Consider the following 572162-nt stretch of genomic DNA (forward strand, 5'->3'; position numbering starts at 1 on the left):
ACTCTCGACAGACAGGCAGTAGGTAACAGAAACACTTTGATTTTGCTTAAAAAAAAAAACCGTAATTAACAGAATAGGTATAGATTAGACACTATTGCTTCCATGATACAGGGAAATTGCTGTGACCACACTGGTTTAAAGATGTGCATCTAGAAGTTCCCATCGTGGTGCAGCAGAAACAAACGAATAGGAACCATGAGGTTTCAGGTTCGATCCCTGGCCTCACTCAGTGGGTTAAGGATCTGGTGTTGCCGCGAGCTGTGGTGTAGGTTGAAGACGCAGCTCAGATCCCGTGTTGCTGTGGCTGTGGGGTAGGCCGGCACCTGCAGCTCCGATTCAACCCCTAGCCTGGGGACCTCCATATGCCCCAAGTGTGGCCCTAAAAAGCCAAAAACAAATAAATAAATAAAGAGAGAAGGAGAGAGTAGGGTTGCCAGGTTTAATAAATAAAAATTACAGGATGCCAAATATCGCAGGGAAAATATGTGTACTAAAAATCATCACTCCTTGATATTAAAATATAACCAGGAGTCTCACACCTTATCGGGCCACACGACTTGATAGTTCATGACGGCGTCAAACAGATGGGGCGAGATGTGTGATTTCTGCAACTTCTTGCTCCTGTTACCACGGTTTCAGCCTCATTTCTTATCACGGGCGTCACGGAAACTATAGGACAGTCTTTCTCCAGCTACGTCATTGTTATGCTCCTCCTTCAAAGGAGAACATCAGGGTCAGGTATGAATTTTTCTGCTTCTAAGCAATGCCAATGCCAGAGAAAGCAAGAGGCAAACGAGAGGCACAAGCCCATTTGACCACGGTTTCGACGCTAACACACAGTCATGTAAGGGGACGTGTGCTCTCAGATCCGGCTTGTGGTTGGGAAACGTGAATGACTTCCAACCAGCACGTCTTCTTGATCGTGTCCTCAGATTTGTGTGAGGTTCCAGGGAGAGGAAACAATGAGAAGACCTAATGCTTGTCCTTGGGAACCAGGATACATACGAGTGAGACAAATATCTTTCAGAAAAATTTTGCATTTCTTTTTCTCGGAACTGCCTGTTGTATGCCTTTACTCCACGTCCCCTTTGCACCATTGGTCTTCCCCTCATTGCTTTTTAAGAACTCAAATATCCGGAATTCCTTTTTTATCAGTTATACCTATTTTGCATATTTCTGATCAGTTTAAAATTCAGTCTATTGATGAGTTCATTATATGTTGAATACACAGAGGGTTTTTTTTTATTCTGACTTTTTATTTTGTGAATTATGAAATTTCCCAAGTCCCCCTTTATTTTGTCCTTCTTTTTATCCTCATTGACTTTTTTTTAACATTTACTGCTTTATTTTCTAGAGCGGTTTTAGATTTACAGAAAAATTGTGTAGAAAGTACACAGAGTTTCCACGTAACCCCATCCTCCCTTTTTCCCCCTGAACCCCTAAAGTTTCCTCTTCTATTAATGTCTTCCATGATGTGGTGCATTTATTATAATTGATGAACCAATATTGGTAGATTATTATTTTAAAAATGTTTACAATAGGGCTCACATTTTGTGCTGTTAGGTTCTCTGGGTTTTAACAAATTGTTATATAAATGAACTCAAAAGGCCTCTGTAAATTGGTCCCATGTTGCTTACTTTTTGTGTGGTTTTTTTTTTTTTTGTCTTTTGTCTTTTTAAGGCCGCACCCGTGGCATATGGAAGTTATCAGGCTAGGAGTCGCATCGGAGCTGTAGCCACTGGCCTACACCACAGCCACAGCAATGTGGAATTCGAGCCGCATCTGCGACCTACACCACAGCTCACGGGAATACCGGATCTTTAACCCACTGGGCATGGCCTGAGGTCGAACCCGAGTCTTCATGGATGCTAGTGGGGTTCGTTAACCACTGAGCCACGACGGGGACTCTAGTGTTGCTTACTTTTTTGCAACAGGCTGAGAAGCCTGTCAGTGTCATACTCAATTTTTTACACATCCAACAGTTTTAAATATATGCCCAATAAGCATACTTGTAGCTGTGCAACGCCTGTCTGGTTTGTGTGCACTGTGAAACGGCTCCCAACCTCTGCCAACCATCAGGAAGGTAAAGCCTATGGCTACAGAGACCCTAAGCCACGGCTGCCCTGCAGACCGCTGACTCCCCACTGTCTGCACTGCTAGACACTCACGCCCTCTCTCCAACCCCTCTCTGCCCAGGAGCTCCCCTGCCTTCCTGCCCTTCTGGATGGTGTTCTCTGCGCCTCCAAACAAATGGCCTCATCCCATGAGGCATACGCAACGCTGTCAAATTCTGCTCCATTAAAGGCTTGCTGTGTGATACCGCCACCACCTCCACGGGGTCAGACCATTGCCCTCCCTCAGCCCTGAAATCCCTCAAGTGACATTCATCCTACAGAATCATTTTACTGCTCTAAAAATACCCTATACTCCACGTATCCCTCCCTCCCCTGCAGCCCTGGCCACGACTGCTCTTTTCACGCTTTCCATAATTCTGCCTTTTCCAGCATGTCACGCAGTGGGGATCGCAGGACGTGACCTTTGCAGACTGGCCTCTTAGCAGTATTCACTTAAGCTGCTTCCATGTCTCTTCGTGGCTTCGTGGCTCATTTCTTTTAATCACGGAAAAATATTCCATTGTCTGGCGGTGCCCCATTTTGTTTATTCGTTTATCTAGGGAAGGACGTCTTGACGGCTTCCAATTTGGGGGCCAGTATGAATAAAGATGCTGGGAACATTTATGCGCAGGTTTTTGCGTGGATGTTGTTTTCAACTCATTTGTGTTGTACCTAGAAGCCTTCCTGCTAGAATATATGCATGGCAAGCACTCATTTAGCTTTGTAAGAGACTGTCCAACTGTTTTCCAAAGTGGCTGTACCATTTTGCATTCCCACCGGCAATGAATGAGAGGTTTTGATCCACACCTTTGTCAGTATTTGGTCTGTGTTTAAATTTCAGTCACTCTACTAGGCTTTTGGTGGCATCGCACTGCCCTAATTTGCAATCTCTAATGACGCATGATGTTGAGTTCCTTGTGTGTATGTGTGTGTCTGTGTGTTTACCTTCCATATATCTTCTGTGGTGATGTGTCTGTTCAGATTTTCTGTCCATTTTTTAAATTGGGTTTTTTTTTTTTTAAATTGTTGAGTTCATCCATGCTTTTGCCTTCCACGGTGTCAGTTACCCAAGATCAACCATCGTTTGAAAAAATTAAATGGGAAATTTTAGAAATAATTTATAAGTTTTAAATTGCTAGCCATTCTGAGGAGCTTGAGGAAATCTCGCACTGTCCTGCTCTGTCCTGTCCAGGATGTGAATTATTCCTTTATCCAGCATTTTCTACCCATGAGTCACTTAGTGGACATTTTGGTTATCACCACAACTGTCCCAGGATCTCAGTGCTTGTGCTCTATTAACCCTTATTTTACTTAAAAACGACCCCAAAGCACAAAAAGTAGTAATATTGGCAATTTGGATATTCTCTTACGTGCCTAATTTATAAAATAAAGTCCATCAAAGGTATGTCTGTAGGGGAGAAATCTTAGCATGTATAGTGTTCAGTGCTACCTGTGGTTTCAAGAATCCACTGGCAGTCTTGATTTTGGATACAAATCCTTTAGCCGATATATTTTTTGCAAATATTTTTTCTCAGCCTGTAGCTTGTCTTTTCTTTCACTTAACAAAATTTTGCTGAGCTTTTTTATTTTAATTCATTAAATTTTAATTTAATGAATTAATGCTTGATCTGGTAAATCTTTTGTTGACCAGATTACAGTTCAACTTATTTACTTGTTTTTAAGTTGCATAATTCAATAATTTCTTCTACTCATTGCTTCTAGATGGTGTATTTGCTTAGAAAGTTTTCTAGGCCACGATCCAAGATTATGACAGACACTTTTACTATTTATTTTATATTTGCAAATTAATCTATGCAAAATTATTTTTATTATAAGGACTGTGACAGAAATCTAATTTTCCCCCCCAAAAAAATCCAGCTGTTCTTTCATGTATTAAGTAATCCATCTTTCTACACTGATATCAGATTTCATCTTTATCATAAGCTAAATCCTCTACATATTTGAATTTCTAATCAATTTCATTGAATTCTCTTCCCTTGGGCCAATTTCTGATTTTTTAAAAATGGTAATATTTATATAGCACATGTTAATATCTTGTATATGGGAGTTCCCATTGTGGCTCAGCAATGTAGGCTGCAGCTATGGCTCCACTTCAGTCCCTGGCCCAGGAACTTGCATACGCTATAGATGCAACAGTAAAAAAAAAAAGGAAAGAAAGAAAGAAAAAGAAAAAAATATCTCGTATAGATAATCCAGGGTCAGTACACTTTGGTTTTTTTTTAGGTCTTTGTCTTTTGTCTTTTAAGGGCCATACCCACAGCATGTGGAAGTTCCCAGGCTAAGGGTCTAATCGGAGCTGTAGCTGCGGCCTATGTCAGAGCCCCAGCAATGCCACATCCTAGGCACATCTTCGACCTACACCACAGCTCACAGCAACGTGGGATCCTTAATCCACTGAGCGAGGCCAGGGATCAAACCTGCAACCTCATGATTATTAATCGGATTCATTTCTACTGCGCCATAACGGGAAATCCTGTGACACTTTTTTTAAAAAGATTTTTTTTCCATAAAAATTTATAGACATGTTTTGTTCTCTGAAATAGTTCAAAGGTATTTTTATATTGATGATCTCAGATTGCCATGCTAAGTTAATTTTGCCTTACTGTTGGTTAATAGAAAATGCTCTAATATTTTCCATATTTTTAAGAAAGTTTTTTCACTTTTTTCTTTGTTTCCTGTTAAGATTGTTATACTCCTGAACTTTTGTTAAAATAAGCATTATGCAATCTTAAAATGTATCAAATTACACAACTAGTTAGATATATAAACCAGTAAAGAAGAATGGTAAAATGATTTTACCCCACAATATTATTATTTTAAAATGGATAGAGAAGTCCTCTTTGTGGTCCAGTGGTAACAAACCCGACTATTATCCATGAGGACGTGGGTTCCATCTCTGGCCTCCATCAGTGGGTTAAATGATCATGCATTGCTGTGGCTGTGGCATAGGCCAGTGGCTACAGCTCTGACTCAACCCCCAGCCTGGGAACTTCCATGTGCCCCGCGTGCAGCCCTGAAAAAAAAAAAAAAAAAAAAAGAAAGACAAAAAAATTAAAATTGACATAAAATAAATGTGTTAATAAGCTTGTAATTATTGTATTTGTGATTATGTGTTACATAATGCACTTAAAATACACTCAAATATAATCAGCGTTTTGCATCCGTAATTCGAGTTTAATTGTTTAAGGGAGTAAAATTAACCTCATTGATAGCGTCCAGATAGCTCGAATTATTTTCAGAGATGTATACTATAAACATTTGACGAAATGGGAATAAACGATTTGTGCTTAAAATAGTATTCCTTTCTGCACACAAAATAATTTTCAATATTTTAAATATTAATGGATTAGTCGATCCGTTAATTGACACATTGGTACTGAGACTGCTTAGCCCCCAGGGGTGAGAAAACCTAAGCTTGGAAGCTCTTTTCCAAGGGGCAATGTAGCAGGAGAGGCTGGGAGAGACAAGAAGGCCATTGCGTGGACGGAACGGAGAGCCGAGGGTTTCAATGATTTCTCATCCTCCTGTCAATGAGTGGGGGTGGGGTGGGGGGAACAAAAATGAGAGGGTGTGAAACGTCTCCCACTCCCACTTCTTACTCTAGTCAGGGACTAGATGTCAACTTCAAGAGTTTCTGACTCTCTAAACTGAAAACATCTGTAGGAGCCCAGGTGTATCCAAAGGGTAAAACAAAAGATGAACTATCTTAATATGCGGACACCCGTAGGAGGCGGCAGTGGTGGTTGAAGACGTCCTACTGGTGATGCTTTAGAGACATGAGAGCCTTTGTGTTGAACATAAAACTTTGATAAGAAGAAACTGGAGAGACTAGAAGGAAGTTAAAAAATTAAAATGTAGGAGTTCCTGTCGTGGTGCAGCGGAAACAAATCCGACTAGGACCACGAGGTTTCACGGGTTCCATCCCTGACCTCGCTCAGTGGGTTAAGGATCTGGTGAGCTGTGGTGTAGGTCGCAGATGTGGCTCAGATTCTGCATGCCTGTGGCTTTGGCGTAGGCCAGCAGCTGTAGCTCCAATTCGACCCCTAACCTGGGAACCTCCATATGCTGTGGGTGTGGCCCTAAAAAGCCAAAAAAAAAAAATTACACTTGTACTTGGTGAGAATTTTCTATACTTGAAGAAAGGTGCGAATTATCCAATGCAAGAAGCACTACAGTGCTTAAGCCAGAAAAAGGAACATACATTGGTACATAGATTTGGTAGAACGAGAGTCCAGTTAATCTTAAAAGCTGAGAGAAAGGCTGTTTATCAATCAAGGAACAACTATCAGCGTAGTAGCGATTTTCTTAACAGCAGCAATGGAAACCATGTGTGATATTTCTTAAGGGAAATAATTGGATGAACTGTAATTCAACTAAAGTACAAAATGAAGGCGTCTTCAGGAAAAATAAGAGACGTCATCCTCAAAAAAGGAAGATTAAAATTGATATAATCTCAAAAACTTAATCGTGCCTGCTTAGCACAGAGATGTTTTATTAAATTAGGTAATGTTAGTAAATTGGACAGCTTACTGTAAAAACAAGAATAGTTACCAAATTTTGCTCAAGAAAACTATTTTGTTTTATTTTATTTATTTATTTATTTTGTCCTTTTGCCTTTTCTGGGGCCACTCCCGCGGCATATGGAGGTTCCCAGGCTAGGGGTCTAATCGGAGCTGTAGCCACTAGCCTACGCCAGAGCCACAGCTACTCGGGACCCAAGCCGCATCTGCCACCTACACCACAGCTCACGGCGATGCCAGATCCTTAACCCATTGAACAGGCCAGGGATTGAACCCGCAACCTCACGGTTCCTGGTCGGATTCGTTAACCACTGCGCCACGACGGGAACTCCAAGAAAACTATTTTATCTCAATGTTCATTTGAGTTTGTAAAAGGGAAAAATCTTATCAAATAACTATCCCCAAACAATTTTGAATCTAAATGTATTGTTGCCTTTTCAAAATTTTACAGTTAAACTTCATGTTTTCTTTGGACCTTGAGATGATAAAGAAAAATATGATGGATTTTAAATGATGTAACACTGACTAGGTAATTCTGACATCACACGCTAACAAACGAATGCTTTAAAAAAGGTAAATTTCACTTATGGGTATAAATTTAAAGTTATTAAATAAAATATTATTAAACCAAATTCAACAACTAGTTTAAAGTAATACCTACCAATTATTATACCATGCTCATCTCCAAATTGCTAAATTTTATTGCTAGGAAAGTTATGAGGTAACATTTTTTATCAACAATCTTAACTAGAAAAAAAATGAATTCTATTAAAGATGTGTTTTACACATTGTCTCCATTATATTTTTCCTCTTCTCATCCACTCTGCTTCCATACTGCTTGTTTTCATGCATCCTCCTCTCTCCCTTCTTCTTCATTTGTGACTTGGCAACTCATCCTTTGCACAACCACATTGATTTGTGTCCATTTGTCAATTTTTATGGAAAAAAAAAGTCGAAGTATTGGAACTGTCCTGAAATTATACTTTAGTGAGGGAGAACTATTTGAAACTTTTAAAGGAATGATTCTCTCCACTTATGAACATGGTATATCATTTTTCATTTATTTAATATTTTCATGCCCAGAATATTGCCATGAATATTCGTATAAGTTCTCAATATGTTTTAGCAGCTATTGCAATTCTAGCGGTATCTGAACTTACCTTTAATTTCTTCCCTCTGTTATTGGATGACATGGGTTCTGATGTGAGAAATAGTTCCCTGTGGTGCAAATTTGGGACATTTTCACTTCATATAAATAATTCTGTACTTTAAAGTCTCTCAACATGGATCTGTAATACTGCATAATTACTAAAAATAAATTTAAAACGCGTACATGAAAGAGTGCCTGTCGTGGTTCAATGGTAAAGAACCCGACTAGTATCCATGAGGACCCGGGTTTGATCCCTGGCCCCACTCAGTGGGTTAGGGGTCTGGGGCTGCCGTGAACTGTGGTGTAGGTGGAAGATGTGGCTCAGATGTGTTGCTGTGGCTGTGGCATAGCGCCAATTCTATCCCTAGCTTGGAAGCTTCCACATGCCGTGTGTGTGGCCCTAAAAAAAAAGACAAATAAAATAAAATAAAATAATAAAATAAAATAAAATAAAATAAAATACACACATGAATAAAGGCAGATTTTGTTCCTTGTCACATAAAGGTTTATCACACATTAAAGTCTTGTTTCCCCCTTCAGTGAGTGTTATGGTATGTGTCTTTCTACTCCGGGGAAAGACAATCAACGACTCATTTGGAAGAAATAAATTAATAACTTAGGCAAACTTCTATTTTTCTCTGAGTCTGAGTGAAAAGGCAAGAGCAATGATTGCAAATATCTTTTGGAGAAAGACTGTATTTGCCTGTGCAAATCAGTCAGTCCAATTATTTGATTAAGCACTCAGGGAGCACAGAGACCTTCGTTAAGGGCTGAACCTGGTGGAATAGCTCCTTTTAACTGCTCTTTGCTTTTACATTTTTGTGAAACTTCTTTTTTTTTTGTCTTTTGAGGGCCCCACCCGAAGCATATGGAGCTCCCCAGGCTAGGGGTCAAAGTGGAGCTCTAGCTGCTGGCCTACGCCACAGCCACGTGGAATTTGAGTTGTGTCTGTGACCTACACCACAGCTCCCGGCCACACCGGACCTTTAACCCACAGAGCGAGGCCAGGAATCAAATGGATGCTAGTCTGGTTCATTAACCACTGAGCCACGATGGGAACTCTGAAACTTCTATCTTGATCCTACTTAAAGAGAAGCAAATAAAAGGGAAATAGTAGAAGTCTCTGGAAAAACATGAAACCAGTAAGGCAGGCTTAGAGGTGGTATTTGGAGGGAATGATAAGGACCCATGGATACCTAGAAAGGTAGGGACCCATCATGTACTTATCCAAATCAAATCAAGGTGTGTCCTGGCGCCGACTCTTACCTTTTGGTTACTGTCTCCCTTCCCAGAGCACTTCACAGTGAATGGCTTACAGGGGCCAATCTTGGCTCCTTTGGGTGGAGGCGTTGAGCTCAGCTGCCAGCTGTCCCCACCACAGAGTGCAGAGTGCATGGAGGCACGCTGGTTCCGGAACCTCTACCCACCACCTGTCCACCTGTATCAGCATGGTAGACGTGTATTGAGAAATCATCTCCAGATTTGTGGAGCGGACAGAGCTCCTGAAAGATGCCATGGGAGAGGGTAAGGTGGCCCTCAGGATCCTTAATGTGAATGCTGACGATGACAGGCTGGGTGGTACCACTGTTTCTTCAAAGACGGTGATTTCTAGGAAGAGGCCATCGCAGAAGTGAAGGTCACAGCTAAGGATGGATCCCGCTGAGCCTTCTATGCAGCCATGACTCTCGATCCATCTGAGGCGGAGTATTAGGCAAACTCTCAGTGTTTCTGACCATTTTCGTATTACAGAGCTTACCAACCAAGTTCAAATTCATGCATTTCGTCTTTCAACAGGGAAGAGTGGAGGATTCAGAAGGCAAATTGTTTCTGCGGGCACATTACCTTCATCAGCAAGAACTGTATGTTTCCCACGTCCAGATATACCCCGTTAGATATAAAGTAGCAACAAATATAAACTATCGACAGAAGCCTTTCAGGATGTTTGCTGTTTTTTCCATTATTTTTGACAACACTTTAGAAAAAGCTGGCTCTATAAACCACCTACATCTTTACAAATTTCTCCTTAGTGGTCATTCTTATTCCCATTTCTCCCCGACTCAATTCACAACTACTGATTTGCAGACTCATCTTCCTAAATATATTTCAGAAAGCCTTCATCTGTCATTTTCCATGTCCTCCAATCCTGCCTCAGTGTTCAACTTTCCTGAATAGCAAAGAAATGGTGAGGAAATGGAAGACTTGAAGTAACCCGAAGGGCTTCCAAAATATGAGGGCCCAAGACCAGGGGCTGAGACCCTTTCACACTTAACGTTTTCACTGGATATTGCAACACTCCTCTGTATTACCTAGAGCTAAGCTTCCAGAATGATAGCCACTAACTACATGTGGCTACTTAAATTTACATTTAAATCAAATAAAATTTAAAATTTAAATTAAAGTAAAAATTAAATAAAATGGAAAATGGAGTTATTTAGTCTCCCTGACCATAGCTTAGGCTAATAGTCTCATGTTGCAAAAAGCCACTGTTTCGGCTTGCACAGACGTGGAATATTTCCATCATTGTGGAGATTTTTATCAGGCAAGGCTGCTCTAGAGAAACTCTTTAAATCTCTGCTCATTCTTTCTTTGCTCACACATTAGGCAAGTCTCGCATCCCCAGCATTGTCCTGAGAAGTTTCCAACACGTGTTCCTTTTCTCTAAACTAACATGTACTGCTTTATTTTGATGATAGCAGTTCATTACCTATTTCATGCAGCGCCCATAAGTAAGTTTCAATCAAAGTACATGTTGTTTACTGTTTACTAATAAATTATGGCAGCTCTTATGCGACTCATGATGAAGACAGAAGAAAAAACATTAAGCAATCAATTCTATGAGGACTGGGACCTTGATTGTTTGGGTTTGTTATTACATCCACGGGCCTAGCCCAGTCGCCCAGATTTAGCAAATCATCAATAAATACCTTGACTGAATGAATGAATCAATGAAACAAAGAGGCTTTTCCTCTCCTGACTTTTTTGGACCAGGTGTTGATCTGTGTATCACAACCCTTCAGTCTGGCTTCGCCCGTTTCCCTTTAGATGAGCTCACAGCAGCAATCAGAGCTTCATGGTGCTTGGCCATCCGCACATCTACCAGCAGAAGGTTTAAAGTGGAAGAAGGGGGCTTGCCTTTCTCGCTTTTGTTTCCCCTTCCTCTCACCTAAAATATAGCTTTCCCCTTTCCTTCCGACCAGCTACCCGCTTAGAAACGCAGAGCGTTATGCATCCTCCTGATACAAAAGGGCTTTTAATAGAGGGAAATTCAGGAGGTTGGGTCCCACGGCTGGAGACGGAGTGGAGGGACAGTAGGGGAGAGACCATCCCACGTTCATCCAAGTCGAATTCACAAGACACAGACAAATTGTTCAACAGGAAGATGACCCTTCTCCTAAGACAGTCCCAGAATGTCACTTGCTACCTCCGAAACCCTATAACTGGTCAAGAGGAAAGGGCAAGCCAAGCATTGTCCCCTCCGGTGAGTTCTGTGTGTGTGTTCTTCAAATGATGGCCACTATCATCAAATGTATAAACTAAGGAGAAAAATCAATGCACTTCTTCACTTGGTTTCTAGCAGGTTATATTCTCTTGGCTTTATTCACCGTCTTGCTTGTTTTCTTTCTTATTCTCTTCTGCTACTTCATCTTTTTCACACTGCCTTCTTTTTTTTTTTTTGTCTTTTTGTGTTTTGTCTTTTTGTTGTTGTTGCTGTTGTTGCTATTTCTTGGGCCGCTCCCGTGGCATATGGAGGTTCCCAGGCTAGGGGTTGAATCGGAGCTGTAGCCACCGGCCTACGCCAGAGCCACAGCAACTGGGGATCCGAGCCGCGGCTGCAACCTACACCACAGCTCACGGCAACGCCGGATCGTTAACCCACTGAGCAAGGGCAGGGACCGAACCCGCAACCTCATGGTTCCTAGTCGGATTCGTTAACCACTGCACCACGACGGGAACTCCCCACACTGCCTTCTTGATATACGGGTTCCCCAGGGTATAGTCTTTGAGTCTTTTTCTCATTTGTGACTTAATTCTATCTCCTGGCTTTATGTAAAATCAGTATGACAATAACTCCTCAAATGATATCTTCTACCCAGACCTCTCTCCCAAACTCTAGTCTCATCTCTAAACCCACATCTCAATGTGGAAATCTAATAAATATCCCAAGCCACACAAATAAAAACCTACGCTCTTAATCACCTGTCGACTTGTGTAATTTACGGCCTTCCCAACCACCCTTCCTACTTTTAGTTCCTTGAAACAAAATCCCTGAAGCTGTCCTTGACTCCCATCTTTCTCACATTCTCCATCACGTGTGCCAAGAGATAACACTAGCCTTACCTTTAGCGTATACCCAGCGTCTCGCCACGTCTGACTGCCTCTGCTGCCGTCCACGTCTGATATGCCATCACCCACGATCTGAACGTTGGCAGTAGACTCTGAAAAGTCCTTCCTATCTCTTGTTCACTGTGGGGTGTTCTCAACATGTGGGTAGGAGGACCCACGTGAAACCTGAGACGTATGTCACCCTTTGTTCCAGACCCTGCCGTCACTCCCCGTTATATTCGACGTAAAATGCCCCCAGAGTCCTGCGTGCTCATTCCCCTATGACTTATCTGACCGCGTCCCCTAATGTTCTCTTTGGTCTACCCCAGTCTCTCACGCAGGTCACCTCGCTGTTCCCCAGCCCTAAGAGAGGTGCTGCTGCCTTGGGGTCTTTCTCTAGTTGCTCCCTCTTCCTGGAATGCAGCCATGCCAATAAATTCCCTTATCTCCTTCAAGTCTATGGTCCACCCTCACCTTTTAAATAAGGTTGACTTTGACAAACTAGCTTGAAAAAATGCAGCTTCTACCACGCCCTCTACCTGAGATGCCCTATCTCCTTACCCTCGTTCAATTTTTCTTTTCTATATACTAGAATCACCTTTTAACCTACCATGTAACGTATTTATTATGTTTATTACCCCTTATGTAGCTCCCTTTCTAAAACAGGAAGGTGGAGATCTTTGTTGTGCGTGCTATACCCCAGCTTCTTCAAATACCGTATGGCACAGAGTAGGTAAGCAATAAATACGCTGTACTTGAATGACTGCAGTCAACAGAAGGAGTGCCTTGGAAACGGTCACGTAAAAGCATCTGCATAAGTATTTGCTTGGGTCTGTGAAATTAATGTTGGAGTCAGATGTTGAGAGGGATATTTCAATTCAAGATTATTGTAGTAGGAATAAGTCCCCAACAGGTTTAGTAATTTACTATTTTTTTTTAGAACTTCTTTTCTTTCTTTCTTCTTCTTCTTCTTCTTCTTTTTTAATGGCCACACCTGCAGCATTTGGAAGTTCCCAGGCTGGGGGTCAAATTGGAGCTGCAGCTGCTGGCCTACACCACAGCCACAGCAACACCAGATCTAAGCCACATCTGCACCCTATACTGCAGCTTCAGGAGAGGTGGATCCTTAACCTACTGATCAAGGCCGGGGATCCAACCCGCATCCTCAAGGACACTATGTTGGATTCTTAACCCACTGAGCCACAACGGGAACTTCCTAGAACATTTTTGTATTCATTTCTCTGGGAAAAAAGACATCACATTCCCAGACAAAATGACAACTGTCTATGCCCAGGATGTGCAAACCAGCAAACCAAAGCAGTCGCTTTTTCGCCGTGAATAGGAGAGAAGGAACGTTTATATAAACTTAGGTCTCTAAGTGTGTGCAAGAGGAAGAATGCCAGGCCCAGTGAATGCATTGGCCAAGTCAGGTCTGCACATATCCTGGTTGCTTAGACAAAAAGACTGAAGGACTGAGGTGGCCTGAGGCTTGGTGGGAAGAACCCAGCTCTGCCGTGGGGAGAACGGGACACAGAATGGATGGGAAGAAATGGGGCCCGCAGCCTCCACTCACCTTTGCTCCAGTCTCAAGCCAAATCACGCTTGGCTCAGTCCCACTCCAGACCCTTCGTCACTTTTCACTCACCCAGTTATAACTGGCTCCCCAAACTGCCTTCGGTCTACCAGCCCAGAGTCAGAGGGTCTTGAGTGCGTTGGACGAATCTATTTCAGACAAACTGTTTCCATGGAACGCAATTTGGAAATTGATTCTGGCCATAATTCTGCTTCTGCTGCTGACCTTTATCAGAGAGCTCAGGCTCAGTCTGCACTTCGGATTGCAAGGCAAGTGGGTTCCAAGGGTGGGAGATGGGGGGCTTAAAGCTGCATGACCCTTGATTCCCAAGCCTGTCTGCCTCCAGCAGTTCCACACGCTTGGGTCATACCTAGAGAAAAGAACGAGAAGTTCCTCACTGGCTCATGCTCCCAAGGAGGCACCCTGATGGATGGACGAGAGGGAGGGAAAGAGCCATGAGCTGCTTTCCTCTGGGCCTGCTTAGCCTCAGCCCAAAACCTATCCCACTCTAGAAACAGCTCTGCTTCTAGTCTCAGTGACCAACCACTCAGACCTGAGCCTTGAGCTCCTCAGGATCCCCTCGTCCTAAGCCTTAGCCCTATTTTCTGCCTCAGTCCTGTTCTAGATACATACAAAAGGATGGCATTAAAACATAACTCTTGCTTTCCTGATGCCTTTCTCCCTAATCCGAAGTCTCTCCATAGAGGCTGATGATTAAATCTCTTTTTATTCAGGTGGCTTCCACAGTCAGCTCTCTCCGTGGTCGGGGGAGCCGATACGCTTCACTTCAATATGTGTGATTGTCTCTCTCGTTATCTATTTGCATCACACACAAAAAAAGAGATATGTGGACCAAAAAGAGGAGAACTTCCTCCAAATATGTCTTTTCCCAAGTGCTCAGTCTCTGGTAAAGCATTTAAGCCAAAGAAGAGTCATATTTGTTGAAATACATGAACAACCAACTTTTGGCAGATGGCTTTACAAGACTGATACAAAGCAAGGTCTCTTTTAGCTCCTCTCAAAAGGGTTCCTACGTCCACAGATATTTTGCTTCATTTCAGGGTGTGCATGGACACCTGTAACTGATCCGTCTCCTCTTGGACTCGCTTTGAGGGTGAAGTTGAAAAGGTGATTATGAAAGGTTGAGGGAAGCTGCACCTGAGCGATTTAAAAAACGCATCTTCGGCTCTATCTAAAAATGAGCTTATCGCTGAGAGGACAAGATGGCAGAGGAGTAGGGGGCCACGCTCGCCCTCTCCCACAAACACACACAAAAAAAGCACATCTACAGAATAAATGACTCGCACAGAACAGCAACCAATCGCTGGCAGAGGAACCTAAACTCCAATAACAGCAAGAAGTTCGTGACATCACGGGGCAGAACGGGAGAAAAGAGGAGAGTGAGAGAAGGCGAATCCGAGCGGGAGGGGCGCTCCCGAAAGGGAACTGCGGAGGAGAAAGGGATCCCGCACCCTGGAAAGTCACCTACACGGGGGAAAGATCAAACGAACCGGAGGAATCTCCAGATGCAGAGAAGAGTGTAGCAGGAAGTTGGAGTATGGAAAAGCCGATCAAGAACCGAACGGACCATCTGATCTACAGGCACAGTCACCAAAAATTGAGACGCCTGGGTGGGGGCTGGGCACCGAGTCCTCGACTCCAGAGGTTAGTTCCCGGGAAAGGGCTGGGGGACGCCTGGGTGGGGGCTGGGCACCGAGTCCTCGACTCCAGAGGTTAGTTCCCGGGCTGGAGGGGCAGGGCGGAGCGGAAAACTGCTTGGGAGGTCTAGAAACCACTTGACGGGGCAGAGACTGCCTGGGAGACTAGAAAACAAAGCTGTCGCAGAGGAAGGGACCAATACTCTAGGGGCGGGGAAGTGGAAAGCCGCATCAGAGGGAACCTGGGAGAAGAGCCTGATCTGCGCCCGTGCTGGGGAGGGGAGACAAGAAGGGGTGGGTCCCCAGAGAATACCCCCCACACCACAGCAAGCTTACAGGCCCGCTAGCTAGCTGAAAGCTGTGCTTCCCAGTGCACCCCCTCCCCCCACCCCCCTTCCCCCACCCACCCCCTACCCTCTCTCCGCCAAACCTGGGGCTGCCTGCCATCCAGGAGGGCTGGCCTCAACAATTCCCTGAAGCCTACCACCATGGGGGCTGTCCCTGCACAGGCCTGCTTGCCCTTTGGAGGGGCTACACTTCCGCAGGGTAGCACTAAACACCACCAGCCCCCGAGAAAAGGCCTGCAGTCCAGAAAAGCGAGAACAAGCCTAGCCAGGCAGTGAATAGATCTGCCTAATTCCCGGACAGTTTTTCTGAGTCGGGCTGTCCCGGGGAGGAGCCTCTTCGGTTTCCAACGGCCCTGCTACGCGCCCAAGCCCCTAGGGGGTGCCCCACTCCCACAGAAGAGCTGCTCAGCACCACCAGCCCCCTAGAAGAGCCCCTGCAGCCCACAAAAGCTGCAACAAGCTTGACCAGACTGTGAAAAGATCTGCCTACATTCTCAGGCCAGCCTTCTGAGTTGAGCTGCCCTAGGGAAGAGCCTCTTAGGTTCTCAGTGACCCAGACAGCTGCTCCAGCCCCCAGGGGGTGCTGCACCCCTGAGGAACAGCTGCCCAACACCGCCAACCCCCTGCAAGAACCCCACAGCCTAAAAACACCAGAGCAAGCTCTGCCTGACCAAGTGAAATCTGCTACCATCGTGGTGTGGACCTCCCAGTCCTGTCTGCCCTCAGGAAGTCCTCCTTTGCTTCAAAGAAACACTGTTAGCCCCCTCAACACTCCAGAAAAGCCACACTGCCTCAAAAAAGATTGACCAACAACGCCAGCCCTCAGGAAATATTCCACGGCAGTGACAAGGCAAACACTGCCCGATCACGGAGAGTACAACTCCCTCAGGAGAAAGAAAACAACAAGCAAGATGAAGAAGCTGAGAAACCACCCCCAGTCAAACCAAAAGGAGAACTCACCTAAAACAGTCAACAATGAAACAGATCTCTGCAGTCTGACAGACCTGGAGTTCAAAAGAGAAAGAGTGAAAATACTGAAGGAATGAAGAGAAGATATGAACAGTAATGCAGATACCCTCAGAAAGGAACTAGAAAATATAAGGAGGAGCCAAGAAAAACTAGACCATTCATTTGCAGAGATGCAAACTGAACTAAGGGCAGTAAAAACCAGAATGAATAATGCAGAAGAATGAATCAGTGATATGGAAGATAGAATAATGGAAATCACTCAATCCAGTCAACAGACAGAAAACCGAATCAAAAAACTGGAAAGAAAAAGCAATATAAGAGACCTATGGGATAATATAAAGCGGGCCAATCTACGCATAATAGGAATTCCAGAAGGAGTAGAAAAAGATAAGGGGATGGAAAATATATTTGAAGAAATTATCGCTGGAAACTTCCCAAATCTAAAGGATGCTGGGTTCAAGATACAAGAAGCACAGAGGGCCCCAAACAAACTGAACCCAAAGAGACCCACAGCAAGACACATCATAATAAAAATGGCAAAAGTTAGTGATAAAGAGAGGATCCTAAAGGCAGCAAGAGAAAAACAGAATGTTACCTACAAGGGAACCCCCATAAGAATAGCAGCTGATTTCTCTACAGAAACACTACAGGCCAGGAGGGAATGGCAAGAGATATTTAAAGTGCTAAAAGGAAAAAATATGTAACCTAGAATACTCTATCCAGCAAGAATATCATTTAAAATAGAAGGGGAAATAAAAATTGTTTCCAACAAACAAAACTTAAAGAATACTGCAATGCAAAACCCAGGTTAAAGGAAATATTGAAAGGGCTTCTCTAAACCAAAAAGAAAGGAAGGAAAGGGAAGAAAAAAGAAAAGAAAAAAAAAAAAAAGAAGAGGAAGAACTAGGACTGAGGAAACTGCAATCAGAGAGCAGTCACTCAAATAAGCCAGCATACAGACTTAATCATGAACAGGCCTCAAACAAAAAAAAATTAAAAAGAAAAAAAATAAAAAAGAGTCATCAAAACCATAAAATGTGGGCAAGGGATGTTAGGAAGTAAATAACCCTTTTTGTTTGTTTGTATGTTTCTCTTCTTAATTTTAATATAGTAATGAAGTGTTTGAACTTACAGGACCATCAGGCTAAAACACACAATTATGGGAAGGGGTTAGCATACTTAAAAAACAGGGCAACCACAAGCCAAAACCAAATATTGCATTTGCAAAAAATGAAAAAAAAAATACACTCAAGCAGATAATAACAGGAGACCATCCAACCAAAAAAAAAAAAAAAAGGAAGGAAGAATGGAGAACCATAGAATCAACTGGAACATGAGGTTCAAATGGCAATAAATAATCATCTATCAATTATCACCTTAAATGTCAATGGACTGAAGGTCCCAATCAAAAGACACAGAGTGGCTGAGTGGATAAAAAGGCAAAAACCTTCAATATGCTGCCTACAAGAAACTCACCTTAGGACAAAAGAGACATATAGATTGAAAGTGAAAGGGTGGGGAAAAATATTTCACGCCAATAGACATGACAGAAAAGCAGGAGTCGCAACGCTCATATCAGACAAAATAGACTTTAAAACAAAAGACATAAAGAAAGACAAAGAAGGACACTACTTAATGATTACGGGATCCATCCAAGGAGAGGATGTTACTATCGTCAACATATATGCCCCAAATACAGGAGCACCCAGATACATACAACAAATATTAACAGACATAAAGGGAGATATTGATGAGAATACAATCACAGTAGGAGACCTTAATACCCCCCTCACATCAATGGACAGATCCTCTAGACAGAAAACCAATAAAGCAACAGAGATCCTAAAGGAAACAATAGAAAAGTTAGACTTCATTGATATCTTCAGGACCCTACATCCAAAAAAAGCAGAATACACATTCTTCTCAAATGCTCATGGAACATTCTCAGGATTCGACCACATATTGGGACACAAAGCTAATCTCAATAAATTTAGGAGCATAGAAATTATCTCAAGTATCTTCTCTGACCACAATGCCATGAAATTAGAAATCAACCATGGGAAAAGGAAAGAGAAAAAACCTACTGCATGGAGACTAAACAACATGCTACTAAAAAACCAATGGGTCAATGAGGAAATCAAGAAGGAAATTAAAAACTACCTTGAAACAAATGATAATGAAGACACAACCGCTCAAAAGCTATGGGATGCTGCGAAAGCAGTGCTCAGAGGGAAATTTATTGCAATACAGGCCTTTCTCAAAAAAGAAGAAAGATCCCAAATGGACAACTTAACCCTCCACCTAAATGAATTCGAAAAAGAAGAACAAAAAAGGCCTAAAGTCAGCAGAAGGAAGGAAATTATAAAGATCAAAGAAGAAATCAGTAAAATAGAGACTCAAAAAACAATAGAGAAAATTAATAAAACCAAGAGCTGGTTCTTTGAAAAGGTAAACAAAATTGACAAACCCCTGGCCGGACTCACTAAAAAGAGGAGAGAAAGAACCCAAATAACCAAAATGATAAATGAAAAAGGAGAAATCACAACAGATACAGCAGAAATACAAAAAACCATAAGAGAATACTATGAACAACTCTACGGCAACAATTTGACAATCTGGAAGAAATGGACAATTTTCTAGAATCTTACAGCCTGCCAAAACTGAATCAAGTAGAAACAGACCAACTGAACAGACCGATCACTAGAAGTGAAATTGAAGAGGTCATAAAATCACTCCCTACAAATAAAAGTCCAGGACCAGATGGCTTCACAGGTGAATTTTATCAAACATATAAAGAGGAATTGGTGGCCATCCTCCTGAAACTCTTTCAAAAGGTTGAAGAAGAAGGAATACTCCCAAAGACATTCTATGATGCCACCATCACCCTCATTCCAAAACCAGACAGAGATACCACCAAAAAAGAAAACTATCCCCCAATATCTTTGATGAACATAGATGCAAAAATTCTCAACAAAATCTTAGCCAACCGAATCCAACAACATATCAAAGAAATTATACACAATGACCAGGTTGGGTTCATCCCAGGTTCACAAGGATGGTTCAACATACGCAAATCAATCAGCATCATACACCACATTAACAAAAAAAAAAAATCAAAAATCATATGATCATCTCAATAGACGCAGAAAAAGCATTTGACAAAGTCCAACATCCATTCATGATCAAGACCCTCGCCAAAGTGGGTATAGAGGGAACATTCCTGAATATAATCAAAGCCATTTATGAGAAACCCACAGCAAATATAATCCTCAATGGGGAAAAACTGAAAGCCTTCTCACTCCAATCTGGAACAAGACAGGGATGCCCACTCTCACCACTGCTCTTCAACATAGGTTTGGAAGTCCTAGCCACAGCAATTAGACAAACCAAAGAAATAAAAGGCATCCATATAGGAAGAGAAGAGATCAAACTGTCACTGTATGCAGATGACATGATACTATACATAGAAAACCCTAAGGACTCAACCCCAAAACTCCTTGAACTGATTCATAAATTCAGCAAAGTAGCAGGATATAAGATTAACATTCAGAAGTCAGTTGCATTTCTCTATACCAGCAAGGAAACATTAGAAAAGGAATACAAAAACACAATACCTTTTAAAATTGCACCTCACAAATCAAATACCTCGGAATACACCTGACCAAGGAGGTAAAGGACCTATATGCCGAGAACTATAAAACTTTAATCAAAGAAATCAAAGAAGATGTAAAGAAATGGAAAGCTATTCCATGTTCCTGGATTGGGAAAATCAATATTGTAAAAATGGCCATACTACCCAAAGCAATCTACAGATTCAATGTAATCCCTATCAAATTACCCATGACATTTTTCACAGAACTAGAACAAACAATTCAAACATTTATATGGAACCACAAAAGACCCAGAATCGCCAAAGCAATCCTGAGAAACAAAAACCAAGCAGGAGGCATAACTCTCCCAGACTTCAAGAAATATTACAAAGCCACAGTCATCAAAACAGTGTGGTACTGGTATCAAAACAGACAGACAGACCAATGGAACAGAACAGAGAACCCAGAAATAAACCCTGACACCTATGGTCAATTAATCTTTGACAAGGGAGGCAAGAACATAAAATGGGAAAAAGAAAGTCTATTCAGCAAGCATTGCTGGGAAACCTGGACAGCTGCATGCAAAGCAATGAAACTAGAACATACCCTCACATCACGCACAAAAATAAACTCCAAATGGCTGAAAGACTTAAATATATGACAGGACACCATCAAACTCCTAGAAGAAAACATAGGCAAAACACTCTCTGACATCCACATCATGAATATGTTCTCAGGTCAGTCTCCCAAAGCAATAGAAATTAGAGCACAAATAAACCCATGGGACCTCATCAAACTGAAAAGCTTTTGCACAGCAAAGGAAACCCAAAAGAAAACAAAAAGACAACTTACAGAATGGGAGAAAACAGTTTCAAATGATGCAACCGACAAGGGCTTAATCTCTAGAATATATAAACAACTTATACAACCCAACAGCAAAAAAGCCAATCAAGCAATGGAAAAATGGGCAAAAGACCTGAATAGACATTTCTCCAAAGAAGATAGACAGATGGCCAACAAACACATGAAAAAATGCTCAACATCGCTGATTATAAGAGAAATGCAAATCAAAACTACCATGAGATATCACCTCACACCAGTCAGAATGGCCATCATTAATAATCCACAAATAACAAGTGCTGGAGGGGCTGTGGAGAAAAGGGAACCCTCCTACACTGTTGGTGGGAATGTAAACTGGTACAGCCACTGTGGAGAACAGTTTGGAGATACCTTAGAAACCTATACATAGAACTTCCATATGACCCCGCAATCCCACTCTTGGGCATCTATCCGGACAAAACTCTACTTAAAAGAGACACGTGCACCCGCATGTTCATTGCAGCACTATTCGCAATAGCCAGGACATGGAAACAACCCAAATGTCCATCGACAGAGGATTGGATTCAGAAGATGTGATATATATACACAATGGAATACTACTCAGCCATAAAAAAGAATGACATAATGCCATTTGCAGCAACATGGATGGAGCTAGAGAACCTCATACTGAGTGAAATGAGCCAGAAAGACAAAGACAAATACCATATGATATCACTTATAACTGGAATCTAATATCCAGCACAAATGAACATCTCCTTAGAAAAGAAAATCATGGGAGTTCCCGTCGTGGCACAGTGGTTTAACGAATCCGACTAGGAACCATGAGGTTTCGGGTTCGGTCCCTGCCCTTGCTCAGTGGGTTATTGATCTGGCGTTGCCGTGAGCTGTGGTGTAGGTTGCAGACGCGGCTCGGATCCCGCGTTGCTGTGGCTCTGGCGTAGGCCAATGGCTACAGCTCCGATTGGACCCCTAGCCTGGGAACCTCCATATGCCGCGGGAGCGGCCCAAAGAAATAGCAAAAAGACAAAAAAAAAAAAAAAGAAAAGAAAATCATGAACTTGGAGAAGAGACTTGTGGCTGCCTGATGGGAGGGGGAGGGAGTGGGAGGGATCGGGAGCTTGGGCTTATCAGACACCACTTAGAATAGATTTACAAGGAGATCCTGCTGAATAGCATTGAGAACTTTGTCTAGATACTCATGTTGCAACAGAAGAAAGGCTGGGGGAAAAATGTAATTGTAATGTATACATGTAAGGATAACCTGACCCCCTTGCTGTACAGTGGGAAAATAAAATAAATAAATAAATAAATAAAAATAAAAATGAGCTTATCTCCATGGAAACTGTGCATACAGGGCAATGATTATCAAGATATGATAATTTTTATCCTGAGCTGGGATTTATAGCTATAGCCCCAAATCACAAGCTAGAACTGAACTATTCAGAGGCTCTTATTTATTAATTATCTCCTATGAAATAGAGAAAAAATTGCCCCAGCCCAGACTGAAAATGCTTTTATATCTTACTAAGAAAGCCCACGCCTGGCTCTAGCTTATTAAGCATGTTTGCAGACTAAATACCATGTCCACCAGTGCTGGGGGAAAGAAGTAAGATGCCAGGATAATCACTGGTAAATATTAAATACTAATTATGTACCAAATGGATTTTATGTAGATTAATCCATTTACTCTTGAGTGAATTAAACATTATCAGTGGCCAAATCTGGCACCCAAAGAAGCTGAATAACAATCCACACAGCTAAGTGATGGTGGTGCCAGGACCCCAGCTCAGGCACCTTGACTCTTTAGCCCTTTGTTTCAATAATTATAGTGGGTACTGTTCCTCTACAAAAAGTCATACAAATAAAATAAAAAAGAAAGAGCTATTTAGTCAGAGGTGCCTTGTGAAAAGGAATTGATCTTTGCAGGGAAACATAGCCTGGGCACGTGGTAATTTACAAGACTTCCACTGGATATAACCAAAAGCCCCAAGGATCGTTTGCAGGTCACTGTCATTGTCATAGCAGACCTGAAATCCTCAAGAATGAATCTGGGGATTAAAACTTTATTTCTGTTTGCTCTCCCTGGAGGACCTAAAACTGGGCCACTGATTGCAGAGTCCTCTACCCATACTGCTCACAGCTCCTGGTAATTAGGCAGATGCACCCATCCACGAACCTCATTTCTAATTGCTACTGACCTTTCTTCTCCTTTCTTCAAATGGGCTTTTCCCTCGAGGACACGGCCTCCTCTATAGGCATCTCATCCAGCAGTCTCCTTCCTTATCCAGGCAAGTTTCTATTTGCCCTGCCTTTCTGGCCTAATTTTTCTGCTTTTTATGGCTGCACCTGCGACATATGGACGTTCCCAGGCTAGGGGTCGAATTGGAGCTGCAGCTGCCAGCCTACATACACCACAGCCACAGCCAGGGCAATACTGGATCCTAGCAGCATCTGTGACCTATGCTGCAGCTTGCGAAAACACGAGATTCTTAACCCACTGAAGGAGGCCAGGGATCAAACCCACATCCTCATGGATACTATGTTGGGCTCTTAATCCACTGTGCCACAGTGGAAACGCCCTGATTTTTTTTTTTTTCTTCTCTTGAGGTTTATAAATTCAGAAATCACTCATCAATTCATTTAACAAACAGGAATTTCCAGGAAATTCCACAAGTTGTATACATATACACATCCAAGAGGCAATCAGAGGGGAGAGGACCAGAAGGGGTCAGATTCTACCCCCAGTGCAATCTGCCTCTTCCCCTCTGCTTCTGTATCTCTTCAAACATCGACTTCTACTGCCTCTCATGGTCTCTGCCTGTTCTCTCAAAATCTCAGAGTTATTAGCCGATGTCACTGAAAAGAAATACACACAGTATAGAAAAATAAGGGAAAGGAGAAAAAGAAAGGGAGAGAAAGGGAGAGAGGAAAGAAGGAGGGGAGGAAGGAAGGGAAGACTTATGCCCTGTATGAGAGCATTTTAACTGTAGCCTTTTTGAGGCTCCTGGGCTTTCTACTAGTTAGTGCCTCAAATTCCGATGACAGGCTCAGTTCTGACTTCAGACCTGTGACAGTTCTCTCAGGTAAATGTGGAAAGCCCAAGTGTTTTCATCCCAAAGCTGAACTTTTTGCCACGCTTAGGTGTTTGCTTCTATTTGGATCTCAATGGCAGAATTAAAACCTTAATATCATCATTTTTCTCTTTCAGAAACATGTAAGCGTCCACAACGGCTGGATCAGGAACATTTCTGAACCTGAGTCACAGGAGGGCACATATCTTTGAAATCCCCTAACTCATGCCCAACCAGGAAAGCCCCGATTTTATTGTGCAAATATAATGTCCATATGAAATGGAAAGAACTATAGACCTAGTCGTGGGTGAAGAAAAATTTTAATTCCTGATTCTCGTGCTCCACCAGTAATCTACAACCCTGAAGTGTCCCATTAAAAATATATGCAAGGTTATGCAAATATGTACTCTTAATCACTAGCAGACTTTCCCCCTAAATACAATGCAAATCCATGCTGAGTTATTACAGGCAACACAGAAAAGTATTTGTACCCAAGCCGAAGAAGACCTGTAACCTAGAACCAGAAAGAATGGGCACTTTGTCCTTTCCTCTTGCACCCATCGACCCTTGGCTCTCTCTGTGCCACCTGTTGAGAGCTGCCAGATGTCGAAGTGGCCAATTAGGACAACGAGGAAACTCCAAGTAATAGTCAAAGCTTTTACCCCCTTCCTGTGGGCGTAGAAGAGGCTGGAAAGGACAGTAGCGCTGGCTCCTCACATTTCCATCTTCCCCCCGAACAACACTGGGCAAGGGTCAGATAAAACGCAGCATCGCTTCGGAAATTGTGTCTCACCACAAAGAGCACTGAACCAAAGGCTCCTGCCACTTTTAGACTCAGGAGGGAGGTGGGGTGAGAGACAGAGAAGGGCTGGGAGTGGAAAAATGCCGAGTCCGAGTGGTGAAGAAAGTTTTAGTTGACACCCTCCCCTGATAAAAGGAGGTCTCAGCAGAGGCGACTAAAAAGCATCTCAGCTGAGGACCCAATCAGCAGGCCTCCAAAAGGAGGCTCCTGGGCTGGCGGTGCAGGTATGAATATGAGCGTGGCTGCTGGGGCTGGGGGACCTCGTCCTCAACTGCCATTGCCTCCAGAAAGTGCCAGGTGCTGGCTGGCACCAAGTCTGGTGTGGGGGAGGGCAGCCTTCTCTGCGGGGCCTTCCCGGCAAAGCCTTTGTAATTTCCTGAGCTTGGACATAAGGGATCACACGTAGGAATGTGGCCTGGAGTTAGACCCTCATATCTCCCCAGGGTGGAGAGACATTCCACCCTTTGCGATTAAGCAAATGCAAGGACAAGGGTGTGCTTCCTACAATTCAGATTTATGCTTCTTATGTCTAGTTTCTGCCTCTATGGAAAAGAGCCCAATCACTGTCCTTGCATCTGTAGCCACAAATTAATAATGGGGGGCGGGGGGGGGCGGAGCAGGAAGGAGCCTGTAGTCAATATTCATCCACTCAAAAGTCAAGTTGACCTGCTGACTCAGTGGGATTAAACAAAGAGTTAGAATCAAGAAGCTTTACTGTCTCTCAGAGTGGAGGGGACCAGACTTGTTAAAAAACGTGTCCTGTTTTCCTCTACGTGGTGCCTTAAGGCCATTTCTCAGTGCTGCTTCTCTGTTTTCCCACTGGAACTAACCTAAGAGTTGCCTTAATCAAGCAATGATTTTATCAATTATCTTGTTTTCCCAGAGTTATATTTTTAAATATCAAAGTCATACATTAATTGATTTGAAAGAGAGATTATACAATGCAGTCAACTGAAAAGATCCAATTCATTCTACTTATAAAAATGGTGATTTATTTAATTTTTTTTTGCATCTCAGGGCTGCACCTGCGGCACATGGAGGTTCCCAAGCTAGGGGTCTAATTGAAGTTACAGCTGCCGGCCTACGCCACAGTCACAGCAACACCAGATCCTTAACCTACTGAGCGAGGCCAGGGATTGAACCCACAACCTCATGGTTCCTAGTCGGATTCATTTCCGCTGAGCCATGATGGGAACTTCTAAAATGGTGATTTACACTCTACTAATAGGTCTCCTATTGCTAATCATAAAAATTTAGAGCAGCGACCGCATGATAGGCCAAAATTGGAAATGGTCAAACTTGACCATATATTGAAATGCTCTATATTAGCTACTAGATTTTTAAATTTAAAAAAAAAAAAAACCACTTCCCATAAGCAAATCATTTTGTTTTACAAAGAAAAAATAATTTTCCCCAATACATTTTCTATAATCTTCCTTAATGTCTTCTCCAGTCCTACCAAGTTTGTGGTAGGGTTTTAGGGTGAATTTCATTGTTTTTTCAGTAACTACTTTCTTTGCCTTTTTCACTTAATTCTTCTCCTATGTTGAAAAGTTGATTATTTCAATTCTATGTGTCATGTTTCACATCTTTTTAAGTTCTAGCAGGTTAAGAGGATGCATAAGAATATATGAAAAATTTAAAAAGCAAATCCACAGATCCAGGGCAGGTTCTGGTGTGTCTTGTAAGATAAGCATCAGTTTTAGTGTGCAATAGCCTTTTCCAAACAAACACAACATACAGTGATTTATTTTTATCCCAGTTATGAGGCTGCAGGAAAAAAGAGAGATAGATGAAAAAGAAAGAAAGTGAATATATATTATTGGTGATAGTTTCCCACGGTATTCATTGACTTTAGTTGCAAAGAGATACTATGCAAATTAAATCCGACTCCTTCCTAGAATGCCTTTATTCCTTGCAAGCTCCCTCCCAGCAGAGATTTCCTCTCATTGATATAAACCAGAGAATTCAAGTGAATGACTTCTAACTAAAAGTTGCTTCTCACTGCTTTTCCAAAGACATCTTTCGCGTCTTAGAGGAGATTGATATGTTCCCAAACATATTTTGATTTCAACCACTTGTCTTTAGTAAAATGTGAATTTGCAATACCTTGAGCAAAGTTTATTTCCTTGACAGGTTTCCTACAAATTAATGGATTATAAAAGCATCAGATGACACATCTGGAACAAGGGATAAAAGGCTAAAGAGGATATGCTGAGATCGCCAAAGAAAGTAATGGTAGCCTTACAATTTTATATAAAGCCAAATAATTGCCTGGTAGAGGGCAAATAAAATATATTTGTACACATAAATTTGCATTTCATTTGCAGCTCTTGTACAGACTATGTTAACTTTCAAAAAAGGATAGAAAAGGAATCAGAAGACAGGAGATAATAAATTAGGGAAATGACTGGAATAAAATCAATAGTCTACATGGGAAACTGGAAGTGATTAAATGTTGGATCTATCAGTACTTAAACATGTCCATGGAAATAAAACTATTCTCAAATCTATGATGTTTAGAAGAGACTTAACTAAAGCATAACGACAGAGAAAATTTGAACATACAGGGAAGCAAAGACCCAAACTATAAATTTTTACCAAAAGAATATGTGGAAATTTGTCTTACTCTTATGGAAAAAAGATAATTGAAAAGAAAACAGAATAAAAAGGTTATCAACAAAATAAATATAAGAACTATATACCAAAACTTTCTAAAAATTAGTGCATAGCACATAAACACTAATAATGCAGTTTTGACCCTCCTACACTGTTGGCGAGAATATAAATTGGTGTGGCCACTGTGGAGAACAGTAAGGAGGTTCCTTAAAAAACTAAAAATAGAGTTACCATATTGTCCAACAATCCCACGCCTGAGCATATATCTGGAAAAGACAAAAACTAGTCTGAAAATGTACATACACCCCACTGTTCATAGCAGCACTATTCATAATAGCCAAGACATGGGAGCCACCTAAGTATCCACCAACAGGTGAATGGATGGGGGAGGGAGTGGGATGGACTGGGATTTGGGGGTTAATAGATGCAAACTATTGCATTTGGAGAGGATAAGCAATGAGATCCTGCTGTATGGCACAGGGAACAATATCTAGTCATTTGCAAATGAATATGACAGAGGATAATGTGAGAAAAAGAATGTGTATATATATAATATATATATATATATGACTGGGTCACTTTGATGTGCAGTAGAAATTGACAGAACACTGTAAATCAACTATAATGGAAAAAATTAAAATCTTAAAAAAAACAGAGGAATGGATAAAGTAATTGATATACACATATAATGGAATACTACTTAGTCATCAAAAGGAATGAAATAATGCCTTTTACAGCAACATGGATAGATCTAGAGATTGTTATACTAAGTGAAGTAAGTCAGAGAAAGAAAAATATATGATATCACATACGTGGAAGCTAAAAGAAATGATACAAATGAACTTATTTACAAAACAGAAACAGACTCACAGACACAGAAAACAAACTATGGTTACCAAAAGGGAAGGGGGAGGGATAAAACAGGAGCTGGAGATGAACAGATGCACACTACTATATATAAAAGAGACAAAAAGGTCCAACTGGGAGTTCCTGTTGTGCTCAGTGGTAATCAGCCCAATTAGTATCCATGAGAATGCAGGCTTGATCCCTGGCCTTGCTCAGTGAGTTAAGGATCCGGCACTGCTATAAGCTGTGGCATAGGTCACAGATGGGGCTTGGATCCAGTGTTGCTGTGGCTGTGGTATAGGCCTCAGCCATAGCTGTTTTGACCCCTAGCCCTTCCTTAAGAGCTATGAGATGAAACATTTTCAAGTGCTTAAACTTTATTTAATTTTAGTTCTAAAAGTAACTACTACCTTTAGTCCTCAGTGCCAATACTTAATGTGACTCATTTTAGACTCTCTGGTTTTCTAACGCTTATTCTTTGGTAAATTCCCCAGGAAAGACTCCTGGAAATAACATTCTCTTTGTAATATCTTGTTTATGCCGTTAGGCAGTGCCTTTTTTATATTCCAACGTTATTTCTTTTTTTCTTTCTTTTCTTTTTTCTTTTTGCTTTTTAGGGCCTCACCCTTGGCATGTGGAAGTTCCCAGGCTAGGGGTAGAATTGGAGCTACAGCTGCCAGCCTATGCCACAGCCATAGCAATGAAGGATCCAAGCTATCTCTGTGACCTACACCACAGCTCAGGGCAACGCCAGATCCTTAACCCACTGAGCAAGGCCAGGAATCAAAACCTGCAACCTCATCATTCCTAGTTGGATTTGTTTCTACTGCACCACCACAGGAACTTCCCAAAGTTATTTCTCTTGTTTATAAATCTATGGTTTCTATTTACTTTCCTGAATATCTTAAATTTTTCCACACTATTAACTTCTGGCATAAATGATTACTATTGAAATATCTGATTGTAATTTGATTTTATTTTCCTTTATGTAACTTGTTTGGCTAAGTGACCAGATAGATATTTTCTTTTACTTTAATGTCCAATAATTTTAATAGAACATCTTGCTATTGATTGTTTTGAGTCTGCGTTCTTCTGCATGTGATGCACTTTGTCAAAATGTAGCATCAAATCTGTTTTTGTTTTGTTTTTCATTTCAGGAAAGTTTTCTTGAATTATGAATGTCTACTATTTGTGCTGCTTTCTGGATTTGGCTTTGTATTCCAAGGTCTGCTATTATACATATTTTGAATCTTCTTTGTAGTATTCACTTATTTCTCACACTTCTCCAATCCTTTGCCTATCTTTATTTATGAATGTACATTGGCATTTAGTTTTTGTTGGTAATGTTTCCCAGTGGATTGTGTTTTAGCTCTCTAGTTTATCTGTTTATGATTATGGGGGGAAAGAAGATTTATGCTCTAGGTCACATCTTTCCAGAGTTCCCTCTGTGTATGAATATATACATAAGATAACTTTCTTTGCACCTATAATTATTTAAAATATTTTTAATTTCCAAAGACTGTAAATTATTTAAAACTTTTTAAAATCAATTTCAACTAAATCTCAGCGTTATCAAAGAATGTGGGCTGGGTGGTACTTATCATTGAAGTTTTTGAACTTCTGTAATTATAGCAGATGATTACTCTTTGCTAATGTTTTATTTATGACTGAAAAGAATGTGAAATTTTTATCATTAGATATTTGTTGCATCTTATTTCTTGCAACTATATTAGCTTTCTTTGATTATGACTTAGGCATTATTTTTTCCCTAGCATTTTATAATCAAGCCTATAGTCTTAAGTTGTAGCTAGATGCATTTAAACAGCATACGTGGAAGGTAGAGATAGTATGAGAAAAAGAGTGTATATATATTGGGTCACTACGCTACAGCAGAAATCAATACAACACTATAAATCGACTATACTTTAATAAAATAAAATTTAAACAATACTATACAGTGGGATTTTTAAAATTTTATTTTAAAGTTTTATTAGCGGTCTTAGTCCACTTATTGTGATTATGAAAATAGATTGACTTCCACTGTCTTATTTTGTGGCTACTACTTTTCTACAAATTCTTGAAGCCACAGCAGTGACTTTCCTCATATCTTTCAGTATATGTTTATGCAGGGAACGGTCTCCGTTTACAGCTTTATGCTGACTCTACTCAAACTCGTGTGAAACTCCAAGGTCTGCCCCACCTCTGGGTCTTGCTCTTCCTCTCAGCCGATCCTAATTTCCAAATAGCTCCACATAGAACCAAAAGTCAACAGGAGACATGAGGGTCAATCCTTCTTTCTCAATATGTTCCTATTAGGAAATCCTGGTTTCTTAATTTTTTTTTTCCCCCTTTTTTTACAGCCACACCCGCAGTATGTGGAAGTTCCCAGGTTAGGGGTTGAATCAGAGCTGCAGCTTCCAGCCTATGCACAGCCACAGCCAATGCGGGATCTGAGCTATGTCTGTGACATACACCACAGCTCATGGCAATGCTGGATCCTTAACCCACTGAGCCAGGCCAGGGCTTGAACCTGCATCCTCACAGGCACTAGTTGGGTTCTTAACCCTCTGAGCCACAACAGGAACTCCCTGGTTTCTTAATTTTTTACATTTCCTTTCTCTTTCTTCCAGATTTCCAATTCCCACCATATGCTAATTAGATGAAAAGTATGCTAGAAAACATATTTATATTCATGAGTAGTATAACCATGCTAATGTTATTACTATATACTTCTAGACTAATAATGCATGGCAGAGAATGTGAGTGCTCTGAGGTCTTTCTTCTCTGTCACATTTGAAAGCCTGAGAGGGAGTTCCCACCGTGGCGCAGTGGTTAACGAATCCGACTAGGAACCATGAGGTTGCGGGTTCGGTCCCTGCCCTTGCTCAGTGGGTTAACAATCCGGCGTTGCCGTGAGCTGTGGTGTAGGTTGCAGACGCGGCTCGGATCCCGCGTTGCTGTGGCTCTGGCGTAGGCCGGTGGCTACAGCTCCGATTCGACCCCTAGCCTGGGAACCTCCATATGCCGCGGGAGCGGCCCAAGAAATAGCAACAACAACAAAAAGAAAGTCTGAGATGTGTTCGTCATTGTCCTGTGAGTCTCTGTCTCAGATAAGTTCAGGCAGGAAGCACATCGAATTGGGTTACATTTCCAGGATCTACTTCAAGAGTTTCCGTTGACAAAGTTCTCATTGCGACGGAGCGGTAACTTTCCTAGCCGTGTCTCTGTGTATCACTTTCCCCGAGGGAATACTGTTGACGTGATAAGTGGATGGTAAATACCGAGATTTGAGGATTCGGATTCTATAACCTCCCCCGCCCAAGCAGCGCTGCCTCTTTTCTGTTTCTCGTATCTAGAATTGGAAGAAAAGCTTTTAAAAGAGGCTCAAGTTTAGGTATCCATGACCCACAAGGGGGAAGAAATCCTCTAGAATTAAACACCAAACTTGAGGCGAAATGAGAAAAGGGAAACTCTGGGCAATTAATTGACCATCATCCAGGTGCGGTTGGGCTGAGGTCTCCCTCCGCTGCCACCCAGCCTTTGATGGCAACGGCAGACGTCCAGGCTCACCCGCAGGTGTTATTTCACCAGCGAAGAGGGGTTTTGGAATTGAGTGGAATGAGCACTTAGCAAGGCGCGAGGTAGACCCCAAGATGCCCTCGTTCTGCTTGCTGATGGAGAAGGAAACACATACCTCCAGCTACCAATTTTTTTCTGAGCTTATTTAACCACGTTAAGAGAAGTTTCAGGAGTGTAGGCTTAACACTCCAGGGATTCAGGTGCGGCTGTAGGAGACAACCTCCTCGGAGCTCTTACCCTCACTGCCGCACTTACCTTTCAGGGTCCGAAGTAGGCAAGACATGAGTAGGGTGAAAATATCCTCAGTACAGTCAGGATCGCACACATATCAGACATCCAGGTACGATACAATGGGAACAGGCCATCTGGAGCAGAGACTGGAAAAGAGAGAAGGTTAAAAAAGTAATTTTTTTTTCTTTTCTTTTCTTTTTTTTTTTTTTGCTTTTGGGGCTGCACTCGGGACATATGGAATTTCCCGGGCTAGGGGTTGAATCAGAACTACAGCTGCCAGCTTACATCACAGCCACAGCAATGCAGGATCCAAGCCGCATTTGCGACCTAGACCGCAGCTCACAGCAACACTGGATCCTTAACCCACTGAGCAAGGCCGGGGATCGAACCCTCATCCTCATGGAGACTCGCCAGGTTCATTTCCGCTGCGCCACCCCAGGAACTCCAAAAAGCAATAGGTTTTTTTTTTTTAAACAAAATGAAATAAAGATGGGAAAAGATGCATAAACAAGACACATAGAGCCCATTTAACAAGGGGAAGAAGGAGGGTTAGCAATGAAAATCTGCCTTCTATCCCTCACCTCTTGTTTACTTTTTTTTTCTGAGCCTCGTTTGTGACAGCAACTCCAGGCTTTGTGACAAGATAAGACCTGGTGGTTTGGATGAACCAGAGGGTGCATGCAATTTGGACTGAGCCATGACTGCGAACTGTGAGGCATCACTTCCACTCACTTATCCACAGGCAACTGAGAACACCCTCTCATTTGCATTTATATTCTTCCCTAGGAGCTGCGGAAGCAAAATGTCCCAGAAATGCCATAGAGACAATACAATGGGCCTCTGGGCAGTTGCATAAAGCAAAATTGTTTGTAATGGCAGCTCAGTGCTGGAAGGAAAAATCTGAATACAATGTGCACTGGGTAGGATCGTAACACTGAAGGAGCTCCAAGTCAGTCTATTTAAGTAACAAAAGGGGAGTTCCTGTCGTGGTGCAGCGGAAACGAATCCAACTAGGAACGATGAGGTTGCAGGTTCGATCCCTGGCCTTGTTCAGGGGGTTAAGGATCCAGTGTTGCCGTGAGCGGTGGTGTAGGTTGCAAATGCGGTTTGTGTCCTGCATTGCTGTGGCTGTGGTGTAGGCCTGTGGCTGTAGCTCCGATTCGACCCCTAACCTGGGAACCTCCATATGCTGTGGGTGCAGCCCTAAAAAGCAAAAGCAAAAAAAAAAAAAAAAAAAGCAAGCAATAAAATGGACAAACGATGATAAAGGAGCCATGATTACTAAATTCCAATCTCTAAAAGTCTGCAATAGTGATAAGACCCTAGAAGGACCAACAGAGACGTCAGAGATGATAGTTTTCATGTCATTAATGTCAAATATTGTCACTAAAATGTAAGTCCCATGAGGTCGGGGTCTTTTAATTTTTTTGTATTGTTGAATCCCCAGGATTTAGAAATATGCCTGATACATAGTAGGTTCTTATTAAATATCTGTCAAATGAATTAGAGCTACAAAGATAACATTCAGCCAAAACTGATTCCAAACAATTTTAGATATTTCCGTTGTAAGACAGAAGCTTATAAAACACCTATATGTATATTTCAAATATTAAAAGATACAAGCTAAGAAATGTATGCAGGACAGAAAATGATTAAAAGTCACATGAGGCCTGGTTCATGTGAAAAGTAGTAAATAGACCTGATGGTATTAAAAAAACATAATACCTGAGACCGAGAATACAGAGGAGAGTTTCCACAAGGGATTAGACACGTCTTAGGAGATAACTAATAACCTGGATAACAAATGGGAGGACGTGAACATGGAGAGAAAAACTGGAAAATAAAGAAGGAAAGAGACACGTGGGGTGGAGGGAAAAGTTCTGATCAACAGTCATCTCCAATTGTAAGAGGAGTTCCTGCCGTGGTGCAACAGAAACGAATCCAACCAGGAACCATGAGGTCGCAGGTCCGATCCCTGGGCTTGCTCAGTGGGTGAAGGATCTGGCGTTGCCATGAACTGGAGTGTAAGGTCACAGATGTGGCTCGCATCCTGAGTGGCTGTGGCTGTGGCTGCGGCTGGCAGCTGTAGCTCCAGTTTGACCCCTAGCCTGGGAACCTCCACATGCTGTGTGTGCGGCCCTAAAAAGCAAAAAAAAAAAAAAAAAAAGAAAGGAAAAAATGAAAAGAATTACACATTGAGACACATACACACAGGCAAATAAAAACTCTTTTGATCAGGTAGAGAATAAAACTGTTCACATTCAAGAGCTGCAATCAGACTGACAGCAGGTTACTCAGTAGAATAGCAGTAGTGGAATTCAAAATAGTCATATAATACATTCAGTGCAATGGAAGAAAACAATTTCCAACCTGAAATTATGTAGCCATTGAAGTAAAGTTGAGGTAAAGGCCACCAGACAGAATGTGTCAGTATTTGTAAAGTCTGACATACAAGAAAGAATAAAAATTAAAAAGTTGTAAATATATGGAAACATATAAATAAACAATGCCATATAAAGAAATCTCCTCAAAGGCTTAATATGCATAGAATTAAAACCCCCAATAACCCCAGTAGGTAACTTAGCGGAGACAGATATTATTCAATTATTCCAGGGTCTTTTTCATCTTCTAAGAGGGTTTAAGGAATTCACTTTAAACTTGATAAGTATACATGTTATAATTTCTAAGAGAACTACTTAAATAATGGAAATACTGTATACTTATATGCTGATTATAAGCGAAAACGGATGGAGCGATCACAATTATAAAAATAAAAAAGGAATTATTAAAAATACCCAATAAAATAAAAGTGACGGCAAGAACGGAAATATTACATAAAAGAGGAAGGTCAAATAAGCATAAAATATTGTTAGAGATTTGAAATATCAGTAAGCAAAAGGGATAAATGATCCATTTAAATGACAATTATTGTCAAGATAGATTAAAAATTAAAATTCAATTATACGACTTTTGCAAGAAGAATATTAAAGCATAAGTATATAGACAGTCTAAATATAAAAGATTTTATAAGATTGAATAAAGGGTTAGAAAAAAATACATGACGCAAATACAAATCAAGAGACAAATAGAGATTAACACAAGAAACAATCGCTAGCTACACTGTAATGATTAATGTGTCTTTTCTTCACTAATCTTTATCAATTTAAAACACGTACATAGCAAATATGGCTTCTAGCATGTTAAGAAAATTTGACAAAGCTAGATCATTTACATTTAATGTAATTATTGATATGGTTAGACTTGTCTTAAATAAATAAAATTATTTATTTTCTACATTTTACCTATTTCTTTTTTCTCTATTTCTCCTTTCCCCCTATTTCTTATTTCTCTGTTTCTCCTTCCCTGTATTTTGGGGGTACTTTGAACTTTTTAATTAATTTGCTTATTTATTATTTATTTATTTATTTTTTGTCTTTTTGCTATTTTTTTGGGCCACTCCCGCGGCATATGGAGGTTCCCAGGCTAGGGGTCCAATCGGAGCTGTAGCCGCCGGCCTACGCCAGAGCCACAGCAACTCGGGATCTGAACCTTGTCTGCAACCTACCCCACAGCTCACGGCAACGCCGGATCCTTAACCCACTGAGCAGGGGCAGGGATCAAACCCGCAACCTCATGGTTCCTAGTCGGATTCGTTAACCGCTGCGCCACAATGGGAACTCCTTGTTTTTTTTGTTTGTTTGTTTGTCTATTTTTTTTTTGTCTTTTGTCTTTTTGAGGGCCACACCTGCAGCACATGGAGGTTCCAGAGCCACAGCAATGCCAGATCCGAGTGGCGTCTGCAGCCTACACCATAGCTCACAGCAACGCCGGATCCTTAACCCACTGAGCGAGGCCAGGGATCAAATCCGCAATTTCATGGTTCCTAGTCGGATTCGTTTCTGCTGCGCCATGATGGGGAACTCCTGAACTTTTATTATTACATTTTAATTTATCTTTTGTGCTTTTTATTCCATCATTTTGAAAAGCTTTCATTCATTTGTTTGGTTTCAGTGGTTGCACTAGGCATTAAGGTAAACATACTTAACTTTCCAGAGCCTACTTAGAATGACGATTTTCCTACTACAATCAGTTCCCTTGACTGTGGCTTTTTATGTCGTAGCTGTCTTATATATTTCATCTATATCTACATACATTAAAAATCCAATCAGACAATATTGATTTTTGCCTTCCAACATCAAACATATTTTAAAGGAAGGTCCTGAGGTTAGAGGCCTCGTGAGCAGCATTAGTGCTTTTATAAAAGAAACCACAGAAAGCTCTATGGATCCCTTCTGCCATGTTAGGACACAGCAGGATGGTGCCACCTCTGAGCCAGGAAGTGAGCCCTTGCCAGAATGTGATCCTGGCACCTTGATCTTGGACACTTCTGCCTCCGGAACTGTGGGAAATAAGTTTCTGTTGTTTACAAGCTACCAAAGCTGTGGCATTTTGTTACAGCAGCCTGAATGGACTCAGACATACACTTTGCTGTCCACTTCCTGTGACTGCATGTGTCCAGGGCCAAGTGGTAGGACAACATGGAGAGAAGTAGTCAATGCTTAAGAACTCAAGAAAAGAACATTCTAATAGATTTACCAGATATTTACCATTTCTCCTCTACTCTTTCTTGATTCCTAATGTCCACATTTCCTTCTGGCACTATTTCCCTTCTGTCTAAAGAATTCCCTTTAACAGTGCTTCTCAATAGTTCAAAAATAACTTGAAAATAATGGTTGGTAGATATAAATACATGATAGACGATAGATAGATAGATAGATAGGTAGATAGATAGATAGATAGATAGAAAGATAGATAGAATGATTTAGCAGCATATATATTGCAGTCAGAGAGTGATTTAGGGTATTCAGACCTCCCATACTGGTCTGGAAACAGAATTCCATCTTAGACATTCTTACATATTGCTCCTTCCTGGTTGATCCTGAAGGGGCTGTGCTTTGTGCTTATTTGTTTGTTAAGATTTGAGATATGGGCTTATAATTAGAGATGCAAATAGATGTAATGAGCTTTGTTTGGGGGCAACTCAGAAATATATTTGAAAAAGCCCCAGCAAATATTAATGTGACCCTTTATCTTACGTTGATAGTCATTGTCCAGCATGCAAATACTTGCCAGTGACTGCAAAATAATGAAACATATTGCTAAATTCTCAGATACCATCATCATAAGGTATATGATATATTATAAGAACCCTGCTAAGCAATGTCTAAATAAATAGGTAGAGGTTTAAACGATGGCTTTCAATGGTCTTGAAACTGAATGGGAAATAGGTAAAATTGTGCGTTTGAATTTTTTCATTAATTTTTCAAAGAAAATCTCTAATCCAAAAATGCTTAGATCATGGCTTAGCGTCAGTCAACCAATAGGTGGCATCAACAATTGGGTTTTCAATAAGGGTCCGGATGTGATCATTTTGGATGGCATGGCTGTGACACCTGAAGAAATGTATATTTTCCCTTGGTGCACAAGCACATAGGACCACAAGTCTTGGCAGAAATACAGCCATCAGTGGAGCTGAAAATGCTGGGCCTGAAAACCGTTCAGGGAACCGAATCTAAAGCCTCTGAGATGTCGCTAAATCCCAATTCCGTCTCCTGTTGGTGCTGCAAAAGTCAGCCAGCTTTTTTCTAGAGCGATCCCGTTTTTCTAGTCCCATTTACCTCCATTCCTGAGTTTCAAGTAGATAGGAAAGATGCCAGCAGACACCAGGAAAGGTAAACGGTCAAGAGAAATTACAAGAGAACGTATTCTCTCTTCTGCGGATCTGAAAAAGAGTCAACAGAGAAAGCGAATTAGGAAGGTAGGACTTTGGGGATCATTAGAATAACAACAAACTTGCTGGTTACAGGGAACTTTTTAAAGGTCTCATTGCCATAGCTACGCAGATCTATTCAGCTTAGGTCAGAACTCAGGCATAAAAAAAGCAGGAATCAGGCTGAAGCTTGGGATTACAATCATTTACACTGTGCAGCATGTGCTCAGCCTGGAAATAAGATCTAGGAAGAGTAGGGCCCTGGTCACTAAAACCTTGTGAATGCTGGATGGTCTCAAGTTTAGAGAACCATGGAGTTCTCCTGTGGTGCAGCAGGTTAAGGATCCGGCATCACTGCAGGTTGCTGCTGGGGTGCAGGTTCAATCCCTGGCCTGAGAACTTCCACATGCCACGAGTGTAGACAAAATAAATTAAAAAAAAAAGAAGTTTATAGAAGCAACAAAGTGGTAGTTTGGGGATGAGTCAGCTAAGAGGACAAAAGTGCCTTGGAAGCCAGGAATTTCACAGCAGTAAGGGCTTTAAGGTATAACGAGTCTCCTCTTTACCAAATCCTGGCTATTTAGCTATTTAATCTTTGTTCAAATACTTATATTCTAGGGAGCTTATTAAGTGTGAGAAAGATCATTTTGAGACCGGACAACTCTTCTTATTGAACCATGATTCCCAATATCAAACAAGAAGAAAAAGATTCCCTTACTGATTCTTATAATGTTTCTAGAGGAAAACGACAAAATTATTGGAAACCCTGAAACGTATTATGCAAGGCACAAACCACTATGAATACTTGGCTTTAGAGTAAGAAGATTCAGAAAGACCCATGCATGTGTTTTCATTTTTCATTTTGGTTCTTTGTTTTGTCTGGTTTTTAAACCCAAAATACCAGCAAATACCGAAAAGAAAGTTCCAGAGGAAGAGTTTTCTCCCATTACACTACAAGTAAACTCTATGAGGGCAAAGACGTTTTGGCTTTCCTTACCCCCCACCCTACTTCACTGTCAATACCTAAAACAGTGACCAGGATCTAGGAGAGGTTCAACATATATTTGTTGAATAAATGAGTGAGTCAGTCAAACTGTCTAATACGTCCGCGGCCTCCCCATCACTGTAACACACAAAGAACGGCCTTGATGACACACGTGCAGAAGAGCGTGATGGCTGGAACGTGCGACACCTGAAACGTCCAGGTTTCAATCCTGCCTCTATATTTATAGGTTGTTTGAGCTTAAACAGTTCGCTTAAAACTCCTTGATTTCTTCATTTAAACAAAAATGACGACAACAAATGGAACCTACCTTTATAGGAATGTCTGGGTACCTTAGAGCTTGAGTGCATATTGTTTTTCACATCTGCTGGCACATGATAAATACCGATTCAAAGTTACAGAGGTCGGATAGGGAACAGACTTGTGGTTACCAAAGGGCAGGGAGAGGGAGCGGGATGGACTGGGAGTTTGGGGTAAGGAGGTGTAAATTATGACACTTAGAATAGAAAAGCAATGTGCCGCACAGGGAATGATGCCCCATCTCTTGGGATAGAACGTGATGGAAGGTGGTATGGAAAAAGAATGACTGGGTCATTTTGTTGTAGAGCAGAAATTGGCACAACACTGTAAATCGACGATACTTCAATTTTTAAAAAAAGTGTAGAGGTCTTTAGGAACTGGGCAGAGGGCTGGGCAAGTTGAATTTCATGTTCTTTTTTGGCCTTAGGTCTCCTGAATCTTAGATGTCTCATTTTTATGATAGCTCTCAAAAGGGACCTTCTCTTTGAATTACGTGTATGTCATTATAGATGAAAGAGTCTCCCAAAGTCTCCCGATCTATCTCTTTATCCTTCTAGAATGGCCTAGAGTGTATGACAGCTTCTTTCTCTCAGGAAGTCTATGGTATTTGGTGTCATAGCCTGTCCCTTTTGTTTCTCATCTACTCATGTTAAATATATACTTATGACTCAGTAATTTCACTCCTAGTTTTACCTGCAGAAGAGACGTGAGCCCTAAAGTCCACCAAACAGTATATTTGAGGATATTCATGGCAGCGTTATTCTTAGTAGCCTCAAACTGAAAGTAACCCAAACCTCTGGTCACAGCCTGGACTACTGCAAAGAAACGCAAAAGAACAGACTCTTGCTGTTCGCAACAACATAATGAATAATGGTGTGCGATCACATATGTTAAATGCATGATTTCACTGATATCAGGATGAGAGGAGGCAAAATTAATCACAGTGACAGAAGTTAGAGTAAGGGTTACCTCAGCAGGATGGAAGTGGTGTTGATGGGGAAAGGGCAAAATGGAACCCCCTGTGGTGCTAGAACCATTTATTTATTTCTTTATTTTATCTTTTTCAGGGCTGCACCCCTGGCATATGGAGGGTCAAGGCTAGGGGTCTAATCAGAGCTGTCGGCACCGGCCTACACCACAGCCACAGCAACGCCGGATCCCGAACCCACTGAGCAAGGCCAGGGATGGAACCCGCAACCTCATGGTTCCTAGTTGGATTCATTAACCACCGAGCCACGAAGGGAACTCCAGAAATATTTGATATCTTCATCTGAAGGGTGAGTTCATGGGTGTCCCTGTATGTAAGAATTCACTCTTTAAGATTTGTGCACTCTACTGTGTGGAAAGCATGTCTAGACACAAAAAGAAAAATATTGTTTAAAAGTCCAAACTAAAAGGAAATCCCACTAGGCATCCCCATCTGTAATTGGCTATTTTGAAATTTGCGTCATCACTTTTTTTTTTTTAGGGCCACACTCACAGCATATGGAAGTTCCCAGGCTGGGGGTGAACTGGAGCTATAGCTGCCCGCCTACACCACAGCCACAGCGATGGATCTGAGCAGCATCTGCAACCTACACCATAGCTCACAGCCACACTGGATCCCTGACCCACTGAGCAAGGCCAGGGATCAAACCCGCATCTTTATGGATACCAGTCAGATTTGTTTCAGCTGCACCATGAGGGGAACTCCCTGTGTCATCACTTTTTGAGCAAAGAAACGGAATCAGTTTATTTTGGAGAGTGGATAAGTATACAAATAATACATACATACAATTTTTTAAATATTAATGGTATGTTTAGAGTTTTGGCTGCTACTAATGCTGATGTATTTTGACCCAATCTTCCTGCTAAAGACAACCCAGACGTGAATGAAATCAAAAGCATCTCCTAAGATGTGCTCAAATGTCTAACAGGATAAAAAGCAATAACAGAACTTGAAGAGGTCAAGGACTGGAATTCAGGGAGAGTTTGGCCATTTCTGCCCCTGGCCATCGCTTGTCAGGGAGGGTAACTAAGGACCCTGGGTTTCTTGTAGGGAACCTCTGCAAATAAAAAAAAAGAATTGGAACCCAGAGGACAAGACCGTCCTTGGCCTTTCCTCTGGAGGCTTTTACTGATTACCTGGAGATAGTTTGAAAATAATGTGCCACTTGAAGTTCTCTAGAAGCAGAGAGGGCATTTTATTAAAGGGGTTCTGCACTGGCCAGTGCAGAAACCTCAACACAGAAAGCGATGCTATGGATTAGGATCCTGAGGGGTTCAGACCGAAGCAAGAGTATAAACTACACCAGCTGCAAAAAGAGATTTTCTCTCCAAATTGCTCTATCAGTTCAACGAAGTCTAATTGAAATCCCAAAGGATATGAGTGTAAGTGTGTGTCTGATTCGACAAGCTGATGCTAACATTTTCACACATAGATTTAATGCTTGCACATGTGTGAAATCACATATGAAGTAATTTAGTTAAATTATGAATTAGAGTATTGCTTGCATACCAAAAGCTTGAAATCAACCTCTCTGTTCCTGTATAGGATATGAGTAAAATGATTCTGAATCATCTGCATGATGAAACATTTTGCAACCATGGAAGGAATAGGAAAAAATTCATATACTGATATGAAATTTCTTGCAGTTCATATTATTAAGGGAAAAAAGCAAGTGGCACAACAATGCACATACTATATTAGCATTTAAAAAGAAGGTACAGATATATAAATATTTGTATGCTGGTATATACCTGTATGTCCGTATATCTGCATATGCATGAGCACATCCACGTGTATGTTTATGTGTGATACTGCGCATGTATATAAATACGTGACCTATCTAAGGAAGTGGTCCAGAGTAGCACTGCCAAGGAAACATGGAAATGAGTCTTTTCTGTCCTTACCTGCCACCCTCAGATCCATGACGTTTGCCTCATAGGTATCCCTGTCTTTAAAGGAACGGTGGTACTGACCCCCAACAAGAACCCTGAGGTTGTGAATTCTGAGGGTCCTTTGCCCTCTCCCAGGGCATCCTTCAGGAGCACTGTGCGATTCATACACCTGTGAGTGCTCTTTCCAGCGAGCTCATCCCCATCCCTGTTAGAGGTAAATCAGCTGGGAATACTTCTCCCGTTATCAGCCCAGCTCCATGGGGTCTGCACGCTGTGGTGGGGACAGCTGGCAGCTGAGCTCAGCACTTTCACCCACCATGACCACCTGGTGGCTCCTAGAGCTGCTCAAGGTGAACTGCCCTGAGGAGGAGGTCGGAGACCAAGGATTTAGTCCAAAGGCCGCAGAGGGATTCTCCACCTAGATCCCTCTGGGCTGGACCCATTGGCCTTCTTTTCCGCCAAGTCCTTTCTGCCTCCAGAACTTTGCTCTCAGAGAGAGCTTCATGCTGACAGCATCCCTCTTCTCTCAGACCCTCCCATCACTGCCTCCATCTCATCTCTCGGGTCCCAGCTTCAATGTCAACTCCTTAGAGAGAATTTTAATGATCACCCATTTAACATTCTCCCTAATCATACCTAAACATATCTTCATATCACATATCTCTACCTGGTATTTGAATTCCTGTCTTTATTTTCTCTCGTGGTCCACTAACATGTAAGTTGTGCAACGACAGTCTCTAGTTTATTCTTTTAAAAAATTCTCTTTATTATTCCCAGTGCAGAGAACGTGGCCCGAATGCAGCGGGCACTCGGCACTTGATGAAGGCATGCGGACACTTCCACTGTTGAGAGATGCAGTGTGAACTGCTGTTGCTTAGCAATGGCCTTTACTTATCAAACACACCAGGTGCCTTTTCAGTATCAGTTTTTGGTGAATTAAAGATGGGCACGGGGAGTTCCCATCATGGTGCAGTGGAAACAAATCTGACTAGGAACCATGAGGTTGTGGGTTCGATCCCTGGCCTCGATCAGTGGGTTAAGGATCCGGCATTGCCATGAGCTGTGGTGTAGGTCGCAGACACAGCTTGGATCTGGCATTGCTATGGCTGTGGTGTAGGCCGGCAGCTGTAGCTCCCATTAGACCCCTAGCCTGGGAACCGCTGCATGCCATGGGTGCAGCCCTAAAAAGACAGAAGACCAAAAAAAAAAAAAAAAAAAAAGATGGGCACAGATTTTTGAAGCCCTGCCCCTGAAGAGAAAGAGCTCTCCTCTTAAAACTGTGTGTTCTTAGATTGCTTTTCCCAGTAGAATAGGATAGAAGACAACCTGCAGTGGTTTCTGGGTCTGTCATAAGAAGTGAGTAGCTCTTCTTCCTTTTTTTTTTTGTGCCATTCTTTCTGAAAGCTGTTGACTGCCATATACAAAGTCGGACTACCCTGAGACCATCAGGACAGAAAGGTCATGTGCTGACATCCAAATTGCCAATCCCAGTGGATCCTAACCTTCCAGCTTACTCCACAAAAGTGCCAGACTTGTGAATAAAGCCACTGTGGGCCCTTTGGACAACCCCGCCCATCAGCTGAATAAACCAAGGGACCTCAGTCTATGTCACGTGGGACGGAAGAGTCAAAGAGCTGAGCACTGGCCAGAATTCCTGACCAGTAAGACGTGAGATGGATAAAACGGTCACTTTTAATCATTAATTTGGGGATTAATTTGCTATGACGCTATAGTGAACTATCACAGAACTCCTCCTGTAATCTTAGTTTTTCCGACTCTTTTTTTTTTTTTTGTATTTTGTCTTTTTAGGGCTGCACTCACTGCACATGGAGGTTCCCAGACTAGAGGTCTAAGCAGAGCTATAGCCGAGGGCCCACACTGCAGCCACAGCAACACCGGATCTGAGCCGCATCTGTGACCTACACCACAGCTCACGGCAACGCCGGATCCCCAACCCACTGAGCAAGGCCAGGGATCAAACCCGCAACCTCATGGTTCCCAGTCAGATTCGTTTCCGCTACGCCAGGACGGGAACTCCAGTTTTTCCAACTCTTGATTACACCAAATGTATTCCTGTCTCTGCCAACAGTGTTTATCCTTTTCACTGGAAGGTATCTGAATTGTCAGATTTAGGGCCTATTGCTCCAAGAAAAATTTGTGGACAGCTCCAGCTCACACCACCGTCTTTTTCATCTGAAGTCCTACTTATCATTCCCATCATTACATAAATAATTGTGGTTTGTTCCTAAATACAAGGGATCCAGTTACTCCGATTTACCTCCCGGGGGGAGATGTTAGACAAGCATCTGTCTCTTTTCCTTGGCACATCATTGCAGCACTGAGCAAAGAGGTGGGACTCAGAAAGACACAGAAATTGAAATGACATTATCGAAAGCTGTTTTACCATTCACTTCGGTCCACAAAACTAGACCAAAAAGGGTAGAATCTGAGGATCAGCAGTGAAAACGCTCTCCCATTTCCTTCAGTGCCATTTATCTCCGTTCTTTCTTTATAGATACGAAGCCCCCTGAAAAAGCAATAGATATCCTTACCCGAGGAGAGTACCAGCATCTGTACGAGAACGACCACAGTTTCCAGATACTTAGGAACATGCAGGCTCCATGACACCTGGAAAGTGAAAGAGCAATTGTGGGATCCAGCAATAAGAATCATGGGAACCAGAACAAAAATTGAAATCCTGCCTTTTACGAGACTTCCCTTTGATATGCGACCAAGCGATGTAGTCAAACCAACAGGTGTCAGGGCCCCCGAGAATCTGTCTTTTCCTCTATCTTTCCTGGGCTTTTATGGTGGTTCATTGCCTTCATTAGCCTGCTCTTGCGAAGGGCAGCCGTGATAGACAAGAGCATTGAAAGCGTTCGAAACCCAGCTATGCACATCCCACACCCACTTGGCCCCGTCTGCATCTCGGCTTAAGCCACTTGCTGAATTCGGAGCCCTGGCTGTTCCCTCTAACGTTGCCTCCTATTCTAATGGGAACACTTGTATGACTTCTCCTGTGGGTGACAAGCCAGCTTCAGCAAAACGTTCTCCAGCTTTGACCCACGTGGGTCCGTGGAATTTCTGGTTCCACACACTACTTCCCACCTTCAAGGGAAACGCCACATCAGGGAGGTGGGATTTAGTGTTCTCAGCAACTGCCTGGAGGGTCTGTGAAAAAAACTTAGATGTAAGTGTGTGTTAAGTTGGATCAATTATGTATAAGAAATAAGAAGCAGCAAGAAAATCAATGCCTCTCCTTTCTTGCTTTCCCCCTCATTTTCCCACTCACTCTTGCAGCCTAACTTACAATCCCCCTCTACCCTCTAACAAATATTTAGTAAAAAGTTTCAACATAGGCTCTTTTTTCCTAAGGATCCTAAACTGGGGGCAGGGGTCGACATTGCTTAAATATGGAGATACTTATTTATAATGTTAATATTCTGGATTGAGGGACACGTGTTTGGTTTCATATACGCAACAGTTAAGCAAAGTCTGGTTCATGAAGTTTCTCAAATATGCTGATAAATAAAATGTTCGATTTTACCTGCTGGAAAATGGAGTACTTAAATGCAAAATATAACCTGTGCAATTCTCTCTTGAGATTTGTGTTTTACCATATGAGAATACAAAATAACATGCTAAAGGAGAGAAAAGCTAGGTGAGATGTCTCCTGCAATGGTTTAATGTCCTCATTTAAAAAAAAGTGGGCTTGGGAGTTCCCGTCGTGGCGCAGCGGTTAACGAATCCGACTAGGAACCATGAGGTTGCGGGTTCGATCCCTGCCCCTGCTCAGTGGGTTAACGATCCGGCGTTGCCGTGAGCCGTGGTGTAGGTTGCAGACGCGGCTCGAATCCCGCGGTGCTGTGGCTCTGGCTCAGGCCGGTGGCTGCAGCTCTGATTCGCCCCCTAGCTTGGGAACCTCCATATGCCGCAGGAGCGGCCCAAGAAATAGCAAAGACAAAAAAAAATAAATAAATAAAAAATAAAATTAAATAAATAAATAAAAAATAATTGGAGTACCTGCCATGGCTCAGCGGTTAACGAACCTAACTGGCGTCCATGAGGACGCAGGTTCGATCCCTGGCCTCCTCAGGGATCGAATTCAGTGGGTTAAGGATCCAGCATTGCCATGAGCTGTGGTGTAGGTTGCAGATGCTGCCCAGATCCCATGTTGCTGTGGCCCTGGCATAGGCTGGCGCCTATAGCTCTGACTGGACCCCTAGCCTGGGAACCTCTATATGCCGGAGGTGTGGCCCTAAAAAGACAGAAAAACAAAACAAAACAAAACAAAATGTATATATATAATGTCTCTAGATATATAGACACTGTTACATTTATGGAGTTGAATTTAACATTTTCCATTGTCATTTTCTTCATAACTCGAGAAGTTTGTTCATATTCCAGTTTCATGAGAAAATACGTTGTTATAAAATGATCTAACATTTGCGTAGCCTTGGCTTTCACATTTGTGTCTTTGATGCAGCCAGGAGACATTTGTGTGTGGTGTGAAGTGGAGATCAGGACTCTGCTTTTCTGAGCAGTTGTCTCAGCACCATTCATGGAATCGTAATTCTTTTTAAATTGAGTCGCAGTCCCCGTCCTATCATGGATCAGGTTTCCATGCGGTTGGGTATATTTTTGGGGTCTCCATTTTGTTGATTTCTCTCTCTGTCTATATCAACGCTACCTCCACAACCTTTCAATTACGGTAGCTTTATAATAAATTGTGATCTCGTTTAATTCAGGGGCTCTCATATTATTTTTCTTCAGAAGAAGAGTCGTGGCTCTTTTTTGGCCCATCACTGTTCTGTGTATATTTTTCAGACATCTTTTTCAAAACAAAACAAAGCAACAAAAACAGGAAAAGTCAAAATTTCGACTGAAAGTGCATTGAACCTACGGAATATTTTGGATAGACTTGACTTTCTAATTTAAAAAGAAATAACATAAGTATTATTCAGAAAATATGATTTTTTGTGTTAGAAACTCAAATATATGACTAAATGGTTATACATTTTAAGTGAATTCAACAAATTGATTAAGAAAAATATCAGTTATTAATATTATATTTGTGAACTTGCTGGATGTTGATATTGTTTTGGGTTGTATGTTTAAGCTTATTGTCAAGGATGTTTGTACTGTTTCAGTTGAGTTTTCACCAATAATATTATCGTGATATTTATTATACATGTTTCTTGTGCATATGTGCCTACATTTCTATTGATTATGTTTCGAAAGTGGAATTTCTGGATCATCGACTATGTTTATTTTCAGCTCTAGTAGAGGATGCTAAAGTGCTTTCAAATACCATCCTACTGCTGTACTTTCACCACGAGGAACATGAAGCCTGCCCTGTACACGTTACACCACCGTGCACCACAGCCCCTTCGAAACTTCGTATCGTCAGCCTTTCTCATTGTACCCATTCTAGTGGCTGTGGTGGTATTGCCTTGTGGCTTTAATATCCATTTTCCTGATTCTTAATGAGGCCTGTGCCTTTTCTTATCTTTACTGATATCTGAGTATTTTCTATGCTAAGATAGTCCAGGTGCTTTAACTATTTTTCTTTCACTATATATGCCTTAAAATAATTTTTATAATTCAAATTGAAAATACATATCTAGATTTTTAAAATTATGAGCAGCTTCAGCAGTGGAAGTTTTGCAAATATCTACCTCCACTCTGTGGCATTGCTTCCATCCATTATAATTCTTTCCAAGCCCACTTTTTTTTTTTTGGTCTTTTTTCTGCTATTTCTTTGGGCCACTCCCGTGGCATATGGAGATTCCCAGGTTAGGGGTTGAATCGGAGCTATAGCCACCGGCCTACACCAGAGCCACAGCAACGCGGGATCCAGCCACGTCTGCAACCTACACCACAGCTCATGGCAACGCCGGATCGTTAACCCACTGAGCAAGGGCAGGGACCGAACCCGCAACCTCATGGTTCCTAGTGTATTCATTAACCGCTGCGCCACGACGGGAACTCCCTATTTATTTATTTTAGAGACATTGTAAAGAAGGTAAAACAGCAAGCCTCATAAAGAAGAAGACATTTGCAGCAACGAGAGCTCAAAAGCGTCAGTATGGAAAGTGTATTAATTACCTTATCACACAAATTGCTAGTTGTCTCTTAATAGAGATAATCCTGTCTTTCTTCCGCAGTAAAGACCATCCAGCGTTTAGGCAGGAACTTGACAAACCCAAACAGCACACTCTTCAGATGCCCTGCAGCCAGGCGAGGCTATAAGCCTGCTTTCTGCTCAATGCGGAAGAACCAGGCTGATAAAGAGGATTCCTTCATCCCTAAAGTCAGGAAGTACACCTGCTCTTCCTCCTCACAGCCAGAGTAAATGCCATCCTGTGGCTTTACCTCGGATAGAACTTGCACCTTGAAGTGGAAGCCACGAGCTGAAAATGGAGCAGCAAATAAAAGAGAAGAAGCTTGGGCCCTTAACGTCATGAAGCTGCCCCGCCAACTTTGGAAGCTGCTTTGGTCTTCTTTTACCTCATTTTATGATGAAACTTACATGGCTTTTTCTCTTGAATGGGTGGTGGTGACATGGCTGTTGAGGTTATTGTTATTCTTTATGATGCAAATATATTATAAATAATATTTATACGAATTCCATATTTATCATTAAAGTTTTTTTTAACAAGATGACAGAGCAAGGGCAAGCATTTCAAGACTGGTAGGCTGGTTTCCCAACATTGTTTAAAGACCTAGATTCCTTGCAGATATTTTTAGTATATCTCACTCACCCTTAGCACACACGTGGGCTAAGAATCACTCAAATTATATCTCACACATGTGGGAGATTTATATTCGTGATTTACACTTTTGTAAAACTTATATTTATATACATAATTATATATATATAATCAACTCATTAAATTTTTGTTTAAATTCTCAGAGTGTTATTTTAGTTAACCTAGGACTCTACCTAGAAATATAGCAATTAGTTTACTCTATATTTTAGGAATATTTTGAACAGAGGTAATATTTTTTATTATTATTGCCAAGCCAAAGTAATGAGGAGCACATGCCTGCTAGTACTCAGTGCATATATAAGTATTTCTTTTTATTAGCTCCCTTCTAATGAAAGTTGAAAGACATCTACTCTTTAAATTAACAGAGACCCATGGTACAAACTACTTTTCTTAACCTCTAAAGCGAACTGCTTTTCAAGGAAAGAAGTGAAAAGGAAAAACAACAACAAAAAGCCAAAACCAACAAATTAACAAGAAAAACAAAACAAAAGACCCCAATCAGAATAAAAAGCACCTAAGGTCAAGAACATTCCTCAGCATTCTATGCAGCTCATATAGCCAGGCAAAGGAGTCATGAAAGAGATGGACCACAGAAAAAAATCTCAAGTTTTCCAGTTTACCTGCTCCCAGAAAATAGAGAATGGGTCTCAGAAGGACTTCATGCCCTTCCGGAAGAACCTCGTCCAAAGGTCTCGTAGATCTGTGCATGGATCAGCTGGCTTCCTGCTATCACAGAAACCACCATCAGATGTGCTGTCGTCACATAGCAACCAGCAGGGCTTTCTGTAAGAGCCCCAGTGGATGCCCTTGGGCAGCAGCTTATTTTTCCAGCCTCCCAAGAGAAATCTGAAGGTGGCAGCCCCACCCAGGGTGTAGGACTGTTTGTTCAAACTCATTTTCACCATCAAGATTCCACAGCCGTTCTCACCCAAGCACAAGTTTCAACCTGCCTTGCTCCTCCTTGAAAGTAAAGCAGCATATCATATTTATGTTGCATCATATGATCTAGAGCATTTAAACTATTTATAATGGAAAAGTAAATCTTAAGAATATTATATCAGAGACTATAGTGATTACAGTCTTTGAAAATGGAAATAAGAAGGATCGGCCTTATCTTGATAAAGGCTATGTCTATAAAAATCTCCATAATAATTATACTTAATGAGAAAAATCTTTCTTTTTATTTTTTTTAATTTTTTAAAAAAATCTTTCTTTTTAAATCTAAATCGTTAAAGGTTTTATCTAACACAATAATAAAATAAAGGTGTCAGTGGAGCACAAGTATGAAAAAGGAAGGAGAAAATAAATGTGAATGATATGATAATTTATCTGACAAGTGATAAGAAAACGGACAAATACAAATACATTCTTAAAAAATAATAGTCCTTTCCTCCTTAAGCTAATTTAAATGATGTATGAGGTCTCTTTGGAATTTTAAGAATTTTTAACAAACTTAATAACTGAATAACATATCATGTTCATGGAGAGGGACAATATTAACATTTTAAATATAAAAATTGTCATCGTAATATTCCACAGACAATAAAATTCTAATACAATCCTAGCAGAATACTGGGAACCATAGGGTACTTTAATCTCAAAATTATGTGGAAGAATTAATGTTTAATAACCAAGATAATCTTCAACAATAAAGAAAAATGTTTTTCAATTCACTCTACCAGATATGAACATACATAGAAAAGCCATAGTCTTAAAAAAAACACGCAGAGTGGTACTGGTGCCAAAAACACAAATCCAAAGGAACAGACTACAGAGTTAAGAAAAATAAACGTGGTATGTGATATAAATGGTTTAATGCGGCTCGTTCTCCATTTGTCCCCTCAGATCTGTTCTCTCCTTTTCTTTATTACCTAGGTTACAGAACTGACCTTCACCAAATCAGTCATGTGGGGTCCCTTCCCTTCTGGTCTGTGGGAAGCACAGGTGGGAAACAGAAGGATGGGAGGAGAAAGAGGCCAAAATACCTCTTTCCTTCCTCCCTTCCTGTTTTGTGGTCACACGTCATTAACAGGCTCACCGCCCCCCCCTGCCCCGCCCGCAACTGCATTTCCTGCTCACAGCCCATCACCTGTGGCTCTGGATGCCCAGGCTCTGGCAGCCCCTGTCATCCTTTGTCACTGAGGAGCTGAAGAGTGATGAGTTCCCAAGACGGCCAAATCTTGAGGACCTTAGTGGTTCCCTTAATTCTCATCACTCTTGAATAAACATTTTCTTCATTTGATTATCTTCAGAATGTTACCTGAATTTCCCTTATGTTCCCTGCCAAACTCCTGACTATAACAGGTATAATCACATCATCAGTTGAAAAGTAGGGGTTCCTGGGAAAAACTGGCTCATGCCAAAAAGAAAAAAATACAAATTAAAAACCCAGGATAATATCTTTGTGATATTAGGGTGCGAAAGATTTCCTCATAAGGTCCAAAGTACAAACTGCGTGGGAAAAATTAATTTGACAACTTTAAACATCAGTGCTAAATTAAGAGCATTGTAGACAAAATTAGCAGATGTCTGATATGGGAAGTTTTTTAATTAAACTATAGTCGATTTACAATGTTGTGCCACTTTCTGCTGTACAGCAAAGGGACTCAGTCATACATTTATATACATTCCTTTTTTTATATTATTTTCCATCACAGTTTATCCCAGGAGATTGGATACAGTGCCCTGTGCTTTGCAGTAGGACCTTATGTTTGTCCATTCTAAGTATAGTAGTGTGCATCTACTAACCCCAAACTCCCAGTCCATCCCAGTCCCTTCCCCCTCCTCCCTGGCAAAAAACAAGCTTGTTCCCTATGTCTGTGAGTCTGTTTCTGTTTTGTAGGTAGGTTCATTTGTGCTGTAGTTTAGATTCCACATGTAAGTGATATCATATGGTGTTTGTCTTTTTCTGACTTACTTCAGATAATCTCAGTTGCATTCATGTTGTTGAACATGGCATTATTTTACTCTTTTTTATGGCTGAGTAATATTTCATTACACACACACACACACACACACACACACACACACCCCACACCTTCTTAATCCATTCATCTGTCGCTTGATATTTAGGTTGTTTCCATGGCTTGGCTACTGTGAATAGTGATGCAATGAACTTAGGGGTGCATGTATCTTTTTGAATTATAGTTTTGTCTGGATAGAAACCCAGGAGTGGGATTGCTAGATCACATGGTATTTCTTTTCTTTTTTTTTCTTTTTGTCTTCTCTTGTCTTTTTAGGGCCATACCCATGGCACATGGAAGTTCCCAGGCTAGGGGTTGAATCGGAGCTTCAGCTGCTGGCCTACACCACAGCCACAGCACTGGAGCATCTGAGCCATGTCTGTGACCTACACCACAGCTCACAGCAAGGCCAGCTCCTTAACCCACTGAGCAGGCCAGTGATTAAACCTGACTCCTCATGGATACTGGTTGGGTTTGTTACTGCTGAGCCACAAGGGGAACTCCTAGTAGTTCTATTTTTCGTTTTCTGAGGAAACTTGGGAAGATATTTTCAAAATCTAATGATCTCAAAGGATTAATACCTAGAGGCATAGGAAAGCCTATAAACTATGGAGGAAAAAAACAAAATCTAACAAGTAATTTGTTAAATTATGTAAACAAGAAAGTCACAAAGGGTAGAACTGAATATTTAAAACTGCACGAAGAAATTTTTAATCTTTTTAGTAATTAGATAAATATATTCAATATCTTTGGTACACAATAATGGAAAAGAATATGAAAAAACATATATATAACTGAATATAATTGAATCACTTTACTGTATACCAGAAACTAACACAGCATTGTAAATTAGCTATCTTTAATGAAAAGAAAAACCAGCTTACATACAAAAAAAAAAAAAAACTAGATTACACACAGACACAAAGTAAAAACAGAAATGAGATTTTTACATAATCTAGGAATATTCCCCCCACAAAGTAGTTATTAATGAGAATGAGGGAAAGGTACCTTTAAAGTGGAGAGATATGGCAGACATTGTTTTAATCAAGTGATTGAAATTCCTACCAGAAATAGGATAAATCAACATCATGCTCCACCAGACAAAATGCCCTGAGAATAGCATAGCATTAATTATGTGACATTCCAGCCTAAAATAATTAACCTGAGTCTAATCAAGAAGAAACAGCACACAAACCCAAATTGATTAGTGTTCTGTAAAATGACTGTCCTATAATTATAAAAAATATGCAGGTCATTAAAGTGTAGGTAAAACTAAGAAATTTTTCCAGATCTAAGGAGACAAGAAAGAGACCTGAAAACTGGGTATAATGCATAATCTTGAAGTGGATTCTTTTGCTATAAAGAATATTACTGGGATCATTAGTGAAATTTTTATGGATTCTCTGGACATATTAGAGTTCTTTGTACTATTTTTCAAACATTGATGAAAGTTGGAAATTGTTTCCAAGTTTAATGAGACTATTAGTTCCATCCCCAAAATTAAAATATTGATAAGCTACAGAATCATAATTTTTATTTTTTTTATTTTTTGTTTTTTTGGAGCTGCACCCATGGCATATGGAGGTTCCCAGGCTAGGGGTCGAATCAGAGCTACAGCTGCTGGCCACAGCTACAGCAACGTGGGATCCGAAATGCATCTGTGACCTACACCACAGCTCATGGCAATGCCAGATCCTTAACCCACTGAGCGAGCCCAGAGATTGAACCTGCAACCTCATGGTTCCTAGCTGGATTTGTTCTGCTGCGCCACAATGGGAACTCTGGAATTATCATTTTTGAAAGCCCCTGAGGAAGGTGAGGACACAAAGAAACCTAATGATTTAAATTCCAGACAATGAGGAGACCTTCCTAGATGAGAGGGTAACTACATCTTCTTTCACCTCTGGTAGAATTTTTCAGAGGAGGGGTCTACCAGTGGATAGGAGTATGGCAAAACAAGCTCAAGTTTTAACAGTTACATGTGGGCTGTGCTGATAGATTAGAGGAGCTCTTGCCACAGAGCAAGTCTGTATAGAACACTAATTATTTCCTTTGGGAATTTAATTAGTGCATGGGAGTGGTATTCCAAAGATTGCAGGCAGGGCATAAGAGGTGAGAGAGAGATCTTCCCTGAAGCATGTAGAATATTTTTCAAGTGCAAAGAATTAGCTGCTGAAGATTGAGGGAAAGGTAAAAAAGATAAGAGAAATTCTTCTTAGAGAGGAAGAGGCCAGAGAAAGATCTCCCAAGAAACAGTACAGGTAAGTTATGACAGGAGGGCAAAAAGAAGTCCCCAGTGAACCCAAACTCTGGCAGGTGGACTGCAAAGCCGAGAAAGACCTCTCAAAGATCAAAGGATGACAAGTGGGTTATAAAACATAAAGACATCTTAAGAAACTTGCCCGGCTCCTTTTAAGATAAAGTCCTGATCCCATGCCCAAAGCACTTGAAGCAAGTAGTGCTGCTGAATTCATGACTCCAACTAAATCTGAAACTGTCTGGACACAGTTCAAATGCCAATTAGATTAGTTTAAGTCCCTGATATTAGCAGCCTGACCAAGAAAAAATAAAAAGAACCTATCTTTGAGTAAAATTAACATTTTGTTCTTTGAATTAGCATATTGATATCTGATATACAATCGAAGCTTACAAGATATGAAGAAGCAATAAAATGTGAGACACTGGCAAGAGAGGAAAGAGTCAGGAGAAGAAGATCCAGAGATGGCCCGTATGTTCGATTTACAACTCAAAATTTTTAAAATAATAATGATAAATATAATAAAAGTTCTAGTTAGAAAGGTAACAAGTATGGATGGATGGAAAATTCCTTTAGAAACATGGACATATGAAAAAGGGCAAAATCCAACAAATATGATATTGGATAAGAGTTAATTTGAAAAGATTAAGGGCAGGACACTGCAGAAAAAGGAACAGGGAATTTGAAGAGAGATCAATAGAAATTCAAACTGAACTTAGACAAACCAGTGAAAAAAGTGGAACAGAGCATTCATGGCAATAACAGAATAAAGGAGAAAAATCATATGCTCATCTCAACAGATACCGGAAAAAAAAATCACTTGACCAAACTTAACACATAATAAAAATTCTTGGAGTTCCTGTCGTGGCGCAGTGGAAATGAATCCGACGAGGAAGCATGAGGTTGCGGGTTCGATCCCTGGCCTCGCTCAGTGGGTTAAGGATCTGGAGTTGCCATAAGCGGTGGTGTAGGCCAGTGGAAACAGCTCCAATTAGAACCCTAGCCTGGGAATCTCCATATGTCACGGGTGCAGCCCTAAAAAGACAATAATAACAATAATAATAATGATAAAAACTCTCAACATATGGATACAAGAAAACTTTTTCGAGCTGATAAAGGGAGTCTACAGAAAACCCACAGCTAATGTCACTCTTACTGGTGAAATGTCAAACACTTTCTGTTAAGATAGGGGTTAAATAATGATGCCTGTTCGTACTACCTTTGATCCTTGAACAGCACAGGTTTAAACAGCACAGGTCTGCTTATACGTGGATTTTTTCCTATGGTAAATACTGTAGTCCCACACTCTCTGCTGCTGATAGAATCTGCAGATGTGGGATTGCAGATGCAGAGGAACTGCATGGAGGAACCGACTATGTTACAGTCAGATTTTTCCATTGCACAGGGGGTGGCACCCTCGACTGCTCCATTGTTCAAGAGTCAACTGTACTTCCACTGAACAATGTCCTCGTCCTAGCCGGTACAAGGAGGCAAGAGTCAAGGGGTAAAGATCGGGAAGAAAGAAGTAAAGCTAATTGTGGTTACCGAGGCCATGAACATGGGCATAGAAAACCCATGGACTCTTCAAAAGACTAAAGCTCACAAACGAATTTAAGAGGCCTATAGGCGCTACTACCAATGAACAGCTTAAATCTTATTCCAGACACGATAGTCTCTAATTAGAAAGTTTAATTTAAAAAAGTTTTTAATAGCATCAAAAATTAAATACACAGAAATAAAACTAAAAATAAGAGTAGAATTTTTACAATGAAAATTACAAAACATCGCTGAGGGAAATTAAAGAAGACCCACACGAATGGAGATATATATATATATATCGTCTTTACAGACTGAAAGAGCCAATATTACTTACCAGTCCATACATCCAAAATGTAGGTAGGGACCAACTTTAATGCCAAAATTCAAGCAGGTTTTTTGAGGAGGAACAGAGGTAGTGCTTATATATAAAATGATCCAGGAACGTTCAGGACACAGACTACTCAAACAATTTTCTTAAAGAACCAAAGTTGTAGACAACACTATTTGATTTCAAGCTATAATAATATATATAAATATGTCTCATATAAATATATAATAATGTTGTCAAAGGGATTGATGCATATTTTACTAGCTGAATTTTGACAAAGGTTCAAAGAGCAGAAAAGTGGATACATTTCTATACTCCCTATTCTGTTCCATTGATCTAGTTGTGTGTATTTACAGCAATAATACATTGTCTTAATTAGTGTAATTTTATATTGGGCTTTGAAATCAGATTGTACAACTGAGTTTTTCCTTTTCCAAAATCATCATGGAACTATCTATGGATTTGAAGAAAAGGCACACTGTCTTCTACAAATGTAACTATTCTTGAGAGAACCAGCTTCTTCTGGTTTGCTTCTGGACTGTAATAGAGACAAGCAACCGGATAATGAGACATCAGGTGACCATGAAACTCTACCCCGGCTTGTGAACACTTGCTGATAGTCTGGCCAACTGGTCAGAAGCTTGGAATGAATCAAATTGGAAGGTTAGTGATGAGCAGTCTTGGAAACTGCATGTATGAATGCACCTCTTACAATGACCACAAAGTATGAGCCCATTTGTGAATTATTTGTGTGTCGTCTGAAGTTGTCTGTTGGAGAGGAAGCCGTCAATAATCAAGTGAACATCAATCAGCCTCTCTGATGAGCAACACTGCTTAATGGGTTTATACACCCATTATAGGGTATAGGTATAGCGTAGGGATGGGTTTTTCCCTCCCCATGGCTTTTGCTACTGAAACCACTGATTGCTCAAATATCAATGGCAGGGATTAAACATTAAGCCTCGTATTTGCAACTGCAGCCCTGCATGAAAAACTAATTGATTGTACTGGATCTTGGCCATCCTAGGGAAAAGGGCCATTGGTCCTCACTGAATGGGATAATTATCCCTGTACGCGTTTGCCTTTCTTGGCTGAAGTCCTTCTGCCAGCACCACTAAACACAGACTCATAGCAAGTCCTTATTGTCATCATGCTGTTTCATTCAAAGTTTCTGATGGAGAAACTAATTTTACAATAAAAGCAGTGCAGTGATGAGCTCCTTCTTACGGAATTGATGAATCTTCCATATACTCCTTCACACAGAGGTAGCCGATTTATAGACCATCAGAGGGGCCTGTTGAAGACTCGGTTATGGTGCCAGCTGGAAACGCCAGCTACAAGGCTGCAACGATACCCTATAGGATGCAGCTCGTTAAATATATTGTTCAATGTAAGGGTTCATTGGCTAGAGAGACAAAAGTGGGAGAGGTTTCTGCTACTGTCATACCCAACGATCCGTTCATTGTACTTTCTATTCCCACAGTTTTGAGCTATGCCAGTTTAAAGGTCTTCTCAAAGGAGGAAGGATATCACGAGATGAAGCAATAATTGCCTGGTGATGTGAAAGCTGTAATTGCCATCTGGCCAAGTTGCCCCTTCTATGCCACCCAATCAACGGGCACATAAAAAGCTATCAAAATCAGATTATGAAAGGGAAACAGACACCATCAAGGCAGAGAGGTCTATGTCTGGAATCCAGGGGATTCTCTTAAGCACATCTAATTACTTCAAGGTCAGCCGTAGGTGTTAATTAAAGACCACAGTAGGGAAGGCAAGACAACTACAGACTTAGGTGTTTAGGAATAAAGATTGGGGTCTCTCCCAAACTCTGAAGTGAGGGAAAAGAGAATCTGGATTCAGTGGAGGAAAAAGTTATAAACATTACTTATCGCTTTACAGCAAGATAGTGGCATGAGGACTGTAGCAACTATACCTATTTTCTCCCTTGCTGGGAAAGCGCGGTTAGCATCCTCTATAGACCTTCTTCCTTGGGGGCTGGATAAAAGCATAGTTGAAATCCTGGACATCAGAGTTGATTAGAAGGCTTGCTATTCTAAGAAATGTGTCATCTACAGGTCAAACATGAAATTCTATTCCATATCTCTCCATGAGTAGAGCGTGAATGTGTCCTATATGCAATGGCCTGCCTCAATGACACTTTGGTACATTGGCGTCTGGCTTTTTAAGTTTCTGAAGATGACAGTACCTTAAATCTGAAAGAAACGATTTTAAAAGACGCTGATCATAAGGAAAAATCAGAATGAATCCTGTCTCAAGGAGGAATGGACTGTCCCTCTCTCTTACCCTGAAGGTAGACGCATTCCCCCCGCACTTCCTGTTCCTTTTAGTGTCTATAACCAAGCTGATACAAGAGAAGGCAAATACGACTTCTGCCTCTGCCTTCCCAGCCTCCATTTGCCTCTGAACTCATTGTTTATCTTTATGAGTTTCCCCCAAATGAGCCAGTAGTCCATTTCCTTTAATGGAACAGAGCAGAAGATAAAACAGTAAGAAAAAACAGACTAAAGGCAATTGCACAATGGAACCTAAATTTTACTAGATCTCATTGCTAGATTGGAAGAGGAAGATTAGACCACTCACCGGTCTATGACTTCATCCATCCAAAATGTTATTAATTCCTTCCTTCCTCTGTGTTCCCAGAAACACCGTCTTGATAACTGCTGCTGTACAGAAAGAGCAAGAGCAAGGCAGTATCGCACAAGCAACCAGGTCACTCTCAGTGGGTGATTCAAGTGAGCAGCCTCCAGTCAAGTCGTGGCAGGTCACGGCAACACAAGTATATCCACGTATGAGCCAAAGTCCTAAAGGAAGGACATCCCCTCTGAAATAGCACATTACAAAATTTGATTTGGTGTTTTATTTTGTTAGTCTGGGATAACTCTTCTGCTTCCAGGATTGGACATTCATATCATCAACGGTCATTGTTTTCTGAAATTCTTAAAATAACCCTCATGTGTTGGGTAAAGAGAAGGCGTTCATCAGAGCGGGGACTTGGGCCTGACCCCTTGGCAATTATGGTCAAGCCATTAGGAGAGAGTAGGTATTTTGTTAAGTTAGAATCCAGAGCAAGGATGGGACATGTCATCAGTTACTGAGGGTGGGCGCCACGCTTGCCCGGCAGGGGCTCCCATGATTCACGCTTTAGAGAATCTTAGTAAATAACGTGGCACCTCCAAACACACATTTTCCCCTTTTGGAGCTTGGATTAGTATCCTCCCAGACTCTCCACGGTGACCTATTAGAGATTTCTAAACCCCACCAGATGCTAGACAAGAGCGCCAACAGTCAGAGCCCTGCTGGAAGTCAACTCAGTATTGGTTATCATGACAAAGCACAGAGGGCGTTTAAGACCAGGTCTTAAGGAGATAAAGGAACAGTTATCATAGGAAAAGGTGTGAGAAAACCTGAGTGTAAGGATGTGGTCAGAAATGACTGTGCTGTTCTTTAAGATTTGGGATAGATGGATCAGTTTCTGGCGAGGACCAGTGAGGTCTAGGAAGGCTGATAATGGCAACTCCTCGTCACATATACCGTTGCTGGCTTAGTGGAAGAAGCCAATGAGCTTGTTAGCACTTCCTGTTCCCCCTTCCTCCCCAGCCCGCATCACCTCAGGACCACCTGAAAGGAATCTGGTGTCTGAGGAACAAGTATACTGCCAGGATTTCACACTAGTCTGAGTTTTGGAAACAGAATCCCTGTGGTAATTAACTTGTGAAAAATCATCTCCAAGCAAACTGAGAAACATATGGGCTAAGGCGGGTCACCAACCGAATATAACACCTTTGCCCCTTCTGACGAGAGGAGCAGAACGTGTTGGGGCAAGAGGCCAGTAGGTGTTTGGGGAAGTTTTCTCCTCATGAAAATCACAGGAATGGTTTTCTTACGTAGACTTTTTTTTTTTTTTTCTCACTGAATGATGTAAACTGAGTTTGTAGCAGGTGGACGAGGAGTTTTAAGGAACATCTTTCCTTCTTAACTTAACAAAATGCAGGATGTTGCTGTGGTTTGGGTAGCCAAGAAGAGTTCAGGTGAAGTTTTTGGAGGGATGTTGCTGAAATCTTGGCTGCCCCTGTACCACTGGAACGGAATAGAAATACAGAGTTTTGAAGGAAACAAAAAGAGTACCTCTATTTCATTACCACGCAAAGAGGGAACACAGTAGGCTAATGCCCCAAGGACTGTGTCCCCCGGAGGGGGCAGTAAGGAGCCTTAGTGTTCAAGGAGCAGGGCCTGATCAGCTCGTGCATGTTCCTCTGATTGGTGGGTGGTGAGGTAATTGGGAGTCCCAGCATCATCAACCTTCTGGTTCCAACAGACCTGGGGTCTCTGTGCTTGTGGGCAGCGTACAGTTAACCTCTTCTTCATATAGCAAAACCAAAGAGAAAACAAACAAACCAAAACCCCCCAGCAATAACAACCCCCCCTCTGCCCAATCTGCTCTTTGAGGGCTCTTCCAGTTGATTTTCTCAACTCCCGGATCCTGGACCTTGCAGCCTTTTGACTTCTATCTGTTCAACTTGCCTCTTCTGAATTAGAGCCTCCCCTTTCCCTGACCCACTCCCAGGATCCCTACTGGGGGAATTCCAAATTCTAATGCCCTCCTGGTCCATGCGATAACCCATACCCACCTGGAGAAGGTGGGTAGGGTAACGGATTAAGTCACACTGGCCTAGGTTATAATCCTGCCTTGTCTTTGCTAACTATGTGCTCCATGAACTGCAGCAGGCCTTTATTAAAAAAATAATATTAATTCTGTTCTCAAAGTGGTATGGTACATCTTACACAGAACTAAATCTCATGTTTATGAAACCAAACCGTCAGACTGCTGAACAAAGGTGAGCGATGAGTTAATTAAATGTGACGGTGAAGGAATGTGAATATTATTTGACATCCCACCTGCATTTATCTGGGACAGTGAAACTTAGGGACCTCAGTCCTGGTCACCATTCAGCAAGAAAAGCTTGATCATCAAAGGCTTTATAGAGGTCAAACATGGTAATTCTGAACAAACATGGAAGAATGGACCATTTCCTTTTTAAAGATTTCTTAAAATGTCAAGCTCTTCCTTTTGCAGTTGTATCTTGTTAAAATATTAAATATTTGTCAAAACAGCTGAATCTAGCACATGTCAGAGGAATAGATTTTTTATGCTCATTCCTCCTTTTTGCCTATTCCATTACCTTAGCTGTGTTCCTGTTCCTCTGAAAGCCAGAGAAGGAAGCACTTCTGAATATTCAAGGAGAAAAAGGGAGGGAAGCGTGAGAGACATAGCACTTCTCGCCCACGGCTCCAACGCTGGTCCCCTCATAGTAGAATCTGATGATGAGGAAGACAATTGATGAACTGGAAGAGCAGGAGTTACAGTTTCCACAAGCTCTCAGCAGACATAACATAGGTGAGATTGTGTGTTATCTTAAGTAAGCCTTCTTCTAGCTGAAATATGTAAGACGAGATTGTGGGTGGGAATTCTTAAGGAGAAGGGCAGAGACTCCGTTGCCAGATGTTAGGTTGGACGGAAAGGAGGGTATAAGCAGAGGCCCTTGGAGAGAATCCAGGTCATTTCTGGATGTGACTGAATTGACAATAAAAGGCTATTGTCACATGACAATAGCATCCCCTGTCCCTGGCACCGCCATTCCACTCTCTAGATGTGCTGCTGGATTCTCGCAGTTCACACCCCTGCCCTGGCCCTGTCTGGGATCCCATCTTCTCTGGACTGGGACCCTGCCTGGTTCTAACTGGTCCTCATTGAAAATGGAGAGCAGAAAGGGGAGGGGAATTGCCAAGATGGAAGGAAGTCAGGGTCTTTATAGCGCTTCTCATCCGAATTCATTTTACTTCTCTCAAGCAGATATAGTTTTGCATCATTTTAAGCAAGCTTCTTGCACTTTTTAAGCCTTTATTTCCTTATTATTAATATGGTAAAAATAAAGTTAACTCCCCAACCTCCCTTCCAATCATGATGGTCCTTGGACAGGCCATGCAAGAGAGCTTTGAAAAAAATAAAGCAATGGACATCACGCTGAGTCACTAAACAGAGGGTGATAGTCCTGCCTTTACACAGTAGAAAATCCCAGAGAGCCCCTCCACCTCAGAGGTGTGTCTTTTCTTCCCAGAATCCACCAGAATGTCTGGGGTCTAGAAATCAGCAGCCAGCCAGATCCTATTATGATTTTTTTTAATATATATAAAGTGAAGGACATTCATTGAAGTCTGAACTCATAGGAAAGGGATGGAGGAACACCAGTGGAAACAGGAGAGGCTGTCACTTGATGGAAACTCCCAGTCCTTGGAGAGAGCAGCGCAAAACCACAGGAGGACATCCAGACCCTCAGAGGAGCTCAGACAGGTCATTTGGACCTGCTTTGTCCTCCAGAAGACATGGTAACAGATAATGGGCAGTTGTATGGGTGGCAAGAAGGCAGGATCGAGGAGCATTCTCTTAAAGACTACCAAGCCTTAGACAACAAAAGACTGGCAAACAGGTAGCTAATGATATACAGTACAAGCAGCCAGAGACCAACTTCCAAGAGAACTGAAAGAGACAGTAGTTCGAGATAAGTGCTGTCCTCTCCAATGAGAGCCAAGCAGAAAGCCAAAGCCAAAGCCAAAGGAAACAGGATTCCAGGTGGGGCCAGGGCAAGGACTAGAACTGCAGAAATCAAGCAGGAAATTAAAATAATAGTAAAAAGTAAAAGAAATAGATGGCATTGTCCATCTCTCCTCGTAGTGACCGGATTTCATGCCTAGCATCACAGAACCAGTCCATAAAGCCCTCTATTCCCTTTAAATTTAGGGGAACTAAAGTCCAGAAGGGCGCAATGCTATGCGAGGGAACGTGGTGAGGCTTCACAAGTCAGGTCTGAATATGTGGGACTTGTTAGATCGAATGTGACACCCGGGCTAAGCAGTAGGTGGACAGACCGCAGACTCCCTAAAGCACAGGAGGTCTCTACCCTCTCAGCTCCTGATCCGCTTCCTAACATGATAAGATCATCAACAGAATCACTGTCTCAAGAGACAGCAGGTGTGGATAAAGAGCTGGCCTTTGAAATTACAAACCCAGCTACGAACCAGAAGGTTGAAGGGCAGTGGTCATGGGGGCTTTTATTTCTTGGGGAGGATAAAGGAGGCCTTAAGTGAGAGTCTCCCACTTTACCCCACATTGGGGGTTTCTACCACTTAGGAGGCTCCTGAGGTACAAGCCAGTATCTGGGAGTACACAGGAGTCGCAAAACTCTTCTGGCTGCTGCAGAATAAGAACTGGACATGATGGGATGAGACGTGAAATAGACTGAACGTGAGCATGACTGAGATCTCACAACATCCTTGAAGTAGCCTTGAACCCTAACTCGTTCCATATTTGGGAGAAGTCTCCAAACTTCCAAAGGATCAAAATATCCAGGTCACCTCTGTTTCCAGCCCCTACATTCAGGCATTCTGCCCCTGATAAGCTTACACATTGACCCCAAAGCAGACATCAGGGGCTTTCAATAATTTCCACAAGAAATCAAATATCCCAAGCATTTGTAATATTCTTTGCTTTACCAATGACTTGCTTGAGGTCCACAGAAGTGTCACGTGGCTTAAGACACAACATGATGCCATTATAAACATCTTTCTCTTCTTTCCCTTTTCCTTTCTGACTCTCTGTCCCACCCACACAAAGAAAACATTTTCATTTCGTCTATTACGTATTATTTTTTTCCCCTTTCTCAGAAGTTTTGTCACTAGCTAAAGCCTAAGTTTATTAGTATTTGTCCACCTCAATACATTTTAACAAGGCATGGTTTCCAATAAAAGTGGTATCTCTCTAAGGTGAGATGATAAAATCTCAACCAGCAGCAAAAGAGAAAAATATTTCCTACTTACCGACTCTTTTCTGTTCTTAATTATTCTATTCTATCCTATAAATACCAAAATGATATTTATCACTTTTACAAACCTTTGATCTGAGCTTGGCTAGGTCATGTGTAAGAAACTGAAATTGATAAGGAGGGTCAATTCCTGAGCCACTTGGGCACGGATCGGGTGACTCCTGCAAGCTCAGCTAGGTGGATGCTAATTGCCAAAATACATGATGCTGGTCATAGCCCATTCTTTCTGGAAGCAGAAGACTGCCTACCAGACCAGCTGTCCATCCAAAAATCTGTGACATCCACGCATGACATTGCTCATGTCACAGGGGCAGGTAAGGTTGGGGCATGGATAAAACGCAGATAGTCAGCCTCCAGAGAGCCCAGAAACAAGGGTGGGGGTGTGGACGCCAAAGCACGGACCCCAACAGAACTTCTGAAAATTTGACAAGGGCCTTGTGCAAGAATAAAGGCTATGGAAAGCAAAAGCACCCTTTTAGTCAATGGGAGCGGCTACCACACAGTCCCAAAGGCTGGGTGGCTTACAAACAATAGAAATTTATTTCTTACGGTCCTGGAGCCTGGAAATCTGAGATCAGGGGGCCAGTATGGTCAGGGTCTGACATGAGCCCTCTTCCAGATCACAGACTGCTGGCTTCTCACCGTATCCTCACGTGGTGGAAAGAGGGCGAGGTAGTTTTCGCTGGCCCTTTTTATAAGGGCACCACTGCCATCTGTGAGGGCTCCACTCTCATGACCTGACCACATCCCAAAGGCCTCACCTCCTAATATCATCACACTGAGGTTAGGATTTCAATACGAATTTTAGGAGAAATGTAAGCATTCAGTCCATCGCAGGCACTCAGACAGAAGGACATATAATTGGACTTTGCAAAATGTCCTTAAGACATGTAAGGATGATAAAAATAGGACCAAAGGGTACAAGATTAGTGTATAAAGCTTCATGTGTTTTGAATTTGACATCTGTGCTGTACAGATACACTTATTACTATGATTATGAAATGTTTCCCTTTATCTTTACTAATGCTTTTCGCCTTATCTATTTTAACTGATAGCAGAATAGCTACTTTAGCTTTCTTTTGGTTACCTTTTGCACTGGCTCTGTTTATCCATCCTTTTACTTTTAACCCACTTTGTATTTTTATAATGGAAGTGTGTCTCATGTAAGCAGCCTTTTGAACTTGTTTTCAACCAATATGAAAATATTATTCTTTGATTTGGAATATTCAGTCCCTTTATTATTTAATGTAATTACTGGTACAGTAAAGTTACTACACACTATCTCGACACCTCATCAAAGGAGATATACAGACGGCAAAGAAGCATGCGAAAAAGTGCTCATTTGTCACTAAGAACCTGTAAATTAAAACAACAATAAAATACCATTACACAGTTATTAAAATGGCTAAAATCCAAAAAAACTGATAATACTGTATGCTAGTAAGAATGTGGAGCCACAGGAAGTTCATTCATTCCCAACAGAAATGCACTTCAGAAGATGGTTTGGCAGTTTTTTACAAACCTAAACATAGTCCGACCATACAATCTAGCAATTGCTCTCTTAGATATTTGTCTAACGGACTTGACAAGTTATGTCTACACAAAAATCCATACAGGATTTTTTTTAGAAGGTTTATTTGTAGTTGCCAAAAACTGGAGCAACCAAAATGTTCTTCTGTAGACAAATGGATAAATAAATGACAATATCTATAAGATGAAATATTATTCAGTGATAAAAGGACATGAGCTATCAGGCCACAAAATGACACAAAAGAAACTTAAACCTGTATTGCTAAATGAAAGAAAGATCTGAAAAGCTTATACTGAATGATTTCAATTATGTGACAGTCTAGAAAGTGCAAAACTATAAAGACAATAAAATAATCAGCGGTTATCAGGAATCCAGGGGGAACAGAGGAGGGAAATATAAGCAAAGCACAGGCGACTTTTAGGGGAGTGTAATTCCTCTCTGTGATACTCTAGTGGTGGATACATGGCATTATTTATTTGTCAAAATCCACAGAACTTTACAACACAATAGTAAGCTTTAATGTATACAAACTAAAAAAAAAAAAAAAAACTTTTAGGAAGTCAGGGAAGAAAAGTAGACGATGACAAGAAAAGATACCTATATTACAAATGTGTGAAACAAACTCACTCAAGGGAGTAGGTGGACAAGGTACTGATGTGAGTAGCTTTGGAAATGAATGGAGTCAATAAATCCAAATACAAAAGGAACGGCACAACAGCACTGCACTCTAGTTGATAAAGTTGTTTCCCATGGGGGTATGGGTTAACGTTCTGAATAGCGCCATACATGCCCACTGGAATTAAACAGTTAGGCAAGTGGATGGAGGATGATCAGAGACAAGCGTTTCACTGATTGAACGGGATTTACAGACAGATAAACGGAGGGGCTGGAGTAAGCCCTGTTATGATGGAATAGATTTGGAGATGTTGAGCTGAATGTAGACATAGATGGTTACATACAGAAGTATATATGGCTTAATTTCTCTGCGCTGACAGTTGAGAGGGCCTGGAGAGACAACATCCCAGCAGCAATGAGTGCAGTAGGCACCCAGATCTTGGTTTCCACTGCCATTCTCCAGTAAAGGGGACCAGGGACCCTTGGAGAAATGACCGGTTCTAGGGCTGGCTCTGCAAATGATCATGCAGCATCTTGCAGTGACAAAACGAAGAGCTTAAAAAATGTTTTGTTTTTTTTTTAAATACTCATACTAATGGACTATGTCACAGGAGCCTACTGAAAGCACTCCCAACGCTGGATCAATTTGAGCAACAAGAAGAAGGAAAGAAGAAGAGGAAAGAGTCAGAGAAAGAAAGAACGAGAGAAGAAGAGAGGCAGGAAGAAGGAAAGAAGAAAGAAAGAGAGAGAGAGAAAGAAAGAAGAGAAAAGAAAGAGAGAGAGAGAAACAGAAAGAGAGAGAGAGTGGGAAGGAGGGAGGAAGGATAAGACAGAAAAGAGAGAGAGAGGAGAAGAAAGAAGGAAAGAGAGAGTAGAGAAAGATAGAGATAAGAAAGAATGTAGAGAGGAGCGGGGGAGGAGGAAGGAAGGAAAGAAAGGAAATGAGGAGGTGAGAGAATAGAATGAAACGACTAAGAGAATGTAAGAAAGAAGAAGAAACGAAAGAAAGAGAAGAAGAAGAGAGAGAGAAGAAGAAAAAGAAAAGAAAAGAAGATGCATAGTCAAAGAAGGACGAAGACAGATGTACACGAAGAAAGCAGATAGGAGGAGGAAACGAATACGGATAAGAGAAAATCGAAAGACGTAAAGAAGAAAGAAACTGTGGAGAAGTAAAGGAGAAAGAATCGGACCAAGAAAGAAGAAAAACATCAAGAGATAGGAGACGAAAGAAGAAAGGAAGGAAAGAAAAGAAAGAACAGAAGAGAGGAGGGCAGGGAGGAGAGGAGGAAGGAAAGAAAGAAAGAGAAAGAGCGACGATAGATGGATATAAAGTAAAGATGAATAAAAGAAAGAAGCGAGAGTAACGAAAGAGAACAGAAGGAAGAAAGAGAGAGCGAGAGGAGAGGTGAGTGACGAAGCAGGAAAGAGAACAAGGAAGGAAGGAAGGAAACGGAAAGAAAGAAAAGAAAGAAAGAAAGAAAGCAAAGAAAAAAGGAAAGAAAAAAAGAAACGGAAAGAAGAAGAACAGAAAGAAAAGAAAAAGAACGAACGAAAGACAAAAGAAAGAGAAGACGGCGAAGAAAAGAAAGAAGAAGAAAAAGGAAAGAGAAGAAGAAAGAGAAGAAGAGAGAGAAAGAAAGAAGGAAAGAAAGAAAAGAAGAAGAAAGAAAGAAAGAAAGAAGAAAGAAAGAAAGAAAGCAAGAAAAAAGAGAGAAAGAAGGAAAGAAAGAAAGAAAAAGAAAGAAAGAGAGGGAGAAAGAAGGAAAGAAAGAGAAAGAAAGAGAGAGAGAGAGAGAGGGAGGAAGGAAAGAAAGAAGGAAAGAAAGAAAGAAAGAAAGAAAGAAGAAAGAAAAGAAAGAAAGAAAGAAAGAAGAGGAAGAGAAGGAAGGAAGAAGGAAGGAAGGAAGGAAGGAAGGAAGGAAGGAAAGAGAGAGAGAGAAAGAAAGCAAGCAAGAAAGGAAGGAAGGAAGGAAGGAAGGAGGGAAGCAAGCTTTGGATTATAAACCAAACTATGAAATAAAGATCCTTGAGCTCATGGGACTCTACAGATAAAGGTCAACATCAACAGTAAGTCAGCTGATAGTATGCACCCCCCGTATTATGCGATGAGAATGACACGCCCCTTCTGTAGTTCCACACACACAACCCAAACCCATAACCCCAATGTAATCATGAGAAAATCATAGGACAAATCACAGTGGAGACACACTCTTTAAAATCTCTTATCATTACTTTTCAAAATGGTCAATGTAATTGAAAACAAGGAAAGCTTGAGAACTGTCACAGCCAATAGGAGCCTCAGAAGATACGACACCAAGAGTAATTTGCTATACTGGATGGGATCCTGAAACAGAAAAAGAACACTAGGTAAAGACTAAGGAAATATGAAAACATTATGCACTTAAGCTAATGATAGTGTATCAATGTCCGTTCACTATGTATAACAAATGTAATACATCGATGTAAGATGTTAATAATAGGGAAGCTGAACATAGAGCAGAGGGGAACTCTGTGCTATCTTCGCAATTTTCCTGTAAACCCAAAACTGTTCCAATGGATTTTCTTTTAAAATAGACCACAGGCCTAAAGGCAAAATGTAAAACAATAAAACTCTTGAAGAAAACTTAGGAGATAACCTTGGTAGCCTTGAATCAGACAAAGATTTCTTAGACATGAAACCAAAAGAATAATCCCAAAACAACAAATTAATAAATTGGACTTCAACAAAAATTAAACCTTCCCTTCAAAAGACACTGTTAACAAAATGAAAAGACAACTTGCAGAGTGCGAGAACTGTGTTTTAAAACCCATACCTAATAAAGGAAAGGACAATGTAAGAAATTCTCAAAAATCATTCATAAGGAATCCCAATAAAAATGAATAAAATATTTCAGTAGAAAAACACTGCACCTAATAAGCAATGAAGGGACACTCGACATCATTAGTCATTACAGAAATGTCAAAACCACAAAGGCATACCACCACAAACCAATTAAAATGGCTAAAATTAAAAAGACTGACCATATCTGGGTTTGTCAGGAAAGTGGAGGATTCATCCACCATTGATGGAAATGTGAAATGGAACAACCATTTGCGGAACTAGTGTAGCAGATTCTTTAAAAGTTAAGCATATACCTATGGCATGATGTGCTCCTGGGCTTTTAATCATGAGAAAAACAAAGTATATGTTTACACTAAGACGTACATAAACCAACATCTGTATCTGTCTTACTTACCACAGTGAAAAAGTGAGATTAACCCCAAAGTTCATCAACAGGTGACTAGCTACACTGGGGTATGTGCATATAATATTCTACTACTTAGTATTAGAGGAATAAACTGTCGAGACACACAAAAAGAAGGAATTTCAAATAATTATGCTGAGTGAAGTAAGCCAAACCAAAACAGGGTACTTATTGTATGATTTCATTTAAAAAGTTTTGGGAAATTCTCAGCCTTTTTCTCTTCACATTATTGCTTCTCCTTCGTTCTCTTAGTCCTCCTCTTCTGGGATCCCTGTTAACCCTGTCTTAACCCTATGCCCCAGCACTCAGGTCTTTCGCATTCTATTGTGTGTTCTACGTTCTTTATCTCTCTGTGCTTCAGTTTGGATGCTCTGTTTTCTAGTCCTTGTCCTCTTTTGTGCACTCAGCTGACTCTAATTCCATTCATGAGTTCTTAATTTCATCCGGGTTTTTTTTTCAGTTTTGAAATCCCCACTTAATTCTTTTCATAAATACCTAATCTCTGTTGCATTTTCCTCCTCCTCATCTAGTTAGCTGTCTTTTCCCTCTCTTTTCTGAAACATATTAATCATAATTATGTTCAAGTCTTTGCTAAATTCAATATCTGGATTGTCCACGAGTCCACGTCTACTGTTCACTTTTTTCTCTTGGTTGTTTGTCCTAAGGTCTCGTTTCTACACATTCCTAGTAATTTTAACTAAGTGCCATGTATTAAAAAGTGCAGAAGTTGCCATCGGTGTTACCGGGGGGGGGGGGGGTATCCTTTCTTCTGCTAGGCAGATACATTCACAGAAGTAATTCACCTTAATCCAGCCAGGTTCTCCTCTTGCCCTCGTCTGTCTCAACCGATTCTAGACAAGTTTGGTTTGCTAATGCATATCAAGAATTTTTGCATCTACTACACTGAATCACATACAATTTTCACTTTCTTCTTGGTTAAAATGGCTAAATACCAGCAATTTCATGCCGTTCAAATTGTGAGACAAGTTACTAGAGGCCCGTTACTCTTCTCTTTTGTACTGAATTTATCAAATTTGATATAAATGTTATATTGGAGTATTTCCAGTTCTTAGTTTTTGATGTATTTATATAAGATTTGCATTTTCCTGTCTTTAAACATTGGGTTAAACATACTATTAAAATCACTTGGTTTTGCAATTTACTTTATGGGATGGTAGAAACATTTATAGTTTCTGAAATTCATCATATTCACATTTTTTGCCTCATTTTGCGTTGGTTTGATCCAATTTTTGTGTCTAGAAATTTGTCAATTTCATCTCAACTTTTACTCTTGTTAGTATCACACCATCTTTTTACATTTTTAGTGTCTATAGGAATCTTTCTTTTTACTCAAATTTCATGCTTTAATGTGTATTTTGCTAATTTTGATATTTAGGCAATCTAGAATTGCTCTTTTTCTATTCCTGATGTTAATAATTTGTGTAATCTTGTTTTTAAAATAGATCTGTATAGAAGTTCCTATTGTGGCTCAGCGAGTTATGTCCGTGAGGATGTGGGTTCGGTCCCTGGTGTAGGCCTGTAGCTGCAGCTCCAATTCAACCCCAAGCCTGGGAACTTCTCATGCCACGGGTGTTGCTCCAGCACAAAATTCAACCAGCCCAGACTGAGCCCCGTTCCACAACTTCTCTTCTTCCAAATTCAAATCCACTCATTCCTCTCATGGCTACAGAATCAAGGGAGAGATAGGACCTCTCTTTCACCAGCCCTCTCCTTACCTCCAGTTCCTGTATCCCTAGTTTGCTGTTTGTTACATCTCTTTGGTGTATTTCAGAATCACTGCTTCTCATGACCTCTCCAAACACATTGCTCATAATTGTGATCTGGACTATGCCTTACCTTTGTCCTGTCCACATGTCTGTGCTTCTAGAGTTTGCTAGATAGGAGCAAACATGGCACTGAAGAAGACAAATACCCTCTGACTCTCACTTGAGACAAAACAGGTACTTTACCCCAGGCAGGGCTATGCTGGGATCTTATCCTTCTTAGCCTCATAGTCCAAGGCTTGACCCTCTGGGAGGATCCAGAGAGGCTAGGAGTCACACTGGCGTGAAAAAGACTGTTTCCAAAGCATCTGTTTCGTCTGCCTCAAGTATGCATCGTACAGGACGCCAGACTGTTCAGTTTCACGTCCTTTTTAGGCTGAGAGGAGGTACACATACATGGATTAAGAGTAAACAAGATGAAAATGTGTCTGTCCTCTTGTATTTTGTTAACCATAAGTGGTCATCCTGACCTGGAGAAACCCAGTTAGATACAAATTTAGACAGATGTTGGCCAGAACCACTGGCTGATTTTTCATTGAAAGCCAAACTGTAAACCCTAAAAAAAAATACATGAGTGCCATCTAGAGGTAAAACTAGTACTGCAAGCTCTCTAAAGCGCTCTTACAAAGGGGATCACGGATTTGCTCTCAGAGAACCCTCGCTGGCTCACTAAGCAAGTTTTTTTCACATCATGGGTCAACATCTGCATCCACTTTCCCTGACCACTGCAGGCCACAGTAGCCTCCCTTTCCCGGATTGTTTTCTAGTATATTTTCTTTATCATTAATTCAGTCGAAAGTCAGAACACGTTCAATCCTCCACGAACATTTTTTAATGTATTCTTTGGGCCAGATTGTGCTCGACCAAGAGACTAATCACTGATCCAGGAGGAGTCCGTCGCTGGGCTGGAGGGGACGTTGTGCAGCCCCCTCGTCCCCTCGGCGGAAGTACTTACGCAACATTGCTGAAGTGTGTCCCTTACTCTTGTTGGGACAGGATCCTCTGGAAGAGCACATTCCCCCCCCCCCCCCCGCCAGGACAGGTGGACACTGGCAGGCAGGTCACTACGCAGTGCGAACAATGGGCTTGGAAGTCTGCGAGATGTACTATTGAATCCTAGCTCTGCCACCACTTACCGAATGTGCAAACCACTGAATCTCGAGCACATTGCTTCTCCGAGATTTGATTTCCTTGTTTGTTAAACGGAATAATATTTACCTTGTGGTCTTATGGTAAGGATTGGCAATAGTATTTATTATTTACCTAGCTAGGGCTTAGCACAATTCCTGAAACAAAGAAGCTGCTAAGAACATATGAGCTTTGTCACTATAATAATAATAAATTTCCAACTATGATTTTAATTCACCTACCTTGCAAAATTGTTGAAAGGATGAAGTGACCTACCCAGGCATGACAGATGGCCAAGTGAGATAGAATTTAAGATTATTTTCATCAAGAGAAATTGCCAGTGACTCCTATCTGATAATCACTGTAAGTTTTATCACCCTGATGCAGAGCTTTGGTTTTCCTTCGAACACTTCAGAAGCACCTCTTAGTGATTGCAAATGACAGACCACAAAGTACACACTGAGACGCGGGAAACGTAGAACAGGATATTTTGAGACTTACTTCCAAAGAGTGTTCTTCGCAAAATTCCTGAGATCTGATGACTTCAGAGAAGGAGCTGCATTTGCAGAGACGGAGGAAACTCCGGGAAGATGAGCGTCTCCTTGACAGATGGAGTGCTCTTGAAAGCACCGCCAAACCCTTTGTGCTACAGGACATTCTGGGAAGTTCTTGTTGTTCTTGGACCTCAAGGAAGGTGACTATTATAGGCAAGTATGTCTTGAATATTCAATAAGAGGTAAAAGCCTTGTAAAACTTTATTGCGTCTCTGACTGGTGCAGGGGGCTGTTCAAGCATTGCATCTGGACCAGGGCAGCCCCCAGTCAATGGTGGTTCTTCGCACTGACAGGAATGTTCCAGGTGGCTTCTTGCTAATCCAAGCCAGAGTGCGTGTCACCTGTCATCTGGCGCCAATCTCACCCAGGTGCCCTTAGCTCCCTTTTTGCAGTGCCCACCCCGTGGCTGGACCAGAGCCCTCTCGGGGTCGAGGGAGAGACCGTAGGGCAGGGGGGGGCAGGTGGTTGCCAGACACAGACACAGCTCAGAATTCTAAAACATCCTTCGTGTGCTCCCCCCCTTCAGTGCCTGGCTTTCCCCAGCAGGGAGATAGTCGAGAAATGCCTCGAAAAAATGCTCGCCCTTGGGACCTTTCTAGAAGGAACAACTTGCTGGAAGTGGCGAATCTCAAGAGTAGCTGCCCCAGCTGCATATTGCTTTTCCTTGTCCTCTTCCCCACCAGCGTCCTGCTTCTTGCCCAGTTCGCAGGATACAGAGAACAAACAGGGGAGGGGATGTGACAAAGTCCAGAGGCTTCAACTCGTCTCTTGAGTGTGTTGGACTTTCTCTCCTGGTGGACTTCCCCTGTTGGCTGCATGAATAATGCACTTTTAAGCACTTGAAACAACCCAGTGGTCACCTTCACAAAATGGCAATTCGAAAGAAAACTGCCATTACTGATCTGCATCTCAACAGTGCAGGCTTCTTCCTAATGCACACTTAATTACATTAGCGGCCTGGGGAGTAAATCATATTCCTGTCGCCTATCACTGGGGTGACCCTATGAACACAAACATCCAGCTCCATCTTCAGGTTTATGGGCGACAAATATCAGCCCATTGTCCTAATGGGGCAATAACATCATCTGCTACCACACGATACAAATTAAATTTAGTGAAATGCCTTAAAAACAATCTGGGAATTACAGGCAACGAGAGCTTGAGGGGTCCAGAAAAATAACCCACGCCACTCTCAGCCAGGAAGCGCATACTGTAATCACCTGGGGGGATTTAAAAAACAGAAATGCAGAGGTCCCACCCCAGACCGAGTGAGTCAGAACCTCTAGGGAGCAGGCCCAGTTATCAGGATTGTTTAAAACTTCCCGGCTCATTAATAAGTGCGGCCTGGAACGAACACCGCTGAATCAGCCCTGGGCGTTTGCAGGCGGAGGCTCCGAGACCTCACAGTGGAGGTGGCTTGTGCAGGGGCTCCAGGGTGGCCAAGAGGGTTCTCTGGACCTTTGTTCATCCCCCTTGGGTTCCCTCTTTCCCCAACAACCCACCCCTGCCTCCAGGTCTCTTTCATCCAATGACTAGTCAGATTTGTCTGCTGCACCGCCCGTGCACCTGAGAGCAGAGCTGTTACTCCTGCAACAGGCCCTTAGGTCTCAGACCCCGCACACTGCAGCGGTTTTCTCTCACAAGCAGTGTCTTCTGATCAATCTCTCCGCAAGAGGGGGCCAAGCACCCCACTCTTTTTGGTACAGACTCACAGGTCAGAGGATTCCAGGGGAGGGCGAGCAGATTGCAGGAGGCCAGCTGGAGTCTGGGGGCTGGAGAGAAATGACACCCCAGGACCTTTCCGGAAAGAGGCTACCTCCCCCCCACACACACACACCAAGACAGGCAGTGCATGACCCAGAATGCAGCAGGCTTTCTAGCAGGGCCCACCTGGGGCCTTCCTGGTGGACACAACCACAGAAGCTTGTGCAAGGAGGACTCCACGTGACACAGGTGCACGTGTGTCTGGGATACAGGAAGTACCTAAAAGCCAGTGGACGCCAGCTTCTCATCTCCCTCCCCCCCCCTTTCTTGTCCTCACCTGCTGTAGACAATGTTCGTCCCCCCCACCCCCCAATTCATTTGTTCAGACCCTGCCTCCACTGGGATAAGCCTTTGGGGGGCGGTGAGGCCATGAGGGTGGCGCGCATGCTCTTAGGAGAGAGATCTAGAAGAGCTCTCCGGAGACACAGCGAGGGGACAGCCCCCCCGTGGTCCAGGAAGCAGACCCTCCCCAGACACCAGTCGGCTCGTGCCTGGATCTTGGAGTCCAGGCTCCAGAGCTGAGAGATTGCTCTTGTCTAGAGCTCCCTGCCCGCTCGCTGGCCTTTTACTAACAGCCCGCACGGACCAGGACAATATCCTGTTCTCTTGCCTTTTCCCCACAGGCCAAGGCCACAGGGAAAGCCCGGGGCACAGAGAGCGCTGCACCTCCGCTGTGAGTAGGAATTCGAATGCGTAGCCTCCCCGGAGGGACTGTCCCATAAACTAGACCGCAAACTTCACATTCTCCAATTACGGCGTGCATGACGCCTCAAGTGGCCCTGTCTGTCCCCCATTCCTCTGCCAGATAATTCCTCCATCAGGGGGTCTGCAGCGTCAGGGCTCTGCCCCCACCCACTCCCTGCCTGCCCAGGGCACACAGATGAGCAGTCCTTGACCTCCAGAGCCTGCTGACCACCACCAGGTTTGAGCTCACTGCCTCCCAGGGCAGCCCCCTGTCAGGAACGCTGGCCCTGTTTTAAGCCAGGGCATGGCTCTCGGCCCCTGCTTCTGCCTTGCGCCCTTCAGAGATCTGGAGCCAGAGACGCAGCCTCCCGTCTTCTCTCCTTTAGGCTTTAACCAATGCATCCCTCCCGTGCCTGATCAAATTTTCACATGTATGGTCTCTGCATCCGAAGACGACTGAGTCAGGGCTGAGGGCAAGGGGACTCACACATGCCATGAACACTGGACCCCTGTCACTCTGGCTGAGACTGAGTAAACGTGGGAGTGGCCGGGAGCCTGCTACCTCCCGTTCACCTGTTCTCGGGTTGTTCTCACATGAATAGTGCCAAAGGCCAAGCTCCCTGAGACCGGATGTTTGCAGGTGGGGACTTGGACATAAAGTCAGACCAACTCTATCCAGCCCCTCGCCTGGTGCCCCCTCCCCTGGTGCCCCCTCCCCCTCCCTCTTCCCCATGCCTCTCCTCCAAACACGCATTGGTATCTGTTAACCAGCACCCACCGAGCTCAGCCCTCTCGAGCTCATAAACCTTTGATGGAAGGATTCCTTCTTCAAGAGTTTTTCCCAGCAAATACAAACCAGTTGCCACGTGAAAAGTCATCTGCCATCTCTCAGCCGGGCCGACTGCAGTTAGTCTTGACCTGCAGGTGGAGGGACGTGTTCCTCCCAGGACTGTGACAAGGACACAGCTCTCGTGCCCTACAGCAGCCCCTGTGCTCCTTCCTCCCAGCTGCCAGTATGCATGCACACACACACATGCACGCACACACACACATGCATGCACACACACAGGACTGTCCCAGGTCATCCCTGTATCCCCAGCCAAGTGCCTGGTGCCCAGTCCGTTCTCAATAAATGTCTGCTGGGCTGAAGAGAGTCTCAGGGAAGCCAGTTCAAGCAGCTTCTTAGTGCAGCAATGAGAAAGATGCGTCCTATCTGGATCTCCTGCTGATCAAACCCTGCATCTAATGATCGAAATGGACCATTTTCAATTGGAAAAACATTTCTGTGAGGCTCTCCTCCCTTCCTTTCCCACAAATCACAGACTTCATCCTGAGCTCCAGAGGTACAGCCCCTTATCTCTTGGCTGTAGCCTCTAGGGGAGGGTATGAGGCGATTCTGCAAGAGGATTCAAGCTGCTTCTCGCCTACTTCTGTGCCCCCGAGAAGCCAGGGAGCCTGGGGAGCCTGTCATCAGCCAGGATGAGAGCCCTTCAGTCCAAGGGGTTCCCCAACACTGCTGTGACTCTTTTAGCCTGACTCCAGAGTCTGTGCTTGAAACCTCTGTGCCACCAGCCTCCAGCGCTGTCAGCGCAGAGGGCCCCTGTTCTAGAAGCGGCACTGGACAGCCAGGCCTTCAGGGTTGTGCGCTGCAGGAGGAAGTTTCTAGTTTCAAGAGAAGGCCACCGCCGTTGTCCAGAAAACCTCAGAGGCTGCTTGACAGCTAAGGGAATTCATTCATTCCTTCCTAGAAAGGAAGCATCATGGAATGTGGTCAGAGCCAAGGTCCTAGAGTCAGACAGGACTGGGTTACAACCTTGGCTCTGCCACTAAAACCCTATATAACTCGGGCAAGTCATTCGAATTCCCTTCTCTCTCACTCAGCTAAGCTGAACAATACTTATATCCTTATTCCAAAGAATGTTATGAAAATCAAATGAGATCATGTGTGTAATGTAGCCATTTAATCGTCACTAAAGTGTGACAGGAGAGACACTGTTATCCTCACTTTACAGAGCAGGAAACCAAAGCACGTCAAAGGGAGGAAGTTGTCCACGTTTGCACAGCCTGTCGCTGGCAGAGGGGGACAGAGCATGCAGTTCTGCCTGCCTGGTCGGCCTCTGCCATCTGGGTGCCCAGCCTTGCAGGCCAGGCATCCCTGTGCCCCAGGAAAACCATTCACTGGTGCCCTCAGAGGCTGTGGCTGCTCCCTTCCCTGGACTCTTTGCAGCACCAAAATGGCCTGGTCCTTGCTCTCACTCCCTGCCAGGTCTGGGGAGGCCGAAGCCCCACACCCTGCCCGCAACACGTGCCTCAGTAAAGGCTGCCTTGCTTCCGACCACGATGGGCAGAGCCCAACGCCCCTGCTTCCAGAAACAACCTCTGCAGCTCTCTGCTCTCAGGAGTGAACTGAGACTCCTAGTGCTCAAAGTAGGCCCCTGGGGGCCAGAGATCTCATCCCGGGGGTGCTGGTCAGGCCCCTCTCAAGGGGCCCGCCCCACCCCCTCCTCTCTCCGTCTCTCTCATCTCAGGACAGGGGCCTCCTTGATTTCACAGTTCTGGGTCCCCTTTTCTGGAGGACAAGCACTTGTCTGGGATTAGCCATCTCCACACCAAGAACAAAAGACACATGTTTTATGATTCTGACAGGTGGCGAGAGCGTAAGAATCACCTTAGATGGTTGTTTAAAGCGATCCCCTTGCAAGAGATTTTTACTTGGAAGCGTTTGAGGCCAAGGAAGCTGCAATTGTAATGGTGGGGACTCCTGACACCAGCCCTGGGGAGCCACTGCTTTAATGCCCCGACTTGGGGTCTTGGGGCCGGACACCAGCCCTTAAAACTCAGCCAGGACCTCTGACCGAGGTGAAACTGACAAAGCCCAGGCTTCCGTGTCAGAGAAGCGGGGTTCACGTCCAGCTGCACCACTTTCTCGCTCTGCTGTCTGGGTCCAATGACTTAACATCTGGGAACCTCAATTACACCGTCCCTGGGTCCCCTCCCTCGTGCCGACTTTTAGAGTTACCATGAGGATTCAGTGAGGCATTGCATGTTAGCTGAATGGGCCAGAGCTGGTGAGATCAGACTCCCCCAGTCTCCGCTTGCAGCTCCACGACAGAGCTGTCACCCTGTGTCTCTGGCTTAGAATGTCACGGCCTGTCTGTCCTCTCCCAGTGGGCTGTGAACCTGGTGAAGACAGAGCTTGTGATCAAACCCTCTCTCTATTTCCAGGGCCTGAGGCAGAGCCCAGCACACAGGAGGGTCTCTGTAAGCGGCAGGAACTATTAAAATAGAGAGAGAAGACTTTCCATGTGTTTCTCCACTGCTGAGCCCTCAGTCAGTTCATGCAAGAATAACAAAAGCTACCAATATTTATCCAGCAACGTCTTGGTATCAGATGCTGGGCTGGGGGCTACGACACCTAGTCCTTAATCCTTACAAAATCCCCAAGGGCATCAGTTACTAACCATGATTGCCAAGTCTCTTTTCTTTCTTTCTTTCTCTCTCTCTCTCTCTTTTTTTTTTTTATTTGTCTTTTTAGGGCCAAACCTGCGGCACATGGAAGGTCCCAAGCTAGGAGCTGAATTGGAGCTATAGCTGCCAGCCTACACCACAGCCACAGCAACTCCAGATCCTTAACCCCCTGAGCTGGGCCAGGGATCAAACCCTCATCCTCACGGATACTAGCCGGGTTCTTAACCTGCTGAGCCACAATAGGAATTCTTCTTTGTTTAAACTTCAGAGGTGACTAGGGTTCAAAAAGATAAGGTATCTTGCCCAGGGTCACACAGTTCGTGAAAGTCGGAGTCAGGACTAGAACCAAATCCATCTAACCCTAAAGCTTGTGTCTTCCTTGCAAGAGCCTCCCTGGCACCACCAAGAAACAACTCCTTGGCCCACAGCTCCTTTTCCACCCCCAGGACTCGCGAAGGTCCCTGTAAAAGGCACACCGAAGCCCGGAGAATCCCGGAGCCTGCCGTGTGCCCTCATGCCCATCCGACACATACGCGTCCAAAACTCCTAAAATCATAGCCTTACGTAGCGTTTCTCCAAATCTAGCTCGGAGGCAGCTCCATAACTCTTGGCCAGGAATATTATTTCAAATAACTCATGCGGACAGCTGAGTAACCAAGAGGAGAGATAGACGGGTCCCGGAGCACCCCTTTGTAATAGATCATAACCCCCCACTCCCGCACCCTCCCCCAAGCTGCCCGGACAGACGAGGTCAATGATTAATTATGCTAAGATAAACAGAGTTAATTTTCTTCCTGGATAAAACTAATTACAACTGTGTTTGTTTTGGTAGGACACGGAATTACTGTCCCCAGTGACAAATCTTCCTAATTGAAAAGAGTGTTTATTTTAAAGGGGTGGGGGCTGGGGTCACTAAACAATGGTTAGCTAGTGTTTTCCCCATTTTTCATTTGAAGAGGGACAGTGATTAGGTGTTGACCTCAAAAGAACAAGCAAAATCTTTCTCTGGGTCCCCCGCCCTGAGGCCTGGTGGAGAGCCTGGGAGAAACATTTGGCAATTTGGTGGAGGTTTCCTAGAAGTCGTGGCTGGTGGTTGACGCGCCTCTTAGTCAATGGTGGCTGCAATCAGGGTGGAACCCTCTTTGGCAACCCGGTGAGGGGCACAAGTGTTTTGAATCCCACTGCCCACCAACATCAACTGTGGGAAAACAGGCGTCCCACTCAGATAAATTCTTCTGGCCTCAGGCTGGTCAGATTCAGTGCTGAGGCACCACAAAGAAAGGAGAGAGAGAAACAGGGGGGTTCCCTTGCTGCTCAGTGGGTTAAGGATCTCGAGCTGTCACTGTAGCAGCTCAGGTTGCTGCCCTGGTGCAGGTTCAATCCCTGGCCCAGGGATTTCCACTTGCCGTGGATATGGCCAAAAAGAAGAAAAGAAGAGAGAAACAGGAGTCCCAGCTCCCAAGGCATCCATGACCAAATGAGGGGCCTGGAAGTAGTGGTGAGATGCTGCAGGAGCAGAGGGGTTAGGCCTGGAGAAGAGGGGGGTGTGGAAGGGGAAGAGCCATCACGCAGAGGGACCAGCATTGAGCAAAGGTGTGTGTGTGTCTGGTGTGTTGGGAGAGCTGTAAACCATTCCGTGAGCTGAAGTAGACGACTCCCCAAACTCACGTGTTGAAACCCTAACCCAGCAGATGAGACTGGAATGATATGGATACTTGGTAGTTGATATTTGGATTCTGACAAGTAGTGTCACTTTGCTAGGGCTGCAGTACCAAAGTACCACAAATTAGGTGGGTGAGACAACAGAAATTTGTTGTCTCCCATTCTGGAGGCTGGAAGTCCACCGTCAAGGTGCTGGCAGGGCCGTGCTCACTCCATAGGGCCCAGAGGAGAGTCCTTTCCAGATTTTTCCAGCTCCCCGTGCTCACTCCGTAGGGCCTGGGCATGGGGGAGGGTGTCCTTCCTGGACTCCTCCAGCCCCCCGGTAGCAGCTGCAGGTCATCTTGGTGCCAATCTCCGCTTCCATCTTCACTTGGCCATCCTCCCTCTGTGTCTATGTCCAAGTGTCCCTTTTTATAAGGACACTGGCCCTATTAGATAAGGGGCCCCTTCCTCCTCTGATAGGCCCTCATCTTAACACGTTTAGCTTCATCATATTTTAACTATCCTGCTCCCAAAGAAGGTTGCATTCTGAGTTGCCAGAATCTCAACACAGCTTTGGGGGCACATGACTCAACTCTTAATGCAGGTTCCAGAGGCCACCTTCCGGAGCAGGAAGCTTACCCTGCAGGCAGAAGGGAGACCCCGGAGAGCTGTAAGTGATGGAGTGAGGTTTTGCGCGTTCGTTTTTGAGACAAGGTCTCTGGATCCTGTGTGGAGGACTGATGGGTGAACGTGACCAGAGATTGGAAGACCAGTCAGGTGAAAGCTGTCCTGATATTGCAGGTGACTCCCAACCTCACATGACGTTTGACAGGAGCTGAAAAGATGAGATGCTGAGAGAAGAATCTGTGACACGGGGAGTTAGAGCGCCAAGATTTTAGGATTGGAAGCCCATCCTGATTCCTGGGATGTTGGAGGAGAAGCAGGGGGCGTCACGAATGACTCCCAGGTTTCTGACGGAGCCCTGGAGCTCAAGGAGGAAGAGCCGGTGGGGAGGGACATTGTCTTGTCTTCCACAAGCTGTACTGCCAGGAGTCAGAATTCCTGAGCATCAGGTTTGCGGGCTCAGGAAGGCCTTGCTCAAGAGTGGGGAATAATTCGCCCTAGTCTGCTGCACATATCCCAAACAAATCCTAAAAGCAGAAACCCCAAAGAGCACATTGTTTCCAAGTAGCAACATCCCAGAACAAACGCAAGAGGAAGATTTATAAGAACAAAAAAGATCCACCACCCAACAAGGTAAAAGTCGCTATTTCTGGCATCTAATCAAAGATTACCAAGCACACCACAAAGCAGGAAAACACAGTCCCTAATAAGGAGAACAAGCAATCTATCAAAATAGTCTAAGAACTGAGACGGACGTTAAAATTAGCAGACCAAATTTTCAAAATAATTGTTATGACTGTATTACATGTATTCAGAACATCGAGACATGAAAGGTATCAAAAAGACTTAAATAGAACTTCTAGATATGAAAACTAAATCTCTGATGAAAAATATGCTAGATGGAATTTAGGGTATGCTAAACAGGACAGAAGAAAAGATTAGTTAACGTGAAGACAAAACAGTAAAAAGAAACAAGAACAAACTAAACATAAAGTAATAAGAAATAAAATACTAACGTTCAATGTGGAAAATAGTAAAATAGAACACACTACGACAATGGGGAAAAAAAATCAATGAAACCAGAGTTCCCTTGTGGCACACAGGTTAAGGATCTGGCATTGTCACTGCAGCAGCTCGAGTCCCTGCTGTGGTGTGTGTTCAGTCTCTGGCCTGGGAAATTCCACATGCAACAGATGCAACCAAAAAATAAATAAATAAATAAATAAAATAAATTCAATGCAACCAAAAGCTGGTTCTTTGAGAGGGTCAATAAGATGGATTAATCTTCCAGCCCAGCTTGATCAGGAAAAAAAAGAAGAACAAAATTATGAAATCAGGAATGAAAGAGGTAACATCATTACAAATTCCACAGTTTTTTAAATAGGAGAATATTATGAGCAACTTTATGCCTATAAATCTGACACTTCAGCTGGAATGGACCAATTCCTTAAAAGATATAAACTACCAAAGCTTAATCAAGAAGAAATAGGTAACGTTGATAGCTCTGTATCTATTAAAGAAATAGGATTTGTAGCTTAAAAACACTCCCACAAGGAAAACCCTAGGCCAGATGGCTTCACTAGTGAATTCTACCAAATATCGAGGGAAGAAACGGTACCAGTTCTACACAAACTCTTCCAGAAAATTGAAGCGGAGGGTTACCTCCCAACCCATTATTTGATGGGGGATTTGCTAGGACCCTGAAACAAGATAATGGCATTGCCAACCAGGAAGACTACACACCAATGTCTTGCAAAAACAGCAGAAAAATTCTAAACAGTTCTAAACAAATTCTAAACAAAATTTTAGCAAATCAAATTCAACAATATATTAAAAAAATAATACGTCGTGGTCAAGCAGAATTTTTCCAAGGACTACAGGGTAGGGTTCACATTCAAAATCAATGCAAGTTTTGGAGCTCTCTTGCACAACAATGGGAGTATAATTAACATTTTGAATGGTTAAGATGGTAAATTTTACATCATGTGTTTTTTTATCTTGATTAGACATTTTTAAGATTAGTGCAATTCACCATATTAACAAACCAAAAAAAAAAAAAGATCATCTTAATAGACATTGAAAAATCGTTTAATAAAATGCAATGTCCTATAGAGAACAAACTAGTGGTTACCACTGGGACGAGGTGGGCGGGGGGCAGAATAGGGGAGGGTTTTAAGAAGTACAAACTATTAGGTATAAAATAAGCTACGAATCCCATATATATTGTGCAACACGAGGGACCTAGTAAATATTTTGTAATAACTCAAAATGGAGTTTAATCTTTGAATCACTATATTGCACACCTGTAACAAACATATCTTATATCAACTATATATTTCGATTAAAAAAATTCAACATGCTTGTAAAATCCAATCAATCTGGATAATGACTTTCAACAAACTAGGTATAGAAGGAAACTTTCTCAATCTGAAAATAAGTATCTTCAGAAAAATCTACACCTAACATTTTACTTAATGGTAAGAATTTTAAAATTTCCTTTCTAATATCAGAAATAAGAAAGAGATATCCACTCTGACCACTTTTTTTTTCTACATTATGCAATACAACAATTCAAGGAAAAATAAAACGAATTCAAATTGAAAAGGAATAAATAAAATTATTCTGAATCTCAGGTAATGAGTGTCTAGAGAGACATTCTAGTTGGTTGTGCAAAAAATCAACCACAACTGATAAGCAAGCAAGATTGCATGATATAAGATCCATATACAGAAATCAGTTGTGTTTCTATGTGCTACCAAAAGCTATTCGAAATAAAATCTTTACAACACTTACAAAATGAAACATTATAAAACTTTACAAAAGTCTTAAAATACTAAATAATTCAGAATAGATCTGCCAAAAGATATGAAAGCCCTGTACACTGAAAACTGCAAAGCGTCACTGAGAGAAAGTAAAGATGGACCTGAGTAAATGAAGATGTACCTAGTTTGTGGGTCAGAAGAATCGTCATAGCTAAAGTGTCAATTATTTTATGTAATGTCAAACTGGTCTATAGATTCATGAAATCCCAATCAAAATCCCAGAAATTTTTGCATAAATTGCAAGTTGATTCTAGAATTCATGTGCAAATGCAAAGGACCTAGGATAAGCAAAACAGCTTTGAAAAAGGAGAGTGCTGGGAGGATAACTCTACCTGATTTCAAGACTTACTAGTAAAAGTTACAGTTATCGAAGGTGGAGCATTGGAATCCAAATAGGCATTCGGGTCAGTGGAACAGAATAAGGAGTCTAGAAACAGATCCACACATATGTAAGACAACTGATTTTTGACAAAGATGTAAAGGCAATTCAGTGGAGAAAGAAGTCTTTCCAACAAGTGTTAGGACAATTGGAAATGCATAAGCAAAAATTAAAAAAGGGGGGGTTCAACCCATAACTCATACCACATACAAAAACTAACTCAAAATGCATCATAGGGAGTTCCCATCATGGTGCAGTGGAAACGAATCCGACTAGGAACCATGAGGTTGCAGGTTGGATCCCTGGCCTTGCTCAGTGGGTTAAGGATCCGGCATTGCTGTGAGCTGTGGTGTGGTTGCAGACATGGCTCGGATCTGGCGTTGCTGTGGCTGTGGCGTAGGCTGGCAACTACAGCTCCGATTAGACCCCTAGCCTGGGCACCTCCGTATGCCGCAGGTGTGGCCCTAAAAAGACAAAAGGCATTCTAGACCTAAAGGTAGATCATAAAGCTATATTTCTAGGACAAATATAGGAGAGAGTCTCTGTGACCTTAGGATAGGCAATGTTTTTTAGATTCAACATCAAAGTATAACCCATAAAAGAAAATTTGGATAAGTTAAATTTTTTTTTCAAAATTTCAAAGTTCTGCACCTCAAAAGACACTCTTAAGGGAAAGAACAGACCAGTTGCAGAGCCTGAATGAAAATATTTGTAGAGCATATACTTGATAAGAGACTTGTATCCAAAATTCTATAAACTCTCAAAACTCAGAACAAAAGAAAGCAGACCACCCACTTTTTAAAAACGGGCAAAATATGTGAAAAGATGTTTCCCCACAGAAGATGTGCAGATGCCAAATAGACACACGAAAAGGTGGCCCTCCCCCTGACATTTTGAAGACCATACCCGTGTCTGAAAATGGCTGTACTTTAGAGACTGACCATGCTGGGCGTTGGCAAGGACCCCGAGGAACCGGAACTCCCACGTGCTGCTGGTGGGGGTGGAAAAATGGTCCGACCACTTCAGAAAACTGTGTGATGGTTTCTTCAAGTGGACAGCCACCATTTGATCCAGCCATTCCACGGACGCTAGATGAAGGCATGCCTCCCCAGAGCCTGGTATGTGAGCGGACACAGCAGCTCTGTTGGTAGCAGCCCCCAACTGGAAACCACCCAAAGTTCCACAGACCAGGGAACGGATCAGTAAATTGTTGTATATACATACAATGGAATGCTGCTCAGCAACAAAGAAGAATGAGCTAGTGATACACACAGCAACATGGGGGAACCTCAAAATATTTATGCTGCGTGAAAGAAGCCAGACAAAAAGAAGCAGGTACTGTGTGATTCCGCTTAGATAAAACCCTAGCGAATGCAAACTGATGGTACCAGAATGCAGTTTGATGGTGGCCTGGGGAGACTGGGGGTGGGAGGCGAGGAGGGGAGAAATTTACAGAGGGGCAAACGTTCACAAAGGAAGACGGGGGAGCTGAATCTGCTCACTAGCTTCATTGTGGCGGTGGTGTCAACACTTGGGAAATTGTACACTGGACGTATGCACGGTAGTCAATTATGCCTCAATCAAGCTCTTTTTAATTTTTCTAATTAATTTTTTTTTCTTTTTATGGCTGCACCCATGGCATATGGAGGTTCCAGGCTAGGGGTCAAATTGGAGCTGCAGCCGCAGACCCATGCTACAGCCACAGCAACGCCAGATCCGAGCCACATCTCTGACCAACGCTGCAGCCTGCAGCAACCCTGGATACTGAACCCACTGAGTGAGGCCAGGGATTGAACCCGCATCCTCACAGACATGATGTCAGGTTCTTAACCTGCTGAGCTACGATGGGAACTCCAAGAGCCCTTTTTTAGAAACAAGTATCAATCTCTGGTTTATGTGTACCCTCAAATTCTAGTGGACAGCAGTCAAGCTTTTTCTAGAACCTTCTCTCTGGTTCTGCTGTGCTCTCCCAGCAGGTCTGGGAAGTGACTGTAGATTCAGGACCAGCGAGCATCTAACCAGGGGGTGAACGCCCAGGCTCCTCTTCTTGTGGGCACTCCCAGTCTCCAGGGCCCTTCTCTTGGAGCCTCCCCTCTCACTTAGATCAAGTTAGGGGAGGGCGTAACCCCCCATGAACACTGCACGTCCCATGACGATTATGACAAATTTCTCTTTCTCTCTGGGCCCGTCTCCTTGTGCAGGCTTGAGGGTGGGGTGCTGCAAAGCTGCATGGAAGACTGGGTTTGGCTGGGATGTTTGCTTACCTGGGAAGGAAGTATCTGATCCCAATTGTTAGCAGCTGCAGGGCAATCTCTTGCTCAGATTTAAAAAAAAAAAAAAATGCGGATAATCTGGATGGAGGGAGGCTCCCTGTGTCCCAGGCTGGAGAGGAAGGAGGAGGTGCCTAAGTGGGGAGTGGGGAGGCGGGGGCAGCCATGGGTCCAGAAAGCTTCAGGCTGCATATGGAGCTAAGTCAACACGTCCTTAATGACATCTCTCTTGGGGGGATGAAGACTCAGGTCAGCCAGATCTTGAAGCCAGCAGTTTCGTGTCCTCCCCCACATGCTTCCCCCCTCCGGCCTTCCTCCTTTCAGCACTTGGCATTGCTGAGTAAGGAGAACAGACAACTCTTTTACATCTAAGGTTTTTCCACTGTGTGTTTTGCTGGCACACGATTGTTTAGCCCTGGCTAAAAACAACTTAAATCATATAAAGGTATACCTTGGAGAGAGGGCGGGTTTGTTCCAGACCACCCAATAAAGCGAGGTCCCGTGAAGTTTTTGGTTTTCTAGGACGTGTAAAATGTATATTCACATTATACTGTGGTCCTTTAAGTCTGCAATAGTATTATGTCTTAAAAAAAGCAACGTATATATTTGAATTAAACATCTTTTCGGGTTTCAGCGTGCTCCCCATCACCTGAGCCATCAGCAAGGCATCGTAGTAAAGATTACCAGTCACAAGAGCACCCCAACAAATATAACAATAATGAAAAAGTCTGAAATACTGCAAGAAGTATCAAAAGGTGCTACAAAGACATGACGTCAGCCAGTGTTATTGGGACGATGGAGCTGACAGCTTGCTCGGTGGAGGGTTGTCGCCACGAACCTTCACGTGGTAAAAAGCGCCATAACTGCGAAGCTCTGTCCAGCGACGTACAACAGAGCAAGGTATTCCTGTGCAGGTCTTGTCAATCGGAGCGGGTTTTAATGATGCCTGCTGTATGCTGAGACCTAGTCTGGATGAGAGAGAGGAAGAGTGAGGAGAAAAACCCTGGTAAGGACCCCATAGAAACCTCTAGATGGTTTTCCTTCTGAGCTGTATCCAGAGTCTATCCTTTAAGCTCCATGCCAACAGACTGACCTCTCGCCTCTCACCTGAGCTGATATTCTCTGCCTCTTCCTCGAGGCTCTTGAGCAGACCTTGCAAGAATGCCTAAGACTCTGCCTCCCAGGCAGGCCGGGGGGAATTTCACACACCTATCTGCCAGGAAGCATTTCTCGGGGCTCCCGCCTTTGCCCAAAAGGGTCACATCCATCACGACTGAGCCTTCCTTGTGAGGAAGTGAGGACAAGGGCCTGGTTACTTATGGCAACCTCCTGAGGACGTTCCTCTGCCAACCGGGCTGCCCAGAAGAGCGCATGGGCATTAAACCCCCCATCTCTGCGGTGCCCTTCCTTCACAAGCAAGATCTCATTCCTCACGTGGAGGCCAATTCCAAGGAAGCGGGGAGAAGGGCCAAGAGAAGGACGTACAAGGGGCAGACAAGCTTCCACGGAACTGAGTGCTGTTAAGAAAGTCACCTTGCCAAGGGCACTGCAAGGACCCTAAGAGAGGGAATATCCAAGGCTGCATGGATGGGGAGGCGGGCCTGAAACCAGAGTCCCCGCTCTCAGGCAAGCATCCTTTTTGGCAGCCGCTGAATTTTCAAAGAAAATCTCTGAGTAACAGAGATTTCTCAGAATTCTGCTTTTAGGAAACCTGGATATTGAGACTACTTCTTACAAACGCCTTCCTTCTCCTCTTGGAGAACTGAGTTTTGTGATGAGGACGAAATTTCACTTTCTGGAGTCAGGTACCCCCCAGTTTTCTTCTGAGTGGGCAAAAAAGGAGTCACTTCTCAGAATGCATGTAAGGACAGAGCAGGAGAAACCATCACAGCAACCCGTGGGAGATGAATTTTATTACCTGCATGCTGTAGCTTGGCAAACCGAGGACCAAAGAGTTAAAGCGGTTTGCCTTAATCCTTATTGAATTCATGGTTGAGTCAATCTGAAGGATTTCAGAAGTAAAAGTGAATATAGAGACCAAACAGGATCTTTACTGGCCAGAGGTGGAGGCAGATGTGTCTCATGGCAGGTCCCGGAAAGATGCTCAGCCGGCCTTCTCGCGTTCTTCCCGGCCGTCAGGCTTCCACATTCCCAGACTCCTCCCCTGCTGGGTGTGGTCATGTGACTTAGTTCTAGCCAGTGGACTGTGGGCAGATCTGGTCATGTGACTTAGTTGTAGCCAGTGGACTGCGGGCAGATCTGGTCATGTGACTTAGTTGTAGCCAGTGGACTGTGGGCAGATCTGGTCATGTGACTTAGTTGTAGCCAGTGGACTGTGGGCAGATCTGGTCATGTGACTTAGTTCTAGCCAGTGGACTGCGGGCAGATCTGGTCCATCACTTCCAGGCGAGACTCATAAACACTTCCCACATGTAATTCTCAACTTCTCCCTCTCTTTCTTCATCTGCTGGCACAATGTCCCAACAGGATTTTTAACCTCAGCCCTACTGGCATCTACAGCTAGGCAATTCTTTGTCATGGGGCCTTCCTGTGCATGGTAGAACATTCAGAAGCATCTTTGATCTCTACCCATGAGATCCCAAGACCATCTGCACTTGCCAAGGTGGCAGCCAAAATATCTCCAGATGCTTCCAGAGGTCCTCTGAAGAGCAAAATCATCCACGGTTGGGAACCGCTGCTCTGTGTGATGCCAAAGCCACACAAAGGAAGGAACTTGGATCCGGAATGACTGCACGGAGCGGAGCACCCATCCGACATTCATCAGCGACAGGAGCAAGAAAGTACCTTTTACTGCATAAAGTCACTGCAACTTAGGAGCTGATTGTTCCCTGACTAATATGGTGCTGCTAAATAGTCCCCATAAAAAGACGGATTTACCCAACAAGGCAGAGTGCCCTTGACCAGGGACCATCCCTGCCTACCTGGGCCAGGCCCCAGGGGACAGCTGACAGTCACTCCCAAGAGAGAGACATCTCCCAGGATAAAGAAAACACCAGTGCTGAGCTCTCCAATGCCTAGAACGTCTGCCCAACGTCACCCATCAGAAAAGGCACGTCTCATCTCATCCGCAGGGACAGAGAAATCTGAAATGTGCTTGGTAGAAAAGCCTTCTCCTCGAAAACCCCCTGCTCATGAAACCAGGAGGCTCTGCTCCGGGGAACCCAGAGCCTGCTGTCTTTTTCTGGCATGAGAAGATCCATTCCGTACAAAAGATGGCCTGGATTCTGTTCAGTACAAGACACAGCTTCTGTTCTAATTTTCTCACCAGGTGCTTTATCTTATGTTGTTGTTGAAGTGAAGGTTCAGGCTTTGGCCAGGGTCAAGGGTTGCTCTGTCCCAGGCTGAGGCTTCACTTTGTGATCCAGGTCCAGGTTCGGACCAACAGGGACAGAACCAGGACTCTGACAGAAAGACAGAATGGGCTACAGCGGAGTACAATGCACTGCCTTGCCCTGAATTAACGGATGAAATCTGTCTAGAGCTCCCATCACACAATGCATTTCCTTTCCTCATTGGCCTTTATATCTCCATCACTAAAGAGCCCCATGATATACCACCTGCTTCCCTAAAGCTGTCAAAGGAACGCAGTGAGGGACCTCAGTCCAGGAGCAGCAGACCCGTGGGAAGGAAATAATTGGCAGGAAGTCAAAAAACTCGGATTTGTGTCCAGATCTGATCTGTCACGAACTGATGGGTCCAAACTGGACACATCGCTTTCCTTCCTGAGCCCCCTCTTTCCCCCACATGTGGTAAGAACACTGGGTCAGGTACCTCCCACAACGTTCCTGTAACTGCCCTGAGAGGCATCCCACGGAGACCCTGTCTATACCTCTATTGTGAATAGTGGCGGTGTGGGCTGCCTTTTCTTCCCCCATCTCTCGTGTGCCCAGATCAAGCCTTAGAGGCTGCCATCCTCAAGAGAGATTGCAAGAGCCCCCAACAGGTCTTCATTAGCCCAGCCCCTCCCCAGAGCCCCATGTATCCCACTCCCAGAGGGACTGCATTAGATACATGCCTAGACCCTTTCCGAGTTATGCCACCCGAGAATTCTGGGATCCTAAGAGTCTCACAGTCTATATCATCACTCTTCCAGATCCTTATCTACATATATGAGAACCTAAAATTCTAGAAGCCTAGGAATCTTAACTTCTAAATCATTAAGAGCCTAGAATTCTGAGTATAACTTGAATTTCTCCATGAAATAAACGAGGTTATAGAATAGTGATAACTCGGATTCTTCACTGGCTTCCACCCCCACGTGCCCCAGATTCTTCCAGGTCACACACGGGTCCTCCTCTTGACACACCTGGCCAGCTGGCGGGCAGCACCTTCTGTGCCCCTTACTGGGCCACCGAGGAAACGGAAATGAGAGGGACACAGAAGAAAGGGAGTAGGTGGCCCTTCCCACCGTCCAGCCAGGTCTACCTGATACGACCAAGCACGACCAGGTCAGCCCCACCCACTCACACACCTGATGAGTGAGGTATGTTCAGCCTCAGTGGTACGTGGAGGCCTGGACGCCACATACTCATCACTCAGTGTGATAGTCCCCCGTCTTCCCGAGTTTCCAAGAGCTTCAGAATTCTACGTTTCTCAGCACTGACAGCCTGAAGGTTCTTGGATATTAGGAGTCTAGGCTTAAAATAGTTTTTTTTTTAGGTCCTGAAATAGATGATTTTAGGAGAGTGGAAGGGGTTAAAGCATCTCCCACCTGCTCTGGGGGGCTCTGGGGTGAAGGAAGGCAGCGAGGCCTTAGCCAGGTCCCCACAAGGGTGTGGGAGGCAGTGACAGGCTTCAGGTGTCCACACAGTGATCAGGAAAGGCAGACGCAGACGCGGGATGGAAGGGAGTGCGGTCGAGTGCCCGGAGGGGTCCCGCCAACACCCTAGGGGGCTTTCCGGACCCTTGGCAGCTGCTGGAAACCAATTTCACAGCTTCGGATCAAACGTGCTATTTATTTTAGAAGCAACTATGGGTAGCAAAATAAAACTGAGAATGTGTGTCCGTGAGCAGGCCCCAGAGGTCCTCGAGCTGCCCTGCGGGACTATACATTTGGGAAGTTCTCTTCCCCCGGAGGAGGTTGGACCCCCAGCCTCCCACAGGCCTGGTCCCAGCCCCACATCTCCCAGGGTTTGGAGTCTTGGAGGTTGGATGCCTCCCTGACTTGGCTGCAGACCCCTCTGGCTGTGGTGAGTGGAAGGCAGGCAGGGTGGGCTTCAGAGCCCAAGTGACCGAGGCCTGTGTCAGCAAACCGAGGCCTGACTCGAATCCCAGGGTTCATCAGAAGCCCAGGGGGCCTGCAGAAATTCCTGGCCCAACCATGCTGGAGCTAGGAGCTCCCCCCACAGCCAGAAGCCGTGAGGTCCCAGCTTAGAGAAAATTGAGGGCAGAAAGAATTCTCTGTGCTCAGCAGGGCTGGGCCTGCAATAGAAATAACCCCAGGATACCATCTAGTGCTATGGGGACGTTTTGACAAATGCTTTCGATCAGCTTTCCAATCCATCAACTGGTTTTGCTAAGCATTTACTACGGCCTGTCACCACCGGGGACAGGAAGCTCTCTGGTTCTGGAAAGCCTCACACAGCCCAGGGCCTCCAGATGAAGCGCCACCCCACAGACGGGTCTTCCAGGCTGTTATGGCCCCACCCCAGCCCCTTTGTAGTCTCACATCTGGCCCTCTCCACGGTGAACCCTAATATTCCGCACGGCACCGGCACACCTGTCTGCAGTCCCTGCTCCCCCCAGCGGGAACATCCTCGCCCTCAGGACCAGCTCACATGTCTCTTCCTACCCTGTGACTCCTGCCCCAGTGCCCCACATTCTCAGATACCCTTCGCCTGAGTCCCTAAATCATATGCCTATCGTGTTCCATTTAAATGTCTGTCTCCCAGGAGTTCCCGTCACGGCACCCGACTAGCATCCATGAGGACACGGATTCAATCCCTGGCCTTGCTCAGTGGGTTAAGATTCTGGCATTGCCTTGAGCTGTGGTGCAATTTGCAGACGTGGCTCAGAACCCGCGGTGCTGGGGCTGTGGTGTAGGCCGGCAGCTGTAGCTCTGATTCGACCCCTAGCCTGAGAACCTCCATAAGCTGCGGGTGTGGCCCCCAAAAAGACAAAGACCAACAACAACAACAAAAAAAGTTTGTCTCCCGGAGTTCCCTGGCGGCTCAGTGGGTTAAGGACCCAGTGTTGTCACTACTGTGGCTCAGGTCACTGCTGTTCTCTCCCTGGCCCAGGAACTTCCGAATGCCTCGGACGTGGCCAAAAAGAAATGTCAGTCTCTGCATACACTGCACCGTCTCTCATATCCGCATCCCCAGCCCCTCAGTCGCCTGGAACAATATTTTATTTAGGATCCTTGCAGACATGGAGGAGTGGGAGGTGCGGGCAAAGCACGACTGAATAAAGTGGAGGAATCTGTGCAGATTCAATGAAAGCAAAGTGACATCTAACTGGACAGCAGGAGTGAGGTGAGCATGAGGTATGAGGACAGACGGTGCCAGGCTTTCGATCCCAGAGAGATACCTGGGCTCTTCCTGCTAGTTTCTCCCTCTACTCATGGGATGATCATACACAGTTTACATTCTTTTTTTTTTTTTTTTTGTCCTTTTAGGGCCGCACCTGCTGCATATGGAGGTGCCCAGGCTAGGAGCCATAGCCGCCGGCCTATGCCAGAGCCATAGCAAAGCGGGATCCGAGCCTCATCTGCGACCTACACCACAGCTCACGGCAACGCCGGATCCTTAACCCGCTGAGCAAGGCCAGGGATCGAACCCGCAGCCTCATAGTTCCCAGTCGGATTGGTTAACCACTGCGCCACGACAGGAACGCCGACAGTTTATGTTCTTAACCCCAATGTGTCCTCTGTAAAATGGGGGTGGTGTTGAGGATTAATTAAGTTAATGCATGTAAACTATTTAGGACAGCGCCTGGAGCAGCCAAAGGGTTAAACATGATTAACGTGCACGGGAGAAATAGGAACAGGAGGAAGAGCAGTGAAGGCGCTGTAGCATCATGGTCCACGGTAGGAGGAAATCAGAAGGTCTTGCTGGCCAGGGGGAAATAGGCAACAGGGGTTGGCTTCTAGTGGAAAGTGGACAAAGGTCAAGTGCACTGCATGGACAAAGGTCAAGTGCACTGCAGAGCCACCAAGTGAGGGCAGAGCTCTCAGTGTGCTAAGAAGGGCTCGGGCTGTCTGTCCTGTGACACCGTCTGTTTGGGACGTGATTCCTGGTCAGTCCCAGTCCTGAGTCTCTCTCTCTCTCTCTCTCTCTCTCTCTCTCTCTCCCCATCACCCCTCTGTCTCTCCCTCCCCCTCCCTCGATGTGAGCAGAAGTGTTTATTTCCCTTAACTCTCCTCCGGTTTATCTTTCACTTGCTTCTCCACCCCTCTCTTCTACCTGAAGAGGATGGCTAACTGCAGAGAGAACCCCAGATAGGGACTCAGAAGCCCTGGGTTCCAGCCCCAGCCTTGCCTGTCATTTCTGATGGACCCCGGGCAAGCCCCTGCCCCGCCCTGAACCTAAGGGCTTCTTCTTAACAGTCTGAGCTGCATGTCACATGAAAGTGCCTTTCATCTGAATGTCTGTGCCTCTCAGCAGCAATGTCCTCAGCAGTGGAAACTCCTCTGCACCCACAGGACTCACGCAGAGAACTTTCTTTCCTTCATTATGAAGCCAGTATCTGTTGAGCACAGACAACAGTCAGGCATGGCATCAGACACTGGGGATCACGGGGTGCCCAAGCCAAAAGTCCCTGCCCTTAAGGAGCTCACATTTTGAGAGGGTCTGGAGCAAGAGCAGATGCTAAACTCATTGCTTCGCCATCATGGACCCCTTAAGAGGGGAGAAACGTGCCATGTCCTGGATGCCTCCTGCGGGCCAGGTACCAGAGTCCAGGACATTTGGGGTGACCCTCCCCGTCACTTTAGGAAGTAGTTATTGTCCTTCCCACATTAAAGGTGAGGGGCCCAAGGCCAGGAGCCATTCCGTCGCTCGGTCAATGTCACCCAGCCAGATGTGGTGATGAGTCCAGTACACCCAGGGTCCTCCCCAGATGAGCAGTCTCCTCTGCCCAGGTCACTCCTGAACTCTGAGACCGGAGCACAGCCACCGGGAGAGCGAACCCCAGGTCCTGCTTCCTAGGGAGGCACCCAAGGCCACGCTTCCAAACTGGGGAAGGCTTCGCGGGGCGTCTATTCCTCACACGGCCCCAGCTCCCTCCCCCATCCCACTGTCTCGGCAGAGAGAGAGCTGCAGAGAGAGCTGTGAGATTTGTAGCTGCTTTCTGCCCTCCTGGCCCATACCCCTATAAAATAGCAAGCAGCCTCTAAGATAGGGGAAAAAGGGGGAGAAAGACTGAAAAATAAACACTGATGAAGATTAAAAATGACTAGTGAGTCTTGGGGATTTACGTCTCATAAAGTGAGATGGTCGAGGAGGCCAGACAGGGAGCAGACAGCCCTGACGCCTCTGCCTGGTGGATAATTTATCCCAGAAAGTAGAGGCCTCTGTTTGGACTCCCACAGGCCGGGATGGTTCTCTGGGTCCCCCCACCCCCCACCCCGCGCCCCGCCCCTAGCCCACTGTCAAGGAGACTCGAGCTGAGTCAGATGTTTTGTGTGCCCAGATCAAACCTACATATTCGATATTTTTTCCATCCTTTTCACATCTCTGATCTTGTCTGAAGATCAGTTTACCCTCTCGGCAAGGCAGGCAGAATGGGGACCCTTGTCCACGCTGGGCAGATGAGAACCTTAAAGCTGGCAGAGGCTGATTCATCCAGCATCTCCCAGCAGGTCCACACTCTGAACTCAGCCACCACTGGTTGGCGTGACGGCCCCTCTAGGTACACATTTCCTTTCCTTCTCATTCTCCTGCCTCGATTCCTCGCCCATTCTCAAGTGAACTCTGTTCAGCCAATGAATCCATTCAACTAGACTCTGCTGAGTATTTACCGCTGCAAACACAGAAATGCGTAGGCTTAAAGCAGATGCTAGTACCCAATGAACCCTTTTTAAATACACGGTGTTGCTAATGCTGTTAGCAGAAGGTGTCTCTCCAAACTAACAGAAGAACTGAAAAAGCAGGGGGAAAAAATTGTTAGAGAGGAGCCGGGGAGAGGGAATCAATGTTGGGGTCAAGTATAAGAGAGCTTTCCAGAGCAAATTCCCTGGGCGTCAGGAAGGATTTTGTCCTGGAGGACTTCCCACCAAGTGAGTTCACAGGTTGGAACATGTCTTAAGATTAATGAGAAGCCTGACAGTCACCCTGGATTTTAATGCTGATGCTGGGGCTCCCCTTTGCTCTCTCTGGGTGATGGGCTGCCAAACATGCTGGGAGTTCCCTGGTGGCCTAATGTTTAAGAATCCGGCATTGTCACTGCTGTGGTGCAGGTCACTGCTATGGCATAGGTTCAATCCCTGGCCTGGGAACTTCTGCATGTTGTGGGCATGCCCTCCCCCCCCAAAAAAAACCTATTATGCTGTCCCCCAACTGCCACAGAGGTAAAGCCTCAGTCTCCATTGCAGAATGGAAAGAAGACAGGTTTTAAAACCCCAGTTTTCAATCCCAACCAGTGTATGCTTGAGAGTTAGTCTCCTGGCCTCTTTGAAACTGGTTTATTGTCCATTGAATGGAGATAGCAATATCTATCTCAAAGTTTGGCCTTGAAAAAAAAAATGGAGAGGGAATCTTCAAATTTAACTACATTAGTTCAGACTTCATGGGAGGCCCCCAGATAATGGATAACACATCTCCAAGTGAAGGGCAGGACCACCAAGCAAGGGCTGCAAAAGGTGGTGTTGAAAACTGTCTTTGTGGTTCTTTGCTGACCACCCAGCTCTGGCACATAAAAGAGGTGGGCGGGGCCAAGCACCGAGCAGGGGGGTTTCTGGAAGGAGCTTGAGTACATTGTGCATCTTGGTGTATGCCTCCCTGCCTTCACGCCTGATGAAAGTGGTTTTAATGGGAGCATTGGAGAGCCTGAGGTTTTCCTCTCCTGGGAGAGACCCGTGGATGGCATCTGACCCCCGCTGCTCAATCTAAAGGGCAGAGCTGGCAGACCAGCTCTTCTAACGGCAGAGGGAAGGGAGGTGGGCGAGCTGTGTTCTCAGAGTTGACCAAGCAGAGGACCCCCAAGTGTCTTTTCTGAACCAGATCTGGACCAAATGAGAGGGAGATGGGCTATGTCAGCTAGACCCTGTCAGCGGGCAACGTAGAGGGAGGAAAGGCTTCACCGGAAAGAGGCTGGTGGCTCAGCAGGTTGAGGATCTGGCGTCATCACTGCTGCAGCTTGGGTTGCTGCTGTGGCGTGGGTTTGAGCCCTGGCCCCGGCACGTCCATGCGCAGCGGGCGTGGCCAAACACATAAATAGGAAGAGGCAGGTGGTGCTGGCAGATGCCTAGGGGCTGGAAGGAGTCAGGAGCAGCCCGCTGGAATGGAAATGCGTATAGCCACATCAAGGCATGACCTGCATGGGGAGGGAGATGGAGTTTCCTCAAAGACCCCAGAGAAACACCCCGGGAGAGAACAAGCAAGGTTAAATGCCCGCCAAGCCCAGAGAGCCCTGACCCTGCACCCTCAAGTCCATATTAGTCGGGTAAGAATTTGCCGTCCCCTCCTTCCTTCTCTCTGACCCTCCATCCCTGATAAGGGAGGGATCCAGAATCCACGCTGGCTAACAAGATGACGAAGGAGAAGGGATGCTCTAGGAAGAAAGAAGCAGAGAAGAAACTGACCCTTCTTCTCACTGCAGGAGACTGGCTGCCGCAGTTCCAGATCTGAGAGGGAAAGTGTTAGCTTTCAACGAAGTTGGAGGTTTAGTACCATTTACTGCTATTGCTAAATAGTAGAAATAGTAGTGCATTGGATATACGATACGTTAACTATTGAGCAGAGAGGATATTTTGAGAGTAAAAATAAACGGTCATGGCATCCGTTCAAGTTTTCATCCAGTGGGAAAAGGAGATTCAGCCCTGCAGAACGACTCATTAAGCTTGTCTCTCTCTCTCCCCCTCTCTCTCTCTTTTTTTTTTTAGGGCTGCACCCGTGACATATGGAGGCTCCCAGGCCAGGGGTCCAATTGGAGTTACAGCTGCTGGCCTACGCCAGAGCCACAGCAACGTGGGATCCGAGCCACATCTTCGACCTACCCCACAGCTCACAGCAACGCCAGATCCTTAACCCACTGAGCGAGGCCAGGGATCGAACCTGCAACCTCATGGTTCCTAGTTGGATTTGTAAACCACTGAGCCACGACGGGAACTCCAAAGTTGTGTCTTGATTCTACCTCCACGCGTCTCATTTGTTCAATGGAACCGTTACTTGACATGACACACATCCTCCTTTGCGCACACGTGTGTTTGCTGCTGCCGTGTCTGTGGGCCCGGCTGAGCAGCCGTGAGCAAGGTCATGCTCCTGAGGCATCTCTGAGACGCTTATGACTCACACTCCATTCCAGGGGGAAGGACAGGAGGAGGAGATCCGGCCCTCACTCTTGGTGAACATGCAGCTCATGGGATTGGGACATCCTTAGGAAGGTCCGGAGGGAGGGACAGAGACCCCGAGAGGAGCTAGAGCTTCCCAAATCCGTTGTGGAGCCACTGAGGGAGCCTGTCCCCCTACCCATTCCCCCTCCTCTTAGAAATCTGAGACAGAGTGGGATCAAGGGCTCAGTTGGCTGATCCGATGGTATCTACCATTTACTGAGCGCTTAGTATGTGTCAGGCTCCTTGTGTATGCCAGTCCTGATTCTCACGATAACGTGCCACAGTAGAGATATTGATGGCATTTGCACAGATGAGGAAACGGAGACCCATACAGCGAAGTGACTTGTCCAGAGTCCACATGGCCCCTGTGGGGCTAATCTTTTGGGGATTCAAACAGACCAGCCTGACTCCAAAGCTAGAGATCTTGTTCCCCTGCTTTACCGCCTCTCCCAAAGGAGGCTGGGGTCAGGACAGAGAGGTTCCAGCAGGGTTACTATCAGGTCTGGGTCCTTGGAGCCCAAAGGGAGGCCCCAGCTGTCCCACAGCCCCATCGCTGTGGGAAAGAACCGGTCCAGACTGACCCCCACACACTCACCAGCCATCCCAGAGCCAAGACAAGTGGAGGAGCCTTGCACTTGGCCAGTTCCTTCCAAGGACCAAAAAGTGACGCACATTTTTTAAAATCATAAAACGGTGTGAAGCATTTTTTAATGAGTTGGCAAATTGTAGAGCCGGGCGCCTTACCCTGTTCTCTAAAGTAGATACTAGCTTTGTTCATTTGTTCCTTTTGCAAGTTCAGTTGGTTCTCTGTGAGGGTCGGGTGTGTGGGCATGTGGTAGGTGCTCATTACAATTGGCAGGAATCCTGTCCGGGGTGAGCAAGGAGAGCTACTTTTAGATTTTACTTCTGATGGTGAACTTGGCCTCCATCACTCCCCGCTGAAACCCAACTCTTTGCAGGCGGAAACAGGGGATTTTGAAAAAGATAAGGAAAGAAATAAATCTGAGAGGGAAACAGCGGAAGGATAAATAATCCTCTTAAAACAGTCACCGGGAGACGCGATGGAGAGAGTCCTGGATGGGGGGTGGCGTGGGTTCGGGCCCGGGTCACTGATCCAGTGGCCTTCTGACCTCGGGCAGACGGCTACCCTCTCGGGATCTCTGTCTTCCTGTCTGTGACACGAGGGGATAATTCCTGCTCCGAGACCCCCACTCAGACCTGCCGAGAGGATGGCGTGGGCTGTCATCCGACCGAATGATTAGACCTTTACGAAGCACCATCCACACAGAAAGCTATGGGAATCACTGTCACCTCGTGTCACCGGAGCCAAACTCCACACCAGCCAGGGAGCCTTCAGGGTGGTGTGTGAAAAAAGCAATCTCCCATAGCTGAACTCAGGGAAGGGAGCCTGGAGGGGACCCACGGTATGGGACATGGGTGGACATGAGTGTGTGGGCGTGTGTAGTGCAGGTGGGCATGTGTAGTGCAGGTCGGCCTGTGCCTGTGCCCCTGAGGGTGCTCGTGGGAGGGCTTCTGCGTGTGGGTGTGGTGGGTGTGAAGCCCTGTGTCGGGATTGGGGGTGGGATGGATCCACGTACCCATTCACCCCACAGAGCAGTTCCAAGGATTTGCCAGGCACTCTGCTCTCGGTGCTGAGCTTCAGCAATGAATGAGACCGAGCCGTCCCTGCATGTGTGGGAGAGTGATCGGCCACTGTAGGGGGGCATATTTCCGTGTGTATGTGAAGATGTGTGTGTAAAAACACACGTCCGTGTATATGAGGACGTGTGTGCTTGTGTGAGTCTGCATGGGACCATTTTGTGCCAGGGCCCGAGCTTGGCACCCCGTGCGCGTGACTTCATTCCAGCCCTCCAACGACCTTTTCTCCGTCTTTCAGATGAGAGTGAGGCTCCGAGGGGTTGCATAAGTGACCAAGAGAACACGGCTGGTTCAGCCTGTGCTTGAACACAAGCCATCTGATTCCAGCGCCCATCAGCACACGCCGGCACTTCCTCTCAAAATCAGGACAAATGTGTTTGCCACGTAGCTTAGGAGGAAGTGAATCTGAGAACTCCCATTGCTACAGCGTTCGCGAGTTTCGAAGACGGGCCTGTTCAAAGAACTTGTGTCAAAGGCGGGGGTGACAGGCTCATGCTGGGGATGAAAGGGCCCCACTCCTAATCATCAGGAGCCACATCAAGCAAGTCAGACTGGGCTTCCAGCGTCCTGGTCCCTGCTTCCTCTGGAGGCAGAGCAACTGTGATCTCCGGTGGGTTCCCAAGGACGAGCACAGGGGGCTGGGAGACGTCAGGACCGTGGGACACCTGGTCCCCGTAACTTCATGGTGATGCTCAGGCAAGACCTTGTCGGCACGGGTCCTTCCAGCCTCCGGGATGCCACGCCCTCGCATCAGTGACACGGCGTGTTTTCCTTTGGAGACAGGGATGCTGGACCCTTGGCGTCAGGGCCAGCCTTGCTTCCATGAACAAGTGCAGGCACCGAGCCTCCCCACGTCTCACACAGGCCGGCCCGTCACCAAGCCCACCCTGTCTAATGCAGACAAGACAGTGACCCTCCCACCAGAGGCTGAAATCTAGAATCTGTCTTGTTGTCCTAAGTCTGGTATCAGGTTTATCTGCCCCAGCGCTCTGACCCTGCTACCCTTTCTAGATGTTTCCTGCCCTCGCCTCCATTCCCATGTCCTCAAGTTGCTTTCTGAAGTCCTTCTAGAAGCCAGGCAGAACATCTGGAATCTGACTTGCGGGACCACCAAACACGTCCTTGTGATTCCCACCCCTGGCCCTGGTCAGAGGCCCCAGATGAGGCATCGGACAGATGTGCCTTGGACACCCCACCTCCTCCTGAGCTTTGAACCCCAAGACTGGTCATGGTGGCCTGCGGCCATGCCAGCTCCAACGTTTTCCTTGCCTTAGCTGCCAAGACCCTACATGCCTTTGGTCGCGCTTACCCAACGTACCACGCTGATTTCGGAAATCACTGAAACCAGCTGATTTCTTCTGACTTTTTGGCCCCAGAGTCGCTAACCTCACTCCACCCCAATCCCTGAAACGAATTCCTGGCCCCAACTTGAAAGCCTTTCAGACTGAGGGAAAGTTATCTTCTGCCCCAAGTGTGTTGACATCGAGACACCATGGGTACTTCCTTCCTGACCAGAAATGCCATCAGAGAGTCCAGTAACTGCCTGGCTCACTGCCTTCGTCAAGGTCTCCCCAGCACCCCCTCCCACAAACACGGCTGTCAGAAAACACACCCAAGAAAATTGTCAGGAAGAACAAGTCGCCTGAGTCATATACTGTTCCCTGGAACCTAGCCAGCTAGATGCCGGCCACGCAGACACTGGGAAAATATTTATGTGGGTCCTGATGGATGCTTGGCTAGGAAAGACTGCCTGCTGTCATCCTTTCTTCCTGCTGATAAGGCAAAGCTGCTCATGTCAGGCAGCTCTTAGAAGGGCCCGGCAGCGGGGACCTGGCACCTGATCAGAGTGAGGGTAATGGCTGGAGCACTCGGTTCCAGTCCTGTCTCTGCCACCAACTAGTTCGTCTCTTCCCAGGGCCAGAGCTCCTCCATCTGTAACGTCACGGCGTTACCAGATGACCTTGGTGTCTCTGATCCTATAAGATTGTGACTCAGACAGAATCTGATCTCTTTTCCAGATCTGCCATTATGATGCCATTGGCTCATCACAGAGCTATTTTTCTTGGCATCCTGGAAACGTTCCTGAAATTCCAACATCCTAGAATGTCTCTTTCCACTGATCCACTTTCTATAACCAGATGGGAGAACTCCATCTGGAGGAGGAAGATCTGAGCCTAAAATGAGAGAGTGAAATGCAAGAGGGGAAATTGAGTTCAAGCAGTGTCCGTCCTGCACCCGGTATTCGCAAAGCTTGAGGGTGAGCCCACTGGGACAGCAAAGTGTCCCCACGTCTTATTCTTAAGCCACACTGAGCTCCAGTCCTATCATCCAAGGACTGGCAATAAGGGCGTGTGGGGCGGCCCGCCAAGCTCGTCTTATTCCCAGATTGACCCTCGTGTTTCTTCCTGCCCGTAAGCTCCAGGCCCTCCGTCTGCCACCCGCCTCGGCTCTGTAGTTCTGTCCTTGTCCCAGATCATCGTGGGCTCCTCACTGGGAGGGGTTTGGGCCCCCCCAGCCCCTTCCTTCCTGCAGATGTCCTGACCCCACAGGTCCGTCTCAAATTGCCAGCATCTATAGCTGCTTCCTCTGAAGACTCACACACGGTCACAAAGTCACAGTTACAGGGACAGGACAAAGGCTCGGGCCCTCCAGAGTTCCTCCGCTGCAGTTCCACAGGGGCTCCTGACATCTCCTCTGAGCTGTTTCCTGACCTCTCAAGACCCCCTGCCTGCCTCGGTTTCCCTGAGTGGGGAGCGCCCTGGGCCTTCCTCTCTCCTCAGACCCGCCCGCCTCGAGGACGTTTCCCTGTGCCGGTCTGAAGGGACAGTCTGGTGGCTGTGCTGGCCACTGAGAGGCTGGAGCGCAGGAGACTTCTAGGCTGAGGGAGCCCGCTCCGTGGCTGTCGCCAGGAAAGTGCGCAGGACAGGCCGCCGTGGTGGGCCTGGCATCCCTCCCATTTACCTGGTCTGAAGAAGCCTCCTCGCGGATTCTGCTTTTCTCCACTCAGCACTGTGAGTGTTAATTCTGTGCTGGACACTATGCAAGGTGTGAGTGAGGGGACGTGCACAGGCAGACACAGCCCTGAGCCCTCCCCCGGCCCCAGGGACCTGGGATCCAGAGCCTAGAACTTGACCGGACCAGCCTCTCGGCCTCCACCACTGCATCCTCTCATCACAACTCCTGCCGCATCACCTGCCTGGAATAACGGCCTCAGAGGAGGTCAGAGCCAGACGGGCCCTTCCAAAGCAACCTAAGAAAATTTAGACCATCTCTGAAGCCAGTAAGCATGGAGCTGTGGAGATGAAGCCATGGCCAATGAGGAGCTGGAGAGCCCGGGCAGGGCCGGGAGCCCCATAGGAAGACACTCGTCCTGAGTCTCAGGGCAGGAAGGTCTACTCTTCAGTGTAGACGCTTCTTCTAACCCTCCCCAGAAGCCAAAGAGGCGGGCCTTGTTCACATCTTCACCGTTCAGACAAGGATGCGATCGGAGAAGCTCCAAACAACGCACAAAACGTTCCGCACTTTGAAGAACCTGGGCGCAGAGCCTGTTAAAAAAAAAAACCACGCTGAGGAAACAACAGGCCAGGGGTGTCACTGCTGTCACGAGCTGTCAGGAGAAGGCCAGTCCTCCCAGGCAAGGTGAATTTTCATATGCCTTACTCATTCGAGACGAAAAAGAGCTGAGACCAAGACAACACACCATAGCGTGGTTTCAGTGGAAGCTAGAAGGTGCTGTCGAATCCAGCAGAAGCAAAACCTACCTTCTGTAACAGGGAATCAGGAAGGCTGCTCGGGAGAGGAGACAGCTAAGCAGGGCCTCAAAAGATGAGTGGGAATTCACCAAGAGAAAAGGGGCCAAGCTACGTGGTGTCAAAGGTCAGTTTTCTGTGTCCAGGGGGGAGGGGGGCAGTGGATGGATGGAAAGATGTAGGTGAGGTAGCTGAGAAGGAAGCCAGAGGCTACAAGCTGAGGGGCCTGGGCCCGAGGCGAGAGGGTCCTGGCTTTATATGCAAATAAAAGTTTCCAAGCAGAGAAGCAACCCCTTGTCTGTTGAAGAAGACTCTGGGGTGAAAGATCAATGCATCCCAGGGAGAGGAGCCCCTCATGCTAACAATGACAGGGACAGCTCCTGCGTGAGTGTCACTCTGACAAATCTCAAAATGAAACCTTCATACAGGGAGTTCCCGTCCTGGCTCAGAGACCCAGCTCATACCTATGAGGATGCCGGTTCGATCCCTGGCCTCGCTCAGTGGGTTAAGAATCCAGCATTGCCACGAGCTGTGGTGTAGGTTGCAGACGCGGCTGGGACCTGGCGTGGTTGTGGCTGTGGTGTAAGGTTGGCGGCAGCGGTAACTCCGATTTGACCCCTCGCCCAGGAACTCGCATATGCCTCAGGCGCAGCCCTAAAAAGCAATAAACAAACAAACAAACGTGCATGCAAATTAATTTGTTCCTCGTGTCCATCCTGCGAAGTAGGTATCCTCCCACGTTCACAGAAGGGGAGCCAGGCCCAGCGTCACGCAGATCCGGCCCTCTGTCCAGGGCAGTCCATCAGGGGGCATCTCCCTGCACAGACCGGCGGCCAGTGAGCCCACGGAGCCTGGATTCCCATCCCTGGTTAGGCTCTGGACTAGCCGTTCTCTGCAGCTCATCTGACTTTGACACAAAATTCTGAGGCTCCAGGGCAGGCTGGCTGCCTCATGGGACTGCTGGTCTGAGCCGTGGGTGGTCAGGAATGTTTGGGGCCTTCCTGGGCCTTGGGGTCCAGGCCCGAGTGCCTGGGTTAATGATCCATCTCTGGGCGCAGAGCAAGCCGAGGCCCTGACGCCCGGCGCCCGGGGCATCGATTCGACTTTACACTCTGAGTTGCTTTCATCGGAGCCTCTCCGGGTGGGTGGAGGCCTAAGGATTCACATCCTCTGAGCCCCACCCACATCACGAGGAAGCTGGGGGGGAGAGAGAGAGTCTCGGAGCAGGTCCCTATCAGCCGTGGGAGGGCCCCCCCACAAAGAAAACCGGGGCCTGGCTGCTCAGCACAGCACCCCGTCCTGCCAGCCGACCCCGTGGTCCCCCCCGGAGTTGCGCAGCAAGTGGCTTTGGTCTCCTCTTGGAGATTCACAACCTTTTAATGGGGAAGTAGCGTTAGGATTCCGATCCTCACTGTCCACGTGGGGCTCAGAGAGAGGCCAGGGACTGGCCAAGGGCAAAGGGGCCAGGATTAGAACTCAGGTCTCTGCTTCCTGCCGGCAGCCTTCCAACGCAGGACGCTGTCTCTTGCAAGGATGTTTGGACCCTCGTGGGCCCTTGAAGTAAGAGAGGATAGGCGTGTGCTTGAGTTTCTCTTTTATACGAGGAATCATTACAGAGCGGACTTTTTATTCATTCTTGCAGCGGTCCATCAACTACCTGCTGAATCCCTAGTCTGTTCCAGCCTCTGTGCCAGCTGCTGAGGACAGTGGACCGTAGCCTCTGACACCGAGGAGCCTGTAGCTGGAGTAGAGGGAGAGGTGGGGTGGGCGGCACGGGAGAGCCAGGCATGCAACGACGACGTTCGGAAGGCCCCCCCGGCCTTTCGCTAAATCTGCTGACAGTTCAGAGCGCGTGGGGCCCGAGATCCTGGGGAGGACAAAGTCAAGTCCACCCGGAGGCGTGAACACAGGGAGGGATGGGGATGTGGTCGGAAGGGGCTTGGAAGGGATGATAACTGAGTAATGGCAGCTTAAAGGAGGGCTCGGATTGGTTGAGCATCTCCTATGTGCCAGGCACCGCTAGGCTCTGTGAAGTGGCCTCTGCTCTCGCCCCACTGGGCCCCTATGGTTAAAATCCAAGTTCCTTAGCCTAGCATGGCGGGACCCTCTGGGACTCATGCCAGCCGACCTTCATGGCCTCGTGGCCTCCCCTTCCCCCTCCAATACTTTGCACTTGTCCCACTGAGCCACTCAATGTCCTTTAAATATGCCATAATACTGTCCCCAAATTTATGTATCTTTTAAAACAAAATGCTAAGACACACACGCTTTAATTCAAATAAGCACCAATGGTGCCAGGAAGAAAGTAAACATTTCTCCTCTATCCCTTCCTACCCGTGACCCCCCAAATCCCATTCTCCAGAGGTAAACCCTAAACACTTGGGTAGATCTCCTTCCAGATTCTTTTAAAACCATTTAGGTCCTAACACACCACCTTTCGCAAACTCTTTGCTGTCCTTCAAGATGCATTGAGATGCTTAATTCCCTCCTCCAAGAAGCTCTCTAGGGCCCAAGGGCAGAATTAGGCACTCAGGGCTTACAACAAATGTAGCATTCGCTGCTTATACTGAAATCATCTGTTCGCATGGTGGGCCTCCGACAGGTCAAGTGTGACACTGCAGTCTGAGAGGACAATCTCCATGAGGACAGGGCTGTGACAGCCCTAGTCCCCACTGTGTTCACAATGTCTTGCACATAGTAGGCACTCATTATGTATCTATAGAATATATGGTGGACGGACGGGTGAATGGATGGATGGATGGATGGATGGATGGATGGATGGATGGGTGGATGGATGGATGGATGGATGGGTGGATGGATGGATGGATGGGATGGGTGGATGGGTGGATGGGTGGATGGGTGGGATGGGTGGGTGGGATGGGTGGTGGATGGGTGGATGGATGGTGGATGGATGGGTGGATGGGTGGGGTGGATGGTGGGTGGATGGGTGGATGGATGGGTGGATGGGGTGGATGGGTGTGGTGGGGTGGATGGGTGTGGGTGGATGGGGGTGGATGGGTTGGATGGGTGGATGGGTGGATGGGTGGATGGGTGGATGGGTGGATGGGTGGATGGGTGGGTGGATGGTATGCTCTGCAGGATACACATAAGGGGATACGATTGGCATTACGGAGTGGAAAGGACCTCAGCTGAGGATGAAGGACCTGGATTCCTATCCTGACTCTGCCTTATACCTGCTACTCAGCTTTCTCGAAGTTCCTCGCCCTCCCTAAACTTCAATTTTTCTACCTGAAATGGCACAGGACGGCTGGGTCGTTCCCAGAAACCTCCCAATGGATGCTCCAGAATGTTCAGCTGGCCCTGGCCCAGCACCTCTATTTCACACCTCTATAATTACCCACCTGCAGGCCTTTTATTATAGAGATTGAGGTGGGGGTGGGGCCCATTAAATAAAAGGAAAAAGGAAATTGCTGGCTTGACGCAAAGACATTGTTGGCATTAACTAGATTAACTTCTGAAATGAAAAGCCCACAAAAGCAAAACCAAAACAGAGAAGGAGGCATGCCTTCCGCTGGGGGCTTCATGGTCCCCTGCTTCGGCCTGCCTGACCCCCACCCCAGGCCTCCCAGTCCCTCCTCCCTGGGGAGGTGGCAGAAGCCACTTTCCTGCCTTCATGTGGGAAAATGGCTCCGGGCACGGAGCCCCAGACCAGGACCCAGGAGCGCCTCAAGGAGGCCCCAGTCTGTAGGACAGGTAGGCGGACAAGTCGCCACTGAATGAGGGCTGTGGACAAAGAAGCCAAGGACCAAGGGGCCCAGGGTCCAGGGCTCAGCAAAGAAACACCCTCCCTGAATGACGAGCAGGTGGGAAAGGTGTTCCAGGGAGGAGACCCAGAGCCCTGGGCGGGGAAGCAACCCCAGGCAGCCCAGGGCGGTCCCGCGTGGCTGAACCACAGAGAGAAAGGGGACATTGTTCCACTTAGGGGTCCTGTCCGGTAAGAACAAGCCCTAGAGCAGCCTGGGCAGGGGACTGACAGTGCAGAATCCGTGCCAAGCCGGGGATGCTAGCCTGCAAGAGCACCTGTGAGACAGCAGCGGGAGGGAACAGCTGCCACGCTCAACGTTGGCTCCCGCTGGTTCAGAGGCCATGGGCAGTGATGGTCAGACTGAGGCACCTTCTCACTCAGCTCACTGCGTTTCTAGCCACGGGCACCTAAGGGGCAGCAACTTGATGCCTAGCCAACTGTCCAGTCTCACCGGGAGAGAACCAATCCTTGCAAGCATCGCAGAGCACATGAGACAAAGCCTCCTCCCTGGATAAACCTGGATTCTTCTACTGCAGAGGGTCTGCCAAGGTGAGCCAGAGAAAGGAAGTAGATGGAGAAGAAACATCGTGGGGTCCATGCCTCCTATAAATCGGGTACTTTACACACACTTTCATCCTCAAACGAGTCTAGACAGAGGTATTCTTTTCTTGGCTTGACAGACAACAAAGCTGAGGCTGACAGAGGCTTACCCACTTCTCATAGCGAGTGAGAGTCAGAGCTTGATGTGGCACTGAGGTCTTCGCAGCTCCGAATCTTGGCATTCTCTCTCTCTAGACCCTGGCACACTCAGCTCTCTAGACCCTGTCCTTGACCATAAGAAGCTTCCAGTCTATTTATGCCGTGGATCCAGTGATGTCACACTAGCTTGTTAACCTTTGACGAGAAATCATGAATCTTGGAGTTCCCAGATGGCCTAGGGGTTAAGGACCTGGCATTGTCCCTGCGATGGCTTGGGTCACTGCTGTGGTGCAGGTTCAATCCCTGACCTAGGAATTTCTGCATGCTACGGGCACAGCCCCCAAAATAAAGGAAAGAAAGAAAGAAAGAAAGAAAGAAAGAAAGAAAGAAAGAAAGAAAGAAAGAAAGAAAGAAAGAAAGAAAGAAAGAAAGACCATGAATCCTGTAATTCCTCTGAGCTGCTGGACCCCAGAACTGTCAAACCCATAGACCAGTGAGGATTTTAAACACAACTGCTGCGTCTAGCTCCCCAGGGGCGTTGTGACGGCCTCCTTCTGAGAAGTGACAGAATCCACAGCCCAGGACAGAGAAATTCTTCTAGGCGGGAGGCAGTGGCAGCACCCCTCAAACCCTGTCCAGCTGCACACGAGCCCACACCTGGGCCCACGGACCACCAACACTCCCGTGGGTCAGTCCTGGTCAGGATCGCCAGATGCCAGACGAGGTCACTGGGTATTAATCATTGCCAAGAGGGAAGTTAAAGTGAAAGCCGGTTCATTAAAGATTAAGCTTCCTCTCCACGGCCCTCGGGGGAGATGGAGGTCCTATTCCAGAGGGCCCCTCCTGCCCAAGTCCTCCCGGAAAGCCTGCAACGGGGAGCAGAGGGCCTGGGTTCCAGTCTCGGCTTGCTCTCAACCTGCTGGAGTGCAGGTGGGGGGCTTCCCCCCTCTGAGCTCCCTAGTTCCTCCTTTGACACGTGGAGAAAACTCCACCGGGTTCCTCAGGACTCATTAGTATGTGCTGCCCTAAGAATAACCCATAGGCTTGTGCTCTCTCCAGCTACGACAGTTCTGTACCCCCAGGCAGTCCAGGGCTAGTTCACCCACCATGGACAATTTTTGTCACCACGGGAAGTTGGCAGTGAGTCGCAGCTCCACCATGAGACCTGGGGTGCAGGGACTCACCTGCCTCCTCCTTGCCTCCCACACTAGCCTGATGGATCTCGGGCCCCAGACCATGCCCTCTGTACTCTCCAGACACCGACCGAGTTGTATCTGGAGAGAGTTCCTCTGAGCCCAAGGATCCACAAGAACAAAAGCTCCCCATTGGGCCAATTCCTGGTAGCTCTGCCTGGATCATCCATCCCAATGGGATCTGCCAAACCAAATTGTGTTTTTGGGTTTTTTTGGTTGTTTGTTTTGTTTTGTTTTGTCTTTTTGCCTTTTCTAGGGCCGCTCCTGCGGCATATGGAGGTTCCCAGGCTAGGGGTCGAATCGGAGCTGTAGCCACTGGCCTACGCCAGAGCCACAGCAACACGGGATCCAAGCCACGTCTGCAACCTATGCCACAGCTCACAGCAACGCTGGATCCTTAACCCACTGAGCAAAGCCAGGGATCGAACCCGCAACCTCATGGTTCCCAGTCGGATTTGTTAACCACTGCGCCACGACGGGAACTCCCCTTAAAGCAAAGTTTTGCATGGGACTTGACAATTTTGATCCCATACCAAAGCAATGACACAACATGTGATGACCAATCGATGAACAGACACCTAACCTTCTGCTCTCTAAGCAAGGCACTGTGATGGCGCCAGGGCTCCAATGCTGGTCCCAAATGGCAATGGCACCAGATGCACCTGGTCTGCAACTAGAAAGTTCCACGGAGGTGAGACCTCTGAGGACAATCATAGTGACCCATGACAGATGTTAGAGTATCAGGGAAATAAGAGAGACAGCTGGCGTTGGCCACCGATTCTTTCCTCTCTTGCTGTTGCTCTTAGCCAGGCTCTCCATCAAATGGTCCAATGGCTTTTCTGTCTGTAGGTGGCAGCACGGGTCCCTTTCACTTCCCAGGGGGGACCATGGGTTTCCTTTGAGAACACGTGCTTCAGAGAACACAGTAGAGCAAGCATAAAACCAGAGGAACACATATCCTCACCCCTTTCAGATGCGAGCCCATCTGGGAGATGAACAAAATTCCCAAAGCTTCACTCTCCTTGTAAAATCGCGCCTTCAGGATTCTAGCAAAATACCCCAGAACCACCGCAAAGAGTCCACGAAACTCAAGGGAATTCCGCAGAGGTCCGTCAGGGTCCACAGAACCCAGCTGGAACTCCTGAGCCAGAGGACGGCAGACAGACGGGCTGCAGGCAGCAAGCTGCCCCGGGTCTGCTTCGCATCCGCCTGGCGTGTCTCTCGCAGGGGCTGATTCCTCAGCGCTCTCTACCTGCGGGTGGGTTGCGGAGCTGGTTGCCTGCACGGGGCCGGCCAACCTTGCGCCGGGCCCTCCTGCCACCCCTGCCACCCCTTTCCAGAGAGGAATCAGTGAATCGAAAAGGTTAACGTCCCAGCCTATCCAACCATCCCTCGCACAAGAGGGGAAACGGAGTGGAAGCCTCGCGGTCGGCGTCACGTCGAAGGTACTGGGAGCAGGGCAGGTCCCCGTGCTCACCCTCGAGCGAAGAGCTGACCGAAGCAGTATGATGACATAGCACCCGAGCCATGGAGATGGGGGGAGGAGGACAGACATGGGGCCCTGGGCTCGGGACCCATCCCACACCTCCTCTGAAGAGCATGCCCCCCACTAAGAAAGTCCTGGGGAGGGGCTCAAGGAGCGCCCCTCAGATCCAGTGCCAGCTCTGCCCTCAACAAGCTGTGTGGCCTCAGGCAAGTCCGTTCACCTTTCTGAGCATCCACAACCTCCCCAAGCAGGTGGTGAGTATCTAATGAGATAGTGGTGAGCAAAAAAAAAAAAAAAAAGCTTTTAAAAATATAAAGCTCTTCTGGAGGTATTATTACTAATTATTATTATTATTATCATCGTCATCTTTCTCAGTTATTAATGACCTGTTACCTGCTAGGGATCTGTCATCCAGGAATTTCTCTAAGCCCTTCTTGAACCTGTTTATATTTCTAGTCAGCAGCACCTCCCTTGCTTTTGATCCCCAGCCCCTACCCCAGGGGGCCACAGGCAAAGGCCTCTACCCAGGGGCCCGCAGGCCTTGCCCAGTCTCTTTTGTGGTTCCTGTCACCACCAACTGGCTTCAGTGCAGTGCAGCCTCACTTCCTCCCCCAAACCCCATTTGTCTGCCCTGATCGGTGTTAGGGATCTCAGGAGGAAAGAGAGGAAGAGACAGGCCTTGCCTTCTCAATCATCCCCCATAAGCCCTGCACGCCCGGGGAGCGGGGGGACCTAGGAGGCCTTCTTAAAGGCCTGTGCTTGAGCTGAGAACAAGGTGCAAACCCCACAGCCCCAGAGCCCATCCACACACCAGGGCACCACCTGCTCTCGAAGCCTGGTTTCCTCTTTGCAGCAGGGGCGAAGGACTGGGACTCCATTCCCAAGCCAGAAACACACATCAAGCTCAACCAACGTTGATTCCTACTCTGGGATGAGCTATGCAGATTTCAAGTCGAATCCGACGTGGTGTGGTCCCAAGCCTCCGGAAGTTCATGGTCTGACCTGGGGGACCAAGGCACCATCACCCTGCCAGGCCAAGGTTAGCCGGAAGTCTGAATGGAGGAAAGCAGTTGGGGGAGGGGCAATCAGGAAAGGCTTAGTAAGGAAGGGACGCTTGACTTGGGTTCTAAGGGATGGAGAGGTTCTTCCGGGAGAGAAGGCGGTGAGCAGAAGGGAAGAATGTCCGGAGCGGGGCGCGTGTCCACAGCGTGCAGGGAGTGGGGCATGCGCAGCTAGAGAATGGTGGTGGTGGGGGGGGGGTCCACCCGGATGAGATGGACCAACGCTCTCATCTCCTGATCTACAGAAAACAGTCTTACTGGGAGTTTCCTTTCTGGCTCAGCAAGTTACAAACCCGACTAGTATCCATGAGGATGTGGGTTCGATCCCTGGCCTCGCTCAGAGGGTTAGGGATCTGGTGTTGCCGTGAGCTGTGGTGTAGGTCGAAGATGCGGCTCGGATCCTGTGTTGCTGTGGCTGTGGCGTAGGCCAGCAGCTGCAGCTCTGATTCGATGCCTAGCCTGGGAACTTCCATATGCCATGGGTGTGGCCCTAAAAAGCAAATAAGAAGAAAGAAAGACAGAAAAAGAAAGGAAAAGAAAAGAAGAAAAAGAAGAGAGACCAAGGAATTGAAGTTCTGACCCCCTAAAGAGAGCTCCCTGTCTCCCCTGAGGTAAGGCATGCCTTGGGTTACAGAGGCTGCGGAAGCTGGGCATCAGTGTATTCTCAACCCCAGACCAGTGTCGCGTCTTCTGCTGACATTAGTGGTCTCGGAACATCCCCTTTGAGAAGGGCGTCTCAAAGGTGTCCCTAGCTACCCCTTTCCCTGTGTACCCCTTAAGGGCAGGTGAGGAAACTGGGGAAAGAAGCCCCTTCCTCACCAGGCGAGGGCGGGGCTGGGAGTGGAACCCAGACCCCCTGCCCCTCCTCTCCCCTCTGCTCACAGGAAGCAGGAAAGCTCCGCCAGTCCAGCTGGAAGAAAGCTCCAGACTCATTGAAGGTAATTGTAACAGTAGCATTTGTAGGCAAATTATATTCCATGAGCTAATTAGCAAGGGATCGGGGCCCTCAGCCTTAATTAATATCTCGTCCCTAACAACTTAATCCTGGGTGAGATCATAGCAAGGATCCCAAATGCCGAAATTCTTTCCTCCAATAAATCACCTATGTAAATACATATATTTTAATAGCAGCAATTATAAAGTTCTCTGCCAACTTATGGGGCTGTTTAACATTCCTGGATGGAGGCCACAATTTTTTCCCGTCTCCTACCTCCCCGCAACCCAGGCATAATGAATAGTAACTCTTTCGTGGCTCTGCGTTCCATTTAACCCGTATCTCCTACCCAATGGGTCTTCGTGGGGAGTTAATAAGCAGTCCAGGAGGAGGCCTGAGGAGGTCCACGAACCTGATTGTTAACTGCAAGGCCTAATCAGCATCTGCTTCCCACCCAGAGTCCCCCACAGTCACACAGCCCTGGTCCCCCTGTAATGGATGGAAAATCGGCGATTTCCTGACAGTTAGCAACCAATTTCCCACCAATTAGAAGAGACGGTGGTCCCTAGAGAAGCCGGATGGGTCCATCGCACGGAGCTGGGACTGGGGGAGAGACGGGCCCAGCAGCGCCAGGGAAGCAAAGCCTGGCAGCTCGCTTCCCTCCTGGCTCAGCCTCCGCGTGTCTTAGTGGAAGGCAACTTTGGGGGGGCAGAGGCTGCCCTGGCACGACCCTCAGAGCTCTTCTCCCCCCAGAGACCCCAATACACAATAACCCCCTTACCTCTCCCCCAGGGCCAGCTGCCACGGGCTTCTGCTGGGCGCCTGTCCCCCCGTGTCCAGGACAATTGGGGCATCCCTCCAAGGCCGTTGGTGTGGAGGTTTCAGGAGAGCATAAGCTCTGGAGTTGAGCAGGTGGGCCTTAAAATCCTGAATGTGTCTCTTTTCAGTTGTATGGGACTTGGACCAAATATCTAAATTCTCTGGGCCTCAGTGTCCGCCTTTGTAACGGGGCCAGTCAGAGCACCTGCCTGACGGGATAATTGTGAGGATTACACGAAACAATGAGTAAATCCCTTGGCATCACGCATCGTAATGTTCAATAAATAGGTGCTATTCTTCTTCCAATTATTCTGTTGATAATTATTCTGTTGCTCCATCTCCGACGTGGGGCGGGGCGGGCGCCAAGCCCTTAGGGCTGGACCATTGGAGGTCGAGCAGGGGTCCTCGCGGGCTGCGGTGAGAGGTGGGTCTCGGCCCTCTCCCTGGGCCTCCAGGTCCTCTGGCCTTGGCCGGCGGGTGAGCTGGGGACACCCGGTGCAGGCTGAGGGGTCCTGTCCTGCAAAGCTGCGGAGCCCTCCTGTGGCCGCCCACGGGCTGGGCTCAGGCCCCATCTCCGAGACCGAAGGGCAGTGGTCCTTGGGTCACAGTCCTTGGGAGCCGGCCACCGTTCACTGGTCTAAGGAGCCTGAGGGCTGGCTGGGTCCTGGTCCTGGGCACCTTGCTCCCTCAGGGACAGCGGGACCCAGAGGGCGCCACCAGCTGAGATCGGCCTTTTCAGCCAGACCTGGGCACGGGCAGGAGGACCCGGACTGGGTGCTGGACAAACGCTCACAGGCAGGGTGACCCGCCAGGGCCCAGACCTCGGAGGGTGAAAGTCAAAGCCTTGGACCTTGAACAGGTAAGAGGAGGGGTAACGATGTGCACGTCGCTTCGCTTATGGGGTTGGTTGGCATTGAAAACTGCAAGGAGGCGTGGAGACAGATTTTAACACCTCCCCTCCCCCTTCTTAGGTTACGTCTTTAGATAAAAAGTTGCAGCACAGAGAGTAACATTTTTTTTGATGGAGGGTTACAGGCACATTGTGACCTGAGTGTGACCTGACCGTGACCTGACCTACGTGCACAGCTGCAAGAACAAAGGATCGGAGAGCAAAGAAGTTGGCAACACCACACCCCTCCCTCACCTTTCCTGTAAAAGGGCTTTGCTGACAGCCTTCGAAGAGTTCGTGTTTTTAAGCCATAAGCGGCCCTGCGACAAACCCTTTCCTGCTCCAGACTCCAGTGTTTGGGCATCGTTGGGCCTCACTGTGTGTCGGGCACACAGACTTGCGCTCCGTACAACCTGAGACACTTCTGGGAGGGATGGGACCCTTATTAATAATTACATGGGACAATAGACATAAACCAGGACCATCCCAGGCATGTCAGGACAGGTGGATGTGCTGTCTCAAAGGTATAGATCCTTATTTTAGAGACGAGGACGTGGAGGCATTCGGAAGATAAGCAAGATGCCCACGCTTACATCTCTCTTAAGAGCAGAGGCTCAAACCAAGCGTCCAACTCTAATCGTCTGGGCACAAATAAGATTCAAGATGAAACAGGATGTTTCCTAAGAGAAGAAGGGGAGGCATATCTGCAGGCTGGAAGGTGACGTAGGAAGGGAAGCAGCCAAGGGGGGGTTACTGCTGGGTGGGGAGGCACGCCAGCCGGGCAGTGGGCATGCTGCAGCAACGGGGGAAAAGGAGGGGACGGCGTGAGCAAACAGGTGCTGGCAGGGAAGGCAGTGGGGAGCTGGAATCCACGTTAGAGAAGTGGCCAAAGACGCAGGCGAGGGCTGATCAAGGAGGCCGGCTTGCAGGAAATAAGGAAGAAAGAGTCTCTGCCTCCTTCACATGCTCGGTGCCCGCTCTCCATTCTTGGGACCTAGTCGCCCCAGAGCCTGCGATGAGCCTCAGATTCTCTCCTTTTCCTTCGGTCTCCCTGCCTCTTTCAAAGCAGCCCTGAGCCTCAGGACCCCCATCAGAGGAGCGAGGGGCTCCAGAGCTTCCTGCCCCCTTCTGGGAACCCATGTTGTATGATTTCTCCAGATTGGGGTGGGGTGGGGGCATGTCCTGGCCAGGGTCGCTTGGCAAAGCTGGGGCTCAAACAGCCTTCTCTTCTCTCAGGCTTGGCTTGTTTCTCAGACCCCCAGGGTTCATTCCTGCTTCCCCCACTGACCCTGTTCTAGCTGCTCCCATCACCTCCAGCTCCTCGTCCAGATAACCCAGTGTCGTGACGTTGCCGTGACGTTGCTTTTTCCCAAAGGAAGTTCCTGGGGGTCCAGAGCTGCTGATCTGGCACCTCAGGTGGTCGCTGGATTCCAAGCTCAGGAGTTGGGAGGGAGGTGGTCTCACGTCCATTCTGGGAGAGACTCCAGAGGCTGCTCCCGACCTGGAGGCTCAGGCTGGGCAGGTAAGGCTCCTGCCAGTGGAGAAGGAGCCCTCCACCCACAAGGGCAGCGGTGCCTCTGCCCCCAGCACCTCCTCCAGCTGCACAAGCAGCTCAGCCTCGAGCCAGCCCGGCCTTCCTCAACCCTCAGAAGTAAGTCCCTGCACCACAGTCTGCCCAGTCCCACTCACCCAGCTCCCAGCTCAGGGACGGCGCGGTGCCAGCATGTGGCTGACGGCAGTCCCGCTCTAATCTCGCCCCTCCGGGCCCCTCCACAACGTTTCCAGAAGGATTGTTCTAACACACCTCATCACCCACTCAGGGGCTCCTCATCCCTGGCAGGAGCATTTTCATGTAGAGCTGCGGGGCCTCTGATCTAGGCTCTGCCCACCTCCCCAGCTTTACCTCCCACCGGTCTCCTCGCCCTCACCCAGGCGCCTTCATGCAGTCATTTATCCATCCATCCAGGACGTGTTGAAGGCTTTCTTCTTGCTAAGCTCTCTGCCGGGTGCTGAGAATCACTTCTAGAATGATTCTAACACCCGATTCCAACATGGGGGGCGAGGCAGGTGGCTTCCCACAGCACCACGCTCTTCTCCACCACCAGCCGGGTGTCCTACAGTCACATTCAGTTCTGACAATTCCTGCCTGGGGACAGCAGCATCCTCCACGAGGTAAGGGCTCAGTCCCCCCAAGACCTCCCTGCACCTCAGGCCAATAGCAGGTCCAGGTTGTCACCTGGGCTTCGAACCGTCTGTCTATAAACAAGGTTCCCACGCCTCCCACCTCGGGTTCAATTAATGTGCTGGAGCGGCTCACAGAACTCAGGAGACCTGTTTGCTCACTAGATTTCGGTTTCTTATAAAGGACATTGAAGGACAGGAATCAACAGCCAGACGGAGCGATACACAGGGCAAGGTCAGCTTCTCTGTCCCCATGGAGTTTGGGACATGGCAAAATAAATTTGTCACCCTTCCCAGTTTCTGTTTCTCTGGGCCTACATTTTTCATTATTTCATCACCCACGTCACCACCCCTCTGCCTGCTGCTGGACCTTAGCACACCCGTGCGTACGTAGTAGGGAAAGATGCTCCTTCCTCTGGTTGGACACAGCCCCTTGCCAAGGTGTGAGTCTTACGAGCAGAGCCCTGGCTGGATCTGGGCCCCAACTGCTGCCTGTTCAGGCATCTTGGTGCAGGACACGCCCGGACAGTCATATCATTACTCCCAACCCCCGCCAACATGCCCTGCCAGTTACACTTGGGGGAAAGCCTCTCAACTCGAAGTCGCACAAATATCAGGGGATAATGGGCCTTCTACCAGTAGACTGTCTACGTCTTCTAAAAAGAAATGGGAGGGGGTGTGAAGCAACCGTGGGAATCGTGGACATCCTGAACACCTGTGGGACGTGGTGTGTGACAGGGACGTGTCCAGGCTGCTGCCCTTGCCGCCCTTTGAGGGGTGGTTTTCCCGGTGAGAGCCGGGCCAGTGTCCCACTGGAAGGACTTTCCTCTCTTTGCCCTCGTTGGTCTTCATGTTCTCAGTTCCTGAGCTCCAGCCTCAAATTCCCTCCCCAACCTTCTATACATCTGCACCCAGAAAGGCCTGCACATGCACACCCCCCACACAGGCTCACTTCTGTAACTGTTCACTGAAATGAGTTCTGAGTCAAGCTCCTGAGAAGCTCAACTTGCCAGAAAAAGCCTGATCCTGGACCACACTGAAAGATAATGGAGGGTCACTTTGAAATGTATAGAAATTTTGGATGACTATGCTTTGTATCAGAAATTAACATGGGGTTGTATGTCCATTACGCTTTAAAAACAAACAAACTCATAGAAAAAGCGATCAGACCTGTGGCTACCAGAATCGGGACCTGGGGAAGACGTGATGAGATGAAGGCAGTGAAAACGTACCTACCTCCAGCTATAAGATAAGTAAGTACTAGGGATGCAAAGTCCAACAGGATAAAGATAATAACATCGCGTATGCGGTTCATGCGCGTTGTTGAGAGAGTAAATCTAAGAGTTCTCCACACGGAAAAGATATCTTTTATCTGTTTCTTGAATGTTTTATCCACATGAGATGACGGGTGTTAAACCTATTACGGTGATCAGATCATGACGTATGCAAGTCAAATCATTATTCTGCACACCGGAAGCTTATACAGGGCTGTAGGTCAATTATACCTCGTGGAGTATAATCTATAAAAACACTGAATCACAGAGTTCTTGTTGTGGCACAGCGGAAACGAATCCGACTAGTACCTATGAAGATGCAGGTTCGATCCCTGGCCTCACTCAGTGGGTTAAGGATCCAGCATTGCCATGAGCTACGGTGCAGATTGCAGACACGGCCCAGATCTGGTGTGGCTGAGGCTGTGGCTGTGGCATAGGCTGGTAGCTGTAGCTTTGATTTGCCCCCTAGCCTGGGAACTTCCATATGCTGTGGGTATGGCCCTGAAAAAAAAAAAAAAAGAAAGAAAAGAAAGAAAGAAAAAGAAAGAGAGAAAAAAAAAAAAACCCTGAAAAATAGCAAGTGTTGGGGAAGATGTGGAGAAATTAGAGCCCATTCGTGAGAATGTAAAATGATACAACTACTGTGTTTCTCTAAAAATTTTTTTAAAAAAGTGAAAATATTGAATCACTATATTGTACATCTGAAACTAATATAATGTTGTACATCACTTACACTTCAATGTCCTAAAAAAATGAAATAAAATAATAGAATGACGGAAATAGATTTTTTAAATACATTGGAAGAGTATGCATCATTAATAAACTTTCGATAGAGCAATACGTTGTCCTAATGGAGGGACAGAGGGATGGATGGATGACCAGAGGCCTGACGGAGCAAATCTATCAAAATAGTCACAACTGTGCATCTAGTAGGTGATGTGTGTGTTTATAATCCTTTCAACTCGTAAGTTTGAAATTGTTCTTAGAAAAACGTTGGGGCAAAATATATGAATATATTAGCTGAAAACCAAAACTAATTGTTTTAAAACCTGGAAAAAATTATGTCTCAATACAACTGGGAGAAAAATGTACACCAATAAAAAGGTAATGGAGGATACCAGAAGTCCCTTTGAGCCCTGCCACGGCCAAGTTCCCCTGGTGTTCACCCTGGGGTGCGGTCAGATCAAGGCAGCCTATCAGTGACACAATGGAGAGCCTTGTTCTAAGAGGAGGCAGCTGGGAGAAGAGTAGGTGTGGGTAAACCGGATGTCTCCACCTCTTCCACTCTCTCAGGTCTCTCCTGGGATGGAAGCAGATGCATTCAGGTGGCCCCGAAAGAACTAGGACCAACGGGGCTGACAAAGCAGGCAGACGTATATTCAGTGTTCACATCCCGGGAGATAAAATGCGGAGGTTGTGAACTCATGGTCATGGTGATGTGAGAACAGATCCTGGGTGACCAGAGTCAGGCTGACCTCAAAAGACCTCGAAATGTGAATACCGTTTTGTTCTACAGCCTAGGATTCTGTGAATCTAAGACACTGCGTTGCTACTTAACTACATAATCTTGGAGGTTTTAAACTCAGTGACTCAAAAATGCCAAGATTTTATTATTCCTTGACTCTAGAACCTGAGAAATTTGGAACAGTAAATCTATGAGACAGAGTCATTTGTGTGGATTCTTTTTTTTTTTTATTACTCAATGAATGTATTACCTTTATAGTTGTGCAATGATCACCACAATCCAATTTTATAGGATTTCCATCCCACACCCCCAGGGCATCCCCCCACCCCCTGAACTGTCTTCTTTGGAAACCATAAGTTTTTCCAAGTCTGTGAGTCAGTATCTGTTCTGCAAAGTTCTTTGTGTCCTTTTTTCAGATTCTACATATCAGTGATAGCATTTGATGCTGGTGTCTCATTGTCTGACTGATTTCACTTAGCATGATAATTTCTAGGTCCATCCATGTTGCTAAAAATGCCGGTATTTCATTCCTTTTAATGGCTGAGTAATATTCCACTGTGTATACGTACCACATCTTCTTGATCCACTCCTCTGTTGATGGACATTTAGGTGGTTTCCATGTCTTGACTGTTTTTATAGAGTGCTGCAATGAACATCAGAGTACATGTGTCTTTTTCGAGTCATGGTTTCCTCTGGATAGATGCCCAGGAGTGGGACTGCTGGACCAAATGGTAGTTCTATTTTTAGTTTTCCGAGGAATCTCCATACCGTTTTCCATAGTGGTTGCACCAATTTACTTTCCCACCAACAGTATAATAGGGTTCTTTTTTCTCCACACCCTCTCCAGCACTTACTGTTTGTAGACTTTTTGACGGTGGCCATTCTGGCTGGTGTAAGGTGGTGCCTCATAGTGGTTTTGATTTGCATTTCTCTAATAATGAGTGATTTGAATATCTTTTCATGTGTTTTTTTTGGCCACCCGTATGTCTTCTTTGGAGAACTGTCTGTTTAGATCTGCCCATTTTTTGATGGGGTTGTTGTTTTTTTGTTTTTGATTTTTGTTTCTGTTTTTGTTTTTGTTTTTGGTATTGAGCTGTAGGAGGTGTTTATAAATTTTGGAGATTAATCTCTTGTCAGTGGATTCATTTGCAAAGATTTTCTCCCATTCTGTGGGTTGTCTTTTCGTTTTGCTTAGGGTTTCCTTTGCTGTGCAGAAACTTTTCAGTTTAATTAGGTGCCATTTGTTTATTTTTGTTTTTATCATCATTACTCTAGGAGGTGGATCTGAGAAGATGTTGCTGTTGTTTATGTTGGAGAGTGTTTGGCCTATGTTTTCCTCTAAGAGTTTGATAGTATCTGGTCTTATATCTAGGTCTTTAATCCATTTGGAGTTGATTTTTGTGTATGGTGTTAGGGAGTGTTCTAATTTCATTCTTTTCCATGTGGCTGTCCAGTTTTCCCAGCCTCACTTATTGAACAAGCTGTCCTTTCTCCATTGTGTATTCTTGCCTCCTTTGTCATAGATTAATTGACTGTAGGTGCGTGGGTTTAATCCTGGGCTTTCTATCCTGTTCCATGTGTGAGGATTCTTTGAAAGATGTGTTGAGCATATGCTTTGTGCCAAGTATTCTTTTGGGTGTTTGCGTATCTTATTTTAATCCTCAAAATGTGCCTATATGTTATGTACATGTGTTATCCCTTTTTTTTTTCCAGATGAGAAAACTGAGGCACAGAGAGGTTAAGTGCCTTACCCAACATCACACAAGTAGCAATATAGTGGTCCTATAATTGAAAACTAGAGTCTATATTCTCTCTCTCTGGCCACAGTTGCAGCATATGGAAGCTCCCAGGACAGGGGCTGAACTGGAGCTACGGCTGCAGCCTACGCCACAGCCAAGGCAACACCAGATTCTTAACCCACTGAGTGAGACCAGGGAACCCACATCCTCACAGTGACAGCGTCAGGTCCTTAACCCACTGAGCCACAAGGGGAACTCCCATAGTCTATATTCTTGACGGCTGCCCTAGGTTGCCTCCCTGTGTTATATGCAGGAGGATGGAGGGGCCCTGACCCAGCCTAGGGCTGAGTTAAAAGTCCTCTGGAGATTCCTGCTTAGCCGGATTCTACTGGCCCATCTGAGTCCCAGCCCTGGGCTGGGGGAGCGGTGGCTTTTTCTTCCCCTACCCACCTTTCCAGGGACTATTCCCTCCCTTATCTCAGGTCCTGAATTCCCCAGGCAAAGCCAGCCACATTCTTCGGGCTGGCGTCCAAGTTTATTTAAGAAGGGGAAAATGTTATTATGGAAATTACAAGAGCTTTACGAAACAGAGCATCGCTATATCAATCCAGGACCACAAGAATGCGCATCAACTTAATAGCTTCCTGTTGGGAGCCTTTCAAGCTACGCCTGAAGCTGGCAGGCAACGGGACACGGGAGTGAGGCCAAGTGACTGGGTGACACTGCTGCCCGCCCCTGCCTACGGGATGAGTGGCACAGCCTAGGCAGGGGACCACGGGGGACCGCCCTCCGCCAGCCTCCTCACACCTGCAACCCTGAGCAAGGCTGCAGCTTGGGTTCCCATTAGGCGGTGGCGGCAGAGTGTGTGTCTCTGGGTGGTGGGCAGGGAGGAGGCTGGGGCTGCTCTGTCCGCCCACACCATTCCATACCCACAGCCTAACTCAAGCGCAGACCTTCTCAGACCCAAAGCGGAGGGTCTGGATCTAGGTCCCTGATAAGGACAGGGCTTTAAGAAAGTGACGGCTTTCTTTAACTCCTAAGCCTAAGGGGAGAAAAAGCCAGGTCTTAACTCTTTTTATCTTTTTTTTTAAGAAAGAAGAAAAGAAAACCATTAAAGCAAAATTCCTAGGCCTGGGAGCAGCCAAGAGTCTGGCACGTGTCTCCTCCTGGGTAATTATCTGGCATTTAGCACCTCTCTTCCCAGCACTTGTAATTAGCAGGGAAATTAAGATGCTGTCATCCTACCTCCCAGTTTCTCTCTGCTATGCCCAGAGGCCCGGGGAGAGGCCCAGATGGGGGAGGGGATCAGTGCAGCGAGAACTGAGACTAGACCTCGAGGAGGGCTGAGAAGGGACATTTGACAGGAGAGCAGTGGTGGGTCCTTGGGGTTACTTCCTGCCGCCTCCAGCCACAGCCCTGTCTCTGAATTCCTGGAGCGAGTGCAGGCTGGACCACACCCCCTCCTCCAGATGCTGTGCTGGCTCTGATGGAAGAGCTATGTTCAGTGGGTTCCGCTGCTTTGGCCAAAATCTTTGCAGAGGCTCTTTGATGCCCACCTCTGTCTTGGACCCTGAGGACAGGAATGAGTCAGACCCACTAGACCGTAGATACGCCTCAGGGAAAAGAACATAATACAAGGTCCAAAGAGATGAGAGCTGAGGAAGGCAGGACCAGCTGTGTAATTTGGAGGGGCCGAGCGAAAACACGAATTATTGAAATTCTGAATAATTTCAAGACAGCAACTGCAGAAGATTAAACCAAGCAGGAGGCTCTAAGTGTGGTCTCCTCTAAGCAACTGCACAAGCTGAACACCCACGAGGCCAGCCGCGGGTGGAGGGCGGGGTGGTTCTCGCCAATCCAGGAAGAATTCTCAGAGGGTGGGGTATTTGTATTGATCTGATTCAAGAAGTGAGCTTTGCTTAACAGGAAAATGTCCTTCGTCTCATCCTTCTGAGCACAGTTGATGCACCCTCCTCCAGGAAGCCTTCCCTACTACCCCCTGCCGAGTTAGGCTCTCACGGCCCCCGCTCCTCTATCCCCTCCAACTCTGCTTCTGGAGACACTTAACCTATTTCGGTCCATTACAAATGGCCTGTCTGTGGATCTGCCTCTCCCACGTGCTCCCCCAGGGCAGGTCTGTGCCTTATTCCTGTCCACTTTCCTCGTGCCGAGGAAGGCCTGGATAAAGGAGGTAGACTGGGGAATGAAGGAATGCACACCCCCAGAGGGAGCAACTGGGGTGAAGGCCTCCTTTGATTGCGCTTAGGGAATATGAGAGAGAATCTTTAGCCGTAGGGCCAAAAAGAGAAATTGAGATTGGATCAGAAAGGCCCTCGGGGACAAGCCACGGGAAGGGTTTGAGCTTCTGCAGGGAGACCCAGCTGCTCTAGAGAGGGGCGGGCATGGAAGACGGGCTGGGGGCAGGGGGAGGCGCAGTGAGCCGAGCAGGGAGAGCAGTCGGGAAGCCAAAGGGCAGGGTGGCCTGGACCAGATAACAGCCCTGGGAATGGAGAGAGGGGAAGAGCTGGGTGTGAGCTCCGAAGCCCCAGCCTCCCTGGTGGCAGCAACACTGGGTCACCAGCCAGCTATTCCAATTATTCATAGAAATCAATCTCGTTCGGTGAAGACTCAGATAAAACCCGTGCACGGTAATGGATGGGGAGCTTAGAGCCAGGAGATAAGAGAAGGCCCAGGGGGTGGGGGGGATCAGGTGGGGCTTTGCAGGAGGGGGAGGAATGGTGAGAGGTTATCAAAACATCCCTCAAATAGCAAAGGCTCAGAGTGGTCTGCCCAGCTGTGACTGTGGGGGGGACACTCAGGCCCGTTCTCGGGCCTAGGACATCCAGGCCTAGTGGTCCTTGGGCATTGAAACTGGATCTGTCTTGCTACCCTGAGATTATGCACGAGGTCTGGCGGTTTCTCCCAGAGGGCAAGGGGCGAGGGCATGGAACAGGCAGGTCCCCTCTGAAGTCCAGTTCTGTCCCGGCTTTCTGAGATCCCGAGTCCATGAAGCACCACTGTGGCATTTGTCTGCAGCATCAGGAAATGGATGGTCTGTTCCCCAGCACTGGGCAGGTGCTGCGGGAGACACTGACACAGCTGGGCACCGAGCCTGTGTCCCCATCAGCCTCAGTCCCTCCACGAGTGCTGGAAAGGGGTACCGAACAAACCTCTCTTCCCCGAGACAGGAAAGAGAATGGCGGGGAGAGAGAGGTTTGCCCAGGGGGAGCCAAGGACAGTGAGAGATGCCGGGGGCTCCCTGAGCAGGGAGGGCCCTGGAGGATCAGCGCTCAAAGTGCAACGTCAAGAGAAACACTAATAATAAGTAACTGATCCTTGCGGAGCAACCGCCACTGGGCCGGGCACTGTCCTGGGAGCTTTATCTGAATCAAGCGGTGCCATCCGCACTTGGCAGAAGAGGAAACCAAGGCACTGAGCCGAAGGAAACTTTCCCAAAGTTCCCAGAGTGGGAAGGTGGAGCCAGGCGTTTGAACCCGGGCGGTCAAGCTCCATTTGATCTCTGCTTTGCACAATCGTCCCTTTGCAAAGAACTCGCTGTGTTCCAGACACCAATTTCCCTCGGCCCCCGGGAGGGGTTATCATCCGCACTGTACAGAGGGAGAAGCGGAGGCTCACACAGGGCTTGGCTCACCCCATTTCAGGGCGGTGGCAGGGCTGGGAATGCGACCCCTCGGCTCCGCGGGCCTTGCTCACCCGCTCTGGGCTCTGCAGGACAGGATGGCGGGGGAGTCAAAGGGGCATCTCCAGGGTTGGGCAGAGCCCGAGCCCCCCAACCCCCTTCAGACAGCTTTTCCTCACAGCTGCGGGGCGGAGGCTGGCCCCAGGGGCCCATCTGCCGACACTCAGGCCTGGGAGGAGATAGCATTTTTTATCTCTGCTGAGAGTTCAAGAGTTTATTCCCACCCGGGGCAGTGGGGAGCCTGGTGCCCGTTCTTGGAGGGTGTCCGGTGACAGGATGGAGGGGGCCACTTCCTCCCCTCCCCCTCCGCACCCACCTCCGCCAGAGGCCAGCAGGAAAGAGTTGGGACAGCGCCCCTGGACACAGGCTCTGGGTCTGGTGGAGAGAAAGGGTGGGCAGCCCAGGGCCGGCACTGAGGGTCAGCAGCTGCCGTAGGAAGGGCAGAGCTCTGGGCTCAGGCAGCCGGGGACGTGGGTGCGGCCCGGCTCCACCGCCTTCTCCCCCTGGGACCTCAGACTCGGTGCTTCCCGCTCGGAGCCTCCGTGTCCTCCCATGAAAGCGGGATGCACGCTTCTATCCCAGAGAGTGAGCGTCAGGGTTAAAACAGGGAACTGGTGTCCTTTAGCCACCTGGCTCACTGCCTGGCCGACAGCTGGGGCTCCAAGATGACACCTCCTTTCCCGCTGGCACAACATAGATTGGACTCTAGTTACTGAAACAAAGTCTGAGCCAGGGCCCCAGAGACAGAGCCTACGAGATCACCCCCTCCTCAGGGCTCCTCCAGGCTCCCTAAACCCTGCGGAGGGTGGAGCAGACTTTTCATCCTGCTTTCAGGACCTCTGAGGGCCTGGGCTACCTGTCTCCAGGCCTCATGTCCTGCCTCCGGCCCGCAGGTGACTCACAAGCCTTGGACAAAGCAGGCCCCATCTTCCTTCCCCAGGGCCCAGGTCACCCCCTGCCTCCTCTCTGAAGCCACCCCTGTCCCCGAGGGAGAATGAATCACGGGTTCCACTCTGCTGCCACAGCTCCGAGCTTACTCTGCTTCGTGCTCCAGGTACCACTCCATGTATCTGCCTCCCACCGGCCCTGTGAGCTCCTGCAGGACAGCCCTGGGGGTCCTGTCTTCTTAGCACGTCCTGGGTGGAAAACGTATGTATGATGAGTAAATGTTCTGTAGTTGATTGGTTAACTCAGAGAATATTCTAGAACAGGAGCATCTCAGAGCTGGCAGGCCCTTGTTTTCCAGAGGAGAGGCCTGGGCATGGAGGCCTTTGGGATACACAGAGGGAAGGACAGTCCCCCGGCTGCACAGGGAGGTGACAGCAGAGGAGGCACTGGGAGGCGGGTCCCCACAGTGGAATGCGGTGCAGGGTTGTGAGGTCTGCTTCACCGCTGGATAGACACAGACCTAGAGGTGGCTCTCCACTGTTCCCCGGGAAAATTCCAGCTTGGTATGGGGACCCTCTTAGTCCCTTTGGGCGGTGGTCCCGGTCAGCCTGCCCCATCTCCCTTCTGCTTGCACCTGACTTGCTGTTCTCTCTGCCGGGAACACCTGCTTCTTTCCTTGGCCAAATCCTATGATTGTTCAGGTATCTGCATAGACCTCACTTCTTCAGAAAAGGCTCCCTCGTCACCCCGGGTCCCCTCTCTTTGGCTCCCGGCGACCCCATCTGCCATACGAGGCTGTGATTGTTAATATGTGGCTCACCTAGTCAGAGGCTGCTAAGCTCGTACCCCAAGTACAAGAAAGGAATGCGTGTAAATGAATGAATGAATGAATGAATGAATGCAGTGGAAGGACTGGAACTCTGAGCCACAGGCAGCCGTACCACTGATCCCAAGTTAACTGCAGGGCCCGGGCGGGGAAAGGCATGGAGTGGGCAGGAGGCAGAGGACACCCTGGTGGAGGCAGACCTGAGGGTGCTGGCAGTGGAGGTGTTGTGTTTCCCAGAACCCAGGAAACAATATCCAGGATTGACTGGAACCCTTCGGTTTGGGTTTTGTTTTTTTTTTTCTTTTGGTCTAGTGACCTTTGTTATTTCTGGCAAAATTCTGAATCACTGAGGAAGCATTCGGGAGGGAAAAAAAACCCTTGAAAAAAAAAATCGGCCTGAGCGAGGCTTCCCCATCCCGGTGGCCGGTCCCCTGGCTGGCCTGGTGGAGCCTGCTCTGGCAAGCTGGCTGGCAGGGCCTGGGGACTTGGCCAGCTGGAGAAGGGGAGGCCAGCCCGAGCGCGGGACTGCGCGTGCAAAGGCGTGCAGGCCACACAAGCATGACCGTGAAAACTATAAGAGTGAAGACTTCGGGGAGAGGGAGAGCTGAGCCCGGGGAGGGGGGGAGCGGGGTTTACATTAAAAGACCCGGAGCCCTAGGCTGAGAACCTCGGCTTCCCATGAGTCCACTGCGCTCCTCCCACCCAGCCCCCACCTCAGAGCTTACAGTAGGGGGGCGGGGCGGGGGGGTAGAAGGCAGGTGCTTTTGGCTGCTGTGAAGAAGGACCTAGAGAGAAGCAAGACAGAAGCAGGGATTCCAGATGCAAGGTTTGTGAGGGGATCCCAGCCAGAGAACACGATTGGACGGTGAGGCTAAGAGGGGGAAGCTGATGACCAGGGCCGATGGCCACGTGGCTGGTGAAAGCATTTACAACACTGGGAAGCAGAGAAGAGGCAGGGTTGGGAGGTGGGAGTCTGGTGAGAGGTCACGTCGGGGCTGTCCGGTAGGATCTGGAGTCTGAGGATCAGGACGGTGTTCTGATCGTGAGATATATTTGAGAATAAACAGTGTGTAGGTGATACCCTTGGAGGCGGATAAGGCCCACTACAGGAGAAGGCATTATTACCATGGAATTTTTTTTTGTCTTTTTTTTTTTTGTCTTTTCTAGGGCTGCACCCACGGCATATGGAGGTTCCCAGGCTAAAGGTTCAATTGGAGCTACAGCTACTGGCCTAGACCACAGCCACAGCAATGCAGGATCTGAGCCACGTCTGCAACCTACACCACAGCTCACGGCATCGCCGGACTCTTAACCCACTGAGCAAGGCCAGGGATCAAACCCGCAACCTCATGGTTCCTGGTCGGAGTCATTAACCACTGAGCCACGATGGGAACACCTACCGCGAAACTTTGAGTCCAGATCCAACTTTACTTTCGGAAGTTCTTTCTGATTGCCTTGTGGATTGGCTGGGTGATGCCAGAGACAAGGAAGGCCAGGTCTTGGTAACCAACTACAGCTCCGGTAACTAAAACACCAGGTTTCTCCGCTGCAGGCCAGGCTTACACGGACTAAGGGAGGCAGAGCTCTTTAGCTCCCCATGACCCAAGTTCTGATTTCTTATTTGTCACGATGGGTGGTGGGCGGATAAGATCCATTTCCAAAGCTGCACGTATGATGCCCATACAATTCCATGTTAGTTCCTCTGTTATTGTGGTGCTAGGATGGGATAATAATTGATGAGATAATCAAATTGCTTAAAAGAGGCAGTGGACTTGCAAAACCAAATGATTCAGAATTCAGAGTTCATAGGAACCAAGGTCCTGTGGGTTCCACCTCCTCAGAGCCTCACAAATCCATCCATTTATCTCCATTCCTATTTCTACCTACACAGCCCATCTGTCATCATCCTAAATCTGGCTCACCGAATCAGACTCCCAACTCGTCTCCAGGCTCCCCGCTCCCGTGCATCTTCCGCATAGCATCTCTGACATCTCCCCTAATCGCAGATGCAACCGCATCCCTCCAGCTAAAACCCCTCCCTGGCTCCCACTGCCTCCAGGATAAGGTTCAGCCTCCTCCACATTTGTGGCTCCAGATCCTGCCTGATCCTGGCCCTCTCTCTCCAGCCTCCCTCGCATACCCCTCACTCCCCCCCCCCCCAACTCCCACTTCTTGCTCTTCATCAGTCATTCACAGGCAAGAAACAGCCACTGCAGGGCTCAAAGCCTCACTCTCCCTCTATGATAGGCTTTCGCGGGCATTGCTCTTTCTCCTCGGGACAGGCCAGTTTCCTCCCTGCCTTCCCTTAGTCTAGCAAATTCTTGTTTAAACTTCTGAATTTTCGTTTGGCCTACCACATCTGGGTACCAGCCTCCGCCCCCATCCCACCATGCTCCCGTGGCCCTCTGTGGACTCCTGCCAGAGAATGGACTGCCTTGTACCACAATGCTTGCCTCTTTCTCCCCAGGTCGGACAGGTGCCCTCCTTCCTTCTGCTTCCCCCCTCCATCCCTTCTTCCTTCCTTCCTTCCTTTCTTTCTTTTCTTTTTCCAAGTTTGCTAAGGCTTTATTGGCAAATCTTTTAGGAAGAAAAGATTAATCCTATTGCTTCAAAGTCCACGGGATGAAGAGCCATGTCCAGGGACACAAGTGGTGCTGAAGGGGACTGCTGCTTTGTTTCCCTGTCATACATAGATTCCAGCAAAGGCACAAGTCTTGTAGTCCCCACTTCTCCAGACTTAAACCGTAGGCTGATGTCTTCCCCAGCTCTTTTTACTGAATCACTGCTATGAACGATGTTCCTACCGCCTTGAATGCAGACATCCCCTCATATCGTGCTCGACTTAGAGTCTGCTGGATGGGTCTCCCCAGGCATCCCTCTCCCTGTCTATACCACATTCAGCCCCTCCAGACCATGGCCACAGCAGGGCCCTGAGTCCATGCGCTTCTCCAGCCTCGAGGGGAGTGTGTGGCCATTCAGGTCAGCGTTGTGCTGCTTTCGAGGCCCTCGGAGGCCTGAAGGAACTTCCCTGCCCATGAGGCAGAATCCCTTCTGCTGCAAACACTTGATGGTCTCGTCCCACCCACCTGGCCAAGCTGCCTGCCCTCCAGCGGGCAGGCAATGAAGGTGTGGTCCCTGTAGGCTGTAGTCCCAGAAGCCGGGACCCTAACTCTAACCCTAAACCTGACCCTAGGTGGGTGGGTGGTGGATTCTCTATGGAACCCGACTTATTCACAGCTCCACCTCAGTGCCCAGCACAGAACCTGGCATCTGGTAGTTGACTTTTTTACATGTTACTAATAATTAAAAAGATCTTTGGAGAACTTAGGAAGGGTTTCGGAATGTTTGGGCCAATCTCAGTGAGAGTCAGAGAGAGCCGTGCCGTCCCATATCCTCCCATGGAGCCTGCCTTGCCCAGACCCCAGCCGCACAGGACGCGCAGGTGCTCCCTGTCCCTCGGCTCGGACAGAGGCCACCGTGCGCTGCCGGTTGCCACCCTCTGTCCACACAGGCTGGGGAGGCCAGCAGGCCTGGCTGGGCCCACCCCATGCAGGATGCTGAGGGCCGGCTTCACTTCGTCCGCAGACCAGAGGAGGGTCTGGGCTGTCCCACCCCCTCTGCGCCGCTGGACAGGCCCCCGCTGGGCCCCAAGCCAGAGCGAGAAGAAGGTACAGTCGCTCTCCATTTCCCACAAATTGACCCTCGGTTCCTATTGCAGAAAAAAAACAAAGCACCTTCCACTCTGGAGATGCCAGGACCCCGTAGTGTCTCAGAGCTTCAGGGACCCTGGGCTGACCTCCCTGTTCTCTGCTCCCTGCATGGGGTGCAAATGCGGAACCCCAGGTACAGAGCTGGGGCGCAGTTTGAGCAGGCCCCCGGTGGGGTCCATGAGCTGGGGCCGTGCACCCAGGTCTCCCGCTTCCCGCTTCATATCTTGTCCAGCCCCCAAGCGGAATAAACACCTAGAATGTTCATCTGTGCAGGCACACCTCCTGTGACAGGGAGCTGGGTGCCTCTGGGCAAAATCTAGAGAGCTCTCGAGGTGGAAAGAACCGTCCTGAGTCCCGAGGCCTCAGGGGACCCTGGGGCCTGGGGATTCGTGTGGAAGGAGAAAGAGAGAATATTGTCCTCCTTCAGCTTTCCGGGACTGGGGAAAGCAGACGGGCAGCCCTCCTTTCTGCAAAAAAAAAAAAAAGGAGCCGTGGGTTGGGGCAGGAGGGGGATGGGGATACCCTCGGACTACATTTTCCAGAAGACTTGGGGGGGGGGGTGTCACAGGTCAGGAGCTTGGAGTTTGGCAGGTGAGGCGTGCTATGGGGGAGCCTGTAAACACCGCCGGCAGAACCCCTGGTCCCTCCCCTGTGACACCCGCAGCTCTTCCCTAATGTGACGGCAAAATTCCCAGGGCAATTACACTGTTGCAGAGAAAGAAGGACAAATGTAGGGAGGGGGTCTCGTGGTTTGATGCGGCGTGGAGGGGGGTGCCTCTCGTGCACAGGGGCAGAGAAGCAGGACAGAAAACTGTACAACAGCTGGGGTTCGGAGCAAGTTGTCCCCCAATCTCCCGGGAGCACAAAGTGCCCAGTGGCTTGGGGGTAGGACAGAGCTTGTCTGTGCCTTTCATTCTTTTTCCCTCATTTGACAGGGATTTATTGAAGGCCAACCATGGGCATTAGGCGCTGGGAACACTCTTAGTTCCAGACCAGATGTGGCACCTTGGATGCTCTGCCCTATATGTTTAGCTAATGGCTCTTAAATGGGTGTCCCATCTCCCCAAAGAGTTTGCAAGTCCCCCAAGGGCTGGAGCTTTTATGTGCCTTCCTCCGCTGTCACACGCCCCTCACGTGGCGTCTCTAGTGATCAGCTTAGGAATTCATGAGAAGGGACAATTTCCTCAGCCACGTCCCCTGACCAGTCATTTAATACATTAAACAAACACGGCAATGGCCCGACGGCAATGTACTCTCAAGCCCTGGAACTGACTCGGGTGGACCCAAAGGGGCTCGTCTCTCAAGGTCATCAAATCTATTCTTCTACCTCCAGACCAGGGTGAAACCTGGGCCAGAGCAGGAGGAGGGGCTGGTGCAGGGTAAGGACAAAAGTTTGGGGGGCTGGAGAGGTGGGCACGAGCCGGGCTCCGCGGTAGTCCCTGCGGGACGTCTGCAGGTAGCAATTTGGAAATCCCTTCTTTCATTCAGCCCTCTCCACAACCCATGAGTTAGGCAGGGCGGTTCTATCGTCCCTGTTTTATGGAGGAGGACGCTGAGGCTCGGAGAAGTCAGGTGGCTGGCCCGAGGTCACCACCGAGCTGCTACGCCGTGGAGCCAGGGTTTGAGGCCAGGTCTGTCTGGTCCCAGAGGTCCCCTGTCCCCGCCGTGTGCTGTGCCCTGGGGCACACCCTCCAGATGCCTGTGTGTTGTCTCCCACTGACAGGAGCACCAGCGCTGAGCTGATTCATGAACTGGCCCCGGCCTCCCTCTTCCCCTGCCTGATGGGCGTGCTGGCTCTCCCACCCCCGCACCCCTGGCCAGGGACCAAGGAGAGCACCAGACGGCAGGATGGGGGCTGGGGGGCAGACGAGGGAGACAGAGCAGAGGCAGGCGGGACAGTGTCAGAGTGTCCATCGCCAGGGCCAGGTCCCCCTGGGATCTCAGAGGCTGTCTGATCTGCCCGGGAACCAAGTTCTCCTCCAGAAGTCAGCCGCCTGACAACATGTCAGTCAGGGCCCCAGGAGAGCTCCTTCCCAGGCCCCCTCGGCCTTGGGGCCTGCTGGGACCCAAGCAATGAATGGGCCAAGCATAGCTGGGCTCTGACGCGGAAGAGAGGCAGCCCCTCGGACGCCAGCAACAGAGGGACTCACGTCCGAGGAGGCGCCAGATTTGTCTGCAGCTTTGGGGGCTGGTCCTCGGAGCCCTTTGTCCCACCCCTAGATTCCCTAAGTTCCTCAGCAAAGCCTTGATGAGGTTTACTGGGTTTAAAAAGTGTGACTTATGGTCACGCGTGAGTCCCATCCCTGGGCTTCACCCTCAGCACAGAGCGAGAGGGATCGCACGTCCTCGCCTCCTGGGTTGGCTTGCTTAGCTGGACCTGCGGGGCCACCACCCTTCCTGCCCTGTCACATCCTGTCGGCCCCAGAGCACCTGGGACCAGGAAGAAAGGAGGCAGGAAGGGACCCCAGGCCAACAGCGCCGGGTCATGCTGCCGAGGTGGAATCAGAGAGAAGAGTGACTATACTGATCACAGACTCTGCCCGAGCGAGGTGCTTCTGACCCGCTTCCATCTCAGCAAACATGCACCGATGCCTGCTCAGTGCCAGCGCCGCACTGGGCCCCTGGTCACAGACATAATCTAGCTCCAGAAGAGTTTCTAGACTGTGGGGACATTGGCTGCGACAACAAATCATTAAAAGCCAGGTGATAACTGCTCTGGGAGGTACTGAGGGAGCCCAGGGCAGAAGGAAGCCCAATGGAAGAGGCAAATTAGTCCGTACAAAGAGCTTGGACCCCGGACGCAGGCAGAATGCAGGTGACATCCTGTCATCGTACCCGACTTCGCCAAGTCCCGGTGATTCATCTATCGATTGCGGTGCTAATATTACCCATCTCATGGTGAAGTAGCTAATCCAATGCCTTGTGGGAGATCAGGTGAAAGCCTGGATGGCTTCACGGAGGAGGTAGTGCTTAAAGGACAAAGGGCAGCAGGAGAGCATTCAGGAAAGACTGAGAGACTTCAGGATCCGTCCAGGCAGCACCACTTCTGAGGAGTTGGCCCCATTCCCCCCTGGCTGGGGAGCACTGCCCTTGTCTGTCTCCGCCTTGAGACTGTCAGTTTTTCCAGGGCAGGGGTCCCCGTGGCTCACATGGCATCCACTGTGCCTGCTGCCGATGGCAGTCTGTGAATATTGCCAGAGTCGTTCATGACTGGCTCTGCAAAGTGAGAAAACGGATAGAGGAGACATAGATGGGAGCCAACATTTTCAGCCCCCGCCGCGCGTCAGGCTTTAGGCTGGGTACTCATGTGTATGAACAGGTTTCGTTCTCCCTGAGAATAAAGCAGATGGATTCCTATGCGTTTTCTTCTCTCCATTGTACAGATAAGGAAATGAGGCTCATAGCGGCCCCCGGAGCTCAGGCAGCTGCAATCTAGCAGCCCAGGACTCTGCCTCCCGTGTCCCGTTCACGGGTCTGCAGGCCCCATTTCATCATTCTGGGCTGCTTCCAAGTTGGCCTAAGGATATTTGGCCAGAGCTTTCCGACCCAGAGGGCAGCCCCTCCCCACCCATCCTCTCCCCCCACCCCAGCTGTGCAAACAGACTCCAGCTGGAAGGTTCCAAGGAGGACTGGGGGGAGGGTCTGGCAGGTTTGACAGGTCAGAGTGAGCTGGGCTTTCCCCGAGAAAGCCAAGGCGGCCTAGAATGCATCCTTCTGCAGGCTCGGGGGAGGAGTGTTCCTGGCTGGCTGACTCCAGGTGCTGTGATCTCAGCCCCCAGGGCGATGCTCAAAATCATTCCGCCCACCTCCCCGCTCCAAGTGCAATGGGGACCCTCCCTGGCCAGCCCTGCCCTGACTGGACAAGCCCCCAGGTGCCCGTGACCTCAGAGGTCACCTGCCTCCCACGGTGCTCCTTCCCCTCCCCCATGCCCTTGGGTGCTGCGGGAGGGAGGAACTGAATTCGAGGACACCGCGGGCTTGCTCCCCCTCTCCCCCACCCCCATCGCGCCTTTCTTTCCAGCCTCTCCGGACCCCACAGTCTCACCTTTGCATTAGCTTCACTTCCCCCTTTGCTCCCTCCAGGGCACATACAAGGCCAGATGTTGTCCTGGGTCCTGTCCCCAGTTCTGCAGCAACCCCAGGCAGACAGAGGGACCTCCCTGCAAAGAGCACAGGACCAGGCACCCACTGTCTGACATCCACAGTCAGAACTTCCAGCCTGACTTTTCCTTAGTTGAGTGATTTTGTTTCCAAAAGACCAGATAATCCACTTCTGGGAGGCAACGGGCACAAAGACTGATACATTCACACAAAGACCAACCCAGGCCACCACACAGACACCTGGCAGTGGAAGGCACGTGTTCCCCATCCGCCCTTGCCCTTGGCTCTCAGACAGGCCGACACAGTCTCGCACGTACCACCCAGAGAGTCGAGATCCACCCTGCCCGAGGGCTGACACCACCAGAAAGGGTGGGGGGGGCGGGTCCCCGCTACACTCTCCCCCGAGGCTACCCACAAACTTGCCCCTTTGAGATCAGCCCTGGAGTCAGGGAAAGAGCATCTGCAGAGGGACTTCCCAGCTCAAGAAAACACACCCATCCCTCCTACGGGGAGTGCGTGGGAAGCAGCCAGGCCAAGGCAGACCTGGGAATTCACAAAGACTCCACCGCTTGGAGACACCGAATGCTCACCTACCCCCCTGGGGAGGGGGGATGGGGTGGTGAAGGAACCAGAGTCTGGCGTCAGAAGACACTGGCCTTGTCACTTCCTTGCTTCTGTCTCACTACGGTTCAACAGATGTTTCTTGCACACCAGTCGTGTCTGGGCCATGTTCACACGAGTTGTTTCGTTTAGTTCAGTTCTCTATGCTGTAAATGTACGATCTGGGACCTAGCGCATGTGTCACTTGCTTAAGGTGTATGGCCGCTGCCTCCACTTGCTCATATGTAAAATGGGTTTATAGCTGAATCCACCTCATTGGGGTGTTGTGAGGATAGACAAATTAATTTATGTGGTGTTCTTGGAGCCACGCCTGGTACAAAGTGAGTAGTCAGTAATATTACTGATGGCTGAAGTCCTTGTCATAAATTCTGTTCAAGGAAAGAGCAGAAATTCAAACCTTACTTTTTCCCCCCTCTCATGCCAAGCTTCTTTTGCAACTTGTTGGTTCATAAATATCTCCAACAAACATTCACTGGACATCAACTCTATGCAGGGGCAGCTCCAGGTCTGGTGTTCAAAGCCCCCGGTCAAGGGGCCAGCTCCCTCTTCCTCGCCCGTTTCCCTTGCCTCCCTGGAGCAAAGGCTCTCCCAGGCCACGCTGAACAACGGTCATTTCTCCCACTGAGCTACCTCCATTCTCCTGCTTCCAGGGCCATGTGTAGACCTATGACTTTCAGTCTTGTTTCTGTGGTTCTGGAGTTCCAGGACTTGCACGCGTTTGTTGAAAGAAACCTTAAGATCCAGAGACCTAGGAGACATCAGCTGGCTTTCAAGTCAGACCTATGGCCCTACATCCCAACTCTGCCACTTTGTTTGTGCAACCTTGACCAAGTTACTTACTTCCCTGAACCTAAGTGTTCTTATCTGAAAAGGGTGCGAAATAACCCTCATCCGGATTGTATTAAATCAAAGGCTGCAGAGAGAGTAGTCGTCCCCTCAAGTTTTCGATTCATATGTAGACTACGTTAAGTGACACGATTTTCTCAATAAAACTTTTCCCTGTAAGTTCTTCATGAACTTTTATGCCCACTATATCTTAACCATACTGAAATCCACTTTAAGAAGATATAATCTTCAACCAAGATATTTGCTCATTTTGAATTTCATCTCGAAGTGGTTCATGACATGTTCCGAGCATCTCAGATTCGAGGGGCGTGACCCCGGAACCTCACTGAGAATTCTACTCCATCTTGGCTTCAGCATGTAGCTACAACCCCCTCCATCTGTCAAGGTCCACCTCTAAGCTGAATTACAACGTGGTGTCATCGTCTGCATATTGTAAGTTCCTTGGGGACAGAGGCTGGGTCTGATTCACGGCCCGGAGTCTAAGGAGGCATCCGATAAATCTTTGAAAGGACCACCATCCGTTTCAGCCATCCGTCCTTCCAGCCTCCAATCAGCCACTCATCAGCTCTGTCTAATGTGGGCAATTCCCCCTTCAAAGATGAAAGCCTCCAATTTCTTTGTCCCCCAGCGTTCCTTCCTCTTCTGGGAGCCTTCCAGCCAGGTCCCGTCACTCTCCCTGGGATCCTCCGTCTTCTTAATCTTGACTTCTAGTGCAGCCTCTTCCATACCCGTCCAGGCAGTCCTCACACCTCCATGCAGGTGGAAGTTGGGGCTGGCACCTCCAAAGGAACAAGGTCCCATGGTCCACAGCTGGATGTCTTCAAGGACATCTGGATGTACCATCAGTTGCTCTCTCAGCCTTTCAAGCCCCAGGGTGCCAAATCTGAGCCTAGGCAGATAAGGAAGTTTGATTTTCATGTGCACATTTGGTGTGTGTCGGGGGGGAAGGGGAGGCTGGAGGAGGGCCGGATCTCACTTAGCCTAGAAAGCCCTGCTTATCTACAAGTCCTTTGAAGCGGGGGCTCTAGGAGACTGGCAGCCAGAGGGGAGCCTTTGCTCCACACCCAAGTCCCCAGCATCCTTTAGCTGGGGAGACTGGGCCCCGTCCTGGAATGATTCTGGAATCTCAGACTCTCGCAAATCATTCACTCAGCAAGCACTTCAGAACGTAGCAAGGGCTGGGCCCTGTGCTAAAGGCTGAGGAGGCTGAGAAGAATCAGACCCACGTGCTTATTTGCAACTACTAATGCTTTCAAACTGCTCTCCACCCAAGAAGGGAGGCAGACATGGAGATACAGTGCACTGGAGGGCTTCCCATCTGAGGTCCTGCTTTGCAATCTGGTGCCTATATTTGATGCTGAAGCTCCCTCTACGACGTCGGAGCAATCGAGGAGGTCTCAGGCCCCCGCTCTGACACCCCCCAAGGTGGTGGAAACCGCCCCACTCTTTCTTCTTCCCTGCCCTGCCGCCAGGGCCGGGTTAGAACACGGGAGGCTCTGGCGAACAGATTGTGCTGCCTCCCTCTGAGCTGAAACCTGCCCTTGCCCTTCTCCCACGGGTCCTAAATCTGACCTCTGGGGGGCCGCCACTGGAACCTCACTAGCCACACCTGTCCCAGGACAGCCCTGGAGACAACTGGAGGCAATGTCAGCTTCCCACAAAGCTCAGATCCTAAAGGATGTTTTGCTGCAGAAAGGCCACGCTGGCAGCAGTGAGCAGGAGGTATGCGAGAGCTGTGGGCTGGCACCCAGCAACAGGCCAGGTGAGAGATGCTTGACCTCGGGCAGGTGGGTCCAGGTTGGAATGATCCAGCAGCCACTGGAAGGGAGGACCAAGGGGAGGTGCTGGGCTGTAGGAGAGGAGAGGCTGACTTAGCAGCTGGCCAGAGGGAGCGCCCGCCTAATGAGGGAGCCATAATCCCTCTCTCAGACGAACAGGGAGATAAGACCAGCAAAAACGAGAAAGCAGAAAACAGGAGCAGCTTTCCAGCTCCCGGCCCCTTGGTTCCTACCACCAGATGTGCTCCCCTCCCCCAGCCCCTCCCTCCTCAAGTGCGGATTCTCAGGCTGCTCAAGTCCCTGCCTTAGCAGCCGGAGAACAAAGGTGGAGGCTGGCTCAACTCTGTCCTATCCCAAAGCCACTTCTCCCTGTCGCTCGCCCAGGTCCTAAACATGGCAAAGTCTTCGTAAATGGGCACTGAATAAAACCTTGCGTTGGTTTGTGCTGGGTGGAGCTGGTGCAGAAGCTGTGTGTCTGGGAGCAGGAGTCAACCAGCTTTAGGCTGGGAGATCCCGACCTTGCCCTTGGCTCTGCCATGCACTCAAGATCCCCTTGGAGCAAGCCTTTTTTTTTTTTTTTTTCTTTTTTCCCATGGGACTCAGTGTCTCCATCCAAGAGGACCACACGAGACAACTCGGAGACCTACAGAGCCATAAAATGCCCCATGAGCGTCCAGGACGCCCCCTCCACGTTCAGTTGGCACATCCTACACCCCCTGTCAGGGACACCTGAGAAGGCCACACCCCCTTTCCCCCAGGGCACCCGCCAGACTATTTCTGAACCCTGGGAACCAAAGGGGGAACATGTCCAACTGTGAGCTCGGCCAAATGGAGCCAAGTCACCTTTGCTATTTAAAACCTCTCCCTGGGCAGAGGCCGTCTGGTGAGGCTGGGAGAGCAGCAAACCCGGCTCCTGTAGGAGTCCGCTGTGCGATGACTCTAAATTCCCCAGGCTTAAGAGATCTCCAACAGCAGCTCCCACTGCCCTTTCCCCTAATGCTCCCCCGAGGCCGCTTGGCTGATGGAATGTTCTGCTCACCCTCTCAGAGGCCCAGGCAGGATCATCACTCTCTCAGGGGACACGCTGCTGGCTGTCGTGTTTCCCAGAACTAATCCGTGCGGACCACCCCCGGCCCTGGCATTTCGAAGAGGCCGAGTTCTGCAGAACAGAAAGCCTGCCTCCTCGGGGATCAGAGGGTAGCTGAGGATAAAGCAGCCAAGGCTATAGCAACAACGGAGGATGGGCGGTGGGGTCCCGCGTCGCCAGCTTTGGGGTCCCAGCAGGTTCAAGCCTGAAGAGACCTGCAAGATAGTGCGTCATGCCCCCCCCTCCCCGCTGCCCCCATGGTACAAACAGAAAAGGGAGGCTCAGAGAGGGCGGAGGACTGACCAAAGTCACACCCCATGTCTGTGGTGAGGTTAGGACTCAGGTCCAGGATTCGGTTATTTGTTTACCCCATAATTTTTTTTTTTTTAAAGCATCTCCCAAGTTCCAAGGCTGGACCCTTGGAATACTGAGATAAATTTCTATTCACTTAACAAACACGCCTATAAAACGACGTGCCAGACACTGTTCTAAGCGCTTTATAAACACAATCTCATTTAATCCTCCCAAGAACCCTGAAAGTGGGTTTTTCTAGCTCCAGTTTATAAACAAGAAGGCTGAAACGCCAACAGATGCAGGAACGTTCCCAGGGTCACAGAGCTACTAAAATGTGACTACCTAAGGTTCGAACCAGGTCTGACCTGTTTTTCTTCCTCTGCTCCACGTGGTTTGGTTGGAGGTGAGAAAAGGTAAGTCCACGTGACGTGCTATGCTGGCAGTGGGGGCCCCGGGCAGAGGGGTCTGGGCGGGCCAGCTCGGAGGACAGCAGGTCCACACACAGCTGGGAAGATAGTCCCAACAAGGAGCCCCAGCGTGGCCACACTGCCGTCTCCAGGGAAGCCCCTTCACTTTGCTTTCCGTGCGATCTGCGACCCCAAGGCTGTGCAAAGCAGCAGCGGCCCAGCCCTCACCTGCACTGGGGACTGTCAGCCCCGGGGGGGAGCGCTGCCCTTCAGCCAGGTAAGGAGCCCTCAGGTGAGAGGTAATGCACACCAGCTGCCGTGCCACCCCCGCCGGTCCTGTAAGATCATGCCGTGGGCAGCCTGCGGGTCATGTGTCTGGACAGTCAAGCAGAGAATAGGGCTTGGCATCTTGGGAGAAGGTTCCTGAATTCCTTCCACCTTCAGCAATGGAAACTAAGCTGGCAGAGCATTTCCTCTAATTACAGGGAAGTAAGGAGAACTGAACCAGAGCACCTCACGGCTGAACTCCCCTGCCGGGTCTCTCTAGCACATTCCCCCCCCCGCCCACCCCGCCCCCATCTCTCCAGTGAGAAACCCCAGAGCACCGCCTCTGTGCCAGCTCCCAGCTCCTGGTGGGGCCCTGGGCACAACACGGTGCCCCTGCCCACTGGGAGCACCCATCTCATTGAGCAGCAAACAGTGGACCATCGAGAGGAAGCTGCGGGGGGCGGGAGGCCAGTGGAGCCTGGGAAGCCTGAAGCCCAGGGCCAAGGTCAGCGGAGACTTGGGGCAGAGTGGATGCAGGAATCCTCTTCCTCCCTGCTGTCCACACTGCAGAGCCCAGCTGAAACACCCCCTCCTTCAGGACATCTGGGTCCTTCAGGACGCTGAGGTGCGCTCATTCAACCGATACTGCTTGAGGCGAGAAGGGCGAAGCAGCCACGCCCTGCAGTTTAAGGCTGCTCCCTTCCAAGAGGGCTCTTTGGACACATTTTGGCCAGCAACCCATCTTAGAGGGCATGTGTATGTGTGTGTGTGTTCTCGCTCTTAAGCATGTTCCCAAGTTTCTTTCAAGAAGTAGCCAAGTTTCATGATGAAGAACCTAGCCTCTGGAATCAGATGTTCTCACTGGAACACTGAGTCCATCTCTGCGTAATCCTGAGCAAGCTAATTCGCCTCTTAAGGGGTCTGTTTGTCACATTCATACAAGAGTTACTGGAGAAGGCTGTGTGGATGAGATGAACCCAAGGCAATTTCTTAGCCCAGCTCCTGGCTGTTGGTATCTTCAAGAACAAGAAAGGTCTCGACTGCCAGTCCCAGCGGCCCACGTGTCAGAGAGTCCCTGTACTTAGCAGGTACTTTGCAAATGCTTCAGGCTCGACTGCTCTTTGGCAAAGGATGGACGGTAGGTATATGTGGCCTTTCAAAATGCGGAGAAAGTATCTGTGACATGAAATTTGCCATGTTAGCCATTTTTAAGTGTACAGTTCAATGGCCTCATGTTGTAGGAGGCGCCTGAATATTTTCCTTTTTGAGGATAAATGACATCCCGTCATATGGACATGTCACAATTTGTTTATCCATTCATCTGCTGAAAGACAGGTGTGCTGCTTCTGGCTATTGTGGATAGTGTTGCAATAAGCACCGGCTGCAAGTGTTCGAGTCCCTGCTTTGGGGTCTTTGGGGTCTATTCTGACAAGAGGAACAACTGGATCATTCAGTTACTTGTGTGTTGCTTTTTTTTTTGAGGAACCACCACACTCTTTCCCACAGCAGCTGCACTATCTCGCCTTCCCACCAGCAAGGCCATATGTCTTGAAGGAAGAGTTAAAAGGGTGTGAGATGGACCCCCAGGGTACCTGGCACCTCCTGTCGAGACTCCCCTCAAAGCAATGGAAGCAGGGTGGTGACAAACTGTGCCAAGCCCAGAGGAGGTGCTGCCAGCGCAGAGGGGAGATGGCGTGGAAGGCCCAGGGTGTGGGGTCTGGGGAGAAGCCCCTGGAGGGGTGATGGCTGCCCCTGTGTGTCCCCTACTCTGCCCGGGGGCAGAGCGGGCAGCCAGGGTGGAGTTGAGTCAGGGTATTCCAAAGAGACTAGACCCATCTCAATATGAGGAAGGCTTTCCAGCGTGTGGGTGGGGAGTTCTCCATCCCTGGAGGTATGCAAGGAGCCACTGGAGTCCTTCTGAACAGGAGGCTACAAGACACTGGAGATGAGGCTGAGAGCCTCTGGAAGCTGGTAGAGCTGCGTGTTCTCAACATTTGTGACTTTAAAAGTCTGTGGCTATATACCTTCTTTTTCTCACATTATCCCCATCGTGTTCCATCACAAGTGATGAGATATAGTTCCCTGTGCTGTACAGCAGGATCTCATACAGCAGAAATTGACAGAACATCGTAAATCAACTATACGTTCAATTTAAATTTTTTTTAATTGAAAAATTAAAAAAAAATTTTAATTTTTTTTAAATTAAAAAAATTTGGCTGGATTCCATTTGAGCCCATTTTCAGGCAAAGTCTCTATAGCTTGCTATTCCTGCCCCTCCGGATATTTCTGTCCTGGCTTCTCCGAGACCCTGTATCAGCACAGACAAGGTTCGGTCCCAGCAGGGGTGAGCCTCACTTCCATTCCCTGATGAGGAGGTTATGTGACACCCCAGGTTCCCTTTCAATTAGAACTAACACCGCGTGTGCACAAACCGAGGCTGTAGGGAAATGGTGCGAAGGTGAGAGAAGGAAAAGGGCCTTCTTAGCTGGCCTTCCTGGGCCTCCAACATCTGCCCCCACCCCCAGGCTCTCGCCTAGGCACAGAGCTGACCTTGCGTCTTCCGCTCTCAGCCTCCCTCCCCCGCTGTTCTCTCTCTGGCTTCTTCTCTCCTGACCCTTCAGCTTATGCTCCTGGCTGGACCCACTTCCTGGGACACCATCTCCGCATCGCTCCGCCTGCACACATCCTGCCGTCTTGTTAGGGCTCATCCGGGGTTCTCTTCCTAGAGGAAACCTACCAAGATCTCTTTCTTCCATTAGGCCCTGTCTGCGGGGTGCAGGCCTTCAGAGGTGTTTATTATTAACCACCCACTCGGCACCTGGGCTGCTTTATACGCTGGCGATGCATCCATAAAGACAAGACCACCTCGGATAGAGCATCCCTGAGGTCCCTCTACGGCGGGGGGAGGCACAGGGGATAAACACAGAAACAAGTGGACAGCATCACTTCACACAGGGATGGCTGCAGCAAAGACAACCAGCAGAGGATACAAAGGAGGCTCCTTTGGATAGAACAGCCAGGGAAGACCTCTCTAGGAGGGGGGGTCTTGTGAGCCAAGACCTGAATTATGAAAAGAACCAGCCCTGAGCGAGGATCAGGGGCAGGCGAGCCTTCCAGGCACATCCAAAGGCAAAGGTTCCCGAAGAATCTCCGTATGTTCAAGGAACAAGAAGGGGCTCGCTGTGGCAGGAACGCAGAGAAAAGGCGGAGAGTAGCTGCGACCACAGAGAGACAGGCGAGAGAGGCGGCGGTAACGAGGGTGAGGTTTACAGTGGGGGTTGGGGGGGGCCTAGAGCACAGACGTGATCTGATCCGATGTGAGATGGACAAAACACCACCCCGGCTGCCGCCCAGAGAACGACTTGCCGTGGGAGTAGACCGGAAGCAGGGAGACCAGCGGGGAGCCTCCCCGAGGAGGCCAGGAAAGGGGCGAGGGTAGCATGGAGCTGGGAGTGGACCGCCCACGCAGAGGGTGCCAAGGGTCAGGTTTGAGATAGGCTTTGAAGCTACAACTGCCTGGGGATTGGGAGAAGGAAGAGCAGATGGAGAAGTGGCACCTTCTTTGTGGGGTTGTTGGGTCAGAGAGAAGGATGAAGAGTCCTCCAGATAGATAGAGACAAGAACCTTCCAGGCCACGTTTTTAAACTTTTTTTTTGTCTTTTTTTTTTTTTTGCTATTTCTTGGGCTGCTCCTGCGGCATATGGAGGTTCCCAGGCTAGGGGTCCAATCAGAGCTGTAGCCACCGGCCTATGCCAGAGCCACAGCAACATGGGATCCGAGCCGCATCTGCAACCTACACCACAGCTCACGGCAATGCTGGATCGTCAACCCACTGAGCAAGGGCAGGGACCGAACCCGCCACCTCATGGTTCCTAGTCGGATTCGTTAACCACTGCACCACGACGGGAACTCCCCCAGGCCATGTTTTTAAAAGAGTCAGAGGTGATTTCAGAACGATGGCTGTGAATGGTATGTACTGAGTTTTCAAAGAGGACATGTGAGAAATAGGACAGATACATCCATAAGGATATTTAGGATCACAGGAAGAAGGGCTTAGGCTCCATTTCTTGCAGGTAATAGGGAGCTATTGAAGGTGCTAGCAAATAAGAATTGCTCAGTATATGTTTACGTAAGGACCACCTGTAGGAGCCCCAGAATCAAGGTGCTAAAGATGCTTTCACAGGGGAGTTCCCATTGTGGTGCAGTGGAAACGAACCCGACTAGTCTCCATGAGGATGCGGGTTCGATCCCTGGCCTCACTCAGTGGATGAAGGACCTGGTGTTTCCATGAGCTGTGGTGTAGGCTCAAATCCCTCTTGCTGTGGCTGTGGCGTAAGCCGGCAGCTGTAGCTCCGATTCGCCCCTTAGCCTGGGAAATGCCATATGCCGCAAGTGCGGCCCTAAACAACAACAACAAAAATGCTTGCACGGTGTTTCATGGAATCCTGCAGCCTTTAGAACCACTGTGGTGTTTGGGAACTGTAGACGCTTGCCTCTCCATGCCAAAGCCAGCCTTTGCCCAGGTTGAGCTCCATTCTAGGACACCGTCTGCCTGTGAGTTCTTTGAGCATCCAGACACCTGGGGCACAGAGCCAGGGGGACAGAGGCGGGATGACAAGCATCTCGGTGTGCATCCCAGCCAGGCTCCACTGACCTCACGCCCCACAGGCCACGCCCAGCATTATGCACAGATGCGATACGGCCAATCCATGTGCCTGCGGCATTTTTTCCAGCCAATGTGAACAGAAGCTTCTGGACACAAGTCCTCATGGACATTTATCACTCAAGCTTCCCCAAGATTTGAGACAAACACCGATTGTTCCCTGCAGCCATGGCTCCGTCTCCTAGAAGCTGTTTGACACCAGGCCAACTCCTTGCTCTGGGCCTCAGTTTCCCGGCTGGGAACATGAGAAGATTGGTCTGAGTGATCAAGGTGTCCTCAAGCTCGGGCCCACCCCCCCCCCCGGCCCCCGACCTGCTTAGGCTGCTCCCTTCCTGCTCAGAATGTCTGCATGTTCGCCTTTCAGGCGGAGGAACAAAGGCACCGTGTTTGGACAGAGCCTGGTCCACAGGCGGTCTCAGCCTCAGGAGGCCCAGAGGCCCCGTTGGATTCCACTGAGAGGAAAGCCGAATCCTGTAAGGTCTGCTGTGCCCGTGCCTTCTGGAAAGCGCTTGCCAAGCCTGACTTCCCGGCCCACACGCTGGAGCAAGCTGCCCTCCCTTTGAAACCTAAGAAAGTTGCAGGAACAGCCATTTACCTGTCACATGGTTTTCATAATTTCCCTGGCACCTTCGCTAATCATTGAAGCGGGTTTTGGCGGCGGCAGGGGGGGTGAGCTCCGGGTCTGACGCGGACGTGCTGCACTGCAGCTCGTTTGGAGGAAGAGAAGCTCCCACCGGGCCCTCCTGAGGGTGCCCAGCCGCAGGGGCTGCTCATGAGTATCTGGGGGTCCTGCTGACGTCCAGGAGGCAAGCTGAGTGGCAGGAGGGGAAACGGATGACGCCTTGCAGAGGGGAGTCAGTACGTGTCTGCGAGGCCAGCCCGCGGGGCGTGAGGACGGGTGGAGAATGGTGGCGGGATGAGAAGAAGCTGAGCAGCTCAGGACTGGACGGGGAGGCAAAGCACCTGGCAGGTTTGTGTACTCCTGAAAACCACGCCTTTTCACCCCTTCTCTCAACAGAGATCACTGCTGTGCCAGGCACATCCGAGTCCTTTCCTGCCCAAAAGGACGGAGATGTGCCTTGTGGTTCCAACGGTAGGCACTCGGAAGGGGAGAGAAGCTTGGCCTTGGCTGATGACCAGGAAGGCTTTCTGGAGGTGGTGACACGCCAGACAAACAAGGAAGGGCACAAAGGGGAATGACGACTCCAGAAGGAGCTTGGACTTTGAACCCAATGGACCCGGTTTCAAGCTGACTCGGAGCATGTTTTCTCACCAGTAAATTGGGGACTTGAAGACAGTATAGGAGAGTACATGAGTTGAGGAGGAAGTAACGCCTGGTTCAGAGGGATGTCTGTTGGTGGGCGCAGGTCAGGGTTCGGGGGTGGTACAGAGTCTGGGGGAGAGAGTCTCCGGTACTGCTTCCTCCTCAGCTTTCAGTGGACCCCTCCCACCCCTCCCTGTGGCCAAGGTCAGAGAGACAGGGTCTGAGCCAGCATCCCAGGTCCTGGTGGCCTGCTTGCCCTGAGCTTCCTGAGGGCGTCTGTAGAACGGGCTTCTGTGGACCCGGGAAATTTCCACAAGCCAGGAGGGCCCCACTCTGAGGCTCACACCTCTGGAACTTGAGAGGCTGGCCAAGTTCAGGCTGTGGGAGGGGAAGGCAAGTGCTGTGTCGGCTGGATTTGGTGGGGAAATGGGCCTCCAGGGTGGAAAAGAAAAATAAAGGAAAGGATTCCTGCTGGAGCTTGCTTGCAGAGAGAGAGGCGGTTCTACAGCCTCCCCCTCCTGCCTCCCCTGCTCCAGGCCTTTGCTGGAGAACTAGCTTCAGAGTCTGGCCCGGCAAAGACCACCTCCACCAGGAAGCCCACTTGGATGGCCGGGTGCCTTCTGAGCTCTCACTCCCCCGACTCTGTGAATTTGAGTGTGGCTTCACCCTCATAGGCCGAGTCCTTGTCACACACGCTGTTTGGTACGGTTCATATGTGACTCCGACTGTATACTTCCACTAGAAGAGCAAGAGGGAGAGGAGAAAACCCACAGCTGCTGAGCCCCTACTGTATACCTCACCCTGGGCTGTGTCTTTTGTATGCCACCTCACTTACACCTTCCAATAGCCCTCCAAGGTAAGGACTACTCTGTACTGCACAGATGTGACATTTTTTGGTTGGAAGAGGTGTCAGTACAAGGGAGGGGACCCCATGTTCATGGGCCCCTGAATCTTCTTAAGCTCCTCTCCATCAGAACACCGGCCTCTGGGGGAAGAGTATACACCGTGGTGAAAGGAGCCTGGGAAATGCTGCTCCTTAAGCATCCCTCTGGAGTCTCCCAACCCCCAGGAGTAGACTCAAGGCTCTGAGAAGTTCTGCAGAGAAGAGACCTAACTTACTTTACCGAGTCCAGCATGCCCCGAGTGGCGCTTCATCATCTTATAGCTGCAAACGCCTCCCAAGGCCCCCAGGCACACACTTTGGGATGTGCTGTCCAGAAAGCAAAGACCACCAAAGACAGCATGCTCAGGGGCAAGCTCTGAGGAACTCGTGGTGGGCTGCAAAGGCTGAACTAGACGTGGGGGTGGGGGGTAGGGGATGAAGAAGGACTCGGCTGGTGGGAGGGAGCATCAGGGTGGGGGGGGGTCTAGAGGGGAGCCCCAGCCTCAGCTGAAACACAGCACTCTCAGTGCCTGAACTGCTAACATCTTTGACCACAAATGTCTGTCTTTAAAGCTGGAAGCACAGGCTGACGCTAACCGTGCTCTCAGCCATTGCAGGCAGGAGGCGGCAGCTGAAGTGAGTGAGTCTGTCTCTGCTGCCTTAAGGAAACGGCAAAATGCAGCCCAAGGGACTTCAGCTGGATGTCAGTCGGGCAACAGCAGATCTAACCGGTGCCCCCACATCACACGCATGACCCTGCCACACCCCCCTGTCCTCCTTCGGGCTCATCTCCATCTCGCCCGTGTCCACCATGCAGCGCATCAGTCACCACGACGACGGTGACCACCCCAGGCGCTGCGTCTTCTCTGGAATCAGGACGTCCCAATCCAATTTTCCCTCCCAGACGAGGTGCTGGAGTCTTCCGAGATGTCAGGTCAACATCAGGACCTGGAATCTTAGAACCAAGGTCAGGCAAAGGAGTGGTCCTGCCGAATTCTGCCAAGGCTGAGTGCACCCGGGGTCCTCCATGCCGGACAGTGACAGGAGCTGGCATGTCCTCCTGTGGACAGCCCAGGTGGGAGGCTCCTGGGAACTGTCAGGTGCGGTGCAGGTGAAGGAAAGAGTCGAGGACATTTATGGATGGGACTGCCTTCGAAACCTCCAGTTGTACCTCACTAGTCTGGAGCAGTGCTTCTCAAACTAGCAGCCTCAGCATCACTGGGGAAGATGTTAGAAATGCAAATTCTTGCCCACCACCCTTCCTGGACCAACTGAGTCAGAAGCTCAGAATGGAACCCAGGCAAATGTTTTAATAAGGCCTCCTGGTGAGGCTGATGCATGCTAAATTCTGAGAAAAGGGCTGCCTGCTCTGCAATTTTTCCTATTGTAGTAACTGCTCCTGGGGAAAACCAGTGTGATTCTCCCCTGCGGTAGAAAGCGGCTCAGAGAGGACAGTTGTTCCATCTGAGGACCCACAGCAGATGAGCTGCAGAGCTGGGGCTCCCAGCTCCAGGCATTTGCACGCTTCCTGGCAGCTGGGTAGAGCTGCGTGCCCAAGGTCCTAAGACTGCTGCTTGCCGGGGGCCCCAGAGACGGCCTTAATTGGCTCATTAATCGCGGTGATTAGAAGAAATGGAGAAGCCTTTGTCTGTGAGGTCCCCAGGCTGGGACAGAAGCTCTTGCAGGGAGCTTGCTGTGGCTAATTAAAGCTGAGCGGTGTTCCCGTCACGAGCCCAGAGTGTTAATGGCTTCAAGCGAGAAAAATTAAGCTTCCATTTCCATTCAGGGGCCATGGATAGAAGCAGCAGAATACAGAGGAGAAAGGGCCTCGGAGAGGCGCAGAGCCCTGGGCGCTCTCCTGAAGCAAGTGTCCAAAGAGAAACTGCCGGCCTTGGGGGCCTGGGCGGGGGTCCCAGATTCCCACAGTGGCAACCCTGGTCTGTCATCATCTCGATTCTTTTGTTTTATGGGTTTTGAGCCTATCAGCCACTGGCTTCTGACTGCACCTGCTCGGTGTGTGCATTGGAAGCAGTGAGGGAGGGCGAGGCGACAGTTCTGGTGGTAACAGGATCTCAGGGGCTGCGAAGGTTCTGGTCCCCAAAGTCACACCCACTACAGCTCTCAGGGCTGGAACCCCTACCGCTTGATCAACCAGCCACCTTTCTAAGTGCCAGATACAAGCGGAGAGCTGGGCATCATCTCCTACGAGGGCCTCGGGAAGCCTGCAAAGATGTTCCAAGCACGTGTGTTCAGGTACCAGACTCGCCCAAAGTCAGAACTGATTTGAACTCTCCTGTTCTTAAACCCACAAGATGCCAAATCTTCCTGATCCTGAAACTTCCTTTCTTGGGGCCTGGGGTCCTTCCAAGCTGCGCATGCTAACGTGACCCCATCTTCCCCTTGTCAGGGGGGCCTGGGACCCTTGGTCCCTTCTTATCCTTCTCCCCACCACCCCCTCCACTTCAGGGGGCAGATGACTAAGGGCAGAACCTTTCCTGAAGACACTTTGTGGTTGGGTTAACGGATCAAACTAGACCATAGCTGGAAGATATAAGCATGGAATGCTATTTCTGAACCAGAAATCAAGACATGCGATCTGAAAAAAGGTCTGTTCTCCTTTGGTTATTTCTCTGAAAAGTGTGATCAAAAGCAATCAAATTATAGAAAGTCTGTGAGTGCATATAACCTTTAGTGAAAATACTATTACATAAACATGAGTACAAAGCTCAGCCCCAAATGGATATTTCAGTTCAGAGAAGACCCAGGTAGCTTAAAAAAGAACTATCCCAGGACACCCAGCAGGTGGTAAGTGTGCTCCCCAGGACCCCATCTTTGCGCCTTTGAGGAGTCCAGGGCTTTCCCTTCTTCAAGACCCAAGTCAATGCCTCCTCCTCTGGGAGCTGCCCCTGCCCCCAACGCTAACCCCTTCTTCTCAGGGGCTACTCCCCGCTCAGTTCCCTGCTACCCTCTCTTCAATAGCTTATCCAAAGTCAAATGTAGGCCTACCCAACCCTTTCCCCCACCAGGGCCCAGGCTGAGTGAATGAATGAAGAAAGGACCATTCTGGGAGATGGAACGCTGGTTTCTTGGGTTGGATCCATCTCTTGCTCCCTGCATCCCCCAGGGCTTAGGATCTTTCTGGGGTCCTTCAGCATGGTGGTAATGACACACCCCCCCTCCTGCCCCCCACCCCCACCCCAGAAGTGGGGAACGGTGCCCCAGAGACCCAAGAAAAGGCTCACTGAAAGAATGAATGATCAAGACAACAAAGGCCTTGCATCTAAACAAATTGCCTCAGAAATGTTCCTTCCTTGGCAGAGAAAGGGTTAACCTCTATGTGTGAGTCTACGGTCCCCAGCCCAGCCCCCTCCCAGCAACCTAAATCAAATGAGAAGGTCTAGGCCAGAGGGTAGGGCTGGGGCTGGGCCAAGCTGGGAGCTCTGGCAGCTGGGGGGAGCAGGGCCAAATGACCACAGTTACTTGGGACCCCTCCACACGGATGGGGTGGGGCGTGCCCAGCTCCCCCACCTGCTCAGCCGCTCACAGCTCGCCGTGGTGTGCCAGGTTCCTCGAAGGTCTGTGTGTCTTTGGGCTGGCCATAGAGGTCAGCCTGGCAGAGAAGAAAAAACACACGGAGAAGCCCCGGCTCCCTCCCTGAGGTTGCGGCCCCCTTCACATGCCCCCTTCCCATAAAATAAGGCAACAATAACGATGCCACCTCCAGGTGTCATTGAACTATGGAGCAGGATGGCCAATGGGGTGGGCACTGTGAACCGCTCTAGGGGACAGACTGCTGGTGGCACCTTGCCCATCATGGCCTCCATGAAGCCGGAAAGAGGTGTGTTGAACGTGGAGATGAAAACAGACCAAACGGTGCTCCCTGCCCTTGCCACCTGGCTTTCTTCCTCTTCCTGCCATGGATAGAAACAGCTGGGGGGGAGCTCCAACCATGAACAAGGACGACGGGGGACACTTCCAGAGACTCACTCCCCCCCGAGCCCGGCGCTGCGAGACACATGCACACGCATCGCTTCATTAATTTCACAGCCAATCTTCAGAGACGGGGTTAAATCGGTGGAAAAGATGGGAAAATTGAGACCAGAGAGACTCAAAGCCACTGGGTCTCAAATTTCAAGGCTGAGCCAGACTTGAAACCCAGGACTTACTGACCCCACACTCTCCTGCTGCCTCCCCCAAACCACAGCCATCCATTCTGGCTCCATCCCGGCCATGCACTTGTTCTGTTTCGTTGGGCAATTGCTTCCTGCTGTGCCCGTGAATGTCCTACCCACCCTTTATGTGGCTCCTTCCTCAGCTACAGTTGCTGGGTCATGTGCCCCCACGATCACCTCAAACGGTGACAACTGGGACTGCTATTTCTGCTCTAGTTGGAATCAAGGCAGGATCACAGGGGTTGAGGTCTGCTTTCTGCCGGAAAGGGTTAGAGGAGCCTGGGCCTCTCCTCCCGGATTGGGATCTTGGGGGGAACAGAGCCTGTATTCTGTTCAGCTCTATGCTCTCCTGTACCACCTGGCCACACAGCCTAGTTCAGAGTCTTCGTGCAAAACAGGGAAGATATATCTAGTCAAGTGTCCCTTCTCCAGGGCCATTTTCTCACTAGATGCTGGATGAGTTGGACCAGATCAGTGGTTCCAAAAGGCCAGGGTGGGTGCCCTACACAATCCCCCTCCCCCTGCCCACTGCCTTTCTGACCTCATCTCCTATGTTCCAGCAACACTGGCCTCCTTGCTCATCCTTCAAGGCAAGAGTCAGCCCTGCCTCAGGGCCTTTGCACATGCTGTTTCCCCCACCTGCAATGGTTTTTCTCCAGATTTCCCCATAGCTCCTTCCTTTAGCTTTGCTGTGCCACCCTCCCCTGTCAGCATTCTCTGGGATGTGGTTTGAGGTAACTAAGCCTCAGGCTCAACCCCAGCCCTTTTTCCTCCTCTACCCTCCACCAAGCGTGCGTCCTCCCTTCCGCTGCGTGGAGCTCCGCTGGAATCTGATCATAGCATCCCTTTGGTGTTTCTGCTCAGCTTGGTGCATGCTCTCCTCTCCTCCTCTCCAGTGCTGGGAACCTACCCTCCAAGGCACGGCTGACACCACCACTCTTCCCTCTACCCCCGACCCCTGCCAGGTCAGAGTCCCTGATACCCTTCTCTGTACTCAGAGGCACCTCACAGACCTTTGGTAGAGAATTTACCATACTATCTTGTTGTCGGCTTTTCAGACGTGCATCCTTCTCTGCAGACTGTGACTTCGAAGAGGGCAGCAGCAGAGTCAGATGCATGGTCACTCCCAGGGCCCAGCACAGCACTCAGCACACGGGTGGTGCTTCCTAAATTCCGAGCACATGACAGATGCACGAGTGACTGCGAGGCTGCTTAAGCCCATGCGTGCTTAGCAAAGTCGCAGCTTGTAAAGTTGGCATAATTTGCCTTCTAACCGACCCACCATTTCCCGGCTTCATCTCAGCACGGCTGATCATGAACTGTTTTCCAGCTCTAGTCTGCTCTTAGCCCACAGCCTGACAAGCGACCTCCTAGCCACTTGTTGGTGAGTGGCTCAGCCTAGCAGGGAAGGCCTCTCTTTTTAGAGGGCCTCGCTCTGTTTCCAGGGGAATCCAAGCTTTCTGCCACAAAGGTGCCAGACATCAAAGCAGCCCGTAGGAGCGCTTGCATTCATGGAAGGACTTTCTCTTACCTCCTGTAAGTCAGGTGACAGGCGCTGAGCTCACCACACCACAGGATGCAATGAGATTTCCCTCCGATGGTGCTCCGAGCAGAAAGGAAAAATCACACACGCGCAACGGGACATCTCCATAGGCTGGCGTGAACTATCAGAGGTCACTGGGAGCAGCCAATGGACGGAGACACCAGAGGGATCAGGACACTTGCTAAGGTCACTGTGCCCTCGTGGAACTCAGCCCTTTCAGTGGGGGGTTCTCACCCTGCATCCTCCACCTCTCACCCCTCTCCTGCCAGAGAACGGCTGGACTTCTGATTTAGGTCAGCTGGGCCCAATTAGCGCCAAGCTCTCCCGGGCTGCCCAGTGCCCCACCGGCCAGCAGCCCAGGCCTGTCTGGCAGGACATATTTGGATGATGAAGCCGTGCTGCATGCTAAACCCGGCGCAGGAAAGAGCAGCCCCACTTGGATGCCCACCAAAGGCTGCCAGGCTTGGCTCCTGTCCACGGGTTGGGCAACAAGGCTGTCTGGCAGGGGCTGAGGGCAGCGCTTCCCAGGCAAGAGCGGTGAGGCTGGCCGGGCAGAGCACACGCCGGGGCAGGATGCTCTCCCTGGGCTTGGCCGGGCCAGCGCGTGTGGGTGGAGACAGAGCCTTGAGCCGGGAGACCAGCACGCAGACCCAGCTCCTCCCCGGGTGCCTCCGGCACACTGTTCCTCCTGCCTCAACTCCTCCCCTGTAAGGCGGGAAGGGTCTCCTCACCTGCCTCAGGAAACACAGGAGGAACATACGAGATGGCAAGAAAAGTGCTCGTTGCCTTTAAGCCTCAGTTTCCTCATCCATCAAATGGGATGAGCACGGTACCTCCCTCCCAGAGCTGGAGTGAGGATGCACTGGTGGTGCCAGGCACAGATAGGGGCTGACCCGGCCCCCCTTGGGTGATGAGGATTCCACTGGGCAGCCAGGCGACCTCTCCCATTCTGAGTTTTCTAATACGCCCTCTTCACATGGCTTGGGGTGAAAATCAAATTCAGAAACGGAGGCTCCGAAAGTGGCTTGTGTTAAGTTGGCACAATGAAGAATTGGGAGATTTGGCTTCTGAGGTTCCATCTGTGTGACAGTGAAGTCCACGCTCCATGTCCAGTACCAACATCAGACCCTGCTTTTGGCGGCGAGTGTGCAGCTCAGAGCTGGCCTGGAGAGGCCAGATGTCCAGCCCCGGCTGCACCCCCAGATCAGCCCCGTTGTGCTGAGGATAGCACTTCTGAAGAGCACTTGTAGGCGACGAGACTAAGACAGAAAGAAGGCAGGACCCGCCTGAGCACCTCGTGAGGGACATGCAGGCCCTAGCCCAATGACCTCGGCTCCGGGCTCTGTCTTGGGGCCCCCTCCCCGCCCCACCCCCCTACGCCTGGCCACACGGGGCCACTCTGGTGACAACCTCCTTCGTAGGTCGTCCTCGGTTCGCCTTGCGGTACAAGGTGGAAGCTCAGACTGGGAGAAAGACACGTGGATTTTTACCATCAATTCTGACTTTTATGAGACTTTGGGTAAGTGCTTTAAATGTGGGGGCTTCTGAGCCTCCCTTCTGGGAGACAGCAGCAAACTGAAGGGTGCGGGTGCCTTTCTCACAGGAGGATTTGGGGCGGGGGTGGGGGTGGGGACAGACTCCACCGGCTTTGTGCTTCATTCTGTTTCTGCAACATCTCTTAAAAAAGAAAGCAAACAATCCCGCCTTCACCTGTTCACGTCTCTGGGATGCCCAGCAGGGGAAGTGCACACAGGACGGCCGTGGAGCCCAGATGAGTCTGCAGCGCTCCACCTCCGCTTGGGGGAGGACACATCAGGGCTCTCGCCAAGGCCTGTGAAACACAACAGCCTGGGACTCCCGGGAAGTAAACGCATGTCAGAGCAAGAGGGGAGCCGACGGAAGTCAGTCAGCTCCGAGGGACAGGAGAGGTGTTTGGATCTTTAGGCAGAGTATCAACTCATTTGGAGAAAGTTATGGGCTGCTCAATCCCAATCTGGTCTAGACACATTACAAGCTGCCCATGAAATGCCTTCCACTTCTACCCCAAACCTGCTACCATCCCCTGCCACCCTCTTCTCCTGAGGAGCTCCGGGCATCCGGATTGGTTCTAATTTCACCCCCTCCCCCCCGAACCCCCCACCCCAGCACTGAAGGTGCTCAATAAAAGCTCCAACCATGATCCTCAGCCCTGGCTGATTGGGGCCCCAAGTGGACTCTGTAAAAAGACGTGATTGCTGGGAGCCAGTTCTGTTTGTGAGCAGGTGGCTAGACGCACGTCCAAAGCAGCGCCAGGATTCCAGGAAGGACGGTCAGCTCGGCTGTGATTCATCCCAGCCACAGAGCCTCTGGGAGTGACCCTTGATAAGCGAGTGTGGGGTGGCATGTATGAACTTTTAGAACAGGAACACCAAGAGACACCCTCACCTCATCAACTTGTAAAGGACCATGTGTCTGTTTATTAATCCGCAGATGGTGTCTTTCCAGCCTCCCATCACCCAGCTGCTGGCGTGGGGAACCCAGAGGAGCCGAGGCAGAAGGAAGAGATGTGTGAGAAGGAAACAGACACTAGTTTACAAAAAAATGTTAGTCACTGGATGGGGGCAAAAAAAAATGGTCCAAGATAGGAAAACACATTTAACCCTTGGAGTTCTCAGAGAATGATTACACTAATATTTCCTAATTCTACAGAAGTTTCTCACTTTCCTAGACTTGAATTTCATATTCACCACAGCCTCAGCAAATAAGACTTATTACACCCATTTTAGAGATGAGGAAACTGAGGCCATGAGCAATGAGTTCCTTGCTCCCACATCTTGTTCAACAAAACAGTTAGACGTCAGTGCTGCGCTTCTGAATCACAGTGGCCATCAGTTTGACCAGTTTTATTCCAGAGCGAGGATAATGAAAAAGATTCTGGAAGCTCGATTATGAATCATTAATTAAACTTCCTTCCAAAATATCTTCACCAAAGATTTTTTTTTTTAATGGTCATGCTCATTGCATATGGAAGTTCCCAAGCCAGGAATTGAATCCAAGCCACAGCAACCCATATAGTTTAATCCACTGCACTTGGCAAGGGATTGAATGTGCACCTCCGCAGCCACCGGAGCCACTGCAGTCGATGCTTAACCCACTGCGCCACAGCGGGAACTCCCTCTTCATAAAACATTAACCACCTCTGCTTTATGAAACTAAACCTACTGCAATTTTCCTCTGAAAGAAACTTTCCTCTCCCTCATTTTATCTTAGATGGCTCAATCCTTGGTTTCTATTCTTATTTCCCCCTTTCTTTATTGTATACACTCTTTCTATGTGGTCTTATTCATGTAACGACTTTGAGTGACTCTCGACGGTCCATCTCTTTCATGGATTCTACCCCTAAGATACACACCTGAATGTGCTGCTGCGGCCATTCGGTCTGAGTATCTCAGCAGCACTTAAAATGGGGCAGTTTTAGGAATGCTAGGCAGTTTCCCTTCTCCAAGTAGTACTATTCTTCCCTTCACACTCAGTCCTGGAAGAAAGAAGGAAAGCTGGAAGGAGGAAGTAGGGGAGGGAAAAAGAGAAAGAAAGAGAGAAAGAAAAAGAGGAGCGAAGGAGAGAAACAAAAGAAGGTAGGTGGTGCTGGAAGAGCCCTAAATGGCTGCCCAGTCCAGCTCCTCATTCTAAAGATGAACAAACCGGCTGGATCGAATCAGATCCAGAACTGGAAAGCCTTTCCTGACATCTGGCTGGGATCTTTGAAAGAGCGGTGACACAGAGACATGACACTGGGAAGGCAGAGGGCCAGGGTGAAAAGCCTCAGCAAATAAGACTTATTGCACCCATTTTAGAGATGAGGAAACTGAGGCCATGAGCAATGAGTTCCTTGCTCCCACACCTTGTGAACAAACAAGTGGTTATTTATTTGCCCGTTTACACGCAGGATGTCTGTCTTCGCAGCGTCAGCTTCATGAGGCCAGGTACCGGGTCATGCTCACTGCTGTAGCCCTAGCATCCAACACAGGGCCTCGCACAGAAGGCACTCCCTCCCTATTGCACCATTCTTGCAGCAACAGCATAGGAAATATCCAGGAATTAATGTGACAAGAATATAACCCACTGCTATGTAAAAATAATAGGGCATAAAAGATCCAAATAAGCATAGACTCATTCTGCTCTTGGACAGGCTAACTTCATAGGAAAAATACGTCTCTTCTCTGAAATCAATATACACGTTTAATATAAGGCCGATTGCAATTCCAGGTTTTTTTTTTTTTTTTGAGAACTCAATTTACTTACTCTTACTCTAAAATGTACATAGGGGAAGACAAATACATTTAACCTAAAAGCTTTAAACATTAAAAAAAAATGAAGAGAGAAGAATTCACCTTTCCAGATATTAACATGGCACACAACCATGGTATAAACACAGCATCTTATTGACACAGGAACAGATGACAAATACGCCATCGATATGGAATAGAGAGCTCAGAAACACACCCCTTCACACCCACACGTGCTGTTCTGCTGGATATTCGGTTTGCTGTGTCAGGTCCTTCGCCCCGCTTCTCTGCTCACTCTTGCTCTGAGAGGCGGGCCTCCCTGCATCGTATTCACCACACGTCCTTGCCCTGTGACTCCCAGAAGAGGGTGGCCACGGAAAGAGGACATCAGCACAGATCCACACGATCAGGTCAGAAGATACCGAAAATGCAGTGCGAATGGAAACAAGCGCAACGGACAAAATACACTGGCATTTTTATACCCTTGGGAAGTACAGTCATCAACTGAGATGTTGAAAGGCTAGTTATGAGAGCGTCAAAACTTATGAAGGACCTAGGAAGAAGTTTTACGAAAGATGTGCAGGTTATATACACTGAAAACTTCAAAAGAGTCCTATTTGGATGGGGGACGTTTTAACAAAATCCAAAGAGAGAGGAGCCATGCTTATGGACGGTAAGACAATACTATCGAGGTGTAAATTCTCCCCTGAGTGATCTAGAGATTCCCTCTGCAAAATCAATAAAAAATCTCAAGTCCTTTGGGCAAAAATTGACAAACCAGTTCTAAAATTTGTGGAAAATGCGAATGATTTAAGGGAGGCAAACAAATATGAAAATGAAGAAGGAGGCAAGAAGAGTTATACTGCCCAGTTGCATGGCTAGTTATAAAGCTATGGTAATAACAGTAAGGTGGTATTCCTGTAAATACAGATAATTCTATCAACGGAACAGAACAGAATCCATATATGGGCCCATGCATAAATAACCAATGATTTTTTGATCAAAAGGTCAAAGCAATTCAATATACAGCGGGCAATCCTTTGAACACACAGTGCTAGGACAATGGATAACCATTTCCAAAAGGAAAGGGAAAAAAAAAAGAAGAAGAAAAAGAAGTCCTTGATCCTTACCTCACACTTTGTACAAATTCACCTAAAAATGAGTCACCGACCCAAACGTTAACCCCAAACCGTACAACGTCTAGAAGGGAACAAGAGAAAATCTTCATGACCAAAGGTTAGGCCAAGATTTCTGAAATAAGCCATCAAAAGCACAAATGATAAAACAAATAATTTTTTTTTTGGATGAAATAGATTTCTTCAACATTTGCTCTTCAAAAGACCCTGTTAAGAAAAAGAAAATTTAAGCCATGTACCAGGAGAAAAATATTTGCAAAACGATGTTTGACAAAAGACTTGTAAACAGAACATTTAAAGAACACAGGCATCTCAGGAAGAAGCCAAACAGCCTGACGTAAACGAGCAAAACATTTCAACAAACGATGCACTAAAAAAGACAGAAGCCTGTGAAATAAGCACGGGGAAAGATGCCTGGCCTCATCAGTCATTAGAAAGAGGCAAATGGGAAGCACAAAGAGATTCCACTTCACACCCTCTAGCACAACTGTAATTACCACAAGGGACAAGACCAAGGGCTGGTGAGGAGTCTAGGACTGGAACTCTCCTAAGTCTACACGATGGCTAAGGGCCCCATGCAGAGAAAGGGAGCCCACGCTATCATCAGTCACCGCAGTGAGTGGGAGCAGCTCTTGTAAATACGAATGATGCACAATATTAATGAAAACCACCGCCAAGGTCCCTACCCTCACGAAGCTTCTGTCCAACCAGAGTCTTTCCCTGTATATGTGACATTCCTTTGACGTGACTCTTAAGAACTTACCTCTTCGAGTCCTGAGCTAATGCTTTATGTTACAGCTAGAAAAGGTGATGATTCGCCCAGCGGCAGCCGGTGAGGAAGAAGGATCTGGAACGGTGAGGCAATGGCTGACACGGAATGGGCCAGACCCTGAGCACGAGCTGCTAAGGTGAGAGGGGAACAAAGAGATTGGTAGCGATCTTTGGAGGTTTTCAAGATTGAAGCACAAACTGCCAAGTGTTCTGGACACGTTAAGAAAAAGCTCCAGGGCAAAAAGTTTGAGAAAGTGGAGGCGTTTCTGCCGCTTTAGATGTTAACTAAATTCCAAGGCCACTGGGCCTGGGCAGAGGCAGCTGTGGTTACAGTGGAAGAACCCAGTCTAGTGACGAGACAAGGTTAGTGGCTGTGAGATCCTGCACGCATCATTCCATCTCTTTAAGACTCTGATCCTTGGACCCATAGATGCTGGATGAACGAGTCAGTAAGTCAACACATGCAAAAGCTCCAGAATGTCTGTCCCACGTCTAGACTCAACGAATCTTTTTAAATTGATGTGTAGCTGATTTGCAAAGTCAAGTTCATTTCAGGAGTACGGCAAAGTGATTCAGTTACACACACACTTACACACACACACACACACATGCTCTTTTTCAGATTCTTGTCCCTTATAGGTTATCACAAAATATTAAGTATAGTTCCCTGTGCTATACAGTAGGTCCTTGTTGGTTCCATATATATATAGATAGATACATATCTATACATATATATATGTATATCTATACATATATACATATCTATATATATATCTATCTATATATTTTGTCTTTTTGCCTTTTCTAGGGCCTCTCCCACAGCATATGGAGGTTTCCAGGCTAGGGGTTTAATCGGAGCTGTAGCCACTGGCCTACGCCAGAGCCACAGCAACGCAGGATCCGAGCTGTGTCTGCAACCTACATCACAGCTCATGGCAATGCTGGATCCTTAACCCACTAAGCAAGGCCAGGGATTGAACCTGCAGCCTCATGGTTCCTAGTCGGATTCGTTAACCACTGCACCACGACAGGAACTCCCACATTTTATATAAAGTAGTGTGTTTAAGTTCATCTCAACCTCCTAATGTATCCCTCCCCCCTTCCCCTTTGGTAATCCGAAGTTTGCTTTCTGTGTCTGTGGACCTATTTCTGTTTTGTATCTTATATTATACAAATATTATTTCTGTTTTGTATCTTATATTATACAAATATATTAATATTATTATATTAAATATTATATCACATGATATTTGCCTTTCTCTGTCTGGCTTACTTCTCTTAGTATGATAACCTGGGCTGGCCTACACCACAGCCACACCAGATCCGAGTTGCATCTGTGACCTACACCCCAGCTCACGGCAATGCCGAATCCTTAAGCTCCTGAGCGAGACTCATGGATACTAGTCAGATTCGTTTCCGCTGAGCCACGATGGGAACTCCTAAGGTTATAAACTCTTAATCACCTTATCAATACATATCTAGTTGCACAAATGACACTGGTCTCCTGCAAGGGCCCATAAAAAAGGGAGAAGCTGCAAAGCACTCAGCTAGATTTAGTTGAACCCCCAACAACTCCATTTAAGCCACTCTCTCTTCACTCTGCTGGAATCTCTGTTGACAGTGTCTGTAATTACTCTGTCCTTATTCTGATGAATTCCAAATTTTGACCCATTTTGATGGTCTCAGCTCTTGGCTTCCTCCTATTAAGACACTTTGCATAAATGGCTCTGCTCTTAGGAACCCTCTTGGCTCCAGGTCGGGGGACTCCTCTTTCTTGATGCTGTCCTGAAGGCAGCCCTCATCTCTTGATCCCGCCTGGTCCCCTGATCAGTCCTGCTGAACCTCACGTTGCTTCCAGCTGTCTTTTTAGCTGCAGAGACGGGTTACATCAAGCCTTCCACAGTCATCCCTTAAAACAAAGGGAGAGAGATGGGTGGACGGGATCCCAGATCCAGTCTAGGGGCCAGAGCTCAGTCCAGACTGTGGTCAGGGCGAGGGGCTGACCAGTGGCCCAGGCCAGGGTGCTGATGCTCCTCTCGGAGAAAGGAGAAGGAATGATTTCCAAACAGCTTTCTCAATCACCTACAACATTCCTGTCCTTGCTGCCCGCCCTGAAATAAGAGATGAACTGTCCCAACGAGGCTGAGTCCCTCCTTTGTCTCTGGGTCCCATGTCCCTTGCTTTCTAGTACTTCTCGGGGCCTCCTCCACGGAACCCCTCTTGCTCTGGGATCGTGAGTCCCTTCCTCTCTGCCGGATCACACACACCGCGTGACTGTGATTTCCAGGCTCTCCATTGACCCTGCATCCTTACTCTGCTCCACTTCTTTCCTGCAAAAGTTGGCGAGAGTTGCCTGAACCGGCCGTGCCCACATCTTGTCCTCCCCTCTCTGTTCTCAACTCCTCTCACCGAGCTTCCACGCCCAGCGGTCCTCTGAAAGGGTGCCTGTCAGCCCCCTGTGGTCCAACGTAGCGGTCCCTCCCCCAGTTTATTTTGTTTTAGAGACTTTCTCTATCCCCGTTTCTCTACTTTGGTCACTCTTCATGGATGCTTCTCTCAACCCTGAAAGGATTAGGACCCCTGGGCTTCGACCAAGGATGCCCCCAGGTCTCTCTCTCTCAGACAGGCCCCTGGCTTGAAGCAGCGTCTCTATGGAGTGGAGCTGAAATGCAGGCTTCCAGCCCCGACCCTGCCCCGAAGCCCCTCGATCATTTACATGCCCTGTGCTCAACTCCTCCCCTTGGACGCCCATCGGCAGGTCATCCCTAACAGGACCTAGAGAGGGACTCCTGATGCCGCGCCCCCACTCCCTCGAAACTCTGCTCCCGGGCCGCCCCGTCTCAGCCAGTGGAGCCCGTTCTCCAGACAAAATCCTCCGTTATCCTTGATCGCCCTCCCCTCACTCTGCACATCGCAGGCGCCACGAAATGCTCCCCTCTGTACGAACCAAATCTGCCCACTTTCCTCCAGCTGGACCACACCCACGCTGGACGCAGCCACCACCACCCTCGCCCCTGCGACAACTGCCCGCGTGCCCCCACTGGGCTCCTGGAAATCTTCACTTGCCACAGGGCCACCCTCCATCGCCAAGTCTGAACCGGCTTTTACGTATGTGTAAAAATGTTTGCGCTATGACGGACATATGCCCTCCCGTGTCAGGCGTTTCTGGAATGTTCTCTTTTTTCTAGACACACCAAGGTGGTTCCCTCCCTCTAGGCTGTGCCCAGGCTGGTCCCTCTGCCCAGACGCTCTCCTGGCAGAGCGCTCAGCATCCACCACACACAATCCCTTCCATCATCTCATTGCTCTGGGCTACATCTTCATTCTCGTCCTTCTAGAGGAACTAGAACTAGAAGCAAATGAACTAGAAAATACAGCCCATGCGAGAGATCCCTGCCTATCCTGGCTACCAATCCTTCAGCACCAAGTCCTGACTGGACACTCGATACAGATGTCCCATCAACAAAAGGGTGAGTCCTCTCGTCCTCTTTACAGGCATCACCGTCACCATCACCGCCACGTGCCAGGCACTGGAGCAGGTGCGTGAGTTCCGTTCAGCCACGTGGCAGCCTCCAGAGCCATCCTGCCTTGGTTCAAACCTGGCTCCTCCACTGACTTGGCTGGGGGGTTGGGATACGTCTGGGGCCCCCGTTTCCTCATCTGTAAATTGAGGATAATAACGGTACCTCCCTCGTCGATGTACTCTGAACAGGCAAGAGGCCACACACCGAAATAAAGTGAGAGCACTGCCGAGCACAGTAGATGCTCAGTGAAGGGTAGTTGCGATTATTTCCTTGAGGCAGCCGCTCTGCAGGGCAGGACATCCCAGCCTCAGCAGGACTGGTATTGCGGGTAGGGTAATTCTTCGCTGTAGGACCTGTCCTATGCATTGCTAAGATGTTTGACCACCCGTCCTGCGCATTGTAACGTGTTTAACAGTATCCGGTCTCTGCCCCCTGGAGGCCAGGAGCACCTCCTTGATCGTGATACCCCAAAATGTCTTCAGATATTGCCAAGGGTTCCTGCGGGAGCCGGAAGGGCAAAACTGTTTGCCAGGAGGCCTAGACTTTACCCCCATGGACAGAAATGAAATTGGAAGTTCACAGAGTTTAAATCAGTTGCCTAAGCTCTCAGGGCCACACAGGGGGCAGCAGGGATTCAAAGTCCCGTCTTCCCAGCCCAACAGCACGTGCTCTTCCCTGCAGCTCGCTGTGCTAGACACCCAGCCCCCTCCCCTGACCCCGGTCGGCTCACACACTCGCAGATCCCTGCTAATTACCCAGCGATGTAAAACGTTATATGTGGTTTGTTATTTTACATCCAGGAACATGGTCCACAGCCTTCATTACACAAAGCAGCTGTGTGTATACTTGGGGTCTAAGTGCTGTTTAGTGGTCAGCTCGATGGCCTATTTTGTTTAAGCATCACATTTCCTTTTTTCCCCTCTCCGTACTTCTATCGAAGCCTAAATAGAGGAATAGAGCCTCACATGGCTTGGGCTAAAGTGAAAGGCAAAAGTCTCCTAAATGACAAGCGTCTCACTGTCCTAATTCGACGAGGGAGGCACGTCCCAGGATGTGCCACATGCAGTATGAACGTGTCCCCAGGGACTGTGTGTGTGTGTGTGTGTGTGTGTGTGTGTGTTCCCAGAACGCACCCAGTCTGGCCCATATAACCTGTGCTACCTCCCACTGGTGTCTTACAGGAAGCAAGCGGTGTTGTAGAAAGAACTAGACAGTCCAGGCCTTCTAATCATCAGATGTGTGGCTTCAGTATGTCGTGCCTCCCCTCAGAGACTCAGTTTCCTCATCTTTAAAATGGGGGTAAAAGTATCTGTCCCATAGTGCTGCTGAGATCCTTGAGATAAAGGGTTTGGCACAGAATTGGCAATGCCTTGTTCCTATTGCTCCTCCCTTGCCAACACCTGGACGGTGCCCCCCAACCCCTCCAGTCTATTCTCAACATCACCCCACTTCTTCAGCTAGACCGTCTGAGCCGCTGCCCCATCCCCACCCCTTTGCTTTCATCATTCTCTCCAATGCAAGCAAAGCTCTCCATCTCTTTATTTTGTTTGCTTTGCTCTGACATAGATACAAACTTACATTTTATTTTCTTCTTCTTTTTTTTTTGGTGTCCCCTGCAGCCTGCAGAAGTTCCCCAGCCAGGGATGGAAATGTCACCACAGCAGCAGCCCGAGACTCTGCAGTGACAAAGCCGGATCCTGAACTGGCTGGGCTACAAGGAGATTCCTCTCCCTGACTGTTTCAATCCTGCTTTTGTTCACAGCCTAATTCCAATCCCACTCCTCCAGATTAATGCCCTTGACCTTCCAGCTCTCACTGACTTTTCCTGGATGCTTACAATCCTGCGTTACTCACCTGGCAGGGAAATGCATTTTAATTAGTCACTTGAATATTTTTTTTTTTTTGTCTTGTTCAACAAGCAAGCAGCCCGAGCTCAGGACTGTATCCCTTCATGCACACACACCACAGTACCCATGGCGGCCCAGGAAGCATTTGTGAGTTAACACAGTTGGTGCATAGTGTTGTAAGGTCACTGATGGCTGCGCGCATCAGGCTGTGAACACATCCATCCAGAGCCTGACTTGCTAGCCACCTCGACCAGCCCAACTTATGGATTTAAGCTAAGTTGATTACATCCTCTGAATGGCAAGATGAAGGGCTTTCCAAGGTCATGCATGGTCCTTCCTGGTGCAGCCCTAATTCTGACCTTCTCTAATAATTCTCACGTTCTGTTCTAGCTGCCCCATCATTTTTTACAGGGCTCCCAGGGGGCCGAGCACTTACACTTCCCTGCCTTTGCACATGCTGTTCCCACTGTCTGAAATGACCTTCCTTTCCTCTCACTCCCTGTCCACATCCTGCTCATCCTTAGAGAGCAACTCAAGCATCACGTTCTTGGCAAAGACCTTGGCAGACCTCCTCTCTCCCTAAGGTTGCTGCTCCGTCCGCCCCCATCTGTTTCCCAAGGAACCCTCTTTGCGGGTTCCTCTGTCTCTCTCCCTGGGTACCAAGCTCCGCAAGGGCAGAACTCTGGGCTGACTTCTCTGTGCCCTCATCCCCCACTGGACTGGACCTAGTAGAACTGTTTTCAGCGATGCCATCTAGTCCAGCAAGTCTAATCCTGTTGCACGTCTGTGATGCCGTGTGTATTTCCCCACTCCTGTGAGCAAATATCCTTTTTGGAGTCATCTCTGCAGCAACCTTTTTCTCCAGTTCTTTTTTGTTTGTTTTGTTTTTGTTTTTATTTTTTAATATTTATTTATTTACTTTTGTCTTTTCTAGGGCTGCACCCGTGGCATATGGAGGTTCCTAGGCTAGGGGTCCCATCTGAGCTACAGTTGCCAGCCTACACCAGAGCCACAGCAATGCGGGATCCGAGCTGCGTCTGTGACCCCCACACCACAGCTCACAGCAACAGCGGATCCTTAACTCACTGAGCGAGGCCAGGGATCGAACCCGAAACCTCATGGTTCCTCGTCAGATTCATTAACCACTGAGCCACGACAGGAACTCCTGTTTTTGTCTTTTTAGGGCTGCACTCACAGCAGATGGAGGTTCCCAGCCTAGGGGTCAAATCAAAGCTACAGCTGCCAGCTTATGCCACAGCCACAGAAACACCAGATCCAAGCCACGTCTGCGATCGACGCTACAGCTCATAGCAACTCCAGATCCTTAACCTACTGAGCGGGGCGAGGGACTGAACCCGCATCCTCATGGATACTAGTCAGATTCGCTACCACTGAGCCACAGCGGGAACTTCTTTTTTCTGGTTCTTTCCACCATTCTAGACTCTGTTGGGCACTGCTGACCTCTGCGTGGTCCTAGGATCCTCTCCCCTTCTCTCCCAGCCTCAAGGACATTAGGACCTTCGCCACCGAGGATTAATTTCCAACCCACAAGACAAGGATGGGAAGACAGAGCCTGGGGGTGGCGGAGCACTCAGAACCTCTGGGATAGGGCTGGAGCTGGGAGTCAGGCCAGGCCAAGGCCACCAGAAAACGCCAGTGTGGCTCACGACCCAGGCCATGGCTCTCAGGCCCAGGGCCAAGCTTCTCCTTCGGTCCGGCCGAGCAGGGGGGCCCCCCATCTCCCCGCCTGAGAGACGCCCTTCGGCAAGACTGGGACTCCTGGATCTGCTCAAGAGGCAGACTTTGTTGGTTTAGTTCCGCTCCAAGGCTTCTGTTCCTGCCCCGGCTGTTACAGCCTACAGATTCCTGGTGCCCATCTGATTCAACAACTTAATTAAAATGCAGTAAAAGGCAAGGGGGCCGGATGTGGCCGGGCAGAGCAGCAGGCGTCTGAGTCCACCGCCTGCCTCCTGAGCCCTGTGTCTCTTCCTATCCCGCCTCCAGGGCGCTGGGCAGGTGCCGGCCATGCAACGCTGGTCTCCAGTGATGGGCTGAGAAGACCCTTAAAGGCACCTGCTCCGTGAGCTGTTCACCCTGATGACAGGGCCGCTGAAGTCCAGCCAGGACAGCAGACCTACTGGAAGGCACTCGGGGAGATGGTAGCAGAAGCCCGTGGAATCTCTAGGACTTGAAAACTGCTCATCAGGGGCTGCTTTCTGTACACCTGGTGGGAGGAAGACAATTCGAAAACACAGAAACCCTTGTGCCTGGGGCAGCACCCTCTCCTGGGGGGCTTCAAACTTTTTTTTAGCGGGGGGGGGGCAACTTTATGGAAATATAACTCATATACCATACAATTCACCTATTTAAACTACACAATTCAATGGTTTGGGGGACTGTGCAAGCACCACCACAATCAATACTAGAATATTTTCATTATTCCCCAAAAAGACGCAGCCCTTTCAACCATGGTCCCCCAATCTCACTATTCCTCCCGGCCCTAAGAGACCATTGAGCAACAATCTGCCTCTAAGAATTTGCTTATTCTGCACATTTCCTATAAATGGAATCATATTATACATGTCCTTTTTGTGACCGGCTTCTTAGACTGAGCCATACTGTGGCATATATCATTCTTTTTTTTTTTTTTCTTTCTAGGGCCGCACCCACGGCATATGGAAGGTGCCAGGCTAGAGGGCCAATCAGGGCTGCAGCTGCCGGCCACAGCCACGGCAGCGCCAGATCCGAGCTGTGTCTGCAACCTACACCACAGCTCAGGGCAACGCGGGATCCTTAACCTACTGCACGAGGCCAGAGATCAAACCCGAATCCTCAGGGATACCAGTTGGGGTCATTTCCACTGAGGCACAACAGGAACTCCCAGTCTGTCTTCTTTATAGATGGACAGTATTCCATCGGAGGAATATAGCACACTGTATATATCCACTCGTCGGCTGGTGGACGTGTGGGTTGGTTCTCCCATTTAGCCATTCTGAATAATGGTTCTATCCCTAGTCGTGCACAGCTTTTTGGGTGGACAGATGAGTTCTCTGGGACACGCGCCTCGGAGTGGAAAAACACATTTGCTCGCGCGTGTCGTTAACCACACCAGGAATCACACCGGTGGAGATCCTAAAGCATCGCCGCACACACTGACACGGAACAATAGTGAGGACAGGAAGCTGGATGAAGCGAGAGAGGCACAGAGAGGCTAGTTGTTCCAACCCTGGTCACACAGCTGTAGGAAAGGACCCTAGAGAAGGAAGTCACGGCTGGTGCTCGTGACTCATCAGCAACAAAACATTTACACTTTCAGGAAAACAAGCCCTGGAACATTTAAAAAATCACTCCCGTGGTCACGTGCACCATCGCTTTAATTACACAGATCAGTTTTTAGTTTGATCAGGTCCTTTCCTGCCCACTCTCTGCCTGTGCCCTCTAGCTCCCCAGGAAGACATCACACCCCCCTCTCGGTGGAATGAAATTCTCCCCTACCTCCCAGGGGTTCACCTCATCCTCACCCCAGGGAGTGGCGGCTCTGTAGGGACTTTGGGAACCCCGAGGAGTCGAGGCTCTTTAAAGCGCTCCTCTTTTGTCACTGCTGCAGTTCTCAGAGCTCCGGGGGTGGCTGGCATGGAGCCGCACTGTTCTCTCACACCATCCGGGCCCTGTGGTCTGATCTGTATCTGTCACCAGATGTGTGCATAGCAAAGGGTCCAGGTGGCTCTGACACCCGGCAGGTGCAACAAGATGAAATTGCCAACGTTCATGATCTCTGACCTGCAGAAACGGCCATCTCCCGTGGGTCACCTCCTTTCCTTCCGTGTTTCTCCCGAAGGCCCAGAGCCTGGGCTCCTGAAGCCCTTTGGCCCCTCCAGCCCAGCTGGTCTTCCTTGCCCAGCTTCTAGAGTGGCCTTTCTCCAGCGGCTCCGTCTGCACCCTGCATCTGGGAGGAGCGAGAAAGCCCTGAGCTGGGTCTCCGGGGACCTCTCCCCTCACTGCCCGGCTCCCCACTGATCTCTGCCTCCAGCTTGCCCCCTCCAGTCCAGGCCTCCCCAAAGCTCAGATGGGCTCCAGCCACCCTACTTCACATCTGGCAAAGATTCCCCACCACCTCGTATATATAAAGTACAAACCACTGGTGTGGCCGGAAGACGCAACTTCAGCTCCTGCCACTGGCTCTGCGCTCCTTGTGGGCCTAAGAGCCAGCAGTCCCTTGCAGGCACCCACACTTTTCCCCTCCGCCTCAGCACCTGCTCCTTCCCTCGGCTACCCTGGGCTTAACCTTCTGGACCTCTCCCAGGGGCCTCCCCTGAGCCCCAGGGATGTGTGAGGAGCCCTTCCTCTGTGTTCCCACTTCCTGTCTCCTGGCACTTGTCATCCCTATTTTAATCCGCTTTTGCATGTCGGTCCCCCTGTGTCCCTGTCTCCAGGCTGTGGTCTCCCGACATCTACCTAATTCATCCTTCAGTCCCTGTTGTCAGGACAGGGAAAGTCAGTGAACGCTCCTCACCAGGACGAGGCAGTGGTGCCCAGGACTCCAGGCCCGTTTCCCACTTGCCGGAAATGGTCCCGAAGCTTGGGGCTTGCCTCTTGGCCTTTTCTAAGTGTCACTGGACTCTCCAGAGCAGAAAGAGGCTGCTTGTGCGATCTCTTTCGATTCCTACAGTCTCAGGAACTGGGATACGAATCCTTCCCTTTCCGGGGTCCCTGAAAGAGACTTGATTCAGTGGTAAGTCCCAAGGAATTTTGAGGAAGAGCATTTCGTTATTTTGTTTTAACGCAAGCAGGGTTTGCAGAACACCTACTGCGCGCACGCCGGTGTTTGGAAGAGCGGCGTGATACAAAGTCGTGAACCCCAGCTTCCCTGGCTTTGCCAGCCGGCCTGGGAGTGCTTGCTCGCTCCTGCCCCTCTCCTCTCTCGCCGTTCCCTTCTCCTGGACCTGCCCAGCCTGCTCCCCAGATCCGGACCAGCCCTCGTCCACCTCCCCCAAGGAGCAACCAGCGGACCGAGGTTGGCCCTGCGGGGGCCTCGGCCCGGGCGCCCTCTGGCGGCCGCGCGCGGAAGCTGCGGCCCGGCGGGAGCTGCCGAGGGAAAGGGGGAGGGCGGGCGAGGAGGAGGCGCGGGCAGGGGAGGAGAGGAAAAAGTTGCGCTGGGAAGTTTGGAAAGTTGGGAAGTGGCTGCTGCGGGCTTCGCCTCCCTCCGCGCGCGCGCGCGCGCGTGTGTGTGTGTGTGAGGGAGCGAGCGAGGGAGCAGGAGAGGAGCGAGCGAGCGCCTGCCATGCCCATCAGACCCCGCCTCGCCGCGCCCGGGCGCGGAGCTCGCCCCGACTCCCTGCGGCCCGGCCCGGCCCGGCGCGGCCCCGGCCCCCCGCCCCCCGCGCCGGGTCCTCCCCTCCCCCCGCCCCGGCGGCCCCAGCCCCCCGCCCGGCCCGGCTCCGCGCCGCTCTCCCGCCCTCCTCCCTCCCTCCCTCCCGGCCGCGGAGCAGCATGGCGGAGCCCGGGCAGCGGCCGCGCGGCCGCCCGCCGCCCCTCTGAGCCCGGCTCGGGGGGCCCCCCGGCGCCCCGGCCCCGGCCCCCGCCCCCGCCGCGCCCGCCGCCGCACTTGTCCCGCCGCGCGCCCCCTGGAGCGCCGCGCACCCCTGGGAGCCTTGCGCGCCCCGGGTCCCCAGCGTAACCCCGGGACCCCGCGCACCCGCGGCGCTGGTACTGCCTCGGGAACCCCGCGCGCGCCTGGCCCGCGACGCTGCTCCGGGACCTCTGCGCGCTCTCCCAGCCCCCGGGCCCGGGCAACCGGGCTGCGCGCCCCGCTGAGGGGGCCCCGCCCCAGAGGGTCCCCCTGTTGCCACCGACGGGGCCCCGCCCCAGAGGGACCCCCAGGTCCGGCAGGGACATCCAGCCACGCCCCAGAGGGCTCCCGGCATCCCGCGTCCGGAGCCCCGCGCTCCAGAGGAACCTCGGTGCCCAGCCGCCGGGGGCTGCCTGCCCCGCTGAGGGGGCGCCGCCCAGGAGGGTCCCCCGCGCCCCGCGGGCCCCGGCAGGATGCACGCCGCGCTGGCGGGGCCGCTGCTCGCCGCCCTCCTCGCCACCGCCCGCGCCCGCCCGCAGCCCCCGGACGGAGGACAGTGCCGGCCGCCCGGATCGGTGAGCGAGCGCCCGCCTGGCCACTCTCCGGGCCCCCCGGCCACCCCGGCCCCGTGGGGGCGATGGTTTGGGGGGGTCCCGCTCTCCGCGCCCACCTCGGCCGGAGCCGCTCCACCTCTGCCCGCCGGGCACTGCCTCTCTCTCGGGCGTCCTTCCTCCCAGGCTTCTGCCGCCCGGGGCTCCAGCTCGGAGCCGAGGTGGGGCGCGCCCTCTTCAGCTCCGGGTCCACACGCTGACCTTTCGGGCTCTCCCCAGCTTTCGGTCCTGCTTGGATCTTTCCTCTCTGTGCCCTTTCGGACACCCCTCTTTCTTACTTTTTTCCTGTTCTTATCCTCCGGTTCCTCTCTGCCCGCTTCTCCGTGTTTCTACCATCCCCTGTCCTCCTCTCCTCTGCCCCTTCCTCTCTCTCCCACACGACCGGCCCCTCGCAGGCTCCCCTCTCTCCCCTGCCCCCACCCTGGGGACCTAAGGCAAACTTTCTCCTTGGGGACTGCTGGCTCCCGCTCCTGTCACCCTCTCCAACCCAGGCCCCGCACCTACTGGCCCAAGTGCCCCCTCCCCCGTTCACAAAATGAGGAAGATTCCAGAGGAGACGAAAAGAAAGTGCCAGAACATGCTGGCCTAATATTTCCTTGGGGGCAGAGTAATTACTAGTTCTAATTTTCCTTCCAAACTAAAGAATCCCTGATTTCCCTCAGTCTCCCTCTCAAAGTGTAAATGCATGCCTTGAAACCAGCCCTGAATTGGAGGCCAGGGAGCCGGAGAAGGTTCTGTAGGGTCCTCACTAGGCTGCCCAGTTAGGTGACCTTGGGCAAGGTGCCCCTCCGGCGTCCTAACTGGTGCAGAAGCCGGGAGCTCCATGGTGGGGAGCTCCCGTGGCGGGCAGGGTGTTCAGAGCTGGTCTAGCTCCAGTAGGCTGGGCTTTACAAGTTCGTAAAGGAAGGTACTGTCCCCTTTCCCCACCCCCGACAGGCACTTTTCACTCGTGCTGGTATCAAGCAGAACGATTTGATGAGGTGACTTAGAGCTTGCGGCTGGTGGGTGGCAGTGGGCAGTCCAGGGGGTGTTCTGGATGGAAAATGACTTCGCCTGAGAGAAATGATGGTCCTTTCGCATGCTTCGCAACCCCTGGACCTAAGCTGGATCTGAGGAAACGACCCATCCTCATGCACCTCCTTCCCCCTGACCCCCATGAGAGCTTAGGTGATGGCAGAGAATGGGGGTTGGAGACCAGGTACATCTTTGTAGGGGAGGAGCCTCCTGGAAAGCATGTACATTTCTTAGGACTAATTCTGTGGAATCTTTCTCTCCCAAGCCAGGGCCTTGAGACTTTACTTAGCCTGCAGGTTTTAAACCACTTTCTCATCTGTGGTTTCAGCTGATGGAGCAGAATAGCTGACACCCCAGCCCTGCCCTCCAAAAAGAAAACTGTATCCGCCCTGCCGAATGGGAAGTAGCTGTTTAAATAGGTGTGCTATTTTTAATAGGTGTTCTGCTTTCAAAGTGCTCTTGGCATGTATCTCCTAATGGTTGGATTTTAAAGTTATATGACTTCCTCCCTTCTTGCCAGAGCAGGACTCTGGGTCTCCCTCTCCCCACCCTCCACACGAAATACCACTGGTGAAGGTTTGACTTGGCCAGGCATGAATATTCTCAGGTGCCATGGCAGTCCCTGGCACTCACGGTGAGAGCCAATCATAACGAGAGTTTCCTTCACGGCCTGCTCTTAGGCCTAAATTTACATGGATTGTGTTTTTCATTCTCCCAGCAACCCCTGAGGTAGCTGCTCTCAGTTCCCATTTGACAGGTGGGGAAACTGAGTCTGTGGAAGTGAAACAGTATACTTAAGGTCATACAGCTAAGACAGGGCAAAGCCGGGGTGTGGATGCAGGTCTTTCAGCGGGTCTTTCCGTTTCCAGAGCCCTTGATCTTTGCCACGGCCCGGGTAGGTCTCTGATGTCAGAACCCCATACATCTGCCCGATCTGTCCTTTTTTTTTTTTTTTTTTTTTCTTTAGGGCCGCACCCACGGCACATGGAGGTTCCCAGGCCAGGGGTCAAATCGGAGCTGTAGCCGCCGGCCTGCGCCACAGCCACTGCAACGCTGGATCCTTAACCCGCTGAGCAAGTCCAGGGATCGAACCTGCATCCTCATGGATATGAGTCTACGAGTCAGATTCGTTTGGGCTGAGCCACAGCTAGACCTCCCCGCCCACCCTGTCCTAAGCCTGGCTCAGTGCAGCTGCCTCCATCCTCACGGCCCTCCTTCGCCTCTCCCCCTGCAGCAGAGGGACCTCAACTCCTTCCTGTGGACGATTCGGCGCGACCCCCCGGCCTACCTGTTCGGTACCATCCACGTGCCCTACACCCGCGTCTGGGACTTCATCCCGGACAACTCCAAGGCGGCCTTCCAGGCCAGCGCCCGCGTCTACTTTGAGCTCGACCTGACGGACCCCTACACCATCTCGGCGCTGGCCAGCTGCCAGCTGCTGCCGCACGGCGAGAACCTGCAGGACGTTCTGCCCCGCGAGCTCTACTGGCGCCTGAAGCGCCACCTGGACTACGTGAAGCTGATGATGCCGTCGTGGATGACGCCGGCGCAGCGCGGCAAGGGGCTCTACGCCGACTACCTGTTCAACGCCATCGCCGGCAACTGGGAGCGCAAGAGGCCCGTGTGGGTGATGCTCATGGTGAACTCGCTCACCGAGACGGACGTGCGCTCCCGGGGCGTGCCCGTGCTCGACCTCTACCTGGCGCAGCAGGCGGAGAAGATGAAGAAGAGCACCGGGGCCGTGGAGCGCGTGGAGGAGCAGTGCCATCCGCTCAACGGGCTCAACTTCTCGCAGGTAGGCCCGCGGCGCCCTGCCCCGGGGCCCAGCCGCCGCCGCCGCCGCCGCGCCCGCGGCCTCGCCTCCGATGCTCCTTCTCCGCCGCCAGAGGCTGTCCTTCCCCGAAAAGGAAAGGTTTAGGGGGACGCCTTTGTGGGGGTCTGAGGGCAGAGCGGCCTGTGCTAGCATTGGGGTTTTGCTTCTGGGTGGAGGAGCGTCCCACCTGCTTTGCTCGCTGGAGCATCTGAGGGATGAAAATCGAAGCGTTGCCAGTTTGCGCCCAGCTTTTCCCGAGGCCCTGGAGTCTTGAGAGCTGGTGGCCGTTCCGAGGCTGTTGTGTGGGCACCGGCAGGCGGCCGTGTGCATGGACAGAGGACTCAGAGAGGGATCCGTGCTTTCTGGGGCTGGGCGGCGGGAGAGGTGCCTCTGGCCCCCACTTCCTGTGCTGAGTTTAAATGCTGCCGGATTTCCCCCCGGCCTCTGCGAAGCTCCGAGTGACCCTTGGACTGCCTGCCTCGGCTGGGGGAAAGGCAGCAGGGATAGTTTGGGGGTTAATAATTCCAGAGACAAGTGTTCACTTAAAGGTTGACGGTTCTGATGTTTGAACCTCAGGCGTGGGGGCAGGGAGAAGGGAGGGGCTTAGGAGGTTTAAAGTCTCTGGTTGCCAGAGACCTGATCCAGCAAAATGTCATTAAAAGCCCTGTCTCCATGGGCAGAGGTCACTCACAACTCACTGGCCCCAAACTCAACTGAGACCCTGGGAACAATGAGTTCACATCTGCGCCTTGAGACCGGGCTGTCAATCCTGGAATGAGGGCTTGGCGTCCGGGGCTGGTGGCTCCTTCGAGGAGGCCCCGAGATGCGGCCTGGGCCCATGCCCCAAGTGAGGCGTGGTCCCCAAGATGTGCTCCTCCAGTAAGGAGAGCGCCCCATGAGTTGGCCAGACTAGAAACTCTGACACTGGAACCGGACCTGCTTGCTGCTCCGGGGATGTCGCAAGCGCCTCACCAGGGAAACAGGGGCAGAAACTGATCCCCCTTTGGAGATCTCTGGCTTTTGTTTTTCCAGGGGAAATGCAGTCTTGTCCCTGGGGAGGTAAGAAGCCAGATTGATTTGCCGGCCAAATGAAAGGCGGGTTTGTCGGTTCTCCTGCTGGCTCTCCCATAATTGTGGAGTCCTTCCCCAGAGGGCCCTGGTGGCAGGAATATTGGGGCAGTTAGTCACGCCCCGCGGGGTTCTGACGACGCCTGACTCCTTCTCCACGGGGAAAAATCCTGTGCATTCTCTGGCCCAGTGCGGATTCCTCTGAACGTGGCGGCATCTCCCCCGAAGTGACTCTTCGCTTGCCGGCCTCCGACTCCCCAGCGCTCACCGCCCATCTCATTTGGGGGGCAGGTTTGCAGGAGGCCTCACGTCTGGCCCCGATATCTTCCTTAGGCCTGGGGAGGCTGGGGGATCCCCTGTCACTCTCAATACCCTCTTGGTACCCAGAGGAGTCTGACCAGAGCTGAAGGGAGCTCACAGACCCTCTGGTTAAACAGCCTCCACCTTTAATCTGCCTCTCTTAAGACCACAAAACTATCTTCCTCTGAGGTCCGGGAACACTGCTGTTCCCCCAAAGGACAGCTTCAGTAGGTTGAAAACATTTGCAGGAGACGCGCGTGAGGTTAGGCTTTAGGAAAAGTTCCTGAGAGCCCCTCGTCGGCCAGCCAGCAGCCCGCTGACAGTCTCCAAAGCCCACGTTTGAAGATCAAAGAGACTCAAATCTCTGGTTTCAAAACTGCACCCACCCCATCACCAACCCGGGCCGGCTCTTAAAGCTGTTCTCGGGTCCAGCTCCTGGAGAGGCTGCGGGAAGCGAGTCCCGAACAAAAGAAAACAGGGCGCCTCTGGGCTCCCCGAGCTGCACACCCTTCACCACCTGCCAGAGTGCCTGACCCTGCCAATTTGTCCTGTTATCATTTCAGAGTGAGGTGATGAAATCTGTCCTCCACCCCAGTGGGCAGCCGTGGGCTAGCCGGGAAGGGAGAGATTCCAGAGCCTGGGCAGATGGGGTGGTTAGGGGTCCCCAATGCCAAAGTCAGAAATGCAACAGCCTTCTCGGCAAAATTGTATGCACGCGTGCACAGTTTGATATGAACATCTGTGATGCATTATTGTACCGAAATATCTGTTAAGTGCATCAGATTTTTCTTTTTTCTTTCCTCCCAGCATTGCTGTTATTGCAAAATAGTTTTTTTTTGGAGGGGGGGGGAGCATTGAGAGAGGAAGGTGGGAAAAAGAAGCCTTAACAGAGGGCGCCTTTTTGTGAAGGCCTGGGATTTTAATTGGTTTTAATTTTCATATTTCTCAAAAGTTTATATTTTCTTCTGGTCACATGGTCAGAAATACCACATTGTCCCTTGCTAAGTGGAGAAAGGAACCTCCATGGGCTGGAAGAACCACTGAAAAAGTGTCTTCCATCTTGGCCCCGCTTGAAAGGTGAAGCATCTTGGCCCTCGTCTCTGATCTCAATATGAACTGAGGGTACGAGTCTCCACATCCCCATGAGTTTGCTGTGTGACCTTGAGCAAGTCACTTCCCCTCTCTGGGCCTCGTTTTTCCCATCTGCGAAGTGAGGCATCTGATTAAGGTCACTCTTCAAGCCACTCCAGCCCTGACACTTCATGGGATGGTTATAATCAACTCCCCGTGTCAGGCACCCGCACGCTTTTCCATCCTGTTGGGATCTGACAACCCTCTGACTTTCTAAGGCGGGCCCAAGATCACGTGGCTCATAAGGCGCAGAGCCAGTCTGCCCAGCTCTGCAGGAAGGATGCGCTTCCTCCATCCAGGTAGCCATTCCGGCAGTTCTTCCTTCGCTCCTTTCTTCTGTTTCCTTGCTTCCTTTCAGGGCTAATGAGTTTACCGCTTTACTTCTTGGAGAATTTATACTTCTAGAGAAATTATTTTCTTTGGCTGTGTGGTTGGAGCAGGGGTGAGACAGGCAGGGCCTCTAAAGATTTCCCTGATGCCTTACAGACAGCTCAGCGGAGGGGGCTGAGAGATGAGAGACTTGCTTCTAGGTGCCAGTCCCAGCTCTGACTCTGAAGCCAATGACTTCGCATAGGACTCTGGTGTTCCAATCTATCCAGTGGGGCAGTTGTGACCAGCCTTTCACAACTGAGCTGGTTTGGTGAGGACATGAGAAGACACTCCCGTGGGAGATTGTCGAGGGGGTAAAATGATCACCCAGAGGCAAGGCCTGTGCTTGGAAACGAGTCTGGGTGGCTTTAGGACAGGGAAGAGAAAGACTGCATGGGTAGCATCATCTCGGCCCTGCTGGCTTCTTCTCCCACAGCCTCGCCGCCGCTGGTGCTTTACTGAACAAAGCAAAGCTGGAGAAATGGAGGCGGTGGCAGTCCTGCCCTCAGGGGCCTGGAGATGCCTGAGCCTTGAGTCCAGGTCTTGTGACAATCTTGGGACCTGCAGCTTTCAGTCGGCTCTGCCAGCTGCCTCGGGGGACTGGTACCAGCCACCACAAGCACACTGAACTGATTAGGGGACCTCCTTTTCCTTTTAGGGGGCCCAGTCCCCCCCCCCGCATTCCATGCAGTGGAGGGTCTTGATGAGAACCCCTCCAGGTTCCGTGGCAAAAGAAGAAAACAAGGACCCCTGCCATTCTGTACTTGGCTGTGATTTCACTCACACGCCCACATTACCCATCTGAGCACTTGGGAGTGGCTGCCAAGTGTGTCCAAAATGCTTGTAAAATTCTACAGCCCCCTCTCTAGGGAGTTAGAAAATCCAAAGTCACTTACTGAGCTGTGTCTCTGTCTAGGGCGCTGTGGGTAGGAAGCACATCACAGAGATGGGACAAGGCACACTTCCATTCTTCTTTTACAGACAGTAGATGAAGGCTTCAAGAGGTTAAGTCATTTGGTTGTGATTACGAAGCCAGGTCAGACAGTCTCAGGATTCAAACGCCAGTGTGTCTAATGTCAAAGTTCATGTTTTTCAAGATTCTGAGAGATGATGTAATTTTGTTTTTAATAGTCAGATGGCATCATCTGGTGATGTGTGTGTGTTGGTGTCCTGCTAAAAAGAATATAATAAGAGATAAAAAGATGCACAGAAAGCGATCATGGCAAAGTGCTGAAACGGATCTTCTCCTTGGCTGATTAATCGGTTCTGAAGGTGATTCTGAAATAGGAGTTCCCAAGCGCGGGCCCAGCTTTCCAAGGATGCTCGTGAAGAGGGCACCCCTGATTCAGGCTCAGCCACGCACGCTGCTGGATAAAGGGTCTGCTTGGCTCACGGTCAGAGATCCTGTATGGGCACCTGCAGGGACAACGTATGTTCCTGGGTGCTCAGCAGGTGTGTGGAGAGAGAATGAATGAATGAATGAGCGGTCAGAAGCCATGATACCACCATCCCTGCTTCCCTTCCTGCCGCCACCCGGCACTGTTGAATGAATGAATGTCTATATATGAAGAAACACGGCAGCAGCCCCAGTGAAGAGCCCCCTCCCTGAACTTGAACAGTGCAGGCCTTCCTGCAAGGACACCAGATGTGGAATCACGAGCCCGATTGAATACAAAGCAGGCTCTAGCCCTACCCGAGTGCTACCTTGCCCATGACTTTGGGCTGGTTCTGGCCCTCTCGGTTGCCCCCTCTTTCCCAGCACGTGCCCGGAGGGCCAGTTCTGACTTCTGTGCGGCTGGTCGTCAGTCTCCGTGTCTTGGAGGCCTTGGGCCGCCCTGACACTTTGAGCCTGATTTCTCCGCAGTCGAGAGGGCGGGCTGGCAGGCTTGCCTGTGGTTTTGGCGGGGGATCCTGCCGCCTCTCACCGCCCTTCCGCTGAGCAGACTGGGCCCCAGCCCGACGTGGTCCAGTCGGCCCGACAGCCGCCCAGCCTCGGAGCCTTCCTGTCCTCAGGACCCCTCAGTCAGTCAGTGCTGGCAGTGGAGACCTGGGAACGGCCTCGATTTTGTCCCCCGGAGAGTTCATTGCCAAGCCAGCAAGAGTGGGTGTTATTAGACCCTTCTTACAGCCGTGGAAATGGAGTCACAGGGCACCTGTGTGTTTGTCTCCCGTGTCCTGTCTCTGTACTTGGCACAGACAGCCTCGTCTTCTTTTCTCTTGCAGAACATACACCTCTCGCCTCCCACCCTCTGAGAATGACCATTCCCGAGACCCCTGTGCCCCTACCCACCTACCCCCACAGCCACAGCAGCACCAACCTTTGGTCCTCAAGTCCCCAGCCCTTGTCCCTACTTGGGGCTTTCCATCAGATCTCTGTGCCCTCCCCAGAGTGACGGGGTCAGACCACACACCCCCAGGACCACGGGGCACTGCTAAGAACCTATGACCGTGCTGAGTCCTCCTTCCCCCAAGAAGTCACCTCCAGAGTGAGAGCCCCTTGGTCAGCATCGGCTCCAAGCACAGGCTGGCCTCATCTGTGCCTTTAACTCCAGATCCAGGCCTGGGAGCAGGCTGCTTCTCGCCCCACCTCCACACTGTGCTTCTGCAGCCTGCCGCCCAGCCCTGTGGACACAGTCCTGCACTGTGGTTGGGAGCTGTTCAGCACAGTGTGGAGGTCACTTGGGGGACCCCCCAGCGTCGACCCCCAGGCATGTGCACTCAGATTCTTCATGTGCCCAGAGAGCTATTTGCGAAGAGCCCCTGCCAGCACAGCAAGCTCTGTCCATTTTTTTTTTCCTGACTTGGTTAACACAGATTTTAGTGTTTAACATATTATCCCAACGTGGTGGTTGCGGGGGACAAACACAGAAGCAGGCGACGGGATGGCCTCGGTACCTCCATCAAAGGAGAGCGAGGCCGTAAAGCTGGAGGGGATCAAGATGCCATGAAATATTCCTGTCTCAGAATCAGAAGGTCACACCATGAAGTCTGCCTGATTTACAAAATCTCTGGGACTCAGAGGCTCAGGGAATCTAAGAATGGTGAATTCTTAGAATAGTAGGCTCAGAGGCACTTTTGGACTTGAAGAATCTTCACGTCGTGAAATCCTAGCCCCTTAGCTTTGAAGACTTTTCAGCTCATACACACAGATTTCTACCATATTAGCGCTGGAAGGGACCAGTACTCAGAAATTCCAGGAAGTCCCATCCGCAATCGCAGTGGTCTCCTCCCCGCAGCTCACCGGCAGCTGATCGGATCCCAGGCCAAGAGAGAGAAAAGCCTGCACAGCAAAGCACTTTGTGACGGAGATAAAAAGGGGAGCGTGCCTTTGTTAATAGTTCCCATTTGGACATCTCTCAAAGCCAGCAAGAGGTCGCCTGGTAATGCAGCTTTCCAGGGGAGGAAACTGAAGAATGGGACGAGCCTGCAGCCTGCCAGCCGGGCTGCCGCGTGCTTTCCCCCTCGCGTTTGCTTCTACGTATGATCCACTTCCCTCCCTTTTATCTCCCATCCCTGGCTCTCTGTCCACCCACTTCATCCGCAGGCAGCCGGTGGCCCAGGCTTCAGCTTTGCTCAGCGACTGCCAAGCCGTCTGGCCGAGCAGCTTCTCCAGGATGCGCAGGCTTTTCAATCTGCGCAGAGTATCCGCTGGAGCACAAAACGTGGCCCCAAGCTTGGAAATGCCGTGGCCTGCACTGGGCCCCCTCCCTCTGCAGGAATTTCCTCCCTTTTCCTTCTCCTCCTGAGACCTGTGAGACATCTAAGGCTCACCTCCGTGCGAGCCTACCTCCTCCAGGAAGTCTTCCCAGAATGCACCTACCTCGACCCTGCTTGGGAAGACTTGGTGCAAGGCTTTACTTGATGACCCTGCCACGTCTGTTCTCCCCTCCCCCTGTGGAATTTTGTGTGGCGTTTTATGTGATATGCTTTCCACTTGGTTTCTTTTCCTTTCTGGTATAATTATTACCGCGGCCGTCTTTTCTTTCCTAATTGACCCGGCTTTAAACCTAACTCCGAATACACTCACAGTTGATTATAAAAATGGGACTGGGTGTATCTGAGTTCTGAAGCTGGGGCTTTGTGGTGTACCCCGCGGTTGGGGTGTTGGGGGCTCTGGATGCTAACAGGGGGCTACCTCTTGGCCTGTGTATTCACAGAAAGCCCCCCAGTTCCCACCTGAGACACGGAGGCCGTTCAGTGCTGTCTCTGGCCCGTGGGCTGAGGATATTGTGACATCCCCAAGTCACCGCTGGGTCTCTCTCTCTCTCTCTCTCTGTCCTGAAACACTTTGTTGGTTTTCTTCTCCATCTGTTCCTTGTAAAGCCCTCTTTCTTTCCTTCTCTTTTCTACCCAGAGTTCATGGGAGCCTCTCCGGAGTCACCCCACCCTCCCACCTTATTTTCATTTTAAAATGCTTAATTGTACCCATTATTCGCCACTGTGTTTGGGACGCCAATGCGGCTGAGCGCTTCGAGTTTTCTCTTCCCTCTCACACAGGGTCCTTGGCCCTCGGTCAGGCCTCCATGCCTTTGCTTATACTGTTCCCTCTACCCGGAAGCCCTTCCCAGTTTTCACTGTCTGCCGACCTCTCACTCCCCTGAGGCGGTCAAGGTTCCTGAGCGCCATCATTTCACAAGCCATCATTTCTTCAAGCCAATGACCCTTTATAGCCAGACTTTCGTCCATGGTCACCAGACTGGAATGTCCCCTCTGGGCTGATACCACGTGATCAGAACTGATCAGGCAGTTTGAGTTTAGGTGGCATGACATGATTGGCTTTGAGCTTTTCTTTTCTTTTTCAATTTTTTTTATGGAGGCTTAATTGACATAACATGATATTAGAGATTGAGAGAGAGCTGGCCATGCGGTGGCGGTGGCAGTGGCGGTGACGCGGCACTAATCCCGTCATGAGGACCCCACCTTCCTACCTCCTCTAAACCTAACTACCTCATAAAGTTTCCATTTCCAAACGCTCTCCTAGTGGAGGCGAGGGCTTCAACACGTGGATGAAGCGGCACATTCAGACTGTAACAGTGGGTGAGTTGTTGGGGGCCACCCTGAGTGCTCGGGGACCCGTGAGCGGAGCCAGAAGGTCATCAGACTAGGCCCAGACGAGTCAGAGCCCTGGACCATCTCTGGGTGATGTCCCGGAGCTCTGGGCCCCATGTAGTCGCTCCGGGGGCACCCGTGCCAGCCTGTGCTCCTCCCCCGACTAGGCAAGGCAGCTTCAGTTTCCTTGGGGGAACCTGCAGGCTTTCGGGCCGGTACCAGCCCCGCCTCCGCCGCAGTGCCGAGTCCCGTCATCCTTTCGTCTTGGGTTCTCCCGCTTCTCCCCATCGGGTTGGGAAGAGCAGGGACGGCATTTGAGTTTAGTTCTCATTGGCTCTTCCCTTGTGTGCCTGTGTTCTCTGCATAAAGCCCCCCCCCCCCATTCAGAGGAACACCCTGGTCTGATTCAACCTTCAGAACCAAGACTTAGTCTTTATTCACATAGCATAGCGCAGACTCGGCTCAGAAGCCCCCCCCCCCCAGGACACCTCCCAGCAGCAGGGCCCAGGACAGGCCAGAGTTTCTTCAGGGCCCAGCATCATTGCTCCTTGGGAGGGCAGGTCGCCTGGGGCTAGTTCCCTAACCTTCCTGCTGCCTCAGTCTGTCCAGTTCATCTGATTATCGTGAGGCTTCACTGATCAGTGTAAAGTGCCAGACAAACACACCACCCTTACTTATCACAACAGCATCATCGGATAATTTTTAAAGAAATGTTTCTTAGTTCCCACTGTGTGCTGGGCACTGGGGTCTGTGCTGGAGACAGAAAAGTGAGCAAGAACAGCGCCCGGGGGGCTTGCCTCCGGGACGGAGAGGGGAAGGAGCTGTGCCTTCAAGGGCTGGGAGAGGGGTGGCCGGGGCAGGGGCGGCGTGTGTTGTGGGAGCACTCACTTCCCAGCCCTGCCCACCTCCAGCTGGCTTTGCTGGGGCTGCTTGGCCCTGCAGCCGCCTCTCAGTAGGGGATTCTGTGAGCGAAAGTGCACGTGTCAGAGAAGAGCAGCCCCGCCCACTCCTGGCCAGGCGGGGCAGGGACTGCCCAGGCGACAGGAGCGACCAGAGCAACAGGAGGAGCGGGCTGGCGCCTCCGGGCGAGCCACACCCCTGTCCCGCGGCCCTGCCCAAGGAGGCCAAAGTGCAGAGATAAAAGGCCAGGCCTTTCCTGTGTCCTTTTCTTCTGTTTGAAGGCTTACCTGCTTTCTCCCTGCGAGGGTTATCCGGTTATCCTAAAGTCTCCTGACCGCTTTTATCTCCTGCGACTTTAGTGTGCCTTCTAGGCCATCCGTCCTTCAACTCCCACTGGAACACCCGTTTTAGATTAGAAGGGAAGATGCGGGCAGAGACGGCCTTTGGGAAATCTCTCTGCTCCTCTTTAGCCCAGATCCACGGGTTTCCCTTTCAATGCTAGGCCTTGAGTTTGAGGAGAGACAAAAGCCTAATTGACGGTGAGGATTCCCACCATTTGCATCACGGTTTGCGGTGTCTACAGCCTTTTCCTCCCGACCCCACCCCCCAGGAGGACACCTAGAAGGGGGCCAGACCCATTTCCTGCCCTCCCAGGCCTTGTCCCCTGCTGGAACTCCAGCTAGGTGGCCCTGGTGTGTATTGGATGCCTGGATATTTTTGAGCTCCCTCTCTCGGGGCTGAGATGCAGCTTGAGGAGCTGTGGATTGGCTGCGGATGGGGGAACTGAATCCCTCTAGGACCTCAGGGCTGATAATGGACATCGCCGTGCTTGACCTTGACTGAGTGTTTAGTTGGGCCAGCACTGTAGAGCCCCCACACCAAGGCCCGCTGGTGGGTCTTGCAGGTGATTTTATATTCCTCTGCTTCCATTGGTGGTGTAGTTTTGTGTAGAGGGGAGTGGGGAAGGAATGCAGGATTCTTGGTGGAGACCTTGCAGGCTGAACAGGACCAGAGCCCCTGGAGACGAGGAGGGAAGGAGACTCTTAGGCGGAAGTGCGGGACGGGAAATGCAGGCGGTTTGCAGAGAGGAGTCTTTCCACCTTCCCTCCGCTGACTCTTCTCGCTCCTTCTCCTTGCCCGCTCCCAAGACAGCTGTTGTTGTTTAGTGCCTGTTCTGTGCTAGGCCTTGGGCTTATCACACCAAATGCCTAAAGCAACCCCTGATAGGTAAGCATTATTGCCCCCATTTTAAGGAAATTGAGGCTAAGTACTTTGTGCAAAAGGATGAAGCCAGGATTTCTACTTAGATCTTTGGTGCCTTAAGAGAACGGCGGGATTGGAGGTGGAATTCCAGCTCCACCACTTCGGCTGGCTGATCGAGGGTCTGTTTCCACGTCTGAGAAACTGGGGCTCGCAAGGATGTCCACCTCCTGGCGTGTCGCGAGGAGGAAACGCGGTCATGCCTGCAAACCGCGTTGCTGAGTGCCTGGCACACGCTCAGAGGTAATGAATGTTAATTGTGGTGGTTTAAGTCACGGTCATTTTAATTATTGTTATTGGCCCATTTTCCCACTCTCTGTGTCTTGAGGTGAAGCCTGTTCCAGAGAGAAGATGGTTCTGGATCCTTTAGTCCCTCACACGCTGAGCGTCGCACAGAGCGGGGCGGGTGCTCAGCCTGATTGAAACCGGGTGGCTTGACGCCCCGGAGCGTGGTCATTTTTTCCTGACCATCTGGCCACCCTCATTGTAGCTCGGCTTCTCTGTGATCTCCCACTGCTGTCTGCAGTGGGGACACAGCAAAAGGAGGGAGAGAAAAGCTCGGGCTGGAGACCCCGCCTTGATGCCCGGCCCTGCCACGGGTTAGACCCGTGCGGGACCTGGGGTGATGCCCTCTCTGAGAGTCCTTTTCCTCTGCAGCACGGGTGGGTGTTTATGGCAGTGACTCAGAGCGGTGGGGAGGATCGGGGGTGAAGCCTGCGAAGGACTTTATTAGCCCTTCAGTGCGCTCTTCTTCGTGGTACTCGGGATGCCAGTGTTTTTCTCCTCTTCTCTTTTTCCCAAAGAGAAATCCCGGGTATGCACTCAGTGTATTGGATTAGTTGTTATGAAACTGTTCCCCCCTTCCTTCCTTCATTTGTTTGCCAAGCACTCCTGGGAGCTGACTGCCCCGGGTTAGTTCCAGGTCATGAACCTGGGGCTGGTGAGGAAGGGAGGGGTGGAGGAGACCACCCGCCCCCCAGAGAGGCGCTTCGAGGCAGAGTGACAGGAATGGGCTTGGGTCACTTCCGTGTATTGCCCCGCTGAATCCTCACCACAGTCGCTCGGGTACATGTTATTATTCAACCCCATTTTACAGGTGGGGAAACTGAGGCACAGAGAGGTTATTTCGCTTACCTGAGGTCACATAGCCAGGGAGGCGAGGAGCTAGACTTCACACCCAGGACGTCTGGCTGCAGAGCCTGTGTTCTGTCTATGAAAAGGGGCTGAGATCTGACGGGGGATTGGGGGCCCATGGGATGGGGTCGGGCTCTTCTTCATAGACTTCTGATGTTCCCTCCTGAGAACGGCTGCCCCTTCAGGAAGGAGTGAATGACCTAGGCTGAGGAGGGGTGCGAGGGAGGGATCGGGAGCAGAAGCTCACGTTGGCAGGTGGAGGAATGGCAGGGCAGGCGGAGGGCCCAATGGAAGCAGAGGCAATGAATTTGCAGCCGCATCAGTCTACACAGCTGCATCGCTTCTTGGCACAGTTCTCCAAGGCAGGTGCCAGGGGTGGGAAAGTGTGACGGAGGGCCCGCCCCACCCCTGAGGCCTGAGGAGCCCCTGCTGGGCAGAGCAGCCTCTTGTACCTGCCAGCTGGGGTTGAGCACTGACCGTGAGACCCACCCCAAAGCCGTTGGGGCTTTGCAGACACTCAGTCAGGTCCTCGGGAGGCCAGACAGATGCTACCGAGATGCAGAAGACGGCATCCTTGCTGATCCCGGCATCCTCTTTGCTGGTGAGGATGCTCCTTCTATGCAATAGACGGACCTCCTCTCCTTATAAGTTCCTGGCTGGGCCAGGTACTCTTACCCATTCTCATGCTGTATTCGGCAGTATAACGCCACCTGAGCTCAAGACTGAAGGGCAAATGGGTGTTCCGTGGGTTCAGGAGGATGCACGAGGTATGAGGTGGGGGCTGATGATGGGACTGGTTCAGGCTGAGGGGCCGTCCTTTCTCAGAACCCTGCTTACGCATGGACAGTGCTTGCTGGAAGAAGAGACCAGGGCACTGGCCACAGAGGCTCACGGCCACGTGGTGGGGGGCTCGTAAGCCATGTGCAGAAGTTTGGGCACGATCCTGGGTGCGCTGAGGGACCACTGCCCCCCCACCCCCCGTGTCCTGCAACTCGTTCATTTGGCAAAGCTGGAGCATCTCACGCAGGCTTGCTGGGAAATTCTCCAGCGCCTTGGCTTGAGGAAGGAGCTGCCTGGGAGGGTCTTTCCCGTGGGGAGATCCAGGATGCTGTCACTGCTGGGCCAGGGGAGAAGGACTCTCAGCTTCTGACACGGGAACACGGGTGCGTTTTCTCCTAGAAACTGGATCATAAAAATCATCGGGCGTCTGAATGCGGCTCCGAGTTAAAGATCAGCCTTTGGTGAGTGAGCCTGAGGCCTGGTCATGATTTCTGAAATAGCGACTGTAGGATAACATGGCCCTGCTTTCCGCGTGCCCTGTTTGATGGCACATGTGGGAGGATCCCACCCGAATGTGGAAGTGGGCTGAGGCAGGTGGCTCCCGAGTGCTTCCCAAGCGGAATCGGGGTGGCAGGATCTGCGGTTTGTAAATGGTCCGTAAATCGGAGCGCCCTGGGTGAGGCGTCTGATGAAAGGAGCCCCCGTGACGGTTGTAAGAGCGCTTGGCAACCCATAGGCGGCTTCCTAAGCTGCCCCGACCTCCCTGGAAAAGCCCATTTTTTATTTTTTATTTTTTTGTCTTTTTGCTATTTCTTTGGGCCGCTTCCGCGGCATATGGAGGTTCCCAGGCTAGGGGTCGAATCGGAGCTGTAGCCACCGGCCTACGCCAGAGCCACAGCAACGCGGGATCCGAGCCGCGTCTGCAACCTACACCACAGCTCAGGGCAACACCAGATCCTTAACCCACTGAGCAAGGCCAGGGATCGAACCCACAACCTCATGGTTCCTAGTCGGATTCGTTAACCACTGCGCCACGACGGGAACTCCGAAAAGGCCGTTTTTTAATGTGTGGTCTGTCTTTCGTGCGTGTACGTGTGTCTCCTCCATAGAAGGAAGCTCTTTGAGGCCAGGGACCTCATCTGACGAGCTGGCCGGGCTGGCCTCAGGCCTGGCTGCAGGCACACCCACGAGCGCTGTGGGTCGCCGGAAGAGGACCGGCTCTGTCTACGCATCATTGCCTGAGTGTCCAGGTGGAAAACGGAAGGTCCCTGACCGCTCCCGCTTTGTTCCCAGATTTCCAGATGTTTGCTTCTGGGAGGTCAAACATCCAGGCAGCCATCCCCGTGTCCCGCGGTGGCACCCAGGTGTTCGGCTTTGGTGGCTTTGCTCCACCTGAGCCCCTTCTTAGCCCTGGACTCCGGCCGCCCCAGGCGGGCTGTGCTTTCCCGCTGAGCCTTTCTTTTCCGGGGATGGAGGCATCTTCCCAGCCCTCTCCCCAGCCCCCTTCCTCACGCTTCTGTCTTTTTTCCAGGACGCGGCTCGGAGCTTCTGTTTGCTGGTCATTCCCTGATCCTCACACGATATAAATGAAAGCTGCTAACACGGATATAAATTCAAACCATGTGTGGGCACTGGGGAAGCGAGGGGTCGTCAGGGGTGGTGGTGTGAGGTGGCGTCAGTACCCGAGGGCACCCGAGCTGACTTGCGTGTGAGCAAAGCGAATCTCCCAGGTAGCAAACAGCCCGGGTCTCTCCTCGTCGCCCGGATTCAGAGGCATTTAATAGGAACACACGCTCTCTGTCTCTTGCAAACACAGTGAGACTCTCTCTGCGAGCTGACCTAAATTCTCGGCATTTTCATCTTTGGGAAAGCCAGCCGGTCCTTCTAGTGGGGAGACCGCAGGCGGTGGGGGCTGGTGGGGTGGGTCGCCCTCGTCCTGGCTTTGGCAGTCGGTCTGGCAGTCTGGCTTTGCAAAGGGCTACCTTTTCATCTCTCTTTGGCCTTTGAGCAAAGGGGTCAGGTGGCGGTTCTCACCCTTGTCCCGTTGAGGGACATGAAACCCAGAGACATATGTGGACTTGCCCAAGGTGACGCATCAGGTCCGGCTGAGCCAGGACACCCTCCTCTCCTCCCTTTGGCGTGAATGGTCCTTCTGTCCTCCCTCGCTTGGAAGCCCAGGGACGTCCTCGTGGACTCCTCCTGCATCTCCTCATGTCCTCTGCCTCCCATTGCCTCCTGGAGCCTGGCCTTCCTCTGGGTCTCTGCTTCCTCTGTTTTTTTTTTTTTTTCATTTTAATTATTATTTTTTTAATTCAGGCCATTCTTGTGTTTAGGAAAGTGTCTCAGGGAAGGAACCAGACAGCCATGGGTTGGGGCTTCCTGTGTGACGAGTTCCTTTTCTGAGCCTCAGTTTCCGGCTTCGCTTAAATGGGGATAAGAGCACCTAACCGCTTACAGGGCTGCGAGGATTAAATGGAGCTCCTGGGTGTGGAACTGTCCAGCCTGCTCCACCCCGCTTTCCTTCAACTCTGCACTCTTCACGTGGCCTCCGAATTAGTGTGTTAGAAAGCGATTGAGCCTGAAAATGGCACACAGCTAAATATACTGCGTATACCATGCAGACACACACACAGGCGGGGACATGTAAAAGTGGCTACGTCCGAGCCACATCAGTGCCTTGTGTCGATTTCACTTTCCTGGTTTTGATATTGAAACTCTCCTAACGTGAGATGTCACCATTGGGAAAGCTGGGTGAAGGGTACTCTTTCTTACAACTGCATGAAAATCTGCGATTATCTCACAATAAGCAGTTTAATGAAAACAATGACTTAACCTTCCCAACGTGCTCATTCTTCTGCACCGACTCCGAACTCGGTACTGCAAGGGGGACCGGGCCCGCGCTCCTGGACACGAAAGAAAAAGCCCTCCCTCCCCCCAGGTCTTTGCTCAGAGGTGGTCTCCCTGTGACTCTGTTTAAGATGGCAGATCGCCCCCTTGAACTTCCTCTCTTTCTTCCCCGCTTCACCCGTTGGCATATAGTCTGTTTGACTTGTTTTGTTTGTTGTCCTTGACTGACTCACTAGAGTGTCAGCTCCACGTCTGTGTTATCTGTATCCTCAGCACCTAGAACGTGCCTGGCCTGTCCTCAGCACCCAGCTCATGTTTATGGAGTGACTGAGAGGTGACAGACGAGAAACAAGTCAGGACGGGAAAGCGTAGAGGGAAAGAAGGCAGAGGAAGGGATGGTGAGATGGTAGAGGAAATGCCTTTTGTTTGTTTGGTTTTGGGTTTTTTGCCTTTTTGCCGTTTCTAGGGCCGCTTCTGCGGCCTATGGAGGTTCCCAGGCTAGGGGTCGAATTGGAGCTGTAGCCACCGGCCTATGCCAGAGCCACAGCAACGCGGGATCCGAGCCGCGTCTGCAACCTACACCACAGCTCACGGCAACGCCGGATCCTCAACCCACTGAACGAGGCCAGGGATCAAACCTGCAACCTCATGGTTCCTAGTCGGATTCATTAACCAGTGAGCCATGACAGGAACTCCAGGGAAATAGTGTTTTGATTGTGTATTTTTCTGCAAACCTTATAGCCTCCCTAATGTGTGAGGGGTAAAGTCCTGGCTTCTTAGTCTGTGATCCACTCATTCATCGCCTCCCTTTTATTCATTTTCTAGATGCTTCTTTAAGCCATTCCTGTGTGCAGGGCCTCTAGAGCAGGCTGAGAGGAGGCAGAGAAGGATCTTGCCCCCCGGGAGGCCTCCAGGTGGGTAGGAGAGATGGGGCAGGAACCCAGGCAGCAAGTGGCAAGGAAAAATAAGGCTGGTGTGAGCCAGACAGGGGGGCGGGGGCGGTGAAGTGCTGAGGAGGGAGCACTCACTTGTGGCCAGGGTGCGAGGGGGAGGCTTCATGGAGGAGATGCTGATGCCGAGCCTTAGAAGTCTGGGAGGGGAGTTCCCGTCGTGGCGCAGTGGTTAACGAATCCGACTAGGAACCAGGAGGTTGCGGGTTCGGTCCCTGTCCTTGCTCAGTGGGTTCACTATCCGGCGTTGCCGTGAGCTGTGGTGTAGGTTGCAGACGCGGCTCGGATCCCGCGTTGCTGTGGCTCTGGCGTAGGCCGGTGGCTACAGCTCCGATTCGACCCCTAGCCTGGGAACCTCCATATGCCGCGGGAGCAGCCCAAGAAATAGCAACAACAACAACAACAACAACAAAGACAAAAAGACAAAAAAAAAAAAAGAAGTCTGGGAAGGTGTCCAGGCTGCTCCTGGTCCAGCCTCAGCTCAGCATACCAACTTCCTCTTTTCTGCTCCCCACTGCCCCCGGGACCCCGAAACTCTATTCAGACAGCTCTCTGCACCTGGGTCCAGACACCCTGGCTCTGCTTGTTCTGTGAGCCTTGCCTTCTCTTCATCTCTCTAAATCTTGGTTCCTCTTCCAGTTCCAGCCTGGCCCTTCCTGCAGGAAGGCTTCCTTGATTGCCTTAGTTCTGAAGATCTGTCTTCTCTGAACAGCGGTGCCATTTGTAGTCTGTGTGTCCCGTTTGACCCCTTGGAGGAGAGGGGTCCGGCTTCACTGTGTTGGGACTCGAACTCATATCTAGGACAGGATCTGGCTCTTAAGCTGAACTTGGGCTTGAGTGCCCAGTAGGACCTAAACAGTGCTTGCGGCTACGGGAGACTGGAGAGCCCTGGAAAGATGTGATGCATCTTCAAAGAGGGCAGGATTCGTGCATTTTGTCACTGACCCAGACTCTCCTCATTTTGAACCACGAGAAGTCCCGTTAGGAGAGGGGCCGAGTCTGCCTTTGCAGTGTTTGCACGGATGCTGTTAGCACACCGATGCTGCAAACAGAGCAGCTTAACAGACTCCGAGCTTGTTCTTTTCCCCGGTATCGTACCGGAGCCTCGGCTCAGCGAATTCTTATAGAAAGACACCAGAGTATCCGTGCAGCATCTACTGCTGTACAGTCACTCACCTCACAGATGTGGCTTTAAAAGAAGTGTTTAACTTCGCGGGCCGTTTCTGCTTTGCGGCATTATTGAGACGCTCGTACAGGGCCTTCCCTGGGTCCCTGCTGTTGGCCTGTCTCTTAAGTCCAGTACCTTTCGCACCGTGAACACACCAGGATCAACACGCCATTAGCCGAACTCCATCCTTTGTTCGGATTTTCGGTTGCCCCCTGATGTCCTTTTTCCCTCCCAGGTTCCCAGTGGCATTTGCTTGTCATCTCTCCTTTCATTCCTTTTGGCTGTGACAGTTTCTCAGATTGTCCTTCTTTTTGAGCTTGGCCTTGAGTCCTCCTCAGATGGTTGTCCCCCAGTTGGGATTCGTTTTGGTGTTTTTCTTATGATTAGACTGGGGTTAAGCGTTTGGGGGAGGAAGGCCGGGGAGAAGGGCCACATTTCTCATCTCTTATCGGGGCATTTACTAGTCCTGACCTGTCACAGGTGCCTGTCACCTTGGCCACTTGGCTGAGGCACCGTTTGCCAGGTTTCGCCACCAAAAATTTCTCCTTTCTGCTGTGTTTCTGTACCATATACCCTTTGGAGAGACGTCCCCGTGAGCAGCCCAGACCTAAGGCATGGGGAGCGTGGCTCCCCTTCCACCCGTGTGTTTGGACTGCTCGCTCGGAGCTGGGCACTGGTACAGATGCTGGCAGTATAGCCGTGAACTTCAAGACGGAAAGGATTCTTTTCCTACATGGAACTTTCATTTGAGTGAGGGTTTACCAGTGAATAAATAGATGATTTTAGAGCATAATAAGAGGTATAAAGGAAAAAAGCCAGTGGGCAGCGAAGGGCCTGGGAGCTAGGGGGTAGCCGGGAGGAGGAACAGCTGCTCGAGTCCTTGGGTTTTCGGGAGAAGGCATCTTTTGAGCTGCGTCGACAGGGGTGAGGAGGAGGCGGCCATGAGCGCCTGGGAAAGCGGGCTCTGGGCAGAAGACGCAGCAGATGCCAAGGCCCTGAGGCCTGTTCAAGGAGCAGAAAGGCGGTCGTGACCAGAGGCCTGCGTGTCCCTGACGGTGTCAGGAGATGGAGCAGAGAGGAGGTGGGGTGAGATCCAGCGAGGCCTACAGGTCATAGGAAGGCCTTTGGATTTTATTCCAACCGTGGAGGCCATTGGCTCGAAGCAGGGGAGGTCTGATTTGCTTTTATATATGAAGGATGGCTTCGGGCGTGGTGTGCAGAATGAGCTGTCCGGGGGGGTGAGGGTGGAGGAGCGCGGATGCAGTTGGAATAATCCAGCTGGGGAGGCAGTGGCTTGGACCTGGGGGAGCAGGTGGAGGGGAGCTTGGCTCCGTTTCAGAGGTGGAGGTGGCGCTGACAGTGATCTACTGAGCCGCTTGTGCAGAGACCAGGAGGCTGGCGCACGCCTGCATGTTCGGGTCCCTGCTGGTGCCAGTAGCTGAAATGAGGGGAGGCTGGGGAGGAGCACGCTAAGGAGGTAAACGTATAAACACTTGGGTGCCCAGAGCAGCTCCCCCAGACTCCCTCTGGTTGGCACTGCTGTTAGTGGCACCCTAGGCTCACACCGCCTACCTGGAGGAATCAGGACAGTGTCCTGTTTGCTGATTTGGTCGCTGCCTGGCTCCTCGGCAGTCCACGCTATTGAGGTGTGAGGACAAAGGGCAGGCAATCGGATGGGAAGGGTGGATCGGTTACTGAGGGGCCCGCCGCGCCCTGCTGGGCAAGGGCCAGGCACTGAGCCGGACGCCTTCCTGCCTCTCCCTGTGCCCAGCCCAGAGGAAGTTATGTTTTCCCATCCCAGCCGCCACTAAGTCAGCATGTGTTGGTTTGTATTGAATTATGTTCACTGTCAAATCAGTCAACAAGTGTTGATTCAACATCAGTTACTCTGTGGTGTGGTCTCAGGCACGAGCCGTGGTCCCTGCCTCCGTGGGAGCAGAAGACGTGAACTCAGCAAAGGGACTGAGTGTAGGTAGCATATCCAGCCAAAAGTGCCCTGCCGTCCATGTCTAGGGGAGAAAGCCCAAGTCTCCAGGGATGCCTGGGGGTATCAGGGAGGGCTCCCTGGAGGAGGTGGCATCAGCGGTACATTGGAAGGGCATGGAGGAGATTGGGCCAGGTTCCTTTTAGGGAATTGGATGTAGAAAGGGTTGGAGAGGTAAAATCATGGCCCATCTACCAGCACGGGGGTCAGAAGAGGTGCTAAATAAAAACTCTTTGCTGGATGGATGCGTGATGGGCAAGCAGGTTGATGCCACTGCCTGAAGGACGTCTCCCGCGAGGGTGGACACGTCCACTGTGTCCTACAGGCCCTGGGGACCCGTGATCTAGAAAACTGGAAGGAGCCAGATCCTGAAGAAAGACCTTCAACTTTCTAGCCAGTATCTCATTTTTTACAATAATAATGATACTGCTAATAATAGCAGTACTTTTTATAACAACTTAATTAGTGTTATTTTTGCCGGAAAGGCAGCGCTAGTTACATGCTTGGCCCCGTCTGTGTGTCATTAAAGGTTATTGACTGAGACCAAGAGGGGCTTTTTTATCTTGAGGTTTTGGTGTTTTCTTTCCTCGCTGGTCTCTGCTCAGAGTCCATCTCACCGTTGGCTCTTTAATCTGTTTGTCTTCCACAAGATACCACAAAAGTGCAATCTTTGACAAGGTAAATATGCCAAATCCTTATTATAACATTTAATCGCTTAGGGAGTTTGGCTGTGGGGTGGGGTGGAGGGGTGGCAGGAATGGAAAGAGAGGTCCAGATTGCTTTGATTAACTGCATTTTTCTTTCTGGGTGAGTGGGAAGGCTTTGGTGGAACTCTCCGTCTTGGAGGCCGTTTCTAGGAAAGCGTGAGAAACGCGATGGAGGAGGTTCTGGAGTCTGGGTCAGCAGCACCCCGATCGTGGGCCTGGTCCTGCGCTGGTGCTCTGGGGACTTAAGAAGGCACCTGTTTCCCACCGAGGAGGTAGAGTCTGTGTTGGGGGCAGGGAGTTGGGGCTGGGCTGGCCTACCGGGCACACGGGGACCTCAGCGCCTTCTTTGGATTGGATGAGTCTCCAGCCACACGGTGGTTCGTTGTTTCGGGGATTCAGACTGATGGGCGAGCACGTCCGCTAGAGGCTTCCCAGCCTGGGCATCGCAGAAGCCGTGGCGTTTGAGGCAGGCCTTTCCCCCCTGGTAACTGCCCCCAAGGCCGGCCAGCTTCCAGCAGTTTTCCCATGTATTTCGAGGTTGTTTCTCTCCACTTCGTGGACGAGGGAGTGGCCCTCCTTCCTACTACCGGGAGAGCAGGGGCGGGCATCTCTCCCCCCAGTCTGGCCCAGGGTCTGGGTGAAACGCTTGCACAGTGTAGGGACTCAGGGCGTGTGCCTTGATGAGTGAGGTCTCCTGGGGGCACATGGCAGGGGGCGGTTTCAGGACGTAGGCAGCGTAGCCACGATACAAACGCAGGCCTCCTGTTTCCGAAGCCTGATTTCTTTTACCACACGTCTCAATTTCATGAGGCAGAGATGGTGTGTGAGCTCAGATCATTGTTCAAAGTAGTCACCCCCAGCCTCCAGGGCTGCAGGGTTTGGCCACGGGCCTTGCTTTGGCTTCACGTTGGACGGAGTATACTTCCTGGCTCTTGACTTTGGGCTCTGTCATGTGACCTGACCAAGGAGACGCTAGCAGACCTGAAGCCAACAGAAAGCACCTTGGGCGCTTGTTCAGGTGGCTCCCTCTCCATGTGCCCGCCTCCACCTTGAGAAGAGATTCTCCCGAGTGGCTGCCAGCCCCTCGGCCTGCATCCCAGAATGCACACGGAGGATCCGAACCTAGCCTGCAACGAAGAGCCACACCCAGCTGGACACACGGCTTGACTTCAACCCAGATCAGCCACCCCCTCGCCCCAGCTGACCCATAGTGAAAAAGGACGTTGTTGCTTTCAGCCACAGAGCCTTGTGGGCATTTGTCACACAGCATCGCTGACAGGTGCAGATGAGAAGGACCTCTCTGGCTCGTGTGTCATGGAGGAAAAGTAGGCTTGAGGGGCAGGAGAAGAGGCTGGGAGCAGAGGTTCCAGCTGAATCTCAGAAAGTCTTGAATGTCAGCGTCAGGAATTTGATCCTTTTGCAACAAGCAGTGGGAGACGCTGGAGGTTTGAGTTTAGAGGGTTGAGATCCAAACCAGCTACAGAGCGTAAACTTGGAAATAAGTGCAGAATGGACCGACATTCACGTTGTAGCTCATCCGGTTAAGAATCTGACTAGTATCCATAAGGATGTGGGTTCGATCCCTGGCCTCGTTCAGTGGGTTAAGGATCCAGTGTTCCCGTGAGCTGTGGTGTAAGTCACAGACGTGGTTTAGATCTGGCGTGGCTGTGGCTGTGGTGTAGGCCGGCAGCTGCAGCTCCAATTCGACCCCTCCTAGCCTGGGAGCTTCCATGTGAGGAAGTGCAAAATGGTTAAAATAGAGAGAAGAGGAGCCGAAGGTCCAGGTCCTGTTGGAAAACTGCAATTATTTGCTCCCCACTTATCGCAGAGCCTGGCGCTGAGCCTGGCGCTGTGCCCCTTGTACAGTAGGTACTTAATAAGTATTTGATGAGTGAATACATGTATAACAAAATCGTCCAGGGGTTTGATAATGTGGACTCAGACCATAGAAGTCCCCGACGATTCATTTTATTTACCCACTTACTTGTTCCTCCACGTTTGCTGAGCTCTTAGAACAGATAGTACTTGAATCTGGGGCAGGACTGGACAGAGCCCGAGGAGGGAGCCTCCCATCCCTTTTGCAAAAGGGGTCAAACCGACCAGGAAGTAGAGTGGGAGCAGGAGGGCTGTGTAGTGACAGCTGGGTTGGGGGAGCGGTGGTCTCCAGTGGGGGCTTGTGCCCCTTTCCTGGTCAGGAGGACACAGGGTGTTGGCTTCACCTGGGACCGGGGCAAGCATGGCTCGTCCTCCTGCTGAAACCCGTGGCTGATTTCTCAGGGTCACTCGGTTTGGGAACTTTGATTGTATTCGACTTTCCCTTTCGGGTCAGGCTGTCCAATCACTTTAGGCTTTGGGTCCTCACTTTCTTTCACTCCCCTGCTCCTGTCCAGCCGAGGGCTGGCTGGCGGGGAGGCGCTGAAGACTCAGGGGCTGCCCCTCGCTTGGAGGAATGCGTAGTTCAGTGGTTCATAAAGCTCTAAAGTGTGACTTTTGGCAAATCTTGGCTCTTTTTGTCCGTTTCCTTATCTGTAAATCACAGCCACCGAGAGGCCTGCATTCGGATCCCAAGTCTGCATCTTGCTGAGTGGGTGGCCTTGAGCGAGTCACTGCCTGACTGAGACTCTGAAAGGAGGTGTCGTTCCTTTCCTGCAAGATGGGGAGATCCTGGGGGATGGCACGGGGGAGAGAGGCTGGAGGGAACGCTGGGAGCGCAGCGGCTTTTCAAAAAGTGCCCAAGCAGGTTGAGATGAAGCTAAGCCCCCCGATCCAGGGATGCATCCATTTATCTGTACCTGCCCCAGGTCAGAAGATATCACCCCTCACCCGTGGATCCACTAGGGACGAAAACACAAGCAGACAGAACCCGCAGCCTTCAATGAGAGTAGCTGAGACCAGAAATGGGACCAGGACCCATGCTCTGTGTTAAAGAGGAGTTTATGGTCGTGGCTTCCTGAAATCTTGGGTTGAGAATGATTCCGAGGCTGTGTTGGACTTCCTGGGATGCAGGGCTGTGATGAATGCATGATGGTCCCAGGAGAAACTGCAGGTGGCACGTGTGCCAAGGGCTTGCCAGGGCTGCCATCCATCGCTCTTTCATGCTGCAGGATCGGCCACCCCGTCATTTATCACTCACTGCACTAATTGTCACTGAGCCCCTGCTCTGTGTCGGGGCGTGCCCTGGGTGCTGAGACAGCAGATCCAAAACAGCAAGTGCAGGGCCCCCGTGCATATCCCATTCTAGGGAACAGGCAGACAGCAAATGATAAATGTGAGCGGCAACTAAAACAGTAGGCCAGAAGGTAACATGTGCTGAAAAAATAGGAATGAGACCAGGCCAAGAGGCGCCGATGTGCCCACCACCCCATCCTCCAGAGACAGTCTTGTGTAATACACTCAGAGCAGCAAATGACCCCTAACTCTTGCTGGTGCTTCTGCCCCTGGGGCTCACACACGCTGAGTGGTGGAGGCGATTCCAAGGGGTGTTGTTTTGGAAAGTGTGTGTGTGTATGTGTGTGCATGTGCACGTGCACACCTGGGTGTGATCCTGTGTTCCTGACCCCACGATGAATGACCTTGGATGCACCGTTCTTTGGCATTGACTGTACTTCCTGCACCTGCCCAGACAACTAGGAGTTATTGTCCCTTCCGGGCCACTTGTGCCCAAGGTCCTGGCCTTCTTGGCAGCTGGCTTGGGGGCTTGGACACCGCGGTGGTGGAGCGAGTGAAACCACAAATATTGTCAGGCTGTCTAGGCAGAGGATTAGTGCAAATTAGAATTGGGTATAAATATTCATGAGGAAATAGGCATATGGGTCATGAAGATGCAATTATCACAAGCCAGGGATGTTGTTTGTTTGGGATCAAACGTTACTATGCTAATTTCAACAGTTCATAGCTCTGTGAAAGCAGGTAGCATCTCTATTAGGCAACACGGTCTTGCTTCGTTCCAGTTACCACGGGACTCAGTCAGCCGGGCAGGGCTCCCCGCGTGCCCTTCACCGCACCCTGCATTGTAATCATCAGTAACGTGTGCCCTTGAAAACCGCAGTCTGCCTGGCGAGAGAGCACGCAGTGACACCTCAGGTAGGCAACATCCGTCTGGTGAGCTCTTTCACCAGAAAGGAGTTATCTAGACAATAAGTGCAGCTAGGTAATTGGCTCGCTAGTAAAATCCTAACCCTTAGGTAGCATGATGTTGGCGGCCCCACCCACCGGGTGGGAAGCTCTTCAAGTTGTTTGTCACACACAAGAGCAGACTCTCCCGTGGGTCCACCTTTGGCTTGGGGACTCGGGGTCATCCCAGTGGCCTGGGCAGCCCATGCTGAGGCATGTAGGGGTGGTGGCCTTCCCTCTGGATGACCCTCGGCTGCTGCCACGCTCTGCTTTCTGGAAGTCTCGCTGACCGTTTCTCCCTCTCTCTCCCATTGGAGTCAAGCTGAACATTTTTACTCGGTCATTGGAGCTGGCCTCCTTTGCAGCTTTGTGGCTGCTTTTAATCTTTCATGGACTAGGAAGCCAGAGAACCAGGCTCATGAAAAGTGAGTCCAGAGCTAAACTAAATCATTTCAGATGGAAATGCTGAAGCACGCTTCTAGGAGTCAAGTGTACGACTGCAGTGTGGTGCCAGTTTGTTGTTTGATCATATGTTCTGGACACGGGAGGTTACCAGCTATGGGACTTGTGTATTACTCCCTCTGTGTGTGTGTGTGTGTGTGTGTGTGTTTATTCACCTATACACATGAGCCATGGCGGTGTGGGAGGGATTGGATAATCTAGTTCATTCAGGTTCGAAGGGCTCTCTTTCGACACACGACTCCAGTGTGGTGTTTAGGGCCCTGATTCGCGCATAAAAGCTTTTAGGAGGGGCTGATTTCAGCTCAGGAAAGGAAGAATTGGCTAGAGAAGTTCAGTCTTCGGACACCTGCCTTGGGGGCAGGAACCGTTCTAGCAAAGGCCGGGTAACAACGCCTCTAAGGACAGGCTGGAGGGAAGGTAAATGTCTATCACGTGATGGACTTGGTTTTTAATGTAAAAGTTCTTTTCCGTTTTATTAAAGTATAATTGATGGATCCCGAACTGTATATATTTGGAGGGTGGACCTGATTGATTTTTAACATCTCTAAGATTGGACAAAGCTGTGTCATCCAGCTTTACGTACATGCATCCGCTGTATTCTGCAATTCAGGCTGTGACTGCTGCGGACTCTCTCTGTTTGTGTCGTCCCAAAGTTGGTAGGTTGAATCCTAAATCCCCAGTGTGATGGTATTTGGCGGTGCGGCGTTTAGGGGGGCAGTCGGGTTTAGATGAGGTCATGATGTAGGGCCCTTGTGATGAGATTAGTGTCCTTATGAGAAGAAACACTAGAGAGCGGGCTCCTTTTCCCGCCGCGTGAGGACATGGCCGGAAGGTGGCTGCCTACAAGGCAGGTGGAGGGGCCTCACCAGAACTCAGCCATGCTGGCCCCTGACCTCAGACCTCCAACCTCTGAGCTGTAAGGGAATATATTTCTGTTGTTTGAACCACCTGCTCTGTGGTGTATTGTTTTGGCAGCTCAAGCTAAGAAAGCCACCCTGCATTATGAGGGTTCTACCAGGAGTATCAGACAGTCTGAGAAGCACCTCCCTTTGTCGTTCACCTTGACAGCGGAGGGCCTAGGCACCCCTCCCTGGCTCCCAAGGTGAGAGCCTCCTCTTAAACTGCTAGAAATGGATGACATTTCCTTTGGTATCAGATGACTTCCTGGGAAGTCAGGAGCCCAGCAGTAAGGCCTTCAGTCCAGACAAGTGGGGCCCCTGCCTTCCAGAAGGCTGCAGAAGGCTCTGGGCTGCATGTGTCTGCTGTGGGGAGCAGCCGCCTGTGTTCCCATGGCCTGGACGATGCTTCCAGATGTCACATGTGCAGCCCTGCCACCTCCCTGCTGTTTATGGCCAAGTCACAGTGTGAGACTCAGACCCTAGGCCCCGTGCTGGCGTTCAAAGGGGCTTAATAGGCCTCTTTGTAAACAGCACTGAACACTTGTTCAAGTGACACACACAGCTCTGCGTGGCTGTGATGCTGGCTGCAGCTTGCTTTTTATTTGTTTGGGTTCTCCCCCCCCCCCTTATAAACAGAGAGGAGCGTCTGCCTGCAAAATTGTCTTCTTGGCAGAACGGGAAGGGGAGAGAGAGGAATTCTTCCTCCCCTGCTCTGGTTTTTGTGGCTCGGGGGCCACATGTTTCCAGAAACCATTTTTGCATACCTGAGCTCTCAGTGACCTCGGGTCCTGAGCAGCGAGAGGTGGGCGGGACGCAGGCTGACTCAAGCCAACCCCAGAGCACTTCGTGTCAAGAAAGAAGATGAGACCCCATTCTCCCACGTGCTGAAGTAGGAAGGGGCTGTGATGTCCCACTTAGGCATCAGGTGCCTGGTCAGAGGCCCTGCTGAAACAGGCCCCCCCACCCAGAAGTCTGGATCTGGGTTGGGGAGGGCACAGGACCAGGTAGGCTGGCCGTCCTCAAGGCATGGGAGGGAGGGTGCAGTCAGATGTCACCAAGGCTGGCCCTCCCTCTGCACCAGTGTCCCCCACAGATGTCCACTAGACCCTCTGGTCTCAACTCTTTGATCTTGAACTCAAGATCGAATTAATCTTGCACTTAATTACAAGTCTGGATCCGTAACCTGCTTGTGAGCCCCGCCAGATATAGTCCCATCGCTTTGGAACGTAGAGGCACAGCCCCCAGGTTCCCAGGCGAGTCAGACTTACACCCTCCTTGGAACCCCTGCCACCCCAGACCACCCCGTGTGACAGGCCATCCCCTCTCCCAGGGACTTTGAGTTGAAACCACACCCTGGTCTTGATGCTTGAGTTGGGTCCACTTGATCAAGTCCTGGAAGAAAAATCAACGACCATCAAGGAAGAATCACATGTGGTGCTTAGAGCCCTGAATACATCTCTGCGCAAAGAGACTTGAAGACTGAGTCAGAAGGCTCGTGCCCTGCATGGAGGGAAGCGCTCTAAGGAGTTAGGTATAAGAAGCTGGGATGAGGAGAGGTGCCATCTGCTGGGGTGGGGGTGCAGGGCAGCACAGCCCACCCCCCCCCCCCGCTCCCCCAGGCAAGGCTCCCAAGCGGCCCCCCATGCCGTACCTGGCGGGTGCGTAGTCTCCCTTCCCGGCACGTCCACAGCCTCATCTGCACCACGAGAGATGCCAGATAAAGTGACCAATCCCAGCCTGGCCCAAGCTCCCCAGCTGCGTAGAAGGTGCCGGGTGAAACCCGAAGGCTGTCAAATATTAAACAAATAACCAAGGGAATATTATATTTATTGGAAGCAAAACTGCGAAGATAACTCAGATGTCAAGTTTTAACCCCTGATATGTCAGTATCCTTGGCTTTACCCTCAGTTATCTCTGTCCTGATCACAAGACTGGACCAGCGTTTTGACAGGATATTGGGGGACAGGGGTGTCGTTTGTTTTGGCAGAGGAAATATTTCAAATGAGGAAGCTCAGACGGCTATGGGTGGGAAGGGGGGTCTTTGCTCAGTAAAACGTTTGGAACGCATGTTTCCAGCATTTCAGAATTCTTAATGACGTTTGTATCCTTCCCTCAGCAAGACTGTGGATTATCTTTGCTGACGTTTCCAACCCTAAGCTTGCAGAGTGGCCAAGCTTCAGGTTTGGAAAGTGCTAAGCCTGCTCATGGGAAGCTCCGAGGTACCTTTGCCGCCCCCCCCGCCCCCCCGCACTCACTCAGGTAGTAATTCTGTGCGTAATGGAACCACAACGCTCCCTTTCCATCTCTGTTAATTTCCAAATTGGCTCGTTAAATCCATACATTCCAGAGACTTGATCCAACATTCCAGGGACCCTTTCCATGGACAATCAGAGCAGGAGTTCTTTTCGGCAGGGTTGGTTCAAGCAGAGGGAATGTGGAAAACAAAACAAAACAAAACAAAAATAACAACCAAACATCAACAAAACAACCTCCAGAACAAATTACCTTCATCTTGCAAAGGGGACCTCAGATGGCAGCCTCACCAGCCCCACCAGCCCCGCCAGCCTCGCCAGCCTCGCCAGCCTCGCCAGCCTCGTGTTCCTCTGGCCGTGTCTCTCCCTGACTCCTCTGTCCCTTTCATCCCACACAGTATCGCCATTAGCCCGGCTTTGGGCCCGGCCCCAGTTTGCTTCCAGTTTGTTGGACTCCTACTGGAGACGAGACACTGTTAACTAGCAGCCCTGCCAGGAAGCCAGTGCAGCCACCTCCAGGGTGTTCTTCTCCGTGTTGTTGCCGTGACACAGACGTGGAAGTGTGTTTGAAGTGTCAGGGTGCTCTTGCCAGGGGAGGTGTCGGCCTTGTTGCCAGATGGGTACACAGTGTACCACACGTGTGAGCAGGGCACGGGGGGGGGGGGGGGGGGGATTTTAGCTGGAATTAACAACCGCGTAAGAACTGAAAACAAATAAATAAATAAGCTAAGTGTTCAAAGGCTGTTTATCAGCTCAGTGTGTCGCCACGGCTAAATGCCAACTTTTTGTTTCTCCATGTATCTTTTCCATTCCTCTGACCTTCAGAACTCTTCCCACATTCAGGAATAATTGACGCTGCTCTCACGGCTCTTCATGCCCTTGGTTAAAGGAACAGTCTGCTCTTTTTCTCTGAAATGCTTTGGTGGGGCGATACCTTTTCCTTTCCCCAAAGGGCAGCTCAAGGCAGTGGGGCGTCAGGAAGGATGAGTTCCGGTCCCCAACCTTCCGGTCTCTTGTTTACCACCTGTCACCTGTGGCAGAGGCAGTAAAGGCCATCCAGGCCTCATCCACATGCCGCCTGCGGTCGGTGTCCCCAGCAGGTCTTGAACACTCAGTGAATGCGTATTGCCAGGCATCTGTCTGTGCAGTGGATCCTGCTCTCAGGAGCCTATTAATCCCTGTGTGCAGAGGGTCATTCAGGTAAATGCAAACAGGGCTTGTGGTCCGTCTCTGCTCACTACCTTGGGATGGACACAGCCGGTACCCAGCAATGGCAGGTGTATTAGTATTTATTCAATGGATGAATGAATGGATGCTGAGTTACAGAAATGCAGTTTCATCTGAAAGGTAAAGCAGCAGCCAGGCTTCCCCAGTTTCACAGTCCAGTAGGCCCACCTGCGTGGTGTCTGTGTGGCAGAAGCAGACTCCCACTTCTCCGTGTGTGGGGCCGTGGCCGGGAGCTCTTGGGCAACAATCAGACTGCATCGGTGTGTGGGGTGGCCCTGCTGGGTGGGATGGAGTATGAGGAGAAACAGAGGGGAGAAGGCTTTTGGTTGAAGCTGGAGGGCTTAGGTTGCTGACCTAATGTCACCTCTTCATCTCTTCGAGAAAGTGGAGGAAGACTCATACCTACTTCAAAGGGTCGCTCTGAGGCCTAAATGAATCTGTATGTGTAAAGTGTTGAGAACTGGGCCTGGCCCAGAGTAAGTTCTAATTAAATAAGAGCCCTTTGTCATGTTGTTGTTGTTATTTTGGGGAGCAGAGGAGGTGTCAGGACCTGAGTGTTGAGGGAAATGATAGGACAGCTCAGTTTCTAGAGGGGAGGGTGGGCCTCTCGGTAGCCCTCGGGTCTTATCTGGTAGGTGGGTTTCCACGGTGGTAGAGGCAGGAGGTCATAAGTGGAATCGGATGGCCCGCAGCCACCTCCTGCTTCTGGTTCTAGGCACCAAATACCTACCCTCCCAACACACACACACACACACACACTTACTGAATGGATGGGAGTTTAGCAAATAGCATCTAGGAGACAGGCAAGATCAGATAGGATGGTCCAGAGCCAGGGAGGTAGGCCAGGGTTTAGGAATTTGTCTGAATGCCTATTAGGGAAATTGAGGCAGAAGCCTAGTAGGTCCCAGCTGCCCCAAGCTCTTGGCAGGCGCACCTGAAATCAGATCTCGGGCGGCCAGACCATAAGCCCTGGCTCTTGGCATTGCTGATCATTGGACTCCTGGCCTGGTGGGGTTTGGTCTGAGGGCCATGGAAGCAGTCAGCAGTGACTCACATCCTGCAGAGGAGGGAGGTGAGGAGGGTTCTGGAGACCTCGGAGGCTCGGGAGATGGGTGGGAGAGGCTTGGTGGAGGCCTTGAGTTGAGGTGGGGGCTGGGAGGATGGCCGGGACTCGGAGGATCCGACTGAGGTGGTCCAGGCCGAATGGGAGAACGGAGTGAGGGTGCAGGTGGGCTTGTGCGTGATGTGATCCAGGCATCTGAGTGCTCTTGTGGGCCTGGAACAGAGGGAAGGCCGTGCTGGAGGGGAGACGCCTGGCATGAGACTCAGGAGACGGGGCCAGGGCCAGGGAGCCTTGGCACCGAGCTGGTGAGGAAGAGCGCTGGCCCTTTCGGGAGCACTGTCGCAGCGAACCTGACGCGGCTGGAGGCGTCTGTGCGTGTCCTTGCTGTAGACAAGTGCATCATAACGAGAGGCTCTGGAGGCGCGGTGGAAGAAGCAGGCGATGAAGGGAGGTGATTTCTTAACAAGCATTGTGATCAAGAGCCTGGACGGTGCAGCATCCTGGGTGGAGGGGGTAGGAGCGGCGAGGAAAGGAGGAATAGGAGGAATGCCGTGGAGCAAACAGCCCTGGGGCCCAGTGGCTGGTGAGATACAGAAGACGCGTGTCTGGGGGTGTGGCCCCATTTGGGGGGGCAGCTGCCGGCAGAAATGAACTCCATTTCCACCTCTCAGGGGTCTAGGTGACCGAGACAGGCCCCAGGGGACAGGCAGGGGCCTGGGCTGGAGAGGAGGCTCCAGGAGGCCTTGGGCAGAGCCGAAGGCACAGGTGGGGAAGCGTTGGAGCACAGAGAGAGAGAGACTAGTGACAGAGCGGGGACAACAGCCATCCTCGGGGCCAACAGCCATCCTCGGGGCCAAGGGGAGGGAGAGGAGAAGAAGCAGCTTCAGAGGGTGAGGTCACGGTGGCCTGAGATGTCCCCAGAGGCAAACAAGAGAGTGTAGCCTCCCCCTGTGCCCAGGAGGAGGGCGTCTGCAGCCCAGGCTGGCCGGCCCTCTGCTGCCACCTTGTCTCACAACACACTCACGCGTGCGTGCGCACCCCGCAGCTCCACCCCGGGACCTTCCTCCGGAAAAGCCTTGGCAACTCCCTGCCCCATGCACCCATTTCCATTACTCCCTCCTCTGCACCCCTACAGCACCCCCCCACCCCACACGTACCAGAGCATCGAGCAATAACCTGTTTTCTGGTGGGTCTCCCCACAGGAAGTGAGCTTCGCAGGCCTGCTTCTCAGGGAGGCACACAGGACGCGAGCAGGGGTCAGCCCCCTGAGGAGGGTTCCCGAGAGGGACTTGGGGTCAACAGGCTTTCATTCAAGGCTGCAGCCTGTGTGGATGGTGGCAGGAGAGCAGGGTGATGGCGGGCACCCCCCCCCCCCAAGGATTCCGGCTGCGGGAACCACCCCTACGTCTCCGAGTTGCCATCTCTCCTGTCCACCTGTCCCCCGGGCTGCAGCCTTCCCCCCACTTTCCTTCTCACCCGGCTGCTGCAGCCATTTGAAGCCGTGACCTGAATCTCCCCATCATTAGGTCCACGTGGACAGCAGCTCCTCGGGAAATGCTGCTTTGAGCGGGTGGTAGCCATCCGCAAAGTGAGGACTGGTGAAAACGGAGAGCTGACGGCTGCGCAGAGCTCCTTCCAGGGGAACTCAGATCGCCCAAGCCTCCGACGTCCTCTGAGCACCTGAAGGGAGCCTGTGCCCTCTGGAAAGAGCCCGGGAGACAGAGGTGCAGTATCTCCAGCTGCCAAGCCCAGGCTGCGTAAGGGGAGAAGAAACTCAGTTTTCTAAGTGTCTTCTGTAGCCACGCGTAAAGCTTGGCACTTTCACCAACAGGATTTTCTTTCATTAATCCACGGAGCAGCCTTGGGATACTGACTCGCATGCTGATTCATCAGCTTCATTTACTCTGATACTGCCGGGGCAACCTCCCGAGGGCAAGTCACTAGCTCACGCTGGGAGGTTATGGGTTTGCCTGACTCTGTGTTTCTCGTTTGTCACCAAGACTGGCTCTCTGCTCCGCGCAGAGCAGCGGTAGAAACTGGCCATCCCACCGCCCCGGAGGCCCCTGGCACTAGAGGAGGTTTTCTTTTGTCTGAACAGGCAAGAGCCAGCCTTCGGGAAGGGACAGGGCAGGCGCCCTGTGTCCTGTTGAGCCCCAGGATTCTGAGAGCAAAGGGTCCTGCAACTTGAGTGCCCGGTATGTGGGGCCAAACTCTGTCTTGGAGGCCTGGAAACATTTGACATGATGTCATGAAAAGCTATGAAAGCGTCTCTCCAAAACTCCGAGGAGGAATTAGGCTTTTGCACGTACGTATGTATTCAATTTTCAGCTGTCCTGATTTCTCTCAAAGAGCCGCTGGTTCTTCCCTGGAGTGGGGCCAGGCCCCTCTGTGCCTCCACTGCCCGGGGACGGATCCTGCGTGCCCGGCTCCTTGTGTGCCATGTGTTTTCTGGCTGTTCGGGCCGTCCTCTCTGGCATTTTTCAATCCCACGTGGTCAGGCGCTAAGAACCTTAGAACAAAGCAATCGCTGCTCTGACCTTGAGAGACGGCAGGGCCTTGCTGATCTGCCTGCGGGTTGAGCTGGGACCTAGGGTAGGGCGTGAGGGCCCGGAAGAGTCCCTTTGCTGTCATAGCGGAAGGAGAGGACACCCAGGCCTCCCCCTGGGAGGCAGAAAGGAAGAGGAGAAGGCCCAGGAGACGAGGGCGGGACCTGCCCTTGGGGAGGTCACGGTGTCCCCCGGCAGGGGACAGGCTGTGTGGGAGAACCGCTGGAGGAATGTGAGTTGGGTCATTCTCTTACCCTTAGGGGCTCAGCAAACCCCGAGTGAGCAGAGACGGCTGGGATTGCGGGGCCCCCAGGTGCCTCTGCCCCCTGCCCCTTGCCTCCAGCCCCCGAGGGCTCACCGTGTGGTGGGAGGAACAGGCAGGTACACACAGGCACGGCCAGTGTGGGTGACGGATGTGGAGATAGAGCACGTGCCCAGGGTCCTTGGGCATCAAGAAGGAGACCCAGAGGAGGAATGTGACTTAAAGAGAAGAGGAGGACGTGTCCTAGGTTCAAGGAACAAGAGCCAATGGGCCGGACCGGAGGCCTGAAGCTGCCTGAAGTTCTCTGGTGTGGGGTGAGTGTAGGCGTGGCTGCCCTCTGCATGTCACCTAAGGGTCGCCAGGTGTCTTTGCCTGGCTCTCAGCAGGGCCCAGCTTTAGGACAGGCAGCAGAGGCCATAAGGAGGGCTAGCTTCCTGGAGGCAGGAGTGAGCTGGGAGGCTTCCTGGAGGAAGACTTCCCCGGGGCCTCGGTGAAAGCCAGGGTTTGGACAAGTAGGAAGGAAAGCAGGGCCAGCCCCAGAGAGGCGCAGAGCACCTGGGCCAGATGGGAACACAGTGTCGGGCGGGAGGTGCCCAGACTGAGGGGGGCCTGTGGTGGCATGTGGCACAATGGCTGTATCCTCAGATGAGGTGTTAACTCACTTCCCCGAGGGGCTGTGAGTGCTGAGGAGGACCCCTGCGGTTAAGAGGGGCCGCTCCCCAGTCAGGTCACCAAGGGCCGTGAGTATCTGAGTCAGGGTGACCGCTCCACACTGCAGTTTGACCATCTGGAAAACAAGGATGCGGCAAGGGCGGGGGAGGAACCTCTGGCATCCCATGATGACCTTGCCCCGTGACCTTGAGCAAGGCACGTGGCTTCTGGGACTCAGCTCCCTGGTTCGCCACATTGGGAGAGTGGCGCACCACTGCTGCCTTGTCACCTCGCTGAGCCTCTGGGAGGACCATGCAGACGGCACTGGTGAAATTGCTCCAAGCAAAGCTGCCCCCCGCGGAGGGTCAGGAGACCCTGAGACCCGTCTGACTCAGCCCCAGCAGGACCGCTCTCAGCTTTCCTGCAGCCAGGCCCCGCCTCCCGGCTGATGTGCCTCCCCCCCCCCCCCCCCCGCAGCTCTGAGCCTCTGATCCCCGGGGTCCGAGGACAGCCTAGGCCGCCAGCTGCACCGCCCACTGCCCGGAGCAGACCGGTCCCCACGCCTGGCAGTGGGAACGCGGGCGGGCCCACCTGGCACAGGAGCTGCGCTGCCTGGGAGGGTGGCGGCCTGTCTGCTCTGGGCCCAGGGTCCTGGCTCTGGCGCTCTGAGCTCACCGAGGTTTATTTATTTATCATTTGTTTGGGGTGAAATGGGAGAGAGTCAAATCCACGGAGCTGTTGTAGCAGCAGTTGGTGGAAAGAAAGGCATGTCTGTTTTTCCCGAAAGAATCCCTCGCATTGTGGCCCTGGCCCTTGGTTGGGTTTCGGCAGACAATGCCTTCCTTTCTCCCTGTGCCCGCCGGCTCGCCCCCGCCCGCCCGCCAGCCCGTCTGTCCTTGGTCCACTGGGCCTGCCGCTGCCCGCTGGACTTGGCTGCCGGGAAGGAAGGAAGGAGACGCCGGCTGCCTTGGCTGAGCCGTCCGGCCAGTGCACTGGGCCCTGCAGGCCTCTGGGGCTGCCACGCTCCTGCGCCCCCATCTCTTTGGAGGCCTCGTGCATAGTATATGTTGAGGGCATGCTCTGTGCCAGGCATTGTGCCCACTTCACGGAAGCCTTCCTCCCTCCTGGAACGGGAATCAGGTCTTAGGTGAGCCCCAGCGCCCCTTGTGCCGCTGCCAGCCGAGTTTTTATTGCCATCTTGCAGACGGAGAGAAGGAGGCTCTAAGGGGTGGGCGACTTGCCAGGTTCACACATCGACGTGTTGCTGGCTGAGATTTGGGGGAGGGAGGGGTTGATACTTTGGGTGGGTCAGCAAAGGCCGAGGGTGACCAGCCTCTGCAGGTGACCTCAGGGTTCTCTGCCTGCTTGCCTGCAGCCTCCTCTGCTCACTTGTGCAATAACCCAGCCGAAGCCTCTCATCACACACAGGAGAGGACCCAAGTCTGTTTGTTCCCTGTCTGCCTCTCCAGCTTCACCCACGGCTTCTCCTTTGCCTCCCTCCCTGGTCTCGCTCCGCATTTGCTGTGTGTTCAGCTCTCCAAGCTCAAGTCTGTCTCGGGGCCTTTGCTCTTACAGCTCATCTGCCTGCGGCTCTCTCCTCTGATGCTGGCGATGCTGGCTGGCCCTCGACGTGTAAGGGGGCCGCTCTTTTAAATGGCCTCCCCCCACCCACACTCCCTAACTCCTTACCTCCCCCTCCTGTTCTCTGTATCTTGTCGCTTCCTGAAATCACAGCACTTAGGAACTTGCTTGTTGTTGATGCCAAGTCCATGCCCACCCAGCCCACTCTAGGAGCTTGGTAATATATGCATTTTTTGAATGAATGCATGAAATCCAAAATGTTTGATTTTCAAGGACCTTTTCTCAGAATATATTACTGTTTCCTCTGGTACCTTTCTGGGACCATGGGGACACAGAGCCACAACTATGGCTTAGAAAGCTACAGTCATAAGGGGGAATGCTGGGGAGAGGCAGCAGAGCTGGGCAGAGAGGTTAGGTGAGCAGGCTTCGGAGTCAAACAAAAGCAATTTACTTAGCTCTCTGTGCTTCAGTTTCATCATCTGTGAAATGGGACCAATAGTAGTACTACCTTCAAGAATGGTTTTGAGAAGTAAATAGATCAATGAAACATTGGGGGAAAAAAAAAAAAAAAAAACCAGAGTAATGCCTGGCCCCGAAAAAGCATGATGTCAGTACTATCAGCTATTACCATTGCTGTTATTATTGTTTCTTAGCTATTTTGCTGTTAGCAGCAGTAGTTACAGTTAGGAGCAGTAGTTCGGCTCCTATCTGAACTCAGCTCTGACATTTATAGCCCATGCATCCTTATATTAGTCACCTAGACTCCCTAAGCCTCCCTGTTCTCACTCATAAAACCAGGCTAAGGATGGTGTCATGGCCTCACAGATACATCACGAGGAGGTAATGAAAAATGCACAGCAGGTGTTCAGTAGCGTCGCGGGAGCCGGGAACTGAAAGGCCAGAGGGAGGGAAAGTCGAGGGCCGGAGAGAGAGGTGAGGAGGCTTGGATGGAGGTGGGTGGGCCAAGGAGAAGAGGTGATTCAGAGGCAGGAGGGTAATAACCAAACGTCTTGGAATTTCAAGGGCAGAGGAGAGAGGTTAAGGTGCCCAAAAAAAGAGGGAAAGGAGAGAGGCTGTCTTATGCTGTAGCTTTGTGCCTTTGGAACCTTGCAGAATTTGATGTCCCTCTTTCCAGCAAACCAAGTGCTGCAAATGCGGGGTGAGGTCTTTGGGCTGGGCTTCCTCTCTGTCACCCTCCTAAAATCCAAATATGGGTCTGCTTTTCAAATCCAAGGAGTTGAGAGAGGCAGGGAGGTCTTCATAGTGGGTTATCCTCTGGACCTGGGGTCAAGGGCATCAGGAGGTGAAAGGGTGATGGCCCGGGCAAGGTGTATCCACCCACCTGCTCCTCCAGGGACCGCAGGCAGCCTCGGTGACAGATTTGGAAATTGAATGTTGGACTCAACCCCCTTTTACCTTTGACATGTTGCCTGTCTGCTCCCCCTAAACGTCCCTGACAGGCTATCACCCACAGGAGGGTTTTAGGGTGGATACCCCAGGCACCTGAGTCCTTGTCCCCCTTATCACGGAGCCCACCCCCACTATCCACTGTCTTTGATCCTAAGACTGTAGAGTCTTGTCATTGGGCTTTCAGAACATTTGGCCTCAAGATTCCAAAGCCCATGGCCCTCCAATTGCAGATTTTTGATGGCCTTGGTGTTTAGAGCCCAAAGCCCCAGAGCCATTCAGGTGCCTTCACCTCCTGTTCTGCCCTCTCCCTGCCTTCCTGCCGCCGGCAGAATCCTGGACCAGGAATCAGGTCTGGTTCCTGGGCTTCTGGTAGGCTGGGTTGAACTGCCAATAAGCCGTCACTGGCTGAGGCTTGGTTTCCTCGCCTATAAAATTTGCTAACAAGCAACCTCACAAGGGTGCCTGTGAGGACCGAGACGGGAACATGCTGGAAAGGAAAGTGCTTCGCTCTTTCTGTTTCCGAGCCTGTCCGCCCTGCTCAGCATCAGCATCGTGACACTGGAAAATCCGGCTATGTGCCCTGCTTGTCTTGGCTTTCACGGGCTCTGCAGGCCGGGTCCTCCCTCGCTGTTTACCCAGATTTTTAACTCAATCCACTCTCTGGCTCCTCCAGCCCTCTCGTCTGGGTTCACGGTTTCCCAGCTTTCCTGTGCGTTTTCCAGGAGTGCCCGTCCCGGTGAGTCCCTCCCTGCTTTCTGTCCACCCTGCTTGCCTCTGTCTTAGTGCTCCACACAGCTGCTGTGTACACGAGTTGTACCTGTCTGCGTTAACTATATTCTCATGCTGCTTCCCCCCCGATCCATCACGCGGGGGGCTTTGGTGCCTGACAGCATCGACGGACCTCCCACCAGGCTGCGGGCCTGCCTGAATCTTACTTCCTCACTATTAACGTGGGGAAGAGAACCCATACCCCATAAAGTCTCAGTCTTAAAGCATTTAAAGTAACGGGCGCTTAGTAGGTGCTCATACATATTAGGAGAGATGACAAAATAAGGTGGGAAAGAACAGACACTCTGCGTCTGGGTTCAAACCACAGCAGTGCCCCATCAGTGTTGTGGGACTTGAGGCAGGCTGTTGAACGCTCGCAAGCTTCAACTTTCGCATCCTTAAAATCGTTAAAACTGGTGTAACGGGATGGCAGCCACATCTTGTGCTGATAGTAGTACAATGCCCAGAAGAGGGCGGACACTCGCTACATGGCACCTGTTCTTCCTGCTTCTCTTTGCCCCTAGGGAAGGAGCCTCGTCTTATTTTCTTTTTGCACCCCCTTGGGCTGTCGTGTGTCACAGAGGAATCCAGTTAGCCACACTGATAACTCAGATGGGAGAGACGACAACGAGGAATGAAAGGGACATTATAAAACTCTGAGAGGACGGAGGAGGGAACACGTCCCAACTTACTTCCCAACCTTCCAGCCTCCTTGCGGCCAGCGTCATGCTGATACCAACACCAGACAAAGACATACGAGGAAAGAAACCTATAGAGCAATCCCTCTTGCGTCGTGAATGCAGATGGATGCAGAAATTCTCAGCATAACACCAGCTGACCAGATCCAGCATAGATAAGAAGGATAATGTCTCATGATTAAGTGGGTGTTATCCTGGGATTACAAGGCTGGTTTGATATTCAGAAGTCAATGTAATTTACCACCTCAGCAGACTAAAGAAGAAACCCTGGTATGGTCATCTCAATAGATTCAGAAAAAGCCCTCGTCAAAATCAACACTGTTCACGGTTAAAAACTCTCAGCAAACTGGGATAGAAGGGAATTTTCTTGATCTGATAAAGGGTGTCTATTGAAAACACCTACAACTGATATCAAACATAATGATAGAATTTGCATACTTTTCCCTAAGATCAGGAACTAGGCGAATCACATATCTGATAAAGGACTTGCTTCCAGAACCTATAAAGAACTCTCAAAACTCCATAATAAGAAAACACATGCAGAGTTCCTGTTGTGACTCAGCAGGTCAAGGACCCAACGTTGTCTCTGTGAGGATGCGAGTTCCGTCCCTGGCCTTGCTCGGTGGGTTAAGGATCTGGCGTTGCCACAAGCTGTGTAGATCACAGATGCAGCTCAGATCCCGTGTTACTGTGGCTGTGGCGCAGGCCTGAAGCTGCAGCTCTGATTCAGCTCCTCGCCTAGCAACCTCCATATGCTCCAGGTGGGGCCATAAAAAGAAAAAAACCACATGCAATTTAATAATGAGCAGAATATTTGAATACCTACAAGACATATAGGTGGCAAATAAGCACATGAAAATGCTTAATAGCTTCAGTCCTTAGAAAAATGCTGATTACAACTACATGCTGATTAGAATGACTCCGATTAAACTGGAAAATAGCCAGGGTTGGCGAGTTAATGGAGCAACTGCAGCTCTCTTACTTTGCTGCTGGGAATGCTAAGTGGTCCAACCACCCTGTGAAACAGTTTATTATTAAGTCGAACAAACCCTTGCCACACCTGGAAATCCCACTATTAGAAATTTACCCAAATGAAATCAAAACCTGTGGTCACATAGGAATTGCACCGGTGTTTGTAGTGGCTTTATCTATCATAACCCCAAGGGGGAAACAAGCCAATGTCCCCAAACTGGGAAATTGATGCACAGATTCTGGTGCATCCGTACGCCGGGATACTGCTCAGCCATGAAAAGGAGAGACCTCCTGAGGCCGACACCTCAGATGAGCTGGACCGCATTATGGGGAGTGAGAGAAGTCAGACTCAAAAGGCTGCACCGAAGCTGCACGTACATAACCTCCTGGAAAAGGAAAAACCAGGGGGACAGAAAGCAGCAGCAGCTGTCTGGAGGTGGGGGCGGGGTGGGTTTACTACAAAGGACACAGGAGGATTCTTTGGGGGTGCTAGAACTATTTTTTTTAATCTCAACTTGGGGGGTTATGTGAATGCTATGTGTTTGTCAAAACACTTACACAAATGTAAGTTTGTACACTTAAAAGAGTGCATCTTACACTGTATGTAAACTGCGTCTTAATCATCACGAAAAAGGCTAAAGCTCCGGGAGCGGATTGGTAAAGCTTTCAGGTCTCTAGAGGAGGCAGGTGGCTTGCAGGTATTTGTTGGGCCTGGCAGATCCCGCCTTTCCCAGGTCTTTTCCCAAACCATCCCTCTTCCCCTCAGCCCCATCCCTGTCCAATCCAGGATTTGCTCTGGACGTTCGTCATCTCCTTGGAACACGGTGACAGCCTCCTGGTGGCCCTCCCCGCCTTCCACCCCCACCCCCTTGCCCCTACACGTGCAGCCCGGGATGTAGAATGGAATTGCACGCACAGCCGTCCTTTAGAGGCTCCCCCCTGCCAGGGCTCTGAGGTCGGGATGCATCACATCCCGTAGCCCACGGGGCCCTTGAGATCAGCTACCCCTCCCCTTCCTAAGCCCCAAGCCCTGGGAACATTCAGTGACTTCGGGTTTGCTGCCCCTCAGCCTCCGTCCCATCTCGGTGCCTCGGGTGCGGGGGCTGTTCCCTCTTCCAGGAATTCTAGCCCCCTTTTTTCTATCTCCTCCACCTCTGAGACTCTGAGACCCCCCCTCCTGAGAAGCGCTCTCCCCACCCCCCCGCCCCCAGGGCAAGCTGCACAGGAGACCTCCCCAGTGTTCCCGGTCAGTCCACTTATCTGTCACATCGCTGACTGTGGGGGGCCACAGGCCTTCCGCAGTGGCACCTGGGGGATCTGCCCGAGTCTGCGCTCTTCCCAGGGAGCCCCAGCCAGCAGAGCCCAGAGATTGTGCCAGGACAGAGCATCTACTTCTGTCTTGGCTTCTGTTTCCCAAAGGACTTCTCCTTGGATGTTCCTTTTTCTCCTGTTGGTCCTTCCTTCTTCCTCCACTGGCTCTTAATCCATGCATTTATTCATTCATCCCACAGATGTTTCTCGAAGCCCCATCATCCATAGGGCGCCCCCATCCGCAGCTCAGCGCCCCGGCCGCTCTCTTGCCACTCACCCAGTCGCATCTTACTTAACTGCCTTTGCCTCGCAATCCCCACAACCACACACCACAGCTTCATGCCCCGTGGCCCCTCCGTCCTTGGCATATGCATTCCTGGGTCTTGCACCGTCCTCTCTTATTCCCTGGGTAGCTTCTTCCACTCGGGCCTCTGCAAGTCTCAGGTGATGGCACTCGTCCTGGCGACCGTTCACCACAGTGCGTAGGGCATGTTAGGGTGCCGAAATGGAGTTGAATGGCTGCGTGCCTGCCACGTGACTTGCCAGGATTGGTTAGAAGAGGTAATATGTGCAAGGCAATAAGCATGCGGCCTGGCAAGCAGGAGGTACATGGCAAATGTGCATGGTTGATTTCTAGGAAATTCCACTTGATGGCGTATTTCACAAATTGGAGCTGATGTTTCCTACTGTTGTATACGGCGGGGTTTTTTTTACCCTTGCTGAATCTCACGTAGAGTTGGGAAAGAGAGAGATGGTGTGACCTGTGCTGTGGGATGTTTTTCCTGAGACACAGAACGCCGATGCGCAGCCCTCGCGGGGTGGGGACACACGGGTCCAGAGTCAGGAGACCGAAGTGCCAGCTGGGGGCTCTGCCAACAGCTTGATATGTGATCCTGTTTGTCTCTGGGCCGCCTCAGTTTCACCATCTGTAGCAAGGACTCCAACTCTGATTTCCATAACTCTTACAGAACCGAGATTCTGTGGTGAGATTCAGAACCAATACAGATGAACCTGGATTTGCTTTTGATTTTGAGATTACTTATGCTTTTTCTGTTTCCAACCTCCTTTCTCTGTGAAAGCTGAGAGTTCATCAGATTGACTTGTAATAACAGAAAGCAGTGCTCAATGAATACCTCCTAACTTGATATTAATTACTTTTTACAGTTTCCCCTTGGAGGAACATAGGTACCTTTCACCCACCTTTGAAATTTCCTGCCAAAAGTGGGGGAGGAGAACCAGCATGTATGCACCGTTGCCTGTGTGTCGGTGTCCCCGTGTGATTTGTGTGTGTGTGTCCGCATTGAACCTTCGGAATCCCATTCAGGGGTAGCCCGTCTTATCCTCATGTTTTTGACGGGGAACCAAGACTCAGAGAGAGGAAGAGATTTTCCCAAAGGCTCTAAACAACTAAACGATTGGAATTTTGAACCCACTTCTCCCTGGCTCCAAAGCTGGTGCTCTTCTTTTGAAGTCAAGTCAGGATTTCAAAAAAGAAAACGAAAACCCAACTTGAAAAACGTAGAAAGGACAAGTCAGCGAATGCTTGGGCACATCAGGTAAGAATCCCGTGCTCTCAAGCAGCCCACCTCGTTTAAATCCCACTGGTGCTCCTGAGCAGACTTCCTGCCTTGGGCAAGTTCCTTGGGCTTCTGTCTCCTCATCTGTAAAATGGGTATAATAGCAGTGATTACCTCCTAGGCTGTTACAAGTATTAAGCAAGTTAAGCGTAGAGAACTTAGAGTGGTGCCTGCCTGGCACCTACCTAATAAATAGGCAGTAAGCAGGAGAGAAATAGTATCATTCGCATGGTTATCATCGTTGTCAGTGTTATTGCAATCCAAGCCTGGGAGCCGGCCGATTTCTGCTGGCCCTTCTGCTCTGGAGGGCACTAGGTGGGTGGCAAAGGACGTCCTTCTGGAGAGTGTCATCGCAGCCGCGAGGCCGCCATCCAGCCTGCCTGACTCCGGAGAGGAGCGACGCACCGCCTGCGCCCTGCTTGGCCTGAGAGACGACAGTTTGCTGGCGTAAGGCTTGACGGTTGCTGGAGCAGGACCCTGAAAACGTATAAACACCCCAGCTGTGGAGACACTGCTTCCCCTGCTCCGGCCCCTTCACCCCAGCCCACCCCGCTCCCAGCCCGGGCCCTGCTCTGTCTTAAGTGCTTAAGTGCTCTGGGCTGATGAGCCCGGGGCGTGCCCTGCTTATTCTCCAGGAGAGCGAGGGGCTTTGCTGGCTCGCTGGCTCTCGCTTGGAGGTGGAGAGCGTGACACGTGAACGCCACAGCAGGAGCCCTTGGCAGCCCCGGTGAATCTGAGGACAAAAGGGCCAAGAAGTCATTCAGACAGGTCCTCCAGCACAGGCGAGATTCAGTCTGGCCGCCTCACCCGCCCCCTGGATAATGTCTGTTCATTCACGGGAGGACCATTTCCTGAGCTCCTGTGTTGCACCAGGCCGCAGGAAGTTAAGAAGTGTGACTTTGACCACGGTGTCCTATTGATGAACATTGCACAGTTAGAATATTCCAGGTGCTGTTCTAAGAACGTCCCAATTGTGAATTCACTTCCTTTTCCCACTAAAACCCAGTGGGTAAATTCTGGGATTATCTCTGTTTTGTAGAGAGCAAACAGAGAGGGCAGATAACTTACCCAGGGTCACACAGATGGTGCGTGGCAAAGAAGAGCCACCTCCCAGGTGGCTGGGCTTCAGAGCTGCAGCTCCATCGGCCTCTCAGGAGACGGAAGGAGGCCAGCACAGTTCATCAGCACTGTTTTGTGCTTCTTGCAGCCTCGGGGCAGCCCTGAGAGGCAAGCAAGGCTGAGGGGCCTCGTTTGTAGGTGGAAGGACCAGTGTCACGTTCACTCATCTAGTCTGTGGCCAAATTCAGTTGGAGCTCAGGTTTCTCGGCTCTTAATGTGGTTTAGTTTTTCCTGCGCCCGGCTGCCTGTGTGTACCTGGGTGCTTGTGTGTAAGCACAGGTGTCTGCAGGTGGGTACCTGGGTGTCTGCGTGTGCCTGCACGTGTTTCTCTGCGTGCATGTGTGTGTGCACAGGTGCATATGTGCTGGGGGGTGGTGGCTGGTGGAAGCTTTGAAGGTTTCTCACCTAAAGACCTAGCTATGTGTCCCGCCTCTACCTCCAAGGACCTGGGACCAAGCCTCCCGGGGTGCCCTCTCCCCAGCCTCTGGGTTAGGGTGAGGGATAGGCGGGGAGGGTCTCCTGTTCTGCCCTCCTCTGCACTCCCTGCAGTGAGAAGCCCGCAGGGAGCAGGGAGGGGGTGATCCTGGGGAGGCTGCACCCAGGAGGTGCCCCAAGAACAAGATGTTGGGACCCAGACAGACAGCCCGAGTGGGGAAGTGCGGGCAGGGAGGGTCATTCATGCACACCCGCCTGCGCTCCCGGGCTGGAGTCCAGGAATAGCTGTGGTGAGAACGACGTTTTTAAAGTGGGTCTTAACGTTTTTCACTGCTGGAAAATATGCCATTATGGGCATTTTTCTCCTCCAAATTCCTGGACCGCCATGCCCGCCCCCCCCCCAGCTCCCCTCCCACACTGCTCACTTTATTTCTCTCTGAGGAAGCCTGTCTATTTTTGTTCCCGAGCGCCGCCTCCGTCCCTCGACTGCACTCAGAAGCGCCGTCTTGGGTCTTGTTGTTGTCTGTCGCTGTCTGGGGGGGGACAGGTGACTGGGCGATGTGACTCAGTTCACGGCTGGGCGGCAGCCTAGGAAGCCAGCCTTGGCAGACAGGCACAGGGCACAGAAACAGGACGTAGGAGGCTTCCAGGGCTGGCGCTGCTGCTCTCTGGTTCACTGGAGGAAACATGTGGTGACTGTCACCCCGGGAGACAGCAGTGACACAGTGGTTGGCGTGTGGCCTCCGCTTCGGATAGACACCGCCAGCCCCAGCTCAGTTCTTTCCAGGTGTGCAGACCTAGGCAGGTGCTCTGCGCCTCCATTTTCTTATGAAAGAGCAGCGAGATAATAACTGAGATCCTACCAGTAAGGAGAATCATAATGAGAGAGCCACAGTGGGATGTTAATGAGAGGGTAGTACCCCCTTACTCTCCCGTTAATAACAGTAACCCCCAAGATACCCCATCAGCTCTCTTGTTGTTTTTGAGATGCTCCCAGCCTGACAGTGCAGCAGGGAATGTCCTGCTACCTGGGTGCCCAGGCATGTGGGATCCCCCTGCGCCAGAGTCCTGATGGGCGCCAGGGGCTGGCAAGCATCGCTCATTCCTCCTGGAAGCCAGGCGGGCGCTTTTCCAAGGCTGCCCCTTGGAGACTCGGAGCTGACAGGCCTGAAGCAGAGGAGAGGCTCCGGCGTTGTAAGCAGAGGAGTGGAGGGCATGAGCACAGTCGCCCCAGGGAGGAGGGCATGGCACTTGGAGTGGGGGCGGGGCTGATGTGGCTGGGTTAAAGGGACCACCCGGGATGGCCCGGGGACGACAGGCTGGAAAATGAGGTTAGGACCAGATTTTTCTGGGCCTCCAGTGACAGTTTTTCCCGGGACATCGAAGCCTGCAAGTATTTTATCTTTGCTGGGATCTTAGAAGGACCACTCTGGGTGCAGGGTGGAAGATGGAGCCCAAAGGAGAGGCTGGAGGCAGGGAGGCAGGGAGGCTAGGGAGGAGGCTGCCGAATAGTTCAGAAGAGGGGTCCTGAAGGCCTGAGCCAGGCAGGCCTTAATACCCTGAAGAGAAGTTTGCACAAATGACTCAGAGAGGAGGAGGCGGACTCTCTGTGACTTTGGGTAAAGTCACCCATCCTGCGGGGCTGCAGGGTTTTCATCTGTAAGGACACTGAAGTAGTCTCGTGATTAATATCAGAGTTAGGCTCCCAGCCTGGCTTCTCGCTGGGTGAGCTGCTTCACCTCGCAAAGCCACGGGGATGTTTTACCCACCACAGGGGTCCCCAGTCTTACCTGGCTCAATGGCTCTTCGAGCAGATTGAAAGGGAGCATCCAGACAGAACACAGCTCGGCACCTGGCAGGGCGCAAACCCGCATAAATGTCCCCTCTCATCATTGCTGTCGTTTATGGCTAACTTATTTATTACTATTTTTAGAAGTGAGACTCTTTTCCTACCATTCCTTGACAGCAACGTGTTTCAATAGAACTTCCCTGAGTTAGGTCACAAATCCATCCTTGCGTCCTGGTCCACTGTGTCCGGGACCGTTCGTGGAGTGACTGCTCTTTGTTGTCACACTGGCTTTTATGAACTTGCAAAACCTTGAAAAGTCTCTCTGCCTGCTCTTTCCATCCCATCTTCCCAAGCCAAACCCCGTTGAAAGTGGAGCTGATTAATTAACAGTAATTCGAGTCTTGGCAGGGGTAGGTACTAGGAATTCAAGGCTCCCACAGTGCGCTCTCAGTGTCCTTCGCTTCCTCAGTGCTGGCACCCTGGGCCCCAAGGCTCGGAAGCCCTTTGCTGCCTCCCAGTCTCTCCCAGGGGTTTCTTTCTCCTGACGTCCTGTGTCTGTCTGCGCTCTCTCCCACGCACAAAGGCACACGCACTCACGCTGCTGTCTGTGGGTCCTGACTCCCTCATGTCAACCTCTTATCCTTCCTCCAAGACGCCAGCTCAGATCTCTGCTTCCATTAGTGATTCTCACTCTTGGCACACTCAAGGGCACTCTTTGTCCGTCATAAGTGCGACAGCATTTCTACCAAAGACAGGATCTTCTGCAGCTGTGGGCGTCGCCTCCATCCAGCACGTCCCAGGCGCTGTGTGCTTCAGGCTTGAGTTAAACTGAATCGGGCCCAACTCCACTGTCTTACAGATGGGGACACAGGGTTCCACTGAAAGGAAGTGGGGAGACCCCGCCACGTCCTTGCCCCAGTCCCAGTGGTTCCAGAAGGAAGGCAGACGGGATGGCATGTCTTCACGCGTGCCACCCATCCCCCGCCCCTGCCCCCGGCCATTCCTGTTTACCCAGGATTCCGGACAGAGACCACCGCTCTCAGGTGCACAATGGGAAGGGGGAGAAGTGTGTGGAAGTCCCCTACTCGAGGGAGGGGCAAGCTGGGACTAGAATGGCCCAGGGGTTTGGTGACTTTGTCATCCTAAGTCCTCTTTCTCTCTCGTTGTCCCCTCTGCTCTCTCCCTTACCTGCCCTGCCCTCTCCACACCTGTAGCCAGAACCCCATCATATGCCTCACACCTGAAGAGAGAAGCACCCTCCGAGTGGACCCTACGTGCCTTTCTGTTGGCCTCTGGTCTCTTCCAGGCCCGAGTTCTCTTTGGCCTCACCTCATTTCCCTCCAGCCTTGCTCTGCGGGTCTACGCCCGAGGTTTGGTGGCTACGCTATGTAATTTAGGCCCCATTTGCGGCTGGCAAAACATATGATGAGCGGTAGAACCGGAGAATGATGATATTGTTGGAGACCGCTGTGGGATTAGGGTGGGTTTTCCCATTTCCTCTTGCAGCGAGGAAGTCAGGACAGAGGTGTGCCCTCCACCCCGACAGCCCTACGCCGGGTCTGGGATGCTTGCTTCCTCTCCCTGGCCTCTGGTTGTGGTGTTGCCCTCTGCTGTCAGCTGGGTGACGGGAGCCTGGCTGAAGGGCCGTCGGCACCAGCAGGGCACGAGGCAGCGAAGATGCCTTTGAGTAAACGCTGGCCCAGTCTCCACGCCCCCTGCTCCCTGGCTGGGGACCTCTGGGCTTCCACTTGCTATGGGAAGCTTGTTTTAAAAATTCCTGCTCTTGTTAGAAAGATCAGTGTTGGGGGGCCGAGTCCTCCAAGCGTCCTCCGAGTCGCACGGGGTAAATCTCTCCCCTCTCGGCCTCTCGGTTTCCTGCTCGGTGATCAATGATGGTGACACTGAGGATGGCAGTGGTGCTGGTGATTCTTGTTTATTGATCAGTATTTTGTAGACAGTATTCACGTCCATATTCTTCGAACATCCCAGGAGGCGTTGAATGGTTGACTTGACAAGATCACTGAGCTCATAAATGGGAGCAGCGAATACCTCTGACAAGGGTAGCGCGCTGGAATTTTTAAAGCTTCTTTCCAAGTGGAAAGTAATCTAGGTAGGAGTTCCCTGGGGGCCTTAGTGGTTAAGGATCTGCGTTGTCACTGCTGTGGCTCTAGTTCAGTCCCTGGTCCGGGACTTCTGTAGGCCACAGGCATGGCCAGTAAATAAATACAAAATGAGTAAAATGATCTAATTTTTAAAATCTCTTATCGTTTTTCATGCCTTCTCCTTCGTCTCTGTGCTGCTCCTCTGTAACTGGAGACACCCTTTTGTACCAGTTCTACCCACTCTTTAAAGCTCAGCCGTTCCATGAGCCTCCCCTGACGTCTCCAGGCCTGGAAGAGCCTCTGGGTCTCGTCAGCCTCTGGGTCCCACACGGCCCGTCTGTCCTTCACCCTCACACCTGCCAGATCCTGTGCTCCCTCCTGCTCCAGCGCGTGTGAGCCTGTAGCTGGGAGGGAGGCCGGATCCGGCCCGTCTCCCTCTCCGTCTCCCTGCTGAGGGCTGCTGTGAGGGTGCACTGCTGTTTGGCCCACACTTTGTGTGCATCTGTCCGTGATGAAGTGTCCACTTCACAGTCCCAGGCCTAGGTAAGCCGGTCCTCTCTCTCTCTGCCCCTTGAACTGCGGCAGCGTCGCGCCCTCTGCCTTCAGCTTCGTCTGGTGCTGAGAATGACTCTTCCCTGACTCATCTGAGATGGGGAGGCCTCGGGGTGCCCGAGCCCCTGCTGGGTGCTTTCCCAAAGGCTCTCCTGTTCCTTCTCCTACCGGGCCCCGTGGCAGCAGCTCTGCACCCCCATTTTTATGTTTGAGGTTCAGAGAAGGGAAGTCACTTGCCCGAGACTGCATAGCTCGTACGTGGCAGCAGTGGATTTCGAGTGTGGGTCTGCCGCCTCGAAAGTCAGGGTCTTTCTTTCTATGGCTTTATTTCCCAAATTGGAAATGGCCAGGCGTGGTGGGACCTTGGGGATGCCTCTTCTGGACGAGAGAAATTGTTTAGGAGATATAGTTCAGATCCTTACATACTGGGATTTCTAGGCCATTCCAGCAACATAAGGGGCTCATGGGATATGAATTTAAAATGAGGACGAACCCAGAAAACTCGGGTCGTTCAGTCCCCGTCGGGATGTAGCATCTGTCTCTGCAGCCGTGTCCTGCATCCTCAACAAGCACCTGTCAGCTGCTTTTGGAGTCCATCTAAATGTCCCTCCAGCCACAGGAGCCCTGCCCAAATTTTATTACCTACTGCATAGAGCAGGACTCTTCAGCCCCCGCCCCGCCGCAGTGGCTCTAGTCCAGCAAAATGAGAAATGGAACAGCTCATTGCTTGTAGTGTTGCCAGGTCTGACAGCAGCCACTGTGAGTTTTAAAGTATTAAGTTGGAATCTTCCGACCAACTCCGTTCTTTGACAGCTGTTTGATGGTAGGCAAGTCACTTCACCTCTCTGAGCTTTTGTTCCCTCGCCTATAAAATATGCATAAAGCTAGTGTCTCCCCACAGGGATGGGCTGGGGGTTGGAGGAGATGAGGTACATACTGCACTTGGCACAGCCTCGGGCGAAGAGAAGACCTCAGTAAGTAGCAGGTGTGGTGAGGATCACTGCGTGCTGTGCTGGGAACGGAGAGTGACCGCCTGCGGGGGCACAGGGTGTCTGAGGAGCCCTCTCGCAGCAGTTGGCACCAGAGCTGCCTCCTGAAGGATGGGTGGGAATTTGCCGGCTGGCTAAGGAGGAGGTGGTGGCAGTGGCCCATGAGCTGAGTTGTCTGCTGCTTTTGTCTCAGACCCTGCCTTCTATTTTGAGAGGGAAGCGGGCTTGTCTGAGTGCCACCTTCTATTTTGAGAGGGAAGCGGGCTTGCCTGAGTGCCACCTCGAAGGTTCTTCAGGAGGCAGGGCCTGCCTCGTCGGGATCTTACTGGAATTCCAGGCCAGATTCCCTCTCTTGCAGCTCCACGTGGAGCCCGGGATCTGGCCCTGAACTCCCCCCACCTCCACCCACCTTGGAAATGTGGCTGATGACGAAACGGGGATGTGAGTCCCGTTTGTGGCTCCATCAACTTTGGAAGCAGATCATGGGAATTTTCTGAACCTGGGCCCTCAGCCAGAAGGCATTTATAATCAGACATGGAGCAATCATTAGGGCAGAAACAATAAATTACAACAGCACTGAGAGAACTCCCCAGAGCTGCTCCTGCAAGTGGGAATCCAGGGAGCAGAATGCTGGCGGGCCTGGGACCCGCCTACCCCACCACGCTCAACTTGGGTCCCCGGACATCCGAGAGTAGGCTGCCTGATGCATGGGCACCACGGGGACTGTGGAAGGGGGCAGCAGAGCGGGAGGGGTCTTCCACTAAACACCCCCAGGGCAGGCCTGGGGGAGGTGTGGGGTCAGCCTAGGTGGCGGGAAGGACCAGGAACTTAGGACTCAGACCTGCTGAGGGACCGTGGCGAGTCCCTCCTTCTCTCTGAGACTCAGTTTCCTTACCTGCAAAATGGGCGTCATGGCATTCCCCATCTCAAAGGAGAATTGCCAAATGAATGTGGTAAACAGTGGGAAGCCTGGCACATACCGAGTGCTTCGTGACGTCAGCCTCCCCCCCCCCCCAGTCCTCCCTGCCACCTCTGGCTGTGCCAGCCCATAGTGCAGTCTTCGGCCGTCTGTGACCTCTTGAGTTTAATTTCGTCGCCGTTGAATTAAACATTTAGTTTCTCAATTGTACTCGCTCATTTCAAGTGCTCCATCCTCTGATGTGAGCTGAGCAGTCACGGCAGTGGGCGGCACAGGTACAGACGTGGCCATCATTGCAAAGTCCTGTTGGATGGTGCTGCACCCAGTTCACCCGCTCCCTGGGAGGAGAGGGTCCACAGTCACTCCCTGGACCAGGCCCCGGGCCACACAAAGATGACGGAGGCTCTGTCTCGGCCCTCAAGGAGCACCGGTCTACCAGCAGAGATGGGCAGGCAGTGTGAGAAGTGCCCAGAGGAAGGGCACCGAAACAGACCTCAAGGGAGTCAGAGAAGGTTCTCTGGAGAATGCCTGGGCTGATGCTTGTGAGGGGACCATGACAACCACTGCGCCACGGAAATACACCTGAGCTGATGGGTAAAGGGCGGAGGGTGGAGGGTGACCTTCTGGGTGCAGCAGGAGAGGGATGGTAGCACCACCGCCACGTTGTGTGTTAGAGCAGTCGCAGACCCACTTATGAGGGGGGGGATGCTTTAGGCTTGGGGCCCCCCTGGATGGGCTGCAGTGACATCACAGTGGGTACCAGCTGTTACTCTTACATGTCCTGTGTCAGTCACCAGAACGCAGGCTTCATGAGCCCTGAGACCTTTTTTTTTCACCGCTTTATCCCCAGCACTTAAAACAGTGCCTGGCACATAGGTGGGATCAGAACAGTGGCTGAGTGAATGGATGGCTGAATGGTTCTGTGCAGGACAAGCCACTTATCTTGTGTAGGTTTTGATCGCATATTTGAAAAAAGTGGAGATGGTTTTTCTTGCCTTGTTTTCTTATTTGGAGTCCTTGAGTGCTCTGGAGCAGGTGGAACTTTAGAGGGCCCCCAACTTAGCCCTTTTGAAGGCCAGACCTTTCTCTCCCCTCCCCTCCTGTCCTCCACCTGGACAGGTGTGCTGAGAAGACCCTCGAGGTGTGATCCGTGTGACCTGAATCATCAGATGTGGGATCCGGCCCCAGCTCCGCTCCCAGGTTGCTGTGGGACCCTGGGTCGGTTCCTTTCCCTCTCTGGGCCTCAGTGCTCCTGTCTGTAAAGAGAGGGGCTTGGCCGTAGGTCACGTGCTGATCGCCTAGGGCCCTGGCGGCGAGGCTGCCAGGAGGGAGAAGGACTGGATGACCTGAAGCCTCAAGATTTTTTGGGGGGGGGGGGGAAATAGGGGATGTTGGGAGGGGAAGCCGGGGGACAAAGAGACATTAGCCTCCACTGTACGCTGAACTTCCAAGCAAAGATTTCTGTGCTTCTCCTGTCACACAGTCTCCTCTGAACACCAGCTGCCTCTGAGGGCAGAGTGGGCAGAGGGTGGGACAGAGCAGGCCTGGTTAAGCACCCAGGACAGAGCTCCCTTCTCTCCGACCTCACAAAGGGCCGGGGCCTGTGTTCTGTCTCAGCCTGTGGAGCCTGGGCGGTGCCGGAGCCAGTGAGGAGCTCAGTCCGATCCAGAGGGATGGCGGTGCAGATGCCCAGAGACCCTCGGCCCTCAGGAAGGGGTGCGCCTTGCTCCCGCCAGTCCTAATCTCAGGGCTCAAACTTTGTCAGCGCCAGCACTTCCCCCATCAATCACCAGCCTCCTGGTCTTTCTCCTCCTCGGCGTCTTCTGTCAGACCCCAAAAGGCATTCCGGAAATTGGACCCTCAACCTCGGCCGACCGTGGCTCAGGATCCACCTTCCAGAAGGGAGGAGGGAAGGTCGTGGTGTGAGTTCCAGGGCCCCGGGAGGGCCTGCGGCTCCCCCCGCCTCCACTGCGCACCCGAGTCCCACCTCCCTGGGGGCTGGGGAGTCACAGATGGGGGAATGGGTCCCCCTGAGCCATGCAGCGTCACAGAGGCGGTGACTCTGTGGAGGGGGGCAGCGGGGAGCGGGGAGTGAGAGCTGCACAGCAACCCTCTGTTTTTCACACTGGAGTCAGGTCAGGGAGATCCTGGGAGAGGCCTTTCAGCTCAAGGAGGCTGAAGGAAGGACGAGAAGCAATTAGATGAAAAGCAGCAGGAAGAGTGTGCAGGTGGAGGGAAGAGCATATGCTGAAGCCCAGAGCCAAAAGCGAGTGGCAGAGAAGGCTCCCTGGAGAGAGGTTACCCAACTCGGGGGTCTGAAAGGGCGCCTGGGAAGAGGGCATTCCAGCCAGAAGGACTGCAGTGGGCAAGGGCACAAGTGTGTGACATGCCACAGCTGTGTGCAAGGGTGGGGGGCAGTGAGGGGACAAGGAGCAGAAAGGGCCAGCAGTTTGAGGTTGGCCAGCCAGTGGGGAAGGCAGCCAGCAGGAAGCGGCAGAGGTGAGCGTGGGGGGCCTGGACGACTTGAAAAGCTTGGATTCACACGCCTGGAAGTTTGCTGCACGGTTTTAAGCCCCAGGGAGCTGCAGATGGTAGTGGTTCCGTATGTCTCCAGCGGGGCTCCAGCTGGCGGCAGGCGGCTGGCGGCTGGCGAGGAGCTGAACAAGGAGAGACCGGAGCTGAGAAGAGGGTGACAACGTTGGTGTCGCCCAGACTGAGTCCAGCCCCAGCTGCTCACAGGGCCCCGAGTGCTGGCACTAGAGCATCGTGACAGTGACATAACCCTGGCCAGCCCACCTGCGGGAGCAGCCCCTCTGTGGCGGGGCCTGACGCTGGGTCCCGGGCGTGCCTCCAGCGAGACCAGGGCAGCGTTTTGGAGAGGAGGCAGGGATGGTCGCATGGTGCTACAGGGAGTTTCCAGAGGACAGGAGGGAGACCAAGCTTTTATGTCCATGGGCAAGCCGAAGGGGTTCTGGCTCCAGAGCTTACAGTTCAGGGGGAGGCTGGCAAACACCCAGGCAAGGATGGCAGTCCTCAGGAAAGGGTATGAGAGGGGATAGCACAGCACAGGGGTGTGGAAATAGCTGGCGAGTCGGGGAGACAGGGCGGGGCTAGAGGGAGGCACCTGGGACTCAGTGGAAGGAGATCCAGTCTCCCAGGGTTGGCACCTGAGAACCAGGGCCTCTGGAAAGTTTACGCTTTCGGTGCCTTGTTTGCTCCACCCTAGTCCTGGTCCAACAGGGAACATTTGTGTCTAAACTAACATATAGGCTGGGACATGCAGGTTGAGTAGGAATTCGATAAAGAATAGGTTTTATAATTTGATCCAGCAACCCCACTCCTGGGCGTCTATCCAGAGAAAACTATGACTCGAAAAGACACATGTACTCCAGTGTTCATTGCAGCACTATTTGCGATAGCCAAGACATGGAAACCACCTAAATATCCATCTACAGAGGCGTGGATCAAAAAGACGTGGTACCTATACACGATGGAATATTACTCAGTCATTAAAAGGAACGAAATACCGGCATTTGCAGCAACATGGACGGACCTAGAAATTATCATGCACAGTGAAGTCAGTCAGACAATGAACCACCGACATTAAATGCTATCACTTACAAGTGGAATCTGAAAAAAGGACACAATGAACTTCTTTACAGAACAGATACGGACTCACAGACTTTGAAAAACTGTATCAAATGGTAATTTTATTTTTAGTTTTCTGAGGAATCCCCATACTGTTTTCCACAGTGGTTGCACCAATTTACATTCCCACCAACAGTGTCATAGGGTTCCTTTTTCTCCACACCCTCGCCAGCACTTGCTATTTGTAGACTTTTTGATGATGGCCATTCTGGCCAGTGTAAGGAGGTACCTCATCGTGGTTTTGATTTGCATGTCTCTAATAATGAGTGATGTTGAACATCCTTTCATGTGTTTTTTTCTCCATCCATATGTCTTCTTTGGAGAATTGTCTGTTTAGATCTTCTGCCCATTTTTTGATGGGGTTGTTTGTTTTTTTGGTATTGAGCTGCAGGTATTGAGCTGTTTATAAATTCTGGAGATTAATCCCTTATCAGTCACTTCATTTGCAAAGATTTTCTCCCATTCTGAGGGTTGTCTTTTCGTTTTGTTTAGGGTTTCCTTTGCTGTGCAGAAACTTTTCAGTTTAATTAAGTCCCATTTGTTTATTTTTGTTTTTATCATCATTACTCTAGGAGGTGGATCTGAGAAGATGCTGCTGTCATTTATGTCGGAGAGTGTTTGGCCTATGTTTTCCTCTAAGAGTTTGATAGTACCTGGTCTTATATTTAGGTCTTTAATCCATTTGGAGTTGATTTTTGAGTATGGTGTTAGGGAGTGTTCTAATTTCATTCTTTTCCATGTGGCTGTCCAGTTTTCCCAGCACGACTTATTGAAGGGGCTTTCTTTTCTCCATTATATATTCTTGCCTCCTTTGTCATAGATTAATTGACTGTAGGTGTGTGGGTTTAAATCAGGGTTTTCTATCCTTTTCCACTGATCCGTATTTCTGTCTTTGTACCAGTACCATATGGTTTTGATGACTGTAGCTCTGTAAAATAGCCTGAAGTCAGGGAGCCTGATTCCTCCAGCTCCATTTTTCTTTCTCAGGATGGCTTTGGGTATTCTGGATCTTCTGCCCTTCCAAACAAACTTTAAGATATTTTGTTCTAGTTCTGTGAAAAGTGTCCTTGGTAATTTGATAGGGATTGCACTGAATCTGTAGATTGCCTTGGGTAGTATAGTCATTTTGACAATATTGATGCTTCCAATCCAAGAGCATGGTATGTCTTTCCATCTGTTTGTGTCATCTTTGCTTTCTTTCATCAGTGTCTTATAGTTTTTTTGTCTCTTTAGGTAGGTTTATTCCTAAGTATTTTATTCTTTTTGATGCAATGGTAAATGGGATTGTTTCCCTAATTTCTATTCCTAATCTTTCATTGTTAGTATGTAGAAATGCAGTCAATTTCTGTGTATTAATTTTGTATCCTGCGACTTTGCCACATTCATTGGTGAGCAATAACAGTTTTCTGATGGCCTCTTTAGGATTTTCAAGGTATAGTATCATGTCATCTGCAAATAGTTATAGTTTTACTTGTTCCTTTCCAATTTGGATCCCTTTTATTTCTCTTTCTTCTCTGATTACCATGGGCTAGGACTTCCAAGACTATGTTGAATAGTAGTGGTGAGAACCAATATGCTTGTCTCATTCCTGATCTCAGCGGGAATTCTTTCAGCTTTTCACCACTGAGAATGATGTTAGCTCTGGGTTTGTCATATGCAGCCTTTATTACGTTGCGGTAGGTTCCCTCTATGCCCACTTTTTAAAGGGTTTTCATCAGAAATGGTTGTTGGATTTTGTCAAAGGCTTTTTCTGCATCTATTGAGAGGATCATGTGGTTTTTATACTTCTGTTTGTTAATGTGGTGTATCACACTGATAGATTTGCAGATATTGAAGAATCCTTGTATCCCTGGGATAAATCCCACTTGATCATGATGTACAATCCTTTTAATGTATTGTTGGATTCAGTTTGCTAGTATTTTGTTGGCAATTTTTGCATCTATGTTCATCAGTGAAATTGGCCTGTAATTTTCTTTTCTTTCTTTCTTTTTTTTTTTTTTTTGTTGTTGTTGTATCTTTGTCTGGTTTTGGTACCAGGGTGATGGTGGCCTCATAGAATGAGTTTGAGAGCGTTCCTTCCTCTGCAATTTTTTGGAATAGTTTCAGAAGGCTAGGTGTTAGCTCTTCTCTAAATGTGTGATAGAATTGACCTGTGAAGCCATCTGGTCTAGGACTTTTGTTTGTAGGAAGTTTTTTAATCACAGTTCAATTTCAGTCCTTGTGATTGGTCCATTCACCTTCTCTATTACGTCTTGGTTTAGTCTTGGAAGATTGTACTTTTCTAAGCATTTGTCCATTTCTTCTAGGTTGTCCGTTTTATTGGCATATAGTTGAACGTGGTAGTCTCTTATGATCCAGCAGTCTTGTCATAGACTCGTGGGCCTGGTGGTCATGGATGTGGGGTTTAAAGGCAGTGGAGGGTAGAAAATGCAAAACTGTGAAAGCCAAGCATAAAATACCCGCACCTGATCTCATTTTAATCCTCACCGTATTCTGTTAAAGGTAGCCATTATTATGCTCATCTTACAGATGGCAAAACAAAAGCACCAGCTTTCTCCCAGGTCACACAGCATATTATGGCAGAGGCAGGACCTGAACCCAGATGACCCTGATTTCTGGTTGCAAGCCTTCCTTTGCACCACCCTGCTGCTGGGGCCCACGGGCACACTGGGTCGCTGTGTGACTCCTGCAAGTGACTTATTCCCACTGAGCCTCAGTTTCTTCCCCAGAAATGTGAAGGAGCTGGACTCGACGGACTAGAACAACAGTTCTCAGATTTGACTGTGCCTGTGAATCCCTGGGGATCTGCTTAAATGCAGATTTTAATTCAGAGGGTCCGAGGTGAGGCCCAAGAGGAAGCCTTTCTGACAAGCTCCTAGGCATTGCTGATGCTTCTGGTCCATTTGCCACCTTTGGAGTAGCACGTGCTGGACCATGGCCAAGGGCCCACCATTCCACAAAGACTGAGGAGTGGAGGCACTTCAACCCAAGATCATTCTTGCAATTCCTTTCCATTGCTTCAGCTTCTGGGCAGAGGTCAGGGCATGGAGAATGTCTCCTTTGCTGTAGAAGAAGAACCAGAGTCTCAGAGAGGGCATGGGCCTTGCCCATTGCTGGTGATGTCTGGCCTGTGCTCTTCCTTCTACTCCCTGAATCCCTTTCAAAGGGCTCTTTCTCCTGGGTACCTCCCATCCTGGATGGCCCTGCATTTCCCTAAATGGGGAGGACCCTCCTGATAAAAGAAGTGGCAGCCTAAGTGCCTGCTGGGCCTTCAGCCTGCTCCTCCCTGGCGCCTGCTGGGTTTGAGAAGGGCGCGGGCTCACAAGGAGGAGTCACCTTCCTCCAGGGAAGCAGGTTCTCATGCCAGCGGCTGGGCACTGTCATGCTCACGCTCCCCACCGTGGCGCTGGGCTGGCTGACTTAGGAGAAGGCGCCGGAAGAGTGGATGTTTGTGAACAGATTTACAGGCCTCATATTTACCCATGTTGTCAGGGAAACGGGGCTGCAGGACTGATTCACCCAGAGCAGGGAGGCTGCGCCCGGCACCTCTGGTGTCCAGGCCCACCCAGCCCTCGGCTCCCCTGTTCACACGTTCTAGGCCTCTCCACCTGAGCCCAAGCTTAGTCCTTCCAGGCCCTCCCAGGGGGCTTCCCCCCGTTTCCCTTTCTGTGCTCAGCCTGCTCAGTCTGCCTTTGTACCTCGTGGGGCGCCTGGACTGGCTTGTGGGTGGGTCTCGGTCTCCATGCATTTCCTGAACCCAGGAGCCAGTATCTGTATGGCTTCTGCATCTCTCAGCTGAAAACATGTAACGAAGCCTGGTAGGGTGGGCTCTCTGAAGCATGGTGGATGGAGGGGGTGGGGTGGGGCAGAGAGGTCGGTACCAGCGGCCTGGGGCACTGTGTCCCCCAGGGGAGTCACCTGGGCCTCTTTCCTTTGTACAGATATCTGGAAGCTGGGCCCCAGCCTCTGCCCTCCCACCCTCCCAGTCCCTCTGTCTATATGGCCATTGGGTAGCCGTGCTGCGCCTCTCAACCAGAAGGGGACCTGCCGCCCAGCTCTAAGCACAGCCAACAGCTGCGTGGCACAGTGGTAGGATCCCGGGTGGTGCTGGGGGGGTGCCAGGGGAGAGGTTATGGAAGGACAGGCTGGCCCAGGCTGTCGGGACCAGCAGTCCTGCCGAGTGGGAACGCCCTGGCAGATGGAGCAGGGTCTGGGCACAGGCACTCTTTTTGGGGAGCCAGGGCCCCTGGGAAGGCTTGGCGCCTCTGCAGAGGCGGGCACACCTCTTCCTGGCGCCTGCAGCCCAGGCGCCGAGCCTCGGCCATGGCAGGATCACAGGGGGGAAGCGCTCGGCGCCAAGCTGCCGCGTGGCATCCAGTGCTACTTCCCCAGGGCCGTGGGGCCTTTTCCTCTGTGACAGGTGAGGTGACCCATGCTCTTTTTCAGTCTGCACCTCAGCAGGAACCTCAGGTACCCTCTTTGAGAAAGAGCCATACTTGCCTTAACAGTTTGACAAAATGATGCCAGCGGTTAGGCATGTGGTGGGCATGTAGTCAATGCGTGAAGATGCATCGAGGCCACCTCTTGCACCCTACCCCCCCCAAATGACTTGACTCCATAGAACTAAGGAGGGGCCCCAAGAATTCCTGTGCCCTCGGAGATCCAGTCTAAACCAAACCAGGCCGTGAGGCTCCAGCCCCTCTGCACTGCAGACAGCGGAGGTAACAGTGGTACCTCTGGGCTGTGCTCAGTGGGGACGAAAGGGAAGAACTCTTCTAGGACAGAACTTAGGAAGCCATCAGCTCAGTGACTGCTGGGGGCCGCTGCTGTGACTGCGGGCATTTCCCCCATTCACTCAGGGATCGGGGCTTCATGAGGTGAAATGTTAACCAGGGTTATTCTCAATATAAAATGCAAAAAATCTTCTTCTTTCAAACCCCTGTTCTCTCTCATTCCTTTTCCAATTTAATCCCCCAAAGCCTTTTCAATTCTTCTTAGTTTAAAGAGGAAAAAAGGCTCTGTGAAGTGCTAATATGTCCTTAAAGTCTGTTTCTTTTCTTTTTTCTTTTCTTTCTTTCTTTTTTTTTTTGTCTTTTTAGGGCCATACCTGCAGCACATGGAATTTCCCAGGCTAGGGGTCAAATAGAAGCTATAGCTGCTGGCCGACACCACAGCCATAGCAATGCGAGATCTGAGCCACATCTGCGACCTACACCACAGCTCACGGCAGTGCCAGATCTTTAACCCACTGAGCAAGGCTAGGGATCAAACATGCATCCTTATGGATACTAGTCAGGTCTGTTACTCGCTGAGCCACGACGGGAACTCCTAAAGTCTGTTTCAATACCATCCTCATGGGATGTGTGAGGTCAGCAGAGGATGGGACAGGGATGTTTGGAGAAGGAATTAGAGGTGGGACTAATAAAAACTGGAATCAAGAGAGATTTCTATCCTGTTTTATGATGGGGCTGAAATTTCTGGACTGGGTCTCATAAAGGCTAGGTCAGTTGGCTGGAAATATTAGGAGAATGATTCAGTTACTTCCTGGGCTGAATGACTTCTCAGGAATCAACACCGTCCGGGGTCACAACCTGACACTTGACCCTGGCCCCAAACAGAGCTGGCATCATGTCTCTGGTCACAGGATGAGCCTTGCCCCCTTCACCACCGCAGGTTCCTAGTCACTAAAGGACCGTGACTAACAGGGGGTGGGGAATGGCCCCCTACCCCTTCCCCCTGCCAGGCAGGGGAGCACCAGTCCTCTGCAACGGCCCCAAGGAACCTTCTTTCATTGAAAGAAGCAGCTGTGCAAGCAGAACAGCGGGAGGAGGTCTTGACTCTGTGAGTTCTGTCCTTGGTTGCTTCTGTTCTTTCTGGCAAAGTGCAGGCAGAATGACTGCTCCGAAGGCACCAGCTGTCCTGCAGTCTACCTCGGGGTCCAGCAGCACCTCCCGCAGCTCGGGGCTGGGGAGGAGAGGGAGGGGCTGCACAGGGGATGGGAGGGCGGGGGGCACTTGTCCCGGTGGATGGGATCACCTTTATCGTTGGGCGGTACCCGATCTCTGCCCCTCTTGGGCTCTGAGAGAGCCTCTTGGCGGGCGTTCTGGAGCGGGCCGTGTTCCAGGGCAGCGTCTACCATCTGAACGTGGGGTGCCAGCTGGGATGGAGAAGCGCTCAGCCCACAAAGCACTGATGTGTCATCTTCTGCTTTGCTGCCGGGTCCCAGGGGAATGAGTAGGAGGGCAGGTGTCGCCGGGACCTCTCTCACCTGGGGGACCCTAGACAGGGCTCTGGTGCAGGCGAGGCCACCCACGTGTGCAGGGGCACAGTAATAACTTCACTTCAAGCCCTCGAGCCCAGTCCGTGCAGCTGCCCTTCTGAAGGGGAGTCTGAGGACTGAATCAAGTTCAGGAACATTCTAGATCATAGATCCCAGGCACCACTGGCATTAGTCAGGGTTCTCCAGAGAAATAGAACCAGCAGAGTAGGGTTCTTTTCCTCTGGAGAAACATATACACATGCATGTCGGTAGACGGAAAGGGAGAGATTTATCTGAAGGAATTTCAGGTGCAAGTCCAGAGTCTGCAGGTGGGCCAGTGGGGCTGCAGACCCAGGGAAGGTCTGCAGGTTGAGTCCAAAGGTGACCGGTCAGCGGGTGGAATTCCTTCTTCCAGGGAGGGCAGAGTTTTCTCTATTAAAGCCTCCAGCTGATTGCACGAGTCCCCGCCCTCGTTATGGAGTGTCACCTCCTTTATTCAAAGTCCACTGATTGAAATCTGTTAATCTCATCTAAAAAAAAAAAAAAAAATCTGGAGTTCCCGTCGTGGCGCAGTGGTTAACGAATCCGACTAGGAACCATGAGGTTGCGGGTTCGGTCCCTGTCCTTGCTCAGTGGGTTCACGATCCGGCGTTGCCGTGAGCTGTGGTGTAGATTGCAGACGCGGCTCGGATCCCGCGTTGCTGTGGCTCTGGCGTAGGCTGGTGGCTACAGCTCCGATTGGACCCCTAGCCTGGGAACCTCCATATGCCGCGGGAGCGGCCCAAGAAATAGCAACAACAACAACAACAACAAAGACAAAAGACAAAATAATAATAATAATAATAATCTTCACAGAACTATCTAAAATAATGTTTGACCAAACATCTGGGTATCCAGCCAAAATTAACACATAAAATTAACCATGGCACCATTTCACATCCAAAGAGCCAGCGAGGATGCAAAACCCCTTTCTCAGTCATCCTGTCCCCACGATCCTCCGACAGCCTCATGGAATGGTCAGGAATGGCCGGGATTCGCTGATGCATCCCATCAACACACAGCACTGGACTCTGGCTTTGCACCGGGCACTGGTCAGGTCCAGCAAGTCGCCTCTAATCCTTTCCCTCCAGAGCAGCCAGTGGCGAAGGCAGACCCTGAATGAGGAGTTACCCAGACCCATCACTACTTAGTTTCCCGATGGTGAGTCCCATAGAGAAGCAGGACAGGGAGTGTGGGGACCACTGGCACAGGACCTGGCCCAGGGTCAGAGTTGGAGGAGGCTCTTCTGAGGAGGGGGCATTCGAGGTTCAAGCTGAGACCTGAAGGATGAGGAAGCGGGGCAGGGACTGTGGTGGCGGAGAGGGTTTCAGGCCAAGGAGCCACGTGCGGGAAGGGAAAGGGTTCAGAGCGCTTGGGACTCCGAGGGAAGCTGGCGGTGTCCACGGGCTGTGCCCTGTGCACTGGAGGCTGGCCCCGAGCTTTCTAGGCCCTTTCGGGGTCGCTGGCTTTAGCCGGAGGGCATGAGGGAGACCCTGAAAGGTTGGAGGTAAGGAATTCACACGAGCAGGTGGGTCCTTTTGAAAAAGTGAGCATCAGTGGACTGCCGAAGAGACTGGAGGGAGGTCAGAGTGTCTGTGGGGAGACCCTCGGAGCTGCTTCTAGACTTCCAGTGAGGAGGCTGTAGTGACTTAAGCCAAAGAGGTACCATGCCGAGGGGCAGGAGAATAGTTGGAGAAACATCTAGGATGTAGGATCCCCAGAACATCAGGTTTATGTGCACCTAGGAGCGGAAGGAAGAGCGCGATCAAAGATGCACGCGGTTATCCGCATTTCAGAAGTGGGGCCTGAGGCTCAGAGGCCAGGGACCAGCTTCCCACTCAGTACCGTGCAGAGCGGTGAGCCCGGGCCTATGGCGCTCCCGCAGGCACATTTCTGGCTGGTTTTCTCCCACGCGGCTGGGTTCTCTCTGGTGCTGATAAAGCCAAGACTTAAGTTTCACTTTGTGATCCATCGCGTCCATTCTGAGTTCTTGACCCCAGGCTTCAGCCCCAACCCTAGGATTAAGCCCTGACCCCAGTCAGGGACGGAGCAAGTCCCACCTGGCCCCAGACCAGGCCCTGCCCCTGGCCACCCATTTCAGTTCTGCTCTTGGCCTCCGGTACACCCTGAGCTCCTTGATTCTGTTGCCTCCATACGGATAGTGAGCAGCTGCTCTGTGCCTGGCTCTAAGCCAGGCACATGCCACCTGCAACCTGGACCCTGAGCTCCAGCTCTGCGGCCAGCTCACCCTGCTGCTGCTTCTGGGAGCCAGAAGAGAGTCTAGATGCTAATCATCCCACTGGCTATAAGCCGCAGCAGCTCAGACAGTAGACAGGGCATGGCTTTGCCCCGGGTCTGAACCCAGCTCCACCGCCTCTTAGCTGTGTGGCCATGGGCAGCTTACCCTGCCTCTCTGGACATGTTTCCTCACTGTCAACTGGGGATCCCAGGCCCTACTTTTCTAGTTGAGGTATGGAGTAGAGGTACTGTTTATACAGAATCACTCCTATATTAAGTGACCAGTAAATCACAGCTCATTTATTGTCCTTTACAGCCATTTTTTTTTTTCTTTTGTCTTTTTAGATCTGCACCTGTGGCATAGGGAGGTTCCCAGGCTAGGAGTCTAATCGGAGCCACAGCTGCCGGTCTACAGCACAGCCACAGCCATAGCAACTCGGGATCTGAGCCGTGTCTGTGACCTACACCACAGCTCACGGCAACGCCGGATCCTTAACCCACTGAGTGAGGCCGGGGATCAACCCTGCAACCTCATGGTTCCTAGTCGGATTTGTTTCCACTGTGCCATGGCAGGAACTCCTACAGTCATTTCTTGAGCAAGTACCATGTATATAAATATGATATCCTTTACTAGGTGCCAGGGATACAGAGGTGACAGCCAGTGTCTCCTGGCTTTGCATCAGAATTCCTGGCATGCACCCTTCTACAGAGGAGATGCTTTGCACATAAAGGTCCTGGAGCCAAAAAAGGGAGACAGTTGGCTTCACTGAGCCGCCCGTTGTCAGGTTCTCAGAAGCATCTTTGCAATGTCCAACATCCAACCAGTCTGAACATCAAGTGGACGCATCCACTGTACAACAGCCAGTCAGCTGTAGGATGGAGGGGACACGCCGCCACATGGCTGGGTTGGGGGAAGACATCCCATCCCAGAAACTCGGTCTGGGACCCCAGGAGGGAGACAGTGCCTCTGAGCTTTGTCTCTTGAGCTGACTGCTGTGTGCGTCAGTCTGGGCCTGCCCGAGGAAGTCTGGGAAGAGCGGCAGGCTTCTGCTTGGCCCTCCAGTCCTACCCTGGGTTTGTCTTTCAAGACTGGCAGCCCTGGAGGAAGAGGGAACTTGTGTTTTGGCATTTTCGAGGCCATCCTCTCCAGCCCAGAAATGCCTCCACTTCTAGAGATTCATAGGTCAGCCCGACCCAACTTTCTGTCCTCCCTGACTGGTCACACGTGGGGAGTCTGGAGCCAGGAGCCAGGGAGAGACACCACAAGGGAGAGATCTCACGAGGTCCGAGCACAGATGAAATGCTGAGGTCCGGTTCCACCAGCGCTCCGCGAGCGAGGGGCTGGCGCAGTGTCCTGTAACATGCTGGGGATGCCGGCCTCAGTGGCGCTGCTGATTCCTGTAATAAAATGAGGAGTCTCCCCTAGTCTCTCCTCTCCAAGGCACTGCACTTGGAGTCCAAGAGGGCGGCACCCTGACTCTGTGCATGACCTTGGGAGAGCCCTTCCCCCACTGGGCCCTCCGTATAAGAGAGAGAAGCCAAGAGAGGTCTGTGAGGCCCCCAGGTCCCCCCAGTGACAGTTGTTCATGTGCTCTTTCATTCCAAAGCACCTGTCAAGCACAGCCCCGCACTCCGCACTGCAGAGCACAGGTCCTGTCCTCCAGAGAGTGGCAGCCCAGGATGGGGACAGGTGCCAGGGAACGCTGCAGGGCACCGTGTGGCTAAGTCCTGTTTCCTTCCAAGCTTTGCCTGCAAGCGTCTTGGTGACTTCCAGACACCAGACTCGGAAGGCCAGGGTGACGGCTCCTAGGGAATCGCCTTGCTTCCCCAGGGGCCACCTTGAATGGGCAGTTCTCTTTTTAGAGGAAAATGCTTGGATTCAGAGACACAGACTCTAGGTCATGCATCCTTTTGAGCACAGGGGAGACTAGTGTCTTAAAGCTATGGGACCTTCGACCTTTGGTTTTTCTGGGGATCAGGTCTGAGGGCAGGAAGTCCAGAGACCTAGGGTGGCTTTTGCTGTGGTGACTGAGGCACATTGCTTGCCCTCCGAACCTCATTGACTTCACTGTACAAGAAGGGGAAACACCTGCTGCCCCTGCCACCGAGGGGTATGCGTTACCTCACCTAGTCCTTGGGAAAACCTTATAAATAGAGGTGCCATGATTATTCCCATTTTACTGTTAAAACAAAACAAAACAAAAAAACAAAACAAAACAAAAAAACAAGGTCTCACACCCAGCTAGAAAGTAGCAGACCAGGGTCTCAAAAGTATTTGAACTTGCTGTGAAAGGGCTGTCTGGGAAGCCGAGGCCTGTCTCTTCGTTTATCCCAACCTTCCTGGTCTAGTGCTGGTACCCGTTCTTCCAGGAAGCCCTCCTTGATATCCCACCTTCCGAGCTCCTCTAGTTCTTGAGAGTCACTCGCATAGGGTGACCCGTGCTGTGCAGTGGATGTGCCGGGTGGGAAGGACTGATTATACGAGCCAGTTGGGGAAGTGACCCAGGACACAGGGGCTGCGAGGGAGGAGCAGGCCGGCTCAGGCAGTGGGCTGACATGAGGAGTGATGCGGCTTGGGCGCAGGGGCTGGCACGGGGATGTGAGTTCTTTTCGGTGGCATCTTCCCTACAGCTGTTGCCCCATCCCTTGTTCCACGAGAAGGCCCTTAGGAACCGTCAGGTCCTGTCCTCTCATCGTGCAGGTGGAGAGTGTGAAGCCCATCGAGAGGCATTGATTCCCCCGAGGTCGCTGGGCACGTGACCCCCGAGCCGAGCTGCTTTCCCCAGCTTCCTGGAAGGGCTTGTAGGGAGCGCCTCTCCACCTCCTGCTACCTCCCGGGACAGGACTGCAGCCTCAGGCAGCCTCAGAAAGACTTGGCTGTGTGGCTCCACAGACCTTCCCCCTGGCAGAGCGTTCACTCACTGCCCAGCCCGCCACTTGCTGCTCTACTCATCCTTCCCTCTCTTACTCCAGTGTCCCCTTGTTCATTCGCTCTTTTACTCACCCCTCATTCACAGGCTCCCTTATCTGCTTCCTGGCCTCTCATTCCTTTCACAAGCAAACACAGAGCCCTAAGCCTGTGCCTACGGGGGAGGCTGCTGACCAAACCGATATCAAAACTGTAACCAGCACAAAATGATTGCGTTAGAAGGCGGGCAGCCTGGAGGGGGACTGGCTCAGGGAGAGTGGGTTCCGAGGAGGCCCCCCAGCAGAGGGCATCCAAGCGGCTCCCCAGGATGAGCAGATCTGCAGGAGAGAGAGGGGGAAGGACTGTCCCTTAGCTCCTGATGAGGAGCCACTTGGATCTCGAACTGCCCACACCCTCTGTCCTGGTCAGCCTGGGCTCAAGGAACTGAGTTCTTGGATCTGCTCGCCTTTGGCCCTGACTCTGTGGCCGTGGTTACTGGTCTTGGCCCGGCCGTGGGCATGCAGGGGGCAGTGGGTCTGGGGGGGTGTGAAGAGCTTGATCTTTCCAGCCCCGTTTTGCCGGTGACTGGCTGGGGCGCCTACGTCCACGTGACTTCCTCGGCCGCTGCTCTCTGCTGGGAGGCAGGGAAGAAGGCCGGGAGAGGTCAGTGAGGTCGACAGCGACGCCTTCATCTGGGAGGAGAGCCGTCAAGGCCACTGTGTTTGGGATCAGACAGGCCTGGACTCAGAGCCTGCTCTACCACCTACGAGTTGTGCAACCTTGGATGGGTTCTTCTGAGGCCGTTTCCCTCTCTGGAAAACGTTCTGACGTGTGACTTGCAGGATGGACGGCCCCTTCTCATTCGCTGTGGCTTCTCACAGCATCGTGGCTAATGTCTTATTATGCATCCGCTTGCTGCACAGTTGCTGAGCCTTTGCTGTGTGTTAGTCTGCCTGAAAGTTGCTGGGGCTCCAGATAAGTAAATAAGTCACAGCCCAGGCATCGGGAGAGAGTTCCCGGACCTGAACTTTCCACGCAGGGTGAGAGCCCACAGGGGACATTCTAACTGGGCCTTGAAAGCTGAGGAAGTAGGTGGGTTTTTTTCCTGAGTCCAAGCAGCACCTCTGATTACTAGGTTCCTCGATTCTGACTCTCAGTTCTTCCGATGGCAAAATGGGAATAATAACTGTTGTGAGAAAAAGGCAGGATGATCCACGTTAACAGGCTTTGTAACTGGAAAGGGCCACTCTTTTTTTTCTTTTCTTTTTTTTTGCCATGCTATGGCATGTGGAAGTTCCTGGGCCAGGGATCGAACCTGCACCAGAGCAGCAACCTGAGCCACAGCCGTGACAATGCCAGATCCTTCACCCCCTGAGCCACCAGGGAACTCTGGGCAAGAGCTACCTTCACGAACTCATCTAGACGCAGGTCTCCTAACTCTAATGCTCTTCCTCGAGGCACAGACACGCGTGTCCCAGATCACGACAGGAAGTCAGGATTTGCCTGGCAGTAGCACTGGCTCCTCGCCCACTGGAGTCTGGGAAGGATGCTCCGTGAGCGACAGAGGCGGTGGCTTCTCTCCCTGCTGCACACCTCCCCCCGCCCCTTGCAGAGTGAGGAAGTGGATTTGCCGTGGCAGGACGGATAGGCTAGACTCTCAGAGAAGAGTCTTGGACACATGCATCTAGCCTCTCAGGCTCACCATCTAGCCCCCATCCGGTCCGGCACCAGGGCCTCCGCCTCCTGGGAGCCCTCCCTGACCTCCCCCAGGCCCTTCTCTGAGATCCTGCGTGAAGGCTTGGGCTCCAGCCTGGCTCGCCCAGGCTGCCTCGCCCTGGCCAGGCTCTGCCTTGGGACCCTGCTCCTTTCCTGCGAGTGGGCTGCTTGGGAGCTTTGGCAGGGTCTTCTGTGTGGCACCTGTGCTCGTCCTGGGATCAGCCCAGGGCCTGTGGGATGCCCTCTCCTCACCATCCCGGCCAGTGACCTTCCAGGAGAATTTGGGTGTTGGTCCTCCGTGGGCTGGACCCCGTCTGCGATGTCTGCGCTGTGGCTTCTGGGCGCGACCCTGGGTCCGCTCTCTGCAGAAGCTGCAGGGTGGTCTTGGTCCAGTGACTTAGCGTCTTTAGAGGCTGTGTCACCATCTGTAAAACAGTTTTATGCAAACATTGAACTGTGTGAAGGGCTCCTGCCGGGGCCTGAGGCACAATAGGGACTCGCAAGATGCGACTCCCGATCCCCACGGGGAGGGCAGAGGAGAGGATTGAAAAGACAAAAGAGAAGGAAAAGGGGACGCGGTCTTGACTGGGGGAGGAGAAGGGGGTGGATGGGAGGGCCTCAAAGGAGGAGATCGAAGCCCCCAACCTGCCCCTCTTCTCCTTCCAGCCCGAGTCCTGGCGCTTCTCCAGCCACAGGCAAAGTTTTCTTCCGCTCCTGTTCCCCCGGCCATTGCCCGTCACCCTGCGTGAGATGTCATTTCCCCTGTACTCTGACCTTGCAGATTCTGTACAGTGCCCCCTCCTCCGGAAAGCCCTCCCTGACTGACTCTGTCCCTGAGCCCCTGTGTGCCTCTCTCAGCCTCCAGGCTGCTGGCCTCTCTCAGCACACTCATCTTGTGACTGAGCCCTGACCAGAGATTGTGAGCCCGATGGGGCCAAGGGCCTGTGTCATTCATCTTGTGATGTGGGGCTCCGAGCAGGAGTGGGCTCCTTGGGAAGCTGGGTGAATGCTCCTGTGCTGCATGAGCGGCTGACCGTGAGGGGAGGCAGGGAAGCAGGGGAGGCCGCATTAAGGCCTGGTCTCCGCGTTCTGGTCTCCATCAGGCCCCGCGGTTGCTCAAGGCTGCTTCCCAGGGTCTGCAGCCCCTCTGCCAGCGAGGGCGGGAGCCGAGCCAGTGTCTGTGCTGCTCCAGCGATGCCTTCCCCACGCCTGGCTTCCTCGGGGCCGTCTGTGGCCTCCCGGCAGCCCCAGGGCCTTGCAGACCTGCAGAAACGGCCCTCCCCTCCCACCCTGCACCCTCCCTCCACCCCCAAAACAAACACACTCATTGCCAGAGAGCCACAGGGACGTGCAATGAAAAACAGGTGTCTCCCAGAGACCTGTCAGCCGTGGCTGGGTGGCAGCTTGGGGTCACCGCGTCGGGGCCAGGGGCGGGGTGGGGGCACTGCAGGGCTCCCCCTGGTGTGTGGCTCCTGTGCTGGGCCTGGGGCACAGGGGCTGCTCATGCCTTTATCCCAGGACACTGTGACTGCTGAGACTGCCCCCTCCCGAGCCAGCAGAGCCAGGGAGCTCTGGTTCCAGCTGGGCCAGCACTGGGAGGACAGCTGGGCAGGGACGAAGGCCTAATCACCAGGCCTCAATCCCCGCTTGGCCTCTGTCAAGCCGTGTGAGCCCAGGAGGCTCGTGTTTCCTCTTGGAGTCTTACTTGACGCCCCTGTAAAATGGGTCAGTGAAGGTTCTCTCGGCGGGTCGTGGGATAGGACGGGGTGGGGGGCAGCTCGTATGTGCACGTGTGCAAGTGACCCATGCAGAATCCCCTGGGGGGTGATACTTGTTGATTAAGAGTAAGCCCTGTGCCTCTGGCTGAGGGATGGTCTGAACCTGGGCGGGGGGCATTTCTAATTTTCTGGGGCCTTTAAGAAGCGCCTCCACCCACCCAGGTGTAGGGAGTCACTCCTTGTCTCTAGCACAGGTCACCAGGTCCTGTCCCCCCTCGTCTTTGCTCGTGACGCTCCTCTGTCTGGAACGCCCTCCCCTGTGTCTCACAAAATGCACCCACGGGGCACCTCCTGTGCACCGGGCAGCGTTCTGAGTCCTGGGGAATAGGCTCTGTCTGCCCCAGGCACCCCTGCTGCTGCTGCCTCTGCCTCCAGGTCTGTCTCGCTGTGCTGGGTTGGGGGGCTGCTTGCGAGTCTGTCCTCCCTGTGACTGAGCTCCTGGGGGGGGCAGGGACCACATCCAAGCAGGTCTGTGCCCTCAGCACTGGGCACAGAGGGCATGTCTGTCTGGTTGACCACGGACCCCCCAGCACCCAGCCTATGGGCTCTGGGCAGGCTCAGCTCCGCGCCGGCCCTTGCTGGAGCAGTCGCTCCATCGCCACACTCCTCTGAGGCCACTTCCAGGTTCCTCCGACCCAGCCTCCTCAGGGCCGACTGGAGCTTTCTCTCCACGGAGGGGCCAGCCAGACCCCCGGGAGGGCTGGCGGTGGAGGAGGAGGGGCCGGTGGGTGCTGGAGGGGTGCTGATATTTGTACTGGAAGCCAGCGCCTCGCATACCAGCCCTCATCCCTGATTTCAATTATCCAATTGCACACTGCTGCTAAAATTGCCCACGGGCAAACGAGCTGGCTCTGGGCCCCTTCTGTCATTAATTCCAACCGTCCATCATGCAGCGCCCAGCGCTCTCGCCATCCCAGAGGAGACAGCTCTCCGCCCATGGCCGGCTCAGCAGGGCCTGTCCAGGTCACCAGGACAGACCCCGAGAAGCAGCTGAGGGCAGGAAATGCCCTCCAAAGAGCGCTCGTGGTCATGAGGGGTCTCAGGTCACCCCGCTTCCTGACATGCTGGTTCTGCCTTGCTCCTGCGTTCTTGGGGCTAGTTCTGGCCTTCGGGGGCCTGGGCCGGGAGGCATGTCGCCAAGGTGACTGCAGAGGAAGGCATTTGTGATCACTGGCCAGCCTTCAGGGACGCGGGCAGGGATCGGGGCTCACAGCCTCACCTGCCTGGTGCCAGCAGTTTTTCCAAAGAAGGGTGACTCTCCCCTTCCCCCATCCCCAGTTATCCGGGAACACCGGAAACATAACAGAGAATCTAGAAGCCTTGAAATAGGCGTTCTAGCACTTTCCCGAGGCAGGAGGCCTTGTGGGGCTGTGGAGGTGACACAGGATGTGGCCCTCCCCTTCACTCACTTGCTGAACTTGGCAAATTGCTGAACCATACCTCGTCTCCTCATCTATAAAACGGCGGCTATAGTGCCCTTCGTTAGCCTGATGTGATGATTAAGAGATAACATTTGCGTGTGCAAGCACACAGTGGGCTCTTTCCCTTCCTCTCCCTGAGTTCTTGTATTAGCTTGTTACTGCTCTTCTTTTTTTTTTTATTATTACTTTGTACTACTCAATGAATTTTATTACACTTACAGTTATATAGGGATCATCAAACCCAATTTTATAGCCTTTCCATCCCAAACCCCCAGTGTATCCCTCTGCCCCTCAACCTGTCTCATTCGGAAACCACAGGTTTTTCAAAGTCTGTGAGTCAGTATCTGTTCTGCAAAGAAGTTCACTGTGTCTTTTTTTCAGATGCCACATGTAAGTGACAGCGTATGATGTTGGTGTCTCACTGTCTGACCGACTTCACTTAGCATGGTAATTTCTAGGTCCATCCATGTTGCCGCAAATGCCGTTATTTCCTTCCTTTTAATGGCTGCGTAATATTCCACTGGGTGTATGTGCCACATCTTCTTTATCATCTTCTTGATGTTTTCAACCAGAAGGGAAATGTCGGCTCCACTCCTAGAGCCAGGAGATGGGGCGGCTTGACCGGGAGGAGAGGAGGGAGAGGGGCATGGGAGCCTTGGGCTACACCACGTGCTTTGACAGGGGTTCCCATCCATGGGGTGCTGGCTACTCTGGGAGTTCCCACCTGGGTCTGTACTGGGACCTCAAGGGACAAAAAGCAGCCACTTAGAATTTCATCTGTTAGAATCAGGCGAGGAAGGAGGATGCCTGGTCTAAGGGTGAAGAGCATTGTAATGCCAGGTTAGCTGCCAGTTGGATCTGCCAGAGCCAAAGGGATCTGACCAGGCATCTCTCTACCATTGACAATGTCACTGAGGTCACTCCTGAGTGTCCCTCTTCCCCAGGGATAACCACTGGAAACCTTATTGGCTTATCCAAGCCAAACCCTGTTTCCAGCCCCCAGGGCAGTTTGGAGGAAAGGCTGGGCCCCCACACCCCCATCCCCACCCCCTGCATGGAGGAGCGGCTCAGGAGGAATGAAGTCGCTTGCCCCAGATGTCTGCAGGGCCGTCCAGCGGCAGAGGGGAAAGCCCGACTCACAGAAGCAGGAGCTGAGGCGGCCACAGAACCCAAGTGAGAACTTTCTCCCACTCAGGCTGCTAGTGCAGAGGGCGTGATATGGCGGTGGCGTTGATGGCCCGACCTCTGTCGGGAAGGCAGGTGGGGGTGGGCCTGCGGCTCCGGGATTAGCAATGCCACCTGGTCAGCCTGTGCCCTTCCGAGCTTCATGGCCCAGGGTGGGTCATTTCCTGGCCGTGAGCCCCCTTCCCCTCCCCTGCCCCGTGGGAGGGTCATGGCTTGGGACCGTGACGTGCGCCCTGGCCAGCCCCAGGACGAGGTAGGCCTGGGAAGAGGGAGTCAGGGCCCAGCACACAGAGGGGCCACCTTGGAGGGCCCTTGGCCTCATGCGACCAGGACGAAGCTCAGGGTCCCTTCTCTGCAGCCTGGAGCTGCCCTGTCCGCCCTCCCAGAGTATATGGTAAATACCCCCTCAATGACTTGGAACTTGACTGCTCCAGGAAATGTTGTTACAAATTGTTTTTCCACCAGAGCACATACTAGATTTTCCATGCCACCTCCAGCACATTTTCGGGAAACCCCAGGTGGTGGGGATGGGGGCTGAGACCCTCCAGAAGGGCCAAGGCCCCGGCAAGCCAGGAGACGGCTGGGTTTTATTTAATCACGAGTGCACAGACGTCTCAACCTTTGAATTCTGGAAAGGGGAGGGGAAGCCCAGCAAACCAAAAAAACACACACATCGCTTTACTTTGGAGTGTAATTACTCTGAATTCAGTTAAACCAACTCGCTCAAGCTAACTAGATTAGTTTACATCTTGTGGTAGAAAAAGAAATACAAATTACTTAGATTGCAATAAACCATGTTTTTCTAACTAAATAGATTAGTTTATATCTTGTGGCAAGAAACAAGAAGGGGAGCGGCTCAGAAATGCCTCGCTCGCCCCTGCCCACTGGCTCATCCAGGGAAGCGTGTTTGCTGTGACCTGTAGCCCTTGAACCCGGTGTCTCCCTCAGCCCCTCCCCCAAGACATGTAAAGGATTAAGTCTGGGAAATAGAAAATCCAAACCACCCCAACCAAGCTGCCTTGATGAGGAGGCTAGAGTCCCCTGGGCCTGCACGAGCCACACAGACTCCATTCCCCTCCATGCGCCCGTGCTTGGCTACTGGGCGCAGGGTGAGGGGCTGGCCCCCAGTAGGGCGGGCAGTCCAGCCCCACAGGCATGAGACGCCCCCCCCCCCCATCCCATGCTTGGCTAGAAGCTCTGCTGTCACTGCTTTGAAATTCTTCCTAATTTGTGAATGGGGGGCCCCACATGTTCATGCTGTGTGGGGCCCTGCAAATTGGGCAGCCAGTCCTGAAGGAGAGACCTCTGGGGGTGGGGGGGTGCATTTGGCCTTGCAGGGGACACACGGCTCTCGCAAGAACTCCCCATCCTTTCCTGGGGCAGGGACCGTGCTGGACCCAAGTCCAGGGCCTTGCGCCCAATGTACCTGGGGTCTGTCACGTGGATGTTTGGCCATAGAGAAGTGATGGTGCCTTGGCCTCTGTGGGTCCAAGGGGTTCTTTGGCCTTTTTTTCACCTAAGAATTAGACACGTGCCCGCCCCCACCCCCATGCCTGTATCTTTCTGTCCTAAAATGGACGAGGGATATAAATGGTAGCAGGCATGGTCATTTCTGAGGAGACTCATCTCAGTGGACGTCCCTCCCAGGCCTGTCCAGAGGGGGTCTCCAAGGGTGACTCTGGTGGAGAAAATTCATTTTCACCATCAGAGCGCCACCCACATGTAACACCCACAAGGTGTCTCACCGAGTTGAGACAACGAGTTCATAAGGCCATTAGAAGCCGTGAGGCTCTAACCTAAGGGTCGCGGCTGTGTGTTAGACGGCTGCGTCTTCCCTCGTGCAGAGTCCCAGCCGGTAGGCGCTCCACCCAGGGAGCTGCCGAGGGCCCGGCCTCCTCCGCCGCCAGCACGAGGCACGCATTCCATCAGGTGGCTTAACACTCCTGCCGTCAGCCTTCCAGACCCTCCCAGCAAGAAGAAGGCCAGGGCGTGGAATTAGCACCCTGTCAGGGCTGTCACATCCCATTGGCCTCAACCTGGGACCTTGGCCACACCTCGCTGCAAGGGATCCTGGGAAGTGAGCTGCCGTGTACCCAGCTAAAAATTAGGCCTTGTATTACTATTGAAAAAAATGAAAGAATAGGTGTTGGGCGAAAGGGCAGTCTGTGCCACATGAGATGGTTCTTTTTCTGATTCTATGGATGACGACAGGCTCAGAGAGAGAAGTGACTCTGCCCGGGTCACGCAGCCGGCGGGCCTGGGTGGTTTCTGGGAGCCACACTGCGTTACTGCTCTCAGGATTTGGGCTGCAGGAAACAGGCTCCTGGCCTCCAAGGAGGAGGGACCGTCCCCCCACAGGACTGCACGCAAGGCTCCATGACCGAGGGTGACGAACTCATCCTGGTGCTCTCTGAGCGACAGGGCACGCTCTAGTTCCTTGGCCATCCTGGAACATTGCTGTTCTTAATTACTACCATGGGTCTGCAAATACTGGCCAGACAGTCATGGGCAGAGCTGTGGGTGCCGAAAGGGGGAGTCCCTGATCCTGGCCGGGGAGTCAGGAGAGGCCTTCCTTCCGAGAAGGTCAGGCTGTGGGGAAGTCGGTCTCGGAGGATGCGCTGGGGGTGTTTCCTAGCCCTTTAACTTAACCTCAGCTTCCTCATCTGTACAATGGGGCCAGTGGGAGCATCCGCCTCACACTTTAAGGCGAGGACTCTAACACGTGTCTATGAGGAACTCACAGATGTCAAACAGGACGCCGAGCACAGCCGGCAGAAGGAGCGGCGGGAGCGAAGGCAGCGTGCTGAGACTGGAGGCTGGGGTGCGGGGGGCAGCAGGACAGGAGGCAGAGGGGTGAGGAAGGTCCCCCTCACAGCCAGCCCCCCTCTGCCTGCGGCCTCAGCTGGGGCCCTGCAGCTCTGTGCCCTTCTGTCCGGAAGCTGCAGCTCAGGACAGAGCCGGCACGGAGAAGGGCATCAAGGGGAAGGTTCCAGAAGGCCGCCTCCCCATGGCTCCCCCCCAGATGAGGAAGCGGAGGCCCAGAAGACTTTTGCGAAAGTTCACCCTATGGTGATCTGATGCCAAAGGTTTTTTCTGCTTTTTCTGCTCTTAAAAAAAAAAAAAAATTAGGAGTTCCCGTCGTGGCTCAGTGGTTAACAAATCCGACTAGGAACCATGAGGTTGCAGGTTTAATCCCTGGCCTTGCTCAGCAGGTTAAGGATCCGGCGTTGCTGTGAGCTGTGGTGTAGGTCGCAGACGTGGCTCAGATCCCGCGTTGCCGTGACTGTGGTGTAGGCCAGCAGCTACAGCTCCGATTCGACCTCTATCCTGGGAACCTCTATATGCCATGGGAGCGGCCCTAGAAAATGGCAAAAAAGGACAAAAAAAAAATTATCCTAGTCTATATTATTACAGAGTATGTAGTCTTTATAAAAGGCCTAAACAGAAATGATAAAATTCTACCATCTGGTGGGATAACGGCTGTCGTTACCATTGGACGAGTATCTTTCTAGACTTTCCCCCTTGCTGACCCACGTCTCTGTGTGTGTGTGTGGGGGGGCAAATTCGGATTGATAAAAATGGGACCATCACTATACAGACGGTTTTGAGACCGTCTTTCCTCAGTTCGTCTCTCGTGACCGTCTTTCTCCTCCCATCAAAACATTCGCGGCATCATTTTAGTGGCCACCGGACACATTTAGATCATTCCCGAGCTTCCACAGTCACCCAGGAGAGAACACTTATCGAGGTGACTTGTTCATGAGAAAGGAAAAGAAATCCAGAAAATTTAGAGTGAGTACATTTGGAGCGAGTGAGCCAAAACTCTAACCAGCCCCTCTTTCCTCATCCGGCACAGACCCAGCTACCTTCCACCCCGACCTGACCTAAGAGCTGTGTTCTGAGGCATCCTGTCTCCGGTGAATCCTGCAAGTATTTCCCTTTATTGCTGAAAGGACCCTGAAAGCTCATTTCTTTCCATCCGTTATTACGCAGAAGGGAAACAGGTCAAATGAAACGTGGTGGGTTGTTTCCTACTGACTCGCTTTCTGGGATAAGGACTCCTTCCTCTGCTCTTCTCATGGTCTCTGGGGCCCTGGAATCCTCCTCCTTCAGGTAGATAAAGAATGAGAAGGAACGCAAATGCCCCGGGGCCCTAATTACTCCTTCCCTGACAAGTCATGGCCCCAGAGTCAGATGAACCCTATTCAGATCCCTTCCCTCCGTATTTACAGGGCATCTTCCCGCCCTGATCCATGCCTAAGCCTCCGTTCTCTCATCTATTAAGTGGGAGGGATACAGGGAGTGGGAGGGGTGGTTGGTGGGAGGTGGCACCAAATAGAATGATGCTCAGCAGATAGCTTTTGAAATTACATACATGTTTAGAAACATGTAGAATTTTCTCCAAGAGAAGTGGGCCCACCTGTCCTTGGTTGAGTTTCCCCTCGATTCGGTGGTTGAGGATAGCTTAGAAATCAGAATCAGATGACCGGAGGTTCCCTTCTAAAGAGCTGTGTTAGTGGCCCACTCCAACGAATGAACAAATCCCCCGTCATCAAAGAAAGTGTTTCCAATAAGCATGAAGCTGTATTTTCCAAGTCAGCGTGGGGCCTGCAGCCTCAGCTGCTGGGGGTTATGGCATCCCCGCCGGAAAGCTGCGTTTCCACGCCTGGAACAGGCGTGTTATTGGAGCCAGACTCCCCCGCCTCCCCACACCCTCACTGACTCATGGTAGCGCTCATGGGCTACCTGTCCCAAGCGAGCCCGGGACATCCAAGCCTCCAACAGGGCACAGGCCCTCATTGCCCACAGAAAAGGTTGAAACCAGGCAGGCACTGTGTGTTGTGTTCCCAGGGCAGTGGTGCCTGTGGTCAGAGGGGTTCGCAGCGCAATGGATTGGCACTGGCAGGTCCCCCCTTACTCAGCTTCTGGCTGTCCTCGAGAGCCAGGCCAAGAGATCGGTTTTCTTTGCTGCGTTATTAAGCTATCTTTGGCTTTTAAGTTTCCAGAACCTGTCATAACACAGGCTCTCCTAGCCAAGCTTCTGGGCCCCTGTTCTTTTGAACTGCAGGGGCAGCTGTGGAGAAATCCCGCTTTCCCTGCAGGATAGTTGACGGCCGGCTGGCAGACCCCAGCCAGGCTGCTCCTAAGCGGGGTTGCAGCAAAGCAAGTCCAGATGGGGAGGATGGGTCCTGGCCCCGTGGGGAGGTTTGCTGGAGCCCTGTCACCCTCAGCCCCATCAGGGGAGAAGAGCTGGGAGCTGAGGAAGGAGGGCGGTCCAAGGCTTCAATCAGAAAGGTATGAGCACCCCGTGGCCCGTGCTGAGTCCGGCCCCACCACGGACGTGCTGTCGACCTTGCTGTCGTTCCTTCCCCTCCCTGAGCCTAGGTGTCCTCACCTGTGAAATGGGAGAACTACTAGTTTCCGCCTCTTAGGGTCATTTTCAAGATGAAGTGAGGTTATGAGTTTCTTAGATGCAAAGCACTGAGCCCAGTGCCTGGTGGGTGGCAAGCACCACCCAGAGGAGCGGTTCAGTGCTTCTTTTAAGGGGCCTTAGTGCAGCCGGAGGCCGGGAGTCAAACCCCTGGCATCTGACCCCACCTCTGCCACGGTCCATGGTATAACCTCAGGCAAGTCTGAGCCACGCTCTGAGCCATACTTGACTCTTTTCTGGCCACTGAAAATTGAGAGATGGCAGTAGTGCCCTGAAGACCCCTAAGCTCAGAAATAACTCCGAGGTCTTGGGTCTAAGAATGGCAGGTGCAGGGGAGGGGGGTTGTGGGTGGAGGTGCAGGATTCCAGGTAGGATTGGCCAGCTGGTAGGTGGGCCTCCCCCAGAATGAAAGCCTTTCCTTGCAGTCGTCTCTTAACCCCTGAAACTGGCTCAGTGTTGGAGACATGTGAGGTGCGCCTCCCAAATATGGCTGTCTGATGCAAACACACACACACACACACACACACACACACACACACGGCAGAGAGCCCAGGAGTGGGAGGAAGGAGGAGAAGGAGACAGAGTGGGGGAAAGAAGAGAGGGAAGGGGTAGAAGGAGATGGAGAGATACACATGCAGAGAGAGAAAAAGAGAAAGACTAGAGCTGACATGGGCCAGCAGAGCTAGAGACAGGTGGAGTCAACCCTCAAGGGTGTGTGATGGAACTGTAGCCACAGGAGGCTGAGGGAAGATGCAGGTGCAGGGTCCACATTTGGTCCTGCTGCCCAGGATGAGGAGGTGGTGGCACTTACTCCCCTGGAGAACTCCAACCAGAAAGGCCCAGAAAGCAGGCTGAGTTGGGAGAATCTTCAGACAGCGTCCTGTTCAGACAGCTAAGTAGTGCCACCTCCCCGTCCCCAGCTGCCAAGGCCCTGGCCGGGCACACTCCTCTGGGAAGCTGGTTCTCACTGCTCCTCCCACTCTATTTTCCCAAGACTTGGACCCTTAGAGAAGCGAAGGCGTGGAGGTTAAACCTAGCGACCATTTAGTGGGAGCCTTGTGGTCTCCAGGCGTGAGCTGGCTTTGTCTCCTTTCATTTGATCTTTCGAGCTCCCTGGCGCCCTGATCCCCACTGGCACTCACAGTTTCTCCCGAGGTCCATGGTTGTGGGAGCCCGTTCCTTCCCCTCCCTGCTGACTGTAAGCCCCTTGAGGGCAGGTTCAGCCCTTGGTCCCACTTGGTCCCTCCGAGCCCCTGGCTCCAGCATGTTGGCTGGTTTCTGTGAATTCAATCATGTTGAGTTAAATCTGATTAATCTGAAGGGAGGCTTACTGAATTTATGCGATTTGCAGAGTGAAGAGTCTGCTCTATGAGGAGAGGAGAGGAAAGGGAGGGAAGTATATTTTGAAGTCGGGTGTGTGATATACGGAGGGCGGTGCTGGCGCAGGTGGGAGAGCAGCGCCGAAGGAGGATTTCTGGCACGAGGCAGGTGGGACGGGGAGATGCGGTGGGGGGCATTCTGGTGGCGGGAAGGGCAGGGGTGCGTGCTGGGAGAGTCACCACCGGCATGTGGGTGGGCATGGCTTTGGACCCTCCTCCCTCCACGTCAGGCTGTCCCGGCGGAGAGAGAGGTGGTGGCACATCCTAAGCACGGGGTTGGGGGACTTTGTGGTTTCCTGCTCCACTGCTGTGACCATAGGAACGGGGTGTCCTGCCTGCAGGGGGTGGGGATTTGCCCCCGTTTGCCCGGAATGGGAAGGGACTGGTCACGGAGGTGTCTTCACCCACAGAATAAAGTGTCCCAAGACATGGACCCTGCCGACCACTGCACCCTTGTTTCCTCGCGCCCTATGCTTCATATACTCCTCTTGGGCCCCTCACCCAGCCTTGGAGTACCCCGCTCCCACCTTTTTCAATGGCCTCCCTGACCGTGACCTTTTACCCTACCCTTCCTCCCCATCCTTCAAAGTCAGACTCAGAGACCTCCTCCTCCAGGAAGCCTGCCCTCATTTCTCCACGGCAGAGAGCCAGCTCCCTTTGGTGCCCTGTTGCACCTTCTTCTGCAGGTCTCATGCTGTTTTATGCTTAAGTTAGGTTTGGGGGGATTGAATTCATCTCTCTCCTTTCCCAGAGGGAGCTCCTCAAGGGAGCTCTGAGTCGTTGTGGGCTCATCACAGCATGCCTGGCACAGAGGGTGTGCACAGTGAATGTGGGTGAGGGGGAGCAGCAGAGCAACCCGAGGAGGCAGGAGGAGGGGGGCCGACCCTGGAGCCTGGCCTGCTGCAGCCTCTGGTGCAGCAGGGGTTAATCAGGGGTCCGGGTGACCAATAAATATTTACTGGGTGTTAAGTTTTTAGCCTAATGCAGGATTTAGCAGCCATTCTCCTTTATGGGAGGCATGTGCTACCCTGGGGGGTTTGGGGGAAACTCCTTCCACCTGCCTTTGGAAGACTTTCAGAGCCCTGCCCCCTACCGACTGGAAGCCCCACCAGGAAGCCTCAGAAACCTCCAGGAGGTGGAGCTTTGGCTTCTAGTTATTTTCCTGGGCTGTCAAGGACTGACTCTACCCCAGGCAGCTCCCATCCCTCCCTCGGTCCCTCCCTCCCTCCTGCCCTCCTCACAGAATCCTCACTCCATCACTGTGCCTGCCTCTGTGCTGGTTCTAGGGATGGACATGGAATAGACGTGGTGCCTTTCCTCTAGGGAGTCCCCTCGTTTTTCATTTGTGCCCTGAGAAATGATTCCCAGCCCTTTTTCTTGCCCAGCTCTTCACAGCTCGTCACCAAGGCCTTGGGGCTTGGCTGGGGAGGAGGAGAGGCAGAGCGAAGGGCGGGGCACAGGGATGCTCAGAAACCCCAGGTGCAGGCACGCAGAAGCCTCCAGGTAATTTGGTGCACACCCCCAGAGGGCACCCTTCCACAGACAACGCAGGGCTAGAAGCTGAGATGGACAAATAGGGCACGCTACACACTCAGGTAGTGGGTGCTGTGACCAGAGGGGACCCCGGGGAAATAGAAGGGGCATCTAAGAAGGCTTATCTGAGAAGGTGAGCTTGAGCCACCTTGTGAAACCAGCAGAGAAGAGGAAAGTGACATTTTAGGCAGAGGGAATGATATAGACTAAGTCCCAGAGGCACAGAAAAAATCTACATGGAGCAACCATGATGAATTGATGGCTAGACTGGTGATATCCAGTGTGTGGCTCTTTAAATTTTATTTTCTTTTTCTAGTTTTGATGAAATCCAGTTTATTGATTTTTTAAATACTCTACCATATACTGTTTTAATTTTATTGCTTTTGAACTTGACCAAAAATGATGGAGCTGCTAACCTACATTAATAAAAATAAATGTATCACCTTGTAACAAAATACAGATTTAAATCCATTAAAATTAAACCAAAACAAAATTTAATCGTTAAGTCACATCAGCGGCATTTCAAGTGCTCAACAGCCCCGCGTGGCTAGTGGTGCAGTTGTACTAAAGGATTTCCATCATTGGAGGAAGCTGGATTGTCCAGCCCTGGCCCTAGAGTGTAGAGTAGCCAGGGATCCACAGTGAAAAGCCTGCCGGGTCACTGGGTCTGACCTGGAGGAGCCTTGAGTGACCTGCAAAGGACTCTGGGCTCTTTCCTGGGCAAGGGAGTGTGGCAGCTCTTCCCCAGAGGCTTGCTGGGACACAGAGGCCGCTCCTCCCACGGCCTTTTTTGGAGTCTTATTCTGCTCCGCATGTCCCCAGTTTACAGGAGAGGGGTACGCCTAGGAACCTGGCCTCCAGAGAAGGACCAGAGGCTTCCTCGGTGAAGTCAAGGCTCTGAGATTGCGGGGGTCTACAAGAAAGCAGCAAGCACCATGCCTGTCCGTCACGCCACCCCTGCCAAGAAAGGCTCGGTCGACACAGAAACTCAAGGCTGACACCAGAAAATGCGGCTCGTGAGAGGCTTGGTCAGCGCTCCTGGCAGTTCCCAAGGCAGCTGTGGGGAGCCGGCCAAGGGCAGGGTGTGCTGGAGAGGGGGCCAGGTAGAAGAGTGATCAGGAGGAGGATGGGCAGGGGCTGCCCGTGCCTGGGCTGCCCTGTGTGTCCTTGCCCCCGCAGATCAGTTTCTCCCTCTCGCATGTCCACGGCCCAGGGTCACCTCCTCCAGGAAGCCTTCCCTGGTTGGCCCAAGAGCCCCAATGGTCCCTCCTCCTCCTGGATTTTCACTCTGCGCTTGTCCCACAAACTGCTGACGTGTCCTTTTCCTTAACTCAACTTTGGGTGCTTTGAGGGCCCAGACCTGCCTTAACGGTGCTCCTCCCTGGGCCCCGCTTCCCCCTCTTCCCCATGAGCCTGCCCCCAACTGCTACTCCTGTGCATCAGAATTACCTGTTTGTACCTCTGTGTCCACCATTAGACCTGAGCTCCGTGAGTGCTGGGGCTGACCCGTTCGGCTCCCTAGATGCCCGGATGAACAGGTGAAGGCCGGAGGGTGGGGGGGGAGGGGGCTCTGGGCAGCCCTGCCTGAGGCTGAGGACTGGTGGGCAGACAGAACCAGGAAGGGGCCCCGGCAGGCCCGGGAGGTGAGAGGAGGCTGCCCAGGAGCCCAGCTCGCTCCCTGCTGCTGGTTGAGCAGATCTCCCCCCCCCCCCCGCCCCCGGCAGCCGGGATGGGGGGTGGGGGGGCCGCCCCTTCCTTCCACTGCCCCGGTTTCCTCTGTGAGCCAGCCCCCTCCCCCCTGCTGCCTGACTGCTGCCAGGAGATAATGGCCAGTCCCTTTATTTCTGGGGGCAGCCTCTAGGTAGAAAGGCTTGTTCAAAGTGCCACTTGGTGACTCTCGCAAATCGTTCCTGACAGCCCCGCAAAAGGCCGGGCCATCTGCCTCGCCCTCTCTCGGGGTGGAGGGGCTGGGAGGGGAGGTATTAGGTTTCCACTTGAGTCAATACTTTGATGTTCAAAGCTGTTTAATATTCATTAAACCAGCCCTTCAGTTGTAATTGCCGTCATTACCCTCCCTTTTCTGATTGTCTGTAAATGTCACGGGACAGACGGGCACAGCCACCCCGCCGCCGGAGGGTTTTGATGATGGATAAAAGGTTGACTCGAGCCCCTTCAAGTCTGTCTCCTGACTCTTCCGTGCCCACTCCCATCCCTTTCTGCTTTCTTTAACTCTGAAAAGATGGGGTTTGGGATGAGAGAGCAGGACGGCTCCAGTAGAGTCACGGTTCGTTAATTTTACAGAGACAAAAATGTTATCGTGAGGTCTCAGACTGAACCTGAACCCCGCCCCCCCCCCCCCCAGCGGCCCCGGCCCCACGCCCTTGACCCTGGCTGTGGTCTGTGCTCTTAGAACCAGGAGAAGGAAACCAGGTGCTCACCCCGTCCTTTTAGAGAACGCAGGCAGAACAGGTTTGGACCTTCGAGGTCCCAGTGCTTTTGCTCTGCAGAGGGGTGGGGGCCCCGTTTGGGGAAGGAAATACACAAGCTTGTGTTCAAGCCCAGGCTCTGTCACGTTCTAGCTGCAGGAACCTCTCCCGTGTTCAGGTTCTTCGTCTGTTAAGAATAAGAAGCTATGATGGCTCGTAGCAGAGGCGCTGTGAAGAGCCTATGAGATAACAAGTGTGCAGGGCCTGGCAGAGAGCATGTGCTCGCCCTTTGAATTCCCAAGAGAGCAGGCTGGCCCTCTGCGAAGAACCCTGTGCCTGCTTGGAGGATGGGAGCATGTGGGCTGGCTGGCTCCTATAATTGGGAGGGCAGGGTGCCCTTTGCCAGCCTTGCCAGCTTCAGATTCTGACAGGCCCGCACGTACCGTCTTTTGAGCTCCCCAGTGTCATGGGTTGAGGTTGCTAGGAAGCAGACTCTGGGACGGCTTCGTGTGCCCAGTGTTCACTGAGAGGCCCTTGAGATCAGTGCTTTTGACTGGGAGAGGGGTTGGGGGAGGAACCGGATTGGGTAGAGGAGATGCAGGTCCAAACGCCTTTCCATGGGGAAGCTCGCATCTGAAATAGCTGGCTGGGTCTCTGTACCCCTGCCTGGATGCATCTTTGAAAGCGGCTGCTCCTAGAAAGGCAGGACCTTGAGCCAGGAGGCTCTGCGGCTGAGCGAGTCCTGGAGAGGCTGACAGTTGAAGCTCCGTCCCCGCAGCACTGCCAGCAGCTATGCACCAGGTCCTTCCCTGAAGTGGGATCGGGGGCTGCATAAGCCTTGTCTTCCACATCCAGGACTCATGATTATCTCCAAGTGCCTCCCTTAGAAGGCTGTATCTACCCAACACACACAGACACACACACACAGACACACAGACACACAAACACACACACACAGACACACACACAGCTCACCAAAATCCTTTCTTTCTTCAAAATGCCCTAATATCACCTCCTCCAGAAAGCCTTCCTTGGTGTCTCCCCAACCCCATTAGAACCAATTGCCTCTCTCACTGCTCCTGAGGCCCATGGCGAGAATGCCAGGAAGGTGGGTTCCCTTCTACCAGATTGTAGAGCATGTAGTAACTGGCCCCGTGTGAGTGGGCCTCAGCAGAGTCCGGGTGACCTTGGCTGAGGCACCAAAGCTCTAAAGGGCTTGAATCAGAAGCCCTGGCAGGTCCTCCCTGCCCCGCTGGCCTGGGATCCCTCCAGGTCCTACTCTGGGTCACCTGCTTCTCCAGGGGTGCAGGAACCTTCCTGCAGGCCCTGGGCCCTCTCTGTTTCTGTGGGCGGGTCGTTGTGGGCACTGGATTTGCTGAGATCCAGGTGCATGTCATGCTCTGGTGGGCAAAGCAGAAGGAGATTCAGCCCTGTGGGCATAGGAACTCTGGCCTGGAGTGGAGGTCAGGTGGAAACAGGACTGGCTCAGTGGGGCAAGTTCAGCAACAGAGAGAAGGGGAATGTGAGCCCCTTGGGGCCCATCTGTTCACCCCCAGCTGGTGCGGCAGGTGCTGGAGTGAGTGGACCCCAACAGGAAGGGATGAATGTGGGTGGTGAAGTTGGAATTCCCTGGTGGCTCAGCAGGTTAGGGGTCTGGCCCAGGATCTTCCATGTGCCACGGGTACAGCCAAAAAAAAGGGGGGGAGGGGGAGCAGTGAAGGCTTGCTGATGAGTGAATAAATGAGCAAGTGAATGAATGGTCAAGCAATTCAAGACTTTGTAACTGAGGAAATTCCCAGCCCCTCATCCAAAACCCTAGAAGCCACATTTGTTTCAGAAGTCAGTAGTTTTTGGATTTTAGGGGGCAAACTAAGGGGCACATCCACCTATCATTTAACACCCCACTGGAGCCTGGAACAGCACACATGATTAAACATATTAATCATTGTGCAAAAAACCCAAATTTTCATGAAAACTGGAATAGAGCAAGACTCAATATAACCTTATGCAGGTTCAGGCCAGGGTGCCAAAGACCTGTGGTTCTTGGGAGCTTCTTGGATTCCAGAACCTGCCAATGAGGGAGCGGGGGCTGCATAACCAGCAAGGTTCTTCCAGACTTCAGAAAAGCCCCCTTGGAGACGCAGAGCACCCGCCTTGCCCCGATGGCCCTGCCCCGTCCTTCCCGGCTCCTTCGACCCTGAGCTGGGCCCCACTTCCTTGTGTCTTTCCTCTTTGTGAGCGTTTTTCCCTTCTCTGCCTGAGGCCAGTGAAACGGGAGTCTCAGACCAGGTCTAATCATATTATTAGCATTCTAATGACACCTGCTAAGTGAGAGGGCAGTGGCTTTGATCTGAGGGAAGGGCAGGAGCTGCTGGGGTTCAGGGGTTGGGGCGACTGCACCTGTTTTTTCAGCCATCTTCAGGGCTCAGGGCTTGGGCACTGTCACAAGCCCCCTACTGACAAATTGCTTCTCCACATCCCTCCCCAGTTTACATGCCCAGCGTAGGAGACTGCATAATTTTATTCTATCTTATTTTATTATTTATTTATTTATATATATTTTTGCTTTTTAAGGCCACACCTGAGGCATTTGGAAAGTCCCAGGCTAGGGGTAGAATCAGAGCTATTGCTGCCGGCCTACGCCACAGTCACAGCAACCCAGGGTCTGAGCCACACCTGCAACCTACACCACGGCTCATGGCAACACCAGATCTTCAATGCACTGAGCAAGGCCAGGGATCGAACCTGCATCCTTATGGATGTTAGTCGGGTTCTTAACGGGAACTTCCTAGACTGTGTGATTTTATACATGGATTCTCTCCTTTCTTTATTTACTTATTCATTTATTCAACAAAAATGCCTGTGCATGTACTGTGTGGACACACAACTGGGTATTGTTGTGATTCTTCAGTGAATTGGGGCAGAGTAGGTACTGAAGAAAAACCCTTTTTGGGGAAAAGTAAATCGAAGGGTTTTTTTGTTTGTTTGTTTGTTTTCCTTGTATCAATCAGGTCAACATCTAACGCTGTTGCTTGTACAAGATGCTGTGGCTTGCAGGTATTACTGTAATCCTCCCAACGAGCCTTTGGAGGAGGTGATGGCCGGGCTTGGGAAGAAAAGGTGTTGAGGATGTGTGGTATCTGAGATGCCGTGGGCCCACCCGACCTAAAAAAGAGCTATTTCTTCCTCAGATGCAAATTGACACATATGAACACTTCCATCAAAAAAACTTCCATCTCAGAGTTCCCGCTGTGGCTAAGCGGGTTATGAACCCAACTAGTATCCATGAGGACTCGCATTTGATCTCTGGCCTCACTCAGTGTGTTAAGGATCCAGCATTGCCATGAGCTGTGGTGGAGGTCACAGACGTGGCTTGGATCCTGTGTGGCTGTGGCTGTGGTGTAGGCTGGCAGCTGTAGCTCTGATTGGACCCCTAGCCTGGGAACCTCCATATGCGCAGGTATGGCCCTTAAGACAACAACCACAACAGCAAACTAACCTAAACCTTCCATCTTGGCAGCTCCCTCTTGTGACTTCCTCCTCTGAGCTTTCCTGCTTCCTGGCTCAGAGAATTCCTCTTCATCCGTCAAAGGCCATTCTATGGGGTTGTAAGAATTAGCTGTGCAAGGGCCTCCTGGGACCCAAGTGCTCAGCTGCCCTCAGCTCTCCTTTCTCCCCCCATGGTCTCCTCTGGCCCCTGCTGGCTCTGCCCCAGCTGCCTGGGCTTCCTGGCTATTTCTTGGCTATGCCGGGCAGGGTCTTGCCTTGGGACCTTAGCTCATACATGCTGAGCTTAGAAAGTGGCACAGCCAGTTGACATGTGCTACCTGCCTTTATCCAAATACCCCCTCTGTACCACCATGCTGTTGAAAGCTGCAGCCCTTCCTCTGCTCCCCCGTTTCTCCTTCACTTTCCCCTTTCTCTGCAGGACTCCCCCTTCTAACATGTTGTGTCATGTCCTTATGTCTTTTGTTTACTGACTCACCCCCTGACATGCCGTAGACCGTACAGCCCAGGAGAGCAGAGGTCTGGGTCTGTTGTACATGGAATATCCCAATACCTGAAACAGGGCTCAGTAGGGACTCAGTCAATATTTGTTGAATTAATAGATGGTACCTCCTCTGATGTCTCAGAAACTTTACGGAGTGCCTCCCTCTGTGTTTTTAGTGCTCTGTGTGTGTGTGTGTGTGTGTGTGTGTGTGTGTGTGTATGTTAATTTTCTTTGTAGCCCTGTTAACCAGCTCCAGGCTGAGAGCTCTGGGAGCTGAATTAAATACCTCGACTGATTTAAAAATCCTAATAGATGGGGACGTGTAGGGGGGAAAAGCAGCCTTGAGTGCCCACCACATTCAGTACTTTAACTGGCACCTTCATGATGATTCTTTTGAATCCATTGCCGTGATCCCTATTTTTCAGATGAGGAAACTGATGCCAGGGAAGGTGGAATCTCTTGCCCCAGAGAGGCGGTGCCCGAACCCAGACCCAGATCGATCCGAATCTGGAGCTGTGCATTCCCAGGCTGAGAAGCAGAGGCACCTCAGTGAGGGCAAACTCAGCCTGTGGGCAAAACGCAGACAAGCTGCCTGATTTCTGTGGCCCCGCAGGCTGGCCTCAGTGCCCCCTCTTGCTACAGCATCTTTGGGAAGCAGGTCCTGGCATCTGAGACCTCGTGCACCCCCATCTCTGTGCCAGGGCCCCTGCTTGCGTTTCTGGGGTCAGTGTGGGCGGTGCAGACCATGGCGTTAGGGACCAGTCTGGAAGGAGCCGGGCCCAGGGTCTCACTCGGAAGGAGCCCGGTCTGCCCCATCGGCCTCCTGAACCCAGAGTTTCTTCCTTAGCCTTGAGTCTCCACAGTCCTCAAGCCGGCCTCCCCTTAGCCTGCCCTCCCGTCTGTCACCCCAGAGCCCCAAGCTCCCCATCCCCTCTTCCCTCTGGGCCCTGGGCCAAGCCTCCACAGGCTTCCCTCTGCCAGCCTGTGAATGTCCCTTTGTGCGCAGCCCTGACGCGAGGTCCTTGCTGGGGAGGTGTTATTTTAATATATGAAGGGCAGTCGTTTCATTGCATAAAGATAGCTTGTTTGCAGGGGCCGGCAGCCGTCCGCGGGAGAGCACACTTGACAGACACAGGGATGCCTGCGGTTTGGGGCTGGAGATGTGCATCTCTGCAGCCCAGTGCCGGGCACTCTGCCCCAAGCGCCGTGGCTAGAGTGAGTCCTGCCACCCAGGGCCGAGGCACTAGGTAGCTTTCTTCCTTCCCCTGGCGTGGCAAAGCCCAGGGGTGGGGAATGCGGGCAGGCCCTGCAGAAAGGCCCACATGGGCACGGGGGGGGGGCTGCCAGGTGGGGAGCATGGGTTCTTCTCCAGCTCCATCCCTGCCCCTCCCCAGCCCTGGGACCTGTGGAAGCCTCTGGGTCCCCAAAAGCTGAGAGGATCCCCCAAGGGCTTTCTGGCGCTGCCATTCTAAGAGACTCTTAGTCCAGCCTCCCCAGTGGGGAATTCTGAAAATAAATGAGGCGAGAACGCTGTCTCCTGCCACCTTGAGCCCTGCAGCCAAGCCGGGGTGATGGACGGGGTGACAAAGTCTGGACAAGGTCGGTTCCAGGACGGGTCTGGTTGGCTGCCGAGCAAAACACCTGGTCGCCGGGGGAACGAGACATGGAGGCAGCTCCCCTCCTCAACAAGGAGCCTTTCTCTAGCTGTGGCGGGAGGGGCCCGTGGGGTCCAGGCTGGGCAGTCCCAGGGCACCCACTGCCCGGCAGCAAGGTTGTTGAACTTGGAAATGTGCGTGCCTCCCTCTGCTCAGCAGAGCGGCCCGCAGCTCCCTGCAGCGCTCACATGGAGTGACGGGACACAGGCTGGGCCCTGCGGTCACTTCAGTGAGAAGCAGGGATTGGGCTGGGCTGCAAGCCGGGAGATGGTGAGTGGGTTACCTGGGGCCATTCCTCTCCCTGGGCTCGTCTTCTGTGTCCAGGCTCGGGGCTCAAACTCTGATGAGGATTCTCCGTTGAAACACAAGTCTCCCTGCCCTGGGAATTCCCTGCGAAATCTCCAGCCCTGGGAGGGACCAGGGGCTGCAGGAGCCGACGTCCTGAGGGCCCTTTGAGTATCTGCCATCCTTTTCAAGATGTAGTTTTTGTGTTTTTTAAGCGAAGTATAGTTTACTTACTGTGTTGTGTTAGTTTCAAGATGACAGCAAATTGATTTAGTTATATATATAATTTTTTAGATTCTTTTCCCTTTTAAGTTATTACGGAATATTGTGTATAGTTCCCTGTGCTGTACAGTTGGTCCTTGTTGCTTATCTATTTTACATGCATTGGGGTGAATCTGCTAATCCCAAACTCCCACCTTATCCCTTCCCCTCTTTCCCCTTTGGTAACCACAAGTTTGTTTTCTTTGTCTGTGGATCTGTTTCTGTTTTGTAAATAAGGTCATTTGTATATTTTTTGAAGATTCCATATACAGACGTTATCATATGATATTTGTCTTTCTCTGTCAGCCTTACTTCACTTAGTGTGATAATCTCTAGGCTCACCCATGTTGGCGCATATGGCGTTACGTCATTCTTTTTTATGGCTGAGTAATATTCCATTATATGTAAATGAACATATATATACACACACACACATGCCACACCACATCTTTATCCACTCCTCTGTCCATGGGCATTTAGTTGCTTCCATGTCTTGGTTCTTGCGAATAGTGCTGTAATGAACACTGGGGTGCACGTATCTTTTTGAATTATGGTTTTCTCCGGATACATGCCCAGGAGTGGGATTTTAGGTGCCTCCTAAGACAGGACGATCCTGAACGAGTCTGGGCTGGCAGATAAGAAGCCAGGAGCCGTGTTCCTGTCCTTCCCTTGACCCAGCCCTTTCCCCTGAGGGTCTGATGTCCTACTTCTTTGTGGTCATGTCTGGCCATCACCCTGAGCTCAAGAGTCTCACCTGAACCGTGTCTGTGCCCTTACCACGTGCATCAAGGCCATGCCCCACATTCTTCGCTGAACGTGCAGCGCTCGGCTCCACAGCCACAGACTTTCTTCCTGTTTTGTGCTTTCTCCGCCTGGCAGGGCCCCCCTTCACAAGCGGAACTCCCCATTCTGTGGCTGGGGCGCGCGTAGGTGTACCCTCCGACTCGGGATCTCCACTGCTCGGTGTGAAAGTACTAACACACATCCACCCAAAGATCATACGAGAATGTCCTAAACATCTCTGCTGCTCACAGCCAAAGCTCGGAAACCAGCCAGACGCCCATCAGCAAGACAGTGGAGTCTCACAGTGGTTGGGGTCCATTGAACCGCAGTTGACATGCCTTAATATGAATGACTCACAAACAATATTGAGGGCTTTTTTTTTTTTTTGTCAACTAAATACAAAAAGAATATACACTCCACTGTTCCATTCATGTAGAGTTTAAAATCAGAACGCATTACTCACAGGTTTTCAAAGTTAGGAGAGTGGGTGCACATGGGAAACTTACTGCCGGGGGACCAGTCATGTTTTGTTTCTTGATCTTGGTACCGGTTCCGTGTCATTATCCAGCTGTAACTTATGATTTGTGCTCATTTCTTGTGTGTCTTCTATGTCAATACAGTGTTTAAAAAGGGATGAAGTTAAGAGAGAAACCATGAAACGAAAATACATGGCATCTGTTTGCTCTCACCCTAAAACTAAGCTGAGGGACGGTTGATTTCCAGAGTCACTGCCAGCCGTCCTCCCTTGGGGCTTTTTGTCACTGTATTCGGTGACCTGCTGTGTAAACTGCATGTACCTTGAAGACAGTGGTGCAGCCCTGTCCTCACCTGTCCGTGTGTTCTGACCTCATGTCCACCCACCCCATCTGCTTTCCGTTGCATGAGAGCTTTTGCTGCCACTGGATTCTACTTTGCTAAATGCTCCTGCAGGCTGGGCTGCCAGGGGACTAGGCCCTGGGAACGCAGTGACCAGGGGTGGGGGGATTGACAAGGGAGTACCCCACTCCCTCGCCCCAAGGCTCAGTTTGTCCACAGCCCTCCCGCCCCCGGGTTCCCAGTGGGACTGAAGTTCTCCCCATATGGGTAACTTGCTCCACAAGGGACCCTCTATTGGCTCTTCCCTTTCTCTGCCTCAGTTCTTTGCTTTCCTCATGTCCCAAATTAGCTCCTCGAGTCTCAGGGTCTGTTTGGGAGGGGCCCGAAGTCAGGCAGACTAGACCACCTACGCTTTTCGAATTGTCGCCTCTTAGCAGGTACTGAGAAATATCTGCTGAGCAACTAGAAAGGCGTGTTTCTTTTTCTGATTCTCTACATCCTCCCTTCCCGCCCTGCAAAAGCATGCCCATGGTGCTTCTTGTCTGCAGGGGCAGAATGGGTCAGGTATCTCATACAAAGCCAGCATGACACAGAACTTCAAATATTCCTAGAGCCAGGTGCCCCGTGAAGCCTAATTCCTAAAGGAAAGGAGTTCCTACAGCTCACAGGCACTTGCTGTGTTGGTAGAACCTAGGTGTTCCAGCATCCATCCCCTGAGGAAGGGAGCGGCCCCTTTAGCTGCTGTGGTCAGCTGCGTCAAGTGACCTGCCGCAATAACAGTGGCCCCAACACCACGCAGGAGGCTCTTCACTGCTCACGAGGAAGCACTTCCCACAGGTTTTTCAGTCTTTCCAGCAGCCCCAAGCGTTTGCACTAACGATGCTAAAATTCAGACTCAGAGATAAGATGTGACCAGCCCAAGAACAAGCAGCGAATAGATGGTAGGGCTGGATCTGGAACTGAGGTCTCTGACCCCAGAGTTGTTTTACACAGGAATACACATCTGGTCAAGAGAGCCTGTGACGTTTACCCAAGGCTGTCACACTTGGGACAGATGTGCACAGACCGCGTCACTCTTATCATTAGTGTTGGTCAGCCCTTCGTGCCTTGAAGCAGGAATTATCCTGGCTCCCATTTTCCAGGTGGGAACACTGGGGCCAAAGAAGGGAAGTGTGGCTTGAAGTGGCTCACGCTGAGTGAATGGTAGAGCTGGGAGTCACACTCAAGAGCCTGGGGCCCTGCTGTCTCTGCGGGGGATTCGATAAAGACCCTGTTGTCCCCCTCCTCTGAGGCCCCAGCAGCCCAGCACTCTCAGCCATGAGTCAGGTACTTAGAAGATAGCTGGAGCGTAAGGGTGAAAACCAGCCAGCCTGCCCATCCCCTAAGCTTCTTGACCTGGAGGCTCTCCCTGGTGCCGTGTCAGAGCCTTTCCCTCTGTGTGATGTCAGCCACGTGATGTGCCGTGCCTCCCCCGAGGCCTCGTCCTATCCCGGGGCTGCGTGGAAGGGCAGTCACGGCCAACACACCTTCACGGAGGCCACTAGCCGCTCGAGCTTTATCCCACACTGCTTCCAGGACCACGCAGAGATCCAGACCAGGAGCCCCTCGCCTCGTGGCCTTGTGGGTGGGAAGAATAGGGCTTTTCGGATTGGTTCGTCTGCCCAGCCAGGAGGACACCTTCCAGGCCCCGGGAAGGATGGAGGCGGGAGTGGGAGCTGGAGAACAGAGACAAGGCGCACAAGGCGGCAACAGGTGTCTCCGAACATCCCCCACCCCCACCGCATCTGCACTAGGGCGCCACAGGGCTGGAGCAAGGGAACGAAGAGGAAATGAGAGACAGGCACGCTTCCCCTGGGGCCTGGGCCGGCCACCCCGTTCCCAGCAGCCCTCAGGACCGTCTCCAGCAGCTCACGCTTGCCCTGCTCGGTGCCCTGGTCCTGCCCGTTGTTCTTCCCAGGGAGCCTCTAGCTCTGTTCTGATGTGTCTGTTGTCTGCCCCGCCCCCGGATGTAAGCTCATGGGGACCAGGACTTTGTCAGGTCTCTGCTGTGAGAATGGCTGGTGCCTCCTGAGCACGTGCTGTGTGTCAGGTGCTGTTCAAAGCGCTTTCTGTGGTTGCCTCACATAATCCTCCCAAACCCAGTGGGCACGATAAGCGCCATGATGTCTCCATGACACAGATGTGGAAGTTGAGGCACAGAGAAGTTAAGTAACTTGCCCAGGGTGACACTACCAAGTGCCCGAGGCAGGATCGGACCCCGGGCAGTTTAGAGGGTCTCAAGTATTCTTGCAGTGTGTGTACGCCGCACCCACCCAGGCTGCTTGTCGCCGCATCGCCTGCATGCAGAACAGTCCCCACACATACCAAGCATTCAGTAGCATTCTTGGAATTACTGAAGAAAAGAAAGAATATGAATGAAAGCGTGCATGCCCACAGGCTGAGAATACAAGCAAGTTTGAGAAGGAGCACAGGTGATTCTCAGAGGGTGGATCCGCAGCAGGTTATTTGGGAGGGTTGGGGTGTGAGGGACCTGTTTTCAACTGCAAAGGTAATGCCAGGCCTGGAAGACTGTTGTCTCCCCACCGTCACTTTTAGGGACCCATCCCCAAAGCCAGGATCCTGGGGCAGAACAGTTGGGCCCTCGTGGAATCCAAGAGTCCCTGCTTCTGATGGATCTGGCAGTTTACACATATTGCTGAGCGCCTCCCTACCCCGTGGCGAGCTGTGGCTAGGGGACTTTCTCTCCTCTCTCCCCTAGTCCATGGCACAACCCTGGAAAGGCAGCCACTGTCCTATTCAGAAGCTACGCATGCAGTGACTTCTTTGCACGGTGCTCTTGGTGACAGATTCAACACAGGAATCCCCTACAAGGAGCTGACAGCTGAGCTGCCAACAAGCTACCATGAGATTATAACGCAGGGCAAAGTGTGGTAGGAGCAGGGCTGTAAAGGGTACCCAAGCCAGCCTGGGGGAAGGATGGGTGTGAGTCAGGCTTTCCTAATAAGATGATGACCAGCAGACTCAAGTTCAGAGAGCCCAAGTTATTCACCAGCATCACCCCGTGGGCTCGTGATGGCGTGAGGATGGTACCTCAAGTCTGGCTTCTGCACACTGGCCGCTCCCTCTGGCCTGGTCCATGGGAACACGCTGGTCCTGCGTAAAGCCAGGAGCTTGGACAAGGAGGGGGAGTTCTAGAAAACCACTGGATTCTCAGGCATTTGAAAATTGTATACAGCATCAACTGAATCAAACTGTGAAACAGAAAATACTAAAGAAGTCACTAACTTCGTCCCCTCCTCCTGGTAACCCTGGGGACATGAGACATGTCCTCTGGCCGAGGAGCCGTCTGGCCCAACGCCGTGCCATGTGGGCTGTGTGGGACCACTCCGCTGTGCCACTTGGGCTGCGTGGGACCAATCTGCCGCTGTCCGGGCAGCAGCTTGTGCAGGGTGCCCAGAGGCTCCAGCACCTTTTATGTGGTTCTACAGCGAGCGTAAATCAAGCCCCCGCCAGCTTACCTTCCTCTCCTCCCTCGTCCCCGGGATGCCCTCATAAACTTTTAAAAGCTTTGCATGTCAGGCTGCACTTCCCAGGGCCCTAAAGCTGGAGACAGGGGCTCATACCTGCGCTTTCATTCACCGGCTCTCCACGTGCCACCGAGCTGACCTGCTTTCCCATAACAGCTTATATTTTCTGCCCATTACAGACGCTTCCTGCAGTTGTTATCACCTCCGGGCCACTCATTCACATGGATAAATCCAGTGGTCATTTTTCAGTCTTTATCTTAACCTATCAGCACGCCTTCCTTCCTGAAGTATTTCCCTCTCTTACCTTCCAGAGCCTCGCCCTGTCTGGGCTCCCCTCCTCCTTCCGGGCGCGCCTCGTCTCCTCTGCTGGTTGCTTCTCTCCCTGACCTCTATCAACTTTGCAGGGTCCCAGGGCTCAGTCCTCCGCCCTCTCCTCTTCCTTATCTGCACACCCCCGTTCTTTTTCATGTTCCTCGGAGGTCTGCCTTTGTACATTCAGCCTGAATTCCCCCTGCATCTGCACTCCCTAGATTCATGTACCCCGCTATCTGATAGACCCTCCATTCAACTGGCAGACACGCATCTTTAAAATGTGTGTTTGTCTTTAAAACCAAACAGTGTATTCCTCTAGTCCTGATTCTCACCCAAGCGTCTCGACTCAGCACGTGGCAGCTCCATTCTGCCAGTTGTTCCAGCTGAAAGTCTTAGAATCATTTTTTTTTTGTGTGTGTGGCCATGCCCACAGCATATGGAAGTTCCCCGGCCAGAGATCAAACCCAGAGCACAGCAGTAAGCAGAACCACAGCAGTGACAATGCCAGGTCCTTAACCCACTGAGCCACCAGGGAACTCCTTAGAATCATCCTTGAATACTCCCTTTCTTTCACACTTTTCATCCAGTCGGTCAGGAGATTCTGTCTCCTCCCCATTCTGAATGTGTCTGGGATGCCACTGCCTCTCATGCCTCTCCCTCCTAGAACCACCGCCCATGCCACCAAGCCCAGTTAGTAGCCTCCTAACTGGTCCCCTTTGGTTGACCTTCTCCCACTCCAGAGGCTGTACTTCACACAGCAGCTGGAGCAATCCTTTGAAAAATTAAGTCTGATCCTGTCAAACTTATTTGTTCCAAATTCTCCACCAGCACTCAGTTTTATTACTGGTAAAAATCCAAATCCTTAGTGGCCTGAAAGCTTCTGCCTAATCTGACCGCAGCTGCCCCACTGCCTTCCCACTCACCTGCCTTATTTTTCTCACTCCAACCACACTGGTTCCTGCTCTTCCTTGAACACGCAAAGCATCTTCCTGCCTCAGGACCTTTGCACATGTCATGTCCTCTGCCCTGAGCCCTTTCTTCCCAGGTAACCACGCGGTTTATATCTCATTTTACCCAAGCGTCTGCTCAAGCGTCACATCCTCAGAGAAGCCCTCCCACCTTACACGGCAGCCCCTGTCTCCCCCGTCTCCAGACCCAGCTTCATTGCTGGGTAGCACCACTTGACCACTTTATATATACGATGTATACGTGTGTGTGTGTGTGTGTGTGTGTGTGTGATCTGTTTCCCCATTTAAACGTAAACTCCATGAGACCTGGGACTTGGATTTGCTCGTTGCTCTATAACCAGTGCCTTCCTGAATCGAAGGTGCCACTGGGCCTACTCACTGGACAGTAGCCTGTTTAACGCCAGCTGCAGCTTTTCTGGGAAGCGGCCTGAGGTAACCTCTAAAAATGGTTCGCTAGTCCCCTGACCTAGAAAACGCCACAAAATCATGCAAATCAAGAGGTTCAAATCTTCCCGTTCGCTTTAAGAACACTTGTGAAACCGCTCAGGCCGTTAAGGGTGTGCCGATTGGAAAAGCTCCCAGTATCTGAAGGATGTCAGACGCTGGCAGAAGCAGTGTGTACCGTTCTGTCCTAACACAGGTGGAGTTGGTAGGTGTGCCCAGGCCAAGCCGTGGGGCTGGACCCAGGTCGGTGGCTCGAGAAGAGTGCTGAATTTTTATTGCACATGCTCAAAAATGCGGAGAGTCATGCTGAACTTCAGAGCTTAGATGTAGATTCTCTGGTTCATTGAGCGCATCCAGGTGAACAAAGCCCCCAAGATGTGGTCAAATCAACCTTGAGTGAATTCTCCCTGCCCCGTTGAGATGGTCCTTACTGAAAAAGAGCAGATTGTTCCTGAGCCAGCAGAGGAGGTTGGATGGGGAGAAAAAAAAAAAAAAAAAAAGATATCCCAGAAGAAAAGGAAGAAACAAAAACTTATGGCCTGGAAATAAATTTCACAAAAATAAATGCAAATAAAAGTAAAACATAAAAAATAAATAAAGCCAGCTGCCATCCTTTGTTCTTCTCCAGGGCCCATGGTAGGGCCCCATGGACAATTACTGAATAAGTCCATCAGCATTCAGGGAAATTGGAGGAAAGAACATGTGAATTTGTTTGGCGGATTCTCAAAGCTTCCTAGAGGAGGTTCCTGTGGCTGAGCATTTGAGGAGGCATTTGGTAGAGCAGAGGCCTGGAGCGTCAGGCTTGGCCTCTGGGGCTCACCTGTCGGGGCTCAGTCACCTGTGGACTCCCTGGCAATGGGAGCCTGAACGAACACTCTCTCCCTGTCCAGCCACACCCTGTGGGGAGGGGTCACAGGGGCACGAGCATCTCCCAGGCTGCCAGGGGCCCAGAAACAGAAAGGAGGCCACTGTGGCTTGAGCACAGTGACTGCCTCTGCCACCAGCCCATCTCTGCTGCCACTCCTCCGAGATGCCCCTTCCCTCCAGGGCTTTTGTTTTATCCCCCTGTGAGGTTCCCTCCATCATAACTACCCCAGCTTCTGACGCTGTCACCCTGCTGTGGTACATGTGCTTCTACCATTCTCAGCCCCAGCTCCTGATACACTCATTGCCACTCCCTGCCACTACCTGCTCTTCTTAGCAGCTAACACACGTAGGATGCCATGAGGCTTATAAACAGAGTGAGATCATGCTTGCTGTGACAGCCACAGCAGGTTGGCGAGGTAGCAGGGCATCTTGTACTGATAAGGAAGAGGAGGCTCAGGCAGAGACTGAGCAACTCAGACAGTGCCATCTGGGTCATAAAAAACCCAAGGATCCAAGCGAGCGAGCGAAGAAGTGAATTTACAGAGGGCGGGGGGCTTCCTCCAGGTCAGCTCCTGTGCCAGGCGCTTTCACACATCTTAACCCACCCAATCCACATGAAGGCTTTAAGGCACGACTATCATCTCCCCCTTTCTAGCACGGGGAGGCGGAGGCTCAGAGCGTGTAAAAGTCATGCCTGAGGTTGCCCAGCTGGTCAGTGGCAGGCGTCTGGGCTCCAGGAGGAAGTGCTGACCTAGAATTGCCCAGGTCCAGGATTCGGGCCACCTCGACAGCAGTCATTCTTGATCACCGATTCTCAGCAGCTGTGCACCTTTGACCTGGTAGCTCAGCCTCTCTGGGTCTCGTTTTGAGCATCTCCTGCTAACATCTTTCGTACTTCCTGCACAGTTTGTTGTGGGAGAACGAACACCAGGCCGGCTCACCTCCAAGGTCCCATCCGCTCCTGGCACGTAAGATTCAGGAGCAGCAAGTTGCGCTTGGCAAGTCTACACACTCCCTATCCTTTATTCTCTCTCAGCCTCGGGAGGGGAGAGCATCGCCCGTTCCCACTACACAGATGAGGAAAACTGAGGCTTCGGGAAGTGATGTGAAATGAGCAAGGCTCTTCAGCTCCTGTGGGGACGGGGCTGGGGTCTACGTCAGGGCTCCTGGCTTCACTGCGGGCAGCTTCCACCCATACCTCCGCTCCAACGGCAGGGAGCATCCTGGGTCTCAGCAGGATCCCCATCACCCAGTCCGTCGTCATCCTCCACGGGCACCTGGGTGCTCCCTGGGTGCCAGGTGCTTTGGTCAGGCCCGCATCTGCAGTGGTGACGGAGGACACGGTCCCCAGCTGGGAGGGGACGTTGTCTAGTGGCCGAGACAGAGTCACACAGACTCCTCCAGGGTGTCAAGTGCACTGAGCACAAGCAGGAAGCAGGGCCTGCAGGAGGGTCACCAGAGGGACCAGACCTGGGGTGACGCTAACCACGGTGACGACAGATTTCGGTGGCCTCACAGCCCCCATGTGGGCATTTGTGGGCCGAGGGAAAACTCAGGGGAGCCAGGTGGGCAGAGGCTCTAGCCTAGGTGGGACCCGAGCAACATCTGGGGGAGGGGAGGACGGGATGACACAAGGGAGGCTTTAGAGCCAGGCCCGAAAGTGGCCCCTGTTCCACAGACCAGTGACAGCCATATGGGGAGGCTGGAATGGCCGTCTAGCTGGTGGCAGGCAGAGAGGGCATGGTTTGGTGGGCAGGTGGCCCAGTGTGGAGGCGGTCGAGAGAAATTTCCCAAAGAAGTGGCATTTTCCCCTAAAAAAGTGGCATTTCAGAGGCATCTAGAGGACCGGGGTCGGCCTCTGCCAGGCAGCACGGGGGACGGAGTCCCCCTCCTTCTGGGTCCCAAGGGGCGCGGTGCCTGCAGACTGAAGCTGCACCTTCCGCACCAGGCAGCAGCTTCCCTCCGCAGAAAGGCCCTCGGGTTCCAGCCCATCGGAGGGAATCCCACGGGGCTGTCTCTGGAGAGGGCCCAGATGATGCTCTCTGAGGGTTTAAAGGCTCCTTTGCTGCTAGAATCTGCCTTTCAGGCCCGTCAGGCTACAGATTTTAACCGGAGATTTAAAAGGACCAGAGATCAAAAGCAGATGCTCCTGGGAGACACCTCAGCTGGCCCAGCCGTCTGGGGACACGGCTACGGAGGAGAAGGCGATTCATCACGGGCCGTACCAGCCCCCGTTCAATAATAAGCAGATGTATTATGGGGGAAAGAAAGGGATGGGTGTCAGCCCCTTGATTCATTTGTCTCCCTCTCAAAATCGCCTCCATCCCGGGCTCTGGAGGGCGGGCGCGGGTGCTTTGAAGCGGAGACAGCATGTCAGGGAGATGGAAACATTTCACGTTGTAAATCCTGGGGGTTGTCAGAGAAACCCCAACGAGAGAGGAAGCTGCCGGGATGGGCTGGCGGGGCGCACCCTCGACTGCTTTGCGGGGGAGGAGCCTAAAGGCGATTCTGGGAGAGGGGAACCTGGCCTCTCCCCCTGCAGTGAGACCCTTTCTGCACCGCTCAGCAGCCTCTGCCTGCAGTGATCCCGTTTGGTCCGCATGTTCTGCTCAGGTTAAGGCTGTTTCACTGGCTTTATCACCTGATCACCTCCTGGGGCTTTCCTACCTTTCACTTCCGGTGAAGAATCTGAAACTATTGCGACAAGTCATAGATGTAAGTGTGATCGCCTCCCAAGACAGGACACCTCTGGTCCTCTTTTTAGGGGGAACCAACTGGTGACGCTCGGACCCCATTCCACTCACACCTGTGGATACCCGCCTCTACCTTACAGGCGGGAATGTCCAGGTTACAGTCTGGGGCTCCAGCTCAGTCCTGTGTGTGGCGTCTCCGTTCTAGCCCTTAGACCTGTGTGGTCTTGGACAAGCCTCTTCACCTCTCTGAGCTCGGTTTCTGTGCAGCGAAATGACAAGAGCAGTAAGAGGAACTGCTGTCCGCCCCTGATGGCTGGAAGGATGGAGTTAATATGTGCAGCGTGCCGGGCCGGTTCAGTAAAGTGCTCCTCTGATTCCTTCCAGATCTGCCTCCGAGGTAGATCCACACTAAGGGGTAGATTATTAGTCCATTTACATTTGGAGACACTGAAGCTTAGAAAGAGCAAAAGGCTTAGCCAAGTTCACAGAGGCGGCTGGGAGCCAGCCCTCCGGAGCGACCTCTCAGTGCTTCTGGTACCCTCCTACCTCGGAGTTTGCACAACTCTGAACAGGTGTGACGAAGATGGGGTCGGGGTGGAGCAGGCTGGAGGCAGGGGACCCCTTAGAAGCCCCTTAGAAGCAGGTTAGTGCCCTTGAGGGTGGAGAGGAGAAAAATAATTTGAATAGCTCTTTAAAAGGTAAAAGCCCCCCAGACCATTTTCTGGCTAATTCACTATAGTTTGTCCTCGGCCCCCAGCACAAGGCCTGACGGTGAGTAAGCAGATATTACATGTTTTCTTTTGTGATGGTTGAAGGAATGGAAGAATGTGTGAATGAAGGAAGGAAGGAATGATTAAAAGCAGCAGAGGGCGGACTCACAGATAACCCCCAGGGGTCTGGCTTGGCGTAGTCGCTCAAATAGGGAACATGGGAAAAGAGCAAAATTCGGAGAGTGATTTATAATGGAATCAGATAACTTTTAAGTTTCCTCTGTGTGCCAAGTCCAGAGGCTGTAAATTCAGTGGGTCCAATCGAGTGGACTGTCGCTAGTACCAGTAGGTGTCCAGCGTGAGGAGCAGTGGAGGGGTCCAGGAAGCAGACCCGCCTGCCCCGGGGGAGCCCGCAGGTCAGTGGGAAGGCCAGGACTTCCAGGGATAAACTTCATCCAGGGATAAACTGTGCATGTGCCTTTGTGGCCAGCAGAGCCCAAACAGAGCTGGGCCGGTCGTGGAGGGACCTGTGGAGGAGGTAGGACTTGAACTGGTGGGTTAGATGATGGATTGGGTTTGGGGAAGGACGGAAGCACCTAAGGGCAAAGGCTTGGATCTGAGAGTGGTCCTGGATCTGAAGGAACTAATCTGTCCCCCTCCTGGCATCTCTGACATTCAGTCGAGGACCTGGCATCGAGCAGGCAACAGTGATCTTTGGAAGTTTCTTTATCTTGCGTCTTGTATTCTTGACCAGTAGCTGCAAAACAATGATTCTTTTCGCCCTTATGCCTGAAGGTTGAAGGCAGTCCAGATCCATAAATATTATTTCTGAAACCAACTGATGCGTGAAACGAGACTTTGATTAAATATCACAACCAGCAACTGGTAATGGAGCATGAGCCTGTCATTTATCAGCAAGAAATGAGGACATAATTCATTAAGCCCCTTTGAGCACTCGGGACAGAGGGCCCTGGAGAGGCTGTGTTTGGTTTGGGCTGTTTGTGGGACTCGTTTCTAAACTGCTCCTGAAAACTGTTAGCTCCCGGGAGGCCCCAGGCTGCTGCCCGTCAAGTGTCCCGGCCACCAAACCACTTGGAAAGTCTCCATTTGTCACACGACTCCTCGCCTTCCTGTCCAAGCCAGCAGGGGCAGGGCGCACAGGCTGCCTCCCCTGCATCATTGGGCGGCTGCTCTCCCACAGTCGGCTGACCTGTAATGGGCCCTGGGAATACTGTGGGAAACAAAACAGACATAGCCCTTACCTTTAATGAACCCACAACCCCACGTGGGGGACCGCAAGTGAGTCCGCAATACACAGTGACCCAGATTGTAAGAGTAGAGGCGCCTAGCCTGGCCTGGCAGTCAGGGAGGGCTTCCCAGAGGAGGTGAGAGCTAAGCGGCGGAGCAAAGGAATTGGTGAAGTGAGGACAGATAAGAGTGTCTTAGGTAAAGGGAACAGCCTGTGCAAAGTCTGGAGGGCAGAGCAAGTGTGATCTAAAAGGGGCTTAGAGTGAAGCAAGAGGCGGCAGGAGCTAAGGCTGGAGAGGTGAGCTGGGCTAGTATCATGAAGTCCTTGAACCTGACCCTGTTTGGGGATGGATTCTGAGTGGCCTGGAGAGTAGGGGTGACCCTGTCTGCTGGGTGGGTGATGGGCAGTAGGGCTGAGAAAGGACCCCTCAGGGAACCGGCGTGGATAAGATGCCTCCCACATCGCGCCTGGGGACCACCAGCAAGTGTGTGGCTGCAGGAGGTCAGAGTTAGGATGGCAAGGATTTGCTGCTGCAACAGGCAACCTAAAAGTCAACAAAGTGGTTTTAAACAGCAAAGGCTCATTCCTTGCCATATTATGAGGCTGTCACAAATCAGCCGGCTGCCTCAGAGCAGCCCCTGTGCAGAGAGAATGAGAACAGGCAGATTTCTCGCTGGTTTTCATGCTGCCGCCCACACGTGACGCACCCCAGTTCCACTCACATTTCGCTGGCCAAAGCAATGCCCACTTCTGTTTGCAAAGGAGGTAGGCAAGTGCCGCCTGACTCCGGGAAGACTGGAGACCCAGGCAATTTATGGGTGGCGCTGACGACCAGCACCAGGACGCTGGTGGCTCTGCGCTTTCCCACTGTACAAGCGCCACAAACGTTGGTCTGCTGCTTCTAGAATTTATTTCCATGGAGCTGATCACATTTCATGCTCCCAACAGTCCCGGGAGGCAGGCACCCTCATCCCTTCCAAGCCACCAGGCTCAGCTTCCTTAAATTCCCATGGAGAGACAGACAACCAATGGTTCGGGAACCGCTGGGGTGGGTGTGGACCTCCCAGGTACTTAGTACGTAGTTTTTACTTTCATAGAAGATGGAAATAGAATAGAAGATAGAAATAGAGTAGAATAGAAATTGAAGCCACTTGCTGAATCAAGAGCAAGTTGACGGCAATGCACATCTGAGTGAGGCCTTGTGGAGGCTGAACAGTGGGCTTTCATTTGCACCCCTCTGGCAGAGCCCTTTGAGCGTTCGCCTCCCTGGAGTTGGAACAAAATGATTGTTCACGTTTCTGGCTTTGAGGCAGATACTACCTATGCCCTAGGGAGTTTTTATTTATTCTCAGTCTGGCTGACCAACCAGATGTCCTGATTCTGTGACACAGCCAAGGACTGCAGGCTCCTGGTCCTTCCAGATTCTCAGAGGAGTAGCCCCAAGACGCCCCTCTCTGGGCTCCCAGAGCCAGACCCAGGCTGACCCCCACCAGAGTCCCCACTCCATCTCCTCTCAGCCGTCCTGTTCTCCACCCAAGCCCCTGGTTCTGTCTCTAGCTTGTTGCCTGTAGATCTGGGTTTCCCTGGAATTAATGTTCTCAAGGTGCCTGAACAGGAACAGCAAGTCTAGAATATTCATATTTTGAGCCAGAGAACTGGCTAGTATCAGAGTTCTGGGAGAAGCCTGGCCAGGAATGAAATCTGCTGCCTCACCGGGGGGTGGCCTTGGCTCAGAGAGTTGACATTCTCGAGCCTCCATGTCCTCGTCCACAACCGGTGGAGGCTGAGAGCTGACAGGGAAGAGCGAGAGAGGGGAGACAGAGAAGACACCGGCTCTGGGTCTCAGGGAGCATGCGCTGCTCGAGTGGCCATCAGCATCTGTCATCATCCAGACACTTGTAAGGTGCACGCATCCTAGGGGAAGATGCTGGTTACTAAGCAACCTGTCCAAGGCCGCATGGTTGGCTCGGTGGAGCCGGACCTGCCGGGTGTCCCTCTCCATCCCTGGGTCCCAGCTCCTTCGAGGGACCTCTGACCAGCCTCCTTCCTGATACCCATCTCTGCTAATAGAGAAATAGGAACGTCGCTCCTATTTTCCTCACTCCTCAAAAGAAAAATGTCCCCATCCCCACAACCACCCATGGACGACTGTGTCCTTGCAGCCTGGAGAGATCCGTGCAGCCCGGCTCTCCTGTGTTGCAAAGTATCTCGACCTGGTGCAGCCGGCACGGGGACCTGGGCCCGGGGGCTTCTCCTCGGGCAGCTGCTCTGTGTGACACACAAAGCCACCAGCAAGCGTGCAGACACCCTACGTGCATGTCAAGGTCAACAGACTGTTCCATCTGAACCACACATCTGCCAGATGTGCATTTGAAAAGCTTGGGTCCGTTCGCCATGGCTCCTGTGAGGAAGGCAGACCCCCGGAGGGAGCTGAGAACGGAGACCACCCCCTCCCAGATTTTGCAGGCGTTCAGGCCAGAGCTGTGAGGTCGAGGGAGAGCGGGAGGACCGGGTGGGGAGGCAGACTCTGGGCACAGCTCCCCGGGACATGCAACAGCAGAACCGCCAAGAGCATCCTGGCAGAGGCTCTCAGGCACACACGTGCGGTCCCCACGGGGTGTCCCCGAGCAGTGGCAGCCGCAGGGGGTGCGAGGCACAACACGCTTCTGCCTTTGGAACCGTCTGTTTGCTGGTGTTTACACAGGGAGTGGAATTAATTAAATGCCGCAGGGCCTCCTCAGTGGCTGAAAATACACCCAGCCAGGCCCCCAGCAGCGCCGCCTGGCCGCGTCTGTCAGATGTCTGTCGGATTTCTCCCGGCTTTGCAGGGCCAAAGGCCCACGGGCTCACAGGGCAGGATGAGTGCGGCTGCCACTCTCCCCACAGGCAGCGTGTCAGAGCCAGATGTGTGCAGACGCGAGGGCACGCACAGCCAGCCAGAAGCACAGGGAAACACACGCTGATTCACAAGAGGAAGCCTCGGCCCCCCGAGCCGCAGGCAGTTAAACATACATGGACACGTGGGTGCGCCTGGGTGCCCAGTGAACAAGCATAGCCTGGCATGTACGCCCACATCAACCTGCCCACATGAGCCACTCAGGACCCGTGGCTCATGGCTGGGTCATGGCTCGTGATCGCACATCCAGACTCACAGGGACACGCCTTGGACGTAGCTTCTGAATCCAAAAGCCTCAGTCTGCCCCTGAGTCTCTCTTTTGCTGGAAGTGTGACCTGAGGTTCTGAGCCTCTGTTGCTTAAACTGTCTCGTGGGATAACAACAGTACCAACCTCGTGGTGTCGTTATGAAGCTGAGAATGAGGAGCTGAACATGAGCTCTCGGCAGAGCGCCTGGTGCTCACAAAGCCCGCTGCAAACCTTAGCTGAAGTGATTCTCAACACCCTCTCGGTCGTGGGCCCACCTGGCAACATGGGCCCATGTGTGTTTAGACGAAGACACAGATGGACCAAGTGGCACATGGGACCCCAGAGAGACCCCAGATGCATCCCCTGGGGCTCCGCGTCAAACTGCCTGGACCTGACACGTGGAGACTGGTGCCCACACCCGCTCGCTTCTCCACCAGCATCAGCCCAGCCCACGTGGATGGCAGGCACGTGACCAAGCCGTGCAAGGCGGAGGCCAACCAAAGGCCTTCTGGGCCCAGGACCCACATGCTTTGGGTGTGGCTTCTAGCCACTAAAACACACAGATGCTTCTGTGGCTCCCCATGACCTTCAGGCCAAGATCCAATCTCCTGAGCCTGAAACTCAGGGACTTCCATGCTCTGCCCTTGCCTCCCTCACCCCCCACCGCCCCCCTCAACACTGCTCCAAGGGGGCTCCCAATAAACAGGCTGCTCAAGTTCTACTAAACACCTGGGAAACGAAAGGAAATGATGGCACATGGGGACCAAATAGAATCTTTATTGCTGAGAAAGTTCAAGGTGAAGCTTTCAATGTATTGTGAGAGGCAGAGGACTCCTAACTGGGTCCCAGCAGGGGTCCACACAGTTCCAGGCAGTGCTGGGGGGACGGGGGGGGACAGGCACCCCATGCGGAGGACGTGGAGGGGCAGAGAACCTTTGCTCGTGCTGCCTTCCTTATCCATTCCCCAGGAACTGCTCCCGCTCTGTCCTTCCACGGCCCCGCTTCCGACCTTGCAGCTGACCCGGGCCGTGTAACAATACACCACACCTTCGTGGTAGATCGCAACACTGCTTCCTGCAGTGTCTGTGTGAGTCTAGGCGCACCTTAGAGATATTGTGTGTTCGAGTCCAGAACACCTGTGGCGATAAAGCAAGTCACCTAAATTTTTTGGTGGCCCAGTGCCTGTTCAGTTTACTCCATGCTCTGGTCTATTACATATGCAATAGCATTGTGTCTGAAAAAACCGTGTACATACCTTAATTAACATGTAAGTATTTTATTGCTAAAAAATGCTAACCATCCTCTGAGCCTTCAGCAAGTTGTAATCCTTTTGCCTCGATACTGATGGTCCCTGGCAGGTCAGGGTGGTGGTTGCAGAAGTGGGAGTGGCTGTGGCATTTTCCTAAAATAAAGCAGTTATGATGTTTGCTGCATCAATTGACTTTTCCTTTTGCAAATGATTTCTCTGCGATGTGCAATGCTGCTTGGTGGCATTTTACCCACAGTAGAACTTCTCTCAAAATAGGAGTCGGTCCTCTCAGAACCTGCTGCTCCTTTACTAAGTTTATGTAATGTTCTAAATAAATATAACCCTTTGCTGACTTTTTAATCATCTTCTCGGGCTCTTCACCAGGAGTAGCTGCCATCTCCAGAAACCGCTTTCTTTGCTCATCCGTGAGAAGCAGCTCCTCATCTGTTAAAGGTTTATCGTGGGATTGCAACCAGTCACATCGTCAGGCTCCACTTCTCATTCTAGTTCTCTCGCAGTTTCCATCACATGTGCGGCTCCTTCCTCCACTAAAATCTTCAACCCCTCAAAGTCTTTCATGAGGATTAGAGTCACCTTCTTCCCAACCTGTTAATGTTGCTATTTTGACCTCTTCCCATGAATCATGACTGTTCTTAATGGCATCTAGAAGAGTGAATCCTTTCCAGAAGGTTTTGAATTTACTTTGTCCAGATCCATCAGAGGACTCACTGTCTATGGCTTCATAATAGCCTTAGGAAATGTATTTCTTGAAAAAATAAGACTTGAAAGTCAAAAGGACTCCTTGATCCATGCCTGCAGAATGGATATTGTGTTATTAGCAGTCATGAAAACAACATTAATCTCGTTGACCAGGTGCCTTGTCAGTGAGCAGTAATATTTTGAAAAGAATCTTTTTTCTGAGCAGTAGGTCTCAACAGTGGGCTTAAAATATTCAGCAAACCATGTTGTAAGCAGATGTGCTGTCATCCAGGCTTTGTGGTTCCTTTTATAGAGCCCAGGCAGAGCAGATTTAATTCTTAATTTGTAAGGGCTCCAAGATTTTCGGAACGGTCCATGAGCATTGGCTTCCATTTACAGCCGCCTTAGCCCCTAACGAGAGACTCAGTCTGTCTTTTGAAGCTTCGCAGCCAGGCATTGACTTGTCCTCTCTCGCTATGAAAGTCCTCAGTGGCGTCACCTTCCCCCACGAGGCTGTTCCGTCTATACTGAGCATCTGTTGTTTGGTGCGGCCACTGTCATTAATTATCTCAGCTGGGTCTTCCAAATAAGCTGCTGCAGCCTCGACCTCAGCCCTTGTTGCTGCCCCTTTGCACTTCGATGTCGGGGAGATGCCTTCGTGCCTTAAACCTGATGAAGCAACCTCGGATAAGGTCAGACTTTTCTTCCGCGGCGTCCTCCCCTCTCTCAGCCTTCATTGAATTGAAGAGCTGGGGCCGTGCTCTGGGTCAGGCTCTGGCTTAAGGGGATGTCATGAGTGGTTGGGTCATCTCTCCAGAGCACTGAAACTCTCTCCATCTCAGCAATAAGGCAGGTTTGCGTTCCCACCATGGGCGTGTTCGCTGAAGGAGCCCTTCTAATTTCCTTCCAGAACTGTTCCTTCGCATCCGCGACTTGGCTAACCATTTGGCACAAGAGGCCTCGATTCGGGCCTGTCTTGGCTTCTGACACACCTTCCTCGCTAAGCTTGGTCACTCCTTGCTTTGGATTTAAAGTGAAAGACGTGCGCGTCTTCTTGTTGCTTGGACACTTGTAGGCCATTGTAGGGTTGCTCAGGGGCCTAGTTTCAATATTACGGTGTCTCGGGGGATAAGAAGGCCCGAGGAGAGGGAGCGAGACCGGGGAACAGCCAGCCAGGCAGCAGAACAAGTCCAAACACGTGTCTGGATGAAGTTGACCGCCATGCACGGTTTGGCTGGTGATGCCCCCACACAATTGCAATAGTGACACCAAAGATCGCTGATCCCCGTAACCGGCGTGTCTGCAGGCGTTACCACGGCGTTACACACCGACACGAGGCGAGCAAAGGGGTTGGGAAACGGTGCCGGTGGATTTGCTCGTTGTCGGGTTGCCACAAACCTTCAATTTGTTTAAAAAAAAAAAAAAAAAAAAAAGCCAAAGCTGCAAAACACATCAAGTGACGTGCAATAAAATGAGTATGGCTACATTATTTCCCAATTCAAAAATAGATACTTTCACCCAAAAGAAATTCCCTGATTGATTGATGGGCTGGTAAATCTATTTCTTTTCTTTTCTTTTCTCTTCGTCTTTTGTCTTTTCAGGGCCACAGCCGCAGCACGTGGAGGTTCCCAGGCCAGGGGTCCAATCGGGCCTACGCCACAGCCACAGCCACAGCCACAGCAACACAGTAGATCTATTCTTTATTCACATCTTACGGGAACCTCCTCTTTGGAAGCTGAGGGGCGGAAAAGGTGGGTGCAGAGCCTCAGGGAGGTGCCCCCGCTCTAGCTTGAACCCCCTTGCACGTCTTACCTCGCGTTTCAGGTCTTAGGGTCTGTTTCTTGCCCGATTGTCTCACAGATCCCAGTCCCTGGCTTGGTGCCTGGGATGCAGTCGGGACTCAGCAGACACTTGTCATTGAAGGAGCAATAGATGGATGAGTGGTCGAATGATGGCCGAGCATGTAGCCCAGTGCCCAGCATGAAGCCGATGCCTCATATGTGCCTACATAGCGGATGGGCAGAAAAATGCCCCGCGTGCCCCCTGCAGCCCCCTCTGAGGGGACGCAGCACTTGCTGACCCCCCACGACCCTCTCCACCCTGATGGGCTGGTGCTGGGTCAGGGGTCTTTCTGGCGAATAGGGCTACAGCTTCCTGTCCCCGTGGCTCCTGCTCCGGGGTGGTCTGACTCCTAGAGACCAAGCTCTTTTTTTTTTTTTTTTTTTTTTTGTCCTTTAGGGCTGCACCCGTGGCATATGGAGGTTCCCAGGCTAGGGCTGTAATCGGAGCTGTAGCCACCGGCCTACGCCAGAGCCACAGCAACTCAGGATCCGAGCCGCGTCTGAGACCTCCACCACAGCTCATGGCAACACCGGATCCTTAACCCACTGAGCAAGGCCAGGGATCGAACCCGCAACCTCATGGTTCCTAGTCAGATTCTTTTCCTCTGTGCCACAACGGGAACTCCAAAGACCAGGCACTTTGTGCCCTCCTGCCCAGTCCGCACACGGCCTCCATGCACAAGCTGTCCCTGGCCTAATGACGGAGTGCCTCGGAGACAGGACCCGCTGGCCAAAGGAGAGTCTGTACCCTGGGCTGGGAATCAGGAGGAGTTATGGTTCCGAGGTTACCTAGGCTGGGACCCCTTGCCGGATCTCTGCTTTGTGCTCACACTCATGGCAGTAAGACTTCTCATTGCTCCAAGTTAGGATTCGAACGGCTCCCCATGGGCCATTTTATTTCAAGGTTTCCAGCAGCCCTGAGATCTCAGGGCTCTTCTCCCTACTTGAGGGTCAGAGAGGGTGGCCGGCTTATTCAGGGTTACACGGCGATGAAGTGACAGAAGGGGGCTTGTCCAACGCAAACTCTTGTCTTCACGACTGTCACTGTAGAGGCAGCGAGGTGGATGAACGCAGGTCCTGAGCTGTCTTGGACTGGAGGGAACGCCGCTTTCTCCGGCTGTTCCATTGAGCCTGTCCATCTGTCTTGGCTTTGATGTGTGACGTTATCCTTCCATCACGTTATTTTGTAAATACCACGCGGTGCAAAGCAGGGTAGAAGGTTCCGCGGGACACACACATGTGAGTAAATGTGAACATATATGGAGGCCAAGACGGTGGCCAGAATCGCTGCTGGTGTGTGACTGGGGTGCACACCTCAGCGGGGGGCTCAGGGTCAGAGCTTTCCGGGGCTGGAACATTGAGGAAGGAGAGTGACCTCCCCAGGCACAGACGCAGTTCCACTGTTCTTCTGGCTGGAGAGGAAGCTTGGTGGCATTGAAGTTGTAAGCTTTAGGCTTTATGTCTCTCTCTCTCTCTCTCTCTCTCTCTCTCTCTCTGTGTGTGTGTGTGTGTGTGTGTGTGTGTGTGTGTGAAAGAGAGAGAACAATAAAGAACACTGGCTGCCCTCGTCAAGGCAGGAAAGCTTCAGGCGTTCCTGGACTCAGGAGGAGGTCTGGATGGAGTGCTAACAGGCTTTTAACAGCTTGGAACAGAGACTATTTCCTATCTGGGAGGAGCTGATCTCCTTTTAACACCTAAGGGACACATTCCGACCCTCTCCATCCCGCCCCGAGCCCTCCGCCTTGACCTCCCCTCCGTGCACAGAAAGTCACTTGAGCAGCTGTGGGAGGAAGTCCTGGTTTGAGGAGCTTCTAGGCTCAGAAGCAGCGAGTGAGAAGACAAGAATAACCCCTTCCCTTCCTGGATCTCAGTCTTCTCATCTCTGAAATGGAAGGGCAAGGAGGATGGACCTATTTCATCTCTGAGGCCCCTCCCAGCTCTGGCTTTCAACATCTCCGTGTCTCACTAGACTGGAAAGCCAGGGTAAGCGTTGTGATCATCTCCTGCGGTGGTGTTTATATATCTGTCCTTTATTTTTTCTGCAGAAGACCCTATTGAGCTGTTTACCCTTGGGGGGGTGAGACGTTGGGGTCAGAACTTGTGTTGTATTCCGTTTTGTGGTTGGGAAAACTGAGGTTCTGCACTAGACCTCACAGCCTCTTGCAGGACACCTGGGCTTGGCACCAGGCTGCCTGACCATCCCTGCCCTCCCCACTCTGCCAGGCTACCTGAGTACCCATCTGAAGCATCCCAGAAGGCAGGCACCAGCTGAGAGAATCCGTGGTTTTGTCTCAATGCAGCCAAGCGTTAAGCCTGCCAGGGTTCTTGTTCAAGTGCACGCTGAGATTTGCCTATGGCCCAGTCCCCCTTCCATCTTATTATCTGTCTTGTCAAGTCCAGCTCACAGGTCCACTTCCTCTGACCTCTTGCCCAATGAGTTGCTGAGTTGCTCACTCATTATCCACTTTGCCCGTTAGGAATTCACCCCCCCCCCCCCGCCCCCAGACAAGGGCTCTGTCTTGGCAAGTTTCCAGCTTCATGAGTGGTGAACTCTGTCCTGACCTCTGCCGGGCAGCAAGCTTCTTTCTCTAAGACCAGGTCACAGCCTGGCCATGGTTTGCTCTGAGACATGTGACAACACGTTCTCCCATCACACCTGGCCCAGCATCAGCATTCTCTCAAAGCCCATGTTCTTATGTAGAAATCCAGGATTTTCTCTTAAAAGAAGGGGACAAAAACGCAAAGGCAAACCATAGGGCGTGTCAAAATGGCTCTCGAGCGTGGCGCCAGGGTCCTGCCCTGCGCATCCATTCCTGCAGGGACTGACCCAGTGAAACCACATGCAGGGGGAATGTTCTGGTCCCAGGGCCTGGCAAACAGTAGGGGTTTGGCGCCTCTCTCAGGAGCCACAGGCCACAGAGCCCCTGACAAACCTTCTTCATGGTTTGCCCCTGGGAGTCTAGATGGGAAAATCTGGTGGTGTAGACACTTGCGGAAGATGAAGCTGTGTTTCGAATCACAGCTGACCTCCCGCCGCCCTCATTGTCCCAGCCCCGTGTACTTGTTCCTACAGCTCAGCCCCCTCTCTCTGGCCACGTGCCGGCTGGTGTTCTTGCTCCTTTTGGTTATAAAAGGTGTGTTTGGAGCCCTTCCGATAGTGAGTCAGAAATGGATGCGTCCACCCAATGAATCCAGGGAAGGAAGAGTGGCGCACACAGACGGGGAGCCTGGCGCCAGCATCGCAGACGCTTGGCAAAGGCTCCATCGTGGAGTTTGGGCACCCTGCAGGTGCTCCTTCCCCGCCTCGGGGTTCCCGGCTCGAGCATGAGCAGCATCGTGGTCTAACAGGCACAGGACCCGGAGGTCCCGCCCTCCCTGCCTCTCCCGGCCCTCCTTCTGCGCGTCTTTGGGCTGCTCAAGGGTTCCTGTCCCTGAGGGAGCCAGATTCACCCCGGCGATAAGGAAATAACTTATAAGGATCAGTTCGAATGAGACCTCTTCTGCAACACCTTCCTGGGTCCTTTAAACCCGCACCAAAACTCCTCCCTCTCCCCTGGCTTTTAGGCTCTGCTGTCCTGGGATGAGCTGTTTGGCCTCCCGGGAGCCTCACTTTCTTGTGTAAGTGGTTCTGTCCTGCCTGCCTCATGGACACACTGGGAAGCCAGGGGAGGGGCGAATGTGAGCACCTGCGGTTACAGGTGATGTTGGAGAGCAGGTGGGGTGGGTGGCCTGGCATCCCCACGGCCCACCCTGGCCCCGGAAGGCACACGGGGGATGGTCCCAGAGCCAGTGCGGCCTTCTGAGGGCAGTCCCTCAGAAAGGCAGGGCTGGGGCGGCAGTGGGACCTGCTCTGCAGGTAGGGGTAGCAGACGTGGGCGGAGAGCCTCGTACTCACCTCTGACGCCTCTCGGAGACACAGCACTCATGCGCCTCCCTGCTTCGTGACTCACGGGTGCGTGCTCATAGGGCTGTCACAGTGCTTTAAGATATATCAACGTATCTAATCTCAAAACACCCCCATAAGGTAGGCAGCGATATGATCTCCAATTCGCAAATGAGGAAATGGAGACCCCGAGAGGTCAAATAATTTGCTAACCACCAGCTAGTCCGTGAACCTGGACCGCCCAGCTGCTGAGGACAAGAGTGACACCAGGCCAAATGCTTTATGGTAATATTCTTAGAGGCTGGATTTCCCTTGTGGATCAGTGGATTAAGGATCCAGTGTTGTCAGTGCAGTGGCTCGGGTTGCTGCTGTGGCATGGGTTCGATCCCTGGTGTGGGAACTTCCACATGCCACAGGTGCAGCAAAAAAAAAAAAGTATTCTTAGCAGACACCTCAGCCTTTCTCTGGCTCTCTTCTAGCTTGTTCTGCAGCCTAACCCCTTCTTCAGCCCCCCTTCCGTTCTCTCATCCCAGCCACACTGACCACTTACCTCTTCCACTCTGCTGTCCCCGTGGCATGGGGCCATGGGAAGCAGACGCAAGTGCCTGGGCTGGGAGCTGGGACCCTGGACTCTTGGCTGCCTGCCCTGCTCCTAGTGGGGCCTTGGACCTGCTGCTGATCTCTTTGTCCGTCCATTCATCCCTCCATTCTCGTTCTTTCCAAATCTCCCTGAGGGGACAGGGAGGTTGGTAGCCCGTGTGGTCTAAGAGGACCAGGGATGCGGCAGCCTAGCCAAGGTCATCTGAAAGGACAACAGCATGCATCATCCCAGGAGATGCAGGCCTAGCAGGCAAAGTACCAACCAGCCGATGGAGAGAGGGTCCCCAGAAAGGACAGGAACAGCACGCTGTGACCCCTGTGCGCTGCGCTCCTCTCTGTGCTGGCCACAGCATCGGGCCGCATACCTGGCACATCACAGGTCTAACATACCCAGTACACGGAGCCGCCTGGCCTCCCAGGAGCCCACAGCCAGGCAGGTCCCCAGGAGACACTGGTTCCTCAGGGGCCAACATGGAACACTCATCTCCAGGACGTCCTGAGGGCACAGCAGTGCACGAGGCACCTGTCGGCCCCCTCGGGCCCTCCCCGCCCTCAGAGAAGCCCTGACCCCTGCCTCTGTTTGTACTAAGATCCGGGCTTGCTGGTGCTGAGCCAACTTCCAGGAGCCGGGAGGGAATGATGGGTGAGGTAGAGAAAGAGCCTGGAGTGCAGCCTTTGCCTCGAACCCGCTCGGGACTGCACTTCCACCGCCTTCTCTGGGCCTCGCTTTGCCTATCTGTGAAGCAGCAAGGAGGGCAACGGGGGCAGCACCAGCTCCGCTAACACATTTTCCCACCTGCCCTGCCCACTTCCCCTCGCAGGGTCCGAGCAGCCTGTGCGAGGCTCCCAGGATGTGCCTGCCTCGGGCAAAAGGGTCTCCCCCGGGAACCAGCCATCACGCTTATTCCAGGGGCCCAGCCACTCTCTCCAGCCCCATCAGTGTGTGTCTTTGAGGTCCTCTTCTTCCTTTTTCTTTTCAACAGCAATGGAATTTTCTTGGCAGAGCATGCAGTTCCTTGCTGACTCCAAGCCATCTTGCCTCTTATCAGATTTTAAATCTGATCCAGGTCTGGTCCAGGTCAGGGCAGGGAGAGTGGGCAGAGGAGGGGCTGGAAGGGCCGCTGATTGTCAGGTGACTAGGGCTTCCTGGGTCTTTCAAGTTTCATCCCCCCTGCCCCCCTGCTCCTGCCCACCGCTCTAGCTTTGGCCCTGGCGACTTCAGCCCCTACTACTGGTGAGTCCTCAGGCAAGCAGCTGTGCCTCGGTTTCCTCACCTGTAACATGGAAAGAATACCAGCCTCATACACTTGTTCATGAGGGTTAAAAGACTTAACCCCTGTAAGGCGCGAAGAATCCCATGTGGCTCATAGCAAACAATCTGCAGAGTATCTGAGAGCAGCTGTCATTGCTATGATTCAGATGATCCTGTGCTGTGTGCCCTAATCCTTAAGAACAACCCCCGCTGTCCTGATACTTCGCAAAACTCAATGCCTCCACCTCTTCTGTATGCTGTTCCCTCCGCCTTAATGCCCTTCCTGGTCGGATCTGCCTAGAAAACTCCTACTCGCCCTTCAAGATTCAGTTCAAGCAGGTCCGTCCCCCGTGACCACTGAGAGGCGGAGCAGACCGCATCCCACCACATCCCGACTGTGCTGCCCCGTGTCCTGGGACCACACTGGGTGTACGCTAACTGGCTGGTCCTCTGGCTCCTGACATGTGCGTCTCCATAGTGATTCGCCTTCCGCTGCATCTCTAACCTAAGCACAAGGCCTAGGGCAAGGGATGTGAGTGATATTCCTTTCAAGTGTGTGCTGGGAGACGGGAGCAGACCTGTGCAGAGCGATTCTAACACGTGGTGACAACGCACGGTGGGGGACAGACAGACTGAGGCTGGGGAGGGGAGGCGGCAGTAGGACCTTGGGGAAGATGAGATGAGGTCGCTGGCACTCAGCTATTCATGAAAGTGCTTTAACGTGTACATTGCCCTGCAGATACAGTGCAGAATTCCCATCTGCGTGGCAGTTACACCTGCTCAGATTTGGTTGTGCTTTCTGTCTTCATTGGTTTGGGGTGCTACCACAGACTGCCAGAGACTTGGGGGCCTTATAAGCAATAGAAATTCATTTCTCACAGTTGTGGAAGCTGGAAGTCCAAGATCAAGACGCCTGCAGATTCAGTGTCTGGTGAGTGAGGCTGCTTCCCGGTTCGTAGACGGCTGTCATCCCCTGGTGCCCTCCTGGGGTGAGGGAGCTCTGTGGGCACTCATCCCACTCCTAAGGGCTCTGCCTAATGATCTCATCTCCTCCTAAGGCCCCACCTCCAAGTACCATCTCACTGGGGATTAGGGCTTAACAGGAATTTGGGGGAGGGTCGTAAATGTTCAGTCCCCACAGCATCCGTCTCCAGATTGGATCCTAACTCATACGCTGGGGCCCCCACTCTGTTGTTGGTCTGATGGGTCAGGTCTAAAGGGCTCATCCTCCTCCACACCCCTGGGCTCTGGTCCGCCTTGATGTCTCAAACCGTGTGTGAAGGGAGGCAGCATGTGCCCTGTGTTTCTGATTCAGCAGCCCTGTGCTCAAAGGCGGTGTGACTGGAGCCGTATCTGATGGCCTGTGAGCCTCAGAAATATGTTCTTCAAGCCTTCTTTTCCTGCCCCCTCCCTGCCTTCTCCCTCGACAAGGAGGAAGCAGCCTTGGCCAAGAACTGGTCACCTCCACAGCCCCAACCCTTGGCAAAATGGTCCCTGCTGCCCCCGGCTGGGTCTCTGAGCCTAGGAGGCTGTGGACAGGAGGACAGAGACCAGGGTGCAGGCCCCGGCAGCATCGCTTTCTCTTGGGGACAAGAGTGAGCACGCCCATCCTGGCTGACTGTCCTGGTGGTTGTGACAAGTTCGCTCCCCAGAGCACAGTGGGTCTGTGGCTCAGAATCAAGCGTGTGTGGATGTGTTTTATGTTTGACAGGTCTTGAGAGGCCTCCTTTTCTTTCTCCTGCTTCTCACAGCAATATCTGTCCATGCATTTAGTAAACTTTTATGGGGACCCAACTACATTCTGGCCAATGGGGATATGAGGGTGTGGAATACAGCTCCTCTCCTTGAGGTGGGAGAAGCGGGGCTTCAAGAGACAGTTCCATGACGCGGAGTTCTTCGGGGCGGCACAGAGAGGGAATGGACCCAGCTCACGCAGGGGAAGGAGAGAAGGAAAGAAGAGGAAGGTGGGGGCAGTAAAGAATCTTCCAGAGGCACGGAATGTTCCCTGACCACCGCGGGACGCTCATGGGCAGCGTCCAGAGGACGCCCCCAGGGACGAGGAGGGACTGGGGCCAAGAGTCACCCGGTTACCAACAAACGAGACTGGACATTTTGATTTTTGCAAAATTGACCGAGCATCTCTGCCGAGCCGGGGAAGATGAGGTCTCACTTAAGTCCAGGCTGAAGGCAGCTGGGTAGAGTCATGTCCCGCAGTCGGTGTTCCGAGCCTGCTTTTGAGTTTACAGAGCATGTCCCACCTGTCGTCTCAGTCAGTCCCTCTTCTCTCTGAACCTCCTCGCTTCGTTTGAAAGTGTTTCCTTAGCACCTGTGCCTGGTACCATTAGACTCTGGGAATGGTGATGGGCCAGGCTAACAGGTCTCAGCTTCGTAAAGCATCTGGGCCAGGAATTCATGTCATATATATATATATATATATATATATATCTCCACAGTCATGGCATATGGACGTTCCCGGGCTGGGGATCGAACCCCTGCAACAGCTTCACCCTACACCATAGCTGTGGCAACACTGGAATCCTTAACCCACTGTGCCATGGCAGGAATTCCAATTCGTGTTATTTTAAACTAAAGAATGATACTATCCCTCTAGGTACCAAATGCCAGTGGTGCTTGGGGACGGCTGAGTTTCTCCACTTTGATGTGTTGCATGAAATAGGTTCCCTTTTCCCCATTTCACTTAGGAAGGAATCCAAGAGAAAGGAGCAAGGAGATGGTGTATTTTTGGTTAGCCCGTTCACCTCCAGCCCCCTTCCTCTAAACACATTTCCTCTCTCTGCCCTTGAGGTACTAAAGGCAGCCTAACTCCATTGAAGGTCTCAGCATTGGAGGCTCCCAAGCATGTTGCCCCTGATAAAGCATCGCTTGCAATGGTTCATCTCCAAAAGTTTTCGTATTGATTCCAGCCTCATCTTGCAACACTCTCGTTTGCTAGTATTTAAAAACAGAACAGTTCACATTGGCTTTTTTTTTTTTAAGCTCATTTCTTGTTGTTGCCCACATACTTCCAGTGAATGAAGAGAGCACATCGTTTCGTGTGTGTGTGTGTGTGTGTGTATTTTTTTCATGAAGGACGAAAGTTAAACATCCTGTTCTGACTGCAGAGAAATTTTCAGGTTTCTGGAATCCATTAAAACCCAAAATGTCACAGGAAAGTTATTCTGGAGCCTGCAGAAACACAGTTTTACACTTCTGAGGTCCACTGGGCCTATTTGTCTGTCCTTGGAAGGGCTTACCTTTCTTCACTCCCTCCGTCCTATCCTCTTCCTTCCAGAAAAATGGAAGGAAGCCAGTGTGTGTAATGCCAAGAGCTTTACAAACATTATCTTATGTAATTTTCCCATCAGTCCCTTCTGAAGCTCCGACAAGCTGATGTGCTTGACTCAGTTTGCCCAGCTCGGTAGTGCCACAGGCAGCCTTCATCTTGCATCTTTATCACGTTGCTCCTGTGCTACCGCCAGTGACTCCTAGTTTTATGTCCTGATGCCATACCTTTTTTTTTTTTTTTTTTCATTTTGTAGAAAAGGATGTTGGTGTGAGCCAGACAGGGAATGACATTTTCTGCTTCCCTCTCGGCTAAAGACCACGTTTTCTCATTTGTAAGCGGATGTGCCACTGCAAACGTTACAGCCAAGAATGATTTCAGAGCATCTGGGTCCATGATCCAGGGCAGCTCTGTAAATGCTTGTGTCATTATGCATTTTATTTCCTTGCAGGAGACAGGCAGGTGGCTCTGAAGTCTGACCGTAGAGTTGAGTGTAGGGAAACCTCTTACTGGCTGGTGAGGGGCCGATTGGCTATGACAGGGCCTGAGAGTGAGGGGCTAGCTGGCTGCAGCACTGCAGTCAGATCTGGGCCTTTGAAATCCACTAATAGCCCATTCCTGGACGTCAAGGCCCCCGGGGCCTTTCAGCCTGCCTTCATTTGGGCACTTGTTACAAAGTCGGGGAATAACAGGCTTGGACGGGAAAGGTGGGGCGAAGAGGGGTCCATTGAATTGCATCACAGGCGCAGCCAAGTTCTAAAGCATAGGAGGAACCCAGCCAAGGGGCCTCCTCTGGCTTATCCTTCACCCTCATCCCAGCACGTGCCTTGGGAATTTTCCAGGGCTCTCCTGGACTAGGGAGGGTTTGGAGATCTGGGCTGTGATCGTGGGATTGGCCAGCAGGGAAGGCTGTCCTGGCTGGACCACTCACTGCATCAGAGTCTCACGGAATCAGCAGCATCTCTCTCCCAGGGCAGAGCCCTCGGGAAGCATCACCTTGGGGAAGCAGGCAGGATGCCCCATTGTGCTCCTGCAGGAGGTCAAGGCTGGAGAAACGGTCAAGGTTCCCAGAGTCAAAGTCTGTCTCTTGGGCTTTCTCTGACCTCCTAGGAATGAACGCTCCCTTTGGGAACTTACACAGAGATGCACTCTCTTTGCTCAGGACAGGCTTAGGCAGCCCTGAACAGAGACGGCCAGCCCAGCTCCTGTCTGCCTTCCTCACACATGACTTTAGACGGCCAGGGCACTCAGGCGCTGAAGCTAGAACTCTGCCTATTCCCCGACGTTTCCTATGTCAAGGCTAATCTCCCATGGGCCTGGAAGCTCCCTAACATACGGTAGGGCTCGCCTGCCTGCTTGCGCCCGGGGCCCAGCCCAGGGCCGATACAAACGAGGTCCCTGCCCTGTGGTCATGGTTAACAGTCAGCGTAGTGATTATAGCACGTGCACTGTACCAGGGCTTATGGCCCTTCATGTTCAGACCTCGCTCTGCTTGCTGTCTTGAGCACCTGCCCTTACCGACGAGGAGACCGAAGGAGTGAAGAGACCTGCACCGGTAGCTGTCCATAAGTGGCCAGGAGTTCCCATCCTGGCACAGTGGAAATGAATCTGAATAGCATCCATGAGGACGCAGGTTCGATCCCTGGCCTTGCTCAGTGGGTTAAGGATCTGGTGTTGCTGTGAGCTGTGGTATAGGTTGCAGGCTCAGCTCAGATCCTGTGTTGCTGTGGCTCTGCCATAGGCCTGCAGCTACAGCTCTGACTGGAAACTCCATATGCCGCAGGTGCAACCCTTAAAAAAAAAAAAAAAAAATGGTGGCGGACTGTCTCGATTTGAGCCTTAGGCCTGATAGATTCCTAGTCTGCTCTGTGCACAGTAACGCCCTTTCACCTCCCAGAAGCATCTGCCTCTCACTCGTTTGCATGTTTATCACAGACCAGGGATCTGGCCAGAAGGATCACTGCCATTTGAAGGAACTGACAGGGGCCCAGGATAATGAAGAACCATTAGAAACCAACTGGTGCAAACACGTTCCTTCACGAGTGAGAAGATGAGGCTCAGAGAGGGGGTGGGAACAGAGCTCCATGCAGAACCAGCATCCTGAGGTCTCTTGTGAATTTCCAAAATCATGCGTCCTGGATGCTGGGACGCTGCCCATGCTGTAAAATTTTATTCTTTTCCATAAAGGTGGACCATCAAATGTCTAACAAAATTCCGCTTACTTGTTCAACTTGGGTGAAACTTTGTCGCGAGCGTTGGTAAGTAAAGATTCCACCAGCAGGCCCTGGGTGCCAGTGATTGGGTGAACTTCAGTGCCTGTAAACCTGAACGTCAGAGACAGAGGCCCGTAGGTCAGTTCACAGAAAGAGAGGTAGTGAGCAAAGGAGGCCTGGTGGTGGGAAGACCGCCAGCAAGGAGGAAGCCAGGCCCCAGTTCCCACACCTGGCTTCCTGGTCGGTCCCTGCCCTGGGCTGAGGCCATGACGCCTGGGAGGAGCCTGGGATGGAGTGTGAGGCTGAGGGCAGGCTGGGACCTCACAGAAGGAGTGTTGCTCGAGAGAGGTGCTTCCTGGGAACAGAGCGGGCTGCTAGGCCTTGTGCCCAGGCCCCCCTGCAGCCTCCTCTCCCAGGCCTTCCTGCCGACCCAGACTGCCCACCACCATCGGAGAGCAGCGAGGCCCAGGCCGGGTGCTAGCTCAAGGCAGCATGCGCGGGGCACGGGGTGAGTTCAGGCGTGGTTGTTGGACAGGAAGGGGGAGGCCTGGAGGCTGCTGGGGGACCTGGACCTCACCCAGGGTTTGATTAACCCTCAGGCAGTCTGTCTATGGCCGGTGCCCACATGGGCAATGATGTTACCGCGCTGCGGGGGTGGGGTCAGCACCAAGGCAGGGGGCCGGGACTGGCAGCTGCTGTGGGCAGCGAGTCCTGTCTCTCCCACCCCTCGAACCGCTCTCCTACCCCCCTGGGCTCTGTCCGCCTGCCTGCCAGTGCCGGCAGAAGCCTCTGTGACCCGTGACCTGGGGCCAGGCCAGGAAGGAGCCACTGCAGGAAGGCTTCTGAATTCCATGGGCAGAGCTTTACAAGCCAAAACCCAGCAGGTAGTGCCCGGGGGTTTGAGCCTGTTCTCAGATGCAGATGTTGGGAGGAGGTGTGATAAATGAAGGTGGGGACAGCCCACGATGTGGGGCTGATTCTGATTGCAGGGCCTGGGGCCTGACCAGAGCCCGCATGGTCGGCCGCATCCATTTCCGGGTCCAGTGTGGCTGGCTCTGGGTCGCCACCAGGACCGCAGGTTGGCAGCGGGAGGGCATCCAGAGGTGGGAGGGCAGGCCAGGTGGGGAAGGGCGGGCAGGAGGGGGAGAAAGAAAGGGAGGTGCAAAGCAAAAGGGTGGGGCCCACCAAGCCGGATCTGCCAGGACGAAGGGACCATCAGCCTCGTGTCTGAGGAGCCCCATAGCTCCTCACGGAGCTTGCTCAGCTGCAAAGACCACCCCCCAGCAAGCTCAAGGAGCTGTGTGTGTTGGGGGTAGGAGGACAGTGTATGTATGTGGTGAGGGGCTTGGGGTAGTTGTGGCTGCATTTGGTGTAGGGAGCACACAGGGCCAAACCCCTGACCAAGCCCACTGGGTCCTGTGCCATTAAGAGCTTCCACTGTGCTCAGTCACCTGCCAGTCAGCCCCCCAGGCCACTAGCCTGAGGCCCTTCTCCAGGGCGTCTGCAGGCTCAGACCCTCCAAGAGAGCAAAGGCAAGCTCTTTGTTCCTGGCAGGCTTCTGGAAGGACTGCGTCAGTTCAGGATGAGGCAGCGTGGGGACACCAGGGGCTTCAGGGCCAGGGTGGTCACGTTTGAGTCTGACCTTGAACTTATCAGCGGTGTGAATGTTGCCAGTGACTTTGCTCTGTGCAGGCTCATTCCCATTGACCCTGAGGAATCAGCAGGCTATTAAGGTGTGAAATGAGAAACAAGTGCCGGGTGCCGGGCCCAGCACACAGACACTGTCGGCAGTAATTACCATTTACTGAGTATCGACTAAGTGGCAAAAATGATGCTGGGAGAAGTAAAGGACCGTCCCCATGTCCAGGGAGCCACTCCCTAGAGATAGAGGCAGGATTCTGGGGGGAGTTCTCTCCATCCCCACCTCCTTTTTTCATTTTTGGAGGCCCTCTCTCTGCACAGCCTGTGCCAGGCCCTGGAAGACTGACGTGGATCAGCCCTGATGCCCCAGGAGGGCCCCTGCAGAGACAGACAGATGGAGAGTCAGGCCCCGGGCAGAGAGGTCAGGAGGGACTTGGAGGGATGCGCGGGTAGGTACTGAGAAGGGCCCTTAAGCTTCCCCGACGAGGGGTCCATGGCCCTGCACCTGGAAGGATGAGTTGGAGCTGCGGGGCAGGTACACACACGGCTGAAGCCACAAGTGCAGTCTGGCTCCCAGCTCGCAGGACCTGAGCTGGGCACCTGCAAACTATGCAGGCAGAGAAGATGAGCCCAAAGGGGGCTCCTTGAGGAGAATCCTTGCCTTGCACCAAGCTGACCACTTAGATGCAAAAGGTGCCTTATGATGTCCACGTTCAGAGACAAGATGCGCATGAGGAAGGCAGTACCACTGCTGTGGCGAGCACGCCACTTCTGGAACCTCATCAACATTGTCCAAAAACCTCTTCGGGCGCCTGTCCCAGCCCTGGAGGTGCTCTGAGTGATGATGGGTCCTGCGCATCCATAGCTGAGGGCTGTGGCACTGTTTCCTTCTCCCTCTTCTTTCCAGGCTCACCGCTCCCGCCCACCTCTCTCTCTGCCCACAGGGCCCAGGCCTCTCACCATTTATCAAGATAAAAATCCATCAAGGTCTTTGGGAAGGAGGAGCATAAAGAGTTCGTGGGGTAATAAATCTCCTTTACCATCCGTGGTGAGCAAGGAGTCCATCCCAGACTGTGCTCGTGAAAACAGATGCTGTGCCTCCAGTTCTCTGCGAGCCGGGCATAGGGGTCGTTGTGCAGGAGCAGGACTGAGGTTCAGAGCCCTGGACGTCACAGCTGGGCGCCACCCTGCGTGGGGGACACAGGCCATCAGCGGCAAGGCTGGGCCTAGAACCGAGGCTGAGATGCCTTCCCAAGGTCAAGGGAGACAGCTCCCTCCGTCCACAGCTAACTGCCTCGTCCACTTAGCCCTTTCATCATTTGCACATTCATCTTGACTGTTGTCTCTCCTGCATCCATCACCAATACTTCCTGTGTGCCTGCTGTGTGCCAAGCACAGAGCCTGAGTCCACCGGAAGCATGGGAAAGGTCGCAGGGCAGGGGCGGGGGGCTCCACAGTGTGTGGAAGGGTAGGGGTCCTACCTATTCTCTTCTCTCCTCCAGGAGAGAATACCGCAGCCTGTGCTCACGGGGCCAGGCGAAGTTGGGCTGCCTGGGCACCTGGCACCCAGGCTGATCCGCTCGTAAGGGGACTTTGTTTTCGTCCAGACGCATACTCAGCAAGCGCCTTCTCTCTGCCCATCTCTCTTCCTCATCACAGTTGGGAGAGAACAGCGTGGGCAGGGGTGGGCAGCTGTTCCGTCCGATGCATAAGTAAAGCAGACTCTAGCCCGTCGATGGGACACTGCATGGTGCTTAGAATGAATGACCCACACATGTCAATGTGGGTTAAATCTCACTTCCAGAGATCCCGTCATGGCACAGCGGAAACGAATCCGACTCGGAACCATGAGGTTGTGGGTTTGATCTCTGGCCTCGCTCAGGGGGTTGAGGATTTGGTATTGCCGTGAGCTGTGGTGTAGGTCGCAGACACAGCCTGGATCTGGCATTGCTATGGCTCTGGCATAGGCCAGCAGCCACAGCTCCGATTAGACTCCTAGCCTGGGAACCTCCATATGCCAAGGGTGCGGCCCTAAAAAGACAAAAGACCAAAAAAAAAAAAAAAAAAAACCTCACTTCCATAATATTGGGTTAAAAAAGCAAATGCAAATCAGAGAGTATTATGTGCAGTCTTCTATCACTTAATGCAAAGCTAAAACCGGAAAAGTATTTCATGTTGTTTATGCATGCGTATGCTTGTAAGACTAAACATGCAGCCAAGAAGGATGCACCACAGCCTCAGAAGTGATTTCCTCTAGCGGGGAAGAGAGGTGAATGCCATCAGGGAGGGGACAAGGGGACCTGTGATGTTATCATTTTCTTTATTTTAAAACACCTGAAGCAAGGACGATAGAAGATCAGTGTATGTTAAAACTCAGTGGGAAATACATAGGTATTGGTTATGTTCTCTGTACGTTTCTGCTGGTTTGAGATACTTCATTTTAAATAAAGATGTTTCAACAAAACCTAGAAGTCTGACCTGAAAACCCACAGGAACCAGGCTAGAGGCCTCAGATGTGCCAGCCCTGTCAGTGCAGGGTGCTCCACTGAATCTTTTTGCATTTTATCTTCCCATTATTCCAAGAAGGAGGCTTATTGTCCTCATTTCACAAATAAGGAAACAGAAGGGGCAAGTAACTTACCCAACCTCACACAGCTATTGGGTGGAAGATCTGAGCTTCAGACTCTGGTGATGTGACCCCAAAGCCATGCCCTCTCCCCACCTCTCACCACCTACACAAGCTGCCTGTCTTAATAAAATATAGTCAACTCAAACAAACACATACCAAACGAAAAGAAACCTAGCTCAGAACCTGACCTTGCATCTTGCCTCTGTTATCACCTGGCTGTGACCTTGGACAAACTACTCTCCCTCTCTGAGCTGCATTTGCCCCCCCAGGGCAAAGTGCAGATTAGGCCAAGGCTTCCCAAGCAGGACGGAAAGCACCCTTGTCTGAGTCGTTCAGGCTCGTTGAAGTGCTGGGTCACTGCCAGTCGGTGGAGGACGTTGCCTTATTCTAGACAATCAGCGAAAGGATTCCGTTTCATTGGCTGGCTGTAACATTTCTGCTCGTTGTATACGGATCATACAACCTCAAAAGAAGGAGCTCTTAGTTCAGATGGCCAGCATCACTCCTAATACTTTCCTTCCCTGATCAAAACCGAAAGCCGTCGTGTGGCCCCTGGCGGTCCTCTGGCTTGCAGCCAGCTCTGTAGGCGGTAGGCCTTGAGTTAAGAACTTGAAATACCTTTTCCTAGTTTCATACCCAAGAGCCCGTCACCATTTTATAGGGGCTCAGAAATTTAAGTGGCTTGCCCTGAAGGAGATGGCTGCTAAGTGGCAGTGTTGAAAGCTGTATCTTTCTGATTCTAAAGCCCCACTCATAACCATGACATCATATTATAGGGGACGGGAGGCCAGAATGAGCCCAGAGGGAGAAGAAAGTAGTAATGAAAGCAGGAGGGGTCTCTGTGAGCCAAATGGAGGGCTGGGCTTGGCTCTGCAGGCCTGGGAGCCGCGGCAGGGTTTCGGCAAAGAGAGGTAGGATCATCCTGGTCATTTAGAAGTCCACTCTGGGCACAGCCTGGAGAAGAAATTGTGGGGTGGGAGGCAGAAAGCGAGGAGTCTAGGTAGGAAGCTGTCACAGTTATCCAGGCAACAAGGGCTTGGACCTGGGCAGGGCTAGTGACAGAAGAAAAGGACTTTTCAAAGCTTTTAGAACTTACTAATAAATATGGAAAGAATGGATGGATGGCTGGATGGCTGGATGGGTGGGTGGGTGGATGGATGGATGGATGGGTGGATGGGTGGGTGGATGGGTGGGTGGGTGGATGGATGGGTGGGTAGATGGATGGGTGGATGGCTGGATGGGTGGGTGGATGGCTGGATGGGTATGTGGGTGGATGGATGGATGGATGGATGGATGGATGGATGGATGGACAGACGGATAGATGGGTGGCTGGATGGCTGGATGGGTAGGTGGGTGGATGGATGGATGGGTGGATGGATGGATGGGTGGACGGATAGATGGGTGGCTGGATGGCTGGATGGGTAGGTGGGTGGATGGATGGATGGATGGCTGGCTGGATGGGTGGGTGGGTGGATGGATGGGTGGGTGGATGGATGGGTAGGTGGGTGGATGGATGGATGGATGGATGGATGGATGGATGGGTGGGTGGGTGGATGGGTGGGTGGATGGATGGATGGATGGATGGATGGATGGATGGATGGGTGGGTGGATGGATGGGTGGGTGGGTGGATGGGTGGGTGGGTGGCTGGCTGGCTGGATGGATGGATGGATGGATAGGTGGCTGGATGGCTGGATGGGTAGGTGGGTGGATGGATGGATGGATGGATGGATGGATGGATGGATGGATGGATGGACGGACGGATAGATGGGTGGCTGGATGGCTGGATGGGTAGGTGGGTGGATGGATGGATGGGTGGACGGATGGGTAGATGGCTGGATGGGTGGGTGGGTAGATGGATGGGTGGATGGATGGATGGATGGATGGATGGATGGATGGATGGATGGGTGGGTGGATGGCTGGATGGGTGGGTGGATGGATGGATGGGTGGGTGGTTGGATGGATGGATGGATGGATGGATGGGTGGCTGGATGGCTGGATGGGTAGGTGGGTGGATGGATGGATGGATGGATGGATGGATGGATGGACGGACGGATAGATGGGTGGCTGGATGGCTGGATGGGTAGGTGGGTGGATGGATGGATGGGTGGACGGATGGGTAGATGGCTGGATGGGTGGGTGGGTAGATGGATGGGTGGATGGGTGAATGGGTGGATGGGTGGGTGGGTGGATGGATGGATGGACGGATAGATGGGTGGGTGGATGGGTGGGTGGGTGGGTGGGTGGGTGGATGGATGGATGGATGGGTGGATGGGTAGGTGGGTGGATGGACGGATAGATGGGTGGCTGGATGGCTGGATGGGTGGGTGGATGGGTGGGTGGATGAATGGATGGATGGACGGATAGATGGGTGGGTGGATGGATGGTGGACAGTGGGGTCTGGAAGAAGAGAAGCGGAATGACCCATGTTGAATAACGTGGTCTGTCTGCAAGCAGGGCCTGAGCTGGGCTCCCCAAGATCCCTTTAGACACTTCCTTGCGTGACTTTCTAGTTCTGAAGGATGTGAAATGTTAGAAGTCAGACACGCTAGGAAAGCATCCCACCTGAGGGTTCCGCATCCCCAGGCTCCGGGTCTAAGGACTGTCCTCCCGTGGGGACCTCCTGGGCTCAGACTGCATGAAGAAAGAGATGCTGGGCAATGAGAGGCGGGGCTGTCCAAACACAGACGCCGCTGAAGGTAGGACCCAATATGTACCAGCAAATATTGATCCTGCCCCTCTGCCCAAACCAGCCCACGGCCAGACAATGCCAGGACGCCTTGGTAGGTCTGGGCCCTAGGCTGCAGGCGAGGAATGCGGACCCTGCAGGAATCTGTTTGCTCATTCCCCGGAGCTTGACATCCCCAGCTCACCACCCCCGATGAGCCGCGCTCGGCCCCAGCACCAAGCAAGCTCCCATGTGGGGTGTTTGCACAGGCCCGCTCCGCTTAGCCTGGATTCATTAGAGAAGGCTTTTCTGTGTTTGGCGAGTCTCCGGGGTGTGCAGGGGTAGGGGGGGCTTCCCCCATCCCCCACCGTTTACCTGCCCCACCCTGTTCTGGCTGCCTTTGCAAAGCCCTGGACGTGAAACTCTTCAACATCAAAGAGAATGTGAGAACTCAGCCTGGCCCTTGGAGAGGTATCAGTCCCATCATCCCTGTTTCAGAGATGACCAAGAAAAATACGCTTTGAATCCCTTAGCTTGCGGGGGAGAGGGGGGGTGCTTTTGCTTGTTAAGAGCCTTTGAGGCAGCCACTCGGGAAAGTGAAGTTGGACAAATGACTTACCTCTAACACCATCCGCTCCCACCCCATCTCCGCAGAGTGGCGATAACAGCCCTGCCTCCCCCTCTGGGCTTAAGTGAAATATAATCAGTGTCTAGAACGTAGCTGGTGCTTGATAAGCAGAAATGGATGGCGTCGCTGGGGCTAAGGGCAGTCACAGCATGCTTGGAGGGTGTGCTGCTTCCGCCAAGAGCTCAGGTTCTCGGAGAGTCTGGGCAGGCCTGCCGGCCTCGGTGGCCCTGGTGGGCTGCAGGACAGTTCAGAATCTTAGAGCAGCCTGGCCCCAGGGGGCCCATTTCCAGCTCTGCAGCTCCCACCGGACCGGGGAAATGAATTCCTTAGTTGGGGTGAGGTGGGGGGAGAGGGAAGCTCACGTCTGTTCATGGTTGGGGGGGCTGCCTTGGCCTGGATTCCTGGTCTCCAACAGCAGGCAGCCTTCGAGCCCTTCTGAGAGGGGCGCTCCACGAGTCCCCCCCACAACCCTTCATCTGACTCTGTGGGACCCAACTCTAGGCCCAGAGCCCCCAAGATTTCTTGGGAGCCCAGCCGTTCCAGGGGCCACCGCTGTGACTTGTGGGTGTTTTCATTGGGGGCTGTTTTGGGGACAATTTCTGTCTTTCTGTTCAGCGTTCTCGGCTTAGCCCTCAGCACAGGGCTCTGAAACAGCTCTTGACAGCATCGCCTGCTGTGGCTTGGGCTGGTTCCAGCTGTTCCTTTGTCATTTCAAGGACCTATTGTGTTAATCACGCTGATTAAGAGACAGATTCTGGAGCCACCCAGCCTGGCTTCTCATCTGCTGCACCTATTAGCTGAGTTTTCTTAGGATATTTGCTTAATTTCTCAGATCCTCAGCCTCCTCATCCATTAAATGGGGATAATAATAGTCCCTGCCTCGTTGGGTCAGTGGAAAGCAATGCTTGTGGAGTAATTTGCTCACATGTAGTAAGTCAGCATCTGGGAGATACACACACACACACACACACACACACACACTCCTCTCATTTAATTCTCTCCGTGTCCTTTGTAGTTGGCTTTTCACTCCTACTATGGTTGGGGATACTAAGTATCATTGCCTATGGTCACTTACCTGGCAAGTGACAGAGGAGGACTTGACCAGAAGCCTCTCTCTCTAGAAAAAACTATCTGATGTTTGTCTCTCAAAAAAGACCAAATATCTTACTGGGCATAATGTCAACAAGCAGCCGCTCCCTCTCTCCCCTTCCCTTCCTGTGCCCCCCGCCCCCGCCCCAACCTGTGACTCCAAACTCTGAGCAGACCCTGAGTGAAGGACCTGAGTACAAGCCATGCTTTCTAGACTTGGACCCGGGCGGTTGGGGAGGTGAGCTAGGCAAAGGGAGCCCTATCTGCTGGGGTACCCCGGGAGTGGCATAGGACGGACACCCCCCGCTATCCACCCACCAGGCAAGAAGCTGAGGTCTTGCTACCCCGATTCTTACCTGACATTGTCCAGAGGGCCGCATTCAGGCCCCAGCGCTGGCCTGCTGGGGCCGGCCGAGGGGTCTGGAGGTCAGAAAAGGCCTCGGGCAAAGAACTGCAGGGGCTGGAGGTTGCGAGTTGGCCAGGAGTGTTTGAGGGTGAGGGGAGAGTGTGGGCGGGGGGGCGGTGTCTGCCCCGGAAGCGTCCTGGATGTCTGTCACTGCACATGCGATTCTGGGCTATAATCATTGTCGTCTTTCCTCTGGCCAGCTCCCTGGGGCAGAGTCTCATTTGTCACAGCAGAGAGCTTGGGTACTGGATGAATGTTCATTGAATGGATGAACCTAGATTATTAGACTCTTGCTCTGTCAAGGCAGCGTGAGGCCTTTGGCCCACCTGGCATATGATGTTTGGTCCATTCCTCAACCTCCAGCACAGCAGCAGCTTTTATACCACCCTTCCTGGGGAACTCAGCACTGCCAGGGGCAGCCTCCTCCATCAGGAGACAGCTCGGGCTGCGAGGAAAGCATCACTGCCATCTGTGTTCCCCGACTGTGCCCAGGCCTTTGTCCCCAGCCGCAGCCTGGCCAGCTCTGGGGAGAAGTGAGCCATATCCTCCTCCGAGGACCTGCAGGGGCCAAAGGTTCCCTGAGAAGCCACAGCCCCTCTGCCATGGCCAAATGACACAACTGTGTCCAGCTGCCTCTCTGCTGAGAATGGGGAATGGATTTTCTTCTATATAAACAAGTAGCTCAGAGACCCAAGGCCAGGGAATGTGATCTGGGGTGAACGCCTTGGTTTTGCAACTCTCCTGTGAGTCTGTGGGCCAGCGCTGGCCGGGTCGGCAGCTCCTTCTGGAAGGAACAGGCCCGTGAAACCCCGCGTTGTGCCAAAAGTCCCATCAGGGGAGCCCTCTTTCGGCTGTGGGAGGTGGGAACGGAGCGAGAGGGCGGTTGTGTAAGCCGGGTACTGACCACAACTGTGACAAAGGCGAAGCCGCGGGTGGGAGCCAAGTGTGCCCTCAGGGGCCCGGCCTGCCCCATCCTTCCCTGCACCCTCCCCCCGCTTCCCAGAGTAGCCTCTCATCCCCTCTCCTAGCAGACCCGCCTCGCAACTCACACATGGCTCAACAAAACAGCAAAGACTCCCAATGCCCGGCTGCCTGCCAGGCCAGCGGCCAGGGGCTGGGGATGTGGAGGCAGAGATGCAACGGCTGTCATCTCAGCCCTCCCGCTCTGGCCACAGGGGCCTTGAGAGGGGCCTGTTGCCCGTAGAGAGGGGTCAGGCCTGGGACTCAGGAGACTCGAGTTCGGATCTCGTCTTGGCACATCACCGTCTCAGTCAGTTCCGGCCGCTGTAACGAATATCACAGGCATGTCTCCCCCCGGGGTCCAAGGTCCCAGGTTGCATGAGTTGCTGCCCCCCTGCGTGTCCTCGTCTCCTCTTCTGCTTAGGACACCTCGCCGAAGGCCTCGTTTTAACCTCCCTGCTCCTTTCAAGGCCCCAGCTCCAAATCCAGTCACCTGCTGAGGTGCGAGGGTCGGAGGTTCAACACCAAATTGGCCGCGACACAATCCAACCCCTAACAGCCACCTAACTGCTCTGCTCCTCGAACTTTATGGCATTGGCCCCGCCCCGTGTCATTAATAAAGGAAAATGAGCCTTCTCTGGGTGAGGACGCATTTCACTCAGACCTGCAGCCCAGGCCTGAGACAGCCGAAGAGCTCAGACTAGGCAACCCACCCCCACCTCACCACCGCAGGTGTGCAGGTTGCCAACCGTGGGTCCCCAGGACAAAGGCAGCTGAGGTGTTGCAGGAAGCTGCAGCCACAGGGGGAGACTTTTGTTTTGTTTTGTTTTGCTTTTTAGGGCCACACCGTGGCATATGGAGGTTCCCAGGCTAGGGCTCCAATTGGAGCCACAGCTGCTGGTCTACACCACAGCCACAGCAACACAGAATCTGAGCGGCATCTGTGACCTACCCCACAGCTCACGGCAATGCCGGATCCTTAACCCACTGAGCAAGGCCAGGGATCGAACCTGCGGCCTCATGGTTCCCAGTCGGATTCGTTTCCGCTGCGCCACGACGGGACCTCCGTGGGGAGATGTTCTGAGACGTGCAATGGATGACCTGGGAAGACCGACAGGCTCTGCCTTTCCTCCTTTCCCAGGGACACAAGGTCAAGGCGAGCCAGGGGCCAGGCCCGTGGGCCAGGCTGTGACTACACATTTCCAGTGAACTCTGCTGCAGCGGTGTGTGGGCAGCAGGGAACCAAGCTGGGTGGGGATGGCGGGGACTGGCCTCACTCTTGCTGGTGCTCCAGCCCCTGTGCTTGCATTCAGGGATGTTTGTGGGCCTTCAGGCTCCTCATTTGTATCATGAGCTAGGAGAGAATTTAACAGAGATTTCTCAGTTGTGTAATCCTGGGTGCTTGACCCCAGCTGTAACAAAGGCAAAACCACAGACTAGGGGCCCGGCTTATTTCCAGGGACCAGGCTTGGCTGATGGTTCCCTAATAGTATAACTAGGACTCATTATTCCTGGATCCCCCATGGACCTGTGGCCAGGCTTCAGTTCTGCCCACTTGGAATCGCCTGAGCCCTGACCCTGGTCACACTCTGGCCACGAGGAGCCTGCAGGGCCGAGCGCGTTGCGCTCCCGTTCTAGGAATCCCACCTAAAATTGAGGGACAACACGTGGCTCCCCTTCTCAGCACTCCATCTCCCACTCAGAGGCTGATTTGTTGAACCTCGCAGGCGGAGCCTTCATCAGAGAGAAGATAGCCCCAACCTCCCTCTCTCCCTGCTGTATTTTGTGTCCTCAGGCTGGAGACCTGGGGCGGGGGCGGGGGCGGGGAGGCCGACGTCCTGTCTTGCTTCCTATGGGTGCAGCAGAGCCACTGAGGTGTGGTGGGAGCAGTTCAGCCTTGAGAGGCATGTCACTCAAAAGAGTTTGTCCCAAGCTCCAGGGCCCTCGGGTAGCTGGAATTTATGGCGTCAGCCCCACCCCGTGTCAGTAATAAAGGAAAATTAGCCTTCTCTGGGTGAGGACATATTTCACTAGAGTCCGAGGGCTGTAATGAGGCACTATCAAAGCCCCAACGTGCCATATGAATTTTATATGCCCTGTTTCCTACAAGTTCTGAATAGCTCAGCCGATTTATAAGGTAATGATTTTTCCATCCATAATTTCTTTCGTATGATTTTTGTAACGTGGACATTTCCCCCTCCTCCTGGGCCCTGCACAGCCGAGGTGAGTAGTATGGCAGGGCGAGGCAGCAGAAGTCTCTTCTGAAGCCCAGATCAGTGCAGGAGCCGCAGCAGCATGAGGAAGCCTGAGTTCTGCCTCGTGTTGGCCACTGACTCCCAGCAGCCGCCTTGGGCAAGTGACATCCCCCCCCCGGGCCTTAGTTTCCCCATCTTCCCAGGGAGAAAGCACTGCTTAGATCAGTTTCCATAGCAACGTCAAGAACAGTTGCATTCATGCAGCCCCACACTTATTTTGTGCAGAACAGTCCTGTGTCAGGTGCTGTGCTGGGCACTAAAGGCTAAGGATGAATTACATATCAATTACATATCAATTACATATATATGGCCCTCCCTCCCAGAGGAGCTCAGGAAAGGAGTTGTATCTTTGGAGAACACAGAGGTGACGGGTCTTTTCTGTGGGAATCAGGGAAGGCTTCATGGGGGAGGTGCTTTCAAAGAGCAGCATGAAGTGGAAGCATTTTGTCTGGCCAGGAAGGACCTCTTTCAGGCTCCGAGGGTTGAGGGGATGTCCTCTTTAACGCCAGCTGGGGCCTGGGCAGTGGGCCCAGCTTCCCTGAGGGCAGAACCACCTCCAAGATCCCCCGTGACCCTCCAGAGAAGGCGATGCTTCTGAAAAAAAGCCCTTTTCTGTTTTCTGTCCCAAGGCCACAACGCCCCCTCTGCAGATGCTCCAGTGGGGGGAGGGAGGTTTGGAGCAGAAACGCCTGGGAGAAGCCTCCGCACACCTGTAAATCCGCCCCTCCATCCTTTGATGTGGAGGCTCCCATCCCCGAGGATCATTGCCCGGGAGGCAGCTATTGCACCAAGGTCAGAGGGCGCCCAGCCCTCATTCTGGAGTGCACACTTGAACCTCAGCTAGCCTGCATGACGTTAAGCAGGAAGCAGTCTAGGCCGGTGGCAGCCCCTGTGGTCACTGATTGTCCGTGTCCCAGTTCAACGGTGGGTTGAACTGCAGAAAACCCAGTGAGTGCCTCCGATGCTTCGTCTAGAGGCGCTGATGAGCCCCTGCGGGAAGTTTTCTTCTTTGGTTCCCTGAGGTGACCAGATGTGCTGGAGTCCCTGAGACCCCGCCTCCGTATTTCAGGCACCTCACTCACTGTCTTACTCAACCTCCCGGCACCTCGGAGGCAGGGGCCGTCAGTCCCTTCACCGCGTGAGGAAACCAAGCCCAGAGCAGTTGCCTCCTCGGCTGTGGCCATGCAGCAAACTAGAGAAATAGGAGCGGAGCCCAGGCGCTCTGACTCCTGGAGGGCACACCTCGTTATTAAGCAGGTTGCTCCATCCCATGGCCCTGGTGCCCAGGGAGCCCCTGTCACAGGCGAGCTGAACTGGACGGTTGGCTGGGTGAGCGTTGGGGTGGGGGAGGAGCGCAGGAGGGCAGTGGGCAGTGATGGTGGAGCGGCTCTTGGCTGCCCCCCTCCTGCCTCGCAGGAGTTGGGAAGTTTCCCTTGGAAAGAAAAGCCACTTCAACTTTCCTGTAATAAAAGTTTTCTAATTAACTGGAGGGGGAAGCATGCTGAATGTATTAACCACATCTTAGCTATATATTGGGTCTTTTTTGTAACTCCTGCATTGAGAGGCTTAGGAGTCTTTGCACAGCAGCTGTTAAAGTATTGCCATAAAGCCAGACATGGGAGGGTCACATGCCTGGCCCCGGACCCAGACCCCTGGTGCAAATGCGTAAGGACCCATGCACTCCCGGCATGCAGTCAGCCCTGGAGAGTCTGGTAGGAGGCTCAGTTCTTTGGCGAGCATCCATGAAGCACCTACTGTGTGCCAGGCATTGTTCTCAGCACTCCACGTTGACTACAGCATGTTTATTTCCCCAAAAGAAACCCAGAGTTTAATGAGGACTAAACACATTAGAAGGAAATTAATCAGATTGCAAAAATGTATTTCTCATTACAAAAAATAATTTCTCAGCTGTCATCCTGCCTCAAGCCATATTCTCATAGACTTTATATCCAAAGCCCCTAAAGACAGACGTTTTTCTTTTTTTGGCCACATCTGAGACATATGGAAGTTCCCGGGCCACAGCTGCAGCAACACCAGGTTCTTAACCCACTGTGCCACAGCGGGAACTCCAAGGATCACCAGTACACGAAATGTGCTGCATGTACTCCTGGGAAAGGAGAGTATTATTGTTGTTCTCATTGTCATTAATAGCAAGCTTTGGAGTCAAGTTTGGTCCGTATCCCAGCTCCGCTAGCTGGGTGACATGGGCAGAGCGCTTTACCTCTCTGTGTCTCAGTCTCTCAATATGGGAGAAGAGAAAAACAGTGCTCATTGCATAGATTGCTTAGCAGAGACCATGCCTGTAAAGGTCTTAGCCCAGTGCCAGGCATGGCACTACTTTAACAGCTGCTGTGCAAAGTGCAAGAGCAAAGTAACGTATCTACTCTTATCCTAATATGAAGGAAGAGGAGGTCAGATATGTCAAGGTACAGATTAGACCAGAGACCAAACTGGTCACCGTGGTTCTGGACTGTCGTCCATCAGTCACTAGGACGCGCACAGACACAGTCCTTTCTCTGACCCGCAGCAGACACACCAGCCCTGCTGGGAAGGGGGGCTTCGCATTCAGGAGGAAGGGTCGGAGCAGAGATGGTGGGACACCATGGGACAAAGCGGGTTACAGTCGCACAGGGTCTGGAGGCTGGTGGATGGGGACAAAGATGCTGAGAGGATGCCGTGCTAGATAGAATCCTGACCCGTGTGTCCACCCATCTTGGGAGATGTCAAGCGACAGCTGGTGACTGGGGGAGGGCTCTCCCGCCCTGGGGGAGAGGAGTGACCAGACGCAACTCCGTCTTTCTCAAAGAGCTGGAAGTCCTGCGTTCTAGGGCCCCGTCCGTCTATGACTTGGCAACCTGGGAGTATTTTTTTTCTTTTTTTTTAATTCAATGAATTTTATTCCATTTATAGTGGTACAATTTTATAGCATTTCCATCCCCCCCCCCAGCCTGTCTCCTTTGGAAACCTTAGGTTTTTCCAAGTCTGTGAGTCAGTGTCTGTTCTGCAAAGAAGCTCATTATGTCCTTTTTTAAGATTCCACATGTAAGTGATAGCACATGAGCTTGGGTCTCACTGACTTTATTAACTTAGCATGATAATTTCGAGGTCCATCCATGTTGCTGCAAATGCCATTCTTTCTTTCCTTTTAATGGCTCCGTATTAGTGCATTGTTCCTTGTAGCTCTACACACAATAGCCAAGACATGGAAACCACTAAATGCCCATCCACAGAGGAGTGAACCTGAGCATCTTTGAGTGTCTGAGTCAAGGGCGCTAAGCGTGTCCCCGGGCCTTTGCTCACGCTGCTTCCCTGCCTGCAATCCTTTACCTCCGAATCCTGTCTGTTGAAGTCTTATCCTTGTGGGCCTTGTAGGAACAGATGTTCCAGAATCCATTGTCCCCTCCTAGGAGCTCACGTCACATTATGCTTTGCCTCTTCTGAAGCACTTACTCCGTTCTGCTGTCCCCGAGCAGCAGAGGGTCTCTTACGCTTGCCTAGAGGTACGGACATACCTCGCTCGGCTGCTGGGCTCTAGGTGCTCAGCATGGGGCCAGGCTCCATCCGTTTGCTGACCTAACATGGATTTGATTTGCAGGGTTGGGCCGCGTCTGGGCAGTGGGAGAAACATGTCCAGTGACACAAAAGATGGGCTTGACCTCCTGGCTGTGCTACCAGTCAGCCCTGGACTGGTGCCACATCAGACGATCTTGCCTGAGAAGGTAGCCCCTAGAGCCACGCTCCGGCCCCACCGCAGAGCAGGTGCGGGCACACACCAATCCTGTGGGCTCTGGGAGAAAGAAGCCCATTCAAGGGTGGCCTATAAAACCTCTTAGCATGCACTCAGATGCTTCTGTCACCCTTACAAGTGTGGTCAGCACAGTGTTATTGCACTGCGGCTGCAGGGGACGTGACATGATTTACTTGCGTAATTAACCGCTTGCTGCACCTAAACTCTAAGCAAACACCATGCACTTGGCTAAAATTACCTGCTTCCAAGCTCCCGCTTTTCCTTGTGGGGTTCAAAGACATTCTAAGAGGTAGGGCTCAGGCTGGCCTCTGTTGGGGCTTTCTTCCACAGCCGTGGGCCCGGGCCCTGGAGCCCCTGCAGAGAGAGTCAGCAGCCCTGCAGTTCCACTGCCAGGAAGACCCACGCGGAGCCTGTGTCTTGGGAGAGGGAGGTGAATGCGCTGGGGTCTGGTGCCCTCTGCTTCTCAGGCTCTGCACCTGCCTCCTCTGTCTTCTCCTGGGAGGGCTTCTGATTGTCAGCAGCCTTGACTCCGTTGGTCACTTCTTTCTGAAGCAATTTCTACTTGAATTTGGGGCCGCCGCTGTCTTCACCTCCTGACTGACTGGCACTCCTTCCAGGGCCTGGCTGGCTCCTCCTCAGGGCTCTGAGCTCTCATATCGAGGGCCCTGGGACTCATCTTCAAACCTCCTCTCCATCTCCTCTGGGTTTGTTTTGTTGTTGTTGTTTGTTTATTTTTTTGTCTTTTTGTCTTTTCTAGGGTCACTCCCGTGGCACATGGAGGTTCCCAGGCTAGGGGTCTAATCGGGGCTGTAGCCGCCGGCCTACACCAGAGCCACAACAACACGGGATCCGAGCCGCGTCTGCGACCTACACCACAGCTCACGGCAGTGCCAGATCCTTAATCCACTGAGCGAGGCCAGAGATCGAACCCACAACCTCATGGTTCCTAGTTGATTCATTAACCACTGAGCCATGACGGGAACTCCTGGTTGTTGTGGTTTTTTTGATAAATTGTATTGGAGTGTAGGTGACTTACAATGTTGTGTTAGTTTCAAGTACATGACAGAGTGAATCAGCCATATGTATGCATATATATCCATTCCTTTTCTTTTTAATTTATTTCTTTATTTATTTTTCCTCTGTACAGCATGGGGGCCAAGATACACTTACATGTATACATTTTTTTCCACCCTTTGTTCTGTTGCAATATGAGTATCTAGACATAGTTCTCAATGCTGCTCAGCAGGATCTCCTTGTAAATCCATTCCAGGTTGTATCCGATAACCCCAAGCTCCCGATCCCTCCCACTCCCCCTGGGTGGCCACAAGTCTATTCTCCAAGTTCATGGTTTTCTTTTCTGTTATCCATTCCTTTTCAGATTCCTTTCCTATATAGGCTGTTACAGAGTATTGAATAGATTTCCCTGAGCTATATGGTAGGTCCTTGTCACTGATTGATTTTATATATAACAGTGTGCATCTGCCATTCCCAACCTCCCCATCTGTCCCTAACCTCACCGTTTCCTCTTTGGTAACCGTAAAGGTGGTTTCAAAATCTTTGAGCCTATTTCGGTTTTGTGAATAAGTTCGTTTTGTATCATTTTTATTAGATCCCACGTATGAATGCTCTCCTATGATATTTGCCTGTCTCTGTCTGACTTATTTCACTTAGGATGATCATCTCTAGGTCCACCTCTGTTGCTGCAAATGGCCTTATTTCATGCTTTTGACGGCCGAGTAATATTCCACTGTATACGTGCACCGCATCTTCTTTACCCATTCCTCCGTTGATAGACATTTGGGCTGCTTCCATGTCTGGGCCGTTGGAAATAGTGCTGTGGTGAACATTGGGGTGCAGGCATCCTTTTGGATTATGGTTTTCTCTGGGTATATGCCAAGGAGTAAGATGGCTGAACTGTATGTTTGTTCTACATTTAGCTTTTTAAGGAATCTCTACACTGCACTCCACAGTGGTTGCATCAGCCTTCATTCCCACCAGCAGTGGAGGCTCCCCTTTTCTCCACATCCTCTCCAGCATTTTATTGTTTGTAGACGTTTTGATGATGGCCATTCTGACTGGTGTGAAGTGATATCTCGTCGTAGTTTTGCTTTGCATTTCTCTGATCATTCGTGATGTAGAGCATCTTCTCATGTGGTTTTTGGCCTCCCGTTTGTCTTCTTTGGAGAATTGTCTATGTAGATCTTCTGACCATTTTTTGATGGGGCTGTTTGGTTTGGATATAAAGCCGTATGAGATGTTTGTATATTTTGGAGATTAATCCCTTGTCAGTTGCTTTGTTGCAAAGATTTTCTTTCATTCTGTGGGTTGCCTTTTTGCATGTTAATGATTTCCTTTGCTGTGCCAAAGCTTTTAAGTTTTATTGGGTCCCATTTGTTTATTTATTTTTTTTAAATTTTCACTCCTTTGGGAGGTGAACCCAAAAAGATGTTGCTGCAATTTATGTCAAAGAGTGTTCTGCCTATATTTTCCTCTAAGAGTTTTACAGTATCTGGCCTTACATGTAGGTCTTTAGTCCATTTTGATTTTATTTTGGTGCATGGCATAAGAGACTGTTGTAATTTTACTCCTTTGTGTGGAGCTGTCTAGTTTCCCTAGAATGGCTCATTGAAGAACCTGTCCTTTCTCCATTGTGTATTTTTGTTTTCTGTGTCATAGATTAATTGACCATATGTGGGTGGATTTATTTCTAGGCTTTCTATCCTGTTCCACTGATTTATATTTCTATTTTTGTGCCAGTACCATACTGTTTTGATGACTGTAACTTTGTAGTATAGTCTGAACCTGGGGAGCCTGATTCCTCCAGCTTTGTTTTTCTGTCTCAGGATTGTTTTGGCTATTCAGGGTCTTTTGTGTTTCCACATAAATTTAAAAATGTTTTGTTCTAGTTACATGAAAAATGCTAGTGGTAGTTTGGTAGGGATTGCACTGAAGCTATAGATTGCCTTGGATCATCTCCACTCATTTTTAAAGTCATCTTCTGAATGTCTACCTCCAGCCTGGACTTCCCTTCTGAACCCCAGAGCTGCACGTTCAGTTGTGTCCTGACGGCTCCATCTGGTTGCCTGGCAGATGCCCCAAAATTAGCATTCCCAACGCCAAACTCTGAGTCCTCCCCCCCCACCCCACTTCTCCCCCACATTCTTTTCCATCTCAGGAAATGGAGCCTGTTCCGACAGGTGTTCAGGCCCAAACAACTGGCCTCATTCTCCACTCCCCTTTTCTCCCATATCCTATGTCCAGGTGGTCCCCGCATCTTATTGGCTCACCTTCCATTATGGGTCCAGAGCAGCCCTGCTCGCCATCTTTCCTCTCTCTCCCTGGCCCCGAACCCACCCCATCACCACCCTCATCGAGAGGCAGCCTCCCTCCTGGGCTCCCTGCTTCTGCCCTTGTTCTTGCATTTTGTTTTCCCCGCACTGGTCAGCCAGCTGGGAAATGGCAAGTCAGGACTCACTGCCTCGACTTGCAACCCTCCAGTGCCCCCCTCCTCACTCTGAGGAAGAGCCTAAGGTCCTACTTATCATCACCTCATGTTCCCACGCTTACCATACTCAACACCTCTCCTCCCACCACTCCTTTCACTGTGCTTCAGCCACACTGGCCTCCTGGCTGCTCCTCAGACATGCCAGCCATTCCCATCCTCGTGCCAGAGACTCTCTCTGTCCAGCATGTTCTTCAGACAGCTCCTGTGGCCGATCTCACACCCCCTTCATATCTCTGTTCACACGCCCCCTCCCTGACCACACTAATAAGCCCCCACCCACCCCTCCGATCTCCCTAACCCTGCCGTATGCTCTTCCAGCATCACCACCACCCAGCGTGCAAAATGTTTACTTCTTTGTTAATTCCTGCCTCTTCCACTAGAACGTAATTTCAACATGTTGGGGAGTTTGTTTTGTTCACTGCCGTATCCCCAGGATCTAAAACAATTTCTGAATGGAGTAGACACATTCCTATGAATGAATCACCCAGTTAACCATTTAGTAAGGGTTGTAGAGGAGAAAATGAAGCTCGGAGAAGTAAATCACCTGCCTGAATTCAAACAGCCAGTGCACAGCCACAGTAGGAATCAAATCCAGCCCTGGCTGCCCATGTGCCCCTTCATGGAACATGCCGTCTCTTTCATGGAGTCTGGCTCCCCCTCACCCCACAACGTGTCACCCGGAAGCTTCCCACAGTGGCTGGTGCAAGACAAGAGGTGGGGAGATGCTTGGGGAGGAAAATCAACTTTTATAGGTAGCGGGGGTGGGGGGGTGGGAAGGAGGGGGGAGTCAGTCTTGTGCCCCAAGGTAGAGCTTGCCAACAGGCGAGCAAAGTCTGGGGTGCCCAGAGCCACCCACCTCTTATCCCAGTGTGCCCAGTATTGTCATTTTCCGTGTGAATCTGGATGGAAAAAAGCTTAGAACCCAGCATCCGTTCAGTTGTGTTGTACCATGAACTTCCTACATGCTTGGTGTTTAAATTTTCACAACCACTTTTTTATCAAGATAGCAAAACAGAGGAGGGGGATGGGGAAGGCCCTGGGGCTCTGTCCAGGAAGACCAGCTCAGCCCTGGTCCCTAGCTAGGGGGTCCCTCTCATCCCTTCGCCCAGCCCTCCCACACTGAGGTCGTTGTCCTGGCCTTGCCGCACCTGGCTGCTCTGCTCAGACTCTGCCCTCTTGGCTATGGACACTCTAGACCGGGCTCAGCAAGTATGGCTCCCCACTACTCCCGTGTCACCCCCTAGACTGCCTGGCAGGCAGTAGGCATTCAGCGACACTGAGCTGAGGGAAGGAATGAATGAGTGCTCAAAGCCACAATGGGTTGTGTCACTTGTGCAGAGTTACCAACCAGGTGGGTGACAGTTCCAGGATCAGACTGGCTTGGGTGCCCCTGCAGTGTCCAGGCAGGCAGGCCCCCTGACATCGTAGCTGCAGCATCTGATCTGTGTGTGTTGGACTGGGGACTGCTGGGCCTACCTTGGGAGATGAGATGGGTAAGGTGGATGGCTGTGGGATTCCAGCAAGAAAGTCCCCAAAGCCCACATGTCAAACCCAATATGGTCGTTCTGCTGTCAGGTGGATCCAGCAGCCCAGGGCTCAGAGGCCCAGAAGAGCTTTCTGGAAATGGGGAGATGGGATTGGGAGGTGATCTATAGCCATGGAGTTTGAGGAAGGTCCCCTTCCTTACACTGGAGCAATGCTTTTTTTTTTTTTTTCCCCCTGCTTCCTATTCCTGGAGAAATATCATCCAGCCCCAAGTTGATTCCTCCTGCCAGGGCCCTGATTCAGGCAGAAGCTCAAGGCTGCCAACAGGGAGTTCGGAGCTCATAACTCAACTGTGGGCAGGGCCTGGGGGGCCTGATTTCAATTAAAGATGTCAAATGTATTTATGGATTATGCAATCAACAGGTATGCAGCAGCCGCCATAGCCGACAGGGCCACCCTGGAGATAGGCCTGTAATTAATTAATCCCAGTGGGTCTGCCAAATTCTGTTTCAAACATGAGTGCTCTGGGGGATGCTGGGGACCAAGTCCCGGGCCAGCTTTAGACCCTGTCTTGTTTCAAGGAGGGCCAGGGAGCTGGGCCATAGGGTCTGTAGGAGCAAAGAAAAGAATGTTAGCTTCAGGGGGATCTGGGTTTGAATCGTGGCTCTTCGTGCTTCCAGCCTGACTGATGTGACCTTGAACACATTACTGAAACTCTCAGAGCCCCTCCGTCTCTGCTTCTGAAAATGGAGAGGATACGTGAAGGTCTAACGGAGATAAAGTCGAGAAAGAGCGCAGCCCGCCAGGGATGCCCACAGCGAATAAAGGGACAGCCCCAGAACAGGCTGGCCTACCTCCTCATTCCCAGCATGATAGCGCCCCCCACATGTGAAAAGAGAAAGCAGCATCCTCCCCCACTAGGATAACCGCCCAGGGCAACCACACACCATCCGAAAGTGCCTCGGAGCCTCCTCTGGCTCATCGGCAAAACGGACTTGCCAACCCCTCCCTCTGGTCTCTTGTGCCCCTTAGAGCTCCGAGGAGCTGACAGAGACTCACTCATCCAGCAAACTTAATCTCTGGCCAGGCTGGAGCTGCAGCCCAGGGCCCGGAACTGAATCTGGGGGTGTGAACCCCCTCCAGGAACTCATGGTCCACAGCAGGGAAGCCACCACCAACCGAGATGTACAGGAAGAGTGAAGGCAGTGACAGCCACAGGCTCGGCCGTGGAGGGCGTGCCGTGGACTCCACACTGCCCACCTGGCGGCTCATCACCCTACCTCTCTTCTCCCAGGTAGACAGGTCTCTGCTTTACAGCTGCATGGAGTCTCGGAGAGATGCGGCATGTGGCAGATGCCCAGCACATGGCCCTTCGGCTGTGCTCAGTGAGTGGTCCAGTTGCTGGTAGCGGGAGTCATGGGGGTGGGGAACACTGCCAGCGTCACCGTCACCCAGCACTTCACGCAGGAGCTGGGCCTCTTCCTGGGCTTACTGGGTTTGGACCTTCTCAGTTCTTTCTTTCCTCCCTTCCCCTCAGAAGTGTGCCTTGAATTTCCTCAAGTCCCTCCGACTGCAGGCTGGGTGGAGCCTGGGTGGCAGGACCCAGTGAGGAGGCCGATGGCCAGTCCAGGAGAAGGACCAGGAGGTCTGGCTGCTGATGGTGCCACCTTTGGCCTCCAGAGACATTTATGGGGAGAGAGCTCAGCCTGCCTAGGAGACTGCTTCGATGAGTGAGTGTGTGTGCACTTGTACACATGTGTGAGAACAAATGTGTGTGGGAATGTGTGAGTGCATTGTGCTTGCACGTGTAAATGCCTGAGTGTGAGTGGTGTGTGTGGTGGGGGGGGGGAGGCGTGGGTAGGATTATAGGAGAGGCCAGCCTCCTGGCACCCGGAGTGGGGGATGGTTCGTGTAGGGGCCCCGCGATCCCTTCCGCCCCTGCACTTCATCCTGTTCTGCTCCTTGACACAGTGGGTCCTTCTTTGAGAACAGACTGGTGGGGCTGAGCCTCTCGGGTAACACCCACTCTGTTGGGTGGCACGTCCTGTCATTGGAGCATTTCACAGCTGTGATCTTGCACCGGCCTGTCCCCAGGGCCTGAACCCTGGGAGTGGCCCACTCCGGGCAGCAGGTGACCCTGTGAGGGTGTTAGGGGTCTACAGAAACCCCCAGGCAGCAGGCTGTGTGCACGTCCCTCTGGAGCCCCCAGTTTGCTCCCTTCCCTGCCCTCTTTTGGGAGCACTTGAGAGTCGGTCTTGACTCTGAGCCGCTCATTCCTCCATCTCCCTCCCCACCCTCAGTCGGGGCCCCTCGGTGCAGAATCTGCTGTGTGGCCCTCTGTTAGTCCCGTGTCCTTCTGGGCCTGTTCTGGGTTGTTGGTTAAGAGGTTGCACCAGCTGACTGTCAAGTCCCCTCCTGATGCTGGTGGTTTGTAGTTTACACTGCATCTCTTTTAAAGTGCTACCAAGGGATTTAGCTTTCTCCGGGGGATGACCTGGGGTGAAGAGCTGTAAGCAACCCTGAAAGCATCATTCAGCACTCTCGTGTTGCAGAGCAGGTGAATGAAGTGCCCAGGGACACCCAGCAAGCTGCAGCCACTCAGAGCCTCACAGACCCAGCAGGAACCCCAGAGATGACTTATGGCCTCACTGCTCAGGGGTGCAGACTCTGCTGACCCCCCTCAGAAATGGGGTGCTCACTCCCTCTGTGGAGAGCCATGCCGATGCTGGCAGGTTCCCTCAAAGCCTTGAACCCTCCCGACACGCGCCCCATTGTCCGAGCAGGACCTGTATGTCCTTTCTTGCTCAGATGTCTCCAGGACGTGGGCAAATGCCTTCTAGAAAGGTCAGCCTGGCTCAGGACCCAGCCTGGGTGTCTCACAGGGGAAGCCAGCACCCCAGGCAGAGTGAGAAGGGAGGACAAGGCCAGGTCTGATTGCAAACAAACTGCACCCTCTCCTCCTTTCATTCTGCTTCTCCTGCTGTTGCTTTCATTGAAGTTGATTGTTTTCCTGAAACTCAACCCCAAGTTGTGAATTGGCCCTAAATTAAGCACAGGCAGGGGCCCTGTGGCCTTCCCTGGCCTGCCTGGCAGATGTCCCACCTTGAGAAGTTTTGTGCTGAGTCTTTGCCCGTAGACTGTGTGAATGCCAGTCCCGGATCCACTCCCTCACTCTGGGACTTGAGCATGGTTTTGGACCGTCCGGGCTTCAGTTTTCTCCCGGGGTGAGCTGGGGAAGGTGTCAGTAGTGGCCTTGTAAGGCGCTGAGGACTAAGCCAGGAAACCCATGGGAAAAGCCGAGAAGGGGCTCACAGCGAGCACTGTGGTCCTGCTCCCCCTCCTTTGCCCACCGTGTGAGACTTGGGCTGTGTTGCCCTGGGGCTGGTTTTCAACCCATCACTTTTAGAGCTGCCAGGCGGATTCTTGAGCCACAGGAGGCAAGTTCCCTCTGGTTAGCTTCCCTGCAGCCCTGCCAGCCCTGATGGCGCAGGGACACAGGAGGCCAGGGGCTGAGGCCGAGGCACTGGGTGTGGAGTTAGTCTAGAGGAGGACTTCGGAGGCCTGGGCAAGAGCAGTGGTGGGAAGGAAGATGGAGCAGCGTTGTCAGGAGAGGGGAGGTGACAAGTGCAGACTGTCAGGTGGGGCGGCTGGGAGGGAGGGGGTGGTGCAGGGCCTAGGGAGTATGTGGGCCCTTTAAGAAACGTTAAACCGGCCTGGTCACCCTTGGATCCCAAATATCTTTCAAGGCCAGGAACTCATTCTTAGCAAGATGTCCTCATGTGGGAAAAACGCAAATCCACCCCCTCTTGGTGCCAAGGTTATGACATTTCCTGCTAAAGTCCTGCTGGGCCTGGCTCAGGACTCCCAGAGCCCAGCAGAGGACAGAGATGGATCCCACAGGGACTTGCCTCTCCTGAGTCCAATCCTGGCCCGATGAGCCCCAGGCCTCTCCCCTATGGTGTGAATTTTTACAGGATCTTAGGCTTCTGTCTGGATGACAAAAGGGGCAGCAGATTTCGGTTCAGTTTAATAAACGCCCCACCGCTCTAGCCCTCCAGCTGCTCTATGCCCAGTGGACTCAGAGATGAGTAAGGAAAACCCCTGCCCTTAGGTGCTCACAGTTCAGAATAATTACGAACCTTTATTGATATCTTCTCTATGCCGGGCACTCTAGCAAATAAGGACAGTGCATGTGGCCGCCTTTAATTCTGTAGACTGCTGTGTCCCCAGGGTACAGAAGAAGAAACCGAGTCTCTGAGAAGTTGAATAACTTGCCCAGAGTCATAGAACTAAGAAGCCCGAGGAGCAAGTTCACAACCAGGCTACCACCGTGGCCCCCACGATTCACGGACGGGGTCAGCCTCTTCCCTATGCACAGCACATTCATTGCCTTATTAGGGGATGGAGAAACCTGTGGATTCATTACAGTCCTTGAGGAAACTAAGTCTCAAACATGGGGAGTAGCTTGCCCAAAGTCATCTAGAGATGAAATGACAGCCCTGTCATCTGAGCCTGTAATGGGTTGTACCCTACAGACCTGCAAGCCCTGTACGTGCCCAGCCTCAAGACCAAAGAAAGAGCCTGGAGTCCATGACAGAGACATCCGTAGTTAAAAGACAGGATCTTACACAACTGAAGCAGGTCCCACGTGCAGGACTACAGGCAGGACGCGCAATGTGTGCTACTGGTGGAAGGGGTTGTGGGAGAAAGGGAGGTTACCCGTTATAGAGGGAAGTGATGTCAGGTTGGCTCACTGGTTACCAGGGAAACCAGCAGAAGGGCACACCTCTCACCACCCCTTTGATAAATCACCATAGTGGAGATAGTTCTGATCTAAACATCAGAACAATCACTAGCTGGGGCCTGGGGCAAGTATGTAGGCGTTTACTGGTTAAGCTCTGTGATGAAGAGGGAAGGTCAGTCATGTGCCTTGAGTGCAGGTGAAGCAAGGACTGGTTCAGCAGGGGAGGTGCAGAGAGCAGAACAGCCATCTTGGCTCAATGGACGTATCTTCGGGGTTGCAGATACTTTATTCTGCCTGCTCAAATTCACTGTTGAGTCCCTCTAGTGAATTTCTTATTTCGTTTATTGTGCTTTTCAGCTATATAACATGTGAATATCTATTTGTTTCTTTTTTAAGGATAATTTTTGTCTCTTTATTGACAGTTTAAATTTGATGAGACGTCATTCCCATACTTTCCTTTAGTTCTTTAAATGTGATTTCTTTAATTCTTTAGACATATTTAAAATAGATAGCTGACTTAAAGTCTTTTTCTACTAAGTACAACTATTGCATTTTTTCAGGAACACTTTCTGTTGACCACTTTCTTCTATATTTATGGGCCGTAAATTCTTATTTCTATAATTTTGTTTGTAAATTACTATAATTTGTAAATTTTGTTTGTAAATCTGTCTTGTAACTTTTTGTTGAAAATCCGGCATTTAATCTAATTAAGATGATGATTCTGGAAATCAAATTCTCCTCCTCCTCAGGATGTGTTTTTGTTGTTCATTGTTATTACTGTTTCCCTGGTGGATTTTCTGAGCCAGCTATGAAAAACGTGTATTCTTTGTCATGTGTGGTCAACTGAAGTCTTTGCTCAAGTTAGCGTTAATGGTCAGCTAATAAGCTCTTGCTTGCCACAACAGTCATCCACTGCCTCGGGCAGCTTTGATGCTAAATAATTGCCTCAGATTGTTGTCAACAAACATCCCTGGGGAAAAGGCTGTTAGCCCTAGGGGAGTTCCAAGTCAGGTCAAATACAGACAGCCTTGAGAGTAGGGCCTTCCAAGGAATTACCAGGCCAGTCATAGAGTGACAGTTCTCTAGAAATGTGGTTTATAGAAGAGCTCACGTGACACTCTTTTGTACCCTCCAGTACCTGCCAAGCTACTACTTTTCACTACGATTGCAGGTGTTGGTTTTCAAGGTTACCACTGAGGGAGCGTAGGGGAGCAGAATAGGGAAAATTAAAGTGCCAGAAAATTTGCTATTCTTACCTACATTAAGCTGTTTTTCTTGAATAAATCTCCCTGGATTGCTGCAAGCCATTGGTTGATTTCCAGAGTTCTATAAAATTTATTCCAATTTTTTCCCCAGTATTCTTGTTGCTTTTGTGGAAGAGAGAATTTTGAGAGGTCCTTACTCCACCAAATGGTTCACTAACGTCTGATTGCTTGCACATTTGCCCAGAGGCAGGATCCATGGGCATGAAGGGGAAAATTAGGTATAGAAGGCAGTGTCATGAAGGTTTACCAGGTGCCAAAAGCATGGTTATAATTGGGGTCATAGGAGTCCTCAGAAAAATATGACGGAATTACAAGTAAATATTCCTAGAAGAGCTGAGCTCCTAGATTGCTGTGTCTGCCAAGAAGGAAGGTGTCTTCACCCATCCCAGCATCTTCTGTCACCTGACAACCTCTTCCGCCACTGCTCATTCACTGGCCAGACCTTTGGCTGGTGTCATGGTTATCCAAACTCAACCAGATATACTACTCCAGGTGGGAAGTCATTTTTTCTATTTTAAAATTTTGGTCTCTCTTCTAGGCTGTACCTTTTGACTAGCTCAGCCACGTAGGACCCGAAACTTTATCTTAAAACCTAGCTCCACCTTCTCATCTGTGATGTGTCCTTTTCTCTGCCGACCTGGGATCATGATGAGGTAAATCTGACTTGACCCACGCCCGGGGGCTCCCAGTGTCTGCTCCCACCTCCAGCTCCTTCTATAAGAGTCTGACTCCCCCCAGCCCAGGCCAGGAAGATGCTAATGACCATAAAACATGAGCTCTGGAGGACAGGAGGTTTTGACTGCATCCCAGGGTCTCAGGCAGCACCTGGCACATAGTAGGTATTCAATAAATTCCAGCCTAATTGAAGGAAGGAACCTTCTAAAATGCGAGCAGAGGACAAGTGATGACAGACTGTAAAGGAGAGGCCTGGCATGAGGAGAAAGAACCACAGAACCACGTGTCTGGAACACTCCAGCGTGCCAGGCCAGGCACGTCCCACACTCTGCTCCCTCCATCCCTACAGCACGTCATTCCCTGCCCTGCGGGTGGGAAGGACACACAGAGGCCGAAGGGAAGGAACCGATCTGCCCGGAGTCCCCTCACCAGTTAGGGGAGAGCCCAGGTCCATGCCGTGCTGGGGCCAGGCCATCCCCGTCCTCCACGGCTTCAACTGCCCACGTGGGGAATGTTCTTAGGACCAGCAAATCCACTCTCCTCGTTTTGTATGGTGAAAGGTGCATGATCCACCCAGCACTCAGCAGCTCAGCCGCCCGGCTGCCCTTCTTGGCTCTCTGAAGTTGCCCAGAGCACACACCCTGTGAGCCTGAAATCTTGCACAGGCTCCTTGGGAGCCAACAGATGTCTCCAGAAGCCAGAGGTGTGCACACACGCCTGCAGACACACAAAGCCGGTCCTGCTGCGCCCGTCGTGGCAAAGGCGCCCTGGGCTCCTCTGAGTGCATTTTAAATCCATTCTGACTGCCCAGAAAGTCTGTTTTTGTTATTCACGCTGACCTTTTAAACTCCACTCAGTCCTGCATTTTTCCCGGGGCCTCGGTAGGACCTATTAATAATTCTGCTCTCCCACCGAGGCCCTGGGCTGCAGCCGGCTCTCTTACACGCAGTAAAAGCCGGTCCCCCCCCACTGCTGGCGAGTTCCCTCCTCTCCAGACCCTGAGAAGGGAAAGCACAGCCCCCCACCTCCCACCCCCGCCTCGGCTGCGGGGAGAGGAGGCCGTGCGGGGCCGCCTACGCTCTTCGAAGGGGAGGACAGGTGGTCTGGTGGCGGCGACCAGGGCCAGGAACCGGGGCACTTGAGGGCCGGGGCGGTGTGGCTGAGTCGGGCCCCCTGCCTCCACGGCTTTCTCCTCTCTCGGAGCAAACATCTCTGCAAATAAATCTCCTCTTTCTTCCTTTCTCTCTCTCTGCTGGGTAACTGCTTCAGTTTCATTAAAGACGCTGGAAACATTCTTCAGGCTCGGCCGAGATATATAATACGGAGAACAGAGATTTGCTTCATAACCCACAAACTATTAAAAATATTAGTGTCCCCCAGAGAGTCTCTCTTAAAGATTCCTTCTCCTTCTCAGCCTCCCTCTCCCCCTGGCGCACAGTGCCAACAATAATGCAGGCGAGCTGGTCTGATTTCCTTGAAAGAAAATAAAGAAGAGATAACAGGCCTTGGAGAAACCTCTCTTTGTGCCTGAACAGCCCCGGTCACCCTATACGTCTAGCTAGAGCTTCGTACCTGTCAAAGCCCCTTTCACCACCATTATCTTGTCTCATCCACAAAAAAAGTGCAAAGTGGGGTCACGTCCTTTTTGTTCGGAGGGAAAGGGAGGTCTCGGAGAAGGCAGGTGATTTGGCTTTGAGGCAGATCTGGGACTAGAACCCAGTTCCTCTGATCCCCAGTGGGGGGTCGGGGGAGGTGTCTCATCCAAGAGAGTGTATCAAGCCACTTCATTTGGCGGCAGCAATGCAGGTGCCTGGTGTGGGGGAGCCCCAGAGCCCCCCTGTCTGGCGGGTCTCCCAGGGGGCTCCCATTGATGTCGTGGCAAGAGAGCTTTTGTTTGTTCACCTAAGATGCACTGAGGGCATCGTCTGGGCCAGTCCCTGGGGCTGAGGATCGTGCTGCTGCCCTCAGGGGGAGGGCCAGCCTGGGTCAGGTTGGTGAGACCCCAGAAAGACCCGTCAGAGTGTGAGCCCACGGGGGACTTCTGGCCAAGGGGAGAGGGCCTTAGGAGTGAGGCTCAGCTGGGATTTCTAAGAATGGACAGAAGTTAAGCAGAGAGCATCAAGCCAGAGGCCAGAGAGGGCCTGATGTTTTAAAAGAGCAGCTGAACACACCCACGGGGTGAACAGGGATGACAGGTGAGAAGGGTAACACCTTGACCTTGTCTTAAGAAGGGTGGGGTCAGGAGTTCCCGTCGTGGCGCAGTGGTTAACGAATCCGACTAGGAACCATGAGGTTTCGGGTTCGACCCCTGGCCTTGCTCAGTGGGTTAACGATCCGGCGTTGCCGTGAGCTGTGGTGTAGGTTGCAGACGCGGCTCGGATCCCGCGTTGCTGTGGCTCTGGCGTAGGCCGGTGGCTACAGCTCCGATTCGACCCCTGGCCTGGGAACCTCCATATGCCGCGGGAGCGGCCCAAGAAATAGCAACAACAACAACAACAAAGACAAAAGACAAAAAAAAAAGAAGGGTGGGGTCAGCAAATGACTCTTTGTTGTCAATGGGTTACAGAAACATCGTTAAGTGACACGTATGATTTCACTCGTGGAATATTCATTGAACGGACCGCGGGTGTTTGTGTTCTGATTTGGACCTCGGAACCAATGGAGAATAAAGTGAAGGGACAAGAGAGGACCTGAGTGGGGGCCAGGACAGAGGAGCGGGGGCCGAGAGTAGTGGTGGGTTGAAGAGTTGGCAGGTGGCTTGAGGATCCAGTGGGGGGGGGGGTCGGGGTGGGAGTGACCAGGCTGAGCCCCGGACCAGGGCATCTGCTCCTGCAGGCAGATTTGGATGATGAGCCCTGTGTGACAGCTGAGGACACTGAGCACAGGAGTGATATGCCAGCACCCCTGCGAGTCTCGGCGGGAGCTGAGCTGGAGCCCCCAGTCCCTGGAGTTCCTTCTGCTCCCTCACGTCCTCCCAAACCGGGCTGACCTCTGAGGGATGGAGTGAGTAATGCCAGAGCGCCCCCAGGAGCTGGACACGTCTCCTGGAGGCCAAATCAGGCTCTGCAGGCAGCCTCGAGGTCTGAGAAGCCAGCACATTCCTTGTGTCTCGCCCCTCCCGGGATATTTAAAATTAGCTTCTTATAGAGTTCCCACTGTGGCTCAGCAGTTAAGAACTTGGCTAGTATCCATGAGGACATGGGTTTTATCCCTGGCCTCACTCAGTGGGATGAGGATCCAGCGTTGCCATGAGTTGCGGTGTAGGTCGCAGATGTGGCTTAGATCTAGTGTGGCTGTGGCTGTCGTGTAGGCTGGCAGCTACAGCTCTGATTCAACCCCTCACCTGAGAACTTCCATATGCCAGGGATATGGCCCTAGAAAGGAAAAAAAAAAAAAAAAAAAAAAAAAAAAAAATATATATATATATATATATATATAGCTTCTTATAAGAATTTGGAAAGTCAAGGCCAGGCCAGCCCTGATGTCTGAGCAGGGACCAGGCCAGCTCAGGGCCTCTCTGGGTCCCCTGGGGCAGGCCATTCTCTTTGCAGGCCCGGGTTCCTCAGCTGACATGGCCCTCCTTGCCCTGCCCACGTCCCGGGCTCAGGGGGCATCGGGTTGGATGTGGGCTCCATCTCCCAACCACAGTCCCACCAGCACTGCTGCTACACCCATAGCAGGTCGCCTGGCAAGACCCCAACAGGCAGGTGCAGGGCGCAGGGCAGAAGGGAGCTGAGTTCTGGCCGTACCTCTGCTGCCTCCTTGCTGCAAGCCCCTCTCGGCGGCCCCTGTCCCATGATGCAGGTTCTTGGTGTTGGGTCTCACTGTGTCATCAGGTTCAAGTCTGTCTAGAACAGGAAGGCTCACAGGCAGCTTCTGGGAGAGGCCTGAGCACAGAGCGGTCCCCTGGGAGCCCACCCAGACGAGGAGCCGCTCAGACAGAGGCCCCCGGGAAGGGCGGGCACCTCTGGCCTCAGCTCAGCCACTAAAGGGAACTGTTCCCGACTGTCCTTTCTTTATTATCTTTTCTGTGACCTGAGCCCGTGTGTCCCCTCAGAGGCTGCCGCAGCTGCTGGCCCAGGGACCTGAGTGCACCTCCTGCTCACAGTGACCCTCTCTCCAGCAGAGGGGGGTCGAGAGGATGCGATTCCGTGGCCCCACCCTCCTGTGTGCACTGTCCCCCCTTTGCTGTGGGGCCAGATTAGAGACTGAGAGACCCCCATCCAGCCTTTTGGCGCAGGATTTTCACTTCAGGGGCCTGTTTGGAAAATCAAGTTCGGGAGATTTCAGAATTCTGGGCGACCAGCCAGCAGGGAGAAAGTGCTACCCCTCCGGGGTGGGGACCCAGGGGCGGAGTTGGGCCTGGGAGCCCCAGCCAGGGGGGGGAGCACCCACGCCTTGGGGCACCTGCTGTGAAACGCAAGCCTGTGAGCAAGGACTCACGGTCCCCAGTTAACTGTCTCCTACCAGCCTGGGGTCCCAGGCCGGAGGTCCCTGCCTGTCTGACCCTGCTGGGATGGCACCTGCATCCCAGCTCTCCTGGTGAAACCTTGAAGTAGCACCTTTGCAGTGGCAGTCCTGAGGTAGCGATGGCCCCAGCTTGAGAAAATCGCTTACTTAAATCCCTGCTTCTAAAAGTAAAGGCGGGTGAATTCGCTGGTGGTGCAGCAGGTTAAGGATCTGGTGGCGTCACTGCTGTGGCTCGGGTTCGACCCCTGGTCCAGGAACGTCCATGTGCCGCAGGGGCAGGCAAAGTGACATAAAGGAGGAGGCTGCTCTGTGGGCCAAAGTGCCCATGTTTGTCCCCTGCTGGGCCTCAGCCCCTGTTCTAAAGCCACGATGAGTGGCTGATGGGATGATTTTTCCCGAATAGCCCCCTTGCCCACCTGTGCCTTGAGTCCTCTGGGCTGTTGGAGGCCTTGACCTCACCTCCACAGGCAAGCTGGGCGCCTCAGGAATCTGAGGATCAGGAGATGCTTCTTTCAGCTTCCAGACCCTCTAGGGTGCCCTCAGCCATCTCCACCCCAGTACTTCTTGTCTGGCCCATTTTAGGGCCATGCATGCAGAGCAGAGAGGCCAAGGGACCTTGCCACGGGACACACAGACATAGGAGGCGACGTGGGCGTCCGAACCCAGGAGTCTGTCCGCAGAGCACAGTGAGATGCCCTAAACTATGGCTGCCAGTTCGAGAAACTAAGCCACCTGACTGCCCGCATCAGGTCCCGTTTCCCGAGTCCCAAGCTAGTGGGTGGAGGGATTCCCTGGCTGCCTCCGCCATCACATGCATCTCAGTTCTCAGAGGTCAGAGGTGACTCTGGGGAGCCTGCTGAGATGGACAGTGTACTGGGGAAAGAAGCCCAGGTGGGGAGTCCCATCATGGCTCAGCAGTTAACAAATCTGACTGGCATCCATGAGGACACAGGTTCGATCCCTAGCCTTGCTCAGGGGGTTAAGGATCCAGCATTGCTGTGAGCTGTGGTGTGGTTGCAGCTACAGCTCCGATTCGACCCCTATCCTGGGAACCTCCATGTGCCACGGGTATGGCCCTAAAAAGCAAAAAAAAAAAAAAAAAAAGATGAAGAAGAAGCCCAGGTGGGCAGCCCCATTTCCCCTCCCCACCCTGCAATCACAGCCCATTCCACTGGGTCTTACCTGGACCTTGGACTTATGGCTGAGCAGGACAGCGAGGCCCCAAGGCTTTCCCAGCTTTGCCCAGAGACTCAATGTGAAGTCACTCCAGAGATGGAACTCAGGGACCCTCCCTCCTGGTGGCTTCCTGAACACCTGCTGCTAGAATGTCCTCCTAGAATCAACCCTTTACTCAGGACGGGTCTCCCACCCCTTTGTGACCTGAACACCATGGCTCCTTCCAACGCAACGTGAACATCTCAGACCCTCTTTTATTTATTCAAAATAAATACGTATTTTGAATTAACTGACACATGTAAAATATACTCTATGAGTTAAATATATGTATATATATTTTTGTCTTTTGTCCTTATAGGGCCTCACCTGCGGCACGTGGAGTTTCCCAGGCTAGGGGTTTTAATCCGAGCTGTAGCCACCGGCCTACACCAGAGCCACAGCAACACGGGATCCAAGCCAGTCTGCGACCTACACCACAGCTCACGGCAACGCCAGATCCTTAACCCACTGAGCTAGGCCAGGGATCGAACCCGTGACCTCATGGTTCCCAGTCAGATTCATTTCTGCTGCAACACGACGGGAACTCCCTATATCATGAGTTAAATAATTTTATCTTAAATTATATGTCAGGAGTTAAACCACAACCAAAAGCAATGATGAAAATTAAGAATGGCTTTTCACCTTGGGAAAAAAGGTATTTCTCCATTAATGACAGTTAAGTCTATGTGTTCATCGCCAGTTGCCCTTTTGCCCTGCCCTGTGTGTGGTGGATGGAACCCGCCAGAGAGCATTTGATTCTCTGAGTACACGCGACCTTTCATCTACCCCCCCAGCGAGAGTCCGACACCCCCCACACAGGTGGTTGCTGAGGTCTGCCACCTCCTGGGCACTGAGCAGACACCAAGGGGCACACAGACCCTCTGTTCTCAGGGAGCCTCAGGTCTCTCTCCTTGGAACAGAGGAGACATCCAAGAGGCAGGGCCATTCAGCAAGTCAGCACCGGGGGCAGAACTTGAACCAGGCTCCTGCTCCCAGCCCAGGGCCCCACCCAGCACTGCAGCCTCAGTCAGCTTCCCCTGAAGGGGTGGAGCTGGATGCCAGGACCTCAGCAGCTTCTCCCACTTGGTGCCCCTGGAGGTTCCCCTGAGCCCAGAGGGGTGCCCCTCGTAGGGGCTGAGGGGCTGGATGCATCCGGGAGGGTAGACGGCGCTCCCAGAAAGGAGAGTCTTTGTGCGCACCTGCTCTGCCCCAGGCTGGGCGTGGAGCTGTGACCACAACCCTGTGTTCCTGCCGCCGCAGAGCCCCGCGCCGGACCCCAGAGATCCAAGAATTCTTCAGTGGGAACCCATAAAGAACGGAACCTCAATCTGGGTGGGGGTCCCCCAGCCGGAGGAGCTGCAGGAGCCGCAGGAGGACCTTTCAGGCAAAGGGCGTAGCTTAAGCCAGAGTGTGGAGGTGGGAGAGAGGACAGTGTCTTGGGGACTCATGAGTGGTTAGCTGGAACCCTCATGTGGGAAAGCGGGAGGTGACAGAAGAAGGAGCTATCGGGAGGTGAGTAGGGGGCAGTGGGAGCCAGGGTGGGCTTTGGAGCGAGGCAGTGTGGTCAGACCTGTGCTGTGGGGAAGTCCTTCCGGGGACTGCTGAGGGACCAGGCTTTCCTTCCCCAAGCCTCACTTTCTGCGTTTCCAGAACAGCTTTGTGTGAATTCACAATCACTCAGACCTGGAGGCGACCCGTGGGTCAGCCTTTATTCCTGCTCGTGAGTTTTGAAACAAAGACATCTAGTCCCGCTCTACCCACTCTGTGACCTTGGGAAAGTCACCCCCCCTCTCTGAGCCCAAGAGCCCCCAGGGGACAAATTGGATTGGTTGTGTGTCTCCATCACGCGGCCTTGTACGGGGTGAGGACACAGCAAGAGCAGGGCTTGTGTTGGCCAGCTGACCTCCTCCCGTGGGCAGCTGTGTATGTGTGTGTGTGTAGGGCTCTCTGGCTCTGTGTGGTGTGAGTTGAGCTCCCCGGTTTTACAGACTGTTTATGATGTGCCATTGCGGTAACGGCCCATGATTCGCCACCTCGCAGGCCTGGGAACGGTGGCTCAGAGTGGAAGCTCTGGGAGCCTCAACCACTGCCCTCGGGAGTTCATGCTGTCCCTTGCACCCATGCTGTCCCTCTTGGTTGCAGGGTCCTCCCTGCCACACGACCCTCTGCCCACATCCTCTGCTTGGAGCAGGTTTGCAAAGGGAGTGAATAGGGCCCGGACTTTGGACACGCATTTAAGCGCCGTTTCCTCCCCCATGAGGTGAGCTGTTCACCCAGATGTGTGGCTGCACTTTGCTCCTCGGTGTCCTCATCTGTGAAATGGGGAGACAGTCCTGGCCACCCCCAGGACCCAGGGATGACCAGGGAGACCACGGGCTGGAGAGCATACACCCCACAAAGTGCAGTTCAGTGGGGGGTCACCAGAGGCCAGGGCTGAATTTGCGGAGCATTGAGGGGGGGCCGGTACCCCTCTCTGCTGAGGGACCCCCATGGTGTTGGTGGGAATTGAACTTAACAGATCCGTGTTGCCCGAGGAGGCCACCTGCCTGGGGCAGGTGGATGGGAGGAGCCAGGGAAGAGGACAGGGGTGACACCAGGCCACCGGCTGACCGGGCCCGGAGCCCGTCATCTCCCAGTTTCAGTGAGCCCCCTGGGGTGCCCCCTTCCTCCCAGCCCTTGACCCCACACCCAGCCGGGTCCGAGCCTAAGTCCCGAGCACATCAGGCTCTGTGCTGGCTGATTTCCTGTGTCGCTGGCCCTCACCGTCACCCTGGAGGTAATATGAACAGCCTCCACTTCACAGAGGAGGAAATCCAAGGACAGGAAGGACGAGAGCGGCCAACGTCGCCCTCAGGCCAGCGGCAGGGGCCAGGCCCCCAGGACACGAGCCGACATCCGCCCCTCCCTGAGAAGGAGCACCGAGCCATTGTGTCAGGCTCTGGGGAGCCTCCTGGGGGTGGAGATGATTCCTGGAGCACCCCCATCTCAGCTCGTGCAGGGCTTCCCAGCAGCAGGGGTTCTGCACAGAAACTCCCCAGCCTCGGCTCTGGACTCTCATCCCAGCTTTTGTGAGAGCCCAGAGGTTCCCACGAGAAGGAAGGTCTTCACAGGTCTTGGCAGCTTTGACACTGCCCTTTCTGGCAGAGTCTCTGCTCTCCTATCCAGTGCCACTGAGGGCTTGTCCCACCACCCCGTGCTCAAGCTGTGGCAAGACCCCCCCACCCCATCCCCTCCCAGACCAGCAGCGCCCCCACCCACTCTGCACCAGCAAACACACGCTTTTGTTCTCAGGAACCACACATGCCCACCAGAGAGCCATCCTCCCTGAAGTCCTGAGCCTTAGTGAGCTCCCCGTCACAGGGGGAGTACAAGCAGAGGCTGATGCTCCCAGTCAGAGGTCAGGCGCAGCCTCCAAGGCCTCTCCCCTCAGAGCCTCTGGCCCAGGCAGTGACCCGAGCATGACGCTGCCGGCTGGCCCTGGGTCTGCAGAGAGCTGGGCCAGGGAGAAGCCCAGCGCCCGGGGGTGTCCGGACAGCATGAGCCCCATCACAGCGATGGCTCTGCCAGGCCTCGCCAGCACGGTGTCCCCTCAGTCCGTGCTCCCTCGGGATGGAGGGCTCCGTGCCTGGAGAGGGTGCCTTCGAAGCAGATGACACCCCAGAGATACTCAGGGAGGGCCAAGTGTCCCGGCCACAGGCTCCGAAGTCACAGGGGCGTCCAGGCCCCACGCCCCAGCACAGCCCCTGGAGATCTCATCAGGGCGGCTTGTCCACCACCAGACCCAGTCCTGGTCCCTCCCATGGCCCTAAGAGCAGGACGAGGAACCCACACCAGGAAAACCAGGGGCCCTGGGGATGGACTCCAGGACGTAAGGACGTGGACCAGGGTGGCACTTTCTCAGCGTGACGCGTTCCATGGAGTCACAGCCGCCTCCTTCGAGACCACCCGGACCGGCGGTCATCAGGGCCCACAGGTGTGTCCTCATCATCCTGGCGCTCAGCGCCGGAACGAAACTGTAAAGCCGTCCTGGGGACAGTGATTCTGCGACGAAGAGCACACGCTCTTGAGGGCCCGCGTGCCTCCGTTTCCTCATCGTAAGTCGGTGATGATGGTGACGCCGTCGCATCAGGTTGTCTAAAATGAAAAGCGTAGTGTGTGCGTTCTCCCTGCCTTTCACAGCGACCCCGCAGAGGGGCCAAGGGCCCGGCCCGAGGTCCCCGAGTGAGCAGGACTCGGTTCCGCATCCCGAGTCTCTGAGCGTCCCCTCCCGCGGGGCTGGCTGTGCTGAGGACGCTCAGGGAGGAGGGCGCCCCGGAGGGTCGGTTGGAGCCCAAGGGAGCTGAGGGCACCAGCGCTTCACACCTCGACCCTGACGCCTACGTGGCGGCCTCGTTTCTGGGGTCACAGCCGCGCAGGGTGGAGAGGGACAGGCTTCTGCCCGGGGCCGGCCCGCAGACAGGCGGGCGGAGGAAGAGCCAGCGCGCGCCCAGGGCGCGGTCAGGCCTGGGGTCCACAGGCTCTGCCTCGGAGGAGTGTGTGTGTGTGTGTGTGTGTGTGTGTGTGTGTGTGTGTGTGTGTTTGTCACCATGTGCGTGACTCTGTGTGTGACTGTGTGTAAGTGTATGTGGATGATTGCGCGTGTGACCTGAGCGTGTGTGTGACTCTGTGTGACTCTGTGTGTGGCTGTGAGAGACCGTGGATGCAGGTGTATGACCGTGAACATATGTTAAGTGTATGTGTGTGACTGTGTGACTCTGAGTGTGTGTATGACTGTGTGATTGCGTCGGTGTGGGTCCATCTAGGTGTGCCTCTATGTGAAATTTTGCACAGGATCTCGTGGTGTGCTTTGGCGTACGGATGTGCGTGCGTACGTGTGTGTGTCTCTGTGCAAAGGTCTGAGAGAGAGAGAGCACGGTGCCCAGCGCTTGGGGTGGGCAGTGAGGTTAATTATATTTCCTGGTTGGCTGAGGGTGAATCAGCAGCGCCTCATTGTTGCAGCGCCTGTGAGAGCGCGTCCTTCCTCAGATGTCTGCATCTGCTTCTGGAGAGGGATGCTGACAGGCTGGAGGGTGTGCAGAGAAGGCGCCTGGGGTCGGGGGTCTGCAGCCGTGCTGGCTCAGAGGGGCCTGCCTCTCGGGGCGTGAAGTCCATCTGGGGAGGGCTGACCGCACAGAGGGCGGATGCGGCCCCAAACCTCTGCAGCCTTTCTTTCCAAGGTCACAGAGCAAGACCCGTTCTGGGGGCTGGTAGCCTGGACTGAGATGGATGGGCAGGGTTCAGCCGAGTGTGGAAAGCACTTCCTAGAAGTTGGAGTGGTCCAGGGTGGGGTGCAGCTGCTCAGGAGCGCTGGCTCTTGTGCACGAGTGTGGCCCAGCCCCCAGTGGCCGCCCGGAAGGGATTGCCAGGACCTCCAGGCTCCTTTCTGTCCCGAGACCTGGAGCCGTGGTCCTGCTCCCAAAGCCGAGGCCTGTGAGTGAGTCAGGCTCCCACGGGTCCCCCACGACGCCTCCGGCAGCTCTGGGCTTTCTCCCACCCGTTTCTCAGAGGAGGACGTGGACGGCGCAGAGGTGAAATGATTTGCCGTCACTTGAACCCGGCGCCTCTGGTGGCTCGTGTGACCATCTGTCCACCTCTCAAGGCCCCGCAGGGCACAGCCTCCCCCAAAACAGCACTCGCTGGGCAGCCTTGGCTCCCTTACTCCCTGTGACTGGCACGGCCGTGTGCAACCAATGCCCTGGACCCTCTCACGTGGTGGGGGGACCCGGTGCTCCTGGGAGGACTTCCTGCAGGGGGAGCATGGGGGAGGGGAAGAGGGGAAGGATGCCAGGCGGGACACCCCCCGACCCTGGGCGGGCAGGGGCAGGGGTGTGTGCAAAGAAAGACACTCAGGTCAAAACTTTCCCACTCTCACGTGGCCTTGGCAAGTTGGTCAACCTTCCTGAGCCTTAGTTTTGTTATTTTTCATCGTGGCAGGACGGGGGGGGGGGATTAATTGAGATTTTGTGTGTGCACATACGAAGTTCTCGGCATGTAATAAAAGGGATCCGTTGGACTTGGTGTTACTCCTGTGCCGGGCTGGGGGGCAGGGGGTAGGAAGTGAGACCCGCAGGGTAGGACAGGCAGTGAGCAAGGGGCACCCACTGCTCTCAGTCCTCCCCTCCTGCCCGGACTCTTCCCTGTATCCTGGTGAGCAGGGAGAAGGCGTGAGCGCCCACGTTCCATCCTGGCACCTGGCTCCCTCCCGGAAGAATTTGGCCCAACGTCTCCAGGCTGCGACAGCAACCATGTCCAATGCCATCTCTGCTTCCTCAGAACCCAGCCAGGCCTCAGTCCCCGGAGGTGTTCAGAATCCTGTGTCTACAGGATTGATCCACATGGGTCTGGAGCTGCAGCCTTGAACCTGGGGTCTGGCGGGGGGCGGGGGGGGAGGGGCTTGTGGCCCTTGCCTCCCCAAGTGTGAAACCCTTCCTGGCACCACTCACCCTCAGAGGGAATATCAGCCGGGCCAGCCCCAGACCCTGCACAGACATAGCCAGGGGCGACAGACCCTGCTGTGTTCACCGCCCAGCGCCGCGTCCACACCAGGCCCAGAATTCCATCTGCTGCCAAATTCCAGGCCTGGAAATAATGAGGCAAATTGTGCCTCACTGCTGATTGACTTTCAAGTTGCTCTGGTAAACTGGGTGCAGTTGAAGTTTTAGCAAGTCTCCCAGGGACCCCGGGCAGCTTCGGTTTCAGCCTTGTAAAGAACTGTTAAGATCCAATCAAAATAAATAAAATCAGATCCAGGAAAGCGAAGTGTTTGTGACTGCAGACGAAACACTCGGGATATTCATGCCGAAGCCCAGCGCCGCGCTTTGCTTTGCTCGAGGATTCCTTTACCCCAGACTGGCAGGGACCTGTGGTCTCACCAGCCTGTGCTCCCAGCGGCGTGGGGCCATCGTAAGCCTCCTGCCCTGTGTGAGTGGAGAAGAAAGTGCAGGCCAGCGGGAGCACAGACCGTGTGACCGAGAGTCCCAGGCCTGGCCTGCAGCAGGGGACACTCCAGCCCTGCATGCCCTCGGGACTGTTCTTGACCTGCCATGTGCCTGGGACAGTTACTGGCCTGCCGTGTGCCCAGCCCTGCAGCAGGGTAGTGGGGGGGGACATGGGGACAGAGGCCCCACGAACACACGGGTTTGATCCCTAGCCTCCTGCGTGGGTTGGGGATCCCGGTGCTGCGGTGAGCTTCGGTGTAGTCACAGACACGGGTTGGATCCCCTGTTGCCTGGCTGTGGTGCAGCTCTGATTCGACCCCTAGCCTGGGAACATCCATAAGCTGTGGGTGCCACCCTAAAAAGACAGAAAAAAAGAAAGAGAGAAATACCAAGCTGTGAGATGCCAAAGCCATCGAACGCCAGTGAGGGAGGCGTGTGAACAAAAGTGAGCTGTCAAGGTCATGGGGCCTCAGAACCACAGTGGGACCAGTAGGGCCCGTGACATCCCAGCTCCTAGAATCACCAAGCAGGGTCGCCCAGGGAGCGCTTTCCATGCCTCAGCGCTGCCTCCCCATTCTGGATCCACTGGTGAGGCAGGTAATGGGCCGGACCAGGCTAAAGACAGAAGGTCTCCCCCTCTCCTCGGAGGGGCTGCTTCCTACTCAGCCAGCCAGCCCCCCGGTCCCCTTTGGCCTCAACCATATCCTCCGTTTGGTGCTTCAGCTGGAATTTTTGATCAAATCCTAGAAAATAATTTAAAGATATCTGGGAGAAAATTCCTGTGCCATGCCCAGAGCCCCCTCCACTGCCCGGTTCTGAGGGAGGGGCAGGGCAGCCACCCTCAGGCCTTTCTGCAGGTGGACGTGTGCCCGGGAGCATCAGCGACCCTCCTGTCAGGGGTAGAGAAGCAGGTCCCCAGCGGGGAGGGCAGCGTCAAGGTCCCTTGGGGAGGAGGGGGCTGGTGACAGGCTGGTTGGGAGGCGGGGCATCCTGAGGTCCCCGCTCCCCCTCGCCGGCTGCCAGGCCCTTCCGAGAGCTGCATTCATCATGGACTGGTTGGGACCGAGAGCCCGCTGGCCAGGCTTCCCCCAGGCCGAGCCAGGGGTCAGGTGGGGCCTCCCACTGCCCATGGTGCCAGGCCACACTCGCGGCAGGCGGGCCCGGTGAGCTGCCCCCTGCACTGGGCACTGAGAGGCCCCTTGTGTGGCGGCCGGGCCTCCTGGCCGCAGCGCACAGCCCCGTTCTCTTACCTCATAAACGGCTAATTTGTTACATATTTTCTGACGCTGTAAATGGGAGAACAAAGGCCTTTTCTCTCTCATATTTTTGTTCAATTATGTTTGTGGGGGAACCTGATCCCCTTCAAAGGGGGGCCGGGGAGCTGGGGGGAAGCCTCCCAGGCTTCCTGACCTCCCAGCCCTGCTCCTGGGCCCCGGCCGGGCCTGGGTGCAGCGAGGGGCCCCCTGCCTCATCTCCAGGGCAGACACCGGTCTCAGAAGCAGGTCGGCTCCTCCAGCGGGAGGAGGAGGAGCTTCCAGGAGGCAGAGGTCAGGACCGGAGGATCAGACCTCAGACCCTCCAGGTCCACAGCCAGGACCTGCGATGGTCTGGCCTGCAGGCGGCAGGTGGGCCACGGCTACGACCCCCAAGGGCCTCTGCTGAAGCTGCAGTGTGAACCCCGGGGACATGTGGCAGGCGCCTGGACTGAGTGTGCTTGGGAAAGAAGCCCTGCAGCTGAGAAGGGGTGTCCGCAGCCCCGAATCCTGAGGCTCTGGTCCACGTTTGGGCTTTTGCTCAGCTCTGGCTCTACGTCTGTGTTCCCTGCATGCGCCCCACATCTGGGTTCATCTCTTTTGAGAAGGGACATTTACTGGTTTGGAACACTCGGTCTCCCCGATTCAGGAGCCGGGAGGCTGCTCCTGGGTGTCTTGCCCACAGTTGGCTCCCCAGCCTCTTCTTCCTGCCTTCGCTTTAGTGTGGAGCTGAGAGTGGCGGGTCCCAGGCTGGTACTGAGCTTGGGAGGGTCGCACAGCAGACCCGGTCCCCACCCTCGTCTTGTCTCCATGGCAGTGGGCACAAGGCCGTTTGGCACATGGCTAAAATGGCCAGACTACCTTGGCTCATCCACTGCTTACTGGCTGTGTGACCTCGGGCAAGTCACTTAGCAACTCTGTGCCTCCTTTGCCCCATCCGTAAAATGTGATAAAAATGGTAACTACTTCACAGGGTTGTTAGGGGCTTAAATAAAATAATTGTACGTGTTCCCACTGTGGTTCAGTGGGTTAAGAATCTGACTGCAGCAGATTGGGTTGGGTTTAGCGCAACACAGTGGGTTAAAAGATCTGGCATTGCTGCAGCTACAGCGTAGGTCACAGCTGCAACTCATAGTCAGAGCCTGGCCCAGGAACCTCCAACTTCCATATGCCATGGATGTGGCGAAAGAAGAAAGAAAGAAAAGAAAGAAGGAAGGAAGGAAAGAAAGAGAAAGAAAGAGGGAAAGCAAGAAAGAAAGAACATTTGTAAAGAGTTTTGCACAGTGTCTGGCATTGAACAAATGGTTATCAATGGTAGGTAATATTATTATTAGGATAAGCAGACATTAAGCAGTGATTGCATCCATCGGTGTATGCAGACAGTCTGTTATGAGCTTGCTGAAGAAAGAGTACAGGGTGTAGCAGAGGCTTGAAGGGGGGGCCTCTGCACTGATCTAGACATTAAGGGAGACAATTTCAGGAGGTGATCCTTGAGTCACTCTCTGTAATATAAGTAGGAATTGATAGGGCAAAAAAAGAGAGGGCTGATGGGAATGGCACACCTGGCAGATGGACCGGCATGTGCAAAGGCCCTGAAGTGGGAACAAGAGAGCACAATTCAGATAAAACCTGTCAAGGCAGCATGTGGCCAGCACAGAGCGAGGAGGGCAGGAAGTGAGGTGAATCTGAGGAGGCAGGCAGGGCCCACCAAGTAGAGCTGAGAAGCATGCTGAAGGAGTCCATGGTTGTTCCTAGAGCAGAGCAGAGCCAGGAAGGATTTAAGCCCAGGAGTGTCGTGGCCTCATTTGTGTTTTTCAAAGATCACGCCCACACACAGCATCCCCTTTCGTTGTTAGGCCCGGAACCCAGTGAGCATGCATCAGGTCAGGGATGCTCAGGGTACCAGGTGCAGCTCGGACCCTGGCCTCAAGTTCTGAGATCGTCCAGTGCAACGCCCACCAACAGCATGTGGAGGTAAAAGTAAAAGTGGGGAGAGGGAGGGATGAGGGTGCAGGCCCAAACGCGGCGGGAGCTAGATCACAGAGAGCTTGGTGTGCCAGCCTCAGACTGAACCATGGAGAGTGCCCGATGGGGCCCCTTGGTGTCAGGAAGTGGTGGGACCAAGTCACATTCATCTCGAGTCCTCCTGGGACTCCTGCACGGTGCCTGGCGCAGGGCGGATGTTTGCTCCACGGGCGAATGTAAGCCTGTGGTTAGGACCCTTGGTGGCATGGAGGGTGCACAGGGCAGTCTGTGTCCCGGTCCTAAATCTGTCATCTCTAGCTCTGTCTCCATCTGAGCCCTCTCTTCCACACACACACACACACACGCACACGCACACGCACACGCACACATCCCTATACAACCCTCAGTTCTGAGAGCCCCAGACACCGCAAGGCAGAAAGAGACTCGGGGCTGTTGCTGCCCTTCTCGGTTTCAGAAACTCACAAAAGGAGAAGACAGACGAAGACTAGAGCTGAAGGGAGACTTTCTGAGAGGAGGTGAGCTTCCAGGTGGGGCAGGAAGGATATGGGTGTGGGGACCTGATCTGGGGCCCCGGTGGCAGGTCCAGGCCAAGCCGTGGAATATGCCAGCATGGCCGGAGGTCCCAAGAGAAGGTTGTCGGCGGGGATCGAAGAGGCTGGAGCGCTTCTCCCAGTGCCCTCCCACGGTGGGTTGGCACGTCAACCAGCGCTTTAGGGGTCCTTCTCTGCTCCCCTCGTTCACCCTCCGCCTGCCCTCCGAGGTCAGACCCGCAGAAGGAGGCCTTGCACAGCCCTGAGCATTTCCCATCTGCAAGGACTGCCGATCTCTGCTCATCCAGAATCCGTCTGCCTTCTCCGTATCCTTTTCCCAAGACCCGAGGCTCAGATTTCAGCTTCACATTCTTTTGCGTCGGGTCTAAAAACATTTTCCTTTTCTGTGGTGGGGGGAAGGAAGGGATGAGGGGGCATAGGAGACCCGAGCTGCCCAAGGAAATCCTCTCCCTGCCTTAGTCTGGATCCACCAGCTTGCTGTGTGGCCTTGGGCACCTTCCTGCCCTCTCTGGGCCTCAGCGTCCTCTCTAGACAGTGAGATCCCACGCAGGATCTAAGGACCCCACCTCCCTTGGCAGAGCCAAAGTCTCCAACCCTCCCATCCTGCCAAGAAGTGTCTCCTGTGACCCAACAGGTGAAAAGCGGGAGAGGTTGGGACTGCATTTTCGTTTTGTCTGTGAGGCCAAGTTCTATGCCGCTGTCGCCTTTGATGTGCTCTAGCAAGCGTGTCCACCCCTGGGTTGTCAAGGCCACAGGTTCCCTGCCAGCCCCCCTGCTGTCTTCTTTCCTCCCTGCCGTCCTGGGCCTGCTCTCCTTCTTCCAGCTCCTCCCCCAGGTAGGGGTCACGTCTTCCTACTTTGGAAGAGAAGCGCGGGAGGACCCAGCCCTGAAATTCTGGGCAGAGGAGAGGGGCCAGTGGTGGGTACAGGGAGAGACCCTGAGCCCTGAGCTTCTAGAACATTCAGGAGGAGTTGGAATTCCAGCCTGCCTTCGCTTTCTCCAGGCATCCCCAAAGCCCTCGCCCAAGTGGGTCCTCGCCTCTCCTGGCCCAAGAGGGTTGACTGCCTCCTGCCTGCATGCAGCAGCCTGTGCTCCTCTGATCCTTCCTCTGTGACGCAGTCAGAGAGCAGCTCTAAATGCAAGTTCTGACGGCTCGTATGTAACTTCCGTGGCTTCCTGGGGTCCCTCAGATAAAGTTCAAACTCCAGATCTCACCCCGGCTCCCCACTCCCATCCCAGCTCACACCCAACACCAGCCACACAGACTGCGCTCAGCCCAGGATGGCCAGTCGGCTCCTCCCTGACCTCCAGCCCCCCCCACCCCCACCCCCGCCAGCCTTTGCCTGGGCGTGGACACTGTCGGAATTCCTATCTCTCTGCCTGGCAGACGTGTGCCCCCAACAGGGTATCGCTGCGGAGACGTCTCCTCCATGAGTGCCCGTGCTGGCTGAGCGCCCCCTGCTCGCCACAGCTCCATGTCCATCCTGTGCCCTGCCTTCACAAGTGCCACTAGTCTCTGGTTGCCAAGCCTCCTCAGCTGCCTCCTGCCTCGCTCCGCCCCTGACCTTGAGCTCCTTGTGGATAAAAATGGTGCTGATTTGGTTCCTTGGCCCCAGCACTCACCACCAAGAGGGCCTGGAGCTAATCCATATGGATCACTGAGGCATGAATAGGAATCTATCCGCATTTGCTGGCTCTGGCTCCTCCTCGGAGCATGCGCGCACACACACACACACACCCGCTGCTTAGGGAACAGAATTTCTTCAAATGCCCTCAGGAGGGCCAGTGATGCTTTCCAAGGTTTTTAGAAGGCTGGCTGCTCTGGCAGGGAGGACAAGTATCATTCTCTCCACTTGGCAGATGGGTGAACTGAGGCCTGGAGAGGAGAAGGGCCTGGCCCACATTCGTGGCATCACCTCACCCAGAGAGGCAGAATGGCAAGTTCACGCAGCCTGTCTGCAGCAGGACGCAGATTTGAGCCAGGGCCAGAGCCGCACCCCTCCTGCAGCTCTGCAGGGTTCGTCTCTGAGGCATGTATAGCCTGTGACTTAGCAGAGACAGGATTTCAGTCATCAGCCTCGATTGCTCAGGGAGCCAGCCCCTGCCCCCGCCCCCCCAACCCCGGCCGCCTGGAATTGCCCTCATCAAACCCATCCTCCCTGGCCGCTGCCCAGGACCAAGGCAGCGCAGAGGTCCCCACCCTGCCCGGGGGGGCCCATGAGCCGCCCCCGCCCCGCCTTGCAAATTGGTAATTGCTGTGTGGTCAGACCAGAAGGAATTAGACAAGCCCTCTAGGAATTTCATACTGATTTTGCAAATGAAAATGGAGACTTGCCTTTTGAAGTCTAGGCAGCTGTGTCAGCAGGCACGTCTGAGACAGCAGGAAAAATAAAAACTGCATACGTCCACCCAATGGATGCAGCTGCTTTGTAGTAATAATGAGGATGATGGTAACCATGGCAACCACTAACTGATCGCCTGCCGTGTAGACGCTTGCCCCTTCGAGGGTCTCAATCTGCTCACCTGCAATTCCCCATCCATTTCCGCCAACACAGGGCCCAGTCCCCCGTGTGAACCTTAAGCGGAGCGGGGCTGGGTGGGGTGAGGATCCTTCACCACTGGAGCCCCTCCTGGCCTAACTCCTGTCACATGAACTTCCGAGCGCGGTGCCTTGAACACGCTTTGCTCTCAGTCGCACTCATCCTGCACAGCCCAGGAGCCTGATTCCTTCGCCAACTCCTAGGCCATGTCATAACCCCCTTAGAGACGCCAAAGTCGCTTTTTTCCCTTTTATCTTTAATGGATTACTGGGTTTTATAATCATCTATTTATCTGTCCAGCTGCTCCACTATCTCAAAGGTCCTCAAAGCTTTAAGGCAGGTCCAGATGATTCTTGGGACTTGCTGATACATTTTGTTCTTTTTGCTCTCTGCGCAGTGTGTATTCAATTTAAGAGCTCAGAAGTGGTTAATAGGCAGCAAAAAAAAAAAAAAAAAAAAAGAAAGAAGGAAAAAAAATTAATGGCAGGTAGTTGACCCCAGGGTCAGGGAGGGCATGGATGTTGAAGCCTGGGCAGAGCTGAGGCTGGGGCCACGGAGCCCTAACAATGGGGGACCATGGGACGTCACTTGCTTCCCTGAGCCTTGGTTTCCCTGTCCATAAAGTAGAGACAAAACGTTGGCCTCACTGGGCTGTTATAAAGAATCAACGAGGAGTTCCTGTCATGGCTCAGTGGTTGGCCAATCCAACTAGGAACCACGAGGTTGCGGGTTCAATCCCTGGCCTTGTTCAGTGGGTTAAAGATCCGACGTTGCCGCGAGCTGTGGTGTAGGTCGCAGAGGTGGCTCGGATCCCGCGTTGCCGTGGCTCTGGCGTAGGCCAGAGGCTACAGCTCCGATTTGACCCCTAGCTCGGGAACCTCTGTATGCCGCGGGCGTGGCCCTAGAAAAGACAAAAAAAAAAAAAAAAGAAGAAAGGATCAGTGAGTTTCCCTATGCCAAGTGCCTGGACCCATAGGCTATTTAAATCCTGAGACGGTGGGGCGTCACCCTCCTAAAATGCTAGGCTCCTAGAGCATGATAAGCACAGCTGAGAGGTGTTCCCGCATCCTCATGTTTCAGCAGGGGATCCTGTGACCAGAAAGCAGGCCCCCAGCGGGTCTGGGCAGATCTGCAGCACTGGAATCTAGGTTTCCAGCCTCGCTCCAGCTTATCTGTATCTAAAACTAAAAAACCAAGGGACCCGTTTGTCATCCCACAGGGCAGACCCCATGCAAACTCCCTTCCTGGAGACCCCAAGCCTCTGGGTCTGCCCCCATTCCCCCCACCACCACCCAGCCCCAGCCCCAGCCCGGCTGTCAGCCTCCCTACCCAGCAGAATGCTAATCTCCTCCTGTGGGTGGCTCCGGATTTATGAGCATTTCCTGGCATGACTTGAAGGACAGAAGAGGAATGCCGGGATCTTTAAGGGTGGTCTTTGGGTGGAGAAACTAGGCATTCAGAAAAAAGAAGGGAAGAAAGCTAGGGTGAGTCAGCCTCCGCTGCCGGAGGCTCGGCCAGCCCACACTGCAGGGCAGATGCAGGAAGTGGCGGCACCGCCGGGGTCCAGCGGTGGGCGTCCACGGAGCAGGGAGCATCTGTGCCCGAAGCGCAGCCCAAGTCCCTGGGTTGCGGCTGGGGTTTGGGACAGGGTACAGGCCCAGGAGGGAGGAGTGTGCTCAGAGCTTTCTCTCTAGGAGGAAGACGGCTGCCTCCGCTTTGGACTCATCGCCTTGCTTCACGCCTGCCTCTCCAGATTCCATGTCAGCCACCGCCACCACCTCTGCTCAGCCACTGGGACTTTCCATCTCGCTGGGGGGACGGGCTCCCCACCAACCCCACCCCACCTCTCCGGCCACGTCCTGGAAATCGTCCTTGCCTCTCCAGCTTGAGCCTCTGCTCTCCCCGCTCTGAGCCCTGAGCTGACACAAGTCACCTGGCCTCCCTTGTCCTGGTTTCAGTGGGAAGCCCTGGCAGGGGATGAACAAGGGACGTTGGGCCCCTTCTCCCTGCTGGCCCCTTCGGTCCAGTCCTGGAGTGGTCGCTGTGGTCTCCCGCAGTGGCTGTGGCTCTGGCCAGGTTCAGCTCCCTGACCTCCCTTTCCCTTTAAGGCTTAGGAGCAGGAAAGCTTCCCACTGCTGCTGCTCCTCAGTGCCCCACCATCTCCTGTCCACACCTCTCTGAGTATCCCGTCACCAGGGGGCTCAGTTACCCTTTCAGCTGAACTTCAGCCGAGCGCACTTCCCTGGCACTGCACCACGTGTTTTCTGCTTGGTCTCTGCCTGCAGCAGATCTCATGGACGAGGTCCCCCTCATTCACTCCCCTCCTTCTGCCTCTTCCCACCCATCAGGCTTGCTTCTACCTCAGGGCCTTTGCACTTGCTGCTCTCGCTGTCCTTCTCTTGGATATCCACGTGACCGCTTCTCTCGTCACGTGTCACTTCTCACTGCACCTTTCCTGGGCATCTCATCTAAAATGTCAACCCCCAACACACGCGCACACACACACACACACACACACACACACACACACACTTCCTACGTCCCTTGCCTTATTTTCTCCCAGCCACTCTCCCTCTCTAACATAGATATTTTATGGTTGTTTATGTTCTTTGCCAGCTTTCTCCTCCTGAGTGAAACTCCATTAAGACGGAGATCTTTGTTTTCTGTGTACTGCTGTCCGTCCAGGGTATGGAACAGTATCTAGGTCATAAGTGCTCCATAAAAATGTATTCAGTGAATGTGTGAGTTGGCCCCTTTTGCTGGTGGGTAAACCAAGGCTCAGGGGAGGAAAATGGCTTGCCCAGGGCTTTATGGTGGAGATTCAGATGGAGAAGGGAGCTGGTCCTACCTGCTGGCCCAGAGCCAGTCCTGGCTCCAGGAAATCTTGTGTTTATTTGGAGGCTGCTGTTCAGTGCCCAGTGTCCAGGGACAGGGCTCTGGGCTGGGGGCTGGGGGGTCGCGGCACACGGAGCAGGAAGCAGGGAAGTAGTTGGCACTGCTCTGGTGCCATCAATGGGGCCAGGAGAATAAATAAATAAACCTGAGCCAGAGCCCGACAGGCTCTAACCTGTGATGAAATCTCCAGGCTGGAGAAACCTTCCTGCAAGGCAGAGCTGTCCTTCACCCCAGCCAACATCCGTGCTGACAGGCCTGTGGCCCAGGGTCTAAGGGGCCCTGGGGGCGCTGGGTCCTACCAGGGAGCTGCACAGGATGGGAGTCTGGGATGGGTGGTCCAGCTTTTCATCCATCCAGTCGTTCATTGTGCACGTATTTCTCAAGCATCTACTGTGGAAGTATCAGGCCCTGTGCTCTTGGCTGGAGGAAGAGCCACAACCAAGAAAGGTACTTTGCCGGCCCTTGGAGTGTTCAGCTTCGAGCAGGAAGAATGAGCCTTACATAGTGAGGAAGCGGAGAGAGTACCGTGGTCCAGGAAGCGAGCACTAAGCAGGGGAATGGCTGAGAAGAGAGCCTCTGAGAGGCAGAGTGGGAGCTGGGGGTGGAAGAGGGTTCCATGCAGAGGCAGGACGCGAGGGGAGGTCCTTAGGTTGGGAACGTGAGTTCAGCACAGGGGAGGAGCAAACGAGGTTCCACCAGGCAGGACAAAGAGGAAAAACAGCACAGGCGGCCTCGTTCCAGGTGGGGTACCTTGGCCATGTCGCCAATTCCTCTCCCGTATGTCAGCTCCACTCCGAGCAAGCCCCACAGCTAAATCCTACCTCCTCCATCCCAGCTGGCTGCTCAGCAATGGGTCCTCTCACCCCAGCCCCTACTTGTCTGTCTGTTCCTCCTACCAACGACTGGCTGGAGGCAGCTCGGTGGCCCAAGGTCAGGGGTCGCAGAGAGAACCCAGCTGGACCTGAGTTTGAATCCAGCTCCAGTTCTTCAACATGAGACCTCGTGCAGGTGCCCTCGCCACCTTTAAGGCCTCAGTTTCCTCGTGTGTCATGTGGGAACAGCAGTCCGTTGCCTGGAAGACCTCTGGTGTGGGAAGGTTTTTTAATATCCTTACCGTGGCCCGTGGAACCTGACGGGCCAGTCAACTCTGCCCTCATCTCCCATCCCTCTCCTCCGTGTTCACTCAGCTCCAGCCACCCTGGCTTCTGCTCCTCCTTCCATATGCACGGGGCCTTTGCACCTGCTGTTCCCTCCTCTCTCATCCCTTCCTGCCCTCCTTTGCTGCTTCATTTTCTCTCTGTAACACATTGTATGTTTCAGGGTTCTCCAGAGAAACGGAACAAAAAGCATGTGTAGATACATACATATACACATACATACATATATACATACAGACTGATTTATTTGAAGGAATTGGCTCACACATTGTGGAGGCTGGCAAGTCTCTAACCTGCAGAGTGGGCTGGCAGGCTGGAAAACTGGAGGAAAAGAGCTGATGCTCTGGTTCCAGTCCAAAGGCAGTCTGCTGGCAGAACCCCCTTCATCAAGGAGGTTGGGCTTATCTGTTAAGGCCTTCAACTTATTGCCTAAGCCCACCTTCATCTGATTAGTGTGCGGCGTAACGTGCTTGTCTCAAAGTCTCCTGATGAAATGCAAATCTCACCTAAAGAAAGACGTCAGAATCAGCCACAACTCGACCCAGTGTCCAGGGCCATGACCTAGCACAAGCTGGCAAAATTAACCATCACAGGTCCACCCCTTGACAACTTGCCACCCATACAGTACCTCCTTAAACCACACCTGATCTCCGAATGAGTAATGACGAGGCCACATTTATGCCTGGCATGATATATATGACAATTCCACCTGCAACCAAAATACGCTCACGCCTTCCCCGGAAGAAGATACAGCCTTTTGATGGTATTTACTCTTCTCCTTCATGCACCATAACTCGAATACAGTACTTAAAGTATCTGAGTTAATAATACTTAAACATCACAACATAAACTCAATATGTCTTATGGTCCACGATGGGAGAGAAGGAAAGAAAAAGAAGAGAGAGAAGAAAGCAAAGGTTTTATACACACACACACACACACACACACACACATATTCTTAACAAAATAAGGAAGAAATACTCCTGACAAGGAGAGTCCTTGTTTCTGTAACTGGTCACATGGGCAGAGCCGGTATTTCGACTGGCTTCTCCTCTTCCCACCACCACTACCTAGTCCCTCGCCTTCTGCCAGCTCCTCCACTGCCCGTGGCACTTTAGCTGGTGGGATGACCCAAACCTTCACTCCTGAAGGGTCTGGGCCATTGGATGTCCTGCCTGCCTTGGGTCCCAGGAGTTCCCCATTGCCAGTGGGTAACACAGGGAGAAAATCCTCAGAGGCACCCTGGGGATCCACTGTCCTGCAGACGCCCTGCCTCACCTCCACGTGGAGAGCAGGCCAGTGTCCCCTTGGTCACTGGGACCCGCCTTCTTTGCCTGTTGGTTTAGAGACAGGAGGAGCCCAAAGTGACGGGGAGCAGTCTGATCTTGCGGTTCAGTGGAACCATTGTTGCGTCTCCTACACACTAAATAGTAACAGTTTAGGGATTACTTTATTTCTTCCGTTTCCTCCCCGGTCGATAAGCTTAATGAGTGCAGGATTCAGATCTGCTCTGTTCTGACTATACCCCTCGACCCAGCACAGTGCCTAGCCCGTGCCAAGCCCTCGGTGAGCACTGCCAGGTGGGTCAGTGCCTTCGCTGTGAGTTCCCTGTGCTTTGGGGTGGGTGAGAGGGGACAGCCCCCGCCTGAGAGTCAGGCCTGTCTCCAACGTCCTTCGTGACAACGCGGGTCCTGCCTTCTCCTCCTGATGATGCTGCTGGGCTGACGAGTGAGCACAGGCTCAGTGTCGGCCCTCCCAGCCCGTCCAGGGCTGTTTACCAGACTAATCTGGAGCGATAAACCTGTCCCACCTCCTGGCGTCCGTCTCCCTCCGTCTAAGGGCCGTGTTGGGAAGATGTGTTTAAATTCCAGGCCGATGCTCAGCAGACGCCGCAGGCCAGCTCCTGGCCTGCAAGCACCAGTGAGGGAGGGGGCCGCCGGGATGCTCAGGGGCTCCTGGTGGCCAGGCCTCCACACATGACCATCTGTGGGGAGCAAGGCAGCTCTCGCCTTCACCCATGTTTGTTATTCCATGTCAAAGTCATGTCATAAACATTAACCTAGAATGGGCCACCGAGACTATGGGCAGGGAGGGTTTGTTATTCTAAAGTGGCCGGGAGCAGGAGACGCCAAGGCCCAGGAGTCTGAGCAGGACCAGGCTTGGGATGCAGGGCAAATGACGGAAGCAGGAATCAGGGCAAGGCACTGCCTGATGCTTACCTGCTGGGCCTCATCAGCCCCAGGTACCAAACATCCTCTAGGGTAATGGCCAGTTGGCATATCTGCCTCTAAAAGGAGGTCTGTGTGAGTAGAAACCAAGTCCAGTTAATCTAACAACCCCAGATGCTTGCAGAGGATCAACAGAAAGTGTTTGTTGAATGACTGAATGAACGAGTGTAGCTCCCGAGTCTGTTGGAAGCGTTGAAAGTGCCCACGAAGGAGCACATATTACTTTGAAGTCCTGGCCACAGGAACCTGACAAACATAATTTCAGAGCCCAGCCCTGCCCTTTGTCAGCCATGTACAGGCCTTGGGTCCCCTCCCCTCTGCTTCTTTGGTTTCCCAGCTGTGAGTGGGGACATGTCCCTGCTGGCTGTCTCCCATCAAGAGCAGAGGGAAGCCCTGAGGGCAGTGGTGAACGGAGAGCATGGGGTCTGTGATCCAGGACTCTGTGATCCAGGCTCAATGCATGTCCCGCCCACTCTGGCTTTGTCACCTTTTAGAAGTGACTTATCTCCCCTGCAGCTGTTTTCTGTTTTCCAGTCTATTCAATGGAGCTGATACGCACTGACCGACCGTAAAGGTTAGATATCTATATGCCTAGAGGGCTCCTGACACAGAGTAAGTGTTAATAAACACAGTTATCCTGATAATGAATGGCCGAGGACCGCTTAACCAATTACAAAGGAGGGATTCGAGGCAGGAGGAGGCAGAGGGGGAAGGTCACGTGATTCATGGTCAGCATCCTTCTCTTAAGAGGAAGTAGTTCTTTTTTTTCCATTGAAATATATTTGATTTACAATTTTGTGTTAATTTCCACAGCATAGCAAAGTGATTCCATTTTATATATACAAGTGTATATATATGCTTTTAAAAAATACTCTTTTCCGCTGCGGCTTGTCACAGGACATTGCCTGCAGTGCTCTGTGCTGTGCAGGAGTTATGTCGTGAGCCAAAGGGGCGTCCAGCTGTCTGTGCTGTGCAGTACATCTTATTGTCTGTCCCCTCCGAAGTGGTTCTAGAATGTCTTCTGTTAAGCAGTGACCAGAGGGGCAGGCTCCCTGCCCTCACAATCTCTCCGTCTACAAGGCAGCGAGCAGGGAATTGCCTGACATGGACAATGGACGCTCCAGTGGCATGAGTGCCGGGGCCAAGGGCAGCTCGGGCGGGGGGTGGTCTGTGCTGGGTGTCACAGGGAGTCCGGAATGACAGGTTTGGGTTTCAGTCCTGCCCCTCCCACACACACACCCACTGTGCCACACGAGGGATGCTTCTTAAATGATCTGGTTCCAGTTTTCCGTCTCTGAAATATTAGTAGTAAATACTCCCTGGCTGTTTCTGGCTATTTCACAAGGCTCCTGAAAATGATAAAAGCTAGTATGGCAAGGTCTGTGGGATAAAAGCAGACGGTGCCAGTGGGCATTTGGAAATCCAGCCCCGTACACGGTCCAGGGCACCGCAGAGGGGGTCAGGAAACAGGGAGCCCAGGGTGACCCTAGCTCACTGTGTGGCCTTGAGCAAGCTTCATCCTGCCTGCTCTGGACCCCTCTCTTTTCTCCTCTTCTGTGTGAAGAGGGCACAGGAGGAAGTCAGTGGTTCTCACACTAGGCTCCCGGGCACCTGTGGTTCCACAGAGAAGCCTCGGGAGCCTGTGGCACAGGGACATTGAGCTGATGGGACTTCAAGCACTGGCCTGCCTCCTTCAGATCACTCAGGGAAATTTCAGGAGTTCCCTTGTGGCGCAGTGGGTTAAGGATCAGGTGTGGTTCCTGCTATGGCAAGGGTTTGATCCCCAGCCTGGCAACTTCCACTGCTGCGGCCGTGGTCAAAAACAAACATCGAGGAAGTTTCTATTTCTATCTACTGCACATTTTGTGTTCCAAGTAAGCTTCCTTTGGAAAGCAATAAAAACAAGAAAGGATTCCATGGCTATATCAGGTTTGAAAAACCACTGGACCCTAGGGGCGCTTCAGCTTCCATCCAGAAAGCTTGAGGCCCAACTATCTCCTTCCAACATTTATTTAACATGCATTTATTCCGCACTTCCTCCATGCCAGGACGGTTCTCAGGGCCCCGCAGACGGTAACACGCTTCATTCACTAGAGCCCCCCCCTCCCCGAATTCTGCAGGGGCCACATGACTACGGAAGTGACGCCCTGTGTCTAAGAGGGTCCAGGGGGCCATTTCCCCTCCTGCCCGATCTTCTGGGCACCTGACGTCACTGCAGACCAGGTGGTGCCAGCTCTGAGAAGCAGCAGGGCAGGGGTGTGTGGCACGGGGTGTGGTCACAGGGCGTTTGCATGTGCCGCAGCGCTCTGGCCCAACGCAGACACTTTCATCCCTGCCCGTCCTGGGTGGGAGGAAGTGCCACTGGCCTCAGCGGTATCCGTGGCAACAGGGCTGCTGCCTCCTGTGATCCATCCCCACCCGTCCTGCTGCCATTGACACCCCGTGCCAGGTGGCTGCAGATCGGATTCAGGGGTGGTGGCCAGAGCCTGGGGGCCTGGAGAAGGTCCAGGGGTGGTGGGGTGTGACCTCATCACCAGTCAGCTCCTTAGGGGAGCAGCCTGGGCCGCCACAGCTCAGTGCACTCCGGCCGTCCTGCCCGGCTGGAATCACAAATGGGAGGGCATGGGTGGAGGTGAGCTCATGAACGCAAGCCTGCCCAGTCGCCCGGGACAGTATTTTAGGCAGACTCTGTGTACCTGCTGCCTGAGCTTTTCTGTTCAGAGTATGTGTTCTGGAACCACATGGCGAATGCCACTTGGTAGAAGCTTCTGCCACGTGGTGGCAGCGTGCCCCCAGTGCAGACAGAATGCCCGAGTTCCAGGGCCGAGACTGAAGGACTGACAGAGCAGCCTTGAGCTATGAATTGACCACAGCTGTGTCAAAGTGTCAAAGAAAGAATGGGTGACACCCTCTCTCTACCAAGCACCATGCTGAGTGCCACCAATGCAGAAACAAATAGGATGCAATTCCTGCTTTTAAGCAGCTCAGAGCCCAAGCAGGGAGACAGGTAGCCAAACGGCAGTGACCATCCAATGTCCGCTTCCTGCTGGAGGGAAGCACAGTGGGTCACCCACCTCTCCCCACAGCTGTGCTGGGAGGCGCCAGCTCGGAGGCCAGGCCCCGGCGGCAGGCATGGAGGCTCAGCTGGGCTCACCTGGGCTCTCTTGCTTGTGCAGGAGCCGGCTGGCTGTCGGCTGGCCTCAGGTGGCCTTGGGGGGACACTGGAAGCACTTGGGCGCTTACCCTCCAACAGGCCAACCTGGGCTGCTCTCGAGGCTCCGTGGACGTGTGAGAGGTAGCAGCACACCTGCGATGCTTCCTCCGCTGCCTCTGGAGGCTGGTGATGCTGGCCTCCAGCTGTCACGCAGCAAGTCCAGAGCCAGAACGTGAGGGAGCCTGAGTTCCACGGCCAAGGGCATGATACAGGAAAGTGTCAGGATTGAGGGCATTACTGTATCAGGCTGCCACCGGGTCCCCTGGGAGCTCGAGGGAGGGGCCTCGCCCAGCCCCCAGGTGGTCAGAGAGGCTTGGTGGAGCTGGGCCTTTATCCTCAGCGTAGGAGGCACCCATGAAAGTTTTGAGCAAAAAAGGAGAAAGACCATCGGATTTGTGCTTTGACGAGATAACTGGCAGAAAAATAGGGGCTGGCGGGGAGGGAGGGGGTCTGCAGGGAAGGGGATGGGCTGCAGTGGACCCAGCCAGAGATGCTGGGGTCTGAATTGGTGTAGACCACGAGGCTGGGGGGCTGTCGTCCCAGACTCTGCAAACTGGGTGAGCGGGGCCTCGGCACTGCTGGGCAGGCTGGAGCTGGGGACGCAGCAAGGACTGGTGCCCTGAGACCACTTCCTGATATTTGGCACAGGAAATGCAATTGTTTTTCCCTCTACATGTGCTAAATAACCCACTTAATGGTCACATTGCTCCCTTCCTGTTGGCCAGCAGAGTCTGGGATGCACAGTTTTGTGACGCTGGCGCCGGTCCCAGCCATGCACGATTGGACACAGCCCTTCCTCTTCTGGGCCTCAGTTTCCCCCTCCAAGAGGGGACATTTTATTTTTTTTCAATTGAGGTGTAGTTGATTTACAATATTGTGTTAGTTTTGGGTGCACAGCAAACTGATTCAGTTTTGTCTTTTCAGATTGTTTTCCCTTATAGGCTATTACGCGATATTGAATATTGTTCCCTGTGTTATACCGTGAACCCTTGCTGCGTATCTCTTTTATATATAGTAACGGGTATCTGTTAGTCCCATTCTACTAATTTATCCCTCCTTTGCTCCCTTTCCCCTTAAGTTTGTTTTCTGTGTCTACGAGTCTATTTCTATTTCGTATATAAATTAATTTGCATTTTTTTGGATTCCACGTAGAGGCGATATCATATAATATGTGTCTTTCTCTTTCTGATTTACCTCACTTAGTACGATAATGTCTAGTTGTATCCATGTTGCCGAAAAAGGCATTATGTCATTATTTTTTATGGCTGAGTAATAGTCCCTCATTTAAATGAACCACATCTTCTTTATCCATTCATCCATTGATTGACCTTTAGGTTGCTTCTGTGTCTTGGCTGTTTATAAATAGTACCCCCCTGAACATTAAGCTATACGTATCATTTTGACTTAGAATTTTCATTCTGGATAGATGCCCAGGCCTAGGATTCCTGGATCACATGGTACCTCTATTTTCAGCTTTTTAAGGAACCTCCGTACTGTTTTCCATAGTGGCTGCATCAATTTATATTCCCGCAAACAGTGCAGGAGGGTTCCCTTTTCGCCACACCTTCTCCAGCATTTCTTGTTCGTAGGCTGTATGATGATGGCCATTCTGACTGGTGTACGATGGTACCTCTTTGTGGTTTTGATTTGCTCAACACCTCTAATAGTTAGTGATGTTGAGCATCTTTTCATGTGCTCGTTGGCCATCTGTATGTCTTCCTTGGAGAAATGTCTATTTAGGTCTTCTGACCATTTTTTGATTTTTTTTTTTTTAAATATTGAGCTGTGTGAGATATGTGTATATTTTGGAAATTAACCCCTTGTCAGTCACGTTAAAATAGGACATTTGAGATCATGTCTCAGGGCCTCGTGCCTTGGGCTGGCCGTGTTCCATTAGAGCTGTGGTCCTCAAATGCCAGAAACAGTCGGACTGCTAAAGAAACCCCCAGGGAGCATGCTAAAAATGAATGTCCTGGGCTTCGCCGCAGAGGTTCCAATTGCAGAATCTCTGATATTTCTGTCCAGCCCTCCAAATGATCCTGATGCCTTGGTAGCTCTGGCTGGACACAGGTGTGTCCCCAGGGCCTGCCGCGGTGGCCCAGAACCCAGAGGGGATGGAGGAAACACGAGCTGAGTGGCAGCACAGACCCGAGTCGGGGCCCCAGCTCCCAAGGCCTCTGCCGGGTGAGGGTGGCTTCTGGAGAAGATGGCATGCAGCTTGGACCTTGACATCTAAGTGGGCTTTCTGGGTTTTTTGTTCCCTTGTTTGCTTTGCTTTGTTTGAGGGTACTTTGGATTCCAAAATGAATCTGTGCTCCTTCTAGAACTTTTCTAGGCGCAGGAGAAAGAACCAAAAGAAACTCTCACCCATCACTCCAAGCCCCAGGCACAGCGAGGGTTTTCACTTTGCCACGTTATTAGATGCAGCGGGGACCCGTGAGGGCAAAGGGCTGAGGGGCGAGCCAGCCCAGCGTGCTGAGAGGCCAGCCAGTGAGGACCCGGGGACATGGACTATTTGGGCAGTGCCAGAGGCGGCTGGGGCCCCCACACCTTCTCCCACACCCTGTTTCAGGGCCCAGTGCCCCAAAGTCGAGCAGAAGGAGGGCCGTCCTGGAGGGTCAGGGATCCTCAGCCAGGGTCCCGGAGCACAGCCCTGACTCCTCTCGTCCCTCCGCACAGGTGCTGTTTGCCCTGAACCAGACGCTGCTGCAGCACGAAAGCGTGCGGGCCGGGAGCCTGCAGGCGCCCTACACCACCGAGGACCTCATCAAGCACTACAACTGCGGGGACCTCAATGCCGTCATCTTCAACCATGACACGTCCCAGGTAGGCTCCCCTCCCCTGACCCTGGCACCTCCAGGGCACCCGTTCCACAGCCAGGCCCAGAGGAAGGTGTTTATTAGACGCCCACTGTGTGCCAGGCGCAGGTGCTCTTCTCTCCAGCCACGGTAAGCAGGAGCCGTTGGTACCTCTGCTCTGCAGATGGGGAAACTGAGGCTGTGTGAAGGGAGTGCAGCCCTGGAGCTTGGTGTCTGCAGCTCTTCGGCCCAGACCTGGAAGCTTAGCCTGTAAGAAGAGGGAGGCCTCGGCTGGGCTCTGTTCAGCCTTTGGGGAGATGACAGCCCAGAGTGCCTCAGAGCTTGGCCTTGCATCCGGCCCAGGGCGCTCTGCCTGGATCAGGGTCCTGGCGGGGAGATCACCCCCAGGCTGGCCAGAAAGGGGTGGGAGCCTGGGAGCTGAGCACGGCTCCGCCAGGCCTCCCTTAGCCCTGGGGGTAAATCCCAAGAGCTTCGCTGGCCGTCAAGGCCCGGATCCCGTCCCCCACGGACCTCCTCACAGAGCAGGTCCCCGCCCCACAGACCTCCCTCTGCTGACCTCTGCCGCTGAGAGCACTTCCACCACGCGCTGCCTCTCCCGCTCCTCTGCCTTCGTCAGGCTCCTCCCTCCCGGTTTCCTCCCAGCCGGCCATGGTCAAGGTCACCTCCCCTGAGAAACCACCCCCACGCCCTGGGTGGAGGACAGGCACCTCGAGGCCCCCCTCTGCTTTCTATGCCTGGTGTTTGATTATCCATCCATTCGAGGGACAGCAGAATGAGGAGGCCTCTTCCCTGCTCCGGACACCGCACTGGCTCCCCATTTCCTCAGGGTAAAGCCAGAGTCTCTGCGGAGGCCTTTCCCCACCCTCAGCCGCCTGTCCGCCACCTCCCCTCGCACGTGCCACTCCAGCTGCACGGGCCGCCCTGCTGACCCCTGAGCCACCCGCACAGCACACGTGGCCTTTGCACTGGCTGTTCCCTCCGCCAGGAAGGCCTCTCCACAGGTCTCACCATGGCTCACCCCTCGCTGACTTCAAGACGGAACTCAAAGACCGTCTCAGGGACAGGGAGGCCCCACCTTCCCCATCTAAGTTGCAGTCCGAGCCCTCCGCACCCCTGCCTTTTATTCTGCTCATGTTCCCCCACAGCCTTTATGCTGTGATTTGCTGATCTTGATTTACTGATCAGTGATTATTTATTGACTGTCCTTCCCCCACTGCATCATAAACGCCCCAAGGGCAGGGATTTGCATCCGTTTGATTCATTGCTTATTGGCTAGAGCAGTGCCGGGCATGGAGCAGGACTCAGTCAGTACTGGGTGAATGAAGGGAGTGGCTTGTGAATGCCCAGCAATGGAGGCGGGTGCAGCGGGCAGCCAGGGAGCTGCCCTTGTGGGGCTGATGGTCTCAGAGGAAAGAGGACATTCAACAAGCAATTGCTCCCAAGTGTGGTCCTTGCTACGAGGGAGAGGGGAGGATGCTTTTGAAGCCTGTGGCAGGAGCAGGAATTTGGGTGGGCTTGGGAGTAGGGCTGGGCGAGGGTGGGGAGAGAAGGAAAGATTCCCATAAGATAAGAGAAGAACCTGCATTGGCCACAGACAGAAGGCAAAAGAATGTTCTAGCAGAGGAAACCGTGTGAAGGAGCTGGAAGCGAGAGACTGCAGGAGGAGGGGTGAGAAGCATAGCCAGGGCGCCCCCCGACCCTGAGCTCCTCAAGAGCCCCCTCTGGTCCCGGGTCCAGCTCGGGGTGTGGTACAGAGCGAGTGTCAGTCAGCGAGGCCGCACAGGCAAGTGGAGGTGTGTGCTGTGCCTGGCGCAGCGCAGAGCGGGATGGAGGCAGGCTCAGAGGCTGGGATTCCAGGTGTTCTGGCTCTAGGTGGTAGAAGACAAAGGAAGAAGCCTGGCAGCACAAGGCTCACAGGTGGAGGCTGCTGAGCCCTGAGCAGCCAGGAAGCTATGTGGCCAAGGGCGACCAGGTCACTGCTGGGGATGGTCTGGCCATGACCTGGCCAGGCTGGAACAAGGGGTGTGCTGGACAGGGTCCTGGCCATGGAGGGCAGGACACCAAGCTGAAAGGGAAGAACAGGGTGGCCTTGGGTGATGACAGGCTCAGACTTTCTTTGAGCCTGTGTCCAGAAGCACTGATAGGTCCCCGACAGGTGAACTGCATCAGGGGACTCCTGGCAGTGCCTATGTTGGAAATGGGTAAGAGGGCACAGGTAGATCAGCCCACCCAGATTAGAACAGCAACCCAGGCTGCACCCAGGGGTGCACGGGAAGAGTCTAGCCCTCAAGGAAGAAGCTGGGCAGCCCTGCCGCAGACACAGATGAGCCTCGTGTCAGGGTAGCAAGGCTAAATCCAGTGCCCATGTGCTAACAGAGAACAGGTCTGTGGCCGGAGGCCTCGAAGGACACAGGGGCTGGAGGGGGGCAGTCACTGCCTGCAACTGGGCTAGGGGTGCTTCTGGGAGAAGGTGGCGTTAGTCCAGGTTTGCTGTAGAGTCTGCCAGGTGTGGACAAAGTCAGGGCTGGAGGGCAGAGCAAGCTGCCCCAGGGGGCGCGGGAAAGTGGGAGACAGACGAGGAATGATGTGCAAAGCAGAGACCAGACCAGTGGGAGTGAGGGGCTGACGCCCCGGGGTACTGAAGCCGAAGCCAGAGAGGGATGTGGTCGGAAAGACGCCTCTGGCCAATGTGCAGAGGCGGCTGGAGTGTCCTCTGGAGGCTGAGGCTGGCCAGATGCAGGGCCCGGCATGATGACACAGCAGGAGAGGAGCCAGGGACACCTCAGCCTTGGTCCGCTTTATCTCATCCCGCCCCACCATCCCGCCTTCAGAAGTGGCCGAGGCCGTGGCCTCCCGCCGCTCTCTGGCCACTAGCATGGTCACTGTCCCCCAGTCAGCAGGGTAACCCAAAGGCCCCTCCCTGGGAACCTTCTCTGAGTGCTCAGCCTGGACGAGGTGTAGTATAACCACATATATTTATCATCCAGACTCAGACGGTTTTGAGAGTGAAAGGTCAAATCTAATTGAGTCAGAGTACCTCCCTGGCCTGCAGCCGTCTACCCTAGCCAGCAACCTGGACGGTCCTAGACAAACCAAGATGCATGGTTCCCGTATTTGCTGCGCCTCCAGGCTCCCGCATCCCTCACCTTCCTCTGCAAGCACACATCCCGCAGCAGTCTGACCCCACTGGCGGTGAGCCTCACCCAGGGCCCAGGCAAGGGAACTCGGTGGCCTCTTAGCCAGACCCAGGGCTGGACCCACGGAAACTCTCAGAAGGAGTCTGTAGGATGGACAAGGAAAAGAGACAGGCTGAGGACATGGAGGCTGTGACATCAGCAGGCCTTTGACCACTAGACCTGACACAGCCCTGCCGGGGTCCAGGGAGCCCCCTCAGCCCCACTCCAGCTCTGCCTGGCCTATCTTCTCATCACTCCCTCTTGGCCCCGTCCCTCTAGGGCCCTGGGGAAGCGCTGTGTCCTCTAAAATGTTATCGTGCGTCCTGCACTTGAACTTGCCGCAGGAGATTTAAGACGCCCAACAAGTCTAATGATACCATTAATTTGCTTCCATGCAGCCGGCCTCATCTTTGGCCTGAAGCCAGGGCCTATCAGCATGAAATATGCAGAAAATGTCAGCCAGCTGCCGGGCAGCCCAGGAAACCAAGTGGCTCACGCAGCTTCTTTGTGGCTTTGACATTGAACTTTCTGGTTCTTGTGCTTGTTCATTTTTTTAAGCTCCCTAAGGAATGACAGGAGCTTCTCCTTCCACACATGCACACTTATGGTCAGGGAGCCGAGGAGAGAGGGCCAGACACATCACAGGCCCAGGGAGGAGGCCTCGGCCTGGACTCTCAGGAGGGGAGAGGGAGCAGAACGCTTTCTTCACAGCTCTCTGACAGTTCTGAAGTCCATCTCTCTGTCACCACCATCGCTGTCCCCTGTCCAAGGCCACCCTTTACTGTAGTCCCTGCCGTCATAGGGAAGAGGATGGGGCCAGCGCTGTCCTCCAGGCTAGCGGTATAAAAGCCATGTGTAGTCAAGGTAGTCTCTGCGCCATGCGCTGGGCTAAGCACTTTCCAAACCGATCTTGTTTAATTCCTGTCACAACACTTAGAACCCCCATATGACCAATTTGGAAACTGAGTCTCAGAGAGGCCAAGCTGGTCAGCGGCAAATGACGGCTTCCAACCCTAGTTGACCCAGCTGTCTGACTTTATGGCTCCCACTCACAACCTCTAGAGCTCCTGCCTATGAGCCCTTCCATGCATCCATGCACTTATCCATTGAAGGAATATTTATTTGTTGATACGACATCACCCTGCAGTCTCGTCTATACTCAAGAAGTGGAGACAAGCCTGTGAGAGCCATGTTTCCAGAAATAAACTTTCTGAGACACAGCCTCTCTTTGCTCTTCCTCCACTCGGAAGACTGCAGTGTTTCCTATAGTGGCATCGAGTCCAAGTGTGGCCTGTTTTGTTAGGGCTGCTAGGCATCAATCAGTTCCATGGTTGGAAGAGGGAGTCAGAATTCTATTCCTTCCTGTATCCATTTGCCAAATGGTCACCAAGCACCCACTTGGTGCCAAGCTTGATTGCACACTGGCAGAGCTGTTGCATACAGTTGCACAGGTTGTGCACTGTTCAAGTTTAGGATACAACAGTCCTATCATTCTCTTGTTCATCCCATAACAGTGTACAAGCCCTTTGTCTCTTACTCCAGAGAATGCACTGATCCTCGACCAGTTGATAGTACAGGCAGATGTCCCAGCCTCCCTAGGTCCCTCTAGGTTCAGCCTCTGTGGAGACTTCCATTTTCTTTAGAAAGAAGTGGCTCTAAAGCCATGTGACTGGGCTAAAACCTGCGGGAGATTAGCCTCCCCATGCTAGACACTCCATTCAGCTCGTCCACCAGTCAGCTCGGACTGTGTCCAGGGCTTGGGGCCTGGGTTGGTGAAGAGGAGATGGAAGGGGGGGACCCAGGTGAAAGACGTCCTTGGGAGCACAAGCTTGGCGGTTACAGTGACACTGGTGGTTGTGGGGAAAGAGGGAGTACTTTCTGACTCACAGCCTCAGTTTCCTCGCCACAGCGCTGGACACCTGGACCTGCCGTCCAGGTTAGGAAGGTGACACCTGGGAATAGAGGCAAACCCCTGGGAATGGAAGAACACAGAAGGGGGCAGGGTAGCCAGGAAGGACGACGCATCTTTATGTTCAAGCCTCCAGAAACCTGTCCTGGGCACCTACTTTGTGCCAGGCGTTGGGGGCCCAGGAATGACAAAGGCATGGTGTCTAAACTCGAGGTGCTCTCTGCCTGGTTCAAGAACACGTCAGAGGAGTTCCTGTCGTGGTGCAGTGGAAACAAACCCAACTAGTATCCGTGAGAAGGCGGGTTGGATCCCTGGCCTCACTCAGCGGGTTAAGGATCCGGCATTGCCGTGAGCTGTGGTGTAGGTCATAGACGTGGCTCGGGACCGATGTGGCTGTGGCTGTCGTGTAGGCCAGTGGCTGCAGCTCCAATTAGACCCCTAGCCTGGAACTTCCATATGCTGCCCCTGCGACCCTGAAGAACTTGTCAGAGAGGCTGGCCCAGGCCACGAGGCCGGGTGTGGACATGGGGCTGAGAGCTGGGAAATACGGATAGTTTCAAGCTAGGCTCTTGAACAAGCCATCATTATGGGAGGAAGCCTTGGTCCTATAGTTAGAGTTTTTAAGAAGGGATGGAGGGTTTGGGTTACGTCCTGGGGATGGGGAGATAGGAGGTGGCCAAGCAGGGGTGGTAGTCTATTGGCAAGACCAAAGGTTATGACCCCTCCCCTCATGTCTGTAGGGTGGGGTGGGCTGAACGTCATCCATGGCAGCACCCATCATCTCATGCAATCCCCTGCGACACCGCCAGCCCCATCTTCCAAATGAGGAAACCAGGACTCGGAAACATTAAGTAACCCAGCCAAAGTCACACAGCATCAGAACAGGGCTTGAAGCCTGGGTCAGCCTTTCTGCCACCCCCGGGCAGCTCCGCTGACCCTCCACCCCTGCCTGCTGGACCCAATTCCCTCTACGTGCCGGGCTTGGTTGCTACAGTGCCAACCTCCCGGGACCTCAGTGTCCGGAAGCTGAGGTTCAACAAGGCAGAGACACAGGAGGGTGCAGTGTCCATGGCTCTTGGCCTGGCTCTGCCATCCCGTTAGCTCTGTGACTCTGCACTTGTCTTTAACTCTTTGGCGCTTCTTTCTTTATTTGTCAAATTGGGATAACTACAGGCATCTCAAAGCGTTTTTTGGAGTAGACGAAAAACATGCAAAACACACAGCCCACTGTGCGGACCTGAGAAAGGTCGGGTGCCCGTCCCCCACTGGACTGTGGGTCCTCACTGGAAGCCCACCTTGCTCCAGAAGGAACTGAAGGCAGCCTCTGTCTTGCCTTTGCAGCTGCCCAACTTTATCAACACCACCCTCCCGCCGCACGAGCAGGTGACGGCCCAGGAGATTGACAGCTACTTCCGCCAGGAGCTCATCTACAAGAGGAATGAGCGGATGGGGAAGAGGGTGATGACGCTTCTGCAGGAGAACGAAGACAAGAGCTGCTTCTTTGCCTTCGGAGCAGGTTTGGGCCGCAGGGGCAGCGGCGGCGGGGGGGGGGGGGGGGGGCTTATTTGCAGAATCCTTCAGGGCTGGGGCGTTTCCTGGACCCTCTCCTGCCCTCTATGAAGTAGAGGGAAACGTTGAGGCCCAGAGTGAGCAGGGAAGACCATGTGACGTCCAGCACGGCTGGGATCCACAGCAGATCCAAACCCTTGATCTGCTCTCGGTCAGGGGTTCTTTTGTAACAGCCCCCTGGGCGAGGGCAGTGACCACGGCCGCAACCGGGATGACTGCTGTGGCCCCTTCCTGTCCCAGGAGGCCTTGTTGAGAGCCCAGGACTGAAGCCAGCTCCGTGGTCCAGCCCAGCCTTGGGCCCACCCCCCAGAGCCAAGGCCAAGACGGTGAGGGCCGTCTGGCCCAGAGGGGAGAAGGCGGCTCTGCCCCTCACAGCCTGGGCTCCAGACCCCAGCCCAGCCCTTTCCAGGCTTCATGGCCTTGGCTCAAGTCCCTCTTCTGTGAATGGGCAGTGATAGCGATACCTCTGGGATGACTTGAAAAGACCTACCAGATAGAATAGTTGCAGAGTTGAGTGCCACGTAGGGAACTCACAGTGGCAGCCACAGTTATCAGCATCATCACCGTGGTGACTGTTAGTACAAGTCTTATCAGCGCCATGTAGCCCATGAACTTGATGCTCCTTCTGGGACTCTGGGACGCCCAGATGCGCAGCTGCGGGGCTTGCGCAGCATCTCTCTCCCTGCTCCTCGCCTCTCTCTTTCCTGCTTCTTCTGCCTCGTTCTTTCTTCCTTTCTCCATGACTGTCTCTGCGGATGACAGGGCTCTTCGTCTTGGGACCAAGACACTGCATTTACCTCCTTTGTCAGCTGTTGCTCTGGAGATACGATGACAAACATCGGGGCTCGTGTTTTTGCAACCTGGGCGGTCCTGACATCCCATCATCACCGCTTCCTAACCCTCCAGCAGCATTTGCTTCAATCACTCTCTGATTCCTTGGGAAGAGCATGGAGCTAAGAGCCCTCCAGGGCCTGGAAATCCCTCCGCATGGGCCTGCTGCCACCTGCCCCCAGACAGGAAGCAGAGGCCCAGGCAGAAAGCAGGATTCAAAGAATGAAAAGCCAGGCTGTGTGAGCACCGGGGACAGAGGTCCTGTAGCTGTTAGCCCAAGCGCCCGTACATCCAGCCTCCAGGCCATGCCAGCCTCTCTCGTGCCCCAGCGGAAGTGCCACAGACTCACAATCAGAAACACACCTGTGGGGCTGGGACACAGACGGCAATTCGAGGTCAAGACCAGGCTTGAGAGAGGGAGTAGAAGCCCAACACAGCAAACACCAGTTAACGTTTACAAATGCGTACCAGCAGCAACTGCCTTGGAGTGTGGGCACCATCCTGCTTGAAAAACACCCGTGTCCATCAGCTCCTGCGACTTTCTCATCCTCAATGCCTCTGGCGGGGAGACAGGACAGTATTTGTTATTCCATTTGGCAGATGGGTCAATCGAGGTGCAGATGGGAAGTGAGAGGATCTTAGAACTGCGGTGAAACAATGGGCCACACCGACAAGGCTATCCTTCCCGATGGCCTATCTCCCTAAAAAAGCCACCCAGCTGCCACTTGGGCCCTCTGTCCCCTGAGAATGCCCAACCCCTCTCCTGCCTGGGCCTTCCATGACCTCCTGGCATCCCATAGGCCTGCAGGATTTCCCGATCACAGCCTTGCTCATGCTGAGAACATTTATCATCTCCTGGTCTAGGAGGGAGGGTAAGTCAGAGAAGGCTTCCTGGAGGAGGTGACAACCAGTTGAAATCTCCTGATGCGTGTCCAGCTGCCTTCCCCTTCCTCTCCTCATCCCCACCTTCCTCCGGGCAAGACCCATACCCACTACTTCCCCACCTGGTTCTCTGCTCAGGGGCCTCAGGAGTAGAAGCCCCTCAGAGCCTAGCGCTGAGCACAGAAGAGCAGCTCTGGCCCACGCAGGGCCCCAGTGACCTCAGACACAAGGAACCCAGCAAACAGCACATGCCCAGTTACTTTCTCTCCCCTCCCCCGCTTGCCCAGCAAACGCCCAGAGCCTGCTAGGCTCCCCATGTTGGAACACGAGGCCACAGCATCCGGAAGTGTTTCAGAGTTTCCAATGTGTTTCAAAGGGCTCCGCCACCCCGCATGTACACATCTGGCAGCTGGCACGCCCACTCTGGGCTGCGATCCTTGGCCGGAGTCACCCTTCCTGTTTTAGCCCTGAACAGCCAGCCAGCCAGAGGAATGTCCCATCTGCTCCTTTGTCCCTAACTGCAGCCAGCCCTGCCCTCTGGGACGGGGGCGAATCGAGACAAGCAGGGGATCCACATTCCCCGGCTGGCCTCTGTCCATGAGCCCGGGGGTCCGGCACAGCAGCCACGGACAGAGCTGGGCAGTGGGGGCGAGGGAGAGTGTGTCCTCCATGAGAGCATGGTCTTGGAGCCAGGCTGCCCCTGGGAGGAAGCCAGCACCTCTCCAAAGGACAGAGCCCCACAGACCAGGTACTGGGCTTGTCCCAGCCCTCAGAGTCTCTCTACCAGGAGCCTGGCGTCAGTGGGGGCATGTGTGCCGCTCAGGCCTGGTGCAGCGCCATCACCTGATAAGCATGAGCTCTCACGTCGTCGGCGTGACTTCAGAGCCCACAGTCCTCCAAGAACAGGACTCCCACCCAGGGGACGGGGCAGAAGTGCTCCATGGCCTCTGAGGACCCAGCTGGGACCTTGCAGGTAGACCCCCAAGGCCAGTCTCAGCTCCAAGAGACAGCGAGGCTCTGGAGTGGCGGGCCCCTGCCCGTGTGTTTGTCCAGCAGGACGCGCTCCTGGGATGCTGGGTGCTGGCCTTCCAGGAAAGGCGCCTCTGGATGTTGTGAAGAGCGGTGACCGTGACCGCTGGGCCCCGCCCCCTGCCGTTCACCAAAGCTGCCACAGGCTCCGTCTCTGGGCCTCTCCCCCGCGCCTCGTGCGGACATCCAGCCACCCCACACAGTCATTGCCTGAGTCTGGGGTGGTGTCGGACCCCAGGAGGGAGAGGCACCATGTCTGCCCTGTGTCAGGGTCCCCCGGGCCTGGCACAAGCCTGACATGTTGGACCCCAGTGAAGGCTCACGGAGGAAACACTGGGGCTTCAGGTCCTTAGAGTGCAAATTCGACAAAACCCCCAGGGCTTACGTCCACCCGTGGGGCCAGGGTGGGGCCCAAGGAGGAGGCTCCCTGACCTTGGGACAAGACAGTGATGGAGAAATGATAGAGAGAGGATCCAGTCCAAGGAAAAGAAAAACAAACCCTGTGGATTTCAGAAGAGCCGAGAGGGCTGCTCAGCGGGACAGGCCTGGTAAGGGGTGGGGGGAGGCATAGGCCTAAGAGGAGGTACACAACTTGGGGATGTCTGAGCAACTGTCAGGCAGGTGTCAGAGGCCCAGAAGCAGCTCTGGTCCTGGAGGGAGCTTGCCCTGCACCCAGGGAGCATGGCCTCAGCTTCAGCCTCTTTGTGCAGACACACTCTGAGCCGTGTGTGGGCTTCAGGAAAGCCCAGCTCTGCCCCCTTTCTGCCTGCGTGGCCCTGGCACGTTCCGCTGCCCTTCACAGGATTACTGTGAGGTCAAGTGAGAAAATCAAACTGGTGGGTACCATCTAAATGTCGGACAGATGGCGGGTTGCTTTTCTTGGTCTTGTACCCATCTTGGCATCATAAACAGCAGAGCTGAGCTGGCCAGCTGAAGTCTCTTTCACTTGTGATATTCTGAGTTCTAGAAGCCTCCAGAGAGAAGCAGACAGTACAGGGAGCAGAGCTGGGCTCCTCCCAGGCATGCTCTGCTCATCGGAGGGCGACAGGGTCCCCCCTGCGCAGGCCTGACAAGCACGCGGGGATCCTCTGCTTACACACCTCTGGGGATGGGGCACTCACTCCTTACAGAGCTGGTCGGTTGCCTGGAAGAGTGTTGTCTGAGCCCAGCTGAAACCTGGGTCTTGTCCTGCCTGGATCCAGAATCCCAGGGCTTTCCCCTTGCCCAGCCCTCATAATCCCCCCCACCCCCACCCCGCACAGTGTATCCCACACTAGAACTAGCGGTGGCCCGCATACCCCACACCTTTCCCCTCTGTGCCCGCCACTTGCTACACCCTCTCGGAAGGTCCTCTCCCTTCTCCCGACTCCCCCGAGACTGAGTTCCTCGGCTATGTCCTGTCCCTTCCCCATCAGCCCCGCAGCCCCTCCCTCACTGCATGGCTCGGGCTGCCCTGTAATTGTTGGCGTGCCCGTCTCTCTTTCACACTGTGATGTCCTCCAGGGTACAAAGCTGGGTACAGGGGAGACGCCGCCTCAGCGCTTGCTGAGCCGAAAAGGCCCCAGTCCACCTCGCGTGGCCGGAAGAGCGGGAGAGAGAAGCTCAACTCAGCCGGCTTCCCAGGCGGACCCTCCTTGGGCTCTTGGAAGCCCCAAGGGACCCCCAGTTGTCCATCCATCCCCCGGTCCATCCGTCCAGCCCTCCTGCCGCACTTCCTCGGGAAAACAAACACCGCTGTTGCTTGACGTCGGGCGGCTGATCCTGGCAGCTAGATTAACACTTGAAAGTTTCCCTTGCATTAATTTCAGACGGAACATAAATACGGGCTTGGACTCTTCTTCCAGGAAGAGAAACCTGGAAACCCATCGGACTCACTGGAGAGAAAACATGTGTGCTGGCCGAGGGGGCCCGGGTTACTTTGCAGCCTTCGTGGGAACATCTGGTTCTCCCCTCCTCCCCTCTGCCGGGCCCCCCAACTCTGTCTTGAAATTATCCTCTTAATTGGTGTATTATTCATGCTGAATGCTCACGCCTTCCTTTCCAATCCAGTGAGTCCTGGAAGGGACATGTGTTTCGGACACTTCCCTGCTCCCAAAACATGGACTCGGGACCCCCTGCAGCCGCCGGCCCTTCAGAGCGGGGGTTCGGGCCACGCGGAGAACCGGGACGCCTCTGGATGGGAGCCCGAGCTTCGCCTTTTACCGGCTGCGTGACCTTGAGCGAGTCTCAGCCCTTCACTGCCCTCGGCTCCCTCATCTGCAGACCTGTAGGTCCTGGAAAGGCTGCGGCGACAATGCCATGAAAAAGCCTTTGAAAAATATCGTGCTCCTGGGACACTCACCAAAAAGAAGTGTGTGTTGAGTTTATCAAATGATGGACTCCCAGAGGCAGCAGGCCCCGTGGGTACTTGTGGGAAAACTGAGACTCAGAGAGGGGAAGGACGCTGCCTGAGGTCACACAGCCGGCTGGCCGTTGAGCCAGGTTTTCTGTCCCAACCTTGGGACAGAATTCTTAGCCCTGTCCTGCCCTGCCTTTGGAGGACAAATGTCGGGGGGAAAGTGGGGGCCCCGGCTGACAGGTAGGGACTCGCCCCACCCTCTGCTCCGCTCACTGAGCCTCACGCTCTGCCACAGGCCTGCCGGGGCCTGAAGAAGGGACGCCTTGGTCTCCGCACTCAAGCATGGTGGAGCTGTGCCCACTCTGAGCAGGACACCTTCCCGCCTGCATGAGGTGCCCTTCAAGTGGCGCTCTGCCTGGGGGGTCAGGGGACACAGCCGCCAAACCCGCCCCCTATTTGTTAACCCTCTCATCCTCACCCAGGCCCTGCCCCTCCCCTTGCCTGTCCTCCCTGTAGCTCTGTTTGAATCCACCCATGCTGGGAGTGCTGCCTCCGTGGGCCCTCCTCCAGGAAGCCTTCCCTGATGTCCACAGCGTAGCAGCCCCTCCGCCACTGGGCCCTTTGTCTCCGAGTCTGTGTTCTCTTTCCCCTCTCTCACCTCCCTTCTGGATCTCCATCTGTGTCCCTCTGCCCTGCCCTGGTCTTTTTCTAGCTCATTCTCTCTGCCCTGGTGGCCTCTCCTTTTCCCGCTCCCCCTACTGCTGTCTCTGTGTCTGTTAGAGCTGGTCTCCCAGCCACTCTTGCCTCTGCGTCTCTCTCTGTGTCCTCAGGATCTGGAGCTCTCCCCTCCCTGTCTGTCTCTGGGTGTCTCTCCTCCCTGCCTCTCCCTTGGTCCTTCTCCCGCTCGTTGTCTCTGTGGCTCTGGGCGCCCCGCCCCCACAGCCCCCCCTTGCCTCCTCTCTGTGTCCACGCAGTCTCAGCAGATGAAATGGGACACACCTTCCTGCAGAGAGCTGGCCAGGGAGCAGCTGTTGGTGCTGGAAGGAGCTGCTGAGTGGTCTCCAGGAGACCCCAGGAGCCTGGGCAAGCCACGTAGGCTAAGCCCCAGCACCGAGGGGCCCCTTTGGAAACTTTCCACACCTTCCCTGCAGGTTCCAGGATGGGTGTGGTGCCTGTTTCAGGATTTGTGACCTTGGAGGCAAGCCCAAGCCCCTGTCTGCCAGCCCCTGGGGACAGCGTGCACTGGGCCCTGATTCCGGGGCTGCTGTGAGGGCCAAGCTCCTGGGGTTGGTGGAATCTGCAGGAGCATATCACCAAGGGGCTGAGCTGGGGCTATGGGGGCGGGGGGGGGTCCATGATCTCAGGTCTCCTGGGGATAAGATGAGATCATGGAAAGGCTATAGAGAAGCAGATTCTGTCATTCATTCACTCGGCAAACATTCACGAAGCCACCACCGTGTGCCAGATTTGGACTTAGCCCTGAGGACGAGGGTGAACTAGGGGTGGCCCCTGCCCTCAAAAAGCTCTCAGTTGCCCTTCAAGTGGCTTGTTGGGAACACGTTCTGAAGAGGCAGCTCTAGGGTTTGGGAGCTCATTCCAACCACAGTGAGGAGGGTGAACAGGAGACAGAAGGAGGATGCTGTCGGCAGCCGTTCAGGCAGAAGGCGACAGTGACCTGGGCCAGGCTCGGGTGTGCTTAAGAGGACTCAGGAGACTGACTGGATGAGGAGAGAGAAGGAAGAGCGAAGACAGGCCAGGCTGACTTGGCTGGAGGAGCTTGGCTGAGACATGTCCCAGGAGTGGGGGGTCCCGGGGGCTGTTCAGGAAAGATGCCCAGGAGGCTGCCGCACAGATGGGTCTGAGCCAGGACAGAAGGTCCCGAGCGGTCAGCACTGTGTGCCAGCTGAAAGCACGAGAGTGGATGACCTGTCCACGGACTGTGAACAGACTGAGAAGAGAAGAAGGTTCTGGGGAGTTCCCGTCGTGGCACAGCGGAAACGAATGAGGTTGCAGGTTCCATCCTTGGCCTGGCTCAGGGGGTTAAGGATCCAGCGTTGCCATGAGCTGTGGTGTAGGTCACAGACACAGCTCGGATCCTGCGTTGCTGCGGCTCTGGTGTAGGCCGACCGTTACAGCTCCGATTCGAGCCCTAGCCTGGGAACCTCCATAAGCCACGGGTGAGGCTCTAAGGAGACAAAAGACAAAAAAAAAAAGAAAGAAAGAAAGAAAAGAAGGTTCTGGACAGGGTTCCCGGGGGATAGAGCAACCCAACAGGAGGCCAGTTGGTCAGGGAGCAGTAAGAGAAGCACCAAGAAATCAGAACAGGACGGTACCCTGGGGTCTTGTGAAATCAAGTCCCAAAGAGGGCGCGGAGGGGTGGCCATGGGACCAGGGCTCAGGAGGAAGGGGCTGCCCTGTGCAGTCCTGGCCTCTGGGGGCACGGAGGTCATGGCCCATGTGGCTTAGAGAAGGAGGGGACGGGAATTTGAAAAAAATCACGGCCGTTTGCTTTCTGCTTCTCCGAGTATCTCAAGTCTTCTGTTTAGGGTCTTAAAATGCACCATGAGGGCCTGAGACCTCTGAGGCCGAGGGAACAGATGGGGTGCAGAGCAGACCCTGACACGCTGCCAGGCAGTGCTCAGGATCCAGCCAGCATCCTGCAAGGCCTGGACCCCTCCGAAGTCCCCTCCTCCACCAGCTCCAAGGGTGCTCCTTTTATTTATTTGTTTATTGTATTGTAGGGTATTTTTTTGGTCACGCCCTCTGCATGCAAAACTTCCTGGGCCAGGGATCAAACTCTCGCCACAGCCATGGCAACACCAGATCCTTAACCAGCTGAGCCACCGGGGAACGCCAGGAATGCTCCCTTTAGAGTGGCCACCCGGCCGTCAGTAAATATTCGTGCTGCTCCAGTGCAGCCTGAGGTGGCCCGTTTTCCTTGCAGCTCTCAAAGTCCTCTGTGTGGGCCACTGCTGGGTCTGAAGCCCTTATGTTCACACGGGTCTCCATGGAGGCAGGAAAGGAATTGCCTTTGCTGCCAGGAGTGGATTCCAAGAGCTGCTGGCAGGGAGTTCCTGCAGCCTGTGCACCCAGGCCACCACGCCCGGTCCCCCTTCCAGCTGGACCAAGCTCAAAGGCAGGCGAGAAAAGGGTTGACTCTGTGGCCCCAGCCAGGGTCTGGCTTAGCCCATCCCTCAGAGGGCACGCCAGCCTTTGCCAAGGGACCGTCACTCCTCCTGCCTCATTAGGACTTTACAGCCTCCGCCGAGGAGGCAGCCTCAGGGATCCAAGCCCATTTGACACAGGGAAACCGAGGCTGGCAGCAGGGAGCGGGTTGCTCAGGATCACGCACGGGACACTCAGCCTTGGCAGAAGCCTGGGTCTTCCTCCTCTCCAGCACGGGGTCAGGGCCGGAGATGCGGCGCTTTGTCCACTTGTCTTCTGCAGTTGGCTTCCCGGGTGAGCGTCACCGACCCATTTGTGCACGAGCCGTTCCCCCGCCGGAATGCCCTCAGTGGCCCCGCTGGCGCATCCTCCCCTCGGGAACTCCGATCCCATCCCTCAACCAGCAGGGCCACCTCCAGGAAGGCTGCCCGCCCCCAGGGTGGGTGAGAGGCCTCCTGGTCTCCGCCAAACACCTCCTGAGCTTCCTTCAGCATAGTCCTTACCCGGATCAAAAGACCTGATTCTCAAGACTGCGAGCGCCTGGAACAGACCCCTGCTCTGTCCACACTCACTCAGCAGATAAATGTAATGCACGGGGGGAGGGAAGGGAGGCAGGAGCGGGAGCACACAGTTCCGCAAATGTTCCCGGAGTCAGACAAACACCTTCGCCACAAATGCAGCCCAATCCCTCCCTGTATAGAGAGATGCGGAGAGCATCCGGGCCTAACGGGCTTGCCCAGCATCTCAGAGAGGGTGTGGTGGGTTCTAGTCCAAGTTCCACATTCCCAGACCTGTTGATCTTTCACAGTGACCCAGAGGTGGGATGTCAGGGGCTGTGGGAGGCCGCCAAGAGAGAGGTTGTTGGATGGGGGACTTGCCGGGGAGTCTTCTTTGTTTTCGGTTTTTTTTTTTTTTTTTTGTCTGCACCCACAGCACAAGGAAGTTCCCAGGCCCAAGATGGAGCCCATGCTACAACGGTGACATGAGCCACAGCAGGGACAACACCAGGTCCTTAACCGGCTGAGCTGCCAGGGAACTCCAGGGGGAGTCTTAAAACCAGCACAGAGGTGCGCAGGGCCCGCCAGCTGGCAGAGGGCTGCGGGCTTCACCCCCCTGCTCCTGCTGCCGTGCCAGCACATCCTCTCTTCCTCGCCGCCAGCGCCTCGCCGCTCCCCACCAGCTCGTCCACCTTCTGGGCTCCTCAGACTTCCCTGGGGCTGTCAACATGCTGACCTTCCGGCTTCCCACCTGTCACCACCCGCCACAGGCAATTAAAATAATAGCACAGGGATTCCCCGCCAGGTTCTGGGATGAATGATGAGCGGGAGGGGAGCGAACGGTCCGTGGCAGCGGGGCTGTGGGGCAGACACGCGGCTGGAGGGCACAGGGGCCACCACCGCTCTGCCCATGTTGAACAAACAGTGGGGCTGCGGCGAGCCAGGAGGAGGGACTCACTTGGGGCTGACTGCCAGCAGTGTCTGCCCCTCGGGGTCTCCCTGACCGCAGCCGGGGAGAGCCTCCACTGTGTTCTCAGACCTCAAGCCTGCATCCCGCCAGCAGGCCATGCCCGGTCTCAGCTGGGGCTGTGGACTGAATGATTCGTGGCTGTATTCTCAGGGTCTAGCAAGTGCGTCATGAATATTTGTTGGAGGAAGGGTTAATGGGTAGAGGGTGAGAGGGAGACCCGCCCCTCCCCGCACACACACAGCAAGGCCACCCTGGCAGCACTCAGTTCTGTGCTTGTACCTCCGCTATGCTGCGGCCACTGCCTGCCGGTCCCTGAAACCAGTGCGGTTCTGTTACTTTCTCCTTTCCCAGAAGCTTACACCTCAGTGAGTCTTCAGGGGCTGTCCAGGGCCTGGGTCATCGTTCATGGGCCATAAATGTTGGATGGATGGTGAACAAATGAATCCTCAGTCCCAGATCCAGCCAACACGCACTGAGCATGCGTGGGGCAGGGGCCACGCAGTCTCCACCCACGGAGCCTGGTGAGGAGACAGACGTGAACACACAGAACCGCATCCTGTGTGAAGGGAGGGAGCCTAGAGTTGCTGGGGGAACTGACGAAGATGAGCCATAGACCTGTTGAGGCTTGAGGGCCTCCTGGAGGAGGTGTTCTCAGAGCTGAGCTTTGTGTGACGGCCCGAGGCTGTCCCTGCCTGGACGGTCAGGGCCTGGGGTCGGTTTGATGGTGTGGGGCACAGTGCACAGCATGACAGCCACTGTCCCCTGAGTCCTCACAACAACTCTCAAGCCTGCTAGTACAATCATTCCCACTTTACAGATGGGGAAACTGAGGCCCAGGGCAGGACAACCAATGAGCAGCAGAGCCAGGATTTGGACCCAGGCAGGGTGGCACTGGCATATGCCCCAGCTGTACTGCCTTTCGGGGCATCTGGCCCTTGATGTTGGTGTAGGTGGCTGGCCGGAGGCTCTCCTCCAAGCTGGTGAGCTGGCATGTGGCTGAGCCCCCTTCACGTCTTGTGTTCCAGGTCACTTTCTGGGCAACAACACAGTCATTGACGTTCTTCGGCAGGCAGGGCTAGAGGTGGAGCACACACCCGCGGGGCAGACCATCCACAGGTGAGCAGCCGGGGCACCTGGGGGTGTGGGACTCACTGGCCCGAGGCTGCGCGTCTGGGACCATGCCCAACCGCATCCTCCATGGCAGGCCATACCTGCCTTCCTGCCCAGGCCTGCGGGGGAGAGTCGGGAAGGAGCCTCGGGTGGGCGCCCGGGGCAGTGGAGGTGTGGATGGAGGGGCAGGAAGCCTCGAGAGATATTCAGGATCTCAGGGCTGTGGTGGAGCATGGGGTGCAAGGGCTCTGAAGGACTCCCGGTTGCTTTCTGGAGGAGCCAGGATGGGGTCCAGGCCCTGCATAGAGACGGGGCCACGGGGAGGAAGAGCAGTGGCCAGGCCTCCTCCCTGTGCCCCAGCCCCGCCCACACCTGTCCTCGCCTTTCTCTGACCACACCTCCTCCGCTGCTGCCCCTGGGCCGTGTCCCTCTCCCCTGATTTTCCTGCCAAGGCACACCCATGCCCCCCAAAGAGCAATAGAGTGGCTGTCATCTCTTCCAGGGGGGGTTCCTGCCCCCCCCACACACACACGGCTGGAAGCTGCCCAAGGTCAGGGGCCAGCTGGCTCCGACCTGTGGTCCATGCTGCCAGCACGAAGTGGGGCGGGCATGTGCTGGGCCACCCTGGAAGACAATGACGGAACCCTCCAGCCGGGGGTTCCACGTGCAGGAGCCTTCCTCCCAGGCACTCTGCCAGGATGTGATGTTGGCCCCTATCCTTGCTGTTGTAAAACTCAGAGTCTAAAAGGAACTCGAAGCGTCATCACTAATGTTTGTTGATTGCTCCCTGTGCTCGGCTCTAAGCGCTCTTAACTCATTAAATCCCCACAACAACCCCACGCAACAGGAACCATGATTGTCACCACCTTAAAATGGAGGAGGAACCTGAGGCCCAGACAGGCGAAGCCACTTGCAGAAGGACACACAGCTCAAGTCGATGGCCGTCTGGCTCTAGGGCCTCACTAAGGTCCCCCCACAACCTGCACACCCTCGGGAGCTGGGGGCGGGACTCGAGGGTGGAAGGGCTCAGAAAGGACAGCAGCCTTGCTCCCCCCTCTGCAGAGGTCAGGCCTGGGGTCCCCCCGGGCGTTGAGCCTCTGGCCTCCCAGCTCCAAGCCAGTGCCCTCACGGTCGCCACGGCCCTGCTGGAGGAACTTCTAAACAAGCCCGCCTCACGCTCCTGCCTTCTGACCTTCTGAGTCCACCCTACCGGGCTGTCTTCCCGGACATTCGAGCCCAGCACACATCAGTTTGTCCTGGGCCAGGGGTAGGCATGTGTTTGAGGGGCGAAGGACCCAAAGTAGCCTTGGGGACAAGGGCTTCCTCAAGCTTCCCTCTCAGTCCCCAGGACCTTCACCTCAAAGCTCGTTGTGTCTGTCTGGACAGGGTGGGGGACGAGCAGGCCAGCAAGACCGCCTGGGCTCTTATCCATCTCAGAACCCAGACCTTAGAAGAGGAACACACATCGCCCCCCCCCCCCCCCCCCGCACTCCCACTCTCCCCCCAGGCTCTGCTCTCAACCGGAGTCTCCGTTTGCAGGCTGAAATCCTGCGGGGGCAGGGGGGATGCAGAGGAGCCCCCAACAATAAAAGCCATCATCGGTCACAGGTGCTTCCTGGATCCATCTTTTTGTCTGCCTGCTTTGAATTATCTCCTCAGCAGCTGCAGCATCTCCTGGACACTGAGAGTCTGGGGTTGCCATGGGGGCTGGGGGAGGACAGGCTGAGCGGACGGTCTTCTGTCCTTTGAGGAGAGAGCGGCCCCTCACCCCGTTGTGCCCAGGGGAGTGAAGTCAGGGGACAGGCTCCCTCGGGCACCTCCTCGCCTTTCCAGCTCCCGGAACTATGGCCAACATTTCCCCAGGCTCAGAAGTCCCCAGAAGGACGGGAGAGGAGCGGAGGGTGTTCCCAGGCTGGGGCGTCTGTGCATCACTGTATACACACTCCCAGTCTCACGTCAGGGCCGGCTACAGCCAGCCCCGTCTGCTCCCAGGCGACATTAAAGCGAGGCTAGGTATGTGCCAGGCACTGTGCGAAGACCTCATCTCATGCATCCTTGTGACACAACCCTTTGAATCGAGCAGTATGAACTCCCATTTACCGCCACCTGCTGCTCGGATGCTTGGGTCACTGCCCTTGGTCATACAGCCAGGAAGGTGCCAAGCCAGGATGCGAACCGTGTCTGCCTAACTCCAGCTTGAGCTCTAAGCTGCTCAGCACCGCCCTGCCTCCGCTCTGCACCCAGAGGCCGCTCAGGAGACCCCGTGTTGCACCCGCATGTGGATGGTTGAGAATATGCGGCAACAACGTTCACTTTGCACACTTAAGAATGTTGGTTTCTAAAATGTCTCAAGTGCTGCCTTTGCCAGGCACTGTTCTGAGCCCTTTACCTGTGGTAACTCACGAGATCTTCACATGCAGCCATGAGGTACCCGCTGTACCATCCCCATTTTCCAGAGCAGGAGACTGAGGCCCAGCACAGTGACGTTGGGGGATTCTCCTCCAGTCCCTCAGCCAGAGCTTATTGCATGAACGAGACCCTGACCAAGACCAGATACTCCCCCAGAGACCCGCCCAGGGCTCCCTCCCTCACCTCCTAAGAGTCTGGGCTCAGACGTCACCAGTAGGGACCAGACCGCCTCGCTGCCCAGCCTCCCACCCCCCACGCCTATGTCCTCCCTCCTGCCTCAGCTTTCTATTTACCTTGGCACTGATCGCCATCTGTCATCCTGCCTGTCTTCCTCTCCATCCTCCGATTCCGAGTGTCAGCTCGGAGAGGGCAGGGTGCTGTCTGCTTCAGTCGCTGATAATGCCCACCCCCCAGAAAGTGCCTGAATGCTATTGAATCAAAGCGCTAGCTCTCAACACCAGGCGATGGTTTTCCTGGGGGTGGGAGGCTCTCAGCCAGGGGACCCAGGTATCTTCTCCTGCCGCGACCACCTTCCTTGTCACCTGTGAATAACACGCTGCACCGGGCCCGCCTCACGTGCTGTTGTCCCTTTCCAGCCCTGTGGCCCAGAGCTCAGCATCTCCACCTGCAAGGACCTCGGCGAGCCCCACCGCAGCGACCCCAGCTGCCGCCGTCCCCCCCGCACCCTCACCGACCCCCACCGCCCCACCTGAAGAGGAAGACCCGGCCCTCTCCCCACACCTCCTGCTTCCTGACAGCCTCAGCCAGCTGGAGGAGTTCGGGAGGCAGAAGAAGTGGCACAAGAGGCAGAACAAACACCAGCGGCCTCGGCAGTTCAACGACCTCTGGGTCCGCATCGAGGACAGGTGAGCTGGGAGGGCCGGGGCTGCGGGCGGCCGGCCCCTCTCCTGTCTGCCTCCCTCAGACCAGCCAGGGCCAGGCACCCTCTCTTATCCCCAGGCCCCGCGCTAAGGGAGCATGGCAGGTGGGCCTGGACCAGAAACCGGCTTGTCCTCATTGACCAAGATACTCTGGTTCATCTTTCAGTGTTTATTGCTTTTTTTTTTTTTTTGATTTTTTTTTTAGGGTTGCATCATGGCATATGGAAGTTCCCAGGCTAGGGGTTGAACTGGAGCTGTAGCTGCCAGCCTACGCCACAGCCACAGCAGCACCGGATCCTTAACCCACTGACCGAGGCCAGGGATCAAACCCGCATCCTCACGGATACTAGTTGGGTTTGTTACCACTGAGTCACAGTGGGAACTCCTCTTTCAGGGTTTATAGAACACGCTCTCATTTGACTTTTCATTTTTATTCTCAAAACGAGAGCAAAAACATTTTCCCCGACTTCAACATGAGGGAATAGATGCTTCCTTCCGGTGCGGTGGGCAAAAGTCTGCTTTGCCCTTCGCTTTCCTGGATGCGCCCGGGGTGCAGAGCTGGCTGCATTTATTCCACGGGCCAGAAGGTGAAAGTAGGAGCAAGTGGACTGGGCCAGCTGCGTCGGAAGCCTGCGAGCTCCCTGCGCCCTGAGGGTTTGAGCAGCTAGCGCCCTGGCAGGAGGCTGCAGGAGGCACCTGCTGTGCGGGAGGGAGGTGGCAGATCATGATCACAGGCTCATCTCGGGAGGTGATGGGAAAATCTTGTTGGAAACGGGCAGGTGCGGAAGTCATCCTGCTACACCAATACCTTCCTGTCCTCTGCCTGTGTGTCTCCCTGCCCTTGGCCTGTCACCAAAAGCTCCTGTGGCCAAGATGCTGTCTTCCACCCTCTGCCTGCAGCCTCGGCACATAGCGCTCTCCCTAGATCCCACTCTCAGGTGGAAATCTCCACATCTGGGGACGCATGTCACCAGAGTCCCTGGGCTGTCCCAGGGACTGACCATCAGCGAAGGTCAGAGTCCTGCCTGCGGTAGCAGCTCAGCCCTAGACACTGCACCCCAGCACCGGGCCGCTGGAGACCCTGCGTCTCCACCTGGACCCAAAAGAGCATCCTCTGAGAGGTCCCTCAGCATCCTGGAAAGACTCACCCTGGGTACTTGCGAAATAACATCCCAGGCCCCACTCTGGACCTTGTGTATCAGAACGTGCAGCGAGGGGGCCTGGGAAGTCGCGTGCTGAACGTGCCCCGGGAGTCTTCTGAGCAGCCTTGCGAAACACAGACCCAACTCTGTGTCTCCAGGGGCCCGGGGCAGGGGCTTGTCCAGCGTGATGCAGGGATCCCCTTTCCAACCCTCCCTCAGCCAGGTCTCTGAGTCATCGAGAAGAAGGTGATATAGTCCCATCTCCTGTCTCAAGGGGCAAGGTTTAAGCTGTCTTAAAAAGCTTAAAAAGGAGTTCCCATCGTGGCTCAGTGGTTAATGAATCCGACTAGGATCCATGAGATTGCGGGTTCAATCCCTGGCCTTGCTCAGTGGGTTAAGGATCTGGCATTGCCATGAGCTGTGGTGTAGGTCGCAGATGTGGCGCAGATCCCGCTTGGATCTCCGATTGACTCCTAGCCTGGGAACCTCCGTATGCCGCGGGAGCAGCCCAAGAAAATGGCAAAAAGACAAAAAAAAAAAAGCTTAAAAAGCAAGTCCCAAGTCTTGCTTTTTAAGGGCCTGTGTTGGCTTCAAGGCGCCTGAGTTGGGTTATCAGGACACGTGTTGCCGTGAGGCCCTCGGCGCAGCCTGCCCAAGGCAGAGCCATTGCTGGGGCCATATTGGCCTTGACACATTTGGCTCACGTGCCTGGCATGAGCCACCCCTTCAAATCGGGAGCAGGGGCACAGTTACCAAGAGCCACTTCCCAGCCCCCGGGGGCTTGTGGGCTGCCAGGGAGGCGCTGGCAGCCCATGAAGCACGCCCATCAGAGCCCCAAACAACCCACCCAGTGACCAGACCCGGCCAGGACTGCTGTCAGCTCCAGTCACCGGCCCCCAGCCCCAACCACGTCTGAAAGGTAAATTTCAGCAAATGACTCCAAACGGTTTCCTTTTCACAACACGTCTCTGAAACACAGAGCCGGGTTTCAGGCGAAGAAAACAGCTTTTCTTTGGCAAGTGGGAGCCCCTTCTCCATCCCAGTAGGTAAATTGTGGTTGGATAGCTTTCTGCCATCTGGTTGGCTTGGAAAAGGAAATTTCCACCAACCAGCAGCCCGTTTGTTGAAAGTTTCTCTGCCTGCTGGGGAGGCCAGCCGGGGGGCTGAGGTGTGGGGTGCCGCTTCATCACTCGCATCTCGCCCCGTTCCCCCTCCTGGAGTCCTGAGTTCCAGTTTCTCTGCGAGGCAGCAGAGGACAGCTCGCAGAGGGGGACCGGGCCCAGGTGTGGCCCTTCTGACAAAGCCACTTTCTCTGGAGCTTAAATTCCATTCGGTTTTCTCATTTTCCTCCCCCAAATCCCCCTGCATCTGTTGCCTGCCTTCTGCCCTCGCTCCGCGGCACCTCTCCCACCTGTGCCCCTGTAGCAGGGTCCTGACAGGCCTCCGCCCCCGTCCTGCCCCAGCACAGGGCGCTCCTCAGCCTGTGATTCTTCAGAGCTTCCCTCGCCCCCTCCCACCCCCACCCCCCACCCCACAAGGTAAACCTCCCACCACCCAGCAGGACGCAGGCCTTGGCCTCCCTCCCTCCCACTGCGGCATGCCCCATTCCCACCTGACCTGGCAAGCCCAGCGCTGCCCCACCCCCACCTTTGTCCTGGCTTCTCTCTCTGCTGGGGGCAGATGTGAGTGGACCCGGCTGAGCTCCTGCTCTGTGCCAGGCACTGACATCCACCCATGCCCCCATCCTGCCACGAGTCCTGGAAGCAGGCTTGGTTTGACCAAGGAGAAGACTGAGATGCAGCAAGGTCAGGGAACGTGCCCAAGACCTTGTGGCAAGTCGGGTATGGAATCAGAACCTGCAGCCAGGTCTGTGTGATGCCCGGGGTCTCGTTTGTCCAGCACCACTCAGATGCTCCTGCCGCCCTCACCTAGCAAGCGTTCCTCCCTCCTCCCCACAGCGTGTTCCCTGGGCTCCCCCACATCCCACCTCGCCCCCCACCATGGGTGCCCTATCCTGGCACCATCCCACAGATGGCAACTCCAGATTGTTTCTAGGCTGGGGTTCTCTGGGTCACTGGAGGCTCACTGAGGGTTTGTTGACTGCATGCATGAGTGAGAGAAAGGGGGAGAGCATGGGGAGGGGGCCGAAGCGCCTGGCCAGGGCACCGCCTGGAGCAAGCTGGCCTCCCCTCGCCCCTCATTACCCCAGATGTAAACACACCGAAGGAAGTTTAGAGAAGCAGCAGCCCGTGGCAGGATGATTTATGGGGACCTGGGGAAAGGGCCAGGCATGTGTCCGCAGACGGCTGTGCAGCAGCAGCAGAGAGTTCTCAGGGAGCCCCTGCATCGGAGAGCAGGAGAGGCAGCAGGGCAGGGGCATGGCCAGGAGTCTGGCCAGGGGGAAGGCCGTTCCTACCCTGGCTGTGGGCAGGGCACTGCCCAGTGTGGTCGGATCTGTGACAATCCTGTTTCTCCTTTTTCGGTGAGGGCCTTGACTGGCCTCTGTAGGTCCTGCCAGCTCTGGTGTCCTCCCAGTCCACAGCCGGGGTGTGTGGGGCAGAATGGGGGTTGGATAAACACAGGAGCAAAGCACTGGGCCATCAGGACTGAAGGACACTCATGATGGGGCAGGTGCAGGCAAAGGAGGGTTTCCCAAGCTCCAGGCACGGGCATCGGAATGTGGTTCACGGAGCCCTGTGGGTGCCACCGTGTGGGGACAGGGGTATAGGATACCTATGTGCAGGGTCATTGCCCTCCTGGGCCTTGATTTCCCTGGAGGTGTGAGCAGATGGCCCGAGCAGTGTCTTCTCCCCCCCAGGCCCCTGGGAGGCTCTGCATGCCTCCCCCTGACCTGCCAGCCTGCCCCGAGGTTCTCCAGCTCAGCGCCCCCTGCACCGCCAGGCCTTCTCCTGGGACCATCCAGAGTGCTCAGCATCTCTGTGTGGGGCCAGGACCCCATCTGACTAGAGGATGAAGCCCCAAGAGAAACGGGAACAGAGCCACTCAGGATAAAATGCAGCGGATTCGGGCAGCATCCCCAGGCCTCCTTGTACTTGTTTGGAGGCTTGGAGTAAAAAGATGGTGCTTGTAAAATGGGGAGCCAGCCTCGGATCGCAGGACACTCAGTAACACCGTCCCCAGGGTTGGGGGCCCCTCCAGGAATCCAGGATGCCGCGCACCCCATCTCCCAGCAGGAAGCTGCTCCTGGGCCTTCAGCACATCTTAGGCTTAAACGAGCTCCTAGGCGAGCCCCACCAAGACAAACAGCAGTGCACTGGCCACGTGTTCGCTGCCCAGCCTGTGTCCAGTGCTGGTGGGGACCGGAGCAGGGAGCCATGGCTCGTGGCCAGGCAGGGACAGCTTCTGCTAAAAGCTCCAGGGAGCCATGGCCAGTCTGCTTGTGCCCGGCAAGGGATCTGGCCAGCAAGGGCCAGGGGGTCAGTGTCCCCGAGGGTCTGAGTGACTCAGGGAGACTGAGGGGAGGGCGAAGGCATTCCTGGCAGAGACCATGTGGCCAAAGCAGGGAGGCTGACGTGGGCCTTAGACGCCAGGATGTGGAGCTCTGGGCGAGCCAGCCACGTTAGGTCTCTGCCTGCACCAGACCCAGCTGCCTCGATGGTTCCAGCCCCATCACATCCAAGCTCCACCCCAGCCAGCAGGGCCGCCCGTCACCCAGGCCCTCATGCCCCCAGCCCCATCTCCACTTCGCCTCCCTGGAACCCTCTGAGGAGGTCGCCCCGGGCACAGCACACTGCTGCTGTATTGAGGGAAAGCCGTGGCCCAAGAGTCCACAGACTCAGCCATGGTGGCTCTCAGAGACCCTTTTGCAGGACTGGGGCTTCTCCACGAGACCCTGCAGAGGGGCCTTGGGGCAGCCAGCTGACATGGCTCAGGCCCTGGCCCTGCTGTCCTGTGCTTTCTACCTCGGGTGTCTGCCTAAGATCTCACATCTGGCTTCTGCTTCTAGAAAACGGTTCAAAGTCCCAGGGTCTGCCCCCGCTCCTTCACTGTACACATGGGGAAACTGAGCCCTAGAGGACAAGACTTGCCCAAAGTCATACCGCAAACGGGACTGTCAGGCGGGCTAGACGGGGGCATCTGCCTTCCCCGCAGGCAGAGGGCCCTTCCCCACGGGAGGGGCCCTGTCAGCCCGGCGTGCACTCAGCCGGCCTCTCGGGGCCCGCCATCCGCGGAGCCTGGGACACTCAGTGTTTGGTTTGGCTTCCAGGCCACTTTGCTGTGACGTGATTTTCCTCAGCACGGGCCAGGGGCAGGGGGAGAGGGGGTTCTCAACCAGGGAAGTGGGCTTTGTGAGCAGAGTGGGCTCTCCACCCCCACTGCCAGCCTCACCCCATTTCCCCGGAATTCCTTCCAAGCAATAAAACCCCCACTCAGGCTCCAAGGGGGCCTTGGCATCTTTGGTTTTCAAAGTGCGAAAACAAATGCCTCTGGGCGCCTGGTGAGAGAGACAAGGTTCTCATGATTCCTGCTTGGTCTTCATTCTGACAGCAGGGGCTGCCTGACCCCAGCCTGGACCGCCCCCCGCTCTGAGCACCCCACGTGGCAGCCCAGCCTCCTCTCCTGAGGCCAGCCTCCTGGCCTCCCAGCTGCTCGCTCAGGCTACAAAGCTGGGGCAGCAGCTGGAGGAACTTTTCATTAGAAGAGAAGGGAGGGAAGGGGCTGCAGCTGTGACCCTGCAGGGTGGGCAGGATGCCCCTCCAGGGCCGAGCCACAGGGGGCCTCCTCCCGGCCCTGGCCAGCCTTCCCCTGGGAGCACAAGGTCTCAGCAGGAAGGGCCGCGCTTTGTTCTCTGCTTGCTTGTCTGCACGGTTAGGGATGGCAGCTCGGCCCTGCTCAGGCTGGGGAGGCAGGCAGCCTGGGGCCCATCTTTAGGCTCCGTTTCCTCATCTTGGAAATGGGAATAATGGTAAGTCGACACGCATGTGGCCTCAGGCTCGGGGCCTGCTGGCACCCGGGAAGTGCCCCGTAAATAGAGGACCCCATTAGTGAGCAAGACAGACCCAATCGTTAATAATGGCGTGATGAGCAGCCAACCCCATAGAGCGCTTCCTGTGTGCCAGGCTGTTCTTAGCACCTTATGTCCGAAATGCATTCGAACCTTGTTGCATGAACAGGCGCCCCTGTCAGTGTGATGGGTGAGAAGTGCACGAGGCTTTATGGGCGCCTCAACTCTCCCAGGTGGCACTGGGGGCAGGAGCACAGATCAAAGAGGCCTCCGGGTGAGGGGCTTGGAAACAGGCCTGTCAAAGGCGAGTCAGAAAATGGCAGCAGGACAGGAGATGCGACTGGGGTGGGGGGGGACTGGGGCAGGGGGTGTTAGTTAGGAGAGCCCAGAGCTCAGAAAGCTGAGGTCAGCTGACACCGGATCCTGTGAGAGGTCTCAGGGGCCCTGAAGGCCCGCGCAGGGTGGGAGGTGTCACCTCCCGGCTGGTGTGGCTCATAAGGGACATTCGAAGCCACCTGGTCCGTGGCCGCCCCTCTAGTTCCACCCACACCCTCTGCTCAGGGACGCCGTCCCGCCCCGCCGTCTGCGATGCGTAAGGAGCATTTAGTCCCTCCCCTCCTGATAGTTCCTCTGGGAATTGCTAAATTCCCAGAGTACAGACACCACCCTGCGGTGTCCAGGGGGAGAAGAATGTCCCTCAAGGGTGTGGCGGGTTCCTAGGGCCACAGCGTGCCCAGGAGGAGGGCAGAGAGGCAGGAACAGGGCAGGGAGTGACGAGGCCCTCTTTTCTGAGTGTGCGCTGACGCCCAGCAAAGGTCTGGGCCCACGTGCAGGCAGGGGTATGCTGGTGACCCCCAGGCCCCCCTGCCCACCCCCACCCCCACCCCCACAGAGACTGAGTGAGGGTCCAGCCAGCACGGCAAGGGGGCCAGGCTGCGTGGTGCCTACAGGGCTCCCACGTGACATGGCCAGTTGTCAGGGCCTTGGCCCAGCAGGTGGAGGGGTGGGCAGGGCTGGGGGGGACTCTTGACCTAGAGTGTGAGCAGCCTGTCGGGGGGAGGACAGGCCCTGGAGAGCAGGCGGTGTCCCGTGTGGAGGAGGCTGCTGCTCTCTCTGCAGATGCCCAGAGAGGGGCAAGCTTCCTGCCCAGCCGTCAACTGCTGGTGAGCATCCACTGGGTGCCTCTTCAGACCCTGCTCCTGCCAAGTTGCTCACTCTCCTTGTGCCTCAGTTTCTTCACAAGTAAAATGGGATAAGAGTCTTCCCTGCCTTGTGGTATCATCGTGAGGATTCGAGGGGAACATGTGCTACGTGCAGGGCACAGAGCTGGCAGCACCCTGACTAAGTCCTCTCCTTGCCGCGGGGAGCACCGCCCTCAGCCATGTGCAAGCCGGACGGCTGGCTGCGGCGTCACCTCTTCCAGGAGGCCCTCCTAGCTGTGCACTGCGTTGTGTGCCCCCTGCCCTAGCCTTCCCCTCCCATGCTTGCCCCCCTGCAGTGATGGCACCTCCACCCCCCCCACCCCATCTGCCTCTTCTCAGACCCTCCATCCACCTCTCCATCACCCCCGACCCCCTGCCACTGCCTAGGCTGCACAGGGCGCATCGCTTCTGGGGCCCAGGCTTTATCCTTCACCCCAGAGCCTTCTGCCACTTCGCTATGCCTCTGTCATTGTCCCCTCTCTCCTCTAGTCTCTGTCTTGCCCCCTGTCCCCTCTTTGTTCAGCCTTTCTTATCTCCCTCTCCAGGACCTGAGCTGATGACCTGCTCTTGGTCCCCGCCCTCCCCCTGCTTCCCAACGCCACCACCACGTGGCGGCCTCAGCCTGCCAATTCGTTCTGCACTTCGTCGCTTTCCATTTCTGTCTCACTCCCTGTCTCTCTGTCTCGGCCCTTCTATCTCTTTCAGTAGGTTTCCAGAACCTCACCCATGACCCCCCAGATTGGCTTCTATTGTTATAAGTTCATCAACACACCTTATGGTTCTGCACAGGGGGGGCCAGCCAGGGCTCCTGCTCCGAGAGGCGCCACCTGCTCCCTCTGGGACCTGGCCCCAGGGAACCTCCCTGAGCCTCAGTCTCCTCCTCGAAGGGGGTAATGAGACTGTTCAAACATACCAGGGATGCTGCTTGTCAAGCGCAGACTCCCGGCGGATGCTCGGCGACAGGCAGCCGTGATGAGGCGGGCGATGGTGCGGCAGTTTGGGCGTTTGTGTTCTGTCCACTTCAGCCCGGGGAGGGACTCGGGGCAGCAGGAGGCCGGGGCCCCTGTGTACAAAGTATGGGCTCCCTGCCTCGGTGTGACCCTAGCTAGATCTCCTCTGCCGGGACCCAGTGCTCTTGAGGGGTCGCCCTTGAGGCCCACCATGTGGCTCTGGGCTGCTCACTTTCCCTCCAGAAGCCTCTGCTTCCGTCTCCATGTTATAAGGAAAAAAAATAGATTCAGTACAAAGTTGGATCCGAAGCCTGAGACCACAGCCCAGGACGAGGCTACGCAGCTGTCACTTCACATTCCATTATTTTCTCCTTCCAGCACCACCGCCTCGCCACCCCCACTGCCCTTCCAGACGACGCAAGGCTCCGGGACGGCCAAGCCCCCCGTCCAGCTCTCCGACCTGCTGCAGCATCAGGAAGAGCCAGGGCGGGCCAGCAACTCTGCGCCCAGCTCACAGCCCGCCCTGGGCCTCCTCCCCACCGTCGCTGCCAGCATCGCTGCCCCCTTCCTGCTGCACACCCTGGGGCCCTCCTGACCTCGGCTGCCCGCCCACCCGCCCTGTGCAGACAGAGAGGCCAGAGAAATGCCAGGAGGGTCTGCGGCCACAGCCACTGCCCCTGCCGCCACCTGCGGGGGTGTCTGACAGCTCGCGGGCAGTCCAGACGGGGTCCGTTAGAACACTAGAGCTTTACTGTACCTGAGTTACATCTTCTTTTTTGTAGAAGGATCTTAATTTCCCATAGTGCTATGGGGCTCTTTTGTAAAATATGTGTCCATATTAAAAAAGAAAAATGTATTTATTCTACCGATAAAACTATTTTTAAGTGGCCAAGGTTAATGACCCCTTAGCCAGCCCCAATGCCAACCCAGGAGGCGAACCCAGGTGGCCAGGACATCTGCGACCTTGTGGAGACCACGGCTTTGAACCGGCTTACGCTTGGCTCAGTGGAAGCCTCCCGGGTCTGGGTTCGGCTTCTCCCACCGCGGGGGCCTCAGAGGAAGGGGCAGGCAGACAGGCTTAGCTTTTGTGAAGCTGGATTTGGGAGCCAGAGATGTGAATGCCGACGGGCCCTCCCTCCCCTGGATGCATCCTGGGGAAGGAAGAGCCTCTCGGAAAGGGAATGCTGCTATTTCGAAACCCCTGAGTGTCTGTGAACCGGCCCTCCAGAGCTCTTGGTAAGTGTTCCGACCAAAGCCCTGCGGTGGGGGGAGGGATGCTGGTGCCGAGGGAAGCGGTCCCCGGCCCCGAGTGACAGGTGGTTAAATGCACCAAAGACGGGAAGGCAGGTGGCCAAGATCACAGAGCAGGTGGGCGGTCCGAGGTGTGAGTTCAGACTTCCCTGTTCTGGAATTGTGAATCCAGCTTGCCTTCCAGGAGAGGCTGTTGAAGTCATAGCCAAATGGAGTAAGTTGAGCCACGAGACAGGCGTGGGCGCACAAGGGCAGTTTTAGGGACAGAGCCTCCAGGAGTCCCGTGGTAACCCTGTTTGCAACGAACGCTGCCATTGGTCCAAAGCCTGCAGCGTGGCAGGCACTTTGCACACTCATTTTGTCACAGTGAGATGTGATCATCCCCACTTCACAGATGAGGAAACTGAGCCTCTGTAAAAGCTAAAGGGACTTGTTCAATGTCACCCAGCCAGGATGTGGCCCTAGATCCGTGTGATTCAAAAGCTATGCTTGTCCCCTGGGCCATATTCTGTCATGTTCTCTTTGCCCAAGGAAGCCACATGGGGGGGCAGAACTCACCCAAAGGGGCAGCCCGTGCTTCTTACTCCAGCCTGAGACCACGTGGTCGCTCTGGCACATGTCCTCTGCCCCACTCGTCTTATCTTGGAGCCAATGAGAGGCTTTCCTGCCCACTCAGAGGTTGGGGGGTGGGGGGACGGCCATGATAGGCCTGCAGAGCCAGAGTAGACAAACGGGGGCCGGCAGGCCACTCAGACTCGGAGAAACTGACCTTGCTCCTCTGTCCCCAGGGCGGTAGCCAAGAAGGCAGAAGACCCAGGTTGGCTGCCTCCCAGCCGCCAACCCTTACTGGGCTGGCAGCTCGTCAGTTACAGAGTCTCGGGACCCAAGTGCAGAAGGGGCCCTACACTGGACAGATAATAGCAGTGAAAGTAAAACCAAGGCCCAGAGAGGAGAGGTGTCTCCCCAAGGCTGCACAGCTGGGCCGATCTGCCGACTCCTACTCCATGCTCCCGGCGCCACTGCCCTGTGGGCTTCCTGGCAGGCCTGGTGGGCCTGATTAGAACCAGTGCCATCATGCCCAGCTCGGTAGCTGTCTCCCTCTGAGACAGGAGAATTCTGGGCAGCTGGTCCAATGGTGAGAAGTCCCACGGCCATCTTGGCAGGAAGCTGAATTCTTTTCAGCTCTGATCCAGATGGATGTGTTTGAACTTGAGACCTGGCAGAAGCCCTGAGCTCTGCTTCAGAGAAGGTCCAGCCAGCCCCATGGGTACCACACTATAAACTGAACTTGACCCTAGCCAGGGCTGGAGTTCCTTTATCCTTGGCAGAAATGTGACTTCCTATTTCTGAGCGGGAAGGGCTTTAGCTGACTTATAAAGCAGGCTCAGAAGGCCTATTGGACATCAAACAGATCATGCAGAGTGCTATTTGGATGAGATAAGTGTGAAAGAATTAGAAACACACAGGCCAGATTTCCCTCCGTTCAGGGAAGAGTGTGGCATGAAAGGTATTGAGATGGAGCTTGAGGTTAATTAAAGATGAAGCATTTGGTAAGCAGTCCAGGCACCTGACCGCATGCCCAGACCTGTGCCAGGCACAGGGCCAAAGAGGTAAATGAATGCAGTGTGTGATTATCAGGCATACGCAGTGCCAGGCTCTATGGTGGGGCCAGATCTAGCTGCCTTTCTTGGCCCAGACCAACTCATCATCAAATGGAACAAACAGCCCCCATCCTGGCTTTCTAGAAGGACCCATAGAGGTCATCTTGTCCAGGTCCCTGACCTCGGGCTGATTCCCCAGATCCCTCCTCAGGGCATGCTGGGAGATTCCAGGCTCCCTCCACCACACCCTCGAGTGTTTAAAGAAAGTCACCTGGGCAGCAGATGGATGGACCAACTGCCCAGGTAGACTTCAGTGGGACAGCCAGAGCCAGTGTCAGCTAGGCTTCTACAGCTCAAGCTCACGGGTCCCCAGGGGCCCACTGGCCAGGGCGTGAAATGAGCTAAACTTGCCGATCTAGGTCCCAGAAGATCGGAGGCTCATATACGAAAGTCTGCACGGCTGGGGCCCTTGAACCCTCTCATCCTGGGCCAGGGTACCACCTTTCCATCCGCAGCCCCTCACGCACTTTGGAATGACCTGTCCACCACAGCTGATATTTTTTTTTCCAGCACATTCTTTGTGCCTCACCTCCTAAAATGCCCCTGCTGCTCTGAGGGCATCATGTGTGTGTCTTAGGACTTTGACCTTTGGCCTTGAGGCAGGCAGAGTAGACTGAGAGCCAGCGTGTTCGTGGTGGCCCCGGGTCCCTTTCTGGGTCAGTTCTGGCCGTGTCTTCCAACCTCCCTCCCGGCCATGCTGTCGCACCTGCAGCCAGGTGAAGCAGGGCTGTTGAGGTGTGTGAGTCAGGCGGCAGGGAGCTGAGAAGAGCCACGGATGGCCCCTCCAGCTCTGAGATTAAAAGATTTGGAGTCCATGAGGTTGAGCGCATACTGATGGCCAGGGTGCCTTTGCCCAGAAAGACTGAGCAGGCTTTCCTCACGCCACATGCTCTATCGTCCAGTGCTTGGCCTCGGTTATATTTGGGCAAGACTAGGGACTTGGGACCTAGGGCACTTAGGCCCCTTGTCCCACCTGCCCAGTCTCTCGCCCAGGGCCATGGTCACAAGAATCCCAAAGAAAGGTTTTCCTAAAGGAAACCATGAAAATGCCATGGAGGAGAGAGGTTCTGCCTGGCAGTTGCAGCTTTGCAGGTATCCTCCGTGGCAGAGAACAGAACCAGGCCTGGGGACGTGTCCCTCAGCCTGGCATTCTATCCGCTCCAAGATTGGGCCCCTCAGACCGTGCCAGCTTTGGCTCCCATCTCTCCCACTCTGTGCCTGGCCAGAATAGACAGGAGATTTCACACATGCTGCTTCCTAGGCCTGGAAACGCCCTTCTCTTACCCCTAACTGCTCATCCTCTGAGGATCAACTCAGATGGCACCTCCTCCAGGAAGCCCTCTGGGTTGAGACCGTCCGTGTCTCTGCTCTCTGTCGGACTGTGAGCTTCTTGACAGCAAGATCATGGGAATTCATCTTTGTTTGTCCCCTCGTAGGACACAGATGTGTGGCGAGGACAGAGGCAGGAAGGAGGGAAGGAAAGAAGGAGAGAGGCAGACCTTAGCTCCATTAGTGGGAGAGTCTCTGCACAGCCGAAGCTGTCAAAAGATGCCAGGTGCCCCCGCAGTGAGTCTCCTGTCAGGAGCAGTGTGAGCAGGGCAGTAGGCCCACTGGTAGGAGAGTTGGAGTCTTGGCAAGGGGGTGGGTAGGGTCCCTCCTGGCTCTTTAATGCTCAGGTTCTTTCAACATTGTTATGTTTCCAAAAATTCATCTAAGCAGCCAAAAAAATCACCCGGGCTGGCTGTCTAAACCCGTAACTTTCAGAAATCAGGCCAGCTTCACCCCTCCCGCCCCACCTCCGGTTCCTCAACAGCCCAGCCGCCAGACGTGAATTGGCAGGCTTGCCTGCTGCCCTGGGGCAGGGGCGCTTCTGGGCGGTGGGGGCAGGCTGGACCTGAACCCGGGCCCCTGGTCCCAGCCCAGAGCCGTTCCCTCCCTGCGCCCAACCCTGCAGGAGGAAGAGGGGGTCATGAGAACCGACTGAGCCAGACCGGGCGCTTTCGCAGGAGCAGCAGCACACACTCCCCTCTCCCCACGGGCTCCAAACATGTGGCCTCTTCCTTTGCAGACATATTCTAGGTACTCCTTCACTTTGCTGGGTGACCTTGGGCGAGTCCCTACCCCTCTCTGAGCCTCCATCTCCTCTTCTGTCAATGGAGACTTTGTTTCCTGCTGGGGCTATCCTAGGGCCGGGGGGGAATGTCGGGTGCACCTGGGGGCCCCACGAAAATGAGGTGCTGCCCCTCCCCAGGGCTAGTGCTCGGCTTTCCTCCCAGGACCCAAGGCTGCCATGGGGTCAGTCGGGAGCATATGGCAGGCAGGGAAGGTATCGGAGTGGCACGCCTTGACGGGCCCTCCACCCCAAGTCCCACTGCAGGGAGAGTGGCCTTTGAACAAGGCCCGGGTCTAGGAAGTTTCTGGCGGGGCCGTGAGGTAGCTTGGGCCCCAGTGGCTGGGGTGGCCAGGGCGGACTCTTGGCCAAGAGATGTTCAAGCCCAGAGCAGGGAAAGCCAGAGCCCCTGCCCCGTCCCTGGGCCTCAGAGAGACCGCGGGACATCCCACCTGCCTCACCCTGTGTGGCGCAAGCTGCAGATCCCAATGTATTGGAAAAGTATTCGTGATGTTCTCTTCCCCTCGCCTCTGTGAATTCTCCTGAAGAGTTCTTTTAAGAATATAATAGAAGACAAAGAAAGATGCTATTAATGTTATTTTGCTGAAAATATTTTTGTAGCATAATATATTAATAAAAGACATGGTGATTTCAATGGGATGGTGTCTCCGCGTGCCAGCAGCTCCCCTCCTCCTGCCAGGAGCGGGTTGGGAAGTCGCCTTTCCCGGGAGAGCCAGGACCAAAGGCAGTGGCGCCCGTGCAGAAATGCGGGCAGGCTTGGGGAGGGTGGTTTGGGCAGGGCTCCAGGGGCTTGAGAGGCCTCACACCCCATGGGGCCCAGAGAGCCCTCTCCAGCCAGAATGGGCTCCCTGCAGACCTGGAAGAGCTGTTCACGTGCGCCACAGGCCTAGAACCCGGCTTCGCCTTCCCCAACACCCCCACTCCTCACTCACCAGCACCCGCTGATGCCTTAATCCCCCCACCTCTCTCCAGCCCCCTGTACCACCCTCGTCCCAGCCTCTTCTCCTTGGCCTGCCCCCTACGGCTGCCCCTCCCACCCTCTCTCCCTTCTGCCGCCAAAGCGAACTCTGCAAACCCCAAGTGACACGAACCTCCCTGGCTTTTAAAACTCACCTAGGGCGTTCCCGCCATGATGCAGTAGATTAAGAATCTAACTGCATGAGTTCCTGCCATGGCTCAGCAGTAATGAACTTGACTCATATCCATGAGAACTTGGGTTCGATTCCTGGCCTTGTTCAGTGGGTTAAGGATCCAGCATTGCCATGAGCTCTGGTGTAGGTCACCAATGCGGCTCAGATCCCACGTTGCTGCGGCTGTGGTGTAGGCCGGCTGCTGCAGCTCCTCTTTGACCTCTAGCCTGGAAACTTCCTTATGCTATTGGTATGGCCCTAAAAAAAAGCAACAAAAGAAAAATAGGGAATCCGACTGCAGAGACGCGGGTTTGCTCCCTGACCCGGCGCCCTGGGTTAAATGATCCAGTGTTGCTGCTGCTGCTGTGAAGTTCACGGCTGTGGCTCTGAAGAACTTCCATATGCCGTGGGTGCGGCCATTAAAAAAAAAAATAAAAATAATAAATAAAAAAGAAACTCTTCTATATCTCCCCACTGTTTCCAGGGCAAAGGTCAACATCACACGAGGGGCCCCTCTGCATCCTCTGCCTCTGCACACAGTTCCCCTGGCGCCCCCTGTGTTTTGGGATCTCTCACCGCCACCCCTGCCCCCATTGCTTGTTGAGCTCCTACACACCCCGCAAGACCCAGCTCGCGTGGTACCGGCTCCATGAGGCTTCCTCCACTCCTCAAGCCAAGCCAGGCCCTCCTCCCCTCCGTCCCCACAGCAGCCTGTTCTCCGTGCTCCCGGGTTGTGCCTGTCCTTCCCCTTGGCCTCCTGGAGCCAGGGCCGTGGCTGTCGAAACGTAGGAGCTGACATCTCGTGGGTGCTCATGGAAGAAAGACACAGTCCACGGAGAAGGGAAGGAAGGAGAATGAGGCGGAGGCTTCGGGGAAAAAGCAGAGGTTGCAGATCAGCCCGCGCATCACACGTGTTCACGGGCTGGGGTCTGCCCAGGGGTCCACGCGAGGTCCTCCAGGGAAGAGAGTTAGCCCCTGGGCTTGGTGGGGGAGGGAGGGCAGGTCCCGGCAAGGTCTGAAGCCAGCGAGGCCTCTCGTGCTGAAACCCCAGAGCCTTCCCAGAGGGACCCCGTGGCCGGGGTCGATGAGCTCTTGCAGGCTCCTGCGAAGGAGAACGTGGGCTGCACTTGGTGGGAGAGCACCCGCTTCCTCTCCGTCTCCCAGGAGGTCGGCCTCCCTGGGCTCCTAAGGAAGGAAGGAAGACCGCCACCCTGTCCCACCTCGGAGGTGGAGGGGAGGCTGTCTGCACGGCCAAGGCGGGGCGCTCTGTCCTTTTGTTTCTGAAAAGGGAGGTCGAGAGAAAGAAGGAATCAAGAGAAGGAAGGGAGGAGCTGGGAAGAGAGAGAAATGGGGGCGGGGGGAGGCTGCAGATAAGACTCATCAAGGGTGGTCCCCGTGTGGAGCAGCAGAAACGAATCCGACGAGGAACCATGAGGTTGCGGGGTCGATCCCTGGCCTTGCTCCGTGGGTTAAAGATCCAGTGTGGCCGGGAGCTGTGGTGTAGGTTGCAGACGCGGCTCGGATCTGGCGTTGCTGTGGCTCTTGTGTAGGCCAGCAGCTGTAGCTCTGATTAGACCCCTAGCCCAGGAACCTCCTTATGCCGTAGGTGCAACTCTAAAAAAAGACAGAAAAGACAAAAAAAAAAAGAAAAGTCACTGAGAACCTTTGCTCCACCTGCCTCACCCAACTCCGTGCGGTCTCCACTGCTTGCGAAGGTTCGGGATGGAGGACCCCTGATTTTCACTGCCAAGTGGACATGGGGTGAAGCGAGGTGGGAAGGTCAAGGACAGGGAGCTGGAGGCCAAGGAGACCACGCGAGTGGGACCCCAGGAAATCCGCCGACTCTGGGAGCGCTTGGGCTCCCGTCGAGAGCCGGGTGTTCTGAGATCTTAACCAGGGAGATAGAAGCAGGGAAGCCCTGGCTTGGCTGGGTTACAAGCAGACAGCAAGCTTAGGCCTGCCAGGCTTGGGTTCCCATGAGCGGAGGATTTGGGGAGCTTCCGGCCACAACCCCACCCCACTGGTCTTGCCATTACCTTCTGAGGCTGGGCTTCGAAGCAGAAGCAGCACCCTGGCCCAGCGGATGCCAGCTCAGCTGGGCTGGGAGGCAAGAGAGTGGGGGCCTCCAGCTGCTGCTGGCTACAGCCAGGAAGCCAGGAAGCCAGGCAAGCCGGGCCAGCCACTGTTATGGCATCATAAAAAGAAATTATTTTCAGAAAATATTCATAAAACCCCATTTTATGTCAGTTCTGGGCTTGCAAATCAGTTCCCATGCTTTCTCTCTTTGAATTTTTTTTTTCTCCTTCCTCCCTGATCAGTCACAAAAAAAGAATGATAAAATTTCCAACCTGAAGACCCAAGTTCCCAGGCAGGGATTGGAGACTCCCAGGTTTCCGGGTTGATCCCTGCCGCGTTCCCACCCGCCTCCTCTTCCCTGAGCCCCAGGGAGCACAGAAAGGGGGCCGAGCAGGCTGGTGGCAGGGAGGGCAGAGAGGCAGGCGGCGGGAGAGAGGCGAACAAGAAGGAAAGCTACAGGGAGTTCCCGTCATGGCTCCGCGCAAACAAATCCGACTAATGGCCATTAGCATCCATGAGAATGCAGGTTTGATCCCTGGCTGCGCTCAGTGGGTTAAGGATCTGGTGGTGTTGTGAGCCGTGGTGTAGGTCGCAGATACAGCTCAGATATGGCACGGCTGTGGCTGTGGTGTAGGCCAGCAGCTGTAGCTCTGATATGCCATGGGTGCAGCCCTAAAACGCAAAAAAAAAAAAAAAAAAAAAGAGGAAAACTGCAGAAAGATGGAATGAGGTCCTGAGGAGGAGAGAGAGACAGAGACACAGACACAGAGGAAGGAGAGGCAGATGGACAGAGGGGCTGGAGAGAGGAGACAGGTGGGAGAGGGCCCAGGAGCACCAACAGGGCCGCCTGGAGCTGAGAACCTGCAGGGTCTCAGTGAGAGGAAGGAGGCCCCAGCGGGGGTTCCCTGCACAGGCTGCCTCCTGGCACAGGGGCTCAGACAGGTGGGCCTCTAGGGACAATCCTGGGAGCAAAGAGCCTCCTCCTCCCAGGGAACCTTGGGAACACAATTGCCGCCAGGTTCCCCCACTTCAGCAGAGCAGCGCCTTCCCCCTCTGCCTCCCCAGGCTCAGCCCCGATCAGATGCTGGTCACCAGGTGGCCTGGGGACAGGAGTGGCCCTGCCCCCAAGTGGTTCCCTTCTTTGTTCTCTGTTCTGGCCTCATGGTGTTTGATGGGTCTATGATTTTCAAATCCCCCTGGCTGCCCCATGGCGGAGCCTTAGGGATGGGGGCCCTGGATGCGGCAGGAAGGGGTGGGGGGGTGGGGGTCGGAGGAGGCCCAAGACTTGTTCTTAGGAGTTTATTTTCACACCGAGGAGTCCATGCCTGAGACTGGCCTGACCCTAAATTCTCAGATGTGGGGCAGGAGAGACGTGCCCACCGTCACGTCTGTGCCTGGGGGGCCCTCCCCCAGGAAATCTGCTTGTCTTTGAACCTGGAGGAGGCAGGGAAGGTTGCCGCAGGAGGCTGGGCTCTGCTAGGGGTTTGGGGCAGGTGAGAGGGGATGCAGCCTGCGGGCCCCTGGGACTTGGCCCTGTGGACAGCAGAGAGCCATGGGTGGCGTTAGAACAAAAGGTCACAATGCAATGGAAAAGCCTGATGGGCCCAGTGGCTTCCTCCCAGCACCCCCCCCCACCCCCCACCGCAGCCTCAGTGCTGCCACCAGCAAAATGGGAGAAGAAAACTCCAACACCGCAGAGTTACCGTGAAGACATAGGGTCAAGTGGCTGTGCCAGAGCTTATAGAACCAAGGGCTCTGAGTCCTTTGCGGGAGCGACAGAGGATGATGAGATGACGGAGGAGGAGGGGGTTCACTGAGCCCTGCCTCCCCCACACCCGTGCCAAGTCCAGGCACCGTGACACAGAAGGCTCATGGTCCCAGGGACTTCCCTCCGTGATGGTGGGCACGGTGGGAGGGCACAGACAGCTCTCCTGGAACTGCCCTGACAGTGACGGCCCACCGAGCTCTGCTTCCCCACCTGAGCCAGACCCACGGCGCAGACCCAGGAGCCTCCTGGGGGCAACCTCAGCAGAAGTGGACTTGAATGGCATTGGGTAACCCAGCCTCTCCGGCCATCCGGCAGCTGCCACAGGGGGCAGTGCTGCAGGAGCTGTGACCTTGGGCTCTGAACAGGTGACCCGGAGGGGCAAGGCTTCAGTTTGGGAGCTGACAAGGACCTGACTCCCTTTGGCTTGGGAACCGATGAAGGGCCCACCAAGGGCTCTAGTCCCGTTGGCGTGTTCAAGGCAGAGTCGGAGCTCCGAGCTCCAGACTCCCGGCTGCCCTTCTGGCCTCTGCACTGTGGCTCACCTGGATGTAGGGCACTGGACCAGAGTCCAGTTCTCCTCAGCTTCCAAAACCTGCTCCCCAAAACGTGAATCTTCGGGGGGCCAGGCCCTAAGCTCATACCCGGACATGTGCAGATTCGTTCCAAACGTTTCCTTCACCCAGGGAAGAGTGATGGAGCCTCTTACACTGCACTGTGCCTCAGGGCCCCACCCAGACAACTGGCCCCTGCTCCCCCAGAGCCCACCTCCCAGGGGGAGGAAGGCACGGAGCGTGACAATGGACCACTACCCTGGGAGCAGGGGCTGGCCCCCGGACTAGGAGTTGATCTGGAAGCAGCTTGGCCTCCTCCCTCCATCCCTCGACCCCCTCTCTTCCCCCATTAATCCCACTCCCAGTTCACCCAGCCAGTCTCTCCAGCCACACAGCCCCTCCCTCCCCAAACCCATGCTCCAGCCACACAGAACTACTCAGGGTTCCCTGAACAGGCAGTTTCCTGACTCAAGCTATCAGCCCCCATCCCCTCCATAGCTAATTGTCCATATTCCTTCTATTTTCGCCTGAAATTTTTCTGCATGTTCTCCAAGGCCTGGTTTAATTCTACCTCCTCCTAGAAGTCGGCCTGGTCCCCACCAGCCTCAGGCTTTACACGTTTTCTTCGTATATAAACAGCCTTAGATTATGGCTTCTTAGGTCTTACCACCCCGAAAAGAAAGAGGCAAAGCCCGTGAGGCAGACCCCTTACTCCTCCTTTCATTCTCAAGGTGAACAGCGTTTTCAAGCTGAGGCAGTGTGGCTGACCTCTAGTTCCTTAACTTTCTATCTGAAGACTAAGCACCACCCAAGATTAACAGGGCATTTTGTTCATCACAAGCAAAACTGGAAGAAAGACAAACCTCTGGGTGCCACATAGGTCCAAGCCCGCCCTCTTACACGCATGCATTCCAAGCGGGATCCTCCAGGTGCGTGTCCCAGGGGGATTTGGAGACCCGCAGGGGGATTTGGGCTTTCACACCTTGGTTGGGACGGGGGTTGTGATCGTGGGTCAGGGGTGTTTGGGAGCCTGTGAAGAGTCCCAGAAAAGGTATTCTTTCTCATCCTGTATAATGTTTGCACACCTTGCCAGACAGTCACCGGGGGAGGAAAAAAAGACCCTTCATAATTATCTGAGCCAGAACCCCCTGCATGTAAATACAAAGGTGTTTTTTTTTTTTTTTGCAAAGTTTTTAATATACATTGCACCTTACAGGAAGGCAGTTGCCTGTATTCCGTGGGAAAAAGGGTACTTTTTGTTCCAAACTTGACCAAGAGCTGTTCACCGCTTCTGAAGGCCCCCTTAGAGACAACACTGCTCATGCGTTTGAGGGATCAGAACAACACGCCTCCACTCCTCTGCACGTTGGCCGTCGCCTCCACGGTGACAGTGAATGTCTCCTGCCATGTCAGTAAACAGAGGATCAAACAAGCCATCAGTCCCTGCGGCCCCGACTGTGCACCCTAGGGGGACGCAGGGTGGAGAAAAACAGGACACTGGCCCTTGATGGTTGAGGTGCTTAGCCAAGGAATGATTCCAACGATCCCAGACTCTTGCATCTTGACATCCACGGAAAAGCGCTAGATTCATGGACTTAGATAATCCGGTTTTCCTTCCTCAACAGTAGTCTTTTGATGGTCCGACTACCCGGTTTTTGTTGCAGAAACTCCTGTGTATCCTGGCTCCTTCCCGACCGCTTGGGAACTGCCCCTCGGAGGTGCCTGAGAGGCTGTCTCTGGGCTTAAGTCCTCAGTGGTCTGCCGAATAAAACACAGTCTCCACTTCCAGTTTGTGCTTTTATTTTTTCATTTGACAGGTGCACGCCCCTGATTACTGCCTCACGTCTGCTGGTGTTGTCATGCCCGACATAACACACCAAATTACACACTGTTTTATTATCAACTAGTTTCCTTTTAGTTCTCTTTTTCCTTACAGTTAGGGCATTACATGAATGTTTAAAATCATTTGGTAGGTCTGTTATATTATCCATATATTTCATTTCAGTGTAGAGAGGAGTCGAGTCTTATAAAATACTTGTAATAAAAGGGGACATTTGACCTGAAAGTGTTGAGACCCTCTGCTCTACATGTGAAAAGACCCTGAGAAGACAAAAGTCCGGTGATGTTGACCGAAACCCAGGATCTGGAGCTAAAGGCCTTTTATCCTATTTTTACCCCAGCATGTTCTGCATGATTTTCCAAGAGATCAGCACCTTTAGAGGAAGAGGGACGTCCTGGGATACATTGCAAAGATCAAAAAACCTGGGCTGAAGCCTGTTCCGCTACTTCCTGGTTATCATTCCTTGGGCATGAGACTTAACCCTCAGTCTTATTTGCCTCATCTGGGAAATGGGGCTAGGGATAACTTACTTTATAGCTCGGAATGGAGATTCACTGAGGCAGCGGCACGGGAGATTATAGTTAATTCAAGCCCCACCCTGGGTTCCAGTCCTGCCTTGCCATGGACGTCATAAATGACACTGGGCCGATGACGTCTCCTTTCTGAGGTTAGTTTTCCTGTTTGAAGAATGCAGGAAGTCACGCAGATGAGCTCTAGAGCGCCTTCTAGCTTCGACAGCTGGAATGTCAGGATCCTTCTCCGTCTTCCAACCTCTCAGCTCAGCTCCCAGGCTTATGAAATCATCTCCCTCTACAAAGCTGGTTCGCATCAGATGCTAAAGCTCACCAACTCGCTGCTCCCTTTAGCAGCTCCCAGTCCAGCACCTTAACTGGCTTTTAAAGGGATATCGGACGTCTCCAGGGCTTGGGGAGAAGTTCTGGCTCCACGGTAGAAGAACGCCAGCCACATCCGAACAGAGCTCCTCTTTCAGCAGAGGTCCAAAGGCACAGCCAGCAAGCGTGGAGAACAGCCTGGGGGGCGGGGGGTTGAAACAGGAGGCAGGGAGGCCGCCCTGGGCACGTGGAACGTGGGCTGGACGGGTAAGAGCGAGCCCCTCAGGAGCGTTTCTCCCCAGGAGCGGCGGATGATCCCTGGCAGCTAGGGACGTGTCAGAGAAGGAGGGCACACACAGATGTTCCAGAAGAGGCATCTGGGGCCCAGGCTGAGGGTTCGAGCTAGGAGGTTGTCCTGGGGGACGTGGGCCTGAGGAAAGGAAGGGGGTCTGGAACACGGCTTGGAAGTCCCTGCTGTGGATTCTGGATCTGGTGATGGTTGCTAAACATCTTTTATTTGAGAAGATGGAAAAAAATCTTGTCTCTCTGGGATACCAGGGCTCCCAAGGAATGCAGGGGTGCAGCTGGGCCAGGGAATTCAGGAGGCACAGGGACCGAGCCAACTCTCACAGCGGGCCCAGGCCCGCCTGCCAGAGCAGCAAAGAGAAACAAACACAGGCCGACGGGTCCGGATCAGGCACGAAGCCCCCACCTAAGACCCCGGAATGGCCATGCTTGGCTCTGGCGCCCTTGCGGGCCGCCGCTGGTGGGCACTCAGGTAGGCAGCTCAGACCCAGGGCAGAAGTCCCTCCAGGGCACAGATCATCCAGCACCCATCAAGCACACCCAGTCCCAGGCTGCACAGGGACCCAGGCCAAGCCGAAGAGGCGCTGTGCCCGCTGTGGTTTATACTCCAGGAGCCGCCTCTCCTCAGAGACAGCTGCCCCGCCTGCTGCTCTGGCTTCCCTTTCAGCCTTTGAATTTCAAAGCAAACCTGAGATGGATGGGGTCATAAAATCTCCCAAGTGGGGAGCAAAGAGGCTCCTTTGGAAGAACTGTCGGGGCACCCATGCTGTGCTCATCTCCCTGGCCCCTGCTGGCTCTTGGCCCCAGCCTGGCTCCTTCTCTTCACCCACCCAAGTCCCACCCGCTCGCAAGGCTCAGACCAGCCCCAGGGGCCCCAGGAAGCCTTCTGTGACGTCCTTTCCCAGACTTTACACCTCCCCACCCGCCTAGCCACCACCCTGCTCGCTTTTTGGGCTCCTGGGGTACTGCCTCCCCATGGCCCTTCCAGGTGTGTCTACCACATATGTGTTGGCAGAGCTGGCAGCTTTTTTACACATCTGATCTCTTAGACTAGATTCTGGCTTCCTATCGGAAAACACCTTCCCCTTCGTGATTAAGCCACCGTTGGACACGAGGTTGATGCTGAATCAATGCTAACTAGATGCTTTCCGTGAAAACGCAACGTTATACAGCTTGCATAGCAGTAGACAGGTAATGGATGACGTCATTATTACCCTAAGCAGCTGCCCTGGGGATCTTATATGCAGCGCGGGAAGTGACATCACCCTGAGCAGAAAGGGGACCTTTCCAGGGCGCGCTCCAAGCAGGACGAGTTCCTCACTCAGACGGACGCCCTGTTAGGTGCAGAGCAAAGGAGAGCTTTTGGCAGAAGGAACAGAGACAGGACCAGAGAGCAAGGAGGCTGGGAGGCAAAATGGTAGAGCACACGGAGGCTTTGACATCAGATGGGCTTGGGATAAAATCTCAGCTCTGCTCTTTCCAAGCTCTTTGACTCTGTGCAAGGGACCCAATCTCTCCGAGCCTCAGTTTTATCATCTGTAAATGGGAATGATGGTCATACCTACCCTGAAGGCGGGGTATGAGATGTAAATAAGATTAGGATGCTCAAGGTATGCTGTGTTTTTATCAAAGAGCCCTTTGGGCCGGGCAAGGTTGGGTGGGAGGAGCCGCCTCTGGATTAGCAAGAAGACTGACACCCAGTCTGTGTTGGAGGAAGCAAGGACTTCTCAAAAATGCACAGATATTAGTTTCCTTGTACTGAGGGCTTGCTATGCGCCACCTGACAGGTAAAGAATGATTCAGGAGTTCCCATCGTGGTGCAGCGGGAACCAAGCCTACTGGGAACCATGAGGTTGCGGGTTCGATCCCTGGCCTCACTCAGTGGGTTAAGGATCCAGCGTTGCCATGAGCTGTGTTGCTGTGAGCTGTGGTGTAGGTCACAGACGTGGCTTGGATCCCGAGTTGCTGTGGCTGTGGTTTAGGCCAGTGGCTATAGCTCTGATTCGACCCCTAGCCTGGGAACCTCCACATGCTGCGAGTACAGCCCTAAAATGAAAAAAAAAAAAAAAAAAGAGTTCAGTCTTCACAACCTCCTGGAGAGTAAACACCATTGTTCCTGCTTTACTGATGAGGAAACCGAGGCGCCAAGAAGTCAAATGATTTGCTGTGGTCACCTGGCCAGCGTCAGACTCCAGAAGCTGTACACTTAACCACCCTGGAAGATTCGAGACCAAGAAACTAAAGGATGCTATAACGTTCCTGGGAACTCTTCCTGGCGTCTCTGCCTCATAGCTGAGACCCCAAAACCAAGAAGAAGGCCAGACCACCCCTGCAGGGCTAGCTGAGGGATAGCACAACTGGCACAACTCCCACATATGACCCCTCCCAGCCACCCACCCCATGGATAGAGATGGAAGCCAGAGGCTCCAGGGGTGGGGTGGGGGAGGGGCGATAAGGAGCGGACTCTCAGGACGGGAGCCGTGGGGCAGTTGGAAGATGCCAGCCTGGGAAGGCTCTGCCCACAGCAGGGAGGAGCCCAGTGGCTCTGAAGAAATCCACATGAATGTCCCCAACCGGAAAAAGAGCCAGCCGAGGACATCGGCCACACAGAGGGCCCTAATGTCTCCCTTCCCTTCATCCTGCCTCCATGCCCAGCCTTGCAGGAGCCACCACAGCCTCCAGCAAGGGGAAGGGTATAGGGCCTGCTCTGTGCCCGAGTGGAAAAGAGCGCTTTGAATCTGATGGGAAATGTGGGTGGATTTTGATCAGATGAGTGTCTTAAGTACCTGAAAAGGAGACTTCTAATCGTGAGAGTGAGAGGACAGCTATTGGATGGGTCCACGAAAGAGGTTCCCCACGGATGAGGAGCCAGCATAGAGCCCGGGGAAGGGCGTGGTTGGGGGAACAATTGAAGTCATTTCCTCTTTGTCCCCCCCTGGGCCCCACCAGATCAATCCGAAGTTTCCTTAGGAAACCAGACCCGGACTCGGCCACACAAGCAGCCTGAGGCAGGACAAGGCGAAAAAGAATCCAAACCAGATCCTTAGTTGGCTTCTGTCCTCAGCCGCCCTGGTAACTGTTCTTATCAGGTCATTCATAAGAGCGCATGGAAGACCCATCCACGGAATTCGGAACCTAGAAATCCAATTATCATTGTGTGAACGACATAGTACACTGGCTCAAATACTCCCAAGATGAAACCCAAGTTTAAAAAAAAAGAAAAACAACTGCAGGTTTTGTTGTGTGGCTACAGCTCAACCAGGTAGAGACCATTAGAGTCTAGAATCCGAGTCCAGAGAGTGAGGTGATCATCTAGCACGTGGTAAACCCTGAGTCAAAGGACCCCGCCTAGGAAACCCTTGAAAAGGGCTTCTCTTTGTCTTCAAGTGAGATCTCGGTTCACAGACCTGGCAATCGAGCTCACGTCTCCCACGGAAAAGGCCACGATCACCCACCCGCTGACACCCACTGTCTCCGGGCCTCGTTCTCCTGGAGTTGCCAGGCAGGGGGCTGGCATCACACGCTCGCCCACACGCCCACGGTCCTGAGGAGTCAGCGCCACTGGCCCTGTCCTATGGCCGTGGACACTGAGGTTTGGGAAGATGAGGACGTTTCACAGCTAGGAAGTGGCTGCAAAAATGAGTTAAGGCCCTTAAGACTCTAGTCTGGTTTTTCAAACTACCCCCAGCCAGAGACCTTGCCCAGCCAGAGCCCCTGACTTCTGGAGCCCAGATCTGCCCTCCCCGCTTCTACACACTCTTGACCCCCGGCCAATCTCCATCTTTCAGAGAACCCTCCAGGACTGCTGGGGGTCCTCCTTGTCCTGTGACCCCCCCAACCACTAAATACTGCCTGCCCTCCTACGGCACACATCAGTTGGGAATTACGTAGTCCCATAGAGGTAGCTGGGGATTATATATATATATATATATAATATTTTTTTTTACAGCCATTCTTGTGGTATATGGAAGTTCCCAGGCCAGGGGGCAAATCAGAGCTGCAGCTGCCAGCCTGCACCCACAGCCACAGCAAAGCCAGATCCCAGACATGTCTGCAACCTACACTGTAGCTTTCAGCAATGCTGGATCCTTAACCCACTGAGTGAGGCCAGGAATCCAACCCCCCCCATTCTCCCAAGATCACATCGGGTCCTTAACCCACTGAGCCACAACAGGAACTCTGTGGATATTTATTCAATGGGTCCCACTGACCAGCTCCTCCTCTCCGTCCACACCCACTCCCTTGGTGGCTTCAGCCGGCCAGTCCCGTAGCTTTAAATACTCTGCGATGGGGAGTTCTCATTGTGGCTCGGTGGTGACAAACCAGACTAGGAGACATGAGGATGCGGGTCCAATCCCTGGCCTCACTCAGCGGGTTGAGGATCCAGCATTGCGGCAAGCTGCCGTGTAGGTCATAGATGTGGCTCGGATCCCATGTGGCTGTGGCTGTGGTATAGACCAGCAGCTGTAGCTCAGATTCAACCCCTGGCCTGGGAACTTCCATATGCAGCACCTGCAGCCCTAAAAAACAAACAACAACAACGACAACAACATTCTGTGATGCGTCCCAAAGCCACACAGCAGCCCAGCCTCTGCCCTGACGCCTAGCTGCTGCCTGGACCTCTACACCGGATGTCAGAAGGCATCGCCAAGTCACCATACTCAAGCTTGGGATTCATGCCCCCAAATCTGCTCTCCCCCAGGGTCCCAGCTCAGTAGATGGTGCCCCCCTTCGCTTGGTGCCTCCGAGCAGACGCTGTGGGGTTGACCTCCATGTCTCGCCCCTCATCTTCCACACCCTTCCAGCCTGTCACTTCCACCATGAGAACTATACAGAAATGGGCCCCTCCCCCCTCCCCACCCCCCCCTGAGCTGAGCCACCCTCACCTCCTCAATCCTCCCAAGTGGCTTCCCTGTGCCCCCTGGTCCACACTCCTCATGGTCACGAGAGCCCTTTAAATGTAAATTAGAGAGTTCCCACTGTGGCTCAGCGGGTTAAGGACCTGACATTGTCTCTGTGAGGATGTGGGGTTCTATCCCTGGCCTTGCTCAGTGGGCGAAGGATCCAGCAGCGCCATAAGCTGTGGTGTATTTTGAAGTGCGGCTCAGATCTGGTGTTGCTATGGCTGTGGTGTAGGCCTATAGCTGCAGCTCTGATTCAATCCCTGGCCCAGGAATTTCCGTATGCCATGGGTGCAGCAATAAAAAGAGTTCTCCAGTGGCTCAGTGGGTTAAGGCTCCAGTTTTGTCAGTGCTGTGGCACAAGTGGGATCTCTGGCCCAGGAGTTTCCACATGCAGTGGGTGTGGCCAAAAATAAAATAAATTAAATGTACATTAGGTCAAGGCAGTCCCCCTGCTCAGAACCCCCAGACCATCTGTGCTTTCAGAATTAATTCTGATTTCATTATAATTTAATCAAAGGGACAAATATTAAAACCACTACCTGTATATTTTAATGAAAGCTCTGTTTCGGGAGATGGATAGGCCTTTGGAAGATGCTGTTAACACTGGGATGCAGGCCCACGGAGGCAAGGCGTCCTCAGCGAGCGAGCCCATGCAGTGGCCTGGCTGCAGGCCCGCCCTCCCACCTGCTCCTGCCCACACAGACATGCGTTCATCCAGGGGATTCAGTCTTCACCCAAAACTCATTTTCAGTTGAAAATTGCGGCAAGCCATGTGCAAACCAGCATGTTTTCACAAGCATCATCATCTCACACTGAGCAACACCAAACCCAAAACAAAAACAAACAAAAAAAACCCAAACCAATAAAAAATAAAAATGGCCAAATCATTAACATCTATGTTTTCAAACAACTCAAGGGCAAAAAGTCAGGTTAACCTGATTCATTAAACCAGACGTTTGTCTTCAGGCTCGTTAAAAGTGCTTTAGGGTCATTACATGCATGTTGTGCCAAAAAGGCACCTTGCCCTCTCGGATGCCTTTTGTGATCACAAATTAGATTCTGCAGAGTTTCCGTTGTGGCTCGGCAGCTGTGAGGATATGGGTTCAATCCTTGGCCTTGCTCCGTGTGCTAAGGATCCAGCTTTGCAGCAAGCTGTGGTATAGGTCACAGATGTGGCTTGGATCTGCATTGCTGTGGCTGAGGGGTAGGCTGGCAGCTGCAGCTCTGATTTGACCCCTAGCCCGAGAACCTCCATAAGCCTCTGGTGTGGCCCTCAAAACGAAAAACAAAAAACAAAAAAAACAAAAAACAGATTCTGCCATTTGCAGTGTAGTGGCAGTGGCGTGCTGCATATGCTCAACAAGAGTTTTCCTGACTTGTGGACTCTTATCTTCCATGTATGTTCTAAGGCTTCCCGTAACAGAAGTGCTGAGAAAATTTGTGCTTGCCTCTTTGATTCAGATGTGAATTTTAGACGTTAGGATTTAGTTTAAAAATTACCTTGAGTTATGCCTTCAGCACCTCCACTGAACTGTGAGCTCCAGGGCATAGAGACGGTGTGTGCATCACCTCTAGAACCCAAGTCTGCACTTAGCAAGGGATCTGGTGCTGTCTTGGTTAGTAATTGTCACACTAATACTACAAACAAACTGTCCAGAACTTAGGGGTTTAAAATAACGGGCATTTATGCCTCTGCTCGTGAGGCGGCAGGTCAACCTCAGCTGGGCTCCTCTAGTCTGGACTCGGGTGGGTGGATCTGCTCAAGCTGAAGATGATCCACGTGAGCCCAGGCTGCAGGTTGGGTTGAGGTCTGGTCCACGTGTGGCCGGCTGAAGGTGCACTGGCTTTCTACAGCTGCTCTTCTCACAGCAGTCATCAGAAGCCAAGCTCTTTTAAAGCTTTTGCCTGCCTCCCATTGGCCAACTTTCCACTGGCCAGATCAAATCACATAGCCGTGTCCGGTGTCAATGAAAGAAGGACGTATACCCCTCTCCCTGCAAAAGGACATGACATAAAGAAGAGTGAACACCAATCCCCCTCAAATTCTTCCCAAAATTTGAGTTTGGAGCACTTCCAAACTCATTCGATGAAGCCAACTTTATTCTGATACCAAAGCCAGATAAAGGCACTGCGAGAAGAAGTATTATCAACAGATATCCTTGATGAATGTAGATGCAGAAACCACTGCAAAAAAATACTAGCAAACAGAATTCAACAGCACATTGAAAGGATTATATGCCTTGACCAAGTGGGATATATTCCTGGAATGCAAGAATGGCTTAGCATATGAAAATTAATCAGGGTAAGATACCACATTAACAGAAGGAAGGAAAAAAAAAACACATCATCTTGATTAATACAGGAAAACATTTAATAAAATTCAACACCCTTTTGTGGTAAAATACTCAACATATAGAAAACCCTAAAAACACAACAACCACCAAAAAAAAAAAAAGGTTAAAACAAATCAATTCAGGAAAGTTGTAGGATACAAAATCAATATACAAAAACCATTTGTATTTATAAACACTAACAACTACCATATGATCTAACAATTCCACCTCTAGGTATGGACCCAAAAGAATTGAAAGCAGTAACTCAAACAGATCTTGGTACACCCGCATTCATAGCCACATCACTCACAATAGCTAAAAGATGGCAGCATCCCAAAGGTTCATCATGTTCATCCACAGATGAATGTATAAACAAATGCGGGATATGCATTCAATGGAATATTAGGCCCCCAAAGGTGGAAATCCTGACATGCAAAACATCATGGATAAACCTTGAGGCCAATATGTTAAGTGAAATAAATCAGTCACGAAAGGACAAATACTACACGATTCTATTTTTGTAAGTTACCTAGAGCAGTCAAGTTCTTAGAGAGAATGTAGAATGATGGCTGCCAGGGGCTGGGTGAAGGGGGATGGTGAGTCATTTCATGAGTATAGAGTTTCCATTTTGCAAGATCCAAAGAGGTCTGGACACTGAGGGTAGCAGTGGCTATGCAATAACGTACTTCACATCACCGAAATGGACACTTACAAATGGTTAAGATGGTAAATTTTCTGTGATGTATATTTAACCACAACAAAAAAAAAATAAATAAAACTTAAAAGTACATGGCGAAGAACATGGATGTAGCACCCTATTACAAGGGAGTGAAAAATTGAGTTAAATAATTTAATCTACCTCAATACCCAGTTTAATATTGACTACGTGAAAGAATGTGTGAGGTATTCAACCTGTTCTCGGCTATGTGGTCTCACACGTCTGGTTTAACCTCTCTCAGACTCAGCCCCACATCCATAACATGAAGGAAATAGGGCTTTCCAGAATTTACGTGACTTGCGAAGATCATACATTGGCCCACTGCCAGAGACAGGAACTGAACGCAGACCCTTGTCAATCAACAATGACCGAGGAAGTGATGGAAAGACCGCTGGACTTGAGATCAGAAAGACCTCAAAAAAAAAATCCCATCTTTCTCCAGCTTGCTGCATGACCTTGGCCAAGTCCCTTCCTTTCTCTGCACTTGAGGTTTTTCCTCTATACAGTGAGGAAGTTGGGCCAGACCAGTGGTAAGCTCGGATTTCTCCTGCTTTCGAAATCCATTCATCTACTCATATTTAACTTGCCTCATGCAGGAAGAGCTGTGAGATCCTGGGAGTAGAGCAAGGATTTTCAGCACAGCCTCCCAGCTTCTCAAGAAGCCTTCCATGCACTCTGTGCCTCCCCCAGGCTTGCCTCTGAGCCCCTCCGCAGAGGTGACGGGGAGCAGTGATCAGTGGGGCTGGTAGATATTACCTGATGTCATCATTCCTGGTCTTAAGAGGGCACTCGGTGTTGTCCAGCGTGTCCACTTCATCTCTCTGGTTACTGCCCTCTTAGCCTCCTTAGAACGATCACCTCGTATTTCCTCCCTCTCCCCAGACCTCTCCCGCCCTGTCTTCTCCTTCACTCTTGGTATATAACCTTGCCTCCTAGTTCATGGTAAAAGTTGAAGCTCTCCGATGAAAGCTCCCTGAGCTTCCAACTACATGCCCACCTCCCTGGTCCTGGGTACACCCCTGGCTCCACTCCAGGCTCTGCCCCACCCCCATCCAAGCCATTCCCACAGTGGACTTCAGAGCCTCTTCCCTTCACGGAAATTCGCATGATCAACTCCTTATCTCAACAGATGCCTCTCAACCAGATCATGAGTATCAATATTTAAGCAGGTTTAAGTCTTTTGCATCTTAAAAATAAAATCCTCTCTTTGACCCAACATCCTCCAGCTGCCAGGTTTTTTCCCTTCTCCCCCTTCTGTTGTAATCGGATGTCTTGGCTGCAAGCAGCAGAAGCCAGCTCCTTCCGATTTAAACAAGACTAGGACTGATTCAGTGGATATTGAAACTCATGTTCACCAAAAGACTAGTACACAAATGCTGTGAACTTATTATAGCTAACTTATTATAGTTCACAGCAGCCTTATTGATAGTAGTCAAAAGCTGGATACAACTTCAATAGTCACCAACAGGTGAGTGCATGAACAGGTGAGTGTGGTATGTTGAGTAGGGTAGAATGATACTCAGTGACATAAAGGAATAAGTTCCTGATAAACACATATACCAAAGTGGATGAATATGAAAAACATTAAGCAGAAGGAAAGAAGCCAGACAGAAAGTACTGAGTGCATCTGTGTACAATTCGGAAAACTAGGTAAAACTATTCTATAGCTACAGAAACAAATAAGGGCTTCTCCGGGACCGGGGTTGGGGGAGCAACTGAGCACAGAGAGGCACAAGGAAATGTGGGGGAGAATGAAAGTATCTGGATTAGAGTAGTGGTTACACAGGCATATAGAGTTTAGACAACGCCTTGCACTGTACCTCAAGTTCATTTTGAATACCTAAACCATCATACCTAAAGTTGATTTCTAAAGTTTCGGGTAGACAGATCACAGATGGATGGATGGATAGATAGATAGGCAGACAGATATTTGCTTGGCTTACAGAATTGTCAGGAGGATGGAGAGATCAGCTTGGGTCTACTTTTATAACCACCCACACACACACACACACACACACTACGGCTTTTTCTTTTGGTGCTACAGCAAGCCCCACTCATACCACTATCACCAGCCAGCCCTGCTGGTCTGCTAGCCCAGGGATGCTTCCAGGGCCACCCCTCCTTGAAGAAAATGTCCCTCTGTGTCCTTCCTCTTGCACTTCACTACCTCCTGATTCCAAGCGATGCTTCTGGTCGGCAAGTCGTGTTCTTTGCTCACCGCAGCTCAAGGCCCGCTGGGAAACAAGAACCTGCACCTTCCTCATATCCAGCAGGAGACAGGCTTTGCTTCTCGGCCAGACTCATGGGTAGAAGCTTCTCCCAAAAGCCAGTGGAGGCGATTACTGGGCAACCGAAAGCAATGGCAGGTGTCTGTGGTTCACGCTCACTTCCCCAAGGAGTGCCTACACCAGCCACCTCTGTCCCACCTCCACTCTCTTCTTCCATTGCCATCCGGCTTATGCGGCACCCATCACCCTCCCAAACACAGATGACTAAGGCCACCAGGGGCCTCCCTGTCCCTTAATCTAACAGGCACGGCCCTTGTTGGCCACTTCTTCCTTCTCGACGAGTATTGGTGCCGCCTGACTTTCCTTCTGCTCCTCCTGTTTTGGCTACATGACCATCTTCCTCAACCCCACCTGTAAATGCCGCAGCTCCTCAAGACTCAGTCCAAAGTCCTCCACTCCTTTCCGACCTCTTCGCGGGTGGACTCACCCTTATCTCTCCGGCTCACACTCTTCTCCAAGCTTCAGACCTCTTTGAATCTTCACATTGGATATCTCGAAGGCAGGAGAGACACCCCCCTCTTTCATTCTGAACCGTCTGAGAGGAAGACACGGCAGTCACGTTGGGGAAGATCCAAATGGCAGTTTTGGGAATTCCCTCCATGACTCGGCAGAAACGAATCTAACGAGGAACTATGAGGATATAGGTTCAATCCCTGGCCTCGCTCAATGGGTTAAGGATCTGGCATCGCAGGGAACTGTGGTGTAGGTTGCAGATGCAGCCCGGATCTGGAGTTGCTGTGGCTGTGGCATAGGTGGCAGCTGTAGCTCCTATTTGAACCCTGGCCTGGGACCTTCCATATGCCGTAGGTACGGCCCTAAAAAGACTGAAAAAAAAAGAAAAAAAAAGGCAGTTTTACCACTGTTGCGTCTGGACAATCTTGCTTCCTAAAACTTATCCGAAGTCCAGTCCTTGGGGTAATCCACCCAGGGCCAGATGGTGGGGGGGGCGGGGGGGTATTTGGATCAGCTGAGCAGACACAATTTTGCACAATCACATCGTTACACCCAGTGAGCCCTAATGACAGGAGCAGAGAGGGTCTGACCTCCAGATAACCTCTAGAAGCCGGCGGGACCATGTCCCCATGTGCCTGCCCCCTGAAAAGGGGAGCAGAGCAGAACAGCAAGCCTGCGGGTGGAGCCCAAGGAGAAAGAGAAGGTGGCAGGGTCGTGCCTGGCATCACCTCACCCACAGATAAGTCCCTACCCTTCCTTCTGAGGATGGAGACAGAAGAGGAGGAAGGTTTTCTTCCTGATTTTTCTGAAAGGGTGGGGGTCTACCCCATGGGCTGACATAGGAACCCCCAAAAGAGAGAGCGGTTGTCCCTACAAGTATGTCCAAAAGCAAACGCATGATCTTCTTCCCCAAACTTAGTCATCTTTCAAGATCCGCTGTCTCAGCGGTGGCACAGATGCCCCTCCAGGTGCCGTGTCTGGAGTCAGCAGTAGGGACCATCCTATTTCCTGGCCAGGTTTTGTTAACTCTACCCCCACCTGCTATGCTGAACCCAGCCACTCCCCTCCTCTTCCACAGTCTCCGTTTAGCCGAAGCCACTCCCTCAGGCCTGCTCGCATCTAGTCACCCCTTCACTCCATCTCCAGCTCTGAGCATGTCACCTTCCCTGCATGATGCCCTCGGCCCTCTCCACACCCTTGGGATAAAGACCAAGACCTCCAGGGTAGGTGCTGTATGGCCTGGACCCACCCCCTGCAGCCTCTTGTCCACACCCGCCTCCCTGGTTCAGCCAAGACCCCTTTCGGGTCCCCAGATGCACCTGACTCCTCTCACCACCAGCTCTGCACCTGTCCTCGGCCCCGTCTAGATGCTGCTCTGCCTCTCCCCTGCCTGCGCTTCCCTCTTGGTTGCTTTCAAGTCTCACCTCAAGTGCTGAGCCTTGGGCAATCATGCCTGACGTTTCCCCCTTTCCTCCAAAGCCAGGTCACCTCCTCAATTACAGGCCTTCATGGGTCCTCCCCCTTTTCTTCAGGGACCTTCTGGTCTGTGCCACTAGTCACTTTTGTGCAGCTTGATGACTGTTGGTCAGTCACGTGTTGCACATGCAACGTGGCCCTGGGGATGAAGCCCCCCAGCCACCATTTCATCCGCATCATCTCCCACAGCAGCAGGCAGAGGGTGGACCTTGGCAAATGCTTGTGGAGTGAATGAATGAGTGAATGGATGTGCCCTCCGCTCATCTCCTCTCTGGACCAAGCACATGCTGGTGTCTCTCCCTTGTCTCTCTGTCTCCTTTTTCTCTATTGGTTCTCTTCTCTCTGTCTCTCTTCCTCTGTGTCTCTTTCTATGTCTCTCTCCTTGCCCCACTCTCCTTCTCTCCAGTCCACTATTCCTCTTTCTTTGCTTTTCCCCCTTCCTTTCTTCTGCCCAGAGTCCTCACAGCTTCCCCAAAATTTCTCAGCCCAAAACTTTTGCAGCCACAGCGCCACCTAGAGTCCACCTGTGAAATGGGCCAACCCCAGAGCCGTTGACAGCTGGGGCAACCCAGCCCTACTCGGCCACAGCCAGCTCTGCCTGGTGTTCTGGGTTCTCACACCTCATTTTCCCGGCCTTGAGACAATTTCATTTCTTCAACCCTCTAAGTGCTTAGTGGAGAGTTTAAGGCAGAAAATCCCAGCATATGGGAGGGCAGTGAATGAGGTTCAAGGTGACACCTTTGATATCTCTGTCTTTCCCTTCCCCTCTCCAGCTCTGTTCCTCTCTACTCAACATTTTAACAATTGAAAGCTACAATTTTAACTGTTATTACAATAGAGCAAATGGTTCATGAGCATCCACAACTTGTAGGGACCCATGCGAGTCTCCTTTACCAGGGAATGTGTAGGGCTGCTGGGAAGGAAGGAAGCAGGTCTTTCCCTTATTCTCAGCTGCCACTTCTCCTTCTCTAAAAACACAGGCTTTCTTCTGGAGGTTTGGAACAAGTCCTTTAAAAAAGCATTCCAGTAATCCCACCATGTGTATAGAGCTTTATGTACAAAGATTCTTTGTGCACCATTGTGTATAATGGCAAATATATAGAGACAACCTCCCCCCCCCCAGCCCCCCACCAACCATAGGTGACTGGCTAAGTAAGTCATGGTACACCCCCTTGTGTGAATAGTATGCAGCTCCTAAAAATGATGCTAACTGGTGCTTTATCATAATGTGAGGACATTGTTGTAAGCTATTTTGGGGGTAGAAAAAAAATTACAACATATATGTAGGAAGTACTACTCAACAATATAAAATAAAGATACACAAGGGGAAAGATTGAGAGAAGCCGAAAATATCTTTGGTTATTGGGAGATTCCTCTTTCCCTTTTCTCCATTTCCTAAAATCCTTATAAGGAGCTTGGTTTGCTAGTTATAATGAAGTATTAGAATAACACCCACCTAGATTACCAGAATAATCTTTAGAGAAAAGAAAAATGGGGGGGGGCATAAAGCTGGATAAAAATGGTGCTCTGAACTGTCTATAAAATCTTCATCAGAGACTGGGCAGTCTCTGAACTATTTCTTCTCAACAGACAGGCTTCCGAGTTCTCTGGAGTCGACCGGCTTCAAGGTCAAGCACTATGAGTCAGTCCGCCACTGCCATGGGCTCAGCCAGCATCTCCTGGTGCTTAGCAGTGTGACTGGATCTTAGTAACGGGATCATACCTCAGCCAGCCTGGCTCCTCGGAGCACCAGGGTAGACAGGAGACAATAGTGTAGAGGTTGTTACCCCAGAAGAAATTCCAAATGCGTCGAAGATTTGAATGCGAACCTGAAAATACTATAAGAAGGAGAGGAGAATGATTTTATAGTCTCAGAACAGGGATGGCCTTTCTAAATATGATGAAAACCAAGAAGCCACAAATGAAGAAAATTGATAAGTTTGACTTTATGAAAATGTGAACTTTATTCATTGCAAAACACTCACTAGAAATACCAGTAGGATTTTTTTTTGAGCTGTATAAACTTTAAAGTTCATATGGAAAAGCAAACATTCCAAAACACTCACAATATAACATGGAAGGGCAAAAAATAAACCGGGGAAAATACTTTCAACTTGTATCACAGGTGAAAGTAAGTTTTCTTTAAAATATAAGCTCAGAAAATCAATTTTAGAACTCAACACTCCACCCCTCCCTCCAAAACAAATAGTTCATAGAAAAGGAAATACTATGTGGATTTCTTTCAAACATGTGAAAATATATTCTTGGTTATATTAAATAAATGCAAATTGTGATTTTCCTTTTTTAAATTTAATTTTATTCAAGTATGGTTGATTTACAATTCTGTCAGGTGTACAGCGAAGTGAATCGGACATGCATATAAATATATCCATTCTCTTTTTCCAACAGATGTTATCACAAACTATTAAGTAGAGTTTACGGTGCTAAACAGTAGGTTCTTGTTAATCACCTATTTTACACAGTAGTGGTATGTTTTATTCCCACCCTCTGCAATCTTCCCTCCCCCGCAGCAGTTTCACCTATGGTAACCACAAGATTGGCTTTGAAATCTGTAAGTTTGTTTTCATTTTTTAAATAAGTTCTTTTGTATCATTTTTATTAGGTTCCACCTATAAGTGATATCACATGGTATTTGGTTTTCTCTGACTTACTTCACTTAGTATGATAATCACTAGGTCCGTCCATGTTGCTGCAAATGACATTATTTCATTCCTTTTAACGACTGAATAATATTCCATTGTATGTATGTACCGCAGCTTCTTTATCCACTCCCCCGTCAATGGACATTTTGGTTGCTTCCTTGTCTTGGCTGCGGTGAATAGTGCTGCTGTGAACATTGAGGTGCATATATCTTTTCGAATTAGAGTTTGCTCTGGATATATGCCCAGGAGTGGGATTGCTGGATCATATCGTAGTTCTACATTTCATTTTTTAAGGAATCTTCACACTGTCCTCTATAGTTGTTGCACCAATTTACATTCCCACCAACAGTGTAGAAGGCTCTAAGATCTTTTTTTTCACCTATCAGACTGGTCATTATCAAAAAGTTTGATGATATATTGGGGTGGCAAAAATATGGAAACCAACAGCACACATTGCTGGAGTCAGCATGACGAGGGTGGGGGTGGGGGGATGTTAACTGGTTCAGCTCCCTTAGATGGCAGTTTGGCAGCACCAAAGTCCATCTGCCTGCACCCTGTGTCCCAGAAACTCCACCTCTAGAGTTTGTTCTGCAGCTGCAATTATACACAGGCCTGTGTGTACAGCTACTCTTCATTGTAGCATCCTTGGTAGCAGCAAAGAATTAGAAACAGATGAAAAGTTAGTTGATAGGAGATGGTTAAAAACACCGAGGTATGCTCATCGATAGAATTCTCTGGCGTGGAAAAGAAGAAGAATGTCCCCCAGGGGACACTGTAGGATGCCCTCCTGGCACATAGTTAAGTGACAAAGGTGAGCTTTTGTGTGTTGAAGACCATGCCTATGTATTCATCTGCAAATGCATGATGGAAAGGGGCGTAGGAAATGGGTGACAATAGGTTCTCAGGGTGAAGGGGCTGAGTGGCTGCAGGCAGGGAGGGATGGAGGCTTTCCACTATGGGTCCTTTCACAGCTTCTGAAGTTGACATCATGGGAATGCATTACACTTTTAAAATCTATAGATCCTTCTGGGGCAGACTATACAATTATTCTGGGAAAACACAGGAACTGGCCATTTAGTCACATCTTATACAGCAAATACCCCAGTTCCTTTTGGGGGACTTATCTAAGTAGCTTGAAGTAGATATTTGGTCACGTCTATTGTCACCTATGGTTGTGGTGAGGGCTGTCTTTCTGTAGATTCTATGGTCCTTTTTTTAAAAAAATGAAAAGATAGAAAAAATAATGACCATTTCTTAGCTTGGTGTGAGTTAGACTTCACTGCGCTGTGTGTGCATAATCTTATTTAATAACAGTTCGCCATAAGTCTAAGCTAGAGACAGAGATGTCCAGATGCGATCCTTGCAGGACCAGCAGTGACAGTTCTCCGGGCTGGCTCAGACGGAGCTCCAACTAACACCGGGTGGATGGCCTCCACAGGCTACGTAGGCTAAATGACCCAGAATCTGGGCAACACGCTGCATGATCGCCACTCCTCCCCATGTGGCAGCACCACACAAGACCCGGGCAGAAGAGCTGGGGTCACAGCAGCACCAAGACCTCAGTCAGTCCACTTAGTGCCCATCCTGGCCTCTAATTCTACCCGCCACTAAAAAGAACCCCTATGTTTTAGAGAACAGGTGGTTCGATGTCCTGGAGAAACAAGGAAAAGTGGGGATGGATATGGGGCATCCTGCTGTGGCCAGAAAACAGGACTGCCTTAAGGCTGTCACTGCAGTATTAAAAAGAGAAGGGGCCAGCTTCAGGAGCTTTCCACCGGCCAACCGGAAATCATCTGAACATCAAAAACAAGGGAGCCACGGAGGAGAAGAGGAAGACGTATAGTTTATTAGAACTAAGTTAATGAAAGGCTGTGAATCCATAACACTTTTTCAGTCAATATAAAGTATACAAAAGGTGACTGCACTTCAGGTGTGTATGTAAGGAGATTTATTCATGTTTGTTATTTCAATAAGTTGGAGAATAGCCTCATATGGATATTTTATTTTTCTAATAAATACATGTCTTTATAAAGCGTTGTCCTGTATCTATTCTAGCTACATAAACAGGAAAGAAAAATCACAGGGGGCCTTGAGGAAGTCAAGAAGCCATGGAAGAGGTAGGAACTCTGTTGAGAACCCAAACAACTGGCCTCATTAACACCTGGGTAGGGAGATGCCCAGAGGTGAGCCAGCCCCAAGGGCATATGGACAGGATAACAGAGCAGAGGGAGCCTTCTGCGAGGCACCCATGGTAATGGATTAGCTTGATGTTTTAGAGAGAAAATATACAGGCCCGATCCCTTACCTCCTGAGAAACCTCTAGATGCCCCCACTAAGGATAAGATAATAAAAGGTATCTAGAAGTCTTAAATAATGTTCACAGATCAGATCCACACGTCACAGTGATGGAGCATTCGGTTAAACAATGCTGACCAAGTGAGACTTACAACGTATAAAGTTTACGGGAGGGACACCGGGTGGCAATAAAACTGAAGACTGTGTGAAAGGCCCGGAGGTACAAATTCTCCTGTTATAACAAGTGGAGAGGAAGTTAAAGCCAAAAACAAAACCCACCCGAGCCCCCTCCGTTGACCAGCAGCTCTCGTTCAAAGCTTTTGGGAGCTGCCACCCCATTCCATGCCCAGTCAAGAACCATGACGGTTGGGAACCCAGGTCCTGGTCTGTGTCAGGATGACTCTTCAATTTAGAAAGTTACTGCAAGCGTAGCTAGGCAGCAAAATAAAAATCTAAGAAACCAGGCAGATGTAAATGTAAGTATAGGAATCATGAAGACGCAAGGTAACCCATGAAACAGAGGCATTTAGGTCAAGGAGTAATGTCAACAGAGTCATAAGTTGTAATAGTTCAATTCCGTGTCCTACATGTTTTATCTCTTTGTTTCATAAGTTTGGAGGATTCCCAAGTCTATTACAAAATTTTTAATTGCTGTCTAAACTATGCAAAAAGTGTATAAGTTGATAACATGTTTAAATATTTAAGAAAACGTCAACATCCTATTAGGTGTTTCATAATATATATTTTTAGTTTTAATAGCAGTAGTGGTGGGACTTTCTCTGCAAGCCCAGACAACCCCAGTCACTGTTTCAGTTGCCTAATGCTGTGTACGAATTATTCCAACACCTAGCAGCTTAAACCAACCGTCCTTTCATTATCGCTTTTGATTTCAGAGGTCAGAATTTTAGGCAGGGCAACTCCTCTGCTCCACAGACTGTCAGCTGGGATCACGCAGTGGTTTTCCACTAGCAACGGGGCTGGCCTGGGGGATCCAAGGTAGAGCCACTGAAATGCCTCTTGTTGGGGTGGGGGGGGGGGGGGTGGAGAGCTGGACGGAGCTGGGCTCCATCCATGAAGTCTTGGGGTCTTGCTACATAATCTTTCCTGCAGGGTAGTCAGACTTACTATGTTGAGGTCAAGACACCTAGAAACCAAAGTAGAACTTCCTTCCTTCCTTTCTTCCTTCTTCTTTCTTTCTATCTCTTTCTTTCTTTCTTTCTCTTTCTTTCTTTCTTTCTTTCTTTCTTTCTTTCTTTCTTTCTTTCTTTCTTTCTTTCTTTCTTTCTTTCCTTCCTTCCTTCCTTCCTTCCTTCCTTCCTTCCTTCCTTCCTAGCTGTGCCTATAGCATGTGGAAGTTCCTGGGCCAGGGATCAAACCTGAGCCACAGCTGTGACAATGCCAGATCCTTACCTGCCAGGCCAGCAGGGAACTCCTATCTTTTTAACTTGTATTTATTTGATTTGATTTATTTATTTTTTTGTCTGTCCTTTTAAAGGCAAGCCCAGCGCTGGAATAGTGTCACTTCTGCAACCCTCCACTGATCACGGGCCATACCACGTTTAAGGAGAGGGGACATAGACTTCATCTCTTTATTTTTACTTTATTTTATTTTTTTTTTTGGTCTTTTTGTCCTTTTAGGGGTGCACCCGGGGCATATGGAGGTTCCCAGGCTAGGGTCTAATAGGGGTCTAATCGTAGCTGTAGCTGCCAGCCTATGCCAGAGCCACAGCAATGCCAGATCTGAGCCACGTCTGCAACCTACACCACAGCTCACGGCAGTGCTGGATCCTTAACCCACTGAGGGAGGCCAGGGATCAAACCCACAACCTTATGGTTCCTAGTCGGATTTGTTTCCACCACGCCTTGATGGGAACTCCCTAGACTTCATCTCTTTAAAGAAGCAGCACTGAAGAGCTTGTGGCCATGCCGAATCTGCCTCCCTCATTAAATATCCCGGAGACCGTGACGCAGCTGAGCGCCCTAAGAGACTCACGGTAGTTTGTCGTAGAAGGATGGGGGTGCGGGTTGGTGATGGCGATGATGATGGTTCACCCCGAGTGTTTACTGGGGGCTCACTATGTGGAGACAATGTTAATGGCACTTGACATTCTGGGGGTTATCAAATCAACCCTACGAAGAAGGTTCTATAGTTTTTTTTTTTCAAGTGGCCGCACCTGCAGCACATGGAAGTTCCCGAGCCAGGGCTCGAGCCACAGCCACTGTAGAAGCAACGCCGAGTAGTATAACAAGGGAAGTTCAAGAAGGTTCTATTACTATCCCCAGTTTATAGATTTACAGGTTGGGGAAATCGAACCAGATCATTCTGCCCCCGGGAGTGGGGCTACACCCTTGCGCCAGAGAGAGGGAAGCCTGGAGAGGTCAACGGCTGTAGATGAGGAGGAGACTTTCAGGCCTAAGGGAGCGGGACAGGGTCCTGAGGGCAACAGGAGGACTTGGCTGCACAGCGCCCATACTGGCGTGCAGAGGGCAGGCAGGAGATGGCCACGGCCGGGGCACCAGGCAGCGGACTTCGCCCTGTTCTGCGTGTGAAATTGGGAGCCCGTGTAGGCTGAGACTTGGGGGGGATGGGGAGGAGGAAGGGGATTGGAGGCGGGGTGGGGGGATCTGGTGCCCTTGGAGTGTGAGCTAGAGAGTGGAGCAAGGAGCAGCCTCAGGGGCCGGAGTCCCCACAGTCACAGGCAGAGCCCGTGGCAGACGCTGTCAGGGAGGTGCTGACAAACCTTTGCCCTTGCACTTTCCCCTGGTGGAGGGGCAGCTGGGCCCTCCCCCGCTCCTTATGGGCCTTGGGTGGGGGGAGGGGGCAAGAGAGGCGATTTGGAACTGGCAGGGTCCGGATGATGGCCCAACCTGAGAGTGGAGGGTTGCCGGACCCAGGAGAAGACCTGTGTTCCTGACCAACTCAGAGACATGGAAGCAGAGAATGAGACTGGACCACCCGGCAGGGAGCGCCTGCATGGAGGAGGGGGTTTCTGGCACAGCTAGCCTCCTTCCTGCCAGCCAGGCTTGCATGTCCACAGACCCCTTGTCACCTCTGTTCTTGTTTGTCTTTTTCCTTTTTTTTTTTTTTTGTCTTTTTCCGGCCAGACCTGTGGCATACAGAGGCTAGGGATCGAATCAGAGCTGTAGCCACTGGCCTACGCCACAGCCACAGCCAGGCCAGATCCGAGCCGCCTCTGCACCCTACACCACATCTCGAGGCAACACTGGATCCTTAACCCACTGAGCGAGGCCAGGGATGGAACCTGTGTCCTCATGGATCCTAGTTGGGTTCATTTCCAATGGGAATTCGCATGACCTCCATTCTTAAAATAAGCACTGTGATCATTCAAGGCCTAACTCCAACATGTGTGACCCGGTGATTCAAAGCAAAGGTTTTGAAATCAGGTAGACCCAGGTCCAAATTTTAGTGCCAGAATTCACCAACTATGTGACTTTGGGCAAACGCCTTAACCCCCCAATCCTCTATGTGCCCATATATCAGCCTCCTAAAATTATGGTGAAGATTCTGTGTAAGAATATGGATCACTCACTTAGCACAATGTCTAGTGCATAGTAATGAGTTAACAGTTAGTAGCAAAACAAACAAAAAAATGAAACAAACAAAATTCCCACCTCTGCCGTCCCTCTTTCCCAGCCCACACTGGCCTCGCTCATCTTTGCGTCCAACAATGGAGAGACATCCTTGTCACCTACGTTTCCCAGACTGACTCAGCATCTCTGTACCCCTCCCCAGAGGAGCGTTAAGGAGCTCATAGTCCGGGACTGAGGGGTACACTCCCGTCCTCTCCACGGGCACAGGCCTGTCCTGGTTGGGTGCCCAAAGGCGCGCCATAAAGACTGATTGGGCTAAATGGCCAATTTACGGCTCCGCTTTGAACAGGGCCTTACATGATTACCTTTTATGAGGCTTACACTTTAGACTTAAGATGTAAAACAGAAACTCAAGTTAAGAGGCAAATAATGGGATATTTTTATATGCTGTTCTGGAGCAAAAGTCCACAGCTTTATGGCAGTGGCTATAAAAAAAAAAAAATGACTGGAAAAGCCTTGATTGAGAAACCCACAGTGGAAAGATCGCTGGGTCAGGAGACAGGAAGCTCAGACTTCCCACCTTACCCCACACCATCCTGCCAGGGGACCGCCCTGTCTGGCCTCAGGAGCAAAGCCAGGGACCCCTGAAGACTCTCGCAGCCCTAAGCGTATATGGTCCCCAAGTCTTGCAAGTCTAGGAATTCCTAGTAGTTCGTCGTTCCAAACATCTTGAGATTATCCAGTTCTAAGATACTAACACCTTCCAATTCTATGATACCAAAATTCGAAGTTGTAGATCGTACTTCCTTCAGATTCTATAGGGGTACCATACTATATGGTAGGTCTCAGCACATCTTGAGAGCCGGGGTTCATATTTCAACCCACCGCTTACCAGAGTGCAATTTTGGACAAATTTCTGAACAAGGATCTCAGTTTCCTCACCTGTATAATGGAGATAAAGCTGACAATGTTATAGCGAGGATGAAAAGAAACAGCCCCTCCAAGCACTTACTGCAGTTCCTGGCACAGAGAAAGCTCTCTGATAGTTACTATTACTGCTCTAACGTTCTGTGTCAGTAATGTCTCCAGAATCCAATATTCTCTGATCTTAAGAGCATCCTTTCTTGTGATCCAAAAGTCTGTGGCTCTTCCCTGGACTCGCTTGAGCCTAAATCCTAGGGACCATTCCTCCTCCCTTTCCTTCTAGCAGCTGGGCTGTCAGCATAGCCTGGGCCACCAGATGGCAGGCTCGAGTTATGGGTCCCTCCCTAACTCACCAGGCTCCAGGCCCCAAGAAAGTCTTCTCTGTGGCTCTCATTTCAAAGTTCCTTTCTCTGAGAGGCTGGACGGGAAACTGCAATTACTGAGTTTTTCTTATCAATCCAAAGATCAACAATGCAAGAATGAAAAGGGACCCGAGCGAGCTGGGAGGTGGTTTTATTGTCGAATGAGCTTAACATGACGCCATATAAACACTTAAAGACTGCAGCCTGGAAAGGCATAACTGGATCTGGGGAGCCTTACCTTCTGAGTTTCTCACAAAGGTTACTCACTGCCTGCCCCGCAGTCTGGGAGCCACGTGGACCCCTGTGCCCCGTGCCCCATGCCCCTGGGAGAGCAGGAATTACCAACACCGCATTTACAGGCGAGAAAGCAGAGGATGTAAGGACTTCAGGGTTTTGCTTCAGGCTCCTTCATAGTGAGGCCAGGATTCAGAGACAGACCCTTCCAGACTGTGCTGTGTCCACACGCTGAGCCAGGCACAGGACACAGGTGGATTTGCAAATCTTCATACCGCAGGTAGAGCTTAGAGCAGCCACTCTCTAAAGGGACCCCATCCCCGCACCCCTGCCGCGCTTGTCGGATCCTGTGCTGGGCACCTGCCCTGCACTACCTCTAGTGTGATCCTTTCAGTAAACTTTGGCGGGAGGTGTTAAAAAATGCCAGGGCCCAGAGAGGAGAGTGACCTGCCCAAAGGCATGCAGAGATACCAGCCAGGAGCCAACCTGAGGTCCTCCCAGGCCAACCTGCCTTTGCCCTTTTCCCACCGCAGGGTCTGCCTGGTGGGTCCACACGCTCCCCGCCTGGGTGACCTTGGGGGAGGCCCTCAGCGTCTGGCCCGCGGGCTCCTCCTGGGGGCTGGGGGGCTATCGCGACAGCAAGGATGAGGCCTTGGCAGCCCGGAGGCGGCCCGGGCTCGGGGAGGCCAGCGGGGGCTCCCGGGTGTCCTGGGCGGCGGCGGCCAATATTGACTTTGGTAAACACCATTTTGCACGGAGCGCAGGGCCAGGGCGGGGGCGCGCTGACCCGGGGGGCGGAGGCAGCGGCTCCGCATTTAGACGAGGCCATTAGCGCCGATCGATGGCGGCGCCGTGCGCTCCGGCCGCCGGGCGCTCCCAAATGAAGGTTAAGTTTGCTCTGCGCCCCGGCGCGGCCGGCCATGCGCCCGCATAATGGCCCGGGCCCCCCGGCCCCGCGCGCCCAGGTGACGCCTAGGCCGAGGGGCCGCCCCGCGGGCCGGGGAGGAGCGCGGCAGGGCGGGCAGATCTGCGCTGTCCGGGGGCTCTGGGCTGGCTACCTGGGCCCCAGGGTGCCATCGCCTGTCCCCTGCTGGGCCCCCGGCACTGCGGGCTTATCCGGAATCCGCTGGAAGGCATGGCCCACTGGCGGGGGTGCCAGAGGGCTTGGGCTGCAGCCCGATCCCGCCAGAGCCGGCCAGGCAGGGTGCAGGAGCTTCAGGCTCATCCCAGAAACAGGTGGGACGGGGGGAGCCTGTTTGCAGAAGGCAGGGCTGTGTTCACACGGTAGTTGCCGCAGTTGCGGGAACACAGCTGGGCTGTGTGCATGGACATGGATGTGGCTGTGCCCCATGAGGACTACGATGTGGGTCCAGGTGCTAAGGCATCAGGTTCGCATGAATCCTTCTTTGCTGGGAGTCTGCAGACGGGGCAGCCCCACCCCCTGGCAGACCAGCACCTCCTGGCTGTCCCGTCTATCAACACACCACCTCCACACAGACAGCAGTTGTCATAGCTCAGAGCTAATGAGTGCCCCAAAGTGCCCAGTGCTGCGATGATGTCACATTCAATCCCCACTTCTTTTTTTTTTTTTTTTTTTTTTTGGCCTGGAGCAGTTTCTCCGCCAGAGATTGAACCCACGCCCCAGCAGCGACCCAAGCTGCAGCAGGGGCAACCCTGATCGTCAAGCCCAGAGCCACCAGGCAACTCCCTCACATCTCTTCTTGTCTCTGCACTTTACAAATGAGGAAACTGAGGCGCAGGGGAAGCAACTCGCCCGGAACCACCGAAGTCAGTACGTGGAGGAACTGGGAGTCGCACCGCGCTCTCCCACTGCACGCCGCTGCCGCTGCTGCTGGTAAGCCTGGGGCGGGAGACTTTAAACACTAGATCCTGGGCAGGCGGGAGGTGAGGAGAGTGCTGTGAGCATCCACTCAGGTGGTTAAGTGATGTTCTCTGGGCTCTCCTGAGATCCCGTTCATCTGCCACGTTCAGCGGAGCACACTGAGCTTCAGAGAGGCAAAGGCGGTTGCCTCAGCTTGTTCAGCAAAGTAGCATCCGAGCAGGGATGAACCCCCGATGGGCTGGGGCCCAGCAGTGTGCTGCTCGCTGCCCGTGGTGTGTGGTGCCGCAGGAGGGGCTCTGGTTCTGGATGGCAACCATCAGTGTGAGTGTGACAGGGTCACGGTGAGGGGTGGGCCGAGGGGTAGGGGGGATCGAGGCCCTCTCAGTCTCCCCACTGGGGAATGTGTGCCAGGCTCTCCCCTAGGATAAGAGCCTGGTCCTCTCGTGGCCCAGGTCACAATCAGAACACTGAGGGGAGGGACTCATGAGCTCTGAGCAGAAGACCTGGGGCCACTGGAGAACTCATGGGGGACATTTAGTCACAGTGGGCAGCCCTGGGATGCCGTCTGCCCCAAGTGCCAGCTGTGCCCAGGAGGACCCGGGCAGAGGTTCTGAGGAGCCAGGGAAGTGGGTGGCCTTAGGTGGGGGGGAGCTGCTTCCTCTCTCCCTCCCCCTCCCTCCCAGCTCCCCAGCAGCCGCAGTCTTGAATGGTCCTGAATAGGTTCAATTTAAGAGGCCCAGGCCCCTTCCCCTGCCGCCTCTGCCCTGGTAAATGAGTGACAAATGAATGAGCACAGAGGAAAGGGACTTGGTGCCAAGCCCTGTGGGGGTTTCCTGATAAGGCCATGCCCCACAGAGGGCCCACAGCACCCTCTCGGAGCTCTGGGTGCTGACAGGCCACTCTCAACGCCCCTCAGGTGCTCTGCCATCTGGACCTGAGCCTTTGCTCTCTTTGCATCAGGGTCCAGAGAAGCAGGACAGCTCGCCCGGGTCACGACACTGAATCAGAGGCTCAGAACCCAGGCTTCCTTGCTCCCTGCCCTGGACACAGCCAGGCCTGACTTACCAACCAGCAGCTTCCCAGGCATGACCTCAGAGCGCCGGTTCTGGGCCCAGCTCCACCATTCATCGCCGAGAAGAACCACGTCCCATCTCTGAGCCTCGGTTTATCAACTCTAAACCATAAAGGAGAAAGACACTTTGCTGGCAGGGCTCACTTCTGGGGGGCCAGGGTCTCCATCCATCGCTGCCACAAGCCTTTTACGAACAAAAGATGTGACATTCTCTGTCCTAAAGTGACCTTGGAGATGTCTGGGCTGCTCCCCCAAAGTGAGTGCCAGCTCTCCTGGGGGAGCAGGGGGAGGAAGGTGAGGCTTATCAGTCGTTGTCTCCCCCTGTGCTGTGGGAGCAGGAAAAGGAGCCTCTGGACCCCGAGCCCCTGAATCACTCTGCTCTCTCCAGAGGCTTCTGCAAATGAGCCTCAACATCCCCAGTCCTCTTCCACCCAAACCAAGGAACTGAAGTTTTTGGAATCAGACTGAGTGAGAAAGTCATGAGTCCAATCGCCTGGTCTTTTAAAGCCCAGAGAGGTACAGGATCTTGCCTGAGGTCACACAGTAAGCCGAGACTGAGGCCTGAGCTCATCTAACTCCCTGAGGTACCAAGGGTCGGTGACAGAGGCAGTGCTGTTCTCAGATGGCCTCTGGCACCTCCCAGCTGACATCAGCCACAACCTGCACCCACGGCCACCACCCCCAGACGGTACCAGATCCTGGGCACCTGCGGGCTGAGGGCCTGGGCTGGGCTGAGCACTGCAGGCCAGACAGGGAGGAGCCAGACACAGGCCTGGCCCTGAGGACTCACTGCCCCATGGAGGAGGGGAGAAAATGACCAAAAAGGAAAGGGGACTCCACTAAAGATTGTGCTGTACACCAGGGACAGACAGTGGGGAGCAGAACACACATGGTCCTGCCCTGTAGAGAAACGTCCTTTTAATGTCACGCCTAAGTGCAGGTGACGAGTGCTTGGAAGGGAAAGCTCAGGGACAGCGAGTTCCCCCTAACAGGCCAGGGGATCTGGTCTGGGCATTGGGGAAGCCTTCCGGAGGCGTTAATATCCACAGAAACAGGAATTCACCAGACTGGGGCTGGCCCGCCGTCGGGGGTGGCATTCCTAGCAGTGGCATCTGTGAAGGGGAAGCCTCCAGGGAGGGAGGCAGCTGGGAGCCTTCAAATCACTAGGGAGCATCCCCCGTGGGAGGCATGAAGGCCCTACCGTGAAAGGCAGACCCGGAGGAGTTGGCAGCCAGAGATCACACAGGTGCCTGCGAGGCACGAGAAGGAATTGGAATCTGAACCAAAAAGCATCAACCAGCCCTGGACAGTAACTGCAGCACGGGCAGTGTTTTCAAAAGATCCCATCAGCCACAGTGTCCTGTGAGACCAGAGAGAGAAGTCCAGCGAGGAGGCCGCTGGCACAGTCTGGGGGCGGATGACAGCTCAGACGTGGCAGAGAGACATGGGCCCTGCGGCTGGAAGGAGCGCCCACACGCCCCTGTGCTGGTCCCGCTGGGGAGGTGACAGAGGGAGCAGGAGGGGTCAGGTTGACTCGGTCCTGGGGATGGGCCCCTGGCTGGCTGCGGTCACCGGCATGGACACCTGACCCCCACATTCTGTTGGGAGGCTGTTTGTGTTTTAAGGCCTGGAAGGGAAGAGACTGAGTAGGCGGTAGGGTGTGTGGGTCTGAACTGAGAGGAGAGAGACGTGTCGTGACAGAGAGAGAGCTGATGCACCGGTGAGGCGGTGCAAGGAAAGAGGACGGCGTAGAAAGAAAAGCAGGATAAAGGGGAAAAGCCCTGGGAGAGGAGGACGAGCCAAAGGCCCGAGAGAAAGCCGCCGGAATGACAGAGCAGGGCCCCAAAGAGGGTTCAGGCATTAACGCTCCAGGCCTTCGCACAAACTCCTCTCTTGGGCCGCTCCCATGGCATGTGGAGGTTCCCATCAGAGCTGTAGCCACTGGCCTACACCAGAGCCACAGCAACGTGGAATCCGAGCCGCGTATTCGACCTACACCTCAGCTCACAGCAACGCCAGATCCTTAACCCACCAACCAAGGCCAGGGATCGAACCCTCAGCCTCATGGTTCCTAGTCGGATTCGTTAACCACTGAGCCATGAAGGGAACGCCTAAAATCCTTCTTCCTCCAACCAGCCCGTGCCTGCTCTTTCAAAGGACAGCCGGGTCCAGGGTCCTCCAGGAAGCATCCCTAACCCTTCTGCTCCGAGGAGACGAGGTCCTCAGGCTTCCCCAACCCTCCTGGGCAGGAGCCCGTTGGTGGAGGCAGCAAAGCTTTAGAGCTGGACAGGCTGCCTCCAAAAGCCTCCGTCCCCTCAGCTGTCAGAGGGAATCAGGACTCTGCGGGGATTCTGTTTCCCCTCAAGATCAAATGATAAAAAGCCTATGAAACCTATACTGGTAATAGGACTCAATAAATAGAAGCCGCAGCTCTCTTTGCTCTGATCATGCTGTACTGATGTCTTTTTTTGTCCATTGCTCCTGATGAGCTCCTTTACCAGATAGGGTTTTACCCATCTCAGCCTCCCTGTGCCTGGCATGGAGCCTGGCATAGGACCTGGCATAGAGTCTGGCACAGAGCATGGCATACTGACATCAGAGTGAAGGGATGCTTGGCGGGGACAGGACTTCCTGCAGGAAGAGGACTGGAGCCAGGCCCTCGGGTCCCAGCATGCTCCTCCCCCTCCACGCAATGGCAGGGCAGGGGCAGGGGGTGAGCTTGCCATGGGGAGCTGGGGACCACGTCTCAGCTGAATTTCGAGTCACATAACCTCTTTGACCTTCAGGCAGCCCCAGCCCTGTCACTCTCCATCTGAGCTGGCGAAAAGTGAAACTCAAGCCCTGCCACAGAGCTGTCCCCAGTGAGCCCAGGCCGGCCCCACCCAGGCCTGGCCTGCCTGCCCCGTGCCTGCTTGGGCAGAGCAGAGCTGCTGGCCTCCTCCAGCCTGAGGTCCCTGGTGATGTCTCTTCCAGCCTGGGCAGGGCCCGTCCTGTGGGCAGAGCTCAGACTCCAGAGCTGGGCTGGAATCCACGCCCCCCCCCAACATCAGTGGGGGAGTCTGGGGAGCTTGGGCAGGTTCTCCACTCTCTGGGCCTCGCTTTTCCTGCAGACAGGGGGCTGCCAGGTAAATCACTGTGAGCATTAACTTCTCCCATAATCAGAGGACATAGCTCGTAGAAGGTGCTTCCCAAGTGCCCCTGCCTTCCCTTACCTTGGACAGACGGTGCCCTGGGGCAGGAAACATCTACACCACATGCCGGAGGTCCGCGATGCCCTCACCACTCAGCCCTCTCGCACGGAGACTGAGGGCACAGCACGGCAGGTCTTGCTTCCATTTTACTTACGAGAAAACCACATCTTAGAAACTTTCCGAGAACAAGCGACCTAGTGCGTGAGTTGTAGCGCCTCTGACCCGTCTGACCTTTAGGTTCACGGCAGCAGTTACAGCAGGAACACAGCCCAGTTCCAGGAGTTGGGCACCCCCGCTTCTGAACTTGGCATCATCTCTTCTGCCAGCAAGGCTCGCGGCCTCTGGCGGCTCCTGCAGCTCACTGAGCCTCCTCAAAGTCCAGAGGGGGCTGTAACACACCAGCCAGACCCACAACTCATTCCTGTGCTTCTAACCAGAGCCTGGCACCTAAAGTTTGTTGAGTGGCTAAATGAATGAATTCCCAACTCTTTAAAAAATATCCAACTTGGGGAGTTCCAGTCATGGTGCACCGGAAACGAATCTGACTAGGAACCATGAGGTTGCGGGTTCGATCCCTGTCCTTGCTCAGGGGGTTGAGGATCCGGCGTTGCCGTGAGCTGTGGTGTAGGTTGCAGATGCAGCTCGGATCCCTCATTGCTGTGGCTCTGTGTAGGCTGGCAGCAACAGCTCTGATTCGAGCCCTAGCCTGGGAACCTCCAAATGCCATGGGTGTGGCCCTAAAAAGACAAAAGACAAAAAAAAAAATCCAACTATAAGCACATCAAACAGAGAGATAATTAAGTAGAAATAAACAGGAAGATGGAGGTAAGCGAACGTGATGGGTTTGTTTAGTTATTAATATAAAGTATTTTTATCATCTTTTATCCATGGTCCTGCTTTCTTTTCCTATACAAACATCTATTGGGCAAATACCATGGACAGATACAAGGGTGATACTAGCATCTGTTTAGTGCTATTCCAGGACCAGCAGCATCCTAAGCATTTGACATGCTTGTCTCACTTCACATAACGACCCTAAGAAGTAGAAACTTGTATTACTATTCCCATTTTACAGATCAGGAAATAGAGACAGAGAAATTAAATGCCTTAGTCAAAGTAACTTAGAAAGAGGTCAAGCCCAGATCTATATCCAGGTACTCAAATTTCAGAGCCAAGAGGGGAAATGTTTTCTGCCCCCAGGAGCTCACCAGGTGTGTGTGGTCTGCATAAGACACAGGACCCAGACGGAGTCCACAGCATGGGGCTCAGCACAGAGCAAATTCTTCCTAAAGGCGAGTATTGCCGTTCCCTGCTGTGGTGCCGTGGGTTAAGGATCTGGGGTTGCTGCAGCTGTGACTTGGATTCGATCCCTGGCCCGGGAACTTTCATATGCCATGGGTGCAGCCATTAAAAAATAAAAAAAAAAAAAAGAGTACTGTGAGCACGAATTTTGTTTCAGATCTTACTAGGAAAATAGTGATGTTTATTATCAGACTTTGCTCTCTTTCCCTTGGTCTCTAAGGAACAGAAAAAAGAGGAGGTGAGGAGGAAAAGAAGTCCTTCAGAGGTAGCCAAAGAGCCCGCATTTGACGATGGAGGGAAGGGAGGCCCAGAAAGGGGTAGGATGCCTCCCCTCGGGCCCCCAAAGCGAGCAGCGTCAGCCTTGGTCAGTGTCTAACACGAGCCGCCAGACGGGGATAAAGCCTGGCTGTAGCCTTGGTCGGTTTCTACGGAGTAAAGACTTACCATGGCCCATGCCAAGTACCAAAGTGAGGTCGCCAAAGAGGGGGGCGGGACGGAGATACCTACAAGCCCCTCCAGCACGTGGCCGGCTAGCGCCCAGGCGCTGCCCGCCTGGAGACCTTTACCTGCTCCAAGCCCAGCAAGGGGTCAGGGGGAGGGGACTGGGGGCCCAGGAAGGACGGGGGAAGGGGGACAACCACCCGCAGACCCCAAGACCTCTCCGAGTTACACGGGGCCTTTCTTCTCCACGCACCAGGGAGTAGTCAAGGGTCTTTTCCAGCACAGCAGGGCTGGGGCATCTGCCTACCTATCCTTCTCAGGAGCCCAAGGTGCTCATTCTGGGTGCCCGCCAGGGACCCCTCCCCTCACTGGGGCAGGGAACCTCTGGGAGGAGCAGTCAGAGGCTGCAGGGCCAACACAGCTCTGCGGGCTTCGTATTTCCTAGCAGACGTTGCCAGGCTCGGAGGCTGCCTCCATCCAGACAGAGAGACGGTGGATTCACTTCACGAGCATGGCATTTACTCGTTTGGTGTGATCTCATCAACCTGTTCCCACTCCCACCCGCAGCCCCGCCACGGCCTGGTCTCCTCGTGCTCTCACCACCCAGCGGACTCAAGCACAGGCAGAGTGGGCCACCTCCGCATCAGAGCTCCCTAAATCCCACGACTGCCCCTTCCTCTGACCCAAGTTGGAGGTCTTCTCCTAAAATGATCCCGCCATCAGTGACGGTAGCAAAAAAGAACAGCTTCATTTACTCTAATGCCTCCAAAAGGATGACTTAAACTGAGCTCCATGCTATGCCAAGCAAATAAAAGAAATAGTTCAGCCCCTGCTATGTGTCAGGCCTATAATCATGTGTATGGTATTTAATCTTCCAAGCAAAGTGACCAGAAAAGTTATTATCGTCATATTAACGAATGAATAAAGTTCTGCTTAGAAGGATGACATAAGTTGGCTAATAGGTGACGGAACAAGGATTGGAACCCAGGTGTGTCTGTGTTCAGTATTTGATCATGCTTAATTCCTCATCTTGGCTAGGAAAAAAAATCAAGATAATTCTGAGCGTGAACATAGGACGAGCGCACTAATTTTCCATCACTCGGTAGAAAATGATGACAAACTTAGCAACGTAATGCACCCCTCTTTCATTATCTCACAGTCGGTATAGACTAGAAACCCAGGGTGGACTCATCTGGGATCTCTGTTCAGGGTCTCACGAGGCTGAGATCAAGGTGGTGGCCCACGAGGGCCTTGGGGGGAGGCTCTGGAAGAACGCCTTCCAAGTTCCTTCAGGTTATTGGCAAAAGCCAGTTCCTCGTGACTCTAGCCCGAGGTCTCTGTGTTGTTCTGGCAGCTCCAGAAGGTCATACACATTCCTTTTCACGTGGGGTCCCCTTGTCCTAAGCCAGCAACAGGGAGGCGAGTCCTGCTTGTGCCTCCAGTACCCCTGGCTTCCCCTTCGACCCCCAGCTGGAGAAAGCTCACTGCCTTTAAAGGCTCCTGTGATTACAGTGGGGCCACCCAGCTAATCCAGGATAACGTCTCTACCTTCAAGTCGCCTGGACCATACACTTGAGTGTAATCCCAGGAGTAAGGCCTCATCATAGTCCCAGGTTCCAAGATTAGGACTGGACATCTGTGGGAAGCTGTTTGAGGGATTCTGCCCACTGCAATGGGTGGGTTTGTAGGGCAGAGGTTCTAGGGATGCCCTCTAGGATGGTAGGACCAGGGTGGAGAGAGGCTTCCCCTGAGGGTCCTGAACACCGTGGGGCCAAGTTGGGGCCAGAGGGCATGGGCCTAGACAAGGAAGGGGGGTGAGGGAGGCAGAGAGAAATGCTAGCCAAAGAACAGCTTTGCATCTATGGAGAAGTTCAAGTAGAGTCTGTCTCTGTGATGGCTCCCAAGACACTCAGTAAACACGTCCCTAGATGGGACTAGGCCGTGCTGCCCAGCTCATGTGGAATGGCTTGGACTGAATGGACTGGAATTAGAGCTGCATTGGGATGAGTTGGATGGGCTTATACCAGTGGAGCTGGAAGTAAGTGGCTTGTTTAGATGGAGAGAATTGGCATAGGCTGGGTGGGAGTTGTTGCATGGAGTTTAGATGGACTGAGGTAGAAAGAGGTGAGCAGAGGGTAGGTTGGTTGGGGCTGGATTTGGCTGGGCTACCCTGGTGAGGGTCAGGCTGGATTGAAACAGGCTTGGATGGGTTGGAATGGTTCGGGGATGGATAGGTTTGGGGCAAGTTGGACTGAGTTGAGGATCAGTTAGGTTGGGGACTGGTAAGTGTTTGGTTGCAGAGACGAATACACTCTGGATAGTTTAAGCCAAAATAAATGTACGAATGGGTATTTAATGACTTATAGTAATAGCTGGGGAGCTGAAGAAGCAAATTCTAGGTTGCATCTTCAGAACAAGCGCCAAAAGCTGTGCTGCACAATTGGACCACCAAGGCAGCTGATCCTTTTGCCACTGTCAGGAAGGCATCTGCCAGATCAGGGAGCCACCAGTCAAGCTCTGGCTCTAGAAACATGCGCTTCCGTATGCTTCCAGTTCAATGCACCCCTCAGTGTGGAAGCATGACAGGTTATGTCTTAAGGGGGGGGAAAAATGTGATGAGGAAATTCTTTGGCTAGATAACACGGAAGTGGAAGTAATATTCATAATTGCTAAAACTGGGTGATGGGGATATAAAGGTACACCATACTGGTCTCTTTAATTTTGCATATGTTTCTGAAAGTATGGATGGCTATTTCATGCCCTACCTTTCTGTCCATTGATCCACTTCTGAATGAACTGCCTTATATGAGTGCATGGCACCTGCTGAGACCTACACCACATCCCAAACTCTGACTATAGGGCAGTCTGAAAATGCAGTGTTTTGCTTTTCAGCCTCTGCAGGATAAAAGGGCACAGTAGAAGGAGAGGAAACGAGACGGAATGAGATAATCTACACCACCTCCCACCACTGAGCTAAGTGGAAAGAGGTCGGGGTAAGTTGGAATGCGCAAGGTTGACCTCACTGGGATGGGTTGGACTGGGTTGAATTGGAAGGTTTGGGATGTCTGCAGCTGAGCTTGACTGGGCTGGTCTGTGTTGACAGAGGTTGGATTGGGATGGGTGATTTGGGCTGGGAGCCACCGTGGGGCTGATGCTTGGACACTGGTGTCAAGATTTTTGTGTCCAGTGGTGTGGGAGCGTTACGCTCAGTGGGAGCTGGGAAAGGAGTATTGCTGAGAGTGACACCTCTGTCCGTGCTCCCTCACTGGGCTTCCTCTCCTCCATCCAGGACCAAGCTTCACCCAAGCCTCCTGTATCCCCAGGCTCAGAGCATGGCCGGTGTTCAGCTCCACTCCCCCTGCCTGCCTTCAAATGAAACTGGTTAGAGCAAGGGGCTTGAGAAATAAGTTTCCAGCAGAGAAGCCTGTGGGACGTGTTGCCTTGGGGAACAATCAAACCCAGAGTCAGGATGTCAGAGCCAGATTGTTTCCGCCTTGCCCTTCTGGTGGGGGCATTGTGGGTCCTATGGAATTGGGGAGCCACTTCCAGAGTCTCACAGGTGCTGTGTTCACGGAACCAAGGAAAGCAGGTGCTGGCAAGCACACACGTTTCCACACACTCAGAGTGATGCATGGGAGCACGGGGCTTTCTGGTTTGCAGTACCTTCTCTCAGATTTGCACTGCGAGGCACGAGGCGTTATGTAATATTCCAGAAGAAAACCCTCCTGACCAGGGATCCCAAGCAGCCTGCCCAAGGACACACAGCAGAGCTAGGCTTCATGCTTCTGTGTTTATATGAACATTGTCTGTCTCCTTGACTAGACTCCAGCCTTCACGAGGTTTGCAGTTTTGCCTGTCTTGCTCATGGTTGCAGCCCCAGCGTCTAGAAGAGTCCTAGCCCATAGTAGGTGTTTCACATACTCAATAAATGAAGAAAAAAACTCAAGCCTCAGAAACCCACGTTCTTTCCACAGTGACAGACAGACACACACACTCACACACATAGGCATGCACACACATGGCCTTGTGAAGTGGGCCCCTTGTTCCATGTCTTCAACGTCTGATCCCACCTCTCCCCGCTGAGTTACCTGGATCAGGCCATAGATTCATGCACTTCCTGACCCACTGTCTCATGGTCAAGGGACAAGAGGTCTCTAGACTCTCTTTGGAATATGGAGCAGACGGACACCAGGCAATCCCATCTGGTGGTTGGCCTCGCCCTTCCAAAAGGGGTCAGGAGAGGGCTCCCAACTAGGGCTCAGCTCAGGTGCACCAGCCTGCTAGGCTTCCTGCTCACCCGGGGCTCAGAACTGGGTCCCCTCCAGTTTGCCCAGACCGCCCTGGAACGGATGGGTTCTTGTCCCCATTTTGCACACAAAGAAACTGAGGCTCCGGGAGAGGAGATAGCAGAACTTTCCAAGGTCACCGACTAGAGAGTGCAAAGCCTGCATCAGAATCAAAGTCTGTGTCACTCTAAGGCCCAAGGGCATTAGAGACAGGAACCCCGAGGCCACCCCTCAGGGGGTACCTCTCTCCTGCATCCCAGGCTCTGCGAAGGGCAGGGCATGTCCCCTTCTCTCTGCATCTTGCCTTTGCACTCAGCCTGGGTCAGAGTAGGGTGGGGGGTGGGAGACGTTTCTCGCTGCCTCCGACTGATATTGATGGACCCAGTGACTATTGTAAATGCTACGGTGTTGTGTAATCAGCAGGAAAATGTGACTCTGTCCCCAGAGATGCCAATGGCATTTTGGAGAAAATCCCATCCTTGATTTTCTGGGCCTGTTCGGTTGAAATGTCTGGGTGACAGGAACAGGCTGGGGGCTCTGATACGTGGCCAGGACGCTCGCTGCCCCGGCCCCTGCCCAGGGGAATAGGGGCTGGAAGAGCCTGTAAGGAAGTGCACAGGCAGGTGTGTGTGTTTGTGTGTGTGTGTGTGTGTGTGTGTGTGTGTGTGTGTGTGTGCTTCTGGCTCTGAGGGGACCTGGGCACAGGAGAGCACAGGCGCCAAAGCTCTTGAGTCATAGTGTGGGTTCAAATCTCAACTCTGTCCCTTCCTCGGTCTCTCTGTGCTCATTTCCTCTACAGTAAAATCAGGACGGGAAAGTGCCCAGCTCACTAGTCTGTTATGGGATTGGGGGAGAAGAGGCAGGAAAGCAGCTAGCGTGGCCGAGTCCGGCCCATGGCCGATTCACAGTACATATTTGTGAAGTGAATGAATGCATGCATGAGTAATCAAATAAATGTGCATGGATGCATGGAGGAGGGAGCATGGCACGGCGGGAAGAGGAGAGCATTTGGAGTCAGGAGAGCCACGGTGGAGCCATGCCTATCATTTACTAGCTGAGTGACCTTGGGCAAGTCACTTAACCTCTCTGAGCCTCAGTTAATAATAGGGATAATCCCAGCCTCTCTGGTTGTTGTGAGGATAAACGGAAGCGCAGGGTGGAACGACTCTGTCAACGGCCAGGCACTGTGCAAATGTTAGTTCTAATTATTCTCCACAATTACAACTGCTCCGCGGGAGGTATGTGTGAGAGTGAGAGCAGGGGAAGGGCTGGGGAGCGGGTGGGCCTGTGACCAGGCTGTGTGTGCATGTGTATTGTGTGTGGGTGTGTTTGGAGAACTGGGGCCATTAGAAAAACCATCAGCCCTCTAAGTTGTTCTTTCTTTTGCTAAACTCAACCTGCCAGGCTGACATCGGAAGCAGGAATTAGTGGGAAGTCTGGGGGGACAGGATTAGTGGCTGAACTTTCTATTCCTGGAGACCCTCTTTTCTCAGGAGGTCAAAGCAATTTCCATATATTATCCTGCTGGCAGCTTGGGAAGGTCAGGGAAACGGCGAACACGTGACGCTCCTTCCTCAGATGGAGAAACCAAGGCAGGAAGGGGGCTGCCGCCAAAGCCACTCCTCCCCAGCCCCTGCTGGAAGCCCCTTCGGAGGGACCCTGCAGCCACCAGCTGGCAACGAGTCATTCATTTGGGTGCTTATTACAGCTCTGCTGCCCCCTGTTCTCAGCCTTGGGCTGTGTGTTTAGGGGAAGAATGGAACAGGATCTGCCCCTCCCCCGAGTCCCTGCCTTAGGACACAAGCTCCACCTTTCAGCATCTGGCCAGCTGTTGCCCTACCTCCCCTCTCCCAGTCCCTCGAGTCCATGCCACCTCTTCCAGGAAGCCTAACTGACTGCCCCCTCGGGCAGAAGGAGAATTTATTCTTCTTTGAGCCATTTGGAGTGGCAATGGGTAAGGAGCTTGGAGGCCCGGCCCCACTGCACCTCTGATGTCAGGGCAAAACCAGGATGCCAGGATGCGCTCTCTGAAACCGATCAGAATAAGTTACCCACAAAGGTGGAACTGGTGAGCCTGGGAGCCTCAGGGGACGTTCTCTGAAGGGCCAGATCAGTGACTCTCCGAACTGGTCCTCAGACCAGCAGCATCAGCATTACCTAGAAACTTGTTAGCAATGCCAGCTCTAACACCAGACCTGTACAAACACCCCACAGGGAGGGGCAACAAACTGTGTTTTAGCAAGGCCTCCTTCGATGCTTCAGAAGACTGAGACGCACTGGCTCACAGGGCACTGTCCCCGTGCACCCACGCGCAGACTCCTATCCTGCCAACTGGGTCTCAGGAAGCCCCACCTCCCCTGCATTGGTTTTGCTTCACCCGGAGGAGGGCTCCTGCCCCAGAGCCCCCGTCTGAGAGGGCGAAGGGCTACAGCTGCACAGCCCCGTTCCTTCTTAGTTCTATGGCCCTGCCTCTAATGCCTCCTGCCCTTGGCCCTTCTACTGCGCCACCACCAGCCGCCCTTGGGACTCCTCCCTCTTTGAGCCTCCTGGGTTTCTGCCTTCATTTCCCCACCAAGACCTCCCGCCCCCTGCCCCCCCCCCCAAGCCTCCTTGCCCTCTGTGTCTCTGGGGCAGGGCCTAAACCTTTTTTTAGTGGCTCCAGGAAAGTGGCTTCTGTTTCAGGGCCTGTGTGTGTGTCCCCTCACTCCCCGTGAGAGGAGAGGGGCCTCCCAGAACGTGTCTAAGACCCTGGATCAGGTCACTGGATTGCAACCAGCACTGCTGCTCAAGTCCCAGCAGGGGCCAGACCCCTGAGGTGCCAGGATCATAGTCCACCCCAGAAGAGGCCCCCTCCCAGCAGGGGCACTCACCATAGCAGCTGCCATCTCCCCTGATGAAAGCACCAACTGTGCAAGTACCCACTGCTGTACTCCATGCCCTGCAAGCCCTGTGAGCCCTGCCGGGGCTCATGCATCCGCCCCTCCCCCAACAGTCCTGAAGGGTGCCATTCTCCCAGTTTACAGATTCAGAACTGAGGCCCTGACCTGAGAGGTTCTGTGGGTTCCTTGACATCAGCCAGTACTAGATTGAAATTCCAACCCAGATCTATCTCCGAAGCGTCTTCCTCTGAGACACGGAGAAGCCCACCTCTGGAGGGAGAGGCATTGCCGGGCAGAAAGCAGACGCGGTCGGGGGGCTGGCTCCACTCCTCACCAGTGAGTGGCTGTGCCCTGTCTCCGCTGCCCCATCTGTACGCGGGAATAATTCATGCACCGCTGACCTCATTGGAGTCAACAGAGGAAAAACTGCGTTGGTATCCAAACGCTGGGACCGAGTGCGCACCGTGCTTTAGTTTGCGAGGTATACAGTATACAAAGCGCATCCCTGTGTCATCTCATGTCACCCTTTCGGCAGCTAATCAACCTTCTGCACAATCGCAAACCCAGGAGTAGTCAGCTGAGTCAGATGCAAGACGGCAGGGGCCGGTCCAGGAGCCGAGTGCACCTCTGGCCACGAGCGCAAGGGGGCGCCATGGGCTCACAGCGCGCCCGGGCGCCGGAGGGACCGGTAGACCTCGACAGCTCTTCACGTTCTGCGTTCCCTCTGGAAGCTCTGGGGCTTCGCGGAGCGCTGGGAGGTACGTGGGCTCCAGGGGTGTGCGGGAGAGCTGGAGGAGAATTGTGCAGAGTCTGAACTGGAAATCTGAAATCCGGAAAACCAGAGGCCTTTCCCTGCTGTGTGATCCCCAATGAGATCTTCACCCTCTCTGAGCTTCTTGTATAAATACAGAAATATACTTCCCTACCCCACCACTCCAACCAGGCCTGCCAGAATCTCCTGAAACCACAAAATGAGATGACAGATTCAGGACAGCAGTGCAAACTGTGAAACCCCATTCACAGGTGAAGAATTCCAGCCTTTCTCCTGCACCTTGGACTCAGCATCGGAAGCCCCCCAGAACAAGCATGCAGAATTCCCACATTCCCATTTCAAGGACGTGCAAACAAAGGTTCAGAGAAGTCGTTCTCTTCTGGGGGGCGGGGGCGGGGGCAGGAGCCTCTGGTCCTGTGGCTTATTTGGACAGAAGCCGATTGGTCTCCTGACGCCAGCATCAGACTCTTCCTTCCTGGTCCAGTAGCCCCAGGGAGCACCAACCTCAGAGGACCCGGTAGGAGCCCTCTGCAGAGATGAGGATGCTCAGAAGGAGGTAGAGACCATGGCCCTCCGGCTCCGGCCTGTTCAGCACAAGGCCCGCAGTGTAGGAATCACAGTTCTGATGCTAACTTCTAGCACTGCCGCACTGCGGTCCCCAGGTTTCCCAGGACTCAGAGCGAGAGGGCCTGTGTCATGGGGGCTGAGCTCACCCCGACGCGGATGGAGGGGGGACCTCTCCGCCCCCGGCCCTGCCCCCACCTTGCGTGGAGCTGGGTCCCAAAGACCCCCTGCTGGGCCAAATTGCCAGGGTCAGGCTGGGGGAGGGGTGGCCCGCCTGGTCCCCTCGCCTGCGCCCTCGGCTGCGGCTGTTTGCACACATGTAATTAGCTCTAATTATCCCGGGCTTTTCAGTTCACAGACTCCGGGCCTGAGAGCGACGCCGAGATGAACACGGCCAGGGCGCCCTCTCTGCCCCGGCCACTGGCTCTATCTCAGTCCTCAGGATCTTAGGGCGCCTATCTGAGCATCTACACCACCACTGAGCGCCTCCACCACCGCCACGTGCTGGCATGTGAGTGTCTTTGTGTCCTGCGGCTGTGTCTACACTGCCTGTGCCTTTGAGTACGCTGCTGGTGAAGGGCTGGTGAAGGTTCGGAAGGACCTGGCTCAGTTGGGGAGAGGGCGGGGGCAGCGTGGGGTGATGGGGGACGGAATGGTTCTCAGCTGCAAAGGAAGGAAGGCCCTGGCCCCGCTCTTTCCCATCCCGGCCAGTCCTGCATAAACATGAGCTCGCTGGGGCAGTGACCCAGGCTGAAAATGCCAGAGGTTCTGCTATCATCGCCCAGCTGCGGTGTCTTGAATCAAACTCCCTTTCCTGACCCCAAGCCATTTAGACCCTCTGCCACCCACTGCCCATTTGGACTGGCCGCCTGCACGCCTCTTGGAGCACAGGTGGCAGAGTCAGGGCTCAGAGAGGCGGAGGCGCTCGCCCTAGGCGGCGCAGCAGGCCAAGGGGCCCCTCTCCAGAGTCCGGCTTGGCTCTGAAACCCAAGGGCTGCGGGGACCAGAGAAGGAACGCTTCCGATTCCTGGGTCCCCTTGTCTTTGTCGGATCTCAGACCCCAAGCCCTCAGGAACCCTGGTCCTGTGTCCTCAGTCCGTTGCGCGCCGCGGTTTTTCCAGCCCTCTCCCTGCGGCCAGTTCAGTCTCATCTACACCGAGGGGAGTGGAAGAGCGGGAGGAAAAGCCCCAAGAGCCTTAGTTGGAGGTGGCGGGATCCGCCTGGGTCCCCTGCAGCGAGATTCCTCCGCACATTCGCCGCGTCCCCAGAGCCCCGCGTTCTCTCTGACCCCATGTGCGCGTTTCCGGGTGTCTTGCAGTGCCTTTGTCTCTGCCTCTCCTCGGATCCCAGTCCGTGAAGCACCCCCCACCTCGCCCCCGCAAAGGAACACACACCGGCAGAATCCGCCTTTTCAATAAAAAACGACAACTGGGAAACAGAGTGAATTAAAAAGCATTAACTTAAAAACAATCCATGTGTCTGCAAATGCGTTCCAAATGGCAGCCCTTAGGCGGGGGTGGGAGGGGGTGGGGGGGGGCATGTGGGCCACATGTTCTGGAGCCCCAGACACAGCGTGTAGGGGGCTCAGGGCTTCGCAGCGGACCCCTCCCGCTAGCCACCTGGGACCGCAGGGCCGGGGGAGGGGGACGTCGTCTGGGACCTCAGCCTTGCAGACCCCCACCTGATTCCCTGGACCCGCCCCCTGGTTCTGGCAACTGCCGGTCCCTCCTGCTGCACCAGCGCCTCCAAATCCTCCTGTGCAGACTCCAGCCCTCCCCACCCCCACGCAAAGATGCCTCCCTCTCCTCCCCTCACCCCCACGCCCAGTCTTCCATCCCCGGCTCCTTCCACTCCTTCCCCACCCCGGGCCTGCCCTGCCCCACCCCCATTCTGCCCTCCTGCCCCTAGACCACCCAGCAGCCCTGGCTCTGGAAGAAGTGCTTAGCACAAAGCTTTCCTTGGGCCGAGGGAACACGCAGAAAAGGTGCTCCTGTCCCGGTACCTGTAACCTCTCCGTCCTGCTGGATGTTGATCCGAAGTTGTGTCCCCGAAGGCCTGCCTCTCCTAACGCAGCAGAAGTCAGCCACTGTCCTTTGAGGCCCCCGGGACCCCAGAATTCATCCTGCCACCCTTCCCACTCCCAGCAGCGGTCCTCTGCCCCTTTCCCTAGCAATCGGAGGGATTGCAGTAGCTCAACCAGGGCATGAGTAGAGAAGAGGTGACTGGGCCAGGTGCCCAGATTTGCTGCCTCTTGTCTTCTCAACTGGGAAGGACATCCTGAGATCATAAACCAGGCGCAAGGAAGATCTGGGTTCTGAGCCTTGTTCTGCTGATGCTAATGGCTTATAATTAGAATGACAGGGATATTAACAATGAGGTAATCAGATAATCATAATACTATGGCAGCTAACACTTACTGAGCTCCTACTGTGTGCGCTCCATGCATTAGTTCACAGAAATCCCTAGTAACTCTACGAGTTTGAGCTACAGCTTGCCCTACCTGGGCCTCAGTTCCCCTAATTATAGAAAGAAGGGGTGGACCTTCCAGGTTAGACAGTGAGTCTGAAATATCTGTGGTGGGATCAAAATTGGGACAAGTTGTTTTCGTTGTCAGGGTCCCTGGCTATTTCGTAAAGACACAAGGAAGCCAGGCAGGAAAAAAGTCGGTTCCAAATTATTCTGTGTTCTCAAAACAACAAAATGAAAAGTCCTAACAGCTCTCACCCAATCACATTGTTGTTTCTCCTAAGAGTCAGCGATGCACCATTTAATCTGGTTTTTAATGACAAACCTGTCCTGTGTTCATTATGCAAGGGAGCTTTTCAAAATTCACCACACTACCACTGTATTACGAGCCTCACCCAATGGCTTATCGGATACTGGGGGAGCCCAATATGAGTATTTATACAAAATTCCCTGGTGATTCTGAGGGTGGAATTCTGATTGGCTTATGATTTCTGAATTTGCTCTCAGATATCTCATCTGGCATGTCATTCACACACGATCTCACATCTCACGTCTGATTCTGATTTGAAATTGATTGCGGATCGCTGGGGCTGTGTTCTGAGAATTTTTGTTTCTACAGATTTAAGCATTGTCTGTCTCCATGTCTGTTCTTGTACACATCAGTTCCAGGGAGCCTGTGAAGGTGTATGTACTATATACACACAGGGCAAGGGGTGTGCGTGGGTGCACACGGCAGGTATGTGTTTCTTTGTGTGTGTCTGCACGTAGGTCTCAGGGTGTCTCTGGGCAGCTGAGCAAATGTGCTGCTGGAGGACCAGTACCTCTGCCTGTGTGTACGTGTGTGTATGTGTCCGAGTGTGAATGCCGATGCCTCTGGGCGAATTTGTGGGCTGTGCCTTTGCATCATGTTTGTGTAAGTGAGGAGGTTTTTGTAGCTATGTGTGGACGTGTCCTGTGTGCCTGCAATGCTGAGCCTGCCGTTTGCTGAGGCCTCCAATATGGCAGGAGTTTCTACGGCAAAGAGTTTCTGCGCTCCAGCCAGGCCCCTGAAATGCAGCTGCATGGTCTCCAGGCTCCAGAACGAACGGGCAGTCAGAGCTCCTCCCCTGGTCGGGAAAGAGGGACAATGATTTTGTGCATAAACACAGACCTCTGTGCTGAGCATTTTAATTCTGCAAGTCAAGTAGAGAGCCCGGGCAGCCGCCAGCTAATTAGCCACCCTGGGGGAAAAAAATTGCCTGTGTTGGAGTGGATAATGTGTTTGCCTGTATCTGTGGGATCCTTGACCAACTGAATACCCCCCACCTCTCTTCTGTCCTCTCCCGTGGGCCCGTCTCCCTTCGCCCCCAGCTCGGAAAGATGCTGCTGCATTTGGCTCTAATAATTCGGCTTTTCAAACAGGCCAATTGCTAAGCAAATGTCATTTGGGCTGAAGCTCGGAAGGCTCTAAATGAGATACATGATTCACTTGAATAGGTGAAGCTGCGTCTCGTGCTGGGTGAAGATGAGCTGACAGTTCCCCACGACATCAGGGACAGGATCCATGTCCCCTCCTCAGGCACACTGTGCTCTCAGGGGCCGGGCTTCCTCCTCGGCATAGAGCAAATCTTCAAGGACCGGCAGCCGCGGAGCCCAGGCTCAGCAGATGCCTGGTCCCAGAGAGCCTCCGAGCCCCTCTGCCTGCTTTCCTTCAGCAGCTGCTAAGGGCTCGTGGGAGCAGGAGCCCTACCAGGCTGGCCGAGGGCAGCTGCCAAGAGCAGTCCAAGGCCTGCCCTTCCCAGGCTGCACCCACACGTGTACACGTGCTGCACAGGGGTCGCTCACGCCGGCAGCCTGAGTCCATGACGGCACAACCCGTATACACAGGCTCTCGTGTGCACTCAGATCCGGACACGGAGGGATATGCAGAAGTCCACAAGCCCCCCTCCCATCGCTGTGCTGTGTTCTAACGTAGATACGTAAGCAGCCATTAAGATGACACGCAGCTTCATAAGCAGACATAGATATGAACTTTACAGATATCACATACCAATATTGTTATGGACTGAATATTTCTGTTCCCCCCCCATTCCTATGTTGAAGCCCTAATCCCCAGTGTGACGGTATCAGGAGGTGGGGCTTTGGGGAGGTAATTATGTTAGATAAAGTCACGCGAGCAGGGTCCCATGATGGGATTCGTGCTCCTGGAAGAAGAGGGAGCAAGACCAGAGCTGCCCTCTTGCCCTGTGAGGATGCAGCCAGAAGGTGGCCGAGTATAAGCCGGGAGGAGAGCCTTCCCCAGGAACCAAAGCTGCCAGCGCCTTGATCTTGGATGTCTCAGACTCCAGAACGATGAGAAAACACATGCCTGTTGGTTAAGCCCCCCAGCCAGTAGCATTTTGCAATGCAAGCCCAAGCGGACTGATACAGGGATGGGCTGGGAATTACACCTGCACACACTTGCGAATACTGATTCATGTGTCAGCCACAATTATTGACACACTTCTAAAGAGTCCTGTGTGTGCCCCTCCTACATTACGGCTGGCATCACTTACTTACTGAACTCTCACTGTGCTGAGTGTTTCACAAATGTAGTGACCTCACTTTAGTCTCAAGACAGCCCCAAGGGAGGCATTTATTAGCTCCGTTTTATCAGAGAGATCGAATCTTGAATAAGGCGCACGGTTGGGTACATACCCGCCAAGTGGCCAAGTTGGGATTTGAACCCAGGTCTCTTGACTCTAACGTGCATGCTCTGTAGGGAATAAGTAGGAAGTAAGTGTTGTCGCCCCCAGAGCTGGGGGAGGACAGCCTCACGCTCCTGCTATGCCCACAGGGTCAAAGCCTCCACTCCCCAGGGCCACCGGCTCATTCAGCCCAGCGCCTGTAACTCAGTCAACACAGCGGGGTGCAGTTGTCTCCCTGAGCGTCACAGGGCTTCCCAGGCTGCAGATCCACAGACATCCCTGAAACCATTAAAGAATTGTTTGCGACTTTCCAAAGGATGACCCTGATCAGAGCAACAATGCAAACTGGCTTTAATATGTGCCCAGCTGAAAGGAGAGACTCAGCTTCGGCGGTAACAGTTTCCAGCCATCCAAGATTCTGTTACTCTCCTTACCAAGTCACTTCTCCGGTTAACGCAGCCCCATGTTTTTAATCAACAGTGGGTCATTTACTGGTGCCTTTGGACTGGATCTCGGACTGCAGCCCACCCACCCTCACCCAGGCATCTCAGATCCAGTTGAATGGGGTCCAAGCTTGTTCTCACTGCCGGAGCCCTGCCTCTCCTGGGCTCCCGCGTCCAGTCCTGCTGAAGCCCATGCACTTGTCTTGAGCGGTCCTGAGGCCATTCTGGAACTGTCAGCAGCCCTGGGCTGCAGAAGGGCCTAGAGGGGCCCTGCAGACATGTCGCATTCCTTCGGCCCCGGCCCAGCACCCTGGCCGGCTTCCCCAGAAGAAAAATGAAGGTCCTCCTGACAGGCAAGCATAAATATTTTCTTTCCCAGCCTGGTTCAGATGTGGGGATATTTGCTGTTAATAAAGTGGCAGCTGGCTATTTGGGAGTGTCTGAACGCGGCCTTCTCTGCCCGGGGGCGCGTCATCTGTCTCTGTTCCCGGCCCCATCCGATGACAAGACTTCACTGGCCTGGCTTCTTTTGGGAACGTGCCTCAGACGGCAGAGAGTGGGCAGGGAGCATTCGTGCCACATCTCCTGAGGGCCTCGGAGGCGCGGCCTGAGGTTCCCGCCCTTGGCACACACGCGTCTACCAGAAGCGTGGCCTTTGGGCGCCCGCATCGGGTGGGGAGGCTTCGTTTAAGGGGCAGGAGGAGGCGTGTTGGAGCAGGCTGGGTCTTCCTACTTTGACAGGCGCTCCGACCCGAAAGGGCAACACGACGTAGTGGGAAATCATGCTTTTCTTCGCGGCATGTGGCCTGGAAATGGAGCTACAAGGCCCGGAAAGGTTTTGAAATAACAGTTGGAGCTGAAGCCTTCCCTGCCCCCACCTGGAAATAGGTGTTAGGATGGAAAACAGGGCCCCTCTCCTCACCACTCGTCACCAGCCAGGGCTGTTTGAAATGAAAACAAAAAATTCTTCCTTAGAAGAAAATGTGTTTTCCAAAGCGCTGTGCACTCTTTCCTTGATGTCCAAGTCCACAAAAGCCTGTGTGAAGGCCCTGTTTGCAGCTTGAAGTTTTGGAGGCTGTTCTGGGAAGGAGGAAGGAGCTACTATTTGGGGTGAACAAGCCTCCCTGGGGTTGAGGGTTGCTTTGCGGCAAACTTGCATTCAGTCAACAAACATTTGATGAGCACTAGGCTTCTGGAGGGTAAAAAAGACACGTAGATTTCAGGGCACCAGAGCCTGGGTTCAAATCGTTTGCCGTAACAGGTGGCCTGGGGCAAGTTATTCAACCTTTCTGTGTTTTGGTTTCCCCAGACAGAAAATGGGAACAATAATACAGGGTTTGTAGGGTTGCTGTAAGGAGTTCACTGAATCCTGCATGTGAAAGTGCCCACTGCAGCACTCGGCAGCCTTGCAAATGCTTGAATGTTGGTGAAAGAGCTCTCGGGGACATCCTGCACCTGCAGCATGGGGCAGAGCGCCTCGGTTTTGTACTCAGTACCTTTTGGGATCTGATCTGACCCCTTAGGTCAGGATTCTCCTGCTGAAATCAGCATACCAGTAAGCCCGGTCTGCCCATGGTCCCTTTGTTCATGACACACTGCTGCTGTTCCCCTGTGCTTGTCCAGGCTGTGCACACACCCACCGCCCTCCCACTCTCCTCATTGCACCTTGCAGCGGGATGCCTGCATCTTCGGTAACTACCACTTGCTGGGTTCTGGGCATCAGCTACTTCTCGTGTATTATTCTACAGGGCCGGGAAGGACAGCATCAAGAGAAGAAAAGAGGGGGACAGTAAAGAGTTGCCAGAGGGGAATGATAGGTCATATTTATCACAGAGAAAAGAGCTCTCTGGGCCAGAGAGGCTGAGAGGTCAGGGAGGGGGCTAGGGGTCAGGCAAGAAAAGACAGTGGCAGTAGTTTTGGGGAGAGAAGAGAGGCTGAATTGGAGACTTGGCTTCTTTTATCCATTCAATTCACACATATGCAGGGGGCACCTATCCACTCCTTATTTTACATACTTAGTGGGCAGGCTCTCTGCCAGCTGCTGGGACACAGCAGCGAACAAAGCATTACAAAATCCCTGTTTTTTGAGAGCTGACCTCCTAGTGGGAAAAACAGGTAATTGACAAAATAAATAAGAAAAAATGGACAGTGTGCTAGATAAGGATAAGGGCGAACGGGAAACCTCGGAGCCAGGGAAGGGGCTATAGACGGAAGAGGTCAGTGTCAAAGGACCGACGTGGAGCCACAGAAGGCCTCCGGGTCACTTCCGAGCAAAGCCCTGGAGGAAGTGGGAGGGCCAGCCCTACAGATGCCTGGGACGCACCCCAGGCAGAGAGAACCAGGAGGGCAATGGCTCAGGGCAGGTGTGTGCCTGGCTTGTGCCAGGAACAGGGAAGAAGTCAGGGAGCCTGGAGGGGGCCCCATGGGGAGAAGATTCGGGAGGGAGGAGGTGGGTGATGAAAAGGAGGCTGGACTGTCGCAGGCCTTGTGGATCCCTGCAAAGATTCCTTAAGGCACCTTGAAGTCGGGGGGGCCCCCGGATAGTGTGCCTTGGGCCAACCCAGCCCCATCCTGAGTCTGATTTCTCCCTGTGGTGGGTACTTGGGGTGTTACATGAGATTGTGAAAGCTTTGAGGTCCATTCCATGTGCTGAGCAAAAAATCAGCCCCTGCAAGGCTTTGAGATTCTACGTGTTAAAGCCTTGGAAACTTTCTGAGTCCGATTTCAGTTCTGGAGGTGCTGAGGTGGTGGTCAGGTGCTGACCCCGGGATGCAGAGGGCCAGGCTTGCTGGCCTCGGAGCCGCTCCCACCCAGCCTGCGCCCCTGCCCCCACAGAGCAGGGAGGGGCTGACTTCAGGCAAGTCTAGCTTCTCGGCCTTGTGTTCCTGAGCCCTGGGCCATGTGGGGTGGGTGCTTTCCTTCATAACTGATTTATCTTTAGCTGTCATTCCTTCATTTATCCCCCGATATTCCTTTATATCTTCACTCCCTCCTTCATTCTGTTTGCTTATTCGTGTCTTCACTCATCTCCCACAAGTTTGGTTATTTACACACCAATTTCCTTCTCTCCTGGAATTTTTCACAAGAAAAGCTAAATAAATAATGGACTATGCAACTCTCCATGGAAGCCCGACTTTTCAGCTGAAATATAAGGGCATAAGGGCAAAAAGTGTGTCGTGTGTGTGTGTGTGTGTGTGTGTGTGTGTAATCTCTCCTTTAAAAAAAATTAAATTATAGTTGATTAACAATATTCTGTCAATTTTTGGAGTTCCCGTCGTGGCGCAGTGGTTAACGAATCCGACTAGGAACCATGAGGTTGCGGGTTCAGTCCCTGCCCTTGCTCAGTGGGTTAACGATCCGGCGTTGCCGTGAGCTGTGGTGTAGGTTGCAGACGCAGTTCGGATCCTGTGTTGCTGTGGCTCTGGCGTAGGCCGGTGCCCACGGCTCTGATTCGACCCCTAGCCTGGGAACCTCCATATGCTGTGGGAACGGCCCTAGAAAAGGCAAAAAGACAAAAATAAATACATAAATAAATAAATAAATAAATAAATTCTGTCAATTTCTGCTGAACAGCAAAGGGACCCAGTCATACATGTATCAGCATCCTTTTTCTCACATGCTCCTCCATCGTGTTCCATCTCGAGTGACGGGATGCAGTTCCCTGTGCTGTACAGCAGGACCCCGTTGCTTATCCACTCCCAATGCAGCAGTTTGCACAGAAAGCGGGTCTGATTCACTGCCGTCACCCCAGCTTCTGGCCCCGTGCTTGGCCCACAGCACGTGCTCTATACATGGACTCCTGTATCCATTCACCCACTGCACGCGCATCCGTTCCTTCGGGCATTTGTCAGACTTCTTCGTATCCCAGACTCTGGGCCTGACACACTTAGGAAGAGCCGTAGGGGGTGCTCCCTCGTGGCATGGCAGGTTAAATATCCAGCATCGCCACTGCAGCGGCCTGGGTCCCTGCTGTCCCCCCCCCCAAAAAAAAAGAAGAAGAAGAAGAGGACTAGGAAAGAAGAACATACAGAGCTCCGTTACCGCGGCATTCATCCATGCATTTATTCCTTCTTCCATAAACCCTTACTGCTGTCGCTTCGTACCAAATCCTGAGCTGGAAATTGCTTTACTCGAGATGATCAAGGGAAGGTTGAGGTTGGGTTGGAGAAGGGCCTCAGAGAATAGGTAAAATGGCAGGAATATCAGGGAGAGGGCGCAGCAGGAACAGAGGCAGCAGGGACCATCGCAGCCAGCTGGGTTCTGACTCTGCAACGAGCCCATGCAGGGAAGGTTGCTAGGGGCCACCTGCTGCAGAAGCAGCCCGGGGCAGGTCTTGGAGGCTCCACTGCTGGGCATAAGGGTTTGCTGTGCTCTCGGGGAGACGGACTTGGGCCTCTCCCTTCCTATCGGGCAGAGGCCAGGGGGGCAAGCAGTAAGACTTCCTTTTTCCCCTGAGAGGAGGGAAAGACCTTCAAAGATGGCTAAGATTCCCCAAGAGGACACACAAGCCCAAATAGCCCTTTCAAACCACGGTGATGATTTTAACGCAAATGAATCCAAAATTTGTGGATTACACTTTCCTCCAAAACCACACGAGCTCGTGGAGCTCGGGAGCATGTTTGGAGGTGAGAACAGAGAGCCTTCCTAGTACCCTCAGGCGGAGACTAGAGGTTCCTATGGGCACGTGGCCACCCAGGCCCTTGAGCTCCCCATAATCCTATCTTAATGCCAAATGATGCACTGAGGAGGCGCCAGATGTGTGGTGCCACAGTTGCAGCCAACAGGCTCAGATGTCAGCAAGGACAAAGGGTGCTCGGCCATCTAACTCTGCAGTCCCCAGTGTCCTGGGCCCTGAGAGCCCTTGCAAAGCTCCTGGTCTTCTCTTGGCCCCTTGACTGGGTAGAATTTTCTCCTGGGCCCAGGTCCTCTGGGAAGGAGGGTAAACACCACGGAATGATGAAAACAGCAGAATCATTGCAAAACGTATTCTCTCGGGTGTACCATTCAGCTAACAAAGCACCTTCATAGCATCTCATTTGACCCGCATAACAAACAGAAGGGATGGGAAGTTGTGGGGAGCAGTGTATAATTCCCACTTTACAGGTGAGGAAACTGAAGTCCAGAGACTTTCCAAACTCTGACCTCTGCTAAGGTTCTCTGAAGGGCCCAGCGTATCAAACCTCCAAACCAGTAACAGCGTGGCATCCTGGCATCCTTGTTCAGGGAAGGGGGGGCAGGCCTGGATGGAAAGAGCAGTAAACAGTTCCTGTGGTTGAGATGGGCCATCGGAAGCTGTGACCTTTCCTCCCACCTCCACGTGACCTGTGGGTTGGAAGGAAAGGCAACAACCTACAGCAGGCTTAGGGCTCGACAGTGAGGGGCATCCGGGCTCTGTGTGAAACCAGGGTCTGTGTTCAGCCAAGGCAAGAACCCAAGTCCAGGCCTCCTGACCCAGCGCAGCGTTAGCACCGCTGCACCTGCCCTGACCCTGACCTTACCAGGCCCTCCCTTTATTTGCAGCCTCCCTATCTGCAGTGCGAGGGGGGTGAGAGAGAAGGCTTCTTAGGCCCCTTTCAGGGTCTGGGCTGTTGTTGTGATCAGACCCAAGCTCAGGATATGGAGGGGGAGAGCCAGAGCAGGAAGTCCCAGGGCTCCAGGGTAGGGCAGGCACGGTGGGGGAGGCAGAGGGCACAAAAGCCACCCTTGACCGACCCACGCTCCCCACTGACTTCCTCCTCTCCAGCCTGGAGGTCAGCTCCGCTTCCACAGCTTGTTGACTTTTGCATTTACAAGGTGTGCCGATTGCCAAGGCCCAGGGGTGATTACACACCTGGACCCACCTTAGGAAAGCATCCTTCTGTTCCGGTCCCCACCGGCGCCGGGGGTGGGGGCCGGAGCACAGGCGGGGATCTCACGCAGGTGTGGTGAAAAATGTAAAGAGGAAAATCATTGAAAGGACGACAAGAGAGAACTCAAAGGCAAGTTCCATTCTGGAATGGAAAGGGGAAGGATTCAGGCTCCACTTACCTGGCCATCAGGTTGAAGGCACGTCTGACTCCGACCATCAGGGCTGGGGCGAGGAGCTTTATGGTGTTTGCTTGGTTTATTGGCTTCACGAAGAGGATATGAGGACCCAAGCAGGGGGTCTGGAGATAGGACACCTCAAGGAAAAGCCAAGATTTATGGCTTCTGGAAACCCCTCCGGTAACTGGGCTGGGCACACGTTCCTCAGTGCTCAGGTTTGCGGGGGGAGGGCCTGGAGGTAAAGGAACCCCCAGAATAGCGGTGGGACCCATTCCCCCAAGTGCCTTCTCCTCCGTCACCTCCCCTGATGCTCAGTAACAGCTCCAGGATGCTGAGGATCTCACGATTTCCTCCACCATCGCGACCACGGGGCCGCGGCGGCCGGATTGCGGGTGAGCCTGCGCCAGGGTCATGCAGAACCAGTGGCAGAGGAAGAACCCACACCCAGCTCCCAGCCAGGGGTGCCCCCTCCCTAAGCTGTTACCACTAGAATGTTCTTCTAAGCCCAGGGATGAATACCTGGGTCAGAAAAACAATATTGCTGGGCCTCTCCCCGCAAGTCACCTCCATGTCACCCCATGCAGATCAGGGGCCACAGACACCCACCAGGGCTCAGCGAGGTGGCCGAGGCATCCCCCACGAGCCTGTGACCACACCAAGGGTGCTTGACCTGCCAGGAGATGCCCACCACCGCCACGCCTGTGGACACTGGCCTCGGCAAACATTAAATGTGATGCCAGATACTCAGGGCATCACATTTAATGGGCACAAGAGGCTGGTTCCTGACACAGCCTTGCAGTCCTCCGTGGCCCCTGTGAGCAGGGTAAATTTTATTTCTGGGCTTAATTACGGGACATGCCATAAATATTCATGCAGCAGAATGAGCCCTGGCTCACAAGTGCAGCTGCTTCCCGCTTGGAGGAAATTAACATTGTTTTCCAGCCGGTGAGTAATGAGCCTCCGCTGCTCCGAAGAGGAGCCTTTTCAACAGCCTCTCCAGGACAGAGAGGGAGCCACACTCAGAGGCACCCACACCGGGAGCCGTCCCTCCACCTCTCCAAAGAGCGCAAAGCTGGGCCCCCCTGAGCTCAGCTCTGCAGGGGAGCCCCCATCAGGGGTCTCAGCCGAGCAAAAGACCCCTGAGCTGTGTCTCAAGAACAGCAGTCAGGTCAGCAAACTACAGCCCGAAGGTCAAAGCCACCTGTTTTTCTTGGGAATAAAGTTTTATTAGAACCCAACCACACCCAGACATTTAGCTATTGGCTAAGACAGTGGAGTCAGGTGGTTGACAGAGACCTTACCGCCTGCAGAGCCAAAAATATTCATTGTCTGGCCGTTTACAGAAAACGTTTGCCCACTCCTGCTCTAGAAGCTCCGAATCATAGACATTCATTCTTATTAATACAAGTCCCCTAATAGTCAACCCTCTGGCATCTTAGAAACATGCAGTGGTTTTAGAATCACGTGGTCGTAGAATCGCAGGTGCCCAGACTCTGGAAGCCGTGTCCAATCTCAGCTCCCCCGCCTCCTCAGCTGCATGACTATGGGAAGCTTCCTTTGCTATCTCTGCTTCAGTTTCTTTCTCTATAAATTGGGGAAAATAACAGTCTCTATCTCATAGCGTTGTTGTGAAGGTTAACTGAGTGAATATTTGCAGAGCCCCCGGAAAAGTGTTTGGCACAACATTATGTAAGCCTTCTGTTAAGTAAATGGACTCAGTCTCCCACAGTTTCAGAATCCTCAAAGTGTAGGATTCTAACCTCCTCCAGATATCCACCTGTCAGATGGCCCATTCTCTGCGGTAGCAGGGAGAGCCCGTGTGTTTCCAACACTCCACTAAATGCTTGCTGTGCATTATCCCATTTAATCTCCAAAACAACTCTGCAGTAGGAATTCCTGCCGATTTACCTATGAGGGAATTAGGACTTTACAAAGGTTAAGAGACGAACGGAAGGTCGTATGGGGTGAATTACAAAGCCCAACATGAGTCAAGGTGTGCCTGACTCCGAAGCTGTCCGCCAGAGAACCCCACCTCTTAGCCAGAGCCACAGTCCTTCTTCCGTACCCATCACAGGGTCCTCCAGCCCCTGCTGGACACTTGGCTGTGACAGGGCATTCACGGACAGCTGGCTCTGTTGTGGAGACCTCACGCTGGGATCTGCTCTTGGGCCTAGTTCTGTGTCCTCCCAGCTCTGAAAAGCCCAGGTGTGAGAAGAAGGGCACGGCCCGGGCAGCCCCCACCTGGCTGGGAACCAGCAGTAGCCTGGGCTGCAAGCCTTTGCGGCAAACTAGACCTGAGTGCAAAGACCAAGCACCATGACTTTGGAAAGAGCACTCCTCCAGGAAGCCCTCCTTGGTGCCGGCAAGCAGCAAGCACCTCCTTTTCTCTTCAAGGCTCCAACGTGCCTGTCTGAACCATCACTGGATGAGACCAGAGCCATGTCTTAGTGTGCGGCTTGTTAGGATACCCTCGGGACACTGGTCTTCCTTCTGCTTGCTTTCCTAGGGTCTTGAGCTCTCCCCCCACAGTTCTGCGGCCATGCCATGCTCACCAGATACTCGTGGCATCACACTTATCCCCATCGCATTCTCGACCTGGATGCCACCATCATTCCCATGTGGAACACGAGGCACCTGAGACCCGGAGGGAGGCCGAGCTGGGAGAAAGAAGCGGGGAAGGAACTACCTCCAGGCAACCTTCCATGAACCAGGCATCGTGAGAACCCTTGGCCTCCTTGCACCCTGACCAGGGAGGCAGTCAACCCACTTTACAGAGGAGGAACCTGAGGCTGTGAGGGGAAATCAGATCACTCCGGCTTATGCAGAGTGTAAGTGAAGGAGGGAGACATTGACAAAATATCTACTATGTGCTGAGTGTTTTCGCACATACGCTTTATTTCACCATCAAACACACGCGACGGAAAACCCTAAGGGAGCTGCTCATCTTCCTGCTCCCAGATGTGTAACCCAAGGCTCAGAGAGCCGGGGTGGCTCATCCCACAGGGAGCCAGGCTGGAACCAGGCCTGCTGGCCGTGGACAGAGCACTCTCGCCCAACCCGGAGTCTGCGCGAGGCCCGGCACGCATCCTTGCCGGGAGTGGAACAGGAAACAGTGGGCCTTTTTTGCAGGGTTTTCCGTGTGCACGACGGAGTCCCTGAGGATGGCTCACTGGCCACGGATGGGAGGAATGGTTTATTTTTCCTGCAGGCCGCTCTGGAGCCTTTCAAAGGTGTGAAGTTCTACGGGCCTGCAGAGGCTGCTCCAGAGCCGGCCCTCCCTGGGCCCCAGCCCCCGCAGGCCCGGCCTCTTCTCGTCGTGCCCCCTGCGGGAACTCCCTCCGGCCCACCTGGTCTCTCCCTCGCTGAAAGGCTGCCGAGTGACAGGCCAGAAACTCCACTCTGTGTTTACTCACCAAACACAGAGCCGGCCCTCTGGGCTCTCCCTGCGTCCAGACCCTCTGCTACCTCGGGGAAGAGGGCTTTCCAGCCCACTCCAGGCTCGGCATACGTGGCACGCGCACCTCCTTCTGCCGGCCACAAGGAGGAGCTTCCAGGCAGGCCCTGCAGCAAGAAAGAGTCTGGATGGACATAGGAGGAACTTCCTGCCGCTGGAGACATTCACAAAAAGATGGAGAAGGTCCCGAAGTCCTGTGCCCTCATGGTAAGAACTCTGGGCTCTTGGGTGTGAATGTCCGTGCCTCGGCCCTATGATGGGAGGGGTGCGACTGCAGGATTCCACCCCCGCCTCCTAAAATTCTGAGGTTCACAGCATGAGACAAGGCACGGGAGACCCAGCTCTGCCCCACCATCAACCGACAGTGGGAACACGGGCCACTGCGCTAGACCTTGGTCTGTCCACCTTGAAAATGGGCATAATTATCAAAGGGCAGCTATGAAGGAATGGACACGAAATACACTGTCTCGTCAGTCCTCTCTCTGAAGAGCTTTGTGTATGCAAGGCGGGTTGATTTCCCCCCTTCATCCCCTGTGGCTTCCTCCTCTTCCTCCTCCCCCCACACCCGCCACGTCCCTGACTCTTCGTCTCTCTTTACTTCCCACAAGAGGGAAAGTTCCTTTGTCCCTTCTCACCCGACTGGTTAACTAAGAAATGGTTGTAAATGGAGCGGTTTTGCTCTGTTGGAATTCGTCTTTTTTGTTGTTGTTGCTGAGTGTTGTTTCATGCACGGGGGCCTAGGAAGGTAGCGGGGGCTGCAAGGAAAAGCCCTCAGAAGACCGGGGCCTCCCCTTGCTGGGGAGAGTCCGCGTGGGCCTCTGCGAGGGTTGGCCGGGGAGATGTCCCATGGTCACGGCGTTGCTGGACTGGACCAAAGGGCCTTTCCACCTCCCGACCTGCCAAGGTGTTGACTCTTTGAATAGGACCGCGCCGTGGTGTCCGTGAACGGATTGGCTGTTTGCTTATATGACAGTCAAGGAAGTTGCACGATTACTTCTTAAAAATCGAGCCAATGTTGTTTTCCTGTCGCCTCTCTTCCTCCACCATTTTTATAACTGAACTGGCTGTTTTCGAGATACCGACCTGCTGTTTGTCTAAACTGACCCCTGGTTGGCTGGAACCGACTGGCTCTTTATCTGTAGGGACCAGCTGTGGATGGTGGCGGTGGGTCAGGGGCTGTCCTGACAGGATATTTTGGCTGAATGGACAGGCTGGGGCCTGCAGTCAAACCATCCGGATCCAAGCTCACACCTCCACCTGCTGGCCCCCACTGGCCTCTCCAAGGAGAGCCGATCTCAATGTCCCAGCCGTCGACCCCACTCCAGTCCACCACGAGAGGACATACGATATTGCCACAGGTTGAACACCGGGCTTCACATCAAGAAAGGACAAAGCCCGAGTAAGGACCCGACAAGCCAGCCAGCTGTCCCCTCAGCCTCGCCGGGCAGCCCTGCTTGCCTGGCTGTCCACGTGGCCCGAGCCCTCCAGCACTGTTTCTAGTCCGTGTCGGGGATCCCCGAGCCCCCAGCCCAGCCTCCTCATTGGCCTCTTTAACTCACCTCCTTTCATTGCTGACAGGTCCCGGGACTTTCAATGGGGCCATGACAAGCGGGTCCTCAACCCCACTGCCCCATTCACCCTGCCCGCCACCCCCACCTTGGCCTTTCAGGCTCCCAGTGAAAGGGACTGGTCCACAAATTGGGGATTTGCCATTGTCCCCTTTGTAAAGGCTCTCCTTTCCCTGAGCCCCACCCCTCCCATCGCCGGGATCAGCAGGGGTGGCCCCGCGGGGCTGCAGATGCAGCAGGCACAATACACCCACCACTCTCGCTTAGAAGCAGGGCTGAGGCCTCAGAAACTCAGACTTGACTTTGGAGCAGGAAGGCGCGATCTAGATTTCCTGCCGCCTGCATCCCTTCCCCATTTTATAGATGCGGAGATGGAGAGTCAGACGGCAAGACCTCTTGACACCCAGCTTGCCTCCCATTAGCTCATTTCCACTCTATTTCTTTCAGTATTGAGAAGGCCACGGTGTTTGTCATTTGTGCGACCCCAATATGCCCGCAGCATCAAAAATGCCTACAAAAGCTGCCCTCTGTATTCGAGGAAGTTTGGGGTCATGGCTTCGTTGTTGAGCATCTGAAATCAAAAGCCAGAGCCATGAACACAGCAGTTCTTGGATGAACTGCCTCAAAAATAAACAGAAACACTGGCCTGACTAATTTGAAATTCAACTCACAAAAAGGAAACAAAGCCAAATTGTTCTTTTCCTGTTTCTAATATTTGTGCTCCCACATTTGAATTATTTAATCCAACTTCCTACCTCTGGGTGAGCCTGTTGGAGCCCCGAGAGGTATACTTGCCTAAAGGCACGCAGCACCTCTGGCGGGCGGGGCGAGTGTCCCGGGGTGATGCTGAAGACTCGCAGGCAGGCATCCCGACTTGGGGAAAATTTCAGCTACATCGAAATGATGTCCCCAGGACTGGCTGGGCCCTGCACTGCGGTTTGGATTTGCGGTTTCTCAACTCAATTGATTTTTAAGAAAAGATTTGAAGTTGGTGAAAGGGGGTTGTTTACAACGTTGCCGCCGTGGGGAAAATCGCGGATCTCGGCGGCATTTCTAACTCAGGCTGCCCCTCCCCGAGGTGCTGTGGGGTGCTTCGGACAATCGATGCTGAGACGGGGAGGTTCTGATGCTCCAGCGAGCGGCGCCAAAGGCGAGGTCTTTCAGGAAGACAGCCTCCAGTTCAAGCGGTCGCTCTACGGACTCTGTGTTGGGATTTCAATACAAAGCAGGGAGTTCCATGTTCCAATCGTTTATCTCTGCCTGGTCCCTTTCCAGAGTCCCGAGATGCAGTCACTAGGAAGTGCATGTTTCCTGAGGACCAGGCTGACTCTGAAGCTGCCTGTTCTGTTTTTGGTTTTTTCCTCAATGTTGTCGTGCGGTCCTGAGGGTTTACCATCCATCCTTTGCAGTATACTTTCCCCCTCTGGGGATTTACGGCAGCCGAGGGGCTCCCACACCCGCCCCAGACCCCGCCCCCCCATGAGGACACGATAACATCATCGACTCATCCGCTGAACCATCCCCATCCACTCAGCTTCCATCACTCCCCAAGACTGATAACCATCAGAGGCTGTTAATTCCCAGCAAATTATCTAATCCGATTTGTGTAAACCCCAGCCCATGAGGATCATAAAATAAATAAGCAGGAAATGGTTCATAGCTTCCAATCCCTTCTCACCTAGGAAGGCCAGGCTGCCGCGTCTCAGCCTCGGCTGTGACTCCCACGTCTTTCCAGAAGGAACGAGCAGCAGAGGTTCGAATCTGGGCTGCCGATTCTGAGCCAGAGGCCACAGACTCACCGACTCACAAGGCTGCCCGCCCCTCCTGCTCCCCCGCCCACCCACAAAGGGTTCATTTCACTAGTAGGTTAATCCTTGAACCAGCTCTTGTCCTTCAAGGCATGGGGCATGGTGAGTTAAGATGCTGGATGACTTGCAGAGAGAAAAGCAAACTGTCCCTCAAAAAACAGAGGGAAGTAGGAATCTGTAATGATGAAAGGCAGAGCAGGGTGGGGATTCGGCAGTAGCTCTGGGAGATGCAGAGAATGATAAAATTAGACTGCCTTGTCTAGAGATAAGCACAGGAAGAGATGTGTGTGTGTGTGTGTGTGTGTGTGTGTGTGTGTGTGGTTGTAGCTTAGATAAAGATTTGGGCTGGGCCAGGAATATGGCCCAATAACCTCTAAATCCCCTTTTTGCCTCTGAAATTCATCAAGGCTATGCCTAAAAGCCTATAATTCCAAAATTCCGTAACTCGCAGATCTTATGCTTCTCTACCAAAACAGACACTCTCGGATTCTAAGGTCCTGTGATTCTAAGAGTCTATAATCCAATGAGTCTGTAATTTTAAACTGCTCTCACTGTAAAAGTCTATGGTTCTCTCATTTTACCCTTCCGCGAGGCCAATATTCTGTGATTCTAAGATTTTATCATTCCATGTTTCCTTAATTTAATATTCTAACACTCCACCATTCTTGCTTTCTATGATTCTAAGAGACCATGATTCTAGGTTCTATAAATTTACTCTTCTATATTTTCTAGGTTCTGCACATTTATTCTTCCATATTTCCAATGCGCTACAATTCTAGCATTATAGAATTCTGCCGCCATAATTCTAAAATTCCATAATTCTAATGTTTTATGCTACTAAAGAATCTAATTTCTGTGATTTGATAGATTCTTTTTTTAAGAATTCTAACTGTCTGTATTCTGAATAGAGATTAACAGTCTGGATTTCTAAGATCCTACAATGCAGATATTTTTATTCCGAGTTCTATATTTCGAAGCGTCTGCAATTCCACAATTCTCAGTTCCAGGATTTTAATATTGTGTACTTTCAGAATGCCAACATTTCTTATATTTCATGATTTCGTTCTTACAAACCAAAAGTCGCTTCCTCTACGATGTCCAGGAATTAAGTTGAAATGGAATCAAGTGACCGGTGCAGCTGTCCTCCGAATCAGGTTGTGTTGTCCCAGGGCCGCTGGCCTTTCTCCCCAGCGAAGAGACCAGAAAAGGGCCGGGTTGCGGCCTGGGCTCCCGGAGCTGCTGCAGGACAAAGGCGCGTGGAGACGGGGTGGGGCCCAGGGTCAGTCGCCCCCAGGCCTCCAGGAGGCCCCTCCTCAGCAGTCCGGTTTCCAAACATCTGCCAGCATTTGGGTCCCGATTGCTGTCCTTTAAAAGTATCCGTCTCCCTTTCTTGTTCTCCATCAAGGGCTCCCATGACAATCATTTCAAGCAGCTAATGAGTTTCAGATGGGCTTCAGGAGCTGGGGACGGAGGGAAGCTGGGGGATAAGGATGCTTAGGCTGAGTTTCATGGGCAGGGGGAGGGGCAGGGGCTCAGAAAGAAAATCTTTTGTAGCTGAAGTGTTCCTGGGCCGCCCGCCCCTCTGGATGGGAGCCCCGGCGGTCCCTCTGCCGGTCCCTCCCGGCTCACCCACGCTGCCTCCTCTCTGCTGTACCGACCAGCATACCCTCCCCTGGCTCCTCGCTCACCGAGGTGAACATTATCTGAAAGCATCGAGGCCTTCGTGGGACCAAGGCGTCATGGCTCACCTGCTCCTAGAAGCCACGTTGCAAATCAGATGTCCAGATGTTACCTCCGGGGAAAGCTCTAATGTGCATCACGCTGCCTGGCGCAGAGTGGGGTTGGCTGGGGGTCTGGGAGACGCTGCCCAGGGCACGCGGGCTCCTGTCCCCTTGGGGGCAGCCCTGCCACCCCCGTGGCTGGCTGGGACTCAAAGAGCGTCTTCCTTCCAGCAACAGGGGCCACGGGAAACCAGAGGCACGGGAGGGGGCGTCCCAGATTTCATTTCCATGGCACAGGGAGACCCGGGAGGCAGCCCGCGACCAGAACCTGGCCGGGATTACACAGTGGCTTCTGCGGCCCTCGCCCCCCGGCTGCCGCGAACTTCCGCCGCTTTCAAGGTCTAATTCAGGGATCGGTTGACGCGAGCAGAATGTCGGGAAAGGCACACCAGGGCGGTTCAGAGGCGCTCACACCCTCCCTGGCCCACGGGGGTCATTCCCAGCTCGGAATGTCGGGGGGACATTTCTGCAACAGGATGTGTACAGTTTCGGGTTTGGAGGGGGGGTCCCTCCTGGCCAGGGAGACCAGACCTTATAATTAAGTAACTTGCTGTTTCCTTTGCGTTATCAACAACAACAACCACGTTCTCCCCGATGCCTAAACAGGACAAATCCCCGGTTAGGCAGTTCCTGGTGGTCCGCGCTCACACACGTGCAGAGGGAGGAAAAACCCCCGCCTGGAAGCGGCCTCCCTGCTTCCCAGCAGCCGCTGCCACCCCCTCCCTCCCCCACCGCCCCCTCTTCCCCCGCCCCGGTCGCAATTAGAGATAATCTTCTGTTGCCTGGAAAGTGTAAAAATCGCCAGCTTTTCTTTTTGCATGCATAATATCCATTTCCCCTCCAAGTGCGTTATTTGGTTTGGGAATTACATCTATTTACAAGAGTAGATGTTGCACAAAGGTTGTGTTTATGTGGAAAATTATATCGGTGACATGGGCTGATTGGCGTGTGGAGGCTGGGAGAGCCGGCCTAAGAGGCCGTCTCATCAGCTTGGAATAACAAAATGATTGTATTTTCAGCAAAGCTAATTGATCACATACCTCGCTGGGCTGTCTGTTGACTCAAAGGCCATCCAGGCCCTGGGAAGGTGGCGGGGAGAGAGCCCGGGGCGGTGGTCACCGCCAGACCAAGCCAGCCTTCCAGGCGTTGGGGAGGTGGGGGCCGAGAAGGGGGCGGGAGGGGGTGGGTGCTGCGGTTGGGCTGATGCTCCTCAGGAAAGCCAGACCCCAGACCCCACTCTGCACTTTGTGGCCTTTCTCTGGCCCCTGGAAGTCCATGTGGGACAGTGGAGGTGCGGGAAGGGCAAGTCGGAGAAGCATCAGGGCCACCAAAGGAAAAACGAGTTAATTCCCCATCTCTGGCTGGTTTGCAAGAAAAGCTGCGCTGGCTCTGGAGAGCGCTGGCAACCTGGCCCACGGTGGGGGACGTCTGGATGGCCATTTTCGCCCTTCTCGCCAGAGCCCTAGACGAGGGGCCTGGGCAGCAGGGTGGGTAGGAGAGAGGCCGGTGGGTAGGAGGGGATGAGGCTGAGGATTCAGCCACCAGATCTGTCAACAGCCTGAAACCTGAGGCCTGCCGGCTCTGACACCCTCCTGGGACAAAGGCAGAGCTGAGCTGCTCACCTTTGGGGAAGGAGGTGCTTCGTTTTAAGTTTATGGCCGGCTTTCCTGCCTGCCCCCCTTCACCCTGGGATGAATCAATGTGGGAGAGGTCCCCTAAGGAGATATTAACTCCTCCAAACTGTTCCACAAAGCCCGGGCCTCAGAGACCAAACCGTTCAAGTCACCTAAAAAGCCCCAAGTTGGAACTGTGTTTCCCGGTCAGCACTGAAACCGCACTTGTGTGGGAGCAGAAGACAAAACAGTTGGATATGGTTAAACACGCGCCTGAATTGGAAATGACCAGTTATTCTAAAAACAACTTGTGGGAATTAGTCAAGGAACTGATGAATTTACCACTCGCTTTGCAAACACCAAGTTCCTTTGAAAACCAGCCATTTAAAAATGATCTGACTTCCTCTGCCGCTCCCCTCCCGCCCCCAACCCCACCCTGCCCCACCCTGTTACTCCGAGGGCTGGTTATTCCCTCAAGATCAGGCGGGAGTCAAAGGACGCCTTACTCTTTCCAAACAACTGGGCACAAGCCCCAGCCCTTGGTTTAACAGGTTTCAACCATGGTTTGACGTCCTTATGGCTAAGGCGATTGCAGATTCATCAGATTCAGTTAACTATTCCTAGAGCAAGGATTGAGAAACCTTTGGGGGAGTTCCCGTCGTGGCTCAGCAGTAATGAACCCAACTAGGATCCATGAGGATGAGGGTTTGTTCCCTGGCCTCCATCAGAGGGATAGGGATCCAGTGTTGCTGTGGCTGTGGTGTAGGCCGGCAGCGGTAGCTCCCATTCAACCCCTCGTCTGGGCACGTCCATATGCTGTGGGTGCTGCCCTAAAAAGACAAATAAAAAAGAAAAGAAAAGAAAAGAAGCCTTTGTGGACAATCAAGTGTTCCTTAGGAGGAATCCTTCAGTCCTCGGAAACCACTGAACCCAATAGCCTTGTTTTGTAAGCGAGGGAGCTAAGGCCTAGAATCTTCCCGTCTTTGTTAACCCCTGGTGGGGACATGTGGGCCAGGTTTGCACATGATTTGGGGGTCCCTGGATCAGGGGGATGTTGAAGAAACGTCAGGGGCTTTTTGTCCAAGCTCAGCCAGGAGGTGTTTCACCTCTCTGCGGGTCCGAGCTGTGCAAACCCCGACTCGGGACGTGTGAGGTATTGCTGTAATAACCTCCTGGTAGCGCTGTGTGTGTACGAGTGTGTTTGTCCATCAGTGCCTTTCCAAATCTCTGGCCCTTCCGAAAAACAAGCCGTTTATTAATGCGGTGCTCTCAGAATTGTTTTTTAATTGGAAACATTGTACAATGAAAGAACATTTATAAAACCTGAATCCAACTCAAACTTCTCTGTGTATGTTATTTTTACTCTGCAGTCAAATGCTTTTATTAGATTTAAAACTTTCACTGTGCTTTTTATCTCTGGCTGCATAATGTTCTACAATTTTTTTTTTTTTTTAAAAAGGCCAATGACTCCAAAGTCTGGCAAAATAATATACTTTCTTGGATGTCTCTGTGTGTTGCCAATTAGCTTTGCCGTGAACACAGGCCCCCATCCATCACCCGCCTCTGGGTGGCTGTAATGGAGACCTAATTTGTTTCATATGCCTCGTGCTTTCTGAGCCATTCACCAGTGTCTCCAACCTGCTGAGGAGCTGCCAGGCCAAAGGAGAGATGAATGACAAGAAAAACCCGAGACAAGCCAGAGGGACCCGTTATCAGAACCGGGCCCAGCTCAGCTCACCCCGTGGGAACATGGGAGCCTCTATGCCTCCAACGGCTTCCTCCCACTCGCCGCCTCCCCTCGCCTCCCCTTTTATGACCCGAAAGACCCAGAGCTCGCAGGTGGGGGGCCCCCGGGTGGAGGATGGAGGACTCCTTTCCCTCCCGGGTCCCAGGGCCCGAAAGCCTCTCCCCTCCGCCCGGTTCCCACCCCCTCCCACCTAGGCCTTTTACAAGTTCAACGTTTAAACCTCCAGCTCCCTAGGAATTTTATGAATGCTCAGGCCAAGCCAGAATAAACTCATAAAGAAAAAGTTTCTAAAGAAGGTCATAGACCGTACAGCAAGTGCTAAGCGGTAAATACAAAAGTTCTTGGGGTTGCTGGGAGCTGAGGTCTGGGTGGTGGAAGGTTGGCGGCCTTGGCGGGGGAGGGGGAGGGGGGGGAGGGAGGTGTTCTTTCCTCTCCTGAGAGGAAGGAAGGGGACCCTCCAAACCTCACCCCCACCGAGTCTTTATTTTGATGCATACAATTTAAAAATCCCTATCATAGTTTGACTTCTCATTTGGTTGAAGCTGTAGGCCAGAGAGGCAGGCGGATTAATCCAGAGTCACATAGCAAGCCGGCCTGTCTGGTGCTGAAGCGGGTGCCCTGTCTCCCAGTCTGGAGCCTCCCATCTCTGTGTGGCTGACACGCCGAGGGAAGGAAAGGAAGGCTCCTCGGGCAGCGCCTCTTCTGGGCCTCAGGGTCATGAGCTGTCGTGGAAACTCTGGAGCAGCCCTGTCCAGGAGACCGTTCTGCAACTTGGAGAAATGTCTATATCTGTGCTGCCCACTGCAGGAGGCTATTGCCCCATGAAGCTATGAAAATTAAATTAAATTCCAAATTCCGTCTTCTAGCCGCATTTCAAGGGCTCTCATACCAGAGAGCACAGGCATAAAACAATTCCCCCATCACAGACGTTTCAACTGGACAGCACTGCTCTCGGGGGTCCATGTCCTTGGCCTTCAAAGTCACTGTCATGGTCATGGTACAAGATGGTTCCTCCCTCTGGGCCTTCACGGGCCCCAGAATGTCCACTACCCACCCCCCAATGACACAGGCACCTGGGGGGCTGCAGCTCCAACTTTCTTCACCCCCCTGACATCCAGAACAAGAGAGACTCTCAAGGAAGGGTTAGTCGTAGAGGCTTAGGATTGGAAAGGCCTCACGGGGTGTTTAACGGAACCACTCCAAGGGCAGGAACCCCCCTCCGAGGGCTCTCGGGGGCCGGGGGGGGAGGTCTACCTGCTCCTTGCACACCTCCAGGCACAGAGACCTCATTATCTCCCCAGGCAGCCTGGTCCATTTCTGAAGAGTTGGGATGAGTAGAATATACGTTCTGAAATCTAGCTGGAATCCCCCACCCTGGCTCTGCCCTCTAGGCTCTTTTACAATATTAATTTTGTTCTTCTTTCTGTGTAATGATCCTTCTAACAGCAAAACATAGCCTCATGCCTCCCTGATCCACTGCAAACATGGAGTGGGTCACAGAATACCTAATCCTAGTGTGGATGGGTCGGCAGCAAGTAGCTGATACTGACCTCCCTTGATCTAGAGACTAATCTTCTGATAATGCCACCCACACTTGAAGCAAGTCCGTCACTCTGTGGGTTCACGGGGGTTTGACCACATGCGTGGTTCCTTGGTCAAAGCGTCCACTGGTGAACAGGAGGGATATGGGTCCTAACACACTTTTTGATCTGAGCAAGGATCCTGCTCCTGTCCCATTCTTCCTCAGGGAGCCCCACACTTCAGAGTGCCTTCCTCAAGGTCTTCCAAGCCCCTTTCTGAGGCCTAGGACTGTCCGGGACTATCGGCGCCACCCAGGAACTTCACTGAGCCTGGAATGAGCTCTGGCCTATTTCCATCCCCCTCAGGGCTTTGTACACCCTCCATCTCAGGCATGAGGTTGACCAGATGCCCTGAGAGCCCCGCGATTCATTTCGATGCGTTGGTCCTGGGAGTCCATGGCCAGGCCTAGCAGAGCACCTGGCAGATGCCTCCCTCCCCCTGGCCGATGTGACATTTCTTTCATAGGTGCCCACAGAATTGGGTCTCCGGAAAGGTACTGACATACTGATTTTGGATGACTCATTGTTTCTGCAGACAGGAACCCCAAACATCCTAAAGGCAAACCCTGTTTGCCCCATGTTCGCAATCCACATGGTAGGAACAGTCTACTCTACAGTACTAAGAGAAGGCATGCTAGCTGAGCCCAGAAGAAAGCCTGGGGGGCTTCCTACAGGCAAGTGATATCTAAGCTGGGCCCCAAAAATTCACCAAAAAAGAGAGACAAGGGAGAGAAATCCCGGCAGAGAAAACAGCATAGACAGGGATCTGAACGTGGTTTCACCTGGTTATGTAAGGCTGGGCAGATGGCTTCGCTTTTTTGAATTCCTGTTTACTTGTCTGTAAAACTAAGAGAACAGCTTCTATCTCACGGGGCCGGGCCTTCACCCCGTGAGATAGACATTCAGAGAATGTCTTGGGAACCTACTAAGCCAGGATCTGTGCAGGTGCCAAGGACACCCCCAAGAGCAGAGCAAGTTCCTGTTCTTAAGACACTCGAGACAGCAGCAGTGCGGCAGAGTGGGCTCAGGAACCAGGAGTCCCATGGGGTGGGGTGGGGTGGTTAGATGACTCCAGCCAGGACAGAACTTCAGGGCACTTGAGCTCAATCGCTAAAAATCTATCAGGGTGAAGATGGGAGGGAAGGGCCTGCCAAGTAGGGGGAACAGTATGTGCAAAGGCCCAGAAGTCTGAGTGAACCTGAGATGTTTGGAGTCTGGGAAGAATGCCAGTGGGGTATGGTGTATGTTGACCATGGCTGGAATTCGAGGCCAGGGCCTGAAAGGCCTTGAATGCCCTTTATCATATGTGGGTGGTATTGAGCTCTGGAGGACTGTAAGCCTGGAAGTCATACGACGAGAATTACCGTTTAGAGAGTTTCCCTGGAGGCCAGCGTGGAGGCTGGGCTGGCGCATGAGAGGCTGGAGGCTGGGAAACCAAGGGGGAGGCCAGTGGGCTGTGCGGATGAGAGGTGACCGGGCTGTCCCTGAGGGACAGAGGAGGCAGGCTGGGCCGAAGGCCCATGCGGGAGGCAGAATCAACAAGAACTGGGTGGTTGGTGGACGTGTGTGGTAAGGGAGCGGCCAAGCCAAGAATGACTCAGGTATGTGGCGTGTTTTGCTTTCCAGAAAGAGCACCAATAAGCATGGCAATATTAGGTAGCATTTATTGCATACTAATTATGTGCTAGGCAACGTGCTAAGCGTTTCACCTCCATGATCCCATTTAATCCTCACAGCAGTTCTGTGAGGTGAGCTACCATTCGGACTCCCATGTTGTGAATGAGTAAACTGGCTCAGAGAAGTTAGGTACCTTGCCCAAAGTCACACAGCAGATCCAGAAATGGCACTCAGGGCCGCCCCCGACATCTCCCTCCCTCCCTCCTGCTTTCCTCTCAGGCACACCTGAGTCGTGCCCTTAGATCTGTGCCTTTTGCAGCCACCACGGCCCTTCGCTCCATCTTCCCTCAAGCGTGGTTCTAAGGGCAGGTACTATTACTCATCACTTTTTTTTTTTTAATTAGTCCCTTTTTAAAGAACAAGAAAACCAGGCAGAGAGAAGTTCATTTTTTCCACGGCTGCTCTGTGGCTGAGACAGGATCTAAGCCGTCTTCTTCACTACACCAGCATCCCTGCCCATGCTCTCTCTATGTTCCAACTCCAAAATGCGCATCTGAGAGAGACTACACCGCCTGCTCCGTGCCCCGATCCTCCGTGACAACCTCGTCCTCGAGATAAAGCCCAGCCTCCCTGCCTCAGGGCCTCCCCACCGGGGGCCTGGACCTCACCATTCTTTCCTTTCCTCAGCTTCTCGCTGTTCCCCTCCCTCCAGCCTGTTCCATCTGCCTGCCATACCTTTCCTCCTAGTGTGGTTCACAGACCACCTCCTCCGGGAAGCCTTCCTTGACGGCCCTCCTCCCACCTGGTGGGGCCATTTTTTTTTTTTTTCCTGGCTTTGTGAAATGAGTATTTTTTATTATGGTTGATTTACAATATTCCTTCCATTTCTGCTGTACAGTAAAGCGACCCAGTCACCCACTTTTCCTCCCATTTTCCATCAGGTTCTGGAAGGGGTCTTTAGATCTATCTCCCTGGGTTTTCCTTCAGGTTTGCCCCGTTCCCACAGGTACTTTCCAGACAGTTCCTTTCACCTTTTACCCTGGATGTGTCAGCCCTCAGACTGTGAGCTCCTTGAAGGTGGAAAATGTGTGAGACTCACGTCAGTGGCCTCTGCACACCTGACAGAGTAGAGACCCGTAAACGCTTGGCAAAGGAATAAATGAATGCATGAATGATGCTGCAGACCGTTCAGGCCAGGCAAGCCCCCTTCTCTTCCAGGAGGCTTTTCTGACAATAGATGGGGAGGACAAATTGGATTTCGAGTCAGACATTTTCCACTCTGCTCCTAATTTCATTTTTTCACATCCATTGCTCCTCTCTGAACCATAATGCTGCTTCCCCTAAAAGGCAGCTACGAAGCCCCCCTCCTCCGCCCAAGAGGTGCTGGCTATGGACACACTTTGTAACTACAAGCCCTTGGGAGCCCCAAGGTGTCGCTCCAGCTTTCTGTGCATGGCCCACCCTGCTCTCCTCGGGGCGGTGGGGAGTGGGGTCTTGGCCTGGCTGCCGGGTCCCCTCAAGCTCCACTCTCACCCAGGCCTCCCGGGGTCCCCTCTCCAGGCACCAAGCCCAGCTGTGCAGACCCCAGCTTGGCCCGGAGGAGAGCCTCCACTTGGGGTCCCAGGGGCCCTGCAGGGGAGGTCGGGCTGGCAATTTATGGTGTGTGGAATCAGTTCCCTCCCAACACACGATCTATCAAGGCCATGTTTTCCTTGGAAAGCTGCTCCTGCGTGGAACCCTCTTCCCGGCAAGCGGCTCCCCCTCAGGTGCTCCCAGGGTTCATGGGCAGGCGAGGGCGAGCGGGGAGGAGGGCAGAGGCCTCCCGGGAGCAGCCTTTCCCTTGGAAATGACAGATGCGTTTCCTCAGCTCCAGGGCTCAGCTTGAGCCCATCCTGATGCTCGGCGGCCGCACAGGGTCCGGGACGATGGAGCCCTGGGGCTGGAAGGGAAGCCTGTCCCAGTTCCCTTCTCGGGGTCGAGGATGCCTGCCAAGGGGCTGAGCGGGACACGGAGACAGAGACACAGAGATGAATGGAGAGAGGCAGAGATGGGCTGACACAGAGGCGGCCGGAGACCAAGCATCAGGCAGGAAATTGGAGAAAGACACCCAGACAGAGACGGAGACAACAGAGGGACAGAGGACACGTAGGAGGTCAAGGTCGGCAAGACGGAGGGGAAGAGAAGCCAACCAGCAAAGGAGAGGTAGGGAGAATGAGAGAGAGAAACAGAGCAGGAAGGCGATTAGAGCAGCGGGAGGGAGGGAGGGCCAAGATGCGAAGGAGAGAGACCCAGGGCGGGAAGCACAGCCTCAAAGCCCTGGTAGGAGGGCGGGAGGCCAAGACGGGTGGGAGCCAGCACCATCCAGGCAGGAAAACTGGCGGGGGAGGGAGGCGACCAATGGCCATGCCCCCCCAGTGAAGGTGTGGTTGGCTCCACGTTGCTTTAGAGCAAATGCACAGAGCGTTCAAATCCAAGACCTGTCATACAAACCAGCCTTCTCACCTGCTTCCTGGGCAGCAGAGGGTCCAGGCCCTCCAGCAACTGGGTGGGGTCCCAAAGGCCAGGTGGAAGCCTGGGGTGGCGGGGTGGTCCCAGGCTGGAGGAGGGGACCGCCAGCGGTGGAGGGCCAGGCAAGAGAGGGAGCTGTCGGGAGTTCCGCTGGCAAGCAGCGCAGGAAGCGAAGGAGATGTGGGTGCCCACTTTCACTGGGGCCACGGCGGGTTTCAGAGCATCAGACCTGATCTTGAACGCCGGGCAGTGCAGCCTCCACCTAGGACAGGCCCTCACTCGCTCTGTAACTGTTTATCGAGCCCCTTCTAGGCGCCAGGTCTCTCTTCCCGACGGGATGGCGGTGGTACCACAGTGACAAGAGAGCAGAAAGAGCCCTTGTGGAGCTTCCTCTCTAACGGGAGGAGACAGGGTGATCCGCGTACAGACGTGAAATGATGCTGATGGAATGGAGGTTTGGCCTGTGAGGACAACAGAGCAGGGGTGGGTGGGGAAGACCCCCCCCCCCCGGCCCGCCAGAGGGGTCCTGAACGGGGTGAAGGAGCGAGCTGTGAGAACACCCAGAGGAAACGAGGCAGGCATGTCTGTGGAAGGGGAGGCAGAGCAGTGAGGCCGAGAGACGGGGGCAGGGGGCGAGGCCTGGCTGGAAGGGGCCTGGCCTTGCCAGCCCCACAGGCCTTGTAGATGTTGGCTCTGCTCCAAGTGGGATGCGGCATCATGGAGGGTTTGAGCCTTTGCCATTTCGGCCATGACAGCCTGCTGTGGTTTCAGCAAGAGAGGGGGTAGCTTGGACTACAGCGGTAGCCGTGGAGGTAGTGAGAAATGCTCAGATTCTAGAACCTGGAGGCAAGGCTCACAGGATTTGCAGGAGCATAGGACGTAGGTGTGGGACAAGCAGGAGGATAGGAGTCTGCAAGGTCTCCTTGCCTCTGCTCTCACCTCCCAGGGCAGGGCCCTCACCTTTCCCGGGGGGCCCACTCCTCTTTGGACAGCCCTGTCTGAGGGACCATGCCTCCTCTAGGTGGTGCTCAGACAGGCTGTCCAGAAGGGCCCGCTGGGCAGGCAGACAGGATGGGAGTGACCAAGAGAGCCTCAGAGGCTCCCTGCACACCATCCAGAGAGGCCCAAGACCGTGCGAGAGAAAGACCCTGTCCTGCCATCTGATCTTCCCTGGCTCCTGGTCCCCATCCATGCATCCGCTGGGTGCTGCCTCCTGCAGAAGAATTTCCTGTTTCCCCGAAGTCTTGGCTGCACTGACTGCAGAAAAGAACACAGGTGATGGTTCCAACAATTAAGTGGATTACAGGAACTAGTCTATAGGGAAAAAGCCCCAACCCAAAGTTAGCCGTCAATAAATACTATCACCTTCAGGATCACCAAAGATCAAGGGTCAGAGGGACCTGGATTCAAGTCGGGTGTCCTTGGACAAAGGATTTGACTTCTCTAGGCCTCAGAATCTGCACCTTCAAAAAGGTGGCGTGCTTAAACTTTCTTTGTACAGTTATAATTAAATGAAACAATGACTGTGGAATTTGGCATGGTGCCTGACACAGCAGTAGTATATTGGTTGGTAGTCAGGTAGTGTGTTGGAGTCAGTTTATACCACCTTGTGAGCTGACAGTTAAATTTTCGGGAACTGTACGAGCCAACTGTTAAAGACAGCTACCATTAAAAATTAAAATATGTGGAAGTTCCCGCTGTGGCTCAGCAGGTTAAGAACCTAACATGGGGTCTGTGAGGAGGCATGTTTGATCCCCAGGTTCCCGCAGTGGGTTAAGGATCTAGCATTGCTGCAAGATGCAGCCTAGGTCGCAGAGGCAGCTTGGATCTAGGGTTGCTGAGGCTGTGGCATGGGCCTGCAGCTGCAGCTCTGGCTTGACCCCAGTACGAGGCACTGATGGATCAAAGCATCAAAGATCTCTGGCCAGGGGCACCTGCATTCCACGCAGAGTCAACAACAAACAGTGCAAAGTGAATTATGTGATAGATTAGAAGATTGTAAGAATGATGGAAAAAAGAAAAAGTTTGTGTGAGCCAGCGAGATGGTAAAAAGGGCGTGGACCACTTTTTCAAATAGGTGGTCAGGGCAGGTCTCACTTAAGAAGGTGACATGAGCAAAGACTCAAAAGAGGGGGGGAACGTAGCCAGGGAGTGGATGCGGAGGCTGGTAAGAGAGTAACGACTTTAACGGGGCCCTGTGAGCGGACCCTGGGGGTCTGTGCGCGTCCTGGGACAGAAAGGAAATACGCAAACGTGAATATGGGTACAAGCTCCTCAAATCTCAGCATGGGAAGGGCACTTAGAGGGCATTGCACCCACCCCCACTCCCGTTTTGCTGCCAGAGGCTGTCTGGTCAGAAGGAGAGCGAGGTGGTGGCGGGGCTGAAACAAGAACTCACTGGCCCAGGGCTCCGAGCTGGCTGTCTCACCAGGGCCGGGCCACCTTGTCATCACCCATGTCTCTGTCTATCAGCTCCTTTTAATCGATGCCCCGCAGTACCAAGTACCCAGTCTTTCCAGATAGAGTTTAAAAAGAAGCCAAAAATCAGGATCTTGATACAACGTCTCCTGATTTTAAATATGAGCAATTTTGTCCCCTTGGACACCATGTAGCCTAAACATCCACTGCCCTAATTCATCGCAGGGGCTTTTCGCTTGCAACTTCTGATGGAAGAAGGAGAAAACTTTAAACAAAATGACAAAAACCAACACTGATGATGATGTTGATGACAGTGATTACATAATTTTTTTAAAACTGTTTGGCATTTCCTCCATTTTTCTTTTTTTTTTCTTTTTCTAATACTTAATAAATTTTATTACATTTATTGGTGTACAACCATCATCACAACCAAATTTTACAGCATGTCCATTCCAAAGCCTCAGTGCATCCCCCACCCCCCAACCTGTCTCCTTTGGAAACCATAGGTTTTGCAAAGTCTGTGGGTTAGCACCTGTTCTGCAAAGAAGTTCATTGTGTCCTTTTTTTAGATTCCACATGTCAGTGAAAGCATTTGATGCTGGTGTCTCATTGTCTGACTGATTTAGCATGATAATTTCTAGGTCCATCCCTGTTGCGACAAATGCCGTTATTTCTTTCCTTTTAATGGCTGAGTAATATTCCACTGTGTATATGTACCATATCTTCTTTAGCCACTCCTCTGTCGATGGACATTTAGGTTGTTTCCATGTCTTGGCTATTGCAAATAGTGCTGCAATGAACATTGGAGTCCATGTATCTTTTCGAGTCATGTTTTTCTCTGGATAGATGCCCGGGAGTGGGATTGCTGGATCGAATGGTAGTTCTATGTTTAGTTTTCTGAGGTCTCTCCATACTGTTTTCCACAGTGGTCATACCAATTTACATTCCCACCAACTTTACATTTTAAAGAGGGAGTTAAGTGTAGGGAAAGTTAAACACAGGGGCCAGAGGGACTTGGGAGAAACACCTAATCAAAGGAGGTGGGGGGGCGGGGAGGTCTCAGAGCAGGGGCTGTGGGCTGGGGCCTTGAAGAATGAAGACATGTAAGCCAGGTAACAAGATGAGAAAGATGGTCCCAAGAGAGGAAACAGCCTTCCTAAGGGCGCTTGGGGCACTGCTGGCATCTTGGGGGTGGCATTCTTGTGACAAGAGTGACAGGAGCAATCAGAGTGGCCGGCAGTGAGGTTGGAATGGTTCAGGCAAAAGTTTGGGCTTTATCCAGTAGGGAGACAGCAACGTGGTAAAGTCAGGCAGAGAGAAAGCTCAGGAACCAATTCCTTAATGCAAATCCCAGCGTCGTCATTTCTGGTCTGGAGTTATCTTTGCAAGTCATTTCCTCATGTTCCAATGGGCTGAGTGATGACAAAACCTAATACGGACTGGTTGTGAGAGTAAAACACAAATGTTATTTATTCATGAAGAGCCACGGAAGGTGTCAGGTGTTCAGTTGTTTCATGCTTTCTTTTTCACATGTTCCTTTTTTTTTTTTTTTTTTTGGTAAAAGCGAACATACCCCTTGAGAAGATACATAAAATAGGGACAAGTATGAAGGCCATTTAAAAATCACCCACTGTAATACAGTGGGTTAAGAATCTGACTGCAGCGGCTGGGGTTGCTGCAGAGGCACGGGTTCCATCCCTAGAATGGAAACTTCCATGTGGCATGGGTAAAGCCATAAAAAAAAAAAAATGCATTTTTAAAAGTAAACGAATAAAAACCACCCCCAACCCCAGCCCTCGGAAACAGCAGACACTTAGCGACTGCCCTGGTCTCTCTCTCCCGTGCAAGTACGCTCTGCTTGCTGCGGTTTGTTCTCACAAATTTGAGATCATTCTCAATATACAATTTGGCATTTTTTTCTCTTAGTATCCTACCATAGGAATGTCCCTGTGTTGTCAAAAATTCTTCAAAGCGTAATTTTTAAAAATTATTGAGGAAATAATACACATATTGGATGTCTTCATTTGGCTTTGATACCCAAACATACTGTTGGAACGACAGTTTTGCAAAAGTAAAATTTTAGGAGTTCCCGTCATGGCTCAGCAGTTAACGAACCTGACTAGTATCCATGAGGATGAGGGTTTGATCCCTTGCCTTCCCCAGTGGGTCAAGGATCTGGCATCGCCAAGAGCTGTGGTGTAGGTCACAGACACAGCTTAGATCCCGAGTTGCTGTGGCCGTGGCATAGGCTGGTTGTTACAGGTCCAATGCCACCCCTAGCCTGGGAACCTCCATATGCTTCGGGTGCAGCCCTAAAAAGACCAAAAAAAAAAAAGCAAAATATTAAAAATTGGGGGCAAATTTATAAAGTGCCCATACCTTTAGGAATTGTACCTCTAGGAATCTAATCCATAGATGTACCCACATTTATATGCACAGATAGAGCACAAAGTTAATGTGGAGTTGTTTGTAATTGCAAAAATTGAACACAACTGAAATGCAAATCAGTGGAAGACTAAAGAATAAGGTAGAGTTTAGTTGTTAATAAAGAAATATCAGGCTATTTCTTTACAGTGGACAAAAAAAGGCATAGGGAAATCTGGAAGCTATGTTATTAGGTGAATAGTTATAATCAGTACACATCATATGCCTTAATTTGTGGACTCAACGGAAACTATTTAGACAAAGATGTAGGTAGAAGTATTAATGGAGGGTTTGTGGAACAGCAGTGGGTGCAGTGTCTGAGAGCACAGATTCTGCAGCCAAACTGCTTGGGTTTAAAACCCTGCTCTGCCACTCACGAGCTGTGTGACCATGGCTGAGGCACTTAACCTCTCTGTGCTTTAGTTTCTTCATCTGTAAAATACTATTGTAAGCTATTATTATTATTATTTTAAACAAAAAGTAAATTATTATGTGATAAATTCATTGAGTATTAATAAAAAAATTTAAATTAAAAAAATTTTATGGTTAAAAAAAAAAGAATTTAAGGGTGGTCACCTTTGGGCTGTGGATATGGGAGCCTAGTTTTCCTTGCATAACTTTTGGAATTACTATCAATGCACATAAATTTTTTTATCCTTGTATGTGTTGCATCAGTCAAAGTCCCAGCAGGAAACAGATGGCATATTCAACCTAGGAATTTGACAAGAGGTTAACAAAAAGACATTTTATGAGACTGTGGGCCAAATTGAGTGGGCAGCCCTTCAGATCTCACAGCCTCAGGGAGCTATAGCACCCAGAGGCCTGGGGGCTGGGAAGGGCCTGGTTAGCCAAAGCTGGGGACAGACTTGTGGGGAGAAGAGGGCTTCTGACAGGGGCTGTGACTTTGGGGAGTGGTGGGTAGCCAGGGGAGGGAGCCCTGGCTGGGGGGGGGGGTGGTAAAAACTGACTTCCTGTACTTCCCTTTGGCAGGACTCAGCCAGGTGCCCGGGGAGCGGGGTGGTGGGGGGATGGTTTGCAAGGAGCAGGTGGAGGCAGTCCAGACCCACCAGCCCACTGAGAGAGTGGGAGGAGAGGGGGGCAGATCCGGAGACGTCCCAGCACAGCATCTGGGGTGACGCCCACCTCAAAGGAGGTGAGAATGAAGTGAGTTAGTATCTTTGAACTCCTGGAACAAAGTAACTAGTCAATAAATGTTAATAACCCTATTACTGAATGCATTTTCCTAGGTTGTGTTTCCCTGATTTTTTTTTTTTTTTTTTTGGTCATTTTATGGCCACACCCAGGCATATGGAGGTTCCCTGGCTAAGGTCAAACGGGAGCTATAACTCCCAGGCCACACCACAGCCACAGCGATGCCAGATCCGAGCCACTTCTGTGACCTACACCACAGCTCACAGCAACACTGCATCCCCAACCCACTGATCAAGGCCAGGGATCAAATCTGCCTCCTCATGGATGCTAGTCAGATTCATTCGTCTCTGCTGAGCTACAGATGGGAACTCCTGAATTTTTTTTTTTCCTATGGCCACACCCACGTCATATGGAAGTTCTTGGGCCAAGGATTGAATCTGAGCCTTGGGTGCAACCTATGCCACAGCCGTGGCAAAGCCAGATCCTTTAACCCACTGTGCCAGGCTGGGGACCAAACCCACACCTCCGCAGAGACACCAACTGCTGCCATCGGATTCTTAATCCACTGCACCACAGCGGGAACTCCTACTGAACTTTTTATTCTTTTTATTTTTGTAGTTCAAAATTGTGTCCTGTTTTACTTTTCATTTCTCTTGTTATAACAGAGGAGTTGATGTCTTTTCAAATTAAAAAACCCTTCTTTTAGGTGTTTCTTAGTACACCTTCCATGTCATAATTGATGTAACACATCTTTGGAAACTCACTACTAAAAATATCAATATGATGACTGTAAGTACATGAGCACTTTGTACATAAGTCTTCATATCTCTTAGTATTCCTTGGGGAAGATTTCTAGAAGTGGAATTACTGAGTCAGAGGGTAGGAGATTTTTAGACTCTTTCATTGTGCTTCAAATCATCATAGAAAGAATTGCATTTCCCTCTGGACCATAGCCTTTGAGAGAGCTCCGCTCAAGCACCTGCCCCCAGCACTTTCATAATTTTTATGAAAATTAGAAATATAAATTTTCCTATGAATCGGAAAATGGGATCTCCGTTTCGTTTACATGGCTTTGACTTCTAATAAGCCAGATCAATCTTTTTTTTCATATTTCTAGGCCATTTACCTTCCTGTTCCTGTGAATTCTATTCTTAGCGTTTCTCTTACGACAGGTAACACATCAAACCAACACGTCACTTGTTAAATTCCTACAAGCTAGAAAGTACGGAGCTAGGTGTTTGGAGAGACATAAATGAGATGCAATCATTATTCTTACAGATCTTGTGATTTATCCGGGCAGGCACACCCACGCACGGAGAAAGCAATTAGAGACCAAACCAGACAGTCTGTAATCAATGCTAAACGGGCAGCTTGATGCTCCGTGCTGAGAGAGCTCAAAGAGGAGGCAAGAGCCGGGCTGGCGTAGTCCAGGAATCTTCTCGGAGGAGGAGCTCACACAGGCGCTGGGCATCTGACATATGACAATTGCACAGAGCCCTGCCTTTCTCTTTCTTCCAGCGAGGACAATGATGTCTCAATGGCCCTGACTGTGCACGTGGAGGACATCAGCCTTAAAGAGACAAACTAGTTGACCGCTGCCATGCCCCACCCCCGCTGGCATTGGTTGGCCATTGTCATCGTTGCCTTGGTAATGACCGTGCCAATAACTGACATTTGTTGGGCTCTGACCACGCACCAGGTATCGAGGGCTAAGTGCATTCTCTTCACACCTCTTTTCCGTCACTGCCAAGCCTGTGAAGTAGATACGATGGTTACCCCCTTTGCACATGTGGGAACCCAGGTTAAACGAATCTCCCCGGGGCATCAGTGAAAGTGTTGATGAGCTTTGGTCTCTGACCTACATCTGTCCACCGCCAAGGCGGATGCGCCAGGTCCAGTGAAAATGCCACCCCCACTGCCACCCGTCACATCGTTCTGGGGTTTCCTCAGACACAATCAGCAAAAAGGCGAACCTACTTTTGAGGGGGATGTTTTAGAGGCATGGCATTTTGTCCAAGACTCCCTGGGCACGTGCTAGGTAGGGTGTCGGGCACTTGAGTCCCTCCCCGTGAAGAGATGACCCAGGAGCAGACAAGGGCTGTTCTGGCTGCAGGGAGGTGCATGGGGAGCGGGGAGTAGAAGGGGTGGGAAGAGCCAGGAAGGCTTCTTGGAGGAGAGGGCTGCTGAGTCAGTCCTGGGAGGGGGAGGGGGCACCAAGTGATGGGGGGTGGGGAGTGCCTTCTAGGAAGAGGAAACACCTAGGCCAGAGCCAGGGCGGAAGGGCGGAGCAGACCCCGCCACAGCGGGTCCCTTCATCACAGCCCCGACCACCCTGTGTGGTCATGACCCACCGACCCATCAGTTTTCCCCAGTGAGCTGTGTGCCCACCCCCAGGGCCGCGACGGTGTCCCACCCCCCTCTGTGAACCCACGGTGAATACACCCCTGTGCATGGACAGCCGAGGAGGGCTTGGTACTCAGGACCTCGCCAGGTGAGGTGGCTCCCCAAGGTGGGGCCTGTCCCTGCCACCAGATGTGCACCCCCTGAGGACAGGGACCAAGTCCCTTTCTCCCTCTCGCCTCTCGACCCCAAGTTGCCAAGCCCGAGCCCGTGACTGATGTAAGAATAGTCATTACAAGGAGCGTAGCAAACACGTAATGATGATGCTCAGGGCACCCCTCCTAGCGCTCGCCGGAGCCTCCAAAAAAACTCCATTATACCCATTTTACAGATTGGAAGACCGAGGCACAGAAAGATGAAGCCCAAGATCCCTTGAGAGACGCAAATCCCAGCTGGACTACCGAGCCGCCGAGGGATCATTTCTCGTCCTCTCTAGCCTCAGTTTCCCCGCTGGGAAATGGCAAGCCTCACGACAACGTCTCAGTTTTGTGGCGAGGAGTCAGCGATGCTGGTGGAGAGCGCCTAGCTCGGGGCTGGCCCCTCGCAGGCACCCAGCAGCTGGGCGCCTTCGTCCTTGCCCTCAGGTCCAGAAAGCCGTCCCGCCAGTGACGACCCTGGTCGTCCTGGTCCCCTCCCTCCCCAGGCACGACCTCCCCGTGCCGCACACCCGCCACTCGCCGGAAGACGAGTGAGTCAGACCCCGCTCCTCTTGGGCCTGCTCTTTCCCAATCAGCAAACTTCTTCCATATAGAGCAATCTTTTCCACTGCTCCCTGCTGCCAGCAGGGGCCGGCGGTAGAGAGCGTCTTGGCTCCCATTGGAAAAAAAACAAACTTTGCAGAAAAATAAACACTTTTTTTTTAAAGTCCTGTGGTTTTACATTCAAGACCTAATAGTTTTTCCTTTCTTTTTTTTTTTTTTCCCCCAGATACCACAAATCTTCTGCTGGAGGGAGAAAAAAGGGAAAGAACCCAAGAAGAGGCTTCTAGATGGTTCTTCCATGCAAGCATGCCCCAGGATGGCCGCAACCAAGGACCAGGGTCCCGAATCTGTGTGGGGCCTTTGGAGACCAGAGCCCGCTCTCCAGAGCCCATCCTGCTCCTTCCTTCCACGGCTCCAGAAGGGGGAGTCCGAGCGGCTTTTCTCACCCACTCCCATGGCCCCAGGGCTGGGCCCGGCAGACACTCAGGGAGGGACCCAGATGGAGGCCCTGCTGCTGTGAGCCTGTGACTTTTTAACTCCCAAATACAGTCGTCTCCCCATCTCCCCACCGGGAGGCTGGCTGGCCAGAGGCCATCCTGTTCCAGGGACAAGTCCTAAAATAGGAAGCTGTTTCCTAGAGAAATACAAAACCATGGCCTTTGGGCACAGCCTCTGGGCCACCCCTCCATCCATCAGCAGAGCAAGAAGGAGAGGCTGAGTGGCCTGAGCGGTGGCCCAGTGCTCTGGCCGTGCCGACCTGTGCTGGGCGGCAGGGAGACCCCTGGTGACTGAGAGATGACACAGGTGATGCCTCTTCCACAGGAACTGGCACATAGTACGTGCTCTGTTCATCTCTGTTCTCTTAGACCCAGAGTCCAGAACCTGTCCCGTGGCTTCAGAAGGCCCAGAAACACCCTGAGCGCTAGACAAGATTTCGTGTGTACACTCTCGCTGGTGAGTGAGAGCGTTCATTAAAACCCCCAGGGGGTCAAAGACCTCAGGAGCCTAAACACACGGGCTCCTTGGTGTAACGTCTTAATAATGAGAGTTGAACCCTTGGGAGGCGAAGACCTGCCTTATTTGTCTGGGTAACAGCCTAGGAAAAGCCCTGGCATTTTGAACATTCAATGGAGTGAGTGCACGAGGTAAGGCATGAAAAGCAACTTCTTCCTTCAAGGAATTCAGGGCTTGGTAGAGGAGATAGACCAAAATATATGTATCTATTAACACGAGGCAGAAAATGATGAAAGTGGAAAGAAATGGAAAAATTAAGTGCTGCAGAAGCTCCGAATAGACAGAGCTGGCAGCCTGGGATACAGTGGGTAGGAAGAGGCTCTGTCGATAGAATGGGGTGAAAGCTGGGAAGTCATTTCAGGAAACGTGGAGGGAAAAAAAAGAATCACAAACTTTATAGAGACATGAACCTTTTTTTTTTTTTTTTAATGTGGTTTTGCACTCGGAGCCTAATGGTTTTTCCTTTCTTTTCTCGCACGAGCTGTCCAGTGTGGCAAGAGGGACGGATCTGCTCGAGGCAGGGAGGGAAAGAGGTTGGGAAAGAGAGCTTGGGGCCAGATCCTGGCTGGGGCAGGGGGGGCTCGAATGCCAGTCTCCATTCCCCCAACTCTGAAGCCAGGGAGCTGTCCCTCTGGGGAGGAGAGAGGGAAGGGACCTCTGGAGGGAAGCGCTGAAGCAGTTGGGGGAGGGGGGTAGGCCAGGAGGGCAGGTGGTGGGAGAGGGGACAGGTGGGCCAGCGGGAAGGGGAATCAGGCATCTGGCCAGTGACTGCCAGGGAGGATGCTGAGGACAAAGCGACCTCCGAGAATCCTCTGATTTGCCCCAGCTTGAGTAACTGGTCATCTTTAATATTCAGATAACATCGGATTTGAAACGAGTACGTTAAACTCAGTTACAAGAATGTGCAAGACAAGATTTTAAAAGACGAGCAAAACCAAAATACAAACACGGCAGAGGCACCCACGCCGGTGCTTTTGCCGTAGTCTCCTCGGTGTGCAGTGGTGCTTCTCTAAACCTCTGCTTGCCTCCCGGACCTCGGCGCCCTCCCTCTGCTGCCTCGAGGCCTTTGTTCACCACCGTTCTGCTTTGAAATCTGTCCCCTCGCTCTTTCTCAATAGCCCTTGCATCAGGAAGCAGCCTACCCATGCAAGGACAGTGCTGCTGACATGAGGCTGGCATTTTCTGGAGGGCTCCAGCCCAGAGGGACCTTTATCATAAACAACGTATTACAGACCCACACCTTCCAAGCCCACGCTCTCCTCTCTCTGCACGTGAAACTCAGTTCAGCGCAGTCATAGTAATAGTTGCCCCTCTGTCAGTGCCCGCGCTGGGACCGGCCCTGCTCTGAGCCCTTCACCACTATGGGTTCCTCTGATGGGCAGAAACGTCCCCATGGGACAGGTCCTGCCACTAGCCTCACAGATGGTGAAACAGAGACACAAGCTTTGATGGCTGGTCCATGGAGAAGCCAAGATACAAGCCCAAGATGCTTAGCCCGGGAGCCGTGTTCCCGACCCTACTCCTAACTGCCTATCGGTTGAGACCCAGCTCTTTTCTTGACACACTCTCACTGATGTGCAGAGGCAGTGGAGCTCATTCCTGGCAGGACTTTCCTGAGAAAGAGGCCGATGGGTGACCGTTCCATGCTGCCCCAGTCCTATGGATAACACATACTCCTGTTAAAATGCTGGAGGAACTGCTGAATGTGGGGAGCTTTGGGGGAGCAGGTTAACAGCCCTCTATGGTCTGTTCTGTTCCTTATACTCCATGGTGGCCTAAAGGGACCAGACACTGAAGCACTTTCTGCCTCCACATTCCAATCGGGGAAATGGGCTTGCAGAGTGGAGACTAACATAGGCCCACAGCAGTAACTTGCCTATTTGAGGCAAGTAAGAGCTTCTCAAGAAAGGAGCCACAGGTCTTTCAGGGGCCACTCAGAGAGCTTGATTTTAATGTAAGAGAGAAACATAATACTGGAGAAAATCTGACTAGGAATGGAGAGGCACAGGTTTCTGTGCTGGTTTTGCCACTTGCTAGCCATGTGGTTGCAAATACAGTTTAATCTTCCAGGCTTTGGTTGGCCCAAGAGATGCACGTGAATAGTCCCTATAGCGTGTCCATGCCTCAACTCCCTTGTTGCCTTCTCCCAAGCTTTCCATCAGGTGAACTTCTACTTACTTCTCAAAACCCCGGAGAAATGCTCCCCCGTCCCCACGAAGGCTCTGGATGGAATTAATCTCTCTTCCACTTGGAGCACAGAGCGCGTGTTCATCTCTCTACCTGGGGCTTCCATATATTGCTACATTGTATTTTACATATTTGTTAATCATTTAAGAAAGTGTTAATTTATTTGACGTAATATCCTGAGCACCTGCTATGTGCCAAGGGTTGTCCTGGATGCTGGAAATAAAATGAATGAGAGATTATTATGGGCTGAATTATGTCCCGCCCCCAAAGGATAAGTTGAAGTTCCAAACCCAGTACCTCACCACAGGACCTTACGTGGAAACAGAGTCATTGCAGATGTAATTCGTTAAGATGAGGTCATAGCAGAGAAGGATGGGCCCCCAATTTGATATGATTCATGTCCTTATAAGAAGAGAAGAGACACTAGAAGCAGCTCATGTGACAAGAGAGAAGTTATGCTGCCAGAAGCCAAGGAGTGCCTGGAGCCACCAGAAGCTGAGAGAGACAAGGAAATATTCTCTCCTAGAAGATTCAGAGAGGGCACATCGCTGCCAGCATCTTCATTTTGGACTTCCCAGCCTCTGGAACTGTTGACAGAATACAAGCCACCCAATCTGCAGTACTTCGTTATGGCAGCCTTAAAAAAAAGATTACCAAAATATCCTCCACTCTCAAGGAACAACACATAAACAATTACAGAACAGCATGAGAATGCTGCAGTGAAAAAAAAAGCCTCTGTATCAACACAGAAGACATGACAAGTAATTCAGTCTTGAGGGAGGATCAGGAGAGGCTTCCCCAAACAGGCATAATTGGACCTGGATTTTGAAGGATGAGTAGGAGTTCTCTGGGAGAAATTTCCCTCCAGGCTGAAGGAACAGGCAGCTGCACATGCATACTCTCTCGGTCTCTCCTGCTGGTTTATGCTCCCTGGGCCCCTTAGCACAAGCCTCTGCCTGTGGCAGATGCTCAGCCCATATCTCTTGAACTTGCAGGAAAACTAGACTCTCTAGACAAGAAGGGAGGCATAGAGGACAGAGTGTGGGTGGCTGCCATCTAGAGACAGGAAAAACTGAAGTCGTTAGACTCCCCAAATAGAGAGCAGATGGAGGGCAGCAGCAGAGGCCAGAAAAATGAGGCAGCCCAAGCGGAGCTGACTTTAAAAAAAAAAAAAAAAAGGCGGGTTTGTCTCTAGGGCTCAAGCTCAGCTGGGAAGGAAAGCAATTTATGGCCAAAGGAAGTAGGCTGACAGTAAACAAAAATACAGTGACCCCTGAGTTCCCACTGGACGGAAGATAGATGATGCCGTCGTAAAAATGAGATTAATTTTAATAAGGGCTTTCACCAAGCAGCAGACCCTGGCGGCCAGAGGCCTGTCAGAGGGCCGCCGACAAGCAGTGCTGCTGATGGATTGAGCTGACCCTTGCTAGCTGAAGACATGGGGAACAATTGGAAGCGTGGGCCTGGCCCCTGGCTATGGTCTAGGCAGCAGCTGCTTGCGCTGTTTGTGCAGATTCTTTGTCATGAGGGTTGGCATCCCAGAGTTGGATGCCCACGACCCAAATCTCTGACCTGTGGCTCATCCCCTGTTGGGACAAGCTGTTTCCACAGCTTCAGGTGGGACCGTGCTTGCATACCTCCAACGACAAGAAGCTCACCACCTTTAAGGGCTATGGGGCAGCCCTCCACACATAGTCCCTCAGAAAATGCCCTTTGTCTGTTTCCTTTATCACAAGACGCTCCTGCAAAAGTTGCAATTGTCCTTGATTCCAATCAGCAGACTCAATTTCATAAACAGCGTCTGAGAACGCAGCGTGCGACAAGACCCTGAGAAGAGAGAGGGTTATGAACAGATTTCTGCCTCCGAGAATTTTCAGAAGGGCAAGCAGACTGTGCCCTGACCCTGACGACAGCATGAGCCCTGACTCTGGCTATTGGCAGAGCCCTCATCCAGACCACGGTCTGAGCCCCGTCCTCTTAGACACTCAGCTCTGGTCTCGGACGGCCCACTGAGCCCTGAACCCCGTTACAGATTCAGCCCAAGGCCCACCTCCGACGGGGCCTGCATGCTGTCGGAATCCGAATCCTTTTATAGACTGTCCTGATCCTGGTCACCCCTGGGCCCGGATGCTGATCCATGGCCTTGTCAACTGACGTCTGTCACCATGGGACGAGGGAGATGGCAAGAGAGCATGTGACGGCGACTCAGAGTGCCTGGGGTGAGGTTCAAATCCTCGACGCGGGAGGCGGAGGTATGTGCGTTTTAGACGCAGCACTGGGTGAACTCGGCCTCTGCCTCTGGGGGTGTGGCAGGCGGCACCCCAGCCCCCGACAAGCGTCGCTTCGCTCCTCATGTGCCCGCCTCTGCCACTGGCCTCTGCTCTTCCTGAGCACAGAGACGGTGTTTATCTGCTCGGCGGCCAGGCTGCTGTAATCGAGGCTCCCTTTGCCGCCCCGCTCACGAACACCTCCTCTGTGCTGGGTCCTGGTCTGGTCACAGGGACATGGAAACGAACGGCTGATGGCCTGTCACAGACACCAGCGAGGGCTCAATTAGATCTCTAATCATTTACTTAATCAACAAACCAACAAGAGGGATCACCTTGCAGAGAAATGCTGCCCCATGGGGTTTATGAGCTGAACACCTGCCAACCGCATAAAACCAGCCCTCGTGACTTCCCAGCCCTCAGCCCGCGGCCTCAGACAGCCCAATTTCTTGTCAGCCCTTTCCCCGATTTTGTATCAATAGATGTCACACAATCAAGTCCTGGCTCCCAAGAGAGTGTTTGAAAAGTCAAAAATGTTTGTCTAATGCAAACTGATGTCATGTCGGGAATTAGTTTGACTAATAGGCCTTTAATTAGATCCTTGTGAGGTCTGGGTCCCAAGCAGAGGCTTCCCAAAGTTTTCGTTTAGAAGATAAACTATCCCTCCCCCCAGATGGCCACCATAAATCTCCTTTCAGTGTGCACGCAGAATGGCAGAGCCAGGCATAGGTGTGTTTCTCCTGCCAATGCCAAGAGTCTGGTGCCCGATCACCCAAAGGTTGAGTGGCTGGGAGCACCCTGTAAGCTGGGCCCCATCATGGGGGCAGCCAGGGGAGGTGCCCGGGCCATGCCATCTACTCCGGATGGGGCCCAGGGCTTCTCACCAGGGCCCTTTTCCCAAACAGCAATGGGAAAGAACTATTCCTTTGGTCAACCTGAAGAGCCCTGGAAGGGCCAGCTCCAGGGCAGAGCAGAGAAGACGCTGCAGTCACCGTCCAGGGTGTTCCTCGAAGGGGAAGAAACAGGGAAACCAAGAGAAGATGCTGAATGAGGGAGGTCATCTTGCCACCCAGGCAGGCGGGAGGGATTTCACACCAAATAACGTCTGTAGCCCACCAGGCAGAGCAGGCGCTTAATGTATGGGAAGGTGGTGATTTATGCTGATTCACTCCTCCGCCTTGAACTTCCCCAAGAAATGCCTGAGTACACACGGCCGAGGTCAGCCCCACTCCAAGTGCCTTCCAGGGCCTGGTACTGGCCAGTCCCTGACTGTTTTGTTACCACTTGGCAACCCGTTTGCAGAAATTGTAAGAAAGCCATCGGAAATGTTTGTACACAGTTGCCATTGCCATGACAAAATTTATTACAAAAGTGCTACTGGCCGGCAAAAGACGGAGAATAAAAAAAGTGTTTTATCACAAATAGTTTGATTCGTGGGGGCATGGAAGTGTCTGAGGTTGCTCTTATTATTGCCATTTTTTGTATAAGAAAGTGAAACTTGGAGAGCCCCCTGTGGTGCTATAGGTTAAGAATCCCACTGCAGCGGCTCAAGTCACTGTGGGGGCAGGGGTTTGATCCCCAGCCCAGCGCAGTGGGTTAAAGGATCCAGCATTGCTGCAGCTACGGCTTGGATTCAATCTCTGGCCCAGGAACTTCCATATGCCTCAGGTGCAGGCACAAAATTTTAAAAAAAGAAAAGAAAAGAAAGAAAGAAGAAAGGAAGGAAGGAAGAAAACAAAGGAAGGAAGGAAGGAAGAAAGATAAAAGAAAGTTGACACTTGTGATCCTTAATTTGCCCAAGTCCATCCATCCCAAGGGTCTAGCTGGTCCTCAAACCCAGACCCTCCTTGCTCCAAAGTTTTGTTACTTACAGCCTCTCTGTTCCAGGGGCCACGAGCGTCACACATCTAGCCGCAATGGGTTGCTAATAATAAAAAGCTCACAGTGACTGGGGACAAACCCAGGGGCCTTTAGTCTCAGCTCTGCAGTCATCTCCTCTGTGGGGTCTCAGTTTCCTCATATACCAATGGGGGGGCGGCCCTCAGTTACCTGGAAGGCCCCTCTGGCTCTGACACCCTGAATTCCATCACGGACTTTCTCAACAGAAACGGGCCTCTCTTCCACAGCAATGGGACTGGGGCTCCTGCAGCCTCTCATGCATTCCCTGTGGGCGGCACGATGGCATAGCTCCAATTTTCAGGCTGGCCTTTTCCAAAGACTCTGCCTTGAGTGGGAGGCAAGGGCCCTCTGGTTGCCAACCGTCAGGAGGCTGACAGTTGCCCTAAGGGATTAGGTCCCAGAGATAGGCTTCACCTTCCCCCAAAAAACGCTCCCTGTAAGCCCCGCCCAGAGCAGCTTCAGAGGGAATTCCATCTGCCCAGGGCCGAGTTCCCCTCTGGTGCATGAGGATGAAAGGCCAGCCTAGATGCCACTTGTGTTTCTTCCCTGGGGAAAGCACTGAAGCTCCCTTTTGTCCTCAGACACCCAGGGATTCCAACCCTGGAGGGACCGGAGACCCTGAACTCCCGTCTCCTTTTATGACAGTCCCACGGATTCGGGGAGGACCTAGCAGCTCTCCCGAGGCCTGTGCTGCCCAGTCACCCGTTCCAGCTGTGCCCGCCTGAGACGCAGACTGCACATGATGTGGTGCAGAGGTGCTGCCGGGCCATAAACGCTGACTCCGGCCTCACCCTGCCAAGTGCACGGGCTGCCCCAGCAAAAGCGGACCCCAAGGAGTCCATTCAGATGCACTAGAAAGGACACGGGCCCATCCGTGTGGCATGTCACTCCTCTGACACGGACTCATTGCAACCTCAACCTCTTGTATGCTACCTCTGCCAACAATTGATCGGAAAGTGGAAAACTCACTTTCCGTCAATGGTGAGTAAAGTGACCACGTATAGACTAGGGAGTGTGGGAAATTTGGAAATACATGGGGTTTCAGGGTAACAGAGTCAGAGAATCATACACCAAACATTATTGGATGTGTTCACGGTGTCAGAGCCTGGAGATTTGCAAATACAGGCCAGTCTAGAGGCGGAGACTCCTATGATTTTTTTTTTTTTCTTTTTAGGGCTGCACCCTTGGCATAGGGAGGTTCTCAGGCTAGGGGTTAAATTGGAACTGTAGCCACTGACCTATGCTACAATCACAGCAATGCAGGATCTGAGCCACGTCTGCGACCTACACCACAGCTCACAGCAATGCCAGATTCTTCACCCACTGAGCGAGGCCAGGGATCGAACCCATGTCCTCATGGATGCTAGTCAGATTCGTTAACTGCTGAGTCACGACAGGAACTCCAACTCCTAAAAACTTAGTGTCATGGACTCTTAGGGTGTTGGAATCCTTTAAGATACCAAATAATAGAATGTAAGATGTTAGATAAATAGAATCCAAAATTACAGGACCTCGGAAACCTAGAACCTTCAAGTGCCATAGAACCAGGAGGAGCTGTTGGGAGTCTCCATATCCCTTGCTCAGGGCAACCAGCCCCAGGGCAGGAAAACCTTAGATGAGGAAAGACGTTGATGGTACTATGTCAGGGGCGGGCAGACAACCAGGGAGAGGAAACTGGCCTGGAAGAATGAGGATGGAGGCGCATGGCAGGCGCTCCGGGGAGGCAAGACGCCACCTCGACAGTGAAGAGCGAGGGCAGAGGACGCCTGACAAGAGAAGGCCACAGCCAGAGGCTGACCTTCTCGACAGACTCCATTCCTAGAAATGGAAGATGGCCCAGGCCCCAGGTGAAGCTGTGGATGCCCCTGAGAAAGGAGTTACCTCTGCATCCTGTCCTCGTTTTGCCCTCTGCCAATGCCGGATGAATTGAAGAGGGCTTATGATGCATTGTCCCCTGTCGGCAAGGGCAGTTCTGACAGGGACTAAGGCAGAGAGCCTGGAGGCAGAGGGTGTGCACGCAGGAGGGGAGCGTCTCGGGTGTCAACGGTATTGAGGGACAGTGAGGGAGAAGATGCGGGGAGGTCGGGATCCGATGATGGCCGTCCCGGAGGCTTTGGGGCTGGACTCGGCATGTGTCTCCCCCTCTCTGTGTGGCATGGCCCATGCGCAGCCAGAGGCCAGTGCCATCGCTGATGGTCCGGTGCATGAGAGGCACTGGCAGGGACCTCTTCTTCTCCCGATGGCAGGTCCACGGGATGCCCTTTCTGTGCCCCTGGGTGGCTTGATGAGGCCCTAAAGGAGCCATGTGGTGGGCTCAAGGTGTAATGTGCAGGCTTAAGTGTCTCTAAAACAACTAGTAAAAACCCTGACCAAATCCAAACCAGATGCCCCAGGGCGTGCAGGGTTGAGCGCTGTCAGCACCTCTGCATTTTCACCTGCTCATGTGGGCTGCACCTGTAGGCGCAGGAACTTGGGAGAGCTTCAGGCTGTCCACCGAACTCGGCCCCTACTGGCCTGCCCAGCAGGGAGGCACTGAGGGCCTAGGGGTTAAGGCAGCAGATCTTTCCCGGGCCAGCGCCCACCCCCCCCCCCACCCCGACCCCGGACTTTTCTCCAAGGTCCCAGGAGAGGCCAGCAGGATTTTTTTTTTTTTTGTCTTTTTAGGCCACGCCCATGGCATATGGAGCTTCCTAGGCTAGGGGTCTAATCGGAGCCACAGCTGCCAGCCTACACCACAGCCACAGCAACGCCAGATCTGAGCTGCCTCTGCGACCTACACTACAGCTCACAGCAACGCTGGATCCTTAACCCACTGAGCGAGGCCAGGGATCGAACCTGCAACCTCATGGTTCCTGGTCAGATTCACTTCTGCTGTGCCATGATGGGAACTCCAGGATTTTTTTTTTCTTAATTTTTTAAAATGACTTTCATTTTTGTCATTACAGTTGGTATACACTGTTCTGTCAATTTCTACTGTACAGAAAGGGACCCAGTCACACACACACACACACACAAACACACACTCATATATATATATATAATTTTTCTCACATTTTCTCCATCATGTTCCATCATCAGTGACTAGATACATAGTTCCCAGTGCTAAACAGCAGGATCTCATTGCAAATCCACTCCAAATGCAATAGTTGGCATCTATTAAACTCAGACTCCAAGTCCATCCCACTCCCTCCCCACCCGCTTGGCAACCACAAGTCTGTTCTCCAAGTCCATGAGTTTCTTTTCTGTGGAAAAGTTCATTTGCGCCGAATATGAGGTTCCAGATGTGTGATACCATGTGGTATTCGTCTTTCTCTTTCTGACTCACTTCACTTAGTATGAGAGTCTCTAGTTCCATCCATGTTGCTGCAAACGGCATTATTTTGTTTCTTTTTATGGCTGAGTAGTAGTCCATTGTGTATATACACCACGTCTTCTTAATCCATTCATCTGTCCATGGACGTTTCGGTTGTTCCCATGCCTTGGCTACTGTGAATAGAGCTGCAGTGAACATGCAGGTGCATGTGTCTTTTTCAAGGAAAGTTTTGTCTGGATATGTGCCCAAGACTGGGATGGCTGGATCCTATGGTGTTTCTATATTTAGTTTTCTGAGGTACCTCCATACTGTTTTCCAGAGTGGTTGTACCAATTTACATTCCCACCAACAGTGCAGGAGGCTTCCCTTTTCTCCACACCCCCTCCGGCGTTTGTTATTCATTGACTTGTTAATGATGGCCATTCGGACAGGTATGAGATGGTACCTCATAATAGTTTTGATCTGCATTTCTCTAATAATTAGTGATGTTGAGCATTTTTTCATGTGCCTATTGGCCATCTGTAGGCCCTCAGGATATATTAATGCCCCAACGGTACCCTCTAGCTAGGAGAAGTTGGGCTAGCCATCTCTCCTCTCTGAGCCTCAGTTACCCTATAAGCAACATGGATACATTAATAATGAGCTCCGAGATTATACAGTAGTTCATTCATTCAGTTGGACAAATATTTATTGGGCATTTACCATGGGTCAAGTTTTGAACTAGGATGTGCTAGGAATACAGACGAAAAAATGAGATATTGTCCTTGAATTTATAGAGTTTACGGTCTACAGAGGTAGACAGGCAAAACAAACCTCCACACAAGCAAATATACAATTTACAGATGGGGTAAATGCTTTGAAAAGGATATGCTAGGTACAGAGAGCCTACGACGACGGGGCAGGGGTTGAAGGAGGCTTCTCTGAAGACATAATTCCTAAGCTAAGACCTTAGTGTTGAGTAAGAGAGAGGAAGGGTTTGGGGTAGAGTCCTCCAGGCAAAAGAGCAGCGTGTGCCAAGGCCCTGAGGCAGGACAGCACTCATTTCCCATTTGTGTGCAGAGAGCATGGAGAGGAGAAGGAGGGCATGAGGTGTAGCAGCAGAGAACAGGGCAGGCAGGGCCCCCTGGAGCAGGTGATGGCATGAGATGTGAATTTGGGAACAATGGGAAGCGCCCCCAAAGCGTTTTCAGCAGAGCCTCCACACCATTCTGCTTTAAAAGATGACTTCAGTGGGAAGTGGAGAGGATGGAACTTCCTGGCCTCCAGAACTTTGAGGATCTGAGGCCCGAGGAGTGAAGGCATCGGCCAAGGGCAGTGCGTGCCAGGGGCCAGGATACTGACCATGTTTCCCCTGCCCCCCCACCCCCCGGGCTTCTCTGACAGCTGTTATGTGCTTAGACTACCCTGGATCTCATTTGATCCCCCCAACCCCGGGGCAGGGCAGCAGATCACACAGGCCCTCCGTTCCCTGACCCAGTTAAGAAAACCGAGGCCCAGAGAAGTGAGTGAGTCATGCAGCAGGTTAGTGGGCTTGACCTCAAGTCCTCTGACCTGAAATCAGACCGAGTCATTCCCAAGAGGACAGATCCCTGTCCTGCAGGAGTGCACAGCCCTGAAGGTGGGACAGATGTGGGGGCAGGGAGGGAGCGTTCAGAACTGAGGTCACAGCAGACCAGGACAGGAAGGAGGCCCAAGGTACCAACAGAGGGGTCCCAGACAGAAGGTCTGGGCGAGACATGGAATGACGTGGGATGGCCTCGGTGAAACACCAGGCCAAGGGCCAGGTGCCATGTAAGCCGCCACAACCACTCCATCCCAGGCCTTCTCTGGGGGCCACTTCCCCGCAGCACATCTGCTCCCTCTGCCTGCAAGACACCTGAGGAGACCCATAGGCCGTGGCTCTGCCCTGAGCCAGTGCAGTTTCCGGCACAATCGCCAACTTCCCTGGCCATCATTCTAGGCCGAAGCCCCCAGCCCCTCCCACCGTCCCTGAGAGCTCCCTCCAAGCACGCCCCCCCCACCCCACCCCTGAACCCCCTCCATGTGTCTGAGCCGCCATCCCCAGGGCCCTAGACACCTGCTTCTCTAACGATGACTGTTGGTGCAACCCAGGTTCAGCTCCCTCCACAACCCCTCTCCCCGTGTCCTTGGAGCTGTGGCAGCCCTTTTCTAGGGCCACTTCTGTGGCGTATGGAGGTGCCCAGGGTAGGAGTCTAATCGGAGCTGTAGCTGCTGGCCTACACCACAGCCATAGCAACACCAGATCGGAGCCGCGTCTGCCACCTACACCACAGCTCACGGCAATGCCAGATCCTTAACCCATGGAGCAAGACCAGGGATCGAACCCGCAACCTCATGCTTCCTAGTGGGATTCGTTAACCACTGTGCCACGACGGGAACTCCATCAGCCTCTTTCGTTGATGCACATCTACGGACCTTGCAGCTCAGCTTAGCCGTCTCCTGCCCGTTTCCAAAGCTCAGAGTGAGCGGGCGTCCATTCTCCTCCAGGAAGCCTGCTCTGGCTCCAGGAGCAGTGAGCCGCGTCCCCTCTGGCCTCCGAAGCCCCGGTCCTCCTCTCGCTTTTCCCAGGGGACCAGGAGCCTCACAAGGGCAGGACCTGCGTCTCCCATGTTACCGTTTCCCAGAGCCCAGGGCTCAGGAAGAGGCCAGTAAATGCCTAGCTCTCTTCCACTTCTTTTCAGAGAAGAAAGTCCAGCAAAGGGCCTTGGAGCTTAAAAAATATTAAATTAGAACTTGCCTAGCGGGAAAGTCTTCCAACGCCTAATAGGATGAAGACGTGTCGCCTGGAGTGGCATTCAAGGCTCTCCCCTCGGTCACCGCTGCCCCTCCCACACTCACACTGCAGCCCGGACAATTACAGGCAGTTCCTCCTCTACCCCCAGGCCTGCACTCTCTGCCCTCCCCGCTTCCTCCCGTCCCGCTTTGCTGATGGGGTTGGGCAAGTGCAGGTTGAATCCTCATGGCTTTCACCAGGTTCCCCAGCTTGTGACATAAGGACTCCAAACCTCACCTATAAAACAGCCGGCTACAGATTGGGCCTCAGAAAATGTCAACTGCCCCCTTCCTGTCTCTCTCCCTGTAGCAGTTGCTTTCCCACCGAAGCCTGGAGCTAATCCCTTTCACCCAGGAAGCCCTCCGTGACCTGGCCCCCTCTGGTCTTTGCTGAACCTGAAATCTAGGTGGCCTCCGACTGGCTCCTGCACCCTGGAACGCTCAGCCCGGATAAAGGTGAAATCCAGCAGTTGGGAGAGGTTATTTTTGGACTTGACACAAATGCTAAATGAAGAGCCCTCAGGCTTCCAAGCAATCTTTGCTTTGTGCTCCAAGGCCCAAAACTAACATTTTCATAATAATTTTCCAGTATCAAAGTGATAGTTTTGATTCAAGACAGCTGAAGCCTGCAAAACTGTGTGGCGGCCTCTCCCGCCCTCGAGCCAAACATGTGCCTCTGTCTCTGTTTTAACACCTTTGATAATCATCGAAAAATGCGCGGCCCAAGCACTTTTCTCAGCTTTCTGACCATAACAGCCGCCTCTGGAAGGAGCCGCTGGGAGTCTGTTTTCCTTCGGCGCTACCCTGAGCCCTGGGCTTTAGTGCTCCCAGCTCGCCTGGCTTTTCAGCCGCGCTCTCTCCATTCCACTAGTGATGCCTGATGCCGGAGTTGGCCTTTGCAGCGCTATTAAAAAGGGGGGGAGCCCAAGAAATACAGTAACACAATCTCACGGAAAACTGATATAATCTTTTCAAAACTATAAAGATCGCTCACCCGGAGGAACATCTGCACGGAAAAAGAAAAAGGTTTTAAACAAACTGGAAAGGGGTCGGGTAACTGGAAAAGCCCGAGTGTCAGGAGACTGCTGGCTCGTCCAGGGCCGCTGTCACTCGACAGGGGAAGGTCATCCCCGGAGGAGCCAGTTCCCTCACCGAGAGCTCCCACCATCTGGAATTCATTGCAGGAGGGAACACTGGCCTTCGTAAAAAGAAACCCAGCCTTGCAATCATTGTTCCTTAAATCATGAATAGGACCCGAGCCCTAGTGATAGACGGTCAAAGGGCGGAAGGTACAGTCCAGGGGCCCCCGCCCAGAGTCCTGACCGGCCCCACTGCCTCTTCCTCGGACGCTCTAGCCACCTCCACCCAGGAAACAGGCTCAGCTCGAATTCTAGGCTTTTCTCTCGGCCAGCATCCTGCTGCCCTGGAGAGGAAGCGGCTGCGAAACGGTGGTTTGCAAAGATCCTTTTGCTTCCTCGTGCTGTCTGGGGTCAGGGGCTCGGAAAAGGCTGAAGCTGGTGCTGCCGAGTCACTGCTGCCAGCCTGACTCTCCCACTCCCCGCGTGCCCCAGGGGCTCACGTGTCTTCCGTGGTGACCATCGGCAAAGGCGGCATCTACCCCACCCTGGGAAACTAGACAGAGATGAGCTCACGCAGGTGGGCCAAGGCAGGTCAAGACCCCAAACCTGGTGGCTCGCCTATTTGACCATGGGAGAGGCTGACCTTGAACTTCTCCCTCAGGTAGAAGCTCCCCTCTGGGCTCTCAAGGCTTTGTTCGCACTCCTTTTATTATCTCCTGGCTGCTCTTTCCTGGACTGAGTTCCGTGAAAACAGGGGCTTGAATGCTGTGTTTATTACTCTATCCCCAGTGCCGGCTCAAGCGCCCATATGGAAAGATAATCAGAATTGTCGAATGAATGAATGAATGAAGGATTCTGTGAATGATAGAAAGAGACCAAGACCCCAGAGGCAAAGCCCTCGGGAGCGGCAGGGAGCCTGAAACCTTCTAGAACAAAACCACTCGTGCTGGGTGAGTTCCAGAAGGTGGGCCCCGAGGGGCTGTGCAGAGGGGAGGCCTCCGTAGTGCCGTGTGAGGGAAGATGTGCCCTGAGGAGAAGGACCAGGGGTGACTCCTCCACCCCCACGGTCTGAAGTCAGTCCTGGGGTTTATGGGCACCAGCGGTGAGGAGGGGGTGGGGGGCAGGCCAGGAATCAGCTGATAGAAGCAGAAGGAGTGCAGCCACCCCACTCCCGACTTGACTTTCCTAAGCCCACTCTCCCCTCCTCCGGCCTCCTTCACTGGCTCTGGGGCTGCTAAAAGGCGGACGCCCTCCTGTGCATGGGACTTCTTGCATCAGAGTTCTCTCCCAGGGCAGAGATGTGTGTCTCTGGCTCCCCAGAGATAAGCACAGCATTTGGCACACAGTAGTAGCTCAATTAATGCTTCTCCATCTGACTCTGACATATGCCTTATTCACCAAGCCCTCGGGACAGGCCAGCCTGCCGGGTATCTGCTGTCTCTCCTGGTTGCCAAGACACTGGCCTTTGCCACCTCCCCCTGACGTCCCACCCACCCTGACGTGCCTAGGAGCAGAGAGGGATGCGTACACGGACTGCCAAAGGTCACCCCTCAAGCTCCATGAATCTCAGCCAAGGCGCTGTAGCGTGGGAAGCCCATCCCTTCGGAGGCCTCCAGGGCCAGACAAGACGCGGGGGTCTGTTCAGTGTAAATGACATCAGGGGCTCCAAGCCGAGAGCCTCAGAGGCAGTGTCCAGGCCCTTGATAGGACCCACTTCGGTTTGTGCTCGGAACCCAAGGGCTTGGGCTCGCCAGAGCGAAGGACCACCCTTGCCCGCCCCCTCTTCCCATCAGTCAGCAAGACTCAACAGGTCTACCACCTCAATGGCTCCAGAACCTGCTCGCTCACCTGAATGACCACTCAGCCCCTTGCCCTGCCCCTGCCCTACTTCCCGCTCTGCCTCCGGAGTCGCCTTTTGAAAGCCCCGCAAATCTTATTCACATCCCTCCTTAAAACCTCCTGATCTGGCGTCGAGATTAAGGCCAAAAAGATGCTCTGCGTTCCTGCCTTGGCTTGACTGTCTCCTGCCCCCGTCTCACCTCTTGCTACCTCCATCCTCACTGCGATCCAGCCACACGCACTCCCACGAGTGCAAAATTCCTGCACACCTTCCAGCTTTGCACACGCTATTCCTTCTACCTGGAACTCGTCTCTCCCAGCAAACATCTACCCCTTTGCAAGACTTGGTTCAATATCCACCCCCTCTGGGAAGATTTGCCTAAACCCCTGTCTGATGAGCGTCAAATGCACCCTCCTTCCTGTGCCTACAGCCTGACAGCTTCCTTCTGTTATAACGCTTATTACCGTGCTACATTTTCATTCATTCATTCACTAGCATCTAGCAGCGGGTAGGAGAAAGCTCTGAGCACTGGGTGATCTGAGAAGGCTTCCTGGAAGAGGAGTGGCTGGAGCAGAGCCCAGAAAGACAAGAATGGCTTTGTTAAGTGGCGAATAAGCACTGGGCCCGTTGCTCATAGGGGCAGTCTGGGCATTGCTACAAGGTCTCAAATACCGACCTAATGAGTTTTGATTTTAGCCCAAGGTCCACAGGGAACTAGTAAAGGATTTCAAGCAGATTATAAGGCGATGTTTATCATTTAACCATGATTCAATCTCCGTGTTGGAAGGGTCTCCCCGACTGGGGTGTGGTATGTGGAGACCGGCTCAGAGGCTAGACCAGACGGCGGGAGAGTAGCCGCCTGCACTCAGATGGAGCAGGTCGGGGGAGGTCCAGGGAGGGATTCGAGAGCTGCTCAGGAGGGAGGATTGATCGCCCACAGGAGGGGAGGATGGAGGTAAGAATTCCTCCGAATTTTCCCACCTGCTGACCAGTACACACTAAAGAGGATTCTTTTTTCTCTGGACACATCACGAGTTGAAGCTTCAGGCGAGATCGAAGGGTGAACATGGCCATTCAGCAGATGCATCTTCTCAGTGCTTCGCAAGGGCCAGAGCACACAGTAGGTGTGCAGTTAGCATAAAGGGAAGGATTAAAGTGTCTCCTATCCCAAGAGAGCAGCTGTGCCCCCCACTCCTGAAGGCCCAGTCAGTCCCAGCTCCCCCGCGGGTCTGGATGGGCCTGGAGGTTATGCTGCCAAGAGGAGCAACCTAAGCAAAGGCCTGCAAGCGGCATGTGCAGAGCGGTCGGGAACAGGTAGCCCCATCCAGGACACATAGCAGACCACCTGCCCTCTCAAGGACCCAGCTTCGTTCTCTGATGGAGCACGGGGCGTGTTGCTTTGCCTGCCAAGAGAAAGGGGCTGGGGGCCCTTGCAGACAGAAAACAGAAAAGGCAGAGATGGCGTTCCCAGTGCCCTGAGGTCAGACAGTGCCCCTGCCCGTGAAGGCCAGGCTGAGTCCCAAGGCCACTTGGCATTTCCTCCTCAAGGAAGTCAGACTAGAATGGAGCATGCAGGCTGCAGGGGACAGGGCACTCCAGCGAGCCCCGAAGGTGAGGGACTCCACAGAGGAGACAAGGGCTGGGACAGTTCTGAGTCCAAGGCCGACACACTGCAGGTTCTCAGTCAGTGTCTCAGATCAGACAGGTCTTTCTCGGTCCCATGAGCCACAACCTCCCAGCAACCAGGATGAAGAGACACCCCTTCTGTCGTGAATCTCTTTCTGCTCGCTCGAGCCTCACCTCCCCGGCCAGCTCCGGGTAGGTGGAGCCCCCCACACTGCCCTGGGCTCTCCACGCCCCCGGCTCCCTCCTCACTTTAGTTCCTGCCATTCCTTCTTCCTAGAACATGCTCATCCTCCTCTACCCTTTTATCCAGCTTGGATATCACCTCCTCCAGGAAGCCCTCCAGGATGCCCCCCGGCTGGAATCACCTCTGTTCTCTCACAGCCCCTACCTCCAGCTCCCCTAAATCACTGCAATGATCACCTAACCACGGGTCCCTTATTGACCACCTCCTGGCACCTTACCCCCTGGCCTCCCGCCTCACAGCTCTTCAGCGTGCCAGGTTCCCTCCCTCGACCACCACAGGTGCTCTTCGCTCAGCCCAGAAGGCCCATCATTCTCACCTCACCAAGGTTGCACAAGCTCACTCGGGACAAAGGTCGCTTTCTCAGAGGCCATCCTTGACTGCCACCCCTTAACCAAGCGGGGGTCCCCTTAACTCCCTGACTTTCCCCTAGGCCTTTGCAGGTACAGCTCCCTATCATTCCTGTTTCAATGCGGAGCAATGAGGCACTGCAGTTAAGAGCAGGGACCCTGGAGCCAGGTTGACCCGTTCGCATCCCAGCTCCGTCACTTCTCAGCTCTGTGTTCTTGGGATGGTCCCCTGGCCACTCTGCACCTCGGTTCCCTCATCATTGAAGCAGGTGTAATAGAGTAACCTACTCCCCACTTGCATTTGCAGTGGACCTACGACCCTGCGGCAGTCACGTGGGGCGGTTCTCCCCGCCCCTAGGCCCGTGGCGGGACTGAACTAGCCCACCACCTCTGAAGTTCAGGCTGGTGGTGCAGTTTGCTTTGGCCGGTGAAATGTGAGCCGAGTTACTTTGGCCACTTCCTGGAGGAAGTCTTAAGCGACCCTGTGCAATTTGTCATGTCCCCTAGTGCTGTCTCTCTCTTAGCCTGGGACTCTGAGTGGGGGGATGTGCCGTGTACCTCCTGCTGACCCATAACAAACATAGGGTATAAACAAGAAATTAGCCTTGGTCATTTTAAGCCACTAGGATTTGGGGGTTATTTGTTTCTGCAGCGTACCTATCCTATCCTGACTGATGGAGGCATTTAGAATAGGGACTAGCCGAGAGGAAGCCCTCTATAAGGTTACCTATTAATAGTGTGTTTATGTGCCTGCCTGCTACCCTCTGAGGGCGAGACCCAGCTTCCTCTCAAGTGCTGTGATAGTGCCAGCTTCTGGCATAGTGCCCAGCACATAACACTTGTTCAATAAAATATTTGTTGCCTTACTAGTTGACGGTGAGGCAGAGACACTGCTGAGCACACACATGCACCCCACCCGCCTGGCCAGGCGTCCCCCTGAGGGTGACAGGGATCTAGCCAGGCCCATAACCACCCCTCTGCCCTGCCATAAATCCCAATGGCCCAGTTTCTTTTGAACAGCCCCCAGAGTTCTTCCATCCTAGCAACGCCTGTGAACTGTGATGGAATAATCGGGTCGTGCCAAGGCTGCGGTCTGGCCCGACTGCTGTGGCTCCCTTGTGGACATTCCTCCTGGCCTGGCACAGGGGGCAGCCTTTCCCGTGGCGGTTATTTGCCAAGCTATTCCAGGTGGTTTCATTTCGCTCTGCAAACCCAAACCACTCTCAGTGTCTGAGAAAAGTCTAGATTCTGACAAAGGGTATATGGAGGCATCCGGTCCCATCTCCACGTGTAAACTTAACCCCAGGAGGCACCAGTTCCTGCTTGCCCATCTCCATTAATGGGGACCTCACTCCCTGAAGTGTTTACCTCCACCAGGCAGTAGTTCTGACTGCTGGGTTCTTCCTAAGGTACAGCTGGCACATGCATGCCTGTCCCCTCATTCTAGCCCCCTGGGGACAGGCAGCAGACAGATTGCAGCCACCTTTTCTGGCCTGTGACAACTCAGCACTCTTTAATCAGCCTTCCACCCTCACCTTCTTCCCTAAAACATCCTTAACTTCCTCTTTCCTCCGGATTTTTTTTCCCTTTATCTCTGAGATTTTATGAGGAAACACCCTGAATTTCTCATCTGTGAGATTTTTTGTTTACCACGGGTCCGGTCCAAATTTTGATCTCAAAATAAGGGACCGGCCCTCCATGTGGCCACAGCCCAGCGGGTAGGGGACTAAAAGACAAAGCCTAATACAAATGCGCCCCAGGAGCTTCTCCTGTGCCAAAATATCCCCCATCAACTCCAGTCCACCCACAGGGGACCCTTGGTGCAAGACGGTATTCTCTGTTCCTTTAGGAAAGTTCTAGAAGTCCTCAAAACATGTCTCCATGCTGTGTAGCACTGAGAACTATGTCTAGTCACTTATGATGGAGCATGATAATGGGAGAAAAAAGAATGTATACATGTATGTGTAACTGGGTCACCATGCTGAACATTAGAAAAAAATGCATTGGGGAAATAACAATAAAATTTTTTAAAAAGAAAAAAAAAAAAAACATGTCTCCAGAAGGATTACTGTCCATGAAACACTTGGATAGCATTCAAGCTATAGCCTTGACCTTAACTTTGTATGGTCCCGGGTTAATCCTGTCACTTCTTTTTTTGTTTTGTTTTGTTTCCATTTCCACTTTTATTTCATTGTTTTTTGTTTGTTTGTTTGTTTTATTTCCCGAATACGTTATTTTTTTTTCTACTGCACAGCAAGGCGACCCAGTTACGCATACATGAATACATCCTTTTTTCTCACCTTAACATTCCCATCTCCTCACGATAAGGAAGTTGTACCTAGTAATCTCTACAGGCCCTCCTGGCCGTATCAATCACCCACTCTTTAGTATGAATTAGTAGCTCTAGCAGTAAGTCTCCAAATGGACCAGTCACGGGTCTTAGTTGTAAGCAACAGAAACCACCTCCGACTAAGTTAAAGAGAGAGAGAGAAGAAGAAGAGCGAGCCACAGAATTCAGGAGAAGACTAAAGAACCAAGCTCCTAAACTGAGCGGGAGTCACAGCGGAAAATACAAAGGCAGACGCACAGCTAAAGTTGTTCCCCAGGAAGAGCGTGGTGAGGCTAAATCTGCTCCTGCGGGGATAAATTTGGCACGGTTGGCCATTCCCTCTTTCTTGATATTTTCTTTCCTCTTGGTGCTGGGACTCTGCTCCTGCTGGTCTTCTCATCTGCCACTTCCTTTTCTGATTTCTAAGCTTAGCCTGTTCCCCAAGGGTCTGCCCTGGGCTCAACCACCCACCTGGTGGCTGAGCACAGGTTCACAGCCAGAGCTGACACCTCCAAAGCCACTGCCCTCTCTACGGGGCTCTGCTGCCTTTGGGGCTTGCTCTCGGGTGAGCTGTTTCAGCTTTTCTCAGCTTAGTCTCCCTCTTCATCATTAAATGGAGCTGATCCTTCCCTGCGGGCTGGTGCGACAGAAAGATTCAGGACCCCAGCTTTGCCGCCAGCTCTATGCTCCCTGATTGGGGTGGCGGGGGGTGAGAGTTGGGCACCCCTTCCCCGCTTCCTGTCTCTCCCCCTGGCGAATGACATGCCTTTACAGCCAGAACACAGAGCAGAATTCCGTGCCCCACGGCAGCCTTTAGTCCCTGTGTTGGAAGGTGGCCACCGGTAACCGGAGGGACGGGGCTGTCACCCTGTTCTCTTCCTCTTTGCATTTTAGCTAAGAGCCCCTTCGCGATGGGAGCTGGGGGTGGGGTGAGACACCCCAAGTCCTGACTGCACGGTGCTTGTCCTCCGTGGTCCCCAAGGCTCCCCTGCCCTTCACGGAGGCCACTTGTGTCAACCTGAAATGAAGTGGAGGTCGTCCTGCAAGGGGAGGGGGTGGAGCCGCAGGGCCTTTGGGGTGAGTTTCAAAGCGCCTCTGGCTTTATCATGGCCTGTCCTCTCCCCTGCGCCTTCTCATCTTGGAGAGCCCACCCTCCCCCGGCCAGAGGGAAATTATCCCGGGTTCTGATGGGAGGCTGAAGGAAGGCGCCCCTTGCATTCACCCCAGCAGCTGAACAGGCCTCTTGAATCTCCATTGTGCCCATCCCGCCTCAGCCTCAATGGCCATCAGGTGCTCTGCGGCGACACCCTCCCCCCGGCCAGGACGGGAACGGGCTCAGGCAATGCGCTGGCCCACAGAGTTCTCCGTCCATCCTCTCAAGGGGCTTTTGTTGAAGAAAATAGCACCCGCCACTCGGCCACTTTAAACCAAGGCCAGACACTTGAATGTGAAAACGGGGCCCAGGCTCCGGGATGCGGGGACAATGGCCGGCCTCAATTAGCTCACTGAGGTGCCCCAAATGGACTTGAGGAGGGGGCAAGACCACAGCCCCTTCATGCATATTTATCAAAAGCTGCTGCATTTGGGCCAGCACGGTTCCCATGGCAGCGCAGGCGCGAAGCACAGGGAGCTCCCTGGGTCCTGCAGGGTGGTGGAGGGCTGCTCTGGGCCCCACACCAAAGGACTGGAAACTGCCCCCAATCCCATGTCCCCGACCTTTACCTGACTCTGCAACTCAGGAGTCACCATAAGCTGGGAACCCTAGAAAATCAGAGGAAAGGGGACTTGGCACCCCCACTGGACCGGGGAAGAGGAAGAGGCCCAGAACAGAAGAAAATGAGCTTTTTCCTTTTTGCAATTTACATCTAAGATAGGAGGAGATTGGTGACACTACAAGCACGTATTGAATGCTTCCTAAGCCTTGGCCAGGGTCTATGCCAAGGGCCCTCAACGGCCCCATCAGCGCTGTGAGGTCCACGTTGTCTGGTCTTCCCTCGAGAAGATGGAGGCTCGGGAGAGGCACAAACGCCTCCGTGATCACACAGTTGGCGTAAGGAGCAGGGCTGCGCTACTCGGCCAGGTAGTCCTTCTCCACGGCCAGGGCCTGGCTGTTGATTAGGAAGTTAGGTAGGGGCTCTGTTATTTGCTCATCCGCCGCTGGGGAGCCATGCTCTGTGCTCGGTGCCAGGTTCAGGCCAGCTCCTTGGATGTTAGCAGTACCCTGAGAGAGCTCCATCTGACAGATGTGGAGACTGAGGTCCAGGGATACAGCGGGCCCTGCCCCAAGCCACTCCGAGCACTAACAAGCAGCAGGGCCGGGATGGATTTCCATGCATGGCAGGATGCCAGTCTCCAGCTTCCTCCAGAACGCTTTCTTCCTTCTTTCCTGGAGCCCCTGGAAAAGTAAAGCAACCTCAGCTTCCAGATTCTGCCGAGCTGTGGCTCCCCCAGGAGAGCCTTTGGTGGGGGATGTGGTATGGCTGGAACTTCCTTCACAATAGCCACCTCAGAAGCCCATCTGAAGTCCCCGCAGGAAGTGGCTGCATTGCATGATTCCCAGACGGAACTCCAAGGATCTCTTCTCTCTGGAGGGCCAAGCTCTCCCAAAGAACCCCCACCATCTGCCAGAGAAGGGGGGCAGGGCTCCTCCCCCTCCCAGCATGGCACCTGCGGCAGCGAGGGCCCCAAGTCCCCCTCCATCTGTGTCATCTTTGTACTTTCCGTTCCCTTGAGTTGGCCAAGTTTATGGCGCTCCCATCCGCATCGTCCCCCATGCAAGCCCTCTGGCCTCCTGACCTTTGCTTATGCTCTTTCTCCTGCTTTGATTGCAAGCTGAGCTGCAATGAGTTGAGCTGAGTTGACAGGAGTTTGACTCATTGGTCTGAGTTGAGTTCTAGCCCTTTTGTTGGCGTTGGGTTGGGTTGCGTTGGTTTTGTGGCGTGTTGAGATGAGATCAATTGAGTTCCATGGCATTGAGTGAAGCTGAGTAGAACAAAAGTCATCTGAGCTGAGTGGAATAAAAAGGAATTAAAGAAGCAATGTGGGCAAGCCTCAAGCTTGTGAACTCCAAGGAACCCTCCAACTCTGAAAAACTAAGATGTCAAGGACCAAGTCTCCAAAAGCAGAAACCATGCCTTTTCCATCCTGTCCCTCACTTGCTTGCTACTGGACGTGACTCCTCCTTGGGCTGGAAGGTGGACAGGGGCCTCTGGGACGGTCTCCTTATTATTATCAGCAGCAGATCCCTTTAGGGTTGGAGGAGCGAATGATGGGTCATGATCAATATCTGGTAGAAGCCAATGTAAACCCTTAAACTCCTTGACTCTCAGGAGTAGAGATTCATAGGAGTCCAAGAGTCTTCCAGCAACAGAACAGTGGAGACACAAGTGATCAAGTCTGATCTTCTCCCCTCTTGTCCCCAAAGCCAGGACCCCTCTTCAGCTCCCCTGAAGGGGCCACAAGCCTCTGCTCAGGTGCTAGAGGCAGGACACCCACCCGCCTCCAGGGGTCAAGGTGTCATCTCGTGGGAAAGAAGTCTGAATCCAGCTGCACAGTGGCTCCTTGGCTCCTTGGCTCCCCAGCTCTGTAATCTGGGGCCAATAGCTTTCTCCTCCTGAGATTTTTGTGAGGAGAGGGATTATGGGGATGAACAAGAAAGAGTATGCGAAGCACTTAACACAACACCTGGCACCCAGAGAGACCTTCCTCCAAGGTAACTTCTATTGCCATCATTAACCCTATTGCCCCTGACGGTCACTACTAGAACCGGCAATTGTTACTACGGGTACTATTCGTGCTGGCAGTTGTTACCACAGGTACTACTGGTGCTGGCAATGGTTACCACGGGTACTATTCGTGCTGGCAGTTGTTGCTACAGGTACTATTAGTGCTGGCAGTTGTTACCACAGGTGCTATTAGTGCTGGCAGTTGTTGCTACAGGTACTATTCGTGCTGGCAATTGTTGCTACAGGTACTATTTGTGCTGGCAATCGTCACTACAGGTACTATTCGTGCTGGCAATCGTCACTACAGGTACTATTCGTGCTGGCAATTGTTACCACAGGTACTATTCGTGCTGGCAGTTGTTGCTACAGGTACTATTCGTGCTGGCAGTTGTTACCACAGGTACTATTAGTGCTGGCAGTTGTTACTAGCAGTGCTATTAGTGCTGGCAATTGTTGCTACAGGTACTATTAGTGCTGGCAATTGTTACTACAGGTACTATTCGTGCTGGCAATCGTCACTATAGGTACTATTCGTGCTAGCAATCGTCACTACAGGTACTATTTGTGCTGGCAGTTGTTACTAGCAGTGCTATTAGTGCTGGCAATACTGGCCGTTGTTTAACAACTGTTGTCAGAAAATGCTTCTTCCCTTCTGAGCCCGGGGCAGGCCCTGGGTAAGTGGATGAAAAGGTAAATTTACCCCCAGGCCACCTCTCCCCTTCATTCTGTGCAGAGGCCAGCAGTTGGACTCCCACTGCTCAGGAACCGGTCCTGATACTGACTTGAACCCTGCTTTGCTGGGGAGACTTGTGTACATCCCTTCTCTTCTCTGGGCCTCAGTGTGCAAAGTTGAGGATCCGGCTAAAGTGCCTTGGAAATGGACGCAGCTCGGACACCCCCAGCCTCGAACCTGAGCCCCCTGTTCCTCCATCCTCCCTCTGGTCAGCTGGGTAGAACCCTTTGCCTTGGCTCTTCCCTTTTCTGGTGGCTCCCAAGGATCCCCTCTAGAAAGGCTTAGCATCGCTATTCTGAACCCTGCAGGTTCGGCTCCCAAGGAAAAGGTGTCAGACCCAGGCACCACCAGCCACACACACCCACGGAGGCTGGCACTAAAGGCTGGACTCAGCATCACTGTTCACTTATGGTAACCAGCTGTCCCCAAGCAGAGCAAAGGCAAAATTCCGGCCTCAACCCCCGGTCTCCTGACTTCCAGCACAGTCCTCCTCTCTCTGCCAGCAGTCCACCCACGCACTACGCAATAATAGATCCCCGACTGTACCCCAAGCACTGCTAGGCACTGAGAATGTCGAGGTGAGAAGAACTTGGCCCATGCTATTGTGGAATTTGAAGAACGTTCCTGGAAAGAGATTCACTCATTCATTCATTCAACAAACACACAAGTGCCGGCTTTGGAAGGTCGACAGCTCGGACCCAAAGCCGGGCTCCCATTCGCGCCTCCCATGGCCTGGCCCCTGTGGTGGGGATGAGGCTTAGTGGCTGCAGGCCACCCACTGCCTCCCAGAGGGACAGGCAGGCATGAGCTCATGTCTGCCAAGCCCCGAGGAGCTCAGAGTGGACTCGGAGCACAAGGCCTCCTTGTGATGCAGAGGGATGTGGCAGGGCTGCTGAGCCCGCGAAGCCCTGGGCACTGCGGGGCTGTCAGCAGACACTCCCGCGGCCCGGGGTGCCGCGCTTTGATATGGCATTAGTGCTCTAATATCTTAATCCGGCCACCACCCGCCAGCTGCATGGCCACACAGCGGGGCCCTGGGGACGGGGTTTCCAAATGACGTGATTGAATGTTTACTTAGTGAGCTGTCCAGAGAGTGTTTAACACCGGCTGAGGGGAGCGCGTGTGCACAGGACAGCCCCACACCCGCAGCCCGCGTGCATGCCACACACACTGAGCCAGCGGCTGGACTCACAGACACGGGCGTCCGCAGGGACAGATGAGCCACAGGCCCCTAACAACACACGTGAGTGTGTACACGTGCACACATGCGTCCACATGCAGACCCAAACCAGATATGCACACACGCACACACATGCACACAAGCACGCACGCACATTTCACGTGCCCTCACGTACCCTCACTGCTGCCACACTGGAAGCCCTGCTTGTTTTCACCTCTCACTCTCACTCTTGCAGGTTGACTCACTCACTCCTGCGTGACTCTTGCAGGTTGATCCCAGGCAGGGGTAGTGGCAGCATGTTGTCCCTGAGCTCACCCTGGAAAGTCACTGCTGCCAGGCCTCCCCAGGCTCCTGAGCCCCAAATCCCAAGTTCCGACACGCCCCAGGCCCTGCTGGGTGGCACTGGCCAGGGGTCCTGCCTTCAGGAAAAGCAGGCGAACTTCACACCTGGCCCTTCCCTCCTGCTGGGGTCCTCGTCCTCACACACCCTCGTCACTTCTTGTCCCCATAAGCCTTTCCCCGTGCTGGTCCCTCCTCCAGGCCTCCAGGCCTCCAGGCGAGCTCACCACCCCTCTTCTGGAGGCTCTCCTGGCTCCACCTGGCAGACGGGAGGCCACCCCCATGGTCCCCCTCCCCCTCCTCAGTGGGAGTCCCTAGAGCCACTTCATCCTGCTTCTGCCACAAGACTCTGTGACCTCAGGTAGGTCTGTCCCTCTTTCTGGGACTCAGTTTCCTCATTTGTCAAATAAAAGGGAAGAAGGGGGTGGCTTCCCAGTTCCCTCCAGCGCTGAGGTTCTGGAACTCGAAGCCCCAGGCCTGCCCTGAACAGTAGAGTTACAATCCAGGTGGGAAACAGGACACGTGGGCAGACGTGGGCAGCAGTGGTCAGGACCACAGGGCAGCGGGAAAGGGCGGGAGCGGGAAGCCAGCGGAGCCACAGCAGCCAGGGCACCCAAAGGATTTTCAGGCAACAGTGAGCAGACTGGTTTAGACAGAATAGAGGTTGGCCAAGGGGAAAGATAAGGCCAAGCCCCGAGGAGCTCAGAGTGGACTCGGAGCACAAGGCCTCCTTGTGATGCAGAGGGATGTGGCAGAGAGGTAGACAGCGGGTGTGCAGCAGCAAAGGCCTTGCAGGCCAGACTGAGTAGTTGAGGTTTTATCTTATAGGCCAGTGTATTTCAAAGTGCCTGCTCTCCAAAATCATCTGTGGGAATCGGTAAAAAAATACAGTTTCTGGAGTTGCTGTCGTGGCGCAGGTGTTAACAAACCCGACTAGGAACCATGAGGTTGCGGGTTTGATCCCTGGCCTCGCTCAGTGGGTTAAGGATCTGGTGTTGCCGTGAGCTGTGGTGTAGGTCACAGACGCGGCTCGGATCTGGTGTTGCTGTGGCTGTGGCGTAGGTCAGTGGCTACAGCTCCAATTAGACCCCTAACCTGGGAACCTCCATATGCCGCGGGTGCAGCCCTAGAAGAGACAAAAAAAAAAATACAGATTCCCTCTAAAAAATCATACAAATGAGCTTATTTGCAAAACATAAATAGATTCACACACACAAAAAAAAAAAAACTGGGAAAGGGAGGAGGGATAAATTAAGAGTTTGGGATTAGCAGATGCACACTACTGTATGTAAAATAGACAAATGAGGTCGTACCATATAGCACAGGGAACTATATTCAATATTTTGTCAGACTATAATGGAAAAAAACCTGAAAAAAATATACATCTGTGTGTGTATGTGTATGTGTGTAACTGAAACACTTTGCTGTGCACCAGAAACTAATACAACATTGTAAATTGACTATACACCAATTTAAAAAAAAAAAAAAAAAAGCACAGGTGTTCCCATTGTGGCACAGTGGAAATGAATCCAACTAGGAACCATGAGGTTGCGGGTTTGATCCCTGACCTCGCTCCTCAGTGGGTTAAGGATCCGGTGTTGCTGTGAGCTGTGGTATAGGTCACAGATGCTGCCCAGATCCTGCATTACTGTGGTTGTGGCCTAGCCCCGCAGCTGTAGCTCTGATTCGATCCCTCGCCTGGGAACCTCCATGTGCCGCCAGTATGGTCAAAAATAAATAAATAAATAAATAATAAAAATTTAAAAAAATTTTTAAATGTAAAACGTACATATGTGAACAACACCAAAAAATATAGATTCCCTGATCCCCACCTCAGCCCTGTTGAGAAAGAGGCTCTAGACGAGGAACCTGGGAGTCTGCATTTATATTACCTGCCTGGGTGATTTCTCTGAATCAGGCAAGTTTGGGAAGCACAACCGAGTGAGAGGCTGAGTTGCTGAACAATATTGCAGGTGGGGCGGAGGGGACGTACATCCAAACGCTCCTGGCCAGGGGACACGGGCTCCAGCCTCAAGCCGTCCAGGTTTGAGTCCTGGCTCCGGCACGTTCCAGCGCTGGCCTTTGATCTTTATTTCCCACCTGTAAAATGGGAACAATGCCAACACGCACCTTAAAGGTTAATCATGTAGCCACAGCAGAGGGGCTCTCTGAGCAGGGGGTGGGCTGGGAGAGCAGAAGCATCTACAATCCGCCTTAGCATCCATAGACTGCCCTGGGTTGTTTAGATTTTATTCATGCACTCATCCAACAGTATTTATGGCATCTCTTGGCCACGTGCCAGTCAAGGCTAGGTGCCAGGGATACAAACAGGAACCAGAAAGACACCATCCTTCTCCCTGCAGAGTTTATGTCCCAGAGGAAAGATGAAACACAGACACACAACAGATAATTCCAAGTCATAACAAGTGATATGAAGGAAATCAACAAGAGAGGGACCGGAGAAGACAGCTCTGAGGAGGTGATATTTATGAGAAGGTGTTAACCTCGGGAAGGATGAGAGACAACGGGTCTAGGCAGGGGCAACAGCATGTGCAAAGGCCCTGGGGAGGAAAATCCCATCGTGTGGTGCAGGAACTGAACCAGTCTCTCTGGGGGTGGTGACCGAGGGGTCAAGCGGCACAGATGATGCTGGAGAGGTTGACAGGGGCTCGGTCATGCAGGAGCTTCAAATCTGGGTTTTATTTAATTACAGTGAAGAGTCTTTAAGCTGTATAGTGATGTGATTCGATGTGCATTTTAAGGAAATCCCTCCAGCAGCTGTGCAGAGGATGGATGGGAGGGAGGAGAGGGACACAGGGAGACCTTCTGGAAGGTATTAATCCACGAGGGTGGCAGAGGGCGGCAGAGAGAGAGGGGACAGAGTCAAGCGGTTCCTGGTGCAGCACTGGCTCCACCTGCAGAGGCGTGGGCTGTAGGGGAAGAGAGCAAGGGGCCAGGGGTCAAGGGTTCCCAGGATCCTGGCCCTCAAGACAGGTGGATGATGGTGCCTCTTAGTTAGCTGGGGAGCCTAGGAGACTGGGGGGCGCCCTGCTCTTGTCAACTACCGGTGACACATGAAATCCAACAGTACCCAGAGACACAAGCCTCAAGCCAGAACCCTGCTGCTGCCTTTCCCACCACAGGTCCAGGGCTTTCCAGCCTCCCTGCCAAGGGATGATCTCAGGAAAGAAGAAGGTAATCAGCACACACCTGTCCCCCAAGGAGCCTGCGCATGGTTAGTATTTGAGAACACGGAGTCTGGAGCCAGACTGCCTGGGGTCACATCCCGGCTCTGCCACTTCCTGGCTTTGTGACACCAGGCAAGTTACCTACCCTCTCTGTGCCTCTGTTTCCCCATAAAACAGGAGATGATAACAGCACCTACTTCATAGTGTTGATGTGAGAACTGAACACAATGCTTTGTTTGGCGCTTAGAAGAACAGCTGGCACAGAGCAGGTGAGAAGAAATGTTAGCCTGGGCTGTGAGTGATGCCAGCACGGTCTGTGGCTGCAGGTCACCTTCATTTGTTAGGCAACAAACAGGCCCCGCGGCCCGAAGGCTGGCCTTTGAAGTCAGGGGTCCAGACCTGCCTTATCCACTTAGCAGCCGCATGGCTTGAGATAAGTCGCCCTCGGAAGCTATAGCAGGTCTCTGCCAGCCTGTTTCCTAGGCAGGGGGCAAGGACCCGGTGAGCTGGTGGATGGGTGGAGATGGGGCATGAGAAGTGCTACGAGGGTGGGACTTCTGTGTATTCCCACGTGGCTAGATCAGTAACCAGCCGGGACTGTGAATCTGCAGGACAGGACCTCGGAGCAAGGTGCCTGCTCAGAGCTGTGGGCGGGGACTCAGGCCCAGCTCCCTCCCTGCAGAGGTTCCTCCAGGACCAAGCTTGCTTGTCCCTTGGGAACATTAACCGCGATGCTCAGAATGCTTCCCTTTCTTCAGGAGAACTTAGCAGGATGCTACACACCCCACAATCTCCTTCCACTTTCCTTGCCCTCGGGGCAGGTCTGGGAGCAGCCTCTGCTTTGGGGAGTGAGGACCCTGAGGGCCGGAGATGCCCACAGTCCTGCAGAGCTTGCAGCAGGGGCTGGACCAGTCTTCCGATGTCCCGCCCGGGCACTCCCTGCCCCACACTGCCTTCATCCCCGCCTGCCCCTGCCCCGCGGGGCTTGCTCATTCCCCAGCTCTGGTTTCATGTGGAACCTCTGCCACTGGCGCTTCTCTCCTTGATTTCTTCCACGTATTGTCCTCTTCCTTCCCAAGGAACGGCTCAGAGATGCTTCTGCGACCGCAGACCCAGCCTTCCAGGCTTAGGGCTCCCAGCCTCCTCCTCCGTGGATGCCCATCCTGTCCAGCCTTTTCCAGATGTGCCTGCCTCCGTGATGCCCACTCCCTGTGGTTTTTCCACAATCAGGCCCTTTGCTGCCTTCGTTTCTCAGGACTTTACAGGGCTCCAGATGATGCTAGTTCAGCTCTTAAAAGAGAAAGTCAAAAGAAATGGAAAAAGAAAAATGATTTCCCTACCCACCCAACCCCAGCCACACGTTTTTATAATCTGCTCCAAACTCCTCTGCTATAAATGACTTCATTTTGACTGTTTTACAAGCAACTTGCCCTTAAAACGGATGGGAGGAGATGGCCTGGGAAGGGGTCTCTGGAGAGATCAACCAAATCCCAAGAAGCGTCACAGCCCACACAGCCCCCAGGCACAGCCCCCACCTCCCTCCCCTGCCAGCACGGCCAGAAGGCTCCGGCTCTGAGAGGAAGGGCACGGGGTGGGCAGAGGAGACCCAGGCCTCGTCCTGACCCCGCCTGGATCTCGGTTTCTCCATCTACGGAAGAGGGACTTGGACTAGGTGACCTTTTAAGGACTAGTTCCACCCTGGACGACATGCAGCCTGGGGATGAGGACCAGCATCTGGAGGCCAGTCGGGGACGGAAATGAACCAACGTCCATGCTGGGCCCTGGACTGGCTGTGAAATACCCAGAGAAAAAGTGCTCACGGCTCCTGGCGAGATTGGCGCCTAGAGCAGGAGAGGGTGGCCCGTCAGACGTCACCTCCCAACACACCTGGAAACCTTCCATGGCTCCCCATCGCCCTCAGGAAGAAGAAGTGCAGGTTCTCCAGGCTGGTCCTAAAGCAGCTCTCCAGCATCCTTCATCCGCACCTCGCCTCGCCCTCCGCGAGCCTGAAACACCAAAACACTTCCATTCATTTCATCGCAGTCATGCGCCCCTCTGCAGCCTTGCCCACACTGCCCCTGTGGCCTAGAGTACCCACCCCGCAGCCTGGAATACCCACTCCCTTGGCCCCCCCCGGGAGTCCCAGCCCCCCTTCTCGGGATCCCCTTAGGCACTACCGTCTGCAGGAAGCACTCGGCATCCCCAGGCTGAGCCCCACAGCCCAGCACTGATCTCCCAGTGTGTGGCCCAAAGGAGAGGAAGCACTGGGTGCCTGGCTGAAGGGGTGTGGGGGCAGGAGGAAAGGGGAGAGCATTCTAGACAAGGTCCCACCCAGAGACAGGATGTCAGGGGACAGTGACAAGGCCGTGGGAAGGGAGATTAAGATGAGGCTGGAGAAACGGCTCCCCTCCCACCCCGAATCCCCCTTTCATAGAAGCCTTGATCAAGTAACCTCTCACCGCGAGGGATGCTCTTCCCGATCCTTCTGCTTCCAGTGCAGGGTAAGAGTGGCGGTGGGAATCAAAATCTCCCAGTTCTAGGGTGTCCTACGCAAATTGCTCTCTCTCTCTCTCTCTCTCTCTCTCTCTCTCTCTCTCTCTCTCTCTCTCTCTACGCCAAGCAGACCCGGCTTGGGGACAGGGCAGGAGAGAGAGAGAGAGCCGCAGTCCCGGGATGGAGAGGTGGCCCAGGAAGTTAGGCCACTTGCCCAGATGACACTGCACTTGGGGGCAAAGGGTGCATTTAAAGGAAGAATGCTTTAAAATAATACTGGCGTCTAAAAATAGTGCGGGGCCTGGCTGGCTGACTCAAAGGGGTCAGGTTTTATGGCTGCCCCCATCCGCTTTTCCGGGACGGTGCAGCGCAGCCGGCTCTGGTTATAGTTTTTCCATAGGCTCAGCTCAGATTTCCTTGTCCCAGTGGCGAGTCCACGGGTCAGTGCCTAATTTTCCAACGTTTATCTTTCCCATTTACAGCTTCCCCACGTGAATGGCCAACCCCTCCTGTCCCCTGCGTTTCAGATCCAGGCCCGGGGATTAGGGGTAACCAGGCGTGCAGCCTCCCACACCCCTCAGGGAGTCCTCAAGCCATTTGTGAGGACCCCCAGGCAGGTCAGGGCCCAGGGTGGGCTCCTTCCCCTGGCCACGTCCACAGAGACACCCACAGCCTCCCCTGGGCGCCGTGCTCCAGCTACCCCCTGCCCCTCAGGGCCTGCTGTCTCACCCCTCATCCACCCTCATCCAGCCCTCCTCTGCAGCCCAGCCCCACATCCAGCATCGGACCCCACGCCAGGGAAACGCATATGGCTATGGCACCCTCTCTGCCTTTGCAGCACCTGGTCAGGACCAGGAGGCAGAGGAGTGGCGGCCCTTCCCAAGCGCAGAAGGGGCAGCGGGCACGTGGGGGAGCTGATAGGCTCTGCTGTGGCCGTGTGAACCTGGAAATCCCACAGCGATGGCCCCGCAGCTTGGACGTGAACGTCTGGCTCAGTTCACTGTCTCCCTACCCCAGGGGGCTCTGGCTGCACACTCCATCTCTGGGCTGCATCGTCTCTCGGGTCTGTTTCCAGGTGTTTCCTGTGTGACTGTCTCATCTCCCCAAGGCCACAGGGGTACAGGTACAGCTGTCCCAGTGTCTTAAGTCTGGACTCGTTGTCTGCTTCTGACACAGCACCTGGCCATTCAGGCATGTCGCCCGGCTTCTTCTCTGCTCCAGCTTCCTGCAGTCAGGTGTTCCAGCCCCAGCAGCAGGGCCAGGCCACGGCGGGCGTTGACGGGCCGGATGGGAGGGGGGATGCAGCAGCTCACACCTCACAGGGTGAGGACTCGGTGCAGTATTCTGAAGGGACGGCACACTTCCTACTCTGTGCCACACATACGTGGGCACATCACGTACCTGACATCTCCCACAAAGAAATGAAGGCCGGCGAGTCATTGACTTATGACGTGACTTGGGAGGAGTTCGGTTAATCCTTCTGAACCTCGATTTCCTTATCTGGAAAGGGGACAAATAACACTGAAAGGGTGTGAGGATGAAAGTCTGTACGTCTCCAATGACAGTGCCTGGCAGGTGGCGGATGAGGTCACCAGATGGCATCTATCGTGACTGTTCTTAATTCTCACTCGGATCCCTTCCCCGTCGAACAAGCCCAGTGACTCTCACTTTGTTGCTCCTCTCAGAATCTTTCCCGGTGTGTTGCTATGAAAACAGAAAGGGCCAAGATCAAGCCCTGACTCTCCCACTTATAACCGTGGACAAGTGTCTTGAGCTCTCTGAGCGCCAGTGTCTTTATTGCATTGTTTCTTTTCAGGGCCGCACCTGCAGCCCAGGAAGTTCCCAGGCCAGGGCTCCAAGATTTCTACACCCACAGCAACACTGGCTCCAAGCTGCATCTGCAACCCACACTGCAGCTTGTGACAGCGCCGGATCCTTAACCCACTGAGTAAGGCCAGGGATCGAACCCACATCCTCAGGGAACTATGTTGGGTTCTTAACCCACTGAGCCGCACAGGAACTCTGTCTCTTTATTTTAAAATGATGCTAACAGTGGCCCTACTTCTGGTGGTGTGAGATCCAGATGAAATCCTGTAGGGAAGATGCCTCGCACTGTGACAGGTGTTTGAAAGGTGCCACTCTGACCATCTGTCCATACAGCCCTCAGCTGTACCCATGCACACGCATGCACGCGACGCTGATCTTGGCGAGGTCCGAGAGCTACCGATTTGAACTCTAGGGATGGAATCAATTAGAATTATTTTTAAAACCTCATCTGTTTCGATTTAACAGGAAGCTTCTGTTCAATGAAATGCAGCATTAGTCAATGAGATATCAAAGATCCTGGATTTGGGGGCCCGGCTGTCCGTGAGCGCTGAGCAGTGGCTCCCAGGCTCAGGTCTCATTAACATGGTGTTTCTCCCTGGGGCCACTGAGTCCTCTGTGAGCTCTGAGAGGAGAGGGTCTTATCGGCTGTCCCTGAGCCGTGCCCCTCTGAGCACTGGGCATCCCCCGCAAGGGGTGTAATTACCAGTGTGTGTGTTTGCCTCCCCTGATCCCCCCATATTGAGAACTAAAGCTGTCTGATTTATATCTGCGACTCTGTGGCCAATGCCTAACACAGGGAAGGCACTAGCTGAAATATTTTATGGGAAATAAATGAGTGATGGTTGAATAAAGGAAAAAATCATTTAGTTACAACAATAATAGCTACGACTAATATTTACTGTGCCACTGAACCATGCACCGTGCACCAAGTTTTTTTAGGGCCACACTCACGGCATTTGGAGGTTCCCAGGCTAGGGTTCAAATCAGAGCTGTAGCCGTTGGTCTACACCACAGCCACAGCAATGCCAGATCTGAGCCGTGTCTGTGCCTACACTGCAGCTCATGGCATTGCCAGATCCTTAACCCACGGAGTGAGGCCAGAGAGCGAAATGGCATCTTCATAGATGCTAGTCAGATTCCTTTGCACTGAGCCACGACGGGAACTCTCCATGCACCATTTTAAGTGCTTTTGCTATATTGGCTCATTAAGCCTTCATAACAGCCCCAAGAAGTAGACATTCCTATTTAGCCCCATTTTACAGATAAGAAACTAAGGCACAGGAAGATCATGAACGTGCCCACAGTCACACGCAGTAACTGGGATTCCAACCCAGGCAGCAGGAGCCCAGGGCCAGCCCTCGTGACCCCGACTTTGTGTCCCTCATTCGTTCCTCACTCACTCGACACCTACACTATGCCCGGCCCCGGGAGGAACCCTAGAAATGCACGGATGGATTAGACGCCGGCCCTACGATGAGGTCACAGCCTAGGGGGAGGATCACAGACACAGAAATAGGTAATGATGGCGGGACAGGGACATGGCGCGTGTGGGACATTCGCATGGCAGAGGGTCACACAGCCCGCCCACCCTGCCAGGTCAAGGAAGGCTTCTTGGAGGAAGGGGCCCTTGACAATTTTGGCCAGACATGGGATGAGGAAAGGACACTCCAAGCAGAGGGACGGTTTGTGCAGAGGCATAGAGCAAGGTGTACCGGGAGAATGACAAGCCTGTGGGAAAGAGGCAGCAGGGGCTGTGCCTGGGAATGGCAAGAGAAGAGGCCAGGAGCCCCCAGGGCCAAGGTGGGAGGGGCCAGCACACGCTGCAGAGGTCAGACTCTGTCCCAGAAGTGTGGGGGTCCACAGGGGGACCCTATCGGATTGCACGATCTAGTGAATTAATGCAAGAGGAGGAGGAAGAAAGAGGCAAAAATCACATATATACACCCACCGTGAAAACACATGCATCCACCACACCCACGTGCCAGACACACGCATGCGCACAGGAACGCACATATCCATGTGGCACCAGAGGCAGAAACACAGATGCGAAAGTCACGGGCTAGAGACGACTTTTAACAGACCCGACTCGGCTCCCCGGAGCCCGATCCCTTCCACCTGAGCCGGCTGGTCTGGCCCCGGCTGCCATTCTGCCATTTCTGCCCTCACAAGAGGGTTCAGGGTGGGATGGCCAGTGTCCCTGCCTGAGGCCGGGGTCAGCAGGCACCCACAGGAAAAGGGCCCCACCCCAAGGGCGATGATGGGTGGGCTGGAGACCCTCAGGCACAGGGGTCAGGACGTGATTATCCTGAGAGCTCGTGGCCTCGAGCATTCGCAGCCTGGAGGAAGAACTTGGAGACCAAACCAGGGGAGCCCGTGTCCTGAGACAGCCTAACGCTGGGACCTGGACCAGGCGGCTTCTCCAGACGCCTTCTCGTGCAATCTCAAGGGTTTGGCTGCGGGATTCCATCATGGTCTCTGTGACCCAGGCTTCTTGCCCGAATTCTGCCCATCAAAGAAAAAGATTCAGACAATAATTCTAATGCCTTTCACTTGCATGCGATTTCAGCAGGAGGCATCAGGGCTTTTTAGCCAAAAGAGCTTCTTTGGCAAACAGCTGTCTCTAGGTTCCAGTCTTGACTCTGTCACCATCGGCCCCAAACTCCCACTCTGTTTCCTTCCCGAGCTGCTTCACCTCTCAGAGCCTCGCGTTCCTCTGCCGCAACCTGGAATGAGCAATGCCCGCCTTGTGCCACCACAGAATCCAGAACTCAGAAGGGAAACCAATGCCCACTCATACTTGCTGGTCTATGCCCTGCTTCCCCGGTGACAGGCTGTCCTCAGCTCCGTGAGAACCCATGTGTCCACTCAACCTCAGCCATTCTGTTCCCCCAACACGGACGTGATGTTTCCCACAGGGGAGTCTTCAGCCTTCTCCCCACTGCTGCCCTCCACCTTCTGGAGTGGCTGTGCCTAAGGGATGGGCAGGTGAAGCGGACATGGGGTGCCTGCCACAGTGAGGCAGAGAGCCCGCCCTTGGGCCTTGGCATCCTTGGTGACCACCCCTGGCTTGGGGACCCCCGCCCCTCCCCGCCAAAGTGCCCACTCTGCAGGAACAGGTGAAGCCTGGGAAAGGCCCCAGTGCCCGCCCCTCGCCACACTCCCGGGATCCTCCTGCTTGAAATGCCAAGGCGGCCGACATGGTCCTGGGAACATTCAGGAGCTCGTGGTTTCCCGTGAGAATGCGGAGAAGCGTCAGGTGTGCCCAGATGGCCCAAGGACGCCCCTGGGCTGGGGAAGGGAACAGCTCCATGAAGACTGACAAGGCAGCTCCCGGAAGAGGAGTCAAGGCAGATGGAGCCTCCCTCCTCTCTCCGCCTCTCCCTTCCTGCCTTTCTCCTCGGCAGGTTCCTTTTACCACTTCCCTCCTCCTTCTCAGCCCAACCCCAGGTTCGAGTCTTGGCTCAGCCACTGACCTGCTGTGCACAATGGGTGAGACCCTTCCCTCTAGATCCTGCTTTCTCCTTTTGTAAACTGTAAACACACACACAAACACACACACACACACACACACACACACACACATCCCCAACACATAAGAGGTTTACTGTTTATTCTGTTAACATTCATGGTACCTGACCTCTTAGAAGCCCCCAACAAAGTCACAGTTCAAGAGAGCATATGGTGGGGTGGCAGATTGAGCCTTCCTAAGTGATGCCGCTTAATCTGTGACTGTTCTGTGTGGGACACAGCCCCGAGCTTCACAGACTCATGGAACTGAGAAATCACCAAGCGTCATCCTCAGAGAATAGGGTAGGTGAGGGGAGAAGGAAATTTTGTTTGGTACTGCATTGACTTTATAGATAAATTTGGAGGGAATTAACAGCTACGCAGCTCCTCACCATGGTGATGGGTCTTATCCTTGAGTTAATGCCTTCCAGTGTAAAATTACAGCACAAGTCATCAGTTCTGCTCTTGATAAACGTTGACGTGGCCTCCAATTGTTTCTCACTCTTTCGAACAACGCTGCGAGAAATATTCCTGGCCAAGCCTCCTGTGTGAGAACGGTATGTTTATACGGAGTGTGTGTGCGTCTTTATCAGATATTGCCAGCTTGCCTGCAAAGCCGTTGTAGACATTTATACGTTCATCTGCATGTTGTGAGCACTCCCATTGCTCTGCGGTGTCTTCAGCACTTGAAATCATCACGCTTTCACATGTTGGCAAGTCTAATGTGTACATAGCATATTCACGGGAGGACTTCGGTTTGCTTTTTACCGCTTAGCAGTGCATTTGAGCGCCATTTCAAATATGTATCAGCCATTCAGGTTGTCTTTTCTGTGAGCTGACTCTTCACATATTTTGCTTTTCTGTAGGGTCCTTTGCATTATCTAATTGATTTGGAGGTCTTTTTATACATTCTGGATTCAAAGCTCTTTTTTGGTTGTACGTATTGCAAGTATCCTTTCCCAGTCTGTGATTACTCTTTTTATTCTGTTTATAGAGTCTTGATGCACTTAAACTTTAATGTAGTCAAGTCTATCCATCTTTTTCCATCCTTGTTTGTGGTGTTTTGTGAATTGTTTAAGAAACCCTTTTACACCCTGAGGCCGCAAAGATATTATCCTCTTTTCTTCTAAAAGTGTCAAGTTTTATTTGCCATAAATTTCCATATTGCTTCTAAAATTACTTTTTGTGCAGAGTGAGAGTAGCCAGTCTAATTTCACTCTTTCTCTGTAGATAACAATTTTACCAACACAGTTGACAGAAATGTCCATTATTTTTCTGCTGTTGTTCATTTTTCTCTACCATGTCAAAGTCTCCATATGAGTAGGGGTCTGTTTCTAGTTTCTCTATTCTGATCCATTGCTCTGTGGTCTAAGCCTATGCCAACGACTACATTTTTTCACTTATAAGTTTTGTTTTATTTTGGGGTGTTTTGTTTTGTTTTGTTTTGTTTTGCTTTTTAAGGCCACACCTGTGGCATATGGAGGTTCCCAGGCTAGGGGTCAAATCGGAGCTACAGCTGCCGGCCTACACCACAGCCACAGCAACGCAGGATCCAGACCATATCTTCGAACTACACCCCAGCTCATGGCAATACCGGATCTTTAATCCACTGAGCGAGGCCAGGGATCAAACCTGCAACCTCATGGTTCCTAGTCGGATTCGTTTCCCTTGTGCCACAACAGAAACTCCTCTTAGGAGGTTTTAAATTGCATTAAAGTATTTAAATATTTGCATAGGTAATACATTGATACAGAGCAAAATAAAAAGGCGTCAAATAAAAAATTTCCCTCCCACATCTACCCCATCCCACTTTCAAACAGATAGACAGTCCTTTTAAAGTATATTTACTCAAATGGAAATATGTATTCTTCCTTCCATCTTTTTTTGTTTGTTTGTTTGTTTTTGTTTTTTAGGGCCGCACCCAAGGCGTATGGGAGTTACCAGGTTAGGGGTCAAATCAGAGCTGTGGTTGCCGGCCTACACCACAGCCACGGCAACCGTAGGATCTGAGCCGCTTCTGTGACCTCCACCGCAGCTCATGGCAATGCCGGATCCTTAACCCACTGAGCGAGGCCAGGGATCATACCCGCATCCTCATGGATCCGAGTCGGGTTCATTAACCGCTGAGCCACGAAGGGGAACTGCCTGTGCCATTGTCTTTAAAAACCATTCGCCTAGTGATAGACATTTGAGTCGCCTCCAATCTTCTATCACACGGAGCTCTGCACATGTCATTTCCTTTCTGCACAAATTTATTTTTAGAGAAGATTCTTAGAAATGGAATTTTCTAGATCAGAGAATGTGATGATTAATTTTCTGTGTCGACTTAACGGGGCTACGGGATGCCCAGAGAGCTGGCAACGCACTATTTCTGGGTGATGTGTCAACGTGTTTCTGGGACACAGGAGCTGAGCATTTGATTCCCAAGGCTGAGGGAAGAAGATGGAGCTCAGATGCTCACTGCAAGTGGGCAGCCCCTAACCCATCGAGGGCCCGAACGGAACGAAAAGGTGAAGGAAGGGCCAGTCCCATCTCCCTCTTCCTGAGCTGAGATGTCCATTTTTTCCTGTCCTTGGACTTTGGAGCTCCTGGTTCTTGGGCCTTTAGACACTGAGACTTAAACCAGTAGCTCCCTGGTGCACAGGCCTTCAGCCTCAGACTGGGGGTTCCACCACCAACTCCCCTGGTTCTCAGGCCTTTGGAGTCAAGCTGAATTATAGCACTGGCTTTCCTGCTCCTGCAGCTTGCAGAGAGCAGATTGTACTTTGTTCTGCTTCTCTGGAGAACTCTAATACAGAGAATATGTACATTTGTAATAGGAGTAGGTTTTTGTGGAGTTCCTGTCATGGCTCAGTGATTGACAAATCCGACTAGGAAACACAAGGTTGTGGGTTTGATCCCTGGGCTCGCTCAGTGGGTTAAGGATCTGGCATTGCCATGAGCTGTGGTGTAGGTTGCAGATGCGGCTCGGATCCTGTGTTGCTGTGGCTCTGGTGAAGGCCAGGGGCTACAGCTCCAATTAGACCCCTAGCCTGGGAACCTCCATATGCCGCAGGTACAGCCCTATAAAGACAAAAGACCAAAAAAAAAAAAAAAAAAAAAAGGAGGAGGTTTTTGCCAGATCGGCTTCCATGAGAACAGTACCAATTTGCCCCTCCGAGCACTGCTTTTTGGCCTTGCCAACAAGGCATGTTTTCAAACTCCGGTTTATTCATCACTCTGACAGGTTAAAAAAATGATAACTTGGTGTCGTTTTTTTTCTATTACTATGAGCAAGGCAGAACTTTTTCTGTGACCCACTTGTTCATAGCTTTGCCTATTTTTCTACTGAGCATTTAGCTCTTTCTCATAGGTTTCTAGGAGCACCTTATAAGTTGGGAACATGAGCCTCTTGATAAAATATGAATACCAACTAGTATTTCCCATTCAGTTATCTTTTGATCCTGTTTGCATTTTGCCATAAAGATTTCCTTAATGCAGTTTAATTTTTCTATTTTTTTTTTCTTTAATGTCTTCTCTTTTTTTTGGTCTTTTTACAGCCACATCCACGGCATATAGAAGTTCCTGGACTAGGGGTCGAATCAGAGCTGTAGCCGCTGGTCTACACACGCCATAGCCACAGCCACAGAGGATTTGAGCCACATATGCAGCCTACACCACAGCTCACAGCAACACCAGATCCTTAACCCACTGAGCAAGGCCAGGGATCAAACCCACGTCCTCATGGATCCTGGTCCAGTGTGTTAACACTGAGTCACGATGGGAACGCCTGTCTTCTCTATGTTGAGTCAAAATTCAAAAGAGCTTCATCATTGCAAGCTTATAAAAGGATTCACTCATGTTTACTTCCAGCATATTTGTGGCATTACTTTACTCTAAAGTCTCTGATCCATTTGGAATTTATCCTGGTATACGGCGCAAGGTGTGAACCAATCTTTTATCCTTTTTCCACATGTGGCCAACCAGTGACCCCACCTCCATGTATTGAAGAGTTAATCATTTCCAGCACCAATTTTAGAGGCCAGATTTCTCGTGTGCTAAACTCCCTTAGGTGACTTCACTTCTATTTCTGGACTTTCTATGAGGGTCCGTTGGCCTGTCTTGCTCTTCACGCATCCTTTCCTCACTTGTTCAATTATTGAGACTTTGAATATCTGTAGAGCTAGTCCCTTGATATTACTCTTCTTTCCAAAGTTTTCCGGAATATTTTGTTTAGTTTTTCACACGAACTTTAGAATCAACTTTTCTGATTAACAAAAAAAAAAAAAAAAAGAATGTTGGTATTTTATGGGGATGGCATTAAATTTACAAATCCACTCAGAGAGAACTGACATCTTTATGAGGATGAGTCTTTCTAGCCAAAACCATGGTCTTTGCATTTATTCAAAAGTCTTCTTTGTGTCCTTAAAAAGGTTACATCTCCTCTGTATGGGTCTTGCTCCTGTGTATCATCTTTGTTGCAAAGTAGCAGATTTTTGTTGTTGTTGTTACTGTCACCGAGACCTTTTCATTCATTACATCTTGGTGATGGTTATATTTAGACACGAAAGTATGGATTCCTGCTTCCTAACTTTACATATCCGTCTTACTAAATCCTCTTATTCTTGGTAATAGTTTTTCAGTAGGTTCTTTAGGTTTTCCAGGACTACAATCTCTTGCAAATAGTGAAAAATTGACGCTCTCTTTTCCAGCTTTTATGCCTCTAATTTTTTTTTCTTTTGTCTCATCGCATCACCCAGCAGTATTGAGGTCTTGGGGAAGCCCACCCAATAATACCTTTCTTTGGCCAAATTCTGAACCAATTGAAAGGAACACAAATGGAGGCTAAAATATCACTGCATTGCCAATAAGGCTTAGGTATTAGAAAATGTGGCTTCTACCTGACTTACCTACTCATTCATAAACAGCACTGGGCTGGCAGCACCACCGGTTGTATGCCATGGGCTTTGGCATGTAATGTGTTTATCAGAGTTAATTTTCTAAATGTTCTGCAATTTTAGAGCCTTTTTTCTCTTTGACCTAAAGCTTTTGTTATCATCGTTATTTGTTTTAATTTCCAAATAGAGGGATCTTTTGTCTTCTGACTTTAGAATTAAATTTCTATTTCAACTTATTGCCACCAGAGAATATTATTCAAACTACTTTTACTTTTTGTGATCTTTCAAGGTCTTTTTTATGGCCTAATGTTAACTTTAACAAATACTTAGTGGGCTATTGAATAAAACAGGTGGATTATCTGTCTGTAGAGCATAGATTTTAAAATACTATTTAGTCTTCTCTATCCTGAATTATCTCTTATCCACTTGCCTTATCACGTACTAAGATTGCTACCTTATATCTCCCATTACTAGTATATTTGTAGTTATTTCTCCTCATGTCGCCTGTAGTTTCAGTTGTATGAATGACGCTGCTGTGCTATTTTGTGCATAGAGTTTCCAAACTCTGTGGCCAGGGGTCCCTGGTATTCACGTGCTTGTGTAGCCCCCTCCCACTTTAGACCAGAGTTGGTCTTTAGGATGCACAGAATATGGCTGAAGTGATGCTATGTATCACTTCTGAGAAGAGGTTATCAAAGACCCATGACTTTCATCTTGGGCTCTCTCATTTTCTCTCCCTCCCTCTCTCCCTGTGTCTTCTCTCTGCCCACCCCTCACCCCCTCGTCATTTATTATGGGGAAGCGGCCACCTTTGAAGAGGCCCACAGGATGAGCAACTGAGGATTCCTGCCAACAGCCAGGTGAGGGATGCTTTAGGTGAATCTGCCAGTTCCAGCCAAGCCTTCGGCTGCCCTCAATCCTGAACCAAGTCTGACTGTGGCTTCTGCAGAGACACTCAGCCAGAACCACTCAGCTAAGCTGATCCAGATTTCCTGGTCGTCAGAAACTCTACGTGGTAATAAATGCCCATTGTTTTTAAACTGCTAAGTTTTAGAGTCATTTGACGGGCAGCCTTAGAGAACTAATAAGCCTGTTCATTGTACTTTGCAAACTTTACATCGCGATGTGCTTCTCTTTGACTCGTTTACTGCTTTTTACCTGAATTCCTTCTTGTCTGATGATGTCTACTGTCTTTGTGCTTTTGCATTTAACTGATGTACACATATACATACACACATTTTTTGGTCTTTTTGTCTTTTCAGGGCCGCACCCGCAGCATATGGAGGTTCCCAGGCTAGGGGTCTAATCGGAGCTGTAGCTGCTGGCCTAGACCAGAGCCATAGCAATGCCAGATCCGAGCCACATCTGTGACCTACACCACAGCTCATGGCAACGCCGGATCCTTAACCCACTGAGCGAGGCCAGGAATCGAACCTGCAACCTCATGGTTCCCAGTCAAATTCATTTCCCCTGTGCCATGATGGGAATATATATACATATTTTGTCTTTTGTCTTTTTAGCACCTCACCCTCAGCATAAGGAGGTTCCCAGGCCAGGGGTCTAATCGGAGCTGAAGCCGCCGGCCTACACCACAGCCATAGCGATGCCAGATCCGAGCCACATCTGCGACCTACACCACAGCTCATGGCAACGCCACATCCTTAACCCACTGAGCAAGGCCAGGTATCGAACCCACAACCTCATGGTTCCTAGTTGGATTTGTTTCCCCTGCACCACGATGGGACTTGCAGTTTTGTAGTCTTTTTGCTGTAATTCCATAATTTACTATTCATTGATCATCCTGAAATCATGAGCATTCAAATTGTTTGTCTATGGCCTTTAAAGTTAAGGGCTATTAATTAAAGGTCAGTGGGATGGATATAAAAACTCTTGGGTCTCATTGTCTTTCTTTGATGTTATTCTACTGCCTGATAACATTAAATGTTTGCTTGAGGAGTCCCCATTGTGGCTCAGTGGGTTACGACCCCAACATAGTATCCATGAGGATGCAAGTTCGGTCCTTGGCCTTGCTCGGTGGGTTAAGAAACCAGCCTTGCTGCAAGCTGTAGGTAGGTCACAGAGGCGGCTCGGATCTGGCATTGCTGTAGCTGTGGCATAGTCCTCAGGTGCAGCTCTAATTCGACCCCTCACCTGGGAACTTCCATATGCTGCAGGTGCAGCCCTAAAAAAGAAAAAAGAAAGTTTACTTGAATAACTCTGATTTTATTCTGATCTTTTTTCGTCTTATGCATGACCCAAACTTACCTGGGTTGCCAAAAGATTCCTTATCATTAAAGTAGAAAACACTTACTAAACTATGTCTTGGTATTATCATTCTGTATAAAAACAGAATGAGGTCAAATTTGTTTCATGAAAAGTTTTCTTGAATTAAACCTTCAGATATTTAGTCGGTGCTATTATTTTGGTTGCTTGCTCTGGAGGCTCCAAAAGTATGTAAGTTGGACCTTCATTGTATATTTTCTATATTAATTATTTTCCTTCAAATCCTTTATTTAGTCAGTTAGTTTGTCTTTTTATGGCCACACCTGCAACATATGGAAGTTCCCAGGCTAGGGATCAAATCAGATCTGTAGCTGCTGGCCTACGCCACAGCCACAGCAACTCGGGATCTGAGCTGCATCTGTGACCTACACCACAGCTCACTGCAATGCCGGATCCTTAATCCACTGAGCGAGGCCGGGGATCAAACCGGAATCCTCATGGATACTAGTCGGGTTCATTACTGCTGAGCCACAACGGGAACTCCCTCCAATCCTTTCTAAAAATAATCTTTATTTCTGTTTCATTCTGTTTGCTTTTCTCTTCTTGATTCTCTAGGTCTCTTACTGTGTTTTTTCAGTGTTTGTTCCCGGCAATGCTTTTTCTAAGCCATCTTCATTTCGAAATGACTTTTTTTCCTTCTGCTCATTTCTTGAATTTTGCCAGCTCATGTTTTATTTTCTCCTATGACCTTGTTTTTTCTTCCTTGGGTTCTTTCATCTTTGTTTTGTCGTCTTACTTCATAGAAGCAATGGCTTTATTAAGATTTTTAAAATTTAAGATAAAAGGTTTGGTCCCAATTTTCATCTGTTCTGTGGCAACCTTTCTCTGGGGAGAAGTCTTGCCTTTGCCCTTTAATAAAGTTTTCTGAATGTTTTTCTCTTTTCCTATAGTATCTTTGTATTGATGTTTTATTAGATTCTTGTTACTACTCTTTATAACAGCATTAAACGTCTTTATTAGCATGATATGAGTTGGATTTAGTTTTCCTGGATTTTCCATTAACAGAAAGATGCTTTGGTCAGGGAAAGAAAGAGGGTAGCAAGATAGAATTCCAGCGTGGCTGATTTTCACAAGAACCGTCCTTCTCTGTTGCCACAGAAACAAATTGCTTCCACAATCATCCTTATGTTCCTTAGGATTCTTTGTGTAGCCTTGGCACCTCAGCTTTTCACAACCAAATCAGGTTCGAGAAACTTTTTCCCTTTAGCCCATTTCACTCTAGTCATTGCACCTGTTTTTGAAAACAGGCCCTAGAGTTTTTACCTCTCTGGATATACCTCTTGCCTTTAGGAAGAATATGTTTGCCTGGCTATCTCATCAAAGAAATCTTTCTCTGAGCTGCGTTTTCTTCATTTCCTCCTATTTATTTTCGTCCTAATCTCAGCTTCTTTGGACTGTTCTTACACATATTTGGGAGTCTTGGATAATACCTGTCCTCAAGTTTTGCCAAAAATAGAGTTTATTTTTTCATTCTTTTTTGTTACTTTTGGATGGTGTCTAGGAGAAGGAGAAAAATGCTGATTTACACAACCGTATCTATTCCAGATGTACACAATGTCTTAATTACTAAGGTTTTAAAATATCTTACTTTTTTCTGGAGAAAATTTAACTGCCTTATCCTTTTTCTTCAGTTGTGTCTTAACTGCTACTACATCTCAAATTTCCATATATATTTTAGAATGAGCTTTTTAAAAATTATACATGGAGTTCCTGTTGTGGCACAGCGGAAAAAATCTGACTAGGAACCATGAGGTTGCGGGTTCGATCCCTGGCCTCGCTCAGTGGGTTAAGGATCCGGCGTTGCCATGAGCTGTGGTGTGGGTCACAGATGTGGCTCGGATCCTGCATTGCTGTAGCTGTGGTGTAGGCTGGCAGCTGTAGCTTTGATTTGACCCCTAGCCTGGATGCGGCCCTAAAAAGCAGGAAAAAAAAAATGTAATTATACGTACACACACATGCACACATGATGTTGAGATTTTTATTTTAATTTCAAGAAATGTATTATTAATTTAGAGAAAACTGATATTTTTATGGCATCGATTGACTCTTGCTATCCATTAACGTATCTCTTTAATTATCTCACTTAATACAATAAAATAGAATTTGGGGGGTTTGGGGTGTAGTTTGTTTATTTTATTTTTGTTCTTCCAAACATCTCTTTTTCAAGTTGAGCTATATTGACATATAACATTATATTACTTTCAGGTGAAATGATTTATTCTTTGTATACATTGTGAAATAATGACCAAAGTAAGTCTAATTAATATCAGCCACCATACATACGAAAAAATTTTTTTCTTGCAATAATAACTTTTAAAATTTAGTGTCTTAGTAACTTTCAAATATGCAGTATAGTATTATTAACTATAATCATCAAGATGTACATTATGTTCCCATAACTTCTTTATTTTATAACTAGAAGTTTGCGTCTTTTGACCCCCTTCATCCATTGCCCTCCCCCCACATGCCCCCAACCTCCTTCTCTGGCGAACGCCAATGTGTTCTCTGTGTCTCTGAGTTTGTTTTTGTTTTGTTTGGATTCCGCATATAAGTGAGGTCATAGAGTATTTGTCTTTCTTTGTCTGATTTATTTCATTTAGCATAATGTCATCCACATTGTCACAAATGGCAAGATTTCTTTCCTTCTTTCTTTCTTTTTTTTTTTTTTTTTTGGTCTTTTTAGGACCGCACCCTAGACATATGGAGGTTCCCAGGCTAGGAGTCTAATCGGAACTGTAGCAGCTGGCCTATGCCACAGCCACAGCAACGCCGGATCCTTGACCCGTTGAGCAAGGTGAGGGATCGAACCTGCAACCTCATGGTTCCTAGTTGGATTTGTTTCCACTGCACCACGATGGGACCGCCTCAAAATTTCTTTTTTTAGTGACTGAATTATATATATATATATATATATATATATATATATACACACGATTTATTATAGATATATATATACACACACATTAGATACTATGTATATGCACTACATATACACACACATTAGATACTATGTATATGCACTACATACACACACACACACATTAGATACTGTGTATATGCACTTCCCTTTTATTTACCTATTCATCCATCAGTGGACTCTTAGGTTATTTCCACATGTCTCTCCATTTATTGGATTTTCTTTAATACCTTAATGTAAGTTTTCATAATTATCTCCCAAAATGTCTCTTATATCTTTTGTTAGATTTATTCCTAGGCACCTTGTGTTTTCTGTTCACACTATAAATGCATTCTTCCTAAAATTTCATTTTTAGTACTTTGTTGTGGTCTATAAAAACACAACTGATTTTTGTATATTGATCTTATTGGCGCCCAGCACATTTGTTGCGCTCCTACTCATTTTGAGTTTGTCTTCAGATGCTCTGGATTTCTACATAGATCATTGTATTCTATCATAATCACTCAAGATCTGGTTTTTATTTCTTTGTCTTACCTTACCATTCTGGCTAGGAATTCTCATACAATGTAGAACAGAAGCAGCAAGAGCAGACATCCTTGCCTAATTTCTAGTAGAAATCATTTTTCCACAAAGAAATACCCCTCACAATATTAGTTTATTGAGAGTCTTATCATAAATAAGTGCAAACTTTTACCAAATGCTTTTTCTGAATCCATTGAAATAATTATTTTTTCCTTTGAATTTGTTGATATGTTAGATTAAGTTAGTAGATTTCAAAGTGCTACACTATCTTGGCATTAATGCAATAAACATAACTGGTCACAATGTGTTATTATGTACTGCTGGGTTTAGCAATTCAGGGATCATTCATCAGTCTTATTTATTTTCACAATATCCTTTTCACACACTTTATTCTCAATATTTCTGTGTCCGTATGTTTTAGGTGTGCCTTGGATAAATAACTCATAGCCATAACATAGAAATGTTTTTTTCATTTTTACCCAATATGACAATTCTTATCTTTTAACTGGAGATTTTAGTTCATTTACATTTACTAGAGTTCCTGATATGGATTTATGCCCCCATATGATTTTCTGCTTTCTACTCCCCCTGTTTCTCCTCTGCTTCATTTAAAATTTTCTCTGTCTGTCTCCTTTTGAATTTATCAATTTTTCTTTGAGTCACTTTTTTCTTTACTGGTTAATAAAATATACATTTTATTTCCAAAGTTTTTACTAGTTACCCTTAAAATTTTAATATGCATATTTTTAAAACTAAAAATAGCATTTTTCCCTTTCCCCCAACTATACCGACTGTAGAATGCTTCAACTTGAATCAATCTTCCTCCCATTTTAAATGATGTTACTATACAAAAGTTGTGTTCTACCTTGATTTTTTAATCCCCAAATTGGTAATAATTCTCAACATTACACTATTATTATTTGATACAATCAGCATTTAAATTTCCTTCATATTTACTTTTCTTTTTCCAGATTTTTTTTTCCCACCACATTCCTTCCTTCTGGTTTCAATATCCTTCTTCTAGGGAGTTCCTGTCTTGCTGCAGTGGAAACAAATCTGACTAGGAACCATGAGGTTGCAGGTTCGATTCCTGGCCCTGCTCAGTGGGTTAAGGATCTGGCATTGCTGTGAGCTGTGGTGTAGGTCGCAGACACGGGTCAGATCTGGTGTTGCTATAGCTGTGGTGTAGGCCAGCAGCAACAGTTCCAATTAGAACCCTAGCCTGGGAACTTCCATATGCCGTGGGTGTGGCCCTAAAGGGACCAAAGACCAAAAAAAAAAAAAAAAAAATCCTTCTTCCAAATATATCCTTTAGACATTCCTTCAGAAGATTTATGGTGATAAACTCTCTCCTAAGATCTCTCCTGGTTTCTCCTCTACAACTACGTGAACCTGCCCCAGGCTCCCTATATCCCATCTCTTCGGGGACAATTACTACGTTTATTTAAAATTCTCATTTTAAATTGCACCTGACTCCCTCAGGTGCAATCACATCTGTGTCAGAGTGAGGACCGCAGGGACCAGGAAGATGAGAGCTCAGGAGCTGCCCATCCCCCGCCATGTGTTATCATCACTGTCACTGGGGTTTTCTGCCCTGTGGTGGCAATGGATGAGCAGCAACCCATCAAGGGCAATGCAGGAGGGAGACTCAAGGATGCCCCATAATCCTCTCCCCAGCCTGCCCCATCCATGCCCCCCACACCCCCCTGCTTCAGGCTGCTACCCACCCCTCACCTCTCCAGGATCCAACCACCTTCTACTTCCCCAGGGGTTCCCACAGTTCTTATCGTCTGAAAATAATCCATACCTTCTGAACCTATGATACCTCTAAGGCTTGGTTTGGGGGAGGCACGCTGGCATTATTTGGTCATCTTTTCAGAAATCAGGCTGAGTCTTTGGATTTGTGTGTCCTCAGAATATCTATACGAGCCCCTGAGAACAGAGGTCACCTCTGACAAGTCCCTGAACCCTCGCATCTGACACAGACCCTGATACATGTAAGGAGATGAGAGAGTGAAGGGCTTAGGAGAATGCGGTTTCTAACTCCAGGACTTTGGGGAGACGAGTTAACGTCTCTATGCTTCAGATTTCTTGTCTATAAAATGAGATTAGATGAGAACATGTATATAAAGGAGTTAACGTTAGACGCATAGGAAGCTCTCAACAAATGATAGCTCTCGTTATCCCATTCTCAGAAATGTCTGTTAATTACCTAAAACATGGAGGAAGTATCTACAGCATGAAGAGAGCACTGTGAGGCCCTGGGGCTGTTTAGAATATGTGTCAAGATTTTTGCCCTAAGGAGTTCCTGCTGGTGCAGTGGGTTAAAAACCCAACTGCAGCAGCTCCATCCCCAGCCCAGTACAGTGGGTTAAAGGATCTGGCATTGCAGCAACTGTGGCATAGGTCACAGCTGAGGCTCAGATTCAGTTCCTGGCCCAGGAGCTTCCATGTGCAGCAGGTGCAACCATAAAAATGAATGAATGAATGAATGAAAGATTGATTGATTTCTGCCCTAAATAATCTGCAGTATTGTCAGAGACCAGGCTCATGACACCTGCAAGCAGTAATACACACACATTTTGAACAAAAGACTGAGGCTGTTATCAATGGGTCCATGGGGTTAGGACTTAAGAAGCCTAAGTTCTCATCCCATCTGGTCACTCTCTTGCTTTGTGATACAACTTTGTCCTTCCAATCTGGGCCTTTTCCTCCTACTGGCAAAATGAGAAGCTGGTCCCAATCCTGAAAATCTGAGCTGACACAAATCCATGGAATTCACCTCTAGGTCTTCTGCAGCTTCTTACAGGGACAAAGCACTAGGTCAAACCAGGAAGAGTGATGGGTGAGTTCATTAGGGACCCTACAGGATGCAGATGGCTGAACCAGAGGGTGAATTGTGGCAGATTTAATGAAGGGCTATTTATGGAGGTGTGGGCAGGGTAGAGAAACCAGCATGGTCCTGTGAGGTCTTCTGGAACCAGTCTTCCCCTCCCTGTTCCCTCAAGGGAGCTATGAAAGCTACAGCCATGCAAGCGGGACTGCCTGCCCGGGAGGGAAGCAAGGAATACCCCAGCCTCTCTCCCCAGCCCACCATCGCTTGCTGGAATCTTCCATGGACTGAACACAACAGGAAGTTGTGGGACAAGGGAGCCCAGGGGATGCAGCCCATAGTCACACACCTGGGGCACAGTGCAAGGCAGGGGGTGGATTAGGGAGTGTCACAGAGAGGATGGGGGGAAAGGGGAGATAACCAGCTCAGCAAGCGAGCATCTTTTTATTAAAGACCTGTTATGTGCCAGAAATTGGGCTGCACGTACATTGGGTCCTTCATTCCCTTAATAAGACGTCATCCCGCCCAGCCTACAGATATGTGGCTAATGCAGAGAAGGCATACACCTGCCCAAAGTCACATACTGGGTGAATGACAGAGCTGGGATTCGAACCCAGGACTATGCAGCATGAAGCTCAAGCTCATTCAAATACATCACGGCACCACCCCAAAGCTGGCTGGGGGAGCTGCTGGGTGAGAGACAAGTGCCTGACACTAGCACCGGCTCTGTGTGCTCACCTCCCTTGAGAGAGAGGCCCTCTGCCAAAGCCGGAGCTTGTGCATTGTCATTTGGGGCCAGTTTCTTTTTCAAGCAAAAAGGGGATCAGAAATGGGCCTCAGCTGATGGTCTGTTTTCCACCTCTTGCCTTTTCGTCAACCCAAACCTCCGCTCTGGGGTCATGAGAGGGTCATGTTTCTTGTGCTTGTTTAGTGTCCTGATCAAGTCCCCGCCAGCTCTGCAACACAATCCCAACACACCCAGCCCTCCGCAAACCCACAAAAAACCCCAAGGGGCCTGAAATCCACACAGGGCTTCATGACGCACCCTCCAAGGTCACCACTCAGGCTCCGAGGACCCCATCACCCCACACACCCAGCGTGACGTCAGACACCCCACACTCCCCTCAGGCACACACACGCATGCTCACATGTGCACAGAAGACATGACTCACTCACCCACACCCACACACACGAGGCAGCATCCACTTCACACACATCACCTCAAGATAATAAAACCCAGAAACCAGAGCTGCAGGCCCCGGAGCCAAATGCTCAGATTCCCTGGAGGGGAGCCCAAGGCCAGCCTGGCCCATCCCTGAGCCGAGGACTTGTCCTTCGGCCTCACCTGCGAGGCAGGGAGACACACAAGTGTCACGGGGACGTCAGACACCCTTCATTACAGACATTTTGCAGTCGTGTTTTTCTGAACAAAAATAGAGTCTATTTCCTTTTCCGAAGTCTAAAGAAACATCCATCAGGGTTCCATACATTCACGGAATTCCCAGGAAGAGAAGCTACAAGGCCGCCCCCGTGCTCCAGGTGCCCGCAGCCCGGGCCCTTTCTGGAGTCGGTCTGCTGAAAAGACGGTGCATCGTGGGCCCCGGGTGCTGCCAGGGTGTATAATGATGTGATGCAACGACCCCGGCTGGCAGGTCTGCAGGCGGGGGCTCTGGGCCGGGTGAGCGTCTGCTGCCCAGAGCCCAGCCAGGTAATTTGGGCCAAGTCAGGAGGAAAGACACACACCAGGACTCTGCCCCAAGGAGGGCGCCTGGAGAGAGCGCCAGGGGCTTGTCATGTGAGACCGTGACAGCAACGGTGACAGCGCGGGTCCCTGTCATCTGTGGCAGTGTCATTCCGTACCACATGGAGTGCGCACTGGCAGCATCAGCCATCACCTGGGAGTGGGCTCGAAACGCAAGTTCTTTACCCCATCCTGGACCTACGGGGTCAGGGTTTGGGGGGGTGGGGGCGGCAGTTCGTTTTAGCGAGCCCTCCAGGAGACGTGTGCTGAAGTCACAACTCTATACTGTGTCTTTTACCTTCATTTTCCAAAGACGAAACGGAGCCTTAATAGATTGAGGGGTTTTTTCATCTTTTTTTTTTTTTTTTTAGGGCTCCCTCCAAGGCACATGGCAATTCCCAGGCTAGGGGTCAAATTGGAGCTACAGCTGCAAGCCTATGCCATGGCCGGATCTGCAACCTACACCACAGCTCACGGCAACACCAGATCCTTAACCCGCTGAGCGAGGCCAGGGACCAAATCTGCATCCTCATGGACACTAGTCGGATTCATTTCTGCCGCACCACAAATGGGAACTCCTAGATTGAGGTTTTAAAGCAAGGAAGTAACAGAAGCAGCAGGGCGACTGACTCTTCCCTCCCTGTTTGGTAACACTGAGTTCCTTCGTTTACAGTGGGCAAGGGGGACCTGGCAACCCCTGCTTATGGTGGGGTGTAAGAAGTGACTAGTCACCTGGCCTGTGACTTAGAGTCTAAACTCTAAGCTTAACCAAGGAAGTCCACTGTCTGTGAACTGGAGAGGAGGGCTGGATGGGCCCACTGGGAGCCCCTGCCAGCCACCCTGGCCTATATACCCTCCCGGGCGCTCCACTCCCTGGCAGATGTCCCGCTTCTGCCCCAGATGCCAGGGGTGAAGCTCAGGGCCCTGGAGCTACCTGCATGCATGGCTCTGCCGGCTCTTTTCTCTGTGCCCAGGGCCTAGCTCAGGGTCTGGTGCCAAGCTGGTTCTCCGCGAAGCTGCATGGTCACGTGAAGCAGGGATTAAGTGACCCTCTTTTGGCTGAATGCTACAGAAGACATCGTGGCAGGCCTTGCAGAGCCTTAAGTGGCACCAATCAGTGGGCAAGTGGAAGGCAGTGGGAAAGGTGCTCTGGGTGCAGGTTACAGCCTAGGGCGGGGGCAAGGCAGTGGGACAGCGCAGAGTGTGTTGTTTCAGCCTCTCTACACTCCTTGCGAGATAAGAACTTCAAAGATGGATTTGGCAGCCACCGTGGAAGGTTTGGATTGCCAGAAGGTGAGGCAGGGGCTTGGGGTTTATTCTATAGGTGGTGGGGAGCCGTGAGAGCATTCGAACAGGAGGGTGTTGGGGTCCTATGGAGCCTTGGGCTGGAGAGGGATGGAGCAGCAGCTCCTGTGTCCCCTGGCCTATTCTGCCGCACCGCGGCGACTGCTCCCTGCCCAGGCTCCCCTAGCTGAGGGGAGCACAGCTAGGAAGCCGTGAAGCCAAATTGGCACCCAGCTCTGACCACTCCAGAGCCCAGGCTCTTGTTGCTCCCCTATGGCCCACCCCTGTCTGAGCTGCCTCCGGGCTGGGCTCCCACCCCTGGCTTCAGACCACAGGGAAGCAGAGGTTTCCTGCCTTCTGACTAGAGTGCGAAGTCTGTGCTGAAAGCCCAGCCCTCATGGACACTCCCAGGCAGGGAGCCTGGGGCTGGGAGGAGGGCGAGGGGGCCGAAGCAGGTGATGGAGGGGCCCAGGAAAGGAAGGTCTGAGCAGAGCCGGGCCCAGAAGTGAAGCACGTCCCCAGAGCCCTTGGCATGACTTCCGGTGCAAGCGCTCTTCTGTCCTGAGCTTGAGCCCTGGGCTTCCCGAGCCACTCAGCTCCCAGAGCCGAGCACCTCTGCTCCCCTGCGCGCGCGCCAAGGCACGGCTGGCGCCCACCGCGGAGAAGAGAGTGCCAAGCGTGGGCTCGGGACCCTCGTTTCCCCTTTCAGAGGGACCGGAGACCGCAGGGATTTCTTGGATTCCCTGAGATAAAGACATGAGAAGAAAAAGAAAAAGAGAGAGAGAGAGACTGCGAGCCACAGAGACAGGACAAGAGCGGGACGCGGAGAGGCTGGGGAGAGGCTCGGAGGTGCGCGCCCCCCGCCGTCCTGCCAGCGGCAAACTGGAAACAGCTGCGGAGGTTTTGGGTTTCCGCCCGGCCTCCCCCCGGCCCCTGGCTCGGGCCCACCCGAGCCGTTCCTCTTAATCCCGCTCTCGCTCAGGAAGCTGCGCTGTGAAAATCCTCAGCTCTGCCCGGGCAGGTCAGCCCTGGGCCGGCGGCGCGCGGGGCGGGAGCGCGCGGCGGAGGCGGCTGCTCCCCCGCCGCCGGGGCCCTTTGTGGGCTGCGGGCTTCCCGGCGCTCCTCCCGCCTGGAGCACCCGTGTCGTCATCCCACCGCTGCCGCTGATCGTGCCTCCCACGCCCGCCGGGGTCAGAGGATGGCTGTGAGGGTTTAACGGAAAGTACCCGAGGCCTTCCCTGGTCCTGGCAGGTGCTCCCAGAACCATCCCTGGTCCCTTTCTCGTTCTGATACCTCCACCCCCAAGAGGTGCCTTTTTCTAGTTGGCGCAAAGATACCCTATGGGCTAGTGGTGGTCTTTCCTCCCCCTTTCCCTCACCCTCCAGAGCCTGGGGTTGAAACCTGTCCCCAGCCCAGTCCCCCGGAGCACAGACCCAGTAGCCTCCCCCCAGAGAGCATGCGCACCAATCCAGCTCATCAAGCACTTCCTGAAGCCCTACTGTGCGCCACTCCTGTGCTGGATCCTGCTCAGTACCTGCCCTCAAGAGCTTAGACATATAATTTTGCTCAACTGGGCCACAGGCTTTTGCCTCTGGAGCTTGGAGCTCAGATAGTCCTCATTGTCCATTACGAACTCGAGATGAGACGGCTGGATCCTGGTTAATCCATCATCCAGAGAGGGCAAGGGGCTTCCTCGAGGCACACGGCAGGTCTGCGACAGAGCCGGGCCTCTGGGCCATGCCTCCTGCCGTCCAGTCAAGGCTTTATTTTGTTTTGTTATGAGCACTGGGCTGTCTCCGTCACTGAAAGAGCCAAAGTGGGGGGTCCCCATTGTGGCTGGCCCATCCCAGGGAACCCTCATCTGAGCCCCTCAGTGCAGGGGTCAGGCTTTTCTCTTCCAGAAAAGCACACGCATGCGCACACACACACACACACACACACACACACGCACACGAGCACACACATGCACGCATATGATTTTGGTAGCCTGGTGGCTGCCTCCAGCACAGGATAAGGGCCAGTCTCCCTATTCACCAGACTATAAACCTTGGCGCCACCAAGTTGGCTCCAGAAACTTCTACACCACCCTCTAAGGAATTTCAACTTGATTTTGTTATCTAAATATGTTCCTGTGCCTTATCTCACAGGAAATGGATTAGCACCTGTCCCAGGGGGCCAAGCAGCCCAGAGGACATGCTGAGCTTCCCAGGGCAATGCTGCCAAGGGGTGGGGGTATCAAGGGATGGAAAGGGTGGGACAGCCTCAGGGTCCCCACAGGCCCAGCTCCCACCATCCTCTCCTCCTTTCCCCAAACGGCACCCACACCGATTCTCACCTGAAGAGGGATTAATTAGGAAGGAACGAGGCCACTTAACAGGATAACTGAAAGTTTGCAGATGGGCTTCTTTCTTATTCTTGCTGTAGCTGGTGTTTTTAAGGAATGACTTTTCACCATCTTAGCCATTTTTCTCCATTCTCTTTATTTTTTTTATCTCTACATTTTAGCATGTCTGGGCGGCTGGAAGAAAGAGGCCACCACCAGTGAGGGTCACCGAAATTAGAGCAGCAAAATGCTGCCAACATATTGGCATCCCAGGAGTCATACCGAAATAGTACATATGTGACTTATTCTTTTTAACCTTTTTATTGTAAAATAACAGGAAACCACACAAAGCAAACATACAGCTTAATGAATCATTACGAGGTGAACACGCCTGTCACATTACCAAGATCAAGAAATAGAGCAGCGCCAGCCGCCTGAGGAGCCCCTCTGGGTGGCTTGTCCCAATCACAGCCCTCTTCCTTCCCCCAAAGTAACCACAATCTTGAGTTCTCGTTGTGGCTCAGCAGGTGAAGAACCCAGTAGAGTGTCCATGAGGATGTGGGTTCAATCCCCAGCCTCGCTCAGTGGGTTAAGGATCTGGCGTTGCCACGAGCTATGGCTTAGGTGGCAAATGCGGCTCAGATCCAGTGTTGCCATGGCTGTGGTTTAGGCCTCAGCTGTGGCTCCAATCCAGAAACTTCCATGTGCAACAGGTGTGACCATTAAAAAAAAAAAAAAAAAAGGAGGAAGGAACTACAATCCTAATTTTTATAATAATTATTTTCTCGCTTTTCCTTCTAATTCTGTCGCTCAAGTGTACATCCCTAGACACTGTCATTTAGTGGCACCCTTTTTCTCTATGCGGTTTATCTCTCTTAATTCCCAGGTTCTCTCCTCTATCTCTTACTTTTCCTGACAGCCTCTCTGCTGAAGACCTCTAGCTCTCTGACCTGTAGAGATTCCACACCCTGGATTTTTCAGATGGAACATTCCTCGTGCCATTCAGCCTGTGGATTTTCCCCCTTGCTTTTCCTTCAAATCAGTGGTTGGATCCAGAGAGTAGATCAGGCTCTGGCTCAAGCCACTTTGGCAAGATGGCAGGCGGGGCCATGCTGTTTCATCAGAAGCGGTATAATGTCTGGCTCTGACTCTTTCTGGAATTGTTAGTACCCATTGCTGCTCTGTGCCTGGATCCACTCATTCCTTCACTTTTACAAAATGGTGGGTGACACCAGACTCTGTCCTTTTACTGTAAATTCATTAGTTGAAACACTTTTATTATGACTTATTTTCTGAGGCTTCAGTTTTCATCATTCGAGGTCATAGGTTTGGGTCCTTAGGGGGATGGGTCTCTTGGGTTAGGAAGGGGCAATGACATGACATGTTTAATCTTGAAATCTCTTTAGTAGCTTAGGATATGGGCCCTGGAAATACCTCAAAAATGAAGTCTACTCCAACCACCCACCCATAACAGGAAGCCCCTCTGCAGCCTCGTAAGAGTTGGCTGTTCAGCCCCTGTTCCCATATGTCATGGATCAGGAAGCTTACTACGTCCAAAGTCAAAGCATCCCAGCCTTGGAAAAATCTGACTCTGAAAGGATCCTTCTTTATCCTTTAGGACTTCCTCCCTGTGTCCTCCCATGGGTCTCTGCAGGGCAGGTCTGCTCCCTCTGCCAGGGAACAGCCCTTCAAAGACTCCTCCTCCAGGAAGTCTTCCCAACTGCTCCTCTTCCTCTTCCTCCTCTTCTGGCTGTAATTTCTCATAAAATCCATAGCTCTGGAGCTGTGGTTGATGTTTGTTCAGAATTCCAAAGCAGGCTTATCTATAATTTTCAAAAGAAGGACACTCATGTAGAGGCAATCAGGCCCCAGGGTCCAACACTAATGCTTCATCTCCCAGCCCAGTCTCGCCACAGCCATGCTGACCATGGGGCGGGGGGAAGAATTTCAAGGGTGTGTCTTTCGTTGTAGAACCCCCCGCACCTACACCAAGAAGCCACGTTTTGCCGACAGCCAGATGTAAGACAGCAGGCAAAGATGTTGAGGCAGCCAAACGACCTCTTCTCCTGGCACCTGGCACAATCAGACAACACGAATCAAAAATAAACTCCTCACAAGACACAAAAAATAGGTCAAGGTGTAAAGGAAGGTTGCTTTTGAAAGGGAGGCCTTTAAAGCCATCATCGGTCCTTAGCCGCTCGAAGCCCCGTTGTCTCCCTCCACTAGTGACATCGCCTTCCACCCCAAATCTCCAGTGAGTCACCCTCAGATCTTCCCTTGCCCTCAGCCCCCAGGTTCAATGACTCACCAAATTCAGCCATTAGGCTTGAGGAACGTCTCTGCAAACGCCATTGACACTTTTCCACTTGTTCTGCATCTGCACCAGCTCTCCCACCAACCTGGAATGTGCGCTCCATCACCCCTCTATAGCTCTGTTAACACCATCGTCCCCAGCCTCCCAAGCTCAGTCCACAGGCCACCACCCAAGGATCTATCCTGGATCCCGACCCTGTTCAAAAGCAGCCCGCACGCCAGCAGACTCTCGGGGCTGGATTTATGGAATAAATCAGTGGATTCATGAATTCCATATGTATGTCTTTAGCCTTTTAGGTACCAGACTCTATTCTAGGCACTCAGGATCTAATAATAAAAGCAATTGACAAAATCACTGTTTATTATAGCCGGCAGCCTCCGACAATGAAAACGACATGAAAGTAAATCCGATGGTATATCAGGAAGGCGCTATGGAGGAATACAAAACAGGGGAAGGGCTTCTCCTGTGTTGGGGGAAAGAATGAAGGTCCTCTCTGTTAATGTGACAATAGAGAAAAAAGACTGGCGAGAGGGTTGGAAGTGGACCTCTGCGGGTATCTGGGCAAACGAATGAGTGAACAAATGAACGAACCATTCATTGAATACAGTGATTCGTGAATGAATGATTAGTGAATTAGTGAATGAGTCAGTGAATGAATGGATGAGAAGGTGGGAATTGTGTCTGGTTTATCTGTTTGTGATAATGAACGGAAGGGAAGGGGTCAGGGTACCCTGGCTGGGAAGAAACCACAAGCTGCTTCTGTGACTTCCTGGAGCCCATCTAGGGGCTTGAAAATGTGTCTAATGAAACTGTGAAGTGGTTTCAAGGGCCTTCCTTGAAGGTGATCTCCGGGGGTTCTGCAGCCTGCGCTCCACTCGCTCACCGCCAGAGGGGTTCGGCCAGGCTGACAGCATGGGACCATGGAGTCCTCCTTGCGGGAGGGTATAGGGCAAAAGGCTGCAGAGCCAGGGTCAGCTCCGCCGCTCTGGCTGGTCTCAGTGGTCATCTGTACGAACCCACAGCCTGCACCTCCCCGCACTGGAGCCGGGCGGGGGGCACATGCCCCACCGGGCAGCCATCCTCTAAGATGCGCCAAGTACCAGGGGAGGGGAGGTGCTGCGGGGATTGCTTCTTCCACCCCAAGGGGAGCTGTGATTATGCACATCAGTGTGGCTCCCGACCAACCCACGGCTGGGTAGGGATTATTCCTGCTGCTGGGCAGGGGCCAGAGCGCATAGGAAGGATTCTGCCTCTGCACAGCCTGCCTGCTCCGAATTTTGTCAGTAAGGACACAAAGGGTAGGCTGGGGACACCGAGGGAAGCCCAGAGTTGCCGACGGGAGCATGAGGATATGGGATGGCGGAATCAAGGGCACAGAACATGGACTAGGGTATAGTGTGCCTGGGACTCAATGCCAGCCACAGCAGGGCAGCACAGGACAGACAGAGAGCACGCCCACCCCCAGCAGGGACAGTCCACCTGGATGCAGGACAGGACAGACCAGAGCTGATAATCAGGGACTTAGAAGTCGGACAAACACGGGTTCAAATCCAACCTCCCCATGGGGAGTGGGCGTGGCCAGCCTGCAGGAGAAGAAGCTGCATCCAGCTTCAGCCTCATCATCCCACAATCTCTAGGGATGGCCCAGAGCATATGAGGCTGTGACACTGGGTGGGATCCCAGAGGGCAGATCTGGGGCTAGGACGGAGGGGGAGCTACAGGGAGGCAGCTTTCAGCTCTGTATGAGGAAGAATTTTCCTTCAGGTCAATGAAACGCCTCCCTAGGGACGAGCTCTGTAAAGAGAGCTCCCCACCACCAAAGCTATGTCAAAAGCAGCTAAGATCTGGCATTTTCTCTGTGGCGACTCAGGTCACTGCTAAAGGTTCAGATTCGATCCCTGGCGCTGGGGACTTCCACACGCCATGGGTGCAGCCAAAAAGAAAAAGAAAGAAAGAGAGAAAAAAGAAGCAAAGACAAACACTGCCCTTCCAAGCTCTTAGAAGAAATACAGGGCAGTGTACTGTCCCCAGAAGACAGGCTGTCTCCATTAACGCGGAGCCTGAACTGACAGAGCCTCTGAATGATGCATCTGCCCTCGTAGGAATCTTGAAGTCATAAACATTACTCATCCACCCATCCATTTATTCTTTCCTATATTTCCATGGTCACTGCCAAGAGTAGCAGACATGAACTCTGCCTTCCTGGGGTTTATATTCTAGAGCAGTGACTTTCAGACTCTCCATGCGTTACTCAAGAAGGGGCAATTCGAATATCACTGGGAAAAAAGAATGTAAGTTGGACCCTTACGTCATATCATATACAAAAATTAAATTGGATGAAAGGCCCAATGTAAATGCCAAAACTATGAAGCTCTTAGAAGAAATACGGGACAAATCTAATGACCTGATTTGGCAATGGTTTCTCAGGTATGAAACCAAAAGTACAAGTAACGAAAGAAAAAATAAATTGGACTTCATCAAAATTTAAAACTTTTGTGCTTCAAAGGACACTATTAAAAGGGAAAAAGTAACCCATGGTATAGGAGAAAATTTTTGTAAATCGCATAACTGATAAGGCACTTTTATCCAGGACATATAAAGAGCAATTGAAAGTCAAAACTAAAAAAAAAAAAAAAAAAAAAAAAAAACGCAAAAACCAAATAACCCATTTTAAAATGAGTGAAGAATCTGAAAAGACAGTTCGCCAAATATCACATACAAAGAGCCAACAGGCACTTTAAAAGATGTTCACCATCATTCGTCTTCAACGAAATGTAAACCAAAACCAAAATGAGCTGCCACTTCACACCCACCACCATGCTTATAATCTAAAAATCAGATACTCACAAGGGTTAGCAAGGACAGGGAGAAATCAGAACCCTCATATACTGCAGGTAAGAATATAAAACAGTGCGGCCACATGGAAAGCAATCTGGCATTTCTTCAAAAAGTTAAACACGGAGGTATCATTTGACTTAACAAATGCACTCCTAGTTATTTAGCCAAGAAAAATGAAAACATATGTACACCCAAAAACCGGTACATGAATGTTCATAGCAGGGTTACATCAAAGATACATAAACAAATGAGCAAATGAAAAAATGTGGTACGTCTATTCAATGGAATATTATTTGGCCATAAAAAACTCATGAAGTACAGATACATGCTACACCATAGATGAACCTTCAACATTTTACATGAAGTGAAAGAAGCCAGACACAAAGGACCACATATTACATGGTTCCACGGATATGAAAAACCCAGAATAAGCAATGTATAGAGAAAGAAAATAGATTTATGGTTGTTTAGGTATGGTGAGGTGATGATATGTTCTACAATTGAGTGCGGTAATGGTGACACACTCTGTGAATATACTAAAAACCACTGAACGGTAGCCTAGAAGGGGGTGAATTATTTGGTGCATGAATTATCTCAGTAAGTTACCAAAAAAGAATCACCCCAGGAATATTCTGAAGCATCGTCACCAGAGCGACAGGCTCACAGGTTCAGACTGAAAGCTGCCTGGGGTGAGGTCAGGGCATCGGTGATCTCAAAGCCCCCGGGGGGTGTCCATGTATAACCAAGGCCGAGAATCCCTGGTCTAGAGAACCAATCCCTCCATTTCCCGAACGTCCACCAGCTGCCTCACCTCCACTACCGCTTGCTGTCTTTACGAACTTATCCCACAGACGTTACAGGTGCAGTTTTTCCTCCACAACTCTGAAATCCAAGAAGCCCTGAAAAAGAAGAGCTTTTCCACAGATGAGCAGAAATTCATTTGGCATCCAAAAACTCAAGCTGAACCCACATAAGGCTCGGCATGGTCTTTACTAATCCTACTTAATGGGAACAGTCACACATTTCACTGCAGAAATCATCCCTTGTCTGCTTACAGGCTGCTCTCCTTACCCCGCTGGGGGTGTTTAATACAGCATGATGCACACAACATCGCTTTCTAAAAACCGAAAAAACTCCGACCTCCAAACCACATCTGGGCCCAAGCATGCCAGGTAAGGGATGGTGAACCTGAGATTTGTTCCCATTTTGCAGATGCTGGAAACTGCGTCCAAAAAAACCCAAGCAAGCCGCGTGGAAGGCCAGTGAGAGGACGCCCACCCGAGACATTCCATGCAGCCAGGAAGACCTTATTGTCTTGCCTGCATCTTCCCCTTCCTTCTCCTGGTTGGCCCTCAGGCACGAGGGGACTCCTGTGTGCCCAGACGCGTGGGCGTCTACTGCTCCATGCCCATCTCGAGCCAGCTCCTGGCAGGGCCTCACCCACCGCACGAGGGGCCTGCCCCGCCCGCCCGAGCAGGAGCGGGAGCCCCAGCCTGATGTGTAATTTGCTCTGCCAGCCGGCCCTCCCGGCTGCGAACGGAAAATCCGAGAAGGTGGTCTGCTTTTCTGGCAGATGTCAGCCCCAGCCGGCCAGAGGCAGGGGAGCTGCTAGGTTGGAAACACATTTTAGTGGAATTAGCGGAAAGGAAGGATGTGAATTCTGCAATATTGAGATCCTGTCGGCAAGAAAAAACAGAGAAGATGACAGACCGAGGGCCGCCCCGTCCACACCTCTCGCCCGCCCATGGCGTTTAATATAATTAATGTACGAGATGCTACCGTGCAATGGGTCCCCGCTCTGGGCCAGGGGCGGGACTGTTCTTCCGACTTTGAGAGCCTCCAGGGTGTGAAGCATAACTGTCCCATTTTTCAGAACCAAAAACAAGGCTCCAAGAGTGAAACCCCGTGATGGAACCAAAGTCTGGGGACCATCGCCGCGCTCAATGGGCCAGAGAGAGGTCGGGCCGCAAGGACCCTCAAGGTAAGGGCGGGTTTTAAGGGCGGCGGTTGCTTTAAGGGCACCAACATCCTAAGCAAATGGCCCGACCAAGGAGAGGCCCCCACCCGGAGCCCTGCAGTCCAGGCAACCCCTGTGGCTTTGGACCAGCCGGTGACTCCTTCTCTCGGTCATTAATCGCAGCCTGTGCTAATGTTTGATAAATTGCCCAACAGTTGCATTAGCTAATAACTCCCCGAACAAAACCAGAGAGTTCATCTGTTTTTATAAGACGCCCAAGAGCATCCTGGGAACAGGCACGGTGGTCGTGAATAAAAGAGAAACATTCATTTATGGTAATTGGTTTCAGCTCCTCTCTTGGCTGCTTGTCCTGACCTAAATGTATCCAGTTGTTCCCTCTGCCTCGCTCTGGTTTGGGGGTCACTCCTAATGGTTTAATTCAACAAAAAATGTCTGCCATTTCCTGTAACCTCTGTCTCCTTGCAGCCTCCTCCCAAACGGCTCTGCTCTCTCCGAGCAGCGGCATCGCGGCGAGTCCCTCCCGGAGGAGCCGTTTCCTTCTCAGGGAACAAAGTCAAGATTGTTGACAGAGAAAAAAGGTCCTAACTCCAGGCCAAGAAAAGGCGGTGGGGGAGGGGACAAGGGAAGGTAATAAGCATTTGTTTGTCCTCCGCCCCGACGGCACAAAGCAGGTTTTGTCCACGGCTGGTGGTCAGGGACTCTGACACAGGACACGGCCCTGGTGACCAGGGGCGATTTATGGGGGGGAAGGAACACAAGTCCTCATTCATGGAGCCGCCGCCGCCGCCGAGGAAGTGACTGAGGCGGCACATTTGCGCCGGCTGGCCTCCCGGGTCCCCTCCCGGGTCCCTGAGGCTGTGCAGGGCTAGCGACAGGCTCCCTGGGTGCTGAGCGCTAGGGACAGGCTCCCTGGGTGCTGAGCGCTAGGGACAGGCTCCCTGGGTGCTATGAGTTTTGGCCAGGAGCACAGATCATCTGCCCAGAGAGGGTGGGGGATGGTGGCCGCCCGGCACCCAGCTGTGTTCATCCCTCGGGTGGGTGCAGGAGTCTCTGCCCACCTTCCCGCAGGGGAGAGGGGCGGGAGGGAGGGGCGGGCAGGGGCCCGGAGAGGATCTGGAACCCATTGCGCCGTCAGCGGGGACAGCTTGTAAACTCTGCTGGGATGCATCTGGTAGAAAGGCGTTGTATAAATATTAGATCATTATCGGCGTATTGTGTTTCCCGCGTGGGCGGGGGAGGGGCTGGCGGGCCCCAGATGCCTTTCGTCAAGAAGACAAGGATGGCTTTGGGGAGTCCTGGGGAAGGATGGGCGGTCCCCAGGGTCAGGGCACAGAACCTGGTGCGGGGTGTGGGGGGGTTAAGGGCAGAAGGATTGCCGGCCCAGCCTGCCAAGCTCTTCCCAGGAAGGACGCTGAGCATCGGGACCGACTGGGTGGGTGAAACAGAGAAGGCCAGTTGCTACAGGCCGGCAGGGGACACTTTGTCTCACTGTGTGAACTTGTCCCTCTCTGTGGGTCCCTGTCTCAGTCCGAACAGCCATGAGGGGATCAGATTTTCGTGACAGTTATGAATACTTGCTCGGGGCCACCATGCGACAGGCACAGGGGTCGCAGAGGTGGATACAGTCCCGTGGTGGGGAACTCAGGCTGGAACATGGAGACGGGGACACTCTCAACTGTGCAGCCCCTTCCTGCTTACTCAGAGGTGGGACAGCGTGTCCCGGCGCCCATGCATCCCGAGCTGGGGAGCAGGTGCCAGCCCACTGCAAGCATGGCCTGAACTTCACACTGGTCACAGCAGCTTCATCATCTTCTTTGTTTTTGTTTTGGGTTTTTTGTTTGTTTGTTTGTTTTGTCTTTTTAGGGCCGCACTCATGGCATATGGAGGTTCCCAGGCTAGGGGTCTGATCAGAGCCACAGCAGAGCCACCAGAGCCACAGAAACGCCAGATCGGAGCCACATCTGCGACCTACACCACAGCTCACGGCAACACCAGAGCCTTAACCCACTGAGCAAGGCCAGGGATCGAACCCGCAACCTCATGGTTCCGAGTCGGATTCATTTCCACTGCGCCGTTATGGGAACTCCATCATACTCTTCACATCAAAACCTTCCCCTCCTAGAGGGTCCTTGCAGCCATGACTCTCTCTGGCCCAACTGGGTGAGGAGATGGTCCCCAGACTTTGGCTTCACTCTGTGCTCAGGACACCACAACCTGCCTAGGGGTCCCCGTCATCTCTCCTGCCTCTCCCACCTCTGGGCTGTGGCATATGCTGTGCCCTTGGCCTGGCAGCCCTTCCCCAGCCTGCCCACCTGACCAGAGTCAACTCATCCTTCAACTCTCAGCTCAAATGCTTCCTTCTCCAGGAAGCCCTCCTTGACTCCTATGGGCAGGCTGGGTCTTAGAGGACCCACTGCCTCTTGCACTGTGTTGCATTTGGAATGGAGGGATTGTAGGTTATTTACCTGACTTCTGAACTCTTAGGAGTCAGAGGCTCTTTGAGCCTCTGCTGGGTCTCCAGTGCCTGGGTGGAGTTCAGGGAAGGGTGTATCCAGGGTTTTGGAATGAATGAATGGGTGAATTAATGAATGAAAGAATGACATATCATTGTCATCGGCACAATGGCTGTCCTTTGTTTTGCACATCCTCGCTATTTAACCAAACACTGTATTTTCCACAGCATATCCGTGAGGCTGACCCCAGCAGTACCCACTGCACAGCTAAGAGAACAAGGCCCGAGGTCACACAGCTAGCAAGGCCTTCCAACCCAGATCTGTCTGTTTCCCCCACCGTCTCAAGAAGCTCCTCTGTCGGCAGCATCGCAAAGTGCAAGGGAGCCTGGGTGAAGGGGCCAGTTCCACTTGTGCACAGGGAGAACTTCTAGAAGAGGCCGCTGTGAGCTAAGACCTGTGGCATGGGTAGGAACTGGACGAGAGGCCAGCTGAAGGCACTGTCCCCACCCCTCTCCAAGAAGCCTTGCTGACTTCGCAGAGCCCGCCACGTCCCGCCTCCGAGCGTGCTCCGAGCGTCCAGCCCGCCCGTCTGCACTGCCTCCACAGCCCGCGCCTTGGAGCCGGCCTCCTCCCCATGCCATCGCACTCAGTGCCCTCAGCCGCTCTGTGAGGCCACCCTGCAATGTCCCGGTAGGGGAGCTAAAGCAGCGGCGGCGTGGCGTGCTCTGAGCCTCACAACCAGGAAGCGGCAAGACCCAAACTCAGGTTCATAATCGTGACGTTAGACCCGTGCAGTGCTGAGCGCGCGCCAGGGACAGCCCTGAACCCCGGGAACCTCGATTCAAGAGCTGGCTCTGCTGTGCTGTCTCGTAGGTCCCCAGTCCCAAGGCCCCTGCCCGTCCTCTCTAGAGTCGTTGACGGGGAATGGGACCCTTTGTGGCACCTGAAATGCTCTCGGTTGATGTTACCTTGTCCCTGCTCAGGCCTGCAAAGCCGGGGTGCCAGACATGAGCAGCTCCATTTTGCAGGTGGGGAAACGGAGCCTTGGGGGGTTACATGCTCAGAGCATGACAGCGCGCCCAGAAGAGGAGGCACTGGGGTGACAAGGACTGGACCCTGAGCACGGAGGGGCAGGGAGGCCACTGAGTTTAGAGGAGCAGAGCAGAGAGGGGCTAGGAATGGAGTTTTGGCCTCAGGTCTGCACAAGGCACACCCATGGCAGAGGCAGCAGTGGAGGGAGGTCCTGTGGACAGACGGCCAGACTCTCAGAGTCAGGGGAAGTTCAGCAGCATCTCGTCTAAGTCAGATATGATTTCCCTGCCAGGCGTTGTCTGGCTCTGTCCTGAATACCTCCAGGGACAGGAAGCTCACTACCTATCAATACAGCTCATTTGATGGTTGAAGTGTTCTGATTTCAGTTATTCAAAGGAAGCATTTTCTATGAAGAAGCAACAGGGAGCATCTATAAGAAGAGACTGGGGGAGTTCCCGTCGTGGCGCAGTGGTTAATGAATCCGACTAGGAACCATGAGGTTGCGGGTTCGGTCCCTGCCCTTGCTCAGTGGGTTGAGGATCCGGCGTTGCCGTGAGCTGTGGTGTAGGTCGCAGACGCGGCTCGGATCCCGCATTGCTGTGGCTCTGGCATAGGCTGGCAGCTACAGCTCCGATTCGACTCCCAGCCTGGGAAACTCCATATGCCACAGGAGTGGCCCAAGAAATAGCAAAAAGACAAAAAAAAAAAAAGAAGAAGAGACTGGGAGCCATGGGAAGGCAATGGAAGCTGTGACCCTTACCAGAGAGAGCTCGGGCTTGTCCCAAATACCCAGCGACCATCATAAAAATCCACCCTACCAGGGCGCTCTCCTCTTTTGCAGTGACAGCAGACACGAATGCCACACTTGACAGTTTACACTTATCTAAATCCATCCTTCTAACCAGCTTTCCAGGCGGCCAGGCAGGAATTATCAAGAGGCCAAGGCAAGAGGAGCAGTAGGGGCCCCGAGGAGGCCAGGGCGTGCACTGCGCAGGTGCTCAGTCAGGGAGAGACCATGCCGGGACCAGACCTCCGATCCTTCCTGCCCCGGTGCTACGGCCCCAGTGCTGAATAAGCCACCCACGTAGGGTGCCTGCTACAGAGAACACCCTGGGCCACTTCCAAATTTGGAACGGGGTGCCCTAGAGCCCCTCAGAATTCCAGGCTGTGCTATTTTTAGGCTGATCAGCTGTTCCACCCCTGCTCCCCTACCCCAGGCCCCCCAAGCAGATTTCCCAAGCAATCAAATCCATGTGTCGCCAGTTCCGGGCCTGGTGCTTTTCGAGGTGAGCCCTGGAAGCTCCAATGCCACCACAGGATGCATGCCCTCCCCCTCAACCCCGTGCTGGAACAGCCCTGGTTCCTGATGGGCCGGACACAGGATGGCCTTCCTTGGGGACAGACTCTAGGTTTCAATCCCACCTCTACCACTTTCTTTTTTTTGGTCTTTTTTTTTTTTTTTTCCATTTCTTGGGCCGCTCCCACAGCATATGGAGGTTCCCAGGCTAGGGGTTGAATCGGAGCTGTTGCCACTGGCCTACGCCACAGCCACAGCAATGCGGGATCCGAGCCGCGTCGGCAACCTACACCACAGCTCATGGCAACACCGGATCCTTAACCCACTAAGCAAGGCCAGGGATCGAACCTACAACCTCATGGTTCCCAGTCGGATTTGTTAACCACTGAGCCACAACGGGAACTCCTACCACTTTCTAGCTATGGGACTCCCAGCAGGTCCCTTAATCTCTCCGGGACTCCATCTCCTTATCTGTAAATCAGGACTCCGAAGGTGGAGGTTAAAGAAAGCAGTCATGAGGCCCTTCACTAACAGAAAGATCTGCTCCCTGGGCAGTGGACTCAACGGCTATTAGGACCACAGGGAAATGGAAACCTGAAGAGGACAGGGCTCAGCCAAGGTCAAGCAGAGAATCCTCAACCTGGGACCCCAGAACCAGATCCCAGAGTGCGGCCTTTCCACACGCCACAAGCAGAAGCTACAACAAATGCAACAACAACAACAAATATCAGAGGCTTCTCCTTGGTCCCAAGAGGCTAGGAGGCCAATCAGGGAGAAAGGCTTTCTGGACCGGCCCTGCACAGAGTCCTCAGAACAGTGTCTGCACAGCCAGGGCCCACCGCCCACATCCAGCACACACCGCGCCAATGTATCAGGACTGACGCACGGTCCCCGCCATGGGAACCAGCCACCACCCTCTGCCAGCCGCCCTTAATTCTTCCAATGTGGCCAAGAGCTAGTGAGACTCAGGGAGGGTGCGGGGGCGGGGGTAGGGGGCAGGACGAGCGAGACCACCTCTGCTGACTGCTTGGGTATGGCCCACCCGTCAAAGGCACTTTCCCTGCGGGACCAGGCTCTGGGAACAGAGAAGCTGGGGGGGCCAACTCACAGCTACCAGTGACATGCTGCAGACATTGGGGGCATGCCTGACCCCTGTCACTCTGAGAGGCCCTGGGGACAGCCACAGCAGGCCAGAACCAGGGAAGAATGGGCCAGCCTGGCCAGCGACTCTGCAGCAGGCCTGAGCTGAGAAATAACGAACTCCCCACCATCCAGTTCCCATCCAGCCCTGCTGTCTGGCCGCCACAGCTGGTGGGCCTTGGTACAGCAGGCTGCCCCTGCTGGCTGGGCAGCTTAGGGGAGGAGAAGATGGAGAGGGGGTCAGTGATTCAGAGCTGACTGCCCAGGTGCCAGCTTTCCCATGTGGATTACTAACTGGCAGGAGACACTCCCGCTTCTGTTTTGAGGCTCCCCCCGACCCAGACCCCCACCCCCGGGGCTTGCCGTGTCACTCTGGGTTGGATGCAGTCCCGCTCTGGATCTCTGAGCAAGAATGCCTCTCTCTAAGAAGAATAAAACCAAGACCCCAAAGGGAAGAAGGTATCAGGGGCACATGTTTGCCGTGCAGCCTCCTTCCTCTGGTCCATGCTATCCCAGAAAGCTGAGGATGAATTTGGATTTGGGTTGGGCTGGGCTCAACAGCTGTGAGCTCTGAGAGCAATCGCTGATGCTAAGGGCTGGATAAGGCTGAGGACACAGGATGGATCCGCTCTAGTCATCACTTTTCAGGACCTCCCCATCTGTTAAGACCTCAGTGTGACAAAAGGGTCAGACACTGTGCAAGAAAAAGTAGGGATGGGCCGTCGGTTTCCACAAAGGAAAGTGGAAAATCACCCGGAGGAGATGGGAGTCGAGCCAGACCGTAAAGGGTATGGTCTTTCTTGGAGCTCCCGTCGTGGCGCAGTGGTTCACGACTCTGACTAGGAACCATGAGGTTGCAGGTTCGATCCCTGGCCTTGCTCAGTGGGTTAAGGATCCGGCGTTGCCCTGAGCTGTGGTGTAGGTCGCAGATGCAGCTCAGATCCCGCACTCCTGTGGCTGTGGTGTAGGCCCCCTAGCCAGGGAACCTCCATATGCCGCGGGAGCAGCCCTAGAAAAGGCAAAAAGGCAAAAAAAAAAAAAGAGTATGCAAGGCACACAGCAGTGACACAAAGGGCGGATGGGTGGGTGGGAGGGATGGTGAATGGAGGAGTGGACAGAGGGTGGATAGATGGATGGATGAGTGGATAAATGAGTGGAAGGATGGATAGAAGGAAGGAAGGAAAGATGGATGGATGGATGGATTATGGATGGATGGATTATGGATGGATGGATGGGTAGATGGGTGAAGTGGGCATTAGATAGTCAGGTGAGTGGGCAGATGTGAGAAAAAAGTATTACTTCATTGAATTTATTCTTACTACAATTCTCCCAAGTATAAGGATGGAAGTGACAGCCCCTTGCCACATGTTATTCATAAAACCACCTGCGGCTGAGAGAGGGAAAGAGACTTGTTCAAGGTGACATAGGGAGTTAGTGGCAAATCCAGGACTGGAATTCAAGGCTCCTGACTCCCATGCAGCATCTTTCCACTCCATCCCGCCCACCCACTCTCTTCTTTTATTCCCTTCCCCCTCCACATACATATTTGTGGAAAGAAGAAAGAAAAGGGGAGTTCCCGCTGTGGCACGACAGGATTGGCGTGTCTCTGGAGCGCCAGGATACAGGCTGGATTCCCAACTCAACACTGGGGGTTAAGGACCTGGCTTTGCCGAAGCTGCAGTGTAGGTCACAACTGCAGCTCAGATCTGATCCCTGGCCCGGAAATTCCATATGCTGTGGGGCAGCCAAAAAAGGGGGAAAAAAAAAAGAGGAGGGGGAGGGGGAGAAGAAGGGGAAGGAGAGAAGGAGGAAGAAAAGGAAGAGAGAGAGGCAGAAACCCCCATGATTTTGAGGTCCTGAGCTCCGGCCCCTGATCTTGATCAAGTCATTTCTGGCATCTTGGCCTTTTCCTCCCGTGAAGTGGGCTGTGAAAATCCCCTTAGGTCACGGGCAGGAAAAGCCCCTACAACGGGAGGAGGGGCAGGGAGTCACTTCTGCACGGCTCCTCCCACACTGAGCCTTGTCTCCTGGCTTCCAGAAAGAAATGCGCCCAGGGGCCAGGTCAGAAGATCAATCCCACTGATTGGGAGGCTGGGAGGCTGGTGAGGTAAGAAGAATAAACACGCTGGGCTCTGGGCTTGAGGCAGCAAAAGGAGAGCGGCAGAGCCAAACAGATGCCCCCGGCTCTCCGCTGCCAGGTCAGCAGGTGGGGCAGAAGCGGGAAGAGCCCACAGCAGCAGAAGAGCGACTCCCCCGCCCTCCATCTCTAGGTGACGTCTACACTCGGTTCACTCAGCCATTCACTCCTTCACTCGTTTCCTGGGGGAAGGGAAGGGAGTGCACGGGAACCGAGCAGGCGTCACGGGCAGGCCTGGCCCTGCAAGTCTGACCGTGTCCTCTGATTCTCACTGTGCAGCGGTGCCCAGGAAATGGTGATGGTGGGTATCGCCATTACTAAGGAGTTGCTGTGGCTTCCGAGTCCGGCCCCTCGGCTTCGTTGCCATTGTGGAGACGGCTCAGTCCTCTAGCCTCTCGCTGGGCCTCCGTTCCTGTGGCGCGTGGACAGCAATGCTTCTTCTGCCCGCCCGGGGAGGTGAACACCAGCCCAGCCACGGCTGCCCAGCCAGAGCAGGCGGCGCTGGGCGGGCCCCACAGAGACGGCCTTGGCTGCCCAGGTACGTGGAGTTGAACAAGGGTCCCCCAGCTTGTGAGGTCCCAGGGGGCCGGGCCCCGTGCACGGGCGCAGGGAGGGACCAAGGCAGCCACCCGCTTTGTGTTCTAAGCACAGTGATGTTTGCCCCGAAGTCTAAGCAGACCCCACCCTCCGCGGCTCTTCGTCCTGTCCTTGTGATGACAGGGTGGTCGAGGGTGGACACTGTCGCCAAGTGCCCGCGTTAGAATCCAGGCTTTCCCCCTTCTTAGGGGTTTGTATGACCCCAAGCAAGTTGCTGCATCTCTCTGGGCCTCAGTCTGTTAATGTGTAAAATGCCGGCTTCGTAGAGTCGTCACAGGCTTAAATGCCCTTACACGTGTGAAGGGCCTGGAGCAGCATCTCGCACAAAGGGGGCAACACGCAAGAATTCGCTGTAAATAAAAAACATCATCCCGAGTTCCCATCGTGGCGCAGCAGAAACGAATCCAACTGGGAACCGTGAGGTTGCGGGTTCGATCCCTGGCCTTGCTCAGGCGGGTTAAGGATCCGGCGTTGCCGTGAGCTGCAGTGTAGGTTGCAGATGCGGCTCGGATCCCGCGTTGCTGTGGCTCTGGCGTAGGCCGGTGGCTATGGCTCTGATAGACCCCTAGCCTGAGAACTTCCATGTGCCATGGGTGCGGCCCTAAAAAGACAAAAAAAAAAAAAATCATCTGATATTAGCAACTCCCCTTCGTCCCACTGGTGGGCCACCTTGCAGGCATCCCCGCTTAGGAACCTGGGTCAGAGGCAGAGAGCCCTTCGTCCTGGGACACAAAACACGACCAGAAAGGCAGACGTCCCCTCACTGACAAGCGCCACGCATCCACTTTCATGAGGAACCTGGGGCCGAACCTTTCCTCGACCACCTGCTTCTGGGTCGGGGTTTCATCGCAGCAGAGCAGCTCCCTCACTGCCATCTATTGAAAGTCAGCCCTCGACGCAAGGGTTTCAGAGCAAAAGAATAAATAGATTAATGAATTAATTAAAAGTCGTTGGAGATTCCCCCTTGGTATTAAGACCTCCAGGAAGCTTTCCTGACCCCACAGGCTGCTGTGCTTCCCCTAACAAGGCCTTCATCTTCCTATAGTTACACTTGTTCTTGGGCCCATTTTACAGGAAAGGAAACTGAGGCCCATAGAGGTTTCAGATCCCTGCTCTGATCTTCCATCCTTGGCTCAGACACCTCCAATGACGGGAAACTCCCTCCCCACCCAGCCTGGGGCGGCGATACCATCTGAACTGCGTTAACCAGGGAATGTGCTGCGGGTGGGAGAGAAGGCATTGCAGGCCCAGATTTGCAGTGAAGCCAGGAAAGTGAGAAACACCCTTGTGCAGGAGGGACCTCTAGCCGGTGCTAGTGCTGGAGCATGAAGCCGGACAGGGGGCTCGCGGGGGACGAGGATGCAGAGGTGGGCTCCACCACACCACAGGGGCTTGGATCCCAGGCCAGGAGGTTCAGCTGTGGTGCTACAGCAGCAGGGACGGCCTTAGACCGCTTTCGGCAGACATGGAAATTGGTCAGATTTCCATCTGGGGCCCTTGGTGAGCTATAAACACTGTGCAAAGCTAGTTATTATGGCTAATAATGGTTTATCACCCTGCGCCATAATTGCCGTTTTCACGTCCATCTCTCTCTGGACCACGAAGCCCACGAGGGCAGGATCTGTGTGTCCTGTTCACCCCTATGTGCCCATGCTTGGCGCAGCGCAGACACCCGGCAGATGTTCTGCTGAATCAATTAATTAAAATGAAGCACGTGATACCGACTATTGCGGATTGTTTGGCAGTAGAAAAATGGTGGGGTCAGGTAGCCCTCAATCCAAACCTTGACACCAGCTCTGACTGCAGAACGGCCTTGGCAAGTTGAGTTACGTCCCTGGGACTCAGCTTCCTCCTCCTCCGAGTGAGTTCAGTGAGTCCTTCCTCCCCAGTCGTGGTGGGGTATCAAAAACAATGACCGACACAGGAGTTCCCGTCATGGCTCAGCGGTAATGAACCTGACTAGTATCCATGAGGATGCAGGTTCGATCCCTAGCCTCGCTCAGTGGGCTAAGGATCTGGCATTGCGTGAGCTGTGGTGTGTCACAGATGCGGCTTGGACCCCACATTGCTGTGGCATAGGCTGGAGGCTAGAGCTCTGATGCAACCCCTAGCCTGGGAACTTCCATATGCCATGGGTGCAGCCCTAAAAAAACAAAAAAATTAAAAAGTAAAAAATGGAGTTCCTGTCGTGGCTCAGCAGTTAACAAACCTGAATAGGATACATGAGGACTCCGGTTCGGTCCCTGACTTCCCTCAGTGGGTTAGGGATCAGGCGTTGCATGAGCTGGGGTGTAGGTCGAGGTTGCGGCTCGGATCCTGCCGCATGGTTGTAGCTTAGGATAGCAGCTGCAGCTCCAATTGGACCCCTAGCCTGGGAACCTCCATATGCCATAGGTGCGGCCCTAAAAGATAAAAAGACAAAAAAAGAATGATTTAAAAAAATCTGGGGGGGGGGGCACAGTCTTTAAAGGCATTAGCCTGCTGTAGCCCCCTTTGCCTGGCAAAGCAGTAAAGCTATCTTTTTCTCTTTTGCCCCCAAAAATAAATAAAATAAAATAAAAAATAATTTAAAAAAAACAGAAGCAAAGACAATGCCCAATGCACACAAAGCTCCTCATTCAACAGAAGCTACAAGAACATGAAGATCCTTGGCTCGAAGCACCACAACCCCCGCCTGGGACACGTTAGCAAGCAGGAGGCAGAGTGTCAGGGGGCAGAATTTTATTTTTATTTATTTATTTATTTACTTTTTGTCTTTTTGCCATTTCTTGGGCTGCTCCCTCGGCGTATGGAGGTTCCCAGGCTAGGGGTCGAATCGGAGCCATAGCCACTGGCCTACGCCAGAGCCACAGCAAAATGGGATCCGAGCCACGGTCTGCAACCTACACCACAGCTCATGGCAATGCTGGATCCTTAACCCACTGAGCCAGCCCAGGGATAGAACACGAAACCTCATGGTTCGGAGTCGGATTTGTTCACCGCTGAGCCACGACAGGAACTCCAAGGGGCAGAATTTTAAATCTGCGACTCTTGTCTTGAATCCTGGCCCTGCTCTTTCCCAGCTGTGCAACCTCAGGGAAGTAAATTAACCTCTCTGGTTTCCTCATCTGTTCCATCTAAGTATTAACAACAATACCAATCTCAAGGACTTGAACATGCACGAAATGAGATAACAGATGTGAAAGTGCTTACTGTACAAATGGGGTCAATGATGACGATTGTCATGACAGCTCATAAAGCCAGGGTGGAGCTTCCTGTTATAAACAAGCTCTCCCTCACCCTGTCCGTCCGCAGCCCGGGGCTGGCTCAGTGCTTTGTTCCCAGGAAGAGCATCGCCAGAGGGGCTGGGCGGGGGCAGAGGCCAGGGCAGGCTCCGTGCTCCCATCTGCACCGCAGGGTCAGCCCATCTGTCCAGCACTGGGCACACATGTGGCCTCATCTGAGGGTGTAGGGTCACCGGGGTCAAGAAGGAGAAAATTGGGGGCAGATGAGGGGAAGGTTCCGGCTTATTTTTAGAAAAGGGGAAAAGAGGGCAAGACAGGAAGGCCCTTGTTCCTTGGCGTTTCCCCATGTGGATGACAGGCAGGCGGGCAGGTCTGGAGACAAAGATGCGTCCACTTGCGGGGCTGCTGCCACGGCTGCTGCAGGACCTCAGATGACTGTCAGCACGGCGTGCTCACGCCCGGCCTGCCTGTGGGAACTCCTGCGATAAGCAGCCCAGGACCCAGAGGGGCTGAGCCCGCCAGGCCCATGCGGGCTTTAGGAAGGATCCTCCACCTGCAGAGTCAGGGAGGCCTTGAGGGGTGGGATCTGGGGGTAGCACAGGGCCTGGCACACAGTAGGCCCACAAGAGGTACAAGTCTCCCCTCCTGAGGTTCTCAGGTCCTGGCACCTTCTTGGGGTAGCGTGCCTGTGTCTGGGGAGGCAGCACAGTGAGGTGAATAAGAAAACGACACTGGGAGTTCCCGTCGAGGCTCAGCGGAAATGAATCTGACTAGATCCATGAGGACACAGGTTCGATCCCTGGCCTTGTTCGGTGGGTTGAGGATCCGGCATGGCCGTGAGCTGTGGTATAAGTCGCAGACACAGCTCGGATCCCGCGTTGCTGTGGCTCTGGCATAGGCCGGTGGCTACAACTCCAATTGGACCCCTAGCCTGGGAACCTCCATATGCCACGGGAGTGGCCCTAAAAAGACCAAAAAAAAAAAAAAAAAAAGCAATGACTCTGCAGCCAGATCTCTGAGGTGTGAATCCTGGTTCTTCCACTTCCTGGCTGTGTAACTTAAGGCCAGTTGCTTTATCTCTCTGGGCCTCAGTTTCTTTGTCTGTAAGATGGACATAACCACAGTTCCTACCACACAGGTTTGTTGTGAGAATTAATTAACATGTACGCAAGCAGAACACTCAGCTTGTGCTCGGGGTCAACTGCTCTTGTCAGCTTGCGGGAGGGTGGTGGCCTGGCCCAGAGACGTGGGGGCTGAGCGTGCACAGGGCTCTCCAACAGGACCCTTCCAGGAGGTGAGGCAACCAGAGTGTGGTGGGCTCGGTGTCGGCAAACAGGCTAGTGGATCTGGGAGGCGGCAGCGGGCCAGCCCCAGGCTGGACCTCGGCAGACCCCATTGTGGCTCCCAGGGGCGTTTTTGGCCCGGGGTCAAAAATGACAGGAATTTTCCAAATCTCCTGTTTTTCCACTCTCAGGGCTCCCAGCACCCCACCCCCTCAGATCTAACCCTGAATAGAACTTTGAAATATGTCAACAACAAGAAGGTGAAAGACCCCGGAGAGGGTCGATTGGCCCGAGGCCGGGTGGCAGCACACCTCCCAGAGCTGCCCTGGAAAAGTACGAGAGAGATAAGGCACGTGTGGGGTGTGCACGCGTGTGTGCACATGTGAGTGTGTGTGTCCTCATCCCTGGGCACGAGGGTGTGTCACGTCTGTGTGTGTGCTGGCGTGCCCAGGTCAGTGTGCACATCCCTGCATCTACCACGGCTGGGCTCTCGTGGGCACAGCACAGCAGCCCGGCTACCAGACACACAGGAGATGGCAGGAGGCAAGCGCTCAGCCGCCTGACACACAGTAGGTATTCACCACCTGTGCGCCCCACGGCCACTGCCCTGCCCGTGTGTCTGCTTGGCCTGTGCCCCGCCAAGGCGCCACGGCAGCCCCTGGACCGGGGGCGAGATGGGAACGGGAACTGAGACCTGCCCTGTCTGAGTCTGTGAAGGAGTCCACCTGGTCCTGGGCACGAGGCTGGGAATGTTTCCTGGGCTGGGCCCCAGATGTGATGTTTCCATGACGACAGAGGGACTAGGGGTGGGCAGGGGTCCATACAGAGTATCCTGGCCGTGGGCTCTGGCAGAGGAATCCTCAGATGGGCAGCAAGCTCAGCATCCCCAGGGTCTGGCGAGCCCTTGGAGACCCTCCACAGCAGCCCAGGGGGAATGGGCGGCCTGGGACCACACGGGTCCAGGGCTGGAGATAAAACAAGGCATCTCCCTAGAGAGCACAGACGAAGAAACCCGACAGGCCCGGGTTCGAATGGCGGCCCCCCTTCGATAGTTGGAGGACTTTGGGTGTGTCACCTCGCCCCTCCTAGCCTGTTTTCTCAGCTGGCAACGAGCCTTCTAAACCTCAGGGTCAGCGTGGGCCTCAATGGTCAGGACGCAACTCCCACTCCAGTGATTTCCACGGGTTCAAAGAAACCGCGCCCACCCCAGAGGACGGGTGAAAGCTAAGGGACGGGCTTCCAGGAGCCCCCAAGGGTCTATCTTCTCTAGAGTCTGCTGGGAGGGATCCAGAGCCCTGTCTTGGGAGGCTAGGGCCCAGCTTCTAGCCCCCGCTTGGCCTTAAGCAAGTGTCTGCTCCTCTCCGGGCCTCAGTTTCCCCACCTCTGCCTGGGGGGCGGATAGCTAAGGGATCTCTCACTGCCCCCCCAACTCTAAAGACCCCCGACTCCACAAAGGAAGGTAATTGGGAGCAGCTGCCTCCAGAGCAAGCGTGGGAGCCCTGGGGAGGGGTCTTCCCCAGCCGCCGGACACCACCCTGTGGTTTATGTCAAATTGTCAGCCCCAATCCTGCTTTCCTCCTGGGCAGGGCCGCCTTCAGTGGGGCTCAGGAGAGGTGGCCTGTCCAGCCGCCGTGTTTACAGTGCTCAGACGCCGCCGGGAACCTGATCTGGGCAGACCAGGGTGGGCCGCCCCACTGGGCCCAAGCCGTGTCCATACTCATTTCCCGGAGACTGACCACGGCCGGCCCGCCCGCCTCGCTGAGTCCAGCTGCCCGGCCACCCGCCCACGGAGGGCCCAGCCTCTTGCAAGTACGCCCTCCGGGGACCACTGCAGAAATGCACCAGGGCCTGGGGGGGCCCGAGCAGGGCTGGGGAGGGGAGGGAGAGGGAGAGAGGACGGGTGGCCTTCCTCCAGGCAGATTCACGCCATGCTCCCCAAGCAAGTGGGCTTTCGGGCCCCCTCCCACCCGCCGTGTATCTTAACCTGCTGATGGGACTGACAGGCTCTTCCCTGCACTTGATCATCTGGGATCAGAGGCAGCAAAGGAGGGCCCACGGACCCAACCCGGTCACTGCCTGTGAGTGAAAATTGCCTTTTTTATTTTTCAATGGCTAGTAAAAAAAAAAAAAATCACAAGAATATTTCAAGATACATGAAAATGATATGCCGCTCCAATCTGCGTCCATAAATTAAGCTTTTCTGGAACACAGCCACCGTGTGCCTTTCTGTATGTCTGCGGTGGCTGGCTCCCTGCAGCCGTGGAGTTGAACGGTCATGATGGAGAGCGTATAGCCCGCGAAGCTGAGACTCTGAGCGCACGGCCCTCTGCAGAAAACACCTGCCACCCTCTGATCTAAATCACTCGTGAGTGGCAAGCATAGGCCTCGGGGCTCAAGTTCAGGAACGGCATCCATGGGAGCGAGAAGCGGAAGAAATGTCACCTTGTTCCCTATAACTTCATTTCTAACCCCACGTTTCTGGGGTCATCCCAGGTTTCGGGGATCTTACATGAGGTCAAGGTGTGGGGCAGGGGGCAGGGCACCTCATCCCCAAGCACTGGCCCACGCTGATTGCACCTGAGGCTCCCCCCACCGTGACCCTGCACGTCTGGCCGCCCCCTGCCACCTCCACGGCACTGTGACCTGGAGTCTGGCCGTGCCTCTCCTCGACTCCCTGTTTGTTTCTTCAGGACACTCTGTTGACCCCTCTTCTTCCCCTTACTTCCTCTGTAACACTTTTTTTTTATGTCTTTTTAGGGCCACACCCGAGGCATGTGGAAGTTCCCAGGATAGGGGCCAAATCGGAACTGTCGCCACCGGCCTACGCCATAGCCACAGCAATGTGGGATCCGAGCGGCATATGTGACCTACACCACAGCTCACAGCAACACCAGATCCTTAACCCGCTGAACTAGGCCAGGGATCGAACCCACATCCTCGTGGATGCCAGTCGGGTTTGTTAACCTCTGAGCCACGAAGGGACTTCCCTCTGAAACACTCTGATTCTACAAGCTCAGAGACTTGGAGAACGAAGGCCAGGGAGGCTTGCCGGCCTTCTGGGTTCTGCCTGTGGCATACCTCCCCAGGGGCACGGGGCGCTGGGAGGAAGAGGAGAGCCCATAGGAAGAGCAGACACAGGCGAATAGTTCATTCACTCACCTCCCCAGGCCTCGTGGAACACACAGTGCCCCGCCAGACCCCACAGGGAGGCAGAGGCAAGCGCAGCATACCTGGCCCTCACGCTGTCAGCACTCCAGGGCTGATGTTTGACTGTCTCCAGCATCAAAACACAAAGTATTTATGTTTGAACGTAAATACTCCAGCCCAGCCAATTTCAAGCTGCCGACGTGGTGCCCCTGACTGTGGAGCTGGAAGCGATACATGCCATTAACTCTCACCAGCTGGCTCCAGCATCCACACACACACACACGCACACACAGAGACATCACATGCAGCGTGATAGGTGTGGCATGAGAAAAGCCCAAGGGCCTGGGGGCACAGAGGCAGAGCGGCAGTCCTGACTCAGAGGGTTGATGCCGATGGGCTTCCTAGAGGAGGTGACATTAGATGGGGACTCTGAAATAAAAGAGCTCCCTGGAAGGGAGCTGGCTTGAGTCCCCATGGTGGTTCTGATCTGTGATAGGTTGTGTCCCTGCTCCTGATTATTCAGTCCCCTTCCGTGTCACCACGCTCTGCCAAGCGGCTTACAATACCTGCCATGGGAGGAGGTTACACTGCACTTGGCCGTTGTCCTGCTTTGGCCAATGGAAAGTGAGCAAAGAGCTCTCGGGGTCTGGCCCTTTCCCGTTTTGCTCTCTGCCCTGAGTAGGTCGGGTACCGGATAGGGACAGCTCCCTCGCAAGGATCTTGGAATAAAGAGGACACATGGAGCAGAGCCACAGTCAACCCACAGCCACCACAGACAAAATATAATGTGGGCGAAAAGTAAACTTGTTATTGTAAAGCCCCTATTTGGGGCACATGCTATGGTGTGTCTGTTACCACAACGTAATCTAGAAAGAAACTGACTAATGTTCAGCCCGTCCCCATCCAGATCTGGCTCATGCCACAACACCCTCCAGGGACGCACGGAGCCTCCCCCAGGTCTGAGCACAGATTTAGCCAGGCCAAGCTGTTGAGGCAAGCACAGGGTCCCTAAAAGGTCCAGAACTCTCTACGGCCCTAGCATCACCCCCATGGTGCTGGGAAAAGCAAGCGAAACCACTTAGCAGTGCCTCCGATTCATTGCTATCTCACAGCGGCTTTTGGAAGTGGCTCTCCTGACATAAAAAAACAAAAAACAAAAACATCTCAGTTTCAACCCAAAGCCACTCCAGACATTGAAGATTCTCTCTTTGAGGAACGGACCAAATTCAAGAAAGCTTCTGTGCAAAGAAACATCAGGCTGAGGTGGACAGGAAGCAGCCTCTGCTGGGCAGCAGTGCCAGGGACAGAAAGAGTCCTGCTGTCCTTACCCCCAGGGAGGTCCCAGGCTGGTGACCAGAGAGGTGTGTGAACAACGGCATGCAGTCAAGTGTGGTGGCACCCACCTGTTTTACAAAGGGCTGTGGGATCACAGGGGAGGCGCAACTACCACTGCCCAGGAGGCCAGAATCCTCTGGAATAAGTTGAGAGCTAAAGGGAGGGACAGTGGAGGATGGATGGATGAGGGGTGGACAAAATCTACCTGGAACGATCTGAGAGACTTTCACAAAGGACATATGAACCAGACCTGAAAAAAAAATCAGATGGCACCAGCTAAGGGCTGTGGCCAGAAGAGATGGTGTCGCGGACAGAAGGAGAGCGCGTAACAGCAGGGAGGGGTGCGCTTCTCGGCATTTAGGGAAGGCGGAGGCAAGGAGCGCAAATAGCCACAGGAGCATGCTGCAAACAGAGGGGATCAGGGAGTCAGACAGACTGAGTTCAGATCCCAAGGGCACCACTTTCTGACTGTGTGCCCTTGGGCAACTTGCTTAACCTCTCTGTGCTTGTGCCACTACTATTAAACCCAGCCCCTCCCAGGGTTATTGGAGGTGTTATGAGAGAATGTGAGCACAGCTCCTGCCCACTGGAATCCTGCACTAACAAGGACTCCCTCTCCCTTTCCTTCCACCAGGTCCGCTCCTCCCAGGGCCTCTGCACCTGTGGGTCTCTGCCCCCGGCTGACATACCACACCTCCCTGCCCTGGGTCTTCCCTTCCCAGAGTCTGTGCCCCAAGGGTCCTCTCTGCCCTCCAGCCCCTGCAACCACTCCGCTCCAGCCTCTGCACAAACCCCACCCAGCCCAGGGCGTTCCCACCCCATGCACCCCTGCGAACGGCCCTGCCTCCAACCTCCAAACACCTTTCCCACAGGAGCAAACACGTGCAGGCGTGGGAGCAACCTGGGAGACCTGCGAAGGGGCAGCTCTGGGCAGAGTGAGGCTGCTGGATCTCGTGCCCTTAGGGGGACACAGGCAGCCAAGGACGGAGAACAGAATCCAGACGGAGAGGCCCGCTGGCCAAGCCATGCGCTCGGCTCCGGCCCTTGTCATCTCGCCTGTCCTGGACTGCAGTGTCCCGCGTGCCATTCCCAGTCCCGGGCCAGTTTTCTGTCCCAGCTCCCTCTAGAGCAGCTATCCCCAAGGGGACAGGGAGGAAGCCAAACGTCATTAACTAAATTTAGAAAAAATCCTTATCACAAATGCGACGGGCACATAGGCCAGGGCCCAAGAAGGGAAATTTAAGATTTGAGGTCGTCGCTCAAGGCCTTTCACAATTTGGCCTGGTGTTTGGTAGACAGTCAATAAATAGTTTTGAGCAAAAAGACGCTTGTCCCCGCCGACCTCCCCTGCTGCTCACACCCGCAGTCCTGTCTCCAGCCCACAGCCCCACCCTGTTCACTCCCTGCGACTCCCTCTGCCCCCCACAATTGGGCCTTTGCCTGTGCTCTGCCCTCTACCAAGATGGCATTTCCGCCCCCGCCCTCCCTGCCCAGCTCTGCCTCATCCTGCAGGCTCGGCTCCGGCATCCTCTTTGCAGGAAGTCCTTACCAGGCGGGCTCCCCTGCCCTCCCATGGACAGGGAACTTCCACACCCCAGCCACAGCACATAAGCTGCTTTGGGGTGGCCTCCATGCACTTCCAAACTCTGCATCCACTGGGCTGAGAGCATCTCCGAGGGAGGAGAAAGGGGCCAGGCCCAGAGGGGGGACTCAAAGGGTATTTGGCCAGGGAGAACATGTGTTTTCAGGTCACATGGTCCCCAAGAGCCCAGTACCCCAGGAGGACAAAGGAAGCAAGTCAGGACCTGCAAGAACCCTTCCAGCCCCTGGCCCGGGGTCAATTCAGAAGTTAGGCAGGAACCGTGCAGAACGCTCCCTCTCCCCCTGGTGGTCCCGGCAAATTACTGCAGCTTCCTGTGGGAGGGACTCACCCCGAGGAGCCTCGGAGCCCTGGGAGAATATGAGCTGATTTGGGGAGCACAGAACCCTGGAATCTTAAGAGCCAGAAGGGATTTTACATCTTAGGGAGATGGAGCACCATGCCTACCCTCATTTAACAGATGGAAAAATTGAGGTCCAGAGACAGGACATAAGCTGCCAAAGGAACGAGCTGGAACCAGAACCCAAATGTCTTGAAGAAGATGGAAAATATTTCGAGGCTGAGGGTGTCCACAGCGATGGACTTCTAGCCTGCACTGCTGCCCGGCTGGCCCGCAGATTCGGTTTTCTCTCTTCATCCAGACTCCACACGGTGGACCTGGGCACGAGCTCTTCTTACTCATCAGACACTTGCTAATGAATCCATTCTAAGGCTTCTCATTTAACCTGACCGCATGCTCTGGAAGGTGGGCTCGGGATCTCGCTCTGTCCGAGACTAGCTGGGTGGCCTCCCGCCTCCTGTGCTGTCGGTGTTCTCATTTGCAAACCAGAAGGTGGGCTAGTTCAAGAATGGCAAGTAGGCTCTCTTTCAGTGCCAGTGTTGATGGCCTGGTGGTGACTGCTCGAGAAGGACTGTGGGACAGGAGGGCCGTGACTGATGAGTGATGCTTATCAGGGGAAGCAGGCTGGCAGACAGCGGAGTCCAGAAACCAGTTCTAGCCATGTGGGTTTCCTGGTCTCCCCATCTCTACTGTGAACTGCCCGGTACAAAGAATCCAGAGATAATCCAACAAGATCCCTGTCCATGAGAAGCTCACAGGTCAGTGAAAGACACTTGCCCAAATTCACAGGCAAACCAGTGGAGATCTCTGAGCTACAGTCTTAGGGACAAAGGGGCTTTAGAGGTCAGGTGTCTGATGCTTCCATAGCTGCAGGAACCCCCCTGAGCCTCAGTTCATCAACCCCCCCCCACCACCACCACCACCACCACTCACAGGCATTCCCGTCAAGGAGACATAGCATTTCCTGTTGGTACGAGCTTCACCCAGTGTTTGGTGGTTAAGACTTCAGGCCCTGCAGGCTCTGCCACCTCCCAATTCTGAAATCCCAGGCAAGTTAACCTGGGCGATGTCACCTCTTCAGCCCTCCATTTCTACCTGTGCTGTGGCCAGACGGGATTGTCACAGGGAGTAAATAAGTGACTACAGGCAAGTCGCCTGGTACCAGCTGCCAGGATGACTCCACTCCAAGTCCACCTCCTTAGTTTACCCCTGGCTTTGTGCTCTGGGAGGCAGATGAGCCTGCTCCCGCTGCCCAAAGACAGCTCTCTAGGGAAGTAGGGACAGCCACAGACCTCCCCCCCCAGGTCTTCCCCTCTCGGGACCCCGCGATGACCCCCTCCAGCAGCTCCCGTGAACACTGACTGGCCACGGTGCCGCGGAAGCCAGTGCTCTGGGCCAGCCCGTCAGGAGGGACCAGATCCCCGGAGAGGGAAGGATGTGCTCAGAGAGGCTCCCGGCCTCGCCCCCGCTGTTGCCCCCTCACAGCAGTCCCTGCCGTCCAGCAGCCAATCTGCACCCGCCCGGTTCTGGTCCGAGCACTTGCTCTCCCGGCTCCCCGGGAATCATGAAACGCTCTGCAGTGGAAACGCGGCCCGCCAACCTTGGCACGTCTCCTCTGATCCCGTTTGTTTTTCTAACATAAAACTAATATGACATAATGTATAATCTAATTTGGAAATTACCATTTGCTTGGCTGGCCCACGCTGCCAGCCAATACCAACAGCAAGAGAAATTATTTAAGAATGTTTCTTTTCCTTCGGAACACGGCTGATAATTTATTTTTCCGTCAGAAGATTACTTTTCTCTTTACGACATTTCCTGCCCGGGTGATTTGCGCTAGCATTCAATAACACGGCCGGTGCCCAACGTCGGGAGTGAGTCAAGGCCGCTGTTCCCTGAACGAGGGGAGGGTGTCGACCGCGCTCGGTGGGGGCTCGGACCCGCTGCCGGTCCAGGAGGTGAATGCCAGGGGGGGCTTTCGGTGGCGAGGATCGGGCATGTCTCGGGAGGTCGCCTGCCCCTTTGTCCTGTAAGCCAGATGTTGGGGCTGCCTATAGGTCCAGGTGCCCCAGAACCCGCTGGCCTCTGGGGGAATGAGTAACGCCTGCTTGGCATTCTTGGGCAAGAGGGCTTAGCACCAGGGTGGGATCTGGGTTGAGAGTGTGCTTTGCTGAAACGCAGGCTTCCAACCTGTCTACACCTGGGTCTCCACCAGGATGAAGTACCTCTTCTCTTCCAGCCGCTACAAATCAGACTCACACAGGCTCCCGACGCACGTGGCACCTACACGTCCAGGGCGCTGTAGTTCTGGCCAACTCGGGCCTTCACCCTCTCTTTCAATAAGCAGTTTGAAAACACACTTGGCTCCTAAAGTTAGAGCTGGTTTCGAACCCTGGTCCTGCCGCTTAATAGCTCTGTGACCTTAGACAACTTTCTTCACCTCTGTGAGCCCCCATAAACCTCATCTATAAAAATAGGGGTAGTAATAGGGCCGACCTCCTTGAGGTTTTTGGAAAGATAATGTGTGATGAAGTATAAAAAAGGGTCCTTAGCCTGCTCCGTTGCATGCGGCGAAAGCTCAGAAAGGTCACTGTCACTATTGAGCTCTGAAGTGGGACACGCTGGCAGGGGACAGAGCTCCTGGACTTGAGGAGAGCTCTAGTCCCAGGGAGGACCTCAGGCCTTGGAAATCAGGCTCGTGCTGGGGGTTCTTGCCCTGTTCTGAGCATTAACTAACCCAACACACTAGATGCAGGTGGCTGATCACGAGGTCACTGCAGGTAACGAGGAGTCTCACCCCTCGCCGTCCGGTCACTGAGAAAAGAGTGTTCCCATCACCAAATCCTCTGCAATGCGGGACACAGGCCCCTCCTGCGGGCCGGGGGAAGGGACAGGAACAGCCCTCTCAGATCTTCTCCCCTCACCCAAGACCATCCACTCCAAGGAACCCAATCTCCAAATGAGAGAGTTTCCTTATCCAGTCGCGCGGGACAGGTCTGCTTTCTTTCTGGATGTTTGAAACTGAACCGATGGGCTTTGGGGTGAAGCAGAAGGCAGCGAACCATCCGCTGGGCTGTGTGGACCTCCTCTTCCGGCATTGCCTGCCTGGGGAGGCTGGACAGAGCAGAGGGGCTCTCGGAGCACTTGGCCCCGTCATTAACTCCACCAAGTTAAGTGCTTGTTTTGGTTTCACAGTATCGAGGCAACTGGCTCTTTATAGGATTGACTGAATGTTTAGACACAGCCTCTCCTGCTTGAGAGGTTGTTTGACAGAACGGAGTGGGTGTTTTGTTACGGCTTGGTGACCAGGGTGACCCGTGGCTTTTGCTCAGTTTGATTGGGCTGACTGCTTGTTTGGCTGTGGTGATTGGTGGTTTCACCAGGTTGACCAGTTGTTCTGTCACAGTGAGACCCATCTGACTGGCTGTTTAAGTTGGGTGAGGGTTTTGGCATTCGTTAACCGAGCTGGCTGAGTTTGAACTGACTGAGTGTTTGAGCGAATGAATCCAAATATTTTGACATTGTTTGAGGCGGTCGATTGGCTGTTTACAACAGACCAGGCGTGTTGCTATCATTTGACCCAGCTGACCCGTTGTTCTGGCATTGTCTGACCTAATGGCTAGTTGTTGAGTTGGTTTGGTGTTTTGGCTTTGTTTAACTCTAAAGACAGGTCGTTTGCGAGTTGTTTGATCAAGCTGATTGCTTGTTTGACTAAAGCTGAACAATTGCTTTCATATTACTTGACCGAGCTGAGTCATTATTCAAACTGAGGCCATGTGTTGCTAAGGTCTGACCCAGTTGTTCTGAAGATACCCATTTCCCAGGCCACGCCAATGGGTTATTCGGCACTATTTGGGCCAGCGACGGAGAGTGAACTGAGTTGACCAGGCCTTTGGGCCCTGCTTGCCTGTTTCAGCTGTCATTCGGCCAGCCTGCCTTTGCGTCTCGCTGAATGAGGCGTTCAAGCAGGGTTTCCAAAGCTAGCCAGGGTTTTGCCAAGCCGCCCAGCTGTTTGGTCTCAAACAGACAGGGAGCAGGGGTGGCCAGCACAGACAGACCCCATTTGTAGGGAAGTCACTCTGGAAGGCTCTCTCAGGTGGGAGCGGGAAGGAAAGGGACTTGGGGGACCCCGAGTCTCGAGCTCGGGCTCAGGCAGGTGAGAACAGAAAGCTGGTGGCAATGCAGCTGCTGCGTGCAAGAGCGCTCAGGAGCCGCGGTCTCCCGAGCCAGGAGATGAATGCATTTGGCAGAACACTTCAAGAATGCAACCTCTGGGTTAAGTGGTTGAAATTAGGCCCAATGGGGCTGTTTTACTGGGAATTTACAGTCGCTCATAGAACTCAGCCCCATCAAGCAAGAGTCCCTCCTGCCAAGATGAAGATTTGCTCTCAGACCAGGGGGACTCACTGACAAAAACACACATCTCCCTGCCTTTGATTAGCCCTAATCTGTGTACCTCTGAGTCGTGACCACACGGATGCAAATGTCTGTTCTCCCGGGCAGGGGTGGGGGGGGCTCTCCCTAAAACCCATGGGCGGCTGGGGGACGACTTTTCTCCCCGTTGGCTTCCTGAAGGAGGTTTCAGCTGAACCGCCTAGGCCGTGGGTGATGTGACGGGTGCCAGCAAGGCCGTGATCCTGCCGGTGGGTCTTGGAAGCGGAAGTGCCCACATCATGCCCTCAGCACATAAGCGATCGGGCCGGAGGGGGCTGCAGAAGGGAGCCGGACTGACGTCATTTTACGCACGGCGTAACTGAGTCCTGGAGAAAGGAAGGGACTCCCTGAGCAGGGCCACAGGGCTCACCAAGGAATTGACCCTTCTCAGTGTGGACAGGTTGAAATTGGAGGGCCCTGATTAGGGAGTTGAGAGGAGGTATCATTTCTGGTGCCACAGCAATGAGGAGAGCGGGGGAAGCCAAGGTGGGGCTGAAGCAGAGGCCAGCTCTCAAACTCGCCAAAAGGCAAGTCCTTTCAGGAGAGCACGAGTGACCCACTGCCGAAGAAACATCAGGCTCACAAGCTCCGGTCACGGGGGCTTAGGGGTGCCTGGACCAGGCCTCCCATCTCTGGTTCAATCAACAGAAGGATCATGCCCAGAACGAGGGAGGGATGGTCTCGTCAGACGCCACGTGGAGTTCAAGGGAAAGGTTAGTTGACAAATGATGACATGAGTTACAACCAAGGAGGAAAGATTCTCGAAGCCAGTGTTCTAGGAAAAGCGACAAAGAGGGAGGGGCTGTCCTCCCCAGAGAAGCGGAGGCATGAAAGATGGGGTCTCTGTCTGGAAAACACAGAAGACATTCAAAGAACAGGAGAGCGGATAAGCCTACTGAGCGTCAGTGAACAGAGGTAAAAACATTATGGTCCCCACAAGTTCCCACCATGGCTCAGCAGAAACAAATCTGACCAGCATCCATGAGCACGAGGGTTCAATCCCTGGCCTCGCTCAGTGGGTTAAGGATCTGGTATTGCCGTGAGCTGCAGTGTAGGTTGCAGATGCGGCTCAGATCTGGCGTTGCTGTGGCTGCGGCGTAGGCCGGAGCTGTAGCTCTGATTCGACCCTTACTTAGCCTGGGAACCTCCATATGCCGCAGGTGTGCCCCCCCCAAAAAAATTATGGTCCCCAAAGATACTTGACAAAGATTATCTGCATAAAATCCCAAGGAGACAGAGTACAAGAAAGAACTTTCTAGCAAAGAGCCACCACGAAGGGGAGAGAAGTCTTTGTCACGGGAGAATTGCAGGCAGAATTCCCGTGTGGGCTGAACAGGGAGTCAGATGAGGCAGGAGCAACAGACTCAGGAGCCACATCTCCATGAACGCAGCTTCGGGTGTGTTTCCTTACTCCGGAATTGCCAGCTTGCACTGAGCTCGGGTACAACGATGACTTTCAGATTCAGCCTCTGAAACAGATCTCATCACTCTACACGTGGGCCGTCGATTTTCAAACCCATGTTTTCAAATATGAACTTTTGCAAATTCTGGTTCTGCCAACAAGCGTCTCCACTCTCGCTTCCAGCTCCGGGACACGAACAGCCAAGAGTAGCCCAAGCAGCCCCCGCTGAGGGCACAGCCTTGTAGCACCTCACTGGAGACCTTCCTTGGACCCGGGCTTTGAAAGGAAGGGAGGCGCAGAACCCCTCTGCAACAATCTGACAAGCGCAGGTTACTGGTTTTTGAAGGCTGCTGTCCTGGTTTGGCACCGAGTGGCTAGAGTCCCTGGTCTGGCTCTCAGAAGGTACAGGAGGCAGACGGGAAGGGAAGTCAGAAAGACAGCCGGGCCATCGAACCTCCCACCAGGTACCCCAAGAAAATACTGGTGGGGCATGCGATCAGCCTCCATGGTCCTCAGAAGCCCTGGCCAGACAAAGACACATCGTGCCTGTGCACAGTGGGCTCGAGGGCTCCAGGCCACCCAGGCCTTCCCTGCAGGCAGCTTGGGGAGGCAGTGCTGGAAAAAGCACAGGGTACCAGGGGGGCTCTTCTCACGGCTCCTGCTGCAGGAAGCTGCTTTCCCAATGATGAGAGGTCTCATCTCCCTCTCCATCGCCCCCCGACACATGCACATGCACGCGCGCGCACACACACACACACACACACACACACACACACAGCACCAAGGACACCCAGAGAAGAGGCTGAGGCTCGCCGTGGCCTCTGCCAGGAGGCACTGGAGGCAAAGAAACAACCACCACATGAGAGGCAAAGGCTGAGCTCCCGGACCCACACCCCGCTGATGTGCTAAGAGACCCTGGTTGGGTCATCTGAACTCGCTGGGCCTTCTCTTCAGCGTTCTTCAAGGAGGGAAAGTCAGGGCTGGGAGGGACCCCACAAATCTTGGGGTCCCATGCTTTTGGTTCATAGGTAGGAAGGCTGAGCCCAACAAGTCAATGGCAGGTGTGGGCCTAGAGCTTGGTCCCTGGCCCCCGCCCTGGCCCACTCTTTCCACTGCACTGGGCTGCCTCTCCAAGCCTGCACACAGTAGGTCATCACCTCGAAAGCTCTGTGGCCCAGGGAGGGTCTGTAAGTCCCCGCTGCCATCACAGAATGAATGCCACGAACTGCGGGGTGGTTCAAACAACAGAAAGGTATTGTCTCACAGTTCTGGAGGCTGCAAGTCCAATTTCAAGGTGTCACAGGGTTGGTTCCTTCTGGGGGCTGCTCGCGAGAATGTGTTCCGTGCCTCTCTCCTGGCTTCTGGGGCTGTGGCGGCAACCTCTGACCTTCCTTGGCTCGCACAGGCCAGCCCTCCAGTCCCCGCCTTCCCCGCACAGGGCCCTCTCCCTGCGTGTCTCCATCGCCTAGCTTCCCCCTTTTATAGGGATGTCAGTCCTTGGAACTTAATTACCTTTACAAAGACTCCTTCTCCAAATCAGGTCACACGCTGAGCTCTGCTGATGTGGGAAGAGGAGCCACGGTGAGGCCGGAGGCAAGGACCCCAAAGGGGCAAAGGCGGTGCCTCCATCAGGAGGGCGGGGTCTGTCACAGTGTCACACACCCCTCCCCACAGGGCTCTGGGACCCGCTGGTCCAGCCCCCGACACACACACCCACACACACACACCAAGGACCCCACCTTACCTCCTGGGTTCTAAAAGGCCGCCATTCCAGCTGCCACAGGGACAACTGGGTCCCCACTGACTCTTGAGACCAGCCGCTCGCTCATTCTCATAGTCATTCACTGCTTTCTTCCTTCCCTCGCACAGCTCTGTGCTCACTCATTCGGTACACGTTGGCCCAACTCATTCCTCCGTAAGTGAATTCAGATGACTTACCTGCCAATCCAGGCAGTCATTCGTTCAGGCTTGCTCCTCACTGATGTGAATATTAAATCCATTGCATTTATAAACTCAATAAACATTTGTAGCAAGCACCTACTACGTGCCAGGCATTGTCCGAAGCTCAGGAGACACAGAAGGAAACAAGACAAAGCCTCTACTCCCTGAGCTTCCGCTCTGGAAGAAACCAAATGTTTCTTTTTTCTTTTTCGTCTTTTTTTTTGGGGGGGGGCATGCCTGTGGCATGAGATGAGGAAGTTCTCAATCCAGGGATGGAACCCACGCCACAGTAGTAATCAGAGCCACAGCAGTGACAACACCATGTCCTTAACCCACTGAGCCACCAGGGAACTCCCAGACAAACACTTCAAACACTGGTGGGTACCATGGAGTAAATCATTCTGGGTAGAGGGACTGAGACTGACAGGGTTGAGGAGGCTCAAGTCCAGAAAAGCTACTCTGAGAAGGTACCAGTAAAGTACTGTAGTTGCCCATGTAAAAACCAGGAGGAAAAGCATAGCAGGTGGTGGGAACAGCAGCTGCAGAGGCCCTGAGACAGGTGGTGCATCTATCAACACCCCAATAGGAGACAGACAGCACACTCAACATGGGAATTCAAGGAGGGTTTCTTTGCAGAAGAGCTACCATGGCAGGAGAAGATGTAGGCACACAGAGGACCAGAGCAGAAGCCGGGGCCAGGAACAGCAAAACTGTCACCACTCAGAGGAACGGGGTAGTGGTGCTGGAACTCAGAGCCAGCTCCCTGAGACGAGAACGGCTGTGGTCAGGACCACAGCCAGCCCAGGACACCTGCAGAGAGAGCGAGCCAGGGGACTGAACCAGATCCCTCTCTGCTCCCTCCTTCTGATTTACCGGGGTGCTTCCACCCAGCTGGAGGCCAGACTACAAGGGAAACGCTGATGGGCCACACAGAGGTCAGGCTTGGGCACAGAGAGTATCGGGGGAGGGGGGCAGAGACCCCCGGCCCAGGGGTCAGAAGGAGCCAGTGTGTCTGGGCTGAGGAAGGAGTTAGGATCTTATTCTGCCTCCAATGGGGGGGTTCAGCAGGGGCACAGGAAGGGCCGGCTCTTCTTTTCGGAGCCCTCCTGGCAATCAATCGTTCATTCGGGAGAGGCTCCCACACAATTGTACCCACTCGTGCTCCCTTTCTCTCAGCTTTCCGGGTCTCAGCACAAAACTGCCCCTGCTCCATCCCCTGTGCTAGGTCTGGACCAGCCCCCATCTGTGTGCTGAGCTGGATGCAAAGATGCACTGACCTGGCTTTACCCTCTAGAGGCTGCCACCTGACAGCAGCAACCAGGTCCCTAGTGACCTCTGCAAGCAAGGGAAGTGCCTGAAGGGACCCCCAGCCGGGGAGGGGTGGGGGGTAAGGCTGTGGGAGCTGGGCTGCTTCCAGCTGGGAGGCACAGGCTCTAAGCCAAGATATAGGGTTTCTGCTACCCACTGGCTGTGTGACCTTGGGCAAGGTGGATGGCCTCTCTGAACCTTCCAAATGGGGATGCTAGGTCTACCCAGCCATCCCTCAGGCCTGCCACCTCGAACTCTCCTCCACGCCTCTGCCCCCCTGGGCCAGCTGAGTGCCGAGGACTCCGGCCCTAGCGGAGGGGTCCTCTGCCCCCCGCCCCATTCTTGGGCTGTGCCTTAGTTTGGGCTGCTGTAACAAATGACCATAGACTGGGTGGCTTAAACAACAGAAACCTAACTCTCACTGCTCTGGAAGCTGGGACGTCCAAGATCGAGGTGCCAGCCTAGTCAGTCCTATGAGGGCCTCTTGCTGGCTTGCAGACAAGACCGCTCACATGGCGGGCGGTGCAGCCGGAAAGCCAAGGTACTAATCTCATCAGGAGGGCTCCACCCTCGTGACCCAACCCCTCCAAAGGCCCCAGCTCCGAATACCATCCCACTGGGGGTTAGGGTTTCAATACATGCAGTCCATAGCAGGTGGGGAGGTGGCCGTTGAGGGAAAGGTTCCACCTGCCCCTTCCCCAGAACACCTACGCAGCCCCTTTCGCTCCCTAGAAGTCTGCTGATGCTGGTGGGTAAACCTGGGCTGGGGCCTCCCCAACTCTGGGCTGAAATTCTTACCTTAAAATGCAGGGCAGGTGATGGATAACCCCTAAAGGCCATACCAGCTTTGCTCCTCCCTGTCTGGCATCTGCTGATCACTCCCCGAGCAAAACCTCTGTGCCTGGCCTGGGTGGCAGAACTACGGAGACACCGCAGGCTGGCGGGGTGAGACGTCAGTTCTGTTGGATGCTGCTGTTGCTAGAGCAAAGGAGACGAACTGACCACTTAGGGATCAGAGAAGCCTTCCCAGAGGAGGGAGGTTTGGGAAGGGCCTGGAAGGATGAGTAGAAGTTTTCCAGCATCAGAGAAAAAAAGAAGAATTTTTCTAGGGCACCGTATGTGTACACATCCGGTGTCTCGTTCAGCCTTGCAGACTCAGGATTCGGCAAATTGTGCCATCAAATAGTAAAAGGTTGCGCTCTGGAAAACGCGTTAGATGTTACTCTCCTTTTCTGATTGAGATGATTGGAGCCCAGAGTGGGAAAGGGACTTTTCCAAGGTCACACAGCGGGGCACACATGAGCAGATCCTGAAATCTAAGTCTCTGGCCGTGTTCCCACCATGAGCGCTCACCCACCCCGTGTTCCTTTTGTAACCGCCATCTGGCCCGACCAACTGTCCCGTCCCTTGCAGTCACACGCAGGACACGTTTTAGTGGGAGGTGACGGCCTGGGGGGAGGAGCTGGGGAGTGGATGGGAGCGTTTAACCCCACAATGTTTTCATACTTGAGATCTGAAAACACGATTTCCCCAGCAAAGCAGCTTAGCGTTAAGCGGAAAATCGGCTTGGAAGGATGTGATATCATTTATAACAGTACATTAAATGCAAGCTGAGAACCTGATATATTTTAGGAACATTCAGCACACTCTAGACTAATAAACATTTTACAATATTATTGCACATGTTCATTTCACTTTGTACAAATAATCATTCCCTTCACATCTAATAAGTCTGTTTGACACATAAGTGGTCTTGGGCAAACACCTCGGAGGGTCTTGTTTTTCTGTGCATTGATCATTCATTTGTGTGGCCCGCCGGGACAGTGACGAATGCTTTGGAGGGTTTAAACGTCCTCCAACATTATCTTGGTCTCCCGGCCTGTTATCGTAGAAATGCGAAATAATTTCATTTTGGCCCCAGAATGTATTGTTTTTCATGTATGAAAAATGCCTGTCCCGTCCCTGCCTGGAGAGGCATCAATCAGTTTAGAGCAATATTTCAAGGAGCCCCGGCCTGCAGGTCCTCCATGAGCGCTTGAGGCCCCGGCGACGGCCCGAGAGCACCACTTATTGGGAATTTCCAAACAAAGCTGCCACCAACACTGCATCAACCCAGAAGCCCCCTCTCTCTGCGAGGGAAGCGTCAGGCCTGCCCTCTGAGGCCCAGAGAACCGAAACTTGCTACCGACAGCCTTCCGCTTTCTCCTGCCTTCTCCTTCTTTCTTTCCAAGAGCTCTCTGGGCCTGGGCCTGCCACACTAGGAGCTCAGGGAACAGGGGTGACCCCAACATGGTTCTGGCCGCCAAGAACTTAGAATCAGGGCAGGGCCACCATGTAGGAAATAGAGAAACATGTCTCCTCTGGGGGTGCTCAGCCACCTGACCCTGTCACTTAGAGCTGATGCCTTTGTATGAATTGGGGGGGGGGGCGGATAAAGCACTCTTTCCTCTGGGCAGAGGCAGCCCCCCATCACGGCACATCCCTCAGCTGGGTGTTCTTGTGCAGTGTACAACCTAAACAACTGTATATAAGGACACCGTGGTGAGTGGGGGTGGAGGGCAGTGGGCAGCAGACATCCAGAAACAATGCTATGAACATACATCCCATAGAGAGGCAAGCTATTGGGAGTGGAGGCCCAGAGGGAAGCCATTGGCAGGGTAGAAGGCTTCATGTCGGAAGTGACCTTTGAGCTTGGCCTTGAAGAAAAAGTAGGAAGTGACAGGCAAAGAAGGGGCAATAAGAGCCCCTACCCCTTGAATACAGCCACACAGCATGAGGCCAAGGAAGTTGGCCATTTTGAGGGACTGAACATAAGCAGCAAAAAAAAAAAAAAAAAAAAAAAGAAGTAGGGAAGGCGAGGCAAGAGTGAATGAGTGTTTGCTGAGTGAATAAGTGGGTGTTTGCTGAGTGACTAAGTGGCTTGATGAAAGAATGGATGGACAGACAGATGGACAGGTAGATGGATGGAGAGGAGACAGAGATTGTGTTAAGTAGTCTGGTGTCTCTGGAACGACCTAGTAAGAAATGTACGCTTTATGCCACCAGCAGCAGGACTGAGGAGCTCCCAACGGCCCTTGAGGAGTGGGTGACACATTCAGAATGGTTTTCGGACAATCTCGCTGGCAAAAATCAACTGGGGAAAGTCAGTCTGGGTACTCAGGGGCATCTCCCTGGCGCTCAACTAGAATGACAATTGGGAGTCGCCCCGTGAAGAAAAGAGAACGAAGAATAGGAACGTTTGTCAGGGCTCAGCGGCCCCTGACGAGCCACGGGAAAAGAGGCTCAGAAAAGGCGTCTGCCCGAGGTTACTGCTCTGTGAAGCATCGTGGGTCGGTGCCACTCGCCTGTCTCCACGGTTCGTGCAGTCTGGCTGGTGTGACAGCTTGAAATCAAGCCTCTTCAGCCTTTTGCCCAAGGAACCCAGGCTTTGTGAGCACTCCCTCACATCTGGGTCCAGCTGCCAAACACAGGCCCCGTTGGCTCTGTGGGGCCTCTATTTGCAGCTCCTCCCTGCCTCTTACCCACTTTTTCCAGAAGAACCTGGAGCAGATTCACAGGTCCACAAGTCTGGACTGGGCTCTAGCTCTGAGCTCTCTCCTATCCCCCTCCACCACCCCTACCACATGTAGCTGACAAAACAGTGTGACCTGCTCTCCCCACCTCCCCACCCCCACCCCCGGGTCTTTGCACCTGCTCTTCCTTCTGCATAACTCACTCCTTGTCGGTCTGGATAAGGACTTCTTCCCCTTCGAGGCTAGCGTTAGTGACTTTTCTTCCAGGAAGCTTTCTCTGACTCCCATGTGTAGGTTAGGGCCTCCTCTGTGCTTCCAGAGCTCCTGAATTTTCTCAAGATGGCACTTGGATGCTTCTATTTTTATGATCTATTTGCATCGTCTCTGTCTATCCTCTCGTGGATTGCTGGAGAGCAGGGAGTATATTTGATTCATCTCTGAGTTCTCAGCTCCCAGCACAAGGCCTGGTCCAGAATAGAATCAGTGTTTTGGAAATATAGATAAGGGCTGGGTATGTGGATGGACAGATGGATGGATGGATGGATGGATGGATGGATGGATGGATGGAGAAACAGCTTCTCTCCCTTAAGGGAAATAAAGTTTGGACTTGATTGCCCCACCTCCATCAAGAATCTCCTCACCTGGAAAAAAAAAATCGATTTTAAAAGCCAAGGCTCTTGATGGCCCAGAATAGCTGAAGACAACAAATGACAGGTACACAGATCTGCGAATCTTGACTCATGTGAATTCACTGAGGGGAAGTCCAGGTGAGGCACATGATGATACAGGTCAGGGTGTGACGAGAACCCCAGTTGGCAGCAATCGGGTCACAGGGAGTCCTGTGGACATATTTAGGAGGTTTGACCTTTATCGTGAGGCTGATGGGGAGCTGGGGGAGGGTTCTCTGGCATCGAAAGGCGTCATCCACCGCTCTTGAGTTCTCTACGTGAGAACAAGATTGAAGAATCAGGGGCTTTGACCTTAGGATTTTTCCTCCTTGCCTGTTCTGCAAAGGCTGATCAGAAAAAGAGAAGCTTCCCTGGACCTCAGGTCCCCATTCTGCGGTAGAGATGAGTACTGCCCGGCGCCTGGGACCAGCATCCAAGCCACCCCCAAATTACCCCCAAATCTCCATCTCACATTGTCCCCCAGCCCCTATAGTTCTCTAGCCCCTCTAACTCCATGCAGACACAGACAGACATGCTGTGTCCACGAGGCCTGGGAAACATATGATCTTAGAAATAAATCCCAAGCCCTTCTTCTACCCGCTCCAGCCTCCAAGCAGGACAGAGAGATGTCCGTTAGTGGGTACCACATGCCAGAGGACCAATCATATGTGCCCTTTCTAAGTATTTACTGAATACCTATGGATCAATCAGGATTTGATCAGAGAAGCAGAACCACCGGATGACACACAGAATGGAGGATTTATTATAAGGATTTGATCTGATGCAGTTGTGGAAATGGTTAAATATGCTGTGTGCTTCATGTCTGCTCCTGAACCTGAGGTCCACAGGGCAGGCATCGAGGAAAGGGAGATAACGGCAAGGGGAAGGAAAAAAAAAAAAAAAAAGACAAACTGGAACTGCAAGGATTCTTACCACTCTAAGGCTCTAATTCCAGGACGAGGTGTTCTGCGGGAGCAGCTGTACCATTTGCTGTGAAGCGGCACACAGAGCGGGCCAGGATGCGGGGATGCTGAAAGGGGAGGTGGGGTAAGAGCTGGAGGGGCTGGCGTGCAGCCCCACGCCAACAAGATGAGGCAGCAGAGAAGCGACAAAGAGCGTGACCTTGGGTCCATCACTGTCCTTCCCAGTGGACATGGCTGCTGCCTCCGCTCCACATTCCGGAGGTCAGGCAAAAGATTTGCACCCGCAGCTCCTACTAACCTAGACCTACGCAGGGAAGGGAATTCTGGGAAACACAGCTTAGCTGTGCTGGCAGGATAGAAATCACCAAACCTGCTGGGAGCCTGGCAGGGAACGAGTCAGTGCAGACCCAGCAGAGAGAAATCAGGGTCCCCGCCACCACGGAGCTTAATCTCGTGACAAAGACAATATTTAAAACCCCACAGTCTGACCGACGCTACAAGGGCGCACTTAGTTACTGACAGTGTACGACGGAGCAGCAGTGCATGAGTTCGGATTTCATTCATGCCCAAAGCAATGGTGGGTGACACAGATGAACGTTTCTCTCTGATTTTCCCACCCAGGCTGATAGGACGGATCCTGCCCAGCCAGGGACCCAGGTTCCTTCCGTCTGGTTGCTATGCCACGTGTGGCTTCATCCTCCTGCTGTCACTTCCTGATCCCAGACATCTACGGCTACTGAGTCACAAGTCCAACCACCAGAGGGGGGGAAGGCGTGGGGGACACATGCCCAGCCCTTTCAGGATCCCTCCTGGTAGGTCCCCCTGTAACGGCAGTTGACTGACCAGAGCTTGACTGTAAAGCCATACTAGCCGCCAAGCAGACTGGAAAATGCAGTCTGCTCTAGCTGGCCGCACGCACAACTAAACACTGGTGGGTCTATTATTTGGATACAGGGAGAAAGCGGGTGCTGTGGGTCAATCTGCAATCTCTACCTCAGGTAACATGCAGCCATGGTCAATCGCTCAGATCCTGGCGTCAACCGTGAATTCCATCACTAGCTCTGCCACTTGCTGTGTGACACTGAACAAAGCAATGACCTTCTCTGAGTGTCCATTTCTAGACACATACGACCCCCATCACCGCACGCAAGTCACTAGCTGAAGCACCTGTCATGGATTGTTCCTCTTAATCCCCGCTATGGGCCTCTGAGCGAAGTTGTAACATTGTCCCCATTTTACAGAAGAGGAAACGGAGGCTCAGAGAACTGAAAGAACTTGCCCGAGGGTATGTTCATTCATAAGCACATACTTAGTGGGCGCCTGCTCAGTGCCAGGCTCTGTGCTGGACTCTGCAGGTACAGGGAGAAGTCAGAGTGGTCCCAGCTCGACCAGCGCTCCCAGTTGGGGACAGGGGGGAGCCGGGCCTGCCCCCTGTACTCCCCTGATGGCCGCCATGGCACACGTGCAAGGGTTTGGGGGCAGCTACATGGAAAGGATAACAAAATATTTGTTTCGCGTCTTCCCAGAGCTCCCAGCCTGGGCCCACGATCGTTTCAGAGCATCTTCCAAACCTCATCTCGGCACAAGCTGCTCACAGAGGGGCTGGCTGGAGCCGGAAGTTAGTCAGGCAGTCTCTTAACAGCAGCTCTTGGTCAGATGTAGACCAGCACCCTGGAGACAGGCTTAGTGACAACAAGCCAACAGACACCTGCTGGGACGTGTGGTCGCAAAGCACTTTCACATCCACTATTGGTTTGTTTGTTTGTTTGTTTGTCTTTTTGCCATTTCTAAGGCCGCACCTGCAGCACATGGAGGTTCCCAGGCTAGGGGTCGAATCGGAGCTGTAGCCGCCGGCCTACGCCAGAGCCACAGCAACACGGGATCTGAGCCGCGTCTGCGACCTACACCACAGCTCACGGCAACGCCGGATCGTTAACCCACTGAGCAAGGGCAGGGACCGAACCCGCAACCTCATGGTTCCTAGTCGGATTCGTTAACCACTGCGCCACGACGGGAACTCCAACTTTCACCTTCACTGTTGTATAAGGCATGCCTTCTGTAGATGAGGAAACTGAAGTCGCTTGCCCAAGATGACACAGACGTATTCTAGAAAGTAAAGCCAGTAGCATGGGAATGCCTGGTTCACGTAAGAAATGGCACACAGTGGCTGTGGCACTGGCTGGGCAAGGAGGTGTGCACAGAGGCCATTAAAGAGTTTGGTTTCTTCCAATCGGCAGCAGAGAGCCGACCTCGGGTGGAGGATGCCTAGTGGGAACCTGCAGTGGGTGCTGCAGGAAAAAGCAATTAAAATATTTGAGCCCCACTTCTTGGGCAGCACCTCAGTGGACGGGCTTGAGCGCCCCCAGTCACAGCCCTCGATGTGACTGTCTAGGGCCAGATGGCCCCTCAGTGACTGTGAGAAGACGGGTGCGATGTGAGCCCTCCCACTCCCCCGGCCTCAGTGTGCAAAGGCAAGCCACACCACACTCTGCACACACTAGCCCTTGTTCTCCACCAGGCCTGCCACCCAGCCTAGAGCCAGCGCTTTGCCAGGAGGTACCAGGGGACAGGAGGAGGGAGCCAGACAGAGCTGGAGCTCCAATCCCAGCCCTGGCATTCCCACCTCTGGAAAGGTTAACAGCAAGGACCTCTCGGGACGGCTGTGACAAGTCAATGAGACCATCTCCAAAAAGTGCCAAGCAGAGTGCCAGGCACAGGAAATGCCCTCTGTAAATGGGGGTTCCCTCCTCTCCCCCTTGCTGTGCCCAGGAGAAAAGCCTCGAATGGGCATTATTCAATAGTAGAGAGTGCCAGGTTGGAGGTCAGCCCCCTCAGTGATGCCACAGTGGTGGAAGCCAGAGAAAAGGGACTATTCCAAGCTCATAAAGTGTGATGCGGATCCAGCCAGGCCAAACACTCAGGTCCTCCGACACCCACTCAGGGACCCCCCCGCCCCTGCCCTGACCATGAATGCTGGCAAGCGGTGGGGAGTTGTGGGGGACTGAGTACTTGGAGCTGGGACCTACAAAGTGGGGGGCAGGGTCTCAGTTTGTCCCCGACCAACATTCTGGAAAGCTCCCCAGCCACATCGCCGTCACATCTGTACCTCCCGTTGCTTTGAGGAGCGGCTGCGTTAGTTGGGATTTCTGACAGTGGCGCCCTCCCCAGGTCCCCACCCCTTTCCTGTTTGGCCCGTGAATTGGAAAGGGCTATAAACCGGCAAGCGGGCTCCTACCCGAGGGCGGGCCTGTCAGCCAGCCAAGGAAAGGTAGGACCCAGGGGACCCCCGCCCCCACCCTCCCCACGCAGCCCAGCTGAGGAGCTTGGAAAGATAGGATTTGTTTGTTTTTTTGGATCTGGCTCAGGATCTGGCTGAGGCCGGGCCCTTTGGGGAAAAGCAACTTTTAAATAAATGCTTCAAGATTGTGCAAACATTTCAGTAGTATTGGAGGCCTGGCGTTCTGGGTCAGGGAGGGAAAAAAATACCCGTCAATCATTCTCGAGATGAAAACCTGATAGCGGAGCGGTTAGCGAGGACTGGGGCTTGGGTCGGAGCAGCTACCCTTCAGTCCTCTCTCCCCCAATCATTTGCATGTTCATCCACAGAGCGGCCTGTCTGACAAGCCCCGAGAAGCAAGCAGCTCACGGTATGATGTGTGGGTGATGCCTGCCGAAAGGACAGGACTCAGAGGCACACAGAACGGGGTTGGAGCCCTGGCTCTGCGGCTCACTAACTCTGTAGTCTTGGGTAGGTCACTCAGCTTGACTGAGCCTCAGTTTTCTCGTTGCTAAATGGGGTGATAATCTCAATCTCATCAAAATGCTGTGAGACGGAAATAAAATACAGATTGCGACATCAAGTCTGACCCAAAGCAAGAGCCCAGGAATCAATCCTGAAAATATCATGAGCTGCCACTTATCAAGCGTTCTCTTGCTTTTTTTTTTTTTTTTCTTCCCCCCCTTCTTAGGGCCATAACCATAGCATACAGAAGTTCCCAGGCTAGGGGTCGAATCAGAGTTGCAGCTGCTGGCCACAGCCACAGCCACAGCACATCCAAATCGAGTCTGCAACCTACACCTCAGATCACGGCAGCACTGGATCCTTAACCCACTGAGTGAGACCAGGGATTGAAACTGCATCCTCCTGGATCCTAGCTGGGTTCGTAACCCACTGAGCCCCAACCAGAACTTCAAGTGTTTTCTGTAAGTAGAGACTCGCAGATATGTTCATTCATCCTCAAAATATGCCCGCCTGGCCAGGCATCCACAAGCATATCCTCTGCATCCATTCCCACCCAGCCCTCTCTTGACCAAGAGCAGGGCTCAATCCCTGACCTCAGGAGCTCATGGTCTTGACACAAAGAAGCTCAGAGCTGACAGATGGCGAGCCGGGCCCAAGAAACGTGTGCACAGCCTGGAACAGGCAGAGGGAGATGGTCCCAAGCAGAGGGACCAGCCAGCTCCTGAGCAGAGGGAAGATGTGATCCAGGTTTTGAAGGATGCATAAAAAATGCCCAGAGGCAGGCATGGGGGAAAAGCAATCCAGATGGAGAGACTGGCTCAGGCAAAGGCTCCGAGGCAAGCCTTCTATACAGAAAGTTAGGACGAGGGTAAAAAAGTCAGGTGGACGTCAAAGTGTAAAGAATCCCAAACGCAGAGGGGCCAGCTTGGTTCCTGGGGCCAGGGAACGTCTTCGCCTGCTCCCTGGGTCTCCTCCCAGCAGCCCTGGGACTAAGGCTCTGGCCCCATCGCTCCATCTCTTGTCTGTATGTCCCCATCAGCTCCTCCCGACCTGCCTCAAAGCCTCCTTCCCCGAGGTGAGAAAGTTTGGAGAAGGTCAACCTGCTCCACCGACACTGGGTACCATTATTTCACACGTGCACCCACAGAGACACACACATCCATGTATATGCATGTGCATACACACACACACACACATGCACAGGTTCGGGGATCAGAGAGACATGGCTTCAAACCCCAGCTTGCCATGTGCTGCTGCAGAACCCTGAGCAAGGCATGCATCTATTGCATATAAAATGCCAGTGCGATGCCTGGCACAGTCCAGTTATCATCCACACGTGGACAAACTCAAACTATTTTTACTTTGAGAAGAAACTACCACCCAACAGGGTTAACTCATGAGACTCTGCGGCCCAGGGTTCAGCCCCTACCCCCTCATCCTACCTATGGGGAAACGGAGGCTCAGAGGAGGAAGAGGGGGTAACCAGCTTGGAAGAGGGGAAAGGAGCACTTGGAGAGGAGTCCGGGAAAGCCCAGCCATGGGGCTGAGCCTTGCTTGGAGAAGGAGCAGGCCTCCAAAAGCAGGGCCAGGTGGGAGGGGCACATCCAGCAGAGGGAAGGGCTTGAGCAAGTTCAAGCCCAGATGTTGTGGATGAACTTGGAGAAAGACAAGTCACCTGGTGTGGCAGAGTCTGTGCTGGAGTGTGGCAGAGACGGAGCTGGGAAGGGTCTCTGCACGGGAAGCTGGCTGTGGGAACCCCAAAGGGCAGCTGCGCTGGGT

The 572162-nt window shown here is 52.3% G+C and overlaps 1 protein-coding gene, 2 long non-coding RNA genes and 1 pseudogene across 4 annotated transcripts; 2 read left to right on the forward strand and 2 right to left on the reverse strand.

The window, feature by feature from the left end:
- Positions 1-7988: 7988 nt before the first annotated feature.
- Positions 7989-76993, forward strand: LOC125133403 (putative selection and upkeep of intraepithelial T-cells protein 1 homolog; annotated as a pseudogene).
- An 89858-nt stretch (positions 76994-166851) lies between these two features.
- LOC125132218 (uncharacterized) lies at positions 166852-170033 on the reverse strand. Of its 2 annotated transcripts, none has more exons than XR_007136167.1 (3): positions 169735-170033; positions 168009-168205; positions 166852-167441 (listed from the first exon to the last, which is right to left on the reverse strand). It is a non-coding gene; the product is annotated as an uncharacterized LOC125132218 (long non-coding RNA). The 2 variants fall into 2 exon arrangements; XR_007136168.1 differs by lacking the exon at positions 169735-170033 and adding an exon at positions 169191-169250.
- TRABD2B (TraB domain containing 2B) lies at positions 169227-383203 on the forward strand. The gene is made up of 7 exons (XM_047789156.1): positions 169227-169639; positions 171924-172484; positions 349394-349540; positions 355960-356134; positions 366925-367015; positions 370015-370284; positions 378938-383203. Exons 1-7 carry the CDS (start codon positions 169538-169540, stop codon positions 379152-379154), a joined length of 1563 nt encoding a protein of 520 aa, XP_047645112.1. The 5' UTR covers positions 169227-169537; the 3' UTR covers positions 379155-383203.
- Positions 383204-498350: 115147 nt separating this feature from the next.
- LOC125133925 (uncharacterized) lies at positions 498351-501678 on the reverse strand. Its single transcript, XR_007136529.1, has 3 exons — positions 501591-501678; positions 501019-501137; positions 498351-500421 (listed from the first exon to the last, which is right to left on the reverse strand). It is a non-coding gene; the product is annotated as an uncharacterized LOC125133925 (long non-coding RNA).
- Positions 501679-572162: the final 70484 nt, after the last annotated feature.

Source organism: Phacochoerus africanus, chromosome 8, assembly GCF_016906955.1.
Source record: "Phacochoerus africanus isolate WHEZ1 chromosome 8, ROS_Pafr_v1, whole genome shotgun sequence".
In the NCBI taxonomy this organism is placed as follows: domain Eukaryota; kingdom Metazoa; phylum Chordata; class Mammalia; order Artiodactyla; family Suidae; genus Phacochoerus; species Phacochoerus africanus.

Bases quoted from the DNA above. Each gene is read 5' to 3' on its own strand.
- TRABD2B (XM_047789156.1), top strand. From the start codon at position 169,538: ATGCACGCCGCGCTGGCGGGGCCGCTGCTCGCCGCCCTCCTCGCCACC. The intron at 172,485-349,393 runs GTAGGCCCGCGG...CCCTCCGCACAG, and splicing joins ACGGGCTCAACTTCTCGCAG to GTGCTGTTTGCCCTGAACCA. The intron at 349,541-355,959 runs GTAGGCTCCCCT...TTGCCTTTGCAG, and splicing joins TCAACCATGACACGTCCCAG to CTGCCCAACTTTATCAACAC.